This window comes from Apus apus, chromosome 1 (assembly GCF_020740795.1).
Source record: "Apus apus isolate bApuApu2 chromosome 1, bApuApu2.pri.cur, whole genome shotgun sequence".
Classification (NCBI taxonomy): Eukaryota; Metazoa; Chordata; class Aves; order Apodiformes; family Apodidae; genus Apus; species Apus apus.
In genome coordinates, this window is record NC_067282.1 from 65,627,527 (window position 1) to 66,133,424 (window position 505,898).

General features: G+C 41.5%; 3 protein-coding genes across 6 annotated transcripts; all 3 read left to right on the forward strand.

Annotated features, from left to right (window-relative positions):
- The first annotated feature begins 11,326 nt into the window (after window positions 1–11,326).
- CHST10 (carbohydrate sulfotransferase 10) lies at window positions 11,327–28,229 on the forward strand. The gene is made up of 6 exons (XM_051635491.1): window positions 11,327–11,467; window positions 16,595–16,729; window positions 19,469–19,566; window positions 20,687–20,921; window positions 23,344–23,449; window positions 25,701–28,229. The coding sequence occupies exons 2-6, from the start codon at window positions 16,618–16,620 to the stop codon at window positions 26,236–26,238; spliced, it is 1,089 nt and encodes a 362-aa protein (XP_051491451.1). The 5' UTR covers window positions 11,327–11,467; window positions 16,595–16,617; the 3' UTR covers window positions 26,239–28,229.
- Window positions 28,230–51,466: 23,237 nt separating this feature from the next.
- LONRF2 (LON peptidase N-terminal domain and ring finger 2) lies at window positions 51,467–87,067 on the forward strand. Of its 4 annotated transcripts, XM_051626529.1 has the most exons (13): window positions 51,519–52,324; window positions 68,176–68,294; window positions 71,397–71,519; window positions 72,554–72,715; window positions 73,191–73,416; window positions 75,454–75,550; window positions 75,869–75,983; window positions 76,671–76,792; window positions 77,597–77,755; window positions 80,552–80,714; window positions 82,636–82,785; window positions 82,915–82,956; window positions 83,152–87,067. In XM_051626529.1, the coding sequence occupies exons 1-13, from the start codon at window positions 51,562–51,564 to the stop codon at window positions 83,308–83,310; spliced, it is 2,400 nt and encodes a 799-aa protein (XP_051482489.1). In that variant the 5' UTR covers window positions 51,519–51,561; the 3' UTR covers window positions 83,311–87,067. The 4 variants fall into 4 exon arrangements, 2 of the variants coding, with proteins under 2 accessions (XP_051482496.1, XP_051482489.1); XM_051626536.1 differs by lacking the exon at window positions 82,915–82,956 and having other exon boundaries at window positions 51,467–52,324; XR_007890203.1 differs by lacking the exons at window positions 80,552–80,714; window positions 82,915–82,956 and having other exon boundaries at window positions 51,517–52,324; window positions 83,152–83,240.
- A 62,868-nt stretch (window positions 87,068–149,935) lies between these two features.
- AFF3 (ALF transcription elongation factor 3) lies at window positions 149,936–482,022 on the forward strand. Its single transcript, XM_051611002.1, has 22 exons — window positions 149,936–149,988; window positions 200,205–200,325; window positions 205,809–206,134; window positions 206,264–206,615; window positions 303,140–303,184; window positions 346,724–346,810; window positions 352,370–352,406; window positions 357,589–357,640; window positions 389,976–390,027; window positions 404,605–404,645; window positions 435,617–435,782; window positions 443,879–444,946; window positions 447,401–447,525; window positions 450,901–451,102; window positions 453,971–454,098; window positions 466,792–466,855; window positions 469,533–469,669; window positions 471,683–471,754; window positions 474,142–474,235; window positions 478,279–478,328; window positions 478,463–478,677; window positions 481,901–482,022. The coding sequence occupies exons 1-22, from the start codon at window positions 149,936–149,938 to the stop codon at window positions 482,020–482,022; spliced, it is 3,609 nt and encodes a 1,202-aa protein (XP_051466962.1).
- The last annotated feature ends 23,876 nt before the right edge of the window (window positions 482,023–505,898 follow it).

Here is a 505,898-nt window from a genome sequence, read left to right on the forward strand (position 1 = left end):
GAAGAAAATTTGGCTTCAACAGGCGTAAGGGTGAAGGGCTGGCTTCCTTTTTATAAATGATCTCCGCAATGAAGTTGGTGGGTAACTACAGACAGCGAGGACAGGGTAAGCAAAACGTCACCATTGTGCAGTTCCCAGTGCGTCCCAGCCAGCTGCTTTTGCTCCCCCACACCTCTCACCCTCAGCAGCCCAGCAGTGCTTGGTACAAAGGCTTATCCTGCTCTGAGGCCTTTCTATACCTAGCCCATGACCTGTTTGGAAAGACGAGAAAAGCTGCAGAAGTCAGAGGGTATTTATTAGAAAAACCTGCCATAACACCTGCTTATCTTGTACTGAATATGACAGTGCCCGTTTATGCTAGTCTGGTTTACTGTGGTTTTAGCTAACGTGCATTTACCTTTCCAGCACAGATAAGCAGTTCAAATAGTGAGACCTTGCCTCATTTTCAGTTTATACATGGGCAAGGCTCCACTCAGCACTCAGAGATGTGGGCCCACACTTTGCTTTCACCAGCATGCACTGGCCATTGAATTTCTGGCATTAAAAATGACAGTAGAAAAAAAAAAAAATCACACTTTTGTAAAATAGACATCTAGTCTATTTTTTAATATAGGTATTTATTTAGTTGTCAGAATGTCAAGTAAGTACAGAATACTTAATTTTATTATTTTGTTTGTGGTTGGATTGCTGTACTTTACAGATATAAGGCCATACTCTTAAAGTTCAGTAGGGCAGCTCTTTCAAGGGGGTCAGTAAAAACATGCCCCATAGGGTAGGAGTTTAAAAACCAGATGCTAACCAAGAGCAGTAAAAAAGGAGATTGGGTGCTAATGGGGAAGTTATGGAAGTAGACCAGGAATGTGAACATTTCCATTCTTTTGAATAATTTTTTGCCTAATTTAGTGGATAAACATGATTTTATGTCTGCTGCATTCAGACAGAGCAGTGGAATTTCCTCTGAATTCAGTCAGTTTGCACCTACCAGGTTGTACTGTATGGAAACAGTACTGTGGCAATGGGCTATATTAGGCTATATTGAGCTGACAATTCGTTACAATTAGTACACTAGAAATTTGAAAATATCTTCCATCTGGAACTCTCACTTGGCTTTATTTTACTTGGTGCTTCCCCAGTCAGACAGGGAAGCAGTATGCTGTTCTTCATAGGCAACCAATGGAGTAACTCAGTGAATTTCTGTGTTTGAGCCTTCATCAAGGATTTATCCAGAACAATTTGTTCCTGACTTCTTAGCTTGTGTTTTACCAGAAATTTCCAGGCAGTCTCCCAGTCAAATACTGGAGTGGCTAAAATACACTTAGCATTGACAGCTGAAAATATCTGATTTTATTAGCTGAATTATCAGCGTGGTGATATATCGGAACAGGTTGCACAAAGAGGTGGTACGTGTCCCATCCCTGGAAGTATTCAAGGCCAGGTTGGATGGGGCTCTGAGCAACCTGACCTAGTTGAACATGTCCCTGTTCTTTGCAGGAGTGTTGGACACAATGACCTTTAAAGGTCCCTTCCAACCCAAACTATTCTATGATTTTATGATTTATATGATGCAGCAGCCAAACAGTACAATTGAGGGACAATGACAGTATGGTGGTGGGAATACAGATATTTTGTATCTCCTACCCACATCTCATTTACTTTCTCTTATCTGCATTTACTTGTCACTCCCTGTGTTGGATTTGAACTTTTGGTGATTCGTTATAGAAGGCTGTTCAAAAATTTGCAGGAGTTCAGTAACGGTTTGTGAGTGTCTAGTGTTGTGGTTTATCTGTTGGTATTGATTTGAAATATATTATTCACCAATTGCTGATGATTATTATGTGATTATTTATTATAATTAATAAATCAATAGACTTCTTCGATCTTGATTTGGTTTAAATGAGCAGTTTTTCAGCTGTGATAGTTATGTGCCTGAAAGTCCCTCAATGCTAGCAACACCACATGAAACACAGTAAGGTGAGCTTTCTTTTCCTTTATATAGCAACACATCTTGAGAATGCTTCTTGTCTGTCTGAAATCGCAACTGTTGCTCTTTCTGGGTGATAATGACAAAGAACAGAGAAAACCAAGCTCTGACTCTACAGAGGAGCACTCTGTCCCTTACATTCTGTCAAACATAGTGTCTGTCTGTCTCAGCCCTACCACCAAAAACAAACAGGGGCTGGAGCCCCTCCAGCATTGCTGTCTGCATCTAACTGGAGAAGACAGGCTTTTCTCCCAGTGTAATTCTCTGTAAGACACCACATTTAAATCCAAGCAGACTACTTAGGGTTTTTACCTGGAAAGACTTAATTGCTAAAGAAGGAGGAAAAGGCAAAACTCAAAAAGAAGACAAGCAGCCACACCAGTGGTAATGTCAGCCATCTTCTCCTAAGTACATCTCACTGGGGAGAGGTTTTAGCAGAGGTGACACATTGGGATTGCATCTCATCACTTGTTAATATAAAAAGACAGTAAATGGTGCAGTAACTGGTGAATCCTGTTTGGTTTATCACTGCTAACCTCAGAGACTTGAGATGACAGAGGTAAGTGACAGTGTCATATGAAACTGGAGATCATGTTGTGCCAATTTAGTTTAATGAATAGTCCTAAGACAGAAGAATTTTTATATGCAATTTACATTTTATTTTTCATGCTGTTGATAAAATTATCATATTACTGGCCAGCGATACAGTGTCTAAAGGAGATAGTGTTTAATGGAAGAGTGAGGAGAGCTATAAAATTAAAAACCAAATAATCTATGATGAAATGCAGTAAGATATATGCATACAAGAGTGAAAGAGCCAATAAAGTATATATTAAAGCTTCATGGTGCATAATAAAATTACAAAAAACAAATTCTAGGGAGTATATTGTATGTATTTCCAAAATCCAAGCTATTAATTGAAAAATATTTTTAAATGTCCTCTGTTCTACCTGACAAATATATTTGTGAATACAATTCTTGCTGGTTTTACATTTTAAAAATTACTACACATTCACTTTTCTGTGTAACCTGAGAGGTTCTAGTCATTTGCTGAGTTTTTGGCAAAGAGCAATGATGCTGCTACACCCTATGATCTTCTTTGTGACTCTGAAAGGCAGTGCAGACATCACTTCAGTATCAAACTGCCATTAACAATCATTTTTTTACAGCAGCTTTATTTTCACCATGGAATCAATAATGTGCTTCACTTATCCAGTTGTGAAATCCTAATGAAAAAGGAGATTTTTCCTGGAGGAAAAGAGAATTGGGTAAGATGAAACCTATGCATGGTGGCTTAATGTTAACCTCATACTGACTACAGTGTGACAATAAAACAAAGAAAGAAGCAATAAAACAGAGGTCCTTACCTTCTGTTCACAGAAAACATAGCCAAAATTAATTTTCTCTATTTCAACTCCAGCAACATCACTGAGAGAACAGCAGAACCCAATAAGTTCTGTAACAGGAACAACAACAGTGCCAGGCACAATCTACCACCATGAACTACCCAAGATAATGAAGCCCATTGTGTTTCTGTTGTTATCATTTGTGGAGAAGAAAATAATCTGCCCTCTTTGCCTTGCCTGGATCAACATGTCACTGCTCAGTGACATGGTTTCCTTAATGAAGTGGGTGCTCAAGGAAGCTGCATGTAAATTAGGAAATAAGGATGTTGCAACAAAGCACAATATAACTGCTCTGATGCTATTTTCAAACCAGGAAAGGTCTACTAGTTCAATGATGTCAAAAAAAAAAGGACAGAATGTCTAGAGGGAACCGTAAGTGGGTGGATGGATGGCAGCCTCCTTCTTTTTTGGGGATACAACTTAAAGTAAAGGCAGTGTTGCTGGGGAAACATGCCTAAATGGTGTGATGCTTCCAAATCCAGGGCCGGGGTGTCCTTTATGCTAAAAAAAAAAAGTAGTTGTGATTCTGTGAGAGGTTTGTGAGCAGAGACTGAAGATTAATAGAGGAACTAGTGCCCTGCAGCAAGAGCTGACAGCCTAAGAAGGGAAAGGTTTGGCTCTGAATGGTCAAAAAAGATTGAATTAAATAAGAATTTATTATGTTTATTATGTTAGATTGCAAGAAGAGGAATCCTTAATACATCTGATCTGGGCTATCCACAATATTTATAAAGGAACTGAGAAAAGAGTTGAGTCAGTAGGATCTGCAATCTGAGATGGCACCCTGGACCACTAAAAAAAAATACACTTTTTCTGATACTACTTAGTTCACATTTGAAAACCACATCTTTGCTTGTCATTGCCAATTTAAATTAATTTCATCATTTTGAGCTCAGTTGTAGCTTTTGCAATTTAGAGCAGCAGCAGCTGAAAAAACACATCCTGATACTTTTTTATCACTACAGTGTTGGATATAAAGCACAGTCTAATACATTAAACAGCAATGACTTCTTTGTTTGAAGTATAAAACTGACACCTTCAATACAGTTATTTATCAAATACCAATTGCAATAGCAACAATGACTTCTTCATTTAACTGTGGGCTTTGTAACTGAGCATCTCATAATACTTGTGGGAGATTGCTTGTGAACACATATTTCATCTCATTAATCCTCTTTCATTCAAGTTGAATACACAGCAAGAAGATGTAAAATAATTCCCCCTCTTTAGATGAAGAAATTCCTGGAGATAAGCCATGACACTTCTCATGGTTGACCCATCACAGCTAGTCCTGACATAAAGTTTGATGAATGGTTGGTGGTCACACAGTTCCTAAACATCAACTGCTCCTAGGGTGAGCTGAATAAATTGAGAAGTTGGTTGATGACCATCAGTTATACTTGAGGAGATGTCAAAGCCTTATATTAAACATTGAAATAATCTTATACTCTCAATCCTTTTCCTTGTAGTAAGGCTGAAAGCTGTGTTATAAAACTTTCTGTATTTACCCAACCCCTTACATTCTCAGGGCTCTCCTTGGTGATGGTTGCCATAACTAGTTAAAATAAGCTTGTTTTAAAAATTGGACCTTTCCAACAGACTGTCTCCCATGTGTTGTCACCTTCGTGAGAATAAGATTTTATTGTTGCAGCCCAAGACTAGCTGTGCAGTAATATTTTGAGAAACACTAAGCTGAAAGAAATAAAAATTTGCCAAAGGTAATCTGTCAAGGTAACGCTAGAGGATCTTATCGTCCTTATGTCTCTGTTTTTCAAGGGTAAGAAACTTCAACATAGAACCATAGAATCACATAATGGTTTGGGTTGGAAGGGACCTCAAAGATCACCTACTCCAAATCCACCTGCATGGGCAGGGACACCTCCCACTAGACCAGGTTTCTCCAAGCCCCATCCAACCTGGTCTTGAACACTTTCAGGGAGGGGGCAGTCACGCTTTCTCTGGGCAATCTGTTCCAGTGTCTCAGCACCCTCTTAGTGAAGAATTTCCTCCTCATATCTAGTCTAAATCTCACCTCTTCCAGTTTGAAACCATTACCCCATCATTACATGCTCTTGTAAAAAGTCCCTCCCCAGCTTTTCTGTAGTCCCTTCAGGTACTGGGAGGGCCATTTATAAGGTCTCTCTGGAGCCTTCTCTTCTTCAGGCTGAATAACTCAAACTCTCTCAGCCTATTTTCATAGGAGAGGTGCTCCAGCCTTCTGTTCATCTTCGTGGCCCTCCTCTGGACTCCCTCCAAGAGCTCCAAGTCCTTCTTATGCTGGGGTCTCCCAAGTCATTCTCCTCACACCTGCTTTTGATCCAGTCTCCACCCAACCTATATTTGTGCTCAGGGTTGCTCGACCAAGGTGCAGGACCTTGCACTTGGCCTGGTTAAGCTTCATGCAGTTTGCACAGGCCCACCTCTCAAGCCTGTCAAGGTCCCTCTGAATAACCTCCCTTCCCTCCAGCTTGTTGACCTCACCCCACTGTTTGCTGTCATCAGCAAACTTGCTGAGGGTGCACTCAATTCCACTGTCCATGATGCTGAAAAAGATGTTAAACAGCAAGGGTCTCAGTACCAACCCTTGAGGAACGCCACTCGTCACTGTCACCATTTGGACATAGAGCTATTGACCACAACTCTATGAGTAAGAACATCCAGCCAGTTCCTTACCCAAAAGGATAAGGAATATAAGTTCCAGTGGTTGAAGAAGATCTCTGTGTTGCAACTCCAAAGGCCACAAACCTTGAAACAATTCAGCTTCTCTGTCTTAGTTTTTCTTTCTGTCCCTATTTCTGTCTACATTTTGACTGGGGAAGTTCCTTGTATCTTTTTTTTTTTTTTTTTCCTTTTAATATTTCAGCATGTGAACACATACAGTCAGTTCAAGCATGCATGCTAATATCATTAACAGCTAACATTTGGGAAGGCAGCAGAATAATCCCCTGAAAACACAAGAAATTCCCACCTTGTGTTTCTCTTTTTCTTCCTAACAGATTCTGTACAAGAAAAAAAATAAAATAAAATAAAATAGGCTTTTAATTTCCATTTAAAACAGTCAGACATAGATAGCTCCAACATTACTCTTGGTTTAGAATCATGCACTGAGATAAAGCACAGGGGCTGCACCATGCAAGAGGTCACGGGCCCTGAGGAGTGACTGCCCGTGGCCAGAGCACAGACTGTCTTTGCACTGTCTTGGCCAGGAGGAGCTGTGGAGTCCCTGCTCTCAAAGACTTGTCTTCGTGAGTTTGGATTGTAAAGCAATTCCTGTCCTTTTAGAATAACCCTTCTAGACTTACATCCCCTGGAATTTCTGGCATGAACATTTTTTTCTTGCCTTCACAAGAATGGTGCTGCTCTTAGTTAATTATTGGGCTGAGATATAGGAAAAAAATGTTCAAATTCCTCCTGACAGATACCACATCTGCCACCTCCCAAGAGGAGCCCCAACCAGCAAGTTATAAATTATTTAAAGCACTCATTGTCCCTGTGAAAACTGTTCCACTTAATGTAAAACACTATGATCCTACATCATATTCACCAGCAAATGGGACCCAAGTTCTGTGTCTGTGCCTCCCTCCAACTCTTTTTCTCTTCTCACACTCCTGTGACCTAAGTCAGCCCCAAAATCCTCCTTCAAGTGTTTCTACTTGCCCCAAAACTGGTCAGTTTTCAAGCAGAAGACAAAAGCTCTCCCTACCCTTGATACCAGCACTGCTGGTATCAGATCGATCAGGAATTGTGTCTTCTGCTTAGCACTCCGTCCTTATGTGTTTCTTTACATTCGAGAGCGTGATCTTCACTGGCAAGGTGAAGTACAGGAACAGAGTAGCACAGCTGCCTCCAACCAATATTCCCTTTTGAGAAACATAGGCAAAAAGCCCTGAAAAACCTGCCTTGATTCTTTATCTGTGCTCAGAGCAGGTCTGGTGCCCTGTGTCTGTGCACTGCCACTCTTGCAATCCCTGCCAAGGCACGGCGGGGCAGGGGCACCTGCAACTGGCTCTTGTTGGAGCCTAAGTCACAGATGAGAAGGTGAGCACTGTGCCTGCAGTGTCACTGCAACTTTGCCACCTGGAAATAGCCTAGAACTAACTCGTCCCTTGGTTAATGCAGCAGCTGAATTTGAGACTCAGCTACTTGCTAGTTTGACTCTGCCAGCCACAGAGAGAAATTAGTTGCTAAATCCAGATGGCTGATTCAGGCCATTAGGAAAGAGGAGGATTAAAAGAAGGTAGCAGGTTATTTTGAACTAAAGTAACTTGTTTTGAATACTAATTGATTCAGTCAATTGTCTTAATTTCTCTACTTTGGAAAATACCCATACCTGGGACTTAAAACTCAATTGTTATTTCTGATTTTTATTTAAAGTATTGACTTATCTTGCTGCATTAACATGATAATTTGCTTGTTGGCTGCACACATTTTATGACCTATACAATTAATTTTGCATTATTTGGTTTAATTTTAATTGACATTGATTTCATAATTAAATGTAGTTCTTAGCTACTCTAGCCTAGTCCTGGCAACAAGTCTGGCTCATTGCTGTTAATAAGCCCCACAAAGCCATTTTCCCTTTCAAACTACCAGCTCAGACTAAGTGTCTTAAGAATAGAAGGTAAAGTAGGTATATCGGCTAATGACCTACTTACCTCAGTCTAAACATTTGTCTCCTGCTCAGAAGTCAATCAAACGGTGTAATGATACACAAAGATTTAATTATTTTCATGAGATAAGTGGACTGAATCTTCAAATGAATGGATGTCTCATTTGCTGCTCATGGATCTGATCTTGCCCCTACTACAGCCAGTCTGATTTTGCTGCAAATATCAGCAAACCCCACCTAGTCCCTCCGTACACCTAAGTCTTACCTATAAACCAGCTGTTTTAGACATTCCTTACTCAAGTTATTTTATATAAAAAATAATCCAGGTATTAATATTAATACTTAACTGTATTACATTACATGTAACATTTAATAGAAAATAATATTTACGCCATAGTAATAAATCCTGCATCTGTATGTGGGTGTACACCCTTGTTGGTATTGCTGTATTCCCCAGCCTGATTTTTGTGCTTGCTGCAGTGTCTCGCAATGACTGTAGAGGCCACAAGGTATTCTGTATGTTCTATCTTTTATCAACCAGATCCACATTCAAACTAGCTTGATCAAGTTCCAGAAAGAAACAGAATCTGGTGGTGATAATAAATTTGTTACATGCCAGAGGAGTCATGTCCAACCAGCTGCAGAGCAAGGTACAGAAATGCAGATATGATGCAAATCAGTGGTTTTGCTGCTAATGGAGTGCACTAGGAAAAGCGCTTGTTCCTGCTGATTTAAATAAGGTTTAGTCTTCCTGAGTCCTTGATCCTAAGCAGGTGATTTGTCTTAAGGTCAGCTCTTATGGAGGTAAAGCATGACTACAAGAGCTACCACCACTAATCCTAGTAATTAGCATTGGATCAAAACCTGAAGTAACAGCAAAGAGCAGAAAATAAATATAGCATTAGTTTAACAGTGTGGGCAAACCTATGCTTCTGATGAACAAGGTGAGCTTGGAAGGTCAAGGAAAATGAGAATGCCTTCAGTGTGATTAGGCTGGATGTGTTCAAATGCAAACTGCAGTATGGATGATTACTTATCTTGTCCAATACAGGGGCTCATTTCAATACTCTGGTATGCTTAAATGCTAAACTTACAACAAGGACAGTCAAGAGAGCCTGTCACTGACAGATAATACTTTCTTAAAATGCTTGAATGTGCTGTTGCCTCTCAGGTGTCCAGTGCCATATCTGGTTCTTCTGACTGGCCAAGCTGCAAATTTTGATCTTTTCCAAGTAAGACTCTTTTGATAGAAACAAAAAATCTGGAATAAATATAAACAAGGGTTATTAAATGGCATAAACATTGAACGTGTTATTAAGATGAAATTTTTCAGTTTAGGCCCCTTCCTTATAGCAAAATGGGTACATAACTTCCTTTGGTTTCAGATGGGTACCTCTGAGGATGCTGCAGTCACTCTAGAATGTTCCAGAGGCAGCAGAGTGACTTTTCACCAAAACAATTGTCCTCTATCTTGTTCTGGAAAATTTTCAAGTATTAAAAAGAACCCAGGCTCAAATGTTGATTTTGCTGCCTATTTAAAGCACTAAGGTCCACTAGAGTTTAGCATTATTAGTAGCAAGAATCCTGTTGGCCTCCACTAGCAACTGCACAGTTGCCTATCCAACACATTCTTCAACTTCATCAGACACTTTCAGGCCCAGTTACTGACAACAAAGCTTATTGACTCCGCTTAGCTTGGAAAATTGGTTCCTTTTATACTGGATTAATTATTATACATGACAGTAACAACATAATCAAAAGATTAAAATACTTGGGCTGGGCCTGATAATATGGCAGGAATTGGTTCCACAGCTGGGGTCCACTTATTAACTTGTGCGTGGCTGCAACTGTAGATATCACTTCGAAGCCTAAAGAAAGAAGTCACTTCCTAGCCTGCACAAGGCTCAAAATGGTGACAGCCACGGGTTTCCAAAGTGCTTTGCCAACATGGTAACTATCACCATCACCATTTTTTAATTCACAAAGGGCCAGACAGAAAACTTGGTGTTCTGGTTGCCGTTTTTTGGCCTCTGGTTCACAGTGAGATTTACGTTTCTGCTGCTTCACTGGTGGCTAGCAGCTGTCCACACAGCACTGAAGGTACCACTGCTCTTGCGTTTGCTTTAGCCTGTTAAGCTCCAGAGGCTGGCCACAGCATCTGTACCAGCCACAGCGTCCTTGGGCTTCTTTTGGCCAGGCTCCAGCGCAGTGCACCATGAAGGCTGGATGCAAGGAATTCTCATGCAACGTGCCTGTACGACTAGTTCAGCCTGATCAACAAGACCGCCTGTAGGACGCCGTTTATTCTGATTCCTCGCCCCCGAAAGACGTGATTTCCTTGTGCTCTGCCCTCAAACTGCCCGTTCCCAGTGGGCCAATCGATTCCGGTGACCGGACACAAGAGGAGATAGCGCGGGAGGGTTTTTGTGCCGGGAGGGGTGACAGACGCACACCTTTCAGGGCCAGGCGACAAAACCGGTCCTTCGTGTTACACCATCTGATCCTCACCACACTGGAAGATGTGTCCCGGGCACCTGAGTGTTCAAAGAGCTGTAAAATGGGGTGGCTCTGCTTCGGTGTTGACCTTTCTTCCAGGTACCGCCCAGAGCGCTCTCCTTCATTTTTTTGCAGGGTTCGGGAAGCGCTACCTCTGGGCTGTAACACTGCGATGCAGCCCCGAAAAGGAGTCACTGAAGTTAAAACAGACCCATCGACAGTCCGTGTTGGTTTTTTTTTTGTGAGATTTCGGGGTATTTGGGAGGTCCTGCGGGTGCAGAAAAGCCGCGTTTTCAGCCTTCCTTCTTCAGACACACGAGTGTTAGGAGCCCATCAGAGACATTTTCAACAGGAAAAGAAACACGGCGCGCACACGTGTGAAGAACAGGCGAGGCCGGCTGCCAGCCCCGCCGGCAGGAACCGGCCCCCGCCAGCCAGCGGGGCGCGGGTGCCCGCGGCGGGAAGGCGGGGGACGGGGCGGGCCAGCGAGGCCGGGGGCCGAGGCCGAGCGGAGGCAGCACCTCCCGCCGGCGGAGGCGAGGCGGGGAGGGAGAGGCGGGGAGCGCAGCCCGCCCTCCATCCCTCCCTCCCTCCCGCCCGCCTCCGGGCGGCCGGGTGCGGCGCTGCGTCTCCTCGGAGCCGAGCCGGGCCGAGCCGAGCCGTCCCCGCGGCGGCCTGCACCTTCCTCTTCTTCCCGGCGGCGGGACTGCGGGCCCGGCCGAGGCCGAGGCCTGCCCGCGGCGGGGCGAAATGGAGGTGGCAGCGGCGGCGGGGCCGGGCGGCGGCAGCGGGCGCTGAGCGGGGGCGGGAAGGAGCCGCCGCTGCCGCTGCCGCCGCCCGCAGCCGGGCCGGGGGAGGGGGGGATGCAGCAGCAGCAGCAGCCGGGGCCGCCGGAGCGGGCCGGCCGCGCCGCCGAGTGACGCGGGCCGCCGTTCCGCGGGGGCCGAGGCTGCGGGGAGCGGCACCGCGGGGCCGGTAAGCCGGGGAGGGGACGCTGCGGAGGAGGCCAGGGTGGCCCGGGGCGGGGCCGGGGCTGCGGGAGGAGGCCTGGCGGCGGGTGGCCTCGGGGAGAGGCTCCTCCGGTCGGGCGGGGACGCCGGGCGGCGCCGCCGGCGTCTCGTCGTCTCGCTGCCTGCCGGGGTGAGGGGGAGCTCGCCCCGCTTCCTCCTCCGGAACGGGAAGGGTTTGCGGTCGTTCACCCGGCGTTTGGGCTGGGGAGTGGGCTTTGCCTCGGCTGCTCCCGAGCCGCTCGGACCGCAGCCGTCTCCCGTCTTCCTGACGGGGGACTCCGCTGTTTTGTATCCTTCCCTCGGGGCAGCGAACGGGGCCGGGGAAAGAGCTGCCGCGCCCGGCTGTGAAGAGCAAGCGGTGCCCGGGGGAGCTGGACCCGGTGTCTGCCGGACGGGGCCGGGATGCGCTGGGCGGGGAGGCAGGTCCCCCTGCCCGGCCTGGGGGGCTGTGGAGCTGGTGCACCCCGAGCCTGCCCCGGGCTGGGCTGCTTTGCCCGGCTGCTCCAAGGGGCTGCTGCTCCGGGGGTTGGTTTCCTTCCCGACAGGTGGGTTGTGTGTGTGCCTAGGGAAGGGCTCCGCTCTCCAGCGGCAGCGGGAAGAGCAGAGCGGAGACGATAGGCCCGGTCCTGCCGTCGGGGCGCGGGAAAAGCCGTAGCAAAGAGCCAGCTTTCCTATGCTTGTTGTAACGCATGACATGGAGCAGCACCACGCAGCTTGCCAAAGAAGTGTGTGATAGATGTTCGTGCAGATTTTGTATAGCGAGTGTGGTAGATGATCCAGATCACTTTAAGGTAACAATAAAGGAGGCCTTGATTAAAATGGATTAGTTATCCTAACTAGGTGTTGTTGGGCCTTTGTTACCGGTATAATTGCAAATTAGTCATATGCTGATGGGCAGAGCAGGATCTGTGCTCTGAGTCTTAACGTTATTTAAATCTCCTGCGTATTGTCCCATCATTTCCAAGAAGACATCAGTCTCCTGCAAAGCAGGAGTGGTTTTTTCAGGTAACACCTTACTCACAGGCGATGGGTTAAGTGTGCTGCCCTTTGTGTCCTGATATTTGGGTTGTGTTTGTGTGTGCAATCCCATTTTTTCTCATGCAAGACTGGCAGCTGGCTGATCTGAGGGTTGCATGACCATTTATTTATCTTTGGGATAAGTATCCCAGGGAGGGAAGGATAGAGGAATGGCTGGAGAGGGGTTTTGGTGATCATCTGCTCCTAAAAAGTGTAGAATTGCGATAAGAGGGAGAAAGAACAACCTGAAAAATCACTGCCTGTTTCCTTATGAGAACACGGACAAAACCTTCAACAGCTTTCTTGTTTTTTCTGTCTGTAAAGAAAAAAAAGTTTTAGGCGAGAGGAAGTAAAAGACACGTTTGGAAGCTGAAGGAAACTATTAAAGAGAAAAAAACAGAAGCCAGTACATGTATTCACTAGAAAATAAGTAACAGGAGAGGTGATAGAAGAGCAGCAAGATCAGAGGATAGAGCAGGAAGTGTAATTACCCTATGTGAAAACAAAAAAAATATTAAAGAAGAAGGTAGAGAAAGGGAAACAACATAAACACGTTCTTTTAAAAAATTTACTGGTCATTGCATTTAAGTGAGCATACTGATTCAGTTAGTCCTGTATATAATTTTGAACAGTCCTGCTTTTTGAGATGGGTTTCGAGCTGCTGATCTAGATACAGTTTTGTTTAGGATGCTAGAAGTAAGTAAGAGTGCCAGCCATTGTGATTATGTTGTGATGAATCTGCTGACAAGACTCTTACATTGGTGAGTATAGTTGCAGATTGCTGCGTGCATGAAAAAGGAGTAGGCAAAACTGCTTAATATTTTCCTCTCAGCTTCGATGTATTGAAGGGTAATACGGGTTGTTGTTGGGGGTTCGACTGCAATTCCAACACCTTTCTGGTCTCTTGAGTCCAGTTCTTGAGGTGAGTAGCACAGTACTTATAGGTGTCCTTGGCTGAAATGTTTTTCTCCAATCCCTGGAGCACAGGATCGGGCAGTGGGGTCCTCTGAGCTAACCACTTTTCATGTCAGAGCAGGTGGAAACTGCTTTCCCCATGTAATTTACGACAACAACTTAGAGGTCCAATACATAAATTACGTAAGGGGGTATATAGGTCAATAATCCTTACTGAATGGGGTGCATCCATTGCCATTATAAAAGTGGGCAGACTAGCAGGGATACTATGATTGTTGGAGGCCATTTCTACCATTCTTTATTGTAGAACCAAAGATACTAGGTTAGACAGAAATGTCTGGCCCAGACCATTTGTCATGTCGGTGAAAAGCCTGCAGCTGGTGGTTAGAAAGAGGTTGTCCATCTTCAGAATGTCCTCTGCAAGCTTCTGCTAGCCTTCTGCCTTGAAGACAGGTTCTGTTGTATTTTGAATGTTGAGTGGTTCTCAGTTTTAGCAGAGCTACCCAGAAAGTAAAAATGTTGTTGCTGTATTTTGTGTCCTGACATCTATTTTGCATTTGTCTCATTTGTGACAGTTGGAAAATTTTCCAAATTATTGTGATGTCTGAAAGCAAAGTTGATAAATTTCAACGCTCTAAGTGGGAGATGATGGATGTTGTGGCAGACTGAAAAATGAGGAACTTTGAGACCTGGTGGTTTGCAGCATGAAGCTTAGGGCAAGTTTTGCACGAGTGCAATGGCAGGATTTTTACCAGTATTTTTAGGAGAAGTACTTAAAAATTAAATCCCAAAAGAAGGAAAAAAAGGACTTTAAGAAGCCAAACTGAAAAATACTGCACTGAGAAAATAAAAGTAGGCCTGAACACTGCCATCCTAGCTAAAAATTATTAATTCCTTCATTTATTTATTTATTTTTAATTTGAGATATTCTATTCTTTGCCTCCTCTTAACCATTTAACATACATCCTTAGGGTCCCAAATCTGTTTTGAAGTGCACAGGCTTTCAACATACCCTCAAGACAGTTTCAACTCTGTCAGCTACAGTGAGAACCCTGCCTGGAAACATTTGCATTGCTAGAACGCAAAAGCTAGGTGGAAAAGTCATCAGCACTTGTAGTAGTAGTCATGATGGACCTGCTGACCCAATGTAAAAACCAGGCTCACTTCTGTTACTGAAGCTTTGGGGAAACAAAAAAAAGGTGGAATACTGGTATAGACTTATGTGGGGAAGATGTTTCCCACAACTGGTATCATAGAATCATAGGGGTTGGAAATGACCTCTGAAGATCATCGAGTCCAGCCCTCCTGCCAGAGCAGGAACACCCAGGTCAGATCATGCAGGAACGCATCCAGATGGGTCTTCAAAGTCTCCAGAGAAGTAGACTCCACAACCTCTCTGGGCAGCCTGTTCTAGAGCTCCATCAGCCTCACAGCAAAGAAGTTTGCTTCTGTACAAAGTCTGCTTTGAAGTATTGACTAGCATGCTTTTAGCATCTCTCTTATTCCTTGGCTATTCACTCAGGTGACTGTATAGAAAGCGCGATCACAAACCGTGCAGGTGTGACTCTCATTGAAGTTGCATGTGGCCACTCTAGGACTGAGCTTGATACTGTCAATAGTTACATGGATGTTTTTTGTTTTTTGTTCTTCCCAAGGCTACAACTACAAACATTACAGGATTGCTGAGAGGATCTCATTGTATGAGATTTTTGTTAGATCCTCTTTTGTCAGGTGTTTTGGAGGAACACTGAACCAAAAGGAAGTGAAAAGGAAGCATTCATTTAGGTGTGAGCTTTTTAGCACCTGACTTAGGGCCCTCAGGTGTCTTATCTCTCCAGCAACAACTGAGACAATGGCACTCTATTTTTCCAGGAGAAATACTCCAGCCTGAGGAGTCTCACGCTTTGGTAGGCAGGCAGTGATGTTTCTGTTAGTTTTTTGTTGTTTGGTTGTGTTGGGTTCTTTTTTTTCAAGTTATGGAAGCTTAAGTTTTTCAGTGGAGCTTTCACAAATACTTGATATCAGCCCCAATGCTTCACTGGATGTATTGTCCACCAGAAGCTGGAGATTCACTGAAAGGTGTAGCTTAAAATTTTACACTTACCCTAACGGCAGGGGGCTTAATTGTCTTTTTAAAATTGGTTTCCTTATATTGCATCTTAGCTTTTAACCATAAAAATAATTTATTAGGCTTACAATTCCTAAAATCAAGCTCAGAAGTGCTCAGAGCACTCCAGCAAGCTTATAAACTGCTTGGCAGGGCAGACACAGCGTGTTTGTAGTACTGCCCAGTATCCTCATCTTCACTCTGCTTGGATTCAGTCAGTGCCTGTGGCTTCTTTGCACATTAAATCTGTGGTGTCGATTGTTTGGGTAACTCTTCCTGCATCCCTGGGGAAGTCTCCCATCTTTAAGGCTTACCTTCAGGGATGCAGCTACAGGTAGTAGGCACTGCTGCCAAGAACCTTTTTTACTATTTATGTGGATAGTTTCTGAGCGTGATGGAAATAATAAAAAAAAAGTCTTATGGAAGCTATGGTTGATACTTTGCTGGCAATAAAAATGACAAAAAATGCCAAGATAAAGAGACATTGATATCTTTATTTAGTCAGGCGTGGTAGCTTCTAACCTGTAATTCATGTGGACTGGGCAGGGGAGGAGTTGGTGTTGAATGTCATGAGCTGACTTGGGATAACTAAGAATACTGTTAATGTTACAGTTTGGTCAATCTGCTGAGGAGCTACCACTGAGAGAGGAGCTTTCTTCTTCATTTTCCCTTCTTTTCCTACAATGAGCCATCTCACAAAGTTAAATTGAGATATAAACTACACTTCTGAAAAATAGGTTTTCTGGTCTGGATCCCCAGGCAGTTGGAGAGACAGTGCTCTCACCAGTGCTAGAAGGGAAGTGGAAGTGTGTAGGGGGGGGGTGGAGAAGGAGGAATCAAGTCTCCCTTTGATAGCAGCTGGCAGTTGCATTGCCTCAGCCTTAGCATTGGTTAAAAAATCAGCCAAAAGGACAAAATGTAAGAAGTGAAATCTACTGCTATATTTTATGACACACATATGTATTAGAGTTTTGTCATTTTGGTTATGGAAAGTATTTTTCTAAACTGAAACAAAAATAATTAATGTGTCAACCTTTTTCCTCTTTCAAACAGGAAGCAACAACTTTATATGGCTCATGTCTGACAACATGCACCACCAGTGGCTGCTGCTAGCTGCATGCTTTTGGGTGATATTCATGTTCATGGTTGCTAGCAAGTTTATCACATTAACTTTCAAAGACCCAGATGGTAAGTTCAACTTTGATGTGAAACAGAAAATTGAATAGTGCTTCACTCAAACATTCTTTCTGTGCAAAGTAGTTCTAGGCATGTTACCTCTCCTTCAGCAGGACTGAGAACAGAACAACTAAATTTCTAGAAGTGACAGTGCTGATACTCAGTTTCTGCTTTTCTTTTTAGAAGTCTGCAAAACTATCATTTTGTCCTTTTTTTTTTTGGTGGTGATTGGAGGGCATCAGGCTTGGCAGTACCATCTTGTGAGATCTGCTTTTTCAAATACATTCAGCTTCAGTAGCTTGATCTACTGGGAGCGGAAGTTAAAGTTCAAACCAGTGGAGCACAATTATCTCTTTAAAGACAGAATTAGAGAGTTCATTTCACACAAAAACAGTTTCTGTCCTATTGTGACTGTTTGTCCCATGGTTGCAGTATTATGTAAAAGTTGCAGGAAGTCTTATTTCACTTAGCCTAGCCACCTCTGCCCTGCTTCTTGCATTTAGTTTTATGCTCTGCTGTTTGACTGACAAACAGCTTACAGGCTTTTGCTTAGCTTAAATAGCCCAGATGGTATTAAGCTGATGAGGAATTTAAGCCATTTGATGACACTACCACACAGCATGTTACAGTTTTTTGTCTGCTGAAAAGCTACTGTTACAAAGGCATCCTACTGAGAGTTTAGGGTGAAGGTGATGACATGGCATACAGTCCTAAGAGATCTGTATTTCTGCATCTTCCCAAGATATGCAAAAAATGTGTAGCTTTTGAAGCACTGACATCACTAGTGCCATTTGTTTCCATGACTTGATAGCAGATAAATATATGATTAGGTGTACCTTTTTAAATAGTGCCTTTCCCTGTGGAGATTTATTCAGCAAGTCTTAGAGATGAAAACTGTAGGTTAACTTAGCTTTCCTTGTTCCCAGCTGTTTTGAGCCCCAGTATATCTGCAAATAAGCAGGTCTTAGGTAGTTAAATCTTCCTGTATTTCTAGTTTCCCAGCTCAGATATTCTTTGAGTGGTTCTTTTAATCAGAATTTTTGAGGAGGATTAAAATGTAGTTTTTTAAAGAATACTAGAGTACACTCTTTGATTTTACCTGCATTTTATCATCTTGGCTTGCCATTTTTCTCTTTCTCTTTTTTTTTTGTCTATTCTGAATTGTCCTTCCCCTTTGAACAGTTCTCCAAGCAAAAGATTGTGTTATTTCTTAAGTTCCGGTCCTGCAAATGCTTGACTGTGGTTAAGTGTATGTATGTGTTGGAGATACCAGTGTTTGTACTGGGAGTAATGAAGGGAAGTAATTTGAATATACCAACAGAATTTTGGAGAAAGTCTGAACAAGATGATAAATCCTGGAGGAGCTTTTCTAGAATGAATAAAATATTACTTGTCAGAAGTCTTCCTTCTTGGATATGTATGATTAGCAGCTAGAACAAAACCAGCATATTCTCAAGGAATTAATGTGCTTTTGTTGAAGTCTTTGACTTTGGGTGCATGAGGAATAGGAACTTCTTAATGAGAAGGAGCAAGTTTCTGTCCATCATCTCTAGTGGCATCTGCAGGCACACTTTCACCCAGTGATAATGGATGAGATTTTAACTGCTCTTTCACCAAGTCATTTTACCTGGATTTTACAACAGTGTACTGTGAAGTAAACCTGTGGACAACAATATTTACTGTAGCTGATTGCTTGGATGCTCACAGTGTTTCCGGCCCGAACTTGCTTTTCCATGCATACCCTTTGTTAAGTCCAGTGTAGGCTGAGTAGAGTGCTCCCTTAAGAAAAGGATATAGTACAGATTTTCTCAACCATAGAACAGTAAGGCACTGTGGATGCAGATGAAGAAATATTATTTGTAGAAGAAACTATATGAAGGGGAAAGTAGTCCAATGTGAATGGGAAAAAAATTCCAGGGAGAAATCTAGTCCTTTTTGCTTTGTGATTAGGGAAGACTGCTTCAAATTATTTTTTATCTTTCTGCACCATGTGAAGATACAGCCTTGTTTTATTTTTCAGTTTTCCTGCAGCATACCAATTGTAAAAGATGCAGAGGGTTCTTCCTTTACATAGTTTAATTTGGTCTCAAACTATTAGCAGCCCTAAAATAATCTAAAAAGAACAAGACTAACAGCTGAGTTTGTTCATTTGTTATGGCAGTCTAAGGAAGGCCATCAGTCCAGTAAAAAAGGAAGAAGGGATCTTGTATTTATTCCTTGTTAGAGGTGTTTAAGAGCACCAAAGAAATACAAGGTCATCCTTACTGACACTTTTCTTCTGGTAATGTCTAAGAGTTTACAACAGAAGGAACCTATCTGCTAATATTGAGGGGAGGGAAAAGCCTGATAGATTAAGTTTTTCATTTGGACATGCTTTGGGAAGTTTATTGGGGAAAAAAATTTTCATACTGTCAAGTCCATATAGGTATATTCAATTGTCCACCAGTTCTGAAGTTGGATTTAAAATTTCTATGTCTTTGCACAGTTTGTTTTTAAAAGACCAGAATAAAAGATAGTGGACATTTCTTTGATAAAACCCAACTGAAGTTGCATCCAGAATTCTCATAGAATACATCCTTTAAAGTGTTCATAGTCTGTCTCATGTCTTGTGTAGTACCTTCTCATTTGGAAACAAATCCTAATGTTTTGTAAGTGTAATACAGAAAACGATGTTCAGCTGTGTTAGTTGTAAAGCAGAAATAGTTGCCTTCCCCTCACCCTCTGTGATGCTCTTCTTTCTTCCTTCTTTAGGCTACAGTGCCAAGCAAGAGTCACTGATACTGACAGCTGTGACAAAAGTGGAGGAGGTACATGTGCCAGAGGAAAAACATTGGCCTGAAGAACTCCAGGTGCATACTGTTGAGATTAGGGTTACATGTAATAAAGGGTGGGAGAAAATAAAAGATGAAGTAAGGGCTCCCTGTTGTTAAAAGGACTTGCTAGACAGGAATTATTTACTCAGACTGTTCTATTTAGAGCCAACAGAATTCATTTTAGCTTCACAAAGCTAGTTTTTATAGTAACCTGCTGTCTTGTTCAATCTGAATGATTCAACTTAATGTGTTTCAATTTCTAGGAGAAAATTGTTACAGTACTCCTTTATCAAGTCAGGACAGTCATTTTTGCTAGCCTTTTTAATATAATGGCCCAATTTTGGATTATTTTTATTCTGCCTTGCCATAGCCATCAGGTTTGTGGTTCTTGAGGTCAAACCGGTGTCTAGTCTATTCTCTTAGTTCTCTGCCCAATCTCTCTGATTCTTTTTGTCAGTTTCCATTTCATTTTTATGTTTTGTGGTCTTTGTGCTCCACATCTCAGCTTTTCCCAAAGTAGAACATGAACACAAGAGTACTTATTACCAGTCAGACATATCAAACAGTTCATCCATTTCTGGGGGCTGCTGCTCATTGTGAATATTTTTGTCCACCTAATTTTGTTGCAGCTTGCATAAATGAAACAATGGATGCCTACAGGTGTTAGAAAACAACACAGAACTTTTACCCTAAATTCTTCTTTCCCAGCCAGATGGATCAGCATCCCTAAGCTCAGTCTTCTCAGAAATTAAACTTTAATTTCTGTTGAAATTCCTGTCCCAACCCCTCAGAAGGTCTTTTACTTGCTGCTAAAGCTTTGTGGGAGATCCAGTATTTGGTCAAGGCATGTTGTATCCACACAGTTAAGACCCTGCTGCTCTGAAGCAGACTTAAATTGTTTTATGGAAGAGCTCTTACTACTGTCTCCTACTACATAATGACTTAAGCGTCGAACCAACGTGTACAACAGCAGCATAGGAAGGAAACTGTGTGCTACTCCTTTAGTTAACACATAGCAATGTTTTAATTGTGAATGTGGGAGTCATTAGGAGGCATAGTTTGGGGACTTTTACACTTTAGAATTTGATCTGAAAACTAAATTCTTGCACTCTTTTTTTTTTTTTTTTTTTTTTTCCCCCCTCTCATTTTCTTAAAGCCAACTGGAAAAGCTTTTTCTGGAAATCTGATCCGCCAGCCCCTGGTTCATATGGAAAGACTTGAGCTTCTCAGGAACGTCTGCAGGGACACTGCATTGAGAAATCTCTCTCACACTGCAGTTTCCAAATTCGTCTTGGACCGAATATTTGTATGTGACAAGCACAAGATCCTGTTTTGTCAGACGCCAAAAGTGGGCAACACTCAGTGGAAAAAAGTCTTGATCGTTTTAAATGGTATCTACTCCGCTGTGGCTGTGTGGGTTTCTCTTAGGAGGAGGGAAAAGCAGAATTGGGACAGCACAAAAATGGATTCTTTCTTCTTTTCTGTTCACTGATACTTAATTTTAGCCTTTCAGTCTTCACAGTTGCTTCTAGTCCTTTCAAAACATCTCTTTTAAAGAAAATAAACGTGTTTTTTCTGTGAAAAGATGTATTTTTATCTCTTGGCTCAAAAGTTACTCAAGTCATGAAAAAGTACCCATATACATGTGTTAGGTTGATTAGTTATCTTTGAAGAGGTAGCACCAATTTACAGAATTTGATAGAAGTAAATTGGAAAGTATCACAATTCCCTAAGAAACAGCGATATAAAATTTCTGACTTGAAGCCACTGACTTTTAACTATGGTTTTTTAGCCATAAAGAAAGCTAGTTCAAACTTTGCAGCTGCTGTTGGTCTGTAATGCTGAAATCCTGTGTGTGTGCTATCAGTGAGCCATCACAGGGGTGTTTAAAATACTGAGGTGCTTAAGGTGATAGTTTGGTCAACACAGGTATGTTATAAAAGGCTGTAAGAGAAGGAGTAAACGGACTAGTGTGCTTGAGTAACTATCTGTGAGGTGAACGCTGCCTGCCTATAAGTAGCCTACCATCCTCTTATAGTAGCCTGGTCTGCCAATAAAAATAACTCGTTTCCTCAGGGTTTTCTGCTTTACCACTGTCTGCACACATTAACTTCATCGTATTTAACATAACACACCATGTTTGACATGACACCTTCTTGCCTTTTTGTGCACCAGGGCTGCGAACTTGCTACAAATAGTCAGGTCAGTTGAGGTCCTTCTGTGATTTTGCAGGTGGCATAGCTCACCAAGATGTGGGCAAAACCTGAACACTGTGAACCCAGCTTTCTTGTTACAAGCACCCTGCCAACAGCCAGCTCTGCACTGATGTTTTTAGGTTTTCTGTACCTTGTGTGAGCTGGTTTGCACATCCAGAAGGAAACAGTCACAATTTGGCAAAGGAACTGTGTCTGTCAGCAAAACCTTTGTAGCAAGGAGTGTGTCTTTAAAGCCTTTATTATTAGTTTTGACTTTGATGTATGGATGGAAACTGAAAATCCAGCAAAGATATGCATGCATGTAGGTGTGGGCCTGTGTCTTAAATGTCTATGAAAGCTACACTCCAAGAAGTCCTAAATATGAAATTGTATCAGCACAATAGAAACACTTACAGAATTTAACAGAGATAACATGAAAAGAATAGCTCAGGACAGGCAGGGATGTATTGGCTTTGTTGAGGGGAGGATATCTCATGTCTTACCAGCAGGAAGCCTTTCACCTTGAGCTTCCTAGTTCTGGCATGTTGGATAATGATAGAAAATTGCTTCCTTATAAACACTTGTCTCTTGCCTTGAGCTGCTAGTATCTGCTGCTGAAGACTGCTGCAGACAACCTCTTTCCTTTTTTGGGTAGCTTTGGTAGGCACAGTACCAAAATACATCATTGGAAAACTGAAATTAATAAAATATATCACCACAAAATAAAGGAAAAAAAAAGAAAACAGAGAAGCTAAGTGGTATGGATTATTCACTGCAGTTCTGAACAGAGAAGGCTGTGGAAGCTTTCACCTAAAGAGCTTGTTTTGTATCCCCCTGTTCTTATTGCAGGTTGGTATTCTGAAATGATGCTGTGGTGGGAAGGTTTACTCCTAAAGCCCAAGGGGCCCACATAAGCTATTTCTCAAGGTCACAAAAACTTCCAGGATCAGGATCTTAAAAGAAATGCATCAGAATTTAGTGACATTCTTTTTCTTGTTGGCTTATGTGCTTGCAGAAGTGAATATCTGGAGGCTTTCTTCTGTTAATTTTAGTGCTTTTTAATCTGTGTAGTATTGTATGATTGGAATTTTTGTTTCAGCACAGTCGTTAAAAGAATTTCATGGATCCTGACAGCAAAGTGCTTTTGTGTTGAAGCAGTTCCAAAAGCAGCCCACATCATTTATTTTTTGTTGGTGGTAGAAACTCGGCCAGAAAGCTGGTTCCTTTTTTGGAGTTAATCTTTAAAGTCTTCCCCCACTTGTATGTGTGGGCAGAGGGAAAAGAGAATGGGGACACTGAGATGGGGAGTTAAAGGCTTAGACATAATTGCTGATCAAATTTGTGTAATGTGCTTTTCTGAGAGTTTTGAGGCTATGTGGTCTTGGACCTTGCTGTCACATACCCTAAAGAATTTTAACAGTTTTCAGCTTTGCAGGCAGAGGCTTTCATCATTTAATGGTTTTAAACATAGTAACTGTAAATGCTAAAAATACAGAAAAGAGAAAAATAAAACAAAAAGCTGCCAGCCAGAAGCACATATACTTGCTTGTGCTTGCTGCTTTTTTTTTTTTTTTTTCCCCCTTGAAAGATTCACTTGGTCTCTTTTTGATTTGTCTAGGAGCATTTTCTTCCATAGAAGAGATCCCAGAAAATGTTGTACATGATCATGAGAAGAACGGCCTTCCACGCTTGTCCTCCTTCAGTGACTCTGAAATTAAAAAACGGTAAGTGGTGGTTTCCCACAGTGTGGGAGGGGTTTGGAGTCAGTGCTGTTGTGGACAGTCAAGAGTACAGTTGAAGTCTACATAAGGAATTGAGGGCAACGGGATTTCTGCTCCACCACTTGTATTATGGCACTATTCTGTTATCCTCACAGATGTTCCTGTGACTGCCTCCCTGCTGGCATTGAAGGAGAGCACCAGTGTAATTGGTGATACAGTTAGGTGAACTAACCAACTCACTTAGGCTTTCTGTAGTTCAGTGTGTACCTAGTTGTTACAGTTTACCTTCAGACAGAAAGGTTTCCTTGGAAGGTCCACCCTGGTGCCTTGTACAGTAAATCTTATTGCCTACACATAAGGTTGTCATTGCAAGCAGAATTACTTACTGGGATTGAACTGGATAGGTTTAAAATGTTAGTGCTGCTTAGCATGAGAATATTGTCCATTCAGCTGTACCACTTTATCATCCTGTTCAAGTGCTTCAGGTTCTTTTCAGAGCAGAAAGTGTACTTCTCTGCAGTAGAGCCTTCTAAATTACTCTGGCTAGAATTTTGACTGTGTCTGCTCTCCTCTATACTAGAGCGTATGACATACATAATCCCTGTAAGAGGTGGCAGCATGGGGAGAATAGGACATAAGATAACAGTGGACACGTGAGCTTGTGCTTGCATGGTTGTGTGTATTAAGCTGTCCTAAGGAGTCAGCCCCTTACACATACGGTGTCAGCTATGAGTGGAGCTCAGTCCCAAGTTTTGTTGCATTCAGTGGCACACATACATTTATCACAGCTGTGCCTGTGGAAGTGGGTTTTGTTGCATTCAGTGGCACACATTTATCACAGCTGTGCCTATGGAAGTGGGGTCACTCGATTGTGTAGATCCTGTGCAAGAGAAAATGCTGTCATTTTCTTGAGAACGTGCATCTTTATCCCTTCCAGTGACCAGCCCTGCATAGAAAGTGACTGTTCACCTGGGAGATGAGCCATAGCTAGGGTGTTTGAAGCTGAATGCAGTTATGATTTGGGTTAAGTCAGCCCGCCCAGCACACACATTGTGCTTGAGTTGCATAACATGGGTTTGGTTGGGAATTCTGAAATAAAATATCAGAGAGTTTAGGTGTAGAGAGAGGGATGGTGTGGATGTGTTGATGTAGTTTGCTGTTCTCTAGCTCTGTCTAGCTAGGAGTAAGTCAGGAGAACCTGAAGATTGATACAAAAGCCTGTTGAGGTTGGAAAGAGTCCATCCCCTTACTTCAGTAAGGATTCGGCTCTGAATGTCCTTTCTCATCTATTTACTGAAATAAACTATGTTTTCAGTTTACTCCTCCTACAGATAATCTCTTGACCATAGAATATTACAGCTCAGGAGTATTGCAGTGAAATATGTAATTTTGCTGAAAACTGTGGTTTCCTGAAAATAGTGGTTTTAACCATTATTGAAGCGTGACAAAACATCAAATAAAATACCAGGTTTTTAATTTTTTTTACTTAAGTAGAGATTTGTCTTAACTGCCAGTGAAAAATGGAGCCCTCTATATATTTAGCTGCACCAAACTACTTTTCTGTCTTTGTGTATTTTGCTTTTTGAGTATGGCATTAAAAATACCACATGGCATTAAAAAATCTTTGAGTTTTCAGCATCTTTACAGCATCTTTGGTCTCCTGTTCCTACGGATTGAGATAAACTAAATTCCTCCAGTTGAATAAGATATGAAAACTAGGATGAACTATTGCCATTTTGTCCTGTGTACCGAAACCATTAGTAAAAAGTCTAGTTTCAGTGATGTCCAGTGATAGGACAAGGGACAGTGGGTGCAAACTGGAGCATAGGAGGTTGCACATAAACATCAGAAAAAACCTTCTTTACTGTGAGAGTGACAGAGCACTGGGATAGACTGCCCAGAGAGTTTGTGGAGTCTCCTTCTCTGGAGACATTCAAAACCTGCCTGGACATGTTCCTGTGTGATGTGCTCTAGGTGATCCTGCCCTGGCAGGGGGGTTGGACTGGATGATCTTTCGAGGTCCCTTCCAACCCCTAGGATTCTGTGATTGTGTGTGAAAAGACAGAGATCGTATTTCTAGTCTGATTGATTATAATATTGTTAGGCAAGGCAAGTGGTGTAAGATGCATATTGCTGTGCCTGGGGTCAGTTGATGTGCATTTTATAAGTCTTTGTTAAACACACTTCAGACACTTTGCTTAAACACTTTTCCTGAATCATTACATTTCTTAATTTTTTTCCTTCCTCTGTTTAGACTGAATTTGTACTTCAAGTTTTTTATTGTTCGAGATCCATTTGAAAGACTTATTTCTGCATTTAAAGACAAGTTTGTGCACAACCCTCGGTTTGAACCTTGGTACCGGCATGAAATTGCTCCTGGCATCATTCGCAAATACAGAAAGAACCGCACAGAGACCAAAGGGCTGCAGTTTGAGGATTTTGTGCGCTATCTGGGGGACCCTAATCACCGCTGGCTGGATGTTCAGTTTGGGGACCACATCATCCATTGGGTAACGTACGTGGAGCTCTGCGCCCCCTGTGAAATCACCTATAGTGTGATTGGACACCACGAAACCCTGGAGGACGATGCTCCGTACATCTTGAAGGCAGCCGGCATAGACCACCTGGTGTCGTACCCCACGATTCCACCAGGCATAACAGTGTACAACAGAACAAAAGTAGAGCGGTACTTTTCGGGAATTAGCAAGAGGGACATAAGACGCCTCTACGCCCGGTTTGAAGGCGATTTTAAACTCTTTGGATATAGGGAGCCAGATTTCCTGCTGAACTGACACCTAGGATAAGCTCGGAAGTGTCTCGTCGATTAATTTAAACCTGCGTGAATACCAGCTGCAACACTTGACAGAGCTGAGAATGACCATTTGTCTTCTAGCTTTTTGATGTTGCTCCATTTTTCAGTGAAATATTTGTCATAATGAACAAGTCGGGGCTTATAGTTGTTGTTTGCTGACCATGTTTTCTGTATGTGACATTGCAATCTGTTAGGAATTAAGTCTCTGTTACCTGAAATGCAGAATTCCACTCCTACCCTGTTCCCCTCAGGAAAAAAAGAGGGAGAAGGAATAGGCTATGATCTTTCTCTCCCAGGCAGAATGCCATTTTTAAAATGTTGTGAAGTATTTAGAAAGATGGCAATTTCACTATAGGTTAACTGTGATACGGGTGAACTTCGTGATTCATGCTCATGAGAAGGGCATGCAGTCTTCCATGAGCTTTGAAAAGGAAAGGCCAGTGCAGGACTAAAAATCGATTCAATGCTTGACAAATAAAATAATCTAGGCTGCTGTAATAACAGTAATGCTGATCTAATCCCATTTTTGTTTGTCACGAAATGAACCTTATCAGACAGAAGCTTTAGAGTTGTTAAAAAAGAGACTGGTTCCAGAGTCCAATTGTCTTTGTATTTTTGTCAAGTGTTCACTGTACTTACTACTGCTCTATTGAGCCTCATAATTCTCCTTTGAATTTCAAAATATGATTTAACTCCTGGCTTTGTAAGTTATCTGAGAACACCAGATGCAAATGGAGCATAGAAGAAATATGAAACTCCTAGGGAAAGTTTAAGGAAAAATAATTTAAAATAAATTATTAATTGTATTTGTGGGAGCACATATACAAGTCACAAGATGTTCTCACACAATTTAACTTGTTTTGTCTTCTAACAGTTAAGATAATAGAAGAAGCCACAAAAGCAGGATGTCATATAAAAAAGCTGCTACAGTTACTTCAATTAATGTTCTGCCTTTTTCTTATATCCAGCCTTGCTTGGTGTTCAGTACCTCAGAGAACAGAAAATTTCCCCACACCCCCTCTGAAAATTCATATCCCTACTGCTGAAGGAGACAAGATGAATCCCTTATCCACATTGATTCACTGCCATGGTGTCCTGACTCAAAAATACCCAACCAGTGGGGTGAGTTGGAGACTTGCTGTACTCATTTTATGCATTAAAAAAAAAACCACAAAAAACCCCAAAAACCAGAACCGAATGGATGCAGCCATCATATTTGCCTGTGCTTGCATTACGTGTGAGAAAGAGCAGTTTCTTTTTTGAGTTCACCAGCAATAAAATCAGTGGGCTGCCATCTTAGGCCACGGGGGCAAGAGAGAGAGACCACATATCTGAAATACAGGAATTGCTCTGTCACAGTGAACGTATGAACTGTATTTTTAAAATTTTACTTCCAAAAGATTAATTTTCAGATCAGCGTAATGTTGCTGGCTAGAGATGCTAATGATGGCCAGTGCTATGGAATCTGCTCTTAAATCCAGCCCCAGTATGTTTTTGATAGCTTCCTGTATCAACACAGGGAAGCATCTTGCCCTTCAGAGAAAGGGAAGCTGTGCCAAGCTGACATGGGCTGTAACCGACAAAAAGAAAGCTGGGAGTGATTTCAGAGATATCTCAACAAACTAATTGAAATAAGGAAGAATCATTAACTTTAGCAAGAGAATAGTCCACGGTGGCAAAGCTGGAAGGTGGGATTTTTTTAATTATTTGTTTTTTAAAGCAGCAATTAAAGTGCCCTAACTTGTTAGTTCTTAACCAATGATAAAAAGATGTTAACAGCTCGAGGTTTTTCTGCGGTTTTCTGAATATGGGAACTTCACAAAATGTACTGTTAAATGCATTTTGGAGCTAATGAGCCGATTGATTACCTCTCTGCCGATTTAAAATGTAACTGTGTGAATAATGTATAGTGAATTCAGGCCTTAAAGTTTAATTCTAATAAAGTAGAGTAGTTTTCCTCTGAAAGCATAAGCTACTGATCACACAGAACGCCAATGTATGTTTTTATTTTTCTTGGTAAATTCCTTAATGTATTGGTTGCTTAAAAATTGCCAGGTGGCAAGTGCTACATAAATATTAAGTAATAATATTTTTTTCTAATAGCTTTCTCTGCATTGAGTTCTCTCGGGCATCCAACAGCAAACATGGACAGAGCTATGGACTCATATAGGCATAGGTGTAGACTGCTCTCCCAGCTCTGTGCTTTTCAGACTGGGACTGGAACATTTGTTACCATTTCTTCAGTTCAAATGCAAAGTTTCTTCTTTCAATGATAACCTCCTGAGCTATATTTTCTTACTAGAAATAGGGTTTTTTTCCTCACACGGCTGAAGTAATGGTGGTGTGGCTTTTCCATGACTTGCAGAAACTTGGATAACAGAAAGCCTTTGGTGAGGGTTCTTACGTCAGTCTTGTGCAGGTAGGGTGGCCAGAACATACTGGGCCCTGCTTGTTGTGATTAAATGCTTGTGTTTTGTTTTAGCTTAATTGTACTCTATACTAGGCTTTTACAGATGCAGTCCCAGTGGCATACATGAGTGCATTTGGCTGTTCAGATGTCATTTGCACACTGCTTCCAAACTGCAAGTGATATTTACGTCATATTTTGAGAACCGCTGGCCCAGATTGTTACTCCTCTTTCCTTATTGTTGGTACTGCTTCAGAAAACAAACTTCCATCCTTACTTTGTGTGGATCTTTTTCTTTTTATTGTCTCTCCTCAGCACCTTTTGAATCCTCTGGCTCATTTTAACCACATTTTCTAGGGGAAAATTGAGCTCTAAGGGATAGTGAGTTGCAGTAATCTTTTTGAAAATGAGAGCCCGTGCTCTGTGTTAGCTTTAGGGAAAATACCGAGAGGAAGCTGAGTTTTACTACTTCTTCTCATCATGGAGAGTTTCTCATAGACTCCCTTCCCTAATGCTCAGAGTCTGATCTCAGCTAACAAAGACAAAAATAATGAATTAAAATGTATTCCATGGGTCTCTTCACATTCCTTGTAAAATTAAGGACACTTCTGAAGATCAGCTGACTGGGGTTTATTGAGGTCTTGGTGGTTGTTTTTTTTCTTGTGGTGAAAATAGATCTTTAATTCACTTGCTTGTGAAAGAACTTAAAGGACCATGCTTGTCGTTTTTTTCTTTTAACTTCAGCACATAGTGCATTCTTACTGGTGTGCTTTCTGATCAAGTGCCATGAAGGTGTTTTTCTGTAGTTGAAGTAGATATGCAATTTTTTTAATTTGGGAACTGTTCCTTAAAAGAAGTAGCAATTCTGAAGTGGCCTGAAAAAATACATATTTTTCACAGATAATTATGTTGTTTTCCTAATATTGCTTAGATGCTGCCTTATTTGTACTGAGTGCAACAGCACCCTGCTGCTACCACTTGTCTCTGTCCTCAGATCAAGGAAGCCTTCAGACAGCTCTGGCTTTTGTGTAACATTAATTTTACCTTGAGGTGTTAATAACTTTGTTGGCTGGGAAAGCCACCTTTGATCTTATCTGTGCTCCAGCAAGTTTGCTGAGAAGAGGGTGATTATGTAGGGATTGCTTAGGCTGATCTTCTCAGATGAAAAAGGATGTCTTGTCAGTGTGTCTGCCTGTATCTGAGATCCCTTAATTGACAGAGAGAAGGTGAATGATCTTTTGCTTAATGGCTTTATCGTGATTCACACTAAGCCCCCATCCTGTTATTATGGTGATGTGAAGGGACCTGGAAGGAGGTGTAAATTCAGCATGCACTTATTTTAAATGTGAGGGTGTAAAAGAAACTTGACACAGAAGCTGGGCCCTGAAGATTTACCGCTGCTGATGGCTTGTTACATGTCATCTGCAGAGGCTGGTGCTGTTTCTTTGTGGCCTGCACTTAAGAAGATTTATGCAAGGCAGAAAGAGGCTTGTGGGTCGTGGAAAATTCCCTTTCAGCCTAAGTTAGCTGTGTGTGTTCCTGGGCTGCTGCCGTGAGGAAGGTTTTTGAAGAAAATGATCCTATTAGCAGGAAAGCCTGCAGTGCTTTCGGGCTGGTGAGTGCTGGGTGCCTCCCTCCTGGAGGGAGGAGTGAGTTCACCTCGCACTGATGTACACAGCTGACTTTGGTGCTGCCTTGTATACATCTCTATTTTTATTATTTTAATGCAATTGTTTGCAGCTGAGCTGTCATCTTGCTTTCCTGTCTGTGGCAGTAGCCTGAGGTGCCTCATCACCACCAGCACGGCTTTGAAAGGCTTGCAGCCTATTTTGCTATGCAATAGGAGACATTTCCCTTGTGAAGCGAGCAGCACTAGGCCTGCAGCCATGCAGCTGGTGACAACAGGCTGGTGTAAGCACAGAAATGGAACTGTTTGGCACCAGCTATTGTAAAATGGTCATTACTTCCTTTTAATCCAGGCAGGAGTGAAAGGGAAAAAAACATGTATGTTTGCTTTGGGTTGTAAAAAAGAACTGTGCTGTTAGAAATTCCAGACTGATAAACCCAGGCAAGGCAATGTCTGGGAGAGCAACACTGAAAAAAAGCTATGGGCAGTTGCTTAAAGGCCCACAGAGGTGCTGGACTCCATGTTGAAGGAAAGCTGCTGAAGCTTTAAGGGAGGTGTTAGAGGAGCAAACATGCTCCCCTGTATGGTTTATGTGCATGCCAGAGAAGCAGCTGCTGATGGGACAGGATGCACATGGCAGGCTGAAAGCATGAAGCATCTGCTGTGGTCATCTGTTGGAACTCACAGAAAGGGTGGTGGGGGGTGGAGAAGTGGAAGGGAGGTAATGAAAAAATAACCCTGAAGGTGGCACACCTGGAAATGCAGTACCCACCCTACTGCCCTGGATATATTGACCACCCTGGATATATTGACCATCCTGGATGTGTGCAAGTAATTTCCGAGCAGTTTGTGGGACAAAAGCAAATATGCAAATAGAAGGGTAAATGTAGACCATAGGGCATCTGTACATGCTCTGGAAAGCGATTTAATACTGAGAAGCTAGCCAAGGCTCTCAATCATGTCTAAGTAAATGGATCTCATCTAGGAAAAATGGATAGTTATGCTGGAAGCATACAAGGAGAAGAAAAAGCTCTTGTGGAATGACTAGCTCTTTAAACAACTACTTGTTATACACCTACAGTGATTGAAGAAGTAAGAACATTTAGTCTTGTAGATCTTTATTTCTTCCTGTCTACAGCCCTTCTGTCTTAGTTTTCTTTCCCATGTTCTGAGAGGTCTTTGGATGATACACCGCAGTATGACCTGTTACTCTTCTTTGTCAGAAGGGAGGAAGAGGCTGTAGGGAATACAAAATGTTCCACATACTTTTGAGGAGTTCCCAATCATGAATGACTTGTGGTGCCTGCAAAATACCAAGTTTATGTGAGCTGCTTCTTAGATCTTACAAATGTTGGTCAGGAATTCACTTATGGAAAAATTATCACTGTTCTGTGTTTGGCATTTTTGTTCATAAGTTTCTGAATGGCTTCCAGTAAGGTTTTACAGCAAGTAAAATTTGAAATCTGCCATACCACAAAGCTTCATTTTAGATCCACCTATTTTAGTCTCACTCTGTGTTAAGTGTTTTGGAGAGTGAGAGTTGACTCTGCACTTCCCCAGTCTCCTCGATTTCTGAGTGTTCTTTGCAATGCTGTACAGTTGGTATTTGTGAAAAGGCAGACAGCAAGAAGACTCGGCAAACACTCTGGAGATAACAGGACACTAAAGCGGACTTTTTATTTGTATGCCTCTGTCCACTTCACAAGCTTCTCCAATCTGCCAGCGGCTATTTTCCTTTGATTATCAGTCTAGCTTTTTGCAGTAAAACCGATTGGGTTACGTATTTATGATTAAAATTACAGATTTAGAAACCTGTGAGAGAGAAAAAAAAAAACAGCTTTCCTGTGAGAGTGACAGAGCACTGGGACAGGCTGCCCAGAGAGGCTGTGGAGTCTCCTTCACTGGAGACATTCAAAACCCGCCTGGACACGTTCCTGTGTGATGTGCTCTGGGTGATCCTGCTCTGGCAGGGGGGTTGGGCTAGATGATCTTTCAAGGTGCCTTCCAACCCCTGAGATTCTGTGATTGTGTGAAAGAATTAGAGACACAGTTGCATGAAGAGAAGAAGCAGCACAAGGAAGGGGCCTCCACATCCTCTTCCACAGTTCCTCACCCTTCCCACCATTTGTTTTGGCTGCTTTTAGGACCTCAGTTCTCAGCCTTCTGGCTAACGTGTAGTGTGTGGCGTAGGTGGGTTTCCCATTGCACACACTTGCTGTTCTCTGCAGTCATCAGGATAGGTTCTCGGAGGCTAGACCTTTGTCTTGTCAAGCATTACAGGGCTGTATATGAAAGATGGAGAAAAAGTGTCATTTCTTTGCTTTCCAAGCAGTGTGTTGCTTTACTCCTCTTGACTACTAGACAGTATAAACATAATTTACACTTTCCTGGAAGCTGACTAGCAATAACAACAGTGTTTTTGTCAGGTTTTAATCTCTGCCCACTGTTTAAATACATCTCTGTGTGAGAGCAAGGTCTGCAGTAAATGGTAATTGTTTTTTGTGAACTTAGGGTTGAATTCATAGGTTATTGGAATGCCACACTGATGGAAAAGAATTTACTGCTATGTCCAGGTAAGGGTCTATCATCTGGTTGCTTGCCAGTCAGAGAAAAATCACCTAATTAGACATACTTAGTATTGTAATCCCCTTACTGATGGATTTGGGACTGAAAATACAGGATGGTAGATTTGCTTAGTGCACTTCTCTCCTGTTCTGAAGTAGTATTGGCAGAGTTTTCCTACTTTCATTATTTTGGGGCCTCTTTTTTGCAGCTTCTAATTGGAACTGTTTCAGGTTTAAACACTTTGCAATGGAAAGTATGAAATGTGACTGTAGGTAGACTAGAAGGACAGTGTGAAGGCTTTAATGAAGAACTATAAGCCAGAAACATAACATGGCTGTGAGAAAGCTACCACCTGATTCTGCACACAACCAGCTAAATAGCTCCAATAATGGCCAGTAGATATGAATGTGGTGACTGAGGCTGTCGGGAGGCCTTGTCTTGACCCTGTTTGCAGTTTTCATCAGCTGTAACTGAGGGGATCTGCCATGGATGTAGAGAGAGGCTGCCAGCATTTGAGTGAAATGAAGGGCCCACTTCCCAGGCAGCGAGTAGAAATTGTTTAGCCTAAGAAAGGAGAAAGCTGTGTAAACCTGTATGGAGGGAAATGAAGGAGTGGGAGAAGTTCATGTCCAGAGAAGGAGGGGGAGCCAGAAGATGATGCAGTCACAAACACAAACCAGTCAGCATTGGGCAGGAGCCAGCTGAGGCTAGAAAATGGGAGAAGGTTTCCTACCTTGAGGCTCTGTCATAACTTTGTTGTTTATAAAGGAAGAAAAACAATACTAGGCTTCTATGCCACTGTCTGTTAAAGCAGCAGAAAACTTGACCATGTCCCAACTGATCGTTCAAGTCCCATCTCTTCTCTTAAACCAGTGAGCTGTGGCTGTGAGGACAGTGGAGCAGAGCTGGTGTGCAAGCACTGGGTGATCTGACTGGGAGAAGAAGGATCAGCAGAGGAAGGTGGAGCCATTCTCACACAGCCACGTACATTCAGCCGTTTCTGTAAGCCAAGAGATGGGCTGTAGCTGGGGAACGGTTGCCACCTCCTGCCTCCTTATCTACTTTAGCACACATTAATAATATTTGGAGATGATGAAAGAAATGTCAAATTCTGTAAGGAGCCTGCAGTGCAGAGTTAATTCCCTGACTTTGTTTCACTAGCAAAAGTTTACAGTGCTTTCCCCTTGGATGCCTGACACAAACAGAAGTGACTTGGTAGGAAACAAGGGGGAAGGTAAAGAGTATCATGGAGTAACTTCTTCACTTTCAGTTTTTAGGATCCTAGGCCCCTCTCCCTTGGGCAGCACAATGAAGCTAGACTTCTGCTCCAAGTCCAGCTGTCCCATCCCTATCTGGCCAGACTGACTTGACTGTCAGCATGCCACAATGCACACAGACGGCTGTGCGGTGTTGTTGCTTGGGAGAATCTCTACAAGGCATCAGCTCTGCAGGCTCTGCTGATCCTGCTCAAACAGGTATTGCCTCCTGAAAATTAATCACAAAGCTTCAATCTACCTCTTTGTCCCTGTCCCTGAAAGGAAGGATAATGAGCACCTTATGCAGAGAGGAACTGCCATCATAAGAAGTGAAGAAGCCGTCGCCTGGGGAGAGCGACATATCAAATAAGCTCTATCGATGACTGCACCCTGTAAACAAAACTTTTCCTATGACACTGGGAATAGTGAAGATATTTGTAATATGTTTAGAGAAGGTGAAATGTTCCTGTAGGAGATGGAAAAGGAATAAAATACAAATGGCTCTATTACCAGCAGATACCTCTAAAAGACAATTTTAACCTCTGGGTTCAATCATGCAGAATGAACATAGCATATAGAGTGCCAGTGCTTACAGCTGATGTGGCTTATGCTGAATACTGTCAGAAGCTTAATTTAATTTGATGCATTATTTTAATTTTGCTCTGACACACTAACACTCAGAAGTGTATGTGTTCACAATCAGTGCAGCAACCTAATGCTCCAGAATGTGAGCGGTTCTTTCATTAGCCACTTGAAACTTCAGCATGTAGTTTAGGGCTTTCTTTGTAATGTATTATTCTGAAAAATACTGAGCCTGCTACGCACTTGAGCTGAAGGCACAGAAAGATTTAGTGTATTCTCTGCTCTAGCTGAGAAGGCACGGATGAGAGTCAGGGAACCTGAGGGTTTAGGTGGTTAATTGAGTTTTGTTTTGTTTAATGCCTGTGTTATTTGAGGTGAGTTCTGCAAGTGTGACTGGATCCTAGAGCACTCTTCAACTTGGAGGAGTTTACAAGCAGTTTAGGGCATTTGGCTGCAGCAGTTTCTTTGACAGGATGTAGAGACGATAGTGCCAGCTGCAATTAGGTTTCCTAAATGCTCTTTATAAACCTCTGGCTTTGATTACTTCTAATTTTGCTGACTGTTTCTAAGAGCTAAAGTGATTATGCTGTTTCTGAGAATACCCTTTAGGGTATTAGGGTACCCTTTACTTAGACTGTGTTCTACCCTTGATTGGAAAAAAAAATCTTGATGTGCTACACTGCACTCTTGCAAGGAGTGAAGGACTTAAAACTCAGTGAGAAGGTGGAGTCACTGTTGTTTGAAATCTGCCTTTTTCTCTTTGTGTGACAAAACCACTGGGAAACCCACAAACTGGGAAAAGCTCTACAGCTTGGTGACTAAATTCTTCTTAGAGGGTATGACCTGGCCTGGCCTGCATGTGGCCTTCTATCCATCACTGCTCCTCACTGCAACAGCCTACTGCTGCTTCAGGTGCTGGACCCAAGTGGTGAGCCAGAAGGGACTTGAAGGCAAGGATAATCTGGGAGGAGTCTGCGATATAGGTGAAGATAAATAGACTGAACACTTCAGGGATTCTTGGGAGGGAAGAGTAATAGGACTGAAATCCAACATGGTGGGAGATGGAGAAGAAGGCAAGAGATTGACTGAGCATGGAGACTTGCATGAAAAACCTGTGAAGGATGCTGGAGTTTACTTTTTTTGCCCTTCTGTTTTTTTGGCCTGTATCTAGAAATTTGTATTAAAGAAGTGCCAAGTTTGCAACAGCTCATATGAAAGCCTGGGAAATGCCAAAATTAGGGACTTCCCTTCTGTCTCCCACACTTCTTAGCAAAGGAGTTATTCACATTACGTTATCACATGCTGGTTTTTTCACAGAATTCATGTCTCATTCCTTGCATTGGAGAGATGGGTGTTTCTGTCTTGAGCAGGATCTTGAAGAAGAGTTAGATGCCTGTGGTTCTGCTTAATTATCCCTTGCAAAATGTAGAAGGTGTGGGTACTGACAGAGAGAACTGAATGAAGAAAAAAGATCATCTTACATCTGCCAACAGCAGCCACAAAAGTTTTGCATGATGCTAATTATGTCATCTAACCCTAACTTCTTACAAGTAGTCATTAGTGACAGGTTCCTCATTTTCTGACTGCATGATTTGGGGTATGACTTGCACAAGCCCTGTTTGTTGACAGCTGTAACTGAAGTTAGTCAAGGCTATTGTTGGAATATAATACTAAATCAGATTTTAGTTGCCTCAGCTGACACTACAAAATGGCAGAATATTTTTTCTTGAGGCTTTCTGTACATCAAAACTCCACTTAAAAAGGTGGGTTAATACGTGTTCTTTCACCTCACAAGCATTTTGGGAAAATAATTACTAGCTGGAAAACTCTACAGGTATAGAAAAGATGAGGATTTTCTCAGTCATACTGTGGGCAGTGTGATATGAACATGACCTGAAGGACAAATGAAGCATGGAAAAGCTGCCCAACCCTGGAGGAGGAGAGTAAGGCATAACACAAAGATGTGAGGGGACAAGTTAGGGAGCCGGGACTAGGAGATGCACTTCCCTAGGGGCCAGAGTGGCAGGTATTACAGAAATACAGAATTATTCTGGTTGGAAAAGACCTTTAAGATCATTGAATCCTAACTGAATAACCTAACTCTACCAACCATTAACCAAACTCCACCAGGTTAAATGTTTAAACCATGCTCTTAAGCACCACATTTATATGTCTCTTAAACACCTCCAGGAATGGGGATTCAGCCACCTCCCTGGGCAGCCTATTCCAGTGTTTAATTACCCCTTCAGTGAAGAAATGTCTTCTAATATCTAAACCTCCTCTGGCACAACTTGAGCCCATTTCCTCTTGTCCTGTCTCTTGTTACCTGGGAGAAGAGACCAACCCCCACCTCACTACAACCTTCTCTCACATAGTTGTAGAGAGTGAGTAAGGACTCCACTCAGCCTCCTCTTCTCCAGACTAAACAACCCCAATTCCCTCAGATGCTCCTCATAAGACTTGTTCTCCAGACCCTTCACCAGCTTTGTTGCCCTTCTCTGGATTTACTTCAGCACCTCAATGTCTTGTAGTGAGGGGCCCAGAACTGACCACAGTACTCGAGGTGCGGCCTCACCAGTGCTGAATACAGAGGCATGATGACCTTTCTTCTCTTGCTGGCCACGCTATTCCTGACACAAGCCAGGATGTTGTTGGCCTTCTTAATCACCTGGGCACACTGCTGGCTTATATTCAGGCAGCTGTCAACCAGCACCCCCCTGTCCTTTTCTTCTAGGCAACTTTCCTTCAGACTCTCTTCATAATGCTTGCGCTCTAGACCCTTCACCAGCTTCGTTGCCCTTCTCTGGACATGCTCCAGCACCTCGATATCTTTCTTCCTGTGAGAGGCCCAAAACTGAACACTGCTAGAGGTGCAGCCTCACCAATGCCAAGTACAGGGGCATGGTCACTTCTCTAGTCCTGCTGGCCACACTATTTCTGATACAAGCCAGGGTGCTGTTGGCCTTCTGGACCACCTGGGCACACTGCTGTCAACCAACACCCCGAGGTCCTTTTCCTCTGGCTAATGTTCATGAATGAGGATCTAGGGAGCAGTAGGGTAGGCAGCCTCCTCTCCGTCCCTTGGGCAGCAAGGATTGCACAGCATGTGCCCTGGGAATCCATTTTCAGGGTCGTGAAGTACCCAGTGGCTGTCAGGATTAGTGAGCACACCACAGGCACACCATGCCTGGACACCCTGGCTGCCTCTCTGTGGGAACAGAATCTGGAGACAAGAAGACAGCAGTGGATATTGTTAAGCTTGTCTCTAAAATGTTTTTTTTACGTGGTCTCCCCCAGGACTCTCTTTTGAAAGCTGAGGAAACATAGGTTGGGTGAAGGAATGGGACAATAGATGAAAAGTTGTTCAAACTGCTGGACTAGAAAGTAATTATCATGGAAGAGCAGCACTGAAAAACCTGAGGGTTGGGCCAGTGGAAACCTCAATGAAGCTCAAGAAGAAGTGCAGGGTTCAGCACCTGGGGCAGAAAAATCCCAGGCATCAACCCAGGCTAGGGACCAACTTGCTGGGGAGTACCCAGTATATAAACTTGCCTTCTCTTATCACTTTTATATACTGTATGTTCCTCAGCTGTATAGATTATGTTCAACTATCTAATGGGTGGCTGGCTATAGAAAAGATGGAGTATGCTTGGTGCTTTAAGGATGACAGACAGTGGTCACGAGTTTTGGCAAAATCTGTCTAGACAAAAGAAAAGGGGCTCTTTACACCAAGGGTGGGTCAGTGCTGGAACAGGTGTCCTCAGCAGCTAAGGAATCGCTGTCCTTGGAGCTGTGTAAAACTCAGCTGTACACAGTACCCTTCTTGGGTGAGTGCCTTCATCTAACTTTGAGTTTGGCCCTGTGTTGAGCTGGGTTTGGAATAGATGACCTCCAGAAATCCTTTCCAACCCACATTTTTCTGTTATTATGGTCTGGGTAGGCAGTAAACATAGTTATCCTCAACTTCCTATTTTATCTTTCTTTTTTTCTCTTGAAAACAGAAGTTACATGGAGCAGGAGGAGCCCAAGGAACACGTCTGAAGTGACCTATGCCAAAGGTGAAATGCTGGCCAGGTGCTGTTCACTGCAAGTGGGCTAGAAAGGGACATTTATGGGGTTGTATCTACTGCTAGCCTTTTTTCTTTACCTGGTTAACATTTCTCTCTCTGACACCCTTGGCAAGCAAGCAAGGTCCCTTGTAGAATTCCTCACACTCAAAATCCCCTCTTTGAGACACAAATGAAGCAATGCTTGCTTGGCTGTATTCTTGACCTCCTTACCTTGTTTTCCTCCAACACCTTTTTACCCTGGCAATGTGATCTCCTGCTCACACGCTGTTTTCCAGGTAACATGTACTGGGTGTGACGTGCTGAGCAAAACACAAACAGCAATTTCACTTGTCAGGAAGTTCCTCTGGTTTGACAGCTCATGCTGTTGACTCACTGGCAGGTTTTTAACCTGGAGCACTACTGCTATGGACCCATTTTTACTGGAGGACGGTACCTGTGGCACACCTGAATGGCACTGTGCATGTGCTGTGCCTTTCAGAGACACAGTAAGTGTTGAATGGCTGCTACACATTGCCTTGATTAGAGCTTGACGTCCCAAATAGCAACTGGGTTGTTCAGTGTGTGGTGGGAATGCAAACCACTCTGTTAATAATCCTTTTACAGCTGAAGAAGCCATAAGGTATTTGCATGAAGGCAATGAAAAGTGCATGGAGAAAATCCCTGTAAATGGGTAATGGTTAGCTTCCATCATTATTGCTTATTTGGTCTATCATGGGGATTTTTAAAAGTAATTTTATGGGTTGGGAGGGTCAGGGGGCAGGGTCAGACTCTGGAAACAAAGAGAGTATTTTTTGTTAATTAAGAAAAATTATGTTTGAGTTCTAAATTAAATCAGAATACCCTTAAGCTGCCCTGCTGTGCGTGCTTTTACGCAGATCTTCTGGCAGAGAGTCAAGCGTTGTCACCACTCCTGTGCCCAGTATTTGTTATTTAGGCATGTTCTCAGGGATTTCTCGTGAAGACAGGACAATATTAATGCTGCTGTGCAAGACCTGAGTGAGCTTCACCCAAACATGGGCACACAGCTCAAGAGAGACTTTGCAACCAGAACGAGTACAGAAAGCCTAGAAAAATCTTGCGCTGGGGCTCTGCATCCTAGTCTGGTTCATAGGCTGTACACAGACACCGTAATCATACCTTGTGACTGTCTGTACCACACAGCCATTAAGCAATACTTCTGTACTGACTCTATTTTGACCACACATGCATGGTTAGGAAAGGGGAGGGGGGAAAAATCTGACCTGAATTTACAAAGGTCCATTAATGGAGAAGTCATTACAGCCCTTAGTAAAGTGTCTTAGTTTTAATTATCTTCAAGTTATCACCTGTGAGGATAATACCTTCCATTATCATCACAGTTAAGTATTTATTATTTCTTTCTAGTCAAAACTTTCTTCAAGCTTTGTCTGTTGAAACTTGGGATGCTTCACTTTGCTATAGCCAGGAGATTAGAGGTGATGTCTGTTCTGGCATAGATGCTGGTGGAGGATCCTGCACCTTACCATAACAATCAGTAAAGGTGGGAAGAACTGGGACTGACTTGTAGCAGTAGTGTTTCTGCCTTTCCTCATATTCTCACATACATCACCACTCCTGTAACCCTCCATGGAATAAGGCCCTGATCCTGGCATGTGCTGCAAAAGCACTGTCAGCTTTTCAACTTCTTTGACCTTTTATGTCAGTCCCATGATATGTGGGCCCAAGAGAAATGGAAAGGAATAAATGTGAAAAAAGAAAATAAAATGCACTGCTTTGCCTCTCAATCCCTGTTTCCAGAAATCTGCTCTAAGAATCAAATCAGGATGACCAAGCCTGAACTAAAGGAGAGTTGCACCGGCATCTATTCACACTTAGTGGCACTATTGTTTGTTCTCTTTGACCTTACAAACCAGAGATGTGAGGATTAGGTTTCCACTGTGAGTCTTTTTCTTAGAGACCAGCTTGAATTTCAGTCTGAAGTGCAGCCAGTTGACTGCTGAGATACAGCACACCTTGGAACTAATTAGTCATGAATGTAGTTGTAAGTCATCAGTGACACTTGCCTGAGCTATGCCACCTGGTTAGCTGGCATTGCCTCCACGGTATGTGAAATCTGCTGACTTTATTGAAGGACTGGGCTTGCTGCCCCACTTAGAAAAATAAGGAAGTTGAAAGAAACCATCTAAATAATGTTTATAGAGGCTCCGAGCCAGGCAGTGTGGAGGGAAGAGACTGCTGGAAGAGACAAGAGTGGTGTGGAGTGTGCTGATTACTAGTTAAATAAAACCAGAAAACAGATGCATGTAGGTATGCAGGGAGAATAAAGGCAAACTATATATTGTGCACAGGTTGCTTGAGAATGGGCTGGAAACAGACTTATTCGTATGATAACATATAAATTAATGGTCAGCTGTAGTGGTCAGCTCTGGCTATTCCATAGCAGGACTTCATAGGGATGACCATTTAAAATACTTCTCCCTGTAGCTCTTAAAATAAATACTGTGTGTTTCTGTGACTGAGGAACTAAAAAAAATTTAATCATGTGGTTCTGTGAGTACAAAAATGAGCTTTATGTGTGAGCCTCACACACATTTGAAAGCTGTATCTGGTTCTGCATGACCCTGCTAGCTGTTCAGAGTAAATTTTGCTGGAAACCTTAATGGCTTTAAGAGATCTTCTTTTAAATACCTCACAGAAGACATTCTTAATGTGTTTTGACTCATTCTAATCGCTGCTGCATTCATTAAAAAATATTTTGAATAAAAATGGCTACAAACTCCCTACACCTATTTTTGTACACTTTCCATTTCCAAAAGGTTTGCTTGTATTCTAACTAACACACTGCAATTGCAGTTAATCACAAAAGTGTTTCTCCCTTCTCATCTTCCTTCTCTTCAAATAATTAGTTTTAATTGGGGAGATGGTAATTATTACACAGGCATTCACTTTCCAGTGCTCTTCTTTTGCTCCCGGACAGTGACTCACAAAATATCCATCCATTTGTTTATCACAGAGTCAATACCTACATTTTGCTTGCACAGTCCTTTTGATAGACAGACTTGCTGTCAGTTATTTCATTTAAAGGGGCTGGTCTAATTCCTTGAAGTTTTACTATTGGCTTTCTTAAAATCTGGGTCAGTCTAAAAATTGATAATTTCTTGGCTGGATGATGCCTAATGAATCTGGATGAAGATGCTGAATAAAATAGCATAAAGGATTATCTTTGATGCATCTGAACCAACCCACAAACAGGTAACTGTATCTTTGGCTGCCAACTCCCTAAAGTAATTTTGTTTTACTTCAGTAATTAATGCATTGATATAGTAGGCATAGGTTAAATACATTAAAAAAAAAAAAAAGCAAGCATTTTATCTTTTTCTTCTCCTGTTTTTCCATCCTTCTGCTCTTATGGCTGAATTCAGTATTTTTTTTCTCAAAATCATCTCTGCTCAGAATCTCGATAATTTCTTCAAAACCAAGACATTCAAGATGACATCCTAACCATTTGAAAGAGGCTGTTGTGTTTCATTCTCCTATGGCACTACTGCCATGGAAGCTCAAAACTACCTGCCATCTTCAGCCCCTCCTTCCCCAGAGAATGCAGCCTCTCACTTCCTGTCCTCTCTTTACCTCATTCTTCCCCTCAGCTTCTCACCAGCCTACATGGAAAACGTCTCATAACTATCACACAACAGAGTCCTGCTCTTCCTGCCTGCCTGCCTCTTCACCTCTGAACACTGTCAAAGTGTTACCCAGAGCCACTGACTTTTGTTTTCTTTTAATTCTACTTTAGGTCCTCTCCAGACTCTTTTTGTCCTTCACAGAGTGTGTTTTGCAGTTACATCCTGTCACTCATGGAAGCTTTGTGACTGTTGCCTCCTGATTCTCCTTTCAAGTCCTGATCCCTTCCATCCTGGGGCAGAAGCTTCCCTCTCTAGTGCCCCCATTCCTGCCTGCACTGTGTTTTCCAGACAAGATCTCATGTCTCTTCACACTCCTGTATTATTTTCCCAGTCTCAGCCATACTGTTCCCAGATGACTGAAATGGCTGCTCCATCTCTGGTCTCTTTTCTGACAGTTCCCATTCACTAGCCAGTTGTTTAAGCCTGTTTACCTTCCTGTTCATTACTCTTTTAATCTTCCGTCAGGTCTTCTTACTGCCTCACCTCTTCTGTGTAAGCACAAACCTCCCTCAGACTCCTCCATAGCTTTGTTCAGCCTCCCTAATCCCTGGCAATGGAGGCGGGTGGTCTTGCTTGTGTCCTGGCAGCTAAGCATGGGAAGATGTGTGCAACCACACTGGCTGCCTGGGCCACACCATCTCCACGCTGTCATCGCTGCTGACCCCTGCCATGTAACCTCACTCTTTATCCTGGCTTGGCACCCTCCTTGCGCTACAGGAGAGGCCCAGCACATGCGTTTTCATTCCTGGGGAAGCGAAGATCCCGTTTGCCTTCTTGGCTGAGAAGGTTGGAGCCAGCTCCCTCTCCAAACCCCCCAGCGACAACTCAGTGATCTTCTCTGAGCACATGTTTCCACAGCATGGCCCGCTGAATGGAAAAGCTGAAGGCTGTGACTCAGAAATAGTGATGCCCTGATTTGGACAAGCTGATGAAATTCATCCTCTTGGCCGCACCCCACAGAACAGGATGGCTGACCTTTACACTGCCGCAGCCTGCTCTGCTATGGTGACCCAAAATCAGTGATTAATCAAAATATGAAAAACCCTTCTTCCAATATTTGCCTCTGCCAAACAAAAAAAAAAACAACACCAAAAACAAAAACAAAAAAAGGTCAAATACTCATTATTTAAGAGGTGGAAACTTGCCTTGTTCTGTCTCCTCATGACTAGCAAAAAACAACAGACATATTATTATTTTACTATGTTCTCTCCAAATCTTCCAGCCTGCCTATGCATTTTGTAGGCTGCTAGATTTTCAGGGCCAAGGATGTCATCAAGACGTTTCTAATGCTTGAGCTGATGATAGCAATGAAGTTCAAGGTGATGGGTTCTCCATGAGCACCTTACCAGGAATCTCTTTACAACTGAAATTGAATTGCTGCAGCAGGGATTCCCAGAGTATTCCTTGAGTGGGGTAATGAAGACAGTGATAAGTAGTTTCCAGGGGGAAGAAGACTTCTCTCCACCTGTAGGGACTTGATCTCTTTTCTGCCTTAACAGCTCTTCACAATGTTTTCTCCCATCTGACCCACATTTAATTTTGTAAGCATAATGTTTGGGAGTTTAATGAAAAATGTGTCATAGGCTGACTCACAGTAAATAGGCAATCAAAATAGGACAAGAAAGTTTCTTGCAGGCAAAACAGTATCTTATGTGTCTATCTGACTGATGTGATTCACCTTTTACATGCTGGATTGCAAACGACCAAAAATTTAAAAGCAGGAAAATAAATTAACCCTTGACATCCAGCTTTTCCTTTGGTGAATCCCAAGCATCACTCCTGAAATTAAAGCCTCCGCACTGCTATTTTATGAGGGTTGCACCTGGGCCTTCAGCATATGAACCATGGGAAGTCATGACTACAGACAGAACGCTTGAGAGCAACACCAGTATGCTGTTCTCCAGGCTGCTAGAAAATCTGCTCCAGCGCATAGTTTTAGAGAAGACTTGCTGGTCTGCAGTGTCACACCGATATTGTAAAGCTCTAAGGGAATTCTTTCTGAAACAAGGCAAGATGCTACATTTCTATGGGTGCTTTTTCCACTAGTAGTCAAAACAAGATGTCTCTCAGTGAAAAAATGCCTTGTGAAAAGAGAGTTGTAAGATTATATGCACACAAAAGTCAAGCATGACAAGAGTAAGACATCTGAGAAGATAATGAAGTCCTAGAAGAACTGGCAGAGAAATGCTGGTCCCCAGCTGTATTTCCAAGACAGCCCTTGTATTTACAAGGCAGATCTCTGAAAAATGTTTCTGCTATGCTCCAGAAATGGGAGAGTTCCCCAGATGCCAAAAGATGATTTCTGTACCCACAGAGATGCCACCTGCTGTGCCCTCCATCTGGCTGGATAACCACCCACATGGGTGGTTGGCATCAGAAGGCATTTGGGATGCCACCAACTGCAGTGTACTACCCTACTTTTTAAAATTACCTCGATGCCAGATGCCAGAAGGGTTCCTTGCTATCTATGCTGTGTGTCATCTCACTGAAATTCAGGACACCCTGGCATGACATGAACCTGGGTGACAGCACTTTCCATCCATGTGGGGTAAATGCCTGGGCATCTTTCAGCCTGGTCCAGGTGCTGTTGCACTTTGGCATGTGCCATAGTCCAGAGGCATGCAAGTGGGGCTTTGCTAAGCCACAGCCCAAATGGGGATTGCAACGCAGGTGTAACTTGACCCATTTCCACCAGGGATTTGCTTGCAGAACCCCCTCCTGCATGGTGGGCAGACTGACTCCTGATACCCAGAGGTGGACAGAGATCAGTGCTCAAAAAGACAACATCCTGCTCCAACCCTATGCCTACCAAAAGCTTTGACAGCACCAACAACAGAAGTCTTGCGATTTCTTCAGGCATGCAAACCAGCACAATGGAAAGTATTTGTGATATTCTGAAAATCCGAGCTCGTACTTACGAAAAAAGACCGAAAAATTACCCCCTCTATGCTAGGGAATAGCAAAGCAACTGATGAGGAAGGAAACCTTCTGATGAGCTAACCATGTCTGCAGCTGCATGCGCTGAGACAGCAGCCGCTTCTGAGCCCGCTGGGACTACTGCTGGTGTTGCACTCCCTGTAGCCCTCGGATTAGGGAACAGGTGCTGTCAGGAATATTCACAACTGACCCATGCCGGCTGAGGAGAGAGGCTCAGACACAACACAGAGAATTACAACAGTAAATATTTATTCATGTGCATGAGGTGTCCCAGCCAAATGGGGGCACCCTGAATGTGGTTTCATGCAGGGTTCCTATAGTGTTTGAATGTTTAGGGACAACATGATTCGACTAATGACTAACACCCACCCTACCAATTACTAATCCTAGTAAAACCTTGCAAAGCAACAATATTTTTGCAGCATACCTATTGCTTGTCTGTTGATCCAGATGGAGTCAGTCTTGCTAGAGTTACTTATCTAGGAGGTTACATAATGCTGGGTGGGCTTCAAAGACATGTTAGAGGGGGTAGGATGCTGCTGGTATCTTGGTTGTCCTGAGTTATCCTTTATCCTTCACAGAATCATAGAAACATAAAATGGCTTGGGTTGGAAGGGACCTTAAAGATCACCTAGTTCCAACCCCCCTGCACGGGCAGGAAGATAAATAAATAAAATAATGAACAGGAAATCCCGTCCTTATTGCAGCTCTGATTCACAGGTAGAAATTCACCTGTCAGTGAAGCAGAAGCTGCATAGTCTATAGGCAGCCCGTGCCTATGTATGCACGTGTACTGTACAACACCTGTCTGAGCTATCAAGAGCTTTATACCAAAACTTATACAAAAGGGGACAGAGGTCTCCAGATGTGGAGGGGAAGAGTCGAGAAATGGGAACATGGTATTTCACAATCAAATTAATTTTCTCAGTGAGACAATAAAGTACAAAAAAGAATAAAAATACATCAAAGGGGGACTTCTTCATGGACAGCTCTAAGCTTCCAAGAAGTAAAGTCCTTATTTCCAGGGCTGGGCTTCCTTTAGTTTGTTTCACTTAAGCATGAACAATACCAGTCTCCAGTAAAATTTCACAACTTAATTACATTACAGTGAATAATGTGAACTAATACATATATTAACAAAGTTAATATGCTTCCCTACTATAAAGACTGCTTGATACAATGGTTAGGGAAGGGGATTTTCTTCACAGTGCTTATCTCAGAGTGAGGAGCCGCTTGATCTGCATGGCAGCTATTGGAAGGGAATCCAGTAGTACACTTTAATTGGCTCCTTTCGCATCATAGGATGTGTTAATGATTTGTTGGATGATTATTAAGCTGTTAAATCTTCCAGTCAGCTCATGCAGGATGTAGTTAAGAATAATATTTTTTTGTAAATGATAGACACGTGTCATGCTGAAAAGACAAGATCTGTCTCCCTCTCTGGGACATTGCAAGGAAGTGTGAGAACCTCCAGAAACATTCCTTGTTCCTGCAATCCACAGCAGCTGAATTAATGCATTACACAAATTCTGGGAAAAAAACAAAAATATTTATTATGTTTAACATCAATAGATTATAGCTAGCACCTTTTTCATCACTGGCAGTACCCTGCAACTTTCTTGTAAAAATGATACTTCTGAAAAGAAAGCTTTCTTTAAAAATAAAATATTATAAATTGTATTTCTTCTGTTTCATCTGGGGCAAATTCATTAAGCTGACAAAGACTTTAGTAGTAATAATCACACAGTGACCTTTTATTTTGAAAGCTGGAAAGCTTGTAATAAATGAGGCAGTGATTAGGGAAGGAGAAAAGCAGAATGCTGGATTGGAAGGACTGCATTCTGTGCTCTGCTATGGGTTTTCTTTGTGCCAAAGTGTAGAGCATTTAAAGCATGCCTTGGGAGGAGGATCGCTCATTGTATAGCTCTCCTTTGCAGAGTGCTCAAGCTGAGGCCCAAACCCAGACCAAAGTCTCAGCACCTCCTCTGTCCAGTTGCAGCTCCACTGAAGGAAGCTGTACTGCTGAAATAATCTGCATATCTGAAAAATCATACCCTGAAATTTCATCCACTAAATCCAGTGCTCCAAGTTGGTGGCCACTCTGGACCTGTAGAGAAACTAGTATGTGATTAATTAAAATCATATCAGGTTAATGCATGAAGGAGACATTAAATAAGCATGCATGGCCTTAATTTTGCTGTATCCTAATTTTTGTGACTTTTACAACTATTTTACAACTTCAGTAATTTCAGTGTGGTATGTGTGTGTGTGCCTGTGCACTGATTATATCCTAATTAACTTGTTCTGAAACAATAAAAGGCTGCTTTCCTCCACAACATCATCAAAACAAACTGGAGTTGAACACTTCAAACTATGTTGGAATAGAAAAGTCTTAAGAGGAATTAAAAATGCCCTTTGAATATATAAAAGTTGCCATTTCAAAGACACTTCATCTCCTCCTTTCCTCTTCAAACTTCAAGCAAAATACTACCCTGGAGAAAACTCTGGGAAAGTTGGGCCTCAGGAAGAAGTTTAAAATTAGGCACCAACCTTAAAGGAAACTTCAAGTCAACTCTGAAGTGTTTAACAGTGACTCAGTGGAGTAAGCACCTGTAATTCTCCCCTTGGAAAGCGGATGGGCTTCTGCAAATTGCTTGAGCACGATGAGGCCACTCCTAAGTGGAAGTTTACGATTAAGAGAAAAAGAATAATGCTGACAGGGAGCACCTCTAACAACCTGACGCATAGTGGCTAATTTTGGGTGATGTGGGGTTTTGTTGTTTGGTTTGTTTTTTCAGATGATGAAGCCAGCAGAAGTTTTGCCATGGTTCTGGTGAGTACAAGACATCCTTCATCTCCTGCAGTAGGAAACATTTCAATCCTATGTAGTTGCTTCAGCTTTTCTTCTAATATAAATTGACTTCTGTGTTTCAGTTGGCTTTCAGATCCTTTATGAAAAATCCATTCTGCTTTGTGGCTGTTGCAAGCAGTCGCTTGTAGCTTGTCCTACAAGAAGCCATAAGCCATGTCATGGGACACCTGTTCCACCAGAATTTCTTGGCAAGAGTCTCCTTTGTCATGTTAGCTGAGGTAGGCATACTACCAATAATTTCAGTGAGAAGCATGAGCTTCTTAAGTATAGATCATTAATAATCTTATTTTAGTTTATTTCCTTCTGTTTCTTGCTGTTTCTTAGGCTGTCTTTCCTGTGAAGTATTAATACTTTGTGGTGGCTCAAGTGGTGAGTCCACATTTTCATTGTCCATCTAAGATCAGTGAATTCTTATCTATGTTGTAGAAGGGAGTGTAACAAAGTGACTCTGTTGCTCAGGCAGGGAAACAGCAGATGCAAGTGCAGAGTGGTGCCACAGCCAGATGTACGTATGAATTGTGTTCTGGAGCAAAGAGATTTGGGAAAGAACACAGCCCCCAAAATAGGCATTGAGGAGAAAAGCGATGCAGGCCTGCTCAGATGCTGGTGGCAAGCAATTCTCTACATGGGAAGAAGGGAAAAGATGCCAGGCTGAGTCAATTTGAACAGCATTGAAGTAATTTTGTTTTCTTGCAAACAGATGCATGGAAAAAATAGAGGCTGCATGCCAAGAGGCTATTGATCACATTGCTAAATACAGTAGTAGCCTCACTTTGTGGCAGGTTCTTCTTGAAGCACCTACTAAGCACTGATGAGGAAAGCACCGCAGCCACCCCAGGATGCTGGCATGCTGGGGAGTTCCCACCCAAAGAGCCTAATGACCAGGGGAGCCCAGTGGATGCAATCAGAAAAATGCTGCTGCTCCTTGTTATGGACTGAGGAAGCAGAGAGTAAAGCTAGGGGGAGGCTCAAGCTGTGAGTCTACATTTTCATCATCTATCCCAGATCCTGTGGCTTGTCCTTGATATGGCAGAGCAGAAATAGCCACACCACTTCTGTCCTATATGCTAGGAATCATGTCCCCAGCTGACTTTGATATCATGGGATTTAATGCCATTGTAATTCCAAGGGAAAATGTCTAAAATGATGAAATAGTGATGGGATGCTGAGGTCAGCTTCCAGTTAGAAACCTGAGCTAAGGAGGGTGGTGCAAGTGTTGGATAAGTGAGTATCACTCAAAGAACCATGATTAGAAACATTAATAGTGCAAAATGGGTAAGTCATGGAACTGTTTAATGCACAGACACTGATTTGCAAAGCTGCTATACTGCTACCTGCTTCTTTCTTGATCTAGATGTCTCTGGAGTTGGTCTTGCTGCAGTTTCTTATCTAATGCCAGATAAGGGGAGGGTTTCACAGAGGTGTTGGAGGGGTTAAAAACTGGCATTGCTTCAGTAGTCCAGGGGTATCCTGTATCCTTTGTGGACAGCTTTAAGATTCTGAGAAATAAAGGTCCTTAACTTCTAGGCGGGGGCTGTCCTGCGCCTCCTTGCCATGAGCTGTGGCCCTTTGGTCATGCTTACTTAAGCATTACTATGCAGTATATGATGTAAACTACACATATCTTAAGAGAATTTGTAACATTTCTTCAGCCTGGAAGAGGCTCCAGGGAGAACTTAGAGCAGCCTTCCAGTACCTGAAAGCTACAGGAAAGGTGGAGAGGAACGTTTTATAAGGGCATGTAGCTATAGGATGAGGGGTAACAGCTTTAAACTGGAAGAGGGTAGATTTAGATTAGACAGTAGGAAGAAACTATTTCCTGTGAGGGTGGTGAGACACTGGAACAGGTTGGCCTGGGAAGCTGCGGATGTGTTCAAGGAAGCGTTCAAGGCCAGGCTGGATGGGGCTCTGAGCAACCTGGTCTAGTGGGAGGTGTCCCTGCCCATGCAGGGGGGTTGGAACTAGCTGATCTTCAAATATTCCTTCCAACCCAAACCTTTCTCTGATTTTATCCTTTCATGAGTGTCATACTATAATTGGTACAATAATTAAGGAAAGAGATTTTCCTAACAGGGGCTAAGAGGCCATCATTTGGTAGCTGAAGGCCTAGCAGGAGAGAGGCGAGCACCAGCGTACCCTCCACTGCCCAGCTGCGGATCCAAGCAGCAGCTGGACCTGGGCACCCCCTTGCTCAGCTGACAGGCTCTCCGCTCCTCCAAACGGTTTGTTTACAGCTGTGGCTAAAATAAACCTTCCCTTTTTTAAATTTTTTTTTATTTTTTTTATTTCCTTTTCGCTCCTGTTATTCCTGCGGAGCAAGCTGGATTCCTTTCTGACTCACACATGATTAACTAACTTCCAGCTGCATTATCTTTATTGTTGCTGCCGACGCGCAAGCCAGCGCTCAGCACGACCCGCGGATCCCAAGCCGAGCTGGCGAGGCTCCCGCCTGCAGAACAGGAGGTGTTGTTTTTTTTTTCCTGAGAGTTGCGGGGTTTGGGAATTTCATTTTTTTAAAAATTATTATTATTATTGTTGTTGTTATTAAAGAAGGAACACGTGCTCGCCTTCTCGGACGCGAGGGGAATTACAGCCAAACAATAACCGATAACACAGCCCGACCCATCCCCAGCGGCGCTGCTGCCCCCCCCGCCCCGCCGAGGCTCCGCGCCCGGCAGACAAGCGGCACCCGGAGGGTCCCGGCGGCGACGGCGGCCGCGCCCTGCGGGAGGGGAAGCCGGGGCGGGGGGGCCGGGCAGCCCCGGCGAGGAAGCGGTTAAGGCCGGGCACCAGGAAACGGGAAGGAAGAGGCTGAGCGCGGCAGGAGCCGCACCGCGGAACCGCCCCCCCCCCCCCTCCTGCCCCGCAAGTCGCCGCTCCCGCCGGGCCGGGCGCACGTGAGGGCGGGGCGGGGCGGCAGCGGGCGGGCACGTGCGGCACCGGCACCTGGCGGCGGCGGCGGCCGGGCTGGCCCGGGGGGAGGGAGGGGGAGGGAAGGAGGGAGGGAGGGAGACCTCGGCCCCGCCGCCTCGGGGGAGGGCGGTTGGAGGTGGTTTACACAACCGGCCGCCCCTTACATAAGCCCGCAGACGGGCCCGCGGGGGCGGTGCGGGCCGCCCCCCGTCTCCCCCGCCCCTCCGCGGTTCTCACACAACACCCCCCCCCCCACCACCTCCGCCCGGGAGCCGCCCCCCCTGCTGCAGCGATGTGACCCGCCCCCTCCCTCCCTTCCGTCGCCGTCCCCTCCCAGGAAGGAGCCGGAGTCGGCAGCGCCGCGGGCCCGGCATGTAGTAGGGCGGCCCGGGGCCGGCGGCGCCGTGCGGGCATGGAGCTGGGCCCGGGGCCCTGCGCGCTGCCCCCCGCCGCCGGGGCCGGGGCCGCTGCTACGGCGGCGGGGGGACGCCGCGCCGAGATGCTGCAGGTGGCGGAGGAGGCCTTCCGCGGCGGCAACTTCGAGCTGGCGGCCGAGATCTACGGCTCGGAGCTGGCGGGGCTGCCGCAGCCCGAGCGGGGCCTGTGCCTCCGCCGCGCCGACGCGCTGGCGCGGGCCGGCCGCATGGCCGAGGCGCTGGACGCCTACGGCGCGGCGGCCCGGCTGGCGCGGCTGCGGCCCGAGGAGCTGCGGGAGCTGGCCGAGAGCTTCGCCCTCAGCATCCGCGACAAGGAGCTGCGCCTGCCGCCCTGGGGGAGCGGCGGAGCCGGCGGTGGGGCGGAGGGCGAGGGGCTGGGGGACCCGGCGTGCTGCCGCCCGCCCGAGCTCTTCGCCTGCCCGCTGTGCCGGCGGCTGCTGTGCGAGCCGGTGACCCTGCACTGCGGGCACACCCACTGCCGCCGCTGCGCCGAGCCCGGCGACTGCGGCCGCTGCCACCGCCCGCGCCGCCCCGCCGAGACCACCTCCTCGGCCGCCCCTTCGGCCTCGTCGCCCCCCGCCGCCCGCCTGCGGGTCAACGTGGTGCTGGGCAACCTGCTGCACAAGTGGTTCGGTGCCGAGAGCCGGGCGCGGCGGCTCCGCGCCGAGGGCGACGCGCTTCGGGAGCGTCAGGAGCTGCCGGCTGCCCTGGAGAAGTACAACCAGGCCCTGGAGATAGGTGAGCGGCGGCAGCGGGGAGCGGGAGGAGGAGGCGGGGGGCGAGGCGGGGTCCCCGGCTGCTTCCCCCCCTCCCCGCAGCAGTTGGGTGGAGAGGGGATTGGTAGTGAATGGTGGGAGAGGGCACCTGGGGGAAGCTTTGAGAATGAATCTTCCCAGCGGGTCTCCTCCCCCCCGCCCCGTGCGAATGGCTATTTTTGTTCCACTGTTATTTTTGTCCTTGCTCAGAAGGTGCCTGGCGTTTAACTGCCTGCAGTCGATGACTCATTATGCAGCATTTCTAGAAAACCCGCTTTGCTGTTTGTGGGGAAACCATATTTTAGTAAAGGATAAGCAGTAGTGGTCGTTTTAAGCCCCACCGCAGCTTCGTGGGAGAGATCCGTGTGGAGATGGGGTGTGTTGAACTACGCGAGTTGCATCTTCAGCAAAACTTAGCCTTTTAAAACGGCGAAATATCACTAGGCTCAGAGAGTTTCCTTTATCTTGCACTGTGCAGAGTAATCAAGATAAATCTACGTTTTGACTTGTGGAGGTCGTCTGCCCATGTTTTGAGCGTATCCTCCATAGGCATGTTGTATTTCTGCGTGCAAAGTATTCTCCAAAGAGCTAGGGTTTAGATAAAAATGGCACGGTCTGGCTTCCTCCTCTGCCAGACCGATGGTAGCCTTAGTTTAGTAAAACTGGGTTGTTTTCAGTCTCTGCGCCGAGTAGTAGGTGGATCCTGCTCGCTCGGTTGTAGCCTTCTAGTAGTGCTTGTGTGTTGTGCGTGCGTGCTGCCGCCTGGTTTGCTCTGCGAGCGCGGGGGGTGCTGCAGCAGCACCCCGAGTGTCTGCGGGGCCCGGGGAGAGGCACGGAGCTGGCGACGGCCAGAGGCTCGGCAGATCCCCCGGGGTTTGCCACTCCAGCCTCAGCATGAGAGGTGTCCGCTTTAATTGGGGATGGGGTGGGGGGGGAAGCCTCAGTCGTGTTGAGGGAGACGAAGTCCTTCAGGTAAATCTCTTCAGAAGACAAATGAAATGCTGGGATAACGCTGCCTCTCCTCGGTGGAAGAAGCTCCTTCCCTACTTTGAGTAAAATTGCGTTCCTCGTTCCAGATGTTTACCTCTAAAGACAACTGACTTGTGATTTTTATTTGCCTTTTTAATTGCTTTGCTGTCTGCCGTGGAAAGAAACAGACCGTTATTCTAGTTCATGATTTGTTTTGATTTTTTTGCCGCTGTTGCATGGTATGCATTTGAGATGCATGGGTTTGGGATTCTATGATAGTACAGCCTAGTATCGCCTCGGAGCTGATGCTGCCCATAGAAAATGTTTGCTCTGCTACTTAGTCCACTTTTCCAGCTAGATGTGACAAGTTTTCAGACCTAGCCAAGTCCTCTCTGTAAAACTATTAGATGGTTTAGCTGAAGTAATCTCTGTTAAAGTAGGGCAGGCTGGAGAGTCCAGGAAGGAAGGTGAAGCAGAGGAAGGGGTGAAGCTTGATGTAGGTCACTAGTGGATGGAGCGAGCTTTTAGTAGCGGAGCCTCTTAACGTTTTGGGTTCAGGGTCTCATTGCTGGGGAAAGTAGCATCTCATCAACAAAATAAGTGCTCGACATGATGTTTCTTGCCGTTGCGTGTGCTCGTTGTGTCTGCAGGGGAATGTAAAGAGAGGGAAGAGTGTACTGCTAGTGCTCTCGCACAGCCTGCCCTTTCCATTCTGGTCCCTGCAGCACGGATCTCCGGTCGTGGCTTCTGTTCGTCGTTGTCTTGAGATAACTCCCTTGCAGTGTCCTTATCTCTGTCTTCTGTGATTTCCCAGGCACAGTGGAATCTGTTCAGGAACTCCTTGCTCTGACAGTGATGCTAAAATTGCTTAATAGGATTAAAAAAAAATTCTAATTAAAAACTAAAGCAGGTGTCTTGCTACCCTTATAAATCCTAAAATCTCTGGCTGACATGTTGTAACTTCTCATAGTGGGCAGCCCTTCACCTTCTTAACTGTTTCATGTGTGCCCATGCCATTTCTCACAGGTTGTACTGCTGTCTGAGCCTTATGTTCTGGAATTCTTACCACATGCTCATTAGATACTGACTTCTGGCTTGCTGGAGTTGCCTTACTGCTTTTCAGCTGAGGATCAGGATAAACAGAAGGAAAAAAAAAAAAAGAACAGAAAAACAGTTTTCTGTTTTCTGACTGTTAAGTACTTTTAAGTGTTAGTGTATGAGCAGCTTGAAAAGCTTATGAGCTAGTATCAGGTATTTAAGACTTTTAATGTGTGAGAAAATAAGTGGGTTTTTTAACCTCTCCACATGCTTACGTATTACTGTTGAGTTACAGGTGTAGGCATCCTTTTTATTACTTTTTAGAGGCTGAAGACAAATGAGTACCTTGATTATACAGTCAATATATGATGTCAGAAAGAACTCCAGGTTTCTTGTCAGGGTGCACTGTTCAGTGGGATTTTTTTTAATTGGTGTTTCTTGGGGAGTACTTTGCTGCTTCATCTGCAGCAACCTTCTTTGTGTGATGTAATTAAAGCAAGTTTTCTGGTTACCTATCACTTATGTCATTCTGGTTTAGACCTTTTGTCTTCTGATTTGCATTTTAGTTCTTGAGGTGCTTCAGGTCTGAACTGTAGAAGGCTCCTGTCAGGTAACCAGTACACTTACTTCTGGTACAGTCTGGGATATCTGTGCCTATTTTCAGGTCTGCATGCATTAAGTTGTCAACTTTTTCGGTTAAACTAGTTTGCCATGCAAAAGCTTACACTTAGCAAGCATATTTAGCTTTTTCCTTAACTATGAGATTGACAATGCTACTGCTGCTCCAGTGTTTATGCTGATAGTCTGCTATGGATTAAAGTGTGGTTGTGGGGTGTTTTTGTTGTTGTTTTTCAGAAAATCAGCTTTACTGTTCAATCCTTCTCGTCCTCTTGAGATGCCCACAGTTTGGTAATCTCTGCTGTTTTAAACAAAGTCACTGGTTTTTTTGCTACCATAGACCTTGTAACAGATACCTCATTATTGTAAGGTATCTAATTACTGCAGCTTCAAAGCAAGCACATGTCAGGCTGCTTGAAAGGAAGCATTTGTTTCTAGCTGGATCACTCTTTGTGCCAAGCTTTATGCTGTTCAGCCACCATAATATCAAGTATTGTCCAAATCTTGCTCTCGGGCTGTTCCCTACAATGATAAAATTCAATGAGCTGGGGTATCAGAGGTGGGCTTCCTTGTTGTCATCCTTTGTCTTCTGATAATGTGAACTCTTAGGTGAACTAAACTGAAATGTTATCATTATGCACGCAGGGTTGGTTTGGTGGTTGCGTGGGGTTTTTTTGCTTTTTTATTTTTTTGAGGGTGGGGTTGCAGTAGTTGCTTTATGCACCCTTTCTCCTCTCACCTGCTGCTCTCTGCAGGGACTATGCCTGGGAGGAGTAGTTTTTTCAGTGTATGCAGGCTTTACAATCCCTTTGAGCTGTGTGCCTGAAAAGAAAGTAAGTTGCATTTCAGTGAGAAATTAATGTGGGTATTTTGGGTATGTTTTGATTTTTTTTTTTTTTTTTCTTTCTAAAAAGGAGTTCCCAGTTACAGAGGTAGGAAGGAGCTACCTGTTGGTTCGTAGGGAAGATAACAAATAGGGCTGTTTCCATGTATCGTGCATTATACAGCCAGGCTCTGTCGTGGCGGGGGGTGAGAGTGCAACAACAAAATTCACTCTTTATAACAGTGTGTAGCATACAAACGTATGTGCATACTGTTATTCAACATAACAGTATGTATCAAAAAATACTGTCTTATCTAGGAACATATTGTACATTTTGTGCTAGTCTGCTCATTTTAAAATTAGAAACTATACAGGTTGGAAGGAGACAGCTCCTCAGGGGTGAGGATGCGCTTGTAAGCAAACACATGTGGAGTGTTACAGGGTTTGGGTGGCAGTGGTTCCTACTTTCAGCTGACATTTCTCTGTGGCCTTCTTTGTACTCAGTCAGCCTGTCAAAACACTGTGCCTTTCCTGTAAATGGCCTGAAGATACCTGCTGGGAGATGAAAAGCCCAACCATGCGATCCTCTGGCTCCTGTTGCTGCTACAGTTTTTTTAATGGTGCTGGTTCCTGGGCTGTGTCAAACAGTTAATAGGTCTTGGGTGGTTTCTCCAGCCTGCATGTGGGGCTGTGGCTCTGCTAGAAAGGGCTCTGCCCGTCCTGTGCCTGTCTGACCCTAATCCCCAGCAAGCTTCTTGGGGTGTAGAGGGGTGACCATACCCCAACTCCTGCAGTCTGATGAAACAGGTGCTCAGTTGGCTGCTGCATGCTGTGCAATTGTGTCTGGCTCACGAGAGAGTGGCACACATCAAGTCAGGACACCCTGTTTCTGCATGAGGGATGTTGACTCTGGCATGTTATTACCTACTGCTGCAAAGTCTGCCAATGCTCCAGTGAGGAGCATTGCTGTCTCCAGGGAGCAGTAAAAGCTCAGCAGTCCCTCTGAGTGGTTGTGTTTACTTCTGGTGTGATGGGCTCTTTCTTAGCAGAAACAGGTTTCTCCTGGGAGTTGGGGATAGCTGATGCACATAGCTGCTCAAATTGCCCAGCATTTTAATTCCTGCCCCCTGCCCCCCAAGGGGTTCAGAACAAGCAAGTAGGAGATAAATCTCAGCTGCTTCAAATTTTACAAACACAGTGTAATTAAGGGATAGATACATGTTCAAATGGGGCCTTTTCTTCCGAAGTACTCTTTGTGGATCTTTATTCTCAGTGGATAAAGGATAGTGCAGGAAAGGCTAAGGAGAAGAGGAAGGTTTGTATCAAGCCTGATGTAGTGTCAGAGGCAGCATGCTGCAGGGCACACAAAGGAGATGCTCTGTGTCTCATCTCCTGGGGTAGAGAGCTGTGTGTTGACCCCCAGCCTGCAGGGTGGTGTTTGGGTTGTTGCTAGAAACAAAATGTAGGAGCTTTCCTGAGCTTTGGTGGAAAGAGGAGGATCTGGCCTCTTGTGGCCAGGCCTCAGGGGAGAGGGGTTTCTCCTCTCATCCCAGTGGAGATTCACCATAAATTGGTCTGATCAAAAAGAAAGCTTAATGTGGCCACTCAGCACTAATTTATTTTGTGGTCACACAATTCATGGAAATACATCTGGTGCCTTTCAAATTTTCCCTTCATAAGATTTGAATTAATGAGCAGGGCAGACTAGGAGGCAGTAGAAAAGAGCCATGATCAAGGGCACCAGGCATGTGAGGACGAGTTCTCGGGTGAAAAAAATCCTGTTCTCAAGCAGACAGACCCTTTTGGGATGGTGTTAGTGCTGGTTCTTGCTCCCCAGCCTTGCTCACTGAGCTGTTTTAGGTAGTGTGTTGGGAGTTCACCTGCTTGAGGTCACTGTATCCCCACTGACCTCCTGTGCCAAGCATTGAATTTGTGTTGAGGGGCTTGGTTCTACCTCCATGCTCCTGAGCTTGTGGCTGCTGCTTTGTTCAGGTAGCAAGTGAGATGGTTTGTTCTCAGTATAGAGTATCTGCAAACTGTCGTGGCTGCCTTGTCCTATCCTATCTGCTTTGGTCTATATGGACAGTTGTTCAGGTTGATGTCTTTGGAAACAATTTCAGTTATACAATTCTTGGTGTACTGGCTAGGTGAGTGGGTAGTTGACATGTATCTTCGGCTTTTCCTTGCCTTCTGCCTCCCCTTTACATTGGTAACTGTCAGGTAAAAAAAACCTTTGCACACAGAAAATAAGTGTGTCTTGCTGCATCTCTTGGCCATCCATACTGGCACTCAAGCTGTTAAAGCTACAGACTTTCAGTGCAAGTTAATTTAAGAGAACTGCTATGGATTTTCCTGCTAGATAAATGCCAGGTTGTGTGGTTGCACTGCTTCCTAGAGAGCCCAGCATAGGTAAATTGTTCTAGGCAATCCTGCTTTGGCAGGTGAGTTGGACTAGATGATCTCTAAAGGTTCCTTCCAACTCTGACAATTTCATGATTCTAACCAAGCATTCTTGGATTTTGGCTGAGTGCTTACAGCCATGAGTAAAATAACTGTCAGCAAGCATTTTGCCATGCCCTGAAAATTATTGCTGGGGCATTTTCTTTGCAAGCCATCTTCTGAGTTGTTTCAGATAAGGGGAAAAACAATGTTGAGAATTTTGTGGTGGGTCATCCTCTTGGGTTCTATCCTACTTCAGACCTGACTGTTGAAGGGTTTCTGTGTTGGTCATGGGTCCATGTCAGAAGCAGCAAAGAACAGTCTGTCTGCAAAGGGGAGGTGCTGTGAACTCTCTCTAGAAAGCTGTGCTAAAATTTTATTGAAGGTGCCTGATGCCATTGTATGTGCTTTACTTCTCTACCACTGCTTTCTAAGGACTTGTGCTCCATTTGCACTGAAGTTGTATTGTTCAAAGAAAACTGCCAGAGAGTGTCCACATTTGTCTAGATATATGTGATTTACATATATTAAACACACTTTCATGGTCTCTGATTTCATATACTATTTCTAGGAGATGCTATTAAAAGATAAGGTCAATTATCTTGTTCTGATATGGGATAAAAAAAGAGGTTGACTGAATCTTCCTTCCTCACAGGGTCTTGGGAACACTCCAGTTTCCAGTAGTAAAGAAGTCTTTGATGTTGTACCAGCTATTAAAAAAAAAACAACACAAAACCAAACACCAACAACCAACCAAAACAAAACCCACAAAAAAACATGCCATGGTAGACAGCTGTCATGATTCCTGGGACAGCAAATGGTTCAGTCATTCTAATAATTTATCAGAAGAATAGCTCCTAAAGGAAAACGACTTCTAAGTGAAGAATGAGAGGTAGTCTTATTGAAAGTACATGCTACAAAAAATAGTAAATGCTTTCTGCTTAGAGGATTTGTGCTGAGAAATAGAACTTTCCCATCCCTCTGTAAAAGCGCCTCTTGGAATCAGTGTGTGTTTCCAAAACCTCTTTGTTCTGTTTTACAGAGACAGAAAAATGTGTAGAAGTATGAGTCAGGGTTACCTAGAGACTGTTGCAGTAGTTTGAGTGTTACTTTTAAACTTAAAATATTTTTCAGGCTTCTGTCCCTCAGCTCCCCCTTTTTTACTGAGGTTGTAGTGATTGAAAAATAGTAGTAAATACTTCACATATGACACCACTGGAAACATGTTAAGTACTTCAGAGCACAAGCTCATATTACTCCTAATTTGTAAAGAGCTTGTGGTTGAAAGCTGGGATCCTGTAGTTGGATCTCTAGAAGTTTTGTGCACTTGCAGAGAGTCTGCTGAAGGCACAGGCTTTGCAGAGCTGCAAGACTAGGGCCATGGTGGATGGAAGGCTTATCTGTCATGGACAGAGGAGGAGGCATCATGCTGTGCAGTAGACAGCCTTTGGGTGTGTCTTTTAAGTAGTTAACATGGCTCATTTAACTTACATTTATGTACCACTTCAGATAGGGTGAGTATTCCCTACCCTTTGTATATAACCCAGATGTAGTTTCCTATAAATAACTGAACTACTTCAGCAGTCCTAGAGAACAAACTATATCTGCATATCAGAAAGTCTGAAGATTTGTAAAGTCTCTTCAAACAGCATATTCTCTTTTGCTTTTGCTGTGATTAAGTATATTGGGATGTCTTTTGCTCTTGGAAGGAAACATTTCTAGAACTGACTTGTGCTTCCTAATCTTAAAGTTAGTTGGATACTATATCACTCCTTTTCTGTTTTACAAATGTATTAAGTGATCTACTCTATTAGAGGACAGAAGCAATGAGGTGTTAACTGAGAAAAAAGAAGGTCCTTTTTGCAGCTTGCAGAGTCAGAAATTCTGGCTGAAATAAACTTTAACTGGAAAAAGAGATGGTTGACCTGAAGAGTAACTGGTACAAATGCATGTTGCGTATTGATCATGGCAAACAGGTTATCACTGGTAAAGTAATGTAGAATCATAGAATCATCAAGGTTGGAAAAGACCTTCAAGATCATCAAGCCCAGCTCTGTAACCATTAACCTCTAAACCACCTTACGAAACACTACATCTACCAATTTTTTTAACACCTCCAGAGATGGTTCCTCCACCACCTCCCTTGGCAGCCTGTTCCAATGCCTCATCACTTTTTCTGTGAGGAATTTTTTCCTTGTAGCCAATCTGAACCTCCCCTGGTGTAACATGACCCCATTTCCTCTTGTCTTATCATTGCTGGTCACCAGGGAGAAGAGGCCAACACCCACCTCACTACAGCCTCCTTTTTGGTAGTTGTAGAGAGCAATGAGATCTCCCCTCAGCCTCCTCTTCTCTAGATACTGAAGTCACACTAACAGGCCTGTAATTTCTCAGATTGTCCTTCCATCCCTTCTTATATATGGGGGTAACATTGGCCGATTTCCAGTCTGCTGGTACCTCACCAATCAGCCAGGACTGCTGCAAAATGATAGAAAGTGGCTTGGTAAGCACCCCTGCCAGCTCTTTCAGCACACTTGTGTGCATCCCGTCTGGCCCCATAGATTTGTGCACATCTATGTGGTGTAGCAAGTCACTGACCGTCTCCTCCTGGATTGTGGAAGGATTGTTCTTCTCCTGGTCCCTGTCCCCTAGCTTAGGAGTGGAATTCCCTCAACATAACTGGTCCTGTTACTAAAGACTGCGGTGAAGAAGTGATTAAGCACCTCAGCCTTTTCCTCATCATCTGTCACGGTGTTTCCTCCTGCATCTAATAGGGGGAGTCTCCTTGTTCTTTCTTTTGTTGTTAATGTATAGAAGCTTTTCTTGTTGTGTGTAACCATGGAGGCCAGATTAATTTCTAGCAGGGCCTTGAACCTTCTAATTCCCTCCCTTCATGGCCTCACAGCATTTTTGTAGTCATTGTGAGTGGCCAGTCCCTTCCTTCAAAGGCTGTAGATTCTCTTTCTCCCTGAGCACCAGCCAAAGCTCCCTGTTCAGACAGGCTGGTCTTCTATGCTGACATCTCAGGCCCACTTAGCTGATCCGGCCTGGCTGGGAAGCACAACATGTCTGTGGAGTCTCCTTGTAAACACAGGTTATGTGCAACTGGCAAAGCTCTCTGTTTCTATGGGTGGTTGAGACTTTTCCTTCAGTGATTTGAAGTTAGGCAGGGAGTTGACCTTGGTGTTTTGTTTTTGTTTTGAAGCTTGCTTGTCATGTTTCTTTACTTCAGTCCTTAGGCACCTTGCTTTGGGATAGTCTCTGTACCTACTGCTTGGGAGTATTACTTCAGTTCTGAGGCTTTGGTAGGAAACCTTACCTGAACCCGGAACTAAATGCTGGGATTGAAAAGAAGTCACATTTGTGTACTTAATGGCTTTATTATACTGGTGCCAAGCAGCCATGGATGGACTTGGGGTATGTCACCTGAAGCAGTGCCCAAATGTCCAAAGGGTAAAGCAGGAACTAAAAAAAAAAAAGAGGGAGGAGGTGTTGATTCATGCTGTTTTATCTGGGAAGAGCAGCATGCGTCTAGCAAAGTGTTGAAAGATGGGTTTTGATAGAAAGGAACAATGATCTAACATACTACACTTTGGTCTATGCTGGGACATTCTTGAATTGAGGACTTTTATTGCACTGTGCAGTTCATCACTTAATGGTTTTGAAAGGGAAGGTTGTAATTGGTTTTGCAGTTGTGGAAATGCAGACTAAACCATAGGTTAATGTAATTGATTTGGCATGACTCTGCCTCAGGAGGCTAGAGGTATGACACAGAAACAGGGACACAAAGTTGGCTGTGCCTTCTTTGTAGCAGCTCTTCCAGAGAGCATGTAACTTCCCTTGCTGTGTTTCTTCTGAATAATGGTGGGAGTAGTGATTAGTAGTGCTTAGTGGTGATGACAGTCCGGCTTTTATAGTGTGGAGCTTCCTAGCTGAGAGCTTACTAAGCCTGAAATAAAACTGCTGTCCAGCACACAGAAAAAAAACTGTGTGAAGTCTGGACTTTTGAACAGCAAAATACAGAGGCCCAGCAAGAAGATAGTTTAGTCTTAAAATAGTATGCTCTTAAGCATAATCCCCCTCATCTGTAGCCAGTGTGTTTTCTTTCAGTTAGAGTGATAACATGAGGGAGTTGCTTGATGTCTCCCTGTCCCCCCGGACTAGAGAGCACCTTAGGTAAGCATGCTGCAAGGCAAAGAAGCCAGTTGTTGGATATCCTGTAACTTTGGGTGGGAAGGCAAGGAGAGAGAGCATTGCCACTTCAATTCTGCTAGTGAAGTGGTGGGTGCAATTTGCGTTCCTCAGTTTAAATAGGTCTTTGCTTTTTCATTTTGGTTTGCTGTGTGCCTAGGTTGCATGTAGAGTTGAAATCGCAGTCAGGCACGGACCAGCGCTGTAGCTGCGTAGTGTAAATGAGCCATATGTAACTTTGAGAGGCTGAGGCAACTGGGATTGTTCAGTTTGAAGAGGAGGAGGCTGAGGGGAGACCTCATTGATCTCTACAGCTACCTGAAAGGAGCTTGTAGGGATGTGGGAGTGGCATCTTTTCTCAAGTGAATAATGACAGGATGAGAGGAAATAGCCTGAAGCTGTGCCAGGGGAGGTTTAGACTGGATATTAGAATTTATTTACGAAAAGAGTGGTTGGACACTGGAACAGGCTGCCCAGGGAGGTGGAGGAGTCACTGTCCCTGGAAGTATTTGAAAGAAATAGAGATGTGGTGATTAGGGATATGATTTAAGCACTGAGCAGGTAGATGAGGTTATGGCTGGTGGATTTAGGTTGTGGTTGGATGTGATGATCTTCAAGGTCTTTTCCAACCAGGATGGTTCTGTGATTCATATTGGGGCTCTCTGGTGGTGTCTGAATTGGTTTCACCTTTGAGGTGATGTGAGAAAAAGTTTTGGCTTGGGGTGGCTTTTTGAAATTTGTAATGAGCAGTGGGAGTGTGGATGAGGAAGGATGCCTCGTGGTACAGGCTTCAGAGAAGGATGTTGCCCCACTCTCACTGCAGCCCATTTCAAGAGCTCCTAAACTCGCATGCTGCTGCATCTGTTGGCTTTGGTCATCCAGTGGAAACGGATTATATTTGTCTGCAGAGAACTGTTTGCAGCTGCCTGCTTGTAACCACAGTGGGAGGTTGCTTTCTTGCAAGAGTGGTCTTACAGGGGAGGAGGCTGCTTTCCTTGTACCCTCTCTGGGCTAAAAGCTCTTGCATGCTTCCTCTGGAGTCTTTGATTACTTCGCCTCCTGAAGTCTGCCAGTAATGTAAATGCAGGGAGGAGAAGCCATGGCATTCAGAAAATAATATAAAAAAATAAATCCACTTATTTACCCAATTAAGGCAGACATGTGAGAAAACATGACTTCACTGATGGTAATGTGTGCCGTTATCTTCATTGTCCCTCTTAATCAGTTTGGGAAGCTGACCTTAGTTTTCATCTTTGCTGTGGAATGAAGTTTTATTTTAATGCCCTGAATGACTTTACAGCTTCTGTTAATTATTTTATCAAATGTGCTCCTTCCTCTGAACCTCCCTCCCTTCCCTCTCACCCCCACACCCTGACCCCAACCAACCAACCACTGTGCATCCATTTTTTGTGTGCAGATTTGTCATGCTTGCATGAAGTCTTGAGGAGAAAAGCAAGCTTGCTATTCAGCCAAGTACTAAATCTTCCTAATTTATCACTGAAATGAAAATAAATGTTTTGTATACTTTTTTTAAACTTATGAAAAAACCTTCAATACTGAATTGTTCAACACTGAATGCACAACATAGCAGAGCAAGCCAGTTTTCTTCTTCCTTCCAGGGACAGAAGTTTCTTTAAAATGTGGGAAAAATTTCACCTGAAGTCCTGCACAGTCTGACTCTTACTAGCAAAACTGAGAAGTGCTTTTGGGATGACACTGTTTCAGTTCATGCATACAGGAAATATGCTTAGGATTGAAGCAGATTTGGATAAAGCATGCTTTTCTAGGAAGAAACATCAGATAAGGAGGATTAGGGATTTCTAGCAGCTTTAAACTCATTCTTTCTGAGCTGAGTTCCTGGAAGAAATCTCAGCAGTGGTTTATTGCAGTAAAACTTCTGTCGTCATCTGTGGTCAGAATTCTCTAAATTGCTCTAATTGCCTTCCTTGTACAAGGAGGTTTTGGGGAGTCCTGTTCTCTTGTCAGACTCCCAGTCTCAAACAGCATAGTTCTTGTTTTGTGTTTTGTTTTGTTTGTTTTAAAAAAAAACAATCAACTTGAATGCTTGAGCATATCTAGAAGAGTAATTTTGGGTTTTAGCTTCTGCGTAAGTAAAAGCGCAATCTAATAGGCAACTGCAGATGAGTACAAAGGTGGTGTGAACGGAAAGCTAAGGATTTTGGACAATCCAAGCTGACAAGCACAGTCAGGGCAGGCAATACTTGGTGGTCCCAAGGAGGGTCCAGGAGGTGGTGAGCTGCCAAGCCCTTTGGCTCTGGGCACTGCTTGGGCTGGGTTTTGTGTGGTGCCATGGGATTCTGGCTGGGAGGGAGGGAAACTTGTGCGTGGGAAGGCTCCCAGGACCTGCGGCTCCAAGAAAGTTTGTGTCCCGGCTGCCCGGAGCCGCGCATCCTGGGAGCCTCAGCAATGGATCCCTGATGCTGACAAGGACATAAATTTTGCTGTGCAGCTGCATGCTCCCAGAAGAGTTTGATTCAGGAAATGCCATCTGCTGGTATTGTGGAAACAGTAAAATTTTCTACACTTTTCTTTTTCTATTTGGCTTGAAATAATAAGTCATTTCATAAAATTAAATCTTTTTTCTTTAATCTCCAGAAGAATTAATGAGTGCATTATTTTAAATCAAACTATCAGCTATTGTGTGACTTTTTGTTTTTTTTTTCCAAATAAACTCTACAGTTATTGTAGTACACCAGCATCTGGCACCACTCACAAACTCTGTATGTCCTTGAGCCCTCTCCGTCCACCTTCTGTGACTAATTTTTTTCCTCATGGCACATGCAGTGGCATGGAACAACTTGGTACCACAGTGCTTACAGAAAGCCTGTAGTTATTCAGGCTGTAGCTGGATATTGGCTTTTTTTTCCCACTTCCACACATTCCCTAAGTTGGAGTCAGCCAGCTGATGCCACAGTTCAGCTGGCAGAGAATATGAGGGTTCAGCACATCTGTCCTTTCCCTGGGACCATCTGTGGACCCTCCTGGGATGGTTCTGCTGGCAGCAGGAGGCTGGGGACTAGGGAACATGTGGGTTGGGTGTGGAGCAAGCAAGCTTTTGGGCTGTTCTTCTGTGTGTCCAAGTGGGGTGAGCTTAAGTGAGGCAGCTGGGCCTCCCTCCAGCGGCAGCATCTTGTCTAGCTGCTTCATCTCCCCATAGAAAACTTGTTATACTGTAGTCTTTTAAACATTGCTCTCCTTAGCAAAGCTGGGTTTCTTTACTCCATCTTTTCTCACAGTTAACTTAAACATTCATTGCCAGTTACTCATTAAGATGAACCACACCTTATGCTTTCTGGTGGACAGAAGCTACAAGCCCTGAATACATGTAGGTGGTTTGCCTTTGGGTTGTGGTGTGTTTTTGTTGTTTTTTTGTTTTTTTTTTTTCAGTAGCTTGTTATTTTCCCTTAATGTGTGAGCACCTTTGGACTGTGCTACAGGAGGACTTTGCCATACTGTTGTGCTCTGTGGTGTGGCTTTTTTTGCTTAAAACTTCTGCAGTGGAGACATGATCCCGAAAAAGAGCTGATGAAGCTGCCCTCTCTCTGAGTCTGCTGAATGCACAAACCATGGTGACTTGCATACTGAGAAGTGTGAGGAAGCATCAGTGTGTCTGAAATGGGCACTAGTGAACAGTAGCAGGAAGCTGTCTCCCCTGCCCCCTGATCTCACCCTGCGTCCTTTCCCCCATCGTGCCAAAAAAGTACCCCACCCAGCGCTCTGCCTTCCTGCTGAGGCACCAGCCTTTGGTGACTGCATCTGCTGCCCCTGGTATACCTGCACAAATGCGCTACATCAAACATGATGATGGCAGTAGTAAGTGTGCATTCATTTTTAATACAAACAGAAGACAGACTGCTTAAATTATAGCAAAATTAAATTATTTTATATTTGAGCATCTACCAAAAGGAAGAAAAATGCTTCCTTCCAAAGAGCTCAGATTGTTTTAAGTTTCATTTAATTTGCAGTCCTTTTTAAGAGTTATCAGCTAAAGGTGTGGTTCACTACATCAGTCTGCATGTGTACTACTTAAAAACCCCCCAAACTAAGCGATAAATACCAACATAATTTAAAAAATCCACAGTGTGAACTAGCTTTTGCAGAGCTCCTTAATTTTAGGTGTAGTCTTTTAGCCTTCGGTGTCTGGGACTGGTGGGGCAGCATCATCCCTGGTATGTCATACAGCAATTAGCACAGCTGGCATCAGTCCAGACTATAGCCAAAAAAGGCAGCAGTCATTGCTGTTTCTCTCTTTCTCATTCCTTGCCCTGACGCTTGCATTTGCGTGACTGTACAGTGAACCAGCTGAGGGAAAACTGATCCTCTTAAACCTTTTTGTTTATTTGTTTCTATTGAATTAGTTTTCAGTCAATTGATTCCTTGCTCTGGTTCTCTGTGCAACCACGCAAACCTGGTTTGCTGCACGAGCACTAGCATCAACTCGAGGGAGGGGAGGAGGTGGAAGGGAGACTTGATCAGGATCATCCCTCATGGTAGGTGTATGCCTTAATGAGTGGTAACACCTGCAGCAGTTGTGTGCTTCTTCACACACTTGTGTGTGTGCCCAGGCTGCATGTGGGCAACATGCTCTTACTGAGGATTTGTTTAGGATGCTCATATTGAAGTGAGATGCAGGCTGGAGAGAGCCTACCACAGCATCCTTCTGGCCAAGCTGGGGAGGTAGAGGTGGGATGGGTGGAGAACTGGCAGGACCATCAGGAGCATGGGGTGGTGATTAATGGCTAGAGCGCTTCTGGGTGCATGGGTACTGGTGGTGTTACTCAGATCTTGGTAATGGGCCTGACACAGTGCAACACCTTACTGAAAAACGTCTGTGAGCAGGCACAGCACACTGCACAACACAGCATGACTGCAAGTTGTTTGTGACACCACACTGGGGGAGGAAGAAACAGTTGTAGGGCAGGGCTGCCATTCAGGCCAATAACCTGAGGCATGGGATGACCAACCTTGCCTACTTCAGCAAATGTCAGTGTGCTGGGAACAGAATAACCTTGTGCAACAGGATGAGCTGGGCTAGCAGCAGCACTGCAGAAAAAACCTGGAGGTCCTGATGGACTGGCTGAACGTCGATCACCCAAAGTTTTTCTGTGTTCTGTGAAATGTTTTGCTGGAGGAATATCTCCAACTTAAAATGCATTATGGAAACCTTAGGAGAGGACAGAATAATAATGATTGAGTTGCTCATAATTGTCACAAACTGAACAGTTCGTGGATGTGTGGGTAGTAAGGCAATGTGTGTGATTGTGAGGTGTTTGCCTGCCCTAAGGAGGCCAAGGTACACTGGTGACAAGTAGATATGAAATGTGAAGACTTCATTCAGTTTTCTTCATGAGTCATTTGTGGAAAGTGTTTTAGCTGAAGTCCTCCATGGGTATTTTCTGCATATGCTATTTTCTTTCAAGCAAAGGCACGCTGCGGTGAGGGGTTTTTGTTTTCTTGAGTGTCCTGTGAACAAGGTGAGGGTAAGAGCTGGGGACATCCTGTATGTCAATATAAAGCCTGTCCTGCTAGATAAAATGCAGAGCTTACTTCCAGACTGAGAGGAATATATTTTAAGAAGGAAGAAAATTGCCTTTGTACCATTACAGAGGAATCTAAATGTAACTGTTGCGCAGTAGTGCTTTTTAGGTTACTGTGCTGGAAATTACGTTACTGTGTCTAACATGTACTAGTACTTATTTTAACGTAGCTCTTTGTAACCTTTTTTTGTTTTCCAGCCTCTTGCAAGTGTTCACTCATAGCGCAGCGAGCAGAGCTCTGTACGTCAATGAAAAACTACCAGCAAGCTCTCCACGATGCAGATGTCCTCTGCCGAAACAAGCCCCACTGGCCTGCGGTACGATGTTTGCATGTTGTGAAGACCAAAATGAAAGCTGCTTGTTCGGGAGACTTCTCCCTAGCGGGGACGGTGCTGCTGAAGGCATTGTTGGAGTAACGCAGTGGCATTAACAGGGCTGGGAGTGTCTACTGAAGGCTAGTTTCTTCCTAGGACAAGTCTTGGAAGGTCCTTAGCATAACTCCAGCCAGTGGGAGTTCAGTGGTGGGCAGGGGGTGATGTGGCTTTGTTTGTGTTGGTGCCTGTCAGTATGTTAGGGTGAGTGCTATAGCATGGCTTCAGAATCTGCATGGTTGTGTGTCCAGAAGGTGTGTCTCAGGCAGGTGGCTTTGCTGACCTGCTGGCCAGAATGTCTTTCTGAGGAGTATCCCAGACTGTATTTCAGTATTTCCTTCCCCTTTAGAACTAAGAGTTCATATCTCTGATTCCTGCCTGTGTCATGGTGATTCATAGAGGGGTTGGGATTTATTTTTTTGTAATGACAGGAGGTGTTTCAAGGAACACTGTCTGTGAGTAGTCTGAACCAAGCATCAGAAATGACGTTATGAGAAATAAATGGAAGCAGCACATGGTGCCCACAGTTACCGCTAGCTGCCTGAAGGCAGACTGGGTGTTTGATGGCTTGCCCCACCTGGGATTGCCCCTCCAGTAAGTCTTTTGCCCATCAGTAGCAAAACTGCAGCGCAAGTTTGAGCAGATGAAGCCCTGGAGAGAGAGTAGAATGAGAAATTGTGGAAGGATTTTAGGCAGACCTTAGATTCCCTTCAAAGAGTAAGGAGATGTATGAACCCCTTGGCTGCCTGCTTCAGCATGGGGGGCTGCAGCTAACTCTGTTTCCAGCAAGGGCAGGCATGGACTGAGCACAGAGATGCTGTCTCCGATATCTGTTTTCTGACAAGTTAGATACTTGTCTCTGAAGGCTATCTGTCTTATCACCAATTAAAACATCTCTTATTTGAAGGCAATTCCCCCTGCCTCCAGTTTGCCTTTCTATCTAGAATAGTTTCTTACCAAGTCAGGAATCCATCTCAGGGGGCATTGGCTGGGTTTCTTAGCAGAGGGAGAAAGATGAATTACATTCAAATGTTTTCTTGAAATGTTTTCTCTGTTTGCCTTGAATCCATGGAAAGGTGGTGTGTATCAGTTGTAGGTGGGTAAAGATTTCATTAATCACCTCTCAGAAGAATGCTAATGGAAAATGAAATTGTTACTATGGCATAATAAGCAGTGTCACAGAGGCATTTTGCATGTGCTTTGCCATGTGTGTGAGAACTTCCACATAAGCTGTGCTGATCCAGAATCCATGTTCTCCAGGAATTCTGGGCATCTGCTTTGTTTTGTATCTTGTGGCATCTCATCCAGTGGCAGTGATTAGTTCAAACATAAGCTGTGTTAAAAAGAAATTAAAAAATAGACCATAAAATTAAACACATTCGGGGATTAGCTTGTAGGTGGCAAGCACTTACCTACCAGCTGTTTGACTAGTAGACAAGTTGTCGTTTCAGTTGCTGTGAAAAGCAGGTCCTTGGACTTTCTGAGGCAGGGAAGAGTTTTCAGTTTTACTTTTACAGGGTTAATAGAAACAGATGTCCTTCTGCCTGGATCCTGCCTGTTGCACAAGGTCCTACATGGACCTTACCCTTCATCCAGTGCTTGTCAAGGTCATTTGAAAATATGAAAGGGAATGTGGTAGCATTAGTCTTTAAAGTGGAGGTGCCTCTAGTCCCTGGGCCTATTTTCTGGTGTTAGGTGTTTAGGTATTTTGCCTGTAGACAGCCCAGTTCAGTCCTCCCTTGCAGCTTGGATAAAGAGGTTGTTCTGGTGACCTCAAAGGACAAGGCCAAACAGCCTTGTATCCTCCCCAGTGTAATGGAGTCATCTTGACAGTGATGTCAGGACCTCTCTAAAAATGTTTTACAGAGGCTGTACAAGTGTCAAGATAAGAAGGTCAAGGTCAGGCCTCACAGTACCTCTCTTCCTACTGCATTCGGGGAAAGACAAATGTATGTCACCTTTAGAGACTGGTGTCTACTGAGACTTCTTGTTCAGGTCACCAAATGACATACATGAATTAACATGCCCTTTACTGGCATTTGGTATAAGCCTCCTTCTTCCTGGCAGTAGAAAGGTCATAACATGCTTCAGCTTGAAGGGCTGTGTTCAGAGAGTGAGGGAGATACCTGCTCAGGAAGATTATGTGATAATGGATCTTCTGGCATTTCTATGAAAAATAGAAAAGTTTATCTCCTCTAACTAGTCTCATGGACTAGTGAAAATGTACTTTCAGTGCAGCCTAGAGATACATGGATCAGAGGTGGACATGCAGAGCACAGTTCTATTAGATGAGCGAGACAGATGTTTAAATGCACACTTTCTTTTCATCATTAAGGAAGTTATTTCCATAGCCAGCTTTGAACTGCAAATTCAGATAAATTCAGAGGTGAGGCATTCATCACTTGCTACTAATAACAAGTAAAGCAGGATTTGTCTGCAAGCTGACTTCTGTACCTATTGGCTGTGGATGTGGGAGAGGTAGGATGGGCTAAATGGTTTCAGGTTAAGCATTGGTAAGTTGTCCTAAATTCATAATTTTGCTGGTCTTCTCTAGCCTAGTAAAATAGGTGAGAAATAACCTCTATCCTGGCAAGACACTCAGCAGAAGTGAGTGTCCTGAAGCTAACATCTTTTGCTCCCTCATCTGCCACCTCAAGCCTGCCCCATGCCACTTCCTTTTCCATATAACTTCATGATGGTTAAGGTTGTCCTGGTATGTGAAACTGTTTTCTAAGCTGTCAAGTCCCATGAGATATGTAGTAGTCTCAGACCCTGGGGAGGCAAATAGTCCTAATTCTGCATCAGGCTTCCCTGAGGAAAGGAGCATTGGCTTTGGCCAAGTGTAATGCAACAGTGGGTTTCTGGGGGATATTCCTTCAGCAAAAGGGACTGAGTTTCCTTCAGTCATATGGATTAAATAGGTTGTTATCCAAAAAGCATCTTACTTTTTGCCTGCAAAATGGCATGAACTTCCAAGTTTGTTTGCTGGTGTCTTGCTGCCACTTCAGAAGTTATCTCTAGATTTGTACATTTTCTTTATGTGAACAGGGCCATTATGTGAAAGCAAAAGCTCTTTCTGGATTGGAAAGGACTGAGGAAGCATTGAAGGAGTTTCTCTATTGTGTTGCCTTAAATCCTGAATGGAGCTCAATGAAGAAAGAAGCCCAAAAGGTAGAAAATTTGCTAGCCCCTTCTTGGCCATCATGCTGCTCTTACTCCTGCAACCAAGTAAAATTACTGTTATTTTAGGTGACGGTAAACAACCAAAAGCTAATTTGATTTGGTAGATTCTCCAGTAAACCTTATTAATTATATGCTGTGCAAGATGCCTCTTGAGTTTGGTTGATGCCTCAACCAAAGGGATTGTAAATGCACAATGTACAATTGTATATTTACAAGTGCAGCGGATCCCACTGCAAATCTGTAGGTCTGGCTGCTGCTGTTTGTAGATTACAGTATGTCAGCTGGGTTTGAGTACACTTGGTTTTCATAGGCTCAAGGCCCCTAATTTTAGTGCCCATTGGAAAACCACTTTTAAGTAGCAGAGGGTTGAGAAGGGGAGCTGCATGCTGCCCTGTCCTGCAAAAATCCTGCAGTCTCCTTAGCGGTTTATGTAACTTCCCATAATGGAGACACTTACTGCTAACCAACCACTGCCACATTCTTCCTGATGGTCCACAAAGGCAGATTTTTCCACAAAGGCAGAAGTGGAGATTCAGCAAGGTGCTTGGTTGAGAGTGGTGGGAGGGGAAAAGGATATACACTGCTTTTAGCTAGGGGTGAAATCTGCTTGAGGGTAGAGAAGGTGGATGCAGAGCATGAAGGGAGATGAAACACATCTCTGTTAACTGGATTGGATAGGAGACCGTCTTCTGAAGACTTCTGGAGATAGTGGTCTGAGGGTCAGAGTGGAGAGAGGTGGGGCAGGCGAAGGATGCAACAGCTCTGGGCGTTCCCAGGGAGCAGAGGCCTTTGGGGAGGGAGGTGGACACCAGAAGAGCACCTTAGGATGTGGTTGTGCTTGTGATGGTGATTGCTGTTCAGGTTTCCTATGGGCATTGGGGAATGCAGGATGTCCTGGTTGTTAGCAAGTTTCTTGGCACCCAGAAGCTGTGAAGTTTGTGTATCTGCATTTGTATAAACATAAGTATCTGTTTCATAATTACTATTCTTTTTCCTTTTTTCCCCCCCCTCTAATTGCCTAGATAATGTGCGAGATGTTTTTCCCAGCCTTTGAAAATGTGCATGATAGTCTAACAGCACCTTTCTCTAGTCGAACATCCCATACAAGATTGAAACCTGCATTTCTGAATAGCATAAACACACAGTCAACTGCAGAAGATAGCTCTGTTGCTGGGTCCTCAAAGGTAAAGTAAAAAGCATTCAACATAAAAATAACACCAGGATCTGTCTGATCTGTGTGACATTGTCTTTGTCTTTGTCTGCACTCATGTAGGCATATGCTTTCATGGTAAGCCTGTTTTCTCCATTGCTTTTGGATCTCTTGTTGGGATGTACTTCCTCAGAAAAATAAGAGAATTAAGTTTTTTCTTCAGAAAATAATGTGGTGCCTTCATGTGGGGGTCAATTGTATTTGTGGGCGGTTTTTTCCATTCAGGATTATAGTATGACAGGAGCATAACTTCTAGACATGGGAGCTGCAGGGAGAGAAGTGGCCTTATTTCATGTAACTGGAGAGTGGCCTTCTTTGATATGGACCTTTCTCTTGTGCTAAGCTCATTGGTCTATTACTGTTGTATACACCTAACAGGAAAAAAAAAGCAAACAACAAACAAAGCAAAGTTGTCTCATGCTGTATATAACTGTTCTTAACTTTTTTAGGATACTGTGTTCAGGTTAACAAAAACCCCGTCCCAAGAATCTGATGTATTTAGAAGCACTGATTCTTCCGTTTCCCATCATGTTCTGGATCTCTATTTTGAAGATAACAAGAAGTCTTTGGGAGCTATTCTCTCCAGTTTACCTGGGGCTGGCTTAAAAAGAAAGCTGTCCAGTGATATGAGGGATTTACAAAGCTTGGATGTCCCCAATAAGATTCCTAAAAAAGGTTTGTGTTGTGGCTTAGAAAGGAGATTTCTTTTGCAAATACTTAAAAATATTAAAATACTTTTTTCCTCCTCCCTTTTTATTGGTGTCCATGAAACCTTCCCTACAGGGATTCAAATAATATTATGTTGTCTGATGTGTCTGTTTCTGCTCTAACAGATTGTTTACCTTATTTCAGAGTGGTTTCAGTTCATTCAATGAATGCTATTTTTTTTCTTTCTCAAATGGGCCATTTCCAATGTGTAATCCACAAACAGTGTAGTCTTGTGTTGCTGGTGCCATTTCCATTTTCTGGATTTCAGAGCTCTAGCTGGACTTCATTGTCTTTCTATATGAAGGAATGATGCAGTAAGCCTGGAAACTAAGTAATCTTTAACTGGCATCAGAAACAGTCACATGCAACTTTACATGAAATTTTCCAAGCAAACAAAGAAGCCTTTTGAAGGGTAATAAGCCACCCTGGTTTTCTGTCTCTTGATAGCTGTGCTAATAATTGGTATGCTTCTCAAGCTTCTAACAAAGACTCCAAAGTGGTTTTAGTACCCTGGGATAAAAGCACTGAAAGCAATATATTGCACTGAATAGAAAAATAATTAGTTAAAAGGGCCTTTTATGATGGTGCTTTATTAGTGTGCATTTTTTCCCTTAAAGGAAAAAAAACCAACAAACAAAACAACAAACCTGAGACCTCCTTGACGAATCTGACTTTGGCCTTGAAGTAATAAGTCTTCAAGTGCTGTTGTCTTTCTGCCACCTCTGCAGATGATCAGTGCATGGCCAGTTTCTGATCATGTTGCTGTGCAGGGAAAAACCCTGTGCTTGTCTGTGACTGCAGACTCAGTAAATAGATTGTGAAATCTGACCTGCCTGTATCTTCACAGCGAAGGCCAGAGAGCGTGTTTTACCTGTAACCCTTAATTTCTGGTCTGTGCTAGATCCCAATGCTATGTTGCTATTTGCCAAATGAATGCAGTTAAGCTTTTGCTATTACTAAATGCTAACATGTGAGAGATGCAGATTAAAGATAACACTTTTTCTTAGTAGGCCACACACCACCAGTGCCCTCTCCTGTGTCCCGTCTGTGTTCGAGATAAACCAGATGCTGAGCATAAGTTGTCCTTTAACAAAACGTTTTAGTGTTTTAATAGAAAAGGCTGAGACTTTGTTTTTAACAGTCAAGAATTAATTAGGTAAATAGAAAGGATGTGGAGGCAGCATTCATGGCTGTCTTGCAACTCTCACGAGCAAGAGATGCAGATTGTAAAAGAAGTCACAGAATCTGCTTGTGTTAATGTCATAACAAGCTCGAACTGATAGCTCTTGGGTTTAAATGCTGCTGCTGTGAAGTTTGAAGCCTATACCCTTTAAGCATGATAACTGCGGGGCTATGTACCAGTTCCCAAAAACTAGGCAGAATTTTAAATTAGCTGTTTTGTCTCCCTGTTTGCAGAGTGCTGAGCTAGTGAAATCAGCATTAGCTAATGCAACCCCAGTAGTTCTTAAACTTTAAGCTGTCTGAAACATGGAATTTCCACAGCAAACTCGTCCAGAAGAGAATAAGATTTTTTTAATACTTGTAAGAAAAAATTACCCCTGCTGAGACATCTATAATAAACACTGATGAAATAGTTTGACTGTGTGTAAACAAATTAAATTCTGGACTTAATGTACTTTAAAACATCTGGCCTGGCTGATGTGGGAGTGGAGTGGTGATGGTGGTGGGAAAAGCAATAGCAGAGTATTTAAAAAAACTAGACTTTTAAAAAAAACAACACAAAACTAACCATTTTTGGAAAAGCAAAGCATGAGTATTCAACTCCAAAGTGTGTTCTCTGGCCATAGATATAATCCTCTGCCCTCTAAAAGACTTTTCTGCCAGAAAGTCTAAAACTTGAAAGGAAAACATGTTTATTTGGAACGAAACTTCAAAAGAGTAAAGAGAGAAATTAGGATCTTTATGGAAAAACAACCTAAACAGCATCTGAAACTGCAGTATTACTTAAATATTTACTGTAATCACCATCTTGACTATTCTTAGATGCAGATGTTATACCTGAAAACACAGTCCTCACTTCAGGAGAGGTACCAACAACTCTGGTGGATGCATCGGACTTCGAGTGTTCCCTCTGCATGAGGTATGACAGCACTGGCCTGGTTTTAAGATCATAAAGCCTTTCTAGCTTCTGAAAAACAGTTTTCATGGTGTCATAAGGGAAAACTTCCAGAAAATGTCTGAACAACTACTCTGTTCCTTTCTGCATGGTTTTGTTCATTGTTTGCCACTACTAAAAATGAAAACCTTTTTAATATCCTTAGATAAAGCTGTCATCTGTGATTTATGCAAAACTAGGAAAGAAAGAACTGGCTGGATCTAGTTGCTCCTTTCCGCAGTTTAGAATCTGCATTATTTATGTTGGAAGCTTAGCTTTTCTGTTCCATGTTTTCATGTTCAGGTTGTTCTATGAACCTGTTACCACTCCCTGTGGACACACCTTTTGCCTCAAATGCCTTGAGCGTTGCCTTGACCATAATCCGCATTGCCCACTCTGCAAAGAGAAGCTGTCAGAAGTAAGTGTGTCCTTGCCCTAATTAACAAAAAAATACAAAGCTGTGTTCTTCTGAAAGCACATATATGGGGTTTTCTGTGCTCTACTGGCAGACCAGAAAAACAATAATAGTACCCATAGCATCAGGCTGTGCACAGACCTCATTTGCTCCAGAATATATTTTGTCATTCCTTGGAAAACAAGTGAGTCTTTTGCTTAAAGGAATAAAGGCTTTCATTGTCACATCAGGCTTGTGCCTGGGGAGTCCCAACTATAACCCTGTTCTTCACACCTCTTTTGCCTGTATCTCTACCTGTAGTGAACGAGGAATGGTCACTCCTCTGTCAGTACTTCTGCTCGAGCAGACATAACATGTCTCATACATGGACTATTTTCTGGGGAGCAGTAACCTGGCAGCTCTAGAGGAAAATAGTGCATGTATCTTCTGCAAAAGCTAGGAGGAGCTGCCTTTTGTTGGTGGTAGTAAAACTTCTGCCAAAAAAAGGGAATGGGTTATGGTTAAATGGGTACTGGAGTGAACCTCATATCATAGAGTGGAAGTTTTTATTTCTGAAGGCTGGAAAGGAGGAGGGATCAGTGCAGTCTTAAATTAATGTGCTCTTTGGTCTTAGGGAAGGGGATGGGCTGGGAGGAAGAGATACTACTTGACTTCTCATTATCAGACTTAGGATTTAACTCTTCCTTGCAGTTCCTGGCAAGCAGAACTTACAAGAAGACTGTCCTTACAGAAGAACTGATAGTCCGTTACTTGCCAGAGGAATTATCTGAAAGGAAGAAAGTTTATGAGGAAGAAATGAAGGAATTGTCAAAGTAGGTTCTCATCTTACTACTGACAGCTGCTATAAAAATATATTTTAAATCTAAAGTACTGAAGAAGCTTAATTTGCTTATGAAAATGTTTAGAATGAATGAATTTCTAATTTAACCTGCAAGATGCTTTGTATTTTCAATATTTGTTCAGATAAATGAGAAACGATATGCTTGTGTGGTAGTGAGGCACAACAGTATTCTTAAAATAAAGATAATTGCTTTCTTCTCTGAAACAATGTAATTGCTTTAAAAGTTATAATTGGGGTTTTCTCAGAGTAGAATTTCAATTACAAGTGGGTCAGGAAAAGTTCAAGGATTCAGTGTAGTCAGTGACTTGTGGATCTTGCTCTACAACTCAACAAAAAAGAAAAAACAAAATTAAGCCTAAAAAATAGTATGAGGTTTGTTTGGTTTCTTCAAAATTAAAAGGCTTTATTGTGTTCCCTACTGCTTTGCTTTGATGTGGTTAGTTCTTGGATACTATTTTACTGTCAAGTTGTCACAAAAATCTTGCTAATTGTATTTAAGTATTGATACACATAACATTAGGGAGATTGGCTATTATTGACTGACTTTTCCTCTATGAAAGTAGATTAGAGGGTTTGTTTTTTAATGTACTAAGAGTGAGAATCCTGAGATATGTTTGTCTTGTAAAAATGACAAACTTTGACCAGATACATGTTTACAAAGAATGAGTATAAAGAAACCACTGGGCTCACTGTCATATTAAGGTTTTATGCTGAGTATAGCAGTATCCAGAAATAAAGCTGAACTTTTTTTTTTCTTTAAAAAATTATCTTGCAGTTTGAATAAAGATGTTCCCATCTTCGTATGTACCATGGCCTTCCCTACCATCCCTTGCCCACTCCATGTCTTTGAACCTCGTTATCGTCTGATGATAAGAAGGTGCATGGAAACTGGTACCAAGCAGTTTGGCATGTGCTTAGCTGATGAATTAAAAGGGTAAGGAGAATGTCCTGTTGTTGCAGAGGCTGTTGTGATGCTACTGGAGTACAGTATACTTGTTTTTCCAAACCACTGTGGTTCTTTCCAGTCCTGTATGAACCAATACTGAAGTGTCTGGCTTTTTAGTTTTGTAAGTTAAACATTCCTTTTGACACAGAGATGTAATTCTTGTTGCTCCCTGGTTGGATGGATAGCAAGAATACAACTCATCCTGCTACTACAGGCTCTAAAAATAGCACCTAATCATCTGTGGTTGGAAAGCTTTCTAGCCTGTTTGTTCTAGCAAAAGCTGACTATCTGGATGAAGTTGTTCCTCTGCTCAGTTTTAAAAAAAATTAAACGAGAAAAAGAGAAATACATTCCAGACTGCATAGGTGGTATCATTTGAATGAGGCAAATTATACCTTTGGCCGAAAAGCCTGTTCTGCTGCTGAACATTAAATTTTGATGGTTGGCTTTACTGCTGTGTTGCAAAGTCTGAACTATCTGCAGTAAGTGGGTTACATTACCTTTCTATATGATCTTACCTTTAATTGATTTTTGTGGCATGTTTTGAGCTCCCTATGCAGTGACTAAGTACTAATAATTAGATGAAAACCTTCAGGTTTTTAAATCCTTTATAGGTAATAGATTTTTGGGTGAAGGGGATAAGAAGATGCTCATGGAAAAAAAATGAGGTGGCCTTAAGAGAGGTCTACCTTGAGAGATGTAATAGATAGTTGCTGAGTTCAGAAGATAAATTGGTGTGATGCAGACTGTCAAATGGATGACTAACATGGGAATTCTTAATATCACATTAGATAACCATCCTCAGTAGCAGCATTTCTGTAGGTCATCATTACTGGAGCTGAGAGGACGGCAGTTATCCTAGTGCTTGGCAGCCTTTCCCTGTCCAGTTCAGGGTCTTTTTTTCTCCCAGACTGGATAGTAAGGTGGCAGTAAGAATAAAGGAGATGCTACAGCTTCCAGTAGGCTCTGGCCTACTGTAAGAGTGAGGAAAAAATGACCCCAGGACATCAATGATAACTCCCCTTATGTCTGTAATGGCTTGTGGAAGAGCCAAATGTATTTGGAGTGAGGTCTAATAAAGAGGGCTAAGGGGTTACAATCCCAAAATCACAGTAATTGATTTATTAGGTAGTGTCATAAAGGGTATTTTAAAATGCAGCCAATACGGATAGATTTTTATGTCCTGTTTTTTAGAGTTACTGAAATAATTAAACATTTAAAGTGTGGTAACTTTTGCTTAAGTCAAGCAGTGTAGCTCAGGAGGCCTTCATCTGTAGACACCTGTCAGGCTGTTGTAGCTTCTTACCCAAATAAAGACATTCTTTTGTTTCTTCGAAATTGCAAAATCAACTGGGAATAGAAAAAGTAGGGAAACTTGTTTTGCCTCATCTACATGGATATGGAAGACTGGGTTGCATACCTCCTTTGAAAAACACAGTGACAAGACATGTTCAGTTCATTACCTTCCTCTGTTTTACTTATCCATTTTCAATTAAAGCTGGGAGAAAGTTTGTAAACTTTCAAAGTATAAGGATACTTTATACTAATTTCCAGGTGCTTTCTTGTCTCTCTTTTGATTAAAGACTTGATTAAAGTAAATTTCTATGCAAAAGTAACTTCTCAAAAAATTGCAAAATTCTTTAATTTCTAAACTTGGCATGAATGTCCCTAAAATCCTTAATTTTAAAAAAAATGTTAAATAGCTATTTAAGGAGTGTTTAGTCCAATATTGTTAAAATAAACTTGCAATACAAATTATAGAGCATCAGGGCTTAGTTGTATGCAGCTGTACTCCTCTTGCTGTTCCTCAGTTTGTTTTGTACAATAGCTGGGAGATGACTTGTTCACAGCAGTCAGCTTATTTTCCCCTCCCAAGCCCATAATCTATGGTAGAGTAGAAACAGGAGTCATTTCCCCTCAGTGTTGTTGTTTCTTCATCACTCCAATGTTAAGAAGTGACCAAGCCCTGGTAAAACAAGCATTTACCTGATGAAACATTTATCAGACCCCACAGGGATTTGATACCTTGAGATGAGACTAGACACAGTGCCTTCTGCTTAGCTGGAGGCTGAGGTACAGATCTGGAAGTGCTAGAAGATCAATGTACTGTGGTGGAGAGTCATTGTGCAGTCAGCCTCTTTAGTGAACTCAGTACTGCACAAATGTAGTTTAAGTAAGCCTAATTTAAAGTAAGAATTCATTGCGTGCCTGTTTTGAGGACATGATTAAACCCTGTGCCTACTTTCAATATAGCAGATACAAATGTTATTTTGCAAAGAGTGTATTTTGGAGTGTGTTTTTGTTTTTTAATTTAAAAGATGAAAGTGCAAGAAAAATCTTGCTTATATATAAGCTTTTTATTTCTAAACATGTAATCCTCTGCTTGCACCTCAGAGCAGGGGGATAGCTTTCCCAGCCCTGCTTTTGTTTCTGAGTTTCTGGACTTCCTTATGTTATCTTTACCCATCTTGTTTTCTTTGCAAATGAGGTGAATTTGCCACCAGCATGAAACATACTCCGTTTAGTTTCCCATCCCTTCCCTACTCTTCCCCTTTACCCCCTCCAGCCCCTCAGTATTTACACTCTGAAAATGCTGCTGCCCTGGACCTCTGAGGGAAAGCAGAAGGGGTGGTGGTTGGGTGACTTATGTGAATAAGCAGAAATGTATTATCGCCAAAGCAAGATCCTCTTTCAAATAAAGTGGTGAATTAGGCCCAGTATTTGTCCTGATGTGTATAAACACTTATTGATGACTTCCACTTTTATACCCTTCTGTCATTTCAGATTTGCAGATCATGGCTGTATATTAGAGATCAGGGACGTAAAGTTTTTTCCTGATGGGCGCTCAGTTGTTGATACAGTTGGTGTCCGTCGTTTTAGGGTCTTAAGCCATGGCCAGCGAGATGGATATAACACAGCAAACATCGAGTATCTTGAAGATAAAAAGGTGATCTATGGTGCAAAGTTATTAATACCCATTTATTGCTGGATTCACTTAAATAGCCTTTCCTTGTTGCATTTCAAGCTAGCTGTGCATTACTTTTAAACCAGTATCATTATAAATACTAAGCTCTATTTTGAAAATCCTGCAACAAACTTTTCTTCCTTCCCTTGCTTCCTTTCTGCCCTTTAATTATCTCTGCTTGAAGTGTTGCACTCCCTTCATGGATCTCAAAGTAGCTTCTGAGACTCAGGTGCTGCGGTCTGTCATAATGTGTAGATGAGGTCAGGGTAATGTTTTAAAACTGGTATGGACTTTAAACCCTTCTAAGAACTCATGTCCCTGTTACTAGAAAGCTGACCAATCTTTTCTTTCACTGAATGCAAAATAGCTATTCTAGTCTTGGCAGACTTCGTATGACCTCCCAGCCCTGGTTTACAGAACAGATCCTCAAACCAATGTGGGAGTCCACTCTTGCAATGAGATCTTAGTGACGTGTAGTTACTGTGCTTGTACAAGCAGAGAAATGAAAGGAGGGGAGTAGTTTTTAGAAATGAATCCTCTTGTATAACCTGCATCGAGTGAGGTATTAGCCATAGGGTGGATTTTTGGCCATCCTTAATTACGACTTCCTGGATCATCTTCACAGCATGTCTATAAACCCCTGGTCCCTCTTAAAACTTGAGTTTAGTAGTAATCTCATGCCAGTTGATGAAGTCCAGTTTGGTCATACAGCTCTTCACACACTCATAGTTGAAGTGCAAGTCTGTGAAGTCTTAATAGGGCTTTTCTAACCTGTGCAGGATGATGCAGTTGTTCTCCAGGGCAGGAAAGGCCAATTGCATGGAGATGCCTCCCCCTGCATAAGTTTGGAGTGGGTAGTTTGCTCTGAGTGAGGGTTCTGCTGTGTCTAAATCCACAGTGAAGGGTGGTGGAACACAGGTGTCCAGCCATTGTTTGTAGATGATGCCACAGAACCCACCTCTTCTTAATTAGAGTGAGATTTACCCTTTCTCACTTGAGGCTGATGTCTGTGTTCAGCACCCTATGTTCATGTTATATCTGATGGTGAGAAATCTTAGTCCAAAGCTGCCTATCTTATCTGCTCTAAGATAGCTGCTTTAAGATCAGTTGCCCTCTAGAGCTGTTTCTCCTTGACTGTGAAGGGCATGCAGGGCAGCTAGCTTGGATGTGCGCCTGACTAGCACAGGTGAATCACACCATTGATGTGCATAGATTACAGTAAAGATAAAAAAACAAACAACCCCAGACCAAAAACTCAAACAAACCAGATCCCAATTTGTACTGGTTTTTGCTTGCGCTTTTTTTTCTTTTCCTTAATGGTTAATAGGCCTGTGCAACTAATGCACTCAGCCTCAGCGAGGGTCTTTTTTTACGCCTGGTATTGGGAAAGCATCCACTTACCCTGCTTCCTGCCTCCTCAGGTGTCTGCCCTCCTCCTCCTCCTTGGCTGTCCTACCATGGCCTTGAATAACACTTCTACAAAATCCTGCAGATCCCTAAGTGCTGTAGGAGCCCTGTCTCTGTGCTTGGTGGCAGTAGTGTTTCTTTTGTTTTGCCAGGTGATAGATGAATATTCAGAGGCCCTTTTGTGACAGGGAGTCAAAGTGGGTTTGAGATTATTAATATGATGTCCTGGCATTAGAAAGCAGATTCTTCTGTTGTGCCAGGATATTAAAAAGGCAGTAATTGCTCCAAGAAATGTCACTTCAGAACGCCTAGGGTAGGGTAAAAAGACTCCAGCATCACAGGTTTGAAATCTGAGACTTGGGTACAGGTTGCTTAGATAAAGACAGTTGAAGAACTGTAGTCACTGCATTATTTTGCTTCGCTTGCTTCTGGGGAAGCATATGGACTCCATGATATCAAACCTCTTCTGTTCTATCTCCCTTCTTTTAATGATCAGGTTGAAGGACCGGAATATGAAGAACTTGTCCGCCTTCATGACTCAGTTTATGATCAAGCCGTTGCCTGGTTTACATCTCTTAAAGACAATATGAAAATGCAAATTCTTAATCATTTTGGGTCCATGCCAGGAAAAGAGCCAGAACCACAGGTAATAAAACCTTCCTCCTTATGCATCCTTATTCTATACTTAATTTTTACATAAGACTTTTCTGACAGGTTTTTGCTGTGGTTTTGTACATTCTAAACTCTTCTTATTTATCCAATTTTGGTCTATTAGTGTGAAGCATGGAAAACAATCAGTGGAAAACAGTATATCAATGTAAGTTGATAACTGAAAAGATGAGTCTTAATGGTGCATATAGACAAGGAGGGCACCTGAAATTAAGTGTTTAGTTGCTGCTTAAGCTGTTTTGTGGTGACTTTCTTAGCAACTAGAAGGTGGGAAGGAGGATGGTGTTCTTCATGGGGCAGTGCTGGTGAATAAATGATTGCGTGTCTTTCCATCCTTTTGCAGAGCAATCCCAGTGGTCCTGCCTGGTACTGGTGGCTCTTGGCAGTGTTGCCTCTGGAAAACAGAGCTCAGCTGGCTATATTGGCTATGACCTCCCTTAAAGATCGTCTTATCGCCATCAGACGTGTATTGATATTTGTGACTCGCAAAAGACCCAGATAACATGGACTTCAGTTGTGAGTGGGCACCAAAAACATCTCACCATGGGTTGTTTTGGGGGAGGGCAAAGGGGGATGGGTTGATTTTTTTATTATTTTTTAAAAAAAGATTCCTTCAAAAAGGAACAGCCCTTTCTGACTGTGTCCAGCATCCATTGATTGCATCGGTTTGTTATCCTGGGTATTCACCAAACATTGCACTCTCTCCTGTTGTCCTGGTGAAATCTGAGCCTCTACAAAGCTGTGCTACAGTTCAGAGCATAGCTGATAGACGTGGATAATTGCTTCAAAGTACTACAATAGAATTGATGTTTCTAGCCTGCAAGAGAGTTAAGTACTAGAGTAGCACCATTGGCCTGCATGTGATCTGGATTTCCACTTCGTAGGAAGAGGAAACTGGACGGTGGATTGAAGAGGTGTTTCCTAGACTTTCTTGAAGGTAGGGAACAGAAGAGGAGTCATGCTGCCTGGCAGAAGTATGCATGAAGGCTATAACCAGCAGTACGCTCTGTTAGTGAATCAGTAGGCAGTCTGCCATATGCCTACATCTTTCTCTTTTCAGCAAATAGTAGTCTGTGAGGAAAAATAACATGAACCCGTTTGTGGTCAAGATATCTGAGGATGTTTATCTGAAAGAATAATAGCTACTGAAGAAGTAAACTATTGAGTAGCTTTAGGTAATCCCTTGTGTTGTGATCTATGTGGCATAGTGGATCGAGTATGTACAAAATGTTTAGAAAGGTGTACTTTGGTTTGTTTGAAAAGAAAAATCAAAGTAATCCTAGCTGGTCTTATCACTAAATCCAAATCAAACCGTCTCCTTTAAGTATGATGAACTCTGCTGTGAAATAATGATTTCACTCCAAGTACGAGGGAGGCACGCTGCAGTTTGCTCTGAATGCCTGTTCTGCATGTGGCACTGGCAAGGATGAAATGCAGAGTGGTTTCCACCTCCCTCTTGCCTGCAATGTCATGCCAACCTGCTGTTATGTTGGAGTGATCTCTACTGAACATGTTTCAAACCGAAAGTATTGTAGTTTAGTACCAGTTGCTGTATGTGATGGAAATCAGTTCACAATAACACCGTGAAAGGAGGCATGAACCGAACCTATAAAAGCAAGTCTCAATGCAATCTTAAGTCAGGTGTTAACCTTCATTTGTCACTTTGATTATTTTTGTATGTATTGTTTTGTTAATATCTAACTTTGATAGCTGTCTAACTTTGATTGCTTGTCAGTCAAATGATCAACATTTGCTCAACTGCCAATGAAAAAACCAACAGTGTTACCAATACAATTGGCATAGTTTCCTGTAAGTGTAACTGATACTACCAACAGGAAAAAAAAAGTTGACTTGAATCTCCATGTGCTGCAAGCATAGCAAGACCAATGGGAAGACTTGTTCATGTGCAGAAGTCTGGTAAGAAGAAATGGCTGTTTACCTAAATGGTCAAAGTGCCTGGTTTCTTTTTTAGTTCTTTTGTCCTTATTTGTCAATGAAGATGTATTTAAGCTTCTTTTTTTTCCAATTTGCACATGAATTCTGGAAGAAGACTGCGTCAAAATGCAGTGATTGAGATATATTACTTTCTCTCTTTGGGTATTGTAGATATAACCTGTGTGGTCTGGGAAACAAAAATACAGAGGTTTTTTTTCCTTTCAGCAAATGGCTACCACAAATGGTTCTGTAACATACCCTGAATGTACTGTAACTGCCTCTACCTTGAACACGCCTTTTCTATTTAAATACTTTGTAAGTATATTCTCTGAATTGTGAAGTGCATAACTTACAACCAATGATGTCATAACCTCTACAGTAGCCTTCTGCAAGTTCTGCTACCATCACCAAAATACTCAAAATTCAAGTTAAATGCATTTCCTCCAGGATTTGAAGATGATGAAGAGTAAGTCACTGAAGGATAATGGAATTGCTCTGTATGTGGGGGAGGAAATGTCAGAAGTCAGTAGGTCTTCAGCCCACTGTCAGCTGAGCTACTGAAGGGTGGTTTCGCCAACTTATTCTCAGACCAGAAGATGGACTGTGTGTGATCTTGCAATCCTTTCTGTTCAGCTTCCTGTTCTTCCCATCCCTTTCTCATGCTCTGTGTGTCTTACAGACTCACTCATCTTGCTCCTTTGTGCGTCTGGCCTAGTTTTGAGTGTTAGTAGTTTAGCTGCAAGGGGATGCTGATGGCATTTGTATATTACTGGTCCCTGATCTTACATGTGCTTAGTTTTATATTTAGGAGTGCGTTTAAGGAAAAAAAAAAATAAAAAGGTGCTAGTTAGTGTCTTCTTGGCTTTGCCTCAGTAACTAATGTGAATATTCTTCTTTGCAAGAGTGATTTTTCAAGGTATCTACTTTTGAGGTACTTCTGAGAGGAAACCCTATGTAACAAGAGAGGTTGTTTACTGCTGTTCTGTAATGTGTAAAGACACATTTTACATGGAAAATGACATTACTGTGTTCATGAAGACCTTCATAATTAATGGGATTATAGTTATCAAAGAGAAAGCTGAACTGTAGAGGGATTTTTTTTTAGTCGAGATTTAAAGCAGTTTGTGAATATTTCAGTGACTGATGTTTTGGATAAATGATAACAACAAAGGAATTGTCTGTGTATGGATGCAAATAATCATATTAGCAGCCCAAAGTTGACATTTCTTCCAAAACATTGAATGCTGATCAAATAGCAAAGCTTTAATAAATAAATAGATAGATCACCACTGCCCTGTGGTACTTGCACTCCAAGGGAAAGTACCAATTTCATTGTTACCAAATTATCTCTGCCATATAATCTCTACAGCATCCAGTAGTACCTCATGGGAAAATCTAGCTATCTCATTTCTCTCTAGAGGAAATGTCCATGTTACGGCTGATCTGTGTTTAGGTGTAACTTGTCACCAGGGTACATGTGGAAGCATTGGAGCTGAGCTCCTGGAAGAGATAGACAGGATTTGTTGCCTTTCTAGCTCATTACACTTTTCTTTCTTGCTGCCCAAGCAAGGATGCTGGGATATATGATGAGTCTTTTCACTGTGGTGAATGTGGCCCTTCTTTATACATCGTAAAGAGGCCAAAAAAAAAAAAAAATCCCTCTACCTCTACACCTGTTGTTCACCTGTAAAGCTTCAAGCTGCAAAATTATATATATATATATTTTAACCTTTTTTTGTCTTTCAGAAGCATACTAATTGTTTGCCACTGAGGCCTTTTATCTACTGTATTTTAATATGTTCATTTGATAGTCATCAAGATCTCTTTGTACTTCTAACCTGTAGATCTTGTCATGTTTCTTACTGCTCCTTTTTCCTTGTTCTCCAGTCCACTTTTAAATTGTTAAATAGAAAGCTGTACACTCTCTATTCCTAATACATTTTACACTAGTGGAACTGGTATTTTGGTAGCGCCTTAATTTTGCAGTTGTGAAATGATTGTATCAACTCTTATCTGGGGCTTCTGACCAGATTTAAACGAGTATGTTTAATGTAGATAAACTTGAAACCATTTTTTACTGTTTTAAAGCTAGTTATAAAATGGAGTGTGTACATATGTATAAATATAAATTATTAATCTGCACCTTTTTGTATCTAGTAAATACAGGAGTTCATGTTCTAACCACATTTGGCACCTCTTGTTGCATAAGCAAAGCCAAAACTTTTTTTAAAAATTGCAATGTTCATTTCATGTATATTTGCAATATTCATGGGAAATGTATTTAATTTATGTGATATTTGGAATAAAACAGATTGAATTTATAAGAGTGTGACTTTATGAGAAAGCTTTATTGCTCCATGATGATTTAAGAGCTAGAGTAGAGCTGCAGTACATAAAGACTGAAGAGAAGGAAGCCGCTGATGTGCTGCTCTTAGGAGAGGGATGAGGGTTTGATTTTCCCAACGGGAGCCTGGGGGATGAGAATTGGCCTAATGAGGTTTTAAGAAGCAAATGGCATCCCAGAAGCAGTGGCTAGATGTTGGGCTTCTAAGTTTCATGGCCAGGGCTTTACTCCCAGTGCAGGAGAAGTGAGGGAGGCTGTAGAGAATGTGGCACGGTGAGTCTTGCTGAGTACTTGGGGCTGCCTGCAATGCTGGGTGTGAATGCAATGGGTTGATTTGAAGGGGAGCTGGATGTCTCCAAAGTTGGGGGGGTGAGGTAAGGAGCCCTCAGCAGAGGTGGGACAGGGGAGACAAACCCTTAACTCCCCTGAAGTGGGATGCAACAAAAATGGGAGGGGATCACGCAGTGGGCTTTTCCTCTTATAGCTGCTTGAGTTGAGTGGGTTTTAGCCCCAAGTGTGACCCCACTGGCCCCACAGAATAAACGGAAAAAATGCAGTTGCAGTTAAGAACATAAAATGCTTTATTGACTAAGCACAGTGAAATAAAATACCTTCAGGGTTCTGTGAGGAGGAGGCAGTGTTCCACACCGAGGCACTGGGCACAGCTGGCACCAGGGTGGGAGGTGGTGGGACAGTAGCCAGGCTGCCGCAGCAGCAGGAAAATGCAGTTGTGAGAGGGCAAAGCCAAGCCAAATTGTGGAGAGCATATCCCATCCCTTGGCTATATCTCTCTGCCAGCTAAGCAAAACCACTCTGAAGGCATTTTTGTAAATATTACCCTTTTTTTTTTTTCTATTGGTGTTGGATTGACTTTGGCCTTTGTGCTTGTATTCAGTGAATGAACAAACAAACATCAGTTATACGGCTGCTCTTTTAAAAGAAGTTGCAAGTGTGTGTTGAAGTATGTGTGTAAATCCTGCTTGACCTGTTTTGATACACTAGACAACAGTGTTCTTGAAACATCACTCCTTTCACCAAAGGAAAGAGGTGGGGAAAGATCTAGGTTTCCTTTTTAAAATCGAGATCCTTGTGCAGCTCAAGAGTTTGTTTTCTGACCCTTCATATCCTCCACTAGGAGATGCTGAGTCCCAGAAGGGCAGCATATCAAATTGTGCACTTTTCCCTGAGCCTTAAGAGTGATGCCGTTCCTAGGGCGTGGAAATGGTGGTGGTCTGATCTCTCTGCGTTGCTTTATGCTTCCTCAGACCAGGAGCCTGAAATAACACTGCTTAATTCTGTCCAGCAGCACTTACATTTGGAAGGCTGAGCACTTCCTGGAAGATGTTTTCTATTGAGCCATAGAATAAGAAAAACTAGTAATGTGGAGCAAAAAATCCAAAGCTATGTATCTATAGTGGGGGAAGTGAATCTATGCCAGCACATTCCTTAGTTCCTCTAATGAGTGTGTATACTATACTAGCAGCTGAAAGACTGGCATGTTTTTAATCTCGTTTATGTTACATGGTAGGAACAAGTTGTTTCTAAATTGAGATGAGTACCACTTGCTGACAACTTTTATAGCTCGTTTTTCTTATTCTACCATATGTAGGCTTTGGCCTCATCTGCTAAATTTTGGGGCTTCATGCATCCATGGAAGAAATGTCTTCACTTGTAAATGTCACTTACATTTTATGCTCATAAACATCTGCTGCTCTTTTTGTGCAACAGCCACATTGGAGCCCTGCTCTTGGGAGAATCTGGATTTTAAACACAGAAGCTAGACCAGAATCTGGTCCAGGGGGCCAGGCCAGTTAACCCTACCATAGACCAAGTTAAAGAAACTGCTCTGGTCCCCTTTCCTCTATCCAATGTATTCCAGAGGCAGAGCTGAAACTTCTCAAGTTATACTCGTGGTGTCTATGCACCAGGAGCTGAACTGAGGGTGGGAGGATTTCATAGTATAGTGAACATGCATGGGTTGGTGGGCAGAAGGGGCTGTGTGGAGGTATTTCCCTTTGGCTGTTGCTGTGGTTAAAGAAAAATATGCTCTTGCGCACTTTCAGTATACCATTCTCAAGCCTGTGGGAGACCCACCACTGATCCTGGCTATGGTCTTTCCTGTCATTTCCAGCCCCTTCTTGTTCTGAGCCCTTGTTCTTCCCTTGCCAATCTGCTGGTTTCCTTCTCAAGGGAGAAAAGGTAAGAAATAAACCAAACACCCAGGGCAATATCAGTGGCCGATGGCTGCTGTTGCTGAAGCTGCAGAGAGTGGGTTCAGGCAGCAGAACCCCTCATGTCCTGTCAAAGCAGATCTGACAAGGAAAGGGAGATGCTTCTAAAGTAGAAGGGAGGAATATGCAATGTCATGTCCTTCATCATAAGAGGAAAACTGTCCAACACTGACCCTAGGCTCAGTCCTTCCCTGGAGAAAATACCTCATGATTTCTGCTGGTGGCTGAGGCACCTCACAGTGCTGGCTGACTGCCTTTGCTGGCTAACAGAAGATGGTTTCCAGCAGATGGGCCTGCTGTGGCTAAGCAGTCACAGTATCAGAAAATGCCTAAGTGCTCCCTGCTGGCTTGATTTTCTTTTATCTGACATTATTTACCATGGAGACCTGATGTTCAAACAGTTATTTAAATAAAGTAGAAGTTACCTAGTCAAAGCCAGAATTAATTCTGTGCCTTGTGCATTTCCATTCCAGCTTTCTTCCCACTCTGCTGTAAGTGAGGTGCAGGACACATGAGGGAGCACTCAAACCCCAAGCACTGTGCTCTGTGGTGAGACCAGGGTAATTCTACAGGAATTACTAAAGTATTCAGCCTGGTTTGCTTAAGGTACACCAGCCCCAAAGATTAAGTGTATGTGTAGAAAAACTGTTTGGAAGATATGAAGTTACTTTTAAGTTTTTATCCTCTCTTACTCACTGTTGTTTATGAATCCACTCTATGCCCCCTCTGTTCCCACACCAGGTGTAACTACAAAGCTCAGGATTAAGCACATTCAGGCCCAGCAGCAAAGTAAATTCTCCATTGGAAATCGATGATGTTCCAAGTGGCCTAGTGTCCTTTCTCAACACTGACTAGTACCAGACACTTGAAAAATATAAGTAATGCTTGAATGGGAAACATGAAAAAAATCTGGCAAGGTGTTTCTTCCAGCTCTCTCAAATTGAGGCTTCTGTATGTCCTGGAAAGCTTTTCCTTTTCCTCTTCCATATTGTGGTATATAGAATTTGAGGGAGGCTGTAACCTTTAGCAAGTAATGCAGTATGGTCATGACACTGATAAAAATCCTAATCCATTCCTTCTTTAAAATGGCAATATTGTGACCTCAGTGTCACAGTGTATCAACAAGTTCCTCGAATGACTTATGCACAGAGAACTTTCTATTTCTTGTGATTTTTGCTTTTGTTTTGTCAAGTCTGTTATTTCTGGTATGTTTTCTTTTGCTAGAGAACCAAAATCGATCACACTTATCCTAAGTGAAGGAATTGTAAAAAAATGTGCCTCCCACTTTTCACACGTTTGTGTTTTGTTGGCTGTGTAGATATTTACAGGACTGCGTTCAGAAGCTGCATCTCTGAATCACAGGCTGGTCAAGCAGAGGTGCCTCCTTACTAGATGGTACTTTCAAGCAAGTAATTTTCTTGTTTACTTAGCAGCAATTTTCAAATATTGTCAGTACTTACTCATTCTACAGTGCAGAGGCTTCTTGATTTTATCTTTATGGGTAATAACAGGTAATTCCTCTTGAAGGATGAGTATGAAGACATCAGTAAGAGCTGATGTTCTTCCAGCCTGGGTGTACCTTTTATTTTTTAATTTTTTTAGCAGAGATATCTAATCTGCTTTAGAGACCCAGCTGCTGAATGGAGTTTGCCTTTTGCTCAGCACTCTGTTCTTTCTGCACTTAGTGCTGGAAAATCTTTTGCCACACAGGAGTTAAATATTTCTGAGCTCTTGCTTGAGTCGTCTGTCTCTGCATTGGAGTGGGTTTGCTTGCAAGCACGTACGGGATTGGAGCCGGTCCTGGAACAGGATCTCATGGCTCACGTCTGACATGCACCCACTTGGGCAGAAACCACTGCAAATAAAAACACTCTGAGAAGGGAAGGGACATGCAGGACTTGGGGAGGATTAGCTAAGGATGTTTCGCCACTTTGCCTCCATTCATTTGAGGTGGAAGAAGGAATACAGGGAAAGCAGGGACATTTTTTTGGCTGTACATCTATTAATAAACTGCGTGTGAGGTTGTTCTCTGGCACAAGCACTGCTTGGCACACAGCAGCTGTGTGCGTTCAACTGTTAAACCCTCTTTCCCACCCAAAATATTCAGTTTCACTCAAACTGCCTATTGGGAATATTCTGGGCTTTGTGCTGGCTCTGGAGCTGTGGCTGCAAGTTTGAGGGAGTGATGGGGGGCGGGGGGATGTGACAATGGTGGTAGCATTATCTGACAGGAGCCAGAAGCTTTCCTCAGCTCTTCTTAATTTGCTTTTATAGACATAGCCTTGGTGGTGTTTTTTAGCTGATGAGAAGTTTTACAGTGAGGGACTCCGGGTGCAAGAGAGGGTGAGCATGGCCAGGAGTGGGACTGTGAGGGAAGAGTGGCTCTGGCTGTCTCCCAATATGATGCTGGAGACTGGCACAGGGAATCCTAGGAAGCATCTCCTAGACAAGCACATACAACAAGGCTTTTCAGTGCTCTGACTTGATCTCCCTATGTGAAGCATAAGGTCTTGGTCCATTAAGTGTGTGGTACAGGGGAATGAGTGGAGGTTTGGAGAAGTGGTGATAAATTTTGGATGAAATCACAGGATACGAGACCAGACTCATGCATACAGGGCTGATGATGACCAAAAAGCCCTGATCACACTGCACGAAAGAGGAGCATAAAGCTCCCAGTCTGGACTGGAATAAAAGCCTGTCTGGCCCAGTGCCTTTTCTGGCAGTAGTAAAAAACCCAAGGGAGAACAGGGCTATACTGATACTTCATCTCTCAGTTTCCAGATCTGAAGAGACTTCTTGAGCCAGAGGCGATGTCTGTGTGTTTTGTAGCCCTCAGTAGATCTCACTTCCATATTTTTACGGCACCTTTGTGAACACATGGGAAATTTAAGCATCCACAGCCTTGTTTGGCAATGATGTCCATGGGCTGGCTGGAGTTGTGTAAAAGACTACTCTTCATTTTGGACTAGGATCTTACTAGCTTCCCTTTGTACTCCCTTGCCCTTGTATTGAAAGGTTAAAGTAAACAGCAGGGGCTTGGTGCGTTCAGGGCTCAGGTGGGTGAGGATGGGTTAGTGAAGGTAGGATTTTGGAAGAAGGCAGGTGGCCTAAACAGTTTCTGATTTCTCCTTTCTGATATAGGAACTAAGAACCAGCAACAGGAGTCACCAGGAGCTGAACAAGGGAAGGGATTCTTCCTCCAAGCCCACAATCTATTTTTTCCCCACTTTTGTTGAGCTGTTAATGCTGTCCATGGAGCTTTATCAGACCAGAGTCCAGGCTCAGTCATTCTCTTAGATCTCTCCTGTAACTCCTCATAGTCAGTCCTCACCTGTATAACCCTGAATAACTCAGCATTATCAGGATAAAAGAGGCATCTCCATGCACAAGGTCTATGGTGGGTTCATGGAGCCCCACTTAAGTCAAGCAGCCAGGCAACCCCAAAGGTGGCTGGATCAATACCATTGTTTGTCTTGCATCCAGGTCTTTGCCAGAATAAGTCAGAGATGTTTCTGATGACAGCAGTTTGCATTATGTGATAGAAGCATATTTTTAGCCATTTTTTTTTCTATTGAACATGTAACTTTGCCATTTCCTCTACCCACAGCTTAGAAAGCCAAACAGCTAGCAACACAGAACAGATGGTAGAGAGAAACCTGCCTGCAGCTCCTGAATGAAGTAGATGTTCTGCTATCTGTGAAGGAAGTGGCCACAAAATCCAGATGTTAATCAGACTAAAAACATGCATCTGAATCTCTTTCAATTCACCATTGGAAGGTGGCAGCTGAGAGGTCATCTCTGAACTTTAGGAGCATCAGCTGACAGCAGACCATGCTGTTCTTACCAGTTAGACACTGTAGGAATGAATACTTGACTGTTACCTAGTATTTGGGAGAGTCAGAGATGCTCCCAGATCTCACTCTGTTCAGCCTGTTCGGCTTTGTTGTGGCCCAGAGCTGGGCCCGTCTTGCCTGTTGGCTTCTTCTTCTGCCCTTCCTCTGGATCCCATGTTTCTGTTACCAGTTAAAGGCTGATACCCTCCTCTCTTTTCTCCCAGCCTACCCAAAGAATGCCAGTGAGAGAGAGCTACTCAGGAGACAGGAGGAGAAAACTCATACTAGAGGCTTCCTGCCATGGTTTGATTGCTGTAAGTAGCCCTGATTCTGCTGCTGGCTGGACGCAGTCCCAGCTGGGTGAGAGCACTGGCAAGAGAGACGTAGGGTGACCAGACCATGCCAGAGGGAGCGTGTGTCTGTGGATGTTGTTTGCCTGGATTTTTGCACCATTTCCCACAGCATTTTCTCCAAGGCACTGGCTGTTCATGTCTTAGATAGGAATACTCTTTGCTGGGTAAAAGACTGGCTGGGTGGCTGGGCCCAAAGAGTTGTGGTGAGTGGAGGGAAATCCAGCTGGCAGCCGGTGGCAAGCATTGGTCCCCAGGACTCAGTGTTGGGGCCAGTTCTCTGTTTAATATCTTTACCAATGGTCTGGGTAAGGGGATCGAGTCCACCCTCAGTAAGTTTACAGATGATCCTAAGTTGGGAGGAAGTGCTGAACTGCCTGTGGGTAGAAATACCCTACAGAGGGACCTGGAGGCTGGATCAATGGGCCTGGGCCAATTGTAGGGGGTTCAACAAGGCCAAGTGCCAGGTCCTGCACTTGGGTCATTACAACCCCATGCAACACTACAAGCTTAGGGAAGAGTGGCTGGAAAGCTGTCTGGCAGAAAAGGACCTGGAGCTCTTGATTGACGGCTGTCTGAATGAGCCAGCCGTGTGCTCAGGTGGCCAAGAAGGCCAACAGCATCCTGGCTTGTATCAGAGACAGTGTGGCCATCAGGAGTAGAGAAGTGGTCATGCTCCTGTACTTGGCACTGGTGAGGACATACCTCAAGTACTGTGTTCAGTTCTGGGACCCTCACTACAAGAAAGACATTGAGGTGCTGGAGCGAATCCAGAGAAGGGCAACAAAGCTGGTGAAGGGTCTGGAGAGCAAATCTTATGAGGAGCATCTGAGGAAACTGGGGTTGTTTAGCCTGGAGAAAAGGAGGCTGAGGAGAGACCGAATTGTTCTCTTACTACTACTTTAAATGAGGTTCTAGTGAGCTGGGGGTTGGTCTGTTCTCCCAAGTGACAAGTGATAGGATGATAGGAAAGGGCCTCAAGTTGTGCCAGGGGAGGTTTAGATTGGATATTAGGAAAATACTTTACTGTAAGGTTTGCCAGGCACTGGAACAGGCTGTACAGGGAGTCACCATCCTTGAAGGTATTTAAGACATGTAGATGTGGTGCTTTGGGACATGATTTAGTGGTGGACTTGGCAGTGTGCTAAGTTAACTGTTAGACTTGAGGATCTTTTCCAACGTAAATGTTTCTGTGGTTCTGTAATTCATCAAAGTGCTTTACTTCTGAAATCTTCTAAATCTAGCAGTCCCTTGTTGTGTTCCCTGGCTCTTTATTCCCTACCGCTTTTCTGTCTCTCTTTCCTGACCTGGAAGGCAAAGGAGTTGGAGAGAAAGGAGGGGAGCAGATGGAGTCTGAAAAGAAGCCAGAACCTGGGTGGTTGTGCTGAGCCACATCACTGCCATCCCTACCTGGCTTACCACACTCCTCCCTCACTGCAGCCCCTCCAGAACAGCACAGAAGGTCATGGAGCCGTGTGTAGCTGGCCTGTGTGCAGCTGTCATTAAGGCCACAGTAAGCCTTTATTTTGGTTACCAGTGGTTACCCAGCTCCCCTCGTTGTGTATCGTCTAACAGGAACACCAGTCTGACTTGTCACCCCATCTTCTCTCACCTTGGCTTATCTCTCTGCTCCGGCTAGGGCAAAAAGCCTGCTTTCTGCTCTGCACTGAGCCAACCCAAAGGCTTAACTCTGACCCTGCCCTTTAACTGCTCCCAGGCACCAGGTGAAAGAGCCCTACAGCAGCTCCTCTCATTGTGCTGCATCCCACTGACTCTGGTCCTGCTAAAAACTTTATGCCTTCAAGGGTCATGTGCAGATGCAAGTATTTTTCCTAGGCACATTTGTGCAGACAGTTGTTGCCCATATGCGCAGGGTCCATCTGGCAGTTTTGGTATAATGTGTGTATTTTGGGAAAACTTGGCTCTTTTCTCCTTGGAGCCAGGATTCCTCCACGAGTTCCCAGAAGCAGCTTGGGAACAGCCCTGCAAACCTGGCTGCATCCATGTGTCCTGCTCAGCAGCCAACAGAGGAACTCAGTCCCCAGTTGCTTCCAGAAAGAGACACTGAGGCTCCTTTTAGTGCTTAATTTCTCTTGCTATATTTTTAGATAGGAAACCACGCTTGGGTGCTAGGCTGTGCCTCTTCTTTCATCCACCACCAGTAAGCACCCAGTGCCAGATGGCTGAAACCAGCTCCTTCTCCCTACAGCTACTGGGAGGTACAGACATTACCCTGCCCAGTGTTGCAGACTTCTGGGCCTGAACAGCAACCAGCTGCTGACAGAGACCATGTTATGTCACAATTGTTATTTATTATTGTGGTTAAAATATACCCAGAGCATGTAAAACATGACATAATGCTTCACATCTTTCTAGGGGGCTCTCAGTGTCGCTGCCAGCAATGACAGCAACAGTGGAACTCCCTAAGGTCTCACAGCTGGAGGAACAGTCCTTTCCACCACAAAATTTCAAGCTGCTTGGTCATTTCAGCAAGATTTCCCAGCACTACAGAAGTCTCAGTTTCTGTAACTTTGATGAAAACTGGTGGCCAAGGCGAGGAGAAAGATACCCTTAATTCCAATTCCAGTTCCCACTAAGGAAAACCTGCATTTTTAGATACATTGGTCAAGCAGAAGAAACAAATCTTGAAAGAAAAATAGGCTGCAATTGTTTTGTCAGCCCTGGGAACTACTTGGTTTAGTAGTAAATCTGCCATGTCATGTTGTTCCCTCAGAGCACGACTAATCCCTACAGTACACAGAGAGGTCCTGGCTGTGCTCCGACCCAGTGCCAATCACAGCAGGAGGTCCAGAAGTGAGTCAGGGCTTGTGGTACTTTCGTCTTGTGCTCAGGCCACTAGATGAGGCACCCAGAGCTCCTCTCCAACCCTGCATCACCCACGCCTGCTCTCCTTCTTGTTAGCAAAAAATGCACTGCTGCTTTCAAGTTAAATAGGAGAGCGAAGAAGCGCAGCATGGACCTTGTAACTGCTGGTAGTACCACTTTTTTTTTGGCCTCAGTGCCTAAGAACAAACCTTCCCTTCTTTCTCTACACTTGGACAGACACTTTTCTTATGCCCTGATTCTGCTGGATTTTTTCCCCTCTTTTGCTCTTCTTATATGCCTGGAATGATTCCCTGAGCATCAGTAGGCATTGCAGACATGAGAGTAGCAATTACATGTTGTACCACTCTTTTGTCTCTGCAAACACTTTGTCTTTGGGGAACGAGAAGTCAGTGTGACAAGAGCAGTATTTGGCCTCCGGATTTGTGAGTGACTTAGCACTGTTTTTGTCTTTGTAGGCTCCCAGGCAGGGAGCAATTTAGCTCAGGAATCACCGGGACACTGTCTCAGCCTCTTTTCTCAAGGAGAACTTCATACAATGGTTTGGGTTGGAAAGGACCTCAAAGATCATCTAGCTCCAACCCCCCTGCATGGGCAGGGACACCTCCCAGGTTGCTCAAAGCCCCATCCAACCTGGCCTTGAACACCTTCAGGCAGGGGACAGCCATAGCCTTAACTTCCCTGGATAACTTGTTCCAGTGTCTCACCACCCTCAAAGGAAAGAATTTCTTCCTAGTATCTAGTCTAAATCTCCCCTCTTCCAGTTTTCATCCATTACCCCTTGTCCTATCACTACAAGCCCTTGTAAAAAGTCCCTCCCCAGCTTTCCTGTAGCCCCTCCAGGTTCTGGAAGGCCACTATAAGGTCTCCCTGGAGCCTTCTCTTCCCAGGCTGAACAGTCCCAACTCTCTGCCAGTCTTCATAGGAGAGGTGCTCCAGTCCTCGGATCATTTTCGTGGTCCTCTTCTGGACTCACTCCAACAGTCCCATGTCCTTCATGTGTTGAGGGGCTCCAGAGCTGGACACAGATATGCCAATGTCTCAGACATTGTCGAGGAGAATAACTGTATTACTGTGAGGGTGCTGACTAAATAAAGGTGATTGAATATCTGAAGGCCAGAGACTTGGGTTAATGACAAGAGAGCCCAATCAAAAGCTGGGGGGACAATGACACTGCCTAGATGAAATGCTGATCCCTTGGTTGTGCTGCTGCCATGCTGTTGTTTCTGAAACTTGAGAGAGAGGTTTTGTGCGACCTGTGGAAATGTTGAAATTATATTAAGTGATGAATGTTAAGAAGTAATTACAGAAAAAATAAAACAAGCAAAATTAACAGTGTTTTTTTTCCCTTCCTCCCCTATGTGAAATGGTAATAGAATATGGTCTCATGGTACAGTATAATGCTTTAAGTACAGTCTGTCCTAGTTTCACAATGCTGAGTACTGTGTGTAAAAAAACAAATAAGAGTATGTTGTGGTTAGGCTGTTTATCAGCTATCTGCTATACTGCATATATATTTCTATATATGCGCTATTTTTTTACTGTGGGACTTTGATCCTTCACCTGCTGAAGACGTAGACTGATCAAAGCAAAGACCAGGAAAAGCTTCTAGGCTCAGTGGTTGGTATATGTTTTGCAGATTTTCTCTTCCATACCCTCTGGCACAACTGTAGTTGTGCAGAATAGCCATAACTTTCTTCAGCCCTCCTTTTGCTGGCAGCAGCAGGACAGCTTCTTCCTCTTTCCAGAAGGTCAGAGTAGCCTGTCTCTGCATTTGATCCTCTTTTGAGTTCCTGTGTCTTCAATATGTGTGCCTAGAAATGCACAGTGTATTATATTGCAGTATTTCCCTATCTGTATGGGATATATATCTCCTTCAAGACTGAATCTTCCACTTGATGGATCCCGGTGCCATTGGTGGGTCATGATAAGCTCACTCTTTCTTTCTCTTCTTTCATAATTTCCAGGCATCAGTTCCTATCTTCCAGATAACTTTTCATTGTTAGTTCTGAAATATATATTATATGGTTGAGTTTCATTTCCATTCAGTTCAGTTCTGTGGGTTTTCATGCAAGATAACCTGTCCTCCTCTATACCAGTGCCTTTCAGCTTTGTAAAGAACTCCCATGCTTATATAAACCTCAGCAGTTATTGAGCAGGAAGGACTTCTCCCAAGACTTATCCTAGAGAAAAAAACACTAGGTATTTTTTCCTATGTTCAGCCCCATAATTCCTTTTCAACTTGCCATTAGTGCATCCCATAAGCCTTATGATTTGTCCACTCATCACAGACTCGTTGAACTTTATCGCTGGCATCCCATGTTGAACTGTGTCAAAACCAAATGAGGTTAATTAATTTCTTAGACCAAGGAGATGCAGCACTCCAGTTAGTCTCTCTTGATTTATCAGATTTTTCATTTAACTCCAGATCTTTTGTCATCCTTTCCTTACAGGACTTCTCTAAAGACTTACACTCTGTTAATGTCAGCTCAATAGGCTTGTAGGTACTTAAATAATTATCTATTTTCTTAAATATTTGCATTAGGATATTTTCAGAAGGTATCATTCCTAGCTGGATAGATACATTAAAGAAAAACTGCAACATCCACCATTAAAAAAAAAAGAAAATAATAGAAAAAATCGTGTACATTCACTCCTTCAGGAGTAAGGTAATTTGATATCTCTGTAGTTAAGGGAATAAGATCCATGACCCCTTTTTCTGTGTTTTAAGTCTCCCTACCTATGTCACATTTAACCTCTGGTGAATATCAATGTCCTTGTTGAAAATTAGAACCTTACCTAGACTTTTTCTTCACAATCCTTAGCTACTAGTTCTTTTTTATCTATTAACTTAATTATGAGGTTAAATCTTTTCCTACCTGTTGGCATACCTTTTGCAAGGTACTCAGTTTTGACAACAGAAGTCTGGCAAATCTTCCAGTGACAATGAGAAGTTGGTGCCCTGTTTTTATTGACCCTGTCTTTCTGCAAAAGCTCCCAGCCCCTTTAGCAGAGTGTAGATGAAACTCAGCTGCTCTGGTACAAACCTCAGGCTTGTAGCTTAAAACACTGATGAATGCTGACTGCAGACTAGGTGTCTGTTGATGACTTTGAGAAGGCACTGCATAAGGGCTAACCTCAAGGCTAAAATGGCATCCAGCTGAAAACCAAAAGAGAGATAGGTATGGTGAAAAACATCCTGTGACACTGGTCTGAAGATAACTTTCATGTCTGAAGTAATGACTGGTCTGGAAAGGCTTCAAAGTCAAAAACCAAATTTGTTAGTCCAGGTGCAGTTATTACTGACTCATTAGAAACAAACTTCGTGGTTAGTGGCCATTTTGATTAAGGAAGCACAAACAAGCTGCCTTTGTTCAAACAGATGTAACAGCTTCAATTGGAAACATCAAAAAATGTTTGTGACCTCTGGATATGGTAGGATGCTTAATTAGTAAACCTAAGGCTTATCCATTTCTTTTTTAAAACAAAAAATCTCCTCTTCTAAAATATCAACATATGTATAGTATTTTCCTTTCTAACTTACAGATCTGGTACACTGAAACTGGGTGCCTAGTCATAAACTTGGCTAAGAGAGAAGGGACTACCTTAAATTGCTTATTCTTTTATGAACAGCAACGAATGTATTAAAACTGGCAAAAGCAGATCCCGAACTACGAGGTTAAAGTAACTTGCTTTAGAATAGATTTTAGAAATTTCCACAAGAGGTCACTGTTATCATTAGCAATAGATAACTAGAACTCATTTTAGGACCAGAGTGTTGGGCATCATTTCTCCCTTAGAGAAAATCTAATGTCATTTGGAATAAATATTCCGCACATAAGTTCTCCCTCATCTGTCTTACAAAGCAAATCTAGTGAAATAACACATTTTGCTTCCTAAATTTGTCACAGAGATCCTAGCTAGTAAAGTTGCTGAGACTACCCTACATTTTCTTTGTCAAAGAATGACCTTCGCAAATCAAGACTTTTTAATTAAGGATTTACAAGGAATGGATCACAGTTCTGTTCATGTTTTCTTAGGGCACCACAGGAAAAATTATAAATAAACAAGCATCACAATTTTGCCTTTCTTGGGTTGCCAGAGGATGGCAACTTCACCATGTTACTGATTCCTTGTCCTAGCTGGTGCCTTTTCTTAGCTTAGAAGATGCATGGACTGGGAAATTGCTACTAGAAGTACAAGCATCCATTAGGATAGCAGATCCATAAATTCCCTTAGAGACAGATTATATGAAATACTAACCTGATACCCTGACAGTAAAATTGGGTGGTAAAAAAGGGCCACTTTTGAACTGGGACCTCAAGAATGTCAAATTTTCAATCACCCAGAAATATAGGGGCTGGCTGTAAATTCCACCATGCCAGACACAAGGGGAGAGGGGCACCTGTGTTATTTGAGCATTCTCCACTTTCAATAAAATTGCTTTCCGTTACCTTGAAATAATCACCAAAAGGCAGCATATTTGAATGATTACTGTGCACACAAGGGTGCCTTTCCTTTTCAGGTCCTCATATGAAATGGAAAAGAAAGGTAGGAAGGTCACCATAATGTGCTGTAGACAGTAATTCGTAGCCTGCTTAGTGTTAGCCTTCAAAGTGTTCTGCTTTCAAATGGAGGCAGTCACTCCTCACAAAAACAGCAGTCTGCTTCCTCAGAGGGAAACAGGATGGAAAGAGCAGAGGGATATTACTTTAGGGCAGATGCAGATCAAATGAAGCAGTGCTTTGACTCGGGCTTTCTGCCCAAATGACAGTGTAACTGCTGTGTTAATGGAAACCCCGGAGGTGGAATGAATATGGGCCCTTCTCTGGGCAGGCAATCACTGGACCAGAGTAATTCTATACCGTGATTGAGGTGCAGATGACAAAAGACAAAAATAGACTTAGCTCTTCTTTTTTTTTTTTTTTTTCTTTTTTTTTTTTCCCCAGCATCAATTGTGCACCTACGGAAAGTGCTTAGGTAAAATCTTCCACTCCATACCAAAGAAAATTGCTCCTTAACCTCCAGGTAAGTTGGTCCAAGAGTATTTCTAGTCAACACCTCTACTGACCTTCCGTACCTGAGCAAATTGGCTATAATAACTGCTGCAGAATACATCATCTCACAATAGCTGCTTGGGAGTAGTTCCCACTAAAGCATGCTATTTGAAGAAAAGCCACTGTATTTTCAGAGGGCCATGATTATGCAGGAGAAGCAATCTTCTTTGGGAAAGCAAAGGCACCTAGCAAGTTACTCCACAGCAGCTATTGCAAAGTGTTTGTTCTGGAATAGTTATTCTGGTCTAAAAAGACCAGATAACCTAGTGTTCACAGCCCCTGACCAGGCTGGCACCTATTTAGGCAGTTATGTAGATAAATTACATGGACAGGCACTGGGAAATTTTAATGGTGTGTGACTCCTCATGCTCACAGTGTAAAGTATTGGCCAAATTTTGTAGTGCTTCATATGGTTTGGACCATCTCATGGCAAGAACTGGATTCTCTCAACCTAGAATACAACACAGTAATGAAAGAAGAGAACAAGATAATAGGTTCTTAACAGGCAGTGCATTAAGACCAACATTTCTCTCAGACAAGCCCTTTTCATGTGATTATCTCAAATAGTTCAGACAAAATAATTTGCATTATTGGCATGTCTCAATCCATCATGATTTGTCCCTTGGCTATAAAATATAAGGCTTCTTTTGTCATCGAAGAGGACAATTTCCATTTCTCCTTATGTATCTTAAAATCTTTAAACCTCCTCCCTGGAAGTGTTCAAGGCCAAGTTGGACAGGACATTGAGCAATCTGGTCTAGTGAGAGGTGTCCCTGGCCATGCAAGGAGGTGGGAAATGGGTGATTTTTAAAGTCCCATCCAGCCCAACCCATTCTATGATTTTTTGGATGAAGATCATCAATATCCATGACTTCTTTCTGTGAAAAAAAAAAAAGGCCATTGCAAACTGTGTCCACCACTATAATTATTTGACAGTGACATGAAGTACTGCTTGTTTGCGAGCTTTCTCATGAAAAATGTTTACAGTTGCTGGAAAGCACAGCAGCATCTGAACCCAGGCATGGGTAAACCTTGGGAGTGAGAGAGGAACAGGGATGGCAACAAAGCACAGAGCTGGAAATCCTTTTGTGGTGGTTTTCCAATGGAAAGTGAAGAAATGTTCTGCTAAAACAAAATTAAGTGAAAGACAAATGCTGGAACTGGTTCTTTGAATAACAAATGTAAACCTTTCTCAGCCATCTGTTTCCTAAATCTGGGAGGCAATCCAGTCTGGAAACATGTTCCCAAACACCTTTCATGGTCACCAAGGGGTTTCTTCCACCCCAAGTTGAAGTTTTTCCCAGGACTAGGTGCCCAGTAGTGCTCCTGAGCTAGTCAATCACATTACCTTAGATAATACCTGAAGGACAGGAACTTGAGTGTTCTTGAGTGTTTGTTTGTTTTTTTTCTCTGATGTAGCTATAGTTACTGTGAGGCAGGGGAATCTGTGGGGTGCACTCAGATATATCTTGTCATTGAAATCCACATCTGTGACACAGTTTGATTCACAGTCGCTGATATTAGAAAGGCAACGTTCATGATAGTGATCAATATTTGTGCTGCATTTAATGATGGCAGTTCAGGTAATTAGGAAGGATGCCTAGAATGAAGCTGGCATCTGAAATCTGCAGGTTTCCCTTCAGAGAAAGGCATCAAGGAGTAAAGCAGGGGGAATCAGCATATTTGTCTTTCAAGTTCCATGGAAAGAACCCCTTTGCCAGTGGCAGAGGACCTATCAATCGGAGAAGGAAAAAGGATGTTGCTTTTGAACCTCTTTGCTTTCTTACCCCATAGAGCTTTGGATCATATCAAACAAGGGACACTGGCAAGAATGCATGCACACACACAACAGCAGCATGTAAGGGCATTGTGACCACCAGAAAGGAAGGTTTCTTCCACTCAGTCCTTGTAATCCTGGGCAGGGCTTTATTTAGATTTTTCTAATTACCACAGTATGTTTAAATAGATACCCAGAGAAATCAGCAGGGAGCAACAGCTCTCCTCACTGCCTGGCAGAGCTGATGATGACAAGGGTCATGTAATGGCTTAATGTGATGCCACTTAATATCCTACTTAAGCAATGTAATTATGGGGTTTATTTGGTAGAGCAAGAAGGTTTATCTCCTGCAGAAGGCATGAATGAGATTGCCAGATGCAGGTGCTGCTGGGTTACAAGATTCATTTTCTGTATTATATAGTTTTTACAGCCTTGTCCACTCGGGTGATTTTCATTTTCTAAATCCAACACAGTCTGTCTCTTCAGTCTGTCTCAGTGGTGCCCCTGTATAAATAAGCCACTTTCCTCTAGTAGTTGGCAGCTCTCATTACAAATATTTTCTGCCAGCTGCTCTTGGAAGATTTCTTTATTTTAGCTCTTCACAACAAAATGGGGATCTCAGACACTCATCCTATGTTTTAACATAGTATGCCTCAAAGGAAGTGAGTCAATCTTTGTATACAGTCTTAGTTGATAGCAAAGTTTTCATGCAGGAACATAAAAAAGAGATTTATGTAACTAACATAACACTGAAAACAAACAAGCCCTCCAACCAAGTTCAAAGCACCAGGTTAACACGTACTTTCTAAATAAGGATGGTGCTATCAAATTTGTCTAGACCTCATGATCTAAATCTTAACACGCTCAAAGAACTGGGGTGTGTGGGGGGAAGAAGGCTGAAATTTCAGAACCATTGTGGGTTTTCTGTAAGAATTCACAAATGCTGAGCTCTTGCCATATCTTCTGGACAGTAAAAGGAGAGGTAGGGTGCCTATCACTGAGGTCAGGGAGGGTAGGAACCTCTGGGGAGGCATACGCTCACCAGTGCAACATCAGATCCTGCAGAAAATACTAAGGCAAATAATCAAACACCTGGAAGGGAGCAGGGAAGGAGTGGAAGGAGGGAAGGAACCAACATGGATTTGTCAAACTAGTCTTATTTCTTCGTGTGACAGAGTGACAGATCTCGCTGACAGAAGCAAATGCATGTCTGGTCACGGCATCTCCCACAAAGCACTCAAAAGCAAGCTCGGCAAGTGTGCGGTCTAGACAGATCCGCTGTGTAATGGGTCCAAAACCGGCTGGAAAATGTTACTCAGAGAGCCCTGGTGATTAGCTCATTATCAAAATGGAAGTTTTGATCACCAAGGGCTCAGCAGGAGGCTGCTGTGACCCTGTGATTGCTCAGTGTCTTTGGCAGCAAAGCCGATGAGGAACTCAAGAATGAGCCTGTCGCATTTACAGACTGAAGCAAGTGGTGAGCATCCTCTGTGGTGCTGGGGGCAGGCTTCCAATAACTTGATATATTTAAGATAGAGCCCTCAAAAAAAGAAAAAGATAAAATATGCAATTTAAGAAGGAAATGGCAAATGCCAGAGAGGGACCAGCTCTGCAAATCATTTTTTTCCTACATAAATAGTATGTAATATAATAATAAATATCTATTAAAAAATTAGAAGCTGTAGTGGCTCAGAGGCTGAATGTGAGTTTACTGTGTTGTGCTGTAATGAAAAAGAGAAACCTCACATTCCTATGTGTATGTAATAACATATGAAGTAACATTTTAACTCTATTCAGCACTAGCATGCTGTCAGCTGGAAGGCTGTGTTAGGTTTAGGATACTGCACTTGGAGAAGGGTGAGACCCAGCCCCAGGCAACTCAGACCACACCACAGGAAAAGGAAGAGCCAAGAAAACACAACCCGTTAACCAAGTCTGAAAAGAAATGGGTGAGGTTTAGCTGTGGGAGAGACAGCTAATCTGTTCTTCATGCCTCTCACGGAGGAGAGGACTAGGACTGGAACAATGTTTCAGCAAATATGGTGTAGGCTGGACAAAACACAACCCCTACATTGCCATGGCAGGAACTGCTGGGAGAAGTTGTCAGGCTGAGACAGGCATCTCTGGGGAGCAGCCCACATGCAGCAGACCCAGCATGTCAGGGAGGGAGTAGATGACCCTGCAAGGAGGGCAGACAGCTCTGCTGGAGTGACCCAGCGCCCACCAGCACCCATGCATGAGACATCCACAGTTTTGCCAAAAGTGATGGTCAGGGCAACCACCCTTCTCCCAGGCTGAGCTCTAATACACTGATTCCCTGTTCAGTGAGGAGAAAAAGAAGGGGACAAGTTACCGAAAGACATAAAGTTGTACTTGGCACCTGGGAGGTGGCAGGTGCCAAGGGACTGTGTAGGCATAGGGACCGTGCTGTGCTGCCTACCTTGCATGCATGTCTGTGCATAAGCTCTTCTACCCCAAGGTCTGCATGACAACAATATTTGTTGGGGTCAGCCCCTCTCTCCAAATTTCTGCAAGGCTTATCTGTATGTTACTCAAACAACACGATAACAGTTACAGTGTTGAGTGTTCAAAGAATTAACGCTGGGGGGGAGAAAATGAGTCATAGGCCATGTGGAGTCCAACAGTTCGAAACTCTCAAAGATGTGTTAGGTGTCTTGCAGTGAGCTGAAGTGCAGGGCTTTAACATCTAATCTATGTTAAAACAGACAGTCTCTTTCTTTGCTCCCTGTTCCTCCATCTAGCCAGAAGGCACATTCACCAAACATCTTAGGGTTTAAATGACAGCAGTGAAAAGAGCCTGCTGCCATCCTCACCTCAAGAAGAAACCGCTTTCTGTCCCTGGGGAGAACTCAGGTTTGTGATGAATTAAAGGGATGGACATCCCACTCTGCCTGCCAGACTCTGAAAGCTGTGTCATGCCCTCCTGGCTGGCACAACCAAGGAACTGGTCTTCTTCATGTCCACGGAGAATTAAGTCTGGCTGAGGGAACAGAGAAAACCTGAAGCAATTCAGACAAGCATGACTCAGCCACCCTGTCACAGTAATTTTATAATGCTGAGGAAGAAATTTACTCTTGAGCATATTTTAATTGACACACCAGATTATATACACTGAAAGAATATATTTCAAAATAAAAGATGACAGACTTTCAACATCTGGTCTAACTATAGTAGCAGATGTAAACTGTTATGTATTCTATTAGCAAATATCCTTACTTTATTTCCTTTTTCAAAGCATATGAATGAACTTGTATATATTTTTATTACAGCTATAATAATCTATCTTAATTTAATATATTCACACTTGAATTCTGGGTTTAAACAAAAACTGCTCATGATGTGCAAAACCCTGCTAGTAGAAATGGGTAGGATTTTTGCTAATTACTTATGTAGGTCTAGGATTTTACTCAATAAGATTATGCATGTCTCAGGAGTTTCCAGAAGCAATATGAACTGTGAGACTGAAGCTGAAGTTGTGTTTACAGGCACCATAATAGCATCAGAAAAATTCTGGGGGTTTTGTTGTTGTTGTTGAGCCTGTTTGCATTTTTTCTTGAGCTGATTGAATGAGGACTGCTTGTGAGGCCTTATTTTGGCTGTCTCTCAGTCATCAGAGGGTGACAGAGTGGAAGACCGGTGCCAGCTTCACTCATTGCACCCTGTCCCGTGAGCCCTCAGGCAGAGCCTGCACAGATCTGAGGAGGGGTTCCCAGGACTAGGAAGTAAAACCTGCCAAGCTGCTGGTTCAGCTGACATTTTGTGTTTTTTAAAAAAAATATTTTTATTTTTTCATGCCTGCAGCAGTTCTGCTTAAAGAAGGTGCCCAGCTTCTGCTGCCCTTGAACCTGCCAGGTCTCTGCTTCTGTGTGCACTTCCCAATCCCTGTCAGCCTCAAAAGCTGACTTAGCAGAGACCTTAAATTTCTGGTTCATTTTCACACGGGGAGCTCAGCTGGTAAACTCGAGAGCCAATAACTTCCAGCAAATCAGTGACGACAAGTACCTGGGGCTGGTGACCCTGGTACTGGAGGCACTGGAGCAGAAGGAACCAGGACAAGATGTTCTTTGCCCTGTCACCCACTACAGCCAGTGCTGAAATCCTTGCTTTTATTCACCATGCAGAATTGGTTTGGTAGGACATTGCTCAAAACATCTAGCACGTTTTGCAGACAAAGTGCACTAATGGAGTGAGAGAGGGAAGCCAGCGTCCAAAACAGCAGTAAGCCATCAACTCATGCATGGTAGTGCTCGTTCATCCAACATCAGCCTCTCCAAATATCTAAGTTAAAAAGTAAGCTTTGAAGCCAGCCTAGGAGGTAAAAATTGAAGGAGATGTGAAATTTGCATCTTTTTGTGCATTCAGTCAAAACTGCTCCTGCAAAAACACATAAAAGCCCCTAACTATTATGGATTTGTATATGCAGATTTAGTTCTTCAGCTGCTTTTATGGTAAGACACAGAAACCTGTCAACAGAAGCACTGTCGCTATGTTCCATTAGCATGTATTTATTTACATGACTATCAGAAACCAACCACTTAAATAAAACATTGTTAGGGAAGTGGACTACTGAAAGAATGTGTGGCTCATTCATCCAGAAAACACTAATTATCACAGCAGCACCCCTCCAATAAATGACCAATAATGAGGCACCATTACGGAAAGTATTAATTTTCAGTGCAACTCAGCCACATTGTACGTGGTCAAGTAATTGTACCAAAAAGCCTAACAAATAAAACTTTTCCATAAAAACACATTGTTCCCTGAGCACAATAATTTTCCAAAAGGCCCTACTGACTTTTTTTTTCCCCCAATTTATAGTATGAACAAACAACCCGCCCATCTCTGTGTTACTTATTGCTGTTTGGAAACATGGGTAGCTCTTTACTTACAACGAGTAATTCTGGCAATTGCAGTTCTGGCAAAATGTGTCATCCTCAGGTATGACTTCACTTTTGGGCATCTGTGCTGCTAACCAGGAGGAAAGAACATCCACAAGACCTTTAAAAGCAATTGTTATGTGATTTCCTGATGTGGGTATACAAATGAAAATATTCTCAGTCCAATACTTCTAGCTACTTTTTGGTAGCATCCGGAGGCAATGTATCTTTGCCATGAGGCAGACAAAACAGGTTTTTCAAATTTCCTGGAAGTCTTCCTAGGATTCCCATGGGGACCATATTTCCCTACTTTGAGGGGGAGATGAGGCAGTTTAATACTGTTGCAGAATAGGGCAGGACTTTGATTAATGGAAAAAAGTCTTCCTTCCCTGACAAGTAGATATCTACCTTGGATCTTCTACAAAAGTCAAGAGTCCCTCCTCTGAAGCAGCTGCATCCTACATCTCTGCACTGACAGCCCATGATGTTTGGAGAATCAGATCATTGCCACAGCTCATTGCAAACTTCAGCTTCATTTTAATGGAGGGAAATGGTGCCTCTCCCTGCATAACATCTGGAATGGCTAGAAGGAAATCTGCGCAGCAGTGTGCCTCCCTGTCCTCCTTCGGGAGGAAAGCAAGTCCATGGCTACATTGTGCTCGGAGGCCACAGGCAGGATTTGGCAGCCCCAGGTGGTGACAAGTTCATAAAGCAGGTGCCTTGACAGCATATCAGGTAAACTCCACCAGCACCAGGTTTGGCAGTGCTTCCCAGGCTGTGGAAGTAGGCAGTGAGGGGAAAGGTTGTGTTAAGCTGGGGAGCTCTTTACACTATGCAAAGCCCTGGTGTCAGGATGCAAAGGTACTACTAAGGCAACAAATTCTAGAGGCTGGCTTCCTCCTGTGTTCATTGACAAGACAAAGCAGGCCCAGGCTGAGATTCATGGTTAGTACTTATTGTGGGAGCTTCATAAGAGAGAAGATATGGCATTTTTTCTTATTCCTGATCTATGCACAGACTGAGAGCCTGTTAAAAGAAATATTCAATGATTAATGTATGGCATCACTCAATAGAGAGGATGGTATATTTCCTCTTGTCTATTCCAGTTTCAGTAACTGGTTTAATTTTGAAATGCATTACTGCAGAGGTATGGATATGGGCTTCTCCCGCATCCTGTTAGGACCACAGCTGTGCACTCAAAGACACCACAGTTTTACATGTCTTGTACATAGACAGATTTACCCAAGAATCCAGTGTTCTGGGTTGCTCTTTACGGGCTCTGTCACTAGCTGATGGTATTGCTCACCTCCTGAGTGCCCATGACATGTGACATGTACAGAAGGTACGTGTACATGACGTGTACATGACATGTACACATAAGTGTGTCATAGGAGGATAGGTGTTCCAGGCTGAATGGACACTTAATGGGCATGCTGCTTGCTTCACACAAAAAAGGATTGGCTTGGGAGAAGGATATTATGGGGTCTGATTTATCACAGATTCATTTGTCATGAATTCAAGCAGATGGCATGAGCCTGGATTGGTGGGTTCTCATCCTCTGGTGCACAGGGCTCTGTGGCCACAGGCCCTTGGCTCTCCCCCAGGTCCTGTACACAGCTCCTGCCTTTTGTGGCTGCTTAATTGGTACTGACACAATCCAGGGTGTAATTCAAGACCACAGGTGGGCAGATCCACTTTTGACAGGACAGGATCTTCCTCTGATCCATGAAATACTTCTGGCTGTTGACTCGAGACATCTGGTTTCTCCCTGCAGAAACCCCAAGGCAGCAGTGGCCATTGACTTTGCAGGTTGTTTTTTTTTTAACCTTCATTTCTCACATAGCTACCCCTTGTCAAGCTTGGGCCTGGTCCAGGGAAAGAGACTTACCCCTTACATTCTTAGAAAACATAATATATCTTCTTTTTGAATTATACCCCCAAGTGAGCTATAAATGGAGAATAACTGCCATACGCAAGAACAAAGGGGTTTGCTGAGCAGCGATAAATAATAAATTACCCTGGAAAAAAGCATCCCCCACCTTGGGTTTTGTTTTGCCTTGGCTTAGCACAATTTCCACAAAATTTTGGCAATCATGCTGCCATTATCTTTTCATGACGGAGGCCCTAGGAACTTGTTCAGCCCACAGTGAGAGCCCTTTATGTACCTACTAATGTGTTGGTTCACAGACAGAAGGAGAGAGGCTGCTGATCTGAATAGAAATCAGATGCCAGCATACGCTGCCTCTCCACGAGAGCTGTGGACATTAATAATGTCTCTGGGGAGTGGCTGCAGCTGTAATAAAGAAAAGATATCTGCAGTGTTTGCATAGCTCTCTTCATTCATCCTGATATGTAGTGAAGTGTGATAATAAGGACTTTACAAAATCTAACTGACAGTCTTGAGGTGGGGGCATTTGTCATAGGTGAAAAAGAAAGAAGAAACATTTGTTTCTGCTAGATATAGTGAAAGCATGATGGTATTTTTACAAGTGACCCTCTGGATTTTGGTATGGGTTTGGGTTTTTTTGGTACATGAAATGATAGTCACAGAACAGTCCTTTCTGAATATGACCAAGGGGGTTCTGATTTGGAGCTCAGACTCTGGAAAAATGTCACTTCAGAAGCCTGCATGCAGGTTTTAATCCTCCATCCACTACAACAGTCATGATTAAAGCAAGCTTGGAAAATACGACTGCTTCTCCTCTGAGCTCCCAGATATAAGAAGGGGCCAGTTATATGGTGAAAAAATAAAGCTGGCTAGCTGATAGTTTTGACAATATTATAGGCCAGCTCCTGCAAATGCACAGAGTCCCAGATCCCACCCTTTGTGCCTTGTCCAAGACATCAGGAGCTGAGGGTCAGCCTGCATACACAGATGGAGCAGCAGGGAGTCGCACTGATGCATAATGTTCTGGGTGGAGCTTCAAGAGCTGCTTCCCTTTGCAGAGCAAAACAAAGCCTCAGGTGCTGTGGAACCCACAGGAGCTGTTCCACAGTGTTTACCTCCCTGGCAAGCACAAGCAGCTGCCAGCAAGTCACGTCACAGACAGGTTCTGGATCTCAGCATTAAACCACACCTTGCAAGGGCTAAGCAAACACAATAGGAGACTCAAGGCATGACAAGGCATTATCTCTGCAATCTAGTATTTTTCTTTTGGTGGCTTTTAGGGTCTTAACTTTTCATTTTTAATGTTACAGCAGCATGCACTCATCTCCTTCCTCCAAAAACAAGGGAGAATTCACAGACACCTAGCCAAATGCCATTTGCCAGCTCCATGACTCAGATCTCTGACTTGCACAGCAGGTGGTTTTGACCTCAGCAAAGAGCAGATACATCTCTGCAGCTGCAGCCCAAAGAGGTGGAGATGAGATAGCACCCCGAAACACCTGGATCAACAGGAAATCTCCTTATAGCACAGTGTAAAGTGCCTAAACATTATTTTTGGTGCAAAAACACCAGTTTCCATGATTGGGCACCACTAACAACCTGGGGCAGCTCTGTTACTTCTGTCACTCTTGGTGAAATAAATGCAAGATGAGAAACCGCCTGTGGATGTGTCCTGGTTTGAGCCAGGATGAAGCCAATTTTCCTTGTACTGATTTTTTTTTTTTTCCTTCAGTAAGCTTTCTTCTAACTAGCAGCAAGTGTTCCAGCTACTGGACTGATAACACTGGAATGCTTATGTTACTGGTGAGATGACAAGGCCGCATCTGCTCTGCCAGCTCAGACATTGCAGGGAGATCTATGACCCCCCTGCAGGAGGCTGAATTAGACAGACAGCAAAACTGGCTGGAGATATTCCATTCCATATATCTACGTAAGCTCAGAGGAAGGTCAGAGATCACAGAAGAGAGCTTCCTTCCTGCTTCTGCTCCCCTTCTCTTCCGTCCATGGCCGGTGTCCAGGGAGGACTCCATCTCTCCATCACCATTGGTCCCCAGGCTCTTCCATTCCTGACCGTCACAACTCTCCCCTCAGCTCCTGTCTGCTCTGCTGCTCTCTCCAGCAGCTCCGAGACTTTTCAGGGCTGTGCACAGCTCAGGAGATGCCAGGGGAGTTGCTGGGGGTGAAGGGAGGCAATAGGGCTTTTGCACATTCCTGAACACATTTGTATGTAATTGTACATATTTTCTTTTATCATTAGTGTTTAATTAAAGCTGTGTAGTTTAGATTTCAATCAAGAGAGTCTGTCCCTCATTCTCTCTCTCCTTCCCTACCTGGTGGGAGGGGGAGGGGATCAAGAGCATCGTTGTCACTGCTTCAATTGCTGATCCTGAGTCAAACCATGACAGGATGACAGGGGTGCCTCTATAATTAAATGCAAGAAAGTTTATGTGAATACAAGTGTAAACATGCAGTGTCAAAAATTGGAAAATCTAGTGTCCCATAGAGACATTGAGACATTCTCTCATTGAGAATTGCCAGCTCCTTTTATGAGTTCCCAGCTAATTGAGACTTTTTAAAAAAATATCAGTTGCTGGAGTCTTTAGATTATGAAAGAATCTCATCTTTCACTTCAAATAACAATTGGACTGCTAGTCCTTTTGGCTGAGTATAAATATACTGAAACTATGACTTACAAACTCAGAAACTAAAAGACAAATGAAAGGCACCCTGCATTTATTAATTTTAAAACTCTTTTGACTCTTAATTCAACTGACACTTTGAAGGCCCATGTTGCAGTTTCATGAACGCTTCAGTTTTAGCTCACCTGAGCATCTTACACATGCTCAGTGCAAGATTTTTCTCCACATAGCAAGTAGATGACAGGCATAAGGGTAGGAGTAATCCTACATGTGCATATTAATGGCTTCCTACATTTTCTGAAGATATCAGAAAGGTGGATGTCAAAAAAGAAAGTCCCTAAGTATAAAGATGTCAGGTTTCTTGTATGGGTTGATTGTTTTGGAGGTGTTTTATTTTTTAGTTCATGACAAGCTAAAATGTAGCGCTGGGCATGTCCTCAGCACAAGCCACCAGGCTGCCTTTGTGCTGCCTCAGCCACAGTCTGGGGCAAGAAGAGTTGCAAGAAACCTGTTTGAGACAGGTTTGTCTCTCGTGGAACTGCGAGCTGCTCCGCTGGCCAATGCTCCCGTCTGGAGGGCGGCAGCACTCCACCACAATTGCTTTTCTTCACTGTCAACGAGCAATTCAGTGAACAACATCATCCCTCATCTGCTGGCTCATGTTTGAGCTGGTTCCAACTCCCAATTATCCAGGCTTGGCTTAATGCAGAAAGTATGTCTGAAGCGCTCCAGCAGCTGCAGCAACAGCAGCCAGGCAGCCGGCTTGCACGGCACTGGCAGTCGATATCCTGGCTGGGCAGTGGGATGTATCTTCCCACATTGCCATCAGAAATATCGCCTTCCTCTCCACCACATGGAGAGATTTCAGAACAAGCCCAGCACGGGTTGGGAGGGTGTGGGCAGGAGGACCTTTAAGATATGGCAAAGGGAGCTCTCAATGGGGTGCCATATGCAGTGAGCATTAATGAAAAGCGGAATGCAAACCTATCAGTCTTTGTTTCACATTTCCCAGCCTTGGAGGCAGTAACTGCTATAATCACACGAGAGGGTTCGCAGGATGAGTGGCAGAATGGTTGGTATTTGCTTACATTATTTTTTTTTTTTCAGCCAGTGAACAGGAGGTGAGCAAAGCCTCAGAGCCCCCATGGTTCCACCTAAGCCCAAGCAGATAGCAGGACTCATGCCAGCGTCAGTCCAGCTGAATGTACCGGTGCCTGGGAGGGTCAGGCAGTCCCTTTGTGCTTTCACAGCAGTGCAGGCATCTGTCAGTCCTCCCATATGTGCTTCAGGCCTGGCTTATATACATCTAACTGATTAATTAATCTCTGCGCAGCAACTGGAAAATGTAAAGTGCTACATAAAAGATAAGTATTACTATTACTAAATCTGTACTCGACAAGCGTGACTTGACATAAAGTGGCAGGTTTTATCTTACTCATTGCTACTATCTGAAAGAGGCCATTGAGAGCAGATTTCTGGAGCGTAATTTATTCTATAGACATAGTGGGACAAGTGATGCACACGAGCAACTTACGCTGCTTTGCTGATAGAATATGTGATGATTTTTTTTCACACGTTGCTCTGCTACCTGTGACTCAGAGGATCCAATGCAGGCGCATCAGATGGGTATGTCGTGCTCCCTTGGGAAATTTGGACTAATAAATCAATTGTGGCATATGGCTGCAGAGCCCCCAGCAAGACGCAGAGGGTGGGGTGTTGCAGGAGAGTGGCAGACTGTAATGGCAGAGGCGTGACTGGAAAGCAGTGGATTTCGGGTTGCTGCTGAGGGGGTGACAGAGGAAGCAAGAGGAGATGGTTGGCAGGACAGTGGCTGATGGCAGGGCTGGAGGGTTGTAGTGCTTAATGCTCTCTAGTTGGTCATTCCTTAGAGAATTCATCAGCTGGGCAGAAGAAGCAAGGGCAGTCAGGAAAGGCAAGCTGGGAAGTAACACAACTTGTAAACACGTATATGAACTAATAGTTACATCTCTTGCACTTGTGGAGAGCCCTGTGCTACAGGGAGTTGATCCTGGCTATTCCCTCTGGGCCGTATGGTAATTTAATTTTTTTATTAAAATGATAATAATAGTAAAGGGGTTTGAAAATTGATAATTCTGTAGGCACTGATTATTATTAATATGAGTGTGAAATATTTGTGACTTAATGGCTGCCAAATACATTGATTTGAGTCTACAAAGCAAACCTGAGCACATGCACAGCAGTTCCTGTCTGTGCTGGTCCAGCAGGAAAGCAGGTCAGGATCTCACTCTTGGATGAATGTCCATCACTCCAAATGAAGCAGGTCACCCTTGTCCAAATACTCATTGTGTCTTGGATTGGAAGTAGTGCAGAAGTGTTTTCAACTGTGCTCACTCTGTCAGTATCCAAGCAAGTGAAATACAAAAGAATGGGAACACAACCTCATTAGCTTTAATGGGGAAAAGCAGGAAGAGTGAGAGTTCCTTCTGCTGACATTAAACTCCCACAGATACCCAGGTGTGCCCAGAACTGTCTCTGAAAGAGCAGTGAGAGCTCTTCCGCTACCTGCCTTTACACTGAAGTCTATCAGCCTAGTGTCTCACTTAATTTCTTTGAATTCAGTCTTGTTTAAAGAAAAATGTGTTAGTGCTGATGGCTCTTTTTTCCTTTTTTTCAACCTTTCACAGTTCCTGACATCTTTTTGCAAAATAACGAAGGACCCAGTCCTGGCACTCATGCACAGAGAATCAGCTGCCATGAGCACAGCCTCTGACTTCTGCCCTTGCCCTGGTTTCTCAGCCCCTGTAGCCACCACCTGACAGCACACGTGTCTGACTGCTGTAATGCATGCTGAAGGGTGTAAATCCATCTGGTTAGTGGTTTAAACCTCACTTTCTTAGTAAATCAAGTAATACAAGGTTCTGCTTAGGATCAAGATCCCTTCCCTAACAAATGCAGTTTTTTGTTTCAGCCTTCAAAGCCTTCATTAGCATTCCCTCTGGTTGTCCCTGTTCCTGATCTTCCAGGATTTCCCCAAGCTGTATAGAAAGTACCTCACTTTTACAGGGTTTTAAGTTAATAAATGATAAATCCAGCCACTGTCAGGTTATGTGTCATAGCCTAAGGAAAAGAAAAAGGTCATAAGCAAACCTCAGACACAAAATATGTGGTTTCCTTAACAAGCCTCAAATGTGCTGGGAGAAATTTTTCTTCTTGTGCCAAACAAGGTTTCTGGACAAGCTCCCAAGCATCATTTTTGTGTGGATATCTTGCAAAGTCCCCAGATCTGTACTTTAAAATTGTAACTGGCCTCTGAATTCACAGGAGAAATAAAAGTAAAGTAACTGTAAGGAGAAGGAGAATGAAAAAAAGCCTCTGAGAAAATGTCTTTTTTTTTTTTTTTAATTCTTATTCAAAGCTACCAAGGATGTGAGTGCTGTGTAAAAGCAACATTAGGGGGCAGAGACAGCACCAAATGGAGGCAAACTCAGGGGAAGATTGAGGAAGAAGGGAGTCTGTGCTTCCAGCATCAAACTGGCATGCTCCTTCTCGCCACATTCCGCTTTTTTTTTCTCTCATGTTAGCTTATCATGGCTACCATACTAGCTAGCTGTCAGCAGCAACGCCACACAGGATTTGCTTGGCAGCCAAGCTGGTTATACCAGGGAAAACTGTAAAGAAATGTTGTGTGATCCAAAGTTAGCTGATGTGCCAGAATCCCTGGCGTGCTGTGAAGAAGGTGAGCTAAAGTCACCTTAGGGCCTTAGGTGATGGGCGCAGATAAGTTCCTAGTCTACCCTGGTGAAAGTCAAAGGCAAAAACAGGAACTCAGGAATATCCTAATAAATTATGCAAGATGTTGAATGTGATCCTGACATTCATGCCAGAGTTTAATACAAAGCTCACTGACTGCTTTTAGTTTAGGTGAAATTTGTGGTATAAATCTCCCATTCATTTCTTAGAGAGAAACAATAGATGTGGCTCCAAGCTTCTCAGCTGGTGGACTGAGTGTTATCCCCAGGCAATGACACATTTGCCATGCCACTCCTGTTGGAAGAGAAGACGGAGGAACACAAGAGGAGAGCAAGGACAAAAGCCTCAATGAGGAGGGCTCCCTAGTCCTGCTTTTGCCATTAAGAGGGAATGGAGAAATTGGGCAACTCCTTTTGTTGGACACCTGTTTTTAACTCTGGTTGCTAAATTACAGTTTCAACCTCTTCTCCCTCTGAGCCATGACATGTCCACTCACCCAGTGATTGGAGCAGGAGAAGTGGTGGGCTGTGGGGTATCACAGCAGGTTTGCTGTTCCTAACAGCATCCTGCTCTGTGCCTGTGCCTGCAGCTCATCACTGCCGTCACTGTCTCCTGTGATGGAGTGGGATGGGAATGCTAAATTCTGCCCTAAAACAGCTTACTTGCTCCACAGCCCTGTATCTCTTCCAGTGCTGTCCAGGTGTGCACACAGGGGAGAGATTTTTTTTAGCTGTCTCAGCATCCCAGAAGATGTTTGGTTTGTGCCATTGTTTTTCATTATTAATTTGAAAAGTTGGTCCACTTCTTTTTTCGTATAATCAGTCTCTGTGAGTACATTACTAGCTCTCAGTTTGCAATGGACTGTAGGTGCTGTAGAGGGGAGTTATTTGATTCAGTATCAAACTGTGCAATATAAAATTATTGAGTAGTCTTATTACTGAAATAACTCTTTGGTGTCTCTTACATTCTGATGTTGGACTTTTTCCATTTATTTCTCTATAGCCCTGCATTTGGAAGTAATTTGTGTCTTGGAACAGCAAGTTGAAATTATTGGCCAGCATTGTGTATAACGTAATGAGTGCTAGACATTTATAAGCTTAGTGGGTTTGTCAGGAGAATATCAGCTTCCGCTCCTCACCCTATTACCAAAGGTGTTCTGGCTGACCCTAGTGTTGCCCCAGAGTTTCAGTCATCTAGAAGTTTGGGCTTCAAAATCAATACAAGTTTCAATTATGTTTATATATCTTCAGCCATAATAGAAAGCAGTGGTCTCTGCATCCATCTGATGTTGAAAGCAATGTTATCTAACAGCTGACAAAGCAGACAGGAGCTCGGCTGGCTTGGGCATGCTCTGCTGGAGCAGATTTTCAGACCCTGAACAGAGCATTTAGGTTTTGTACCTCTTTTGCGGTCCATAAAATGGGTGAGGTGGATGTGAAAAGAAACAGGGAAAAAAAATTCCTTCTTCTTGAGAAGTTTCATTTATTATTCTTTGAAAAAAACTCTGTCCAAAGTGTAGTAGCATACATGGCAAAGAGATGCTGCTATAACAGACACAAGAGAGTCTGTTTAGAGGTGAAGTTTTGTACTATACATGGAGAGCTTCCTGATGGCAGGTGAGAGAGACAGGATTTGTTGTAAGCCAAGCAGCAGAGACTTGCACATGAATTCCTATTAGAAAGTCAAAGAAGCCATGCTACGGTCTCAAATGCCCATCATGGGGAATGCAGCTGAAGGATTCAAGCATGACTTTAGTTGCTTTAGTTGAGCTGCTTCCAGTGATATAGTGCATATATGTTACTTGGACACCACAAACAAAAAAATAAACCTAAACAAATGCATGAAAAATGTGACAACTGGTTCACTTCTCCAGCATGGTTTATTAAAACTAAGCAGATGTGTTTCACCTTCCAGAGATATCTGCATTCCTTGTATTCTGTTCACAGTTTGAATGGTACTTTGAACATACAACCCAGCCACATGATGTGGAAGAGGAAATGTTGTTAGAGAAACAGACTGGACATTGTTTCATTATAATTCTCTACGCATGTAATAGTAATTGATGTATATATACAACAGCTATTGCCTTACTAACATTTTTTGGTAGCACAGATAAACACTGCTAGCAGAGAGCTGGTTTCCATGTTGGGTACTGTTTCGTTTCCTGGACAGATGATGGCATCGTAGCCCTGCTGTATTCTGCAAACCCAGCCAAGGTACTCCCAGAGCGAGATCTTGATTTGATTGCGCTATGCACGCTTTAGCAGCTTAAGATTTTGCCTTTTGCTTTTCATGTCTTCAGTGAAACAGATGAATGCTATAATAGCAGTACTTTTTAAAAGGAAGACATGAAATTCCTACATTTATAATAAAAAAGTGTTACCAACCTCATTGTAATTCAGACTTGAACTGTTCACCCTGTGCACGTCCAGAAACTCATTCTCTAATACTAGATGCAATGATCTCTGGAGGGAAGTTTTCCATCTGTTTCCTTATGATGTTAAGCTGTTAGTGCTGTTCATTATTTATTACATCTACTGGTGTATGTTAAGCTATGATTTTCTTCTTGTCTGGTATTAAGAATTCGACTTGGTTAGTGTAAAAAAACCCCTAGGATTTGCATATTACACATTGATATTTAGCATATTTGGGGTGGGGGGAGATAGGGGATTGTAATGGCTCCCAAGCTGCTTTTGTGCTAGCAGATAATTTATATTTAATTCAGTGATACAGAGCTAAATTAACCACTTAAAATGGAGATAAATATAGACATGCTATATATAGGTGGAATCTGCCACCCATACTCAGATTGAAGAGCATTATCTCTGCTTGATTTCAGTAGGACTACTGCAGGCTAAGATGCCTCTCAATAACAGCAAGGTAGGCAGAATTGGGCCCATCATAAATATGTATGAGTATATATTTCACCTATATGAATGAACATGCATTATGAGAGAGGGCTTTTTAAGATATGAATGTTTAGTTACCAATGTGCATATTAAGTGAAAGCTTACATGCATGTGGTTTATTCTCTGTATTTTCACATCCTCTATTACTGGAAGGTGCGGAGGACTTAGGTTATGTTGTTCTATATAGAATACATGACTAATTCTCTCTTCAGGGTGAGGAATGGTTCAGTCCTATTCTCAGTTCCTTCAAAGAAATTATTACCTTTTCTGGAAATAGAATTCTTGTTGAGTTTATCCTATTTCATCACTGGTTGCATTAAATACTAACAGTTTAGGTGTCACAACATAGCTGGAAGGGATAGAGTTCATGTTATTATTTGCAATTACTGTATCAGGAGCAGTGCTTTACATTCAGTATCTTGCTCACAGAAATGTCTTAGAAGATGTACAGAAATGAGATCAGTATCTTATTACACTGTAATTAAAGTATCAGTTTGGGCTGTGAAACGTTATCTGCACCAGCCATTGAGGTTACTCTTAACAGTACCGATTCCTTTGGAACAAATATATGTTTCCAAACTGCATAATGGGAAGTTTTAGCATATCATTCTCACATGTAGTGTCTTTTGATGTGATGGAGAATTGTAGATTAACTGAAATGTTTGCTTTCCTGTCATGTAGCTGGTCCTTTATCATAATATAGATGCTATTAAGATACAATCTGTCTCTTCATATTGTAGTATTATAAAATTCAGAATTAGAAATGCTTTATCATTTCTGAAGAACAAAGACTATGACTGCTTTAAGTAATATCAAAGTCAGACTACCTTTATCAGGGGGGAACATGAAGGAAAGCACCAGTGTTTGCCAAAGCATAAGTTAATTCTTGTCAGACTTAACACAGGATCTTTGCAATTACCAGGCAAAGTAATCACTGAAAGATAAAACAAGTAAATTTCCTAGTGGTTTTTTAGCACTTTTTAAAAGTGGTAGCAGAAATCTCCTATCTGGGAACAAGATTGCTTGATGGTAAATATGCTCTTTTCACTCCCAAGTTGCATGGAGTAAATCATCACCGCTTTGAAAAGCCAGTAGAACTATATTGATCTATACCTTCTAAGATATATGTATAGGATACTAGACTGGTAAATATAAAGGTACTGTTAAGGTGCCCTGGACACTAGAAAAATTCCAGTTTTTGCACATGTTGAGTATCACCTCTGTAAGACTGCACCCACTGGAGCCATTTTGGAGAGGAAGTTTAGATACAGTTATCAATAGATTATAATCTATCTTCTCACAGAGGCATCATCCACTAGTTTTTGGAAAGGGACCTGGAAAAGTGTAGTTAGTTCCAGTACAGCCACAAGACTTTCTTTTACTCCTCAAAGGCTATTGTCTGTAATGAGGATCTGGAGATCATCTCTGTAAGATGTCCCTTACTGAGACCAGCTTCCCTCCCTGTTCTGGCATAATTTTCTTTTCAGATGGTTTTAAAGGGAAGTTGTGGTACTAAATGAACAGGAGGGTGGTGAAATCAAGCAGTGGAAAGCCAAGAAATGTCAGTGCTGGGATTATGTATGCAGTCACTGAGTGAGTACCAGTGGGAGTAACCTCTTATGGCCTGTAAGCAAAGCACTGCAACCCCGAGTTCCTTGATTACTATCTGCAGCTTTACTAGTTATTTTTCAGGCTATGAGTTTTGTGTTAGAAGAGTCAGAGACAATGTACATGTTTTGAGTCAGAGTGTTGCTCTGATGCTGCCCCAGTGTGCGACACTGCCTGTTTGCAGGGCAAGCAGGCTCAGGCCTTCTTCACAAAAAATGTTTCTTTGGGGTCTATCCCAGGCTCCCTTCACTCTGAGAAGGAAGAGCTGGTGAAGATGAAGCTGATTCCCCTGACTTCAATGTCTGTGTTGGATAAGATAAATCACTGCCCTTTTTTGTGTCTGTTCTTTTTTATTCCACTAAATATAAGGGAAGGTCAGAGTGATGACTTAGGAGGAGACATGTGAAGGTGATATCTCCTGCAGGATTTCAGTCCCAGTGATGCAAGAAAATCCTGAACCACATCTATCCACACTCTGGCCAGGTCAGTGCTGCTGAAACAAGATGGAGTTTGCAGCCTCTCTGCTCTCCATACCAAGCTGCTGGCTGGACACAGGATTTCATACTGACCTCTCAGCTGAGAGGAAAAAACATTGTTGGTGCTCCTCCTAGTCTGTGTTATGGTCTTACTGCACTGTCATTTTGCAAGCACCATGCCTTTAGTGGTGCAGTCATCTTCTTCAGGTGTCCTTCCACAGCACATACATTCTTCCTAAGTTGGACACATTTTTCAGTCTTGTCAGGTATTAAAAACCCTTCCAAAAGTTGGCAACTCACCGGTATGTGCTCTGTGGCTGTGTCTCTCCATGCTTTCATGTGACTATATCAATGGATAGTCATATGTCACTATGTGGTTAGTGTGCAGGGGTGGTTCAGACATCTCCAGCTCAGACATTCCCCCATGTCTACGCACCTTGGCAACAGCAGTATTCATGTCACTTCAGTCACAGCCAGTTTCTGGAGCCCTTGAAATTAACCTTAGGTATCAAAGTGAATCAGGTTTTTGTTTATATGTCTCTGGGGTTTGATTTCTTTTTTACTACATTTTGATAACCGGCTAAAAAGACAAATGTAAGCATCCACAATTACTAGCATAAAAAGATTATGCAGTATGGTTTGTAAGCCATAATAGACGTACATCTGTTGAATCTCGCTGAGTTTGACTGAAAACCTTTTAGAACATTTGATGTCAGGAAACGATGTATAAAAGTGTGGAGGTTGCTTCCCAGCTGCTAATGGATTTACAACATAACCTATGGGCAATTCTTGCATGTTGTCTTGCATTACTACAAATTAAATGATTTTGATATTGATTTGGAAGTATTCTTAACTATTGATATAGATTTAAACTTTTTTTTTTTTCTACAGTCAGTTCTTTGGTGTTTTGGGTTAATCCAAAACATTAGCTCCCAGAATAATGTCATCTTGTCAAATCCCATGTGCCAGTCAAAGAAAGAGAGAGAGAGAAAGAACAGGAGAGAGAAGTTGTTTGTTCCCAAACAAGTAGCTAGAGTCCTTAATGGATTCTAATAAAAATATAAGATTTTTAGCCCTTACAGTTTGCAATGCTGCATGATATACCATTACTTCAGAGAACCAAGCAGTCCCTGGCAGCAGCTTTGATGATCTAAAAGCACTTTGTTCATCCCCCTGCAAAGGTGGAACTACCTCTCGCTGCTCATTAAAGATCCAGTCATGTTACCATGTCTGTAGAAAACAAGAGTGCCCTGGCTTTCTCAGCCTGAGGATGCTCAGTATGTCTTAAGTTCCTGATCACGTTAAAATGGGATGGGGGAGGAGGATGGGTCAGCAGAGAGGGGACACCAGGCGTGTGAAGTAAGAGCAGCTACAAGAGATTGAGTGCTGCACCCATATACAGGGAGGCTGAAGGAATTAGACAGAAGTTGCCTAAGACAATGTAGTATGGCATGCTCACTTCCCATTTTCTCAAAAATACAACTGGGAAGACCACAAAATGAAAAACCTGGAAATGGAAACTCCAACCCACCCTTTCCTCCTGCTGTTTTCTATGCAGTGAGCATGGCAGAGCATGATCACTGGCTGTGCACATGCAAAAAGCTTTGAGCAACCTGGTCTAATGGGAGGTGTCCCTGCCCATGGCAGGGGGGTTGGAACTACATGATCTTTACAGTCCCTTCCAACCCAAACCATTCTATGATTCTTTGATAGCTCTGTACATCTTTTACGTGGTGGTCTTTAGGAGACACATAATTACATAAGAAGCCTGAATGAGGGACTCTTTCAGAGCTTCCCTGGAAAGTACACGGTAAGGGCATTGATTTATCGTGCTCCATCTGGGACAAAGTGTGATCATTTTGCAGATGAAAGGGAAGTTTTATTAACTTCCCTCCAGTCACCTAGCCAATTCAGAGTTGTCTGACTGAGAAAAAGCCTTTTTCACTTTTAAATCCAGCATGTAAATTCTGGAGGCTGAAATAACTCCAGATTTGTTTGGTTTGAAAAAAATATACCTGGGTTGAGTGAAGTTTTCAGCTTTAGCCATTCTGAAGAGGAAAGAACAAATTAAAAATAACAAAATAGCATCTTGTGTGTCCATGATCACAAATCTCTGTATGTATGGAGCATTTCAAAAACAAATTTGCACAGGCAACATCTTGAACATGGGTCCCAGGTACCAAAATGATCACGAACACATGCCAGTCTTTAATCTTCTCCTCTAAACTGCCCATACACAAAAAGTGCTTAAGACTGTGCTAAACTGGAGTCTTGATAACTTAAAGGAAGGGAGATATTAATTAGGAGGGTTGACAAATCTCCTTAGCTTTTTGACTGTTACCTGCATAGTGGTTGATAAAATGTTCAAGCTAATGGTATAAAGAAGTCAAATAATGATATTGCAGGCTTACAGGTTTATCCTGGGATTAATAAATTACAGGAGTCCACAGTGTGTTGTGTTTGAAGGGATAGCAGCTGGATCCTTGAAAACAGATGGCCTTCCTTTTCTAAGTAGGCTTGATCTTGTCTAATCTTAAAAGCTAAGCAGGTTTAGGTCTGAAAGATTCACCAGAGAGTATCTGATGTTCTAAGTTGCTGCTTTTCTATAACTGTTTGTAATGTGATAAGAAATTTAATGAGGATTTTATGAAAATAAATAGATACATGCAAAAATAATATACTCAATTTTGTATTTTTCGTATTATTCCTGGTAGCATACTGCTCAGAATTTGTGGTGTTCTTAGGATTATAGGAATTTGCCTTAGTACATGATGCTTTGTTCAAGTGTCAAAAAAATTGCCAGCATGTTGCTATGACCTGCAGCATAAGTTTTGAGAAAGATTACTCATGAACTGGAGAAATTTAAAAATTCCTAAACGTCCCAGATCTTCTGTATTTACATTATTTGTTGTTCCATGAGCAGCATTTTTGGCTGCAGCTCTTTTTTTCTTCTTAAATTTTTTTTTACTTTACTTTTCCGGTAGATTTTCTTAAAAATCTGAGCCGTGAACAGACCGCAGCATGACCATTTAATTGCCATCACTTAACATCTATGCATAACAGTTCAAGTTTGCGACTACCAATTTGCACTGGTAACAGAGCTGGGCATGGCCACGGGAGGCTGCAAGGCTCCGCACAGCTCCTTTTGTGCCTGCCAAGGAAGTCAAGAGGAGGTCAGGTTCCTCCTCCAGCTCCCGAGCTACTCTTGGGTGGGCAGGCTCCTGCCAGACACAATCCCACTCAGTCGTCCTTAGCAAGTCGGTGACTGAGCTTTTGAGGAGCTAATTTCCAGCTTGGCATTTTGTGTTTGTTTTTGTGGGAAAGCAGCATTTACCCAGCCAATGCTACTCGATTTTCTAAGAGCTGGGGTCTGTAAAGGTTTTGCCGCTGGCTTTGGTGAGAGCAGCATGAAGCCCTCAGGCAACTGGGGAGCGTTTATAGGTGACCGCTGTAGCTGGCTGCTGCTGAATGCTGGCTGCTCGCACGACAAACACTGGTGTTCAAGACTGATCAGATTAATTAGTCTGTCAGCATGGAAGGATCTGGTTTATAGCCACTTGACTATTTGTTATGGGTTTTTTTTTTTCTCTGAGCACTGTTAACCAAATACAAATGCTTGAAAATTGTACTGCTCATGAATCAAGTGAATATGGAGAGAATAATTGTCACTTCCCTAAAATGCAACAATCCCAAACGCTTTATACAAGCATACAGGATTAGAAAAATGCTGTTTTTTTCTGGTAATTTCTTTTACATTGTACTGTATGATAGTCAGTGTGGTAAAGACCTATATCAATTATAGCGTTTCATTACAGAGTAGCACAAAACATAACATTGTGTAATAGTTTGCTTGCTTGAGAATAGGCAACTCTATCTCAGACAGTAAAAGCCCCTTCAGAAATTCAGTTAAATTACATCAAATGTTACATACTGTTGCAATCAAAAAAAGCATTTTTATAAAATCCAATTGAGGAAAATTATTTACTTCTACATAAGCCAGGCTTCAACAACAGCAAATTTTACAACCAACATAAAATCTCACAAATGTTAATTTTATGCATGTCATAGAATTTCTGGTGACAAAATGAAACTTTATCTTGTAATAGTTTCATAATAAATTCTTAAAAAAATATGGGCTTACAAACAAGAATAATATACATGTATTTATATAGAAGTATCTCCCTATGCTCAAAGTACGTGAGTGCATATAGATGCATATACACAACATAAAAATACGTGTGTGTGTGTGCGCATGATCGTGAGTCTCTTTGAGGACAGTGATAGTGTTATATTAGCTAGTAGTTGCTTGCAAGATGTCATACTTGTCTTGCATATGTCTTTATTTCTGTAAATATTTTTGTTGATATAACAGAAGCACTTTTTACTAAAAATCCATGTAGTTAAAAATCATCAGATCCTGTGCAATGAGGTAGTGTTGATCAGTTTTGTAATTTTGACATGGTGAAATAAAGAGGCAAACAACAAAGAAGTGAAAACCCTGAAATTCTCGCCACTAAAGAATCTCTTTAAACTGTAGCTCATGTAGGTTTCTGTTACAGAAATACTTTCACAAGTATCACACAAACTACCAGATGACTTGTGACTGACGAAAGCTGTCCTGGTTTGAGCCAGGACAGCATCAATTTTCTTTTTAGTAATTTTACTTTTCCATTAAGTCTCTTCTAAGTAACTGCACTTTCTGAAATTAATGGCATGTTTTTCAGTCAGTATCTGATAATGTTCAATGTTTATAGTTATTGCTGGAGGATGGTGTGCAAAGCTAAACTTCTTGTGCACTGGAGACAAAAGGGTGGAAAAACTGGTCAAACCTGTGACCCTCCTGTGGGGCAGAGCGGACTGGACAGGTGACCAAAACTGACTAAAAAAAGAATTCCATCCCGTACTCAGTATAAATCTGAGGCATCATGAGGGTCAAGCTCTCTTTGTCCATGGCCTGTGTCCTGGGAAGACTCCATCCATTCTTCTGCCTTTGATCCTGACCCGTGTATTCCTGAATCCAGTTCCCATCTGCCCTTGACTCCAGGAGCCCAATCTGGGTCTTTCCCAGGGCTGCCCTGCAGCCTCAGTGGTGATGTGAGCATTATTGGGGGTTGAGGAAGCATGATACTGGTTTTGTATGTGTTTTTATAGATTACTTTCCCCTTCACCCCCCATCATTATAATTTCATTGAAGCTGTGTAGTTTCATTTCCAACCTGTAAGTCTCTCATCTCTTACTCTCCTTCCTTTCCCTTTCTGGGAAGGAAGAGGGGTTAATAGAGAGCATCTGTCAGTCATGCAGTTGCCAGCCCAGCATTAAACCTGGACAAAGCTTACGCATTAATAGAGCAGAATCAAAGCAGTATCAAAGATACTCCTTAGAAGTAAAACGTTTGCTAATTTCCTTTAATTTTAATATTTATAGTAATAATAAGTAATATGGACCAGGTAAAGTTATGACTAGGTACTAAACTGTCATCTGATTACATGACCAGTTTAAAAACACTGTTTTAAAAAACAAACTCTTCATGACTGCTCTATTATATAAGATATGTAAGAGCCACAGAGGAAAAAAACAATCGTAGCTATGTGTTTTGCCTCAAAGGAAAAAGGCAGGTGACCCTAGCACCTCTGAGAACAACTGACAGTAGTACTTTGCATTTCTACAGTGCAAAGCAGGGGGGGGGCGGGGAAGGCAAAAAGGCACTGGTTAATGTATCCTTCCCCTAGGTGTTAAGTCTTGCTGTCCCTATCTTTTTTGAGGAAATTTTTGAATGCTAATTGGAAAGTTAAAATTCCTTTGATTTTTGGGAACCTGGTTTAAGTTGGGCTAGCCTATATGTTCCAAGGTTCGAAGGTCCCTTGACTCCCCTCATTCCATATGTGGGAAAGGGTGTTGTTCTGCACTTCTGAAAATCAGTCTTTATGAACTAAGAGAAATTGGAGATCAGCAACACAATTTCGATTGTAGTCAAGTCAGTAAAAATAACAAGTAGAGAGAACAAAAGCACTGCATATTTTTTATTTTTTTTTTTAAATAAATTAATTTTTGAGGCCTACTTTCCAATGCAATCTCATTCACTTTGGAGACTGGTGGAAAAGGATTTAAGAAAGTGTCCCAAACATTGCAAATGTTTACTGGTCCCTTAACTTCTCTATGAGACCACAACAAGCCCCAGCTCATTGAGGCAGCAGCACCAAGTTTTGCCAGAGAGATGAAGAAAATGAGGGGGGTGAAGGAGAAAGAGAAACCTGCAGTCGGAGGAACCAGAAAGGTTTATCAGCCCTGAGTTCAGCTACCCAGATGCTGTTACAAACACTGTGTGCTCTAGCATCAACAACTGCATTTGCTGCTTCCCCAAGGGCAGACCTTGATACACTCGTTTGTGCATTGGTGGAGTAAGCAAATATTAAAATTGACACATTGTAAGAGGGTTTTCTCAACTGCACTAAATAAAAGGAAAAAAACCCCAAAGCTTTGTCAGGTTGAATAAACCACTAGCATAAAGGGAGCAAAGTGATAAAGACCTAGATCCAAGCTACAGAAACAAACATGAAAACACTTTTTTTAAAAAAAAAAAGTGAATAGGGTGTTGGGTCAGACAGCAACTGTGTCTGAACTGTGTGTTTGGATGAGTGTGTGATCTTACAAAAACAGCTTCCCTACTGGGAAAATGGGAGGGAAAGCTGTTGCTTTTTATAATGAATAAGAACTTTAAATGGCAACACTGATTATTGGACCATACAGGCATGTTCATTGATCACTGTCCAACGATTATTTATTTTTTAAAAATTAATGCAAAATAATATAAATAAATGTTTTGAACATCAGATTTGGACCTAAAAAAGACTATTCCAAAACACAGGAGGCACTGGAAAAAATGTGCCTAATTTTGAATAATTGGCCTACAAAACAGAATTGTGCTGTTTTTCACTTACTTTAGGAGGGAAAATCATAAATACATATATATTTCAATCTGTCCTATATGCTACCATTCAACTAATTTGTAAATATATATATATATAGATGCACAAGTTTCATGTAAAAATATGTGTTAATTTCCTTAGATAATAGTTTTTCACTTCCTCAGTAAATAGTTTTTCACTTTCAACTGGAAACCCTTAAAAATTTCCTGTGTCTTTGGAAATTATTTACCAAACACCAGGGAAGTCTAGTGCTGATCAGCTACTTTTTCATAGTCTCTCTCTGTGCAATGCTACCCCACAGAACAAATATTTGCCAACACTTTGCTTTCATAAGAATTTATAATTGCAAAGGTTATACTTCCAGGAAAGCAATTGAAAACAATTGTTTAAATGGAAGAGACTTAGCTCAGTGTTTCGATTCTTTTTAAAGAAAACCAACCCAAAATGCGAAATCCCGGTTATTTCAGAACTTAGCAAAACTTAAAACTTTCTTTTTTTTTTTTTTCATAGAATTCTACTGTAGCTCTTTGAGATGTAAATTTGACCTGATGTCTCCCTCCTCTGGCTAATTAACACTGGCTTCACCATTCTGCTTTAGGATTATTATTGGCTCAACTTGCACAGTGAGCTTAAGAATAGACTTTTAATTGTTTGCCTACATTAAACCCACAGTATTTAGCATTGTTTGACTTTTCTAAATAGATAAGTAAATTTTGGGGAGGTGTTTCAGCTAACCACTTAAGTAGATCCACAATTTATAAAGTATGAAAATCCCCATGGCTGGGACTTTGAACAACCTGGTCAAGTGGGAGGTGTCCCTGCCCATGGCAGAAGGTGTGGAACTAAGTGATCTTAAAGGTCCCTTCCAGTCCAAACTATTCTATGATTCCAGGATTCTACGATTCTCCCTTGTGGGTTATACGAATCACTGTGATATTTAAATGCTAAATAAACTCATTTCATAACTTTGTTTTCCCTTTCAATCTTTCCTACTCACCTTCTTCTCCTTCCCCTCACACATAGTACTTCCTATGCTTACTGGGAGCAAGATCAGTCCAGTAAAGTATTTTGTTTGGAAACCAGCTGAATCTGTATGGTATTCTTACCAACGATGCTGTAGGTGTAATGCTCAGAGGTATCATGCAAGGAGAGGTCCTAAGGAGAGCTGCTGTATTTGACTGCACCAATCGGCATAGCTGGGAAAAGAGAGCAAGTTTTCAGGCTCTCTTAAGTTCCTGAGACCTTTGCCCAGTGTCTCCAGTGACAGCTGATGTTCAATACAGGAAATCCCTTTTCCCCACAAGCTTTGTGTTTGCTAGGTTTGGGGTTGTTCTGGTACCTCTGAGTCTACTCTGCCAGTTTGGGCCTAATCCCTGAGTTCTGGACCAGCAAGTGCCTCAAATACTGGGCTAGTGCAACAAAGCAAGACTTGGAGCTGAGGTTAAGATGGGCCTGTGCTGTGACAGGGCCCAGTTCTGCTCATATTGCTTGAACAAGCAATGATAACAAGGGAGATATGACCCATAACACATCTTCAAAGGTGCTGAGAGACCTTTACATGATGCTGCTTTCTCAGTGTTCCTTGGAGTTATTATTGGTTCCTCCTACACTACTTCACTCTCACAAAGCCTGACCCAGAAAAGAACTAGTCCAGGTTTCATCTGACACTATCCTCAAAATTAATAAAAATGAGTGAAAAATAGCTGAAGAGGTTATTTTCTAATGTCTACCTCCAAATGGAAAAGGAAATTTAATTTTTTCTTCTTTTAACTCCATCTGGTATTTTGCCAGGTGTAAGTCTTAATTCTGTTCACTAAAAAAAGGATAATAGTATCTGGACACAAAAACTGCGAAGTGGAAAAACTACATCCAGCAGTTTTTACTTGGTCTTTATACAAAGGTCCTTATTTAAATGTCAGTCAGGCAATTTTAAAAGAACCTATTGAGGGGTGGGGTCATGTTAAGGTATTTTGGCATCCACGAAATAGAGCAGTGCTATGAAACCTCAGAAAAGACTGTTGAGGCTTGACAACAAGCAAGATGTTGTGTAGGTGTGTTTGTGAAAGAGAGAAGCATGCAAGAAAGTACCCCAGGAAGTCTCGCTCTCCTGGAACTGGAAGCAGATTTAAAACTGTGTGGGGTTGAGAGACTGAGCAGGATCCCAGTAGTCTTAATAAGCCTGGAAGAATATTTGCCATGCTTGCCAAGCAAAATTGACTTCTGTTATTTTCTGGTTCCTTCTTGTGTCCACTTATAAGGTTGAAGTTTTATACCCTCACTTTATTATACTGAAAATTCTGATCAGTGACTATTGCACCCTTCTTTTCTCTGGCTGCTTAGAATGGTCACAACCTTGTTTCTTGTCCACAGTGGCTAAAGACAGCTTGCACTTGCTGCAGCAAAAAAGAAATCATGATCAAAGCAGTTTATTGATTTATTAACAGCACCTAATTGACCAGCAATCAGTGAGCAATACTTTTGGGATTGATACTAGCAATACAACAGGTAAACCACAGCACTAGACTCTCCCACATATGATACAGCATATACATGACTTCAAGAACTCTGGCAGCTCCTTTGAAACCAAATCTATTCCTACATCAAGGCCACACAACATCGCTTTTCCAAATTATTTGCTTTTAGCTTACATGGAATAATTAATTTATTGAAGTGCTATGACTTTATAGCAACTCTATCCAGTATTATGAAGGTATAAGGAGATGTCAAGAATCAAAATCCTCAGGCTGAATCCAGATAAGGAAGCAAAAGTGTTAGTGCTGTGATCAGCTCTCCATACATTTGGTCCTAACTCATAATTCTCTGCCCAGTTTCAGCACAGTCAAAACAGAAAATAAGAAGCCAGCACAAGCAAGGATCTCACTGTCAGAGAGGCTGATACACACATTTTTTTCCCTACTTTTACTTTTCCTTCCAAGAGTAAACTTTCAAAGATTCTGACCTGTATAACTCTAAGTCCAAGGCTCTTAATTGCAGGTGCTGGATTTTTTATGTATTTATTTTTATTTTGCGGGGGGAGTGTGTGGGAAGGGACAGGCAGTTTTTTAGAGCTATGGAAGTGAATGACTTCTGCAGAGCTCAAACCAGGACAAGAGCAAATGGCCAAGGAATGCAAGTGACACAGAAAAATTTCAAATGCATTTTCTTCCATCTTTTCCCTACATCACATGGAATTGAATGACACATCTTCATTTATTTCTGTATTGGCATAGAACCTCTTTACTCTTGCTTTTCACAGTCACTTTCTTCCAGTGATGATGAATGTCTTACAAACAGAGTAGGCATAATAGATAGGTTCTTAATTTCCTTCTAGCTGATCTTGGATTTGGCTGGAGGCTACAACTGAAGTAAATGTACTAGAACAATAAATGGTAGGTTTAGAATATAAAGATCTGATTGTCATAGCCAAATAGTCATTAAGAGTGTTAATCAGCAAAACTGAATTCCAGCATGTACTTAACTGCACACCTGTCTGACATCTGGAAAACTGTACTAATCCATTTTCTGAAAGGAACTCCAACTTGGAAATCACATTTGTGCTTGGCAATGTTATGCCTACTATTGTTACAAATAGCCTTGAAGATGATTAGAATGGAAAGGAAATAAAGACAATCTCCTTTGTTTGGAGGGCTGTGTATTTTGTGAGTTTGACAGCATTGGGAAAGAGTTTTTTGACTCCTTTTTTTTCAGTATATAGCTTACACATGGCATCAAGAGGTCTTCTGCATATCTTGCCCCTGGTTCTGCAAGTGGACAGCTGTGACTACAGCATAGCATAGGTGGGGAGGGACAATCTACAAGGGCATGTAGTGATAGGACAAGGGACAATGGCTTTGAACTGGAAGAGGGTAAATTTAAAGTCAGACATTAGGAAAAAATTCTTCACTGTGAGGGTGGTGAGACACTGGCACAGGCTGCCCAGGGATGTTGTGGCTGCCCCATCCCTGGACGTGTTCAAGGCCAGGTTGGATGGGGTTCTGAGCAACCTCGTCTAGTGGGAGGTGTCCCTGCCCATGCAGGGAGGCTGGAACTAGATGATCTTTGAGGTCCTTCCAACCCAAAACATTCTGTGATTCTACGGTTCTATGATTTTGTGAAGCCAAAACAGCAGGGAAGGGGTAGCTACTGGGGACAGAGGAGTGAACCCTACTGTTGTTGTGTTGCTCCATCCTTTCCAACTGTCCCCACAACAACAGAGCAAGCGGGGGAAGGCTTCATGCTGTGCCCTTCCAAAGAATTGCAAACTCCTCTGGAAGATTTTGTCAGATTAAAATGGCCAATTTGTTAGTGGTACAGTCTCAAAGTCTTCAAAATCTTCAGGTCAGTTTGTCCATCTTGAACAAAAAGGATGGGAAATACATTTCATCACCTAGAGCTCCTCAGGACCCCTCTTGAGCCCACCAGCATGCAAATATAGGTTTTACAGGCAACCATAAAAGTAGTGCCTAAGACTCAACATGCCAGAAATTAAATGAATACATTTATCTTAATGTGAATCCATCTTACTTTTTACTTTTTATAACTGCTAATTCTTCCCTCTGTAAATAAAGCAGAATACCTTTTATCACTGGAAGTGACAGTTATTAGAACATAATGTTGTATTTTCTTCCTTAAAAAAATCTGGAAAATCTTCTGGGGCAATGTATTTCTTCCATATGTCTTAGTTGTTTTGTCATAAAAGCAGCAACTTAAAAAAATTACACACCAGAAAAACTGAATCAGACAACTGATTTTAATTTTTGATTTTTTAGTCCTCTCATAATGTGTGATTGAAAGTTTGTGAGGTGCTCAGTGTGGTTTATAAAACCCTGTCAAGTGCTTGTAACTTTGGCAAAGAAAGACTTCTTAATACACAGTTTTTAATGTGAAATTACCATATTTTCAGTTAGCAAGAGAGGTCTTTTTCAGCAGCTAAAATTAACTGTTGAAAAACGTTGGAAATGTGCATGGTAATGAGTTCATTCCTGTCAAAATGAAATCATTAATATTAATTTTTACCCTCCTCTGAGCGACTCCTGCACCATTTTTCAAGTTAGAAAAGAACTTAAATTTGCAAGACCGTTTCCTGCCATACAGAGTTAGCAGGTCTCCCACCACCACCACCAGACTATTTTAAACCTTGACTTGTCCTTTGAAAACTCACTTCAGTGTTACCTTTTCCTCTGAGTACTTACAGGCAAACTCATCAAAATTACTGTAAGCATGTTTACTTCTGAAACACATAGGATGTACAGACCTTGAGGTTGCTGTGAGATGGTCTTCCAAAAGGTTTGATTTCGTTTTTTTTTACCAGCTAAGTAGAGCAGCACATCTCAGTTCAGACTGTTCCCAAAGGAACAGTTTTCACTGAAGTCAACGTAAAAATTCCCATTGATTTCAGAATGGCTGGACTAAGTCTAAAGTTCAGACATTTCTGAAAGTTCTCCAAGTACAGCAAAAAAAAAAAAGAACAGGAGGATTTGAAGGCTCTTGATTCACTGGAAGATTTCAGTAGGTATTTAATCTAAGCTGATGTAATTATACTTAAGCATAAAACTAAATAAAAGAGTGAATTTTAATGTATTCATTTAAAGTTCTATTTATTTTTTAAAAATTATTCACCATACTACAGCTGTGCTTACCAAGCAGGCAAGTGACATGGTGTCTCAGTGAAAATAGCTCTTAATAATAAAGAGGTTTCATTTCTGTGTTAAAAAGTACAATTTTAATTCCATGGCACATCATAACACTTTAAAAAGATGGCATTAACATTGGTATCTTTTCAATTTAAAAATGTCCTAGTATTTTTAACTGAATGTACCTTGTTGCCTTTTGTTTTAACTTGGGGGGAAGGGGAAATGTTCAACTTTTATCCTCGTTCAATGCTAACTAAATATTCCTTAGCTAGTGAAGTGACTTTAATGACATGAGTATGTGGTCTTATCAAAGTCCCATTATTGTTCTGACAGTATCTCATTTGTATGCAAATCCACTTGCATGCAACTTATTCTTTGGCACACGGTGCTAGCAAGCCAGCGAGCGTCGTTTTAATTATGTGCATGTCTCCGCACAGTGTATTTGTTACTGCACAGGAACATTGTGCTGCTGTAACAACTGCTGTACCTTATATCATGCTTCTGAACACTGGTGCAGATCATCCTGCAATTTTTATCGTGAGTGATAGACATGCTCTGTCAGTCGCTGTCACCCAAGGGTAATTGCAATACAGAAGGCATCCTTTTAAATAAACTATTAAGGGGGCATTTTTTTTGTGATTTCTCATCTTTTTTCATAACGTAGCCCACTGGATATCTGTTAAATTGGTGCTTTACCTTCTCTTGCTTTGCATATTCCTGACCATTTAAAAAAATTAATCCTATTAGACACAAACTGAAGGGGAGACTCTCGTGCACCAGTAGGGTAGAGGACAGCTTCTGCTTGGTGGATGCAGGTGAACGTCAGAGGACAAGCAGAGCCAGAAGGTGTGCAGTGGGGGAGGGCAATGGGGGGTATATGTACACCAGACAGCAGGTTTCTGCCCAAAAAAATGAGAGAACTCTGCTAGGTGATTTACAGGGTCCCTCTTTCACCCTCCTAAGAAAGGCTTTCATGGAGATATGGCCCCTTACAATGTTTTCACAGTGCCCAAAATGGGGACAACAGTCCCTCTCCTTGAGGCCCTTCAGATGAACCCATCCTTCTCGGTGCTTCACCCAGCGTGCAATATAAAGCTAACTCTGCTTCATATCATGAAGCTGACTTGATCACCTGTAATGCAATGCATGCCGGGGGGGGGGTGCTCTAAAGGGATGAATATTGTCAGAGCTGAAAAAATGGCTGCAGAACAGCACAATTTCAGAAAAAAAAAAAAAAAAAGAAAAAAAAACTGTATCAATGTCCCAGCTTAGATCCCAAAAAGTTTTATTATGAATCTTCAGAGAAAAAAAAAAAAAAAAGCAAAAGTATCAGGAGAAGCACAACAATGCAAAATCATTCAGCAGAAATACTAAGGCAACATCCTCTGAATGTAGCCTCAGCTTATATGGCTAAATGTATGTGGATGTGACTCTATAGCACATCTATGTGTGATGCTGCAGTTTGATCTATTCAGGAATATAGGGCTGGAGGAGCTGCCTAGGTCATGATCTTAAGTGCTCTGCAATTACTTACATCCCTGTTTATGTTCAAGCTCATTCTTGTGCATGGGAAGCCTGAAATCTGCATATCTATGAAGTTACCTGCATCTAAACTAACAATTTCTGGCAGCTGGGAAGGAGAGGTTCTAGTCAAACAAGACAACAAAACTTCTGCAATTACTAATAAACCTGACCAACTGATTTATGGCTGTTTTTCTTGCTATGATTTGTTGACAGATTGCTCTTTATGCAAAAATTACCAAGGTTTAAATGTGTATCATATGGTCTCTAATTCAACTGACAATATGTTACCAATTAAATTCCGCTTAAGCTATCATCAACTAGCACCACAGACTGTGTTAAAGAGAATGACAGTCAGATAGCCAGTAAAATCATTTATGCCAGGATTCTGAAAGCTGGCCTATGAAGGAGGGACATGAAGTAACTATACAAAAGATAAAAAGGGCCTTTTTTTTTTTTTTTTAAGTGAAAACGAAACTGCTGATAGTTTTGCATTTAATGTACCTCATGTTTGAGAAACAGGTATGGGATTCCTGTCCTTTGTATCCCATACTGTTCTCATGTGCAGGAGGAGCAGCACAGCCGGGTCAGGTATTAATGAAACTTAATCACTTGCCCTTTCATTTGATCTTAAATTACTCTTTGGCTTCATTTTGGCCTTTGCTCTTCAGTATTGTTGTTTTGTATTGTTTTCATTTGTAAGGAGAGGACATATTTATTACAGGACAAAAGAGTTGATCCAATGCAAAAAAGGTGTTCCTAAATGGGTTTCACTTCCCCAAGTCATTTTCTTCTTTACTAAGGTGACAGAAGGGGCCAGTGCAGAAAGTGACATTGAACATCATAAAGAAAAATACAGGTCTGTCGCAAATGAATGGAATGTACCTCACTCAAAAGACAGAAGCAGCAATATGTTTTATAATTTGACAGACTTCAATAAATTCAGTGGAATTTAACAACATTTAACAGTGGTTTCCCAAGGTTCAATAAGTTTGGTAGCAAGGTTCACTTTCTTAAATACTGCATGGAAGAAACAAATGAGGAAAATCAAGATAGAATTGAGTTAGAATGATTCATACAGATGCCAGATACACAAAAGGGTAAGAAAGACCCTCCTGTTGAGTCATGAGGTTCAGAGCAAATTCCATTGCTTTCTAAACTTCTGGTGGAGCTTATGTGTGCATAGGTCCAATCTTAGTCTCAGACTTGGATAATGGTTTATGTCCAATGGAATTATCTATAAAAAGTTTATAATAATGTTTTTAATAGCTCCATGGGTTAGCAGAGTTTCATTAATATTAATTCAGCATGCTATCAGTCACTTACCAAAGATCTGCCTTTGTTGAAAGGTGTCCCTGCCTTGAGAAGCAACCTTGAGAGGAGTCCCAGCTCAAGGGGAGATCATTGCCTAGCAGGGAGAGCTCAAAGGAGGCTCATTCAGGCTGTCATATTTATGTAATAAAGTGTTTGGCTCATAATCAAATTATGTGTGATGGGAAAGGTATGCATGAGACTCCTTGCACCCACAATTTTCTTTGTTCCCTGATAAATGAGTCTTGGAAAAGCCACCTGCTATTCATGTGTCAATCACATGATTGGTATTCCAAGCTTGTATGCATCGATGACTCTCCTCCTCTGTGGGTTTTCAGAGGAGTTTTTGGGCCAGCTACAGCTCAGGTCTTTACTTCCTTTGGAACCTGCACCAAACTACTGTTAGTTTGGTTAAGGGGTCAAATGCATCCGTCACAGGGTCCTCAGTCCAAATACTGACATTGGCAGTGCACAGCATGGGCTAGGGCATGATGAGATAGGACAAGGGGTAACAGCTTTGAACTGGAAGAGAGTATATTTAAGGTGAAACATTAGGAAAAAAATTCTCACTATAAGAGTGGTGAGACATTGACACAGGTTGCCCAGGGAGGTTGTGTCTGCCCCCTTCCTGAAAGTGCTCAAGGCCAGGTTGGATGGGGTTTGGAGCAACCTGATCTAGTGGGAGGTGTCCCTGCCCATGCAGGGGGATTGCAACTAGATGATCTTTAAGGTCACTTCCAACCCAAACCATTCTATGATTCTATGACTCTATGATGCCTTCCTTTCCAAATTCACATAGGCAACCTCACTCTCAAAAGACACATTTTAAATGTTGCCATGAGATAACAACTGCTACATCTCTCGAGGACTGGTGGAGCTAAAAAAAAATATCTGTGCTTTTCTGAGCTGCCATTAGCTGGGTTCATTCCAGGCTGGTTTCTGTGGTGGAGGTGGGCTGATTGTCTTTCTTGGCTTGAACACAGCAGTGCCAAAGCAGAGGGTTTACAGTACAGTGGGAGCTCGCCTGTAAATGCTGCATCGTATGGAGCTTCCTGCTGTGACGTTTATCTGTCTCCTTATCTCAGCTTTAATGTTGCAGTTGTGTACTAAGTGTATGTGTGCTCCAGAGATTGGGTAGCAATCTTTGTTTAGAAAATAGAGCCTATCACTATTAACCCAAGTGACTTGAAAATTTACTCCTTTTCCCACCATATCATCATCACAGTCATTATTTACTTAAGAGCTTTCTAATGTTTTGCTGTCTGTACTGATGCCTGCAATGTCCTAGGCAGGGACTAGGATTTGGGATCTCGTTGTGAGGTGTCTCTAATGAATACTTGAACTTCCCTTCCTTTCAGTACATTGCAATACAACATCATAAGCCAAAAAACCCCCACTGAGAAGCAACTAAAATCATAACACTTTCAAAAATACAAATATCCCTCTTACTGCAGATTACAATGTAAATCAGGCATCTATTATTTCTGTGTCAGCATAATAATTTAAAAAGAATTTGCACATAAAAGGCATCCTCTAAGGATGACAAATTAGGCATAATAAAACAGTTAGGAGACAACATAAATAAGAAGGCGTTTGGGGCAAATCTTCTTCCTCTGCAGCCACACAAATAAACAGTTTGGGGGATGAGTCCCTGCTTGCAACATGATAGCCAGTCCCAGAGAGGCTGTTAGAGATCCCATCAAGTCCCTTGTCCCAGTTCTTCTCCACAGAAAGGGAGGCTGGGAGCAGTAAAGTCTCTTGGTGGCCACTCCACATCATGACTTTGTGGTCACAAATGTGAGGAATCGTGCTGCCATCTTCCCCCTCTCCTTTGTAGGATGGCACTTTTTTCTTGCTCTACAGGTGGCTGAGACAGAAAGAGCCAGGGTAGAATAGGCTGCCCTGCCAGTCAGAAGATTAATATAATGGTTATGTATAAAACTAGATCTACGTGTCTTTAATGTCTGTAAGCATTTCTGTGAGGTCTGCATCAGCTCTTGTCTGTGCAGGAACATTTGGATTTAACTGAACTAAGTGGAGCTACTTCATCTGTGCTCTTGTATGAAGTAAGAGTCAGTCCCTGCACTACTTGATAAACTCCTTCATGCATCAGCATTGTCAGGACGCAGTGGCTTTGCCTGTTTTTAAATCTTTTCTGGGCATCTGCATGTGATGCTGCAGAAAAAGACAATCTTGCAACATCAGGAGAAGCCCTCGATGACTGCTCCACTACAGTACATCTGTCAGTGTTTTCTGCTGCTCTGCCTTCTTGTGAGGATTTTTTACAGTTTATTTTATAGGTTGCCTTGCAGGCCACGTGAGGGTGCATCTTAGTCAGAGAGGATGTCGCACCAGGAACGAGGATAGCCTTCTCTTCTCCATTTGCTCTTTCAGAAGCTGACACTGCACTGTGAACTTCAGGTGTCTGCAGCCTGACTCTACAGGGCCTGGCAGACTTCAAGTTGCCTCTGGATTTCTATATCTGAACTGCTGGGTGTGCAGAAGCAAGATCCAGGAGCCAGGAGCTACTCTTCATATTCCCCCCTGCCCCAAAATTCCTCTTCCATGGACAAGCTCAGAATCAGAGTGCAATGTTCATTTATGGAGGAGAGGGGAGAGGAACAGCCACCTCATCTCAGTGCAGATAGTACCAGCAAACAACAGACACTGCTTCCTAAATTTCCATATTCTCTTTCTTTCTGAGCTTTGTTCAACTTGCACTTGAGTTGGTTGGGAAATTTCCATTGGTTTTCATAGACTTTGGACTAGCATCTTGTAGGAGAAAAAATTAATTTGCACCAGAGAGGGACAATGACCTAGTGACATCTAAGCTGCATGTGCACATAGGAAGGATATAGGGAAAATCTGCACCATCTAAAATGGGGTCCCCAGCCACTATGTCTGCTACATTTCCTAATTTATGCAGTGATTTGACATCACAGTGGGTCCAGCTCATTGAAGCAAATTTATATGCAGGAGCACTATTTTAATCTTAGACTTAAAATAATTTTAATTAATAATAGCTTCCTTTTCCAGTCTGTCAACATATCTCCACCTATTGGCTTTTTAAGAATTGAAGTAAATATAGAGATAAAAATATTAAATTATTACCAGGCAACCAGAACAAAGAAAACATCAGAATCCTCAAGTCTAGAGATGCAAAAAGTGGCTTCAAGTTTTCAACTCTGTCCTGTCAACTCAACACAACTATCGCTGATTCCATCTTATTTGAGGCCTGCTAATTTAACCAAATATTGAAACGAAATAATGAAAATACTGTAATAGACCACCTCATCCTTTATTCTTTCAGCCTCCCAGGTACAAGGTTTCTTTCTCAACCCACAACAAGTGTTACCTTCATGACTTTGCCTGTGGCATTTATCTTGCTACTACTATAATTTAGCTTGCTCTTCACTGAAGACAACTGCTGCACACGAGTAGCTCTTCTGCAGCACAGTAGGAGAGTATAAAAAAGCTTGCTGCTGATGCTAATGGAGCTGGTCTAGCTGCTGAGACAGAACATACGGCTTTATGGGATTTCAGATCCAAAACACTGACCCCCTCTTTTGGGAGCAAGGAGTGTGGTGCTCTGAAGCTACCGCCTTGCTGTAGGAGAGTTAGAGAGGTACAGGCTATTTCAAACCCCTTGGCTCAGTAAGGAAATTTTGCAAGACTACATTTCCCTTATCCAACTCAAATAACAAAACAAAACAAAAAACAAAACCATGACAAAAAAGTTCTGTTCAGAAAAAAACATGCAGGTTCCAATAGGGTTAAAATTTCCCCAGCAGCATGCCTTTTGGAGGTTTGGGTTTTTTTAATATTACTTGGATAAAAAATAAATGAGGATAAGACACACATTTTTCTTTTTCTAAAGATGTACCAATGTAATTGTTAAACCTGAAAAGGGGCTACTAGAAGCATCCTGAATTACAGTTTAAATGAGTTTAAAATTCCAGTTGCTTATAGCTTAAAAAAAAAGTGTCTTCAACCAAATGGTCTCAGTGGGGTGATGCATGAGCAAAATGTAAAATGACACATAATGAAATAAAGTAATTTTATTTGCAAAGCTGTTTGAAAGTCTGGTACAGAATGTAACAATCAAGCAGAAGCAGTCTGGCATTTCTCTCTGTGTTCTTTTGCAGAATTATGTGACCCAAGAAAGAAAACATTAAGATGTTCTGATTTCACCCTATAGGACAGAGAAATATACTTTGGTTAATGCTTACCATAATTCTATCTACTTGGCTCAGACAGTTATATTTTTATGAACCTTACGTTACTTTCTGACACCCTCTAGGCAACAATATAGAGTTATTACAGTATAAAGGAAAATGCTTCTTGTTGAGCTTATACTTGAACAAGTCTTAACCAAGTGGAAGCTCTTAATAAAAGGGTAAATATACTAAAGAATAAACAGGTAAAGTGAATAAAAAGGAATACTGGCTTTATGGATCCTCAGGTTGATGGCATAAACCAGCAAAACATGGAAAACTCAAAGGTAAAGCCGACATGTTAAGCTATATCAGAAATCTGAGGGAGTTAGAATTGTGTTAAGTGAATTTAGTGCTCATTAAGGGATTTGCAATGTCAGCAGTATAAAGCAAAGTCCTCTCTCACCCTCAGAATAGGAACAGCACAGTGCAGCAGTATTAATTCCATGGCTGTTCCCTTCTTGGTGTCTCCAATAAAATTATTACCCAGGGACCCAATTGTTGGGCACTGCACAGTGAGAACCTCCTCAGGAGGAACTCAGCTGCCATCACCAGTGCTTTTAACATGGCACATGGATTGTAACACTCGGTATCATGCCAGGCTTGAAACACAGACAACTTCCACCTTTAGTTTAAAGGACACTACTGTGAATTACTTTTGCTGCTTTCTTGAAGTTGGCGGGTGCTTTATGTGTCCCTGAAATACTCACACAAATGGTTTCCTTCTGCTTTACATCTCTCTCCCATCATTTCCCCCCCTTGTTCTTGGTTCTAGTTATTTTGACTAGAAGGTTATTTTGCACAGCATAGGAAATAGAGAGCTAATCAGACTTTGAAAAAATACTGGTGTGTAGGTTTTCAAATTAGTTATGTGGAGTACAGATCTAATTGTACAGAAAACAAGGATGAGTTTGAAAAAACTGTACTTGCACTCTCTGTGTATCTTTCTCTCTTAGCTGCAAACCAGCCAGATATAGTTTCCATTCTACTGGAAACTCTTAATAACGAGTATACAAGTATATTGCAAACCTTTTTTTCCTATGGCCCCATGTGGCTTTTTAAGCCCAGATATTAAGCCTTCCTCAGCATTACCTTATCCTTTCGTCCAGACATCATTCAAAGGTAGAGTTCACTTTCTAAATTACATCATATGTAAGTAGATTTATTCTTCTTTTCCTGCCTATATAGTTTAATTTCCTTTTCCAATTTGCATGGGTGCACACTCATAAATTTTAAATGTATTTAACCTCTTTTCAAAAGATCCTTTGAATTTCTCTAAGGCCTGTGCCCTTTAAGTTGGATACACAACCTTTTGTACATAAAAAATGCACTAAGACATCCAGAAATATTTCTTGAAACATCTTACTGCCTTTCCAAAAGACTCTCTTTTTCCCTCAGGGAACAAAACATTACCTTGGATAATGCTCCCAGTAGCCCAGAAGTAAGAGCTTCACCTGAGAGATGTTTACTGGGGCTTTACTGAGCATGCAGTTTATCAAGTATCAAAATACTGAGGTAAGGTCCGATGGGCTGCTCTGGACTCTCAATAGCAACATTGCAAGCCCAGGGACCAACCAGCACCTGCAGCTGCTAGAGAAAACCTTTCAATGTGGTAGCAATGGGCTGGCCAACTTGTATCCATAGCAAGGCCTTTGTCACCTACTGAGGTGTTATCAGTTGATCCCACCCTAAACTGGTATTTTTTGTTTGTTTTTTGAAGTGCTTGATATTTCTGAATAGACACCTTGTCTCACCCAGGCACATTGTTACCACTGTTGTCTCTTGCTCCTCACCATTAGGTGCTCCTTTCTAGGAGTAAGATGTCTGGGAAGTCCAGATCCACACCAGTGTTCATACCAAATGATGCTGCTGGACTACTTCCTTGACTTTAACAACCTCTCCAAAGAGCAGGGTGTGGTGTGGGAGGCAAAGGGCCTGCCTTCAAAGCTGAGCACCTTCACTTGGTTTTGCAGAAGAGTAGCTGCCGGGGACTTGTGTTCAGGCCAGGTGGTGACTGCAACCTCCACGCCCAGTTTAGGTGACCTGTCTGGGACAACAAATGGAAGAGAGTCCCTTTCAGATACCAGGTAGATGACCTGGGGACTACAATGGGCAACAACAGGCCAGCACAGAAATGGGATGTTGGCCATATCCCTGTCTCCACTCCGTGTCCCACAGCAGGTCCTAGCTGCTGGTACTTAATCCCAGCTCACAGCAGCACCAGAGACCCCTGAAAAGCATGTACAAGCCCCTGTGGTTGTTCAGGAAGGACCACCTGCCTCTCCTCCTTGTTTTGGTTTGCAAATGTAATTATCCCAAAACATCCACATCAAATCATAATCTTTCCCAGATGTTTTGGCACTGCCTTTGCTCAGGGCTTGCCTGAGCGATGCAGGCAGTGGCTCAAGATGGGGAACATCCACAGCTCAATCCCTGCCTGCCTCCAGCACGGCAGGGAGGCAGGCAGGGATTGAGCTGCTGCCTTTGTCTCTGGCTTACCTCTGCCTGCTCGACAAAGGCAGCCAGGCAGCAACCTCGGTCACACGGAGGTTTTCTTCAGGGAGCCGCTGTTGCTCCAGGAGATGCTCCATAACAATGCAACCCTAAAACGGGTGCAGTCGCTGAGGATTACAATTACAGCATTTATTAAAGCCGTTTACAAAGTGGGAAAGTAAGTAAAAGGAAATGCGTAGTAATCGCTTAAGCAAATCTGACACAGCTCACAAATTTCGAAATGTCTGGAGGAAAGATGAAGGAGAGGTTAAAAATCTTTCTCTTTTGGGCCCAAGTTGCATAGTGTGCGGCTGGCAGCAACGGGCAGCTCAGGTCTCCTTCTACTGCTCCCTTGGCCACTTTGCAAGATGGCTCTTGACATCTGGAGGGGGGTGACTGGCAGGCACGGACTAAAGAGAGGTGTCACTAAGGACACCCTCTTGGCTGCCCCCCACACCTCCTGTACCTGACCCCGACCTGCAGACCCCTTGCCAGGCTCCCACTCTGGAGGACAGTGTGTACCTGCCACGTTCATCACCAGCACCACAGGTCATGCCCTCCCCATCTCCAAGAAAGCCATGGTCCGGCAAAAGGGCTTTGTTCAACCCAGACCCCAGGGAAAGCCCACTTGCAGCACTGGGTTCAATCCTTTTGTTTCCAGGTTAAAAACTTGACCTTCCCCTCTCCTGAGCCTGAAGTGGCCCTTGTAGCACCTCAGCAATTACATTTTCTTTTAAAATATTCCTTTAGGTCTCAGGCAACAGAAGGACTTTCATAATATAAATAGGTCTCAAAGCCTTTCAAAGCCTTTTGTGTGGGGAAGAAATTATAAGAAAGAAAGAAAAAAAGAGAGAGAGAGAAAAAAAAAATCTGTGTCTCTCTAATTGGCATAATTCCTTCAGCCCTGGCTCATAATTTAAGATGGATCAATTCTGCAGCTGACATGATAAATGTTGTCATCAATACTCGGAAGCAGCAATTTATATTTCTTCGTTTGGGGACATGGCCATTCCCCTACCTCTGTGGGGTTCTGTGCATGAATCAAGAGCAATATGTGGCCAGCAGACTAATACTTGACTTAGACTTCCAGCCATGCAACTTATTAAAATAATAAATATTTTCATTATCCAGAGAATCCATTATAGTTCTCTGTTTTAGCTATTGTTAACTAATAATTTGGATTAATTACCAAGCTAAATCATTAAAAATTAAATCCATATATTTTGCTTCTTTAAAAGAGCGATAGTTTGCAACCATTTGTGTATTATGCATGTTAAGTGGGAGGGCAATGAAATATGTGGTGCTAACTTAACTTTGACAGCATCTGTATCCATGCCATATTACGCTCTGGTCTTATCAAATCTCAGAAGCTACAGTGTATAAACAGACTGTGATGATATTTGCAGAAGAGAAATCATTCATAATATTTTTGGTGTCTTCAGTAGTGACTAGAGAAAAACCACCTAACAAATATAGTATATAATAATGCACTAGAGGGGTATATGAGAGCATGGAATCGAGGAGTACTTACATGTGCTGAGCCAGAGTTACGGTTAGACATACCTTAGTGATCAGACACAAACACAGCTTTCATCCTAAGGAATTTCAAAGCAGATTGTAAGTTTAAATAAATAGGAAAACCCAATTCAGAGCTCATTTTGCTCTCTGGTGAAGCAACAACAGCCACTGTGCTGGAACTTAGCAGTGACTTAATGAGATTCTTGGGTTGAAGATGTAAAGATACAGGGGGAAAGTAAAGCTATTGAGAGAGTAAAATTATTTATGAATGCCCATTTTATTGTGGTAAGAGTACTAAACTATGGGCTGTGCAACTGAACAAACTGCAAGTTACTGAGCTCAATACAGAAAAAACAGTGAAACTGGATGGGCTGTGTTATACAGCTGGCTAGACAATATAATCCAGTGGGTTTGCCTTGCTGTAAACTATGAGGTTGTGAAAAAAACCCCTGCACTTAAAACTCTTTACACTTAAGCCTTTAAGTATCTAATTATAGTGGAACACTATTTAAATTTAAATAGCAAATCTATTATAAAATATATTCAATAGACTACTTTAAAGATCCTTGGGCGAACAAAACATACTAAAACACCAAGGGACTGATTCTGTAACACCTACTCTAAATTAGGATCCCTTGCCCCAGTGGAGCCAGTGCCCTGTTGAAGTAGGTACTACTCAGTGTGGTGTTGAGTTGCTGAAGCAAGACTAAATAATGCTTCTTAGCTTTTTCATCTTTTGGAAGTTATTTGTGTCTGAGCTTTACGTAAACACTCAGGAACCATACATGTCCTGTCCCAGCCTATACAAGAGCTCAGAGCAGCCACTGGAGCTGCCCTGGGAGGACTGCCTTGCAACGAGTGCTAGAAGCACATCACACACTGAAACAAGCGTGACTGTGCTTGCTAGTCCTCCCCTTGAGCAATGTAACAATCTGTGCCCCAGAGGAATTGCTGAAGGATTAGGCTCTTTGGGACTAGAGCAGATGTACTGGTGAGAAGTGATGAGATGTAGCAGCCCCCATTTTGTCCTCAAAACCGCAAGGTGTGACAAGCATGGTTGCATGGACCACGCTGTGTATACACGGCTGTGTGGCTGCCCCCATAACTTGTGACAACCACAGACAAAAGTAAGGTCTAGCTGTGTCCCACCACCTCTGCACTGGTGTGTCAAAAGTGGGGTAAGACACAGAAAATCAAATTCTTGAGACACACTGTACTGATACTACGTAATTTCCTACCCTGATCACGTCCAGAACTCCTCTCCTGTTTTTGAAAGCATTCAGCTAAGGTCTTAGGAATTTGCTGGTAATTCATTTCTTGCTGGCTACATGTTTTAAAGGTAGGTTATACCAACCAGATACTATGGCAATATTTTTCACAGAGGATGTTGACTAAGGATGTAGTATTTCTCACCTCCCCCTTATTTTATGTTGCATTAAAATTATCTTTACTCTTTCTCAGGCAGTTGCCATGCCACACTCGAGACAGAGAGTTTGAGAAGTGGGAAATGTCCAATTTTAAGATGATGTTCAGCTGCCTTGTTACATGCATTCTTTATGTAATGGATTTGAATTACCTATTGTTCCTAGGCTTTCAGCTCTTCTTTGAAAGTCTGCTTGACTGGTCACAGTTGCTTGCTTATTCTTAATGAAGAGTTGCTACTAGAGGAAAGAGCACAATGAGGGGGCAAGTAATGTCTACATGAATCATTAAAAATATATGTATAATGAGCAGGATTAGATATCACACAGTATATTTATATTTATATAACACCATGCTTTCCTAAAGAGGTAGGCTTCGCTCCCCACAGGAGCTAAAAATATGTTGACAAGTCACACAGCAAGGGCTGACAGGGGGAACCACTGGCTGCGGGGAAGGGTTGCAACAGACAGCATGGAAGGTGATCCTGAACTCCTTTTAAACAGTCTGTGTTAATTTAATGGATTTTATAGTTACAATCACACCATGTTCAGTGATAGATAGATGGGACATTTGTAAGTAAGAAAGCAGCAGGTGAGGTTGCTGTTCAATGACTGGTAAGCAGAAAGGGTTTGAGTGTGTGAGCCTGGGGCACAGAGGTTGCTCTGGCCACCAGGACTGACCATGGTGTTATGCCAAGGAGTCAGTGGAGGGGTGCAGCAAAGTCACAAGACTTCGCAGCCAGACACATCAATGGAGAAAGCAAGATCAGGGGTGAAAAGGGTGACTTGAAGGTGAGGTCTCACATACAAGGAGTTTCAAAAATGCCATTGAGGCCAGAGGAGAAAAGGGAAAACTTCCAGCACTTGGCAGTTAACCACAACAGTTGAGATTTTCAATTGACATGAATTTCAATGCAGTTAAGTCTTGATGTTCTTTGTTCTGCATGAGAAGAGAATCATGGCCATGATGGGAAAGAAAAGAACGTAATAATAATATACATGCAAGAAATGTACAAAAAATTAAAAATCTTGTGTGTTAAAACATATTAAAAACATAAAACATACTGCCTATGTTGCTATCATTATGTATGACTGTCTGAAATTTAATTCATTCAATGCTGCTCATGCTGTTTGTTTATGTCTTCTATTGATCTTGGTTTGGATGATGAATTCAGCCCACAGAATTTCACTTCCAAGTTTCCATGTGTTTGTGAGCTGCCACTTGTGAGCATCGCAGTGTACCTTAGGCTTTAGAGAATGACCTACCATCAGCACTAGCCCTGATGTAAAGCAGGACTGCTGCTAGTGATTTAGCCCATAAAGACAGGCTAAGCCTCCCTTGCTGTACATACCATATTGAGGGTGATTTAATCACTTCTGCAAATCACTGTGTGAGCTGGGACTCAGGGGAGAATCAGGGCCACACTGCAACGTGGGTTGCAAAATCTTCCCTTAAAGTAAGACGAGTGAGGCAGCACAGGCCGTGGCTTTAAAAGGTCAATGTAAATATGCTGCCTTTCAGTCCTTAACACAGAAGTAATGTATTTGCTGAGAATGGTACCTGCTTGCAGGCTGCAAGTTCAGCCATGCTGAGCTTTACCCCAGCTGACAGAAAAGGCTGTTTTCACATGGTGTTATATACACATCAATACCGGAGCAAGCCCAGCACCTGAACTGGCCAGATTTCTTTAATTTTCATCTTCATTCGCTCTGGGTAGAACGGGGGTCTTGCAAGTCTTCCCAGCCTGGAACACCTCCTTCTCCATCCTGCTGAGGAAGGTGGGGAGACAGACCTGGCAGGAGCTGACTCCCAAGGGTCGCTCCTGGCTGAAGGTGTGCCATGTCCACATGGTCGGGGGACTTCTGGCAGTAGGAGGCAGCACCACCTTGGCTGTGCAAGGGAACAGAATCAGCTCTGAAGTGGCTCGGGATTTTCAGATGACTTGCCGAGAGCTGCGTACAAACGTGCGGGTTTTCAAACCTTTCCCTTGGAGGGTGTCTGCAGGTTCCCAACACTGAATCGTGCAGGGCTACCAACCCTAAGTTAAATTGAGCTAAAGCAGGAACGAATAACATACAGCCACAAAACCAGTCCAGAAGCCTGCATAAATACTCGAGTCTGTGTGAGGCTCTGGGCTGCCAGGGCTCCACGCAGGTCGGGGTACCACTCGTCAGCTGCAGGCTGGGTTGGGGTGGTCTCTAAGAGCAGGGATCTCCCAGTGTGGGATCACCCAGTGGATATTTGCATTGGCTCTGTCACATGAATAACCCCCTCTTTTCATCATGGATTTCGCACGTTTCTTCTCCCCGTCTGCGATGACATGGCACTTCTCTGGCAGCTACTCACTGCTTAGCTGAAAAGACCAATATTCTGGAAAGTATTTAATGTGAGTTAACCTCTCTTAATGTGATTCAGCAACTACAAATCAGGAGAGCCTGCTGCCCCCGCTGGCCAGCCAGATTTCACAGCCAGTGCTTCACGCAGGTTGGACAGTACGAGGCGTCTTACTCTCTTTGGGTGGCAAACACTGACGATTGCTACTTTTATTTTTAACCAGAGATCACTCATTTTTAAAGGCTTCATGCAATCCAGGGGACCTTTAATCTGCTGCGCAGATCTAGTTATACCTATAAGTAGCTTGAGCGTGTAGAAGCTGTGATTCTCACAGGTGCAGCTTAGGAGGAATGTTGTTACATCTAAGGAGGAATCGGTACAAAACCACGTTACTCCAACCCTAGACCCCACTCCTGAGCTGCCAAAAGGCTGTCGGCCCAGGCAGGGCCCACGCCGGCACCCCAGAGCCACGGCCTGTCCCGTAATAAACCTGTCCCAAATTCTCCCCGGTGTTATCTCCAACCTGGTGTTCACTACACGTGAGCTGCTGGCCACCCGGTGTGCCAAGGCCCACCCGAGGACACCCGGCCAGCCGGTGCCCCACGGGGCCGCAAGCACGCGTGGAGGAGGAGGAAGAGTGGAAACCCCCCAAAAAAACAAACCCAAGCCCAACTTCGCTCGCGCAAACCTCTTCAGGGTGCAAGTTCCCACCAACTCGCCCCGTGCGGTGGGCAGGGCCCGCCTTCCGCCCCCCCTCCGCGTCCCTCCCCACGCCGGTCGAGCACTGCGCGGGCGCTGCGCGGTGGCGGGCGCAGCCTGCGCGGGGCGGGCGCCGCCGGGGCCGCGCTGCCGCCGCGCAAGGGGGAGGGAGGAGGCGCGGGGGGAGCGGGGCGGGAGCGGAGCGCGGCGGCCGAGCCCAGCTGAGGCGAGCCCAGGCAGCCGCGCCGCTTGCAAGCGAGCGGTGGCACGGGAGTCTTCTTCTTCTTTTTTTTTCTTTTTTCCTTTTTTTTCTTCTTTTTTTTCTTTTTTTGGAGGGGTGTGCGGAGGTGGGGGGGGAGGGGGTGTTTGCAGAGGGAAAGTGGTGGCGAGGGTTCTGTGCCCTCCCGTCCTCGCGTGTGTGCGGAGAGGGTCTCGGCGGCGGGGCTGTTCCGCGCCCTCGCCCTGCCCGCGGTGCAGTTAAGATGCGCGCCGGCCGCCGTGTGGTTGCAGCGCGGCGGCGCTGACATCGCTCACCATGGACAGCTTCGACTTAGCTCTCCTCCAGGAGTGGGACCTGGACTCTCTGTGGTGAGTGCTGCCACTGCTTCCCCCCCGCCCGGGGCGCGGGGAGCAGCAGCCGAGAGGGGGGCAAGGTCTGCGGGAGGGGTGCTATAGCGGGGGATGTGCAAGAATGGAAGGGGATGCGATAAACTGAAAGGGGTGCAGTAACTGAAGGGGGTGCGATAACTGAAGGGGGTGCAGTAACTGGGGGGATGTGCAGTAATTGGAGGGGGGTGTGCAGTAATTTTGGGTGGGTGTGCAGTTACCTGGAGGGGTACGTGGAGGGGTACGTGGAGGAGTGCAGTAATAGTGGGTGTGCAAAAGGGGGAGGGGGGTGCAGTGGCTCGGGGGTGCACTTACTGGGGCGGCGGGTGCGTTAGCAAGACGGGGTGCAGGGCCCGGGAGGTGTCTCCCGTGCCACTTGCTCTCTCACCATTGCTGGTCCGGGAGGGGCAGAGGTAAAGGTGCCCCATTCCCCTGGCTGCCAGGGTGGGTCCGGGAGGCGAATGTGGGGTTTGGCTGGGGGGGTCTCCTGCACTCGCCTCCTCCCTGCTTTCCCCCGATGATCCCCTATGCTCACACGCCACTGGCACCCCGGGCTACACTTCGTAGCTCATCTCCCATCTCTCCTGCACGCCCCTGTCACACCCCTCCCTCGCCCCATATCTACCCCAGGGCCACCTTTATTGCTCCCCCACCCCTCGACTCGCCTCTCCGCTGCTCCCTCCTGCCCTTTTCCCCCTCTCCCCCATCATTGCATGCCCTTGACCTCCCCCTGCGCACCCCCGTCCCTGCCCGCCCCGGCGGCGGGTGCGGAGCGGCCAGGGAGGAGGGGAAACAATTTCTAGAAATGTCATTAGCGGCTGGAGGTGGGAAGCGCTGCCCTCCCCACCCCCTCCCCCCCCGCGCACCGATCTCCCTCCTTCCCAAAGCCGCTGCCTCTGCCAAGTCCCGGAGTTTGCTGCGGGAGGCACGCTGCCCCCGGGCGGCCGGAACAGCCCGGCACGGCACGGCCTGACCCAGCACGGCACGGCCCGACCCAGCACAGCCCGGCCCGGCTCTGCCCCCGGGCAGCGGGCCCCCCCATGGCGGGGCCACCTTGGGGGGCCGCAGGAGGGGGACGCGCTCCGTGGCGGTCACCGGCGGGGCCAGCCGGTGGGAGGGGAGGCGACCCCCGCGGGCGACGGGGTGGTGGGACGCGATCCCGGCGGACGCCGCCGGTGGGAGGCGGGTGGGATGCCTGGGGTGCCCGCCCCTGGCCCTGGGGGTTGCGCTCCCCCCGGGGCTGGGTGCGCTCGGCGATCAGCCGGGGCAGGTTGTGTCCGGCCGGCTGGGCCGGTGGGTTTGGGGAGCTGGGATTACTTTTGCATTAAATCAGCCAAGGGTATGCGTTTTGGGTTGTTTTGGGGTGGTTTTTTTTGTGTGTGTGTGTTTTTTTGTTCTGGGTTGTTGTTGTTTTTTTTTTTCCAATGTGTTAGCTGATCTGTATCTTCTGCCGGTAGAGTGAGGGTTCGACAGCATCGGCTTGTCTCTCCGGTGGCAGGTGCAACAAAATAAGCTGGACCAGCCAGTCCCCTTAATTGCACTGCTTCCTGCAAAAGACATCGGGATGATGAGAACAGCTTGCACACTGTAATACGTGTGCTTATAAATGCATACATTGATAACAGCCAGCCTAATAAAACTTTTATATTGCTGTGGAAGTTTAAAGAGCGCATATAATACAAAATCACTTACTACCCCATAAAAGTTTTTAATTACAGTGCTTCTGCCTGCGACACAAGTTAAGGTTATGTCCTCGTTTCAATTATAAATACCAATATTCGGTTTATATCCAAACCGTAACGTTTATCTCTGGCCTGATTTTAAGTTTTTAGTCCATAAGCATGGTTTTGCAATCAAATTACATGCTTTTTCTGTTAAACAGTAATGGGAGGAATAATGCTTTCACACATTTGAGTGCTTTTCCTTTTCTTCTTGAATGAAGACAAACTTTGAGGGAATTTTCTTTTTCCAGAAAAGTGTGCTGTTCATTAGTCTGTTCTGCGAGCTGGCTATGGGAGTTACTATTGAATTTGAAAAGCCAACAATGTAACTCTGGAAAGCAGAGGCTTCGGGCTGTGTCTGGCCCGTTGCTCCTTTTCATAATCTTTTTAGCATGCTTTTTGACTGTTGTGGAGCTGCTTTCAAATGACCGTGGTCAGCATAAAGTTCCCATGTGGGTCCAAAGAGACACCAGCCGTTTTTCCAGCTAAATTACCTGCTTAAAAATGTCTGTATTTGAGCTACAAACAATCTTGTGGTTTCATAGATCTTGTTGTTTGTTTTCCTCTGTAGTCGTTGCAGTTTTTAGAGGATGGGTTCAACAGAAGGGCTTCAAATAACACATTAGAAGCTGTTGCACAGTGGCAGGCCTGCTTTCATTGCTAAACTCACCCATGTAGGGGTTGAACCCAGAAATGTCCAGTGGATTTGGAGGGGATCACACCTACGTTAAGTGGAGCACGTGGGGGAGCAGGAGGTTTGCAGGTGTTTGCTGTCGCAAACTATTTACTTCCTTTGGGAGCACTGGGTTTCACTGAACAGCTTTGGCTTGGAGTATCTGAGATCACGGGCTGGAAGTTTTATCATGAAGCAGGTGTTTTGGCAAATGGTTCAGAATAGTAATTTCGAAAAGTCGGTGTGAGCACTGGTAAAGAAAAGCTTACTTTCACTTGGTGAAAGCTTCCAAAGACTGTCATGAAGGCCAGTGGTGCCTCGGTGCTGCAGCAGCAGCAGCAGCTGTGCAAAGGGCCCCGGGCTGGTCTCCCACCACAGGCAGGGTGTATGTCACACCCTGCCCTCCCCCTGGTTTTGGATGTTCTCAAGAGACCTGATTTGCATACTGTATTAAAATGACCAAAACAAAGCTAGTACATTAATTTTAAGCTCCAAAGGCTTGTCAGGATTCCTTCGAAGGAGTGCAGTGGTTGCCAAAAAGGGAAATAAAATATACCACATGGAGAGGAAGTGCTTCATGGCAAAGAGCAACACTTAAAGAGACGTAATTTTCTTTGCAGCGAGGATGAATGTTGTCCTTTATTCTTTTGAATGTAGTCATAATGGCAAGTTGTGCACTTAATTTAAGACTGAAAATCCATATTTTGCAGTATTTGGTGAACGTTTTGCTTAAAAGTGCAGTAATTAAATATTAAAGTAGTGTTCTAAAGTGCTTTTTAAAATTTATTTGGTATGTTCTTGGAAATCTAAAGGGGTTGTCAGATGAACAGCAGCATTCTAATCGATTCTCATTGTTACTTTCATACCATTAATGAATTTGCTCTCCAATTAATACATGCTATGTCTTTTACTTTGCCGTAGCATAGAAAATGTAATAAGAGATTGTTTTGTGGCTATAAGGCAGTATCTAACTAGTAAACTGCACTGGGGCAATATTGTAAGCTGTTTTCTACTAACCAGTAGTTTTTCCAGGTTGTATTGATGCCAATAACACTTCTATTTCCCAGGAAACTGCTGTAATTCAAACAGTGAAAGCTGAGTACAAACTCAAATAGAAAATTTAAGAAAATATACCAGTCTGTGGGATAAACAAAACTTGCACCCATTGGTAAGCTTTTTCTGGAACATTTTGGGAAAATCAGCCCAGCTTAACTCAGGGTGCCATTACTGCTGACTAACACAGTTATCCTGAACACACAGCACTCATGACTTTGAACCACAGCCCCATCCCCTGTTTTTTCCTTCTCCGTGCATTTATTCATATGCTATAGGTGACATTTTACTTGCCCAGACTCAGGGATGTGGATTCTCTAGTGCCTTATAGCTTTGTATGCAGTTACACCGGACAAAAGTAGATGGAAAATTGCAGTTAGTGGTGTTATATATGCCTCTTGGGCAGCAGAAAACATACTACACATGACAGAACGCAGCATGTGAGCAAACAAAAAGACTTAATTATTGGAGTGCCAGTGCTAGTTCTGCATTACAGGCATTCCTACTGTTATTTGCCTTATTTAACAAATCTAGATAAAAATTCAGCCAGATCCTTAAGTCCGTGCTTAGATTTAAGCACATAAATAACTCTGGTGAAAACCACTTTGTAAAGACTGTCCTCACATGCTTATGTAAGATACGTGTGTAGGCTGAGTAGGTCATAGGCTGGACTTGATGATCTTAAACGTCATTTCCAGCCTTGGTGATTCTGTGATTAAAAACAACCAGCAGATCTATTTAAGCACTTGCTGTGTTGTACCCCACAAGAAAATAATTTTGAGTGTAATATGTTTGTTAGCCACAAATAAACCAGTGTTTGTTTAGGTAAAGGAAGCCAAGTATGTAATTGGTTTATTTGGTACTTATCTGATACTTCTGGATGTTTTGAGTTAGCATCAGTTTTGTAGGGGTTGGATAATCATGTAAAAAATGTATAGCTGTATAGCTTCCAACTTGAGATCAAAATCAAATGGCATAGTGTAAGGTGGCCCAGTGTGTTTTATACAGCATGTATTGAATTACAAGTTCATTTGCTATCTTTGGGTCTGTTCCTGCTCCATTTGAAGTCAATGAGAGTTTTGTTTGGAAGTTGCTATTAACAAAAAGTGGCCAGACATCCAGCAGTCTTATAAATTAATCTTTTGTAACTTCTTGATCCCAGGTTGTCTAGCTTTTAGTAACTACATTTTATATTTGTGTAAGTCAGGATTTTTTTCTCATGTTGCCTGGTGTTTACTGGAAAGCTAATTCTATAAATACTTCTTCAGTCAAAGTAGAATATCAAGATGTTTATTTTCAGATAACGGTAAGCAGTTACTGCTAGGGGAAAGTGGTCACTCCAACCATTCTCTCAGTGGGGTAAGAGGCTGGACCAACTTAGCCTTTCTACAGACACTATGTGGCAATAATACCTCCCTCTCACACACACACAAAAAAAAAAAAAAAAAAAAAAAGTGTATTTTTTAAAAATCTCCTGTCTCCTTTAGAACTTAGAACTTTACTACAGCCTGTGTCTTTGATTTTGTCCCTTATTTATTTCCTTTTAGTTCTTGGCCTCCTTCTACCACTATTGCTTGAAATCCTATTTGTCTCCTTCTTTTTTGTTGTTTCCTATTCTACCTTCCCCCCAGTGTCAACTCGCAGTTACCACCTTCCCCTCATTCAGATCTCATCTAGAAATTTGCTCCTTCTGTGATGATTATAAGTTATGAGCAAACAATAACATGAGTAATAACTATAGTCTGTTCCCTTCTCCCACTTTCACAGCATGTTCTCTCTTCCTGATGCCTGTTCTTTAGGCTAGAAGCCTTGTGGGTCAGGAATTACTTCTATTGTTGGAGGGATTTTTTTCTTACAGCACTGAACAAATTGTGTGTACTGAACATTATAAATAATAAGAAGAGCAAGCTTTTCCTGGTCATAATACTTTAGAAACATCAACTGAATAATAATATTTAAAAAATACATCTGTTGTGCCATCTGAGTGGTCATTTGCTGGATTTAATGTACCACATCCTCCTCATTTTGTTTAAGTCTCCACTGAGTCCAGAGGTTTTCCCCATTTATATCAGATGAGGACCTGGCCCAGCATCACTGCTTTGCAGTACTCAGTCACTTTTAAAAATAATAATTATTTTTTTAAAACTTCTGCCTTGTTTTTGTCTGATAAATTAAATTTTTATACACCAGTAGGACAGTGAATGTGCTTTCATCTCTGTTTGAACACCCATGCCCAATTATATGAAGCAGAAGGAGCCCTTTGGGCTTTCCTAACAATCAGACTTGGAGATTTGTTCTTCTTTAGGGATGTTTTCCATCAGAAGTTGAGGCAGAAATCTTACTAGGATGTTGGAGAAGGATTCAGAAGAGAGCACGAGGTTCATGCAGCATTTACCATTCCATGTGAATATTTTGAGGAAAGTACCAGATTTCTTAAAACTAGTGGAAGAGAAATATGGGCCATTGAGGGGAAAGAAAGAAAAAAAAAATAAACACTGAAAACATACTGGGTGTGAAAACATCTCGTAATCCATATATTAGGAATAACACCATACTCAACTTCACACCACTCTCATTAGAGAAAGCAACTGTTTAATTGCAAGGGTTTTAACCTCATATAACAAATTAATACATTTGCATCATATTTATGACTAGGACACAACAAAGTATGGATAAAAAGAGTTCCAGCAATTATTCACAGTGTGTGTTCAGAGATACCTTAAAGTCTTGTTATAACTTTATTAACAGTAGGAGCAATAAAGTAAAATTAATAGAAATGAAGAAAACCTGATATTACATAGTTAGAAAACAGGGAGGTTAAATTCTGTGTGAGATGGTGTCTCATCTAACAGACTCGTCAAGTTGTAACTTTGAAGTGACATCCTCACAAAATGAGATTTCCAAAAGATGGCATTTTCCAGGAAACCCATGTAAAGTGTCCTTGTATACAGGCTGGTTGGTTGTAAGGCTAATTCCAGTGGAAAACCACATGTTCTCTGTGAAAAACTGGAAGTAGCCCCAAACTTCCTTGTTTTCAAGCAAAACTACCTTTGTAAACCCCGCCCAGGTGGTGTATAGGAATTACCATCTCAGAGGTGCTGGCTGGCTGCTCCCTTGGAGCTCACCAACCTCCTCTCTGGCCAAACCCACTGTGTTTGCATCATTACCTGCAGGGCTACTCACTGGTCTTCTGTTGCTTAAAATTCACGTTAAGGCACTAATTACACATGCTGGTGCTGCCTGAGGTCCCAGCAGAGTGAAAATGGACACTTGTAGCTTAATAAGGTGATAATCTCTATAATTTCTGAATAATTTGTGGGCAACTATGAATTTATGTTTAGAAGAAAGAGTGGATGAACTGTAGCAAAAGCTAGGTGAACATGATGGCAATTATTAAAATTCGGTGCTAAGCATTTTCTATGTATTTTCACAGGTAAAAATGTGTAACTTGTGTTCCTTTCTTACAGCTTGGGATCTCAGCTTTCCTAATAGTTTAAGCAAACAAAAAGTAGTGTTAGTGACTTCAGTTGACTGTGTTTTATCCTCTTAGGAAGATTTTAACCTTCATGCATGTACCAAGGGCCAGGATACAGATGTGTCTTGGGAAATACGACAGTGGGAGTGCAATTTAAACTTATCCTCAGAGATCCTTTATGTACTTTTTTATAAATAAATTAGTTCCAATGCAGCCGTGGTGGTCTCAGTAGTCAGAAAACACTTAAAATTATGCAGGAGGGACCAGAAATCTCTGCTAAGAAGCTTTTTGTTGTTGTTTTGTTTCTCAATAAAAATGATCCACAACTGTAAGTACTTAAAACTAAAAGCAAGAGGGTTGTATCTGACAAAGCTTATCTTAAGTACATCTAAATGTAACCCAGTCTTTCCCTGTGGTTGTTTTCCCCTGTTTTGGACCAAAGAAAGAGTCCTTTGTGGCTCAGTCTTAGTTCACTCAATGGCAGGAGTGGACAAATAGAGGATGACAGTGGTGGTGTCTTCTTACACTGAGTATGTTTAGATTGCCTTGAGCTATGATCACTTCTTACTGCACTTATCACTTTGGAAATCCATCAGGGAGAAGATGGTGGCCTTCCTAGTTCATGCGTTGCTGTGATGTTGCAGTCTAGGTGCCAGGGCCTTACAGTGACATATGGTGATATGAAAAATGCAAATACAACAGGCAGATGAAGAGGAGAAAGCATTGGTGAAGTATGCATTTGCAGGGCTCAGATTCAGAAGCCATCCTAGCAGTGGTCTCTTCTACAATCCATCTCCTTTTTTCTGTCTTTGCCTTCTTTGTATTGGTCACGGTGAAGGTTTTGAGGAGCCTGTTCTAATGTATGGGCACTGGCAGATATCCTAAACCTTTCTCTGTCGTTGGCTGCTTCTGATTGACCAGGAGGTTTCAGCTCTCAGGTCTGTGATGGTCCAGAAAACAGAAAGAGAATTTGTTCACAGAGGTACTCTGGAGAAGATAATTATGTTGATGTGCAACTGATAGAAGATGCTTTCATAGATATTTTTTTTTCTGAAGTAGCCAGGGAGGGAACCTGTCATGTCATCAACTGTTTTCAAAGGACAGAATAACAATAAAAGCTAAGTGTGCATTTCTTCATTTTTGTTTGGCAAGGAGAGTGTAACATTTTCTGCAGGATGATGACCTCAAGTTAACTAAATGTCGCCAGTTTAAAGAGTAAATTAATGTTTCAGTGTCCTTTGTGGTAAGGCCTGAAGGCTGTCAGGAATTTCTTAGTACAAAAGGTGATTGTATGCTAGTCCATTTACTTAAGGCTCCCTGCAAGAAAACCCCCATGTTCCCAACCGATTTGAGTTAGTGTCACCATGTTGCCTTGTGTGTTTGGCTGTAGCAGTGTGCTTGCAGCTAGCTTGTGGATCTCTGCCCCTTCCACTGTGTAGGTGGTCCAAAAGGGCCACAGGACCATACATTTCTCCTAGGTCTTTGAGGCCAACTGCTGCTCTCTCAGGTAAGTGAACATTTTCTGAGAAGGAGTGAATACCCTCAAAACCTTGTCATGCTCTGTTGTAAGTGTGGCAAGGGTTTGGAGTTTTTTTGTCGCTGCCACTGACAATGCAAATCAGTTCCAAAACCATAGCATCAGTAGGAAAAAAAAAAAGGACGTATTTCCAATATCTGTGGCTTAATACATCCCTGGCCATTTAGTACAGTCGATTCTGCACGATCTGAGATTAAATGACATGAGATAACACCAACAGAGGAGAACATAGATAAATCCTGTTGCTTCAGGACCAGCACTGGCTTTTGTAGATCCAAGCAAAATCTCTTTATGATACTCTTCAAGGCTTTGCATTGCACAAGAATTTACTAATGTGGGTGCATGGCTGTGTGAACATGATTACATACAGAGTGGTAGAAATGCAACCTTTTGTTGTTGTTGTTCTTAGAAGTATATAAGTAGCAATACCTTGAACTAATTACAGCTGATGTAAAGCCCATTTAAGGAAACCCATTAGTGGAGAATTAGAACTAGAGCAGATTAGGTATTCTTTAATGGCCTTGACTGTAGATCTTTTGATGCCTTGGTAGCTTTTCTAACACTCATCACTCATCTGCCTTGACTAAATGACTGAGAAGATCCTTTCAAGTCACAGTCTGGTTGTAATGTGAAAAAATTGCTGTTTTCAGCTGAAAAAAATTATTATCTGGAAAGGTAAACTGTACTGAGTTCTCTACTGTATTTGTTGTTGAGATTTAAAACATTATTTTACTGCTCAATGTGACTGTATAATAGAAAGAGCAATCTCTAGTACGCTTCCTTGGAGCTATTAATTGCTTACTTTCTTGAAATACAAATCATAGACAATTCTACATGACTTCCCTTCTTACAGACTTTCTTGTCTCTTTATTTTTGTATGCTTTGCAAATGCCTGTAAATTTGTTTTCAACAAATGGGGAAATAAGTAATTTAGACTATCGCTGCTGTTTCATAATTAATTAATTTCAATTTGAAAAAATCAGGTAGTGCCCTTCCATTGTTCTTTGTGCTTTTCTGAGGCATTAAGATTCACAATATCCAAATAAGTTCCAGATGGAAATGCATACTTTATAATCAGAGGGAAAAAATCTGGTTTTGTCAAAAACCTGAAGGTTCCTCCCTTGATCAAAATGGAAAGTATTATGCTTATGCACATTTTTCAAGTTTTTAACAAGTACTTTAAAAATTACTTAAAAGTACCAATTTGAAATGTTATGTAGGACATTAACTTACAAATAGAAGTGCAGAGTGAGAGAAACAGTGATGCAGGAGTATTTACTCGTTTTCTCAAACACTCCTGGCGTCTGTTAAAATGTAACAAGGCTTAGCACATTTTCCCATTTTTTGCACTCTGATTTCTATTCTAAAATAAATATTTGCAATGTTAAATAATCTCTTTGATAATAATCAATAAACAACACATTCAACTGAGGAAAAAAATACGGTAAAATGAAAAATATTAAGCAGAAAAAAAGGTGATCAAAATGGTACACTGAGGAATTCTGGATGTTCCTATACTATAACCATTATTAGGGTTTGCAAAAGAACTTTAAAAGTGGCAGTTCAAAATAAGAATAAAAAGTCTTTTTTTGGACACAAAAGACACATATGTAAGAGGTTTATATTATGTAAATGTTACTACTATTGGTAATAGCCCATTATAGAGGAACACTTTATATTCAGAAAATCATTTGCAAATAATGGGATAGATGCAGCAGCCGCTAGTCCTGACTTGGACAACTTTCTCTTTGAAGTCAATGAAAGTTTTGCCTGAATAAAGGTGGAAGGAATTAGCCCATTCATTATTATCTGAATTACATCGAGAGCTGACTGCTAAACAATAAAACCATGATTCATAACATAACGGCTTCACTTAATTCTTTTGTAGTCTTAATATATCTCATTATATGGTACTTCTGTTCTTTCCTCTCTGAGCAGTATTCAAATTAATAACAACCACCTTTACATAACTGATGGTTAGACATGTTTTGCTGCCTTAGCAAGATCAAAGGATTTTATATACCCTTTTTGGATACATACCAAGAATGGGGCAATCAATCTCTTCCGTAACCATTAAGAACAGTGTAAATATCTCAGGGTACCCAATTAGACGCAAGTGATTTGCCAGATGCTGAGAGCATCACCAGTTGTCAAGAGCTTCCCAGATCTGTGGGACAGTCCAGAATTTATTAGGGATTAGTGGTGGTCCAAGTTGTCACCTCACTGATTTCTGCTCATTCAGCTGCACCCTGCTGTAAGCAGCCTGTGTGGTGGCTGGAGATAAGGTTGAAGTGAGAAATACTTCACTACTTCCCAAGCACCTTTGGGTTGGAAGGAAGCAGGGATGGACACTGGTGCTCCAGTTCCTCCCCTGCTGATGGTCACAGAGGAATTGGACTTAGAGTGAGGGAGTTACAGGAAAATTAGAAGGGGAAGCTGGAGAGGACATAAGAGAAGAAGACTGAAGAGAACAGGGACCCTCTTTAATACGAAGCTGGAGTTAACCCCTCGCCAGGAAGCCATCTGCAGCCTTTGGGCTCCAAGAATTCTTTTTATCTAGAGATGTAATTGAAACAACATGTGTAACAGCTGCAAGATGTCAGGTTTGTCAAAGTAACTAGAAAAATGAGTGCTGTGACACACTCTCACACAGCAGAGTAACCTATAGCTTAAAAACAAAAATCAGCAAAAAAAAGAATGAACTATCATATGGGTTAAAAAGAGGAGGGAAAATTGTCAAATAATCAAAATTGCAGTTAATTCTGGAGCATGGATGATTTGAAATTAAACTCAGTGAAGGTTTCCCAGAAGAGGAAAGAGCCTAACTCTTTTCCCCAAGAGAAACAATAGTGAAACTCCTTATCTTCCCATCATAACCAGTACTTCATTTGAGAACTGGAATGGCTACTGCTCTGCACTGGTTCCAGGAGAGGGTGGCAGTTATTATTTTGTCCTTCTGCCTTCTTGCTGTTGTTATTCATGTGCCATTACCATTGGGCTCTGCATCTGTAGGTAGGGACCCAGATTTGCTGCACTAGGTGCTATTCAGACACAGGACAAAGAGCCAGTCATGGGACCAAAAGCTTTGCAGACAAAGTGAAGAATCAAAGAAAATGAAGGATATAGGCAAAACTGGTCAGAAAGAAAAGAGTGTTTTAATCATCCAAATAAACAGTGGTGGCAGCAAACTGCGAGCTTGACGGTGCTGCCAACTATGAGTGCGAGCATAATGGGGAAAACCAGAATTTTCTTTGCAAGAACTTCAAAAGGGACAATAGAGTGATTTTGTGCATGTTTACGAGGACTCCTCCCAAGCATGAATGACAGCACAGGGATACCCTGAAGGTGTTGGAAACTTGGAGACTGAATTGCCCAAATGGGCCAAGAGAAGACTAGAGTTAGCCTTTTTGTAATGACTTTTGGTAATGACTTTTCATAATGATGGGGATAGGCCACAAAGGGCCTTCGTGGTGAGGAAAGTGGGAACCAATGAAGAGCTGTAAAGAAAAGGGACTCGTGGTCAAAGGATCTGGCTGAAGAAATGCAGTTTGCTGCAACATCCCAGCTGGAGCAGGCTCTCATCTAAGAAGTCCAAATGTGCAAACCAACATATGTGTAGCAGCAGAAAATTTCCCCTGCCCAAAGTTCTCAGTAGATCATAGAATCATAGAATGGTTTGGATTTGAAAGGACCTTAAATATCATCTAGTTCCATCCCTCATGCCATGGGCAGGGACACCTCCCACTAGACCACATTGTTCAAAGCCCCACCCAACCTGGCCTTAAACACATCCAGCGATGGGGTAGCCACAACTCATGGCTCAGTGTACTGAAGCACAGATAACTATCAGATATTCTTCAGGGGAGTTCAGCACCTTGTCAGAATCCATGTGGCATCAATGGGAACTAATTAAATACATCTATTACAGTACTAGTATGGAATACTACTCCAGTACTGCTGCTTTGAATCAGAGCGAGTCTTGAAGTTCACACTGGATGCCAGTCAAATATACCCCAATTCCTGCTTTCAGAAATTATTTTGAAATGTACCTCTCATTGAAAGCCTTAAAGAAAACGGAATTCTGATTTTTCAAACAAATACGTAACTCTCACATTTTCCTTTCTTCAACTCATATTCACATGCAAAACCAGATAATAAAATTTCAGTGGTGCTTGTACTGTAACTTGGCTGGTGGAAGAAAAGTCATCTGTTAAAGCTGAAGTCATCCTAACTCATTAGGTGTTAATGTATCTGCTGTATGGTAGAGAGAAACAGGCTAGTTCTATTGAAATGCTGCTAGTTCACCCTTGTCTGCTCACAGTTTTCCCTCTCGAGGATTGAAAAGTCCAAACAAGTTTTCTCACAGTACATTCTAAGAGTATGCTAAAGGAGCCGTGCTTATGTTATCCCAGAAGTCTGTCTCTGCCTGCAGACAAGTACAGAACCAAAGTGAATCCAGAAGTTTGAGTACGGTTCTTGTATTTCCTCCTAGAAAGTCTCAGGAGAAAACGTGATTGTGTGCACTCACAGATGTCCCATGTATGTGTAGTAAATCCAACATGTTCTGAACATGCTGCTGGCCTTCCTGCACCTGGTAATAAACCATGGCAATAAATCCAGTGATCTGCACATGCATAATAAATCTGATGCACCGGAATGCAGGCACGCAGGATGGACATGCTGTGCACAAATTGGCCATTGTCCAGGTCTTTTGGATATCAGGTTTCCACCGTAACTGACTTGCCTGGAAGTCCTGGAAAAACTCCTGGCTTCCCTTTTTTATGTCAGAATTTCCAGGGCATGTTCAGGAGGAGTAGGAAGTATGGGAGACTAAAGCTTGAGCATAATTTTCAATGTGCCTGTACACGATGCCAAGCCACAATATCACACTGAAAATATAAACAATCCCACACCCATAACATTGCTTTCTGTCATTTTAGGCATTTTTTGCAAATTACACGTCAAAATCTTACAAGGTCAAATACATTCTCCAATTTCTCTGCATGAAGGTTTTGTGTGTGTCAGGTGAATGCTCTTATCACTTCAGGGCATCAGCATCCTGAGTACTCTCTTGGTTTGCAGCAAAGGATTTACTTCTGGAAGAGAGCTTTAGCTTGAGAGCTATGGAAGTATGAGGATACTCCTGGGAGTCTGTGTTCAGTTTTGGGTCCCTCCCTACAAGAACGACATTGAGTTGCTGGAGTGAGTCCAGACAAAAGCAAGCAAGCTAGTGAAGGGTCTAGAGAAGCAGTTCTATAAGGAGAAGCTGAGGGAGCTGGAATTGTTTAGTTTGGAGAAGAGGAGGCTGAGGGGAGACCTCTTTGCTCTCTACAGCTGCCTGAACGGAGGTCATAGTGAGGTGGGTGTTGGCCTCTTCTCCCAAGTGAAAAATGATAGGACTAGAGGAAATGGCCTGAAGTATGCCAGGGGAGGTTTAGACTAGATGTTAGGAATAATTTCTCTACTGGAAGAGTAGTCAGCCACTAGAACAGGCTGCCCAGGGAGGTGGTGGAGTCACCATACGTGGAGGTATTAAAAAAACCTGTAGATGTGGCACTTCAGGGCATGCTCTAGTGGGCATGGTGAGTGGTGGTGTTTATTTTATTGGTTGTGGTTTGTTTTTTTTTCTTCCTGAGTGGATGGTAGGACTTGATGATCTTAGAGGTCTTTTCCAACTATGAAAATTCTGTGATTCTGTGAGAGTGATGGAGGTCAGGGTGTCTTGGTGGGGAGAGATTTGAGTCTGATAGTCTCACAGTGGGATTGTATATTCTCCTCCCAACTCTGAGAATGTTCAAAAACGGTGAACTTCAGGCCACAGTGGAGATATTAAAACAGGCCAAGGATTGTGCTCTCCCCTTTAGGCCGACTGGCTCGGCACAGAATATCTCCATGTGGGGGAAGACAGGGTGGCCACATGCATGTTACCTATTGGAAATGCTTCCTCGCCATTTGCGTAATGGAACTGCTAAGTGTAGGCACAAGGTTTTGTTGGGTTTTTTTTTGTCTGAGTGGGAGCAGGAACAAGCCCCACTGAGAAATGACAGCAGAGGATCACAACTCTGACCAGATCAGTACTTCCTTTACTCCCACCTCTGCATTTGATTAAGAGTAAAAGGACCTCAGCCCTGTATGACTAGGTGACTGATTTTATAAAAATGAACACATTTCACTCTTTCCTCGCTCTGTCAAACAGCCTTTACCATCATGATATGGACTGCATAGAAATGAAGCTGGGGACTTTACTGGATTGTAAATCACTGAACTTGTGTTTAAATAAGAAGTATATTCAGAGCAAAGATGCTAGCCTGATTTCAGTAAACCAGGAAATGTACAAGATATTACTAGACCCTGTTGAATTATAAGTTGCACATCTCCCTAGTACTTTCTCACAGTGGTTTTCTGTGGCAATTCAGGACACTGCCTTTAAGCTAATCAGCAATTCTGAGCAAAGTTGGAGGGAATTCATGTTTTTTTGGCTGGGCAACACGCTTATCAAGTCAGCTACCTCCAGTCTGATACAGCAGGCTGCCAACAGACTTGTCACAATTTTTGAAGAGGGTTTGTAGTGGAGATGCAAAGTATAATGAAAACCACATCCACCAATTAAACACCTACATTTCCTTTTAGACACCAAACAATGGACAGCTTTCCTTTAGGAAAAAAAGAGATTTCTCAAATCAAAACAACTCATAGAAATTATATAAATTAAGAAGGAAGCTTTGGGTAGATCTTGAATTAGTCTCTGGCACAATGACATAGTGAGGTGTGACACATTCATGGATATGATCTACTTGCAAAAATTTAGCTCTCAGCAATCAAGCAGAAGTAATGGAACCAAATATGAGGCATGTTCAGGTCAAGTCTTTAGTACATGTGGTATGTCTTTTCCTGATCAGTAAAGAGTACACCTGACGCTTTTCTTAGTGTGCAATACATGGTTTTAACACCAGAAAATTAACATCAGCCTTCTCTTAATAATGGCAAGACATTGAAGAGGATCTTCAGAAATAACTGGCCTTGTTAAGCAGAAATCAGAGGTTGAGGTAAAGCCTGGATAAGACACATTCCACAGTAATGCAACTAGGGGGGTAGCAACAGGAGCTTAGGGAGCTATTTTCTCTGAAGAAAATCGCTCATATCAAAATATTTAATTCCAAGGACACAGAAGAACAGAACAGACACTTCGGAGAAAGGGTGTCAAAATTAATTTTACATGATTTTACTGACAATACTCACATCACCATGCAGTTGATATGGTCCAGATGCATTGAAAGACATTATGAAAATACACTTGACGATACTAAAAACAAATGATATTATTGTTATTAACACTGGGTTTGTGTTTACCTCAAGTGGTGTTCTGTGATACTTGGCACCAGTTGCACCAAATGTCGCGTCAGGAGGTCTGTGAGCAGTTCAGCTGTGTTCACAGGGAACAACATCTGTGTTCATCAACTTTGTCCCATGCTTTTTTCAGGAGGCAAGACTGACTTTTTTGGGCTCTGCATCATATGAGTACAGCTATGTTTCTCCTAGAGCAAAGCCTACAGGGCTGTAGTGTGGCATATGAGAAGCTCCACTTCAGTGTCTGTTAGCCTGGGGACCTCTGCCCTGCTGTGCTGTGTACAGGTGCCCAAAGCTTGCCAGAGGATGTGGGCCACATGAACCTTTTTTTTTTGCAGGTATGTGCTAGCTAGCGTGGCAAATGAGTACTGCTTTGGGAAACTTGTATGCATTTCCACCCCTTTTCTTGCTGGCTGGGACACCTGACAGGCTTAAAAGGAGAGGGGTGGAACCAGACTTACCTGTGCGGCAGAGTTTTCTAAGCATGATAGAAGGTCAGTAGATTGCTCATTGTAAAGCACTTCACACAATGATGTATCTAATCCTGAAGTCTGCAATCTAAAGTGTGTGATTTCTGAGAAAGTCAGTTAAGGCAAGAGACATAGTTTTATTGCTTATTGGGAGTACAGACTAAAGGAGCACAGAAGAATTTTAGGTCTCCAGTGTAAAGAAAAAACAAGCAGCTCTGGAAGGTCAAAGAACAGCAAGCAATCCACAAAAGATGCTTGTTAGCAGGCTGGAGACATATCTAGGTTGGAAGCTTGAATTGATACTAACGTACTAACTGCCTATCTATCTGAACTACTAAAAATCACTTTCATTTTATCTGTCATTTAATATGCCTAATGGTTGCCACATCAGCCAGAAGTTTCTCAGAGTTATTTGAACACTGAATTTTGATTTGGTCGTTGAACCAAGCAGTGCAAGTTTATGCCAGGAGATTAATTTAGCTGGTTGTGTGCCACTTAAGCAGAGCCTTACTTCAGTCTTTGCTCTTAAGCAAGGTGCAACATAGTGTTTTATCTGTGCTTTTTAGGCAGAATTAACATAGCAAAACCCACAGTGGAGAAACCCCATGCAACCCAACTAGGCACCCAAGATACTGTTGTTTTCTGGCAGCAGCACCTCTAGACTTACCTCCAGCTTTTCTAGTGCACATGCCTAGAGCAAATTTGAGGTTTAGCAGGCTTGTTAACCCAGTACATAAGGTCTTGGAAAAGTCTGACATATGCTATGGCCACATACTGTCTGTACTGCTTGTACATCACACACTATACAGCTCTGGGATGATACCACCCAAGAAAGTCAGGACTCCCTTTTTCCAGCTGAATGTTTCAGCTGCTTTTGTCTCGGCCCATGATCCCTCCATTCCTTGTTCTATACTGGGGTCAAGCTCAAGGAAGGATGGTGAAGGGCTTGTCAGCCAAAAAAGCCATTGACCTAATAGGTAGTGTATGTTCCTTGAGACTGAATCTATGGGTGTGAACCCCATGCTGGGGAGATGCTTGGATTTGGGCTTCCCAGTTTCTTATGCTGGTGTTTTATCCACTAGGTTGTTAGCAAAACAGTACTTGGCTGTGTCCTTTGGTTTTCTTTTTTAAGAGACGTGCACCCTCTTATCTGACCTAAATGCCCAAGAGGGCACATGGGTGAGACTCAAGCTGTGAGTCCTGCTTTCACAGTTGGGTCTATTCATGGCAAGGCCCTTAGGTTCTCTTTGACATTTTCCCTTGGCAGGCGTAGGGTTTGGCTCCCAGCATAGCCTGTGGGTATAGAGAAGCTGCCTGTTGGACACTGGCTTCCCCCCATCCTCAGTGTAGGAAGCTTTGGCACCTAACGCAGCTCTGTAAGATCTGTTCTGGGAGCTGGGTGCCTAATTCTACATCCAGCTGTGCAGCTCATCCCTGTACCCAAGTCTTGTAGAAGAACGTTTGGAACTTAATGTCATTACACTGATTAAATTCAATGTTATCTACCATATTAACTGAAGCCAGCTGCTTCTCTCTAGTGAGGACTGGTAAACATTATTTCAGAGGAGACAGGAACATTTTTCCTATGTTTTAGTTTTTCAGAGGAAACATGTTTGCCTGGAAAATATACCCAGTTTTATTGTCAATGCTGAGATGGTCTGAAAAGACAGAAGATAATGCTCATCTAATCTAATCGAGTCTATTTAGAATAATTCTGGAGAGCCCATTACTGGTTTCTGAGTGACAAATGAAGGTCTGGATTGCACCTGCCAGGTATGTGCCTGGGGAAAAGGCATGTGCAGCACATAAGGGTAAAGGAATGTATGTCCTCATGCTCTCATGCAGGAACTGTTCTCTCTTCAGCATTTTCTGGTGAGACAAACAATAATACCCAGCAGGTCAGATTTGTAAAAGAATATCAGTAACTATGGGCTTGTCTATATGTGAGCAAGCAAAATACATGAGGATGTAAACTGAGTAGCCTGCTGTACAGTCTGCAGGATGCTGGAATTGGTATGTGGAAAATTACATACATGTGCAGTTATTTAACTGAATTTGCTCGTATAGATTGAAAATATAGCTAATGTAATGCCCATACCAAATTCTGGGCATTTCTTGTAAGAATGAGAATTACCACTGTCTGGTAGAGCAGTCAAAATTAGTGACTTCTGTTGAAATTTTGAAAATAGCCTTTATCTGTAACTGGCAACTTCTGTCATACTCCTCAGCCTGGTGCAGACATGAGCATGATGCACAGATTTCTGCGTTAGCAGATTATTTCCTTCCAGAAAGAAGATGGGGACAAATAAGCGTCCTGTTCTGTTCCTGTCGGCAAGAACATCTCTATCTGTTCTCATTGCAGTCGCTCATTGCTCAGGGCCACTCACACCGAACAACACTGAGCAAACAGAATGAGGTTTCACACCTACAACTTCATCTGTTTCTCTGCAACCACCTCTGGGCTGTTGCAGAGAAGTCTCTAGTTGGTCCAGCTTTCTGCTGCTTCTCTCAGACTTTTATGTAAGCTCCCTTGACCACAAAGGGTGAGGACCAAGTCTAGGACTACATTGTGTTGATCAGGTGTGGCCATAGAGAAAAAGGAGGATGCAATGTATAGGATTCCCTGCGTGTAACAGAGAGTGGCAATGTGATAGTGGGACGTGAGGGTTGCTTAAGGCCAGGCCACCGCATAAGTGCCTGGGAGAGGCTGGCAGCTTGCCCTTCTGAAGTGAGATGCTGACAGCTCCTCACAGCAAATGGGCTCAGCTCTTCTCCTGCTGCCTGTGACCATGCAGGAATGGCATGGTTAGAGAAAGGGGTTTATTCAGAGGAAGCAGAAGCAAACATGTTTCCTCTGAAAAACTAAAACATAGGAAAAATGTTCCTGTCTCCTCTGAAATAATGTTTACCAGTCCTCACTAGAGAGAAGCAGCTGACTTCAGTTAATATGGTAGATAACATTGAATTTAATCAGTGTAATGACATTAAGTTCCAAACGTTCTTCTACAAGACTTGGGTACAGGGATGAGCTGCACGGCTGGATGTAGAATTAGGCACCCAGCAAAGAAAACAAGGGAGTGAAGGGGCCTTCAGATTTTACACTTCATCTCTGGGTGAGGCCAGGATGGCTGCCTGCAGAAGGTTAGTCATCCTTCATGTCCCTCAGCTATCTGACCGTGGCAAAAACTAGAGTTTCACAAGGGTGGCTGGAGCTCAGTGGAGACTCTTGCCCATTGCTGCTGTGCTGCAGCAGGCTTCTCACCTCCCACCTCCAATATTCTGTATTTTCTTATCAACGAGAAGCAGGTAGGAAGCTGGGCAGTGGCAAAGCTCCTTCTGGAACTTCAGGCTGTCAGAGGGCTTCTTAGTGCAGCAACATTTTCGTGCTGTTTGTGTTTGGTCACTCTGAGTACAAAGCAAAGGAGCAAATCTGGCTGTTAGCATTGTGTCCTCCCTAGATCCCAGCCTGCATTCACGTATGCCAGTTATTTCTGGAACCGGGTGCAGTGCAACATGTATACATTAGCAAAATCAAGTCCTTATGCTGTTCAGGAAAATTTGGCTCTCAACTGTATAGCTAAAAAAGCTATCTGTCTGAGCTACTTAGAATACTGCACAGTTTTTGCCAGCTGAATAAAACCAATAGCATTTCTATGAATGGAAAGTTTTTGACAACAGTCCTTGAATTATGAGTGGCAAGAACCATTCTCTTTTGTTTTTAACTTATAACCCATGATGTATAACGTAGCCCTCATTTGAGGTTAAGAGGTTAGTATCTTATTGACTTGACTTTAAATTGCATTTCATCATATTAAAGAGTATCTTTTTTTTCTTTTTTTTTTTTTTTTTCCTGTGGAGTGATGGGTACTGTAATGTATGAAATATTTGACTTTAATGTAGCTGTAAGGCTAGACTTTGGAAAACATTCAGCTACAAAGATGGTATTTAGTGAAAACATTCCCCAAAATTATGATTTTACAATTACCTTATTGGTAGTTTGATTTTAATGTAGTTTTGCTGGTAGCTACCTTTGTACTTAAGGATTGTAAATTAATTAGACATACTGCTTCATCTACGCAGGAGGCAGGAGAAGAGCTGAGCTAATAGCTATGGGAGTGCTGTACCAATTTGAGACTGAGGCTAAAATGACATGATAGAGGGAGAGGTTAGTCCTCTCCCAAGGTTGTCACTCCTGGTCACATTTTAATCTGAATTTATTGGACTGAAAGAGGTTAAAGAGGTAATTCTGCCCAAGAAGAGAGAAATTTCTAACATTAAATGGAACTCATCAATAGTCCTGGTGTCTAGGGGGAGTTGTCAGATTCCATAATATTAACCATGTAATTAACAGGATATATAAAGTGATGTGCTTTCAAATAATTTATATTTCAGATGCCTTTCAGTGTGCTAATAATACCTCACTTTTTTTCCTCCAATCTCTTGAAATTGCTGCATTCTTTTTTTTTTTTTTTTTCCCTGTCTGTATAAAAACCCTTCACATTTATCAGAGAGTTCTAACTAGTGCTCATTCCCAAGGGTGGCTTAATGGACAAAGTATGGATAAATCCACATGACAAATCCACTTTACAATATGGCACAGCTGGCATTCTCTGCTCAAGTTCAGCTCACATATAAACTTGTACAGAAACCACATCGATGCAGAGTGCAGGTCAGTGCATATTGCTTTATTGTGTCCTGGAAATAACCCCTCATACGGGTGGTGCTGATGCACTGACTTTTGCATCTCCTTTCAGATGAGTCGAGGGGTCAGTTGCAGAGTACTTTGCAAGAGAGTGTGAGTGTGTACTTGGCATTTTTGTTGCTCTTTGAAATATTTTTCTGTCTGAAGTGACTGGGCTTTGAATACTTACAGGGTCTAACTTACGATTGTTAGAACTCAGGTTTTTTTAATGTTTTTGTTGCTATTATTGTTATTATTGTTATTTGATATCAGTCATCTAGGTAGGGGGGAAAAAAAACAAACCTTCCCTGAGCAGTGGAATTACTAAAACTAGACCATAGTTTTGTGTCTTGTAACCCAGCAGCCTCACTGCATAATCTCTTTGCCAGTGATTGCATCTCTGTTGTGCTCCTCTTTGTTGACCTGAAGAGAAAATACCAGCAGCTGGGGTGGCTTCTGAGCTGTGCCTGGACTGAGTGGTGCTGGTGTGGTGATGGACGGCTGGCTGCCATCGGCTGGCCTAGATAAAGGACTGAGTTACTAGCACTGTGTAAACACCTGCTGATTTTCAATAGGACTTTCTTGAAACCTCTGTCAGATTGGGTTGATATTGACTAGCACATTCTAAGTAGCAGCCGGGAAAGGGGGAGTAGATAATGGAGAGACACCACAGTCTGACACTCTGCTTCCCGAGGAAGCCCTGCTGACCATGCAGTGCATATCAATCTGTGCAACAGACCTGGGTTAATAAGAATTTTTTTTTAAAAAAGGAAATTTTTCTTATTTCAAGATCATATTTACTGGGCAGATGGAAAAAAAAAGTGCAGGTTGAGTATCTGGCATAGAGCCTAAAACATACTTTCAGGAAATTTCCTCCTGGAGTAAATGAGGTTCTTTCAGGCAAGGCAGTGGAAGAGGTAGCACAGTCTGTGGAGGGAAGTCACTGTGCCTGCACTGGATCTGGGACAGCATCTCACACCAGAAGAACCCTAATTTCTGGTATTTACAGCTACAATTATATAAAACTACAAGAAGTTGAAGGGTAAAGGAGGCTAAAGCCTGGACCTTGGTGCGAGGTAGGTCCATTTTCCCAGTGCATATTCAGCAGAATGTTGAGGGCCAATCCAAAATCTATACCCACAAACTCTGCATGTCTGAATATAACATACTGAATTTATAAGCTGTCTTGGCTGCTGGATACTCTAATGGAAATGTTTTACTATGATTGAAGAGGAAGAAGCCTGGTCTAGTTGCAGGATGCTGGCCTAAATGTAGACCCATGTAAGAACGTGTATCTGCTTAGTGGTATCTGAGGGTTTTCAAGCTAGTTTGCCCTGCTGTGTATAAGTAGCATATGGGAAAAAATAGCATTTCTGTGTTCACTTACCATATTAGAAACATTTTTCTCTTTTATCTTTAATACTTATAACTGATAAACGTAATGGCATTTTAGGCATATTCTAATAACTGTGCCCCTATAAAATGTTGTCCAAGAGCAATATTTTATAGTAACATTTACAGCTTATCAGAAATTGAAGCATTTTTTCTTCCTATGCCCTGGCCATACTGTTGTGAAAATTCACCTCTACAACCACTTACAGCAACTGAACAATAAAACATTCCCAGTTACCCTACAAGATAATTTTAAAATAATTTAAAACTGCCCATAACAACCAATGACTTTGATGCTGGAAACCAGTACAGCAGTTATAAAGTCCTGGCAAATATATTCTTATGGAAAGCGGTGGTTTTATCACACAGTCATGAACATTCAAGTGACCTGGGGCATAAAATCACTGCTCAAGAAAAAAAAAAAAAAAAAAAAAGATCTATCTCCAGAAAATGCTCAGATATCTACTTGTAACAGTTACAACAATGATGATTTCCCATCTGTTAGGCAGACAGTTTTAATCTGTAAAAGGTTAAGTATTTGACAGTTACTTGTTCTTACATACAGATTAGCTGCTTGAAGGTTTAACCTTTAGATGTACTTAAGCAACTACTCTTAAAAATTTATTGTTTAAAACCACCCAAATAAAAATGGTCTCATCACTTGCAACTGAAGGACACAGAAGATCTGGGATATTTTTCCCTCCCTTCTTAGCAAATTGCTCAGCTGGCTTTGTTTCTTTCTTTGTGCCTGAAAATATTTACAAGCATGCCACTTTAATTTCAACAGGCACCACTTCATAATTAGAGGATAAAAGGAGGACTCTGCGATTGAGTGTGTGGAATCAGTTATTTTCACTCAGTAAAGCATTCTGCTAAGAACATGATTATTCCTACACATTACAGTGCTCCGAAAAGCTGGGCATGGGGAGAGGGAAAGAGGGGATGAATCTTCACGTGGCTTTTGTGCTTCCCTCGGAGGAGAGGCAGGGGAATTACGTATGTAGCAGCAGAGATTTCCAGATTTCTGTAGGATTTTATTAATATTTCCTAAATATCATAAAACATGGGATGTTTTAAACATCTCACGTAGAAATGAATTAAATTGAAACCTCAGATTTTTTATTTTTTTTTTTTTCGGGCTTGCATTTACTCAGCTACAGTGTATCTGTGGGAAGAGCTTTCTCATTCACAGAAACATGACTGTCCAACCCTCACTTTTTTCTTGAATAGGCATATCAGACCATCACAGTCTTCCTCTCATACTTCTCACAGTCTTGAACTTCTTGTTCTCCTGAAGTGGCCAGAATCCCTAAAGGGGATCCAAATAGCCTTGGTAGCATTACAAGGGCAGTTTTTATGGAAAATAACCACCTTTCTGAACAAGATTTGCAACATACCAGGCACGAATATATAATTTTTTCTCAATCACATAAATCATAGAATCATAGACTGCTTTGGGTTGGAAGGGACTTAAGAGATCATCTAGATGTAGCTGCTCTGCCATGGACAGGGACACCTCCCACTAGACCAGGTTGCTCAAAGCCCCATCCAGCCTGGCCTTGAACACTTCAGGGCTGGAGCAGCCACTCTGTCTCTGGGCAGCCTGTTCCAGTGTCCCAGTACCCTCACAGTCAAGAATTTATTCCAGTTTGAAACAGTTGCTTCTTGTCCTATCACTACAAGTCTGTGTAAAAAGCCCCTCCTGTAGATTTCCTGTAGCCCCTTCAGGTACTGGAAGGCCACTGTGAGATCTCCCTGGAGCCTTCTCTTCTCCAGGCTGAACAGCCCCAACTCTCTCAGCCTGTCTTCATAGCAGAGGTGCTCCAGCCTCTGGTCATCTTTGTGGCCCTCCTCTGGACTTGCTCCAACACCTCCTTGTCCTTATTCTTGTGCTGGGGGCCCCAGAACTGGACACAGTACTCCAGGTCGGGTCTCACAATGCTCTGTCTGTGATTTTAGGGGGGATGTGAATGGAAGAGACAAGCCCTTTGTGTGGAGAGTGTTTCTTTTCCCTTTTTTTCTTGCCTGGTGTGCCCTGACTCAGGGCACAGGGACAGCAGGCTACCTCAGTGGTGGGTGCACAAAGAGGCTCAGACTTACTGCAGATTCAGACTTACTCACAGTATGTATTGGGTCAGTGCTCCATATAGGGAGCAGTCATGATGAGCATACAGCTCATGGAGCAGAAGCAAGCCCCAGCACAAGCACTGGGCAGCAGCAGTGTTGCTCCACAGACCTGCTCCTCTCCTATCATGCTGCCTATATACTCTTGTAGACCTCATTTGGGTCATCTATGCTTGTGGAGATGGGCCCTTGCCTGTGCAAAACCATCCATAAGGATATATGCTGGAGGAACTGGAGGAAGCATGTTTTTAAAAAACGTGTTGCAGTAGCATTAACTGTTGTGTTTTTATGCCCCACTTACCTTGTGTCATTATAAATGGGACTGTAGTAGGTCTGCCAGGCCCATCACACTGTAGACCATTTCAAACCCATTAAAGTCTAATGGATATCTAGTGACTGCAAGTGTGCTGTGTGCCAATTAGGATATTTAAACTGAGCAATAAAAAGAAGTTAATAAAATCACCTTAGAACTTGAAAACATGATTGAAGGTAATGCACTGTTTTTTCTTCAAGTGTCTGAACAATAAGAAAATTGATCTGTAATTTTTTAAAGGCCAAAGAACATGCAGAAATGCATCTTGTTTCCCTATTTTCTCAATATATTTTGCTGTATATTTAGCAACCTAAAGAGTCTGTCCCCCCTCACATTATAATGAACTCTTTCAAAACTGATAGCTAGTGGAATCATGTGCTTAACTATAGGTTTCATTCCATATATAGAGCAAGAACTTCACTGAAGATACAGCATGCCAGTGGCATGAATATTTAATAGTTGCACTTTTACATTTTCTCATCCTTCTTTCTCTCTCTGGGATTGCCAGACCCATCTGTCTGGCCTCTAAATCTGTATACAGGTATCTAAATTTAAAAATAAAAAAACCCCTTAGTTGCAATTTCAGAATTTTAAGATGAAAGTGGGGAATGCTTACCTTATTTGTTACCTGAAAAGTAAATAGAACAATTTATTTTTTGTTCTTCTGGGTTTCTGGTGGCGTGCAGTATATTATATTTAATTTCAATATAAGAGATGCATTAGTGGGGATCTACAGGCCAGACACACTCTGGTATAAATTGGTAGAGCTCCATTGACTTCCATGGAATTAGACCAAGTAGTTGATAGGAGCTATGGCTGTGGCCTGCATCTTCATCAGAAACCACAACATTCATACATTAGCTATAGTTGTCTTGTGTGGGAGTTATTATTTACATTAATTGAATTAATTAAAATAAATATTTATGTTTTAAGCAAAACAGTTTATGTTCTAATAAGATAACAGACACATTTTACACATCCTTTTCTTTGCTGGATTTTCTTCCCTGCAGAGAATGATCTTTCAATCTCTGTTCCATAAATATGCATGTCATGTTCAGGTTTCTATTTAATGCATGCATGAGTAAGTAGCACTGAATTTTATTAACTTCATTAATGATAAATAGTGAAGAATACTGTTTTAACTATTTTAGGACAAACACTTACTCACTTGCCTAATGTTACTCGTTTGAGTAACTGTCTTCATCCTAATGGGATTGCACACAGGGGTAAAGTTACTCAGATATCTATGCATAGGCTCAGTCTTTTATTATGTAGCAACCTTTAGAGCTTTTACTATCTGGCAAGCAATCATTTATATCCTTTTTAAAAAATATTTATGGCTTCTTTGACTAATTGCTTCTTCCATGACTTAGAGCCTTTTGCATTGGTAACATTTGTTAAAACACATCCAGAAGCAGGCAAAGCAGAACCATTTTTCAACTTTTTAGTGTCATTTTTATAGACAAATAACACTTGTAAATGATGGATAATAGCCAGCAGAATGCTGTGTTGTATAAAATGAGCATGAATTATATTTTCTGGGAGATAGGTTAACTTGACTATGAACTAATTGAGGAACCTCATGGTAAATGCAAAGTGGTGCATGCACATTATAAACAAGACTTGGAACTACCTAAAAGGGGGATTTAGGTTAATTCAGTATTTCATTTATTTTTGCATGCTACCTGGTGTTTCCTTAAAGAATAAACCTCCAAAGCCCTAATGAATCCTGATGAGCCCATGGGAAGTCCAGAAGGAGAGACAGAGCAGGTGTGTTTAATAAGAAGAGACGTTAACCTGTCACAGTGTGGGAGGGAGGTCTTGTGCTTCTTCAAGTCCAGTGCAGGCTTGGTCATTTCCATTTCCAGTTTTGACCTGAACATTTGTTTCTTGTCTTATGAAATACTGCTTACTTGGACAGTATTTGAAAAAGTAATTACATTTTTTTGTGTTCTGCAGTTCATAGTTTACACTTACGCTGTATTTTATGGCAGAAATAAAAATAACTGCCTTTCCTTTACCCAAGTAATATATGCAGTCACATATTACAAACGTGAGCAACTGAATAACTTTTTTATTGGAGAGAGTTTGACAGATGCCAGTAAACATCAAGGGATACAAATGCTTAGTGGCAAGCGATGGCAGGATATACAAAACAATCTTGTTACAGATTTTTTTCTGCATAAACAGTGCAAGACTGTGACCTAAGAGGACCTTGTGCAAGTGTTTTAACTTGATGCACAGGAGGACTTCCAGTGATTTAAATGGAATTATTCAGGTATTTTAAAAGTGTGTGCTTATGTGTTCATAGAATGGGGGCTACATGAAGTAAAACCAGAATTTGGGCTTGAAGGTTCAGTATAGACCTCTGTAGATGTTCTGTCACTCATTCTAATAATCCAAATATTAAGGTCACTTTCTTTCTTATTAGTGGGGCTGGATGCAATTTATCAGTGCTTCCTTATGTTTTGTGGGATGTTACTTTAGAGTGAAGGTAGTCAACCTTTGGCCTGTCCCCTAATTGGAGACTCTTTAGGTTCTTTTTTTTTTTTGCAGCTTGTTACTTGCAGGCTGTTAACCTACCTCATTGCATTGACTTCTTCAGGTATGAGAATGGAGAACACTGTAGGCTATCTAAATTGTTCTGATGCTCTACAGCTGGGTTCCTTCTTAAGGGTGGTCAGCATCTCCTCTGTGATATGATCGAACATCCTCCTGGCACAGCCAAAACAAAGGCATCATCCTTGTGTGACAGCCACGTGCCAGGTCCTATAACAGGCTGAGCTTTCTTGCCCTAGAGCACATGTAGGGCCTCCAGTGGAGCAGGTGTAACCCATCGTGTGGTGGGGATGAGCTATGTGCCTGCTGTCCTTGGTGGGAGAGGAGCAGTGTAGAGACCTCCTGTGCCCACCCATGCTGCAGAGGCAGGCACCACTTCTGAAAACTAAAGTCCTTCCTTGGGGATTCTATGTGCTCTCTGAAGCCCAGCTCAAACTGGGAGTTTGGCATGACCTCAGGTCTTTAATTCATCTTCCCAGAGAGTTTTCCAGTGCTTTGGTAGGGCTAGCTCGCCCTTGTGGATCATTGTAAATACTTAACATTGTATTTGCGCATCCTGTCTTTAATTTTTGCAGTGGTTTCAGTTTAACTTTTAACTAAATATTTAGGGTGGGGATACAAATTAAACAGTTGAGCTCTTGCCAGCATCCCTTTTTTTGTCCTTTTTCAAAAGCACTCATGAGACTCAGATGTAAAACTCTGGATACTATCCTTCCAGTTATGGCATCTGGCTCCTTGGCAGCCTCTTTGAGAAGTTGGCAGGCTTGGTGTTGCCTTTAGATCCAAAACTAGCTCTCTGGTACTTTTTTTAAGAGGCTTTCTCCTTATGCTTGTCATTTTTGCCTGCTTTACCTTTGATTCAGAGGAATTCATGCATTATTAATCATTTGGGTCCATGTTGCTATCCAGGATCCTATGGTAGAAAGAGGTTTGTTGATGGTTTTAAGATGGGCACACCTATCTTTTTTTACATGACCTCCAACTGTTTTTTGTTTCTTTGTTTTCTCAGTGAATCAGGATCAAAGGTAATCTTAAATCCACTGGACTAGGGTAGCCTGAATGGTTTGTTTCGGTAGCTTCTTTGTTACTACAGTAGCATTCAGGTCTATGTTTTTGAAGTATAATAAGTGTAAGATAATATTTTTTGTAAAATATAATTTATGTAGGGAGTATTTGAATACAGCCACTTTTCAGCTATTCCAACCTCCCCATTGTTGTTTTTTTTTCTTGCCATGTCTTCCAGCTTTCAGGATCACTGTGGACCCTGAGTGCATCTTGCAGTCTCTTGTCACTCCCAGTTTCCTGTATTTCCCCCACCCTGTTGTGCATAACCCACAGCTGTGTGAGTTTGTGGCTGTCTCTGGAGCAGCATTGCCTCAAGGTAGCTAGCAAGCCTGTGGAGGGGAACTTGTATGCGCGCACACACGCACGGTGGACTGCTACTGGATAGCACCAAGTCGGTGTAGCCCCCGTTTTGCAAATATTCAAGAAATCCATTTCTTTGTTTCAGTTTGTACTTCAGTATGTTTGTGCTGCTTGATGTGCAGTCTTTACCCAAGTGGGTCTTTGGGAGGTGAGTGTGACATGGCACAGTTACACCCCAGTCTCAGAGAGAGAAGGGCTTTAAGTCTGTGATGTTTCCTTTCCCTCCCAGGGAGAAATCTTCCTGTGCTGAGGTCAGTACTAATTGAAGCCTTTTGCAGCAGAGCAGCAGGAGCAAGCGCCAGGCGGGATCCCTGGGCAGCAGCTTGGCCTTTCAGAGAGTGTGAGATCACAGGCACGGCTTGATGGAGTCGTTGCTTATCCGACAGCCCCGCATTGAGGATGAGTGCATTTCTCCTTCATGCTCTGTGTCTGGGATGCTGGGTTAAAATATTACTACTTCCTACTAGGAGTAATAAAGAGCGTATTACTGTGTCATGTGTTGTCTGGCTGTCTGTGGTGGTGGGTTTCCACTGGATACCTTTGGCTCATCCCCATATTTTGGAATTAGAGAAGCATGGAATGGTTTGGATTGGAAGGGATCTTAAAGATCATCTAAATCCAACCCCCCTACCATGAGTGGGGAAACCTCCCACTAGATCAGGTTGCTCAGAGCCCTGTCCAACCCTGCTGTGAACACTTCCATGGCTGGGGCAGCCACACTTTCTCTGGGCAACCTCTTCCAGTGTCTCACCACCCTCACACTAAAGAATTTCTTCCTAATGTCAAACCCAAATCTGTCCTCCTTCAGTTTAAAAACATTATCCCTTGTCCTATCACTACAGTCCCATGTACAAAGTCCCTCCCCAGCTTTCCTGTTGCCCCTTCAGGTAGTGGGAGGCCATTGTAACATCTCCCTGAAGCCTTCTCTTCTCCAGGCTGAACAACCCCAAGTCTCTCACCCTGTCTTCATAGGAGAGGTGCTCCAGCCCTGTGATCATCTTCATGGCCCTCCACTGGACTTGTTCCAACAGCTCCATGTCCTTCTTATGCTGAGAACCCAGAAAATGCAGCCACCTTTCAGTCTTTTTTTTAGGGGCAAAAGCAGGAGAAGAGTGTAGATGCAGTGCTCCATACACAGCAGAGTGCCTGGCTGGCTGGGCAGAGGTGGGACTGAAGCTCTACTTCACACTAAGTGAGCTTGAGTAAAATTAACTGGTGGATTCTGGTGAAAAGTAATCAGAAAGCTCTGATCTGGGCCAGCATTGCAAACACTGAAGAAAATACCAGGCTTTTCTGTGATTTTTGGGTCAAATATGTTGTGGCAGAGCAAAAAGAATTAGACCAGGATGACCATTTGGTCAGAAAATCAATATTGTTGCTTAATCAATTGTTGCACCTAAGAAACCCCCTTTTGGGGTATCCATATTGGACAAGCCTAGAAAGAACCAGCCCATAGATACATGAAGGTAGATGTCAGAGGAAAAATATTAGAGTGAATCAATATATTTCTCTTATAAACTAAGGTTCTTCTGAAGTCTGCTTAATTTAGCACCTACAGGCCCCTTTTTAAAAGGCACACACCTGCTTTGCATCTATGCATCCTAGCACTTAACTCAGATTCATTACAACTGTGTTGTACCACACAAGTACACGTATTTCTGACTGCAGCAAAATAATGCAACCAGCATTGTTTCAGTTTCAATTCATCATGCCTCTTCTCTGCTGTTGCAAAGACAGTAGCATAATTACATAGGCAGCATACTGTGGTCAACATCTGACAAAGTACATCTCATCAGTTTCTTCTATGGAAAAAAAAGCCCAACATTTATATTAATCCAAGTTTTCCGAAAGCAGAGATATTCAAAACTGAGACACTTGAAGAGAGGCCAGAAGTTGCTTGTGTATGGGCTTGATTATGTTACAAAACACTGATTTCTGCATTTTAATTATTGACTTTATAGTAGAGGCACTGTTCAGAAATTTTGAGTAATTACATTCATTTTCAATTTCCATTTCTTTTAATTAGTTATGACTCAGACTTGATTTGTTATCTTACACTTCATTATTAAAGATAGCTATTAGAAATTGCCAGTGCACTTCATATAACCTCCCCCTTCCCTGTGCCCCACATGTAAATAAAAGAGAAGGTGCTATTAGTGAAAGGTCAGAGAAGGTGTCCATTAAGTAAGCTTTCGTTATCGGTGACCACATGCCATGGATAAGAGCAGGGGAGGCACTAAATGGGTAAGGTCAGTCTGCAAGCCTTAAAGCATGTTACACCTCTTCATGAACATGCTTGGTCTAGTCTCAGGTGATCTTACATCAGTACAGTTGATCCCTTTTACTCTTGGTGGAAGGATAAGCTGCCATAATACATGTTCATCTGACTGGGAAGTGACTTCATTCCCACAGTTGATTTGCCTTGACTTTCCTGAGAACCCCTGTGAAGACAAATCTTGAGTTGCAGCAGTATTTCTCTCCTCTTAACCTACAAAATAATTGCCTCAGCTGAGCTATGTCTCTGTTAGCTTTTTTAAAATGCTGACTTTTTAATAGCAGCATTTTCTGAATTACATCAGGCTTTCCTTTTATACACTGTTTCCTTTTCTGCGTTGAAGTGGCTTAGGAGAAGGTAGGTCTGTGATCTTTGGCCACACAAGATACTGGCTTGATTCTTATTAGAAGTTTAGATTTTCGTAATTCTTGTTACGGTCTATATGTTAAAGAGAAATGTAACTAGGAATGAATTCTCTTTGTGGTGGAAAGTATAAAATATAGCCCAAGCAGTCCAAAATGTGATCTAAATGAATGTATTTTAATGTTATAGGTGACATGGCTGATAGGCAGAGCTGTTGCACATCTTTCTACATGCAATAGTTGCCCCTGTTTGGGAAACGATAGCCCTGACCGCATCAGCTACAGTCTTTGAATGTCATAAAACTGCTGTGCCCATGCAGTGATAGTGGGGTGGTATAAATGCATTAACTGATGGCTGAACGAGGCAGAGCACCTTGCGATGTATAACACATTGGGGTTTCCTCCTGGCTTATACAGTTTATCCTCAGGTTTTTTTTCAGAGTACTGAATTTTTTTATAAGTACTGAAATAGTGTTATTCAAAAGCAACAGTATGTTGTACTACCTGCCAATATCATTTACATAGATTAGGAGCAACTATCAATTGGAAGCATAACTCTCTTGTGGTTTTGTTGTTTATTGTTTTTTTTTAATCCTCACTTAAGGTTTAAAACATAATACTAGGTATAAGCTTCAGGGAAGTAATTTGTAAAGAATTTTTATGGCTCTCCTTTTTAATTTGTGAGAGCGAATAGACAATGCAACTTTCAGTGGAAAAACTTCTCCAGGACCCCTATTTGTAAAGGGTAAAGTCACTAACTTTTTGTTCCCAAGAAGTTTAAATTGCACTCGGTTTTAAATTTGCAAAGCACTGTGTAATACACAAGACTAGCTCTAGATTTCATGGGATGAGTGTTGGTAGTAATTTCACATTGTGCAGATAAGTGAATGAGCAGAATGCTTATCTTGTATTGATTCTGAGTTTATGAATGCTTAAGATGGTTCTCCATGTCACTGGTTTAAAATATTTGATTAAAACAGTTGGGCTCGATGTTTAAATCAAATGTCATCCTGGTAATTTGCAATTAGTGAGTAAGCATTAGCAAAAATGGGAGAAAGCAATGAGGTCACATAGAAAGTGATACCCAGACACCATATGTATTTATTAGTGTCACCTATGAAATTTATGAGGCAAAGTAGTGCTGAAAGAATTTGCTGTCTTTCCAAGCAATGCTCATTTGAGGAATTGCCTAAGATAAATGGGTTTGGCTAATTGAATCATACACTTTCAGAGTGTGCTACATATAAAACTAGACTAGGAAATAAATATAATTAAAGTATACATGCCCTTCTAATTAGTAATTGTTTCTGCTGTTTTAAGCAAATTTCAGTGGCACAAAGTAGCTGTTCCAGTGTAAACCTAATAATGGAGGCTGTAATAACAGGTGTAAATTAACACAATGGAAAACATTTATGAAGTAACATTCTAAATTAAAAATGACATTAACAAGTCTGATTTTTAAAAGCTGTGTAATTAACATTTATTCAACCCCTGACAAATTAGTGCAATACAAATACTAGATTATTTTAGTTATAGCTGATAACATTTTTTGTGCTTTATTTTTGTTAAACAGTAAATGGAGCAAATGTGGTTCATTTTTCCAAGAACATGTCATATAAGGGCACTGACAAAGGAAAGGCAAAGAAAAAGAGAAACCCAAAGGCATTATTTTTGTAAGTGATCTGCAGGAATTGTTTGAATACTTAACAGTATCACACCAGTCAGTGTTCTTGGTTATGTATGCTCAGAAATAAAACATTGTGAATGGTTTAAGTTTGGAGGAATGCAAGTACAACAGAATAGTATCTGTTGTGCAATAAAATACTTTGATTCCCCCAAGTGCATCCTCAAAAAAACGTAATGTACTGCTAAGTGCTTAGCATTGATGTTTGTCTCTACAAATAAATATTGCCAACAGTATTTTCTTTTTATGATGGCACCTAATAGATACAATGGCTTGAACAGGTAAGCAAAAACATCCAAACCGGTACAAAAAGAAATACGTATTTACCTTAATTTGTGACAAGAGATGCCATAATTTTCACATTGTAGAATATGTCTCATCAGAACACAAAATATAGTTTATCTGCACTATACAGACAACCTGTTTTCCTCTTTCTTGTTTTTTTTTCTAAACCTGTAAGTGTAAAAAAGTTTATTTTGGAGGAGAACAGGGAGAGTTGTAAATTTTTTCAGCTTGCCCATGGAAAGGAAGTCACCATTGCTTCATTTATTTTTTGTACAATGTCTTCTGCTGTGTCATAAACTGCAACACGTGGTAGAATTCGAACATCATGACTTCCTATTCCAAAAGTTTATTTATTAGACTGTATCCACTGCATAGTTGCAAATCCTGAAAGAAAGTGAAAAAGTAGTCCTTTTAGTGTGCAGCCTGCAGTGAACTTAATCTCCAGGACTCAGCTTTTGAGGTGGTTAGGTTCTTGCCAGCTGTGGTTTTCAACCATGTATCTCCGAGGTGTCCCCAAAGTCCACACAGATGAGAATCTTAGTGAGTTGGCTCTGAATGGCTGGTGCTTAGTGTTTGGCGTATACAGTTTGGCATAATTAAGATCTTATTCCATTCTTATGCAGAATAAAGTAAAATAGCACCTTTGACATGAGTAGAATTATGCCATTCACATCACCTGAAGATGTTACAAGTTGGTGACTGAGGGAGCAGTTGTGACATTTGGTTACAAAATCGTTTTGTTCACCCCTTGCCTTTCCTGTTGTTGTAAAAGAAGATTCAGATCTTTTCTGCACCAGAGAGTTTGGGGGATCAGAAGTAAATTTCTAATAGCAAATATAAGCTGCCATGGGTAGTGCCCCTTCTGGAATTTTCGTGTCAGAGATTGTTTTAAGATCTCGATCACCAGTGCAAGATGTTTTTTAAAAGCTTTATTTGTTTTTTGCATGTCTCCCTTTGTGTGCCCTGTGTGTCTGTAGCAGCTAAGCATGGTTCATTTAGAGATGGCGGAAAAGATGTTCCTGCTCTCACATCTTACAGATCAGTTTCTGAATTCAGTGACTGCAGAAAGAAAACTTTCTCTGTCCTTTAGCCCATATATTAAAAAAAGCACAAACAAAAAATTATTCCGAATGCTGGGCTGCATAGAGCTATTATTCTGTCCCTCAGCTCTAAAGCAGGAGCAGCACACCTAGGCCAGCCTGACAGTAAGTGTCTGGCCTTTATAGCACATGTGAGTCCCTCAGGATTGTGGAGGAGCTGCACAAGGACATCCATAGGTCCCTAGCCCAGAAGTTAGCTGTATTTCATATATGTTCCTCCCAGAAAAGCATCTTCCTTGTTAGGGAGAGTAGTAAGTCTTACTTTGGCAAGTGCTAAGAGGCAGGTACTTATGGAGGAGAGACATCCCATACAATAATGTAAGGAGGCACTGTTGCTCATCTGGAGGGAGGAAATGGAGTTGTGTTGGTCAGTGGATGAAGATTACCTATTCTTGTTTATTTTCTGTATTGAACCTGCCTGAGAAGGAACAAACAATAATAACTGTCTGCTGGTGGGGGCAGGACTGTGGAGAGGACTGGCCAACCTGTTCTGAATTAAAGAAGCCTTGAAGTAGGTTGTGGAGTAGATAGCCACTCTCTTCTAGCCCTTTCTTATCAAGTTAGATAGCGTTTCTAAAATTGTATCTGAATCTTCTCTGCTGCCAATTAAGTTGTGTGACCTAGCAGACAGAGAGCACAATTCATCATTGTCTGCTCTACAACATTTTTTTGTAAGTGGGAAGATCTTTATCATGTGTCTCGCAGTCTTCTCTTTTCTAAACCAGACAAACACAGTTTGTCCTTTTTCATACCTCACTCCTTTCTCCATCTGTCTCTCCTCGGCTACACCACCTCCTTCCTACAGCAGAGGTCCCCAGGCCAGGGCATGCATTTTCTCAGTGCCCTGCACCGGAATAGACTGAAAGGAAGACCTGGAGGACCCAAGATGTTTTGTGTGCTTGAGTTGCTAAAATGGGACCCAAATGGGACCACGAATCATTCAGCTGTTTTTTCTGCTGCAGGATAATATTTGGGTTGTATCAGCTTCAGGGAACCTAGTCTTTACATGGCTGCTGTATTTTAGCTCTGTGTATCTTTGAAGCTGTGTCACAGAGAGATTGTTCCTCCTTGCAAGCTTTTGTGACAACAGACATCAAATAGACTGCAATATGATAGTTCCTGCACTGGAAGCAGGAGGCTGTTAACTCTGTAAAGTGCTTTCTAAGAATCAGCTAATGTTTGAGGGTTATACACTTTTGCAAGCATTTGGACAAAGTAGATTCATTATGTGAGATGAAGTTCAGGAATTTCTGTTCTGTTTGATTTGGCCCTGGGCAGATACACAGAGCAGTATGGTCTTTATGTTTCATGTATATAGAAGAAGTTTTGTTGTAGGATGGTAAACCTAGTGTGCTGATTTGGTTGGGCAGGATTTTTGGTACTGGGGGAAGGGCCCCAGGGGTGCTTCCTGTAAGAAGCTGAGAAGTTCCTCCTGCTCCAAACCCAGCCAAGGATCCATTAGAGGGACAACAGATGTGCCTCAGCAATTAGCATACGAAAGAACTGAGATAGAACCTGAGCAGAGGAACACTTACATAAGAAGAGCTGTGCTGGAGAGGCAGAGCAGTGCTGGTGGTTGGTGAGCAAGAAGGGGAAGAAGGTGCCTGAGCAGAAGTTTTTCTGCAACCCATGGTGAGATGGCAGCTGTCCCCCTGCATTCATGGAAGAACATGGTGGAACATTCTCTGAAGGGGTGAGGAGGGGTGAACTTGGTCAGTGGACTTGGATTTTGTGGCCAGTGGACTTGGATTATGCAGCTTTGGAAGACCCTGGCGCCAGGGGAGTTTGTTCCCACAGCAGCCCCTGACTCTGTGGGAAGCCCAGGCTGGAGCAGCTCCGGACCTCGTGGGAAGGACTCACGAAGGAGAGGTTCGTGAAGGACTCTCTCCCATGGGAGGGACCCCGTGGGGAAGCAGGGAAGGACTGTAAGGAATCCTTCTTCCTGAGGAGGAAGGAGCAGCAGGAAGCACCAGCCTGTGAAGTGACTCTAAACCCCATCCCCTGTCCCCCTGTGCCGCTGGGGGGAAGGAGGGAGAGAAACTGGGAACAAAGGGATTTGGGCCCGGGAAAAAGGGAGGGGTGGGGTAACATATGCAAGCCCTGCTCTGTGTGTTGTCTGTGTCCTGCGTGTGTTTGATTAGTGTGAAATTAAATTATTGTTTTTCCCCAAGTTGAGTCTGTTTTGCCCGGGACCTTGATCTGTGAAGAACCCTCCTTGTCCTTTGTCTCGGCCCAGGAGCTTTGTCCTCCTCATCCCAGAGTGTGTGTGTGTGTGGGGGGGGAGCTGAGTGAGCAGCCATGGGGCTGTTCCTTTTGTTGTGTTGGGCCCAAACCACAACACCTAGGCTTTCAAATTGTTAGAGAACGTATTAATTGGAAATGGATTAAGTTTAAATAATATTATCTTCAGCTTGATTCTTATGTCTACTCAACTTTTTATTTAGTGTGTTATCCCTTTCATGGTTTCTTCCCTGAGATTCTAATTAAGTTCTCTTTTTCATGGTATGTCATTAGTATCAAATTAGGTAGGCTAGGCATTCCCACACCAGAAACTGCAAAATGTTATTTAGAATTATGTAAAAACTCAGAGATCTTAGATAAAACTTTGTCATTGAGTTACTAAAATACTACAAACCCAGCAAAACAGGTTCACAACAAAATAGAACATGGGTGTTACAATTACTTAACAGTTTTCTAAGGAGCTGTTCCAAATTTGAAGAAATTCAGTGAGCTTATTTTGTTTTACTTGTGTTTAAAAAATCAAACGGAATATATTTACATAAGTCTTTTACTTTCCATTACCTAGAAGAAAGTAATTCTCTGCCTATGTTACTGAGAAGCTATATCAGGATTTCTACTTAGGAAAGTGTTAAGGAAGGCTAAATGTAGTAGCAGTTTTCTGCTTAACACGGCATGCTAGCAACAAAATATCCTCTTGCTAATAACAGCTTCTGTTTAGTTTTTGCACTGGGATATTCCAGTTACCAAGTGTGAATTATTCTGTGCTTTGTTTGGATTCAAATAACGATCAAGTTCACCTGCAGTGGTCTAGTTTTGGGCTCTCTCCCTGTCATTTTTTCTCCACAGTGGGCCTGTCCAGCAGGGTTGGGAGGCATCAGCAAGCAGCTTTTTCACCTTTCTGTTCAGTGCTATTTCAGGTTTATGCCAGCAACTAACACCAATGGAGTAACTCCCCTGTTCACTTGAGTTACAGCCCACTCCAGGAACACCACCTCTCCAACGTGCAGAGATGTGCTGGCTTCTGGTGGAAAAAGGAGAGTGCTATTAGATCTACAAGAGTTATCCCATGTCTTTAAAATGTTTAACACCTTCCACAAGGTTCAAATGTTACTTCTTAAGAAGAATTTGGGTATCTATTGCGGGGCTTTTGATTGTCATCACTTTTAAGACTAGAGAGCCTGAGAGTGTGTGAGCAGCGAAGGATGGATAAGGGTCAGGGCAGAGCTTGCCTTGTCTTCGAAATCCTATCCATCCCAGTCCTGTCCCATCCCCAGAGGACTGTGGCATCATAGGTTGATAATGTACCAATATAAAGCTGCAGGATGGTTTCCTCCTGTGTGGATTCTTTTTTCTATTGCAAAAGATCTCCTACTTTTAGCATCACCATATTGTTGGCTCTTCTGAACTGGAAAATCAAAGGAATTTCCTTCATACTTGTTCCACTCTCTTTTTGTTGTTTTTTTTTTGTGTGTTTGTTTGTATTTAATGAGTGTTTTAACTCCTTTTGTTTATATTCTGTTAACCTAGTGAAGCGGGAGAAAATTAAATTCTGACTTTTTTTTTTAATGCAAAACCTGTCAGAGAAGGATTTTAGTCCTTCTGAATTTTTCCCATGAAACCAGCTTCAGTGGGCTTTCTGGGAGGGCACACAGATTTCCTGTTCTTGGACGCTGGAATGAGAGAAGGTCAAACTGAAGTTCAATGTTATGAAACATTTAAAAAAAATGCAGGAAAAATGACTCAGGGATTTCTAAGCTTCCTAGCCTAGTAAAATGAGAACTTTGCTGTGAAAAATTCAGATAACAATGTTGTAGACATCTCCCAGATCCCTGCTTTTAGAATAATACATACAAATTAGACCCTTCCTCATGCTTTTACAACAATACATAGAATTTAGATACCTCTTACCACTTTCAGAATTAAACTCTTAAGAATTTTACACCTTACAATACAAGTAAATAATACCCTTATGATTTACTGTGGCACGAATATGCATTTATGAACTCAGACTTCAAATAAAGTATACGGGACAAATAAAACTTTTCTCTCTTACAAGCTTTTGTTGTGGCTAAAGCTAAAATTTGCTGAGAAAAAGTAGTGAGGGCAAGGCAGCTGTTAGAGAGGGAGAAGACAATGTATCTGGCTTCATCAAGTCACTAACTTCCCCACTTTGGGCTGGAACCAGGCTGATCCCTTCCAACAGGCACCATCTGCCTCTGGCACCGTCCCTGCACGGACATCTCTGGAATGGCTTCTGCATCTACCACATCCATTAAAGCTTCTGCATCATCTTCTGTCGTTTTTATGTAATTTTCTTCAGATTTGGAAATATTTAAAGAAATTTCAACCTACTTGGGAGCAAGGCACTTGGACATTTATGCTGTTTCTGCAAGTTACAATACAGGAGCTTATTTTGCTCTTTCTTATGTTTAGGGTTTTGTATTCCAGACATGTTACATTTTGTTTTGTATGATATTTGTATTATGGTTGTGTCACCACCACTCTTCTTAGGCAGAGGAAGAGTGTCAAGAGAGACACAGACAAGCAAACAAAAAAATATGGGTTTGTTTCAAATGTTTGTTGTTTTGTTCTTGTTTGGGTTTTTTTTCTATAATGGAGGATAAAATGCCTCAACTTCCCATTGCATGTCACTTAAGGAAGGGAGCACATGGGGGCTCCTCTGTCCAGCTCTGAAGGTGAGCAGCATGAGTTATGATGTAGTTGTCTTCATGGGCAGAATGAATTTGGGCTAGCATGTGTAAGCAGCTTACATGAATTGCAGCAGTAATGGGCCGTGAAAGTTTTAACTTTTTCATCATTTTAACATGTATGCATTTGTATTCATGTCTGAACACAAATTATCCTTTTATGCATGGTTGTGCTGGTTTTGGCTAACTTCTCTGCCTGATTTTGATTCCTTGATATCCCTTAGGGCTGTGTGTCAAAAGATGACAAAGCCACACAGGGTAGTCAGGCTGTAGTGAGTAAGAAACTAAAAGTTACATGGTTTGTGTGTTGGGCAATTTTCTCATGCAAGTTCCAAGGATATGTGGTGATGCTGTTACTTCTACAGGCCCAGTTTATGTTCTCCATTTTCAGAAGGAAGAACTGGGAAGAAAGTAACATTTGTTATAGTTTAAATATATACCATGTCTTTTAGAGAAGCTAGATAGCTGTATGGTGCAAGGTAGTATGTTTGGCTAATACAAGTTTCTTGTGAAAGGAGAGTAAAACATCCTCTATATAAGCATTTTTTCACTCTCTGTAGCTTAAAGTTGTATATAAACCACAACTTTATTTCGGTTTTGAACCCAGACTTCTTACAGTGGTCCTTTTTTGTTCATATAAAGCAAGCTGTCTATGTCTAGATAGATTTAGATTTATATATATATATATTTTTTAATTATTTTTTTTTCATTTTCAGTTGTTCTGCCTCAATTGAGCAAAAGGAAGATGAAGTCTCATAATTCCCCATTATAAGATTTTGTACTTACAGACTCAGATAAAATTTCTAAAACCAATCACAATTTCTTTGTATAGTTAGCTACATTCCAGGTGTTCATATAAGCAAAAGTACTGGTTTTAGTGGATTTATTATTTGGACATTGGCAGTGGCCAATTCTTTTTGTATCTGTACAGGTGGCATAGGGTTTAACTGCTTTGGTTGTTGCTTTACCTGTATGTGCCATGGTTAACATAATCCAAATTTATTTTTATCATGTAGACATGCTAACATACATCGGTTTAAAACTCAGTCCAGCCTTGTCTGTATGTAGTGATGGTTCCTCTGTAATATATAGAATAATATAATAAGTTATCTGTCTACCTATAAAATATGAAATAAAGGTAAATTAAATCAAGGCATTCCAAAACATAATGATTCTATTTCAACAGAAACCAAACTTAATGACTGTCCACAGAAGATCTCACAAAGAGATTTTTTGCCAATACATAAAATCTGATGACTTATGCACTGACTTGTGCATAATTATTTTTTCCAGACTGAGGCTGTTGTGTGGTTTCCATAATGCTGTAAATCATGATTAAACACATTAAAAAGATTGTCGCCCAAGATCCATTTTAAGCCAACTGAAACATAGCACAATATAAAATTTACATCATTTTCTTGATTAACCCTGATGAACCTCCAGTCATTATCCATTATAGTAAGAGTAAATTGGAAATGTTGCTTTGTTAATAAAACATGTATAGACGTTTTCATGAGTCATAGATTTGATGGTTACTAACAGCTGACACATTCATAATGAAATACCGCACTTCAGCTTTCCATACAAGTACAATACTACATAAAGCTGCAATCCTCTGCCTTGTACTTCAGTGCTGTATTTCTTTGCCTTTTGGACATCAGATCATTTTGAATGTTTAGCTAAAATCAAGCGCACAGAATATAAATACAGGCAAGAGTTTTCACAGCCTTTACATTTAAGTACTGAATCTCTGTGTCTTTCACTTACATATCATAGGGGTTCTTAGCAGTACCAGGAGCATTTAACAACTTCAGCTAAAACTGCTGGTCTTTATTATCCATGGAAGTCTGTAATGTTTTGGTCCTTTTGCTACTATGCCAGAAATGTTTTCTAATAGACATTGCTGTTATCTCTGTAGTGGCAGAGTGCTCTTTGATCTGGCCTTAATGATTCATTAAGGTCTTTGCATTTGCTGCTTTAAGTAAAATTGCACCAGGGTGAATTGCTTTGTGACATTTCTTACCAGTTACAGAGCTTTCCATTTGTGTGTGCAATGTGAAGGTGAAGTATACCTTGGTGTTATTCTCAGTCCTGCAATTAGTTGTGGGTAGATGGATCACTGTTCAGAGCCCCGTGGAAAGAATAGGCTATTTAAGTTGCTAGAGAAAAATGGGAGCGAGGAGGTTTGTTGTTTTTCTGAAAAAGACCTTTTGTCAAGAAAAAGATCGTAGAGGCAAACCATGATTTTCCACATTTTTTGGGGTACTTGTTCAAATTTTTTCACTACTGAAAAACTTTATTGACTGAAATCTAGTTTTCAGCAAACACGTCAATACGAAGCTCAACAATCATTTTGAATAAAGAATTAAACATTTGCTGCAAAATGTCAAATAGTTTCTTAAAAGGCCGTACACTTTTCATTACATTTTAAATGTTCAGAACATCCCTAGAAATCAGGCAATAGTAGGAGTAAATTCAGTTTATTGCAATATTCAGTCTGTGAACTCTTCAGGATACACACCAACACTCTATGAATAATTTGCCTATGAGTGCACATCCTCTACAAAGATGAGCCGGATGCCTGTTCAAAAGAAAACCCCTGTAATTTTGTACTAATTATGACTGTAAAGAGCTTATAGAAGAAGTTTCAAGGGAAAATAACAACAGGCAAGCTTGGCAAATGGTAACTGGAACAATTTCCCATGCATAAGGATGTAGAAATCATTGTGGAGAAAAACAGACAAGTGGAGCGTTGTGTCTGACATCTCTGGCAGGGCAGCAATGTAAGAAGAAACTGGATCAGAGATATACATCCCCAAGTTAGGTAAGGCTGTTGGGTAGCAGCCCAGGGAACTCAGCAGTGTTAGGTCAGGGAGAAAAAAAGATTCCTTATTGATCCCCTCAGCTGTTGTATTTTTGAATTGCAACAAAAAGTAACGTTAACAAGGGCTTGTCGGTCCTTTGTCTGGTTGGTGCTCTTCAGTCTTGTGGTTTTTTTTCTCTCCACTGGAAAAATGTGGATGAGGATACAGAAGGAATACTTTCCCCTATCTCATCTACAGTATCTGTTTCTTGGCAGCCTAGATCTCCATTTAATTTCTGGAGGTTTTATGTATCATTTTGGATTGTGGAGAAAAAGGAGCACCCATTCCAGGTGTAAGATTATTAATAATGGTGAAGTTGTAATTTGGGAATACACTTTTAAACAATAAATTGTTAGAGCAGGGCAATTAAAAGTTATAGTAATGCTCTGTTTCTAACTTGACTCCATGTCATTATTAGATCTTTATCCATGTCAGGTGTTTTGGCAGCAGTTTTAGGGTTATAAAAAGAGAGCACCAGCACTTAATAGCAAAAATAACATAGTAAGCCACTGACTATAGAATTACCTGTTAATACTGAACAATGAATTTTTTGCTATTTATGTATACCGTAGGTATGGATTGGTAGATTTTTACAATGTGATGAAGTAATCCTGAAACTAAAAAAAAAAAAGAAAAAGGAAAAAGAAAAAAAAAAAAGAAGAAAAAAGACATAGCTGGATTTCTCTCATTGAGCAAAACTTCACTGAGGAAAGAAAATGCACATTTTGTCAGAAGCTGGAATAGGTGCTCTTGTACAAGCAGATGTTGAACTAAATTGGATTTATTTTTTTTTTACTGTTCCTCTGTTGTGATGTTTACTGCTCTGACTCAACAACCTAGATCCCACTCTCAATTGCAAGCCTAGGTTTTCCCAATATTTCAGTGCATATTTAAAATTCAGTCAGGTTGCATGCAAAGCACTCACATTTTGTGAATGTTGGATGTGAGCCCCTATAAGATAATAACTGTGCCCACAATTAGTCTTTCCTTGGGTCCTTCCAGTCGCCCGGCGTGAGTCCTCAGAAGATCTGTCTGGAACGCTCGGATGCTGATTTTGCAGATATGATACATATATATGCATTCGTTTGGTAGATGTGATATATCTGTCCCTGAAAATATAGCTCCTGGTTTCAGACTCAGAATTTCCAGGCAGATAATTAAAGCAATCTCACACCTTCCAGCCCGCACCTGCCACCGCACAGGCCCAGCTTGGCTCTCCCTGATCGTATTCATGTTTAGATGGTAGTGTTTCATGGTTAATACAAATCATAAACAGGCTGTAAAAGCTGAGGCCTCAATGAATCCTAGCTCTAAAATTGCTGGAAGCTAAATTTTTAAAACTGATACTGCAAAGTGAAAAATGAAATTTAACCAGGCATTTTGGTGCAGGAAAAATAATTTATTGGATGTAAGATGAAAAGCTGTGAGAGTAAACATCAATCTCATCTTAGACACATGTCATTGATTGATGTTTGCTCTGTGCTGCTGCCTGGAGGTAAACTCTTTGAAATAGCAAAGTAGGTACTTTATCTGTCTGTGGATAGGCGCACAGTTTGTTAACTTACTGCTTTTTTGAGACCCTGCTACATCTTTATGTTCAATCAAAGTGAACACAGTAAATCAGAGTAATTGCTTTACCCCACGGCATTTCTGTTTGTAAATGGGAAAAAATACTGTAAAAATCCTCAAATTAACTTCTGCTGTTTAAGCTAGATAAAAAGTCTAAAAAAGTCAGTTGCAAGCTAGGAAGCTATTTTATTGATTATACCACTTGTTCATCAAAGGCAGTCCCTTTGTTATCATCAAACTGAGAGTTCAGTGTCAATAGGGAAATCATATAATGCTCAAAATTGTAAGGTTGCCATCTGTAAGAGCTCCCCATAACCCACTAGCAATGAGTTCCCAAACTATTGTTTATACTTAGCTGAAAATGAAGCTAGTACCAAGAAACTGGTCAATGAAAACCATGGACATGAACAGCAAAATAAAAAGCAGGCATTAAATGATAGCACTTCCATATCAAGCACCACAGTTCAGCAATCAAAATATCCTGAATTGTTGCAATTAAATTGTCAGAATTAGAACTGTTTTCTAAAAGTGTTTGGGGTTATTACCTTTATCAGGTCTCTGGCTGGTTAGTCCTTTTGTATTTTAAAATACTGCAGAGATATGGGAATGACGACAAATTTAATTTCAGAATCCAATTTCTATTCTGAATTCAGTTGCATAATCACTGTCCTGCATTAGGGTTGGACTGTTGGGGTTTTTTCTGTTGTGTTGTGTAAGGTTTTCCCTGGAGTTATGCATTTAGCTACTTTGGCATAAATATGGTAATTCAGGGGAGAATTAGGCTGTTAAATATTTAAGACATTGTTCTCACTTCAGACAGAAATTTAGTATATTGACTTGTGTGCCAGATTATAATTTGTGGGCAGATGTTGAGAATAATCAGTAAATAGTTTTAAAATTTATTTTCTTGAAATATTGCCTGTTTTTCATGGCTTTGGAGCAGTTCCAACTTTGTTCATAATTCAGAAATGACCGTGTGCTAAAATTTAATTTCAAAGATATATGTGTCCTCACAGAAAACTTCACAGGTCTAGTTTTATTCTTGAAATGCATGTATCTTTTAGTCACTTATGGTGTGGGTTGTGTTTTCAGTGGTTGGTTTGTTCGTTTGTTCGTTTGTTTGTAAGATGGTCAACTCTGTAGACTTGGGGGGATATTCAGGGGCTCCACCTGGCAGCTTGGGGATAGTGTCATTTCCATGATGCTAGGAGGGTGGGTGTTGCTGTCTGATGTCATTTTATATGAATATTCTTAATCTGATTCTGGAAGAAGAAGGGCCAGTTTGGTCAAAATTAGGGAATTATACAGCCCCTGGGAAAAAAGCTCAGCCCTTGCAAATGGAATCTAGGTCTTCTGTAGCAAAGGCCTGCCAGGTGCCCACAGAAACTTCTGTTTTGCCTATTTAAGGAGATGTCACATGTTAATGTAAAGTGTCAGCTCTGCTTTTGTCATGTCTGGACTTCATCTTCTGAAAGTTTTATGCAAAGTGCCACATGTAGCTCCTGGGGTGAAGGAGATCTGCTTCCTGGGTCAAAAACATTAACTACAAATAAACAAACTGTTCCTGCTAAGTCCATATCATAATATTTGTATGGGTGGGGAGGCAGAAGCAAGTTTATGTGTGTGTTTCTGTGTGTTTGTGTTGCAAAGCCCTCATGATTCAGAGAATAATGAACTGAATCTTTGGAACGGAAAATTATATTGGAAGGTCTGGAAAGGCAAAGGCGGGACTGCAGATTACTGCAAGCTATAACAAATTCAGTAATTGTCACCGTGTGTGTGTTTGTATACGTGTGGTAACACCTTCCTCTGTGGTGCTGGTATGGCAGCTTGGCTCACTTTCACCTTCCTTTGCCAGAAAACAAGCTGATGCTAGGCTAGGGAGCACAAGTGATCTCGTCCTCAATTTACATGCCCATGTCTTTTACAGCCTCAAATGTGCCAGCTGTTAAAACTCACCTGCTGTGGCAGGGACACCTCCCACTAGACTAGGTTGCTCTAAACTTCATCCAACCTGGCCTCCCTCAGAGGGGACAGCCACAACTTCTCAGTGTCTTACCACCCTGACAGTAAATAATTTCTTGTAAAAGAAATAATTCCTTGTAAAAGCCCCTCCCCAGATTTCCTGTAGCCCCTTCAGGTACTGGAAGGCCGCTTTAAGGTCTCCCTGAAGCCTTCTCTTCTCCAGGCTGAACAGCCCCAGCTCTCTAGCCTGTCTTCACAGGAGAGGTGCTCCAGCCCTCTGACGATCTTCATGGCCTTCCTCTGGACTCACTCCAAGAGCTCCTTGTCCTTCTTGTGTTGGAGGCCCCAGAACTGGACAGAGTACTCCATCTGCTAAGGCATGTAATTCGTCAGTGAAGATGCACTGCTTTAGTTTGTGGAAAAAGTCATCTTTCTCTGAACGCAAAACTTGGGCATTCCATAAAACTGAAGGACAGGAGACTATGTTGGTGCATTGTCTCCACCTAGATCATCATGGAGATCAGACCTAGGTTGTTCCTAGTAGCGGTGTCTGAGGGAGGTAAATTGAGTCAGAAGCAGTGTGCTTTTAAAATGAATAAATAAATAAAATAGAAGAAGGAAAGGGAGACTCTTCAACACTTAAAACTTTAGGCTTTTTATATGATTGCTATCAGCCTAGCCTGAGACTACATAATTCTTTGGGTTTTGAAGGAGATTAAATACAGTCCCAGGTTTTTCAGGTAAGGTTATTGCTCTGCTCCCAGGCTCTCCCCTGAGCCATCTCTGTCTATTTCTAATTAAGGACTAAAGGAAGCAGTTCCTTCTGATGTCAGGATTAGCGTGAAGAAAGCTGTGAGTGTTTCTGTCAGTACTGTGGGAAGGCTGGTGCTGCAGCCACCCTCCTGTCAGGCACCAGCTCTCTGGGACTCTTCTCTTCAGGCTGGTCTTGTGGGGAGTTGTGCTCACCTACTGCATGGCAAGAGAGCAGTTACCCAGCAACATGATCTTCCAAAAGTCATTACAACAGATTGAAATTTGTGAAGTGTACCTACTCTGAGAAGTCTGGCAATCCACTGGTATTCTGATCCATAGAGTAACTTGAGAGTGAAATAATTCAAAGCAGCATAGAAGAAGCAGAGGAGAGCTGCTGTGACTGTGTGATGGTGATGGTGTGCTGAAGGTGCTTTGAACCTGAGACACTGTTATTTGGACATAATTAGTATGTCCAGTATGTGTCTTGGCAGATCTTAAGGCTGAGATAAGTCAATGTGTTTTTAAAGCTGTGTGCTAAATTCCAGATAGTGTAATTTTTACAATGCAACCTTTATTCATATATAACTATTGCATATATAATTATATAACTACTGTGTTTAACTTGTTACTCATGCTACAGTTCATGTCCTTTGAACATTAATTTGAAACAGATGAAACATTTAAAAAATGACAGTGCACCATTTAAAAACTATTTTTAAACTGTTTGAATTAATCCTTTTGTATTTGACTTGTATGAAACAAATAAAAATAACACTGAATTTTGAGAGACTAATGCTTGCATGTTCTTTGGTTTGCAAGTCTTGTGAACCTGCTTCTACATTTTGGCCCATACTACCAAAACTCTTGGTCAATAAACTGGTGTGTGAGCATGCATGTAATGCATGTAGATACAGATACACCACCCACATACACAGGCACACCCAGATGAGGAAAAAATACTGAGATTTTTCATGAACTTGTTCTTCATGGCTTAGCTACGGAAAAGAAACAGTGTAAACAATTGAAAAAGTACATGGAAATTTGGAATTGTTTTAAATTACAAATTTTAAAAAAGAAGGAAGAAAACTATTAAGAAGAATAATTTGCAATTAACTGAAGTATTTGCAATAAAGACAATTACAGCAGTTGGCAGTATTCTTCTTGAACAAACATAAACAAATACATTTGGTGACATGCGTTCGAGGAAATGTGATTGTTGCAATGTTCATGCAAATAAGGAGCAGCCTCACAAATGCTAGAGATTTTGCCATCTGGTATTAGCAAAGGAGTACAACTCTCAACTTGTGGCTCTTCCTGACTTACTGCTTGTAGATGGCATATTAGGCATTGTCTCATGGTTTTTGCCATTTGCATAATCATTCTGAATTATTGCAGGTTGTGCATTGTATTGCCAACACCGAACTTTTCATTTGAGAAGGGGGTTCAGAGATCTGACAACTTGTATGTCTTCATCAAATATCTCTCCATCAAATAAAGGGATAAAAATGTCCTTCCACTTTACGAGTATTACCCCAGTGCATTTTCAAATTTGTATGAGTCATAGTGAAGAATGTTGCACTTGTTTACTTGCTAGAAAGCAGGTAGAGATCAGTATTATAATTAATCTCAGAGGAGCTGCCCACCTCTATTTGACTGCAGGCTCGAATCCAAGTGCAAAGCATCTCAAAGAGTCTGGAGGTTCCGGATGACGAAATGTGGCTGAGAATGAACTTGTAGATCCCTGCAGCTCCAGGAAAACCCAGTCCAATGGCAGCTATTCAGGGTGGCAGAAAGTCTACTTTTCACACATACGGTGTTGTAAGAAAGTCTTTTACCCTGACTTAATTGATGGCAGAATGCTCAGATAACACGATGTAGCAACTGAGGACCATTACTCACATATTTCTGCATCTGGCCTCTGCAGCATGTGCAGCGGATGGTCTCCGTTCACAGGGACCCCTTGGGGAGGCCTACACTACCCCCATTCTTCATAGAGGATGGCAATTTCTCATGCCCAAAACTCTATCCCTATGATTGTCTCCTTATGACATTGCTTTTCAAAGAGAGGGTGTTGTTGTGAATAACATGCATTGCTCATGAAAAATACGGGATAGAACAAAAAAACCTTAGTGGAATAAACAAGCTGGTGGTTGGAAGCTGTCTCCAATCTGCTGTATTGCAACCCTCTGTTCACAATTAGCCCCCGTGTTTGAGAGCCCTCCTCAGCATTTGGCATCTGCCCTCAGGTGCCCTCAGATCCATCAGATAGGTATTCCACCTTCCAGTTAGCAGCATTAACCACTAAACATGAGAGTTTGTGTCTGTTTGGTGACTGATAAGACCTTGTTTTTAAATACTAATAGTATCTAACATATCCTGTGTATTTTCAGCTCTCTCAAGTCTTGAATTAGAATCACATAGCTGTTGGCCTTTTTACTGCCTTGCCTGAGGCATACTAGGTAGCATCACGTGGGTAGCCAATACAACATATGTTTTCCTAACTGGGAAGCTGGTTAGCAAGACAACCTTCTTCTTATTAACACATGGTGCACTTACATGACATTAATGTATATTTCTACTTTACAGATTTACAGTGCCAGAAGAAAGGCATTAGCTGAGCTAAGCAAAATAAGCAATCAGTGCACTCATCACATTGTCCTGAAATAACACATAAACCTTCTTAAGCACATTGGTTTCCTTCGTGAGGAGAATAAAACACAGCAGACTGAAATGTGTGAAGCTGTGTTGTTCTGTGGAAATTCAGGGAAAGGATTCTCTGGTTTATGTTGTCGTGCATTTACCTAGAATTGGGGGGGGGAAGTAAAAAAAAAAAAAGTTAGTTTTTATCCTGGATGTCTGTATTTGGGCCAGGCCAGTTAATTTCTAAAAATTAATACTGTTGTGTAATGCAGTGATTGTACTCTTTCTCCAGCTACACTCTAATAGTCACACAGAGACTGTCGTGCCAGTAGTCATTTATTCATGCTCTGAAGTTGTGATAGTGTCAAATCGATCAGAAAGAAGAATTGTTTCAGTAGTAGTTTCATGACTTGGCTGATTAACAGAGATCAGAAGAAGCAGCCTAACTGTGGAAACCACTACAGCATGTAGTTTTAACAGCTCTTTAGGGAGCTAGTTAATGAAAGAATCACTACAGAAACACATCTATGTGAAAAAAAGGAGCATTCTCCTACAACACTCAGAGGATATGTCATAAGTGGAAATATGTTCATAATTTCTATTTACTCATAGCTGTAATTACCATCTGCCTTAAGAGTACTTTCAGTCTTTGTCAAAGTTGCTTAGATGTTTCCTTTGTCACATTTCAAGCAGAGAAGCTCTGCACAGACTAGATCTTGCCCTGTGATTTCTTTTTTATTCTTCTGTAAGAATTTAATTATCTAGTCTCTGTGTGAAGAAAGCACCAGCATTCCCAGAGACCTGAGCCTCCCTAGCCTGCTTGGACTGGCATTCATCTGATTCATGTTCTTGCTTATTTTTGCCATCTGTCTGCAAATCAGAGTTCTTCACTGTTAAAGTCATGCTGGTTTATATGTTGCCCACTAATTTTTAACTCTTAAAAAGCTATTCCTTTTTATTTATTTATTTTATTTTGCTGCAGTGTGTATGAGCCAGATAGAAACGTGCTGCGAAGGAAAGAATGGGAAAGGAGAAATCAGGAGGCCCAGCAGGAGGATGGCGCATTTAACACGAGTTACTCCCTCTTCAGTGAACCGTACAAGGTAGATGCTTCCCAGCTGGGTGGCTCTTTATTTCTTTATTTATTCTGCAGTACAAAAATGTAGCCTCCAGAAGGCATTGTCCAAGTTTCAGCATACTTCCACAAGTGCTAGCCTCACATAGTTCTCAGAGAACATCTACGGTTCGTTGAGAATCATTTATATATATATATAAATAATAAATAAATAAATAAATTCCTAAGAAGCTTTTATATATATATAATATATATATTTTATATATAAAATATATACATTTTTATATATGATATTATATATATTATACCTATATTTTATATACATCTATATTATTATATATTATATATATTTAATATATATTATATATTATATATTTTATTATTAATATATATAATTATATTTATATAATTATATATATTTATATATAAATAATATTCTATAAAAATATATTTTTATATATAAAATATAAATATATAATATATAAATGAAGATATATAAAATATATATTATATATATTTTTATATATATAAATATATGTGATATATATTAAATATATATCTAAAAATATATATATATATAAAAGCTTCTTAGGATGTTCAGCAGCAGTAAGAATGAAATAAACCAGAAATATCCTAAGAATATTTGAGATGGAATTAAAACTAGGAGGTGTAGGCGACAGTGCCCTGTTTTTGCAACACTTTAGAAGAAAACAATTGCATTAGAATTGTGTGGTGTGAAAGTCAAACAATACAGTAAACCTTGTGCTCTGGCCAAGGTTAATGCAATGAAATGTTTTCTTGTTCGCTTCCCACCCCCACCCCCCTCATAAGCATTAGCAGCAAAATTTGTCTTCAAGACATGTTTTACCCTTACCAAAGGCAGAAGTAACTTATGAGTCCCAACTCCCTGTTTTATCCCTCGTAGTAACAGTAGTGAGATGAGACACTACCATCTCTCCCCACCCCTGTTAGAAAGGTCAAGCAGGATCTTCTGCACTTACCAGCTGCATCCAGAAGCCTGCAGACGAAGCGCTTGTGAACAGGACCAGAGATCCCATGGGGACTGCTCCTCTCCCCCAGTCAATTCAGTGACTTTCCATGATTCAAAGCATCATCTACTTTGCCCTTCGAGTAATGCCCAAGTTACTGCTATAACCACCACATTGTGAAGCCGTTCCCTCCACACAGCATCACTTGTCCTTGATGCTCTGGGTGCTTTAGTGCCTCTTTTCAGTCCTGTTTGGGACCTGGCACTTGGCTTCTGCACCTGACTTCTGTGCTTCTGTGTTGCTTTCTGTGCCCCAGGGTCAGCTTTTATCTTGCTGTTCTTCCAAATTGTTGTTTGTTTTGAGTCCCTAATAAAAAAAGAAAGATCTACCATTTTCAAACCATGATAGAAGACAACTCTGTCTGCCTTGAAGCTGACCTCCAGCTGCCTGAATTTCAGATTCATTACAAAGGTATTTAGAGACCCTGGGAAATGTCTTTAACTCCTCCTTAAGGCTCTACTTGGAAAAGTCAGCTGTGCTACCAATCAAGGGCTAATCCATGAAAAAAAAGCCTGAAAAGTTTTAAGTCAGCTGTGTCTCAGTGGCTCTGCTGCAAAGGGGACTAATAATTTTCTGTTTGGTAGGTCCAATCAAATAGACCTCTCATAAAAAAGGCCTGTCCTTTTGCTGGGTCCCTGGTAGCGTTTTGTCTGTAGTACCTGAAGTTGGTAGTACTGAGACTCAAATCACTTATAAAAGTGGTATAGTTGGAATATTCTGGGCAGTTTAATTATTATCTATGTGCCAATGTACTGAATGTCATGGCACAGACTTCATGTGTCATGAACACCTGGGGAGTTTCTGACTCACACAGCCTAAAAGCACTTCTATGCAACCACAGTATAATGCCATCAACTTCAAGAAGAGTGCATGAAAAAACGTTTCTGTCTCTCTAGAAGCAGAGAGAGGGTGGTGAGGAGATCAGAATAATGGCTCCATTCATGCTTCTTATCTTTAAACACTATGTCCCTGTTTTGGACAAGCATGTAAAGAAGGTGGTGCAGAAATGCATCCTACATCTGGCTTTGCCAAGGAGACATGGAGAAAGACAAAGCCCAGGCCAGCTGTACAACCCACCCACAGCTCTGTTAGTATGACAGTCAGAGCTGCTTGGGAAGACCAGTCATTCTGACAGTATTGAACACCAAAACTTCAGCAGTGGCGTACTCTGAATGTCATTTCTACACTGGCAATGGACCATTGTGCTGTCTGAACTAATTCAAGCATTTGTGAACCTGCAGTGTGGGGGTGCAGAGCTGTGGCTTGGCCATCGTGATCTTAACATGGAGAGAGGCTGACAGCAAAAGGGGAAACCTTTTTGTGAAAGCAAAACTGAAATCCACTCTTATTGTCTTTAAAGATCATGTTCAATTTTTAGGTGTTTCCAGAGGGGAAAAGTTACAGCAGACATTCACTAAAAGCTCTGATTAAATTCAGTATTCTTCTGCACAGCTTGAAAAGCATGAGCTAATGCCAAAGGATTTGCCATTCAGAAGGCCATGTCTGAAAATAAAAGGCAAACTGGAAATCTCTTAAATCTCATGTCCTCTCTCACCTTGACATGTGTCACTACTCCTGTAACATCAGATTTTCTGAAAAATCCTGACTCTTTGGGTTGCCCCTTATCCTGTTCAAAGTATCCATAGCAACCCTTTGTGAAGGATTACAGGAGATCCAGTATCTTTTACTTAAAATGTCTTTTACAGTATGTAAAAAGTAGGAGTTTCATTTTGGATATTTCCTGGACATAATACCTTGCCTCATTAACCATAACCAGTCCATCTTTAATGAAAAAAAAATTCTGATGGCTTTCCATGCAACTCTCAGGCTTATTTTTAGAAATGTTGGATCTTGCAGTCTTCAAGTGCATGGATACATCTTGCATTCCAGAAGAGTATCAGGGTGCTGTAAGTTAAATATATTTGCACTAAATGCTTCTTCTTCTTACTCATTTCGTGTTTTCCCTATGTGACTGATTAATTAAGGCCAGTGATATTTCAGAGCAAATAATAGGACAAACTGTTACATTTAAAGCCCGTAACAAGTTACCTCAGATTCCGTCTTGTTCCCGAGAGGATGTAGGTGAACTCTTCTAGGTGAGCTCAGCTCAACACAAAATCTTCTCACCTCGAGTTGTCCCCAGTGTATTCAGAAGGAATAAACAACACCAACCAGTTGTCACCATGTGCTGTGGTACAGGCATTAGACCAGTTTGCTGCAATTATTCTTGTGTTTATTGGTGATCTCTTAATAGGAGGTGTCTTTGTGTGACCTTCACACCACATCCTTATAGAAGACAATCTGCAATTAGGCTTTTATTTACTTCCCATCCCCATAGCAGCCATCAGAAAGGATGGACCTTCTGTTTGGGAAGTTGTACTTCCCAGGGGCAAAACTGGTATGTAAATTCTCTTACGTTCATGGACTTAGAGGCCATCAGGTAAAGAGCTGCCTCACAAGCTCTCTGCGCTGTAGGAGATTTGTGAGTGTCAGGGGCTGGTTCCATTTGGTGGTCCTGTTGCCATGCTCCCAGCAGGGAAGGAAACCTCATGCCCAGCATGGCTGAATCAGGCTGGGTGCAGGCCAAAGGGCAGATCTCCCTCCCTGCAGAGAAGCTGAAAACACATCCCTCTCTGCAAGGTATGTACAGAAGGTGGAGGATCCTCTGGAAGCACAGAAGAGATCCACTGGGTAAAAGGAAAATTTTCTGTGCCTTCCAGAGAGTAATTCTGCTGGTCAAGGGGATGCCCAAGTGTAGAAGCCATTTCATTGACCCCAGGAGACACAAGAGTATCTCCAACCGTGTTTCTTTTCAGATGTATGTGATGCTTCCCAGTTTTTGTAGCAGGTTATTGTCCTTGTGACAACAACAATTGCATCTGCAGAGACATCAGTCTGTCAGAGCTGAGCCATCTTATTCCAAGTTTACAAAGCAGTGTTGCGAATGCGATACTTCTGAGTTTTTCACTTCTCACTACCCTTCCATATATATATATTATGATATATATTCAACTCTTTTAGGACAGCATTGTAACAAATGCATATCAGAAAGCTAGCTGTAATGTATTTTGTGTAGTTACAAGGTAGTGTCCTTGAAATTTGAGGGGACGAGTTTCAAGCAAGGCAGGACTGCTTCTGCTGCCTAGCTTAGGAATGCTTCCACAGTTTTCCTCTGAAAATCAGTGTGTGGCAATCACTGCGCTCATTTGTGGGGCATACTTACTTGGACTCAGTTTTTTTTTTATAGGAAACCCTAAAAAAAATTCGGAACTAAGGGAATTTCCCTAAACATTTTTATTTGAGTGACTCGATTTCATTTGAAGTCTTAAACCAAAAATACCAATGTTGCTGTTACACCTTTCATATTTTTTATACCTTTCAGTGGGTCTCTCCACTCCCTTTACTCCCTTCCTTCTCCTTCTTTCTGTTTTTCTCTAAAACAGAGAGTCTTGAGATAAAAGCTTTGCCTTCTGAATCCAATGGGAGCTTTCCCATCCAGACCCCATGTCTGGAACAGAGAAGGGAGAACACCAGTGGCTCATTACTGTCTTCCTCTGAAAACCTGCAGCAAAGAACATCACACACCTGAATCTTGGCAGGGCTCAGAAAAATCTCAGCTACATAGATGCTAATGATACACCCTTTTGCTTACAGTGGCTTTTAAAACAAAAGTTATCAATCTTTTCCAGTATGTTGTCTTTTCTTGTTTTATTTCTTTGTGGAGCCTCTTCAGTCAGGAAATAAATGGATGATTTTAAATAAAATAATTAATCTTAAAGAGGTAGGAGCATAGCTGTGTCTCCCCTGCTGCACACGGCAAGCATTGAGCATTGTGAAGAATGTGAGAGGTTGTATTGGCTTTTTTTTATTTATTTTTCAAAGAGGAGAGTGCCCTAGAGCAACCATCCTCTCACAGAGTTTTCAAAGAAGGAACAGAATCACCTGTAGTTTTTCCATTGTCCCACGAGTGTTCTTCAAGTCACCTCAGAGTATTTGGCTAGCTTATACCCAGTGAATTCATTCAGTGCTTACAGTGGATGTTCCCAGCTGCAATATGAAATTGGAAATTGGGAATGCAGTGTTTTCATTCATGGCTGAAGGAGAGCTCACACTGGGCTGCAGGAGAAGTTGTGTCATGGTCAGATTTAATCCAAAACATTCTGTGTAGTTGCAATAATAAATTTTCTAGTTTCCAGGTAATATACTTTAACTACAGCATGATACCAGTGATAGATTTCTTTTTTTTATGTACTCTAAGGCCCTTTATAGCTTTTCCAGTTCAGGGTAGATTTAAGATGTTGACAAGTGTCTTCAGAGACAATAAGGATTTTCGATTTCATCCCTCAACGCCACTGCTGAATAAGCCAGTCCTACTTCAATAAGGGTTTCTGCAGAAGAGGTCAGGGAATTTTGGTTTTTTCTTATGTTGACTCTTGCAGAACACTTGATTTTTGTTTTGCAGACTAACAAGGGGGATGAGCTCTCAAACCGTATCCAGAATACGCTGGGCAACTATGATGAAATGAAAGACTTGTTAACTGACCGATCAAACCAGAGTCACCTTGTTGGGGTTCCAAAACCTGGGGTCCCTCAGACATCTCTCCCCAACCCCGATGAGCATCTTATTGCAGACTCAAGACCACCACCACCTCCTCCCTCCATTTCCAGCACTACTACTTCCACACCAGCAGCCCAACCTGCCCAACAGAGCAAAAGCACCACGATGGGCTGGCAGAAGGCTGGGCACAACACCGCTTCAGATGGCCAACAGAGAGCGAGCAAGCATGGGCACCGGTCACTAGAGTCACACAAGGGTGACTTCAAACTGGCAAACCAAAAATCCAGTCTGGACAAACTAAAACGCTATGCACCGAGTCCCACCTCTTCCTCCTCCTCCTCTAACGCTGCCCAGCAAAGCTCGCTGAGGACCACACTAGGAGACAATGTCAACAGAGTGCAGCAGCCAGCAAAGCTCAATGGTAGCTCGGAAGGAGGAGCTCAAGCTCAAGAGAGGCCAGCAAAACACAGTGGTGGGCACTGTGTCCAAAACTTCCCGCCCTCTCTTGCTTCGAAGCCCAGTCTGGTTCAGCAGAAGCCAACAGCTTATGTCAGGCCAATGGATGGTCAAGACCAGGCTCCTGATGAGTCTCCGAAGCTGAAGTTACCAGCAGAGACAACCAAGTCGTATAGGGGAGTGCCTTCTAACAAGCCTGATTCAACCAGGACCAAATCAAAGATAGCCAAATTCAGCATTCCTAAGCAAGAAGAGGTAAGTGCTTTTATGCCTTTTACGTCGTCTACCCTTGGATGGATGGATGATGCAAATGGCATCTGTCGCTTTACATTTTTTTAACATATTAGTTTGCTCATTTGTTTTTTTTTTTATTAACATATATGTAGTATATTGCAAATAGCCTCACAACAATGTAAAGATATCTCAACAGTGAAATGCTGTCTGCAGGGCTGTGACACTTCCAACACTTCTTACAATGGCATATTTTCTAGTAGGGTATACTACTTCACTGACTTTTCTAGTCAGGTGTATTACTTACAACTGTTCATGTTTTGTGGACTTCTTTGTCTTTGGCAATGATTAAATGAAGTGCTTGTGCTCAGAAGTAGTTCTGCTGATCTCAATGATGTCAAAGTAGTTTTGCAGTCTAAATAAATTCCTTAAATAATATGAAATTTGTGGAATAGATGAGGATACAACAATGACACTCTCCTTTTAGTTCATCCTATCTGTTTCTGTTTCAAACCAATTTCTAAGAAGACTGAGGTTTGCTTCCTGAAAAGTCACCATCTGTAGAAACCCAGCCACGCTGCAAGTATGAGAACATACCTGAAAAACCTTCTAGACAACATTTCTGTCATCAGCAATAGATAAAAAAATATTTCTTCTTAGACTTATTTGACGTTCATTTACTTCACATTCCGTTTATGCCAGTAGGACACCTTGCTTTATCACTTATACAGCCTGTGATTTACCATTTGATATTTTTGGATGAGGAGGAAATGGTTGATTTTGGCAGAATAAAGGGTGATTTCTTTTTTTTCTCGGGTTTATTCAGAGGCCTGTGTGCCAATGCAAAGATGGTCACATCACACTCATGCAAATTGATAGATCTCCCATGACTTAAAAAATTTATAGTATTTATAGCACTAAATTACTCTATTCAGCAGAATCACTGTGACTTTCACAGAGCAGAGACAATTATTATTTACTCTTATTTGACAGCTGTGGTGTGTCTTGAGATGTTTTTAGTCTTAACATTTTTATTTCTGGTATTGTTAAAGGAGAGGAAAAATCTAATTCTTAGTGGAGTTCTCTGGCCTCTTTAATACCTGTTTTTCAAAAATGGAGTTGACTATTGTATTCCCCCTTCAGTTTGGTTTGGGAAAGAAGTCTCTCTGGAAGCAATTACTTCTCCCAGCTCTTTTAGACATTATACCCATGTGTTTTTTTTCTAAGTGAAAGTTCCATCAGTTCTAAACAACATCTAGGTGGTATGTTGTTCCTGAAAAGGGATTGTTTTAGGCTTTTAAGACAGATTTTATTTAGCAAATTTAGCATTCACAAACTGCTGTAATTGTGCAGATAGATCAGGTAATGGCAGATACTAATATCCATTTAGCTATTATTACCTCTTTCTGACTTGTGCTTCTATCTGCAAGTGGGAAGTATTGTAAGAATTAAAGATGCCTGTGGCAACTGTCTGGATCTTTCAATTCTCCCCCCTTTACATGTATGCAATACTCTAAGGACTAGTTTGGAAAGGAATTTTGATAGGCAATCATTTGTTTGTCTGAAATTCAGGTTTTACCATTTGCATTCCAGATTTGCCTACCCCAGGAAGGAAAGCTTTCATTTCTTGTATATAACCGATCGTGATGCACAGGGGTAAATTTACACTGCAGTTTCTAGAAATGTAGACATATTTGCTTAAAACTCACTTGCTTAGATACTGATGGCAATGTAGGCTGTGGTAGGAGAGAGCTGCTAAAGTGTTCACCAACTTCTCACAGATTTTATGGGGTGCAGTATTAATTAAATAGTATTTGATAACATAATGAGAACTTTCCAACTGAAGTTGAAGGAGGTAGACAAAAATATTGTCTGGTAAGTTAAAAAAAGAGCTAAGTGATTATAAAAATTTATGGACAAATTAGTAGGAAAAAAATAGTAGGTACTGTAGATGTTGGGTTTTGAAACTGGAGGTAATGAATGACAATGTTTAGATCTCATGTTGGAGGGCTAAGAGTCATAGTGATACAAGTGCCCAGCTTTTTTTCCTTCACCCTGACGTTTTCCTTCTTCCAATGTTTTCCATCCCAAGTGGCACAAGATTAAATTGGTAACCAGCTGGTATTGCTACAGGGAGAAATATTGGCCAAGACCAAAAGATTTTTTCAGTCAGTGTTGCCTAATCAACCCTCCATTTAATTTTCAATCATATTTCTTATATTTCAAAGTGTTTTTCCATTCTTGTTATTTCTATCATACGTCTCCTAGTACAGTTTTGTAAGAATTTCCATGCATTTTTTAAATCTCTGCTTTCCAACTCATAAAACTTATTGGCATCAAATGTTCGCTGTCCCCTACTAGGGACAGAAGTTTTAAGCTGTTCTCAGCACAAAAGCTGTCATTGTCCTGTGAACATTTGCAGGCAAAACGAGGCCTCTCTTGTTCAGGGTGATGCTAAAGGTGATGGCCGAGAAAGACCTTGTACCCCTTGTGGCCATGGAAAGACTAGAGATGCCATATAGGATAATTATGAGGGAAAGCAGGCTGATAAGTAGGCTACAGCAGCGTCTGGGAACCTATATGGAGACAGAAATGAGAGTGGCAGAAGGCTGCCTAAGAGCAGCCAGTAGAATGTGGGAAGGAGGAGAGGGGCAGACAGCTTGGGTTATCTGGAGTGCAGGTGGTGGAACAGAGCTTTATGTCTGCTAAAATAGGTGTGTGACTGAGATGGGCTTGGTAGGGCAGTTGTTAGTGTGCTCTGGGGGTTAGTGTAGGCAGCACTGTGAGGTGTTGCTGGCTTAGGTCAGCTTATTGTCCACCAGGACCCCCAGGTTCTTCCCTGAAGAACTCATGTCCAGCCAGTCAGCCCCCAGCCTGTACTGTTGCTGAGGTTATTCCTCCCCCTGTTGAGGAGTTCATGTTTACACTTGTTGAGCTTTTTGAGGTCCATGTCATCCCATTTCTCCAGCCTGCCAAGGTCCCCCTGGATGGCACCACAACCCTCTGGTGTATCAGCTATTCCTCCCAGTTTTCTATCATCTCCAGACTTGCTGAGGGTGCACTGTGACCTATCCAGATCATTGGTGAAAGTGTTAAACAGTATTCCTGTGGGGGCACACCACTAATGCCTGGCCTCCAGCAGGACTTTCTGCTACTGACCACCACCCTCTAGACCACTTTTACAGCATTTGCTTTTTGTCTGCATGTCTGATTTTGTCATTACACATATTATCTTTTTCTACTTTCAGCTCTTAAAATGTGCTCATAGTGATACGATGGTCCAAAGTCTGTACCTTTCAACTTGGACTAGAGAGGTTCTACAGCTGCTTAACTGAACTGAAAATTAAACTGCAGAAGGCTGCAAGAGAAAAAGATGCAAATAGAGGAAGCAAGATGTGAATGCAAGGTGTAGGTGTGAGATAAAACATGACTCAAACTGAGAGGCAGGGGGCAAGGGAGAAGCTGCCTGGCCTGGCCAAGTAGAGAAGTGAATGGTGAGAAATTACCATTTCCTCAGCTTCTGCAGAGATGGGGCACATGAAGTGATGAGCACTTCTGTGTGACATTTCAGTTTTATTTTGAACATCATGTGACTATAGGCAACTTCAAGTTCCACAGAAAAAAGCAAGAAACGGGAGTATATTCTTATAGATTGGATTTGCAAGTCCACTTACAAATGCATTGAAATTGAGTCCTCTGTTTCCATGCACTTCCATTTAGCTTATAGTACTTTCCAGAGCCTTTCAGTATATCTAATACCTATGCATTTTCACTTGTGTTTACCAGTTTGAAGGAACCATCAGTGGAAAAATAAACACATAATGAAACAAAATTAAGAACTGAAGAATAAGAAGCAATGTCACGCAAAGCGTGTGTGTCTTCAGCATGACACAAAATCCTCTTCTGTGCATCCCTTGAGATTTTCAGTGAAACAGGGCACAAAGTTGGCTGCAGTACAGTCATTATTCACTGGAAATAAAATCACTTGAATACAAATTATAGACCATTACTTTTCAGTACAGGAAAAGGTTGATTTTTAATGTAGTTCAATACTGCATTTAATATTTTTAATCAGTTTTGGAAAGCCTTCAATATCTTGACACAGACTGAAGCTTATAATTTTTTTTTAATTGTTTTAATGAGAATAACTTGGATAGACCTGTGTGTAGAAAGGTAACAGTTACTCATTTGGGAATTTAATCTTTAGGAGCCAGGTTCATTGGTGTTAATTAGAATCCATACCCAACCTTCCCTCCAAAATTACCATACTGCTCTGTAGAAATGATAGCTTGTCATCTCAAGTACTGCTATTTCACATTTTGAACTACTTAGAAATTATATTGCTGTAGGTAAAAACCCACTATATTGGATAGAAGGGAAGAGAAATGTGATAACAGGGTACAGAGAAAATAAAGTGCCTCTGTCTCTAAAATCTGGTGAATGAGACAATAAGAAAAACCTAAGATGGCAAATCATGTTCTTTATATCAGCGTTCTGGTTTTGAATTTCATCTTATAGGCAGCAGGTTGCTTTTTATTACATTAAATAAGCCTTATGTATTGCCTTTTGCTTACTTCTCTAAGGGTTACAAAGCAAAGAGATCAAGATTGTATTCAAGAATGACTAGCAGTCTAACGGTAAAAAGGATAAATTTGGTTTTGTTAAATTTGGGATCACGCTTATGTGAAATGTAGATAAGGTCATCCTGAGGACATGTTCTTAATACACTTCACAGAGTACTTACACAACTTCTGCAGCAGATGTAATGCACAGTAGATTAAATGTAGAAAATTTTAAAAATTTTTTATTTTTTTTATTTTTGCCCAGATCTTACTCAAGCAAATTCCTGTTTGCCTGGAGAAGATAGTCTCAGCAGTCATTCTCGTTCAAGTGGCTATATATAGCTATCAGCATCTGGCACACACGCCAGCAAGTGTTCTTTAAATCTGCAATCTTTTTTTTGCCTATCAGTTCTATCCCCATATATTAATGGAAAGCAAAAATGCCCACAACTCTTTCCTATCCTTCTTCCCTCTCTCTGAAAAAACCCTTCCCAAGTGTGGACTTAATGTCAGTAATTTGTTCAAAACCAGACTCTTTTGAGGAGAGCTTTGGTGCATAGCACGTATAATAAGTAGTTCCATTCCAGTCTAAAATTGAAGGTAGAAGTTCATGTCTGGAAAAGCAAGTGCAACTACATCTCATTTGACAACAGAAGCTCCAGGGTAGACTAAATTGGGAAGATGGTAATGATCAGTGCATGCTTCCCCTGGAAATACCACATATCTGGAGCTACAGGAAAGTAAAGGGCAGACTGTGTCTTTTGCAGGAGGAAAAGGGTTTAGAGGAGACCTGAATAAGTGCTTTTCCTCAGAGGCATGATGCCTCCTTCCCCATGCTGCAACAGAGCCTGTTGAACTGTTACAGGACTAGGAGTTGAATCCAGGTTTTTCTTCTCTGCTTCCCAGGGTGTTCAGTTCTGTCCCAGAAAAGCAGAACTGAGAACAGAAGTGCAGTTGAAGAGGCTTTTAGATAAAAACAGAGGGAGAGGTTGAATGCATTAGCAAAAAAGGTCCAGACTCCTTCCAGCCCCATTCTAGGATGTGCCCAAAGAGGCTGGAGATGTAAGTGCAAAATTAAGTGTGTTGATACTCCTCTACCATTTATCAGCTTTATTGAAGAATTGCAGTGCTTGAGAAGCCAGTTAGCACTCACAGCACTCAAGTACTGTAAGTATGAGCCAGTTGTAGATGTTTTCTTTCCCAGATGTTCATGGGAACGATTTAGCAAGCTGCATTTACAAGAAGACACAGCTCAATTCATCCCTGTAATGGTACTGCTGACCTTCCTCACAAATAAAGGATGTTTTCCCACGTTTAACAGGAAGAGCTGGACAAGAAGAGCAGTGTGGTGCAAAGATCCCTGCTAGTTGTCGGGTATTCAGGACCTTCGAGTGTGTCTGTGGGAGGGCTGTGCATTACTGCCTGTTTTTATGTAGGAGACTTCAACAGACTAGGACTGCAAAGAAAGAGTGTATTAAGCAGACAGAGTGGCATTTGAAATGCTCTTAACAAACACAGCAGAGACCACAATGTGCAAAGATGGATTTTCAGTGTAGTTTTCAAATTGTGACACAAGCCCTTGCCTTTCTTGCAGTCACTAAGGCACACAGGCAGATTCCTTAAACACAGTGGACCTCATCTCTTGGGTTATTCTTGCATGTTCAGCTGTTGTAGAAGGAAAACACTTTTTAGACACCTCTACTTGACTTCAGAGCTCCCTAGTTTTAACGTTCCTGCACTTGTTTCTACCCTCAACAAGTTTCTTCTCCCTTTTGAATTAAATATCAAAATATTTTCCTGGGAAAGCAGTAACTAAACTTATCTGTAAGTTTTTGAAAACAAAGAATTTATTTACATAGAGTCTAAAGTTTTCTGTATGGACTGATTACCATATAGTATGTTTGATGCGTTTGTTGCTGTGGTGAATCACTTGTTGTTCCTCATTGTTTTTCACTGGTAGGATGACTGTCATCAGAGAAAAATCTCTTGAAACTGGATGTAGACTTATTATTGTCAAGGGAATTCCTTAATGTATGCACCTGCCTTTTTTGCAAATGATCTCTGAGGCTTTTTTTTCTAATTATTGAAAAAATATTTTGAGCAATTCACTGGGGTCTCTCCTAAGTCAGATCCTCCCTTTGGTAAAACTGGTCTATCCACCTTTTCAAAAGTTGGAAAAGTAACCACTTTTGGGATAAGGAAAGGTCAATTGATGTAAGAATGCAGTTCACCATGACAGAAGTGTGTTCCTCTTTCTAATTTTTTTTTTTCCCCACAGAGTGGATGGTTTGGTTTTTTTTAATCAGTTCTGGAGCTGATACAAATGTCCACAACCCTGTATAATTGCTTCTTTAGTTCCTTTTGGTAAACACTACAGTTATTGATGAAGGCAGTAAGATTTCTAGAACTACAAAAAACAGTTTTAAAATTGCACATTTTGTCTGATTTTTTTTGTTTGTTTGTTTTAATCCATTGCAGTGTTTATGGTGATGATAATTGGATGTAATAAAAGTCCTCCCCACCAGAAACAAAGTAGCCTAATAGACCTCCTTTGTGAAATGTGTCTGGGAAGATACCTGCCATTGTTATCACCTTCCTATGGCATTGCTGTCTCAATCCTCATTTACAGGGATTGCTTCCGGGCCTGCAAGGGTATTCAGCAGTTGGAGCAAGCAGGCCTTTTCTGGAGGCAGTGGCAGGATCTGTGTGCTGTAGCATGGCCCTCCCGCAAGCACCAGAAGCTGTCCTCAGCACTAGGTTTTGGCTGAGCATCTCCTCTGCTGAGCATCTCCTCTGCATCTGCTTCACTGCTCCTTAAAGCAAAGGAGTGCTTAGAAAGGGCAATGGTATGGACAGAGAGCTGGGTGGGCTTGCTGTGGATTTCAGATTACCAGTGAAATACTTAGACGTGCACTGCTTCTCAGGCCTTATATTGCACAACACTGGAGTGTTGTCTCAGTGTGCAGTCAGGTGTGGAGTCCAAGCCCTCGTTGCTCCTGCAGAGCAGTTACTAATGCCAACTCATTCTCCTTTGCAGTAACTATAGCAGGGTAGAACATTTCTGTCTACTCTTTGTCTTCACAGCAATCTACAAGGGATTGTGTGGGATGTAAAGGTGGTTTATGATGTCTTTTTTTTTTTTAACTAACCATGAAAAATATTTTGCTGCTTTGTTCTGTAGTTTCCCCAGTACTTCCATGAATCAGAGTGACATGAAACTGTCACCACTGAACATACTCACAGGGGTCAGTTATGACTGATGAGCAAGAGAACCAAAGGAAAATACAGCCAGCTTCACTGATCACTGTTAATTCCAGCTAAATAAATAATGTATATGTGCCACTTGATGTCTAAGGTTAAAGAGGTCAAACTTCTGGTAATTGTTGCAAATGCATCCAGCCAGGCCAGAAGCAGTTAAATTCTATATTGTTGGTCACATATTCACTTACAGTAAATGAAGACAAATATACCCTTAAATATCTGCATGTAACAGACTTTATACACCCTGCACATCGTAAAGTTGTCATTTCCGTAGCACTTCAGAATATGGAAGATCTATCCCTGTGGTACCACAAAATAGCTTCCTAGAAAAGTAATTAACAGAAGACTTTTTTTTTTCTTCTTCTTCTTTTTTTTTAAGTTCAGAAAAGATAAATAATGTAGGCGTCTGATTTCCTGTCACTCTTGGTTAACTTTGTATGAAAATGGATAGCTTCCAAATTAAAGTAGGCACCGGCCTGTCTGGAGAAAAATGCATCTGTAAAGAAATGTGTACATTACATATTCATGTAATTCCACATCTCTTAATTGTATTTTATTTATAACAATCGCATGTTCTGAAATACAATACGTTTATTACTTCATGAGCTAAAACCAGCATGCTGGAAAGACTGAGGTTTCTTCTTACATGATTTAGGATAAGCATTTCCTTTCTCAAATTCCCTCATACATGCCCCACTCTGTTCTCTCCCCACCAGCATATTTCTCTGATAGATGGAGGCTCAGTGTGAGGTAGCTTTACACCACATTGCATTCAGAAGATAAATACACAAAAAGCATTCAGGCCAGTGAGCCGTAGAGTCAGGAATACTGAGATCCAGCATTTTCTCTCAGGACCAAATATTGCTATTCATATTCCTCAGCGTTTACTGCAAATGGCAGTAAGGGAAGCATGTGTAGCAGGAAAGAGAGGAAAACTAAGAGTATTTCTTGTTAACTCATCACTAACACATGTTTAGGGAGAGACTGGATTCAAAATGCTCTTTCTGCTTTGTAACTATTTTGAAATGAGATGTTGAAGATCAGAAGTTTTTTTTCTTGCACATGCTAGACATTATTAGTATTCAAGTACCAGGAGTGTAATCTATTGTTAATCAAATTTTGCATTTATTTGAAGCTAGTTGTACAACTGTGTTCAGATGCAGAGGCAGGTACCGCTTCTACACCTGAGGTAGAAAAGGGGAAGACAGCTGCGAGATCATTGGTTGCAAACACAGTCCAAACCCAATATTAATTAAAAATATATAGAATTACTGTGATTTGGTGGTTATGCATGCATACAAATTAGAATCTCCAGGACATCTGATACAAGAAAGCATGTTAGCTGGTTAATTTCTGTTTTCATGGCAGTAGCAGTCCACAGTGGAAATACGCTGTCTAGAAATAAAGGCATGGGATTGAGGACCAAGTGCAATGTGAGAGAGACAGTTTGAAGAATATTGTAGGCAGATAATGAATGTCTTTCTTGCACCAAATCATAAATGTTTAGCATGCAGCAAAAGTTAAAAATACATGGATAGAGAGAAGATAAGAATGAGCTGGGCCCCATAAGAGTGGAGGAGTCTGAGAAAATAATTGTGTGGGAGCATAAAGAGACAAGAATTAAATTATGCTTTCAGAAACCCACCATAAAGGAGGGGTTAATCTTGGTCTAAATTTTTGTCCTCAGGGGATGACCAAGTGCAATGTGAGATGGACAGTATGAAAAATACCATAAGCAGCAGTCGTAGTTTCTGATATAGTCTACATGCATAATATTTCAGTAACATCAAGATGGCTGAGCAGGCCCCAGAACTTTACTTTTTTTTCTGCAGTGTGTTTGCTCCTATGAGGAAGCCTTTGCGAGCACCTTTTCTGTGCAGTTCCTGCTCCCAGGTGGGAATAGGCCTATGGCCAGAGGACACCTCTGACAAAGAATCAAACTGCACTATTGCTGTTATTCCTAAAGAAACTTATCCTCTACTTTGAGGACAAAAAGTTAGACAGTGGCCATCACTTTCTTCACAGATGTGATAACACTCTCTTAGAAGGAAAACACAGTACTCATATTCACAGAATGTTATGGCAATGTGCACAATGCTGGGCTGGGACATAGATGTACTTTCTGTGGGAGGTGGGAGAGGTGAGACCTCATGCACAGGACATGCTGAATGTCTGTGAACAGCCTCTACACGGAGCTGGAGTCTACTGAAACACAGTAGGTCTTTTTATTTTTTTTCTTCCTTTTGCCCCACTCAGAGGGTCTATAGCCTCTGATAATACCCAATAAACCAAAAACACTGCATCTCTGTAATCTCTTCCATTCAGGAGTTTCAATGCTCTTTATAAGCATTAATGACAACTCTGAAAAGCAGAGGAGTTAGCCGAGGTGCAGGCAGATGGGGACTCCCATCTCCATGGCACCACCAGCAGCTACAGCACAGACCAGGCATGCTCCCCTTGGCCAGGGTTGTCAGTGGTCTGGGCTGAGGGACCATCTGGAAAATGATGCGGGGCCCTGGGTAGAGGACAGGATGGTGCACCTTATCCCATTCCCAGACCAAGGCTGGCCACACTCACAGCTGGCCACAGGCCCAGAGCAAGCACAGCGAGGGTGCATTGGTGTGAAACCAGAGAGCAAAACAGGAGAGACTGGACCCCCAATTATGTGTTCTGAGGTTTGCGCTACAGCTCACCATATAGCAGAGCAGTGCATGAAACTCCTCCATAACTTTGCATTGGAAATGGAATTTAACACAGAAGCAAAAGTAAAGGCTTTCTAAACTCTGAATTAATGTTTCTCACTGTATTTCTTCCCATCACTTAGGTCACTTGAGGCAGAGACCGTTCTTGAGTGATTATATCACTTAGGGTTTACCACTTCCCTCTGAGTTATTCACTGCACACACCCCACTAGAAATATATATATATATATATATATATATATATATATATAATAGGAGTTTTGCCATTGCATTCAGTGGTAGCAAGATCAGGGTTTGACAGGGATGGATTCTTTCTTTTCTACATTGTATAAGCTTTCTTTGGTCAAGAAGATACTGCTTGAGGGAAGACAATCTTTTTTTCTTCAGTCTTTCTTTGTCTTGTTGTAGAAATGGAGATGTGATACTTGTGGTTGTTATTTGACATCATTATTACTTTGAAGAAAGCCAGTCATAGTAATAGAAAGTAACAACTAGTGGTAGAAGGTGGCATTTGAAGTCATAAGTGCTATGCTGTGTTAATCTATTAACTTCAGGACGTATCTTTAGAGCATCAGAGAAGCTTCTTGACCAGTCTGAGGTGCTTGAGTCATTTTTTCTCTCTTGTAATTAAAGTTTCCAGTTCCCTGTTCAGAATCTGTTTCCTCACCAGCTCTTCAGTGAATAAATCTATGTGAGTGATTTCCTGACAGTTGAACATTAGGAATTATGGCATATCCCTGCACATAACTTACAGAACTATCTCAATACATAGCGAAGAGACCATAAAACATGCCGAATGGGGATTTCTCAGATATGCTAATTGCTGCTATATAAAGAGCATGGGATGAAGAGCTGACACAGAGGAAGTTCAACTAGAAAGTACCTGCCACAAATCTTTGAAGGTTCACAGAGAAGAGAATCCCGCTGCTGCCACTTCATGGCCGAGCTCTGTGGAGCAAAGCCTTTGTGGCTGAGCAAGCTCTGGCACAGAGGGTGGGCTGCTCCCTGCATGCAGGCCAATGCCACGGCCAGGTGCTGGGACAGGGTCTGTCACCTCTGGGATCTGCTGCTGGCATCAGGGGGCAAGTGGGACTGGCAGTGGCACGGGTGACCATTCCCACCTTCTCTGGGTGCAGTGCCCAGGCTGGGTTCTCGTCTAGCCTGACATAGACCCAAATGCAGGCTAATGTATTTCTCTTGAAATTGGCTGGACCTCATTTTCCGCTCCCATCTTCCCATCTATGAGCTTGACTCTCGAAATAAAGCTGCTGTTTTCCTTAGACGGAATTTTTATGCATTCAGAGCATGAGCTGGTGTAGCTACTGGACATCCAACTACCTCTTCCGTGAAGCTTAGGCTTGCCGTTCAGTGACAGGAAGGTGCTGTCCACATTAATGATCCTCCAAATTTTGGACAAAATTTGCACTGAACAGACATCCATGCCAAACTTTGCAAACAAGCTCCATGTCTGTAGAGCACCTGGAAAGAATTTACAGCATAGAGGGGGAGACAGAGTTCAGCAAATGTGCTGTGACCAGCCGTGAGTTACACTCTTGTAGATTTTTTAAACGATACCTTTTATATACTGACTACAGATAGCTATTTTTGCACTCAGTGGAATGGGGCTGTATCACTGAAATAATTTTAAGTAGGCCATTAAACATCACTGCTTTGTACTGATTTTTAGCCATCTCATTTGAACCCTTTGCCTTGAGTTGACCCGGCAGACAGAAATCAAGAGTTCTATGGCCCGGCAGCCAACAGCTGCTCTGCTGCTTGTCCACCTACACACTTCTTTTTTAAACAACTTTTCTGTACTATCTCTGAAATGCACATCCTACTAAATATAATAATTAATGTGAAAAAAGGAAACCAAGTAGTTATTATTCAATAATTTGAATACAGTTTTTTTAAAAAAAACAAATGAACTTGACAAATCAAACAGTGTGGAAAAGAACTGTGCCTTTGCAGGCCCTGTGGGAAATTCAGCTAATGAATTGAAGAGTATCAGTTTCTAGATAGACAAGAAAGTCTGCTTAATTTAAATAAATAAATTCAACTCTTTGCCTCCTTACTTTAAAATCATGGTTTTGGGCATGATCACATAATGTGAACAGAGTAACTTCCATGCTGCCTGTGTGGTTTGAAACACCAAGCAAAATACAATTAACTTTAAAATGGCAAATTGTAATGGTATTAAAAAAAAATATTCTGCCTTCCGGGTGTGACTATCTTTTAAATGTGATGATGTCACCCTGTGAGCCATTAAGCTGTTATCAATGAGCAGGCTGTGCATTTTCTAATGATAACTGTGGAGTTGAAAAAGACTATGATGTTTCTTCAGTTTGTTCATCATTTTTGTTTGGTAATTGTCCTAAAAATCAATGACAGCTACTGAGTACAGAAATTTGATTGAACCAAGTATAAATATAGGCAGCAATTTAGGCTGTTCCTACTCAATAGGAAAATGTCTTTGGATAATAAGTGGATTCCTATCTAAATTCATGAGTTCTTTTATGACATTTTGGGTTAAGCCTGAAGTAGATTAATCTTTTTCTGATAAAGTTGCATAAGCTGTGATTTCTCCAGTGACCACATTTAATTGGATATTAAATAAAGTGCTTATCTTTACACCAACAGGTTTTATAGGCTGTATTTTCTTTTTCCCCCAAACTGTATTTCACAGATTAAGTAACAAGTAGCAGGCGCAGACACACAAAATTATTGATTAAACCATGATACAGTCAGATTGAAAATCAGACTGTGTTGATTCAGGTCGGCTTTCGAGGTGCATGACTGCAACTGAAGGATAAATGCACAGGACAGAGGGAAAAAGCAGGATGGTACCAAGAGCCATGAGGACAGGTCAGCTCTGCGTGATCATCCTTTCCTATATATTCTTCAGCAAATATGCAGCAAGATGGTTTTATCTTGGGTTTGACAAGAATCTTGAATTCCTGATAATGTTTTTGAAAAGCTTGAGGTGAGGATTCATTATGCAAGGTGCAGTACAAGCACACAGCAAGAGGTAGCCTGTGATAGAGCCTATCAGCCCTGGAAAGGCACAGGAAAGGTTATCAGCAACTTGGAAACTAAATTAACCTGTCGCACCTGGAAAAGAAGATAGGGACAATGCTGAGAGGAGTACCCAAATGGAAAAACATTGATGGTGTTCAAGTGGAGGAAGTCTTGATAGGGTGAATAAAGACCACACTTGGGTGGAAGAGTGAGACAAGGAGGAGAGGATGGAGAATGTGAAGCTGAAAGCATAACCTGGCTAGTACAGGAGACATCCATCTGGTACTCCACTTGCTGGAGAAGGTAGACCAATGAAAGGGCTCCAGAGGGGCAGAACATAGTTAGAACTCGCTGCATTTATTTTAATGATAATAAAGGACATTCTGTGGAGCTGAAAGGACACTTCTGTCCCAAAGAAGGGCAGCATGTTGAAGGAATCTGGCTGGATGGCTTGGGCATGTGTGAAATGGGTGGAAAGAAATAACAGCAGCTGTGCAGAGTAAGACAGGAGGGGAACAACCAGTGTGAGCCGGAGGCCTTGCAAGGGGAAGAAATAAATGAAGACATTTGTGTTGAGTAAGCTGCACTAAACCAAATGATGTGGAGCTCATCCTAATTGCCATTTTTTCCCCACTGGTATGACATACTGTGAATGTGAGAACAAACTGATGCCTCCCTGTGTAATGATGAAAACTACTTTTTACTTTCTGGGCATGGAGTTGGCAGCCTTGTGATAGTGTTTCATTGGTTTTATCCTCATATATGGGACAAGAAAATTACAGTAGCACTCTGCTCAGGAGCTTGGACAGCTCTTTCCTGGTGGATTTATTTTGACTTTGGCACGTTCAACCAGGAAGAGGTGCGGTTTGGTTTGTTGTTTTTTTTTTTCCTCTTAAATAAAATCTACCTATTGCACAAAGCATGCAGTTGTTCCAGAGCTAATGTCAGACTTGGAAATTGTAATGACTGAAGGGAGGTCACTTCCTACAGTGGGTCAGCAGAGCCTGGCAGTGCTACAGGTTCCATTGCCACGCAGGCTGTAGTGACTCCTGGCTGCTGGCATCGTTTGGCTGAGATTCAAGGCACAAGGTGCTAAAATCCCAAGTGTGTTACTGAAAAATAAAAATGGAAAGTAGTTCCACCAAGTAATGGGGACGTGCATAATGGCCTTGTGCTAATTTCAGTCTGGGGTCACTGGGCCCTCTCTTTTTCGCATAGTTGAAATAGCTTTGTCCAGGTGATAAAGATGTTGACAATTATCTTCTCCATCCTCCAGAGACCACACAAAACTAAGCCTTTTCCTTTTACTTTCTCCTCATTTTCTTTTATTCCTGGCTTGTTATGACTTCTGACATTGGCATGAGGCTATTTTCTAGAGGAATTTCCTCTGCCTTCTTCGCTTTTGGTAATGTAAGCATTTTGTTAAGTATTTTTTCTTTGAAGCTGTATTTTTTTAAAGACTTTTTAGAACAGTGTTCTCTTTGCTTCCTCTCACAGAAGTCAGCTAGTAAATTAGCAGCCATTATTTCCCCCTAGGCTTCAGAAGAATGGTAAATTGCTTAAAAGTTTTTCTCTGACTTGTTTTATTTCCAGTAAAACAAGCAATTCCAATAAAACACCAGGAAAGGGATGAGAAGTTTCAGAGCTTGTGTTGGTTTTGGAGGCCAAGAGCTGGATTAGGGGCTACATCAGCCCACATCTATGTGCACTGGTTTCTGCAGTGAGGAAGGCTGTGCAGGGAAGTCTGGCAACAGCCACCACCTCCCCTTAGAGATGAGCCAGGATGCATCCCAGTGCCCAGCTGGGAATTCCCAGGGACGTCTGCAACATCTTCTGTTAGCAAGCTGGCTGCAATGCTCCCTGTGCGGTTGAGGGAGTGGTGAACTATTATGTGACCAGCTTGGAGACTCTGGGACTTTTCTTAGCAGTGCTGTTTCTGTTTTTAAACTTTGTACAAAAACAGAGTACATGGGTAAGCACGTTGCAAGGGTGCTTTTTGCGTGTAAACCTCATTTCTACCCTAATAAGTAGACACGTGGGATTGTTCAAGGGGACACAGATTTGTATAAATGTCTGTGCTCTCTCAATGTGTCAGTGCTGAGTTGAAAAGGCCGTATCTAGACTAGCCCAAAATGTATGTATGTTGCATTTATGTCCACCATTGACCGAGGACTCTCCAGGTATAAGCTGGCCTCATGCCACCAACACTGGAGATTTACCTCTTTACTTGCTGGTTTCATATTAGATGCAAAGAAGTCATCCAAGTTCCCAGTGTCCATGCACCCTAGCAGTAGTTTAATCTCTGGTTTAACAGAGGGTCTTTGTAAAATTCATGTACGCAGATACAGCGTTTCTAAATTACCAACACAACAGCAGAAGCTTAAGTGCAGTTTTTATTCCAATAAAGATGTGATGAAATTATGCCTAATGGTCTGCAGACTGCACTTTTATATGCACTTGCAATGCTCCCGTTGACTTCAACTGCTGTTGTCAAGGTATTTCAGTGCTACTGAGCTAAGGATCATTACCCTGTGCTATTACAATACATTAAACTAATGCTACCATTTTTCTATTATAACAACAATACCTGGTGACTGAAGGCTACCTCCAACCCAATAACTTGCAATCAAATATTTGTTTCAGATTTCAAAATGCATATAAACTATGAGGCTTGCTAGCCCATACCTCCACCCTGGTCTTTAATTATTTGCATACAGACAAAACAAACTTGGCACTGATGAACAGTTTAGAGATGTTCGCATTTTTTAAGAAATGAGAATTTTATTTTATAAGTAAGTTGAGTAAAGCTACATTTGAACATTTGAAGCTTGCATTAATTTCCATGCAAATAACATTGGAATGATATATCTGGACTGTACATATCCCAGCTCCCAAAGCTTGAGTCTTTCAAAAGCAAAATTATTCCCTGACTGCTGTTGATGCAGCATGCACCAGGGAATGCTCATACAAGTGTCCTGGAGCTGAGCTCATTTATTTCATTTCTGATATTAAATCCAACACACCAATTTTTCCAAAGTTCTGTTTGCTCAAATATAATGGAAAATACTGTACTTAAGTGCTGTGGGGGAATAGCTTTCCAGAGATTACTTTGCTGGTTGCTGAGAAATTAATAATTTTAAATGCATAAAGGAAAGCAAATTCACTGATTATATAGCTTTTGCTATTCTTTCTGGTTGTTTGCTACATCTTTATCTTTTTTTTTTACTGCCTTAAAAAAAAAACACTATGAAAAAGGAGCAACTGCAAAAGGCTTGAACAGTTGACTGATATTACCTTTATGATAAAGTGGACCACAGACTAGATGAGAATAAAAAAGGAAAACATGACTGTGAGTTCCCTTGGAAACCTCTGAAAACTCTTCTTAAGAATGTACACACAACATCTGCCAGAGAAAAAGGAATGAGGACTTGATAACCAAAACAGAATCCAGATGTGCACAAAACTGGGCTTCTTGCTGTTTCTCCTCTGTTGCTTGCACTGTGCATCTACAGCTGAGATATGCAAAAGCATAGTTGATTCATATGGCAGGTCCTTTGCTTACTCCCCAGATGCTGAAGTTGCTTGTTTGTTGTTTTGTGTTGGTTGCTACTAAGATGGTAAAAGCCCTTCACCATATCTGAAGTTTTCTCTACCTATTTCCTTTTAAAAAACAGCTTTTAGGAGCTATTCTTCAAGATTAAAATACTGCTATGAAAGAGCAAATAATAAATGAAAGAACAAATAAAGTTATACAAAGATTGAAAACTGCATTTTTCAAGACAGCAGACGAACAAGTTTCATTGCAAAGGTATTTCATGGTTCAAAGACAGGGCTCACTCGAAAAGGATGAAGAATTTTGCTTGTGGAACAGATTCAGCCTTGACTGCAGAAGTTCTAATTTGGCCTCCTTTTCCTGTGCATGCAAAGTTACAGATACAGAATCGCCTGCTTGTGGCCTGTGCATCAAGTCTGTCGCTCACTTATTTTAAGCAGCAGATTATCAACGTGTAAGGTCTAGTACCCTGCACACTGAGATGGGCTTCATAGATGTCTTCAAACATAACATTACCCAGACAGTGTGAGACCTCTCATGTCTCTTGCTGAACAGACAAGTTAAACACGAAAGAAGTGGATTGGTTGGTGCAGGATCAGTGTAGCCTGTGCAAGAGGACACTGAGTTGCAGCATTGGTTATATTCAGGAGACCTGGGCTCCAGTTCTGGTACTGTTACCTTCTGGTGGGTAACTCCCACTCCCTGTGGAGGGCATGGCCAGCTCTCTGTATTTCCAGAGAACAGTAATAGAAGGTGGTCAGCTGCTATCCTTGAGGAAGCACACATCATCTTGACAGTTACCACACTGGGTGAGAGTGGTAGAGGCAGGTGGAAGGTTAAAAGGCAGAATCTTGTATTATCTGGAGGCCATTACTGCAAAACATGAACAAACTGTACATGGAAAAAGAGCAGCCATATCATCAGCACCACTCTGGTTTCCTGGCTGTGTAGCCCCCTCATTATTAATGGAGATGTCATTTGAATACTTTGCACACTGGTTTGCCATTATAATCTTGACATTTACCATTTGCAGATAGTTATATACTTCTATGAAATAGCACCAATGATGCAGTGGCATTAATTATTTGCCTTATAAAGGTGTCCACTGTCTAAAAACTGGTTCTCACACAATAACCTTCTTTTGTAAGCATGCAAATATGTACCTGCAGGAACACTTCACAAGTCCCAACCCCTTCATGTAAAGGTGCATATCACTGAAATGTGCAGATTTTAAATCCTGACATCAGTAATACACAGTGTCTCAGCTTCTGAAATGAGTACTAGAAGAAAACTGAGGACTTGGAGGTTTTTACCAACAGGAAGAGCTGTATTCAAGCTCCTTTGATCAGATGTGCATATCTCTGAAAAACAACTGTACATCAACATACTCATCTAGTTCTGCCCAATACTGAAAATAAAATAATAAAAAACCCAATACATTCTACAGAGGGATTTAAATTAAACAAATGCATTTACTAGGAAAAGTGTAGTGGCATGACTGAATGGCTTAAAATACATCTGAGGTAAAACTCTTGTTCAAATTATCAGCAGATCGGCAGATTTCCTCATAAAACAGTCTATGGACCTCAATAATCACATTCTCCTTCTTTAATTATCACAGATTTACAGACAGAGCAGTTCCAGAATACCATTATGGGAGTTTGCATAAAACCAGCTAGGTTATTTAGCTATAATAGCCATAGCTCAGAAAGATGGATCTTTGGAGTGAGAAGAAGAGAAGCTAGAGGGTCTTTTTGTGTTATGAGAGGTTCTCAAGATACTGCTAGGAACTTCTGATGGACGTGTTGCAGTTGTGAAGGTTCAGTCACTGTTGCATTAATAATCCCACCCGTCTTCCACAGGGAGTGATGCTATACCCCTTTTACTTTAAAAGGGTTGCATTTCCTCTCTATTAAATGATGTCAGGTGACCTTTTAAAATGTGTGGATCAACGAAGGAGCGATAAATTTAGTGCATGTCACGATTAAAAGAAGCCAGTCTCACATGTCCTCCTTTTTTATCTTCTTTTTTTAAACGTCATTTACAAATAGAAGTGCTAGTGGACAGTTCAGAAAGTGTTTCAAATTTGTGTTTTGTTGGACATGATATCAAATTTTGGTATTGGATTGCACAACTGAAATGTGGACTTATTAGGTATTGGCTTTGCATTATATTTCATATACTGAGTGAATGAGTTTGATGAGCAAAGACAGAGGATTAGCATGCAAACTACCCTCATTGTTTTATATTAAAAAGTGAATATTCAAGAGCTGAAAATGCAAATTTGTTTCAGTTACATGGCACACATTTTTCAGTATGCAAATTTGCCACATCTGTGTATTTGTTTTGCTGTAGACACAACCAGCAAGAGTTTAGTGATGAAATCTGTTCTTAATTATGATAGCAGCTGTTGGAGCAGTAGCCATTTTTTTCCTCCTGATGTGAAGTTGCCTGATTTACTCATTTTTGTCTGCATTTGTCAGGCCTGCCAGTGCAGAGAGAGAACTCTTTGTGAGGGGTTGCAATTTGTTTTCTGTGCGAGAGCCAGTGAAAATTGACTAAATCTGCACAGCAGGGTAGTTTTATCTTTTCTTTTCCTGCATTGCAAGCTGTTGTACCTCTGCTCCCGCACAAGAGGCCTATAAAACTACCAAACAAATGAGGGAGCTGTTAAGTGTTCCAGCAAGTATCTTAAGCAGCAGTTCGTGTAAACGAACTATGCCTTGATGAAGAAGAAAAAAGATGTCTGATATCATAGCTGTGGGACAGATGGCATTAATGTAATATATTGATAAACACTTTGGAAGCTTATTTTTCCTTCCTCAATTATTTCATTTCCATGTATGAGCCCAGTAGATCAGAGAAATGTTTTAATGCCAGAGAGTTTAATACTCTGTTTCCTTAAGATTTTGATAATAGGAAGAAAGAGAAAGAGTGGGAGTATTACAAGAGGATGACAAAAAACCTCCCTTCTGAACACATGATCTCCTACAGTAATTTGTTAATGAGGCAATGCTGTTGCAAATCAACACAGAAAACGACCAAGAATGCTTCAGAGCATAATGACAAATTGGCCAAAAACTGCAATGCAAATGAAAACAGAATAAAAAGAAGACATAAGTTATTGATACTAAAACTTCTGTGCTAAGAGCCTACTGAATGAAGCATTTATGGTCTCGCTATAATGACAGACTAATAGTCTGTTTCATACTGGATTGTTTCCACACCAATTTTTTTTTTATTTTATTATTTTATTTTTTTAATTTTTTTTTTAATCTAGGCAACGCTACCTATAAACAGATTTCAGCCCTGCTCCTTTCTAGGTTAACTTTTTGATGTTTTATCCTGCATCACTGAAACCAATGCAAACTTGACCCCAGAAGATAGTGAAGGCAGGCTTAGGCCTTGAAAGAATATGCAAAATTTGTCAGTCTTAATTGAGGGAAGGAATTTACTTTTGCTTCCACGAACAGAAAGAGTTCAGTAGATTTTATAACCCTTCACTTAAGAGGATTCTCTCTTTATTTTCTGAAATTCCTCTTTCTCTTTTGACCTTTAAATCTTGCATTTAACCAAAAGCAATGCAAGACCATGAGAAAATGAGAGGGTGCAGGTAAAGTTTATCTTATAGGTGGAGGATATCTCAAAGTTAAGCTATCTGAAGTAATGAGTTGACTGATGGATGGTTTCTCATTAGAAGAATGTGTTTGAATATCATGAGGATTGGCACACTGAGAACTTATATATGGGCATTGGTAGAATGGGGTAGTTGTCAGGAAATTCTGTCCACAAGTAGTTGTTTACTTAGAAAAAAAAGGAGAAAGAGGATTATACAGTGGATTCTGGTGAGGAACTGGAATAGTATAAATATAGTAGATCAGAAAGAAAGCACAGTATTTTATACAGTGATGAGCGAAGTGTCCTGTGAGGAGAGTCTGAGGGAGCTGGTGCAGTTCATCCTGGAGAAGAGGAGGCTGAGGGGAGACCTCATGTTCTCTATGACTACCAAAAAGGAAGTTACAGTGAAGTGGGTGTTGGCCTCTTCTCCCTAGTGACTAGCAATAGGACAAGAGGAAATGGGGTCAAGTTGCACTAGGGGAGGTTCAGATTGGATATTAGGAAAAATTTCTTCACAGAAAGAATGGTGAGGCATGGGAAGAGGCTGCCAAGGGAGGCAGTGGAGGCACCATCCCTGGCGGTTTTAAAAAAATGGGTAGATGTGGTGTTTTGGGTTAGTGGCTAGGGGTTGTACAGTGGATGGTTGGACTTGATGAATTTGAAGGTCATTTCCAACCTTCATGATTCTATGATTCTATGATTCTAAGTGTACTATGGCAGGGCTCAGCTTTTGGTACCTCTGCCTGCCTGCTGCCAGTGCAGCCACCTTTGTGGTGGGTGACTGTGGGGCATTGTTAAAGGAATAAACAGCATGTCTTACAATTTGTAACTTCCTTGTTTGCTTTATTTTTCTGAGCTTTGCACAATGCCTGTTTTACCCTTTTGAGCTGTGTATGTTGTTTCAAATAGCCCTTTGATTCTCTCTGGTTCTCCATATTTTCCTTTAAATGTGACTTCTTTCAGAAAGGTCCTTCATCTCCTGTCAGTAAGCCCAGGAGCTATTGCTACTGGAATATAAAAAGGACTTTTTGGACTTCTGGTCTATGTCACCTGCATGTTTCCATGTCGCATGCTTTTTTTCATGAGAAGGAAAGTTGGGAAGACAGAAGGAGTCATATGTTAGTGGAGAAGTGAGGAAGGTTTGGATTTCCCACTGAAGTTATATTTAAAAGATGTCTTATCTGACTTTTTATTTTGACCATTTCTTGTCTTCTGAGTGGACCTAGCCTAAGATATTTCTAATACAGATGTGGTAATGTGAACTAGTAACTCAAGGCTCCCATTGCACTCAGTTGAAATAAATAGGCTATTTTTAGATGCAATAAATCTGACCTTCCCAAGCGTTCATTTAGAATAAGATAAATCCTTAAAAGCATGTAACCCTCTCCATCGACCAGCAAGGGAACGTAGAACAGTTTGTTTACATGTAGATGTCTCCAGTTAGTCAAATAAATCCCTTGCTTTCTGTGTCTGTTTTCTATTGCTGCTGTGCCAAGCGTGTTACAGACCTAAATAATTACTATAGGTTTGAATGGTAGTCACTGAGTCTGTAGCTGTGAATTGCATATTATTCACTTTGTGGGTTTTTTTTTCCCCCTCAAAAAAGCACCATTTACAAGAGTTTATAGGTTTTAGCAAGTTGTCTTCACACTTTACTATCATGATTACAGTAATAAATATACAGAAATGTTGCTCTGTAGCATTATGTAACTGAAATTTGCTGACACAGTAAATTGAAAATGGGATACAGTGAATTATGACTTATGACTTCAGCATATGTTACAGAGGGCACTTTAATAGAAGAGGTGCATATGATACTAATTACACTGTGAAATCATGCTATAACAATACTTCAAGTAATCACACTTCAAAGTGACAAAATTTTCTTAAAAGGCATCTTCACGGGGATGCCGTCTGTTCCAACTTTTTATGCCTTTTTCTCATTACGTAAAATGGCATTTACTTTTATGTTGGTAAATGGTTTCAAATATATTTCACATAAAAACAAAGGTTTGATGCTGCATTTGGATCAATGCATGGGGCTGTAAAGCACTTGAGGCTGTGAAATCTTTGATCCCTCTAGGTGATTTGGTGTGGAAATAGGGGAGATATGGTCTTCCCATTTAGACAGAGAAAAGATTTAAAGACGTATTATACGTGTCACCTCCTGCTGTCCAGCAACTTACTGGCTGCCAGCCAGGATAAGGAAAAAAGATGCCCTGTATTCAACACCCCAAAACCCAAATGGGTAAGAAATGTGTTCTGTCAGGAATTTGGAGAGGAAACAGTGCCTGGTCCCTGCTGATCCAAGTAGCAGCTTGGTAACAGTCCCCTGGGGCGAGAGATGAAAAAGTGGGACATTTGCTTCACTCTTGCTTCTCCACCCCAACACCCCATGTTCCCACAAATACAACACATTTAAGGAGAAAGGAGACAGCCCTGTATCCCTGATGGGAGTGCAAACAGAAGCATCCTGGGACCCAGCACCAGCATCCCACCCCATGTGCGATGTGCTCGTTCTTAAGATATTGGTTATCCTGTAGGCTTTGTTGCCACTGCAAGATGTTTGTAGGGATTTTTATTTCCTTGGATAAGATGATTTTTTTCCTCCCAGATGATTCACACAACTACACGACTCCTGGAGCTACAGTTAAAAAAATAACAGATCACAGAAAAGAGCATAATGCATAAGCTACTTCAATGTAGCTTAAAAATTCAGAGTACCAGGTTCGTTCTCAGTTCTTTCTAGAAAAAGTGCATTATTTTCATTATGTAGATAAAGACAAGAGGAGAAGTTCTGGCTCCACCAAAGTCGAAGGAAAATTCTCATGAACTTCAAGATTTTCTTAAAATAAGCTTGTCATATTTTTGATAGAGCTAGGTTAATTTTCTTGGGGTTTTTTTGAATAGTAGATTCTCCAAAGCAGTTGATGTAAAGCCAAAGAGAGCTAACTGCTTTAACTGGAGCAAACAAAAAAGAGAAATGTTGAAATTCTTGGTTCCAAAATTTCAGTCAAACTTTTCAAATTTTTAATGTAAAAGAATTCCCTTATTTCAAAATTTTCCTTAGTTTCTTACTTTTCAAGGGATAAATTTATCATAAAATCAGAACATTTGTGTTCAAATAAAATAAATAGTTTTGATTTATGTAGTATAATTCATTCATTATTCCTTCTTTCCTTTTGAAGAAACAACAACAAAAAATATTCCACTCAAATGAGAACAGTTTTCCTTACAATTTTCACTTCAACTACCAACCCAGAAAATCCATTATTTTCACATTTTTAATTCATGGTAAAGTCTTAGGAGCTATTTGTGCCTGTCACTTGATGGGCATATTGCATAAAATATCTTAAATATTTATGAATGTATCAAACTCCATGACACAGGTAGCTTCACTATCAGATTTGTTTTCTGAAGTAAACTTTACAGCTGTAAGTCTGTATAATGAAGAACATCTTGCTTAAACGGATATCAGAAATATTTCATTCTAAAACATATAGTTTAAAATAGAAGGGGTGGGGATGACCCAAAAGGTATTTTTTTGTCCTTGGGTCATTGTAGACTGAACTATACTAAATGTTTAATTCATGGCCAAGAAATATGTGATTTTAGTAGGTTTTCCTGCTGGATCACAGCTCTCTGTGACTTAATTGGAAATTTAATTTAATTTAAATTGAAAAGTGTTTTTCATTTGTGAAGTATTCCCATCAGAAATCTAGGATATCTTGCAGAATTAAATTCTGTATCATTGTTAAACTCTTACTTTACTATTTCTCATCTTTGTTCTCCCATAGTTATAAGTCTCTGCATTTGAATTTTGCATTGTGTGTATTTGATGAGCCATTTACTTCTTTAATGCCTCCATTTTTTCCTAAAGAAAAAGTGACAATGAAAATAAATAATTAACGGAGAAGCTGGAAAGTGATTAATTTCCTGAGCATTTGCTGAGAAAGCATTGCAGTAAACCCAGAATATAACTGTTTTGTGTACTGAACAAGCTAATACAAAAGGCCCCAACTTTGCCCTGAGAACTCACAGGCAGCTTTCTGGGCACATCAGGACAGTATTTGTATAAAACCGAGGGGACAGTAATTGCTATTTTCTTTAATACGGAGATAAGGGCTGCAGAAGAGGTTGTGTTTGGAGTCCTCCATCTGAACTGGAGTGGCTGCTTTCTCCTACCAAAGTGGAATGTAAGGTAATTGGGGCCAGCATCCTACACACTGCATCAGGCAGAGGAGACCTAAAGCTGTATCTGTTGAAGACAAGAGTGATGCAAGCTGCACCATGGAGGTGTATGACTTTGGTCACACTTCAGTAGGTCATAGGTTAAGCTTCAGGGGAAAAAACAATGTTTAATACTCACTTAAAAAAAACCAACTTATATTCTATTCATCAGTGTCCTCTGGAATAAACTTAGTAAATCAAGTCCTGGCATTTTGGCTGCACAAATTGCATCCATCAGTGCACTTTATGTATTGTTAAGGGGGTGACGGAGGGGAAGAAGGAGAACAGGATATTGTAGTAAGGGCAAATTAAACTAACAAACAAAGCCAACTACTGCCTTGTTGTTGGGCCACGTTCCCACTCAGATGGTTATTTCCACCCTTGCTGGTGGGCGGGCTGCAGGCACAGGGAAAGCAATGCTGGCTGTGTCAGTGCTCTGGTGCTAGTTCAGTATGAGCTCCTGTAGCAGCACTGGAAAAGATGGAGAAAGGTGGCTTCACTCATGGGGTTTCTACTTCATTTTCCATGAGGCTAGAGCAAAGGGTGCAGAGTGGTGGACCAACATGGATACTGGCAGCACTTGCTGCTGCTCAGTATGAACATTTGAAGGCCAGGCCCAGTTTTTGTATAATTGGGAAATTAAATGCTCATCTGTAGGCACTGACCTGATATTCTTTCTTCAGCTCCTCATCGCACCCAGTAACCACTGCATACATGAAATGCACGTTTTTGCAAAGAGCAGGAAATGCTGAGAGGGCTCATGTCTGGGAGATTCCTGCTTTTTGTGTTTATTTGGTAGGTCTTGCTGCTGCTTTAGTAACTTGTGAGCTGAAGAGAGTTTCTGTGGATCTAGCACAGCCTGTCTTTCTTTTCTGCGCTGAAGAAGCGTGTCCCAAGGAGAGCCACAGCTGGAGTAGAGGGGAGCTCAGGGGGCCAATGGGTGCCCAGGCTCAAAACCAAAAAACACTAGACTCTGCATACTGTGAGGGTCCAATTTTGAAAGTCACATCTGAGACTTAAAAAAAAAAATAATCTCTGAAATAATTTTCCTAAGCATGATGCCCTGAAAAAACAAAAGGTGGGAAGTGGGTGGATCAATATGAACTATATATGGCCTTATCCTTATTTATGGTAAGGCCCCTTTGTCTTGCTTTGGCATTATAAAGGAGCCCTAAAATTAGTGTAGAAATTGCAATTTAAATTCCATTACATTCACTATAAAGAGATTCACTGTCAGGATGAAGGAGGAGAGGCATGGTTTAGTGATAATGAGAATCAGGCCCATTATTCCCCAGAAACTAATTTTGTTTGAGTGAGAGAAGGGGAACTTCTAGGTCATTTCAGTAGTTATTTTCTTCTGTAAAGAATAAATAAAGGAGACTCTGTACCAGTGGCAAATTTGATCTATAATGCCTCATGCACAAATCAAATTGTTCAAATGAACCTTGATGGCTGCAGAGAAGCATGAGAGAGACTGACAGGGAGTACTTGGTTTGTAGAAAATGTGTCTTTGCTCTGCAGCTGATTGACTTGCTCACCTCTTCTGTAGATATGAGAAATGTATTTTACCAGGCTTGCACAGACCTACCCTATACTAAAGTAAGCTGCTTTTTTTGTTTGTTTGTTTTACTGGGTGCATTTGACGAACATTCGTGTGTGGATGTCCATGTACTTTGCTCCTCAGTGTGCTCTTCTGAATGACTTTGACTGTAGTTTCCTCCAGTCTGGAGCACTTACTGTCACTGATAAAAATGTTCACCATGTTTGCCAGTGTTTCAAGGGCTTTCCCCCTGTTCAGAAAACAGTAGTAAACCATATTTACTCACTTTTGTTTGTGGTTTAAAGATGGCTTAAGGGATTTCACTGAAGCAAGTTATCAGATAAGGACAAATGTGAACTATATTAGGCCAAATGGTAAATATTTTTAAGAGCTGTGAGCTCACAAAAGCAAGAAATTATCATAGTGACTGTTTTGGATTAGATGCAAGTAGATGACCCTTTTGAAATCTGGTGATAAAAATTTAATTTTCTTCTCCGATTCATGACATATTGGGGAAAATTAATGGAATTTCTACTTTTCCTATTGTATGTGCTCTAGCGCTTATTTTAAAAAAAATCTAACATCTATATACAGTAACTTAATACAATGCTGATTATAACACTAGTATAACGTATTTCTGTTACCATGCTCTTCTTGCTTTGCAAATAATGTAATGTAGATTAAAAAAAAATAGGTACACCTTTCTGAGTTGTCTATTCATTGCTTGCTTTTAGTTCCATAAGGGGTGTTAATACATTTGGTTGGTGAACATAGAAAGGAGAACTTGTGTTAATAGAACGTGCGATCTCCCAGGAGGATTTTATCTTCTAGCTACAGTAGTATGATGAGGTATATGACTGGGTTTTATTTTAATTAACGTTTTAGGCTGCTCATCCCAGAGAGCTTGGATGGAGACAGTGTGATCATATTGCACCCCTGTCAGAAGTGTTGAGTAACACACTTATTTCTCTGCTTGGGAAAGACTTAATAATGAGTTCACAGGTGTTAAATTAGAATTATTTCAATCTTTTGTATAAAGTCAGACACCAATTAATTTCTCAGTATTGGTTAGGGCAAACTGAAGAATAATCAAGTAACAATTTTAAAGTCCTGTACTAAATTGCTTCTTTACTCCAAGGCATTGCAGTCTGCTATCTAACACGTTTTTGTTTTTCGTTGCTAAAAAGAAAATACTAGCCTTATAGATAGGAAACCTAATAGGTATATGAAACAATAAATTTGCCTAACTGTATCTCTTCCTGTAATACATAAACATCCTTTCGCCCCAAATCACCGCTAAGGTTAAATTCCTTTTGGAATAATATTTAAATGCAATGTAGAAATGGCAGCTTCTAAAATTAATGAATGTTTCTGCTGGTTTGGGTGTCTCTCATGTTCTGATTACAGACTTGACGCAAGGCTCTTATTAAGAAAATGTCTCATTAATACACTACTTCTAGAAGGGGAGAATCCTCAGCAGACATTCCCTCCCATTCAGCAGATCACAACACAAGGTTCCTGGCACAGACATTTAAAACTAAAATGGAACCAAGCAACCTAATTAAAGTCGTATCTCCAGAAGCTCTATGTGCCACCAAAGACCCATACATGAAGTAATAATTTTCTATAAAAGGTTTCATAGATGGAAAACAAAAGAAGCATCTAGTTTCAAAGAAAAGAAAAAAAATAATTGAAAGGAGGGAACAAAATATTTATTTGCAATAAATAACACCTAACACTAGCCTCTATCAAAACTGTGTTTAAATTAAGACAGAGATAAGATTGAGAGAGCACCTATTTTTGCAATATATATAACCCTAAGTAATGTTTTCCAAAAACATTGACTGCTATAAAATTGTCAAAGGCTATCTAGCAATCTTGACAAGATTCAAACCTGTGAATATACACATAAACAAGAACGAAAAAAAAGAAAAAGTAGTGGATAAAATCCACCGTTCCCTAGGCAGAGTTGTGAGAAGGCCTTTTAAGCATCTTTTTAAACCTGTTTAATCCCCTTGCAAAAGTACATGAGACTTGTGCTGGGTTCAAGCAAGGGTACAACCATCTAGTCTGAATTAGCAGTATAAGTGGCACTTCAGCAGAGAGAGATGGGAGAAATGATCCTTTCAGAGCTTGTTTTAAGAAAGCTTGTACTCAAGTGAATAAGTAGCTTCTGTTAATAGGGCGTCTATAAAAATCCCTCCTTTATCTATGTTTGCATTCAGTTAATACTAATGTGGAGATAAGCTGCTGAACAGAGGAGAGGGCTTACTTTCGAGAGTTGCTGGTGTAGCTGATGACAAGAGATGATAGAAGTTCTGCCAGGGATGAGCACGGGCGGAGGATGCTGAGAAGAGCAGGTTTAACTTCACTGAGCAATCAATATAAGGAATCTGAAGGTCAAAGGAACTTGGAAGTGTTTGAAAAATATATAAAGTATGTCACAAAACTTGAGGGGGCTGCAAACTGTACATCTTTCTTTGGGTCGTTTTCTGGGCAGATGTAGAGTTGTAATTTTTTTTCACAACGTGTGCAAGAGTCTGTTTTGGAAATTATATTAAGGCCAAGTATGACAGTCACTTTATATATATATATGTCATATATATTTATATATCACTTCTGAATAATGGTGCTGGTGTACTGGTATGTTGTGACAAAGCAATTGCAGGTGGCTTATTGACTTCATATCTGGCAGCACTTGTTCTGTTCATGGCAATTGATGTGGTTAGCTTGGCCTTTTAGGGGCTGGTATCTTAATTCCACTGGCAGAAGGTGGTCTGGAAATCACAAATCGTTCCTCAAGAGCACAACAGAAACCCCTATCTGAAGTCAGACTCTGTGTACCTGGTTGAAGTACCAAACTTGTGGATCTGTTTGAAGTGAGGACAGGGTGAAACCATGAGTTTCCAGTTTGTACTAACTTTTGATGTTTCAAATATTTGTTGCTCTCCTTTTCAGAACAGGTTTTTTTTCTAAAACCCTGATAAAATAGAAATTCTTTTGGCACATCCTGGCTTCTCCAGCCAAGATACAGGCAGCTCCCCAAGTCCCTGGCTCAGCTAAAGACCTGTTAACAACTGCTCTCAGCTCATCTACCCAGCAGCATCATTCCCCGTCCGGGTGAGTTTTTGGGGAACCACATATTCTAGTGAGAAACCAGTCCAGCTTCAAGCAAGCCTGTGGATCCCCACTTGGGAGACATGTGTCTAAGGTTCACAATGTTTTTCAAAAGTAATATACTGTTGTGAGATAGACTGTTGCACTCCAAAAATGTGGTCCCTCTTCAGACAGCCCCTGAGCTGTTTCTGAGGGAGCTGGGTCTCTTTAGCTTGGAGAAGAGGAGACTGAGGGGCAACCTCATCAGTGTTTACAAATATGTAAAGGGCTAGTGTCAGGATGATCGAACCAAGCTTTTTTCAGTGGTGACCAGTGATAGGACAAGGGGCAATGGGTGCAAACTGGAGCATAGGAGGTTCCATGTGAATATCAGGAAGAACTTCTTTACTGTGAGAGTGACAGAGCACTGGGACAGGCTGCCCAGAGAGGCTGTGGAGTCTCCTTCGCTGGAGACATTCAAAACCCGCCTGGACACGTTTCTGTGTAGTGTGCTCTGGGTGACCCTGCTCTGGCAGGGGTGTTGGACTGGATGATCTTTCAAGGTCCCTTCCAACCCCTAAGATTCTGTGTGATTCTGTGATTCTGTGAAGCTGGAAATGTACCTTATTAATTCAAGTTGCTTTGTTGCAGCTGCTGTGTATCAAACTGGCTCCATAGTTACTATTAAATATGGATGTACTTCTAACAGCTTCCTCTTAAGTGAACTAATGTCATTCTGAATCATATTTATGTCTGTGTCAGATACCCATGGTTAAAAGAGACAATTTCACTGGAAGTCCTAATGTGTATTATTTTGAGTAGCATTTTCCAAAACTGCTGCATTTTATAGATGAGCCAAAGATTCATCAATACCCTTCAGACTGTCTGTTTCCTTTCCTGATCACCTTTTGCCCAGTACAGCATGGCTTCTGTCCAATTCCTTTCCTTCACTTCCTTTCTTCATGAAATGGAGATAAACTAAATGTATCATACCTTTGCTTGTCTTACAAAGGTAAGTGTTTTGGAGGATCATCATCTGTAAAGTTCAGAGCCAGGAAAGGTGAAAGTGTGCTTTGCATATATACAGTGTATGTGATACGTGGTTATTATGTAAAGTAAACCTGTAAAAGAATAATGTAAATACATGGGAAGAATTTTAAAAGGTTCAGCACTGGCCTAAATTCCCATTGAATGAAATGTGAGTGGAAGGATGTTGAATTCAGCAAGTGCTCTTGAAAATCTCACCCTTTTTTTTTTTTTTTTTTTTTTTTTTAGAAAAAGGCTAGATTGGAGATGGGAAAACAGCGACCGTGTTCTGGTCTCTGTCAAGAGATGTTTACTGTAACTGAGAGCAGAGAAAGTAGAAGAAACAGAGGATATTTAGGGGATGCAACAAAAATACCTTCCTATCCATCAGGACTTTGATAAATAGCATGTGTTCTGCTGCGTTTCTTTCTCAGGGCATTCAGGTAAAATGACACACACAAGCACTCATTTTGTTTATATGACAAATCTTCTGTTTGGAAAAACTGATTAAGTAAATGCCACATGTGCTCAAGTGCTGGAGATTTCTCTTCAGGCTGGAGAACACTCATTGCACTGAAATCACATAACTGTGCATGTGTGTGGTGTATCTGTGTGTGTGGGGGGGTGTGCAAGCAGCAGGCTGCTGCTTGGGCTGGCTGTGCACACCCGGGAGCAGTGCTGGGAACCTGGGTCTCAAGCCTTCACCAGAGTTGGCAAGGAGTTGGGGGGGACAGCACATCCCTGGCCTTGCCGCCCCTCTTCTGCTAATGGCCATCTCACTTCTCTTCACCACTGCCCACCACCAGTGGCACTGTGTCCTGCCACTGCACACCCAGGGCTATCCGCTGTGTGTGTGCGCACATAAATATATCTCTGACTTGAAATAAGTGAACGGATATACCTGCTTTTGGGTTTCGGACTGTTGTTCCTTCTTTGTGGGTTGAATCACGGTGGGGTGGTTGTGGCCCCTGAGCTGCTTGTAGCTCCAGGGCAGTGTGTAAGTGGCTCCAAGCTGGGGTATGTCCCGTGGCCCCTCCAGGTCAGTGTAGGTAAGAAGGGGTGGAGGGGAAACCCAAAAGGAGTTACTCTGCAGCAGTCAGGCAGAGGGCTCAGTGACACTACTTCTGTCTGCCTTGGGGCCAGGCTGTCCCCACAGCTTCCTGAAGTGGCTGGTATGTGCCTGGTATGGCGGTAAAATGTTTTGTAGGTGGCCCAGAGAGGCAGGGAGGTTGACAGCACTGTCACAGCTTAATGAGCATTGCACAGAGCTCCTGCATTTCATTTAGCAAAGCTCTAGCTCCAGCTTTGGCACATGGAATCTTAAAATGTTCTGCCATGTCATCTCACCACTTAACAGAGCAAACCTTTCTGGCCAAAGGACATGGTCTTATTTGCAAGTGCTTATCCTTTGTCTGGTAAGCATGCACAGCAGCTCATGTTTCCTCCTGATTACTGTGCAAGGGACTCTCCTTCACACAGATCCTCTCCATCGTCTTGTTTCTCAACTCATTCCTCAACTGCCCATAAACAATTCATTTCAGAGGCTTGGGAGTCCTAGCCTGGCAACTTTCTCAAAGGCCCACATCTCTTTTCTGGAGGACAGAACGCATGCTTGCAGAATCTTCTTTTTTTGCGTCTCAGAATAGTCCCTCGGCTCTTCATGTAGGCTTTGCATTTCTCTGAGGTAGTGGTGCCAGTGCTGTTCTCCTCACAGTCCCCTTGGAGCAGTCATTGTCCTCCATGATGATGCTTCTGAATTAGACAAAGCTATTTGTGTTTTCCATTTTGCAGTCTTCTCTTTAGTGTCTTCACTCTCTGGTGTTTTTCTCTTGTAGCGGTCTATGCTGTATTGTATGCATCTGACTGTGGTAAAATCCTCCAGGCTTAGCCCTGTTTTCTTTTGACACCTGTCCAGTTTTTAGCAGGCACATGTGCAGATGCACATTTTTTTCTTTGCTTATGCATACTTCTTGCATCAGGTCCAGCAGGAGATGGGTGAGCTTTTGTCCTGGTAATGGTCACTAAATGTTACCTATAGAAGTTTTGGAAGCTGACACTGTAAACCGTCTCAGGAATATCTGAGAGAACATGTTTGATTGTATTCACTATGCTTGAGCTAACCCCCTCACAGAAGTTTAAATTCCTGCAAGCAGGTTATTTACTTGGGGCAAAGGCATGTTGGGTCAGTGAAGAGGGAAAGAGGAAATGCTGGGCAATTTCCTTCTATAATGTACAGGACCTACAGAAGATCAGAAAGGCAGTGATTTTTTTTATTTCAGGAGCTTCAGTTGTCCATCAACATTGGCTTCATGTTGTCCAGGATCAGTGGCACCAGCTGTTCTGTTGACCAATCCATACTCAACACGAGAAGGCCCCTTCTGGGCAGGGAGCTTGATGCCCTTCTTGGTTGGATGCACAGTAGCACCGCATATCCCACCGGTGCATTCTCTCCAGACTGGTGGGAAGAGTTTAGGCCCATGGCAAAGTGCTGAGTGGTTTAGAAATCTTATCCTTGGAAATGCTTCAGGCTGGGCCCTAGCTTGAAGCTCTGTGTGTGCTTGGGCTCACGACAGGCAGGTAAATCCAAGCTGGAGAGCTGAGGCCTTTGCTACAAGAGGTTGTCACCATTCCCCACCCCAGGCATTTCTCTATCCAGCCTCCACATCCCATCCCACCCCACAAGGCCCTGCACCTCTGTGGAGGCCAAGCACAACCCTCTGAAGTGTAAAAATCACCCCTGAAGTGACTGTGCCCTTCTGACCCCAACAAGAAATGCTCAGGATGGGAAATGGATAGATACCATCTCTTGCAGCAAAGGAGGAGGCCTGAGCTATCAAGATTGAAACTGACCAACAGTCATAAGAGAAGTAGAATCAGAACTGTTTATTGTAACATCATCTGACATGATGAATCATAGAATCATAGAATATTTTGGGTTGGGAGGGATCTTTAAAGGTCATCTAGTCTAACCCCCCTGCAGTAAGCAGGGGCATCTTCAGTGCTTGCTAAAGAGCTTCATCCAACCTGGCCTTGAAGCTTTCTGGAAGCTTTGAGAAAGGGAGATGACTGATAATGGCCTTAGCAGGAGTGAAATGATTTGCTTATTTTTTTTCCAAGTGTGTGCTTAAATTGTGTTACCTGCTACCTCACCTCTTATTTGTCTTCCTGCCTTCAGTCTTTAAGAGTCTCAAATCCAGGTAGCATCTGCTTTTTGTTTGGGAAGCACCTGGTGCATTGAAAATGCTCTTGAAGTAAACAAATTAAGACAATGATAATGGCAGTGTAATGTAGACAATTGTGAAGCAAAATTACTGATTCCCCGAAGAACATCGAGATCTGGGTCAAATTTGGCTCTTCTTACAGCCACATAAAACAAGGGAGTAGAAGCTGCTTCGATTTGTGGGGAAGCAGAAATTTGAATTTTCTGGGCTCATCCTTAGATTGGAAGGAAAAGGAAGAGAACTGTGCTCCTAATTATGCTGTAAATCAAATTAACTTTACACATCTGCTACGTCTTTCAAGTTTAGTGCTCTCTGAATTAATGCCTTCATGTTTACACTGTTAAAAGTCTAATGCATTAGGAAGCAGCAAGCACCAGCGCTTTGCTCTGCATTAGTGAAGAGCAAGGGGAAAAAAAATACCAACTCTTTACCAAGCAGGACTGTCAGGGATTACTGTGTATGCACGTTGTGACAAACCAAACAGCCTCCAGGGTGCTTATCTCTGCTGCTGCTCACTTCACGTTTTATCCATTAAATGAACATGAGGACGGTAATTTTACTTATTTCTTGACATGACTTTTACCACACCAGTGAAGTTTAGCATGCAGTCATCTTGTCTCAGTATAAGCAACAATGTCATATACATTAGTTTTGAAGAAATAATTTTCTTGTTAATAATGGAATTAAAAGAACTCCCTTGTTCATTGTGTGTGTTTTGAAGAGAAGGACTTGAGTTCAGCAGGATTGAATTTGGTGAGATTAAGACAGATATGCAAGGCTTTTCTCACATTACCAGATTTTTCTTGTTGCCCTGTTTTTGTGGGAAGTATAAACATTTTTAAATTGTTTCAATAATATAATTAGGTTAATCACAAGGGGAAATCAACTGTTAATATAGTATTGCTGTGATCTATAGCTATTTTTAAAGGGTCATTCAAAAAGAAGAGGAAATGGGTTTATTATAAATGTATTGGGATTACATTCAATAATGGAGTTGATATTCCCTGGGAAAAAGCTTTACTCTTCTTCTGTATTGTGTGTCACTCCTTATTTGCATTTTTAAAACATTTTCATTGCACTCTGTGGATTTTCCTCACTTCTTCTTTTAAGAATTTAACAGAGCTGAAAGTGGTATTTGTCTTCAGTTTCTCTGGGAAAAGAACAACTGCTACTGAAAAGACAGAGAATTTCTGATTGTTGGATTTTTCCATAAAACTAATTACAAAACTGCATATTGCCTGGCATGATAGTCTTTGAGCTGCAGCCTCGGTGTTTGTGGCAGGATGAGAGGACTTACATGCCCAGCTTGCCAGATGGGATTTGTATTAGCAGGAAAATTCTGGTTTTCACTGGGCTGTGGTAGTGTCCTGCTGCTTGCCTTCCTCAGTATTGTTCAGACTTCTCTTTTCTTCAAAGATTGGCTCATCTCTTGTGCTTCTAATGTAGAAAACACGTCAGACACAGCAAGAACTTCCCAGATCCTGAGGTGGATTTCCCCTGAAAATGATTTAGCTTGCTGCCTTTATCTTCAATAAATCTTGGCTGCCAGATAGCACAATCCATTGCCACTCACATCTTGCTTTGTATGAAAGTTACCCTTAACCCAATGGGAGCTATTTGATCCTTTTAGAACTGCAAGCTGTCTTTGGTGAGGTCCTGCTTTTCAAATACTGTGCTGCGGCTGCAAACAATTGTTTTGCCCTTGTCATCACCATCATCATCCATTGTTCTTTTTTTCCTCAGTGCACTTAATCTCCTATATTGAAAACCAGTCTTACATGTAAACAAATACAGAAAAATTATCTTAATTTGGTTGTGTATGCTAATGTTTAATAAAGAATGGAAGTTATGTGGTAAATAAATATTTGGGAATTATACAGGTGCATATTTAATTTCTGACTTGTGTTGAATGATGAAAGGCTGCTATACCTTCCTGACCACAGCGTTCTGTAGGAACAGACCTTTGTTAGAAAATTATCTGTATCCTAGAGCAGAAACCAAACTGATTTTGAAAAATAATTGTTCCATTTTGTGGTGTTTTATTACATGTGGATATTATTAGTGAGGAGATGTTGCCCATAGGCAGGGCTGGTTTTTCTGGGTCTGTCGTCTGTCTGTGGTTGTGGTTACCCCATGTAAAGGTAGAGGGAGCACTCTCATCCTTGTTAGTGTCCATCCCTCAGAGGCAAGAGGCACCCTTACATTCTTGGTGTGAACCCAAAAGATCCTAGACTCAGAGCCCCATACTCTGGGGACCAGAGTAGGCCTGTTTTGTCATCCAGAGCTTAGCTCTTCTGTCCATTCATAGCTACATGCTATGAACATCCACCAGTTCACACCCATTGGGAATGAAATGTGCTCCCACGTAGGTATCCTTGAAATAATTTGAAATGTGAGGTGTCAGCAAGGGTTGGGCAGATGTGACACAGGACCTATGGTACTGAGGCTCATTTGAAACAAAAGTCAGAAGCTGAAGGGACCTCAGGGTCCCCAGATGGCACCATGAGTTAGTGGTCAACCAGATACAACACTAACTTGCCCAGGGACTGCAGCTGCTACCAGATCTTTTTTTAATGTAGCAGTGAGGACTGTTCTCCTTTGAAACTAGGCAAACTACATGAACTTAAGCTATCTAACATTACATTTTTCATTCTGGGGTTCAGATTTTTCAGACTAATTTTGCTTTACCACTCCATCTTCCCTTCATCAACAAAGAAAGCTCTTTAATTTTATAATTCACAACCTTGATTTGATTTTGGATTTGAGGATAGAGTTTGTATCTGTAATGTAAAAAAATATTTTCAAAATGAAGAATTAAAATCTGAATTTTAATTAAAATTATGTCATTCTAGATTCAAGTAATTGAGGATCGGCTCCATAGGCCAATTTGTAATTGTTGTCTCAGCTTAGTTGGCAGAAGACATTTAAAAAGCCAAGTTCATACCCAGTAGTCATGCAAGGTAGTGAAATTTTTTTTTACAACATTTTTCTATGAAAAATCAAGTCTTTTGCCTGACAATGCCATCTTTCTTCAAAATTCTTTAATTAATTCTTTTTTTTTGGACTGATAGAGCCAAAGCCTGAAAAATACTTTAGGTATTATGCATGAATGGCTTAAATCTTTTTGCAGCAACTTTGCAAGCAGTTTGAGTAGCAACACTGAGACAGTAAAGCTTGCCTGGAATTTTGGATCATTAATCAGTGTTCTTTATACAGAAATGTTGCTTGAATTGGCACAGTCCCACGCTTTGATGGGAAAGAACTGCAGAATGAAAAAGTCCTTTTATTTAAGAGCAAAAAATAACACTCCAGAAGCAATATCATACTAAAAATAGTTGCTTCCTTTGACTTTTTAGCTGATTAATTGGTTATGCAAGAGAAATATTTATAGCCTAGGAATAGCCCAACCAAGCTCAGAAAGGCATAGCATGACATGGAAAATTTGGGGAGAATAGCTAAAATGAAAAAAAAAAAAACTTTCTTGTCATTCTAATGATATGATATCATGCTATTTCTCTCTGAGACCAAAAGATGCAATCAAAACCAGGATCCTTTTAGCCCCTTCAGCTGTTTCTGGGGATGGCAGATTTTTCTTTGAATGAACGAATGAATGAATGTCCTAAAAGCAGAGCTGTTTGGTAGCTGTACATTTGATTGGTGAATTATAGTAAGTTGAACACAGCAAAGATAATGTCTCATGGTAATGACAGTTGTTCAGGTGGCATCATCATTCCTTCACAATTTCAACTGACTTTACCTTGCTACATTTCATATTTTTTTGTAGAATAAGTGAAGATGCCATATGCCAAATATGTTCCAAGTCACGGCATCTCCACCAACTCACAACAATATAATACATCTGCCTTTAAAACTTGACTCATTTTTAGTGCTTTTTTATGTGAGAATGCCAGCATTTTCTGAAAATGAGTGAAGTCACTAACTTTTCAAGCTCTTGCCAACACACTACTGGTAGAGAAGGAGCAGAGCCTAAGAAATATGTGAAATGTATTTCTTTTTCTCTTCCTAAAATTGTCAGTGCTTCTCATTTCCTTGATTAAAGATAGGCTTGGGAAAATGAACTTTTGTGTTCTGCATTTTGTCTGTTACTGTTCCAACTCTTATTCTTTGTGGACTAGAACAAAACTTATCCAAATAAATAGAATATGTGAATTTAAGTGAGAAAGATGAGAGATGGACAGACAACTAATTAGTAAATTTTGGCTCTAGGCAATGCAAAGGAGGAGAGAAGGCCATGTAGAGGGAGTGAATAAGAAATCCCAGAGTGAGAACATGCAGAAGTGCTGTCTGCAGTGTGTTGTTGTTACTTGTCTTTGCAAAACAGGCTCAAGAAATTGTCATTGTTATCACTGCCTTTTCTGATTGTGCCCGGCCATTATCACTGCCCCTAACTCAGGTGCCATGTAAGTGCTCAGCTCTTATTTTTCTTGAAGGCAAGCTAAGAGAATGAGCTCTTCACAAAGGAATACCTATCCTGCACCTTAAAAGTAAAAGTTAAAATAAAAAAGCATAAAGGTGTTTTTCAGGTGCACTCATGTTAGTGTCCTCTTGTGGATGAGGAGTTGCACCAGATGTCATTCTCCTGGTCATCTCTTCTTACTTGGCTTTGGTTCTCCTTGCAGAGCAGTGTTAGAGTATGACAACTAGATTCCTTTCAGATGAAAGCAAACCAAAAAATTCATTCCAGAAATGCACCTAATGCACTCCAGACACTAATGGGCAATTTAAGGAGCAGACTAAGCACTGGTCTGAAGTCAAACACCCTGAAATGCAAGTAGGGGGGTCCTTGGCACAAACTATTTCAATATACAGGTCCACTTCAGCCCCACTTGCTGATGAAATACTTATCTTTATTGGGGCTGTCTTTCACTTACTGTGACCTTGGTTCAACCAGTCAATCTCTCCCCCAGTTCTGCCTGCGCTGAGGCTAGTTCATTCCTTCATTGTTAAAAACCAACAAAGCATGAGGAAGCGATTGAAGTGATGTAGCTTCACACCAGCTGAAGATCTTGACTCTACTGCTTTCATCTGCCAGCTCTAGCTCTGTTGTGCTCGAAAGATTTTTAGAAAGAAAAGCTGATGGAAGAAGGGTGAATTGTCGGGACACACGCAGCAGTATTTTTATGACATCTCCATCCAGTTTTGGTTCAAATTTACTTGAAGCAGCAGTGCACCTTTGGTTGATTTTTAAATGGTAATGTTTACTCCTTATTAATACCAAGATTGCCTTATAATAGACAATTTTTAACCAAATCTGTCCAATGCTCACACTTTTAAATAGTCACAAAAGAATTTTAACAGTTGCCTATAAATTTAATTGCTTCATAGCAATTATTATGTCTGCATTACAGAATAGTATATATCTTTTATTACCCTTAGGTCCCTTTTTAATAGGAGTGCTGTGCTTTGTACAAGTCAATTATTTTTGATAGTTACAGTAATTAATGTTTAATTATATTTTATTAGCCTCATTTTGTTCAACTACCTTGGAATCAGTCCAAGCATTTCTAAATGCTATACTTTGTGTGTGCATGTGTGCACACATCTGCATACTCTTCATGTGTCCATATATGCAGCCAATGAGTGTGTTATTCTCACAGAGGGAGAAATATGAGACTCGTCTCAGCAGAGTACAGAAACATATGTGCTGTCCTCATTTTCATGGCTATCAGTGATATCCCTCATGTTCATCTCACAACTGCAAGCAGATCTGATTTTCTCACATATTTGATATCTCCTACTAGATAATTCTGATGATTGCAGAACTGTACTTTCAGTAGCTTTCAGTATTCCATATGTATGTGTGACTTTTTCCTTCGCATTCCTTCATTTTTACTTTCTCTGCTTTGTTGCCTTTCTGCCTTCTTCCCCTTTCATTTCTCTTCCCTGGGAATGAATTTTGCAACTATTTCTGATGTCTCTCTCAGTTTTCTTTCTTTTTCTCTTCTCTTTCAATGGCCTCTCCCTTTTCTTTTCCCTTTCTTCCCAGCTTCAGAGGGAGTAGGAAAATTCTGCCTTCCTCTGAAGTCTCTCTCCAACTCTCACACTCCACCAGGTGTATAACCTGTCTCAGAAGCTATGCAGCTCTGGCATGTCATGCTTTCTTTTACTCTTTCTGTCTGGGGATGGTACTTTTGTCCTCTTCTCTCCCATTCTCCAAAGAATTTTGTCTCTTCGTGATCTCTCCTTCCTGAATAAGAAAACTGTATTTATTTTTTTCTTTTGAAAATGTATTCCATTTTAATTACTGAATTTGCATTAAATCTTCATGATTTTCATATATTTATAAATTTTCCTGTGAAAACAAGGGTAGCAGCACAGAACAGTAACTGTGTAATCATTTACTGCATTTTTTTGTTCTGAGAAGACACCACCATTTGTATCACAATGACCAAGCATAATTTCCCAGCAAGTTCAGAAGACCTCTGATCTTATGAAGGATTCTCAAGTCCGAGAGAAGGCTCCACAATTACAAAAAATCTGTTGCCTACGTGCACATGACTATCCACTCTCTTTCTTCTTTGATTTTCCCCAGTTTCCATGGTTGGTCTTTTTCCATCAGTGCACCAGCTGTGGCTAGTTTTGTTCTGAGTAAACATTTATGTTACGGAAGTATCCAAAAGCCTTAATCACTCTTGGAACTTCATAACCTGGGTGTTGTACATTCACTGAAAAGAAAAATGCTTTAGCTAGTTCAACTACTGCTTAAATTACTGCAGTGTGCTGCTTTCAAAGCTAACCTTTCTAGCATATTTGCCCATACCACAGTGCCACAAAAGGCAGCTGCACACAACTTATTGAGGCTGCCATTCCACTGCCAGGTGTTTTCTGTTCCTTTTGGTGATGATTCACAATGAATTCTGCACATAAATCAGGGATCAGAGTCGCCATTGAAGTGGTGAACGGGGCCTGAGTCTTCCCTCATTAATTTATTTTCATTGATATAACCATGTTAAACCAGTGTTGACATGTCAGGTTTGGAGGATGCATATTTTGCATGTTGAAGAACAGCCAGTGTTTCCTAGCCATCTCTGCCTGCTGTCCATGCCTGCTTCCTTCCACTTTGCTATGAACATTCACAACATGGTGTTTAAACTTGTACGTACAGAGACACCACACTCCAGCAGGGAAGACACTGCCAAGGAGTTAGCTATTCAACACAATCCTTCCCACACCAGTTTAATAATGCTTATTGGGCATTACTTATGAAGAACACAGTGGGAATAATAGGAATGGTTATATACTGACCACATATTAAAGAACATTTTTGAACTACTGAAAAGAAAGCTACTTTACACAGTGTATTAGATAGAGCAATGGAAAGTGAAGAAAATAATCTCTTCTGAGAGAATAGGAAAAGATAAATAAAAATTATTTCCAGCAGTATAAAAGCTTTGAAAAATGTCCCCAAAGGTACAGCTCTGAAAAACAGATCACATCTCAGAAAGACATCTGGGATAAATTACGGGTGGAATACAGGACTCACTGAAGTGGTCCTAGAGGTAGACAAAGAGTGATCCTGCTGTCCTACAGAAACATCATCCTTCAGATGATGGGCACAGGTTCACTCAGACTTTTTGAAATCTTCTGTAGTGGAGAAATCCTTACCTCTTTCCAGGCAGGATGCTTTCACTGGTGTACATTGTGAGATGAAAGCAGATATTTGCCCAATATATAAAAGTTAGGATTCTACCCCAATAAAGCAGAGTAGGGCCTTGGGCATGGAAAGACTTAAAATGTTTTACCACAAGTCCATTGTGCCCTAAGGAACCCTTCCAAAAACACTTAATCAAACCCAATATGCTCCCATTAAAAGCTTAAGCAAGTCAGGGCTTTCCATTGCTTATCATCAGAAGTTTACCAACCAGCTCTAATTGCCAAATCCAGTTGCCAAGTGCCAATAAGCATTTGTAGGGAGATTAAAAGCAAGAATCACACTTCCACCCTTAACAGTTTTTCTTGAACAAAGGCTGCAGGAGGCATAAATGGCTTTGGCAAAGGCACTGCTGGTCTGTTCTACCAAAAGCAAACGTGATGGCTGCCTGCTCAGAGATGTTCACCACCACATAAGGATGTGCAGTGAAGTACTCAAGGGGGTTCTTCAGGCATATAATACTGTTCAGGAATTATTCAGCCGACTGAAATGGCCCCTTCCCTCACTTCACTGCAGTAATGCTCACGGGCGTGACATTAAACAAACTCTTACCATGCATCTAATTAAATGGGGGCTGAGCACTGTATCCCTCAGTGTTTTAATGCAGAGTGTGGATTCTTCCATGGCTAACTCTCATCAAGCCAGTGATGGCTGTTTTGTAATGAGATTACAAGACCTGATAATAGCTCCCCAGTTATTATCTCTCTGCCAAGACATTTGTAACTGTAAAAGGTATTGCAAATAGGAGAATGGAGAGTGCGCTCCAAAACCTTCTAACTAGTATATGGGAAGCAGCTTTACAGCAGATTTACTACTTTCCCCTACCCTTCCCTGCTGCTCCCCCTCCCTGCCCCCACCCTTCCTCCCAATCTCTGCCTTACTGAACTGGGAAAGAGAAATCACTGGAGAATGCCCAGATGTGATTGTGTGCAGCCACTTTTGCTCCCATCAGCTCCAGTCCCATGCATCTGCTTCCAGGCTTGAACCCAAGCAGCATCAATCAGATGAGCTGATATGGCACATGAAGAAGCACCCATTTAAAAAAATACATGGGAATTTTACAACTTCTGTTTCCCATCAGAAGACTTTTTAAAAAGACTGAAAAAACATTGATGTTTCCAGAGTGCTTGGTAATAATCTGAGAAAGCAAAGGCAAATTCAAAGAGATCACTAATTAGAAGAGATAGCACTTAAAAATAGTGAAAATAGCAAGCATTGTACAAACTATTTCTTAATCTTAGTAATAAATGTAGACTGTAAAATATAACAAAGATAATGACTATCAGATTAAAATTTATTATGCAAGGCTTGATTCACCATAACCAAGAGGGATTCATTAGAATAGATTACAATGTACAGTAATAATAACAGACAATTATTGAACATAATAAATCTATCTAAAGAGAGGGATGAGTTAATGTCTGTCTTTTACATTAGAGGATGAAAAAAAATAATCTGATCATGTAAACTTGAGTCACTCTGCTCTTAGTGTCCTCAGATTTTTCAGAGAGAACAAACAGGTCTGTGTGACAAAAGAGAGCCATGAATAAGCAGGAATGGACTCTTGTCTCAAGGAGATGTTGTAGAAAGGCAGAGGCTCAAAATACCCCTCTCCTTGTTACTTTTTAATTATTTTTTCCATTTTAAAGTCTAGCCTTACTAACATAACAACCACAAATAAATTGATTAGGCAAGGATAAAATAGTACATTAATATTTCTGTCACAACCAAGATAAGCTATTGGTTAGTACTCTATTTGTTTTAATATTTTTCTTTTTTACTAAGTTCAATCAGATGGTAAGAAAGGAGTTTGTGTGGGGTTTTTAACACTTTTAACACAGCTCTAATTAATATTTGGAATATATTGTGGCATTATATTTCTAATATGCAAATTTTTATGTTCTTTTAAGTGTCTTATTAATAAATCTACTCCAGTGGGAACTTCTTTGATAGTTCTTCAGTATGTCAGTAATAACAGGTTTTGTCACCTCTCGCAAGCTTTCTTTGATTCCATCTCCAGGAAACATCTGCTTTGTAAATTGTTCACATAGTAAATAGTTCTTTCTAGGTTTGGTCATCCTTATTCTGGTTTTCCTCCTGCTTTTCGGTCCTGTAGCATTCAGCACAAGCGCTAATCTCGGAATGATCCAGTGACCACACTGGGCCATTAGTCATAACCTTAGTAGACATCCTTTTATTGGGCATTTGCCAGCTGACTCTGTTGGGACCCAGCATGCTGGACCTACCAGTGAAGCTTCAAGCTCTTAGAATAGGCCATACTTTACATCCAACTTATGTGTTACAGTTAGGTGGACACTATCTTTTTCTTCTGCTGGAAAGGGCAGTCCCTATTCCTCTGGCTAGTGACAAATAGTATTGTTCATGTTATTTCTGTTATTGCTGACAATAGCAGCAGTAATAAACATCAAGCTAAGAGTTACTTATTGAGGTGTCTTCTGCTTTTTCACCAAATATGCGTGCTCTCTAAAATGCTTTTTCCTCTTTTCCCCTTTTCGTTTTAAAAGTTAGATACTTTCATTTTAATGAGACAGTCCAGAGTGGTTGGTGTATACTTACTGTTCCTCTGAATGATTGACCTTAAGCAGGATGGAACATTCATAAATATAAGATTAAAAAAATCTTGACTTTGAAAACAAGGCTCTTGATGCTATCTTGTGAATTTAGATCTAAATCTAAATTTCTGATGTCTGTAGCAAAATACAAGTAAAAGCTGAGGAAAACTAATAAATCACTCTCTGATCTGAACCAAGCTCCATTAGAAGTAGAAATTTGTTGCTTATAATGTACCCCTCTTGGCTCTCATTAAAACCTTGTAGAAATGATACACTGTACTTGAAAACTATAGCTTGGAAAATAAATACATCCAAGCTGCATTGCCAGGCCAGTGCTCTGTATCCCAGTGGTAAACTTAGCCTATTAATGGCTAATGCTTTAGAAACACAAAAGCCCTAAGGCTAGACTTGGATTGCATTGTAGCTACATAGTAGCTGCAAGTATTAATCAAAGCTTTCAAACTTGTAAAGTAGCTTGTTGTCCTTGATCATCTGTAACTGAGTCTAGACTGACTTTTGACATGGTTTTCATAATTGCTCCTGCCTAAAAATGTCTGGTATCTTTTCTAAAACAGCTTGATTCTCCACTTAACTGCCCAAACGGAAGAGACATGCTCAACATGACAGCAGCAGTGTTAGGCATAGGATGCTGGGACACTGATTTTGCAAACAGAGATGTTCATGCTCATCTGCTCCATTGAGGTGACTTCAGGAAGCCCCACAGAAGTCTCCTTTCTACTCCTGCTCTTGCATCTCCTTCCCCACCTTACCAGTGAGCAAAGAGCCTCAGCACTGGACCTGTATTTCTGTCTTTCTTCCCTCTCTCCTTCCCTTGTTTTACTCTCAGCCTTCCTAAGCAGTATTTATCCAAGGCTCCTTGTGACAGGGAGCAAGATCTCTTGCTGCCCACTGTGTATTTGCAGAACTGGGAGCACAAGGATGTCTTTCTACTCAATCTCTTCCTTGTCTCTCCCATGACAACAGAGCACAGGGCTCTGGGGGCTCTGTTAGGCTATTGACTCTCCCCAGCAGCCCCAGGAAGGGAGAGAGGACAAAATCCTCTCCTACCTTCTCTATTTTTGCTGGGACCAATGAACCACGCGGACACTGGAGGAACTTTTCCTTCCACCCTGGCAGTCAGTATGAACTACACGGTGCCAGTGGGCACCATACTGCCTCCTGACTTGCTCAGTAGAGCCAAGAGCATCCATTATCGCTCCTGACTCAGATCTGGACTTGAGAGATCAAATACTTTTGTCTTCAGACTAGCTGCCAAAGGTATTAAATAGCATTCAGAGGACCAGCACACAGAACACAGGATAAGACATGTTCCCGTGTTTTATCCACTTTTCTATACCTTTTTTTGCATGGCATAACTGCACAGAAATCCTACCAAGCAGGAGAATTTATGGATGAGGCAGTCCCTCACTTACAGAGCTTCCTCACAGGGATAACACTCTCCACCTTGTGTGTCATGAGCAGCTGCAAGGCTCTTGTGCAGTAAACTGCAGTAACATGGAGAACTTGAGTTGCGTCACTGTGAAAAGAGATGGCTCTAGTGATGTGAAATGAGTCACCTCGGCGTGGCTGGCAGCTGATTGAAGGCCTCAGTATGCTCCTTGGGAAAGTAATTGCTCAAGCTCTTGCTTTTCACAAACTCTTCTTAAAAGAAGCAGAAAAAAAAATAGTATCTGTTCAGTTCTTGAACTCTAGGAAGAATGTCGATCAGTCAGACCTGTATCAATTTTGAAAGACAAGCAAGAGCCTAAGAGTTGCTCTCCCACCCTGATCTATTTGGGCAGACAGCAGGTGTAGGGTTCTTGCAACCCCCAGATTTCTTTTTCTGATTGTGGGAGCTGTTGGGCTTGAGTCCTTCACTGCCTGGTTTTGGTTTTGTCATTGATTGCTCTGTTTAAATCTGGTTTATGGGACTAAATTGGCGGTGTAGTACTGTGCATTCAAACCACTGTAAAGCATTTCTTTTTAATTTTGGTACTGCTTGCTGTTTTCTGTATACAGCCATTTATCTCAGGATTTACCAATCTGTTGTGCAGTTTGTTCACAGCTGAGGTTACACTTGTTCAGAGCAAGAGCAGAGAAACAGGAGTTGCTGATTGCTTCAGAAGACCCAGACCAGTATTCTCTATATTCTTTGTACAAAGCCATTTTGCTTTATTTGACCAGTGTTAGTGACCAGAAGGAAGCTAGGAGGGAATACGGTGGAAATTCAACTTGAAAGGTTGCCTTTCACTAACTAAGGAGAGGCAAAGTTATATAATTTTACCACCTTTTTCCAGGTTCTTTTCCAGGATTTAGTTGCTTAGATTATGTAATTTTATTTAGACATGTACATGTCTAATATATGCAGTAGCAGCATGTTGAAGATTCCTGTGGCTGTGACCTCTGTAGTCTCAAGATGAAAAACTGCACAGTAAAAATGATCCACAAATTTAAGTTAATTTACATCTTTTCATTAGTAAAAAAGAGCAAGTAATAAATATTCATAATGATAAGGAAAATATAAGTGGAATAAGTAGAGGAATTAGCATCTATTCTATATGTGTGACTTGCAAATTTGCCTTTAAAGCAGTGAAAATAAAGCTATTTTTTTTAGTTATACATTAATAAGAAGAAGCAAGATAAACGAGCAAATATATATTGCAACACATGGTTCTGCTCTTTTCCAGATTTGTTTGAACTGATTAGGGAGCAGAGTAAAACCTATTTCACAACTCAGAGAATGTAAATAAATGTTTTTTCACAGCTGTAAAATCATATTTCAGTCATTCTTTCTCACATTGAAGCACTCGCATCAGGCTTGAGAGGAAACATAATTATGAGAATTAATAACATTAGTTGGGGGACACACCATCTTACTGAAGGTTTTCACTGAGCAGAAGTATCCTCAGCTGGTAGGAATCGGTTTGGTTCCATTGACGTCAAAGGCTCTGCAGCAATCTGCACGGGCTGGGGAAGCAGTCCTCTGTGGCTAAGTGTGTTTTTCCCCAACGCAGACCTGCTGCTTTAAGAATCTTAGAAAGAACAGAAAAAATGCCTCACGGTCTTGTGACAATTGCTTGTTACTGTCGGAGAAAATATTACACTCTTTGTGGTTCAGCACAGGCTGCCGGAACAGAAAGACACCTTCATTTGTGAGAATTATATCTGAGCACTTTGGACATTATTCAGTTTTACTGGGCTGTATTTACTTTAACTGGTTTTATTTATTTTCTTTCCGTACAAGAATTTACTGCATACTCATAATACTTTCTCTCGTCTTTGTGATTGGATTTGCTTTATCAACTCATCTCACTCAAACTTGTTTTGGTTATAACTGAGCTGTTAGTTTTTACATATAAACACTGAAATGTAGGAATTGCCATTCCAGGCAAGACCAGCTGTCCCTCTGCTCCAGCATCCTGCCTCTGGCCTCAATGTAAGGCATTGAGGTACAAAATAACCTGCCCTGGGGTGGAGCACTGCCTCCCTAGTCTCAAGGTTTCTAGTTGTTATATAAACTGAAATGTGAGGCTTTATGCTTCTCATTAAGAAAACTGTGTTTGCCAACTAAGATAACGGAACGTGTTCTCGTTACTGATATAAAGGTTTGGTCCCTCTTTAATCCTGCTAAGCTCCAGGCTTTTCTCATTACTTTGTGACAGTGAATGCCACAGTTTAATTATGTTTCACCTAAAAAAAGTTAAATCTGTCTTCAGTGTCATCAACTGCTCCCTTATGTTGGTATTGCAAGAAAAGGCAAATGGCAGCATCTAATTGACTTTTGCTTCAATAATCTGTGACCCATTCTTCCCTCAGCTAAGCCATTCAAATCTTTTCCATCTGTCTTCATCTGGAAGTTCACCCATGCCTCTTATCATTTTTACCAGCTATTTGGACTCTTGTTTTCGCTCCATCCTCTTTTGGTCTCAGTCCTAACTGTAGGGCAGTTGTGTCCTCAGGGCATTCCACAGTCCTGATCTCCCAGTTATCAATCAGATGGACTTCTAGAGAATAATGGGGCTTCCTTTTTGCCTAAATAATTGCTTTTCCAGTAGAAATCTATGCACTGGATCTCAAAATGCTTTAAAAATCTAAGCAAAGGATGTTGCACAATGGGGCATTAACAGGTCTCCTCCAGTCAAGACACAACCTTTGGGACCTCAGAGCTGACAAGTTCTCACACAACTCAGTTAGAGAGCACGAACTAAACACAGTATTTCGGGGAAGGGCACGTCACTAACACATGTCAAAGTTGTACTGCTTGCATTTCACAGGACACATTTTGCTTGCCTGTCAGTATGACATTACAAAGCCAAAGTCCATAATTACACTTTTCCTAGACACACTGACATTTAGATTTTTAGGGTCTCTGGTTTTTTATTATGATTTTTTTTAAGTAGCAGTTTATTCTGACTTATGAGCAAGGCTGTAAGGAAGCACGCTTTCAGTTTCAATTCAATTGTTGTTGGTTTATTCTTCATATCAGCATGTTCAGGGAGAGGAGCAGAACTAGCACAGACTTCCTCTCATTAGTTTCATGTGAACCAGTCTGATCTCTGGTTGGGAGGATGGATACAAGCTGAAGGATCTCACTGGACCTGACCTTTCTTTTCCTTGTACCTCATACCTGAAATTGAGCAAAGCTGGATGTGGATTTGTGCTGTCACAGTATGGTAACTTTCTCTTAGATATAGTTAGGAAGCACAAAGCAGTTGGAGGGAATAAGCTAATAGTATGACACATTTCATGTAACGCCTATGACCCAGATGTAAAACCAAAAAAATTGCCATTACAATGAGATCAGTATTAAAGCAGAACAGAAAATGCAATGTTTAAAACATTTCAACATTACCTAGGCAACATAAAATCCATTAAATGACTTGCAGCATTTGGGAAGAAAACCCAGCAAAATCACCATTCAAAATGAAAGTTAAATGCAAGGCAGAATTATAGCCCTTTAGCCCATGCAGTATTTATCTAGATTGTTTTTACTTGTAACCATGTGAAAGAGAATAAATGTAAATATCCTTTTCCTTTTGATAAAAAAATAAAATGTGTCTTAGTGTTGCCTTAAATTTATAAACAAGTTTCATCTTGAAGGATCCCCGACTGACAGGGGAATTGAAATGCAGTATCATACTTCAGAATGCCATACTTCATATTTGTCAGAGCATTTTTCATTTATTTGAAACAAAAGCTTCGTAAAGCTCCGTCTTTTCTATGTTCAATTTAAGTTTAACGTTTTTGGAGCTCAACTGATAAAAATACTCAGTTGAAGCTGATCCTTCTTCTAGTCTTGGTAAGTCAGCTGAGGGCCAGAGAAAATGTCTTTGCTCAAACTAATGGCATCTATTGCTGCGTCTTGGTGGAAAAGCGTGGCAATGTTCCCTCCCTCTTTTGCATATGATGGAGTGGTTGCACAGCAGAGGTTCTGCTATATTCCCAGCAAAGCTGTTTAAAATGACAGTTCACTTATGCACCATGTCTAAGAATGTCCCCTGCTGTCTCTAAAATGTAGCCCCTTCCCCTGAGGAGAACACTGGCCATAATATCAAAAAGGAGAGTATTCTTGACTGTCAGTTAGGGCTAGCACCTCAATTTAATTCAGCCTGTGGCTGGAAGGAAGGAAGATGTCCTCCTCTGCTGCAGAAGGGCTTTGGCGAGGCAGGGAGAGCTCCTGGCCCTGTGGCCAGGGAGGGGCACAGGCAAGCAGGCAGCCCACGGCCTCCAGCCTGGAGAAGAAGGGATGCACACCCACACTCACAGCAAAACCACCTCTGGTGAAGACACTGATGAGGATTATGTCTAATGTCAGTTGACAGATACAAAGGACTCTTTCTTTAGCAGTGGCAACAGATGAATCATTAGGTCTCTGTTAGGGACGTAGGTCTTCTCACACAAGAAATGGTCCTAAACTGTTTTTTGAGCAAGTGTAATTTTTTCAGAAGTTTATTTTCTCACTCTGTTGTGGGCCTTGAAATCTATCTATATTTAGCAGTGTTTCAGCAAAAAAACAATTTTTTTGAGACTGCTTCTCTTCTTTCCTCTGTTTTCTCTTTGTTTTCCAGTACTGTCAACTCACTCCTCTAAATTGCCAACCTGTGCTCTATGAGTGTCTCAAGTTTTGTTTTAACCAGTATTAATACAGACAGGCTGTCAGCTACCTCATTGTATAAATACCCCATTAGTTCCCTAGGGGAGACATCTTGCTTTGAGCTACTTAGCACTTGGTCTACTGGATGGTGGCTGTAAGGAGGCTGGTGTCCCTGAGGAACAAGGTTAAACAAAGCCCTACAGCTCATCTTGTCTTCATTTTTCCCCACCTGCTTTAATGAATGCAGAGTGCTTTTGTTGACGGCTGGGAAATGGATCCCTACATAAAAAAGCAGCAGTTTCTATCACTGATGGCCATAAGGCTGAGTTTGCCTGGGAGAGGGCTGCAGAAATAGTTATTATGGATAATGGACCTTAGTTTGCATGTCAGAAGTGTACAGTGTCAGCAGGCTTCGACCATATCATGCCTTCTCAGCATCTCCCCCAGTCTAACGGTGAAGCAGAAGCAGCTGTCAAGATTGCCAAGAAAATATAGTGAAAAGGCAAACTGAAGAGATAAACACACAGAGACCGTGCCGCTGGACTGGAGCAGTGCACCAACAGTAGGTACTAGCAGGCTAGCTCTACATTTCAAGTTACAGTGGTGTGCAAGTTCTCCATTGCCTGCAGCAAATAAACTCTCAAAGTCACAAGAGTAGAGAAAGGGACAGGATGAATTAAAGAGCTGCAACAGCAAGCCAGTGATGGAAGCACAAAACTGCTCATTGTTCACCAGAGAGGACATACAGCCAGAATCTGGTAACAAAAAAGATGACCTCTCTGAAGGGTGTAGCATTATGGTCATAAAATAGCATCCATGAGGTGTGGACAGGAAGCCCTAATGAGCAATCATCCTCTTGGGATGGTCCAGGTGAATTTTTGCATAGGAGTGCTGTTAAAATGACATCAGACACTGACTTTGGGATTGTCACATGCCTATATGTGATCCTTGGAAACTAGATCAATGACCACTAGTAGGACAGAAATCTGTGGGAGAAGTGCTGGAACATTCCTTAGATGCTTCAGAAAGAGCAGAGTTGATTAAAGCCATCTGATTTCTACTGCAACACAGCAAATGTTGTCAGAGGGTTCTATATCCAGGTCTAATTAAAAGTAGATGCATTGTATGTCACTGCAAAAAATCATGTATGTGGGTGTATATGTATATATACATGAAGGTAAATATTTGCCTGTATATGTGTATATATGTGTACAAATGGGTATATAGAATCACAGAGTGATTTGGATTGGAAAAGACCTTTAAAGGTCACCTAGTCAAACCTCCCTGCCATGGGACATCTTATCTTAGATCAAGTTGCTCAAAGTTCCATCCAACCTGTTGTTGAACTCTTCCAGGGATGGGGCATGTACCACCATGTATGTGCTCCAGTGTCCCACCACCCTCATTGTAAAGAATTTCTTCATTATAACCAACCTAAACCTACCCTCTTTCAGTTTTAAGCCATTACTCCTCTCCTCTTGCTACAGTCCCTGGTAAAAAAATCTCTTTCTGTCTTTCTTATAGCCACCCTTTAAGTTTTGAAAGGCCACAGTAAGTTCTCCCTGGAGCCTTCTCTTCTCCAGGCTGAACAACCACAACTCCCTCAGCCTGTCTTTATGGGGTAGGTGCTCCTGCCCTCCGATCGTCTTCGTAACCCTCCTCTGGACTCCCTCCAACAGGTCCATGTCCTTCTTGTGTTGGAGTCCCCAGAACTGTACAAAGTTCTCCAGGTGGGGTCTCACCTCCCTTGACCTGCTGGCCATGCTGCTTTTTGTACAGCCCAGGATACAGTTCCCTTTCTAGGCTGTGAGTGCACATCATCAGCTCATGTCCAACTTTTCATCAGCCAACAGTCCCAAGTCCTTCTCCACAAGGCTATTCTCAATCCATTCTCAATTCGTGTGTGTGTGTATCCATGAAGATAGGATACCTTGGGGAAAGCAAGAAAAGGGGTTGCAGTCTCTTGTTTTGATCCTTTCCACACTTCCTTTATTAGCTGTTACTTGGAGGGGAAATCAGAACCCACAAGTCTTCACACCTGGATGAATGCCATGATCACCAAGCCACACAGTTATTTTCTTGTCATTAAATGCTGGTCTTGTCTTACTGTATGCCTTGTCATAAGAAGTCTGCTGAGTAAGTACCTACCTTTGCATTTGGGCATCATGTGATAGCAACAAGATATTTCCATCACCTAAGAAAAGACATTTAATATTTATGAGGACACACTTAATACTAGCATCTCTGTGTCAGTCTATTCAGTGTATTTTTTTAAGTTCCGTTCAGTCTCAAACACAAATAATACCCTCCTACCATACCCATACCATCAAATCACAGAGCTGAATTAGGGATTTGACAACAGCCACGTAGATGATTTTTTGAAGTTCCTTAAACACACCAAAAAAGCCAGAAGCAAACCAAGTCAAGACCCCAGAGGGCTGCACTTGAAGTGTCTCACTTCCTGCTACTTTCTCTGGGGTAGGTGAAGCATCACTGACAGTGCAGGGATCTACCCAGAGCTAGGCACATAAATATCAAATCCCGGGAGGGTTATACTGGGGTGGTATCAGCCTCCAGGGAGGCATTCTTTTCCCTGAGGCAAGATGATCCTGCACACATGGGTGAGTACAAGCATGAACTCAGGCATTTTTTAATATGCATAACAACTTATAATTATTTTTTATTGTCAGAGGAGCCAGTGTTAACTTGATGAACAAACCTCACTGGAGTGTGTTAGTCCCTTCCCTGCTCCCAACCCAAACAAGTTGTGATGCTCCAGGACTACTTTTAACCAATTGTTGTAGTGAATTAAAGGAAATCGATTCAGGAAATAACCATTAACTGATCTCTTTTGCTTTAAACTCAGAAGGTTCAGTTCCATTATCATCCCAGTTAGCAGCAGCATAAAAATTTCGTGACAGGACAGGGTCTTGAGGAAGTTGTACCTGCTTTGTTTTAGTTCTCTATCCAAATAAAAATATATTTTAAAATGTGTAAGAATTAGCTGAAATTGAAAATATTGTTGTTTTTTTCATCAGATTGAAAAACTAGGGGAATAGTTTCTAATGGAACAAAGCATCCTGATCCAACCCAAAGGTAAAATACTGCTGGACAACACACTTGTGCTGAAAGCAAAGACAGTGCCAAATCAGACTGATAAAACAGAATGAGGAAGAGATGACACAGGTACTTCTACCTAAAAGCCTTTGAAAATACTGTCCTGACTGCAAACCTGTAGGATACTCTAAAGAGGACAGGGAATGGGGCTTCCACTCTTTCTTTTAATATTGCACTGATTTTCAATTACAAACTGGTCCCTGGCACAACGAACAAAGCCCAGATCCCCTGTTATGTACTTGCTCCCTCTCTTGTGGAGTATTAAAGCATTCAGTGAAAAAAGTGCAACAGCTTTAACAGGAGAAACTGCATTTGTCCTGTCTCCACATTGCTGAGCGGGAGTTCAGCCCTGCTTGGGCCAGGATGGATCTGAACATAGCTCTCCTGTCTTCCCAGTGAGCCTCTGCTCACCATGTGGCATGCATAGCATGGCCAGGCTCACCCCATTAGTTCTGTGAGAGAGAATCAGCTCTTGTACTCTACTTAAACATGCAGCCAACGACGAAGAAGTGTGATGAGTGGGGCTCAAATCCCTGCTTGCAATCAATCGAGTTAGTGAGTGGATTTGAACTTGGTTCTCATGCAAGCTGTGTGCTAAAGGTGGGGCTAATGGTAAACAGATTGCTACCAACAGTCTTGTAAGTGTAGACCTAATTATTTTTTTTTCACCTGAAGCCATTTACTGAGTTTATAAATAATTCTGTGAAATCCAACATTGAATTTTTCAGTGCAGTCAAGTATTTCTACCTTAAAGTTTTCAATCTCTTGTCTCAAGAATGTGACCCAGGCTGTCTAGGACTTCACAGTTGCTGAATTTCCATGCAGAAGCAGCGTGAATTGTCATAAGCCCTTGCATGGTATGGTCCAAGCATGATGTTCCTGTTGTTAAGATGCAGAAACCAGCCCCAGATTTTTTTTCTTAGGGAGGAAAATTGTGCTTCCTAAGGCAATGAAGTATATCAGACCTCCCTTTCTATTGCTCTTCACTAACCTCTAAATCCAAACCAAGCAATAGTGAAAAAATTCAGTCATCAGTGTGACCAGGACCTGTTGTCCCATTGGCAGACCATAACACTGATAAAGAATTTCAGCCACTGAAGTAAGGATTTTGCAATGTAACGGGGGAAGTTATTAACTAAATCTAGTATTATATTCCAGTACTAGCAGTAGTTTTGGTACATTTAATCTGGGGTTGGAGTGATGAGACTGTATTTTAGGATGGCCACACATGTTGCTTTGTAATACCTACTAGTCATTGCATTGTATTTTAGAGAGAGAATATCTTTCATTTCCATCTTTAAATATTTTACTGTAGTTATTTCAAAGTTTTAAGGGTCAACAAATGGGTGTCAGCCCTCAAAATCATTCACAGGTCACTGTGTATTCATCACACTTTTAGCTGAAAAATGCATCAGTGGAAATACTGCAAAACTACCTAGAGACCACTTACCATGACCGTGAGAGTCACCAGTGATCACTGGAGCAGAAATAAGGAAGAAATCACACCAATGGCAAGGCCAACATAGATAACGTATTTAGAAGAGAGTTAGATGCATTTTTGCCAGTTTCAAAGTGATGCACTAGCATAGATCCCTTTTCTGATCAAGTAGCCATGCTATTTTAAACCACTGTGATATCTGAGATTTGAACACAGTGCAAAATCTCTGTGTGATACCAAAGACAGTAAGTGAGTCATTGACATTGTCATTAAAAACATTTTAAGGAAAGGCTAAATGGGCCATGCAATTTGTCACAGGAGTTTTTAGATTATTTATCTGTTTGGGGAGGAGGTGAAACTGAAAAGTTAAATTGGAACTCTGATTCTCCAAAAACTGTTCATTTTGCTAGTAAATACTGATATCTCCCCCACCAGTAAACTAATTTCAAAAAGACAATTTAAAAGTAGAATTAAATTGTGGGTTTCTCAGCTGAAGATAGCACTAATACAGGCATGTGTTATGCATTTATTTTAATTCTCATCTATTTTAAGATTATTCCTTAATAATTTAACAATGCAAACATTTGGGAAGACGGTGCAGAAAACATGTAGAAGTCAAGGTTTTTTCTTAATGAAAAATTGAGGCACTTCTCCAACTGAACACTGTATTTTTTCTTTGGAGAAATACTGAGAGTATTTCATCTGAAGAGGCAAAAAAAATCTGCTGCATGGAAGCATTAATTAAATGCCTCGAATATAATCTAATCCTCCAAAAATGGAGGTACGTGAGGATTTAAGGTTGTTCCTCTTCGAGAAGTCTTAGTTTGTGGAAGGTGCTGGGGATGCTTTGCCTGGGGGATGAGGAGCTCCTCCTTGCAGCCGTGAGCAGGCAGAATGTGGGCAATATGGATGCAGCACAGCACAGGGGTCTCTGCTGGCCAACACCCTTTAAGACAAGGTCACCTCTGTTGTGAGCAAGCTACTTCAGGCTTTCTCTGCAGAGTTCCCTTACAACTGTGTCAACTGCAGGGTGGTGTCTAGCCAGCTGCCTACCAGTTTGACATCACTGACTTGTGTTTAGGTATATTAAGGATACATGGCTGTGCCTATAAGCTATGTAAGGTTTTCATTTGAAAATGTGGAAATCATGAAAATTTACATTGAAATAAATCCAAGTGGCTTCAGAAATAAGGAGAATAAAATGTACACCTGAACTCTTCTGAAGCTGTCAGCATCATGTTGGTCAGCTTGCTTGACGAGAGGAATCCTCTATGTGCTTAAAGAGAGAACAGATTTAAAATGATCAAAATGTAAACAAAGAATGCTTTATGTGGTAAATGCAAAGTAGAATTTATTTTTTTTTTAAATAATAGGAGAGAAGTAGTGGCTTGAACAAGCAGTAAATTATTTATTCCCTTTGGACAACTAAACTACTCAGAAAGAGAAAAGCTTTTATAAGAATTGATTGTGTACTAGCACATTATGACTGGAGCAATACCACACCATACTAGTTCTTCAGAGTTTTTATTTCTGTAATATTTTCATGTAATAGCCAAAACAATAAATAAAGCCCAGAAATTTCTTTGTGCTCTTTGTGTGGTGGGATAATGCAGCACCCTTGTCAGGCAAGAAACTCTGCAGTCTGTCATTTATTCTTATTATTGGCTAATATAGCATCTGATGTGGGTATGTTAGTTCATGGGAGATGTAGGCAGGAAGGAACATGAAAGGCTGTTAATCCCCATTAAGGAGAATAACAGTGTCATGAGAAATAGGAGGACGCTGTTCCATTATGGGTGTTAAATGATGGGGAATGCACCATCCCAAGAAGCTCTGGCTAACGTCCCTTCTAGCTGCAGGTTTCCGTGAAAGTGCATTTATGACCCTTCGCACAACATTTGTCATTGTGAACATAACCTTTTGAAGGTTTCCCTAGTTAGCTCCTCTCTCTCCCCCTTTCTAACACCTGCCTTGGGGTGTGATGCATCTGGTCCTTACAACCGCAGGCGGATGGAGGACAGGAGAGGTCTGTGTTTACACACATCCAGTGCAAACACCAGGAGGATTACAGCCTCCAGCTGTCAGGAGAGGACAACGTCTGCATGGAGGAGCAGGCTGTGACCTTCTGCTTGGTTTTGTCACGGTCTCTGATCACTCAGGAAGAATACCTGCATTAGAGACCAGTAGTTTAAATATCACAGCTTGATCATTAATTGCTGTGCAAGCACTAACCCTAAATCAAAATCTATAAAATGACAGCCATAAACTTTGAGATAGATTTCACTGCTGGCATCTCAGTGATATTGTGGTCAATTAAAATTGTTAAGGTGTGCTCACTATGCTACGTGGAGTTTGAAGTTCAGATCTATCCCCAATACATACTTTGCAAGTACTACTGCCCTGAATACTGTATCTACATAAGAGACTGAAAATGTCTGTAACCTTGGTATAACTTAAGGAAAGTAGTTAGACCAGGCCACTTGAATGCATAGTAAAATATCACTAGGAATATTTTTTTTTTTAAAATGCCATTTCAAGCAATACATTTTAAGAAGCATTTATAAAAAACAACCTTTCATTTTTAGAGAAAAATCAAAATTTTCATGTTTCATATTTTAGATTAATTCTGGGATCTTATAGCTCTAGAAAGTCAGTCTCTTGATGGATTTTGATTGTTGCTTAGTTTCTAACAGTTTAAAACTTCAGCTTATTAAATTTTTTGCCTCATTGGACAGTACCTGAAAAAAATAAAGACTCTAAATTGTTAGAACAACAAAGTTATTTATTGTATTCTTAGCAGGATCGTTAAACATAACTATAAATCAGAAGACCTGCTGAAACAAGTAATAATGTATGTTGATGTGGCAAGCCAGGGATGTGACTCTTTGCTAATAATTTATATTAATGCAAATTGTGAAGTGACATTTATGAACTGTATTTGGCGTAATATGTAAAACTTTAGCTAAATGTGGAACTTTTGATCTGCACTTTTGCAGGCAAATAGTTTTTCACAGGTCACAGTGGTTCCCACCCTCAGTATTTAATAATGCCAGATTGTTAGGATGTGAAGTTAATAATTGGCAAGTTATATCTTATAGACTAATCACTTCCACTAATCAAAGTTTACTCCTCTAGAATGTGGAGAACACAGCCTTCTTTGTATATTGCTCTTTATATTTCTCAGAACTGTGTTGTTATAGCATGGCTTTCCAAGTTAGTAGCAATAGCACATCTATACAGCACAATGCATGTCCATGTGTCTGGGAGTCCAGAAGTCCTACCAAAGCTAGCCAGCTGGAAATAGTGCAAACACGGCTGTGTTTTGGGGCTATTCTCCTCCCCAAGGCTTGTGCCTCTGACTCTAGGCTACAAATAGGTGTACCTAGCTATGCTGAATTCACTTGCTTGAGCCACTACAGACCCTGGCGAGCTCCTTCTCCAAGGCAAACCTGCCTGACGTGCTCCCCTCATTCCCTCTTCAGTGGCAGCTCCGAAGCAAGAACACTTATCTGGAAAAGGGAAGGCGCATTTTACAGCCTCTCCTTGGTCTTGCAGGTTTTCAACTCTGTGTTACCTGTCTGCTAGATGCTTGCAGTGTCTGTCAGCTACCACTCCTTTCCCTGGGGGCAGATGGCTCTGAGTCTGTCCCCACTGTGTTTTTTTTTCCCTTTAAGAGTGGTACTTCAGGCTGCTGGCACTATGTTCTGGCTCTGTGCTTGGCACTGGTGAGGTCGCACCTCAAATACTGTGTTCAGGTTTGGGGCCCTCACTCCAAGAAGGACATTGAGGTGCTGGGGTGTGTCCAAAGAAGTGCAGTGAAGCTGGTGAAGGGTCTGGTGCACAAGACTTGTGAGGAGTGGCTGGGGCAACTGGTGTTGTTTAGCCTGAGGAAAAGGAGGCTGAGAGGAGACCTTATTGCTCTCTACAACTACTTGAAAAGAGATTGTAGCAAGGTGGGGATTGGTCTCTTTTCCCTAGTAACAACTTATAGAACATGAGGAAATTGCCTCAAGTTGTGCCAGGGTAGGTCTAGATTGGATATTAGGAAAAATTTCTTCACTGAAAGGGTTGTCAGGCACTGAAACAGGCTGTCCAGGGAAGGGGTTGAGCCATCATCCTGGAGGCATTTAAAAGACTTGTGGATGTGGTTTTGAGGGAAATGGTTTAGCAGTGGATTTGACAGTTTCAGGTTAGTGGTTGGACTTGATGATCTTAAAGGTCTTTTTGAACTGAAATGATGTTATGATTCTATGATTTCCTAACCGTAGCAGAGCATCCTTGCCATGGAGGCACTGCCTAAAAGGAAGCACCCATACTCCTGAAGGACCCATGTTTTGTGGTACCATCGCTGCAAGTTTATTATAAGAAAGGTTCCTATGGTGAGTCCAGGAGTTGGGGTATAGAAGGTTGGGAAGCCCATTGGAGGGCTTTGGCTTGGGCTACAAAGTATGCCACATCTCCAGGTCCTGAATCTGAAGGTGCCCGAGCCACTTCAGTGCAACTGTGGTGTCCATACTGGGTGATACCTAAATCCCATTGTAGACGAAGCCAGCATTTTCCCAATTGGAGGGCATCCCTTTTCCCCTGGGGAAGGGGCATGGAAATGCTTGTGATGGTGGTGGGAGGAAAGGGGGAGCACAGCAGCCCAATTTGGATCATCTTGGCACATTCAGGGGTGAAAAGAATACAATGTGGGCAGGGTCTGGGAACTTCTAGGTGTGAAAAGATCCCTCTCAAGATCTCAGACTTCCATGTGGTGAACAGACCAAGGTGCCTGACACTGACACTGTGTCTAAGTGACAGACTGCTCTTAGTGGCTTGTTGACAGTTTAGGTTCTGTTTTTAATGTGGGTACCTTCTTGGATCATTTAGTTGTATCAGCTGTATTTGTATATTCTGATTTGTCCAGTTATTCCGCTTTGTTTTGGTCTATTACACTGTGTTAACTTATGCATTTGCATGTTTTTTCATCCTACTGCTAATAGACTTAATGATATGCTCAAAAATCATAATATAATTGGATTTAAACATAGAAATGTTTTTTTCTGGTTTGTGCACTTCACAGTAATGAGTCTGTTTGTATCTAATATAGTCCAGTAAAGGTAAGAGAGAAAATAAAATCCAGGAACTCGGTACTTGTTACTATACAGGGAAAAAAACCCACAAAATAATCCAAACTGTTGCAAATTCATTTACCTGAGTAAAATAAAAGCACAATTAGTGCCCAGAACATCTGACATAAGGGCTGTAAAATCATCTTTATCAAGGGCACATGAAGGAGACTGAAATTTTGCATTTAATCTGAACCTCAACTCTTTCAGAAGTGGCTGGTTTGTAATACAAAATTAATTAGCCTTGATACAGAGGAGAAACAAGAAGGACTGGAATCAGCTACAAAGAGTTAGGATTATGCCATGCAATCCATGATGACATTATTCAGGCATTTCAGTCTGGTAGAAAAAGCATATTCAGGGAGATCTAGGCAGGGCAGACGCTACAGAGTGCAGGGTATGCAGGAGAGAGAGAGGGTGCTTGCACCAGAGGTGTCATGACCCTGCCAGGGGCTAGTGGCAGGGTGGGTCATGCAGCTGGCAGGTGAGGACCTGCTCCTCTTGGTGAAGAGCCCACTGTCCTTCTCATCAGCTGCTGATTCACTTCTGGGTCTTGTTGTACAGTCTATGATGGACTCCTGGAAGACCCAGATGTCCAAATAGAAAATGGCATTGACAGGAAAGGGGAAATGCCTGTAACATAGCACTCCTACACCAAGCCCCTGAATTCCAGTTGCCAAATCACAAATCCCTTTCAAATCCACATCTGTCCAATTTTCGTGGATCACTATTGACGGAGCCCAAATTTCTCCTGTACAGAAGTCCTGATTGAGGCCCCTTGGAAATAAAATGTGCCTCTGAGCATCAGACCATATTTACTCAGGCATAGGTGGTATATGAAGGGAAGATGGCAGATGGAATCTGTGTCAAATCTGGCCCATGTTGAAGTCTCAGAGCTTTACCCCCAGGCTTTCAGATCCCTTGGTGTAGCAGGGATCTGCTTCTGCAAGCACCAATGGGCAAAATACCACTGGCCCCACCAGGCCCATGTGGTTCAGAAGGAAAGTCATATTTTTAGAAGTATTTGAAGAGAGGGCACAGGAGATTTACGGCCATGCACATGTTTGTGCTGTTTAATTTGTTTGGCAATAGTTGGTGGGAACAATCTATCTGGACTGTACATCTCATGATGGAATAGAGCTTTTTATGTCCATAATGCATGGCTATTATATTATAGTAACAGGCAGGACAAGGAAATAACAAATGGGAAGATAAGAGATTAGTATAGTCTTTAAAAAATGTCTGTTATTATTCAAAACTGTATAACTGTCATTGCTGAAGACAAACTATATTATAAAAATACAGTATAATATTATCTGAATTAGGGAATCATGGCTTCTAGAGGCATAAATACCATCGTTTTGGCATTTCAGCTACAGTGTCAATATGTAGTTCTGCTTGTTATATAGAATGTGGAAAAGCTAAATCAGAATTTCCTGACAACATCTGATTCAGCAGTTTTTACAGTAAGTAAAGGTTAGACCTATTTGAAAGCTTCTTTTGGGGGAATTTGTAAGATGAAATAAGAAAGCCAAAAGAGAGCAGAGAAAATAGAAGGAGAAGCCAGTGAAAGAGACTAAAAACCTTAGAGAGGTGAAGGAGAAAGAACATGTCAAACAGAATAAGACAGAAACCTGATTTCCAAATGTACAAATCAATCCAGGTTAATTAGGTCAATCCGTCAAATTGTTAAAAAGGTAGGGAAAAGACCAGCTTAAGACAGCAAAAAATTAATTTCACATAAGATTTAAGATAGTTAGATGAAATAATTTTTTGCCTCTTCTGATTCACTGTCTTTGTGTATGACTTCTACTAAGAACGTCACTCTTCTAGTGATACTGCTCAACTGCCATGCATTTTAAAAGTTCCTAAATATTATTTACAATATACATTAAGCCAAAACATGTCAGCCTTACAGTGCTAGATGAGGATACTGGGCGTTATTTAAGATTTTAGTATTTCCAAGCTCTGTCTGTTATTTCTGAAGTTTTTAAGTGAATACTAGACCAAATAAAATCTGAGCAAACATGGTTAAGGTATGATTGTTAATTCAGTTAACTGAGATTGACTTGCACAAGGTTGGAAAGGGTGTTCAGCTGACCTGGTTAACAAGTACTTTGTGAACTGTCACTCTGCCTGTTCTTGGCGAGGAGAACTGAGTGTCCTTTCAATATCTTAAATGTCTGAGCAAAACTATATAATTTCAGTGGCATCAACTCAACTGATGGAAATTCTTTGGGATACTTAGATTCATCAGTAAAGTTCATTTCCTACCTCCTCTGCCCATCTTCTGAACAGGCCAGAGCACACAGAGGAGCCTCAGCTGGAGGAGAGGCAGAGTATCTCAGCTCCACAGCAATGCAGGTTGTTAGGTTGTGCATTGGCATCTGCAGACAGATGCAGCCAGAAGGCTGCAGATTCACAGGTGGGACCTAAAAACCCAACGCCAGGTCAGGTACCTCCATGGCTGATGAGGGGGACAGCTTGCAGGTTGCAAACAGTTTGGGCACACGTGCTCCTGAAAAGAGAGATAAATACGCCATGATAAATGTTGTGAATAACTGTTGTTAAAAAAAATATTATAATATTGCTGTAAGTACACAAAACAGTTTAAAAATACCTACTTTAAGTGGTTTTGTTAACACTTTTATGGAAAAGGGCAGTTTATTGGGGTCGTTAATGACATATCTTTGCACACATAGGGAAGAGGCTATGAAAACCTAAGCAGAAGTTTGCTTTGGCCCACAAATTAAAACCATCTCTATGTAAAAAAAGGCCCAAAAGGTCTTCTGACTATCATAGAATAATATAATAGAACAATATCATAGAATCTGTGATATTCATTACCTATCCCAATAAACTGCCCATTTCAGTCAAAAGAGATGGTCTAGGCTCTTGGTAAGCCAGCTTGTCCTACATGGTGCTGGAGCTCCATTTTCTTAACTTTTTGAAGTTATTGCCCAAAACCTTCTGCACAGAGAAAAAAATCCATTTCCTTTTTTCCACAATGGGTTGTAAAAATGGGATAATTTGCTCAGATGTGTATTTTCAATGTCAACACTTGAGTTAATCGTCTAGACTCTCCCAGCTGACACAGGAGAGAAACAAGGGCTCATCAGTCTCAGTTCATTTAAGGCACACAGCTAAAATAGGCTGGAGAAGTGACACGTGAGCATTTCTCATTTCTCTCTGGTGGCTCTCACGTGAATCAAGATGATGTGAGTCTGGATGCTTCAAAGTAAGTGAGTCTTTACCACCTGCAAGTGACATCCTGCAAGAGGAGGATAATTCTGCTTTAGCAAGGAGGGAGAAATGAATCACAGGTGTAGGGGGCTGCAGCCCTTACTGAACAAAACAGGCATTTGATTATTAATTTCCTGCTATATTTCTTATATACATCTTGGCTCCAGTAGAATCGGGCACTTCAGAATCACTTTCATATGCTGGGCTTCTGTTGGACTGTTTCGGGTTTGAGAAGGAAGCTGTTATGCTTTTATTTTCTTCTTACTCTTGCCTTAAAATATTTAACTGTGATTTGGTTAGCCAGTTTGTTGTGCATCTGTTTTCCACGTGTTGATGTGCAAAGCACAGTAATCCTTGAAGTCATGGGGCTGAAATTCGTAATTTAAAGACCCATTAGCAGATTCCTAGAATCAGCTTGGGATGAAGAGGAAGTAGTGCTCCAAATATTCACATTTTAACACAAGTTGTCGTTCAGCAGAGTAACATCTGCTTCCTTAATGTGCTGTTTTTTCCAGGAAACTGAATCAGTAACAGTTAAGTTTTAGCTCAAATTTGTGCTGATATTATGATTCTTTGGGGGGAAGGGGACGGTTTATCTGAAAGGCCAGGAGCAAGAGTTACTCTTCCTTTTCTGGAGGTCTTATGGAAAAGTTAAGCAATCTTTATGATGCTACTAACTAAAAGAAAAACAGCACTAGCTATATCAAAGAAACAAAGAGCCAAAATAAACCCTGCCTATGGGTGGTTAGTTGAGTGGATCTAAGGACAGACTTCATCCTTTCTAAATAGTTCAGATGCCTACCATGGGTTTTGCAGTCTGTGTATGCAAGAGTAAAATTCTGCCTTGTGCTCTTCTGCTTGGTAACCAGGGCCAGATCCTTGATGACCTACTTTTTATTATTTGGTCAAGATATATGTATTATTCAGCAGGCTTCTCAATTAATTTCTTTTTACTACTTGAGATACAAGAAAGCAAGCTGATAACATAGATGGTTTTCATGATGGTAACATGGCCAGACAATGCCAAAAGGGAAGATTTGGGGATTTTGGTTTTAACTGATGCGGTTACCTAGGGTCATTTGGTCATTTGAAGTGCATTTAAATTGGTTTAACCATATGTTCATTTTGCTTGTAGTAATACTTTAATACAGACAGAAGTGAAACCTCCCAAAGAACAATTCCCTTACACTTCCAAACATGATGTTGCGCAGGTTTGCTTTAATATTCTTCCACTGCATAAAGCAAACTCATTCATCAGATTAGAAGAATACAAACACTGAAACATGACTACTTTTCTGATGGCAGTTGAATGGGTATTTTAGCATATGATAGAATACCAAACAGATTTGTCAGGATTATTGCTCACCATTACAATAAAGATACAGTTTTTGGGGATCTGATCCTTCAAGCATTTTTACACCTGCCTAACTTTGCAGATGACTTCAAAGTAACTGATCCCATTGTCATGTTTTTAGGACTGAGACTTTAATGCCTGGACTCTTAAATAATCCATCGCTTAAAGTGTAAGAAAGTGGATGAGTTAATTATTTAGTTTGTGTATTACAATCTTTAACACAGTTGCCAGCAAATAGAACAGCTAAGTAAGAAGAGTCACAACCTGTAAAGATTTTAAAATAGAGAGCAACACAGAAAGTGTCATTTTACCATTTGCATAGATTCCTAGAAATAACAGAGAAACTCAGTTTGCATATCAGAAAACGTGAATGAATTCAGCAGATTTGTCAAAGGACATGATTTAAAAATAGCTGATTGGTAAAGCATATGTCAAAACAATGCAGGCGAGGCAGCTTTGCTGCCCCTGCTCCTTCTTCTGTAGGAGTCAGCAGAGACTATCTGCCTTGCTGGGGAGGGAGGTTTACCTCTCATCAGTGGGAGTGGGTGATCACCTTTACCCGACACCATCATCCCTCCACTGCTGTCCTGGGGCACACGTGCAGAGCTCTCTGCCCACCAGTGGCTCTTTCTCCCCTGGTAACAGGGTTTCTCTCCTCTTTTGAGTCAGTTGCCTTCCTTGTCCTTTATTTTTTTACTCAGGAACATGCTGCTGCTTCAAAGCTTTTCAACAGCAAGCATTTGACAATCTGTTGGTGTTAAGCCAGGTTCATATCAAAGCACAGCAGTGAAGTTGTACCTCATATAGTGGCTGTGGGACTGATTTTCTCTCGCAGAGGTGTGGCTGATTGCTGTATTTTCCCAAACATATGTATGATCCTCACAGAACAGCATTACAGAAAGGGAAGAATTATGTTGTTGTCCACTTTGTGAGCCCAAACAGCATCCCAGGCAACAGGAAGCATGCATGCACTGTCATATATGAACCAGAGGACAGAAAAATTAAGGGAAATAAACCCTTTTATACCAGATACATATTACACCAAATATATACCCTGATAGCTGGAAAATGTTTGTATATCAAAAATGAATATTGTTGCTGGAACATGAGGGATGTTAGAGCTCTACTGTTTGTTTCCAGTTACTGTTGGAAAATTAATGGTTTGCTGAAGCAAATAGATCACCACTTGGCAGCTGTTACTGGCAGGACAGACAGTAAAACACATATGCTGTGCACAATTTTTCTGTCTCCTTTTCTTTCTTCTAACTGTAAATGAAATGAAGTACTGGAGGGTGTTTCCAACTGATTTGAAGTTGCTCTTTGTTAGTCTTTAAACAAGATGAGTATGTAAGCATTTGCTGTAGCTGGCTTTCTTTAATACCCAGCCAGGGTTGGTTTAGCAGGCTGAAGTTATACACGTGGCCAGATTGAGACACCTGAACAGTTTTTGTGAAGCATGTTTCACTAAGAAGGGTCACAATGAGCACCTGAGATGGAACCTAAAGATTGTCAGTCCTCATTATTGGAAGGTAGAGTATAATCTTGTCCTCCTGAGTTCTGCGGCCGAGTTTGTATGCCAGAGCCTGTGTGTAGCTGTGTCACTGCAGGAAAACTGCACGCGACAGTCATCTGGTTGTCATCTCCACCCCACAAGGGGAGGTCACCTGCACGTGGGTGAAGTTTGTCACTCGGTAGCCAAAAGAAGTAGCTGCTTTCATTTGCTTTCATTAAGGCTCTGTCACTGTTAAAGCCTATGCAGTGAGTTAGGGTTTCTAGCCTCACTTTTCAAATCCAGAACTAAATACAGAGTTCCCTGCGGAACAGCTCCCAGGATCTTCTCCTCTTAGGTCTCTGAAGTGAATGATATATGTCCTGTGGCTCTAGGTGGTCATCTGAAGATCTGGGTGGGTGTGTGGAGCCCTGATGTCATCAGAAGAAATTTGGATGTCAGGTCTCATTGCTCTGACCTAACTGTGGCATGACTACATAAGATTGCAGGACAAAAATGGCTATCCTAGTTTGACATTGGACAACACAGCTGGAAGGACCCAAGAGGCCATAGAGCAAGACCAGGGTACAGCAATACTTCTCAGATACCAATTGAGAAGTCAAATCAGTTTGTTTCATAGATATTAAAAAGCACAGTCCTGACCTTTGTCAGTGTATTTCTTTCAACAGAAGTTTACATGCTAAACCAAGAGGAAACCTGCTTGTTTATGAAACTCTGTCAGCTTTTATTAGCTCTCCTTTGCTTCATGCTTTCAGCTTCTTTCCATGAAACACCTAACACATCCTTTTTTCCCATCAGCAGCTTTTATCTAGCTAGCAGTGCATTTGTAGACCTGCAGACTTCTGAAAGCCTCTGCCTCTCACCTTTTTCACAACAAAGCACCTCTGCTGCTCACTGTAGACTTCTGTGGCTGTTCATGGTGAAGTTTTCATGAAGTTGCCTCTCGTCCTTTCTCCCTCTACCCGTCTCCCAGCTTCTCCCTTGTAGCTGCAGATAAGGAGCGCTTCTCTGAACACTTGCACTTCAGGGAGAGCAGGGCACTGCCTTGCAAGTTTTAGTATACTCCTTGAGGTAAAATCAAGATCTTGGTTGTTCTGAGCAACCCTGTGCTGTTTCACTGGCATAAGGGTGGCAGTCTCTTTAGCAGCTGTCCCCTGTGTTTCTTAGGAGTCTGCGGAGGAGTCATTAACCCAGATTTGAAGAAAAAAAAAGACAAGAAGAGGTTCATTCCAGGCTTGTTGATTATGTCTCATTCAACCTCATGCAACCATTTCAGACTGCTTGAAGTTTAAAACCATCTGTATGTCCCTGTTCTGTTTTCTTTTTATTTTCTGTTTGATGACTACAGGAAAGGCAACTTTGCCTCCTTTTTAAACAACTACCTACTGTTCTCACACTTTGGTGGATTTAAGATGTCTTTCTTATTACTGACATGTTGTGTAGGATTCATTTTCTTTCACTTGCAATGTTTACAATCTGCATGTCCAAGTCTAGCCTAGACTCCTTTTATAGTCAAAAGACCAAAAGAGGTACCTCCAGTCGGCAATTCATCCCATCTTTCTTAGACACAGACCTCAGATAAAGAACTGCTCTCAGAGAGAGGCTGTTTCTTTCCACTGTTTCTTTTCACATTCTATGAGCAGAGCAGAGATTGACTAACCACAAAGTGAGGTGTCTAGTTTCTAAATACTTTTAATTCAGATGGATAACATCCACCTATTACGTAGGTATCATATAAAAAAGGGTTATACACCTTCTCTGTCATTTTATCTTGTTGTCAGTGCATTTTTTGTGTTGATTTACATGTATAGCTTTACAAAGTAGACTCATAGTTTCTCACAGTGACAGCACTTCCTTATGTCTTACACAAACCTCGTGTTTGTCTTAATATTCTCTTACCACCTTAAATTCACATCATAATCACATTGTGGCAGGCTCTGCATGGCTTTTACACTGTAATCTTTATAATATCATTGTGACTTCTTGAAGTAGCTATTATCATGCTCACAATTAAAGCTACATAAAGTCACTTCAGAGCATTCTCATTACTTAACTCATCAACTTGAATACATCATCTGTTACCAAATGTTTTCTTTTTTAAATAGCAGAATGCATCAGTACAACTGTGATTCACATTCATTACAAATACAAAAATAAAGGCTCTCCTCCCTTTTCCTACCGTATGAATATTTCCTATCTTGTGGAATGTTCTACTTTATATATGGTAACACTCATCCTAATTCACTGAGGCCCATTCAGAATTGTAAATTCTGCATTGAGCACCACTGGTGAAAAGACATTTTTTTGTCCTCATTGTTAGTACTCAAAGCAGCATAAATATAATCCTCATTTTGCAGCTCAGTGCTAGCAGACTAGATATTTTCACATTGTTCTCAAAATCTTCATATCAATAGTATTTCTTTCATGATAACATTTATTCATCAAAGTTTATGCTGCTTTGACTTTTTATAAAAGAACAGCAAAGATAAATGGATCGATTGACCCCAAGAGCAGTTTATTTATCCCTTTAGTCACACTTCAGTGGCAAAATCAATACTCTTCTGAAATATCTGATATTACAGTGGTTCCAGTAAATACTGACATTCCTGAGCTATGTGAAGGGGGACCAAAAATTTATTATCAACTTAGATTTTTAGTACCTTTATTGATTTTTCTGGGGATGCTTGAATTTTTATTTATCTGTAGCTAAGTAAGTGACCTTTGTTTCAAAAAAAATCACCCCAAAAGCAAAACTAAAAAGCCTTAAGTTTAAACCATGTAAAAAGTAAAAGGGGAAAAAACATACATCTAACACTGTCAGTGACAAGGATCTTGGCAGAAGAGTATGTCTGGTTTTAAATGATACATAGCACACCACTGTGTGTTCTTTTTCATACTATCTCTGTGCTTGAAGCAGCATAAGATGTAATTTTTTTTTATATTGATATCGTTGACATCCACTTTGTGCGACAGCTAAGATGTTTCTATGTCCTGCATTGCTACCAATTATTTTGCTATAAGGATGGAAGAGATTGGTGATCTGAAGGAGAACAAAGAAGTATACAACAGGTTACATACTTAATCCAATAAAGAGATATAACTCCTGCAAGCATTAAAAGTAATTATGCATATGTATGAAGGAAAATTTTCTTTCTCTTATCGCTGGAAGCTTTGAACATATAAAAACTGGATGAGAAAGGTAAGATTCGAGGGAGTTCTTGAGGGCAACATGGAGTTTCCTGTTTGAGGGATCACACCAAAACAGTGTTTGGACAGACTATAGCAGAGAACAACTTATTTTCTCAGTTGTACTAAGCTGAGAGGAGCCCACTGAATCAACATTTGGAAGACAGGTAGTCTTAAACCAGTCTAGTATTTGGGAGGGAGATGGTTTGGAGAGCCTAAGTCCAGCAGGCACCAAGAAGTGCAGGTTCATCCCAGGTAGACACAGTGGGACAGGAGAGGTCATCAGGGGTCTATTCCAACCTGGCTATACCATGCTTATGTGCTCTGAGTTCTAGGGTAGTTGTTCCAGGAAATGGCAGAGATGGACTAACAGACACGCTTGTGACTCTTATCCCTTCTGAGCAGATAGACAAGGAAGAGGATAGGTGGAATGAAAGAGCTAAGTGGAATACTCAAGGTGTAAATCAGCTTTCCCACAATTTGTATCCTGGGCACTTACTGAACACCACCAATATTAATCACCTGTGTATAAAAGATGGAATCTAAATTTGAAATGCATATACAGGGGGTGCTTGCTGCTGCATATTTATATAAAACAGTGAAGCACCTCTGGGAAATTGCCCTAGAAGAAGAATGACCTTTCAAGTAGCAGAAGGTCTGAGACTGGAACAAAAATTTGTAGAACAGGCAAAAAACTAGCCATAGTTTGAAATGTTCCAATTTCTTGGCAGCTCTTTTTCTATCTGTGCTTATTTCTGAACTACCTTATTTTTATTTAAGCCACAGACAGATTTAAGTCTTTAACACTCTTCACCAAATTTCACCAAAAAATAGCTGGTAGTGGGTGCTCTGACTTGGTTGTCATGCCTTCAGCTGTCACTTCGCTCAATCTTTATCTCCGGCAGGGTTGTTCTGGCTTCCGTTGGCATCGCTCATACAGAAACACAATCTGCCATCAGCAAGAATGAATGATATATGTCTGTGGTTCCTTGATGGAAGTGTACATCCTTCCAGTGCTCCTATTAAGGATTAAAAAAAAGGCTCAGTGGCCCTGTATATATTTAGGATGTAGACCAAAAGGTGTGAAAAGCCAGCACAAGCTCTAGCTGTCAGATGTTAGGTACCACAATGAGTCTTCAGTAAAGCACAGGTCTTCTGTGAATAAAATTCCCTCCGAGGGCTTATCACTCTTTCCTGTTTCCTGGTGCTGAAGTGTTCAACAAGCCCATCTAAAATAAAAATAGCTTATGTTTTGTATGGGTTTTTTTCTCTTCGCTTCTAGCTGCATCCCTTGATAATCATTAAATCACCCAGAGATAATTCTCCTGCTGTACATTTCCTCCTTCTTAAGACCTGACAAAAGATGAATTTTCTCCAGAGAAAAGGAATTCCACAGCTTCATTACATCTAAGTAAACCAGAAAATCACTTTTCTTCAAAAGACAGTATAATTAAAAATATATTTTCAGAATTAGTATGAAAACCAGAAAAGTGGTAAGTGAAAGTTCTGATCCAGATGAAAACTAAAATACATGCAGAATTTTAAAGTTAGTTATTGTGTAAACTTCATGTAGAACATAGGTTAATAATGACCTTCACTAAAAACAAAACAAAAATGCAAACCTTTTTCAAGCTGTATAGCTAGAAGAGAACTGCCTTACAGAAGCAAGATCTGGGACTGGGTTACTTTCTGGAAGTTTCAAAAACATTGAGACAGTTGTCGTAATTTCCTGGAGCTATAAACAGGACAGTGTACATGAGACTAATCTGCAAGTATTTTCATGCTGAATCTAATACTGAGAAAAATTTTGCCAGAGGACAAGAGAGAACATAGGCTGAAAAACATTCAGAACGGCTGCTAGATGATGGAGCAGTACTCTTTTTCCCAGAGGCCTTTCATGGTGTGCTGCTCTTCCAAAGCTCTGAAAGGTTCTGTCATATTTGCCTGTCCTATACCTCTAACATCATACTTACAGTTCTAAATGTGCTGAAAATCAAGTATATTTTGAAATTTTTAAATAAAGTACCACCAGAAAGTACCACATACATTGCAGATGCAGAATAAATCTTCTGACAGAAACATTCCTCACATTTTCTCTCCTACTTAAGTCCCCTTTCCTAGACTTCATACCTATAGACTGTATAGTTATAATTTACTACCTCAAGACAAAAAAAAAAAAAAAGAAATCTATTTACCAGTAGGTTCAAAACTGACTGAAGTTTTGAAACATGGGGCTATTTATAAATCATTTAATTTCTCCACTTTCAGTTAAAACCAGCATGTTTGACCATAACTAGTAACTGTAAGACTACCCAGTTCTACTTCGTAATAGCCCTGGACACAAAATTAAGTTGATGCTGGCTGCACGAGCAGTGTTCCCTCTGCAGTTTAGCATGTCAGGTGCTGAAAGCTTGTGCTGGACCAAGTTGTTGTGTGTGCATCCTCCATTAAATACACGAAATACAAGGATGTTAACAGACGTAAAGGAAGGGAGACTTGGAAGTCTCTACATGCTTTTCATTTCTACCCCATTCCTTCTGTGGCGAGTGCCAGCATGGGTTTGAAGAGCCAGCAAGGCTTCTTGCCATATGCCAGCCCATTTCAGTGATTTTGCCTGTATGTGTTTGCGTTTGTATTCATATGCATATATGCATACACGTGCGAATGACATAAGGTCAGTGTTCAGTGCCAGATGCTGAAAGCAGTCAACGTGGAGGAGGGGGAGAAGCATAACTTCAACTCCTTTGAACTCAAATTAAACGTGAAAATGAGTAGTTACTTGAAATGGGTTTGTCAAAATAGCCAAAGGGAGTTTGGTCCTCATCACTCGTTTTTGAATGGCTTATGGACAACTTAAACCCCCTGACTCCTTTGAAAATACAAAATTTAAAGGATATTTTATAGCGCTAGCAACAAGACTCTGTGCCTCTGACATACTTCTGAGAAACTGGCATTGTGAACCTTCCATCTGATTAGTTACACAGGTACTTGTGAAATTGCTTTATACCAAAGCCTTGAAAAAATTTACAGAATGTGCTCCAATTCTCAGAGAAATCATCTTGGTAAGAAATACACTGTGTCAACAGGAAAAAAAAGAAAGTCAATATGCCCCTGCCTTCATATCTAGGCAATCTGCTTATCCACATATTTTCCGTAAATTTAGAATGAATTTTAGAGGTTTAAGGGCATGCAGTTGTATCATCATTTTTATGGCAGCCAAATTAATTCTTTCATGCAATGCTTGAACCTAATGGAGATTGACTGTCCTGTTTTCCTATTGTAATGATGTGTACCGAGTTGAAAATGAAGATGTTGGAGGATAAAAAATAGTGCTGTGACTGCTATTGATTAGCTGTCTTGTTTGCTTCATTGTTCAGGCTCCGCTGGCCTCTTGGGCAGAAGGACACCCAAGTATAACATCCCTGACATTTTTCTGAAAAGATGCATGCCTTAAAAGTGACAGCTTTACTTAAAAAATACAGTTTTGATGTATAAATGCGGTAGTTTCGGCTGAAAGGATTCTGATGGATTAGAGCAGACAAAGAGAAAGATTTCTGAAACATACCTCAGGTCAGCCTTGTATCGAGAATAGATTTAATAGCAAGTGTCTTACATGATGATGACACTCCTAGTGCCTCTGTATTTAAGTGTATATGGGAATGAGCAAGAAAAGCTGAGTTTATCTTCAAAGACAGAGCAATTAGGTTATTCTGACTAATGTGCTCAGCTTTCATTAAAGGCTTTGAGTGGTCATGAATTCCAAGAAGACTTGACTGTGTGTGCTGAAGAAGAAAGTGGCTCTTGAACTAATACTGCTTGTATTTTTAAAAGCCGCGGTACAGACTGTTTTTCACAGTCTTCTGACAATAGGTTATTTGATACCATTTTGTTTGTTCTCTTGCCTGTTTTTAATGTGAAATGTTTGGTGCAAGTCATATAATTAAATTTGTAAAAACAATTACTTTTAATTGCATATGTATGAATTTAATACACATGAATGTGTATATTAAAATAACCCCGTGGCTCTTGTTTATACAGAAAACAAGCCATAATTTACCTAACTCTGTCAAGGTGTTTAAAGGAGTCAAGTACACTAAGTGATTTCATGCATCACCTTTAATGAAATGCAGGAACAGATGAGCATGACTGTAGGACTGGGTCACAGCCAACATTAGAAATGCCTCTGCTTTTATCAGTGTTATGTTAAAAAGGGCCAGATTCTGCCACGTGTACTGTTCTGTCTGGGAGAAAATGGATTTGCCCAGTGAATGACCTGTAGCTTAACAGGGGTAGAGATACTAGTGACTCTGTCTGCCAATGGCTCTGTCTCAAAGCTATGCTTTTTATTAAATCCTGTAACTAGTTTGCAAAAACCTGGGCAATCTGTCAGGCAGTAAGTGGAAACCAGCCAGAAAAAAACCCTGAAGTTTCTGGTGTGCTTCAGCTGGAGATACTGCAGTACCCACCTGACTTCCCTTTCCCTCGCCCTGTGTGCACCTCAGAGCGAGCCCAGTGTCCTGGTTTGATTGTTGTCGATCCTGAGTCAAACTGTGACACTCAGGTACTGCTTCTCCCTCATCCGTGCTTTACAATGCCCCCGCCTTCACAGAGCACACCTAGGCTTGCGTGTTTCTTGGCAGGTTCTCCAGGCTTATGACAAGGTCTTCTCATTCAGCTCTTACAAACCTCCCGCACAAAGACCACCTTCTGTCTGGCTACATGAAGACTTTTCTTGTCTACCAGGCTAATTTCCATTTCTTCTTTTCCCCTTCAGAGCCACTGATAATTTTGAACCCATCCTCTCCTCCAGCCTTGGTCCAATGAGCTGAATGCCCTGCCCCAGCAGGGACACCGTGTCTCCTGCTCTTCTCCTTGCCACTGCACACAATGGGGCACCTTTACTGAAATGACCCATATGATCCACTTTGCTTATTCATATTCTGTGAGGAATTCTTCTAGCCTACAGCATCCACTGGAGGTGTGACAGTGGTCTCCTTTATTTGTTTGTCCATATTAAAAATAAACTCTCAAAAGGCTGACAAATCTGAGCCAGTGAGCATTCTGGTATATTTCGTTCCTCTCCATGCATGGTGTCCCCTGCATCTTTTCTAATGGCAAAGTGTTTTGAGGACAGAACCTGCTTCTTGCTTTCTGCTTGCTTACTTCTCCAGTTAGAACAAAATTACTTGAAAACTAAGCTCTCTTTAATTTATTTCTCATTAGATATATGTATTGTAATTTCATATCTCATTGTATGGTCAGGAACTATTTCTAGAATAATGCAGCACATATTTTTTACTGATCTAAGAACCACTAGATAGATACCTGTACATGATATCACAAGCATCGCAATGCATATATGTGACAATTTAATTACTCAGCTGATATAAAAATCTGTGATAGATAAAGAGTAGATACAGTGAAAATGGCATGTATAGACAGAAAATGTGTTAAAATTATTTCAAGGAATTTATTATTAGACATCATTTAACACTGAATTAACTACATACACATTATTTGAAACAGAACCTCTGTTTTTAATCCAGTGAGCACTCATTTTGTTTCTAAAACTTGAAGTGCAGGATGAAAAGCAGTAAGGAAAAAGGAGTCCTGTATTGCTGATGTTCATTTGCATCCTGCAGGACTCTAAAAATCTTTTTCTTCTTCAGCATTCCCCTTTTACCCGTTTTTTATGGGTTTTGCTTCTAACTCCTTTGTGCTCTACATGGATATTCAGAGGTTTGTAACTTCTGGCATAGCAAAAACTGTTAAACTGCACTATATAAAGATTTTATTTTCTTCTCAATGCCTTTCTCTTCTTCCCAATTTTCTCTGTACTAGTCATTTTTGATCCTGTACAATCTAAAAAACTCCTTGAGTGAATGGAGGAGCTATAGCTAATGCTGCCAGAGTCAGGCTCATAAATAGCTCCCATGCAGCAAGAAGCAACAAATGAAACCAGCCAAGAAACAGGATGCATGTGCTCAGGGGAAGTGAGAACATTTTACACAGATGAGCTTAATTCTGCTACTTCCTTTGTGTTTTGATCTTTTTCACTTCCATCATTGTTGTCAACATTGTCATCACTGTCAGTGAGAGAAATCCTGCAAGGACATGGCCCCCTTGCTGACCCAATGTTATCAGCCTCACATCCTGTCATTTCTTTGAAAAGGTCTGTCTGTGACTGTCACTGCTGATCTTGGAGCACTGTTGAAGCCTGGAGTGATTTGCTGATTGTCAACCCCTCCAAAAGGTTCCTGTGTAGAAGTCGTTTGTTAGACATTGATTGTATACCCCCAAATACCAGAAGGCAACTGGAACTGAAACAGGGTAGACAGAGGTTGAAGGGGAGGGATTGTTAACAAACATTAGCTGATATCACTAAATCATTCCTGATTTTGTCCTCCTCCTTAATTTGAAGCAATTGATGAAAGCATTGAGCTACAGCATGCCATTCTCCTGCTGCCTAGAGGACAGCTCCTCTGTCCCAGCATTTCATTGCTGCTGCTGGTCTCTGGCTCATCATGGAAAATGTGATGCCTGTGGGTTTCCCCCTGCCACTAAGTTGCCCAAGAGGGTAATACAAACCATCGCCAGCCCTTCCTTACTGTAGCTAGCATGCATGGCATGCAGCCAGGAGCTGCAGGCTGTTTCATAGCTGTGGACTGTGATTTTCTTGGTGCCTGAATTAGCAACAGCAAACGTAATTTCAAATTTAGCAACCAGCTTCTTGCATTGTATCTTGCTCCTGGAAGTGCAAGTTAGGAGACAAAACAGTCCAGTGTTCGTCAGGACCATACCTGAGTCTCAGATGGCAGTGTTTATTTTGCAGTACATTTTGACTGGCTGCAGGTGCCAAGGAATAGCAGAGGCTGCAAATTCTGGACGGCACTAATGGCTTTCAGGTAGCCTCTTCATCCACTGCAGGAAGCATTGAGGCCTCAGGGATGCTGAGAAAAGCCAGGAAGACTCAGGGATGGATCAGTCCCATTAAATTTTCCTTTGTTGCTATTTCTGTTTGATTTTTTAAATCAAACACAAACTAATTAAAAAAAAAAAAGCTGCAAAGCCTTGCCCTGTTCATTTCTAAGGGTGCAATTAAAATTGTGGTATTGTGGATGAACTTTTAAATAGGGAATCTGCAATACTCTTTTAACACCACAATGGAATGCATAATCTCACTGTTTTCTGGTTGTGAGAGAAAAAAAGGGAGTCAGAATAAAGAGTTGCTTACTTTCTCTTTTCTGACTTCTTGGGTGGCCTGAGATCTTGCAGGAAGATTTTCTGGAGCCTCGTACTTGGATTTTGGACAACTGGCTTGAGAAACTCTTTGTTACAGCAGTACATATGATCTGTTTCCACTGTAGTGTAAAAAGATAAGATAATAATAGGGACTTAAACACACCAGTGTTCATGAGAAGAATATTTAATAAAAATATAGGTAATGTACCTAGGGATGTTGTATAGGGACAAACACATGGAATGCAGGCCTTGCATCTAGTAGCTCCTCTGTGTTTGAAGCCTAGTTGAGCAAAGCATAAACTCAATGTTTATATGTGATGCAAAAGCATCACAGCTTTCCTACAAGTTGAGTATATTTGACTTACCTTCAAATATATTTTCAGCCTCAGCAACTTATTCTGCAGGCATAAATTCTGCCCTTAATTTGTAAATTACCATCTTCATTTATAAACTACTATACTGTACACATTTATTTTAATCAATCACTGCAGTTGTGAATGCCGGTCTGATTTCTGAATCAGCACTCAAAGATAAATTATAGATGGTTTATTAAGTTCTCTCAGTTAGGGTTCATGATGCTTAATTTTCTTAAGTGATAATATTTCACACCATAATCCTGTTTTTTTCTTCTTCTTTCTGCTTAGTTGAGTTTAACCTAATTACATGTGTGGTCTCTTCAACCGTTGCAGTGTGGAGCCATCACTCAACTTTCATGAATCACCATTTTAACTTTTTTAGGAGAAACCCTTTAAAAGGTCACCTGTTGTCGAAGATCTTCTAGCTAAAAGTTAAACACTTAACCCTGTCTTTAGGTTCTCCTAACTCAATTACACCAATGCATCACTCAACTCTCTCTGGGTTTCCAATAAAAGAAGTATCGGGCTAGGGCCATTTTTGGATCCCTAGCAGCAAGACACTGTACATGTACTTACCTCTTTCACAGCTGGATGGTTGCATTGTAACCCCTGGTGTCTCTCTCCAACATTTTGACCTCCTAAAAGCATAAAGTCACGGAATGCTGAGATTTTATGGTAATTTATTCCTAAGATTGTGGCTTTTTAATCTTCCATATGCAGTTTAATAACAGCATTCTTGTCATCAGGCAACTTTGCTCTCTCTGCTAATATTTTCATCTTCATTTTGCACACACACAAACATATATATGGACAAAATAAGCTGAAGATGATTTATGGAATCATTAGAGAAAGGGAAAGAGAAGGGAAGAGGCAGGGAACAAGATAACTGAAGACTAATCATACCAAAACCAGACATGCTTTTTTGCTGTGGTGTTTTTTTTTTCCATTCCTGTTGTATTTTTGTTTGGATTGGTTCCAGAAAAGCCCTGTTCCTTGTCGCTCTTGTTGGGGGGTGTGTGTGTGCTCATGCATAAATTCAGGTCAAGTATGAAAGCTCTTTTGTGCATTCCTAGTAAGAATGTGTAATGGCCTTATCAACAGATAACAAGAAATCTAAACTAATTTAGCTCATGACCCTGGCTTCTTCTTTTTTTTTTTTTTTCCTTCCCATTACCAAAATATATGTTGTTGGTTTAGTTGCTAATGTATTCAGTTCAGTAAATTAGAGCTGCTTGAAATTTCTACTAATCCTTTTCCATTGAGGGTTTCCCTGAACTAAGTGACACTGAATAAAACAAAAACCACATGCACGCACAGGTTTCTGAGATTTATCAGATCAAATATAATTTAAGGGGCAAAACATTTTTAAATTAGGTTTTTTTTTTCAATTAAAAACGAACAACCTACTGTACGAAAAGCACCAATGAATAAAGTGTTTACTGAAAATATGCTTTACTTGAACTTGGCCATTAAAGTACACCAGGGCTGAGAGGTTATTTTGCAATGAAAGAATGAACCAATATATAAGGTAAAAGTAGAAAAATGGTTTAACACACAGCACAAAGATGTTTTTGAATGAATCAGTCTTTGCTATTTAATTTACATTTTGAGGGCTCATTAGGATGATGAATGACACTGCTGGAGAATAAAACATACTTCCTGAACAAAAGAAAATCTCTGTAGCCTAATAACATTTTATGCCAGCACTTACATTTGTCAGAAGTGGATGCTATTTATCCCTATGATTATTTAAAAATCATTTTTATTGTCCTTTGTGCTGTGTCCTCTTCTGGGAATTTTAATTCAGAGTTTGACACCTACTTATTAACTTCCATGAAGTATGGAGTATAAAGGCTTATACTATATGAAGAATTCTAACCAGCCATGTTTATATTGCCTGCAGCTGTATACAAAGTATCTGAGTTTGGATTAATTTCTCTTAGAAACGGAAAAAAATTTGAGTTGTGTAACCTTTACCACCTCAGCAAAGTAAATGTATGTTGAGCTTGGCTGACCTGAGCACACCAGGACAAAGCAGTAGGTCAAAGGATCAAAGAGGAGGCACTTCATGGCTTTAATGCTGTACATTAGGAATCTCTCCAAGTTGAAAACTTTCTGTTTCGTGTCTCCTCCTTCCTCCTCTGGAAGGATGTGGATGAAATAGGAATGCTAATGTTTCAAATTTCAAGCCCGTCCACTCCTTCATCAGTAAATAATTACTTGCTCTCTTGCCTTCTTCAATCCTTGTGCGTGCCTATACTCTAGAGTCAAAGGTATGCAAATACCAGAAAAAAGACTCTCTGGAAAAATGTCAAAATATTTTGGTAAATTATACATTATTACAATAATTGTATTTTTTTATGGTTTGTCTCAGAAGACACACTGGGTTGGTACCAAATATTAGAGATTAGACCCCTTTTGAGCAGAAATGGTAATTTCACCTATGTTGCCTCTTCCAGATTGCCTGCAGTAGGACTGCTCAGCAGCAGTGGTGATATCCGACCTTAAGGATGAAATATGTCAAAGATCCCATTTGCCTTACTGGGGGAGTGTGCCAGTTGCTCCGTTAGCTTTTTGTCAGAGCATGTAAAACAAGATGATGTATGGCTTTGCTTTATTTGCTTATTGTTATATGAAGTGGGAATGTTGCTTCTTTGGTTTCCAAAGCCATCCTCCATTCCTTGCAAGAAGTTACGCTGACAGTAAAGCAGGTAGCAGTATGAAGGAAAGAAATACTTCCTTACACCTAATTCTACAGATTCTCATATTGAATTTCCTCATGCACAAGATGGTACTGATCATCTGGAACGTGAAATTCCAAATTTAGTTATTGTTTTAATTTCTGAAGAGCTTCCTAGTCAGCCACCCATATTTTCAGAAGATTTTAGCTGTTTCATATATTTTGGGCAAACACATATAGGAGAAAATTATTGTGGGAAGATTTCTTAACACTGTGACCTCTGTCCAGGTAATTGGTGTGCAGTCAGAAAAATTTGGCTACATTTCCTCCCACAAGTGTGCTGGAGGTATTTTTGGGCACCAGTGGCAAACTGGTGTTTGGAGAGCTGCTAGTGAGCCCTTGTAGACCTCCTCTCAGTGGCATCCCATGGCCAGACCTGTGAGTAAAAGCTCCGGGGATAGTGCTCCTGCATGCACCATGCCCTGGCTCACATCTAGTGAAAGCCTGAGCCTGGGAAATCAGCTTGAAGTCTACTGGCTTAATCTGGAAAAGCAGGGGTCTTGAGGACAGGCCTCTCTTTTCAGAAAACCCATTTTACATTTTTTAGGGTTTTTTTTAGGGTTTGTGAGGACTTTTCTTTTTTCAGTTGATACGCTCATTTTCAGAATTACATTCTGCCTACCTAAAATACTTCTAAGCCTTTAGACTACAAAATGTACTCTTTATTATCCTTCCTAAAATATTATAGTGTTGCCCATATAGCATTGTAACCATATTTCATCTCTAAAGTTATAAATACTACTACATATCTAGATGTACTTTATTACATATGCATCTGTTTACATATGTGTTTCTGATTGTGTACTTGTAAAGTGCTATGCAAGCCTTCTGTGGTATTGTTGATGCATGCAAAATGCAGATTACTGCAGACAATTTTCAATCCAGACATCCCCATTTAATCCTTTCCATCTGATCCAATGGCAGGATATGCCACTTCCGAAAGTCACATCTTTTGTGTTGGTAGCGTTGATGGAGCCCTGGACTGCAAGTAGACACAAGTAACAGGTGTCTGTGGGTATGTCCACACAGCAGTCTCTGCTGTGGTTGGTGCTTGTGCAGACTGAGAGGTCTGACACACAAGTGGGCACAGATGAAGACCTCCTGTCTTGGCTGTAGGGATCCATCAGCTGTTTATGCAGCAGCAGCAACTGCATGACTGCAAATTGCCAAAGCCAGTGCTAGTTTATTTTAATATGCCAGACTGTAAACTGGAGCAATTCAGCAGCTGCTATGCAAGCGAGGACCTCCAAGAGAGTGTCGGTACAGAGGGATAAGGATGGAAATGTAAGTGTGGCTTCAGTCTCAGTCTTGCTGCTTTTTCTGTTTTAGCTTAAAGGTACAGATATTTGGTGTGGCAAATGAACCAGTATCATCCTTTTGCAAAGGCAAGTGTTTGATTTTGTAATTATTTCTAGAAGTGAGTAATCCCGTTTCTTTCTATCTTGAGTTTATATAGCTTATATATGCATAGTGCCATCAACAAAGGAGCTTGGGCAGTGAAAGAACAGGAATGTTACTCCCCTGTGCCCAAGGCCCTAAGCACAGACCTGCACAGGTAATCTGTGCAGATGAGCTCCTTTGCCTGTACAGTCCCCAGGGCTTAAGAGTTGCAGGCATTGAGCCCACAGCTGTTGACCAGTTTCCCATTTGCAGGTATTTTAAATCCTGCTGTGTTTATAGTATAAACATATATAAACTTTAAATTAGGTGTGGACTGCTCTTTAGAGTGGATTTTTCCACCAGCTCTACAGCAGAGTTGACAGCGACTGGCCAGTTCCTGACTGCCAAGGCTGTGCCTTCCCATGCACAGAATCAGCTGAAACTCTTTGTCTGCAACCCTTGCTAGACTATCTTGCTTCATAGCTGTATTTCCCTGGCAGAAAAAGGATCACAAAAAAAGAGAGGTGTTTCCCAAGAACATTTAATTCTGTTCCTGATAAAGCACCTGTTGCTGCCAGTGGTACAGGAGCATCCATGTTTTGGTGAGGCTTTCCTGTACTCTACCTGCTCTAACATTTATAGTTGGGTTGCAGGTGACTTACAGCAACATCTGCAGATAAAACATGCAGGAAATGCTGTTGGAATTATGGCTGGCAAAAGGGAGGCAGAAAGCTGAAGGAAGCCCTTTGAATATGCAGAGCCTTTTGCATTTTCTTGGTTTTGACATTATTACCTCATGTCCCTACATGGCAACATGGGCACACAATTAAAAGTAAGAGCTTAAAAGCTGCTTTGCCCTTTTCCCCTCTCCAAGATTAACCAGGACCTGAAACTCTGACCTCTTTGCCAAATAGTTAATTCTCAAGGGAATGTGCCACTCATCATTCCTTTAATAAGCAAACAAATAAATAAAAGATACAAGGATTTGATCTGTTTAATACACATTCTCTGAAAACCAAAGTGCAGACTAAACATAGTAATCTGATGATTGCAAATTATTCAGTCCTATAAACAAAGCATGACAAGTGAGGACAATGTGGTATCATATATCATAAATGCAGAGCATCCTCTGTCTTCCAAAACAAATACTTCAGAGTATTTCAAGCCCATAACAAATATATTTAATGCAGATCACTGTGTAACAATGTGTGTTTCTCCGTTTCTAACGTTGTATACAAAAGCCAGCCAAGAGCTTTTTGCGTTTTATGCGTTACATTCATTTATGCTGCCAATTCTACTTACTATTCTAGCATTCCGATTTGAAAAATCAAGATTTAATGTATTTCAAGCAACAGTCGATGCATGTGCTGCATTACAGGAGATGGTTTATAAAGTAAATTATGAGAGCTTGATGTAATTCCTGAGTTTCAGAGAGGTTTTATCTCGCTAGTTGAAGTATTGATCACAACCCTTATTTTCTATCGGTAGCTTGTTACGTGAGGCAAATCAGCTGCCATTGTTGCCAATGCTGAAAATCTCCCTGGGTAACCTGTGATAGGTTTATTACATAGGAAGCTTTGATCCTCAGGTCTCAACTAAGATATTCAAAGTTCTTATAAAGGTGTCTTAGAGTCTGCGATACAAATTCAGATGTCTGCTGGCAAATGGCTCCTATTCAGCAAACCCGCATGAGCCACCTTTGAAAGTGAAACAGCAAGATGACACCATTCATAGCTTGACTTTTGGAGAAGGTCTTTGTGCTCCCCTGCCTTTCGGTACCTGACAACGCATTCCAGGCCGTATCAAAGTTGCATAACAGAATTTGTAAAAAACTTACACAGAAGGGTTTAATGTGTTGAGAACAAATAACTTCATTGTTGATACCCACTGCCACATCAAAGAGACAGAGGGTAATAGGCCCGGGACTGCGTTACCTTCGCTTACACTGGGGAACAAAAGAATAAAATAAACCAGTGGAAGACAGCAGAGAACAATAAAAAAGGAAAATACTAACAAGTTTAAAGGATTCAAAGTCCAGAAATGTGAATAAAAGCCACAGAAATAAATTCATCAAGATCACATGATAAAAGGAAAGCATGTGGCTTCTCAGCTCAAAGACTTTCCGACTGTACTCCTGTTTTCTGTACATGTTGTTATAACTCGGGGTGCCTCAGTTTTTAACCTTCCAGTTTTTACAGGGACAGCAAGCTGGCTCTGCCACTTAAAGCATGCAGATTTGTTGCACTTGACCTAGAAGGAAATGTCTGCGAGCTGTAGCAATATTAGAGATTTTCTCTCCATTCACCTTCCATTTAAAATGAAGTGGGGCTACATTGAACATTTCTTCCTCTAGAAAAAAAAAAACAACTGGGTTTAGTGGAGAATTGCCTCATCTGTTCGAAAAAAAATAAAAATAGAAATCCAAGAGGCAGCTCACCTTTTGACTAAAAACAGTGGAAGTTTTGGAAAAGAAACTCAAATCAAACCTAAGGGCAAGCTTAACTATTCTGAGAAAATTTACAAATGCCTCTCATGCAGAATGATACTGGTTTTGGTATGCAACCCTGTGAAAATTACACTTTACTTTCACTGTCCATTTCTTCCTTTTATTTCCCCCCACTGTATTGTTTGTTGCATGGGTGCAAATGCTGGTGCATACAAGACTTTAAATCATTTTTTGGCAGTAAGGCCTTTGGGAGAGCAGTTCTCTGTAGGCACCAGCCAGAGCTTTGCAATCCAGGCACCAGTCATGCCCCCATGACACTGCACTGTTATAAAGTGATTTGTCACTTGTTCTTGCTATTAAAAAGAAAACCATTAATGTGACAGTGAAAAGTCATTACTGCCCCTGAGTAACACAGCAAATAGTCATGGTTTGTACAGTTTTGTATTTCTGGGGTTTATAAATGGTGCTCCATTAGCCTTCAGCTGTGTGGGAGAGCTCAGTGCAAACAGTGAGAACTGCAAAATGTCTACTCTATTGGAAGGGCAAGCAAACTCTTTCAAAGACACAAAATCTCAGGCCAATTTTTCTACTTTCTGCATTTCACTGTTACTTCTAACAGTGACAAGCAAAAACAAAATCAGAAAGCATTGTGACTTTCAGATGCAATATACCCTTTAAAAGGGGATAACCTGAGAATATATGGAAAGAGGAGAAAAGTAGAAGCCAAAAGAGAAAGAAAGGGCTAAGGTAATTTTAAGCCAGCCTTTTGTCCTCCAAACCTGAGGGATCATTGTGGCTTCTGTAAAAAAATGTTAAGTAGTAGTGTATGACTACTTGGGAGCCACCTGCAACCTTCCCCAAACCTGGGACGTTATTTATTCTCCTGCTTCTGGTCTTGTGATTGCCCAAATGGTAGGGTGCTGGCATGAAGCCCATAGGAAAGCAGAGACAAGTGCTCAGCAGCTGCCACTCCTTGGAGAAGGTGCTTTTACAGGTGAGGTGTCTTGACCTCGGCAGGTGAGTCCTCTGCAGGGCAGCACAGCAGTGCCTGGTTCCTGTGTAGCTGGCCACAGGGCTTTCTGTCCCCCACCAAAGAGAACAGCTATGGGCCTGCAATGAATTGATGAGAAAATAAATATGTTGGTGGTATTTGGGAAAGAGAGAACAGGAAAAATAAGGAAGGCCTGTCTATTCTACAACTTTATAGATTTGCTGAATTTATTGATTCCCATATTAATGCTTCAGTTGATAAGAACTGGCACTTGCTTGGTTCATTTGGGCATTTGCAGGAAATTTTTGCAGAGGATTTTTGTTTGGTGTATACATACTTATACACATGTATACTTTGATATATACATGACATCATGAACATCCTTAACTGGAAGGAACTTACATGTCTGAGCCCTAAGACATTGCAGCACTGACATTTTATTTGAAAATTGTGTGTCCTATTAACTCTGCAAAACTTTTAGAGAACACTATTTTCAGTAGCTTTGCAGTAAGTGTGTTTCCATTAGACTGTCAGTGACCACAGGATGGCCAGATTTTTCTTGTGACTTTCAGGAATGCTGAGAGCACAATAAAGCTCTGCTGAGATTCCCACAGTAACTTGGAGAATTGTGCTATTTATGAGCTTCTGTGTGGATTTTAAGAGAATCCACCTGAGCAGCCCAGAAGCAACAAGGGATTGATTTAAAGATGCAGATGCATACAGTTGTTAATCTTAATTGATAAAGTTTTAGGTATCCAGTAGCAAATTATATCCATCTTGGGCAAATAGGTGTCCAGGTCATAATTGTCATGACCAGTATATGTTTTTGCAGTCTTAAGAAAGAGACTGAGCAATCATTCTCAAGCCAATGCATATGACACTCTGTTTCTTACACATACTAGACGTTTTTTTTTTAAACTTCCAATCCTGATCTGTATTTTCCATGGAACAGTTCTATTTTGTGCAAATAAAGGGAAGCAGTGCAGTGTAAGTGTCTCGGGCCAAAATTAATTCACTTTTAAGTGACGATCCAGAAAATAAAGGAAATACATATCTGCTCTCTGCAGACAAGGTAGAAAAAGTGGTTTCTTTCTGGATTTGTGAATAGGCTGTTGAACTCTGCTGTTTTTATGCTTGCTCATTTGCCCATGTTTCAGACCTGCAAAGGTCTTGAAGATTGTTGCCTTCACGAAAGCAGTTATAGTGAAAGAATGAGATTTATTTTGCTGGGGAGGAGACAATGTCAAAGCCAAAACTGTCAGATGTTGGTGGCATCCTTGGACTAGCAAAAGGCTTTATTTTCACAAATGTTACTCTGGATTCCAGATCATGGGTTTTTTTACTGTTAAGTCTAGATCAGGTCTTAGTCTCTAAAACTGGGAAGGTGGGTTTCAGCAATAGGGATTAATGAGAGATTGTTTCTTCCTAGGACCCACATTTTTCAGCTCTGTGTAGCTGTCTATAATGAGAAATAGCTTGGTTCTACCTTCTGGAGATACAGGCTGTTGCTCAGTGTTTTGGGCTCCGGGCTGCTACATGAAAATCCAGTAACCCTCTTTTAGCCCTTTGTGAAAATCAGACTCTCTTTGGCCCTGATCTTTGAGTGAGGTGTTGGGTAGGGCAATGTCCTTGTTACCCATCATGGCAAAACCCACCCTTGTTTCCTTTGACTTGTCCTGAGCTTTGTTAACAAGTGGTCACCCAGGTTGTTAACAGCATTTCAGTGTTAAGGTCTTTCCTTTTGACCTAGCAGAGGTAGTGTTCAGATGGTGATGTTTTATCAATATTGAATTCCTCATTCCAAGCTCCATTTCTTATTCCCTCCACCACTGCCCAAAGGGTAGATTTTTCCCCATGAGCTGTTTCTAAATGGATGTAAATAGGCTTTAAGGAACGACTGATAGATGTTACCCTTTCCATCAAACACTCACGTACAGGGGCTTTCTTCGATCAGGGCATTTTGTGGGAGAGATTTCTGCAGAGTTGTGTACTGTAAAACCTTGTATCTGTAAAAGGTTTAACCCTTTCTGCATGATAGTTTGTAATCACATAACCTTCAGCTCTGTGGGAATGAATAGCAATTATAATTTATAAATAGTTTCTCTCATTATGCGCCTATTTATGGCATCTTTTATAGCTTGCTAATTACAAGCACACAAACCAGAAATGTTTGGAGTGAAAGAATGTAAACAGGGATGTAATTGATTTTCATGTTGAATAGTTTTTATTGATTTATCGTTAATTAACATTTTTAAAGGATCTCTTGGCAAAATAATCCATTTAATTTATTGAGTATTATACTAGCTGACAGTAAGTTCATATTAAAATGTCACAGTTCCATAATACTTGATTTTCCAACTGTTGCTGCTTTACAGACTTTATTTATTCTCCCCAAACAAACACAGACAATATATTAAATGCAATTGATTGGTCTCAGTCCAAGTCCTAGCAGACAAGTGTCCACATCACTAAAAATACCACATTCCAGTTGACACTAATTGGCCATCTGTGTGGCAGGGAGGACAGGCATCTAATGGGGAGAAAAGCTGATTTCTGTCGCTCTCAGGATAGGTCCTTGGGGTGCCTGTTGGAGGACTGTGTGGGCTGAGGGGAGAAGCCCATATCTTCACTAAAAAGCCTTTCCTGCTGCAAAACCAAAAGGCTGTGGTCTCCGTAATAGAAACTTTCCAACAAATAGACCACTGTGTCAAGCAACCCGCCCCTTAATACATCTAGAGCAGGCATACAGTGCTGCAGAAAATATAGCATGCTGAAGGCATGTGGTGGGTTGACCCTGGCTGGATGCCAGGTTCCCACCAAAGCGGCTCCATCCTCAGCTGGGCAGGGGAGAGAAAAGGCAATGACAGGCTCATGGGTCAAGATAAGGACAGGGAGAGATCACTCACCAATTACTGTCACAAGCAAAACCAGACTTGACTTGGGGAAATTAGTTTAATCATATTACCAATCAAATCAGAGTAGGATAATGAGAAATAAAACCAAATCTTAAAACACCTTCTCTCACTCCTTCCTTCTTCCCAGGCTCAACTTCATTACTGATTTCTCTCTTTCCTCCCTCCAGCAGCACAGGGAAACAGGGAATGGGGGTTGCTGTCAGTTTATCACACATTGTTGTCTGTTGCTCCTTCCTCCTCAGAGAGAGGACTCCTCACACTGTTCCCCTTCTCCAGGGTGGGATCTCTCCCAACAGAGACAGTCCTCCATGAACTTTTCCAATGTGAGTCCTTTCCATGGGCAGCAGTTCTTTACAAACTGCTCTAACACAAGTCCCCTCCATGACATGCAGGCCGTAAGGACCAGACTGTATCCCCGCACACGGGGTCACAAGTCCTGCCAGAAAACCTGCTTAGCATAGACTTCTCTCTCCGTGGGTCCACAGATCCTGTCAGGAGCCTGCTGTATTGACAAGCTGCTGAGTATGAGCCAGCAATTTGCCCAGGTGGCCAAGAAAGCCAATGGCATCCTGGCTTGTATTAGAAATAGTGTGACCAGCAGAAGTAGAGAGGTGATTGTCCCCCTGTATTCAGCACTGGTGAGGCCACACCTGGAGTGTTGTGTCCAGTTTTGGGCACCTCAATTCAAGAGAGAATATGGAGGTGCTGTAGTGAGTACAGAGGAGGGCAACGAAGCTGGTGAAGGGCCTAGAAAATCATGAAGAACACTATGAAGAACGCTTGAAGGAGGTGGGAATGTTTAGTTTGAGAAAGAGGAGGCTGAGGGGAGACCTCATCAGTCTCTACAAGTACCTGAAAGGACATTGTAGAGAGGTTGGTGCTGGTCTCTTTTCACAGGTAATTAGCGACAGAACAAGAGGGAATGGCTTCAAGCTGCAACAGGGGAGGTTTAGACTGGACATTAGGAAAAAATTTTCACAGAAAGAGTGGTTAGACACTGAAATAGGCTGCCCAGGGAGGTGGTTGAGTCACCATCCCTGGATGTGTGTAAGGGTCGTTTGGACGTGGTGTTGGTGGATATGGTTTTGGGGAGAAATTTGTAGAGCAGGGATGATGGTTGGACTCGGTGATTCCAAAAGTCTTTTCCAACTTGAATGGTTCTATGATTCTGTGATTCTGATTCTATTGTGGGCTTCCCGTGGCATCATAGCCTCTTTCAGTCATCCTTCTACTCTGGCATGGGGTCCCCCGTGGGCTGCAGGTGGATATCTGCTCCACTGTTAACTTTCATGGGCTGCAGGGTGACAGCCTGACTCAAGATGATCTTCCCCACAGGTTGCAGGGGAATCTCTGCTCTGGTGACTGGAGCACCTCCTCCCCTGCTTCTTTACTAGCCTCAGTGTCTGCAGGGTTGTTTCTCTCACATCCCACTCCTCTATCTGCTGTAGGCCACACAGTAGTGTTCTTTCCACTTCTTAAATATGCTATCCCAGCAGTGCTACCACTGTCACTGATGGTCTCAGCCTTGGCCACTGGCAGATCCATCTTGGAGCCAGCTGGCATTGGCTCTATGACACAGAGGAAGCTTCTAGCATCTTCTCACAGAAGCCACCCCTGTAGCCCCCTCACCCACTACCAAAACCTGGCCATGCAAACCTAATGCAAGGCGTTTCCAGAGGGCCTCACTGGCTTTCTCTAATTCTGGGGGCTGTGGAGTCTGTTCAGGGGGTTGTTGACAGTATTTTGGTGAATGCCAGTTATAATCACCTCCTGTGGAAAGCTGAGGTCAATTCGTTGGCACCTCACAAGGTTGAGCATATAGCAAGGAACAAAATCGCAAGTTGCAATCGTAATTCTTACCATCCCATTATATTTTTCAAATGGGTAGGAAGAGAGTATAATCACATCAGACCCTATTTTTTCATTAGGGAAGAAAAGCATTAATATACTGTGACATGATATTGATTTGATAAAATCAATCTTTCCCAATACCGATAAAACCCTTCTATTGTATTAACAGAACAATGCAGTTCTTCTCCATTACCGCTCCCTTATATTGTTCTGGGTCACAGTGTAATTCTGGCTTGTTTGGGTTTTTACTTTTATGAATATAATGTAAAAGCCTGTAAAATTGCTCAGCCAATCTGCCAGTAGGTTTCATTTGAGGCTCCCAAGCATCTTTTATTAGATGAAATGTTACCAGTGCAGCTCCATTCATTGATTGCTCCATAGCCCTTAGGGGCAGAGAGGGTGGGAAGGTTTCAGAAGGGTTCTTGACCTTTAATTCTCTTGATTTTTTTGTGATGTGGACACTGAGACTTGGACTCAGACCATCTCATCAGTTTGAATTTGACTTCTCAGCACATGGCTGGAGCCAGCACTTTTAAATCCCCTCCAAACTGGCCTGCAGGTGTCTGAGTTCGAGTGAAGATCCCAGCAGCCATGCAGACTATGACCCTTCAGCATCACTTCACTTTCTGACCCTGGGTGTTCCAGATTTAGTTCATGTCAGGCATGACATGAAAACATGACCACATAGGCAGAATGGTCTCCAAGCTGTGTTGCAGGCCATGGGCATGCACTCATCTCCCTGCTGTTTAAAAAACAACAGCAAACAACTAAACCAACCAAAACAAACCCAAACAATACAGTGAATGCCTTTACTTACACATCTGCAGTAAACCCATCTTCAACCTGGCACCAGCCTGAACCTCACAGGCAGGATTCCTTCTCACACTCTGGCCCCTCAGGTCTGTATACAGGGCCAGCACAGCCTAAGGCTGGTAGTACACTGGATATAAACTCCTTTGCAGTCTTCCTTCTTGGAGGCTCTGCTCTCCAAAAGCTACTGTCCTACCTTGGTTGTGGGTGGGCTGCTGAGCAGGTTGTTTTGAGCGAGTATCACTCATCAAGAGCAAAATGTGCTCTTGTCTGGTTAGCATCTCTTTTTTAGTGTGCGTGGCAAGTCTTTCAAATCATTTGGTGTTACTAACTACACATGTTTTTGATTAATCTTCTTTGATTAACCAGAATATCTTCCTATTCCTGGTACAAGAGTGGGGCATCATGATATTCCAGTTGCAATGAGGCCTCCAATTAGTATAGGCAGATACTTTCATCACTTGCTCTTTATTCATTTTTTTCTTTGTTAACCTTTCTCTCCTTCCCTTTTGAACCAAGAACAATGTTGCAAGATCCCATGGTAGGAAAAATAATCCCCATAATAAATATGAAGACTCCATTTCAAAAGACAATGAGCTTATTAAGGGTAACAGTTTATTAACAGTCACTGTAAATTAGATTGATTTAATAACTTTAATTAGTGCAACACTTTCTGACACAGAGCTTGAGGAGAATTCAGCTGTTTTTCTCATTTTCCTCACGTATGTCTCTGTACCTAAGAAAGCAGCAGCATTTCCTCATAGTAAAAGAGAAATGGCTCCTACTCACAGCAGTGCAGAATGCAGGAGAAAACTACTATATCAACAGCCTGTGGCCACTGGCACTCCAAATTAGTAGTAAGAAACAGCACCAGTGCGAAGTAAAGCTTTCAAATATCAGTAACAACAAAAAATCAAGCTTCCTCAGCAGCCTCTGCATTTCTCTTTCCTTGGTGGAACCCTACCCAGCTCAGTCCTGCTTACCTGTCTCCTCAGCGAGAGATGAGGAGTCTTCTCAGTTTAAGGGCTGAGAAGTGCCCAGCATTGCTAACAAACACCCACTGGTGAAGTGAGGGCAACTACGATGTGCCATGGTTCACTGAAGTCCAGCTCTGTTAAAGTAGATGGAAACACTGCTGGTAGGTCTCACTCACCCGTCAAGATGGAAATACCATTCAAGTTAGAGAGAAGGGAAAAGAAAAAGAAAAAGGAAAAGAAAAAGAAGATAGAAGTAATTTTTCATTCTGTTCTGGTGAGAGGTTTTTCCTACTCAGTCCTTTTCCTGTGGGATATTCTAGTTTATCTGAACTGAAAATGTCTGCATCTATGTTGGTTTTGACCAAATCTATTTTCATTCATGTTTGAAGAAAATGTTTTCTTAAAGTAAAAAATTACCAAATGTGGAGCCAGTGTGAAGCATTTCAATATTTTGTTTCAATGACATCTTGATTTAGGGCATATTTTATTCTGTAACTACAAATTTTATTTATATATCTTAAAATTGGACATTAAAGTGTTTTGATCTGCTCAAACTTTCCTTTCTCAACTGAATAACACTTCTTAAAATTTCATTTTGAAGGTAATGATGTCACACAGTTATATTTTGAATGGGATCATAGCCAATGGGATAAAAATCTACATCTAGGTGCCTGCCTCTGCCCTACCTCCCATCCCCAATTCAGAATGAAAATACATTCCAAAAAGTGAGCATTTCCCAAAGGACAAAACTGAGTGAGTTTTTACTGAGGTTGAGGTCTAATCCTTTGACCAGCCCACCTTTCCTCAGGTGTCACATTTCTAAAGTCCTGCCTTTTCACTTCAGAGCAGTGTGGGTTCAGCACAGCCATCCCAGAAAGAGCCTTTTGGACGATGTAGCACATGTAAAGAAATCAACAGCAAGTTAAGCCCTGAATTTCTAAAAATCTTTCCTGGGCATCTGCAAATGACCTCTCCCAAAAAATACTTTTACACAGCCCGGCTATATTTCCACAAAAACCCCATAAGTCACCTCTCTGGTCTCATGCATGTGTCCCTGTTAAATTTCAACATTTTATTCCATGGCTAGAAGTTGTTAAGATCTCCTCAGAGATCTTATCAAAGGGAAGCTTTTTTGAGGGGAATGGTTCTCCACAACCCAAAAGGCAGAGGCAGCACATATGAATTAAGTATAAAGATGAGGGTTTGACTTCTTCATATAGGAAGTTCCTTTCTAGCAAATGAACTGTACAGAACATGTTACAGAAACCTATGTGCATGCATGTGTGTGTATTGCCATACTTTCATGGTCTTGCCTGGCAAAGTAGCCTTTCTAATATGCTTTCAAATCAAGCTCCATCAGTGTGGGATTTTACCCTTTTTTTTCCCCCTTTTTTTTTTTTTTTTTTTTTAATAATGGATTTAGGTTGTTGTCTGCCAACATTTACTGCCTGAAGCTTCACTTCAGGCCGCAGGGGAAGCTCTGCAACCCCATTTCACTGCTGGGGCAGTGTGAAAGTGAGAGCTGCCTGGGAGGTAGAGGTGACACCCAAAGGGCTGGACACGTGGTGGTTGCTGGTTGCAGATGACTGGAGTTTCAGTGCCAAACACATGCAGCCTGACTGTCTTTGAGTGGAATAGTCTGAGTGCATACCTCGGCCTTCTGGAGATCTTAATCATGGCTGATTTATTCTGGAGACAAATTCAACAACTTCTGGGGACTCTGTAAGAACACTTAGCACAGTCCAAATAATATCATCACCATAAAAATTGCTTAGGCTAAAATGGAAATAGATACTTGCAGAAGATTCTTCTTTCTTTCCTTAACACAAAGATTTGAAAGGAGGGAAATGTACCACAGATAAGCAATTCCTTTCAAAGGGGTTTATTTATATACCTCCATGTGAAAGCGGTTGGTAAGGGAAGAAAAAATGAAGTAATGCTCTGCAATAAAATGTGTACAGATGTAGCTTTTTCTGAACTGACATCCCGTTTCTCAAGAATTCGATGTAGCCTTTAGTCAGCCTTGTTTCTTACAGTTCTCTGTGCTTTGCATGGTAATTAGCTGCTCGTGTTATCAGCAGCACGATGCTCCAGGCTATTTCTTCAGCAGCCACTGCCGTTATCCTGGGCGGCAGCTCCTCGCATCCTCCTGCCAGACGCCTGTGTGCAAATGTTTGGTGCTCTCCAAGCTGCCCTGGCTGAGGAGCCAAGGGAATGGGAAGCCCACTTCCCCCGACAGCTCCATGAGCCTCGCCAGTCTTTTGCTGATGGTTCATTGGAGGTTCAGTGAGGCGAGTTTGCTATGAGAGATCACAAAATGCAAAGGAAGGCAAACGAGCTGAGTTCGTCAATGTCAGGAGAAATGCAGGGCAGCAGCTCCTTGGCTTAGCTGGGAACAGCAGCTGCAAAGCCTTAAGTTTGGTTTTTTGTTGTTTTTTTTTTAATATATTTTTTAAACAACATTAAAGTGTTTATTGCACAAGTGTACTGTAGCAGGCAGACTATCAAGAGGGTGGAGGGAGTGTTTTGCACTAATTGCCGGCACTTCTAACATCAGCTTTAGGCAGGTGCTGCGTCACGCAGCCAGCGCCGACGCAAGAGTGTTTGCATCAGGCAAGTCCACTGATGCAAGTAGTGCATGGAGTGCTCTGTGCTGTTTTTTGCCTGCAGATAGTGCAATTTCTTATTTGAATTCAGAATTCAAGAAACATTTACCAGCTTTCATTTTTTTTAATAATTCAAATATGGCTGATAAGTTAAATTCAAGTTGCCAGGTTCCTGGGCAGTGCAGGTTCCTCTGTAGTGTGAGTAGAAATGTAGCAGAGAAGAGAAGCATTTATAATAAGAATGGGAAGTCTTTTCCATGTCAACAAACACAAACACCTTTCAGACATAGCTTAGATCCCACAATAACACCCTGTATTCTATTATATGATATCTTGAAGAAAAAAATTATATAGCTTCAGGCCATAAAAAATTGAAGTTTCTTGCTGTGTGTAGAGCATGGTCTCTCAGCTTCTCTCTTCTTATTCTAGAAAGTTTGATATCACCAGTAATGTAAGATCCATAAAAGTATTCAAAGCAAAAATGAAGGCTTTTAGATTTTACTTTCAAAAGATGAAGAACAAAGAAGGGGGTTTTCCAAATACTGTTTTCATTTGTACATATATTGTCTTTAAGTTTGTATTTCCTTTTTTGGGGTTTTTTTGGGGTTTTTTTGGGTTTTTTGTTTTTTACTTTGGAAAGGCAGTGTGATGATCTTGAGAGAAATGTGCAAAGTATTTTTAGTTCCTGCCAAGAGATACGATGTGCTAGGGAGAACAGCTAACGTATTAGTTCTGTGATAATGGGAAGTGTAATTTCTTGCTGATGAATATTTGCATACTTACCGCAATACACTTCTAGGAGGGATATTTAATTTTGTAATAAAAGGTTTTTCCTGAACCTATTCTGAAATAGCCTATTGCCAAATTTACCTTCAGTAGTTCTGCCTTCACACAAAAATAAAGAGCATAATTTTACCATATGTTCAATGTATTGTATACAGCATAAGAGGGCAGGTCATCTCATCCCTCCTTCTGTAAGATGGCAATGGACTAGAATAGCAAACTTGAAGCCAGGCACTACATTAATTTCTCTGTAAATGAGGTTTTTGAGATGAGGGCTTTATACTCTCCATTGTTATTATTGGGATAACAGGACATAGAGTGGAGTTTGGGAAAGGAAAACAAGAAAGTGGAGGGGAACACAGAAAAGAGATAAATGAAAAATAGCTAATGTGAATTTTAAAATTCTTAAATATCCAGAGATTGTTACAGTGTTTCTGGCTGTCTTGTTCTCTTCATTGGCAACATGAACTATTGCACTCCTGCTCCAGCAGCAAGAAGGTTGCCCACAATGTTGTGCAGCTCCTTGGGGACAGGGCTGAGATCAGAACAGGGCTATCTGCTCGGGACTGTAGCTTCTCTTCAGCATCTCTACAACAGATACAAGCAATTCTCAAAAGATTGACTTTATAGCATGCTTAGTTATTTTCCCTTTGAAATCAGTGGTGTAACTCCTGGTGACCATAAAGCTGATGGACTGTGTTGCACCAAAAGGAGTCACTGCAATTAATTTGTTTAACAATCAAGAGCCATATTCAGCAAAAATTTAGCAGAAGTGCTGACAATAAAGCACTTATGGCTTTCTGTGAATTGGCATGAGATAACAGCCACAAAAAATTATGAAACATAAATTGTTCTCCTGAATATGCATGGCTGTTGTACTTCTGAATTCCTCTGTCATTCAGCTCAGGGTGGAGAGTGCCAGTAACAGTGTCCATGAGCAAGACTTGCACAAAGGGACTAGCAGTATCATTTGGGTCCAGTAGGCACAAAGATACCCATTTCTGAAAGTGCCTTGTGATTTTTTTGGGTGGGCAAATGCAAATGTGGTAGAGAAGTCTGATTTCCAGGTGACAAGAGCTCAGCACTTTGGAAAAAGAAATTGCTTTGATATTTCTCTAGGTTGGTGCATGAAAACTCAGAACCTCCAGATGATTTTTGAAAACAAGAAGAAAAGACCAAGCTCTCTTCCCCGCTGTCTCTTTTGGGACAGTCATTAATCATATTGGGTTTGTTTCCATCCCTGCTTCCCACATGGGAAGACCTCAAGCCGCAGTCTCTTGCCTCCTGAGTTAGTTCTTTTCTACAAAAGGAAGAAAACCTTCCTTTGGGGAAGTGTCAGGGAATTTAGTGTGGTGAAGTAAACCCCCCAGAAAATTCGCTTGCTGCAGCGGCCTCGTGGATCTTGTGAAGAGCTTCAGGAGACAGACACACCCTTAGCATGGGTACCTCTATCGGTGCTGTGCCCTCTTTTCCCAGTTGTGCCAGACAGCACAAGGGAACTGTGGGCGGGAAGGGGTGCATATGGGTATGGCAGTCTGCTGTCTCCCACTGCCTTATCTTTGCTGGTGGAATTTTGGGTCCTAATGGACAACCAAGCTGAGCATGTAGGTGAGGCACCAGCTGGATGGTTGCTCTAGGGGAATAGCTACTCTGCCAGATCCATGATTTCCCCTCTCCAGAAGGGCTCTGGAGGAAGCCGTACCATTTAGAAGAGAGTCATTCCTCTGTGCCTTCAGTCCCACAACCTTTGGGTGGGTTTAGGAGTCAGCATTTTAGGAAATCATAGCCTTCTCACAGGACTGCTGTACTGCCCAGCGTTGCTGCCTGTGTTGCAGTCCCTGCAGCTGTCCCCTCAGCATTGCAGCTGCCTCTGCCCCCTGCGTTGTCAGCCCTTTACACAGGCAGTGTCACTGCAGTCTTCCCTGCACAAAGGATGCGAGAGACATTCTTTATTTAGCACAAATAAATGTACATATTGGATCTGTGTACATTCAATTACTGTTTTGTTTATGCTTACTCACATGCAGTACATCCAAAACAGCAGGAGCCGCACCCAAAAGTTGTGTAAACAAAATCCTATGAATTTACACAAATATGTTGCAATCATATGTAAATACTACGAATATTACATCTTCCTGTAGTGCTGATGGGGAATAATTTAAGAATTTTAAGCAGTGCAACTTTTCAGACACTGGAAAGACTTGGCCTCATTTTGAAACTGTAATAGAGGTTGGAATATAATTCATGTGACAAGCAGGTCCTCGAACCTGCTGTTTGTTGTTTCTTTTTAAAACACAAACAAACAATTTTCTTGTTTTGTTTACAGGACAGTGGAACAGGAGATAACAGCTGCATTGAAGAAATATTGCGGGTAGGAATGCTTAAAAAAAAATTATCTTCCTGTGCCATTTTGTTTACTCTTAAAAGGCAAGAGAACAACAAGAATATTGCAATTACTGTTGTTAAAAATACTACCCTTTTAGATTGTCATCTTTCTAAGGAAAATGTAGGCAAAATTATTTCTTCATGAAAATAATTGAAAAATCTGTGGCAACAACCTTCCAGAGTCTCTGGATGTCCCTGTTACTGTGTGCCAGTACAGCTGACCTTCATGCATGCAGAAGCAGATAATGGGATAAATTATAAACTGAAATGTACAATGATGTTTCAGGTTTACAAACCATGCAAAGTGCATGTTTCCATTAATCATGACTGTCAAAAATCTTAATTTTGAAGGGAGTTCTAGGAAGGTCATTTTCCACCTGGATTTAATTAGAATCCATTATGTAATGTCATTATGTCCATTATGTCCATTATATAACGACGATGTGCAAAATCCATAGTTATTTCCATATTTCATTATTTTTTCTTTTATCTTAGTAGTTTCTAGTTTATTTTCATGGGGCATATTCTTGGCTTGAATCAACTTTGATATTGATTATTTTTTGAGTCAGACAAATTTATAAACAGTGAAACATTTTCATATATTTTAACTCCTTGGTTTTCTCAGTTCTTTTTCTAAACTGATATTTCACTAATTTGCAATGCTTATAAATCTAATATAGTAGTGAGTGAAACACCAAACAAGGTAGATGGAATGGTAAAACCTCCCTATTGCTGTGGGTGCTTCCATTTCTTGGATCCCCACTAACCAAATATTTTAGATTGTTTATAAACCATGGGGCTATAAATATTTGGTTTAGAGATTAGTAGTGCATTAAGCCTGTTGTTTCTAAAGGCATTTCTCCGTTCTCCCAGAATATGTTAAATGCAGCTTTTAATTCTTAAACTGGACAAAGAGTTTATCGAAGGGTGATGATGATGGATTGCTTATGACTTCACTGGCAGAGCTTTTACTTAGCTAACGTTTACAAAGTAGGCTTTTATAGGACTGAACTGCATATTGAACAAGCCTTAGTCTCAGTTCCTGCTGTTTTCTTACAAATTAGTAGCAGATAGTATAATTCATGAAAGCTTTTTACATTTTTCACAATGCACTAAGTATATGATGTGAGGCTCACTTGCCCCTTTTTTATGCAAGGCTTTTGAAATGAGAAGACGAAGAAGCTAGACTTCCTTCTTAGGCTGTGCAATTTGGCTTGTGCAATTAGCGAAAAAATGTAGAAGAGATGTGATTCCTTCCACTCAGAGGAACGTGGATATGTGAGAGACCCCAGCTGAGAAGAAGAATGCATTGTATAACTGGGGATGGTAAGGTGCATCTCCAAACCAGTGAACACAGCTGCTGCTGCTTGCTCTTTTTTTTTTTTTTTTTCCCCTTTGGGAACCTTCATCAAGAAATATTTTTGTGAAGCTTCATGATGAAGTGTTCAGGACATCCTTGGATGGGCAGGACCCTTTTGTTTGTGAGGATTTTTTCCCAAATTCATTCACTTTGCTTAAAAACTGAATAAAACAACCCGGAGCTCAAAAGCCCCACTTCACATCAGTGTCTCACTATATGCTCACTTAGCATGGCTAAAATAGAGAACGGGTGGTTTTCATCCCCTGATTCTTGTCCTTACATAAATATTCAACCATCATGGGTAACATCTCCAATCTGTCCATCCTCCAGGTCTGCAGCCTGGACATCACTTTCCATTCTTCACTTCCTTTATGTCTCTGTGTCTAAGAATACATGTAAATCTTGCAGACAGTTACTCCAGAGCATTCCTAGATGAAACTATTAATGAAGGTGCAAGTCTTAGGTCCAGATTCTCATTACATACCTTGATTGCTGCAACAACCTTTCCTTGGTTTTGACAAATGCAGTGTTACCCACCTTCATTCATGCTGCTGTGCAGATCATTTTCCTTTCTTGACATCTTCCCCAAAGACATTTGTCTTTGCATATAACCACTGTTGTCTCCTTCTCTGTTATATCAAATAGAGATACTTGTCTCTAATTTTAAGGCCTCAAGCCTACTAGTCTGTGCTGACATATTAGCTCCCACTTTAGCTTATGTGGTGATGCCAGCTTCTGTCACGCTCATGCTAAGTTTTACACCAATTAATTTCTCCCATGCTTCCCATAAGATCTGAAAACAGCCTTGACCACTTTCCCAATTAATTCCATACCTACCTTCAGATCCTCTCTTAAGAGCCTCTTCTTTCACAAGGACTGTGGAAAAACAGTGATGAGGTCAAGGCTACACCATTGTTTCTCGTGCTTGACCACTGTTGTCCCACTTGTCCCTTCTAGTGCCCAGTCAGGCCAGGTGTATCCATCTGCTATCTTTTGTCCTGAACAGTGAACTTCTTTTGTCAGGGAACTGCTGGGTAGTATAAAAGCAGTGCTTTGGAACCATCCCAATACAAATCCATGTCAGCAGTGGTTAATAATACTGATAATTAGTGAAAGCAGTGACGATAATAACGCACCATTTCTCCTCAGTTTGTAAATTACCAACATTTTTACTTTTCCTGCTTCCTCCATGCCTTCTTTCTGTGCTTAACATATCCATTCAGTTTTAACACAGATTTTCTAGTTTTATGAAACAGATTATTTATAGGGAATGCCATTTCTGTGTTTTTGTTGGAGCTGCTATTCATATAGTAAAGCCAAAGTTTAGCTCCTTTATGGACAGAATATGTGTGGCTTCTCTATGCGTTCCTAGAGGCAGAAGAATGAAAAGCCACAGGAGCTGCAATCCTTGTGTTCTCCTCAGAAAAGATGTCTCTTTGCTGGTGCACTGAAATGTATTTATTATAGGAAGAGCCACTCTACTGTATGGAGCAACAGAAAAAGGAAGAAGATGCTTGAAAATTATCTTTTTGTGAACATTGCACCCTGTTGTAGCTGTCCCTTGCACAACACAAAGCAGAAAACATTCTTTCTGGATACTGTGTTCCCTGCATAGGTCAGGCTGTGGCTGGGTAATTCCCACAGCATGTCCACGTTTCTGCAGTCAAGACCAAGGGCAGTTAAAAGTGTGCCCCAGCTCTGTTCCATCGGCTTTCCTCTGTTCCCATCCCTCGGCACATGAGAGGAGGCAAGTGCCGGATTGTGCACAGATCTTGTTAACCTCTGCTTTCAGGACAGTGCCAACAACTGGACCTGGGCTGCAAAATCAGTTGAGGCATAGCTTTAACATCACCAAAACTTATTTTCAACTCACTGTGATGAGAATTTGTAGTCTTTGTGCTGTCTGGTGCAGCAGGGTGCCACTGTTAAGTCTACCCTTTTTTGATGTTGTTTTACTAAATGTATCAGAGCTCTATAGACACTGTAAATTGACAGATGATTCTGCCTGAAACTGCAGCTTCCAAAGAAAGCCCTCAAGAGCTGAGATGTAGAACTGCTTCCAGTCCTGAAGGAGGTTGATTAACAAGACAGTAACCCTGTCGAGATCGGAGCTGTTGTAAGGACTCCTGCTGAGTTTATAATCACTGCAGGAATCCTGAACCTCATCTAACCCCATGCACTAATTTATAGCAACTTCTTCAAAGTGTAGTGTCTTCTCTGTTCAAATGCAGGCACACATGTCTAGTATAGGGAAGCTTCTGAGAGAGCCTTCAATGTAAATAACTCCAGTAAGACCAAGTTACAGATGTAATGTCAAATTAAGAGAGAAAAGCCTCATTACTTGACAGTAGCTGAAAAAGGCAATTCCTTGTAAGCTTTTTCACTGTAACCTTCTTCATTGTTGATGGAGAACATGGTACAAACTTTGAAGCAGAAAATAAAAGTTAAAGCTAAACAAATATCCTTTATTCCACTATGCTCAGAGCAGCTACTACCTGAGTTCCTGAGACACCACTAAAGCCAAGCTATTCTTCACTTCCTTGCTGAAAAACAGGCTAACTAAGCAAGATTGGTAATTTCAGCTGATTTTATTTTATTACTGTGGAACTGTGTTTGGAGTAAACCTTTGTTTTGCTGTAGTACACAGGAAAAATGGGACCAGCAAGAGTCCTGCTGCTCCACTAAGTTCAGATGCACTCTGAGTGTATTTTCTACAGATTTGAGGAGAAAGGGAGGGTGTCAGGTGTAGGCAGTTCTTGATTTGTAAGATAAGTGGTTGGAGATTGATCTGGCTGTTCTTACAGTCCTAGCTGCAATTTCCTAGAGTCATGTGGTGGCTTTGTTGAAAGGAAACCCACAGGCAAGCTGATCTTTTAATTATTGAAGGTGTTCCTTGTGAATTCCCTGTTTTTTTAATGTGTTGACATGAGTGGTGTCGTTGAACTGGGGAGAGACAAACGTAATTTGAATGTTTGGCCTGCAGTGTCTGACTGCAGGATGCAGAAACAGTGGGAACCTGATGGAGCAACAGGAACACAGAGAAAAGGCTGGAGGAACAACAAGCCTGGCTAGTAAAGTGGAAGAAGCCACCTCCTTCGGGATGCTGTGGAGCACTGGGGAGGCAAGGTGGGGTGTGGGGTGGAGGACAGGTAAGTTTATTTCAGGGAAGACAGAAAAGTAGTAGGGGAGTGTCATGGTTTAGGCCCAGCTGGTAACAACCTGGCGTCTGCTCACTTATCCCTCCCCATCTCTTCCCCTCAACTGTGGGATGGAGAGGAGAAAATCCAACTAAAAGACTGTGAATCAACAGGGAGGTTTTCACTCACCAATTATAGTCCCAGGCAAAACAGACTCAAGGGGAAAAAAACTTGATTTATCAGAACAGGAGAAAAAAAAAAAAACAACAAGACCAGATCTTAAATGCCTCTCCCCACCCCTCCCTTCTTCCCAGGCACAAATTACTTCATTCCTGCCTCCCCCTCAGCAGCACAGGGGGATGGGGAGTGGGGGTTTCCAATTGATCCATCACATGTTTTCAGCTGCTCCTTCCTCCTCAGGGGGAGGACTCCTCATAGTCTTCCCCCGCTCCAACATGGGGTCCCACCCACAAACCCTCCGACATGAGTCCCTCCCACAAGGTACAGTTGATCAGGAACAGACTGCTCCAGTGCAGGCTTCCCACAGAGTGACAGCCTGCTTTGGGAACAGTCACCATCCCTGGCATGGGGTCCTCCACAGTTGCAGATCCACATCTGCCCCACAATGATCCGTCACAGGCTGCAGGTCCATATCTGCCACACTATGGTCCTCCATGGCTGCAGAAGACAGCCTGCCATCTCACAGAATCACAGAATCACGTAATTATCTTGGTTGGAAAAGACCTTCAGGATCATTGAGTCCAACCACTAACCTAACACTGACAAGTCCTTAACTAAACCATATCCCAAGGTACTATGTCTATATGACTCTTTAAATACCCCAAGAGATGGTGACTCCACCACTGCCCTGGGCAGCCTATTCCAGTGCCTGATAACCCTTTTGGTGAAGAAATTCTTGCTAACATCCAATCTAAACCTCCCCTGTTACAACTCCAGGACATTTCCTCTTGTCCTATCACTTGTGACTTCATTGACCCACCCAATCCCCACCTCTTTGCAACCTCCTTTCAGGTAGTTGGAGAGAGCAGTAAGGTCAGCTTCCTTTTCTCTAGGCTGAACAAGTTCAGTTTCCTCAGCTGCTCCTCATAAGACATGTTCTTCAAACTCTTTATCAGCTTTGTTGCCCTTCTTTGGATGTGCTCTAGTAGCTCAATGTCCTTCTCTTAGGGAGGAGCCCAAAACTGAACACAGTGCTTGAAGTGCGACCTCACCAGTTCTGAGTGCAGGGGTAAGATCACTTTCCTGGTCCTGCTGGCCACACTATTCCTCATACAGACCAGGATGCTGTTGGCCTTCTTGGCCATCCTATCATGGACTAAGGGGCAATCTCAGCTTGAGCACCTCCCTCTTCACTGATCTTGGTGTCTCTGCTCCAGTATTGCTCTCATCTCCCCCTCTCCTCTACCCTTTGTACAGTTTTGTTTTTCTCTTCTTGAATATGTTACTTGCAGAGGCACATCCAACTTCCCTAATTGGCTGGGCCTTGGACAGAGGCAAGGCCAGAATTGGAGCCAGGGGAGCTTCCAGCAGCTTCTCACAGGAGCCACCCCTGTGGCAGCCCCCTGCCAGCTACCAAAACCCTGCCTCGCTAACCCAGAACAGGGAGGCTGTGAAAGGACTGAGACTCTGGCTGTGAACATCTTCCCCAGTGAAGGACAACTCTGCTTGGTGCCAGGAGCCTCCTGGTTGAGGGTGAGCACCCGAAAGTGATTCCCATGGCCACAGGACATCCCTTTTCGAAAACATGACATTTTAAGTGTGATAGCTTAGATGAGTAATTTACTTGAATCTCTCTACCCTGTGAAACTAATCAAGAGTATGTAAAGCACGGTACTTCTTATTTGAGCAACTTATAATCTGAATGAAACAGCATCTAATTCTGTATTTTTCCCCTTACCCACTTGGGATCCCTTGGCTCATTAGCAGGCTTGCTAATTCTTTAGCAGAAAGCATTAAGGATCAACCCATCAAATATTCAGGGTTTGTTTTTTTTTTTTTCAAACCTGAACAGCCATATGTGCCGTGAGATCAGCTGCACTCCATCAGCTGACTGAATTAAAACAAGAGCAGAGGTAAATTAGAAGCTGTCTGCACAAGACAAATCCTGTGAAAACATGAAATCGTACCAAACGCTGTCACTGTGAGTAAGCACTAGTCAGTGAAGCACATGTCAATACTTCGAGGGGAGAAAAATAAGTTTCTTAGAGGTAGGTTGTTAGTTCAACAACTGTGAACTGCTGCCTTGTAAATGTTAATGACTGTAAGATCCCACTGGCTGCAGTTAAGCTCCTGGTGGAGTTGGACATGTGAAGAATTACAGAACAGAAATATGGTAATCAGCAGTATATTTCTAAACACTCCTCTTGCTTTCCAAAGCAGAGGGAAAAGCCTACAGGTGGAACGAGACCCACTTGGCTGCACAGCACTAGTGCAATATTTACTTCTGCACTAGCAGAGCATTTTATTGTAGTCTCTCTGCTGGAAAGAAATAGCTGGGCAACTTCTGGAGGGAGGTGAGAAGACCACTCTGAGCACAGCACCTTCATGGGAAAATTCCACTTGACTTTTGTCACTGACCCTCATGGGAAACTCCAGGAAAAGTTTCAGGAGGAACACAGCAACTTCAGGTGAAAGAAGGGCAGTGGGAAAGGGAAAAGGTCTGGATACTTAGAAGCAGCCCCAGTTTGCTGACAGTACTTTTCTTGCTCAGTCTCATCGAATACACAAGTACTCCAAAATGTCAGAATCATATTAAAAATGTATCAGAGGCATATAATATCATATGTTTTTACTGCAGTCTTTCAGAAGAACTTTTACAGCAGTGCTTTGCTTTCAGTATCTTATATTTCAGAGCAATGAAAGAATTCTTTTGGCTGATGTGTACCATTCATTGAATATCTTCACTATTACTTTTTTGCTCTTTCTTACCCAAGTAAATTAAAAAGCAAACTCAAGAGTGTTTGGAAAACATGTCATTTCACCTGAGGCACTAAAAGCCAGAAACATTAAGCCATAGTTCAAGTCATCCTCCAACCAATCAAGCCATCATCCAACCTGCAATACTCATGGATTTGCACTTCTTACCACACTGTGACATCTAGCTTGTTCGTACCATGTCTGTTCTACAGCAGTCACTGTCTGCTGCAATTTTCCTACTACAGCTTTCCTCCAGCCAGCCTGGGTACCGCTAGTGGTGTGGATGGCAGAACCACGGAGCTTCAGCCTGGAGCTTCTCCAGTTTCTCAGTGAGAATTAGCAGATCATATGGTACTTTGTGCTGCCAGAGCAAAATTAGCAGTACCAGAGCTAGCTAAAGGTATTTTGGCTTTGTCCACATAAACTGCAATGACTACAGAAGAAGCACACCTGTGTACATCATTATTCCCTTGACTCCTCACACCTTGGCAACTTTCAGGAGGCACTTTCTGTAAGAGGTGGCTTGGACTTTCCACTGCAGCCAGGCTGTCTTTATATTGTCTTTCTCCAACGAAAAGCCTTGGGAGAGGATCCTCACTTTTCAGAGCTTTTGTCCCTTTCTGCACCCTCTCAGATCATTAGGGTCTTTCTCCAGGTGGTCTGCTACTTGTCAGCTCAGCTGAACAGAAACTGCTTCTGGTTTGGGCACCACACATGGCACATCATTTTTATTACCCACATTGTTGCTTTTAACCATCAATAAACCTTCACAGCCAACATGTTAGACATGTCAACATCGTTTCCCTGGCCCTTAACATACAGGCACCGAAGGAAAGAGCACCGTGTAAAATGGCTTTAAAACACTATACTAGCAGTGATAATGTTCACCAGTCATTAATTTGTTGTACATAACAGCCCTCCTCAGTTGTCACATTTGGCTTTTGCTGCTTCCACTGTTGAAAATAGTGTCTCAAAGCAGTTTGAGGTTTGAACTATGCTGTATATTTAAACCTTGAACTTAATAAATCTCGGTGACAATGAAAAAATATCACCTCAAAAAAGGCAAAAACTATAAATAGTTTAGTGGAAATAGGAGATCAACCTAGAAGCTCTTATGGTGGAAATAAAACTTAGTTGACAGTTGGTGGAAATAAGACAGTTGACACTGCCTTTCAGTCTTCCAGGTCCTGATGCAGAACATGAAGGCACTTTCTATGGCACTAAACACTCGTGCTGGGGCACAGACATTTTCAAATACAGCAAAATCTGATATATTTTTAATTGAGTAGGATGGTACAGAGGAAAAAGACCCATATTCCTATAACACAAGTAGCCAACATGTGAGTGCTTTGTCTTCAGGAAAGGCAGGCCAGTAGAAAAAAGCTGGTGAAACACTATTGTGCTAATGTGCTGGAATTAATTCTCAAAATTGCTGTTTTGTAGTGAGTGTGTACACCCTGTTATTTGACAAGGCAAGAGAGAATCCAGAATAAATTACCCAGCCTCTCTACTATACAGAAATAATACAGTAGAATAGTTACTAATTTTTCTCTCTGTCTAGTGTCTCACAAAGCTGGAAAAGAGGCACAATCACCATCTTGTTCCAATACAGAGAAGTTATTCCTTGTTATAAATGACAAAGGGCCAGATAGGTCCTCATTTTGTATATCCCTGCCACAGCTCCTCTGAGGCCAACAGAATTATGCATATTAATACCAGAAAGGATCTGTGCTATCAGTCCTAATGAATTTGGGTAATAGGAGGTATCCGCACTGCTGGGACCCTGGGGTTTGATGCCTTTAGCTGCCACCTTTAGGGAACAGCCTACTTTCTACCCCCTTAGTAAGATTCACTGTGAGACCACAAAGGAGGTGTGACTTGAGCTGACAGCATCCTCCAGTGGTGACAGTAACTTTCTCTTGCCATGTGTATTCTCCCCAGAATTATTTGGAAAATAGTTTTATTTCTGCCTTGATTAAAGTAGCATTAAGGAAGCAGACTCATCAGAGCAATGCAACTAGGTGCTGTTAGATGCTGTTTCAGGGCCTGCTCTGGTGGCCGAGGTTATGAGGGTTTTTGTGGGGGTTTTTTTGGAGGAGTGCTTGTGGTTCTTTATGTTTGGTGATGGGGTTTTTTTGTGATGGTGGTTGGACTCGGTGTTCTCAGAGGTCCCTTCCAACCATGATTTTTCTGTGATTCTGCGATGCTGTATTTCCACTCAGGTTAACATTCTCATTTTCTTTGCCATGTTTCCAGGAAAGGTTGTAGAGTAGGGGAGGAAGAGATTAAGGCCTTCCTGTAGTGTGCATGTGTTGTGGGCTGTGGACTGCAGCTGTGGCTGCAGAGCTGGGCAGTCATTGCTCCACAGTCCCCAACACATGTACTTCAGCCTTACACCTTTTCCTGTCTCCAGCACTAATATTTTTAGCAGATGTGCTCTTATATCTAGGAAATTCCTTTGTGGTGCCTGATTTTCCACAACTGGAGATATTCAGCAGTAACTCTCCCACCACTCTCACTGTTTGGTCTGACCCAGGAAGTGTGAGCTCTCTGTTTATGCATGAGTGAGACAGCTTTCCTAATCTGGGAGCTGAGACAAATATTCCTTTGTCAATCTTATTGAATCATATTTAGGAGCAACACATGAGTTAGCAGTTAGCTTCACGTGGCAGAAAGACTTAAAGGAAATTGTGGGAGAATAAGTGAGCCTGATAAGAAGAAATTAAATAGCTTTCAAGAAGATTCCATCGCAATGTCTCTACTAATAAATAAAATGGACTAATAACAGTTCTCTTACATGAAGCAAATCAGCATAGCATTGCTCATGTCCAGAGAGCTAAATTCTTTCACAGCCACAAAGTGGAGTGGCTGTACCCATGCTGCCTGTAGAGAGAGGCCCCTGGGCACACAGGGATTTTCTCTGCAAGAGTTGACCCTGATCAAAACCTCACTGGTGTCAGCAGTTTAATGATATACACGGTTGTGGGCCAGTGTGCAGGAACGTGGTCCTGTTGGTATGCTAGGAGAGATGTGGTCTAGGCTTTTCCATACAACATGCTTGGCTTCCTCCTGCCTGGTGCACAGACTCAAAGGCCTTGGAGAACACAGTATTAGCCACAGTCCAAAAGTTGTGATTAAAATTCTCCTGAACATTTTTTTTATTCTACCTATTTTAGCATCTCTTTGCCATTGTGGTTCATTGCCCTTGGGACAAACCGGGTTGTTTTTTGCTTTGAAAATGTGAAAGGTAAAAACTGTTTCTGAAGGAAAGACAAGAACATACACAGTTGTTTGTCTGCAGGACGCAAAGTGCAGTTAATGGAATATTTTAAGAGAGATTGACTGAATACTGATCAAGTTTTCACCAACCAAAATGTCATAGTATCTGTCCTTTATGATAAGCGCTAAATGCCATTTGCTGCATATGGTGCATTGTGTCATTCTGAGTTAATTTGAATGTAGTAGCTTAGGAAGTAAAATGGTATCAGGTGTGTTTCAAAAGTGGAAAAGACCCAATTATTTCATGTACAGATTATTAATGTTGCCTTAAATGATGGGATTCAGACTCAATCTTCCAAGCTGTACCACTGTACAGGGTATAATGAAGATGATGATAAACCATCACATTTCTGACAGTTTCTGAAAACTTCATTTTTGCCAACAGAATTAATTTAATTAAAAATATATATTCTTTGCAATAATATTGACTACACTTAAAGTCACGCAGACATAAAAGGGCTTACATACAAACTTCTGTTAGAAAACATGCAATTTTATATAGAAATTGCAAGCCTGTCACTCTACCCTTGGGGGAAAAAAGTTATTCAGAATAATGACAATAGCTTGGTGGGAAGGAAAGTGGGCTTCACACAGTAAAAAAAGTTTCTTTCCAGCTGTGTGGGTTTTTCACAGGCTTTTTTTCATTAATATGATCAAGTTATTTGTTATTTACTCGTGAATGCTGAATAAATACTGAGCAAATTCAAGACATTATTAATTTTCCTAGCATTACATGTACGCATATGCAGTGGTTCATTATAGCTGTGAGTTTTCAACATACTGCAGTGTAAATGAGAAGAGCCCAATTAAAAGAATTGTAGACCCTGATCCAGCCTTTTTTGACTTCAGATCCCGATGTTGAATTGAGCACCAAAAGAGAAAATTATGCCTATTAAATTGAGTAAACATTTTCTTCATTTGTCTGAGTAGCTTTTTTCTGTCAGTGAAAACTATTTTTTCTAAAAATGCCAACTCTTAGAAACATAATGAGTATTAATGAAAAGCTGGAATAATTTAACATGGACAAAAAGAGGGTAATTTTCCTTAGACATTTTGTTAGTACAAACTGAATCCTAAAAGGCCTATTCTCCTTGTGGTTACTCAGAATAATTCTCATTATAGTCAATAGGAACCAGGTATATATGCATCAATAGCAGAATAGGCTGCTAAATATAGTTGCTGCTGTGGCAGCTGGTTCCCGCTCTTGTTCATCAGTTGGGGAAGCTGGAAGCTGCAGCAACCTCACAATGTAAGGGAGATGATGCTTTGAGAATTATTCTTTCCTGGGAACAGGGATGTGAGCTCTGTATCACCCTTCCGAGCACTTCAGACTTCTCAAGTAGATGGACTGTCTTCAGCCTGCTGTGTTTGGGCTCACCACACAGGGCTGATGGGAGTGCCAAGTTTCCCTTAGCCTGATCAGGCTGCCCATATTTGCAGTATGTGTCATGTTTTCCAGGCTATGTGACCATTGCAGGTTCTGCAGTCATTAAAAAATAAAAATTAAAAAAAAAAAATAGGTGGTCAGGGGTTTTACCCATTATCTGGAGAAGCAGTGCACCTCTGTAGACAAAGCAATAGAAGATCTGCCCACTTTGCCTCAAATAGATGTTTCTTTCATTTTTGTCTGTCACTTCCTTGGCTCCCTTGCTGCCGAAGATGACATTTCCACCCTGTTTTCCAGGCTCATCCTGGCTTTCTCTCTCTTTCCCCTCCTGGGCAGCAGCATCTTTCATCCTCCCTGGTGTCTCCCTGCTTAGAGAACTGCCCCCAGGCTCTCTTCTCCTAAACAAGCTGCCTTTGTGTCTGGGCCCTTGGAGTCCCAAGGGAGTAATTTAGGTTCTGTGACTTCTTTTAAGACCCAGGATTAGTATCTTTTTTCTCCTGTCTGGGATTTTCCACTATCCAAATCAGGACTCCTGTGGAGAAGCAGGAATAAAAAAATGACCCTTCACGTTTTGTTTTCCTTGAGTAAGATCTGTTCAGGTACTGATAATGTTCAGCTATCAACCTTTTTGTGGACAGACATTAACTTCTTTTCCTTGTCTTCTTAGCACAAGTAGTATATAGCATTACACAGTAAAAGACAGCCATCAGGAATTCATAAAATACACATAAGCAGATTCCTCAAATCATCAAACATTTCCTTCTGTAAAGGATGCTCCTTATTAGTTATTGATTCTCTGGTGTATGTACCTTTCCATATCCTGTTATCTAAACTTTCATGGATTATTTTTCTCTTCTTTCTTCTTCATCTGCTTTCTCACCCCTCTCTCTGCCCCTCGTTGCCAACAGAAACCACAGAAGTTGGACAGACAGGTGGAGGCAGTTCTCAGCTGAGACGGACACAGACCGGGAGTGTTTGGTTTCAGTGTCCCATCTCTTGATGCCAGGGAAGGAGCCAGCCTGCCCAGGGATTCCTGTGCATTGGGTGCTCTCATGTAGCCCCTGGCAGTGCTTCTGGCTGGATCAGCTTTACGGATCTGCAAGGCTGCAAATCCAGCTTGAGAACGTCCCTTCACACACACTTCACTTGGCAGAAGCTAATTCAAAATTCATATGGCACTGAAAAAGCCATGCCAGCTCAATGGTGTATGCAAGTACTTGCAAGCTCAACACATGCAGAAATGGGCTGATCCATGATGCATCTTGTTCAGCCTGTTCAAGAGCCTGTGTTTTGGCCAAGAGCCATCAGGTTGGTAATCATTGCAGTATACATCCTAGGAACCATGTAGGATTTGGGGCCTGTGAAAGGTACCTGATTATGGTGGAACCATAGTGATATGTCCCATTGCAATGTGTCCTCAACGTTTCCATAAAATATACTATTACTAAATGTTTAAGGCCATGTCCCAACCGAACCATGAGGTTTCCTGTAGCAGTGACAGAAACAAGGCTTACAGGTGAAAACTTAGGTGTCTATATAAAACCAAGCAAGGATTTTAAAGCATTTTTTTTGGCTTGGCAGATGCATTTTGTGAAGCTCATATGCCAAAATAAAAGCACTTTAAGACTCCTACCATTTAAAGTGTGTTAAAGTGTATTAAAATGGAGTGCTCTGTGAAGCAAAGATAAGGGGAATTAAATGTTGAAGCCGGCAGAAGTGAAAGGGAGAATGCAGCTGATCATACACCCATCCGTCCTAGCCATTGCTCTCCAGCTCACATCCACTCATCTCTCCACTCCTCTGTTGCTGTTTCTGAATCCAGGTGGCTGCAGAGTCAGTCCATGAAGCTCCACACTGTTTTTCTGATGTGCAACAAGTCCTGCTCTTGCTGTGAATCACCTTCCTGCTGCTGCCTGCTTGTGTTTCCTGACTGCTGTGAGATACTAGAAGGAGCAGGCGTCCAGCCCCGAGCTCAGTGTCAGAGGCTGGCAGTTTGAGCATCCCTTGCAAAACAGTTACAGCACTGACAGCTAAACTCTAGGCATTAGTTCTGAGCAGGAAGGATGCATGAACCTCCTGGCAGATGTACAATGTGAAACATTTTATAAGGATCTGCAAAACGAAATACTTTCTTTAAGTGAAGACTGTTGGTACATCTGGTTCCATCTAAACTGATGGTGGCCAAGAAGCACTTCTGATCTCACATCTGGCTGTGTCCTAATGGTACAGAAAGGCAACAAACATGCATACATCGGTCCATGCAACTTTCCTGCACCCTAAATTTCAGCCCAAACCCCCCTGGATGCTTGGATTTAAGGGAGTCCCAATATATCTCAGCTAGGTCTTGGATCAGGATAATGGGAAGACAAGGAACATGAAGGGTGATGCACAGCACTATAGGTGACTTTAGACTCAGCCAGAAAGAAATAACCATGTTCTAGAATCATCCAATATTTAAGAAATTTATCTCAGAATTAAGGTGTGAGAAAGTCTATAAAATGCACAGCTACATTTCTCTGCAAAATTACAGGGTTTCTTCTGTTCGGAATAATGACTGTAAATTCCTTGGTATCACGGAGACTATTTAAGATCACATCTACTACAGCATATTTAAAGAAAGTTCAGACCTTTTGTGTCTGATGCTTACATTCTGATTATCTGTCTGGAGGCAAAGCTCCTCATTTTGATATGTAATGAATAAAATGCACAAGTGGAAGGAATCAAGATAATGAATTTGCAGGATAATTTTACTAATTATCTTGTTGCTGATCATAGAGCCAAAGCACTGCAAGTCAATCCTACTACAGCTACTAATATATGCAATGCCTAAAGCTGTTCTTGTAACATTTATTACTCGTCTCACTGGCTCTATACAAGTTGATAGTTTTCTATTAAATTTGTAAAAGTGAATTCGCTAACATATTCCTTCTTCTAAACATAACATGTTAAATTATACAGGTTTACAAAATTCTAAAGTAAATGAGAACATGTAAGTTAAGATGTTTTCTACTGCATGAATGTTAGGTGATGAGTCAAGATGGAATGGATCTCACTTGGCTGTATTTATTTGAAGATGGGTATCTAATACAAGTTATTAATATAATCTTCCTAGGTAGTCTGGGGACAGAGGATGAGAAAGACTGTCCTCTGAAGATGCCTCTTTCCTCAGTACATAAAGAGGCATCCCAGTCAATTTGCTGAAATGGACAGTGAATTATTTTTTTTATTATTACTAAAGCTAAGAGGGATTAAAATTTGTTGTCAAGAAATGGTAAATAGCAAACTTTTCAACAATGGGAAAAAAAAAAAGTTGTCTCCCTTTTTCATCAACTACAGATCTTCTAAACTGTATGTGACCTTTGCTGCTGTGCACTCCCTTGTGCCAAAGTTTAGATGTTGCCTATTATTTATCCCATTAAGATAGCCTGGAATTTGGTTCATTATGATGCAAAAGAAAAACAAAGAGAAAATCTGGGTACATTAAAAATGCAGAATTCCTTGGAGTGTGGCCCTAAATGGGGTTTCCTGAAAAAGTGACATGGCATAACCTGACCCTGTAACCTCATTTCTGTGTCATTCTGGCTGGGCTCTGCAGACACTTTGTCTCTGCTTTGCTCAGTCTCTGCTTAAGCAGAATTAGATCTCCAGTCAGTAGTCCTTGGTACTACCCATGTGATGGAGAGCATTGTAATGGGTATAAAATTTTTGCTTAGAAAAGAATAAACATCCTCCCAAAGAATCTATTCAGATTACTCCTGTAGCAAGCTAAGATACCATAAAGTTTCTGATAACTAAATCCATTCGGTGCTTTATCTCTCCCCTCAAATAATTTCCCTTAATATTAGACAAAACTCCAGTACAATAAAAAACAATAATGGTCAGGCACTTGGCTTGATAAAATAATCTTTTGAACTGTGGTTATAACATAGAAAAGAGGTCAGCCGTTTCAGCATGGATCTTAAAGTTAGCTGGAAATACTTGTAATATTAACAGAAGAATCAAAGCTGCTTCTTTGCCAACCATGCTGCAAGTGAGGATGCTGCACCATAAGGCCTGTAGAAGCCCCGGAGGACTCTGCTTTAATAAGCGAGTCATCTAAAAGCACTGTTGCAGACCACCAGAGGCTACAAAATAACCCAGACTAGAAATGATCTGACTGCAGAGAGACACTGGAAGGCAACAGGTTCTCTCTAGACAACCGGATAGAAACTGAGACAGTTTTTGGGAAAAAAAGCATTTATCGTGCTGCCTTTTTAGTGTCTGTTTCATGGTTTGGTTGTGTTAGTCTCCCCCACAAAAGTTCATCAGAATCATTAAAAGCAGAAATTGAGTGCTATTTGCCAGTTTGGTTTTGTTGTTGTATGAAATTGGGAGCATACTGTGCTATAAATAAAAGCTTGTATGTAAATTCCCAGCACATTAAAACCTGCCTAACAGGAGATTAAGATGGTCTGAAGTCACTGACTCAGATCATAAACAGTGCTGCCGTTAGCTGAAGTGATTAATCACTGTGGTACGAAAGAAAAGAAGAAAATTGTTGGAAAATAAGCAGGGGGCAGGATGCTAACTCCAGGGGCGCGCTGATTGGCTCTTTAATAATGTATAACAAAGCGTGTGCCAGATCAAAAGCAAATCACATGCAGCTGGCAGAAAATGAAATGGCATTAAGCAAAGTATTTGTCTAGCTATGAGGCTATTTAGGAAACTGCTGCCTGTTAATGTATGTCTATTCAAACTTTTCAAATTAATTTTTGCTGATGGAAACCCCATAAATAAAACATGGTAGAGGCATTTTATATATATGCAAGCACACACACAGGGTTATCCAGTATGTATGCATTATGTAATATAAATATTGCAAACATTTAGTCACAACTTTGCAAAATTGCCATGCTTTATTACTAGCTATTCAAGCTAATTAAATCATCTTCACATTGTTACTTTAATTGTTCCTCTGTGTGTGTGTGCGTGCTGAATAATTGTTACTTGGTTGTGTTATTATTCTATTTTTGCTGTGACAGAATCTGACAAAAATCTATGGTGGGGGAAGAGAAGAGAGGTGCACTGATGCAGCATCCCTGTTCCTTGCAGGTCAACCTGTTACAATCTAGAAGGGATACACGAGTCCGCTGAGCTCCTTCAGCTTTGGACAGGTCGCCTTCGGCAGGAGCCATGAGTAGCCAGGGAGTGACGCTTAGATGGGGAGGTGTCTCTCCATCAGCATTCATTTTTTAAGACACTGATGTGTCTGGTGGCAGAGGCTAGGCTTGTGCAGAAGTCTGGAGGCACATGTTTCGCTCTCTGGGTGCAGCGAAATCCGGAAGCACAACACTTGGCCTGAAACTCCAGGGCTGTCCCTTGCCAGCCCCATGCTCTAACCCTTAGGCTGGAAATGTAACCCTTTGCTATGTCTTCTGGGCTGGTGGCTTGGCCTTTTCTGCCTTGCCAGAGGTCTGGTTTCAACAGGAGGGAGCAGGCAGTGTCCCATCCAAAAATGTCATGTGATATGAGGGTGTCCTGTGGAGGAGAAGCCACCTGAGGCTGATGAGATCCTGCAAAGTCCCTGCTCCTGAGGTCAACCCGAGGGCACTCCACCCCTAAATAATTGAAAGGTGGCCATACTCTGTGCTGCTGCACAGTGAGCAATGCCGCTTTGCCGTCACGCTGTCCCGTCCTAGTCATGGCACAGCTGAAACCAACAGCTGATGGGAGATGCAGGCGTGGGGAAAACCGGAGCTCATGCAGACTGGCAGCCCTGCACCTTGCTGCAATTACCAACAACAGTACATTTCTGTCACCACTTTCTAAAAACATGGCATAGCTACTGAAATAAGTGAGCACTTAAGGGAAACCCAGACCTTTTATATCTGCCACTTATTTCCTGATTATCTTCCTGGAGGTCAGGCCCTTCATTTTGACACTTAATGAATAAAATGCCCACATTGCAGGAAATGGGATAATGAATTGTGAAAAGACATAATCAGCAATGACTAAATAATTAAGGGAATTGAAATGTAGAGTCATGTGGGAACGTATTAATAATAACATGATTTTTCCATATGCTTAAAAATTCTGCCTGTTTTTAGAAAATCAGTCATCACACATGCTCTGTGGAAAAAAAAAAAAAAAATTAATGTAGACTAATAGGAACTGTAATTAGATGTTCTGCTTTTAAACAGCTGAATAAAAGATGAAATCATATAGAAAGTATATTTAGATACAAGCCAGAAAGTAAACTGATTATTATTCATAGTGCTGTTAATAGGAGCTGTAATTTATGCATCTAGTGGGAATCATGTTAGGCAATTAGGAAAGGGAGTCACACTTGACTTCCCTTTCTGCATTTACATATTTATATATTTTTCTATATCTTGCCGATGTTTCCATCTTTCCAGTTACCTTTAATCCAAGTAACTGCCTAAGATAATGCCTTTTGCAGTGAAATTCTCTTTTGGAGTTTGAAAGGTGGCCTTTGCCAGCTTAGATTAAAGAAAACCACACAAGTGTCTCTTCGATCATATTTTGTCTCCTGACATTGAACTTTTTCAGGTCCCCGATACTACATGAAGAATGGGACTTTCTAATTCCTCTCAACACTCACCTTCAAAGCAGAAATTACGGCAGTTTGACAGGATTGTGCTTGCTTCTGCTCCCCTCTGCCTATGTTACCCGCTCCCTGCTTACTCAGGACCCAAGTTCAATTGCTTAGTTTCTGTAGTCTGCTCCTAACAACCTTACAAACCCTGGGATACTATAATACACCACATTTCCAGCACTGAAATCCCAATGATCTGGATTTTGGTTCCGGTTGACACTGCTGTGTTTGAGGAATGTATGATCCTTTATACATATTTAATACTTTCAGGAGATCAATGCAAAAAATGCTTTATCCTTCTTTTGAGCAACAGCATGGTTATTGTTTTCATCCAAAAGTGTCCTAGTATCTAATCACGTGTCAATGCAGTCTCTCAGCCACCCCTTAAAATGTGGGTCAGCCAGAGAGGGTCAGATTGCCAGATATATTTGAACAGATGGGTGGGCTGAGGTACAGAGAGCAGTTGCTGTTTGCTCAAGGTAAAAAAGCAAGTCAGTGGCAAAGATTAAAATTCAAGGCATGAGATCAGAGAAGGATTAAGTGCTGTGTTCATCTGCTTCATTTCCGGACATACACAAAATGTACCTCAGATAATCTGCAGGTTTGGAAATATTCAGCACGTAACTCTCAAAAAGGAGAGGCAGGGGAGTCTCCAGGGACAGGGAAGGGACCTCCAGGGGCCTCAGGGAGGGGTGAACCAGTAGGTGGGAAGAGGACTTCTCCCACAGGAGTCATGGTGCTACTGAGTTAAGGGCTGTCTCACAGCGAACCTGCCACCATGAGTACTCAGGACCCACGCAGGTGGTAACCTGAGCCAAGTGCCTGCTCCCAGCAGATAAGCAAAGTCTCTTTTTTCCTCTCTGACCTGGTAATGCTGACCTGGGCAAAGCTTCCCCATAAGCCAGACCCTGGTTACTCCCATCCATGTCTGAGATTACTTCCCAACTGCCTGGACTTTGGGTTAGTCTGGCCTGGTTTTCCTTGCTGTGTTCTTCTGCTAAGGCCACTCTTCCCACCGCTTTGCTGGGTGCTATGCCCCAGAGGGAAAGTGTCAGAGCCACCCCGGGGCATGGGGCACTCTTGCCTGCTTGCTCTCCCCCCCACAAGCCCTCCTAGAGATGAGGACCTGGTGTCTTGGCATGGCCCTGTGGCTGCAGGGCTTGTGTTTTGGCTGTGGACCATCTTTCGTAATTGGGCTGGCGAGCACTGCCTCTGCTCCCAGTTGGTGCTGGGGCAGCCAGTGCCAGCTGCTCTCCCCATTGCCTGGGATGCAGATGGCCCCAGCAGCACCCGACAGCTCCCCTTTCTCTCCTTCCCCCTGTCCTGACAAACCATCTTTACACTATTACTCTTAGCAGACGTACCTCAGTAACAACCCCCTCTTTGGCACACCCTGCCACCCTGCTCGCCTTTCCCATTCTGGAACTGGGAAGCGGAAACAGGAGGTACTCCATCAACAATATTGTTTAAGCTACAAGCCACAGAAAAAAGTGGTTAAAAGCAGCAAATGCATTCCCATGCATTCCAATAATGCTATTTTTAATCAGACAGAGGGTGATTTTAATTCGGCCCTCATAAGCATCCATGGTGCCTCTCCCTCCCCAGCCATCCCGGGCATTGCACAGGACTGGCTCATCGCATTTGTTCTCTGCCAGAGTGCAATATCTTGGGATGGATTCTGCAGGCTTAAAATAGAAACATTCCTGCTTGCTGCTGATGATGTATCATTGGGCAATCATTAAATAAATTCAGTGTTTTACTGCATTAACAAAAACACATGATTGTTTAACAGAGTATATTACAGAAGATGGAGGCTTTAATGGTCTCTATGGATTTTTAGTTTGTAAGAGTACATTATGAAGCTGTCTTGGTAGGGTGCTGTTTTCATATGTGAAAGAAGTTACTGGCGTTATACATCATTTTTATATCTTGTTGCTAAGCAACATATCATAGTGCAGTTATTGCAAAGGTGTCTGCTTCCTTGTTAAAAATCTTCATGTTGCTCCTTAATTCTGCAAAATTAGCTCTGTTATTGATCTTACCCTTCTTCCTCAGATATCTATTGATTGAGGTTTCATCTGTTAGGTTTTGGAGAAATGTCACAGTTTTTTTATTAACTGAATTTGGGATGGAAACCTAAAGGATGTGCATTAGTGCTAATCTTTAGTTTCCCCCTTCATCACAATTTGTTTTCATGCAGGGAGTCGTGCATTTCCGTTCACTTGGGACTTAAAATCAGAGAAGTAATTTGAGTGGAGGTGTATTTAAGATATGGCCTATGACAGCAACAACAAAAAGCAGGGGCTACCTAGGGTATTCTGGGAAAAATCTAAAAATTCCCTTTAAAACTAATTTCTTCCTCTCTTCAAAATAATCCACTGTTCCTGCTTCAGCATAGTGCTGTTGCAGTCTCCTGCTATATTAGCATTTCCAAATCTGGGGGCAGTTTTGCCTCAGCTTGGGTCAGGCTGTGCAAAATTTGGGGCTTTACAGGACTGAGCTGACTTCATCGCCTCACTTCTTTCTTGCCAGGAGAAGGCAAATCTATTTCAGAAAAACACAGTTGGTAATAACAGGCAGCATTGCTCACGAGTGTCTTCCACACAACAAAATAACATTTTTACTTTTTTTTTCTTTTCTTCTGAGTGCCAGCATTTATTGCCTTCATTACCACTCCTCCCAAGCTTCCTTGAGTTGGAGAGCTGTCAGCCAGGGCCATATGTACTCCCCAGAGGCAGGGGTGGCTCTGGCACGTGTGTCCCCCCCCAGGATGCTTCCACAGGCTCACGTGGAGCCAGGGCACGTGGAGGGGCTGCCAGCACCAAGCAAGGGGGCAACCGGGGGCTTCCACAGACCTCCATGTGCAGCAAATGGCTTTTTATTATCCTCATCCCTCATGCCTTTGTTACTAACATTGTAATTACTTTCATTAACCAGACTTAATGCAGTGGCAGTCGGTACAGCTACTGTTCACTTTGGGGCAAATGTTACTATTACAATATCGGGTTTTAATTAAGCCATTTTTTGATAAAATCTGACATGCTAAACATGTTTAAAAATGCTGTTTCATGGTACACACCCACACAACAACAACTGGTAAATCAACGGGATTTTGTCTAACCTCTCCCTTGGAAGATATCATTTGGCATGTGGTATCAGGGCAGTTATTTCTAAAGGAACATGCTCCAAAGGAGGGGAGAAGTGAAAGAAAGATGAAAGTAGTTAATTCTCTTACTTTTTAAGCTGTAGAAGTGTTAAAAATAGATATAAGACTTTGTTATGCTGTGAAGCCTATTTTTTAAAGGATGAATGTGCAAGTAATTAATTTATAATGGGACTAATTAGTTTTGTGAAGTTTTAATAGATGAAGTTGTAAATGAAAGAAAAGAAATTGTGAAGGCCAAAATGTTTAACTTTACAATCAATCAATGTACTTTCCTTAAAAATGACTGGAAGTAATTTTGACAACATTTTAGAACTGATAGTTACCTGTTCTCTCTTGAACAACTACTGACACAGATTTCATCCCTGGAACATATTGAGCTATTCCTGACAAACCATGTGTCTCCATTTGCACCCTGCATGTTTCCCTGTAACCTGCAAGGGGAGGGGCTGCGTGTCCTCACACTACTCTTCCATTGCTTCTAGCCACACAATTTCCTTTTAGCATTTGGGCCCCTCAATAGTAAAACAGCTTTAGTTCTGTTCCTCCAACATTAGTGAGGCAATAATTACCGAAAACATTAGCGTTGTTTTCCCACTAACAATTCTGCTCTGCACCACTGAGCTATGACATGGAAACAGTTATGGTACATCTGAGAAGTCTGAGCAGACTGTCTCTAAATCCTTTTTCTTTGGTTGTTTCTGCTGGAAACTATTCCTTCCTCAGGATGCTCAAGGGAAGATAATCTTTGGATGACCCTGATAATAGCGAGGGATGAATATCCAACCTGACCAGCTTGGTCTCATTCCTTTCCTGCCTCATCTCCAACGATACACTATTAAAATGGATGCAGCTCAATGAGATGCAAGAAGTGTTGCCAGTGTATAGAGGAACCTTCCTTCCATTTCAGAGCAGAAAGGAGTTTGGGGAATCAGCCTCTCTTTTAGTATCTGTTTATCTATAAAGTTGCATTTTGTTTAATTAGTTTTGCCAGTTGATCTCTTGTTACCTCCTTTGATCTATATAGGAACTCCTGCAAGTATGATTGCATCCCCTCATGGCCAAAGCACTCAGTTACCAGCTGAGCTTAACTGGATGATCATTTCATTCATTGGAAATTTCTGCCATAGGTAGCTGATTTGGTGCAGCCAATCAGATGTTGTTTATCCAAGCAAAAGACAAAGAAATCCCTCTTAATCCACCTCCAGATTAAAGAATTAACCAAGACAGTGCCACAGGACAGCAAGAGCATGCTGGTGAGCCCTGAAAAAGATGTTACTTCTCACCAGACAAGATAGAAGATATCCCAGAGCAAAACAGAAGATGAGCCTTAAATTCTGTTGCCCCATCATGTCCCATGCCTACATGGTTCATTATTTCACTGATTTATAAAAATGTCATCACTGATTTCAAAATAGACTGCAGATCCGTTGGCTCTCATTGCTTTGGAAAGTTGTCCTCACCGGTCAGCACACCAGATGTGCAGCAAGATTCCCCATCAGCCTCCTCTCCCACCGACCACATTATCTCTCCTCATGCTCATCTCTGGGTGGGTAGCTCAGGAGGTGAAGTGACAGCCTCCTGCTGAAACTCACCATCAGGCGCAAAACTTCAAAGCCACACAGTCCCCACCCCAGGACTAATCAGGTGCTGATAGGCAACCTTAGCCCTCTGCCATTACAGCCGTGAAACACTTTTCCTAGGTCCAGGGGGGCGAGAGGTTTTTTTCCATATCGTCAAGGAAACACGTCTTTCAAGACAATGCGTATTTCTGGCTGCCACCCACTGACACAGTCTATAAAATGCCCTACCCTATCAACTGAGTTTTTCAGGGCTCTGCAGGGATTTGAGGATGAAAAAACCTCCATCACCAGGAAGAACCATGTTACCAACTTCTATTCGCTATGCACTTCATTAAAAAACCCCTGAATGTTCCACTCCAATAAATTCACTGCTTCCCTACTGACTCTCTGGATGCCCATAATTCTTAGAAAACTCAAGTAGGCAAGTTCAGGATAATTTTTTTTCTGCAACGTGATGAATTTGCCAGCCTTGTCTGTTGCCTTTCTATGAATCTTAGTCTCCCAGAATCAGAGCCAAATTTGACACCTGGTGCCAGCCAACACCGATAGTCCGAGGTTTTTTTGGCCAGCATTCTTCTAAACATCTTAGTGCCAAGTGCAGAACCCTCTACAAAGCTGAATGTCAGAAGTGTAGGGACTGGACTGCTTCCCAGCAGCTCGCCTCTGATCAGTTCAGTCAGAATACATCTACCAGCTTTGTTGCTGGAGCCCAACCACAGCGTCTCACCAGCTCATGTAATGATGTTTTTGGTTTTACCACTTTCATTTTAGTCCAAGCTGATATGGGGGGAAAGAAGAAATGCTGAGCCAATCTGCACCTTCAAGCAGCTTTTGCTGACATCTGTTTTCCTGCATTGTCAAACATGGCATTTCTTGGCCCTTGCTGGTCTTGCCCTCAATTTACTTATCGTCTCTTGGTTAGGTTACAGAGGTGGATGTTGCCATGATCAGCCCACTTCTTAAATGTGCTGTGATGCTTCTAGGAAAAAAATGAAAACAGCAAATATGCCTGGCAGCAACTTGCTGCCACAATACTGTTACATAACCTTAGTGAGATTAAGACTATTTTGCTACTTAAAATGAAGTTTTTGTTTCCTTGTAATTCTTCCTCTGCACCCATCTTGAGTTTCACCTCTTGTACTTGGCTGCGAGCTCTTTGGGGCAGGAACTGCTCTTTCAGTGTTTGCATGGGGTGGTTTTCTGAGAAGGTCCAGACCAGTCTAGACTGTAAAAGAGACATTTATGCCTCCTGTTTGTGATTATCCTGTAGTTTCACATTCCAAAGTGAGACTTTTTGCAGAAGCCTTGTGTTCCTAGCTGGGAGGGACCCTTCCCATCTTGGCATTTCAACATGGCTTGCAACAGCCTGAAAGGAGCTTTTCCCAGAGAATGGTGGAGAGGTCCAGGACCTTTTAGCTTGCCTGACCCCCACCTCATCCTTAGAAAGAGGAAGTTCAGGCTGATCTGAAATAATTTCCTAAGTTCAAAAGATTCTGAGAGGTCCCAAATCTTAGAACCATTTGCCAAAAATTGTATAGCTGTAGCTTCGCTTCTCATGAGGCATTTGTCCCCACGACAGTCTCCCCATTTTACCAGACCATTCCAACTCCAGGGTGGAGTTTCTCACAAGCTCTTGCTATGTATCCTGAAGGCACAGAAGTCATATTTAAAACCTGTATAGCTGGGAAAAAAAAATAAGTATAATTGCTTCACCACGCTATAGCTTTCATTCTTCCGAGAGCTTTGAATAAAGACCAGACACCATGTAAGTTAAACACTGGAAATGTTGTGTTTAGATTATGCCACAATCTGCAGACAGTTTTAGAGACTTCTACAGATCTGACATCAATCTCCAACAAGTAGAAGTTTAGCCTTCTACTCATTTTCTTCCCCAAAATCTCAGTTCACTTGCAACAAAGTAAGAGGATGAGATGTCATTTAATGTGTATAAAATTGGCACCTTTGGGTGATACCCCAAAATTGCTCATGACTTCAGTCTGAAATGGCTAGAAGTCAATTCCTATGCAGACTTCTCCAGGTAAATTTTGTACTTTATTCCTATTTCCCATGGGTTACAAAGGAGTGTCCTCCAGACAGAGCCCATTCTTCTATTTGCCAAGGTACTCAGACCTGCTTCCTAACACTTTGTTTACTCATTTACTTCTCCAAGTCCTCAATTCCATTTGGTAAATCAGAGGTCAGTGCTGATAAAATTGTCCTCCGTTGTTCTTTGGGTACACATCAGGATTTGAAGTGCAGCTTGTTCATTGCCAAGAATGGGGTCTCTGTGGAGCAGCACTTCGAGGAGAGGAGCAGCTTCCTTGGCATTAACTGTGGTTTTTCACAAAGAGTTTTCCACACAGACTGCACCGCTCACCTCCCTCTCTGTTGACTTGGAGCCCAGTTCTCCAGCACGTGGTGAAGGCACCAAGTGGTAAATGGCCTCCCCATGACAACTTTACTGCTGGTGCTCCTGAAAGGGGGATGATGCACCTGGAACCACCTCAGGTGTTGCTGCCATGGAGGAATTCAGTGTCTCCTGCACCAGAAACTTGCCCTTGAAACAAAATCTGTGTGGACAGCCCCTCTTCAAGAACCACAGTTAATGTCAGGTAAGTTACCTTTTTTCCCCCTCGCTCTGTAATTAGACATCCCAATTATGTAGTTTAATCTAATTAAAGTAATGTTGCAATTATACAATAATTGATACATAATTGGCATGCAAAAGCCTATGTAAGTATTATTTAACCAACAGAACAAATTCTAGATGAACCTTTCAATCTCTTAAAATACAACATTTGAGCAACCAGCTTGAGGAAGGCATTTTGCTTTTTTGAGCGTTTTTAAATCCTTACTGCAGATAGTAAAATTACTTTTTTTCCAATTTATGGACATTCAGCTTCCATTGACTTCAGCAGGAACTGTCTCTGAGCACTCATAGACAGAAGTAAAGCTTAGAGCTTCTGAAAGACTCACCACGAGTATCGCAATGCCAGTATTGCCAATACTGGATTGTCTTCTGTTAGAGATGGTAAAAAGATTTAAAATCTCATTGTTGACTGCAAGAGAAGACAATTCAGTGGTACCTGTACTGGTATTATCTCAGCAAACCTTACCACTTTAATTAAAAAAAATAATTTAAAATTATGTTCTCGTTATCCAAAGTAACTGTACCAAATATGCATATCACATATGCACCATACTTACACTGGTGTATAATCTAAGCCTTATCTCTGGATCTACCCAAGGTCACATGCACCAAAATAATGAGAATGTGCAGGTGGATGCACAAGTCTTGGCTCTAATGCCACAAACAGGAATCTAGTTTTCTGTATTGGGTCATTTTTCTGAAATAGATAAACCGAGAAGCTCATGTTTCATTGTATGAGGATGTTTGCTGCATCTGTAACAGCAAAGACCAGTGTTCTGAAGTGACATCAGAGACCTGGGCACATGTATGATAAGAAATGGGATTTCTTCTCATCCTGTGGTAATATTTCCTTTAACCTACTCCCTGTCTCCTTACTGTTGTGCGGTAAACTGTGTGCTCTATATGGCTTTTTCCTATTAGTGATGTGGCTGAATGTCAGTGATATTTTATTTCTGTTTTGGAAAGCACTGTGGAATCAAACACATCCACATTTATGTAATACTCTATAATTAATCCAGTGTGTCTGGATCTATGAGGAAACAAGAATGGCCTGTCCCTTTCTTTGTCCCTGTTGCATAACTTATGCTTTAAACTAGGTACATTATCTTGCAAAATGCCCCAGTAGCTGTGTCAGTAGAGCTATTCAAAAGCAGGGAAATTTCAGATGAAAATGTGAATGTTTCCTGATAAGCAGTCACTTGGGATTTTTTTGTTGGATTTTTTTTGTTTTGTTTTGGGTATTTTTGCATGATTTGCTGCTAATGATCTAGTTTTAAGTGTTATTGCCCATGTGTGTGGAAGTATAATTTTTATTTGATCCATATTCTCCTTAATGCCAAAATTGCTGAAAAAAACTTAAAATTAGGTTGCAAATTCAAATATTATGATTTTACTGTTATCTTTTAATTGTCAATATTCATATTGCTGGTGTAAGTGTTTGTATAATCTTTTTTGTGATAGACACTGAAAATATGTAAATTTTTAAAAAGCCTATGACTGAACAGTTGCTCATTTGTGATAACAGAAATTCAGTTCTCCATGTAGAAGTCACTAAGAACCTGCACATAATGGTCCACATTTCATAAGCTAAGGAAGAACTCACCAGTGCTTAGGTGACCCTCTCAACACTGGTGAGGGTCACAAAGAGAGCATCTTTGTCTTCCAACATCTTTCTTCCACCCACTTGGTGGTTTCAAACCGAATCTAAGGAGACAGATTGGGTTGGACAATGTATGAAGGAACTGTCCAGTGTCAGACTGAGCCCTAATTCCCTGGACCTAAAGGGTGTGATTGCTTAAGAGCCAGAAAAAGGCTGTTAACCTGCCTATTTTGGGGTGAAATTCTCTCATTGGTAGGCTAGAGAACATCAGTAGGTCCATTCAGTTACACATATCTGGAGACTGAAAGAAAGCAAGGTAAATGCTGCCAAAAGCTATGGAAAAATTCAGCAGGCACACTAATGCACAAAAAACCACAACAAAACAAAAACAAACAAAAACATACACAAAAAACCCCACATCAACAAACCCCAATCTATTTATATTCCATGAAAAAGATCAGCATATAACCTAATGTCCAGTTATTTCACAGCCCTGTTTACATTTGTTACTAACAGGAGTCTGTCATGTAGCTCAGAGCCAGTATCATAGTGCTAATTTTCCACCAATCTTTGTTTTCATTGTTTTGGTCAGTAAACTTACTCATATTTTATATAAGAACTTGAGCTGAATTTGCCAACAGTTTTGTAATTCTGATAGACCAGGGGCTGCTGCCTTTCATCAAGGTACAATAACAGCCAAAGTACAGCTGATCTCATATTGCTGAGTATGATTTAAAGGAAAATCTTTGAAAGAAGTATAACTGCCTAAATTACTACTCTTTTATATGTTTTTAAATGAGAATGTAAAGGCCAAGGGCATTTTTTCCTATTTAATACTATTAAATCCATCATTAAATCTCTCACTGAACACTGGGTGCATTTAATGGTGCCCTCAAGTGCCGATGCTGATGCTTGACTGTGTTAATATTGTTGTATATACAGATACAATAAATAACACTTAGCTAAGGTAGTATTAGCAACCTTATTGGGTATATCAATACAAATAGCTGTACTAATGAGATTTAGCATCAGAAACCAATGGCAATGTGAATCTAGGCACCAAGGCTAAAATATGGATAGGGATTCAACGCATTGAACCTATCAGTAAAACCAAACAGACTCTACTAAAAACTTTACTGCTAGTTGGCATTAAAGGATTCATTTGAAAGTACAGTTTTTATCTTTTCTCATCTCACTTTATAACATGCTCTGTCTTAAAACTTCAGTCTGTCTTGCACACAAGATATCCTGAGTGTTTTGATTTGCTAAATAATCAGCAAACCCCCTGGCAGGCCATTCTGCTTTGCCTTTTTGTAGCCAGAGTTCCCTTGGTTGAAATAACTCAGATCTAGGGATGGACCAAGTTTCTGCCACTGATGTTTGTTCTGCCTAGTATTCTGAACACAGAGTTGCATTAGTTGAGCCACCTCTAGATCATTGTTTCTTCTCTCCGCATAAGAGCAGTTGGATGCCATTGCCTTGCCCATGCAGATTATTTTAAGCCTCCTCCATAATTCCAGAATTCCATTTTTCTCACACAAAAAGCATGAAATGTTAATGATTCCAGTACTCTTTTACCACTGTAGTACTCTCCAAGTATGGCCACTTTATTTTGAGGGTATTCCTTATTTACGCCTTTATTGCTGATAGAGAAAAAAGCCCTGTTGGAGCAGGTCCAGAGGAGGACCACAAAGATGATTAGAGGGCTGGAGCATCTCTCCTGTGAGGACAAGCAGAGAGTTGAGGCTGTTCAGCCTGGAGAAGAGAAGGCTCCAGGGAGACTTTATTGCAGCCTTTCAACACTTGAAGAGGCTTTATAAGAAAGATGGGGGCAAACCTTTTAGCAGGGCCTGTTGTGATAGGACAAGGGGTAATGTTTTTAAACTAAAAGAGGGGAAGTTTACACTATGTAAGGAAGGATTTTGTTACAATGAGGGTGGTTAGACACTGGAACAGGTTGCCCAGAGAGGTGGTAGATGCCCCATCCCTGGAAACATTCAAGGTCAGGTTGGATGGGGCTTTGAGCAAACAGATCTAGTTGAAGATGTCCCTGCTCACTGCAGTGGGGTTGGACTAGATGAGCTTTATAGGTCCCTTCTGTCCCAAACCATGCTGTGATTCTGTGTTCTGACCTTTCTTCTGATGGGATTCTATGTACACTAAAGCTTTGAAAGGTGTATCCAATGCTTGTTTTACTAAGAAACTTCTTCAAAGTAAAAAGAGGAAATTACCTAGAGGACTACCTTTAATCAATAGGGGTGAAATCCTTCCCTGTGTAGCTTAAAGGAGAATTAATTGATATGTAAACATTGTGTAGACCTTCTTGTTGTAGTGAATTGCAGTCTGATGGTTCTTAGGAAGAGAAATCAACAGAAATTAATATTTGCTACCATAAAACAACCTTTTGTGACTTTTAATATTTTAAATTTCCAATGCTAAGGCAGCTGTTCCTGATTCCCTGCCCTCTAAAGAGTAGGGAAGATAATTAAAAAGTGGCAGTGATGTGTCCTGTTTCCTTTTCCTTTATGTATTACTTTAATTTTTCCAAATGATTTCTATGAGGTAAAAAAAAAAAAAGAGGAAAATATATACATCCTCATTTTTTTTAAATGACAGCAAAGGAATGTTAACTTTGCTGTAAAGTGGGTAAGTAAATCATGTGTAGTTAAGAGCTCAAAAATAAACAAGCATTTGTAACCATCTTACTTCCTTGCATGCCTCTGTCACGATGCAGCCTATCATTTCATAATCACCTGCTGTTTGCTGGCAAACATCTTGAGCAATGTTTTAGAGAGTTGTAAAAACTTTTGTTAGCATCATTTTTCATAACATTCTAGCTGTAAAACCAAGCTGTCTTTGTACTGAGAGTCTGGTACTACATCGTCAGGGAATACCTAGAAATGATGAGGCAGCATGATACACGAGTCAGTGTAGGCTTTCTGGGCTTATGGGTGTTTCATCAGTTCAAACTTAATTGTTTCATAACTAGTCTACTTACGAACTTTTTCAAAGATCTGTTTAGTAGTCCTTCCATTCATTTAATTTGGCTTTAACCGATTTAGATAAACCTAAATGTATTTTGTGTTAGTTAAAGTGGTTTAAAATATTTTTTATTAATAGATGCAAGTTTCTTATGCAAACAATGCCTACAATAAGGAATAAGATATGAGTGGTACTCTGCTTCTTAATGAAATAAACAGTGTAATGGATGAAGCCAGAACACATGCTTTAGGAGGAGAGTTAAGTCTTCAGTTTGTATTTTCCATACCTTCTACTATTTTTATCCAGTGGAGTCACGGAATGGCATTCTTACCCTCAGTACCATTTGTGCCAGGACAGAGATTTTCTTAAGATATTTTCTGACTCAAGATTGTGTGGTTTGCCTCATAATATTAGTACAGTATTCCCAGAGATCACAAGGGTGCTGGGATGCCTACTTCAAGTTTGCAGAATACCTTGCAAATGAAAGTCAATGTGTACAATAAGCACTAAATGTTATTGTTTCAGGGCTTAAAGCAGACAGAGCTTGAGACAATGATGGCTTTGAAGAACCCACTTAATATAAATACTAGATAAGAGTGAATTGCTCAGCTAAACAAGAGTCTTCTTCACTGCTCTATGGGTGTATTTGCAACTAGAGAGAAGTGCAATTTAAAATCCATTTCAACAAGAAATGCCAGATTGCCTAAGGACAACTGGGACAAACAAAGGGACACTCCCTGCCTCCAACAGCTTTTCAAAGGCCACCCCATGTAGTGGGGAGAAATGGCAAGTTTTGGTTCATGCACCTGGCACTGACTCCCAAGAAGATGGTGAGCAGCAGCAGCCTGAGTGCTTGCGCATAACACCCTTGCAAGGGTTCTCAGAAGAGCTGTGCTGCTGGAAAGCCTGACATTTTCTACACCTGAAGCCTCCAAAGTGCAGAGACTGTGATTCTGCCAGCTCTGCAAGCAGGGGCAGTGCCCTGTATGCTCACCCTCCGATTAGCTCCATCATAGAGCTTCTCTCCTAAACATCCCAAACAGCCTGCAGATTAATGTAAAAAACAGTCTGTTTGTACCTGCTGATTTGTTGCTTTGACTCTGTGAAACAGATAAAAATGATTATTTACAGGAGCCTAGTGTGCCCTGCTTACCAAAACCTCTACTGTGATGCAAAAGGCCCTGATTATCTGCTGTTGCTTCAATAAGCCACGCAAAGACTGGAACATAGCAGCAGGACTTAGGTCTTATCAACTTTCCAGATTTTATTTTTGCCTCTGCTCTCAATAATGAAACTTCCAGCCTCATTGTGCACGGTTTGCACTGGCTAGGGTTCATGGCATCCGTGGACAGGGGTCTCAGAAGGGCTTCAGGGACTTTGGAAAGAGAGTACAGACAGTGGGACTTCTCTACTAAGTTCTTCAGCTATTTTGAGGAGTCTTCCAGTTCATTCATTCTTCCTCTTTTCCTATCCCATATGCTTTTGACACATATTTTGGACAATATCATTCAAACAACATCAGAAGATGTCAAAAAGAGAAGGAAATCACTTCCCCTATGTAAAATACTGTCAGATAGGCTTGTCTACAAAAGTTTCTGTCAATTCACGGATCACTAAATCCATTCAAGGTGCAAGCAGTAGCTTTGATGAGGTTCAGCTACATGTTTTATCCTTGGTAGAGGATAAAATATCCCGGGTTGCGAACCTCTACCATTATACTGTGCAAACTTTATTTGTGAATTATTTTTTTACTGCAGATTTAAGTCCCAAAGTTATCCAGTTATTTATCTAGGAGTGACTGTCCTGCTTCTCCAGATCTCTGGCCACTTGTGCTGGCATTTCTAACCACTGTAAAAGGCAACTAAACCTGCTGCTCTGGGTGACTTCTGAACAAAAGTAGAGCCCAAATATGCACAGTGCCATGTACATGCTACAGGATAGTGCTCATCCCACAGAGATTATAAATGACATATACATACAGGAATTGCACTACATGTGGGGAAAAGGAACTGCTATTAGCTCTCTTTTCGAAGTGCAGCAGGATCTGGCCAGTCTTTTACATCACAGAGAGACTTGGAGCAGGCCCACCAGCCTCTGGCTCTAGCATCAGGCCCCACTCTGCCACCTCACTGGACTTTGTTCCTGCATCAGTGGCTGATTCTTCCAGGGAATCTGGGTTGTTTGCCTATGAAGCCTTGGAGGAAGAATAAGGATGTTTGCACCTGACTTTTGCTTCTGGTCAGGGCTTACTTCCCAGGCCCTGTGGTGGGAGGTTGGTAGTATGGAGACTGTCTTTCCTCTACATCTACCAAGGGAAGGAGGCAATGCATGTTACTGAAGACAACAGAAGGCAAAGAGCCACACTAGTTAGTGACTGTGCCTACATGGACCTGCTTGGAATAGTGTTCTGCACACTCAGATCCCAACTCCAGGGATTGAGACAGGGCACTTGATGGGGAGCATCACTGCTTTCCTTTGCCATCCATCTGCAATTCCTGGCAGAATCCACATGTGACATTTGAGAAGAAAAAGATGATAGCCAGCCAGCTAACCTTCTCACTAGCCACAATATTAAAACTGGAAAACCTAATACTGAGTTGTTAATGTATTTAAGGAAAACATTTTAGGTGATCACAGATGACCTTTCCGGAGCAGTAATGTGAAGGTATTAAAAGGTCATGTGGAGTTCTTATGCTTACAACAAACACAGCATAGGGAAGAGGAGCCTTACACGATTGGTTGACTCTTATCCTGGTATGGAGACGGTCAAGGTACAGAAATGGGCAATGCTCTCAGATTTGGGGACAGAGACATATCCCAAGAGATAGTCTAAGAAAAAGTGTCAGAGCTGCCTAGCTGAAATGGTAGCACCTCCAGGAAGTATTCTCTGAATTCTCCCTCAACTTTTATCTATTATTGTAGTAAGTAAAGAGGTGCAGCACTTGATCAAAATCAAACATTTAAGAAGTAAATCTTGGCTCCAAGGAGCACAAGGACAGACTTAGAGACACACACATGTCACTCCGGTCTGAGGCACTTCAAGACCAAGTACAGCAACCTGGACTCCATCTCTAGGCACTGTAGTAAATCACATCTGGAGGATGCTCTAGATCTTAAGTCTGCTGATATGCTCCATTCTGCTGTCTTTATCTTTTCCATTAACTATAGCAAAAGCATCGGGCAGATGCCCTTATTGTGTTGACCCCTTTGTTAAATCCCCAAGGTTAATTGTGATGCACTGGGACCTTAGACAACCAAAAGCAGCAGGGGACAACTACAGATAATAGATTACTGATACATAAGGAAGGAACAAACTTTTGTTTCTATCTTTTGTAAAACACAATGGAACATGCCTGTCTCTTAATGACTGCTTTTGTGGTCAGTGCCAAGCATTCACACATGAATAAAAAAGGTTCACATGTTTTCTTGGTTTATAAAGCCTGTATTGAGAGCCATAAATGGTGAGGATTTTGATGGATTGAAAAAAAGGATCTCCAAACTAAAAAACAAGAATACCACTTTGGTACATTTTGTATGTGAGTCTGAATGGTGCATTCTTTCACCCAGTCTGAGTAGGGTTCTTACTTGTGTAACAGGCAGATAACTTCAGCCAGTCTTCCTTGTTTTGAGCCCATTATCTTATATATAACTGAAGAATATAATTCCAAAAGCATACTTTTTTTTATCTTAACACTTCCAGAGATAAAGAAGGGCATTTCCATAGCACTGCATCCCAGCAGTGAGTCCCCAGCTCATGAGAAGTTGTTCTTTTTTTCCTAATTTCAGTTTGCCTTTTTGTCCTTCTGTCTTTTGGCTCATGATACAAGTGGTTTTCATTCTATTCTATTGTGAACTGACAACATTCTCTACTGAGACCTATCTGGAAATTTTGTATACGTGGACTCCTGTTAAGCATGAACAACCATGATGTTTTTTCAGTCATCTCTTGTGAATCCTGTTGAAGGTTTTCAGCAGAGGTTCTACCTTTTACCTTGAGACACTTGACAGTTGGCTACAAATAAGTTTTCTAAAAGTCATGTTACAGGGGTTTTTCTCCTATGAAGGTGCTTAGGGAGAGCAAACATAGTACCTCCTAGTCAGGGCTGATCTCTCTAAGTATCTGTTATTCTTTTTTTGTTCCTTTTTTCACCTTCTCAAAATTTCAAGCAGTTTTAAGGAAATGTGGACAAAGAAACAGGCTACTCCAGCACTGGCCTCACCAATTTCATTGGGCTATTTACTTCTCCAATTTCAAATGCACAATGATGGAAATTTTGGGAGATTATTTTCAGTTGTTTGTCCTCTGGTGATTTCTAACGCATTTCTGGGTCTCTACCAAGAATACATGGTGTTCTTCATTTGTGGACATGAGTTTGTCTGTGTTCAGCTCTGTACATCTCTATACTCAGGGCTGGACTGGTCTTTGCTGGCTTCAGCCATCACATTGTGCCACCGTGCTCCTTATAGTGTATGAACCATCAAGATTTAACATCTTCCTGTCAGTTCAGATCTGGGAGGTACACGATTCAGCCGTGAGAACAGATGGTTGAATTCACATACACTGAAGCATGCAGTGCTACACTGATTTCTTAATCTCATTCAGAATAAATTACTTGTATATGAATAGATTCCCCAAGTTGTCAGAGCATCATAAACAACATCATTTGCTAATTGCAGTCAGCCACATCCATGCAAGGCTGTTCAGGAAGGATTTACAGGCCGCTTTCCCTTGCAGAACTTCTCTGTGCTACAGCAGGGAAAAGGGAAGGAGATCCCCTGCCTTGATTCTCAGCTCCACAGTCTGAGGTCCCAGCCTGGTTTAATTTTCACCTTAAATTGAGCACATTTCATCTAATGTCATTAAGAAACCACAAGTGTAAAATCTCTTGGAGCTATGCTTTATAGAGCTACTTTTGTCAGCAATTTAATTTCTAAATCTTTAATTCTGACTTTTTTCTTTCTGTGGTCTTTTCTTACTCTCTCTACTCTTTTTGCACTGACCAAGAAGTTGGCTGCAGTAGCACAGAATTGAAGATTTATTTCTTCTAGTTATGGTTGGCAGCCTCCTCAGGTACATTAGCCAAAAGGCGTTCTGGTGGCACCTTAAACCTTAACCCAGAGCACAAGGTATTCCCTTCATGTGATGTCTGCCTGACATTTGTGCACAGAGCACACAGGCCCTGTGGTGTTACCCATAAGGTCTTGAAGCTTGAGATACTCAATCAGTTGGCTGAACAAGCTGAGCTAAAATTATCAATTCTTACTCACTGGTGAATCTCCACTTTAGATGCATGAAAGCTCTCTTTGTACAACCATTGGATTCCCAGGAAATGTAAAAGCCTTCCTGGTACCCCAAGTCCTCTTAAACTGGCTTCAGGTGTATGAAACACTGGAGCTAAGAACAAATTAGGCCAAATCATTGACCCGCTTTTTCACCTTCTGTCCAGGGGGTGAACCAGGACCACTGATGTGCCTTTTAGAAAGCTTCCTGCCTCACACAAAATAAGAACCTTGAAAAATCTGTCTAGTTTCAAAAAAACTTGATTTTTTCCTCCACAAATCTTGCTTTGGTGACCTCCTTACATATAGCAGTGTATTTTTGTCTGAAATAAAGGGATATTTATATTAGAACATTACATGCATTTGTGACAAAGGTATTTCAGTATTGCTAAATGTTTATCACAATGGTATTTTTGTCTTCTCCAAACTTCAGATGTCTTCCTTAGTAAATGTGTCTGTTTTTTGGTTTGGGGCATTTTTTGTCTGCTTCTTTGTGCATATAAATACAAACATCCACCAAAACCAGGGAAACACTGACCAGTGTCCTGGTCTTCATTTTCAATAGCTTTTGTTTTAACTTCTTGAAATGTTTCCTGAGCAATCCTGAGGCCACTACCATTGCTTTGTTAGCAGACTGCAGAATTAACATGCTCATTACAAACTCTGAAAATGTCGATTATGGATCCTCTTTCATTAGTATCTGAAATCATGCAGAAATCTGGACCTTGAAGTATCCTAGGTCTTTTCCTTTCCTCTTTCTCCTCCCCCCACTCCCAAGAGGCAGCTATTCATCTTCATTAGCCACTTATGTTAGCTTGCTGCCAACTGAGACCAGAAAACTAGCTGCATCAGTCTTGCATGGCAATTCAGGAATTAGAATCCACAGTCCTTGGGTGCAGGAGGTTAATGCACTAATAAAGATTGTGCCTTGATTAACCACATCATCTCAGCTTGCCCAGGCAAGGCTGGTTTTCAGACAGTTTGTCATATCATAATATGGCCCAATGCATTCATCTAAAAACATAGCTTCTTAGCTAAGAACAGGTTTTCCTCACTGTGACTAAAGGAGAAATTTTGTCCATTTTTTTTCATTTCAGTGAAGGAAATTGAAAAGTTTTTCAAGAAACTCTCTTTAATTTTGTGATTTACCTGTAAAGGCAAACATTCTTCCTTTCTTCATAATTAGAGATAAATCTTCCTGTCTTAAACTCTGATATGAGTAGAGCATGGGATAGGTTATACCCTAGTTAACGCTTTCTCTTAGAATCAAACCACATTTCTCTTGGGTAACTATAGCTTATTCTGGGCTTATAGGCTCATTTGGTCCTCCAAAAGTGAATAAAAAATTGCAAGACTCCTTGTTAAAGAATTGTAATCATACAGTGAAGGACCTAAAAAAGTCAGTTTGATAAATAAGCAGCAGTAACCTTATTTTACATTTGTCTGTCTGAGATTGCTGAACCTTGACTTAATGTTGGATGCTATTTGCAGGATGGTTCCACTAAAGCAGAGATAACATATTCCAAAGAGAAACTTACCACACTGGCATTTGTGGTTTGCTGTAGAGTGAATTGATCCACAGATCACGTTGCAAATGTTCATGATTTGGAATGGTTTAGTTCTGTAGGTACCAAACATCTGGTCATTTAATGCTGAACACATTCTTTAATGCTGCAGTCTGCAAAATCTCTGACCTTCTCCCTTTCCAAGGGCCTAATTTCTCCTCAGCCCACAGACACGTGTATGCACACACACACACAGACACACAGACACACACACACAGAGTCCTGTTTCTATCACACAGTTTCAACTGATGCCCATCCCCGTGGGTCTGAAGAACCAAGCACAGCACAAATGAAACAATCACAAGCTACACAATTACCTCTGTTTCTTTCTTTAGAACAAAAAATTTCCATGACAGTCACTCTTCCCCAGACTGTCATATGTCTTTGAATGTTCTACCAGTGAAGCCTATTGAAAGGAATTCATTTTTCAGACAGCATCAAGGTATTTGAAGGGTCTTGGGACTAGAGCCAAAGAGGAAATGTGGCAGAATGTGTTTTGCAGCAGATTGCTGTGAAAAAACTCACTCCTTGAAATCCTTTTAGCAGGAGTAGGGGAGACAGAAGAACTGCTGACTGAGGTTCAGTGCTGAACTGACACACAGCTTGGTGTGAGTGAGGTCCTTTCAGCTATTTCAGCTCCATGACAGAGAGCTCACAGTAGTTCCCTTATTTCTTCCTTCAGTTAGTGGATAAGTGAAATGCTTGTCACTTATCTTCAGTTTAGAAAGCATTTTGCATCATACTTGACATAAATATTAACTACAGATTCAAACCTGCCCACGTAAATGTATGGAAAGGAAGTAAAACAGGAAACAACAGAAAATAGAAAATGGCAAGGTATTTTGTTGAGTGGTAGTGGTTCTGAATAACATTACCAAAAGGATAATGATAAAATAAAAGATGCTCAAGTGGAAAGAGGAAAATTATCAAGTGCTCAAAGGAAACTACAGGGCGTATGAGGAAAAAGAGTTAAGCAGATGTAGATTCAATAAGCAACATCATAAAGAAACAAGAGGAAACAGCTCTATCATTTTATTTTATAGATGTATATTTGAGATTCGGTTAGAAAAGTTGCAGCAATAACAGATACTAGGGGAACCATTTAAAAAAAAAAATAAAATCATGGGAACCTTATCTGAGTGAAATGTTGTCAGCTTCAGCATAGTCTCCAAAAGTTTCAGTGTCAAACTCTTTATTTTAGATATTTGACACTAGAATCGTAGCCATGTTGTCAGCTAGTGGCAGTGTAGATTCCCTGAACTGAAAGGGATCTTTGCCAACTGACAGCAGTTAAAGAGAGAGTCTCCTGTGTTTTGAAAAAAAATAGTCTATTTTATGAAGACAGGAGAGTGACTGGATTAGAGGCTCTCAAACTGTGTCCTGTGATCACTTTCTAAAGGGTCTTGGAAAGCTCTGTGTTAGCTTTATGTTGCCTTGACTTCCAGCTGAATAAATATATCTGATGCTTCCCTAGAATCTGCATTTTAGTGTAGGCAGCTTTAAAGAGAGAGCCTTTGTGGTCCCCCGTGAGCTAACCACCAGAGCATTTGCAAAGGAAAATTGTGTCTCACCAATCTCCTGTAATTCCTGCGATATGTTAGTAGAGCAGTGGATGAAGTTGAGCCAGCTAAAATAATTTTCAAAAGGTGTTTGACAGGGTCCTTTATGAGATGCTACAAACATTTCTTAAATCATCATCAGTGGAGAGACAAAATATTATGAATCAAAAAATTGGCTGGGGGAGCACAAGCAAAGAGGACGATTAAACAGTCAATTTTTTTAATGGCCTGATGATAAGTTCTGGTTTTGGCAGCAACTGAACAGCAAGGTAATACATGTGGCTAGACTTTAAATTATACTGCTCTCCCTAGTTTTTATTAATTACAATTTTTCTGAATCAGTTCAACCATTCCTGTTATCATGTGTCACACAGCAAGATTGATGGCATTAGATAAATAGCATTGCCTTAAGTCTAGAACGAATACTATTATTTACCACTGCATGGTACTTTTCCTGAAAAATTGCCTACAAGCTAGGGTTAAAAATCCTAAATAAAATACTCCCGAGTAGTCATTAATCCACAGGAAATGTCTCATTATTTAATTGCTGCTGCAGAAACTGAATTTGGAGCAAGGATATACAAAACTGTAGATTTCTTTATTTGAAGGCTTTCCCTTCAGTCAGAAGAAAAGCCAAGTTGGCATGTTGACCACGATTAACTAGGCTTGGACTTTTATAGCTTGTAAAACTGGACATTTATTTATAACTGCTGAAAACTGATTTACTATAGGTGGAGACGAGCGACCTTATTGCAGCTCTGCACATGTGACCGAGATATGCCACTGCCAACACCACATAGATGTCACTTCGAAACACCATGGAGGCAACCCTCACAAGGAGAAGCATGTGTTAAAAAAAACAACGAGGGTCTCCAATGCTACCCTTTGGTCTTGTGCATCTGGCCAAATGAGGAGGAGGGCAGTCGTTGCCATCCCAAACAAGCTGTCCTGCAGCTGGGTACATGTGCTTATCCACATTAATTTTTAAGCAGTCCTGTTCAGTCTTTTCTTTGATCCAGAAATTTTTGGTTTCCCCACTTCTGGACCACACATGGCTTCTTAGTACCTCCTTTAATTAACATTGTTCAGGACTCTAAGGTTAACTTAATAAATCTGGATAAATCAGTTTTAAATTAGACTTTTATCTTGTAGTGGCTGGAACATTTTCTGGTGCAAGGCATTTCAGGCACTTATTTTTTGCTCAATTTATGCTAAAAATCCCCGCATTTTTCTCTTTCTGATTTCAAAAATCACTGATATCAATCAATTTTCTAACAACAACATGAAGGTGCAGAGGATCTTAAGTATATTTAAGTTTTCATCGATCCATTTGAAACATTGTTTTCAGTCCAGTGGGTGATTTATGCCAATGCTGCCAATCCCAAACTCCAAAGACAGGCAAGTTAGCTGAGCGGAAAAGAGAAACTGTGCACAAAAGTTTATTTTAACAATAAAAGTTGAGTCATTTCTATTTAGTTAGATAGTTGCCTCTTGGGCTTACATTCCAAACAATTCACACCATGTACTAAAAAAAGATCTTGATATAATCATATGTCACTGCTAGTGCTTTTCATCTGTCTCAAATATCTTCAGACAGCGTTTAAAATCACGAGATTTGGTGCACAGGGACATACTCAGGATTTGTTTCTGCTTGACCTTGCAAAGTGTTGGTGCTTGTTGGGCACCTACATCCTTTCTCCTGATTTTTGAGATTCTGTTCTTGGCAGCCAGGAGATTGTGCACATAGTTAAATGTTTCTTTTCGTGAAAGGTATTTACTGCATTTAAATCTTACCACTCCTCAGTGAAGACAACCTATAGTTTGGAATATTTTTCACGTTCTCTGATTTATTTATTTTTTCTAACTTGATTTCATTTTATAATTGTCTGATTTCGAAAGCATAGTGACAAATACACCATAAGATTACAACTCAAAATATTATCCTACTAAATTCACATTCAGATACTAATGGTAATGGCAATTATTGACCGTGGCAAATATCTAGTGGTCTTCCTAAACCTTTGTGTCAGAAAAGGTTATGTAAAATTTAAATTATGTAGAAAGCTTTATTATATACCACCCCTCAAAGTAAAAAGGGAGAAGAGAAGCTAGCCAGGAAAAAAAAAAGACTATTAATGCCATTTTCCATTGAAGTGTGGATGAGAAATAATCTTGGGGAAAAGAAGAAATGAAAGATTGTGACATGTCAAAAAAAAAGGTCACCCTTATTTTTAATCAGCCCTCTGTTCCTTTCCCTGGATGAAGGTGTCATTGTCAGACTTGGGCAGGCAAGGTGGGAGGGAAGAGTTCTGCTGCTGTAACAGATTGGTTTCTGCATGGCATATAGCAGACTTCTCAGAAGATGTTCCCCTGAAGGTGACAGTGGGGGTCAGCCACTGTGTAACCTGAAGGAACTGCTTCTTGGGCAAATGGAAATCATAAGTACTGAATTGAGTATTTCACAAGTAGGGTAACTTTAGGTCAAAGCCACCAAACAATCCCAGTCCGGTTGCCCCAATTCTTCAATTGACAGAGGTGATGTAAAGCATTGTCCTTCAGAAGAAAGGGACACATAGTTCATTCCTAGGAGCACTTTTGAGCTCAGCACCTCAGCTTGTAGTGAAAAACACTTTAACAATGGAGTTTTACCAGTAGAAACACCTTTAGTCTGTATGCACAACATCCCATTTTCTAGAAAGTAAGTAAATGGCCCTATAAGGGAAAAGCAGAGAAAAGCAGATGAGAAAGCAGTACTTTTTTTAGATCAGAGCCTTCAGATTAAATGTCCACATTGCAGATCTTCTCTTCATCAATTTATTGTCATAAACTCCAACTGTTGGAGTATTTCTAAAGATGTAATTCCTTTATTTTTTAAAAACAAGCACATGTGCCAGGTACTTATAGCAAATGGCAATCTGTTTGCCTGTGGTTTTTGTTGCCTGAGTTTAAAGAACTTACTGTATATCAAAATTCCTATATACAGCTATTGCTGGCATTTATCAGATAAGGAAGTCATAAGATGAACAATCTGTCCCAAGGAACTGAGAAGCAAAGCAATTCTGATACTGAAACTGCAAACCAGATGATGCTCTGATTAGAGGCACACACATAGATTTCAGAAGTGTAATAAATCATTAAACTTTTTAGCCTCAAATAAAATAAAATAAAGTAGTTTTTATTAGAAATAAACTGTTTATCAAGAATGCTTTAAAAGTGACATTTATTACTAATAAACTATATTGAAAGGTATGATCACTGGCAGAACAGCCAGAGACTTTCCTCTGTGTAAAAAATGTCCCAGCTCAGTCCGTGCTGGGTCACGAAGTACTTCCATCAGCATTAATGAAGGATGGGCAAGAGACTCACCCCCACCTTTTTTCAAACAAGAACATTTTCTTTTCTCTTTAAAAGTGAATGAGTCATGGAAATATAATGCCAGTGTTATTTTGGGACTGATCGTGGATCTCAGCACGACTCCTTGGAATACCACTGAGAACAATTCCACAGTCAGCTAATGGTATCAAAACCCAGCAAAGCATCTTACCAGGCAAACTCTTGATAGTGTCAGAGAGCCCCCTGCTTAGGCAGGATGTTATTTGCACTTCAGCTCTTGAAACTTATGGGCTGTCTCTTCAGGGTTTTCATGCTCCATGTTACTTCTCATATTAATTCTGTTAAGTTACTGTGTACCAAATATTATGGCTGTCAGTGCTGAGCATGTTAACAAACATGTCCATCCTTTAACAGCCTGCACTAGAGAGGAATATGAAGCCTCTCTCTTAATCTTGTCTGAAGTGCTTAATTTACACCTCCCCAAAAGTAGCCTTACTTTGGAGACCAACTCATTCAGGCTTGAATGTTTACAGAACTGAAGGTCTATCTCCTACACAAAGCCACGTCAAGTACAACTGAATAGAAATCAGGTTGAGCTTCCTATGTGGCAATTAGGAACTCATTCAACTCCTTTACAACGACAAAGGCAATTTAGGAATTAAGGATTGAGCTAGAGTTAAGCATTTAACATTCTGACCTTGTCTTTGAAATCTGTTTCTGATTAGTCCATAGTGTGTACCCCATTACTTGATTATGCACTGAAGTTTTTTGTTTCATATTACAAAAAAAAAAGTTATCCTGTTATTCTGATCAGCCATAATACATTACATTATTAAAATGCAGTTGCAGATTGTCAGAAAAATCAAACTTCTTGCATTTAAGATGCACTAAGTATTCAGGAAAATAAAAAGGTACTTAAGAATTGCTGTTACGAGTCTGTGATAAAAATCAATGTAGCTCATGTATTGTCTAGATTATATGTAAACTGGACGTTTCCTAGAACCTGTAGTAAAAAATACACCACTACCCAAGCATTCTTCCTACTGATACACTATTACTGTCTCCTATTCCATTGACTTTCTAAATGCAGTTTGCTGTACAATATTGTTTTTCAGGAGATGACCCATTCATGGCCTCCACCACTGTCAGCTATTCATACACCAGGAAAGGCAGAACAAAGCAAGTTTCCCTTCCCAAACAAGGTAAGACAGGCCACATCATGTAGAACCATGCCTCCTGCACCTCAAAATTTGTCCTGCATGAGCCCTGACTTCATACGTGAGGGCTCTGGGCTGACGCTGTGCTCATTACCTTCTCCGTGTGTGTGCCTGTATCCCCTGCCTTTTCCCTGCTTACAGCCTCTGCAGGGCTGCACGGTCATGTTTGCTTGTTTTGCACTTATCCTGGTGTGTGTGGATCGGGGGCTCCTCACTGCAAAGTTAAACCTCAGGCAGGGTATTCAGATGTGGTGCCTTCTGCAGGCACCTGCTGAAGCTTCTGACTGTTATCACAGGGCCCATACAGCTGCTGCAACTCAAGAAGCTCCTGCTTCCATCCATTGCTCCTGCTTCATGTGGATTTGCTAGCTAAGATTTTTGTTGAAACCATTGAGGTCTGAGGTGGGCTTTACTGGCCCACCTGGCCTTTGCTGGCCTTACCAGTCAGGGACTGAGGAGCGGGCATACATCCCCTGCCACCAACCTGGCTTTGGGGGCAGCTTTGCTGGATAGACAGGCAGCTCAGAGCTGAGATGGCAGCGGCTCCACAGACGTATTTTTCAGGGGATTAGTTGGTCCCCCAAGACACCAAGGTCCTGCTGGTGGTCCTTTGAAACCAGGTCCACTATTGTGCATGTATCCCAGGGAGGATCAGCTGTAAAGCTCATTGGCACGAGCTGGTGGAAACCACATTATTTATACTTGGCAAGTCAGGACAGAATGAAGTCAGCTATCCTATGCTCAATTTCATAATGTATCACCATATACTGTTTATATGCCACAAGCGTATTTCATGAAGTCTTCAAGCTTGAAAGATAGTATTGATGCTGTTTATAGCCTTTTTTGTGTTAAAGCAAGTTCCTTTACTAACTTTTAAGTCCATTCTGCAAAATTTAGTGCACAGAATAATTATAACCACAAAGCCAAGAAACCTTCAAGATTTGCCTACAGTAAAACAGCTTTTCTGTGAATGAGACTGTCATGATTCTGAAGTACCAGGGGTGTAAACCAAAACATCTCTGGCATGTTATGAAAGAAAAAGAAGGAAATAACTCACTGTCTGTTTGCTTGTTGAAGGCAGACAGCTGACTGAAGATGGTAGGCAGGCTGGAGGCTTGTAAGTAAGAATAAGACCCGTAGGAGACAGATGGATCAGCAGCTTACAAGCAGGTGGTACCTGCGCAGAAGTGCACGGGCAAGGTATGCACCTACTAGAGTATCTGTGTAGCCCTCAGGAATGTGCTTCCTCACAGATAACTGTATTGTGGTAGATACAGGGAAAGGAGAACCACAGACCACAGGGCAAAGATACGTGAATAATGGTTGATACTGACTTGCTCATCTTCTCTCTGCCTGTTCATCCATCTCTCTGGGAAATATTCTAATAGGTTGAACTGCAGAGCTGTTTCAGAGATCTACCATTAATTTTTAAAGAGCCTTTCCTATGTGGTTTCCTTTTCTATTACCAAAGTAGAATCTCCATTTTATTTAATCTTAGGATGGGTGAGATTTCATCTAATAATATGTAAGCATCCTTTTGTACATATAATAACATCACAACTCTCTTGTGGCCTGGGTGGGGTGGGTAGTCAGAAATTGAAGTCCTTTGTGTGAGGTGGGAAAGAGGTGCCCAACAAAATTCACCAGAGTCCTGGAAAAATCCTGCATTACTGGTCATAGCTCATGATAATTTTAGATGCCATCTCTATCTAAAACTATTTAAAAATAATTTAAAGCTACTTCTGTGACTTCCTTTAATCTGTACAGTCACAGACTTTAGAAGGCATCTGCTTTTCAGGCTTCAAAGTGCAAATAATGGTTTCCTAATTTTTCAAACATGTTTTTGAAACATCAATAAGCTAGCAGTTGCTTTTCATGAAGAATGGTGTAAAATCTTTATTGGATCTCATATGGGATGCCTCCATAACTCCTAGGAAGCTTTCCCACACATAAGCTATGAAGCTGTCCCAACTTGTTAGACCCTAAGGACTACAACAAACTCTTGTAGATCACACGTTATTCAAACAAATGGGCCTGTCAGTCAAGTAATGGCCAGGGCCAGCAAAGAGGCTAAAAGGTTATTATTCAAGGCATCAGCTTCATCTCTTAGTTCCAAGCAGTGCATGGTACCATGAATACGTTTTCAGTCTTTATGGCAGCGTTGAGAGATCAGTTCAGCTCGTTTGCAATGCCTCTTCCAGCCAGCTCAACTCCAGAGAAGCAAGTGGGCTGCAATCCTTTTTAACAGAAGACAGTTCCCGAGTGTAAAGACGCTCATCACTTTGGGAATGAGGAAAAGAGAAACTTGTAGGACTCCTGCCCTGTTGCAAGGATGCAAATCATCCTTCCTTTTCTGTCTATAAAAATGGAGTGTCAGCATCATTAGTTCCCATGCGTGCCAAGCTGCTTTTAACCTGCAACTCAAGTAATTAGTGATCTGATGGCTTGAAACTTGAAAGTTATTAATTACGCTATTAAAGTTGCAAAGGCCACAGCAGCTGTAGCTAGACTGGTTTTGCAATCATTCTAGCAGTAATACTAAATAACTGAGGTTTATATGTCACAGATATAACAGAACTCCATATCTGAAACTGCATGTGTGGATGTGTCCATCTATAGAACTATACGCTCAGTGGATGGGGAGATGTATGTGCATATGCTGTACCTGCATATAAAATCAGACCTCATTAATATGGGAGGTCTGCATCACTGCACAAGAATGGAAGGAAAGTCCAGGTCGAGTTTGACACATGTGGCACTGCCCAGTGGGTTTCCCAGCCCAGTGCTGCTGTGAGAGCACATTTAGGGGACTGTCCTTTATGCAATAAAGGGCATAAAGTTATATTTCATCCTTAACTTTGAACTTTCTTTCTCTGTAGAATTAATTTGTACACTTTGAATTTACTAGGAAGGAGCAATGACAGTCTTGTTTTTTCAAAGCTTAAGGATAATTGAATCAGTGTGTGATGTGACAAGCTGTGTGTGCTTTACTTTCTCCTATCTCTGTCACACTTTGTTATGTATAAATGATCAGACATTATTTGGTTGTAATTTTATTTAAAACAACTTAATAAATAAACTTTAAATGAATAATTTAATTTGGTAAATAAGAGCTCAATTGATGCTTGTGCGAATGATCTTTCACGTTCAGACATTATTTCTCTACTCTTGTGGTGGGGAAATGCTGTTAATTCTGCTGCCTACTTTGCTCTCTTCATTTTTACTGCAATTTCATGTCTTGAAAGTTCGATCAGGTGTTTGCTTTCTAGTTTTCTGTATGTGATATTATGGGATCAGCTATCATTTTGCTATTTGAGAATTAATTTATCTACTCCAGGAAAGCTGGTGTTTTGTCACAAAGCTATTGGGTGATTACTGTCATCAAAAGCTAAGTTATCAAAGAGATATTATTCCTTACATGCTCAATTCATTTATTGTGAGGGTGGTGAGACACTGGCACATTCCGCTTAGGGAAGTTGCCAATGTCCCCTCCCTGGAAGTCTTAAAGGACAGGTCGGATGGGGCTTGGAGCAACCTGGTTTAGTGAGACTAAATGATCTTTAACGTCCTTTTCAACCTAAGCCATTCTATGATTCTATTATTTACTTTTTCCTTTCTTATTGTTTTCACTAAGCTGGAGGAAGTGGAGGAAAAAGTCTCCAAAAGTGAAGGCTTCATCTTTAGTTTTTAAATTACATAAAGGTGTATTTTTTTCCTACCTCAGTGGGACCATTCTCTATTTTGTTGTGAGTTTTTTCTGTTAGTCTTTACTGTTAAGAACAATTTGTTGAGAATCCAGACACTTCTTTTAAAAAATCAGTTAAAAGGAGAAGTGAGAATGTTAGAGCTCATATGTTTTCCTGATGTCAAATTTGAGACTATGTAGAGTAAGATGCTGTGCTAGGCAGTTAAAGTGGAGGATGCATCCTTCCTGACATTGATGAAAACGTAAAAGACTGAGCAAAGTCCTTGTTTAGCAGTTTTACAAACCCTAGGATATTTCTGTCAAAATTATTGTATTCCACAAAACTTTTATAGGTACATAAATTCACTATTCTGGAAACTGAACATGCTCTAACAGCCTACTTTCATGGGCAGCCTGGTTGGTTACTAGAATAGTATTTAAATTCAAGCGTACATGTCACTACATCACCCCTGCAAGCTGATCCTGACCTCTTAAGATAATATTCAGTCTCCAGAAGGAAAACAGACTTTAATATCCTTCATCAGAAGCATTTACAAGGCTGAGACAGTTTGTCAAAAGTAGACAATTTCAAATTATTGAGAAATTGTTGTTGGCATGTGAACCATGGTACAGATCTTTTCAAACTGCAGTTTAAGGTAGAAACTACTAGGGCTTGCCCAAAAGTGTGATGTCTTGCATTTTAGGTGCATGGGATGGAAGTGAAGATGTGTATTATAATAATGACAGATCAAAGCCATGCAGTCTGGAGAGCCTGGACTCCAGAGCCAATGTTGCAGACCAAGGGGCTTTGACTAGCAGAGTCCTCATGACCCCAGGGCCTGCAGTCCAGCCAACCTCCATTTAGAGATTCCCAGAAACTCTTGGGGCCCCCAACCCCTTAGGCGTGATACTGAGTGACTCAGCTTGGCCAAGTCAGAGCATCCTTGAGCTCTCCGGGGACTTGCTGTTCCTTTCTTGATGACCTTTGCATTTGGCTCAGCCCTCAGCCTCTGTGGACCAGGGATCTGGTCCAGAGCCCAGTTCCTCATCAAAAATAACCATGTATGTTGCTGTGGGTAGCTGGCCTCTCCAGGCAGCCTTTACTGCAATTGTAACTGCAGCATATATATGAGGTGGTATTTCTTTACGTGTCTGGATTTTTTGAAAGCAGAGTTACATACAGGATACCTTCCCTGCTGTCATCTGTAGCAAAGTGTTTCGGTTTTTTTTTCCTTAAATATCGTTTTGTTATACTTTCTATTTCAATTTCCTTCTATTTATAGGCTTCTTTTGTTTTTTGTGAATGCAAACAAATTCTGTGAGCAAAATATGTGAACACTTGCACATGGGGGAAAAATTGTCTGATTTGTTGCACCATATTCATAGATATTGTGGATGGGATACAAGGCTAACCTTGTAATCTTGAGGACCCAGGACTAATGTCAGTATTTCCACTCTTTGGTACTGTCAGTATCAATATGAGAAAAGGAAAGACCATCTGTGCTACTACCTCAGGAATCCAATGGTCCATGAAAAAATACTGGTCTTCTCTCTGTCTTCTCATCTAAACTTGTAGAAGTTAATAGACGAGTTTTGGCTGATCAATAACTGATTAGTGAGCAGGAGAATCACAATCTTTATACAAGGAATTGCACCATTAGAGAGTTGTTGTGAAATAAGTTTACAAGCCTTAAAATTAATGGATTTTTTAAAAAAATTGATTTATTCTTCTAATTGAAAATTACTTTGAAACTGAATGAACAATTAACAGTGCTGTTTGTTTTGTTAAGGTAATAATGTTCAAGCAAGTATTGTAGCTAAAAATAACACATGGTACCTTTTTTCTATCATTACTCTAGGAGTCACAACAGGGATCTACAGGACACAGCAATACAAGTAAGTACCAACTCATTTTCTGGCTGCATTAGGTGGAGGGGATGATAGCAACTATGAAAAAACAAGTGACTGACAGAGCACAGAACCATTAGCAGACCAGGACAGCAGAGCCTCAGCAGGCAGTACTCAGATGTGGTCAAATGTGGAGAGCTGAACTGAGGAGTGACCATCAAAATGTCAGCTGTTTGGGGGGGGGGGGGAGGGAAAAAGAAAATAATTTCCTTGTGGCCGTTTCATTATGTAGATAAGAGATGCTGAAAGGGTAGAAGAGTGGCTTTTTTAGAAAGCCAAAAAAGAGCTGACCTTGTTGTATGGCCAGATCCGGACTGCTAGAAAATTCTGCAGGAAGACTTGTTACCATTTTCATTTCACGGGCAATGATGTATTTTGTGGCTACTGCACAGTAATAAGCTACACAAATCCTGCCAAACTAAGACCAGATAATGGCTCAAAGACCATATGGCCATGGGTTTTTTGGCTAGCAGTGCAGGCAGGGGAAGGATGTGTGCTTGTATGGCTCCTGGTTGGGGCTTTTCAGTGGACTCCAGTTTACAGATCATGGTGCAGATCAGCAGCACTTTAATTACATTTAGTTGTGGCAAAAAACTTAGCAGCTGTATTGAAAGGAAAGATTGAATTGTTCTGCGAAACAAAATATTAATCCTCTCCCCTGACACCTCTGACTATTGTTAATGTTGTCTTGCATATTAAAAATACATGATCCTATCCTGCTCTCCACATAAAATCATCTCAACCAAAAGAACTATTTTGCTAGCTTCCTGACCTGTCAGCCAGTACAGAGCCCTGTTTGCAAATTATAGAGCTGTGACTGAAGATGAAAAATGCCCTGAGCTGGAAGGCAGGGCTTTGAAAGGGGCTGGTCACCCGCTGCGTGGGGGAGAAGACATCCAGAGAGACAAGGCTGGGAGATGTAGGCTATTAAAACAGTGTGGCTCTTTGCCGGGGAAAGGTCGGCATGTGGAAGACAATGTTGTGAAGAAACACGCAGTGGTGTCACTTAATTGCTGGCATCGGTTTGATATTGCTGCGAGTACCAGCACTAAGGAAATAATAAGAGGCAAAGGGGATGAGGCTCTGTCAGAAAATAATGAATGCAGTAACGAGAGAAGGAAGCACAAAAGGGCCATAATAGAGAGGGCTACGCAAACACACACAGAGTCACAAGCATGAGAAACACACCAGCTGAGCTGAGGGCTTCGCGATGACATCAGAGGCCACAGTGTTTGGCCAGCTTTCCTCATAGTTTCATTTGAGTATTCCCTTCTTTCAACACTTAAATAAAATAGGTTGTTCTACAGATCTGATGAAATCTGCTTTCCTGTGGATTAGGAGTCTGTCCTACCTCAGAGCTTTCCTCCGCTCCTTACTCCAATCATCTCCAACCTCACTTTCCTTCCAAGTCCCCCATCTGCCCTCCCATACCACAATACCGCCAGCTTCTTCTCACCTCCTCATTCATCCCACACAGCAAAACCAGAGTATATTTGCAGCTGGGCCGGAGCTGCACTTGGTGCTGCCTGGCTGATGGCAACCAAACCAAAGGACAGCTGAACCCATGCAGAAACAGTTTCTTCATTGGTGGCAAAAGCTAGGGTTGCTGCCAGATACCCAGACACTTTTCCTAAGGTCGCAGAGATAATGTGACTACCTCAAAGACCTGTATCTGTGAGGATTCCTGTCAAGGTGCTGGAATAAGACATCATGTAAGATATTCTCAGAATGAGACACAGATCTTTAGCAGACCTGTACATCAAACTCAAAGGAAATCTGTAGAAAAACTATTCAGATGTGAGGAAATGCTAACAAACAACTCTATGTGGAGAGAAACCTAATGGCCTGTGAACTGTCTTACCCAAAATGTACATCTTCAGCGTCCAAATTAACCGTTACTTTCTACTGCACCATGTCTTCTTTGGAGTGACTCTCAAGCTTGTCATTTGCAATGACTTTTCTCCAGCTGCAAACATTGTCTTTCTCATAGCTAACATTTGCATTTCTCTCATTCTTCCCTCACAAGGAAATCAGAGCATTTAAAACCCTCTAATGGTTGCAGTTGTACTGCACTGTCATAATAAATACTATTTATCCCTGTTACCCATAAAGGGAAACTTGGCCTGGTTAGGTTGAATGATTCACCTGAATTCCTACTCAGAGGAGAGAATTCCTTATCTGGCCACCCACAATTTAACAGGGAAATCCTACAAAGGGTCATTTTAAATGTATTTTGAAGTGGGAGAAATTTGGACATCTCATCTGCTTGTATCTAAGAAGGTTAGGAACTGAACTGGATGAGATGAGGTAGAAGCTACCAAAGAGTTCTCAGCTCTGTGGATAAGGATCTGAGGACTTGTGGTTTTCACCATGTGTGTCTGGAGGCAAGTGTATGCACACACACACACACCCCAACACACAGACACACACGCATGTCCACGCTTGTTTCAGAACACACACACAGTGCTTAGCACCTGAAATTAAGTATGCTAACAGCAGTCCCATGAAAGAGGCAAGGTGGGTAGTGTATTCTTTGTCAATTCCTGAAAGATTAAAAAAAATGAACTACAACATGAATTGGTTCACACGGAGAAGCCAGAGCTAGAGAGGATTTAGCAATTCAGCAAATGCCAGCGTCCCACGATGGTACCTGCATGCATTTGGCAGGTTACATGAAAAATGGAAAACAAATCTTAGTCTGGCCAAGAGTCAGTGTAAGAAAAAAAAGGTGTTCTGACAGCTAATTCCCTTTTACATATGCTTACCCAAAAATTTTATCTGTACATTCAACTATGCTTAGTCTATACGCATTTTTTAAATTTCCACGATACAGTCAAGTAAGAATAAAGTTGGTAAGAACTGATAAAGCATTAATGGCAAGATTTTCTACTCTGATAGGCCAGACTGAAGTATTTCTACCATCTCTACAAGCCTTAGCCTCCTCATCCACACAGAAGTATGTTAAGTGATAATTAGCATAAAAGCAGCTGCAAATGCTTACTGTAGGGTAATTCATTAATATCCAGTTTGGCTAAATCACAGAGATTCCCTTTTCTCTCTCCTCACAGTACTTATGCTCTTTCCCTTGTTGCTGCATTAACATACATTGCTGAAAGTAGAACTGATGTGAATTCCACTGGCAAAGCACTCAGGAATGTGTATTCCCCCTCACACTCAAACAAGCCAATGTTCATGGTAATAATTCATCACTTATAAAGAAGCTTAAGTTACAAATCGAAAATCTTTGAATATATGCCAACTGTTACTGTTGGTTTCTTGTTTCAAATTACCATAATGCAGATGAGCTCCAGGGCTCCAAGCACCCTAAGGCGTATACTGTAGCCACAGCTTTCTAGCCAGCACATCCCTCATCTGGATATGCTTCCTAGGGTTGCTGCTGAAAGTGAGAAGTGACCTATAGATTTTGGAGTGGATGTATTCCACCCTGTGTGGATGCCCAGCTTGTGCCTTATTTTAGGTGCCTTTAGCTATCCTCCTGCAGTAAGTGCTTAGCTTCCCTAGAGGTCCACAGAGAGGCAGGTTTTTTTTTTAAGTCATCCAGAGCTACTTCCATCCTTTTCATCAAAGTTTAGGCACCTAAGTTGGGTAGACACAAACCCTTCTATGAGATCTGAAAGCACCATGGCAGAGTGTTTGCAATACCTAGAACTTCTACTGCAAGACATCCACTTCCAGCAGGTTGCTGTCTAGAGGAAGTCCTTCAGCTTGCTTCTGTTCAGCAGTGGAAGGACATTGGTAGCAAAACCCAGCCTCTTCTGAAGGCAACAGCAAATCTTCTAGAGCTGCCTCTTACAGCCATTGCTAGCACCGCAATGCTGTGTGGAAACTGAGGGTGAGGAATTTGGCAGCAGCAAATGGATGATATGTATTTATCCGTGTACATGGAACAAGTTGGAGGCTGATCCAAAACATACATAACTCAAATCAATGAGCAGAAAATCAGACAACACTGGAACAGCCTGACCAAATTAAGCACTTCTCACATTTTTTTTCAGAAGGCACAGGTGGACGTTGGTTTAACAAAGCTCATCAAAAGGTAATGGAGAAAAACACATCCATCAGTAAACAAGTCACACTCAACCTGTATGCCTCCTTGTCTCCTAGGCAAGATAAACTCATATGTGGATGGCTATTAGCATCCAGCAACACACAAGAGGAACAACACCTGCACAGTTGCTAGAATTCAGCTTCCAGTTGATTTAAGTGGAGCAACATACCCTGTACATCCATCACAGAACTAACAAAAATCTTATGCTGAAGTGTGGCTCTCTCCGGTTAGTCAGAGAGCAAGAATTACAGAAAACAACATAATTTTGCAAGGAGGGAGAAAGGAGGGAGAAGGATTTGGCCTGACTTAGCAGAAAACATACCAGCCCATCAAGATGCAGCCTCCTTCCCTGGGGTCTGTGCTGTGTAAATTGTGTAGGGCAGCCAAACGAGTTTGGACCCAAGAAGGGGGTCATCAAAAGACGACATGTTATGCCAGGACCCGTATGAATCATAAAGAAATGTGAAGGAGAAGCATCCCATGGAGCTCTGATACTTCTTAAGCCTTTGGGAACTTGGCGTATCCTGGGGCTGGGAGCCTAAGCAGAATATACCAAATAGCAAAGAGAGCTTCCCCAGCCCCCACTGACAGTAGCTGGAGATCAGATCCTGAAACTGTCAAAATGAATGTGAACCCAAATGCCCATTGGCAGAATTGTGTCCTAATCACTGCCTTAGTATCTTCTGCTGATGCTGTTCTGCCATGTGTGAAATAATTACTGTTCCTGGAGCAATGTTTGAGAGTGCGTGTGTGTTGGATGGGGTGAACTACCAATAGCAGAGCTGTAGGGCCCTAGAGAAGTCCTTTCTGTGGCTCCAAGGTCTGCTACCCTTGGTAAAGATGTGTCCTCTAAGTGGCCTCTCTTGTGAAGTTTCCTTGCCTGACATTTCCAAGTACGTGTGCTAGTGACAAGAAAAGTCAAGTCAGGGTTGACTCCCCGCTTGCAACTGCTCCGGCAGTGCCCCCATAGCCCTGCAATTTCCTTGGTTTCAGTCTGCACACATGGCAAGGGTGGCCGTGAATGAAGCCTTCATGTGTCACATCTGAGCAGTTTCCATATTCACCCGTTTTCTGACGTAATTTTCTTCTTTTCTTTTAAAGGGAAAAGTGATGTAGAGCCAAAGAGTCAAGAGAAAAGTGCAACCCGTACATCGTAAGTCATTTTTGTGTTTAAGATCGGAGAAGGCAGCTGTGTTTTTATCAGATCTGTTGGGCAAAATAGAATTTGTTTGTTTTCATTAAGATAAAGCTCTTTCACTGATGCTTTTCTTAAAAAGGCTTTTTAGATAATGACTAAACATTAATTATTCCTAGAGCTTCTGCATGCTAGTAAGTCAGAGATCTTTGCAAGTGAAATGGCTCCATATCACACTGAATGGATGTGCGATGATGTTTGTGGGTGTGCGAGGCTGCCCTTTACAACCTGACTTCAACATTACCTTAATGTTGCTGGAGTTTGTCACACTTGCTAAAAAACATCATGTCACATATGCCTTTGATGTACTGATGCAATTTTAAAAGACTGCAGTCTGCAGCTTCACCTCTGAATTACTTGAAATCCAATTACAGCTATCTCTGGTCTCTCACGATTTTGTTGATGTTTTTGAATTAACAAAAGAAGTTGAGAAATAGATAGGAACAGGCACTTGTAATATATCAGTGTTCACCTTCACTCTAGTGCAACAATAGAAGCTTTTACCTTTTTTAACTCTAGTATACAAAGAACTGAATTGTTTTGCCAACGGAAACCAGTGTATGAAACAGATGGGTTGCAAGTGAAAAAAAAAAAAAAAATAGCATCAGTCATCCAAACTGAGCTAGATAAGTGAATTCCTTTAAAAGGTACCAGGCAGCAGCATTATGAATTTCTGAAAAACCATTCACCTTTTTAATCCCATTTGAGGGAGGGAAGTACTTGTAACAGTCAGTCATGTGAATTTTAGAGTGCATCTTGCCCATAATTTATGTTTTCTGATTCCTGCTATTTAAATTCCGAGCATTCTATCATGTAAATCTTGCAAGGTGTCACCATTTGTTACATGGCCAAAAGTAGTCACAGAAGGAGGTACAATAATGGTGATTTATTGTGGGATGTTTTGATTTCTGCTGCAAATGCGCATTAAAAATCTTCTGGAAATGAATCTAGAAAAAGATTTGACATGGTGTAAGAAATGGCTCGTCCTGCAGATTGTGTTGTGAAATGTAATTACAGTATGTGAGCATATTTAGCCAAACTTATTAAATGAATTAAGCATTAGCAGCCTTATGCCTTCTGATAGCATGATTGCTGGGAATGGTTAATAGAATTATTCCAATAATTACCATTTTTAAAAATAATATCACAATAAAGACCTAAAGAAGAAGGGTTTTAATGCCATCTGGAGGTATTTTGGAGAAATGAACACATTTATGTTTGCTGATATTTAGCAGTATGTAAAACATAGGCCATCCTTCAAAGTGTTTTTGCTAGTTAGATGCTATTTTATTTATAAGGAATGTTCTTTACTATCCTTTCTTCTCCTTCATTGGATTAATGTCCTGTAAGATCTCTGAAGCCACAATAGGGGTGTCTCTGAACCCAGAATTTGAGTTTACAGATCAGCCCAAATATGTTTATGGTTTTGGTTTGAGACTGCATACTGTATCATACAGTGTGCTGTATTAGGTGCAGCAGACTTCAGAATCTGGCTAGGTGTGAAGAGTTCTTTGCTTAATGAGAGATCTTAGTACAATGTTCTGAAAATGTGCTGTCTACTAGATATAATCTATTTATGATGCTTATTCTTAAGTTGTTATATATATGTTATATGTTATATATATATATATATATATATATATATATATATATATATATGTTATATATATATATATATATATGTTGCTATATACTACAGCTACCCCACAGCAGATACTGGTTCCTGGAGCAATTTTTAGAAGTAGAAATGACTGGTTACCATTAATAAATGTCTGCATTCAAGAAGCAGAGGCCTCTCTAGTTAATGAAATTGCTTGTGTGGAAAAGGAGGTAGGAGAGAAAGGAGGAGATGAGAAGAAGGGAACCAGGAAGTGCTGTGAAAAAAGAAGAGGAAGAAACTGAGAGGGATAAAGCTAAGGAGGAAAAGGAACAGAAAATGCAAATTTTCAGAAAGAGATACAAAACTGAGAGCAGCAGAAGGAAAAAACAAAGGTCAAACAGTGGAACAGAGAAAGAGCAAAAGCTGATAGCAGGCTAAAAGCTATGTGTTACTGAGTAGAGGGCTGGGTACCTGAGTGTTACAGTGAAGTAAATGAAGTCACGTAGCTGTGCGCGTGCACCTTGATGTCCCACTTCTCTTTCTGTGACCTTCTGTTGGCCTTGCCCAGGTTTCTTGTCATCTCCACCTTCTTCTAGGACAGACTTTTGTCACTGATTCTCGAGCAGTGATGAATACAGACTTTCTCTGTTCTTTTTGGGAGGTAGCAGCTGGCACCTGTGCACAGGTTGCACAACCAGAAGGACCCCCAGTGCACACGTACAGATGGATGCATGAGTGCACGTGCCTGGATCTGTCTACAGTCATGGATATTCTCTTTCCCTGCATTATTAGGGAAGACCATGCATTTCCACAGCTGCCCTGAGAGTGTTTGAGCTGTCCAGTTGTTGGCATGTCCTGGTGGGGGTGCTAAAAAGAAGCAACACTGATGCAGGAGAGGTAGTCTATTTGGGCCTGACTGGGAGAACCTGCAGAGAGCAGTATCATGAATTCACTGTGAATTTCTTTCATTGTGAATCAGTGTTTTCTTGTGAAAATGGAACAACAGCAGTAAAAACCCCACAGAGCAAGTAATGTTGGAGTAGATAAAAATAACAGAAAAGGTGAGGAGGAGCAAATTAATGTTTCTTTCTTGCAAATGTCTCTTTTATTTTATTCAGGCATGTTACAAGCCACACACTCAAGCTGAGCTTATATGACTCAATGGCAGTTAATTCATCCTTGGTGCAGATTTACTACCTCCATCCAAACATTATTTATGCTGCTTCAAAGGACAGGTTGATTACCCTCCTGAATCAGGCAGTGAGGCACTTGTGAATCAAGCATTTACATGAAGTCTCCCCTCAAGATATTCCCCCTGCCTTGTCCACTGGGTTCCTGATCCACAAAAACAGGCATTTCCCTGTGATCTTGGAGTCAAAGGTGCTACCTGTAACCTCTGAGAGTATTGAAACCTGAAATGCAGGATGCGTGGTGGTCTGTTCAGAGGGGTCTGAGTACAGTAAAGGCATAATTCTGGATAGCATTATGCATAGGGTTGGGTTTTTCCCTATATGCATTAACTCTCTAGATAGACTCAGTATGACATAACTCTCCACTGATAATAATATTAAGCATTAAGAAACTGGTATGCGTTAGATGATGCACACTAATTGATGCAACATCCTAATGAGGCAGATAAATAAAAGCAGTTATTATAATGCTAGAAATAACTGAGATAGATGCAGGAGAATGAGAATGATGTGAAAGCAGGGAGGAAGTCAGAGCAGAGCTGTACGCTTTTGCATGATATTCCTGTGGCTTTCACTTCCTTGGCATGCACAATAATCACCTGAACTGGCCCTGAAGAATTGCAATAAAAGCTGCAAACAGTACCAAGGTTTTAAGCTGTCTGGAGTCTTCCCCTGTTGATTCATGTTCCTTGTAATTCAATGCTTTTAAAGCCACAAGAATTCTTGATTTGAAGGGGTTTTTTTGTTGTTGTACTCTTAATATATATAGCTGTCTGTGGGTCATCTGGTTCCAGCTTCACTGTGCATTTCTAAACTATTAGGATTCTTCAGAAATATCCGGAAATGTTTTGTTCTTTTGGTTTATTGGAGGTTCAAAGTTCCATGGTCAGAAAACTTTCACAGATTTTGTTAAAAATGTCTAGTTTTTATTAAAATCCTTACACCCACACCCCCAGTTTTACCAGTTAAGGTCTGAAGGCCTGTGTTAAGGAGATCAAGAGGAATGGGAAAAGAGTGCTATTTTGTTATTTTATATTTTAATGTATGGGATTTTAATCTTTCTTCAGGGGAAAAAAAAAAAAGATTTGATCCTTTCAGTAAACCTTGGAAAGCTACCACTAAAACTTTGAATTTTAGAAAACTTCTGTGCAAGGAAAAGTGATTCCATCCAGTGTGTGTGTTTCAGAGGACCTTGAGGTGCCATAGAAACTCCTCTCTGAGCCAGGGGTCTGAGATCTTCCATTCTCCAATGTACAAAATATGAGAGTAATTCAAAAAATGGCACAACTGCACAAAGCGCTCAGCAAGACTCCCGTTCTTGGGATGACTTTCGATGTACTGTCTGCTGTGATGTTCTTCAGTACCTTTGTGTTTGTAAATGATTTCCAGTTCAGACTACCCAAGGTTAATCATGCCTGACTGTGATTCACTGCTATGCATTTACCTCGACATTTCTAGTGCACTTACTTAATGATATCAGGGCTAGAACTAGATACCTCGGTGCTGTCTCTTCATTATCCCTCCCACAATTGTTTTCATGCTGAGCTGCTCCAGATTTTTCCCTCCCTTTTTACAAGAGAATTAACCAAGATTGAGGGAGGCTTTTATAATATATGGCAGTTATGCAAGTTTTGTCCTTTGCTAATACTCTCTGAGAATCACAGTGATCTCGGTGTGTGTGTTTGCTTGTTTGCCTTCGCAGGCAGAAATAGATGTTGGCTCTGTTCCCTCCCTGCACCAGTCCTCAGCATCACTTGGAGAACAGTTTGTATAGGGGGATCTTTAGTAACAGTGCTAAATTCAGCAGCTTCCAAGCTGCCCATTTGCAGAGGTTAGTGCTACAGTCTCTTGCCCATCCAGCAGCTGCTAATAATTCTCATCACCCCAATTCTCCTTGAGAAAGGAAACAGGAAACAGGTTCTCGCAGCAGCATCACTGTTGTTCTTGCTTGTTGCAACCTATGTCTGTCTTGGCATATGCATTACCCGTTGGTTTCTTGCCTTTTCTTCCTCTCCTCTGTCTTGCCCCTTGTATCTTCAGAGTGACTCACAGATTCATCAGCCAAAAATTTCTGCTGGTTTCCCCCTCTGCAGATGGGAAGACTGAGGCAGAGGATTACAAGGTGCCTACAGAGAACAGAGGGAACCAGTCTCAATTGCAGGAGAACAGCTTGAGCAAGTTCTGCCAACGCACTGTCCTGCTCTCAGCCCCCAGGGAGACTGGCCTCTCACATCTAGCTGATGTGTGGTCTTGAGCCAGGACCTAATGTCTCTCAGGCAACAACTGCAACCTGATTGAGCTCCACAGGCAGAAGAGGAGCATTAATCCCACCTCAGTTCACTAAAAGGCCTGGGCAAGTTATTTAAAGTTAGCCTTGGCTTTCCCCCATCTAAAATAATAATTAGACCGCCATGAAGACTATAATCGCATTAATATTTGTACAATGTGTTGAAAAATGAAATGTTCTGTAAAAATGGCTGAGGATTCCTCATCCAGAACAGTAAAGGAAATGAGGGGTAGTTTAAGTGTTTAAAGACAGACTTGGGTAGTAAGTGGTAAATGTCCTGAGGAGTGCCAGCTGTAGGGACAAGGGGAGAATAGGAGCTGCTGCCTCTCCAAGGTGCCCACAGACCAGGTAAGCACAGGCAGACTCTGCTCCATCACCACATCCCCATTGTTCCCTTCCCAGAGTTTCAATCTCAGCTTCCTGGGACAGCGTCCACTCATTTTAAATGAGAAGGATTTGGCTTTTGTCTTTCTGAATGGGAGGGAAAGATGGCAAACAGGGAAGGGGCAAAACATGCTAGCTGCAAAGAAAAAAACCCTCCAGCGGTACATCTTAGGCATCCTTCTGTTTGTTTGCCAAAAGGACCATGATGGGTCAAGTCAATTGAACCAGAAAATAGCTAACAGATGTGTCTGGAGGACAATGGAACAAATGAAATCTATGCAACTGAGGAAGTTAGTTCCAAGAAAACAGCCCAAACTTGTATAGGGTATAATCCACTTTCAGCTTTCGGATTAAGATATCAGGGCAACTTCCCAGTCTTACACAGCTTAAGTTGTGGGCATGTTAGAGGGCAAGGACACCTGCAGCAGACATGTTGGCCAGTGATTTGGTGATGCCTCTTCTAGTGCCCCAATGGGCATTTTAACATATATTGTTTCTGAAAACACTGGTGCATTGTATCATTGATAGCTTTTAATGTACGTGTGTGATGTTTCTGACAATTCTTACAGACCATGCTAAAAAAAAATAATAAGAAAAAAAAACTTTACTATGATGAATGAAGGCAGTGTTTTTCAGAGTGATGGAGGTCTTGAAAACTGTAGAAGTGAAAGTCTGGTGTTTATCCATGAACCAAGTCACTGGCAGAAGAAGAAGGCTGGCTTCATTGCATTATTCCACCTGTTTACTTGAGCCTTAGCTTGCAGACCAAGCCCCTGAACACTGCCAGACTGTCACTCTGCTCAGCCAGTCCAGTGAGAACAGCTAACGTTTTAAAACACACTCCTCAGCTCTCAAATTCCCGTGAAAAAGTTCTTTTTTCTGCCCTCTCCCTTGAAGAATTACCCTCAGTCCATGTACAGAGCATTTCTCTATGTATTAAATATATAAACTGTTAAAAAACACACAATTCCACCATAACTTCTCGCTCCGAGAAACAAACTGATTTCACCTATGGGTTGCATCAGAGCCACTGCTGTATTGTCATGATGCTGATGTGAACCTTGCCTGCCAATTCCTAACATATTCTGAGCAGAGATCTTTTGGATTTGCGCTGTACGATGCTGCTGATACTTCACAAAAAACTACTGTAAGTTGATACCAATAAATATATTTACTTCAAATGCTGCAAAGACATTTTCTTGGAAGATGTTTGTTCACATGCATCTTGACTGAATCTGTCTTTGAGGTTTTGCAAAGTTAAGGAGGAAGGAGATTCATATTATCTGGATTTTTTTTTTCCATGTAAAAATTGTAGATGTATAGCAGTCAAAGATGATACAAGTAAAAAATTTTATAATATAGTCATATAAAGTCATGTAAAAAGATCTTAAATACATCATGTCTGTGAAAGCAGATGAGATGGGGTTTATTTGTTTGGTTTAGAAAGAAAACACCTGGAAGCCCAAATCTGACCTTAATTGCAGCTGTGATTCTCCTGGGACAAAATTTAGCTTCTGTTGAGTTAAAGTCAGACAAAAGGAAGCTTTATCTGAGATGTTTACAGGCATGGGGATGCCAAATAAAAGTATCACTGAGGTCTGGGGAAGTTTTGTGATTGACTTACGTGGGGTGAGATAGGGCCTTCACTGTCCTATTTTTAAATGCTGGCCCTCTTTTATACGAGATACAGCAAATAGCTCAAGATAACGGCGCTTATCACTGCAGGGCTCAGCACGGAGATTTATTTATATAGTCCTCTTGATCCAGACCCTCTTGTTTAGCACCTTCACCTTTACTATCTACCTGTACTCTGCATGCTGGAAGAAAAAAGAATTAGCCACAGGAAGCTGCCCTCATTTTGATGCCACCCTTGACTCAAAGCTGTAGGGGAAAGTGGTTTAATGCAAGAGATGCCCTCACTTTGGAACAGCAGCTTTTGTCCTATTGGAAAACTTACTATAGTGCAGGGCATTATTTCAAATTTTATACCAAGTAAAAAACATATCTGTATCTTTTAGTATTGCTTAGAATAAAACTTGACCAATTTAGCTGGCTAAAATATTGTCATGCTTGAGGAAATGTTTTCCTGCATTGCAGTGAAAGCATATTATTTTTCTCTTAGGCACTGTTTTCCTTGGACTTAGTCATTTGTGAGGGACTAATTGGGAATTTTGAGTGTATTATATGTCAGCTCTGAATACAGTGGTTAAAGTGGGGTTGCCAGGAAAATCAGGAGATGTGAATACCTGGGAGGAAGTCTGTTCCATCAGAAATGCCGCCAGGAAGGCAGGCACCATTGACCCCACTCCGTATATTTTCTCTGAAGAAAATGATAAATGGAAGCTCAGAGTCTCGCACATTGGAGTCACAACATGCATGGTAGTGTTTTTGCTGGGCTAAAATTCCTGGTTGCCAGGGCAACACGTTTTGGAAATCCTCTACCCTGGACGAAAGCCGCTGCAACTTGAAACCCTCCGGGGCAACCACCACAGCTGGGTGCGGGGGGCTGCTGACTTCGCCCAGGGATTTCAGGCAGGGAAACAAAACAAAATGGGTCCAAAAGACGAGGAAGGCAATCGGGAATGGTTGATGTTTCCAGGCTCTCATAACCTGATGTTTTTTCCCACATCATCTCTATGTCCCATCATGGTGGAGGGGGGGTCAGTTACCTCGTCCAGTGGCTGAGTCCTTGGGTGATGGAAAAGAGGAGAGGTGTGTACGTCTGGAGGGTGGGGAGATGAGGAGGGGGAGAGGGAGAGAAAGAGAGATACAGCATCCTGGCCACCTGCCAAGAAAAATAACTAACATTTTGCAAAAGAGAAATCCTAAGACTGAGGTCATAGTATGGAAAAAATCTGTTTCACAGACTCTTGAGCCTGAATACAGGCCAAGTTTTTTATGGGATTTTTTGGGGTTGGTTTTTTTTTTGGGTTGTTTTTTTTTTTTAGATGCAGGCATCCTATTAACATTTGAACACTAAAGCTCGTTCAGGAATGGAAAGATTTTGGAATTTGAAGTGCCTTAGTTTTCTACTTTGTTGGTACATGGATTCTTTTTTTAATTACATGAAAATGAGGTTTTGAGTGAGACGCTCCCTCATTTTGCCTTTAACTTATTTTACAACTATGAAGACCAAATTAAGGGAATCTAAAGAAGTGCCTGTTTCTCTCACAGAGTGACCAACTCAAAAAAAAAAGAAACTTTTCAAGCTTGGTGGACAACTTTTTATTTGCCATGCAAAATACAAAAAGATACTGAAACCCAAAATGATGATGAATTTTCCTGTGTGGAAAAGTCCTGCTGTTCAGCCATGAATAGCTATGATTTTTTTCAGACCTTTGTGGTAGCAAGCTGACAGTTTCATGACAAATAACTTTTCATACCTAACTAAACAAATTATCGAAGTTCTTCTGCTTTAATCTCTGGATTTGGATTAAATGTCAGAGAGTGGATGTTTTTTAACTGGGGAAAAAATAACTCTTTGGATTTGTTATGATGTTATTGCAAGCAAGTTTTCTGGTCTTTGATTTGCTAAGCTACAACTGGAGCCTGCCTTCCTCAGGGTAAGAATACTTCCACATTATCATTTCACCTGCAGTATTTTAAGAGGGAGAATATTATATCTCGGTGTGTATCTCGCCTTTGTGCATTCTGTTCTTTGTTTAGCATGCAGACAAGCTTCATTTCCCAAAAGAGATGTAGAATATATTTATTGGCAATTTAGAATTTATGATAGATTTGACAAGCAAGCACGGTGACACACTGAAGCTATCAAAGCTGGAGATGAATCAGGACAAAGGTTTGGATGAGGTATATTGTTCCTGAGATTCAAAACGGTTTTACTTACTGATCATTCCAAAATCAAGGCAACTGTACCACTGACTTACAAAGATAAAAGCTAAGTTTTTTCCAAGGAAAAAAAAAAAACCAAGATGGTTTGATTCACCCACAGACCTTTTATGGCAAAATAGTGCAATTACAGCTGGCATTTCTGCAGGCTGATTTTTATTAGTTTTGTAAGATATTTTGTCAGGATTCATTTCTGCTGATTCCCCCTTTCATGGCATAAACTGTAAGCAATTGTAGGTAGAGAAAAGGAATTTCATGACATATTTCTCCAGAGATACACTCCAATAGATGTGATAAATCAGGTATACTAAATTAGAACAGAACTGATCTGTTACCTGATAAGTATGTGGACATACAATTTGTCTAATTGCATTAGAATTTAGTGCAAATATGGGTGAAAATTCTGTACATTCACCACCAGCTTTCCAACCATCAAAGCAGACAAATCAGCACAAAGAATGTCTTTAAAATATTTAATAGCATTATACAGACAAAAGAATAGCAGATTACGCTCTTGTACCTTGTTTGATGACCATTTTTGTGCCATTTATAATGGCTTAAGTTTTTGAGGTTGAGGGGACCTTCTGTCTTGAAGTCCCCTGGGGAGATGAGGCAGGCAACCCAGACATGCCATCTGCCTTGAGGTAGTTCAGACAGAGGCCCAGTACAGCCAAGAGTGAGGAAAGAGCCTGACTGGGAACTTCAGGACATCACAGAATGTAACCTCAAAAATATTTGTCACCATTCTGGTCTATGCTGGTTTTAACAGTTGGACTTAGGAAAAAAATAATTTGACTGTTCAGGTAAAATCCAAGTTTTCCCATAACTTATGCAATAAATGTAATATGAGACAAACTTTAATACTTGCAATCACTGTAAGCAACAGTCTACAGTTTCTGTAGATTTCTGTGGAAGAAAGGATGAAGCTTTTTACCACAAACTGTTAAAAAATCTGGGCTCTTCCTCTGTCACAGAGTAAAGTTTTGATCTCACAATTAATTATAGAGAAGCATGATGTTTTCCAGCAGCATTTCTCTCAGCATTATTGTTTGAAAGACCCGGAGTTCCTGTGGGTACCTAGACTCACATTTATGCTGTGCTGCCCATCTCCAGTTAAAAAACATTTCCCCAAGAGCTGCAACTGTGAGCAGTCTCAGTGAAACAGGATGACTTACATGTGTTGATAAAGTGGCCTGCTACAAAGTGACTGCACGTGGAAAGACCAAGGGAAAAAAAAAGAAGAAAAAAAATAAATATAGGAACCTGTGTTTCTCAGGGTGGAGGTTTGCTTCCTCTCTCCCTCCCTCACAGCTGCCACTGGCATGCTGACCATTGCCTCCAGCAGCGCAGTGATCCCAGCACAGCTCCGGTGAGCGAGCGGTCTGGTGCCAAGGCCAGGAGACAGGCCATCACTTGGGAGGGATGTCCTTTCCCCCTCTGAAGAGCTTTTTCAGGTTTTGTATTCAAGAGAAAGAAACCTCTCCCTCAGCCTGTTTGGTAGGTTTCATTGCTGACAAAGAGTGGTGAGTTAATACTACTCCTCAGCAAGCAATGCCAACATAAAGAGCTCTGCAAGAACCCACAGCAGCCTTCTGTGATTGATGCTGAGTAGCCAGGAGTCAGGAAGCAAATTTCCAGCTCTGAAGCCTGGGAGATGGTGGAATAAAGAGAGAAAGGGGAAAAATGGAGGTACAGTAGCAAAAGACTTGTCAGCCAGATAGGATTTTAGGAGTTTCATTGTTACATGTAACACATAAGACTAAACAAATACAAATACAAATATATAAATATATATATATAATATATAAATATAAATACATAAACCCCGGGAGTTAGTAACAAAGCTAAATGGTAAAGGTTAGATTGGTAGAAGGATTTAAAACATTGATATTATTCCCAACTTGTATATATTTCCTTAAGACACAGTAGGTGAATGACTTAATAACCATCAACTCCAGGCATTATGGAAAAAGCAACAGCCCCCTTTTAAAATTATTTTGGTTTATTTTTATCTAAAAGAAGTGGCCAGATACTTCTTTAGCATGATGCCCTTTGGCTCAATGACAATGCAGAGCTATGAATTCACTATGAAAAGTACAACTCTTTCTGTGCCTTGAAGAACATAAAAGCCTTGGTCTCTAGCTGGAAAGCACATACCTCCTCCTCAAGCTGCTTATGTTTTTCTACTGAAGAAAATTTAAAATCTCATCTGCATGCACTTGTCATCCACTCAGAGTTTTATCCAAATAAATCTCTGTTGCTTTTCAAAGAACATCTTCCGTATGAGTTGCATTAACTTTAAAGACTCACCAAGAACAGAGCAGTCCAGGCTGACACTCTGGGTTTCCAACAGAGAAGCAACTGCATGAATCTTATCCTGCAATTCTGCAGCTCAGATAATTAAGTGTTTGATGTCCTAAGAGGCTGCTGCCTCGCAAAGCCAAGGAGAGGGAGCTGCCAGGCCTCGTTCCCGTCTTTGGCCACCAGACACAGTGACGTTCAGAGACTTTCCACCCATCACACCATGTTACACAACTCTTCCCCTCTCCCCAATCTACAGAGTTGGTGAAATTATACAGCATGAAAAATTAACCCCATGGCTGTTGGAATGCAGCAGGCTAGTGTGTGGCCTCATTTGCTGCTACGGGGGAATACGCATTTGCTGCTGCAGTAGTAGGGATCTCTGGATGGGGCGCAGGGGAGATCGGTGCCACAAACCCTGGGGAGCACCTCTGCAGTCCCACATCCCTGCCTGCTCTCCCAGTATCCTCAGGCACCTCATGTCCTATGCAGAGGATGATTTCTGGTTTCTTTCCCTGTCTTGTTGCCTGCTGTCCATCCCATGCTATCCACCACCCCTTCTGCTTTTCTTTCCTTGTTTTCCTTCCCTGTTGCAAACTCTCTGCTGCTCTCCTACCGTCCCATCCCTGGTTTTGTCAGGTTCATCACCTGCAGACTCATTCCTCCTTGCTTTTCACCACTGCTGGCCCTCCCATTCTCCACTTTTGTCCCACAAAATATATTCCCGTGTCTCCTGAAAAACAGAAAAGACGAAGAGATACGTGTAACAAGGGACACAAAAATATACGCACAGGAGCTTGGGTTCCTGGATTAGTGCATATGCCTCATCGCCTGCTGCTTTCGCCTTTGTTCCTTGATTCCTCCATCACATCATCTTTGCTTCATGATAAATCACTGGGCTGAAGACTAACTTTTAACTCCTTTATCAAGTGCCCAGGTATTGCCCCGATCTTCCTTTAGTGCACAGTTTTCCATTACTTGTCTTTTAAAAACGACCGAGAGAGAGAGAGAAATTAATAGGAAGAAAAGTTTTACTTAGCTACAAAATGCTTTCCTTTCATAACTTTTATCATGATTGGCAGGTAGGTTTATTTAATCAAATTGCCTTTTCTGTCAGTGTATTATTTAATGAGACAGTTTTTTCTTTTTGATTGCATAGGAAATGTAGACGCATTTGAGAATTTCAGATATGCTATTTACTCATCCATTATGTCAGGAATCTGTTTAATTTCCATGTCAGCAGTGGAATTAATAATCATAACAGTTATCTGTCACTGAATGATCTATTTGGGGATTTTCTCAGCAAACCAGGATACATCCCCCACCCTTTCATTAGAGAAGGAAGTTTTTAAAAATAAGTCAAATTTGAGTGTGTTTTTGTTTTGGTTATCCCTTCCAGGCTGTTGGTGGAGACACATTGTCAGGGTTTAATTCAGCATTAAGTCATTGATCTTAAATCCTTTACTAGTGTGAATTATCCCTACTTTTCATGCTGTACTTAACTCACTCTGAGTTTCTCAAAAAAAAAAACAAAAAAAAAAACCAAGAGTCCTAGCTTTCCAGAGGTAATGCAAAATTCCCTTTTGGCAGTTCTAGTAATTTGGACTGACTTTATTCTACTTTTACTGTTTTACTTCACTGGTTTCCTTTGTGAGAGCACGGGAGCACCTGAGTGGATGGAAAGATATGGCCCAAATCTGGTCCTGCTCTCTTTAGAAAGTAAATAACTGATAAATGAACAAAAACTTTCAGCTGATACATTTGATAAGTACCAAGACTTCATATATGACTCCAAAGTAAGGACAGTAACTGTTAAATGAATCGCTTTTTAAATAGAACACATAAGAGAAATTTTTAAATCTTTCATTGTTGCTGCAAATGTTTTAGTGCCTCATTAATTCTTGATTAGCCTGGTTGTTAAGAGGCCATTATTATGTGGTAATAAGGTGTAGGAAATTACCTCTAGGACTATAGTCATGTCACACAAACTTGCTATAGTTAGCACCTCATGAGATGCTGAGACCAAGTGCCAATGGTATAAATGAGGGATTCTCTGCCTGCTGGAGGGGCTCATGGTGGTGGTCCTTTGTGATGGGGTGCTTGCTGACTTGATGTGAGTCCTCCAGTGCAGAGAAATGGAAATGACCTGACAAGACATAGCCCTCTCAGCAGCCTGCTGTCCTTCAAGGGTTTCTCAGTTTTGCCTTTGGCACAGCAGGGAAACTGCTCTAAAACAGTGGAATAAAATTACTTTGCAATCGCATTCATTCAACTAGTTTAAAATATGCCTGAAGCTCACAGAGATGAATGTCCACTCTTTACTGTGTGATATGTTGGGCAGAAAGTGTCACAGGAGATTTGGTGCTGGTCCAGCAGAACGTCCCCAAACTAACAACCTCCTCAGGTCATTAGTATTTCTTTTGGACACACAACCCTCCTCAAAGCCTGCTACAGACATTGGTAAAGCTAATCATTATTACCCCTTTACAAATAGGAAAATGAGCCTGAGGGGCTATTTTTATTGTGATTTGATGCAACATTAATCAGCATTCTGACGAAGAGACATACTTGAATGTCCCAGGCTGCATATATTTATTTTTCTGTGTGTGTGTATATATATATATATTTATATTTTATTTTTTTTCCCCCTAAATCTCTTTGAGGCTGATGCTCTAATGCTCACAGTATGCAGCTCCCATTCATTACAGGAAGCTAATGCGATAAAGCAGCATCCTTGTCTTTGAAGAGGAATGAAGATGCTGAGAATTAAAAACACAAAGTGTGCTCTCACTAGTACTTTCTTCCTTATTCCTTCCTTGGTTTTGATCTTTGCACAGCAGATGAGGCACAGTCTCATGGATGAGGAGCAGCCTGGTGCCAGCACGGCTGCTGCCACTCTCCCAGCGTGCAGGGGTGATGCCAACAGGGTGTGCCAACCCCTGCTCACCAACCTCTTCTTGCTGTTGTGTTTTTGGGGATGTTAGCCACCTTAGGAGTAGTGTTGGAGCAAAGCTTAAGGAGAGCTTCACTCCTGAATGCCTCGTGCTGTGTGTGAACGTCCAAAATGGGGTTATGGCCTGGGTTTCAGTCCTAAATGTCCATGCTTGTTATTAAATAGCTAGGCACTTGTTTCAGTGTGCTTTCACCCACCTCGTCAACCCTTTCAAGGCCTCAGTGTGGTTGCCACTTGCTCTTTGGGCCAGGTGTGATTGTGTCCCTTGCCTCAAGCACCACCCTCGCGTTGCTCGGGACTGGACCTGGATATGCAGGCAGCTGGAGAAGGGCACCTCTGCTCTGACCCATTTACCTCTTGGCCTGCCCAAGAGCTGGGGCTTTAGGGAGAAGTCTCCGTGCTTGGTATTTCATCTGTATCAGGAACCAAAGTAGCCCCAAGACGCAGGCAGGGTGGCTGCTGCAATCTGTGTGCACTGCTCCCCCTCACCCCAAGCCACCAGCTCCCTGAGCAACACAGATGGCATGGGCACAGTTTTCACCCACCAAGCCAATCTTCACTCACCCCTTCTCGGTGTGTTGAAGGGAGCTCAACTTCAGCTGGTTTGGGGTGTGCTCACCCACCTGCCTCCTCCTGGCAGGGAGCACCATGCTGGCAGAGGACCCCTGCCCTGGCTGATGGGCTGATGCCCCATTGAGCACAATCACCCCAGCCATGGTCTGCATCCCATGCACAGCCCCCCATGGCCCTGAGCAGGGCCATCTCTCTGCTGCTGCTTCAGACATCTGCTGAAGTGCATGTTTTAAATAAACCATGAGAGTAATTAGAAGTGAATTGTCCTGATTTTCACAAGGACAGAGGCAAAACTACCCCAAACCCAAGTATTTAAAAGGGCTCTTCTGAGTGCGGGTTCAGATTTTGCAAGAACAAATGGAAGGAGCAATTGCAGCCCAATCAAAAGACGATGAGGAGTTAATAACTACATGAGTGTAGCAGTAAAGAACGTCAAGAATTAGCAGTCCCAGCATGACAAAAGTTTATTTAATCCTGCTCTAAACAAGCAATATAACAAATCCTTGTTAGAAATGAATGATCTCTCACATGTAGCTTAAAATAATCAAATTTTTATTTAAACACCAAAACAGGTCAAATGCTATGTGTTCTTCTGGAAGAAATTCAAATTGTCTGATCCAATTTTATTTTTTATTCATAACATTTTACAGATGAATAAATGCATTCTTTACATAAAACCCCCTTGCCCTGTTTCAGGCAGGAATGAGTATTTGCCAGAGAAATACAGACTCTTAAACATTAACATACTCTGCTCCAGTAGCTCTGCTGTGCTCAGATAGGAGTTGTTGGTACGCATAGAATGATACTGTTTTGGCAGCTCTTCACCTTCCTGCCTGGTCTTCAGTCTTCCTTCATTTAAAATGTCCTCCTAGCACAAGCTCCAAAGGTGAAGTAGAGGCTGAACAGCCTAAGATGTCAGTTCATGGGTACGCCTGAGGTGATGCTGATGGGTAGAATACTGTGTCCAGCTCTGGTGCCCCAGCACAAGAAAGATGTGGACCTGTTGGAACGTGTCCAGAGAAGGGCCACAAAAATGAGCCAAGGGCTGGAGCACCTCTCTTATGAGGACAGGCTGAGGGAGTTGGGGCTGTTCAGCCTGAAGAAGAGAAGGCTCCAGGGCAACCTCATAGTGGCCTTCCAGTACCTGAAGGGGCTACAGGAAAGCTCAGGAAGGACTTTTTGCAGGGGCTTGCAGTGAGAGGATGAGGGGTAATGGTTTTAAGCTGAAAGAAGAGAGATTTAGGTTAGAGATCAGGCATAAATTCTTCAGTGTAAGGGTGGTGAGACACTGGAACAGGCTGCCCAGAGATGTTGTGGGGGCTCCATTCCTGGAGGCGTTCAAGGGCAGGTTGGTGGGGCTCTGAGCAGCCTGCTCTGGTGGAAGGTGTCCCTGCCCATGTAGGGGAGTTGGAACTCAATGATCTTTAAGGTCCCTTCCAACTCAAAAAATTCTGTGATTCTGTGATTCTGGTACTCAGTCAGGACCTGGAGTTCCCTTCCTCATTCTGGATCTGACTAAACAGCAGGAAAATTTGGAAAAAAATAAAGAAACAAACAAACAGGAAACCCCAAACAAACAGTGAATCTTTTTGTCTCAGTTTCTTCTTTCCCATTGAATAAGAATAATCAGAAGTTTGTTCACATTTGAACTTGCAGGGTGTTGGGAAATGTAGTTGTGCAGAGATCTCTTCCTGCAAAACAGTGTGACAGAATTCAGCCTGATAATAATTCTTACCTGTCTGGATAGGATGGGTCCCATTTCATGCTAATTAATGATCCTTCTAATGATAATAAGTCCTTTTTCTTTGGTGTTATGTGGTAAGGAACAGTTGGAGAAAGTATCAAAAAGAAAATTCTGGCAGACCTTTTATTCACTCCTGGTTCTTCATTGGCACTGCTTTACATTACATGTAGACTTCAAGCAAGAGGCATTTATAAAAATAGGTAGCAGGGGCTGTTTGCTTCATCTTTTGAACAGTAGAAACTTTTCTGCTGTTAGTGTGAGGATAACAGCAGATAACAGTACACAGAAAAATACAGGATTTTTTCTTTAGAATAATAAAGACTCTGATGGAAATAGTCTAAAGGTTAATATAACTTCTGGAAAGTTATTTACACATTTTAAATGTCTTTAATGTCAGTCTTCTACATGTTTGCCTATTTTATTCAGTATTTTCATCAGCCATCTGATGAAATATTTAAGTGCCTGGTAAACTGTGTGCAACTGAAGTATTTTCTATTCTCAGTAAAAAAATCATTTGACTTGAAGGTAATATAGTGGCTAAATTATTTGCTGGATAAAACGGATTTACTAAAATGACACTGATGATAAACCTAACCCAATATATTGAGTTTTGGAGATCAAGTTTTGACCATTAACACTGTTAGAGGTAAATTGAATTCTTTAGAAGTCAAATGTCAACCCTCACAAATATGACTTTTTAAATACATATCGCATAATATGGACATAATATGTGCTTAAAAATTATTTGCAGCTGTACTAAATTAGCATGTCATTATCTGTAAGGTTCATTCTAACTTAAATATCAAACAGATAATTACCCACAGCTCTGTCAGTATTGGGTACTACTTGCTTGCCATGGACAGACATAATACGTTTTATGTCCACACCCAAAAGCATTTCTGAAATAATAATTATTGTTTTGTTTGGTTGTAAAATAAAAACCAGTTAAATAATACTTAAAGCCATTTTTTTTCAAAGGTGCAGATCTTGTAGGATCTATCTGTTATGTAGAATTCAGTTCCTGGAAATCTGAACATCAGATAATAATAAATTTCAAGCATACAAACCAACCAACTAGTTGTATAATGGAACAGATTTGAGCAAATGGTCTTAATTCCAATCTGATTTTGTAAAACAAAAAAACAAAACAAAACAAAAAACCAACCAACCAACAAACAAACAAAAAATAACAAACACTGAATTCCAGTCATGTAACAACCTGAGAATCCATTTCCTGCATGCTTGGTTCATACCTCTTGCAACACAGCTATGGCACAGAAGTTTGTTCCTATGGGTGGCAGCCTAACAATGGATGACAGAAAAAAAATATTTCACAGAAAACATCAATTAACAGCCAGTAAGTGTGAAAAAAAATAAATAAAATAAAACAGTAAGTTTTGTGGATGCAGATGCAACTCAAACCAAGGCTGGTTTCAGTACTGTGCAAACCGAGTTAAATTAACTTCTGAATCAGTGTGAGTAATTGGTATTTTGTTTGATACAACCAAAAAAATCATGAGTCAACTGAAAAAAATACATAGTTGCATCCATTTTCTCAGCAAAAATGGAGCAAATGCATTCAGAGCTAATTGTTCCATTTAGCTTACCTCACTCCAGAAAATGCTTGAGCAGCCTTATTACAACACTAGATACAAGGATATTTCAAAGTAATGTTTTTGAAAGAAGAAAATGAAAGCATAGCATTTCAGAAGTGTTTACATTAATAATTTTACATAGAAATTAAACTTCTTTAGTTGCTTAGGGAAAAGCACTCCTCAAATCTGACAATTGTCAAGTATTTTGACCAGTCCTTACACTATTCTTGATGACTGAACTATTTGTCAGAAAATTCCCCTCAGCTCTAAATCCCTCACACAAAACTCTAGTTAGAGCCTCATCCATGCTTGAGCCTTTGTGAAAAAAAAAAATGTCGATGTTTTCTCAAGATAACTCAACATTTCCAAAGATCTAAGTTGGCAGAAATCATTATCTGACATAATTTAGACTAATTATTTTTACAGATTATTATTTTTTACAAGACGGTTGCAATAGATAGCAGCTGCATGGTGGAATTTGGTAATCAGAATACAATTGTCTCATTCATTTCTATACACTACTCCTTTTAGTTCAAAAGAGATATTTCTTTGGATATTATGGCCCTGAGATATTATTTTTTTAATAGGACTTTTTCTTAGAAATTGCAAGCATGGTATTGCCAGCATGCCAAGCTGGTGTCCAGAAGAAAATTTAAGAGCAGTGATAAAATGAAAGGGGAAAGTAGAAGCCCTTCTTGCAAACAAGGTTTTGAAATAGATATTCTGACACAATATGAATGACGAGGGATGGAAAATTCATAATGGTGTGTAGAAGTGCAACACACACTCTGTGCGTAAAAGGCTGACCTATAACTCATAAGATAGTGTGTGTCGAGTGAGTTATGAGAGTTGTTCCCTGGTGTATATTTAAAAAGAGACGTTAGGAAGGAGATATAACATGGTTTACTATTTGAGAGCTAACTTCATAATTTTGTCCAAAAAGTGTTTTTAAAGAAAAAATACACACTTTTTTTTACTTTTTTGCTTTGTTGGGTTTGTTGTTTTTTTTTTTAATATCTATGTATGGCAGTCGAGGTGCTGTATTTCTGCACAGCACGTGCAGGATCTGAGTGCTGCAAGTAAAGCCCTTCCCCTCTCTCAAGGAGCAGCCCTCAGTTAATTATCTCTGCAGTTGCCATATCCAAAGGAGATTATGTCTAAGGAAATGGAATTTCCCATTTTGACTCCTAGAAGTGGTTATCTTGAAGTGAAACAAACAGTCCAGAAGTGCTTGGTCCCATCAGACCCGAGGGCAGCTAAGGGTCTGTGCCAGGAACCCCAAAGACAAGCCAAGTGCACACCTAGACCAGAGCTGCAAAATGCCATTTGAATTAACATGTTCTCCTGTAAGTAGCCATCCCTTCAGCACAGCTCCATGTGAATAAAAAAAAATAAGTAGTAATTCTCTGACTGCTGCTCCCATAGCTTGCACACATTTTTCTCCCCCCCAGCAGTGAAGTCCAAGGTACCAGTGACTGCCTCCAGCTACCCTGTTCCTGCAGTGCCTGTGTCCCCAGCCCTGGCACTGCCTGAGCAGCCCTTTCTTTCCCTCAGCCTGTCTACAGGAGAACCTGACAACTTCTCCTGTATTTTGGTGGGACTGCTGTCAGTTTGGAGATGTCTGCCCCAAGGGGATTAAATTATCTTTTTTCAGCATCTTGTGATCAAAAGAAAAGCAGATGAGAGAAATGAGAAAAATATCACTAATACAGCATCTCCTAATATAAGTTTGTTAGCATGACAAATTTAGTAAAAATCTTGGAAACACCCTGACCATGGAGGCAGCCCCTTTGGGAGCAGCAATACCCCATTCTCTCAGCCAGGCACAGAGGGTGCAGGTCTCTGTAATGAGCAGCAATTCATTCACCTTGTGGGACAGAATATTACGTGGAGCTTTCTGGCCAAGAGTTTTGTTCACCGTTTTTAGTCTGTCTTGTAAGAGAAGAAAAGTGTTCTTTCTCCAGGCCCAGCTTGGCTACAGATGACAAGCACTGAGAAACCTGCTCATGGGAGAGGTTAAAGCCCATTCCTGCAGAAATTTTAGGGCTGGAAATTTTGACAAAATCACAGCAGCCCCTACAACTTTAATGCACAGAACTCTACAGCTCACCAGTCCTCAGCATTAAGTGATGGCACATTGATCTGCCATATGGGAACTTTCAGGTGGTTTTTCCTTTGTTTTCCTTTTCCTTTCCTTTCCTTTCCTTTCCTTTCCTTTCCTTTCCTTTCCTTTCCTTTCCTTTCCTTTCCTTTCCTTTCCTTTCCTTTCCTTTCCTTTCCTTTCCTTTCCTTTCCTTTCCTTTCCTTTCCTTTCCTTTCCTTTCCTTTCCTTTCCTTTCCTTTCCTTTCCTTTCCTTTCCTTTCCTTTCCTTTCCTTTCCTTTCCTTTCCTTTCCTTTCCTTTCCTTTCCTTTCCTTTCCTTTCCTTTCCTTTCCTTTCCTTTCCTTTCCTTTCCTTTCCTTTCCTTTCCTTTCCTTTCCTTTCCTTTCCTTTCCTTTCCTTTCCTTTCCTTTCCTTTCCTTTCCTTTCCTTTCCTTTCCTTTCCTTTCCTTTCCTTTCCTTTCCTTTCCTTTCCTTTCCTTTCCTTTCCTTTCCTTTCCTTTCCTTTCCTTTCCTTTCCTTTCCTTTCCTTTCCTTTCCTTTCCTTTCCTTTCCTTTCCTTTCCTTTCCTTTCCTTTCCTTTCCTTTCCTTCCTTTCCTTTCCTTTCCTTTCCTTTCCTTTCCTTTCCTTTCCTTTCCTTTCCTTTCCTTTCCTTTCCTTCCCTTCCCTTCCCTTCCCTTCCCTTCCCTTCCCTTCCCTTCCCTTCCCTTCCCTTCCCTTCCCTTCCCTTCCCTTCCCTTCCCTTCCCTTCCCTTCCCTTCCCTTCCCTTCCCTTCCCTTCCCCTCTCCTCTCCTCTCCTCTCCCCTCCTCTCTCCTCCCCTCCCCTCCCATCCCTTCCCCTCTCCTCTCCTCTCCTCTCCTCTCCTCTCCTCTCCTCTCCTCTCCTCTCCTCTCCACTTCTCTCCTCTCTTGTCTTTTCTCTTGTCTTTTCTCTTGTCTTTTCTTTTCTTTTTTTTCTTTTCTTTTCTTTCTTTTCTCCTGATACACACTGAATTAATTATTTCACAATATATTCTGACATTTTATTATTTTAACAATAGCAGATCGTAATGGTATGTAATAAGAAATCAGAATATAATATAATATAATATAATATAATATAATATAATATAATATAATATAGTATGTGATATGAAGGTGATCTTGGCAATGAGATTTTTTTTTTTTCCTAAAATTTTATTACTGCATACGTGTTGTGCTATTTCCCTCTCCAGTTTGTGAGCAACAGTGTCCATGAGCGAAAAGGATGACTCTCAAGGATGGATAGGGTGGCTTGCCACCCCTTGTGCCCTGGTTGGGGATTCTCTGAAGGCACTGCTCTTCCATACCATGAGAACCTATGAGGGCACAATATATTTTAAAGTCTTCATAAAGCGTTGATTTTACAGTGAAACTCCTCCCACTTCTGCAGAGGGAGAAATTGGTTTTGTTTGGGAGTTGTCTGTGAAGCATATGAGGTGGTGAGGAGTCTGTTGCATGACAGACCTGCCAATTTCCTATATTTTGTACTCGCAGCCCATATCTTTAAATAGAATGACATGCTGACTTTCACAGTAGCCAACCAGGTTCTTGTCTGTTTATTTGCTTGTTTTAATCATTTTGTCTCCATCAAGTCAAATAAACCTGTAAATTCAGTGTGTATGCTATGGAACCTCATCCAAAACTATACTGTTTCTTTCCTGACAGGCCTGACAGAGAGTATAATCACTTGTATTGTCCAGAGCACTGTTTACATAAAGGAGCAATAAATACCTGTTGAAATTTTTACTGGAGGCCTCCCAGATGGATGGTTCATTTATTATTACAGACAGAGTTTCATTTACTTAGTTATTAAAAGAAGCAGGCCGCTACAGCCCATTTATAACTATATTAAAACTAAATGAAGCTATAAGTATTGCAGACAGGACTGAGTAAAATACATATAGTGGCTTTCCAGGAAATGGCTAGGAAAAGTATTTAAAAGGAAATGCTGAAAACTTTGGGGGTCCTGGTATGTTTTTCACAGCCGTGCTTCTGCTGGTTGGGGCTCATGAGGTTATGAAGGAGGTATAGTTCCCATATGTTCCTGTCCCACTGCTCAGGGCCATATTTATTTATTTATTTATTTATTTTTATATTCTGCAGTAACCTCTCTGTATCTGCCTGTCAGGCATGTGCCATTGGGAGGGATTGAATTAGCCTCCCCTCCTCTAGTCTATATTGACATTAAAAACTCCAGCTAGGGATATAGAATAACAATTTTATTTATCCCAGAGCCAGAATGTCATTGGCACTGATCTGTAAAGCAAAGGCAGATTGATCAGGTGGCTACCAGAGGTTTTAGTTTTGAATGTACCATGAGAGGTCCAACATGGCTGGCCATTGAATTAGAATAGAGGTTGTGGATGGTCTCTGTGGCACTTTTCTAGCACTGAGGGCATTTCATCAGGCATACTCACCCCTGCTTTGAATAAAAACACATCAGTCACTACATGGGAAGCATATGGTTGCCTGGGAACTAGGTCATTATTTCATTATATACAAGCTGGACAAATTAATGACAGTCCCAACCAGGAAAGGATGGTGTCCCAAGGGTGGAAGAGCATGTTAGCCAGAAATTGGTAGGGTAGAAAAACCTAGAAACAAGGAAGTTTGGATTTTTTTAAGTGGAGATTTTTAGGTTAGCAAAAGACTGCATTTCCACAATCAAGGAAAAACCCAACTTTGCTGAAAGCTTGCTGAGCTTCAGTAGTGAGGTAAAAGTGGCAATTAGAAATGAAAAAGCAATCTGTGAAATAGAGATGAAGTATTAAATATATGTAACGTGAAAGGGGAAGATAACAGTCAATCTAAAAGAGAAATTATAAAATACTGAAGATGGATAAAAGAAGTGGAGGACACCAGAGAAAAGTTGAAGGACATCGAGAATAAGGGTTTTCTTATGGTGTATATAAAGAAAAAGAACAACAGTAAACAAATTATAGCAATAGCCCCTTATTAGCTGGAATAATTAAAGTTATTAAAAATACTAGAGACAGTAAATATTTTTTATATGAGACAAACCAGGGTGCCTAATAGGCAGGAAGAGGAACAGTGTCTAGAGATAATTAATTTTTTAAAATCAGTTACCCTAGATATAAGTATCTATAAGCCTCTGATCTTCCAAGCTTCCTTAGAGCCATGAAGGACACTGACTAGTACAATTTGAGGCTCATTTGCGATGTACCTTGAAATGTAGGGTAAAACCCAGTATCTAATGCTGTGGTATATGCTAAAAGGCCAAGGAAGAAAGTTTAAGGGCAGGTCACCTGGCACCTTGTACTGCACACAAAGTCTGAGGGGAGCCTAAACAGGGTTCCTTTAATACCACAAATTAACTGAAAGATAAGAGAGTTCTCGGCATTCAGTGTTTTACTTTCAAGGAAAGAAATGTAAGCTTTTATCAATCAAAGCTGATTTCATTCTGTGAGAAGCTGGAAAGTTTGGTTGATAAAGTTCCTAATGAAGCTCTAATAGATCTTTGTAAGGCTTTAAAAAGGTATTGCATCCAGTATCTATTAAGTGCAAATTAAAAATATCTCAGTTTTAAGCAGTGCTGAAGGTCATGCCAGTGAGGGGTCCGTGGCTGAACGAGCAAGTTTATGAGCAGCTGTACTAGGATGAGTAGAAGACCCAGTGTTGTTAGCTAAGATGTGGTAGGAAATTATATTCACTAATGATAAAATTTTGTGGAGGATGGCCGATAAAGAAACAGTGAGGATGGAGCAGATTATCAAATAGTCTGAATAATTTAACAATTCAGCCTCACTCAAACAAAGGAGGCTTGAAATAAACCAACACAAAGTTCTATATCCCAGAGCAAGGAGTGTCCTCCTGACTCTGTTTTTAAATTACTCTACCCTGGGAAGCTGTAATTCTAAAAACGCTGGAGAGATGGAAGTGAGCAGGCAGCTGGGAGCCAGAGCCAGCAGGATGCCTTGGTACAGGGAGACAGGACGAGTCTCTGGGATGCAGGACAGAGCTCAGGGAATCACACAGGAACACAGAGATGCTGCTTTCCTTTTCACTTTGACAAGGCAAGACACCACTCACTTTGGCACAGCAAAGTACAGGAACCTCTGGCCTAAATGATCTCATTTCCCACACCTGACCAGCAAGATAGGGACAAACACTGCTGCAGCCTCTGGTATGAATGTTACTAAAGGATGGTCAGTATTACACAGATCACTGCAGTCCTCTGCAAGGAAGCACAAGAATAAAAATGTGTGGGATGATGACTCCAGCTTGGGGGCAGATACTTGTAATGCTGGGGATTAGGCAGAAAGAGGTTATTTGTAAGGAAATAATCACCGAGTACAAAATCAGATGCTGCATGTTCAGTGGGGAGTGGCAGTTCTGTCTCAGACACATTAAATTCCCCAAGATTTCTGCCACGATGGCTGACACACAAAGCAGTAGCACAGAGTTCATGTGCTCTTATTTCATTTCATATTTTAAATTAATATTTTGCAGATGGCAGCATCAGCAATTGCAAGGAAATCAGAGGGAGAGAGTTAGTAAATAACTGCTAATCACACCCAGAGAGCCTGGGGAGGAAGAAGGGCAGGGAGGCAATAAATTGACTGGAAAATCGTGAGGGCGCATTCAAAACTTTTATTCCCAGAATGTGTTTCCTCCTGTCACACTGAGTGATATTAGCCATGAAAATTTGGGAAGTCCTCAGAGTGATTGGACTATTCAGGCTGGTGCTTAGGTGTGAGCCGCCAGTGCATCTCTCATCACTCCTCCCTCTCTGCAAGCATTTGTGCATTTTTAGGTGGCTTCCTTACTCCAGGACTGGGCTCACAGGGATTCATTTCCCTTCTTTTCTGAAGAATTTTCCCCATTTTCAAGGAGGTAGTCTTAGGTCCTTCTGCCCAAATACCGTTCTCAGGGAAGCACTGTGGACTGGGTGGCACTTCCCTTGCCACCCTGCCAAGAAATTAGAAAATTCAGGGTATGATTCAATTCCATTTGTTCTCCCTTTCTTTAAAGGGGGGAAACATCACCAGGGCAAACACAGTTGCTCACAGGGGCAGCTGCTGTGGAGGAAACCTTATTTCAACTTCTGCTCGTAGGAGAGAGTAATGGCTGGATCACTGAGAGAGAACTGCCTTGCATTTCTAATGAGACCCTCAGCCTAATGAGAATTTAGCAGAGCATTTAGCCAGTTTAAATGGTTTTGAAGAGCCATGTAGACCAGCCTAGATGGATTCAAGCCAAGGACAGAAAACTTTTCCTTCAGAGCATCTATTTTTTATCGGAATTGCTAATTCTATTTCTATAAACTAAGTCCGTTTTTCAGGCATTTAAATTCTACACTCTGGAATTAAATCTCACGTTGATATATATGCCTCATTCCAGCAATAAGTACATTAATATTTCACCAGCCTGATTTTACTGGCCTTCTTCCTCTGTTTTTAATTAGATTTGGCAGTATTCTGTATAATTGTGTTCTCCTACATGTTTCTGTGTAGCAGAACTTGCACAAACTGTTTATTGAGGGTTTTTACAACTCAAATGTCATATATTAAGCATGATTTTTAGATGTTGCAAGCAGTGCTTGCAGAGGTATTGCAAGCCTGCTGAAAGCTCTATGGCAGTACTTATAAAATGCCATCTTGATCTAGTTGTTTACCTCAACCCATAAGCTTTTGACTTTATTTTGTATAAAACACAAATAAATACTACACTTTTCAGAGAACATAAATGCAAGAGGGGGTTTTTTTAAGTGAAAAATTTGCATCAGTTATAGCACTGAAGTGAAAAATTATTTCAGCAATCAGAATCTAATTAATTAAAATTTACTACTGTATAAAAACAACTACTCTTATATGTAGGATTAGTAAACAAAGCACCTGTTTTGGCTGTAGGTAAATAGCAAATATAACTGTCCATCTGTTATGTGCCAGTAACCAAGGTAATAGCAAAATAGTTTCCCTTTTTTTTTTTCTTTCTTTATTTTTTTCTTTCTTTTTTTTAAGGAAGAAAACACATTAATCTGTTTCTTATGAATTCTCTGTACTTCTAACCAGGCATAGTTTTCCTTGCATTTCTGTTTCCAAAAGCAACCAAAAACTGAAGGTACTAGATTTGTCTTATTGGAGCTTAAGTCATGTTACATACATGAGCAGTCATAGCCGAATTACTTCCAGTAACATAAGGGCACAGTTAGGATAGGAATGGCAGATTCCCACCTGGCATTCTCTCTCATTTTGCTGGAAATCGGAGTTAAAGGTCTTGCACAGTGTTGTGCCTCCAAGAAGGTTTTGTGTTGATTTCCTATAATGCGAAGCAATACTTTTACTTTCTTTGTATCAGTGCATCAGTTGTGACTTTAAACATTTGGAGCCCAGCCTGAGACTCTTCAAGCATACTGCTACTTAGAATAGTACCTATTTTCTTTCTAGGTTTCTGATAATATTGAAACTAATGGCCAGTTCTTGAAAGGTCACTATGCATTTAGGGTAAAGAAAAGTCAATACTATGCTTTAAAAAATAAGATAGTTTTCCAGAAACAGTCTCATTCAGATGAAGCATTGTGATGGCATAAACTCAAATGAGCACTTAGTTACATGATTTTCATATTTCATCACAGCTCTTTGCTTTGTGGGGTTCCTCTTCAGCTAAAATAAAAGTATTTTTCCACTACTGAAGTTCCTTTCCTACACAGTGAGCAGAAATCACAGAAGTCCTTAATAAACACAGTATTCTGACTGAGATGCTGCCTAGCATTAAAATGGAACAATATACTTGGTCAGACTAACACATTCATGAGATCTTTCACAGATTGCAAAGATGGTGACTTCTGAATTTATTTAAATGACAATTGCAACATACATGCATTGGTGTCCCAGGCAGCAAACCATTGGCATGTTATCTTCTAAAGCATTAGTGTTAATGATTTAATTACTATCAATATTTTTCCTTTCCCATCTCAATCTTTTTGTTGTTGTTTTTTTTTATGTACCAAAAGGGTATCTCTCTAATCACAAAGCAAAACCACAAAGGCATTTTTTTTAGCATTTTATGCCTCAGTAAGCAATTTGCAGGAGGGAAGGAAAAAATTAATTAGGCCAAGAAATATGGAAGGTATCAAAGGTTAAAGTAAGACTCAAGGTGGTGTGATGCCTGCTACTTCTTTTGTGTGCACCAGCAGATACGAAAAGTATCAAAGGTTAAAGACTCAAGGTGGTCTGATGCCTGCTACTTCTTTTGTGTGCACCAGCAGATATGAAGTTTAACTCCTGTGTGGGGTCATGTCTTCACCATGGAAGAAAATAGATATTCTCCTAAGTAGGGCTATGCTGGAAGGATCTCAGATTGGTTCCAGACATTAAAAATTGCAACTAGTTCCTAACTGGCTGTTGAAGACCACCTACCTGAGATACCACACCATCAACATTTCCTACCCCAGCAGCTCCTTCACCTCCAGCTCTTTCAAAACCAAACATCTTTGGCCTAGGCCCTGGCTCTCACAACTGAAGCTTAATTTTACTTTGATGTTACTTCCCACAGGGGAAACTAAATGTCTTTCTGCTATACCCTGGACTCTGGCTGGGTCTGAAGATAATCCTTGCTTGGGGCTTGACTTTCCAGCAAGAACAAATCAGGAGAAAAGACAGACAGACAAAGCAGTGGAGCTGCAAGTCTTGACTTGAGCATTCCCAGTGGAGCTGCAAATCTTGACTTCAGCATTCCCTTCAAGCAAGGTGATTCCCCTGGCAGCCTGCTGTGGCCTCCCAGCCCAAACCCCAGCTACTTTTACCAGGAGTTCTGCTGGCCCTTTGACATGCTCAGATGAGCAGGAGTCCCACAGGATCCCTCTGCAGCGCCCCACAGTGTCATCACCCTGCCCTGGGAGACCACTAAACCAATGCAGTGAGCAGCCCCTGGATAAAAGTGGTCAGGATTTCCAATAGACTGTGTAAGAGGTTTGGACACACAGTCACATTGGCATTGGCAGATAGCAATGCGCTCTAGAAGACTTTTTGTTTTCCATTACCTGTAAGTAGGCCCTCTGCCCCCTCCTTTCCCACCGTAACTAAGTGTCCGAGCACCCCTGACTGAAACCCCTTAATTGGTTCCTGGAGAAAGAAACCAGCTGGCCTGCTGAGGCATTTCTCAGTATCCCAAACTCATCCTCATTTCCTTTCATTACATCTCTACCTGTCATGTTCTTTGCAGAGAAAGGAACAAATGCATTCATTAGAGTGCAGTGAGTGCTCCCACCCGAGCCTCCCACCTCTTGCTGCTTCCATGAACTCATGGAGATTTCACTAAAAATGTGTAATTAGGTTCTGCAAAGTCACTTCCTGACCGTACACAGTCTTTTCAGTGCAGGAGACCTTAAGTGGTGGTGCGTGGTTTTTTGGAGTCACTCTTGAGTGCTGCTTCATTTTTCTAGCTTTTCGTTACAAAGTTATATTTACTTATCTTTTTACATCAAAGCCAAATCCATTTTGAGAAATCTTTGAGTCCATGGACAATGTCACTTACTGACCTGGATTTTGTGTATTCTGAAAAGGTATTATAGAAAATAGCTATAGATAGGCTGTGTTGAAAAGGCTGTGTTTGTGCATGAGCTTGTATGTGTTGGTCTGTCCATCCGTACTAGTCTGCCAGAATACATAAAGAAATTTCATCCTGAGCAGGGGTTGATTTAAACATGACCCTAACACAGGGTGCACCAAAACTCATTCTGTGCTGAATCTGTGCCAAAGTGCTCTTCAGTAAAATTACAAATTAACTTAATGCCTCTTGTGAGCTTGAAGCATTTTTCTTCTCCTCTCTACTCCCTCTCTTCAAGTGGGGTCTGCTGGTTATGGACTATTTATGGTCTTTTAACCATTACCATTGTCATGCTGGAGTTGATGAGTCAAGGAGGAGTGTTCTTCAAAAACATACAGACTCAAAATTGATCCAGCTTCCTTAAGACGAGTAATGCAGATTGGAGTCCTTCTAACACAAACGAGTCCTCCTCCCTTAGGGTGTCCTTCATCCTGGGCTCTGAGAGCTGCCTGATGTCTGACGAGCCTGGTTCTCCAGGACTGTTGGCTGGTGAAGCTGAAGTCCAGTGTGACAGTGTGTCCTGCTCTGGCCGTAGCTTTGCAGATCAGGGCTGAGGGCCTCACCTGACAGTGAAAGCAGTGAAGACAGAGGTTATACCTGCACGGTAGGAAAACATCTCCTGCCTTTTCACGGTAGACCTTTTACATCAGCAAGCTGTCTAAGCCTGATATGTCCTTGTGACAAATTCATGGATCAGGCAGGTCAGATCCCACTCTGGGGGGGGGTGGGGAAAGCAGGCAAGTAATCATTTTGTGATGATCTCTTTTTTCCTATCCCCAGTGTTAGGAGATTGTACGCTGATGGTAGTTCCAGGATTGGCCACAAGCCCCGGGCAGGCAGTGCTTTTCTTGGAGAGCAGAGCTTCTGAAATGAGAAACAGACAGGGAAAATAAAGACAGTCTAAAACATACAAACAAGGAGAAGCTGATGGGCCAGCGTGGTGGTTTCTTGCTCCTTTTGTGTGGATGCTTCCTGCTTGCACTCCTGGTGAAAGTTCCACCTTAGCTCCACTCACACCTCCACACAATCTGAAGCCTTCGAAGCATCATAGCTGCATCTGATCACAGGCTTGCAATACAATTTTTTAAATATTTTTTTTATGTTGAAGAGAAAACTCAGGACACTAATAAATACATGGAGCTACCTAGAACATTTCATTATATGCCTTTATTTTTCAACTTTCATGCAGGAGAAGAGCTAAACAGCTAAAACTTAAAAAAAATACTTAACTATATACACCACACTAGCAGAAATTCATGCACTCAAACTGACAGAAGAGCAAGCAGTGATATCATGGGTGCTCTGTTTTTCACAATAAGCACTTTTCTCTCTGGTTAAATAACTATCAGTGCCGATTTTGTCACACTTCATTGCATAATGCCCGGTCCCAGATCTTTCTGTTTTCAAGCACTGTTTTCTAGGGAAGCTCTACACAAATCTAAAAAAAAAAAATTAAAAATCAGCAATTCTGAGGTTATTTGGATCCCAGTAAGTGGTGGGATCCAAAGCCAATGTGGATCTTGCAGTGTTTATAGGAGGCTTTGCCTCTCTGACATATTTTAGCTCCTACAGGCTAAATCCTATATCATTCATACCTGTCCTACTTACCTAGTTCACAGCAGGGCTTGTTAGCTTGGCAGGTGGCTCAATCAATCCACCACCAGAGATTCTGCAGACTCAGGAGACAGCAGGGTGAGCTTTTTCCTACCTGTGGACGTATTCCTGGACAAAACCCGGGCGAGTCTTGCCATGAGGTTGTCAAGCCTCTATTTCTATGGGTGTCATATATTTTAGGTGTCTGCATTGCAATGAGATTTTGTGGAATTTGGTATGTTGGTTTTACAGAGGAAATATCTTGGCACGAGTAGAAGGTAATGTGGGAGAAAAAGCAAGACAAGAGTCTCTAAGAGATGAACTAGCGCAAGTTTTTTATTTGACCACAAATCCTTTTCTTACACACCTACATGCCCAAAAGATGCTGTGGGGAAGTAGGGAGGCAGCTCTGATGGCAGGGACTGTACGAGTAGTGAGGAGCCGAGGAGAGGGTGTTTAGGCTCAGTGCTCTTTTAAGACATGGCACACCATGTTGCCCATGTAAGTGTCATGCTTTTCAGGCACACTCTTTCAAGATCTAGGCACAAGTACAAGGAGGTGGTTTGAAATTACTACATATGTCTTCTTGATATATTTACACTCCTGGGACCACCCACATCACAGGATGTGTCTAAATTGCTCACCACGCTTTCTTCTGGAGTCAAGACAAAATTACAGATTCTCTTTTTTCCCAGAACGCAAGAAAAATTAACAACTTTCTGAATTATTATTGTTATTGCACAGGCGTTTTTTAAAAATAGGTCCTATTCTTGAAGACCTTTCAAGCACTGGAGGAAATCTTTGCATCTTTTCTACTCCTTTAACTGCTGGTTACTTAATCCTAGATTGTAAAAAAAATGAAGTAGATGTAAAACCAAACTCCTCTTTTTTGTGAGCCAGTGTAAGGAAGCTGAGGAAAGGATATGGGAGGGGAGGATGAAACACTCGTTAGAAAGATGCATTATTTTCTATGTTTATATGACAGTGAAATCCTTGTGGATACTTATGTGCACTGAGACAATATATCTTAGTTTTAATTGTCTCAGTCAATGTCAATTTTACATCAAACATGCAATAACATAAAAATGGCCTTTGGGAAACATCACTGAATCTTACTTTGTGCTGCAGTACTGCCAGTGTAAATACCTACTTCTGTTTTGTAAGCTCAAAACCAAATGGAGCAAAATTTTCCTTTCAGAGAGATTACTGACCTGTCAGCATCAAAAATATTATTTTTAGCATGCAAAAATTGTTTGTCAGTGATTGTAATAACAAGAGTCTTTGCAAAATTCGTTTTATTCTAGTAAACGTTTTTCCCTTAGGCAGCAGTAGTAGGAAAAGAATTAAGAAGTTACTTAATAGCAACTGGGTAAGGAAAAAAAAATTAAAGAAAGTATCACATCTACAGAGTTACTGGCATAAAATATATTTTCATTCTACTTAAATTATTAAGTGCTAACTGTTGCTCAGGAAAAAGCATCAGGTCTAAAGCATATTGGTAAATTATAATTTATTCTACTGCTTGCTTTCCAGAATGCTAGAAGATGACCTCAAGTTAAGCAGTGACGAAGAAGAGAATGACCAGGTAAGAACCAGACAGCTAACATGTCACTTGTAGCATGTTTCAAGTTGAGACTGAGCTACTGCAAATATTTTGCTAAAGCTTTTTCAAAACATACATAAAGGTTATCAAAATACATGGCAGTACTGTAACTGGAGTAACAGATGTTGCTGCTCGGAGCCAGCCAGCGTGTGCTAACTGCTCTATTGGTGGGGAACCGTCTGCAGTGCTCTTGATTTATTACCCTGATGTGACCCAGAAGGTTTTTGTACCAGTCTCCTTCTGATTTGAATTTGTTTTGTTTTAAAGAGCAGCCAAGGAGGGGAGGAACAGGAGTTATGGATTAAGGCTTCAGGCCAGACCTTGCAGGCACAAGATGGCCCCAAGGGTTAGCTGCTGGGCTGCTCCCCACTTACCTGCCTAAAGCCTCACTGGCATCCCCCCCACCCATGGCCTCTCCTGTGAGTGTTTGTGATCCACCTCTGTGTGGCCCACACATGCTGAGAAAGCTAAGGACAGCTGAAAGAAAGCCTTGGCTGTGCATTTGGTTCCCTCCATAACACAGCAATTAGTGCACTTGCCTGGGTTTTAACGACCTCAGACTACCTGACTGGGAGCAGATACATCACCCAAAGTTTTCCATGTGTCTGGAGAGCTGGGTTTTGTTGGCAAGGGTGAGGTATCTCCTAATTTGTCCTTAAGGCACTGCTGTGTTTTGTCTAAATAATTAAGTATTCGCTAGAACAGGGCCGGATCTTTAATTTCCCATGATGGGCCAGGCACCTCATTGCCAAGCAGAGCTATACCATGCTTTTTTCTTCTCAGTATACTGGCATGAGTGATTTGGTTGGGGATGAGAGGGCAAGAGCCACTTCCATTGTTTCTTGCACTGAAATGCATATCCCATGCCTTCACTGAAGTATATGAGGGCAGTACTGCCTCTGGTTGCATCTCACAGGTGGATCTGGACCTGGATATAACATGGGGTTTAAATATGATTGTTTCAGTCAAGGGTAACTGGAGCTATCTAAACTTCCAAAATTCAGATAAATAATAAACAGATAAATAATTCTAGATATTTAGGCATTAAGCTTTCCATGGGTTTTCTTTAACTCTTGTTATTAGAAGTCTCTATTTGGCGATATATTCCAAACAGCAAGTAAATCAAAACCTTTTAATATGTATACTGAACCATTATTTCATTTATTTTGAGCAAAGCTTCTTGGTGTTAAGAAGATGCAGCACATAGATTCAATTATTTACATATTTATACAATTTCTTTTTCTTTAATGTGCTTCATCGTGAAACACTTCACATTTAATTACTCTTCCTGCTTGTCTAGATAGTTTAAAATACAGTGCTTAGACAGTATAGGGCAAAGTAAAGTGAGGGACAGAAGGGATGTCTGAAGAATAACAATAGCACACAAAGATTGCAGTGAGGGGCTGGGTAGGAGGGGAGGGAAGAGGCAGCAGTCAGGAGAGATGGCTCATTCTTCAGATGGGAAGAGAGATGGGGTCCTGCATGAGGGATGTTCATGGGGAGCAGTCTGGTAAAGTCTGAACACTGAAATTCTGTTTTGCTTCATAGCAAGTAGATTTAGGCAGAGAAGGGACAGTGGAAAAGTACTGCTGTTTGGGCAGGGTACCTTTGGTTTAGCGCTACCACGGGCAGCTATTAATATCTTCCGTGCACTTGGAATGCTCGGTATCATGCGTGATACATAAGGTCTTCGCTCAGGAACCAGAGCTCTGAGGTACAGCTGATACACCTGGATTTTTTGCCTTGGGGCGTGAACAAGCTCAGCAGAGCCAGGACTGAGTTTGCCACCCACGTGACAAAGAGCGGAGCTCAGATCCCATTACTCACTTCTAATCGTCACCAGCCATAGTGCGAGAAACCTTCTGCAATTACTTTGTGATTTGGTCCCCTTTCCTAGTCACTTCTTTTTTTTCTTTTTTTTTTTTTTTTTTGTTAACTTGACCGTACAGACAAAAAACTGGACGCATAGGCTGGCTCCTGCTATATGAAATGCTTTGCAGAACCTCAGCTGAGACCTGCTGGTTTGCTTAATGAACAATCCAAAATAAATATGCCTGCTGGATAAACAAAACAATACATTTCCATCTACCTAGCAGGAAATAGGCCCAAAAAAAGAATAACACAGACCCCCTCTGCCAATAAATGCACAGATTACAACACGGATCTGTGTCTAAATATCAGTGGGAGAGCCTGTTTCCTTTTACTTCCTAATTCTGAGGCTCTTTAATCTCAGATCTCCTCCTGAGCTTGGGAACAGGAAAGAAGAAAATCAAAGATGAAGGGATAGGAAGAGTACATGAGTGATTCCCAGATATTCCTTATGTAATAAGGAATCAGAGCAATCAGATTAATTTTAATAGTCAGATTTCTCAAAGAGCTGAAGGTGAGCTGTACAAGAACTGGGAAGCTTTTCATTTTGCTAGTTTCTAAATGGCAAAGTTTAGGGGAAAGATCGTGAAAACTTCAGAGGAGATTTTCTCTTTGCATCTGAAATCAGCAAGCAGCAAATGGAAAGTTTCTGAAGGGTTGGAAAGGGGGACAGGTGCTCCCACACTCCCAGGGCTGGCATTTGGAGGTCTGTGACTGACCCAGGGAATGTGAGCCATGGATGAGGGAGGCCAAATACAAGACAGAGGCATGATTAAGAGCTTCAGGACTAGCAGTGGACCAGGCATTCCCAATCCTTCCCTCTGTGCCAGCAATTAAGGTAGTGAGATTCACAGGCCCAGGAGAGGCAAGAGAGGCTGGGTTTGTGCTGAGTGTGTGTGCACCCACAGTAATTACATTATCCACACATATTAGTCTCTTAATTTTAATTACATAAATGTATTTTTCCTCTTTAATGAGCATAGTTTATCCATTTAAACTGATCATTTTAATTTTACAGGCAGTGATCATAGGATCTAATATGCAGAGGGAAAATTTCCTGTTGGCATATTTTACATCACACAGATTGAAGAAAATATACTTTTTAATCCCCAATCAATATCTGAAGAGCATGCAATTAACAGATACCAAGGTAGTTAACATAAATCTGCAAGTTAAAGAGCCAATTCGTTTTGATTTATAACACATAGAGTAATAATTTCATCATCATCTCTCCCAGAAAGCATCTGAAGCTTCGTAGCATGAAGATGTCAAAATTGTACTTAAGATTGTTCAGAGTACTGAATTGTAGTGGTTATTGCCTTTTGGTTCTTTGAAGTGTGGCATAGCACATGAAACAGTCCCCATTATAATACCCTGCTCTTCTCCATAGAGGTCACTGGATAACTTAAATCAGTCTTGGGTGAAATATTTAAAGGAGATTGTCAATTGTAACATGAACAAATCTCTTTTTATCCCCCTACTTGTCCTTTTACAATATGAAAATTTTGTAATAGAAAGTAGTTCCTTTAAGGGGAAAAAGATCCCTGGCATCATTTGTGTAATTCATGTCAATCAGTAGCCAAATAAATTAACTGACTGGTACACATACATGGAATAATAATCTAACATTTTTTTGCAACCCAAGTCTGCTTCCTTGCATGCATTTTTTCTGCGCGGGATCAGGTTGGTTGCCACTGAAGTTTTGTGGCTGTGAAAATTTATTACCCACAGAGTCAATCTGCATTCTGGCTGCCAAGCCTGAATAAATAGAGTCATTGTGCTTGTCTGGAATATGTATCCAAAGTTCATACAGTCAGCTTGACTTTCACATCCCGGGGGATTCATAAAAGCCAACACCCTGGTATGTGCTCTTGATTCCTGCCAAAATTTTGTAAAATTGTATAAACAGAAGTTGAAGAAGCAATCAGAACACGCTCCCTGGGACATGGCTCCACAATCCAGCCCCTGGTGTATCTCAAAAGGAAAGACCCAACTTAAGTACTTTTTTTTTTTTCTTTTTTTTTTTTTCTTTTTTTAAATAATCATATGACTATTCCTCTGCAGCAGCAGGTAAATGTAGGGGCTGAAGACACCCCCTGTGCACAGGGAGGCAGCAAGCAATCCTCTCAGGTTCATTAATTTAGCTGCTATGCCCTGCACCAAAGGAAGCGGGAAGGTGGCATTTGCCAGCAAGCAGCTGCCCTCCTTAAGAGACATGGACAGGCTGGTCCTGCAGGGTCTGAGCAAAACCAGCCCCTTTGCGGGCAAGCCAAGACAAACAGAAAGCCATGTCCCTTCACAGGAGACCTCAGGGGAAGAGCAGCCTCAGGAAAGTTTACCAGGAACAGCTTCAGCACAGTAAAATAAAAGTTTCAGCAGCTTGGTCTGGCTCACCACCCAGAGCCCCACCGAGGGACAGCAGCCCACCCAGCCCAGTGCCTTCCTGGGGGGTCCTGGGGCTGCCCCCTGCCCATGGCAGCCTGGGGACAGCCAGGGTGGGTTCCTGGCCATGGTGACCCATCCATACAGTGGTATCACCCTGGCTGTGGCTGAGATGGGAAGCTTGAGGCTATTTCAGCCTGCACCCACAGCTATGGTAGGGACATACGTGCCTGTGTTTCCTGTTAATCACGTATGTGCTTGAGGGATGGCAGGGCTCCGTGCTAGAAATCCATCTTCCCAGCAGGATTGTCTGCAGCACAGGAATTTAGGATCAGCCAAGTCCATCCTTTCATTGCAACAGGACAAATGTCCATCTACTTGGCCAATGGCAATCTGTGTGGCCCTGTCCCTCCATCAATTGCATTAGGAAATTATTCTTTTTTTTTAATGTCATAAAATCGTGCTTCATTTCTTTAACCATACCCAGAAACAAGAGAGAAACAATGTATTTAAAGGCAACCTTTTTAATAACATGTAGGACTTTTCTCTCTTACTTCTGTTTGTGGACTGACAGTCAACAAAAAGATAAAAATTATCCTGAAATGAACGTTCAGGCATATGCCTTCTTCCAGAAGGGATATTTTTAGTGCAGTCTATATAAGCACTACTTCTGCATTTCAGATGTAGTATTCCAGCTAGTTGGAAGCAATCTGTAATGAATTTTGAAAGAAATTGAGCAAGGGGCAAAGTGGCTACAAGCTTTCATTCCGTAAGACCTTCTCTGTTAGGATAACGCTTTCTGAGGTCGAAGATCAGCCGAGAAGAGCACAGAGTCAGGTACATATAGAGAGAAGAATTATATTGGGCAAATTATAAGACACCACTGCATAGCCCTGTTCATAATTAGAACTATTTTTAGTCCGTGCTAATTGCATTCACATAGGCCGAGTCCAAATATTTCAACCACATTAAGTCACATTACTGTTGTGCTCCCTTTTATTCACCTCTTCATCACTGCAATGCTTGATCAGAAGGGAAAATAAGTGAAAAAAGGACAAGAACACGCAGCCCTGGAGGGGAAAAAAAAAAAAAAAAAAAAGCTCACTGCCTGCATCATTGCTGCAAATTAATTTTACTCTCAAAAAATGTCCAGTTAAACTTGGAAAAAAAAATATCTTTCTGATGGGAAGTTTCTCACTCCACTAAGCACAGACTTCATGAAGTATGGCCACATGTGAGCCTGACTGCACGACTGCAACCAAAACTGCACAAAGCAGAGATAAGCAAAAGTGAAAAAATTAAGTTTTGCATTAAGGAATGGCTGGAACCTCACGTGGCTTTGTGCTTAATCCAAACACTCTGGTCAGCCCTCTGTCACTAACACGAGTGCGTTTTTAGACTGGAGGCATAGCCATTGTAACAGTCTTCCGTAACTCACATAAGTCCATTATTTCCTATGTATTAGAGAAGCAATCCTTTTTTATCCAACTCAACTAAAATCCAGAGTAAGATTTACGCCAGCTGAGTCAAGCATTTTTTGTGGTTTGCCAGCTCTGATTTTAAAATCTCTGTGACATCTAAATTTGCACTTCCACAAGGCATGAAAAGAAGACCAAGACTGCCTCACTGAAACTGTCAGATGAAACAAAATAAGAACTCGGTCTTGTCCTGCCAAACTTGGCTCACATCACTGCCTATCTTACAAAATCAGGTTCAATGTCTGTCATGCATTGGCAGGCAGGATCAAGTTCTAAATTTGAATGCCATCACAGTGAATGACAGTGAAAAAGGTTAGAGATCAGCTTGGCTGTTGGACGTGCACAAAATTTGGGGAAATTCAAGCACAGCACTCTTATGTCCAGGCTTCTCAGTAGCAAGCCTCTAAAACTAGACTGGAAAATAAACTTAAAATACAAGGGCATCTTCCTTGTTTCTTCATGTGGATGTCATGACAAGCTAAGTGTTAGCTCTGGTGAATCTCCAAAGCCTTCCCTTTTCCACTGGCACCACCTTTTTCCAAGCCTAACAGTTTGTATCTACTGTAACTTCCTTAACTTCATCTTCTTGAAGTCTGCGGTTAGTTTTTTTTTTTTCCCCCTTGTGAACTGGAATTACTGTATGAACATTTGTTTTGACCGGTGTGGGAACACATCCCAGCGCAATCAATTCAGCAGTGCCGGCTGACTGGGGCTGTGAGGATGGATTAGATCCCAGATCTCCAGGCTGGCTTTCCCTTGCCGCTGTCTCTCGTGAGCCTGTCAGCCCACACCCTGCTGCCCCAGCCGCAGGGAGCCCTCACTGAACCCCGCTCAAGCGTGGCCTCAAAGCCTCCAGGCAAATTCCTTCCAGCCTGCCTGGAAGAGGACAGTTAAATAACCAACAGTCACAAATAGTTTAGAGCACAAATTAGTGTCATTTGTAATATTGCAGCTATTACAAGCTGTAAGAGGAGAACATACCCCCAGCATATTCAGGAGCTCGCAGAGCACATGTGAGCTTACCCGGATGTTATTTTTCTGTCCTTGTACCTGTCTGTCTCTCCTGACTTGTGTGGTTTTAGTATCAGCCCAGATTTTTCCTGTGCAGGGGAAGCAGAAGGCAATGAGGAACGCAGTAGGGACTCCACTTGATCCTCTTGTATACATGCAAGCACTGACTCCCCCAACCTCTCTAGGAGCTCTTTGCAAGGCAGGAGGTCAAGCTCCTATTGCTCTCCTTGGCCGTGCAGCTCAGGCTGGAGTGGCAACAGCATGAGGAGCTGTAGGAAGGAGATGTGGCATACAGAGATGCATGACAACAGAAACAGGCAGCTGAGACCATGTCAGAAAACAAAAGGAATATGTAAAAGAATTAAGGGAATTAAAAAAAAATAATAATGAAAAAAAAACTTGTTAAAAAGAGGACATTAGAAAGACAGTCGCAGCTATATTAGAACATGACAAGAAATAAGCAAAAAGAGCCAGCAGCCAATCCATCAAAAACTAGGATTTAAGGAAAAAGGGACTGGGGAACCATTGCTGCCATTTCTTCTGCACCTAGGATGAAATCTCTCTCCTCCAAGGTCAACAGGAGTTTAGCCGCTGATTTTGCTCAATTTTGGATGTCATTCCCCATCTTTTTCATTTCCTAGCACAATTCGAGCAGATACTGGGTAGTAGCAGATGCATCTTAATTGATTGACATAGCAACTTCCTGGGCAGAGTTGCCACCATTTGGGGAATTCAGGCTGGTACTTCCACTATTTTCACATGTATGGGCTTTTAGAAAAATCCTACTTTAATTTCTGAGCTTTCAGACTTCCCAGTAAATCTTGTAAAGCCTGTGGCACAACACTGACATTTTTTGCCTGTGATATACTAAGTGAAAGCAGGCTACTTCTGTGGAGATAGAGGAGGTTTTCCAAGGTGACCGCTGCTTTGCTTGCAATGACTCAGATCTTCCTCCAGTGTCACTGAAAGTTAACCAAATTATCAACGTAAATTACCAATTACTTTCGTTCTGCTCATCTATACTGAAAAAAAGATTCAAGTTAAACTCATCTACACTGAAATCCTGCATGGCTGTTGGGGCCAGACTGTGGGAGAAATCTAAACAGATGCAGGACAGAGGACTCAATATTTACAGATGTATAAAATTCTCTGTATGGTTAATACTCATGCTGATTACACAGTGATTTGGAGATCCAAATCACTTAACATGTATTAACTACTTAATACGACGCCCCTGAGATGTACTTAGGTAGAGTTAAGCAAGAATTATTATCCCTGTAGAACTGACAGGGAGACTGAGATGTGGCTTGTTTGAGGCCACATGGCAAGTCAGCTGCAAAGCCAGGATTAGCACTTGTGCCTTTCAATCCCAGGTGCCATGTACAAGTCACTAGATTGTGCTGCCCCTGAAGATTAATAAGGATTAATGGACAAAGCAGAGGAGAAAGAACAATGTATGCCAGAAATATAATAACAGAACTCCAGGGTGAAAAATGGATACTGAGGTGTTGAAAGGCCTGGAGAAGTAATGAAATCCAGAAGGGGTTTTATAGGTTCTTAAAATATGTGGTTCTGATGATAACCAACTCCAAAAGGGGAAGGAAGATAGACCCTTTTTAAGTCTTACAGCCTGTCAATCTTAAATAAATATCAACTGGACAGTGAAAATCATATTCACACATTTATATTGCAAATTTACAGAGAAACACTTGAGCTGTAGTTTATAAGTGATTTTAAATCCCTCAGAAATCCACACTGGAAAGCAATCCTCGAACAAAGCCCCTAGGAACAGTGAGCAGTACAGAATAATGGAGTGAGAGAAGGTACATTAGGAATCACTTACCATAAGCTGCCTGACCTGACTTCCTCAGGCAACTCTTCTGGCCAAAAGGCACTCACAGTTACTCACTCTAGGTGCAAGAGGGCTTCATTACCCTGTTTTGACCCCTGATGAGAGTATTAGGATGGCAAAAATAGCATTTAACTAAAGAAAAAAAAAAAAAGGGCAGCACAAAATGCAAGGTTTCAAGGCAGGGAAGAAGGATGCCTTGCATCTTCAGAAAACATGCCTTGGACTGAAAGATGTCTGTGCAATGAACTAAGCTTGTCTAAAGCAGGACTGCTGGCTGCCTTGGTCCCAGTCTATAAATACCTGTGCAGAGAGCAGAGCTGTGAGGCTGGAAAGCAGCTCCATCTCACAGGCAAAGGTGTAACTTCCAGCACAGGAAGGTGCCCATAAACAGAGTTGGGCCAAACTCACACCTTAACATCGAAGGTGAAAAACTGATTTACCATATCCAGAAGTTTTGCTCCTGGACCACAACAGCTCCCAGATGTGAAACCAGAAAAAAGTTTTGTAGAGTCCTGTGACCCAAGTTATGACATGTAGTCAGGTTGTGCCATTCACACCATTTCTTCCTGGCTTCAGTAGCTTAGGAATAAGCTGCATTTAAGCTAAATACAAACAAAACCTTAGGAAATTAAAACAGAATCAACACGAAAGACATATGAAGAGTGAAACGTGAAAGAAGACAGATATAAAAGTATTTGTTCTGGTCTAGTTCCCAAATGACAGTATATAGTAATGACAACCTTCCTTAGCCCTGGCTTGGAAAAAGTGCATCTACAGTTCACTAACTGTAGTCCAATGTGACATCCAGCAGTCTGGGTGGTCGCTAATAGGGGAGATCCTGACAGAGCATAAACAGTTCACTGCAAATTTCCAGGGCAGCACCAACCGCCCAAGGAAGGCAAACAAGATGTTCTGGAAGCAATGCAATTTACTCATGCACAGGTAGCACATATTGTTACATTGTCACCAAATAAATGGTTCAAATTCTCACCTCGTGTACACCTGTGCCATCTCAGGAAAGCCTCTGGTATAGGTGGTGTAACTCCATACAACTGCTGGAACTGAGCTGTCTTGCAGTAACAGCAATTAATCCATAGGACAGGAAACATGGAGAGCAAAATGTCTGAATCTGCCAGCAGTCAATTTATTGGCCTTTATTGGCAGCACATGCTGTGGGTGAGGTATAGGAAAATGCATCCACAGTCAACCTGCAGTGCCTGCCTCCAAGATACTTTTCAAAGCCCAGCAGAACATTCTGCAGTAGTTCTCGTTTGCTTCTTATCCAAAAAATGCCTGCATTCCCAGCCCGGAAGTTTATGAAGTAATTCTGTTCCAACCAGATTTAAAAAAAAATATTTAAAAAGACAAAAAAAAAAAAGAAAAAAAAATATTTCTGGGGACCACTCTTAATACTCTTAGATCTCCAGCCCCATAGCTGTATTCAACCCGTTCTGCTCAGTGCTCAGTCCCAATTACAATGAACTAGCTCACTGCTCAGTCCCAATTACAATGAAAGTATTTAATTTCCTCTTTGATTTCCCTTCAACAACAGATTGCAGCTTGTGACACTTCAAGTAATTTTGTTAACTCATTTAACACACACTGAAACCTGAATATCTGCTGATTATGTTCCCAAGCTCCGGCTCATTGCAATAAAGGATGGAGAAAGGAGATGCAATCTCTGGAGACTGAGAACCTGAACATAACTACTGGCTGAAAACTTTTGTTGTCCAAATAGTCTTGGGGTACAGCGAGAATCTTTCATGAATGATTAATAAAATATAGGCAGATCAATGAAACTCTGCCCTCAATGTATCTGTGACCAACTCAGGTGGGGGTCGAAGAAGTCTAACCAGCCAGTATCCTGTAATTTACAACTCTTGATGTAGTGAAATGGAGTTATTAATCTCATTTACTGAGGATGGTTTCTCTACCCCAGGTACCTGACTCACCTAAGTGATTATTTTTTCCCCTTCCTTGCTTTCTACTCAGCATTAAAATTATTATGCGCTGAGTTGGTCTCCAATATCCGTGTTCATATTGAGAAGAACCTTCCTCCATCAGTAACACCACTGAGTCCAAGAACTGAAAATTCATTACTATATTCGTTACTGGTGAACACACTCAATCACTCATCAAGACAATATTAAGCTTCCCATAAAGCACCTTTGTGGTAAATTTTGGAGATCTTTAAAGTCTGTCAGCAATATCAAACTTCAAAATTATTTCTTATCCCCAATTTCTATAACTAGCAGAGTCACTTACTTCCAGGAATAAAAAAGACTGTAGAACATGTTCTCATCTTTCTTGATGGATGATGAGCTGGCCTCAGTAAAGTTGTTAATGATGTAAAATAAAATGCAAATTAAATAGCACAATCAAAATCAAGCGATTAAAAAAACAGTCATGCAGACACTATATGATATTAAGTACCAACCTTTTGCTTACATTGTCACATAGACAATACCAGCATATTAAAAACATAATAAATCACAGAAAGCCATTTCTGTAGCTGGGAGTTTCTCAAAGTATGGTTCATGACCCTCCATGGAGATTCATGAATGAGTTTGAATGGGGTCACAAAAAACCTGTTAGCAAGAAGCAGGAGTTGAGTAGCTCAGTCCTCTAGAAGGGGAACAAGAGAGCAGACTGTAATTAGTGGCTGCAACTATTTATACTTGCTTGGGAACTGGTAACTACCTTTAATTACAACAGCTCACTTTCTCCAGGAGAGGGGAGCAATATAGGCTAGAATTAAAATTGCTGGATAGTTGCTAACTGCCTTTTGTTGCAGGCAATAGATCTGTTTCTCCAGGGAGGAAGCATAAACTTGAGACTGGATCTCATTCCCCCCCCATTTAGAAATGGGGCCATTACTAACTCAGGGAGTCACATAAATATGCAATCAAACATGGTTGTATTTTCAAATGGTGTAAAAAAGAAATAAGTAGTCTCATTTACAGAATGTGTGACCACCAAGCAAAGAGTGAGGTTCCCCATGCAATCTTCAGGACATTTATTAAAGGACTCAAAATGAGAGACTAATTGAAAAAGTAGAATGCTGCCCTGCCTGTCATCTGAACCCACTTTCTTGCCCAGAAGGGATCACCTTTTCAAAGCTGTCGACAACTGGACATACCAAGATGGAAATAGAAGATTGGAACTTGTGGCTGCAGTCCAACACCACATGGCCTGGCTCAGTTAGCATGCCAAACCGTCAGGAGTCTCCTCTTCCCTCCTGAGAGTAGCTTTCATCAAGACTGGAAGAGAAAGTATCCAGCTCTTCTCTCTCTCTCAAAATTTGGGATTTTAGGGAAATACAAGAATGATAGACACCCCACCTCCCCGTGCTAGGGGCTTTTAGTGTCATCCAAGTCCATGCTTTCTTGAGGTCTCTATAACGTCTACAAGACCTGTGGTTACAGAAGGCCTGTCTCCTTCAGTGCCCTCTGGCTATTGCAGCCACCATATTAATGTGTTGGTGGTGGTTCTGTGAGGTGTGTGATTATGGTTTTTTGTGTGTTGTTTTTGGCTTGGTTTGTTGTCTTTTTTTTGGTTTTGTGTGGGGGGTTTTTTTGTTCCTAGGGGGACAGTTGGACTCTGTGATCTTAGAGGTCTTGTCCAACTGTGACAATTTTGTGATTCTATACCTTGCTCCAGGAGAGCTCTGCAGCTCCCCAGAGAGCTGTGTCAGGTGAAAGCAACCTTGTTGGTGGACATGCCTTTGTTTCAGTAGCAAAGGTCTCCTGGCATGCTGCCTCCGCCCTGCCTTTCCCATTCTGACACTGCATCTTGTGCTGTGAAACCCTCTCCCTGGGGAAGCAGCTCAGAGAAGAGATCCAGGTTGCAATTAACCTGGGGAAAAAGAAAAAAAGTTATTTTTCAGCTGGATCAGTTTTTCAACCTGTTGCATTGCACACCCACATAAGCACCTGTGATGGCCTGACCCAAGAGTGGGAAATATTAGAGGTGGCTTAAACAGCACTGCCACGCAGTGGCTGCTAGTGAGGGAAAGTCTAGCCCTGGCTGCTGGTGGGAGAGAAGAAGGGGTGACCTGAATGGTGCCTACACAAGTTGGCTGAGGAAAAAGGCTTTGACAGTGAAAGGAGGCTCCTGAGTTTTGCAGACAAAGGCATAACACAGCATGGGCCTCAGCCTTGAAGCTGGGCAGCTAGAAACTCAGAATGGACTTAGCGTTGTGCCAATGAAGGTGATTAAATGTGGGAGGAGATGAAACTGCATTGGCCCAAGGCATTAAGGAAGAGATTAAGCCATAAGACATTCTTGAACCTAAGATTTGGGTCTCTCCTGCATTTGTGCACAAGAAGTGGGTTGAAACTGTCAGAACAAGCCCCTTGCAGAAGAGACAGTAAAAATAGTGCCAGCTGGATGGACTGGAATGTGGCTGCTCCCATTGAAGCCTGCCCTGTACCCAGTGGCCTGGATGGCATGGATGGAGTTGTATCCAAAGCACCTGCAAATAGAATAACCTGCAGACAGTAAAAAATGTCAGACTTGGCATATTATTTTTCTAACACTAAAAGCAGCATGTTTGTGTCATGGGCACACTCCCATTGAGCTGCTGGGACATTTCCAGTCCTTCCCATGGCTTCTCTGCCTGCTGCAAGAAGTCAATGCTAAGGAAAAGCCCTCTGGCGAGCCATGCCACCTGTCTTCTGACAATTTGGTGTGTGATTCTGCTTTCTGCTTCCAAAATCAAGTAGAAACTCTTCCCAAAGCATTTCTGCACTCCTGTCAGACCTGCAGGGATCCACTCAAGGGATCTTTTTACACCTTTCTCTGAAATGCTCCATAACTGCAACCGCCAGTCAGGTTTCATCAAGTTTTCTTTGCAGCCTGTCAGCAGCATTTTGACTAGCCAGAGGAGCTACCTCCATGCTCTCTGGTGCTGAGCAGGATGCCTGCAAGCTGTGCAGCTTGTTTAGCAATAGGGATGCAGCCACCAGCAGCCTGAGAAGTCCGGGAGAATGGTTTCAAGAATGTGTTTACAGATAAATGCAGAGAGAAAATCAATGTTTAATTCCTTGCCCCTCGACTCTCCATGCTGCTGCTTAGCTTTGTGTCCCTTCTGTGCCAGGTGAGGCACAGCCTGGACAGGTACAGCTGGGGAGGGAATGCTCTGGGCAGAATGGAGGCTTTAAAGTAGATTTTCTAAACATTATGGATTTCATCTTTGCTTAGCAGCTGGTTACTGTGCCGAAGCCATGAATCACACCACTTGAAATGATTGAAGGAGGGGAAAGAATAATAATAATAAAGTGGCAAACTAGCTCAGGGATAGGCTTGGGAGTCCTATTAAACTTGAGAGGGTATGATTTCTATTCCCAGAACTGCCGGTTAACACAGAACAAGCACCATGCTTCCCCACCCCATACAAAGAGTTGTACTAGACAAAAACTGAGGAGCAAAGCAGCAACAGGTCAATCCTCTACTGTGTAGTCAAAAGATGCCAGCAGATTAACGTGGCAGCTCTCACGAAAAGTCTACAGCAACTCTGGCAGGCTTTGCAAAATTTATAATTATAGCTACGGGCTTCATCGCAAAAGGAACCAAATATGTGATGTTTGTTTCTGTGGAAGAATGGGAGGAGACTAATGGTAAAGGAGAGGGAGTGGGAGTGGGGAAGCGGGGAGAGGGGAAGGCAGAGAAATGAGCCCTGCTGAGTTTTCAGGGACCTGCAGAAAAAATCGCCTAAATAGAGTAGTTCAGACCTCAAATACTGTGCAGTGCTTTGACAATCTTCTGGTTTATGGCTTACTTAACAAAGTGTTCTTACATTTGCTAGGCTGGAATGTCCATTTGACTATAGACTCTCTGCTACTTTGCTCATACTTTAACATTTTGGACACGTGACAAAAATGTGTGTAACGCATTTTTTAAAGTGTTGATTGTGCTCGTAATTTTCAAGTCAGAATATAAAATAAACATCTCTGCCCTTTCTTCCAGCAGGCAGCACAGAGATCTGCTCTCCGCGTTCTATCTGACAGGTACATTTTGTCATTTTTATGAACTATAAATTGCTTTATGAAACGTTGAGCCCTATTTATTGTGGCATATAACTCATAATCGGATTTTGTCCCCAAAGTATCTGTGAACTGGGATGTTAAACATTTTGCATGCTTGGATTTGTCATGCATGTGTGGAGTTTATTACTGCAAAAATCACAGTCTTGTTGTATTTCATCCAGAATATGCAGAATCCCTTGTTGTGATACCAAACGAGAGATAAGAAACTTACTGGAGAAGGCATGAATGATGCAGCAAATTCTGAGCTTTAGAGTTTGCTGAGATATATCTGAGCTCATTTTTCAGCAATAAGTGCTTCATTTATTCCAAGATGTTCACTTTTGACTTTTTTGCAAATCCTTTCCCTGGGAATTACTTTTCTTAGAGATTCTCTGTATGTTTTATGCATAAAAACAATCCCTTTTTTTTACCCCTTAAGTTTTAAAGGATTGGTGTTTTGGAGGAATTTAAGTAATTTATTCACTTCGGGAACTGCAGCAGTGCTCCAGGCAGATAAGCAGGGAACCAAAACCTTAGACAGTGTTCAGGTTTTACTCAGCTCTTTTCCTAGCAAAAAATCCATCAACTTCAACGGGAAACTTGCCCGAGTGAGGAATTCAGGATTTGGGCCACAGTAAATGTTATAGTTGGGCTGCAGGTCTGCACAGATATTTACCTTAAATGACTTTTATGAAAGGGGATTGATTGAAATATAAGGTAGCTTTCTAAAACGTTCCTGATTTCTTTTCCAGTTTTGGGAGCAGGGGAAGGGAAGGGGGAGGAGAAACTGTACATTTTAGTGCCTGTGAAAAAGAACTAGCAGATTTACATTTATCCACAAATGAGGTACTGTGTCATGCAGGCTGACACAGAGTAAATTTCCCCATGCCTTGTTGGCAGCCCCCTCTGCTCCGTCTGGCCCCCCACCCCCCGCCTCCCTGGGAATAAGCGGTAATTGACTCTGGAAGCCAGCTCAGGCCAGGATTTCTCCAGAGCAGAGCCTGTCACTTAGCCTGAATTATATGTTGTGCATGGATGAATAACATTTCTCTCTGCTCGGAGGCTAAGACCGCCAAAATTATCGACCTTCCCCCCCCAAGTTTACAAACACCATTTTGTTTAGAATTCCCCCCCTCCCCCCTTTGAGGAAGAAAGTTCCCAAGTGAAATGTATGGGATGTGGGTGAAATCATGGGCATGGTTGTAGGGTATTTTCTGTAACTGGGACAAACGCAAAAAAGATAGAGGATTCAGAGTCAGCATTATGCCCCTCTCCCTGGAGGTGTGCAGGCTCCCCCCGAGGCAAAGCAGCTTTTGCACTCGGTGGGGGCAACACCGTGACCGAAGAAAACATGCAGGTTTTTTCTCAGCATCCTTCCCTGGGGCTGAATGAGGAACATTTCAGCAGAAGTGCCCTTGGAGGTAGTTAACAAGCCCCAAACCCTGCAGTGAGCTTTCCGCCTTCCCTAGAAAGAGAAGTGGAGTTGATGAGTAGACAGTCTGTACCTCATCCAGGGTGGTGAGGGAGCTGGGCGCAGCCTGCTCCTGCCCTCAAGGCAAAAGGGCTGAAATGCTGCCCATCATACCTCAGATTTAGTATTTGTGCTCAGATCTGCCCCCAAAGCATGCCTGGAGACTATAGCTTTCCAGGTACCCTGCAAATGTTTGACTGCCAGGGCACCCTGCCACCCATAGCCTCACTACAGTGAGCAAACGTGAGGGCAGGGGGCCAAAAACCCATGCTGTGATGGCAGTTTCTGTCTGGTCTTGGCTAAAGTGAGGATGCCTGTGATATTGCTGCTTGTTACTTGTGTCCCAGTAGCAACTAAGAGCTCCTGGTCACGCACCAGCACTTGCCAACATCAAGGGAGACAGCAGCTTAAATAAAGCTGTCAGTAATTTTGCCTTTTTTATTTATTTTTTTAATATTCTTCAGTAGTTCTTGTTGCAGTTTTTGCTTTTAGGTTCTGTTAAAAAGGTAACAGCTAAACTGAAAGGGGGAGAGTGGAGGGATGGAAAAAAAAAAAAAAAAAAAGAGTTTTTAAACCTGTAGCCATTGATTTCTGTAGTGTGTTGCATTCAGTCTTGTTTTCAGAATGACACAGTAACCCCCAGCAGATTTATGTGCAAACACAAAGATTGGTGACCCAGAAGCCTGACTGAAACAGCTTTTCTGCTTCCAGAAAACAGGTTGCTCTGCACAGGCACTGACTATTTTGTCAGGAAAGATGCACTGGCCCCATTAGCTTTTCATTCTCTCATGAAAAACCCTCAGTGTTTATACAGCACAGCTTGGTTTTAATTTTATTGTGCTCTTCAGTAAAGTGGTCCAACTATGCAGATTGCTCAGTTTCTGGGACAGAGAAGAGCAAGAACTTAACTCATACACCTTAATGGTATAGTGCTAGTGTATCTTCAGTTGTCTGACTCACACATCCACTGCCTGAATAGCTTTCAAATTAATAAAAAATTCTGTAACTAAACTACTCAGTGTGCTCTGTTGTTACATAACAGTAAGCAGGGTGGTTAAGCCAGGTCTTAAACCTGCTTAATCCCGCTGAGCTAAATGGATTTTATTATTGACTCCCATGGTCCCAGAACTCTGACCTTAAGGCTGATGTTAAAAGCTAATTTTTTGCAGTCTGTTCCACTAATCCAGAAGCACTTGCTTGCTGGATCCATTTGCAGTGGAGAATGTCCAGCTGTAAATTACAGCTGTTTGTAATCATATCCAAACACAACATTCATTATTATTCTTTTGTTCTTTTTAGGCTGAAAAGCCCACCATGAGGGAGACCTCACAATCCTTAATCCACACATTAAGTTTACTCACAGCTCATATTCCTGTGCAAGATAACATTTTCCATGAAGTAAAGATTTACAGTGGTCTTAGGGCACTTTTATTCCCCTAGCTCCTTTTATTTCTCTGTGCTGTAAGTGTGGGCCAAGTGGGTCTGCCGCAGAGTTTTGAACACTCAGAGGAAAGTGCTGTACCACCTCTGAATTTCACCTCTCATTGTAATAGGGGAAAGATAGCTCACTCATCACAGTGCTTGGGTGGTACTTGTGAGACCTGCTTAACACACAGCCTGTTCATTATGGTTGGTGAGTTGCTCAGCCTGTCTGAGCTTCGGTCCCCCTTCTTGTTGAGCAGAAGGGATAAAACTTTGCATTTCTGTGTAACTGTGCCTTGTTTGTCCAAGTCTGATCACAGTTAGGACACTGAAATGCAGGCTTTGCCAGGCACAAGCTGGTTTACCCTAATGGGTCTGACCAGTTGCACTTAAGACCCTGAAGGGCAAACAAATACTCCCTGTTGTCCTCTGGAGCAGTGAAGGGTTGGGGAGCTGAGCACTGGGTTGTGCAAGCAGCTGAGCTCCACATCTGTGGGGAGAGAGACGTTTGCAAGAAGAGGTGCTGCTGCACTGCCTCTTGTGTGTGTGCGCACACATTCAGCACTCGGTTGCAGGGAAAACCAAAAAGAAGAGATTTACTTGGGACAATCTGGTCCATTCCCCTGATCCTGTAAGCAGCCAGAGGATCAATGGTTAATCCAGTGGGTTCTGTAGCGTGGTTCTTCTTTTTACACAGCCACGTTGAGATACCCCATTTAGGTTAGGAGGCCTGGGGAGGGTCAGCCTGTAAAGTATTAAGACACCAGTAAGAGGCAATTCAGACTTTTAATAGATCACTTAAAGCAGGGAAGTCAGCTGTCCAAGCAGCCTTAAAACATTCAGTGCACCAAGCCAAAGATTTCTTGTTCTCAAGTATCTGCTTGAGCTGTGATTAAGCAAAACAGTTAAACTTGTGATACCCTGAAGTAAGTAATTAGGCCAGTGGCAGCTAGCAAAAATACTCATGTGCTTTGTGTCACTCACATACTTATGTTTGTGTTGGACTGAGTTTTTCACTAACATTGCCTTTCACGCCATGAGAGCCCTCCACATGAGAAGCTATGTGGTCAGCTTATCAGCTGAGTGACTCAGTTGGCTGGAAAGGCTTCATGTGACAGGTCTGGGTAATCTGTGACAGCCGAGGGGAAGCTTTGGCTCAGGACAGCTGATCTGGAAACCAGCAGGGAGTGACGGAACTGACATCATGGGCTCCCTGGGAGGCAAAGGTTGGCTGGAGAAGGGTGTGCACACACGGGGTTCACTGCCACAGAAACAAACACAGCACTCTCACAGCGCTAGCACATTCCTTGAACTTTCTGGATTATCTGTGCGAGGGAAAAGAGAATGGGGAAATGGATTTATCTTTTATGCCTTATATGAAAGCCTGGCTGTTTGGAAATGCTGGTGTCCCACAGCAGCAGCCCTCTCACATAGTGTGGGGTAGCAAAGGGCGACTGCTGCTAGAAATGGTCTAGATTTCCTCAGCCCTCCTAGTTGGAGAACACAAAGGAGGAAATCTAGTGATACAGGTTTTATATAGGACACTATTTCCAGTATTGGAGACTGTTGTGAGTTAGTGAAAAGGGATTTTAAAAGAAGTCTGTGTGGAAGGCTTTGAGTGAAAAGGAACAGATTCTCTGTAAAGCTGGGACTCCGTTTCCCTTTATTTAACTTGTGAGCAAGACCTGTAGCACTCAGGTTCACTACTGGATGTTTTCCCCCACTTTGACTTTTGCTGGTGTTTGTTTAGAGTTGTTCTGCCCTAGCACTGGAGGCATGATTTGAATGTATTGCAGCGCTGCGTGAGAAGGTGGAACAGAGCTGTCCCAGGGAATTGTAATGATTTTGAGCCCTAGCTAGTGATACTAAATACTGAAATCCATTTGGTGCTTAGAATTAAAAACAAACAAACCAAAAAAAAAGGAAAACAAAACAAAACAAAAGAAAAAAAACCAAACCTTAACTATTTTTACTTCAAGGAAGTGGTAGCATTTTGCTGTTACGACAGCCAGACATCTTGCACCTCCCTATGGGCAACCCCATGCATTCTCAATGTCTCCCCAAAGATACCTTGAGGGGAAACAATTGGTTCTACTTCCCGGAAACATTTGCATTTTGAAAAATATCCAGCTGCTAAAAGAAAGGTCTGACTAATAATTTCTCATGAATTTTATTTGGCTTGCTAGGTCTTTTAAGAATCAGTTTGTGGATAATCACAGAATTAGAGTGGAGGGGAAGAGAGACAAGGTGCAGGTTTGTGGTCTTTCACATATTAGCAAAGCAAAAACAGGTCCCATTGCTGGCTGGCAGCATGAAGAATATGCAAAGTGCTGTTGGGAAGAAGAGTGTATATGTGTGCAGCATATGAAGTGCCTCAGCATATGATTAACCTCACTGGGTATGTAGTAAATAGTAGATAACTGTGATCAAAAAAGTATTCATGTGATTTATCAAACTGAGCAACTCTGCATTTTGCAGTGAAGCAGGAGGTCAATCCTGAAATCTAGGGCAAGTAGAGCAATAGGAAATTGCAGAGACTAAGAAGTTAATCATACCGTTGGACTGCTTCCATCTGCTTTTGAAAGACAGAGTCGGTGCACTGCTAGTGAGGACGCTTCACAGCAACAGATCAGGAATTAATTTTTTCTGCAAATCTTCAGCTATCATTTGTGGTAACACAGGCTTATAAAAATGTAATTTAATTTCTTGGGAATAAATCACACAGGACAAGAAGTGTGAGAATGTTTTTTTAATGTGTGTATCTGAGGGAAAAAAAAAAAAGAAAAGAAAGAAAAAAAAACAGAGTGTAGGAGAAACAGCAAAAATCCAAGAGGAAACAAACATTAACAATATGAAGCCTGGAAGGTATAAATGGCTGTCTGGTTAAATTGTGCAGGTAATTGCCTTTGAAAAATCAGTTTGCAGTTGGGAAACTTCTACATTTTTATGACCCTTGGAGGCATAATCTTGTCTAACCTGTCTGTCCATCTTCATCAGTGTGGGTCAAAGGAGCACTGACTTAAAGTATTGTTGAGCTTATGCTCTGAACACCACTTCCATATATCATGAGTGCATAGCTGTGGGCAGTGAAATTGTTAATGAATTCTGTGTTTTCCTTATTATTGATATTACTTACGATATTTCAGTGGGACTTGGACATTATGCTCCTTTTGGGCAAAGACAGTCCCCCTAGGCAATGAAAATGCTGTAAAACAAAGAGGATTTTAACCTTCATAGTAACTCTGGTAGCTGAAACTTGCTTTATTGAAAGAGGTAGGAGGACAATTAGTTGATAACATTATGACTCTTTCTTCAGCAGCAGGATGAGACTAGAGAGACGTACTGTTATTGATTTAATGTGCTATTTTTAGTGTTCTGCTGCAAAAGTGGCATCTTATAAATACATTTTTACCTATTTCCTGGCATTCTGAAGAAAGAGAGCTCAGGTTTACACAGCACCAGTAGCAGGAAAAAGGGGACCACACTGTTCCCACAAATCATCGAACTTTCATTAGCACTTTTATTTTAAGAAAAGAGGAAAATTTGTTGCAAGCAGCAGCACCTCAGCCTGGTCCAGTTACAGGATGCTCCCTTGGGACTTTCGACCCTTGTGTGTTTGTGAATCATGTTCTAGCTGTAGCTCAAGGAATCTCCAGAGTGGCTGCAGCAACACAAAGGAGAATTTTCAGTTCCCTTTCAGTGAGCCAGTAGTCCATGCAGCATATGGAGGGAGATCCCCCCTTCAAGCTTCAATCGCTCAGTAATCAGCCAGGCACAGCAGGGTGTTCTGGCATCAGCTCCATGGATGATGTGCTCGCTCCAGTCGTTTTTTCCTGCCTCTTGCAAAGGTGGGTTAGAAATCCCAGCTGAACTTCTGGTTTTGCCCTTGTCACTGGTCAAGCTATCTGCCTACTACCCTCTTTATTTTTTAATTTTAGTTTCAAGAGTGTTTTTTCCACGTTCTTGGTATTGTTGTGACCTTGGTAACAACGGAGGCAAAAATGGCAGGGGAGCCCTGGTTTGCCTGCAGGACGGCAGCCATGTTCTGCAGGAGGCCAGTCCCATGAAAGAGCTGTACTTGTGCCCAGGGTGAGCAAGGGACTCCTCAGTACAGCATCTTCATGTGGCCTCAGTGGGGGCAACACATGGTCTATACCTTGGCTGGCCCTTTGCTCTTTGAGGTGTAAAGAGGATGCTAGACAGATGCAGAACCATGGCCAGTTTCTTTGCAGGTAAAAACAAAAGGTGAGTAGGTGCAAAGAAAGAGATGCCCTGGGATTTCCCCTTGAGGATTAGAATGTGGCTGAATCAGGCCTGAGATGTTCCTGCAAGGAGATCACATTGTCATGGGCTGACGTACTTTGCTCACCCATGCAGTCCCATCCAAGTGTCTTTTTTCATGACTGCCTCAATTTTTATGTAGGTTGCAGGAAAACTTTTACCCTTTGCTCTCCTCTTGGGGAAGGGTTGGATTTATTCTGCCACCAAGGAAGGGTTCACACTGTTCTAGGTTTCTTGCATTTCAGTGAAAGAAAATGTGTGATCTTTGAACAGTCTGGGTTTCCTCCCAGAGAAAAACTGGATCTTGGTTACGATCACAGCTGAAAGGCTTCAGACATGTTTGGTAGTACCTCTAGAGAAGTTTTGGGCTAAGAAAGCCTTGGAAAAGGCCGACATCCAGAGCTTTCTGTGAAAAGGATCAGATTCACAAAACTGCTTCTCCTTGTTTCCTCCCAGACTCCTGTGCCTTTGAGAATGGTTTCATCTTCCTACCTTATTAGAAAGAATCAGTGCATGCACATCATCTCATGGCTACCCAAGATTTTTAGCCAAAAAAGAATAATCTAATTCTCTTGAGGACCACCATCTGCACTTGTAACCAAATTCCTATTGAAGACTTTGAAGTGGATACTGTTCTACAGGCTCATTACAGACTGCCATTGGTCTTACTGCCAGAATCCTGGAGATCCTAGAGGTTGCAACAGTCTCTTCCTACCCAAGGAACTGTTTCTTTTCTTCCTCCTAAAAATAACCAAAAGAAACAAAAAAAACCCAACTCCTTTATTTCTATGCAGTGCATTGAAATCTAGATGCTGAAGAGTATTTGGAGAACTTCAGTGCTTCCAAAGTGGGGACTTGACCCTGCATTCCTGGTATACCCAGAAGCCAAATTTCAATTGTTTGGAGTTTTGGCAAGCAAGGCATGTTATACTTATGTGTAGGGCTCAAGCTGGTTAAAGAGGAATACTTTTTCCATACATATGAAAAGTCTTTCATTCAGACATCAGGAGAAGGAGGTGTGTTTGTTTATACACTTTTCAGCCACCACTGACAAACTGGTTTTGCATGCAAAACTTCTGGTTTACCCAAGTATTTTGTGGCAGCAGGGAGCATTTATTCATGGTAATTGTGAAAAGTAAATAGAAAAATGACAAGTTTCTGGTTTAGTTTGATTGAGATATATTTTTTTTCTGCATAAATGAAAGCTTAAACCATATAATTGCATTTAACCTTTTAAGTCCTGCAGTAATTCTCTTCGTGGTTCATCAATGGCTCTGATCAGTGTACAGTAGCAATGATTCTTACTCTAAACTGACCCTAGGCTTTGAACTGTGTTTTATATTTCAGTGATCACATTTTCACCAGTACAAAATGAAATAGCTTCACTGATTTCAGTACATTATCCCGGTTTTCACCCACTGAGGATTTGACCTTAGCACTTTGGAAGTATTTCCAGCTTCTGAAAATCACAGCACTGCCTATTTGCACTTCCAGATGTTGCACAAGTAAATTATTTTAAAGGAACACACCCAGCATGTGTTTCAGACATCTAGATACAATCGCTATTCCACTTCAACTTAGCCTGACTATCTACCAGCTCACCTGACACTCTCACTGGCAACCTGGTAACAAGGGCTGCACTTAGGTATTCAGCCTAATGAACCATTGATGATCCAAATCCTGAACCCAAATCTCAAATGGCTCAATTTCCAAAGTTGCAAAGGTTGTTTGTTGATTATTTTTTTGTTGAGTCAACATTTCCAGGAGGTCTATCTGGTGACATTTTCTTTACAAATTATCAGAACAAACACTTTCTGCTTTATTTTTCATTCTTACTTCTTTCTTTTGGGGTTCTTTTTAATGGGAAAATACAGAATTGGAGACCTTTGTTCCGATTGGGATGGCATAAAATTTCAAAATTCTCCTTCAAAAATGAATGACCTTCCTTCTCTCAAGGACTCTATTTATAGTAGACTGCCCTTTTAGCAGTCAGAGTCATATTATGACTATGTGCTCTCATGTGTTTTTAACTTAGATGTAAAATTAAGTCTGGCTTGAAACTAGGTGTAAAGAGTCTAAGTTCAGACATTACCTTTTTATAACTTGAAAATGCTATCATTTAGAAAGGCAGAAATAAATAGAAATTACTTAAATTAAATTAGGTATTTTTCCATGGGGTATTATTTAAATGAGACATATGCTATCCTTAATATAGTCTGCAATCTTCTGGCATTTTAGCAAAAAAAAAAAAATTACTTCTTTTAAAGGTAGATATTTTATGCCTAATGAAATTTATTTTGCATACCAGTGTATCTTCTGCATTAGGTATTGCTATAAAGATTTGAAAGGTCTTTTTCATTCTTGACTCAGGCACATAACTTTTCTTCATGCTGAGGGACTGCCTCTCACACACACATTCACACAGAAGAGAATAGACCCTTCTCTGTGGAAATCTTGCAGCCAAATTATTCACAAATAGCTCTCACTTATTATTTACTGGCATAATCAAGCATAACTTTTCTAAATTAACAGTTTGTCAAATAAAAAAATGGGGGAGCAGGGTTAAAGATTCCCATGAGTCTGATTCACACAACAGCTAAACATCACCCCAGAAAAGTCATAGAGACCTGCCAAGTAAATTTCTTGCTTTGCAATGATCCTTTAAGATACTTTAGAATGTTTCGGTGAAGATCTGCTCTGGCCCTGGTGTGATACATACCCGGGGAGGTCTGTGTTGTTTCATACCCAGGCAGGTGATTGCTGCTGGTGGAGCAGGCGCTGGTGAGGGGTTGGCTAGTGCCTGGCTCTCAGCAGCCCTGGAGGACTTTGCTTGCCAATCCCGTTTTCCTTTTCTTCCTTCCTACAGACCGTTCAGAGAGAAAAGAGGAAAACCAGACACAAAGCCTCTGTCTTAGGCATCTTCCCCCACTTGGCGCCAAATTTCCAGGATTTTGGCTTTCCGTGTTTCCCAGGGGGAACTTGTTCCAGAGCCTGTGTTGCCACTTGCCATCTTGCTTGCCCAATATGCCCTTTTCCCATTCTTCCACACCCCCCCCTCCGCCCCGACCACACCGGGGTGCCTGGAGTCCTCCCTGGGATCCTCATCTCCCACCATTCTCCTCCAGCTGCCCCCAGTTCCAAGGCCACACAAAGATAGGCAAGTCCTGACAGCTTGCATTATCATGAGTGAAGCCTGGCAGAGGCCACTCAAGCACCACCAAAGGTTAGTGTGTCCCCCATAATTGGAAGGGGACAACCTCTCTTCCTGCTGCGCAGGAGACACTGCCTTGGTGGGGGGCCAGCCCATTGCATCGTTTTGCAGCCCCAGAGACACCAGTATGCTTTGCTGGCACGTGATGGGACATAGCCCAGTTGGGCAGTAATGGGGGACTGGCACTGCCACCCACCTGGCCAGGGCTGTCCCTCAGCTGCCAGCCACACAGTGGTGTGACCACACCATCAGCTGGACACGGGGCATTTCTGTTTGAGCCTTGAGTCTTCTCCATTCAGTTCCCTTCAATAACCATCACTCTTCCCTGCTAATAATCCCCTCAAATACTGATTTACTGAAGCCACTTATTTTAAGGTCATGATGTCCCTTTTTCTAAAGCTTAATAAGCTTGATACTGACCATGTGGAGTTAGAGTGGGTTTGTAAATATTTGTATCTTCAGTATTATTCCTTTGATAGTGGACACTAGGACAATATTTCCCACATTAAAAGGACCCTTGGGAAGGGTTTAGGAACTCTGGCCAGGCAAAAAGAGTTGCCTGAAGGAAGAAGGAAAAACCTGGGAGAAATACCAGACTCTTTTTTTTTTTAATTTTGAGACAAATGGACTTTTCAAACTTTGCCCTGAAAAGAGATGTGGTCATGACCTACTATAAATCTCATATGGCCATTTAAAACCTCACAGTGCCCTGGTTAAACAGCATTGCACCAGACAAAACCTCCAGGGCATGGGGACATTGCTGCGGTTTTTCCCTTTCAAGCTTGTATATTGTCCCCATAACATATTGCCAATGTTCACAGGACCAAATGAGACTGTGGCCTTTCTTTAATGTGCTTGGAGCTCTTGTGTTGAGAGCCTGTGAGGTCAACGGGAAAACATGGAATGAAATCTCAGCTGAGTGTCGGTCTTTCCCAGGCTTCCTGGCAATTTCCAACTTCTCACTCTATTGTTTTCACTTAACAAGATAGTGCCTGTCATCCACTCAATTTAAAAAAAAAAAAAAAAAAAAAAAAAAAAAGCTAAGACTTAGAAAATGAGCAGTTTTGTAAAAGCCTGGCAGATTCCCAGTCTGCTGAGCATAATAACAAGCACACTCATTTTTCCAGTTTGAAACTTTTTGGTGCAAATCCCCCTCATGCAAAAACCTGCCAGAAGTTGTAGGAAGAGCTACAGTGTACAGTAAAGAATAGTGCCAGGCTTCTGACATGAACACTGTAGCCTACAGTTTTGAAATAGGGATGTTGAAAGGTGGAGCTCTCAGAAGAACCTAATTTTGAGCTCCTCCAGCTGTCAGATCACCCTCATTTTTCCTCCTCATCCTCCTGCTGGAGGGATTCACAGCACCTCTCTGTTAAAGCTGAAGAGGAAAGCAACCGCTACAAAGTTGGTTGTGCAAACCCAGAGAACAGTTTGAGAAGACAGCAAAACCTAAACACTCCTCTGAGGTGATCACTCTCTAATTGATACAGAGCTGTACCCTGACCTCTAGCTCAGCTTCTCTTTTTATATCATTTTCTGCATTAGCATGTCAGCTGCTTGTCAGCTGCCACCAAATTTTAACCCCAGACTGCTTATATTTTCTGAATATTGTGCAAAAATGCATGTATTTTCCTAAATTATTATAAGGGATTTAATGCTGGTGAAAAATGCCAGGCTGACACCTGATTATCCAGGAATTTCTCCTTTATGTTACAAGGATATTTATCCCCCTCCCGGAGCCTTGCATTGTCCCCATGCATACTCTTTATGTGTGTAGACAAAGGACACTGTTAAAGCAGACAAGTGCCTTAGCAATTGATGTAGTTATCTAATCAGAGCCAACACCACATTATTTTCTAAGAAATGTATTTTATTCTCTTTTGCCATTTGGTCAAAACCTAGCATGAAACATTTTTTAGTATTACGAGAGTCACGACAGATTTCTGCCATGGGCCACTATTCATTGCTGTCCTCCTCTGCCATTGTAAGGTCTCCCAGCTTGGTTAGACCAGGGGATTACTGCAGAGTTGCCCTGCGCAAATTATTAGGATTGCATTTACGACCAAAAGTCCCGTATCACTATGGAGCAGCAGTAAATTGGCGTTCTGGTTTGAATTGTTCATATGTCAGTAATTTACCACACCAGCCTTTTAAATACATTACAGCAAACTCTATTAATAACTGTGTGGTTAATGAGGGAACATATGGCAAATGAATTCCCACTGCCCCACATGGAGAAGACATACTCGAGTGCCACAACACACCCCTTGGCTGCTTTGGAGTTGAGTTCAACAGGGACATCATGCACCAGTGTTCAGCTGTTGAACTGAGAGGTTGGCTTGAAAGGACTGGGAACTGCAAACTCCATAACTGCATGGACCTGCCAGTCACTTCTCCAGTCAATCCAAGAGCTGCAAGGAAGAAGAAACAGTGAAACATGCAGGCAGTCTGCCCAATGTGAAAAGGGAGATCATGGATGGAAGGTAAAATCTGGAAGGAGAAAAGATGAGCCTCTGTTAAGTTAAGAAATTTTGTGCTGCTTTTTATTACGGCCATACCATGCCCAAAAGAATAAATGTTATGATCCAGTTTTCAGGCTGTGATAGGCTGTGGTTTGATTGAGTCAAAGCTTAGCTTGTGTGAATGGTCAGGGCAGTCAAATGCACTTTCTGCACCTGTTCTGAAAAAGTAATTACTCACAAAAGTAGCACTTTTTTTTGAGAAGTGATTCCCAACTCACGTGGCAACTGTGGCTCTAAAATTAACAACATACGTTTCCAATGCTGAGATGTAAACAGGATTTGATTAGTTAGGAAGTGATTGCCTTAGGTTTGTCTTGCACCTGGTAAAGATCTTGTTAAAGGTAGTATGGCAACCTTGAAGTTTTTTTGTTTTTTTACTTATTTTAATTGCTAACTAAGACAATATTTTAATAGCTTTGTTTTAATCCTGATACCATCTTTTTGGGGGTAGAGTTATTTACTTTGTTGCAGGGACACATTCCTAGGAAGTATCTTATTTAAATTACATACATTTTTAGTTGACATGACTCATGTTACAACTGGACTGAATAAGCTAGCCCTGTATTGCTAAAAACAAGCAAACAAATGTAAATCACATCACCATATTAGCAGAACCACAGTAAGCTATTTAACAGTGGACAACACAGTCATCAAATCAAGGTCACAATCAAGACTTGAACCAATTAATCAGAACTTTGAGTAACCAAACACAGACATGCAATGAAGAAGGTAATCAGCTTTAAATTACTAGCTTGATGTGAGATGGAGCTACATCAAGTTAGTTTTGCATCAAGAAAAACTGAAGAGAAGCCACCTTGTGTTTTGACCAAATTCCTCATAAACTTTCAAGTCAATGAAAGGCATTCAGTAAGGCCATCAAAGACTATATTCTTCAGTCTTTGCCAGTGGTGCATGGAAGACTGGTGCTGTTACGGTTCAGGCCAGGAAATACACTCCTCAGAGTGAAGTCATTAGTGATACACAGTTTAGCATTTCCTTCTCATGTCACATGATTATCGCATATGATTAGTCTTCTGCTCTTATCCTGCCCTGGCCATCAAACTTAAATCAGAGGTCACTCTGAAAATCATATGCTGTTGCAGCCTTTAAATTATTGATGCAACATTTATGAAAATACTTTTTGAAGAATTACTAGGTAAGAACAATTAATACATTTTGGAATAGTTCACCAGCAGCAAATGACAAATTTAAGAATGTGGCATTTGCTGCTGGGCTTGGAAACAATTCATACAGATCTTTTTCGCATTTTCTTTTCTCGGCCAAACACCTGGGTGCTCATGCACAGGTGAAGTAAAGAGGGATCCTTCCCTTAAAGGAAAATAAAGTGTTCAGACTTGTGCTTTCTTCCTAAGGATCTCTGTTTCACATGGTTGCTGGCTGCCAACACAGCACAGCAGCAGCTTAGGTCAACACAATGACAGAGCTTAAAACTGGGGTTTCCTGCTTGGTGATCCAGAGAAGTGTCCCATCCTTTTTCCTGCTTACTTCACTCAGTGAATAGAGCCTGGTTTCCCAGATGTGGACAATACAGCCTGTTGTCTTGTTGATCGTTGATATATATGATCGTTGCTGAATATACCAGTGGCCTTGCAGGCTGGAATTACAAGCTGAGAGGTGTGACACACTGGTCTCCTGCATGGCTCATGTCCCAGCAACTAATGGCAACCTTCCCCTGCAGGGAAGGCACTTAAAACACACACTCAGCAGGAGCCACCTCCTCAGGACTAGCTAATAACCTTGTCAGCTCATAGTCTCTTCACGCCTTTTCTAGTAATAGTCACTTCTTTACCCTAAGTGAGGAAGCTAATACTAATCCGTTCACGGCTTGCCCTGACGACTTTTAACCTAAGACCATAGCTGGCCTTGGCACTTTTTAACTGATTAATTCCAATAATCATCAAATAAAGTTTTCTCAGGTCTGCTTCAAACTTGGGCCAATGTATCTCACAGCCCTTATTCTTGTGCTGCACACTTGCTATGGTGTTTCATCCTGTAAGATCAGTTATGGCAACCTGAATAATTAGTTGCTGTATTTGTAGGGCATCTGACCTCTACTTATTTCCAATTAGCTATACTGTTTTTCTTTGTATCTCATGCTGTTGAACCCTGGAGAGCACAGAGCAAGTCTGCAAAGTTTTAGTCCATGAGATCATCCCAGTAATTTGTTACTTCAGGCGCTGTCTGTCTAACTTTATTTCCCCATGTTAAATAATTGTGATATTGTTTCTTTAAAACCCTTGACAACAAAAATCAAAACAAGTGTAAATAATCCACAGACATATGGAATTGTTTTGTGAAAGAAAGTAAATTGCTGAGGCTCCTTGAAAATGAAAATCTACCAAGGAAACCCCAGTAGTGTCTTTGACAGTCTGCTGTAAAACTTTTCACTTGCTTTGATGTTGTCTGTAATTTATGCTCCTCAGAGGCTCTTAGATGAAGGAAATCATCCATTTTAATAATGTGAAACCTTCTTTTGGCCACTCAAGATGGGAATTCCTGCCCTGTTTCCTGTGTCTCTCTGACAGGGCCAAAGGGGGAAGGAAGGCTTAAAAAATTGCATGGCTGTTAGTGATCAGAGTTGTGACGTCACCTGCAATTCTGAAACGTCTGCCCAGTTGTTACTTATCTCTCGCTGATGAGGTTTCATGTTTAGGAAAGCTGTCTTTCTAAGCTCACTCTCCACAGTAGAGTTATTTCACTGTATTAGAAATTCATAAGGATAGGTTATGTGGTGACGATTATAGTACAAAAGCAATTATTGAAATAGTCTCTTTAACTCAAAATTGTTTTAATTAGTAGCGATACCTGTCCTTTTTTTCCCCCCTCCCCTCATTTCTGTGATAAGTCTCTTCATGATTCAAAAATTGCCACTAGGCTATCACCTTTGGTAATTGCCATTTCTGAGCTGAGTGAACAAAGAAAAAATTAAACTGGAGCGTGTCAGGCAGGCAGAATAGGAAATATATGTTCCTGCAGGAAAGCTACTCTCCTCCTAATTACCCTGCAATTGCCAGGTTCAAAATCTAATTTATGAGCATCATAGATAGAATGGCCACATTAGTCCATTATTTCATGATGATCTTTTCTACTCTTGCTGTCAAAAAGGAAGGATTTTGCAGCTCTCTGTGCATTGGCATTGTCAGCAGCTGCTCTGGTCAGTGATGCTAGACAACTGCATAGACAACTGCACTTGAGAGATACTCCAAAATAGAATATAAAATAGTCTCCTAACAGCAAGGTTTTATAGAAGGAGAGAGGTGCTGCAAATTACAGTTAAATAAATAAAGCATGACCTGATGGGATGTCTCAGATGCTGCTGACCACATTCAGAAACAGATCCAAAAATGCTTTAAGGAGAAAGAAGTTATTCAGCCTGTGGTTGCTGCTGCTGCACCTTCCACCTGCTGTAAAATACACCAAATTAACCTAATAACACCCCCGGAGTCCATTTTACTCTGAAAACCATGGAGTAGCCTGCAAAAGGATAGAGCAGCGGGTAAAGCTGCCACCATGTGATATGCAGCTGGCACGTGGTCTCAGCTGCAGTGTTGGTGCCCCAGGGCCAAGACTACACTTCAGTCAAACTGGGGCAGTGACCTATGTAGCCATCTGAGTTGAGCACACAATGGGGGAACACTTACAGCTGAATACAGCTCAGGAACAATTCAGTGCCCATGCAGGTGTCCAGCTTCTTGAGCGGGCTTCATGCCCCACTGAGCTTTGTGTTCCCAGAGAGCACCATAGTTTGTGATACCTGAGCTAGTTCCACAGGATGTATGAGGCTGGAAGACATCTCTGAGGATCATCCAGTCCAACCCCCACTCAGAGCAGGGTCAGTTAAAGCAGTTGCTGAAAGCTGTGTCCTGTTGGGTCTTGAGTATTTCCCAGGATGGGGACTTCATCCTGTTCCAGAGGTGAAGTCTGGGCAACCTGGTCCAGAGTTTTATCAACTTCACAGCAAAAAAAGTTTTTTGTTATGTTTAAAGGGAACTTCCTGTATTTCAATTTGTGTCTATTGCATCTTGTCCTGTCACTGGGCACCACTGAGAAGAACCTGTTTCAGTCTTCTTTTCTCCCTCCAATCTGGCATATATTCCTCCGAGTTCTCATAGCCTCTCCTCATGTGAAAGATGCTCATGTTCATGGTGCTTTGCTGGAGTTGCTCCATGTCTCTGGGGAGCCCAGACCTGGATCTGGTACTTAGATGTGTCTCTCCAGGACTGAGCAGAGAACAAAGATCACCTCCCTCCACCTGCTGGCAATACTCTTCCCATCACAGCCCAGGGTGCTGTTGGTTGCCTTTGCTGTGAGGGAACTTTGCTAGTTCATGGAAAACTTGTCCATCAGGACACTCAGGGCCTTGTCTGCAAAGCTGCTTTCCAGACAGTTGATCCTCTTCACTTATATTGGTGCATGGAGACTCGCCCAAGTCTTCCCAAGCCCAGGCCACAGAAGTCCAAAGATTGTGTCTAGTGTTGCAGGGAGGCAACAGGTATTCTGAGCAGAAGATGTGCATCATTCAACTACTGTACATATTTCAGCCACCAGCCCTGCAAACCACAGAAAAACTGGCTCTGCAAAGCTCCCTCTCCTTCCTACCTCCTACGATTCTGCTCCATCCTCTTTTCTGCCTGTCCCATGTCCTAGTTCTTTATCCACAGGTTTTTTTTCACCATTGAAACCTTTCTAGTTAAAAGAAATGAAAGCTTATATTTCAATTACCATTGTGTTTTGCAGTTAAGAATCCATATAAAGCTAATTTTGGTTGGAAAGTGTTTCATTCTGGTTGTCTGTAGACCCAGGGAGATAGCAATGCTTTGATTTACCTCTGAGCTGCTTTGAAAGGATTTCTTTACAACTGTAAGGTGACAAAGTTAAGATGGGATTCGTGTACTTCAACACAAGCATCTAGAGTCGCTTGAGAAGCCTTAAGATATGTACAGCATCTTTAGGGGCCAGACAGGTTCATATGGCAAATGCAGCTGAGATAGAGCACAGGCACTGGATGATGGCATAAAGGTGAATAAATATTACTTCTATACATTTTTTAAATAAAAAAACAAGTTAATGCAAGGGGAAAAGGGAAAGATAAAGGGAAAAGGGAAAGACAAGGGGAAAGTAAAAAAGTGAAAGAGGAAATGCCAAGCACAAAGGCAAAGGAGGAAACTGTCTTGCTGACTCCAGATGTGACATGCAAGCTTCGGAGTCAACTATCTGAAAGTTCAGTGCCTCTGAGCTGTACACAAACCCCATCAATATCTTTCCTTATTGTAAACTAAGTCCATATGAAAGCGTTTGCCCCTGCCTTGAGTAAGCATTTGGTTATAATACTTGGGAGTTTCACTCCTGAGTATTCCCTGTCAGTTCTCTGTGCAAAAAGCGAATGCAGTGCTCTTAACTGGGAGATGCCTGCCCTGAATCCTGCCCTGAATCATTCTTCTGAGGTTTTGTTTTTTCTTTGCCCCCGAGGAACTGGCTATTTTTAATTACTTTTATGATTAATAAAACTGTCTGAAGGCCTGCTGGGGTCTTCAACCTAGTTATCAACAAAGTCATCTAGCCCTTTCCCCTAGTGTCTAAGCTAATGGCAAAGACCCAACACTTGATCTTGCTCCCCAAGCTGAGACTTGTCTAACAGGGTTTAGAGTGATGATGGGGTGGTAAAAATATAACCAAAGAGTTATTTTCTTGCTGCACTATGGAAAACCATACTCTCCTGGAAACTTGTCTGTCCATCTGATCTTCTCTGCAAAGCTCTTGTGCAGCATCTTCTGCTTTCCTCCAGCTGTTTCCCAGCTGCATGCAGGGCACCTGATACACTTTTAAAGAAATAAGGAATGTATATCCTCACAGCAGGACACTGAACTCCTAGCAGCAACACATGTTGACTCCTACATCTCTAACAGTCTCCCTGCTGGATCACACTGCTAGATGGAAATCCATGCTCAGAAAAGGCCCACCACTTCCCTCAGCACAACCCAGACCATGCAGGACACAAGGCAGGCAGAGGGGTGTCTGAAATGCTACATAAAGTAAGACCAGAATGCCAGAAGGGGACTATTAGCCTCAGGGCAGAAAGAGGAAGAAAGCAGCAACAGTGTGTTGGTGGCACTGGGAGAGAGAAGCAGCACTGATGAGCAATATTTCTCCCTGTTCCTGTGCCCTCTCCCCAATATCATGTGTGCATTTCCTTTCTGCCTCCCTGGGACAGGCAGGGAGAACAAAAGATGCATTGAAGAACAGGCAAAGGCACCTAGGCATGCCTTTGTGATAATGTAATATCATAAGAAACCAAAACAGATGCATGGGAGTTAATGAACAGTAAAACATACGAGATGTGGATTGAAAGGTATATTGGAAGATATAAGTTCAACTACATCAGGACACAGCATGGTGTAAGACCGATTTTTTTTAATAAAAAAAAATAATATTCTCATCCTTTTCCTACTAGTTGGTAGAACATTTCACAGATATAAAGGATTGATAACATCCTGCAGGAGGATGCAGCTGGGGAGCCACTGAGTCCAGACACATTGGTACCACATTCTAGAGTAATAAAGCAAATAAAATTACATTTACTTTGTAATTTATTTGTGCCTCTTCTCATCATCTACATGTGCATGAACAAACCTCAGGTTTGCCATGGATATCTCACAGAAGGATGCAATTCACGTTTGATTTTTCTTTTTAACTGTAAAGGGCAATTTATATAAATCTTTCTTAACATAGATTTTTATATTTGTGCTTATAATACATTTTCATTGTTTTTCACAGGCCACATTATGCCTGAGGAAGGCACAGCAGAAGTTACTAGTAGGGGCTGCTCTCTATTTTAAAATTCTTCATCAAGTATCTGCATACTGTGTTGCTGGGTTACAGTGGGTCAAATGCTGACAACCTCGCTAAACAGACCATTTCTGCTCTTCAGGAGCACTTCTGGGTGCTCCAGTCTGTAAAGGGCAATGTTACTAAGTCAGAATAAGGAGTCAAGAATCTGATTCTGGACAGAATGGGAGCAGTTTTTTTCGCAGTAGCTTGGACCCCTGAAAACGTAGGACTGCACCACAGGCAAATACTCAAGAGCTGAACATTTGTTTTAAACATCTTTTATTTTGAGCTAGTATGTCAATAATAGGTAAACAGCATATTCTGGGCAACTCTTTCTAAAAACATATTAAAATAGTTTTGCATCTTGCTGGAAAAAAGATGGTGCTTATATCAGAAAGGAGAACAGAAGAACCTCTTAGAAATCTTCAAATAATCTCAAACTAATTATCTTTTAACATCCTCTCTGCTACAATTCTGGGCTTTATTAGCTCTCCTGCTTGCCATTCCTGAGTCTGCCTAATATCTTCTGTAAAACAACTATACATTTTTTCCAGGCATTTGTCATTTCTTGAAACATATAAAAGAGAGTGCTTGGATTCAACTAACAGACCATCTAAATGCTGCTCTGCATGGGGAGTGATATATGCTGACAAAGAGGCAAGTCAAATTTTCTTTATATGGTTCTTTTTGGTGAGCAAACCTACTTAAAACAAGCTCCTTCTCAAGGCAGCATATTGATTAGAGCTGACGGGCCGAAAAGACCTTTGGGAGACAACAGAATGTGGCTTGAGTCAAAGAGTAACACTAAAGCTGGCAGCAGCAACATTAAGAGTCAGTAAAACCTGAGAGAGTTTGTCTCACACTGAAATTTATTGCACCCATTTGGACAGCCATTATGGTAGTTAGTAATTTTATCTGCACAAGTTCATCTGTATTTGGACTCTCGGAGCTTAGCGAGAGGTCTGGCAAGGCAGAACCATACCCAGGGTCCTGCTGACTGAGGCAAAAAACAGCTGTGCTGAAGTGAGGTACAACTTGTGTCTGAAAAGGCTGTCCATTTAGATGGCCAGCCCCAACGTGAGCTATGGTAGCAGTAACTCTGAAATAAGGTGATGGCAGGCCAAAGCAGACAAGGGTTTTCCTCATGTGCACTGCAGTGGTTGTCTTCCGTGGCTTGATGAAGCTGTAACTCACAAGCAAAAATTGCTGCTTTCTTCAACAGAAATAAAACTATACTTCGTGCATTAGAAAATAAATGAGATGAGAAAAGCAACACCAAGGTTAATTTCCAGGGAATTAATATCAAATTCTCCTGATGAGACATTTTGAAGATGGTAGATTAATACTACTCCACTTTCCAGAGAATGTTTTGCATTACTCCTTGCTATGACTATTCTGATACCTATGTACTTGATACCCTTTTCTAACTTCTTTCCTTCTTTTTTGACCTGTAAGCACAGAATGTATGCTCCTTAGGAACCTCATCTGTACGTTCACTTACAGAAATCCAAACTCATCTAATCCCTTTTCTTATACCTAGTCACGATCAATCCTGCCTAAACCCTTCCAGACAGGTCTTTGCCTAACCTAGTTTCTGAAACTACAGTGACTGATGTTCTACATCTTCACTGATCTGTTCGGGTGCTTAATTACCTTCTTCTTAGCAACTTCTCTCCCAGTGGGATGAAGCCTATCCCAAAGAAGACCAAGCTGCTGGAAATACTTTCAGAATGTTAGTGGAGGATCTATTCCTGAGATGGGTAGTACTGCTATTATTGAATCTGGCAGGGGATCACTTTTTAATAGTGCTCTAATGAAACAGTGGAATACTGAGTTGGGAGTGGATATATGTTTTAAATTACATACCACCCCCAATCTTTAGGACAAGTGGAGAGTTGGCTGAACCCTCAAAGAGAAATCATGAAGAGAAGTCTGAATTAAACCTCCCTTGCTTCCCTTTGAGATCATGGTGTACGTGGTGTTGGGCATATCAGGCATAGTGTTTAAGCAACCCTTAGGATCCCAGATTCTCTCTAGTCAATCAAGAAAGGTAGGAATCTCCATAGGGCATTTTTGGGGGCTGAAGCTAGGCAGTAGCTAGGTCCCTTGTAAGTTAAGGGCAGAAAAACTGTATGCCTGCAAACCTACTATCCTCTACCTCACTAGCCATCTCTCTCAAGATCTGACCAAGAGGGTCTGAATCCACCTTGATTTAACTCAGCTACATTCTTTTTTAGTCATTTTTTAAGCCTTGCACAATAGATGAAATCCTGACTGTACAGGTCACATGACTTACTTGTTCACAAAGTCAGAAGGCTGGCTTGTTTGAGGTCTGCAGGCAACCTTCGGCCAGCTAACTTACAAACAGTCCTTACTCCTTGTCACTCTTAAACTCTGTATTTCCATTCACCCCTCTCTAAATTAGTGCCTTTCTTCCTGTTTTCATTGACTTCAGGTGTAACTTCTCAATTTCTTATTTTGCTGAAACACAAAGATCTCCCCTTCTGCTGTCCTATGTGACATCAAGATGTTGTGAAAAAGACCTCTGTGGACCTTTCCTTTTCTCTTAAAGGGCCATTGTCCCAAAAGTCATTCTTCAGATGGTAGGATTCACCATCTCAAGCGCTTCCCTTTTACTGAAAACACCAGTCTGGAGCTTCATGACATCTTTGCTTTCACATTACCTCACTCTAAAGAGAACTTCTGATAGCTGAGTCCTGAGCTGCCGTTCTGTATCAGACTTACCAGGCAAACCAACAAAGTGCAGGCAAGTTTTCCACTCATGTCATGGGAAATGGAACAGAGCTTATCTCTAGTGATATTTATCTTCTTCAGTGAACCTAAGTAGTCTGGTACCCCTTGGGCAAATGAACTCTGGAGACTGCTGGCAATTGAATGCAGCAACTCCTGATGCTGCCAGGAAAGGAACTTCCTTGAAGTGAGGAGGGGAGGAGAGACAGGTGGAAAACAGGGAATGCTGTAAAGTAGCAGTGTCCGTAAGAATGCACTTGGTTATTTCAAGGAATCAATGAGTGCCAGAAAGACATCCAAAGTTTCAGTGTTATTGGAAATGGAAAACCTATGTCTGACCAGTGTCTCATCCACTAGTGCCATAAATATAAAAGTGTTACAAGGAGTCCTTTTGGACTGGGCATTAAATGTCAGAAAAAGTATGTGTTCTACATTCTCTTTCAGATGTATAATTCAAAGACACTGCATCATATTTTCGCCCAGCAGCAGAAGATGGCCTCAACCAGACAACAGAGGGATCTCAAATAGAAGAGACATGATCAAATTGATGAAGAAAAGGGAGAAAACCAAAACTTCTGGGTTATATACCAAGGAAAGCACACAAAAGCCATTGGCCTTGGTCTCAAGAGGGAAATCAAAAGCAGTGTTGTCTGACTGAATGTTCTCAACAGCTTTGTCCACTTAAAATTTATTTCTTCTTTCCCTCAAAAAAAAAAAAGTCATTGTAGAAATGGTTTCCTGATTTCATGCTGGAGGCAGGAAGGTGGCTGTTCATGGACAATTGTCAGAACTGTTCATGGACTGTTGTCAGAACTTTTCATCATTCTTCAGGCCATTGGTTCAAGGACATGTTCCGAGGTCGGCACAGGACACACAGGCTGTGCCTGTCACTTTTTAAGTCTCCATACTTGGAACCATTAAGAGATTAATTATACTACTAAGGTAAAAAGACTCTATGGCTCCCCTTCTACCGAAGAGTTAACTTTCCCGGACCGGGAAATCTCTCCACTCATATTCAGTTGATGCAAGGTCAATGACAAACACACAGAGGAAGTCAAAGTTGCTTTATTTTTCTTGTGAGCAGGTCAAATAAAATACTGCTGATGCTCCATTTATCTGGAGCGACAAGCAACCACTTGGCAGCAGTGGAAAGCACACACTGAATCTGGCACCACGCTCCTAGCCCAGCTGTCAGCTTGCTGAATAATCACTTCATCCCCATGCTAATGCTGCTCCAGGTCTATTGGACCCTTTCATCTCAGATACCGTGGCACACCCTCCTTCTGATAAAGCTATTTATACAGCAATATCTCTATTAATTGTTATGTAGCATTTTATTTTCACAGAGTTTTTTTAGCCAAGGTTTTTTTCAGTGGTTTTTCTCTCTCTTACCATATTCCTTCAGGGTGGGAGCTGTGATTTTGCTTAGGCAGGCCTTAAACAGACACTCCCTTGCCAGACTGAATTTTCTTGAGGGTTTTTTGTATGTGTGTGTCCATGAGCTTCATACCTTGTTTTTCTAAATAGCCTTTCCTATTTGTTTTTATTTGGTCACTATTCTGGCAATTAAGCTGCAATCACAGAAGGCACACGTGAGTCTGAAGAGACCTGATTTACCTTAGGTTTGCATTATCGGGTGATACTTGTAGTCTTGTCAGCACAAACTATTTAAGCAACTCCCAAGGACAGTGTTAAAATATAGGTGGAGCCTATGAACTCTGTTCTTGGCAGCTGTGCTTTATTAGCTGTGCTGTGCAAAGGTGGTGCAGCTAAGGTAATGCAGTGCTTTCACAAAAGCATTATGTATTGTGACAAGCCAAACAACCTCCAGGACTCTCACTCATCATGACTCCTATTTCATACCTCATCCATTATAGGAATGAGGTATGAAAACATTTGTCTGTTTCCTAAAGACATTAACAGACTCCTGGGAAATCGTTTACCTGGAGAAAGGGAAGTGCCCAGCCTCATTTTTTTGTGTGTGTTCAGGCCTAAACAGCCAACCATGGCAGGACTAGCTGCCCTTTTTGTTAGTGAACGATAGATTTTCACAATGGGTAACTGTAAAGAACTCAGACAGTTAATTGGTTTCATCCTCTCAGTTAGCAAATGTGCAAAAACATAAATTTGAGTAATTTCTATACTGTATTTGGAATAAGGATATCCAAGTGTGTTTTAAAGAATAATGAAGGACATCTCCCATCACACTGAAGGCAAGCAAGTTTGGTCACCCCTGTGTATGACTAGGATGGTGACCAGAGCCCTAGAAGGATCAACTGATTTGATCATTCAGGCTTGACATGGCAGAGCTAGAACTACAGCAGAGGCTCCTTGTATTCTGGTTTGTATGTTAAGTACAGAACCAGCTTTCCTGTTTTAAACTGTGAAGGTATCTGGCTGTCCTCAAGCGAGTGCATATTTTAGCTTATTATGTCATCTCCCTTTTCTCAGCATGATTTTGGCCTGAAACGAATGGCCGACGTCCACATTCATTCTGTAGGCTACCCTTATGATGCTATTTCTTGACATTCTGCAGTTGCCTCAGAAATATATCCCCATATGTTCTGTTACAACATTGGTATAGCTTGATCTGTGAGTCCATATAGACCTGCGTGGTAAGCATGCTTCAGATGTCTTTACTGAAACAGAATTCAAAAAATACACAGGGGTGGCAGCAAGAAGTGGGCATTTCCATTGCCTCTGTGATTCATTCACAATTGTCGACACAGGAATTCCCTACTGTGTGCATGGGAGATGTGCAATATCTTCAGTGCCAGGCAGCAGAGGTAATTACACAGATCTTGGCACAATGTTCTCAGTTTGTGCTTTGAGGAAGCACCATGTGGAATTTGTTTCTTGCAACAGAGGGATAAAGAGTTTTCCGTAAAAGACCTTTGCTGGGTTTTAGGCTGGCTTCAAGGGATGAAGGAAGTGGTGTTTCAGATATTTTAATCTGGAATAAAAATAGAGACTCTACCAACAGAATTCCTTTAAACCGTGGAATATGTTTTCATCACAGAGTCTGAAATATCATTTCAGTCTTGGTCAGATTTACTGTTTGATTTAAATAGGTGTAGCCTAATTGAAGTCAATGGAGCTATGACAGTTTATACCAGCCAAGGGACTGGTGTCTGTTTCAGAGTACTGTTTTCCCACAATTGACCTTGATCTTCCAGACAGTGATAGATTTGTTGAGTGTTTCAAATAAGTCAAGCATTCATACAGCCTTCCTTAGGATTTTCTGTAACATTTGTGACATCTACAAATTCAGATCACCTTCTCCTTGTTTCTCAGTGTTGACAATATGATCCCAAAGAGTGTAATTTGCTTATTCAAGTCAGCTTTTCACACTAATTGTTGCATTCCTCTTTCCTCTGGGAAGTCAGGTCCACTGGTAGTGGCACAGCACTTCATGGATAGTGCCATAGGGTGAGATGTAGAAGAAAAATAGTTTAGATTATCACAGCTATGCAGATGACACTGGCTGAATATTGTCCTATCTCCAGACACAAAAACAAATACAGCAGATAGTGTCTGATAGTGTTGCTGAACTTTCTGGTAAGAAGGCTCTGGATACAATTCTTGCAAAGTGAAAATACACCAACCAACTGGACTCAAAAATATAAAGCAAGAGCATTTGCATCGCCTTTGTTGTGGCAGGAAGAGTATTTCAGAGGGTCACTCTGATATGTTTTCTTGGCACACTCTTTTCTTCAATGCCTTATTCTCCCTTCAAGGCATCGCATTCTTGATAATAATTCATATGTGTGTAAATCAGGTATAAAGTGTCTTCATACTGAAATGCAGTGAAAAATTTGCATCAAAAATTCTTCAGCATAGGAGGAATTTTTCTTCTTTTAATCCATTTCATATTGTTACCAAATACTTGCAGTTTGGTAAAGAAAAGAATTGCATCTGTTTTACTTGTACCTTGATCAGGCATCCATGCTGTCTGTCTTTGAAGCACTGAGACTGAATTCCTGCAATGCAGCATATGCTTAGCTGCCCAGGAACTTCTTGTGGCCAGTGTTGAATGCCATGATTTATTATCGTGGAAAGTAGTGCAGCTGTAAGCAGCAGCTTAATATGAAGCATAGAGCAGGTCCCAAATCCAGCATGATTAACCTCAAGAGGTCTCCTGAGGGTTACTGAGGCAGTCTAATTTGGGAATCTTTCTCCACTGACGGCACAGCAAACGCCTTCACCTTCCTGCACAAGTGTTTAAACCACCTTGGTACTGTTCAAAGGCTGGTCATGGCCATGGCCATGTAGTCTGGTGGAGCTAATAACTGGTCCTACCACAACTAACCTCTCAGGCTTCTCCAGGGATTGAAATGGCTCTGCCTCTCAAATTGCATCACAAATACATTTGAGTAGGAAAGAAGTACTAATCTCCCCAAATCACTGTGTTTCTGAATCTGCACATCTGAAAATAAATTGAGGTTACCAGGGATCTACCAGTTTGTCAGAGAATGGTGACTTGTCCACTAGGCAGAGCAGGAAAATAGGCTATTGGGGGTGCTTAGGTGCCCAAGTCCCATGTAGCCAGGATGATGGGAGATACCTGATCAGAAACTTCAGGCAGTGTGCTGGTTGTTAAGTGAGCTTATTACTGAACTTCTGGCAACTTTACAAGGTATCTCCTCTCTTATGTCAGAGAGTGCACATTCCGATCAAGGGCTTTAAGGAAAAGTGGTTCTTACCCAAATTGTTATTTAATTGCTTAAAATAAAAATATCATTTATATGATGTAGTAATTAATTCTGGGGCATAAGCCAGTAGCAAAATATGCATGAATGTTATGTGCCACCATCATTAAAATGTAAATTGGTCTTTTATTTTGACTGCATGATCTTTTTTACATACTTTGCAAAGAACATTCTAAGATGGAAGTTGCCAATTTAAAATAATTGTTGTTTTTTATAAGGTTGCATGAAGAAACATGTAGCTGTTTCCACCCTGGTCACTATAATAAAGTGAGGATCCTTGTAAGAATATGCTATATTTAGAAATGGAAAAGGTAGAAGGGAGACAGAAGACTTCAACAGTATCAGCGTAAATGGGAAAATAATTTAATGTTAAGTTTTTGTAGTATATTAGCTACCATTAGAGTAGCAGACATAGATTTCCAGATGTTTGTGAAGAGTCCAACAGTTATATTTTATATCTATGGCTGTAGTAACAATTTCTATTCAGCAGCCTAGAAAAACATTTCATGTCACAACAGGAAAGAAATATTACTGTGGGGTTTTTTCTCCCTCACCCCCTGTATAGCAATTCTGAATACTTCAGGCAATGCCAAACAAAAATTATGGTATAAAAATTAAAACCACAGTCACTAGGGGCAGGACATAAATGTGCAGATGTTTTGTGATGTTGAAGAACTTTGCAGGCAACAGTCATAATGCTGTTGTGGAGAGGACTGGAAATCCATCAGAGTCAGACACTGTCAAAAGCATTCCCTAAGCTACACTGTCAGAAAAGGCAGTTACATTTTCATATTCCCTCAAGAAAGAAAAAAAAATAAAAAATATTTTAGAAGAAAAAAAATCAAAACCAGAAAACCTGTTCACAATGGCCTTAAATAGGTCTCACTATTTTATTAGCAAGGAATTGACTGTAGTCTGTTAATGTATGTAAGCAACTCACATCTAGAGTTTACTGAGCAACCTGTACAAGTGGAAAACTGCACTGTCCAAAGCAGTGCACAAAACATCCATTTTCCTTCTCGGGGAAGGAAAATTTTTGCAAGCTTATAAGCTCTTTCTGTTTCAGGCACCCCTGTGCCTTAATGCTGTTATACAAATGGCTGCCTGAAAATCTTGTATTTACCACACCTACCTGGCAAAACAAAGGGACATAATGAACAACAACAAAACTAGCAGAGGGTGAGTTTTTAAAGGCACTCATTGCAATTGGTACATTCAATGCCCGTGTATGATGACAGACTTTTTGTCCCCCAAGAGCTGACAGGCACTTCTGTGAAGATGCATGTAGCACCAAGCCATCCTGCCAGAGCATGAGCTTTTACTGTTGCCTCTCTCTGCTGCACGATCGTTACAAGAATGAAAATAAACATCAAAAATAGAAATGGATGTCAGCTCCTCCCTCTCCTGTTTATTTTACCTGCTTTAATTAGTAAGGTGAGAACACAGGTGAGGTTTTCTGCACTGCCTGTGCCTCAAAGGGTGCAGAAAGTTCTCCCAACTGCAGCACAATTCCCCAAGCAACCAGAAACTCTCTGAAGCAAGAAAGCCATGGGCAGCTGTGCTGCTTCCTAGCAAAAGGCAAGGAGGATACTGTAAATAAAGGCGGTGTGGTGGGAGTACTGGCTTGTGCAAGACAGGTGGTCCAGTGGGTAAAAGTTGGCATATGTTAGGGGAAATGGGGATCAGGCCAGGAAGCATGTGGCCGTGGAGAATCGTGGAGTTGAAACAGCATCTCTGATGGCCTGGCCTCCTTTCAAAGCCCCAGAAATTGCCAGTCATGTATGACTTGTGTCAAGTGTCAGGGACCAGTTTTCCAGAATGAAATGCATCATTAGCAGATAAAGACAATTCATTAGGTGCAACATAGCAGAAGTGTAATTAATTATTAGATATTATTTCTCACAAAATGCATCTCCAGTATCACATTGCATTAGCCACGATATTGGACTGATGGAGCATAAACAAGGGTAATGATAAACACCAGTGAAGGGAGTTGGGAAGAGATAGTTATTCGGGTACCAGTGTGTTTCATGTGGGGTTTATTTAACAGTCTCATTAATGATCTGGAAAAGGAAGTGAATAACCATTTAATTAAGTTTGTATTTGATACTAAATTAGAAGTTGCTGCAGACATCTCCGAGGGCAGAGAAATAAATCAAACGGAGCTGGAAGCATGGTGCAGTAAAGAAGAAAATGAGATCTGGTATGCAGAAAGAAAAAAAAACAAAAAACAAGCTAATCTCTCTGGAAGAAAATAATCTAAAATGTAGCTATCAGTGGAGAAATTCTGGAGAAAGCAGTCTTGAAAGAGATGTAGGAGTGTTAATGGACTATATATTCCATCACAGCTCAGGTATATGTTTACAAAAGCAACGCCTCAAGGAGCAGGAAGGTAATAGCCCTTCATTGTAGGGCTCTAGTGAGAACCCATCTATAATGCTGCACTGTTTTGGGCATCCTGTTATCAGAGAGATATAGACAAATTGGAGTGAGTTCAGAAAAGAGCCATAAAAATGATCCCATATCCCTGGAGATAATGACTTACGAAGAAAGATCAGAAGATGTAAATGTGTAAGACCTTGTCTGAAAGATGACTGAAGTAGGGCAGAAAAAGAGTCTGCAAACATGTGAAAGCAAAAAGGGAGGAGGATAATTTATCATAGTAACTATTAGTAACAGGATGAAATAATAAGTAACAAGAATAAATTTTAAAAGGGCAACTTCAAGTTGAATGTAGGGAGAAAATTCTGACAGTGGAATTTGGGTTAGTTTGCAGAGAAGTTTCCCAGGGTTAAAAGTAAAAGCTGCATTCAAGTCATTTAAAATCAAATTGAAGAACTCAGTACAAAATGCACCCTGCTATGGGGAACAATCTTCCATTGCCTGGGGAATAAGCTGGATGACTTAATAGGACATTTCACACTCAAGTCTTTATGACTGTGATATTTTTAATATGCATGGTCAACTATTTCAGAGAAGTATACATTTCTTCTGCTGTCAGGCCTGATAATACAAATACTTGCATGCAAACATAACTTCTAAGAAGGCAAGTATCTCTGCTGACAGCACTGCACTGCTGACATGCAAAAACACAAGCTCTTCAAGTTTTTGCAAGATCAGTGTCTTATATCTTGCAATTGTCAATATCAAGACAGTATATACAGGTAACCACATCATTTACGGGTAGGTGAGAAAGTGTGCAGAATAAAAGATGGGGGAGTCAGAAGCTCCAGTGAGGACGTATTATTATTGTTATTATTATCGTTACTGCTATTACTACTTACAAATGACTGGTGCAGTGGAGTTCAACTCCGTTTTTTAACTATTCACCTTTTTAATCTCCTGCTTTCACCCTTGTGCGGAGTGTTCATTAGACACCATACGACTGCTTTCCATGCTGTTTTTTAACGTTTGATATTTTTAATATATCCTAAAATGTCTACTGAATGAGAAAAGAGACAAGCTGAAGTGAAAACTTGACACTCCTTCAGATGAAGAAGAGATTGCAAAGGCTAAGGATGTAAATGGTTATGAGTGTAACCCCATATTTCCCCCCCCCAATTATAATAATGTAATGTTGAACTCACTTCATTCCTTAGCAGCAGAGACAAGCTTACAGGCATTTGAATAAGCGTGCTCCCTACAACACTATGGTTTTTACATGTGGGGTTTTTTTATGTTCTTGTTTTCTTCTCTTCCCTCCTCTCTCCCCAATGGGCTGTGTGTGGGGCTGGCAGCCTGGTGGTGCCACAGTCAAACGCCCGAGCCTCAGGACTCTCCAGCAAGGGGTCGAGCAGCAGCAGCTCCAGTGAATCAGAGACCAGCTCAGAGTCTGACTCAGAGAGCGAAAGCAGTTCCAGCGAGAGTGACGGCAGCAAAGCCTCACATTACTCCAGCCCAGAGGTAAGAGCTTCTGCTCTTTATCATTTAGGGTGGCAAGCCGTTATTACACCCACTCAGACCTTTTTTCCAGCCAAGCCAACACAAGGAGACTGTGCGGACATGGAAAAAAAACAAAACAAAACAAAAAAAAACCCTGCAAGTGGCAGGGGATCCTGGGGCAGATTAAAGCATTTGAAACCAAAATGAAGAAAGAGGTAACCCTGTGTGATGTTTTCCTCAAATTGGAGATGAGTGGATTGCCTTGCAAGACTCACAGCTTGCTTGAAGTTTTATGCAACTCTGCCTCCATATCAATGGCTTGCTTAGTGCCTAAATCCTAATGTGAGCTTCCAGCACCACAAGGGAACTAACTAGAGGTTTCTCTACACAGGGAAGCTATTATGACATCAGTTTGAGGGTGGATTTTTAAAGCAAAAAGTTGTTTTTCACTCGTGCACTTGCCTCACCTCACTCTCCAAGTGAATTATTCTCTGCTACTGATGCCTTTGTGTGATTTATTTCAATCCACCTCCAAAATGGACTAAACTAAATTACTCATGGTGCAAAATATTAAGCCCAAACTTGTCATCTGGAAAGCTAGTACTGAACATTTCCACATGTAGACAAGACCTAGCCAAATTACAATTAAGCTGCCAGTGCAATTCTACCTTCTGCTTTCCACTCACCGGAGTGGTCAACAGACACAACAAGGCTGCTTTCTCTGCTCTACTCTTCTACCAGAGTTAACTTTTTTACATGTTTTGCTCAATACGCACCTTTTCTATAAAGCCATGAGCTCCACAGCCACATCACACACAGTAATGTATGTAAAAATATTCAGAAATCTAGTGGCAAGATTGTAAATACACATGAAATACAGTCAGTGTATTTTCCTACTCCACATAAAAGATCCAATCATCAGACTCCTCCCCCCAAAACTATGCCTCACCTATTCTCTCACCCTGAAAAATTACACAGAATAAGCAGCAAGCCTTCCCTCAGCTCTCACAGCACTCACTGAGACATCCTTAATGTATTTTTCTCAGGTTCTGTCACTTTTGTTCCTTATTTAATGCTTTTCTTCCTTTCTGTCTTTCCTTCACAGTGCTTTCAGATCCATATCCAGTTAATTTTCCTCTGACATTGTCCCTTTCCTGAGTATCTTTTCCTGGTTCTCTTTCCTTTTGTCTCTATTCTCTTCCTTCCTGTCTCCCTTCCCCTGTTGTCCTGCTGGTGCTACCCCATGTCTTATTTCCGATTATGAGCTCTCTCATCCAACCTGTTAAGACTTCATTCTCTCTCTGCCTACTTCTCTGCTGGAATTAGTGCAGAGATCTCATACTTGGTCTCTCCACTCCCTGCGGGATCTCCGAAGGTGGAAGAAAAGGCACAAAGAGAAGGAAAGGAAACTACTGTTGGAGAGAAGGAAATACGAGATAAACAGAGGGTAGTACTCAGGAAGGGAGGAGTGTTTACCATCTGGGCAGATACCCATGCTGATTGGACCTGAGAGCACCAAATCCTCAGGGAATGCAGGAATTTAATTAACTGTGGCAGGTTGTGGATTTCATAAAGTCAAACAGGTGACTGAGAGTCACTGAAACATGGAGGAAGAGCGTTTTACACATAACCTCTCGAGATGTGTGGAACTACTTTTGTACAGAGCCTGAGTTATCAGTCATCATCATCACGAAACAGCTGCACTGCTCCAACAGATTGCTTGTCTCTTTGCATTATATTTGTGTGGTTTGCCTTCTAGGACATGAAATGTGCTTATATGGAAATGCAAATGACTCAAAAAATGTGATGGCTGCAGTGGTTTTCATAGGTCATCCCTTGATGGGATATTGGAGAGGCTCCACCTGACTAGGATTGGGGTGTCCCAGGGAAGTACGATATTTGTGCTTTCCCCAAGGGCCGCTGCTTTCCAAGGTCCATCCTATGACTGATGGCACCAGTTCAAAACAGGTGTATGTGATGTCTCTGACTGAAAGTCCTGTTTGCTTTGCATTAATACTTTAACTTACATGTATGCACTCAGTGAAGCCACCTTTCTAAAGTATATGCCATGTTCTTACTTGGTAAATGGAGGCAGATCCTTGGAAGCTTTTTAAGGGAGAATCTGAACACCTAAATTTAAGTAGTGGACTCAATTCCAGGCCTAGTTTTCAATTTAATTTAATCTATTGGATACAACAGAAAAAGCAAATACATCTTTGCTTTTGCTTTAGTGTAAACTGATGAATTCAGGCACAATGAACTTGAGTACACTAGCACAATGCTGGGCAGGATATCCATATTTCTAGATTGGGAGGAACTTAATGTGGAAATCTGCAGACCATTATGAGGCCTTCATTCTCCTTTATTTTTCCATAATCTAAAATACTATATGCATATGTGCAAAAAATGTTATTTCTAGGACAGTGTGTGTTCTGCACTTGAGGTTATACAGAAACTCAATTGCTGTTTAATTGCTTCTGTATTATTTTTCTCATCTCATTTTGAGATCTTTGAGTTGTTCTCAGATGTCTAAATGCAGTTGCCTAGAGAGTAAAAGCAGCTCATTGCAAAGCATACATATAAAATAGATTAGATGAATTGCACCCTAAAAGTGTCTGTTCCTTTCCATTGACTATTTAGAGCCTGTAGTGACTAGCTCAGCTGTCTACACTTTATGTCTGCAGTAAACTAAGAATAATGACTGAGGTAGAACAGGAGACAACATTCAGACTCAGTTTCAGTGAGGTGGACAAATTAAGGTGCCTCAGACATTAAAGTGAGTAGTTACAGTTCTGTGGTCTGCCAAACCTGAAATTATGAGCAAGGGACTGAGGCTTCTATCTCCTGTGTTGGTTTTTTTTTGCTGAAGTCATGAATTCTTTGTATTACCTTAATTAATGTCATAAATGAGGACTCTGGAAAACAATGACAGCTTGTCCTTGCAATTATTTCAGATGGTAGAAAAAAACCTTGGGTGTCAAGTCTATAGAAGAGCTATGTTTCAAAAGCTAAGAATTTGGTTTGTTGGTTCTTTGTTCTATGGAATTATCCTGCAGAGCTTTAATGAAGCTGAACCTGGTTAGACAGCTGGAAATTTCCTATACGGAGGGAGGACTAGAGGGAGGAGTGGGTAGGAAGGAAGTGGAAAAGCCATCGCATGAAACAAAGCGTCAGTGGGTAGTCAACAGTAACCTGGACAGAAGAGAGAGGTGTCCTGTTCTGGGCCCCACCAACCTGATGCACCAGATGCAATGTCCTTTGTACCCTCTGCTGTTGTGACTAGTTTACAACCATTAAAGTTTTTTCCTCTTTTTCAAGAATTCACATATCCTTTTGTCCTTGCTTATTCCATCATCACAGGATATACTCTTTCATCTCAAGTTCCCATGTTGTGACTGACCAGATCAAAACTGAAGTGATTTGTAGGGTTATGCTCTTTCCCACCCTCCTGTCTCATCAGCAGAAAGCCACCTTCCAGTCACTGTGCTTCAAGTCCTTCAAGTGCCTGGACATTGGTACCCGTGGCTGAAGAACCACTGCCTGTGAATCCATGCTGTTCCCTCAAGTGCAGTGTGGCATTGGCTCTCTTCTCTTTAGCTCAGAAAACAGGAAGAATGTGTGAATCTAACCAACTCACTAACTGGTGAGTGTGCTCCTGTCACCTCACCATCCTTTCTTAGCTGATGGATTTTATTAGGGAGACAGGGGAAGAAGAGCTGTAGTCTTAGGGCTGGGGACAGGGGTATATGTTTTCTGTATCTATCTTGTCTTCCAAAACATTTTTGCTTCCCATCTCAAGTAGAGCCATGATTCAAATTCCTGACTGGTACACTCAGAAGAAAAGGGGATTTTGCCACTAGACCAGCTTTAGACACTATCTTTAGCTTTGCAGATAGTATCCATGGACTTCAGTGGTGCTGTGGACAAAGACTACAAACGGAACTCTCCCTTCCCTTGAGAGAACTCTCTGTGGCAAGAGCCATGTCTTACAGTATATGTGCACTATGCCTAATATATGGGAATCCCCAGCTCTAATTTCATAAAGCACTAGCTTTTCATAAAGCAATAGCTAATATTTACAATAAAATTGTAGTAGGAATAGTAATAATAATAATCACCTTCTTCACCATCATCATCATCATCACCTATGCCTTAAATACAATGAAAAGGCACCACATTCGTGTGGGGATTGCCCCGGGTGAAATCTTTGGTAGCAGGACAGCACAAACCAGTTTTCATAAGGGTAAATTAGTGTGTGAATTTACAACAGGCTGAGTATACTGCAGGGATGACTGACAGTTATTACCCTCACAGTGGGCTAAGTACAGGCTCTCTAATCTCTCAATGAAAGTGGTGTCATGCTTCAAGTTTACCATAGTATTAGCTACATCTTAGATCCCTCTTTGTAATACTGAGTGTAGAGTGATCCTATTACACTTACATTGTTTAACAGCCCTTTACTCCAGAAAGTGTTTCTAGGAAAATGTTTTGCCAAAGGCTTCTTTTGGGTGCATGCCACTCATGTCTCTGGTTGCACTTGTTGCCTTGAAGAGATATGAGATACATAGACACGCTGTGTATGAGTCATCCCGCCTAAATTTGGGCATTTGCACTGTAGATACATCTACATCTGCTCATCACCTCAGCCTCCCCTTTATAGTCAGTGGAGAGGAAGGGATGTTTTTAGGGCCCAGCTCATCTGGCCTACTTAAGATGCCTATTTCAAGAGGCAATTTTTCACACCCTAGGAGAGCAGTCCGCTGACTGGAGAAGGAACTCAGATATAGGTGTCTATGTTGTAGAGATTAATCCACCCACAACTTTTAAGGAAGTGCAGCACATCCTTCTGTTTCTTGACAAAGCCTGACACGTGTACGTCTGTGGTGCATTGGTCCCTGGAGCTATCTTTGTCTTTTAAAGTTTCCTGGTTTGGGTTTTCATGCCAAACCCACTGCCGTGCATCCGGGCACCACCAGTTTTAGCCTAATTAAAATCTGCCCAGTTGTCTCCAAGGCTTTGAGGGCAGTGTATTTCCATGACACAGAAACTAAGGGACAGAGACCATTATGCCACCTGATCACTCTGGACATATATTCATAAATATTTCCAGCCTTATGTGCTGCTGAAAATTTCCTGCTTTGAGCAAACCAGCTTTTCTTCCGTAGCATGATATATGACAGGTTCAAGCAGGTGGTGTGGACTGCAGAATTAGGAATTTCTTTTTTCTCCCACAAATAACAGGAGTTAGTAATGTAAAGCTGACTAGTGAAAACTTTCAGGCAAATTTTTCCAATCCCTTTTTTTGCCAGGCCTGCTCTTCTTTCTCTGCTGTCATGATTTTGTCCTCTCACAAGGTACCTTGCTTTTTAAAAGTTATTTCAAAGTACAACACTTTTCAGCTAGAGCAATTAATTTAATAAATTACTTCCAAAAGTGAATTGGCATCACTCATGTATACTGACAATCTCAAGTACTGCAAAAGTGTATCAGGGCCCAAAAACAGCGAGAAAAGTTTTTAAATTCTGATTTTTTAAATTTTATTCCTTTAATTTACCTTATGGGTTGCAGGCTTTTTATTTTTAGCAGAAGGTTAAAGGACTTTTTTAGCAGACACATCTTAAGTTTTTGTCAGCAGCTGCAAAGATTTTAATTTTTAAGTAAAATCTGGATGTACATGTAGGCCCATGATTACCCACCTCTGCTATGAAGACAGGCTGAGGGGGTTGGGGCTGTTCAGCCAGGAGAAGAGAAGGCTCTGGGGAGACTTCATAGCAGCCTTCCCGTACCTGAAGGGGCTACAGGAAAGCTGGGGAGGGACTTTCCACCAGAGAGGGCAGTGATAGGACAAGGGTAATGGTTTTAAACTGAAAGAGGGGAGATTTAGGTTACACATCAGGAAGAAATTCTTCACCCTGATGGTAGTAAGGCACTGGAACAGGTTGCCTAGGGAAGCTGTGGATGCCTCCTCCCTGGAGGTGTTTGAGGCCAGGTTGGATGAGGCTTTGTGCAGTCTGGTCTGGTGGGAGGTGTCCCTGCTCATAGCAGGGAGGTTGGAACCTGCTGATCTTTAAGGTCCCTTCCAACCTTAACCGTCCCAAGATTCTATGATTATATGATTATGAGAGCTGAAGCTCTAAGTAAAAATAACAATTGTCCTGAAACTCCTGACAAAATTAGTAAAGCTGGCAGCATGGCTGATCCTTTTTATTAGACTTCATAGTTGGCTTATAGGTTGGTGGGACTGTAGTTATTCAGCCTAAATTGCAGACATACCACTCCAGGAAAGTACCACATTGCCAAGTCATGACACTGTAGCAGTTAATCACTGTTTTATGCTGGTTTACCTTTGAAATCCCTATTTTGTGAAGCACTTTTCAAGAATTACAAGGTACATAAAGAGACAGAATGGGGTGTAACAGAAAAGCTAGAAGCTTTTTTCAACTTTCAAGCTGCCCTCAATACTCTGGCTTATACTTATTACATACTTTTTCCCCATGAGCTTCTGATATGTTCTTTTCTTAAATGCACCTGGACAGTGAAAAGACTTTGATGTATAGTGAACATTCTATTATATGTCTTGTAAATTCAGTATGTGCATAATGGATTTCACCAAACAAATCTATCTGTATTTTCAGCAGCAATTAAAAAACAAAAACAAACAAACAACCTCAAAAACAACAATGAAACAAAACAAACAAAGCAACACCACAAAAACAAAACAAAAAAAAACCCAACACCTCACACCTGTTTGTTGTACATAACGTGTTTATAGTTGTAAAAATGCATCTGCATCCAGGAGAAATACTGCCCATATATTTTCAAGATTTACAGCTCAAGAAAGAAATTTCTTATGTAAAATATTAGGGAGTATGCCTAAGAAAAAATAAACAAGGCAATTAGAAAGCTTGATAATGAGTAAAAGAGAGACACTTTTGAGAGAAGGAATATTTGTCTCATATGAATTTCAATGTCTAACTTTCTTGCTTCTTTTAGGAGCCTTTGCTCCCTGTAGAGTGAATACAACCCTCAGTGGGTGATTCTGGAGACATCTTTGGCTATGCAGGAAACTTGTGTTGCCCTCAGGCACCTCGTTTAAGTAAGGATTTAAGTAAGATACCATTCTAAGGTAGAGCCTGAATATTCTCTCTCAGTCAAACTTTCTTCCAGAGCACTGATGGTTCTCATCTTAGGCTCATTACATGCTTTTTGAGTATTCATATTCAATAACCCACTGGATCAGATTTTGCTTCCAGTTAAGGAAATTAGGAGACTTTTCACACTGGCTTCTGTGGGGTTAGGTTATGGCTGTCCATCTACTCCATCACTTATTTCTTTTGGGTTCTTTGGCCTTTCCTGTTAATTTTATTGCATTCAAAGTGCTGATTGCAAGAAGTACTAGAAAACTCTTGCACATTGTTCTGAAATAACATTGTCTGAGCTGTGGTTACATTTGAAATCATAATTATCCCACTTCTTCACTCTCCAAATTATATTTTAGATGCTCTCTTTCAACTGGATTGTGTTGTGACAAGAACGAAGAGAAAAACTAACAGCCCCACAACACTCACAAAATGAGCACTTGACAATACCACGACACCACAAATGTTTGTGGGATCTCACAGGATTATAATGTGAATACCAGACAGATTATACAAACTGCCTGGTTAACCCTCCAGCTCCCCACTTTGGGCCTCCTTTTACACTTTTAAAGTACTTTTTGTATGTAATGTGATGGCACAGGATGGCCTTGTTTTCCTCCTTTTATATGGTCGTTAGATTTTCTTCTGTTTGGAAACTAGGGATCATTTCCTAGTAAAGCCAGTGCTGGTAGCGCTGCATGAATCATCGTCCTTAGAAATGATGAATCACAGAAGCTGTCCTGCTTACCAACCGCATTAAGAAACAAAAAATATTCCCACTTGCACAGCATGTCCCACGCCTGTCATCCTGCCACACAGGGCCGGGAGGTTGCTGTGGCTCAGGGGCAGCTCCTTGACAGAAGGAAAAGCTCTGTGATACCAGCAGGGATCTGGCGTTTTTGGTGTCCCTGAGGGGTCCCCGGGGTAAGGGCAGCGGGGTCTCAGCGCTAAGCTCGTTGCTCTCTGTTTCCCTTTCAGCCTGAGCCACCCTCATCCAACAAGTGGCAGCTGGACAAGTGGCTGAATAAAGTCACCCCACACAAAGCACCCATCCTGACCCACCATGACAGCCCGGCACTGGAGGCCCATCCCTACTACAGCCGCGTGAAGGTGGAGCGGCAGGAAAGCGAGAAGACCACAGCCACTGGCCCGGCTGAGCACCGCAGCGGGGACAGCCGTGCCACCGCCACCACCACCACCACCACCGCCGCCACCGTCGGGGACGGACCACGGCCCAGGACCGCCAACAAAGCCCCGGGCAGCAAAGGCGGCCGGCAAAAGTCACCCCCCACTGCTGACGGCGGGCCTGCCAGGCGGGTGGCAGGGAAGAAGGCACTGCGGCGGGCTGAGAGGACCTCTGCCAGGGACGGCCCCCACTGCCCGGGGGCAGAGGAGCACCCCGGGAGCCACAGCTTCCCTGACAGCGCTGCTGGCGAGGCACCGAGGGCCCGGCCCGCTCCTGGCAGCAGCAGCAGCGGTGGCTGCAGAGCAGGGCACCGCCGGGAGCCCCGCTCAGCCGCCGCTGGCGAGAAGCGTAGGGCCCGGGGGCCAAGCAAAACGGCGCCCAAGTCCAAGGAGTTCATCGAGACCGAGTCTTCGTCCTCGTCATCCTCCTCCGACTCGGGCTCTGAGTCGGAGCGGGAGGAGCGCCCGCCGCCCAAGGCGCAGGTGGCCGCCGGGGCTGAGCCGCGTGGCAAGGACGCGGGGACCGGTGCCACCAGCAAACCCCACGGCGGCGGCTGCGGTGCCTTTGGCTCCATTAATGCCAGGACTAGTAGTGAAATAGCAAAGGAGCTGGAGGAACAGTTTTACACCCTGGTTCCTTTCGGTAGGAATGAGCTCCTGTCTCCTCTGAAAGACAGTGATGAGGTAAAGTCACTGTGGGTCAACATTGACTTGGCTCTTTTGTCCAGGATTCCAGAGCGTTTGCCCGAAGAGCCACTGGCCATGAGCGCCGGAGCAAACCAGGCGGCCAGCCTCCCGCAGGGTAGTAGTGCTGACCCCCCCACAGAGAAGGGTTTACCGAAATCTAGAAGGAAACGCAAGGTGAGCTTCGGGGGGACTCATCAGGGTGGGCTAGGGGGGCCTCCTAGGGTGCATCACTCGCACCCACATCCAGGGCTCAATGGCAATGTCTTCTCCAGGCTGGCACTTCAGTGCTGGGATTGGTCCCTGCTCATCATGCAGGAGCCAGCCAAGCCCCAGGGGCGATGCCATCCTAGGATGTGATGAAACTCTTGCCTACAAGGGATTACAGCCCCATGGAGATGGTGTTCGCTGCTGGCACACAACTATCTTGTCATGGTCTTCATGGTGCTGTGTGTGCAGAAAATGAGAGGCAGCATCATTTTTTTCCCCTCAGATTGTCAACAAGAGGCAAGCCCTTCAGTCCCAGTGGGGAAACCCTGGCTTCTTGAGGGATGTGCTCACGGTGACCTGGGACCAGGCTCTGCAACCTGCATCCCTTGCAGAGCTGTGGCCCCCTTTTGCCTCAGGGCTCTCACACAGCTGTCAGAAGTGGGACTGTAGTCCATTAACTGCCCGCTCCACAGCAGCGCTATGACAGCAGCTGGCTGGGCACAGCCCTCTGGTCACATCCACCTCTCCATTCTGCCTCTCCTGCATGCTTTCTGAGACACTGGTAGTACCAGGGAGAAAGCCCCCTCCACCTCTGTCCTCCCCTCCACAGCTGTCCACCGAGGAGGCTTCTCATCTGTTTGTACCCCAGAAGTCACTCGGAACTGCAATCACCATCTGCCCAATTTCTGGACAGTTTTGGTGTGCAGTCATCTGTTGCCCTCTGAGCTACTGTACATGTGCAGATTAATCTGCAGATTTTTCGGGACCATTTTGTCTAAAGCACTCTTTCCTTTTTTAATATTTTCTCACTTTTGGGTTCTTTTTTTAGTATCTGAAATGTGGCTACCCTGTTCTTGCCACTGGTAGAGACATAACTGGTAGAGAGCCTTGATAAGCTTTGAGATTTGTTTATCTGCATTTTCTTTAGGAAGTAACAGGGAAGTAATTGCACAGTACAAAATTATGGTAAAGAGGTCAAGAAAGAGTGGCAGAAGCAAAATATTTATGTTTTAGGCCCTAGGAGATGCCAGTGTGATAGTGCCAAACTATATATATCCAGAATGAAACAGGAGGGCATGATAGAAGAGCAAAATAAATGTGATTGTTCTAGAAATGTTTAATCTGACTTTCTTTGGCATGTTTTATGTTTTACTCTTCTATCTTAAAGTCCTGCACTTGGTGGTGGTTTTAGTGATACAGTAAGTACAAGGCATTCCTAGAGTACCAAATTGCCCCTCAGCCTAGATTGACCCTCAATGCGACGACTGCTATGCAAAGGCACAGTATGTCATCCCCCTTCCCAAACAACTTTATGAATAAGACTAATAAGAATGGATTATCAGCCATAGGTGCAAAATTAGAAAGAGATACTTATCACAGAATCAGAGATCTTATCACTTGTTGTCACAGATCCTTATCACTTCTACCTCTGTCATAGTTACAAGAATATGGTCAAAGTAGAATCAGAGAAGCATGGTTAAGCACTCAAGTATGAGAAGATGTTCACTCCTGTGGAGTGTAAGCTACAACCTTAACCCCATAGCAGCAGCCACAGTGGCAGTGGATGACACAGAAAATGTTGCTGCCATGCAGCAAGGCAATAAATACAGCAGAATCAACAGATCGCAAGTAAAACTCAGCCAGAGCCAGCAATGGAAACTGAAGTGTTAGAAGTGGAAAATAATGTGGACTTTGCAGGAGGCTGGGAAAGCAGAGCCTTTGGGACCCAATTATAGAACCTAAAGAACGTAACATAAAATTAAATACTGGCAGGAAACATTTGCTATGTTCATACTAGTAGTCCAGACAGGACCAAGGTGCAGTCCAAGCAGTGGCACACAGTGACATGCTTTGTTTAACTGTTAGCACACTTGCTAACATGGGTTTGTCCTGGGTTGATTTTTGTTCTTCCAGACAGCATCTGGCCCTTACTCAGGACCAAACTAAGGTTCCTTCCTGAAAGTTAATCTGAATAGGCAGATGTGTGGTCTGAATAGGCAGTGCCTGGTTTGAAGGCGTGAGGTGAATGTATAGGTGTGAGCTGTGTTATGCAGGTAAGTCACAGGACCAGTTGCTGTTCTGTTGTGTCTGCTAGTATAGGCATAGTCACTGATGCCAAGAAAAGAGAGGGAGAGACAAAAGAGATATGAGATGGAGGCCTAGGTAAGAGTAGATCACACAGGAGACAGGTAAAAAGGACAATATAAAGAAAAAAGCTCCCAAGGCCCAAATGGTGAAGTGGTTTAAACAATTCAAGTTTTAGATTCTACTCTTATGTTTACCCGCTGCCTCTTTAGGTGGTTTTTTTTTGAGACATTAATACTGAAATGCCAGAAAATATCAGCCTCTGACTTGCTGAGATTATTTTGGATTTCTAGTAAATCCAAAACCTACAAGATTATTATTTTTCTCTTCATTCAGTGTGAGAATGAGGAAGAGTGCAGAGACATCAAGAAGACTCACTTAGAGCAAGAGAGTTCTTCACGATTAGCTGCCTCTGCCCGCAGCCTCACTACAGCAATTCACTGCAATATGAATGAAAATAGGTAAGCATTTTCCTTTTTATTTACCGCTGAGTCATACAACTAGTTGCAGTTTAATGCTGTGTGTTATTTTTCCCTTTAATAGGATTTATTTTTTAATTATCGCATTTTATGTTGAAAAATTACCTACTGCATTCTCCTCTCTCCTGGTTTAATGAACAAGTTACCAGCTCCTGACACATTTATGTGCTTGCATTTTTTGTCCTATTGCACAAAGAAGTTGTGAGTTCAAGTGTGGGGCTCATGGAATGAGTAATTATAGTTAGAGCAGTGTGATCATCCGAGACATACTCCCAAACACTGTGTTCACGTAGGCAAGCATCTTACAGCCTTCTTTTTCCTTACAGCATTACTGTTTTCAAATTTGACTGTATTAATACAATTATCTATAAACATTATGGAAAAGATTGAGAAAAATGCTCATAATGATGCCTGCAATACTCAGTTCCAAAATATATTTGAGATCCAGTATTTTTGAGATTACAAGCAATCTATTCTGTGTAATTAGTAGGTATTTTAGGACAAGGAACTCAGGCTTAAAAAACAATGAGAATTTCAAAGGATGTGGATCATGAAATGAATGATGAATATTTAGCATTTGCTGGCATGATTTATGCACACAGACCCCTATCAGTGTCAGATCAATCATACTGAGTTTCTCTAGAGATTTCCAGCAGTCAAACTTAGACAAGCATCTTTTCAGAGGTCAGCTGCATGCTGTTTAATACGTGCTCTCATCAGTATTTGAAAAAAAAAATATAAAATTTCTGGCAGTATCAGAGTATCTCTTGGGGTTGAACTGGTAAAATTAGAAAATAGTTGTATTTATTGTGGTAGGCTTTTCTGTTGTACACATCACTGATGAGTTTGAGCAATTCTTATCATTAATACTGGAAAAATCATGGAGAAAACTAATGTATATAGTGCTTCTTCAAAAATACGCATTCAGTTTGTTTGTCCTGACATGTCACATATGTTTCATAAAGTGAAAACAATACACAGAACAGTTTGTTTTATTGTGGGTGATTGCATGCAGGCATGCCATTCCTGTTACTGCAGTGTCATGTTTTGCATCACATTTATTTTCAGAATAGCATGGCTGTTATAGCCTGATGTCACAGGGTTAATTCTGTGCTTCCTGGAAGGAGGAGAACAATTTGTGTTTTGCTTGACATTATAGTCAGTACTCCTGGTAGCAACTGTACAATAAAGAAACAAAGGAAGTGGCCTTAAATGTATATTTGCCTCCTAATTCTTACCTGGTCTGCCCTGTTTCCAGGATGTTTCTGTGGTATATGCTACTGAAGGACATGACAGTATTCCCACAGCTGAGGATGGTCTACTGAGGCTGTAGCTAAACCAGCAGTGCACACGTCAGGACCTCCTGTTTCTCTTGCAACCAGCAGCTGCTCATGCTCGCACATCCCCTTCAATTATGCTGTCTGTGAGGCTCTCCTGTAAATACACTCAAAAACTCTGAAATCAGAACTCTCTTTTGTTTGGTTTTTGTTTGGGTTTTTTGTTTGTTTTGGTTGGTTGTTTTTTTTGAGGAGGTCAGGCTGTTATTACTTAGTTCCCAGCAGAGCCACACAGACAGTTCTGTCAGTACAGCTGAGGGCTGGTAGCAAAGAGAGGAGCAAAAACACCTTCAAACATGATCATTTTCTACTGTGTAACTACAGTCTGATGTGCAGACTAATCAAGGCCCTATTTGACAAGAAAGGCTGCAGGGTCAAAAAAGTCAAAGACTCAGCTATCTTGCACCTTCATTGGGTGCCACAGCCTGCCCACTCCCAACAGACCAGAGCTCACTGCAGGTTGTTCTGCACTGCTTCTCAGTATAAGATAATTGTGGTGCTGCAGCTTGATTGCTCACAATACTCTTTGGTGGGCCCTGCACCATGTGCCAAAGGCCATGAGGAAGGTCTGCAGCAGAACTAGAAATTGCAGCTACTCCTCACAAGCACTGGGCCAAGCTTTTGAGACTTGGGAACACTTTCAAAGAGCTATGGCTTCTCTTGGACGTGTTATGCCTGCACTTTGACAGTGATATATAAACATGGCTAGTCAAGACATGGGTATATGTTTGAAAAGAGGAAAATAAATTACACCATTGGTCTGCACATTCAAAATAGTGCTGAAGATCTTATTTTTCTTAGGGGGAGAAGAAGAGCATGGTTGTTCATCTTACACACCCTAATTATTGCTTTTGTAAACAGAATTGGTCATTAAAGCAAAATAGTTCACATTGTGTTTTAAAGGTAGTACACTGTGGGGAAACAGGAAAGGTTCTGAATTATGATTCACGGCTTCTTTCACATCTAATTTTTAAAGACTTGCCAGATAAATGGACAAATACATGATAAGAGCACACTTAATTAGCTCCATTCCCTGAAATAATGTGCAGAAATAAAGTATGGTTTGTACTATATTCTTTTTTGCGATTCCATTAAGCATATACTGTCTGATACAGTAACTATAAAGAAGTGAGAATTGTCCATAAAAAGTAATAGGCTGAACAAAGGTGAATGTGACAGGGAAAGGTATTATGTTAAAATAGTCTGTCTGACCTTAATCACAGTTTTAGTCTTAATGCAAACTGTGCCCTTAAGAAAACTTTAATTTTCTGTGTGTTGCTTTAAGATTTCCAGCTAAATGTTTTCTTCAAATTACTGCATCTGAAGTTTATTTCTAAGCATACTTTTACAGTCTGTCTGACTTCTCCTAATCCAAAGTTTCTCCCAAATAAATGAAAGCTGAAAATACTGTCTGTGTTGCAGTTTTCTTCTAAAGAAGACAGAGCAGCTCACATTTCTCTGAGTCCACTGTTTGCATCTGTTTCCTTTTGTCTGCAGTACCAGCCTATCTTTCTTTGTCTCCAAATTCTGTATTATATTAGTATAAACAGTGCTACCAAAGGTTGAGCACTGAACACAAAGCAAGCCAGTCATCTTTAAACACATTTCCTGGTTTAGTTCGCATATGGTTTTATTGCCATGGCTTATAAATTGTCACCTGTAATGATGAAATAAGGCTCCATAACCTGAACTCACACTTCAGAGCCTAATCTTCGTCTCCAGCTATCCCTTAAGAAATGGTGAGCAAGTGGCCATTTATCTCTGTAGTTTTTTTCCAAGTACTCTGATATAGACTTTATATTAACTTCAGAATTACAATTTGCCTTCATGGAGAAGAGAAGAAACATGATACAAATTTGTAAATGAAGTCTTGGTCCCAATACTGTAAGCTTGTTTGCAGATACCAATGGACTTTATCCTGCCAGAAGGTTTTAAATTCAAAGTTTTGGTAATATATAAAACATTTACCTTTCTCAAAGCCAGCTTTGTGACACTCCATTACTGTAATTTCCATTTCCAGCTTGGCACTGCCAATAAATAAAAATGAGAAAATGCTTCGGTCACCCGTCTCTCCCCTCTCTGATGCATCAAAACACAAATACTCCAACGATGATTTAACTTCCTCCAGCAGACCTAATGGCAGCAGTCTATTACCTTCCATCTCCTCCAGCAAAAAACATAAGGGTGAAATCCAGTCGCAGCCACATTCCGGAGACTTCAAAGTAAGTTTACGCTGTTGTTCACAATATAAAGCCTAGCTGTATATTTTTCACTTTGTATTGCAGTCCCTGATAGTTTAGCAGAATGTTATGCAAAAAAAATTGGAATATAAATCATGTTACTGTAAGTTCAGCTTTTCTGGTTTGGAGTTTAGCAAGGCACAGAAGGGAGGAAAGAGGTCAGGCTGTAAAGCTGGCAAATACCAAAGGCTACATAAACAAAAGGTAAAAGCTAATGGCCCAAAACGAATGGCTTTAGGCCTCTAGGCTACTGCTTGGGCACATTGCAAGTGCCCTACATCCAAGAGTGTGGTGCGTAAGGCCTCTGCTCAGCCACTGCCTAACCATGAGTGTGCCTGAAGAGTAATTCTCCTGTGTGTCTTACAACCAACTTTCTCAGACACTTTTACTTACTCTTGACATCAGGGAACAGATTAGCATCAGCCCCACAACTCATTTCCATCAGAGAACGGGTATTCAAATACCTATCAGAGAGCTGATCACACTAAACATATCCAGAGTGCCTTTCCAGATAAGGGCCACTGCCTTCGGAGCACAGAGATAAAGAAGTAGATGCTGCCTGCCATTTATGCATGAGCTCTGTGGTTAGGATCCTGGAGTTAGCTCTTCTGGTTGAGGGAATTCGTATATCTCTCTCTCACCTCTCAAAATCATACCCTACCATCCAGGCTATAGGAGACTGCAGGTAGAAGATCAAGGGGATAATATTGTCACGTTCACCATTTGAAGCTGTTCTGGTTTGTGTGAAATACCTAGAAGAAGCCATTTGGGCACCACCATATTGATGTCCACTGCTGGAGCACGTAGTCAGTCTGTTAAGGCACTCTGCTGCTGCTAGAAAAGCCCATGCTCCTCCTCTTGCTAAGAAAATCATTTATCTATATTTATCCTATATCTAGTTATTGTATTTGTTATTTGATACATAAGAGGCTTCAAAAGCCTAAGTTATTGGTATCTAAGCAACTATCAAGAAAACAAACTACCGGAGCTGTAGCAGTGGTTTCTTCCAGCCACTTTTACTGTGGGGATAACTAGTCCCATGGTGTATGTTAGGTATGTATCATAGAATCATAGAATGGTTTGGTTTGGAAGTGACCTTAAAGATCATCTAGTTCCAACCCCCCTGCATGGGCAGGGACACTTCCCACTAGACCAGGTTGCTCAGGGCCCCATCCATCCTGGCCTTGAATACTTCCAGGGATAGGGCAGCCACAGCTTCCCTGAGCAACCTGTTCAGTCTCACCACCCTCGCAGTCAAGAATTTATTCTTAATATCTAGCCTAAATCTATGCTTTTCCAGCTTAAAATTGTTACTACTCTCCCTATCACTATATGCCCTTGCAGAAAGTTCTTCAGCTTTCCTGTAGGGCAACTTTAGGTACTGAAAGGCTGCTATAAAGCCCTCCTGGAGCCCTGTATTCTCCAGGCTGAATATATGTATAGACTTAAATATATTTATTTTTTAAGAGTGAAGGGGGAACTAGTTAATTATAATCTTACATTTTGTACACTTTTTAAAAAGCAAGTTATAAAAAATTGTGTGTTTCAAGAATACCGCCCAGATGGTAAATTGAGATAAAATTAATTATATTAAAATATTCCAATAAAAAGGCTTTTTAACATATCATAGTCATTTTTTCATGGATAAAATGTACATTTTTAAACATTTTAACTTCTAAAACATAAGTTTAGACTTTTATAACCCATTTAGATTTATAATAATATGATTCTTCACTGGATATCTTGAAAACAATTTAAATTCCTTCACAGGCAAATGTGCTGGAAATCAAAAGTAAAAGGTGATTGCTTTATGATCCACACCCTTAGCAAATGCGTTTCACCGAGATTTTCTGCATAGCCTAGCAATGCTCCATTTGGTCAACATTTTAACAACCTTTGCAATAAAATTCTTATGTATCTAGTTATTCATCTGAAAACTTTAGCGTGCTGAACTGATCTGGGTGTGCTATATAGAAGATGAGAGCTCATGAACTGTAAATGTTAAAGTTAGCTTTGTTTTATCCCATCTTTGCATCTGGCACCAAACTGGCATGACCAAGTGGTCCTTTGAATTTCTGTCAGAGGCTGCAAGCCAGGGAGTGGCTTTTATCCCTTTGAACTTTTTGTCTGTTTCTTAGTTGTATTTCTGTCACCTCACAGAGAAGAAATAGTGTTTTCTGGCAGTGGTTATCAACCAAATCCAACTCCAGGGCTCTCTGCTTGGCACTGTACCAGTTCATGGTAGCCTAACAGGAGATCACTCGGTGGGACCGAGAGTTCGTGAGGTAACATGAGGGAAGAACAAGGCTGCAGCTGAGGGAATGTGTGAGACCTTGCCAAAAGATGTGCTTCTGCTGTAGCACAGATCTTTCAAGCTGATCAGGGACCTACAGCAAAAAGAAACCTGGACCTTGGGCTACAAATTCATACCACACAGGCATATCCCCAGTGCAGAGTGAAAGAGGTAAACAAGTGAGCCTTACTCTCCCAAGGCAAGATACAATGCTAGATTGGAAGCTGAAGACTTCAGGATATCTCTTGGTCTTCTAAATGACCACGATACATCTATTCTTTAATACTTCCACTTGCTGTGTTTCAGAGTGTTTTGATAGTTACTAACAGTTCAGCTCAATTTTTCTGTACATCACATTGAACCTTGAGCCCTTTAGAAAGTACTCTGAACAGCATCTGTGAATTTGTGGCTATCAGTGACAAGACTCCCTGCTGAAATAGTAAGAAAACTAGCTGCCAAATTACAACACAATGCAAAGATGATCTGTTGTTTTTTAGTTGCTTTTTTTGAAGTTAGTAGCCAATTCCTCAATGTCTTCTCTGCTCTTTGTTGTCTAGAAAGCAATTCACGCCAATTCAGAAAATGTTCTTCTCTGCAATAAGCCCCAGTCCCAAACAGAGTCTTGGTCACCTCTGTCCAGCACACCCAGGGACTGCAGAAGGACAAAGCTTATCTTTGATGATATGTAAGTACAGATTACTTTAAAGAAAACAATGTAATTTCCTGCATTTTAAGACAGAAAAATAGAAGTTTGTCCAAAGGAACCTGAGTAATGTCCAGAAGTATTATAGTAATACTATACACTGACATACTATATTCAGTCCTTAATTTTTTTATCATAAATTAAGCTTCTAATTAATCAGCGAGCAGTGAGGACTGGCTGTTCCCTAAATGATGGAGAGTCAGAAGCCAAGGAGCAGAACGCAGGTGACAGGGCAGGGGCCATGACAGCCGAGGGCCAGTCCCACTGTACCCAAGCAAGGTGAGCAGGGCAGGCTCAGGGGTGGCAGACATTTCAACCAGAGCCCAGATCCACAGACAAGTCCACGATGATGAGGCAGGTCCAAGATCAGGCCTGGAAGTGAGATCAGGATCAGGTCCCATGAGGGTCAGACACCACACAGTGATTGCCCAACATGCATAGTGACAAAGGAGGTCTGAGGTCCAGCCAGGAAGACAGTTCCCAGGTCAGGGTCCAGATCAGTGGAGGCCATGGCCAGGTGCAAGCATGGCTGTGAAAAGGCTGAAGACAGGCACACTTAAGATCAGTTCAACAGGGAGTGAAGGCCCAGACCTGAGCTTAAATGGATTTTTTTAGCCCCTGGGCAGAGGAGGGAGGCCCCACATGCAACACGTCAGGGCCATTAAGGCTTTATTGGTACCCTTGGGGCTCTGGCATTGATTATCCACATATCAGACTATTAATATATACAGAACCATAGAGAGGTGGGGTCAGAGAGGCACTCTTCTTGTGCACTTTTTAAAGCAAGAGGAGAGGACATATGGGAGTCTTTCATCCCGGAACGTTGACAGCTGCTGCTGTCATTGCTGCTGCTGCTCAGAAAAAGGTGTCATAAAGGCAGGGCAAGTAGGAAGCAGCAGTGGTTAGCCTGAATATCTGTGGGGATACGTAGCTCTCCCCACCTCCATTGCATCCTTCAAACATCCCCTGCTCTCCTTCTCTGAAAATAATTTAACCTTGTAATTGTCTTTCTTTTCTTTTTGGTAAATTTAAACTGCTGCTGGTTCATTTCCCATGGTTATTTATGATGTGATGTTATTTAGATAAGGTACCAAGATGAAACTGAGTTGAAATCCTACTATCTAGAAATTCTAGATTCTTTTTGACTGGTCATGTTCTGGCCTGAAAATACCAATTTCTTTTTTTTTTCTGGCTAGTGTAGAAGAGGTTCTGTTCAAGCTATGCCTCAGACTGCCTGGAGCTCCATAAGCTATGTGACCTTGATATGCCTTTCATACTCCCAGACTACATTTGAACAGAACCACACACATCTCTAAATCTTTTATACCAAGGGAAACCCTGAAGTAATAGCCCTTTTTCCTTAGAAATTGCTTTCTACTAGAACTGGGATATACTAGTAATAGTAATAATAACAATAATAATAACAACAGCAATAACAATTATAATAGTAGTAGTAGTAGAAGTAGTAAGGTTTGTTCACAAAAACTCATCTCAGGGACAACTAGAGGGATGGCAGCCACTCATAAAGAGAATCCAGGTTTCCTACTATAAGATAGAAATAATTCCCATAGACTTCAAAGGGATGTAACTGTTTCATATGTCAAGAAAAGAAGACTGTTGAGATTGATTTCTGTGTGTGTTCATGACAGTCATGAGGAGATGTAAGTTGAATTAAATGTAATAAATTTTTCTGCCCCTTTTGGAGAAAACTCTCCCCTGTGTATGTCCATATTTTCCCTCCTTCCCCACTTCCCTCCATGTTATTTTTTAACTCATCCAGTGAATTTATTCAACAATCTCCATTGAGAAAATTTGAAGCTGTTTAGAAGTACTGCCGAGCTCAATAATTTATAATCTGCAACTGTTCCATTTTTGTGCAGTTTAAGCGGGCACATACAAGGTATCGGTGTGACTGGTAAAAGTAAAAATTGTAGGATGTGCTCATCTGTCTGGATTAGGAAAAAAAACCCCATAATCATAAACAGCTACAACAGAACTATCTTCTTCTGATTTTTCCCTAAGGATACTGCAAAAAATCAGGGGAATGGTTTGTTTTGGTTTTCGCCTAAAATGCTGTCATAGGAAAACTGCTTTTTCCACTGCCTCTGTCATCTAAGGGGTGTTTATCACTTGCTTTCTCCATTAGTGATACATGTGATTACTTTGACAGGTATCTTCAATAAAACTGTTTCACCTCTTCAGAGAGACATACAATTAAACTGTTGGCAGATAGGCCTTCCATGTAGAGTGTCCCCAAGCCACTTGTGGCCCATTAAAAAAAGCAATGTAAAAAGCTAAATAAGATAAAACACAGGATCAAATATGTCATAATTTGCCCTTAAAAACCAGAAACAGTTAAATGCCTGTTGTGCTAACTAGAAGAGGGAGTTTTCCATGTGCTACAACTGTCATCCATAACCTGTATCTAAGGAACACCACCAGAACACCAGCTATACTAGACCTCAATTCTGAAATTCCTGTGTAGAGAAGTCACTGAAATGTAGCAGATTAGACTGGCTGCAAATGTTAAACGTCAGCAAATTTGACTCACATGTTAGAAGGATCACATTAAACATGGCAGCCAGTGTCTTTCACATTCTTGTAGTACCACAGCAGAGGATTTGAAGAAATGCAATAGAGTAGGTCTAAAATTATGTAGTAATCCTAATGACAGCATTTTGTCCAAAATTATAGCTATGAAGTATTTCATCTCATAATCCATGAAGTTCTGCTTTATTGTAATCCAGCCATGGCTTTAAAGTCTTTGTTGTAATCAGAATCTGTAGTTTTTAAGGGACTAAATCCCTTATATTTTATTTTAAACAACAACTAATATTTTTGACCAATCAGCATCTCTTTGCTTTATTCTCAATTTATTTTCTCCAGATCATTGGCAACAGCTGTCACTAGCAGTAAATTGGAACACAAGTAGGTCAATAAAAAGTGTCTCTTGCTTGGCAGAGTGCTGTGTACACATACATTGCAATATAACAGTAAACATAGCTAACAGTCTTCAAAAGGCAGGCAAAATCCTACTTCCCCTGGTTTGCTGTTGTTTACTGCCTGCTCTAAATAATGCTTCGAGGTACCCAGCATGCCACATGTATAAGTGACATCAGTGCTGTCTCCCATATTAATTCTTAACGAGATTTCCTGCATTTTTGGCCATTTCTGTCTCTGTGAAGAGAACATTTTCAAGGCTACATGATAATGCTTCAAGCCAAATTCAGTCCTGCTGTAATTTCACTGAATGCTAGAATTCCCAACAACTGCATTTAGGAACAAAGTCTGTTGTCCTTGAAGTGATAAGCACAGACATGCTGAGGCTGCCTGTGGGCACAGTCCCACACCCTCCCCCAGATACTGCATGTGTGGTATAAAGAGAGCAGAATGTACCCAGCTTCCCAGTTTTCCTTATGGCTAAATCTGAAGTTGCTCCTGAAGATTTTCTCACTTGCATTGTGGGTTACCCTTTCAAACTTGGTGTGCGGCTTGTTTACCTTATTTTTTTACTATTTATTTATTTATTTCTGGCCTTATAGGAGCAAGACAACACATCTTCAGCTTTGGTGGGTTTCTTGGTTCATATTTTATTGAATGTTTGTTCCACCTCTATGGAACTTCAGGTGCTACACACACCCACCAGCTTTACACCGTCCAAGGGACACATCCTGCTGTAAAACAACGTTCCTGCAACCAGTAAATATCTATACACAGAAAATATGCCACCTGTAAAGGTGTTATACATATAGCCTATGGAGAGCTCTAAATAAAACTTTTTGGTGAATCTTTTTGTTTCAGCTTGAACCCCAAGGCATTGCCTGGGACTGAGCTCAGAACTATGCCAGGGAGAGTATTAGCAATGGATGATCAAACAATAGAGCTGGTATCCTTGCCCTTCTTGCTTCACTCGCATAGACATAGCCAAAGAATGGTTTTACTGACAGACTCATATCTGAGACGGCTTCTGATAATTTTTCTGCTCGGGAAAGAGGATTGGTTTCCATCAGCTCATTTTAACATTTATTTCTCTTACTTTACCACTTGACTAGAAAATATCTTTAGTCCACAGTAAATCATAACAGTGAGCAGGACAAGGGCCCTCTAATCAGGCTCAGCAAACTCTCCTCCAGGTACCAACAGCAGAGCTGAATCTTTTCACAGTATCACTCTGACTGGAAAAGACCTTCAAGATCATCGAGTCCAACCACCAACCAAACTTAGGAGGATAGTCTCTCCTCTCTCACCAGTCTTTCCTCACCCCTGGAACTGGTGAGCAATGAGGAGATACCTACAGAAGATGATGAGCACTCTCCAAACCCCTTTGCAACTCTTTGTCTACTCTAGGTCTCTTACTGACAATGAGGAAATCTAATCTAACATCCCATGATGTCTACCATTCTACCATACCCCTGGTTGTAGACAGAGTTTGTTTTCCTTATGTTTGGTAGCAAACATTGTTTTCTTCTTGAAGAGCTAGAAGTCCTGAGTGCAACTCAGGGTTTGTCTTGTTTTGGATCATAGAGCAATGTGGGTTTTCATCACTCTCAATGCCAGGATTCACAGGTGTGGTGTGTGAGAGATATTCTAATGCCTCTATTTGCAGCTTAATTCCTAATTCAGCTGTGCTGTCCCTGTGGCAATGGTAAATACATTTGTTTGAAGAATGTAGTTCGAGACCATTTTCCACAATATAATTACACAGAAGTTTCCCTTTTGAACTAGAAAGCTCAGTGTAATGGCCCTAGGGTGCAAAGGCTGTGATCCCCTAAGGAAACCTGGGACCTTTCCTGATAGTTCCTTCAACATATAAAGAATATTTTTTATCTTATAGGGATAATTAACCATACTAGCAAATTATCATAACCATTTTAGCCTAGAGAATCATGCATTGACTGTTGAAATTCATTTTTAGCCTGGGAGTAACCTGTTCATCTTGAGAGCCAGCAATGAACCATGGAGCTGGAGGACGGCTCTGAGGACACAATGCACATGAGGAATATAAATCCCCAAAATCCCTATCAGATTCTTTCCAGGTCTTCTAGTGCCTGATTATGATTTATTTCAAATCCTATGATGACTGAAGTTTCTTAGAAACGCATTGCATGCCAGAGCCCTGGATAGAGTCTTTTTTTCAGGATCACCTGCTTCTTTCAGTGTCTATACCTCATTCATTGACTCAGATTTCACATGTACTGCCCTTGAGCAGTTTCACCCACACCTTGACTTCTCACTCATCAGAGCTGGGAACATCTTGGCTGGCTGCCAGGTAGTCTCTGTCCCAGAAAGATCTTTCTGCCTTTGGTTTTCAACTGCCTCTGAGGAATTCAGGGTGCAATTCTATGGCATTTTAAAACAACATAAATCCATAAATCTGGACTGCTGTTGTCCTGCCCTCTCTCCCTACTTTTGACTGTAAAGGCTTTAACTCCACCTTTGATTAAAATTAGTTGACTTCACAGTGTCTATTTAACATATCCTAGTTTATCTGCAAGGATGTAATGTTTTCCACCTCTGCTTTTAATACAGGAGCTCAAGTGCCTATTTTTAGTACATCTTTCATTTCTCTCTCTTCACATGTACACTTTGCCCTTGTATGCTTTAGTTTAGATACTGATTTCACATGGATATCCTTAAATCATTAATCTAGGTCAGGCCCAGTAATTTGTAGTGGATTTTGAGCCTTTCCCTTAGTCTCTCATATTTCACTAAAAAGGTACAACTAGTCTGGGGGATTTTGTATTTTTGACAAAATAGAAATCCCCACTTATTTTATCTTTCTTCATTTAATTTAAATTAGGTGCCAGACTTTAATTTTGTGTGCTATTTTTTGCAACAGTAACTCCCTTTTTAGGTATCTGTACTATTCATCTGTTCATCTAATCTGAGCTATTGACCTTGTCATACTAGGCCCAACAAGATACTAGCTGTGTAGTTGTGCTCTCAAGTTTTTCTTACATTTGGCCTGACTCCAATCCCATTCTTTGTTCCTGTCTTTCTGAAATGCTTATAGCATTATCATTTAAATGGATCACAAATACTCTCCCTGCGCTCTCCACTTGTATGCTCCTCTGACCTTTCCAGACCAGCTGGGTTAGTGAGCAAGAGACTCCCATAACTGAGTACCCACCTTGTACTGTGCCATGGGGTCTCCCCATCCTGTGTGCCATGCTTGAGACACAGCAGTGCCATGTTCCATAAATCAGCATTTAGTTTAAGTTGTGGAATGGACAGGAGGCCATGACACATCAGGGAGGAATACTATTTTGCACAATAATACCTGCTCCCCAGCTTCAGCTCTGTCCTTTACCCCCAAGATGACCATCCTTATCTGTGATCCAACATGTCTGCCATGCTCCTGACACGTCCCAGTATGAAACAGCAAACAAGCAGGGCTGTATAAACCTACTTTGTACTTTACATTATTTTCTTGCTCTTACAGGCCTGGGACTGAAAGTTCAAGGCCTACTGGCACAGCTTCAAAACTGGACATGGGCTAACTCTGGCTACGCCAGTTTCTTCTGATTTGCGTCTAGCTCTGATCAAATTTTAAAGTTGCTTATTTTTCTGTTCTGCTCCCTTCCAGCACACTGACATTTTTAGGGTCTAGTTTGCTAAAGTTGTGAGACTGGTCTTATGTTTAGAATTATGATTTAAGCTGCTTTTATTATGTGCAATTGTTGTACACTGAGGAAGCACTAGTTTGTTTTTTTATAACACTTCAGCAGCATTATCTCTGATGGGTATTAAAATATGCACTTGGCTACGTTTATGCTGGTTAATTGAACTTTTATTAGTTTTTTTAATGTATCCTCATAAAGCACCGTACCACAGTAAGAAATAATGTACAAGTGGTAGATTATGTAAATGAAGCAGAAAATGCTATAGTTTAGTATTTAGTTCATATAAAATATAAAAATTAGATGAAAAATGCATTTTTGAATGCAGTTATAATTAAAATTGTATGTTGGAGTCTAAGCTATACCATACTCTGTAAATATGAGTGGTTGCACTGAGTTCCAAGGAGATTATGTTGCAGTAGATGCTGATAAATTACTGTACAGAGTAAGGCTTTTATTGATTCACTTTGATTCTCTTCCCCTTTTTTTACTGCATGAGTTTTCGTTTTTGCAATTATCTGCTAAACTGGAGTAAATTAAATTCAGAGAAGGCAAAAAAAGACAAAGGTGGCGAGATGCGCTGTAATGCCATTGAGCTAAATAGGATGAGAGAGAGAGAGAGAGAGAGAAAGACACACACAGAGACATTTCACCTGGGTAATGGTAACACCACTCTTAGGAGCTCAACAGCCTGGAAATTCTGAAAGGCTGCTTCTGGAAGGGGAGTAATTACCATGCCTGCAGCCATCTCACCTCACGCTGGGATCCCGCGCAACATAACAAGCAGTAGAAATGCTGTCTTTCCTGCTGGTTTTCAGCAGCCTCCCAGAGAAAGTGGTGGCAAGGCGAGTGAGAGAAATTCTGGACAGTAGTGGATTGTTTGATAAATTTCATCCTGGATTCAGCCACAGCCATGCTACTGAGGCGGCACTTGTCAAAGTCATAAATGGTTTGAATGGCATGGCTGAAAGGGAAGCCTGGCCTTGTTTGTACTATCAGATCTAGCCATGGGGGGGTTATTCTGTAAAAGGCTGGATTCTGTTGCAGTGCCTAGGTGACTGCCTAGTGTTGACGGAGAATGCGTTGAAATGGTTCCAACGGTACTTGATTGCTTTTCCCAATCAACGTAGTAGGGTAAATTCTCCTTGAGAGCAGCCAGTTTCACATAATGACACTTGATCCCAGGGAGAATTCACCAGTGGCCTGGCTTAGTTGGCACTGATGCTTTAAGCTCTTTCTCTTGCCTTTCAGAGAGATATATGAGATGCATTAGAGCAGTGTATTAGAACTCCTTTTTGGCTTTGTTGAAGAGGACTGTATTTCTTAAAGTACCAACAATCAGATATTCAGAAACAAATTACTTTCTTGTGCAGTCAAGATTATTAATAGAGATAAAACACTTGTTTGTACCTGTTAATTTGAAGTCAGACTTTTTAAAATTTTATTTCTTTTAAAGAGGCCTGAATTCTGTTTGTAAATCTGATGTGACAGTGCTGATACCAATAGACACATACAGTTGTAAATAACTTAAAAGGAGAATCTGATTCAATTGTCTGAAAACCAGAAGTCACTGAATAACTTTCTGTGAGACTTCAGTTTACATTCATGACCACCAACCTTTTTCGCCTGGTAAAGAGACTCCATTGCTGCTTCTACTACTTACATCCACTCCAGTTCAACCAGTAGCCTTGTACCATTTTAACCCTGCAGAAATTTTCTTCATTCCCTGGTTTCTCGGGCTGTAGCAAGGCTGTGATCTGCAGAGGGACTTCCAGTTTTAGACCCAAGACCTGCAAATGTGCCTAGCCTCAGATCTTTCTGCATCTCGCCACTGGGAAAACAGATTTGCTTCTTCTCAAGATAGCTCTCAACAAAATAGTATAGTATCTGAAAATGTCATGCAATGAGAATACCTGCAAATTCACCAGTCTGAGATTATCACCAATTTCACTAAACAGGCCAAGCTACAGAAGAAATTTGGATGAACCCTCTAGTCTGTAAGAGGTATGGGTTCTCAGTCATTGTAACCTAAGTGTCTGTGAAATCAGACCATGGTTAATAGAATATTTGGTGAGCTTCCTAGATACAAAATGTGCAGTATGCAAAAGAACATTAATTAATGTATGCATCAGCTTTTCATGTGTCTTTATATACCCATGAGCTGAGGTAACCTGTTCTCTTCAAGGAGCCTACAGAAGAGTGTTTTTTTCCTGGGTTTGTTTGTGTGTTTTTTTAATTCATAACATAATATTTTGTATTAGTGTACTGGATTTAAAAAGACAAATTATGTTCATCTGCAATGGGAACCTAAACAAATCTGAATTTGAAACCTTTCTTTGCCACTAGAAAATAATTAAATCCAAGTACATCCTTATTTTGTTACTAAAATTATGTAAGAAATGTGTGCAATGTACATAAGCATACATTAAATCTGTAGGACATTTCCGTTTTCCATTTTCACCCAACAAGCCCATTTGTAATTTGAATAGAAAGTTTATTAACATGTAGTGATAAGTTGAAGAGTAGTGTTCCATAGATTACATAAAGAAATGAGAATTTGACTTGGCATGTTTATTAACTCTCTGTTTAAGAAACTAGAAGAAAACATACCCTATCCACTTTTTCCCAATTTATCTTAATTTTTTTTTTAAATCCCCTGATTTGTAAATCAATCTTGTAGTTTTCCGATGGAAATATCTGAATGTTTACATTGAGGATATGTATGCTTTGCTTTAAAATGACTTTTTTGTAGTTTCTTTTTTATAATAGGCTTCCCAAAGAACTATTTGACTTAGTACAAACCAATGCGTTCAGCTTTTGCGTGTTGCATTACGGCTAACCACCCCATCCCACGGCAGGGCCCTCAAAGCAGGCTTCTTGGTTCAGTGATGTGCATGCCTCTTGCTTATAACTGCATTGCTAATCATAACTTGGGAGAATAAATCCTACTACAAGTTGAAAACCATTTTGCAATTAACCTATGAATAAGTAGACCATAATTACAGCTGTGTTGTTACACTTGTGTCTTACAGCCTCTTACCATGCTTCAGACGAGCAAGTTAGACATACAGTGCTGGGTGATATCTGAGAGGGAATGTTGCAAAGGACATATTTTGATGACCTGAGTTTGAAAGTAACATGTAAAGGTTCATCACTGTGATCACTTCAGAGAGATGAAACTACTGCTTGGTTGATCTGCCCTGCCTTGCTTTGCTTTTTGACACTTCATTGTAAACCATTTTACCTAGGTCATTACACAAGACAAAGAGAGGCTGTGCTTAATATTTTTTAAGACTTTTTTCAATTGTTCTGAAAATGTAGTTATTTTTCTATATCAAGCAAATACTGTTTCAATGTCTGATATTTCATAATTGACCAAGACCAAATCCAGATAGTCTGTATTATTAAGATAATGTTAGCATCTTGCTGGGCACAGGAGGTATTTGCAGCTGCAGTAGGTTATGAGATACTGGGTCACAAACCTGTCTTTAGTCCCCTTTCTGACCTACTGGCTAGAGTAAGCTGAGGAGAAACTCCACTCTGAGGGAGAGTAGTATATTAAAGTTGAAGCAAATGAACTGTTTTTCTTCATATCAACAAGCTTTCTAGGGCAGACGTCCTTCCAAATAAGCCAGACTTTGAATCTTATTTCTATCTAGTGTTACTCAGCCTTCCTTTTCTTCAAAAGAAGGTTGACTAACCTTCCATGGTGCAATTAAAGGTCCTTGAAACTGTGGGCATATAAGTAGAAGGAAATGAACTAAGTAAAGACACTGCCAAATGCTTTATGGTCTCCAGGAACTGTATATATATATGGCTGTCCTCTTCTGTCAAGTGGCTCCCACTGATCTCAGTTATGGATCTCAGCATGCTCTTACTACTAGTGAGGACTGTGTACTGGTTTTGGCTCAGTTAGAGTAACCTTTCTTCACAGTGGCTCGTATGGTGCTGTTTTGGATTTGAGACCAAAATAGCATTGATAACACAAGGATGTTTTAGCTATTGCTGAGCAGGGCTTACACACAGTCAGAGCCTTTACTGTTTCCCACCACACCCCACCAGTGAGTGGGCTGGGGATGCTCAGTGAGTTGGGAGGGGACACAACTGGGACAGCTGACCCCAGCTGACCAGAGAGATACCCTACACCATATGACATTATGCTCAGCAATAAAAGCTGGGGGAAGAAGGAGAAAGAAGGGATGTTTAGAGTCATGGTATTTGTCTTCCCAAGTTACTTCTAAGTGTGATGAAGCCTGGCTTTTCTGGACATGACTGAACACCCACCTATTGTATGGAAGCAGTGAATGAATTCTGCTTTGCTTTACCCATTAAACTGTTTTTATCTCAACCCACGAGTTTTCTCACTTTTATCCTTCCACTTCTCTCCCCAATCCTGCAGAGGGGAGTGAGCAAGCCACACTGTGGGGGATGAGCTGCCTACCAGGGTTAACCTACAACAGATTGCTGAGTGGCAATAATAACATACAATTTACAACACCAAACACTTAAAAGCATGAATGGTAAAAACATAAGAATTCACACTCTGACTGCTCAGGAATATCTCATTTTCATTAGGTAAGGGCAAAGTGATGACACTCTAAGCAATACTAAGAAAACTATTTTGCAAAGGAAAACTTTCTTCTCTGAGAGAGATGAGGACGTGGCAGTAAGCACAGTATAAACTGAGAAGAACCAAGACATGTTTTATCTGAGTAGAGAAAGAAGGCAGTCATCTCCCATGTATATGCGACTGGAAGAATCTGCAGGGTCAGGAAATGTGAAGACTTTTATGAGGCAATGGAAGATGCATGGTTATGGCCTGAAATGATACAGCAAATGGCTGTTCTACACAGTGACTGAGAAAGGTGCAATAGGGAGAGCTTGTGGGAGGAGATGAAGAAATTTTCTTCAGCCATGAGGAGCTCACTGAGGTGGTGAACAGGCATTGGCAAAGAGATATCAGTTTGTGTTTTCATTTGTAAAGGAAGTGGATGAGTCTGGATCAGAAACGTAGTTGTGAATCTCAGCACAGAGACAGCAGTTGAATTTGTTCCCTGCAGTCAGTAGGTCAGATAGGTTAAGGAAAGGGTGGCATCTCCAAGATCTGTTTGAGGAGAAGTCAATGAAGAAACTGGCATGAGCAATGCCAGTGGAATTGCAGCAGATGGCCCAGTCAAAGATGAACTCCAGGCAGCAGAAGTAAACAGCACTCTCAGCATGCTTACAGATCATAGAATCATAGAATGCTTTGGGTTGGAAGGGACCTTAAATATTGTCTAGATTCAACTCCTTGCATGGGCTGGGACACCTCCCACTAGACCAGGTTGTTCAGAGCCCCATCTAACCTGCCCTTGAACACTTCCAAGGACAGGGCTTCCACAACTTCCCTAGGCAACCTGCTCCAGTGTCTCACCACCCTCACACTATAGAGCTTCTTCCTAATGTCTAACCTAAATATCCCCTCTTCTAGTTTTAATCCATTACCCCTTGTCCTATCATTACATGCCCTTGTAAAAAGTGCCTCCCCAGCTTTCCTGTAGGCCCCTTCAGGTACTGGGTAAGAGGGAGAAGGGGAGCAAGATGGTAGTTGTGGAGGCATACAGGTTCGATGTGTGTTTTTAAAGTGGAGAGATTGTTTTGAGAAGAGGAAGAAGCCAAATCAAATTACAACGTACAGAGAGGAGTAGAAAAAGTGGTAAGCAAGCATCAGGGACAGGCAAGATGGAATAATGCTTAATGCTTGCATCCGTTTTGTAGATCAAAACTGCACTAATTTGGGAAGCAGTTTATATCATCCATAAAACCACATTTTATTAGCTTTTTTTTTTTTTTTTTTTTTTGCTTTGAATCACTGACTTCTAAAGAATGAGAACAGCCATAAATGCTATTGTCTCCACAGGCAGCAATTTGGAAACAGAAGATGCATGGTTACGTGATAAGTATATTTTCTTCATAAAAAATGTTCACAAATCAGATTTGAAATAAGGAAAAGATAACTTAAAAATATTCTGCACTTCAGACAATAATAAAATGTCTTCTTATTTTCCCCTGGTAGGCCACGCAATGCAGATTACTTTATGCAGGAAGCTAAACGGAAGAAGCATAAAGCAGATGCAATGGTGAGAACATTCTCTTTCCAGTTATGTTGCTCCAAATTATTTTTGTAATGCAGTTTCCTCATCAGTGCATTATTGCTGGGGTAATTATAAAATCTATTATAAGGATGGCTAGGCTTGTTAAATTAAGAAATGTTTATATAATCAAATGTTCATAGCCCAATAAACTATGACTTAACAAATAATGACTTACTGAGATAAAGGCCTGGAAAAATAAAACTTTCCATTTATTCCTTTGCTTTAATTAGTAACTATAGCAATGGAGGCTGTGTAAGGGATCCACATACCTATCTTCTCAGTTTAACTAGCTGGCTAGGTCCTATAATTGTATCCCCAAATTTGTTCTGGTGGCTGAGGTGAGTTTTCGTTTTTGATTGTTTATTTGTTTTTTGTTGTTTTTTTTAAAGATCATTTGCTCTACAGTGCTAAAAGAATTCTGGTTTCATGGCAGACCTCTGCTAACATAACCCTAGAGGAGCACCTTGCACACAAAAAGCTGTTACAAAAAACAGATTCTTGTCCCTGGCTTTGAATTGTCTAAAAGTGTAGCCTTTAAGACCCTCTTGGAAAAGGGAGATCTACGGTTATGTGAAGCACTGAAGAGTTGCTTGTCTTTCCAAACAAATGGATGCAACAAAGTGTGTTAGGCTCCAGGAGAGCTCCACTTAGCCACCTCTCAGCTTTCTCCAAGGCCACATTTGTCCAGCACTATGAGTAAGCTGGAACAGCCTTAAAAACACTGGGCCTCTGGGATGGCAGGCACAATAGATTGGGTGGAACCCTGCATTAATAGGGCTGTCTTGTAGGGGAGAGCAGCTGCACTCCTGCCTTGTTCTGTCAGACAGACACTTTGTTGTCAGAGCAGCAGAGAAGAAGAAAGGTAGCTCAAAGTGTCTGTTTCTTCATCTCTTTTTCTTAGCAGTGCAGAGTGTAAAAAGGCCAAGGAAGCAGAAACAGACCCTTGATTTAGGACACTAACACCGAGTTTTACACTCTATCTGAGTTTATTAGCACATGGTTTATTCAGTTCCATATTACTCTAAAGTAAGCCTTAAATCAGAAAATATTGTGTAAAAGCACAAATGGTGCATTTGTGTTGCTTTAAACAGAATGGAAAAAAACAAACACTTAATATGCAAAGGAAATTCTTAGCCTGAAGAGAAATATTTTTATGGGGGACTCCTAGAAACAAGAGGTACAAGCATTGTTGTGTGCTCTACCACAGGTTGCCTGCATGAAAGACACTTAAGCACAGCTAAAATAGCCTCCCGTTAGTGTTAAGTGATTGAAACATCCTCCACATTCAGCTTCCATACACAGGGGACCAGCACCTTACTTACACCTTGAGAATCACCCTTTTCAGGTACTTCTTCTCCCACACTGACTGTGTTGGGATTCTGGAGGAACTGCCACGTTGCCAGACTGACTCCACGCACTTTGAATCATCTGGCTGAGCTCAATACCTCCTACTTGGGCACTGCAATACCTAACATAGGCACTTAGAGTGAGCAGCCTGAAAATTACTCTAAGTCTCTCTGCTCCTTAGTCCCCCATCTGTGAAATTGGGATAATAGCACTTCCACCTGCACAAGAGCGTTGGGGAGAGAAATATAATAAAAAGTTTGTGGAGTTCTCTCATATGATCGCAATGGGAGTCATAATGTAAGAACCTAAAATAGATTGAAACCAGTGTGCCATTCCAAAGTTACTATTTAAAATCTTTATCCCTAGGAAAAGAATAAGGTCCATTAACCTTTCACTGTGTGTATCAGATTTCAGCCAAATGCATCCAGTCCATTAATGGGCTTTTTGTACAGCAGGAGTTCTGACTGAAGGGAAGTCAAGACAGAGCGGTTTTAGTATGATTCATCTCTATCCACATCAAAAATGAAATTCTGAGGGCACATAAGTGTTATGTAAATGTACACTTATGAACATTATGTGTGCGTTTGCATATACACCATCATTGAGGACATGTATGTACATATACCTATGTAAGTGCACAAATACACATACACAGAGTCAAAAAAGTACTGAAAATAGGAGAAGAAATGAGGAAAGGAGGAAGGATAGGAGGAGAAGCTGTGGGAGCATAGCATTGCCTGAAAGAGGAGGAGGAAGATATAAAAAACAAACTCCTGACAAGAGTAGAGTGTGGTCAAGCAGTGCTGAAAATGGTAGGGATAAATAAGACATGAGAACACAGATGAGCCTTTGAATATGAGAGTTAGAAGTCAAAGTATTATTTCTGATTTTCTTAGTTCATTATGATCGTTACCTGTCTGTGTTGAGTGATGAAAAATTACATTTGCAGACACGTGAAGCCCTTTGTAATGAAAGCTGGAGCAAACGGTGTTGAGTTTGTGGAATTTCCAGCACTGGAAGCCCCTTGACAAAGATCTATCAGGAATGTCCTAGGCAGAGTTGATCCCTCTTTGGACACACGAGTGTGGACCGAAGAACATCTTGTAGCCTTTTTCAGCTCTACTTTCTGTATCTTATGATTTTCACTGATGCACAGGGTGTTTGATGTGTTTTAGCTTTCTTGTACAAAAATTTGTCAATCTGAAGCTACACCAATTTGTGTCAAGTTTACAATTTATGTTGATACAGCCCCATCAAATGTAACCATATCTTGATGATTCCACTATTTCTCAGTGTCCTTATTTTTTCCTTCTAGGTGGAAAAGTTTGGAAAGGCACTGAATTATGCAGAAGCAGCACTATCGTTTATTGAGTGTGGAAATGCAATGGAACAAGGCCCAATGGAATCTAAATCTCCTTATACAATGTATTCAGAAACAGTTGAACTCATCAGGTAGGAAGGAAGGAGATAACCTCAGGGGTTGCTCTGTTTGTGCAAACATATTTGTCTACATTATTAGATAATTCCCTAGGTACAGTAGAAGAGGAGAAGTGAGGTCCCTCCAAGTACCTGGTCAGTCATATGTAATATGTATGTATAATCTGTGATTTCTATGGAAATTAAATGAGGAAACTGTAGAATGCAAAAAAGCCCCAAAGCTTTTCATATTACTTCAGTTGCAAATTACTTCAAGAGTTTCACTGTATAAGTCCCATACTATTCAAAAGGGAAAAATAATATATGATACCAAAACATTCTCATGGGGTGGTAGTTCGCAAAATGTTACAATGTGTTTAAGACTGCAGTGTAATGGTTACCTGAAAGAAGATGTGAACAGTGATAGAAAAATGGACACTCACGGTTGATTTGGTGAGCATGCTCCTACTGTAGCCAGTGGAGACCCAAGAGCATTGCAGCTCACACTAAAGCTACTCCTACATTTAGTCAGCTTCGTGGCTCTCCAAACCACACAGCCTAGAATTCAGTCCCACCCTCAGTCCCTATGAAGAAAGTTTGTCTCTTAAGTCCTTTCTTCCTTTTTAGTTGGTACTAATAGTTAACATTAATGACAGTGTCAGTAGAGAACAAAAAGATCAAAATAATCCCAACTGCTGAGTCACTCTTTCCGCAAGAGGATGAGCTCAGCCACACCAGTGGAGAAAACCGCTCTGTCAGTGACCATGGCATCACTCCTTAGGACTGTCAACCACACAGCTCTCATCAGGACTAAGTTCAATGGAAGTAAAATATTTTAATTTGTAATCATACTCATAATGGAGGAAAGCTTCTAAAACAATTGCGTTCTTTTGGACTTAGTGTTGATGTGGTGATTTTGTCGCATGTTAACAATTCCATTGGTGTTTTATTCTGCTTAGGGCTGTCTTCTCACGCATTTCAGTGGATTGAGGCCAGCTTTCTAACTGGAAGGTTATTAAACAAAATAATTATTTAATTATTTTTTTGGGGGTAAGAGAACAGTACATCCCATCTCTGCAATTCTTTCCCTCTTTCCCTCAAACGGCAGAAAACTCTTTCTTTGCCTGCCCTGTCTTTTCTCATGATAATAAATCTATGGTCCTAACTCTGGAAATTAATTTTGCTTGCAGTTCCATAGTTTTCAATAATGTGTGTAGCTGTGGTCATGTTGCAGCGTGAATTGCTGTTCATCTTGCTGTTGCTCAGAAAAATAAGTGGTTTAATAGATACGCCTGTTGAAACAAAATGTTCGTATTGAATCTTTGCATAGCTATCAGGATTAAAGTTTGAAAGCAAAGATAAGAAAAAAAACACTCATATATTGGTGGGGAACAGGTATTTTTCTGGAAGCAAGCCCGAAAGTGCTATGTGTTGTCCTAACCTTGTCCATTGTTCAGGTGTTCAGCTGGAAGCTGAGATTTCTAGAAACTTAATTTGTGATTGCATAGCACATACACTCTTGAAACAGCAGTGGTACCTCTGTGGATGTTTAATATTTATAGAATTTGAATGTAATGTCATATGAGCAAAAATAGCTCTGAGCCACATGTTCCCTCTCTGCTGTGCTCTGCTTGGAGGAGCAAATCTGGGTAGACGTGCTCAGAGCTGGCAGGGTGAGGGCAGCACCAGCTTCAAGGCAGGCTGTCTGCCTTCAAACGCTGTGAAAACCTTTCTGCATGAACTCTCTGTAACTGGGTCTCAACAGCAGCAGAGGTTATTTTGGTAAGACAGCATCACCTCGCCAGCTAGGCTCCCCTGTGGACTGATGGATGTTCAAGGGAGTTACTGCTGTTTGAAGAGTGCAGGGAAGCACTGTTATTGGCAAACTAGCTCTGAAACACTACCAGAAAAGCATATGTATGTTTGGTAACTTGAGCAAATATGTACAAGGGGGCAGATGAAATTATATTGGCCAGCTTAGCTCTCTGATCACTAATACAAAGCCGTCTCAGTTAACTCACACTGGCTTTTTTTTTCCTGTTGCTTAAGGTATGCAGTGAGACTAAAAACCCACTCAGGCCCCAACGCCACACCAGAAGACAAACAGCTGGCAGCATTATGGTTAGTAGATTTCCTCAAAAGGCTTCTTTTTTGCAGTGAGCCCATTCTTGAAAATCAGATGCTGGATGCAGCCAAATAGGATTATGTTGTGCCTTGAAATTAAGAGAATACTTTCTGCTCTGGGAAGGTCCAGTCCTTGTCTTACTCTACCAGGTCTGCATTCTGTCTCTGTAAATAAGCAATTCATACTTATTGACTGTGACAGGGCAGCTATGGTACATCAGTGTAATCAATTTTTAAATGCCTGATGGTTTGTTGTTTTTATGAGTGATGTACTTTTGTACCAATAGCTTGGTAATTTCTTCTGTGGCTGACATTTTAGGCTCAATAACCATAAAGTATATTTACATTATATGAAGGGAGATATGGCGACAGTGATAATTAAACCTCTTGGATTACCTTCAAAATTGAGGTTTCTAGATACATATGCACGCACCTTAGATTCTACAGGGTGGTTGCTGGTTGCTAGTAAAATACTAAAATGTTATTAAAACCAAATTTTAATGTAATATCTATGTAGTTGATACATTAAATACCTATTACATGGTTACTGATTCTCAGTAAGTGGACATTTGCAATCAGCAAGTGTGTTTTTAACATCTATTATCCATCTGTTAAAAATCCAAATTAAATGTATCTTTAGCCTAGATAAAAAAGGAGGCCTAATTAATCATTTGTATTAAAAAAAAAAAAAAAAAAAAGAGTTCAGACTTGCAATTTTATTTATTTTTAAATCCCTTTTCTTTGTCACCGGTTTGCTGTGCCATCAGGAGGGGCATGGAATGCATTCATGGCAATTGCTTTAAAATCGCTTAGGTGGGAAAAGGGCTAAAGAACAGTTTAAAAAAACCCTAATAATAAAACGAAGGCGCTACGAAGGGCTGCTCGGCAGTGCCGGAGCGCTCCGGAGTGCGCAGAACCGCATCCAAATTGACGGAGCCGCTGCATCTGTTCCGGCAGAAAGGTCAGGGCGAGGGAAAGCAGACGGTGCCTTCCCTGGGCGATGAATAGCAATCCTAACTCACCGTCTGCCAGCCCGCAGATGAGCTGACACCATTTGCATATGCGCTGTACCTGTGAAGGTGACAGAGTGAGAGTTACGGTGACGGCGAGGCCACCGCATCTCCCGGCTGCTCCCAGCGCCTGCCGGGCAGGCTGCCAGCCAGCCCCGCTTCTCCTGAGGAGAGACTGTCCTCCGGCGGCCAAAAGCAGAAATTCACCGTCTGCTGTCAGGGCAAACCTGCCGAGGAACCCTGGCTGGGGTTTTTTGAAAAGCAGTTGGCTAATTCGAGGGGTTTTGCGGGGGTTTGGGCAGCTCCTAGGTGCGGGGAGATGGGGAGCCCTCGGGGCTTCCGAACTCAAGCCACCTCCTGGTGCTTCAGGTTGCTTCAAGACTAAATACTGCTCTTAAAAATAAGGCCTCTGCTGTCAAAGCAAAAGCAAAACACACCAGCTTTTTGTTTCACCAGCTGTGTTAATGTGGAGTAATTCCACCCTTTCCAATGAAAACGCTTGCTAGAAGAGGTGGTGGTGAGTCTTCATTTGGAAAACAGGCCAGTGCAGCTAGAGCCAATAGCGAAGAAAAGAGTTCATGTGTCCTGAATGCTGATCATCAGTTATTGTGATGTATAATTATGGTTAATAGCTATTACTGTAATTTAATTACATAGCATTAAAGGTGTGTGGCACTCTGCAGACTAACTAGGAGCATGAGGGCAGACAGTTCCAGTACAGCACATGGAGTTTTTCAGCCCACTGCTGGTTTCCTCTGGGGAACAATCAGGCAGGTGGCCTAGGAACAGCCTCCAGGCTCCAACAAAATCTCTGTTCTGGTTTCCCATAAAGGAGTTTGGCCAGTGAAATTTTGGCTGGCCTGAGGTTCCCCTGTTTCCCAGCTATCTCCAGCTGCTGGAGGAGACCCAAAATACACCCAGAATTACTGTAGTTCATTATGCAGGCTCTGGGCTGTTGTAATAAAGCCCCAGAATAAGATAACTCCAAAAGGCTGCCTTTGAATTTACAGCAAAGAACACACAGAAAAAAGCACGTGTTGGGTTCCAGGTCTGTAATGACTTTTTCATGGGAGAGGCCTTTGTACAGGTGTACAGACTTCTAAGTCAAAGTCAAGGGCTTGCAAACTCTGCTGAGAACAGTTGGTTCAGAACCTCACTGGTAGCATTTGTCAGTGTGACCTGACCTGGCTGTAATACCTAGTCTTGCTCATAAGCCCATGGCAAAGTGTGAAGTACTGTAAACAAATGGTGATAATAACAGCAAGCGAGGTGCTGTCAGCCTTCCGCTTCATGTTAGTTTGAAAAATTAAGATAGCTAGTTGGGATTCCTGTTCAGGGGGTGTGCTTTACCTTCTGCTCTCCCTTTTGTTCTAGTTACCGCTGCCTGGCCCTTCTGTACTGGAGGATGTTTCGACTCAAGAGAGACCACGCAGTCAAGTATTCGAAAGCGCTTATTGAGTATTTCAAGGTGCATTCTTTATGACACATTTTAAAATCAGGGTGTCATTACAGGAAATACAGCTTCTTACTAGAACAGTAGTTGTCCTGGGCTTGGATATTCCCCTATGAAGTCCATGGGACTTCTATCATAGACTCCCATGGCAACACCTGATCTCTAGTCAGTTCTGTTGTCTTCACAAGGGCCCTTCCTTGCAATATACACATCATGTCCCTTATGAAGGATGAAAAATTAATTTTACTAACAGATATTTTCAGACTATTCTAAGTTGTTTGTCTAGTGCTATCCAGCTCTGTTGTGAATAGGTTCTGCAGATTTTGCTGTAAGAGCCCCCTCCAGGATTACACTTCACACTAGACTACCTGTGAGTGGAAGACTTTGATCTAGATCAGCTGCAGGCCTTCCACTTAGCAGCATCACTAGGTAGGACGGTGCAGTGGGACATGTTCTTACCCAAGGAACTGGCAAACAGCCCGTGCTGACTTCAGTGGGAGTTCTACAAAACCATTGGAGGGCAACCAAGCCACCTGCCACTTGACACGGCACTGCTGGCTTCCCCTTCCTGCCTTGCTTTGCCTGCTACTGCTTCCATTTTCAACTCTCTGCCAGGTCCAAACCCTAGTTATTTTGAATAAGACAGGAAGTCATTCAAAGTATTTTAGTGTATTTTATTTGACAGGAAACCTTTCTCTGGAACAAAGGTGAAGCCCACCTAGCAGTCCTCCAGCATTTCATCTACAAACACAAAATTAGCCTTTCTCTTTCTAATTAAAAATAATAATTATTATTTTTAAAAAATAATAATAAAAACACAAACCATAAAAGTTCTTCAAGACAAACTGCTTTGGGAGACCTGAACAGCCATTTGTCTTTGAATACAGGAGTCATCTGTTGGGGTTTTCTTGCAGAAGGAGGTACCTTGAAATGAAAAACAACCATTCTTTGACATATTGTTAATAAACTCAAATACAAGCATAAATGCTCATTCTGAACACATGAGGACTGTGAAGGGAATTTACAGATCTGTTATTGTTAAATTAACTGTAATTGCTTTTTAAAATTTAGCAATATATTATTGAACATGTTATGTTTCTCTAACAATTACTTGATTTCAGAGGAAAGAAATATGTGCCTATCAGAGCACTTTATTTTTCTTTACCAGCCCAGAGAATACCTGCATTAAGAACAGGATGGTCAGGCTCTCAGCCATGTAAAATGTCTCTTACTAGTAGATAGAAACTGTTTCACAGCAAACATAAAATGGACTTAGACTCTACTATAGCCAAGATGAGCTTGTTTTTTTTGCAGAACTCCTGCAGATATAATGGTAGCATAGTTTCGCATTAGAAAGTATTCTTACTTTGAAAGTAAAAATGGAAAAAAAAAAATCCATTTGCTATAATTTTCAGTGGAAAACAAGCCAATTCTCCACTCATTTCATATTTGGTATCTAAAAGCTTTCAAGACCAAGTGATGTGAAATGGTGACTGCATTAAGAACTTCCACACATATTATCAATCAAAGAAAGATAGGAAACCTTGTCACACACATTTGCAGGGAGAATTAGACACACTTGTCTTTTAGAAAAAAAAAAAAATTTAAATTAAATCTCCTTTAAAATATATTTCCATTATTAAAAACATTAATGCAGCATATAATTAAAAACAAGCCACAGATATTCATGGGCCAGACACATTTGAAAGCATAAAGAAACCAGGAGAATGGACAGCAGCAAGCAAAGTGGGATAAGAGATCGTCCCTTATAACATTACACTCCTAAGAATCCTTATTCCCAGCTTTCTGGTGCAGAACTAAGAGGAGGCTGAAATAATATACCTTAAAGGTGAGAAAAAGAGCGTGGAAAGTTTTTACAGTAAGGCAGAGGCTGGTTAAATTTACAATGGAAGTATCTTCAACTCCAATTTTCACATATTCATGCCTCCAACTCTGTAACTAAATAATGTGTACTCACTTTTCATTACACTAGAAAGATAAAGGCCAGTAGTTCTGAGACAGATCAGAAAAAAAAAAAAAAGACACTGTTCTATAAGAGGAGCAAATGCTGAGGATTACGAGGTTTATTCTATTCAGGATGGTAAATGAGAACTTTATTTTTTTTTCCTTTCACACCTTAGCCCTTCCTGCCAAAAAAAAAATAAAGGAAACCCATTGAAGGAAGAAGCCCCAATGGGACACTCCAAAACTTACTTTTCATACCACACACCTGGGATGTAGAAGGCTCAGTGTCAAAATGCAGGAAGAATGCCAGGGAAAACACAGCACTGATGTGATTGCTGCTGAAATACAGCCAGTGTTGGTGTGTGCATGAAACGTGGGAACACAAGAATCAATTCTAAGGACACATTAAAACTGAGAAATCAAACTTTTTTAATAGAGGCTTACAAGATGTGTCCAGCTTACTGCAGAGCAGGTTTGGAGATAATATAATCATTGTGTGTATGGAAACAGAGCTGGTAATACTAGGCAACATGCAGTTCTGTTGGTGTTGGACCAACAAAATCCAAAAGCCAGCACCAAAGTTAAGAAAATTCAATCCTGAAACCCTGAAACAGAATCTGTTTTTCTAACTGTGAGGCCTGCTAAATATTAGAGCAAGATGCAGGAGCACAAGGAGGACAAATTGTGTCTCAGGATTTCTTTATGATTAACTATCCTTTTTAAAAAGAATAAAATAAATAAAAATAGTAATTTACCTTCTGGTAAAAGTTCCATGATTGGTGGAAAAGGAAAATTGCAAATTGAGTGTCCAAGAGGGTTGTTCCTGGCCTTGAAATCTGTGAAGCTCCTTCCTAAGCCATGGGAGACCAAGAGTTTTTGTACTGCTGTTAATACTTGTAACTCCTGCAGCTTGCTACACCTTCAGGCTTGCATTTAAACAATATCCATAAACAGATCTCAAACTGCAGGACTTCACTTGGTCTCTCATGGCTGTCAGAAGAGAGGGCTGTTCTCCAGCCCACAGTTATCTGCATGTATGGTTTCAGGAGAAGGTGCAAGGCGAACACTTTCCTCTGAAGTATCAGAGACTGGCCATTGCTGAATAGGAGGCTGCAAATGGAACAACCTAGAAAAGTTTTGTTTCTTAGACTTCTGGTTCTTACATCTGTCTCTCACAGGCTGAGGATTAAATCAGTTACTGCATTTGGGAGAGGGGAGGAGTTTTTCCACAGATCAAATGGGCAGGAACCTGTCAGTAAATTCCCACCAGCTCTTGCAGATTAACTCCTAGAATAATTTTAGTTATTCATTTTCCATTATTGCAGACAACTGAATGTCTCTTGCTTTGTAAAGGCAGTGCTTGTGCAAGGTAGTCTCTCCTCAACCAATTAAATTCTTTAGCCTAAGCACAGTCATAGTCTTAATGACTGTAGGTATACAAGAGATCACATAAAATGGTCTAATGTCCCCTTCTGGGAGGTTCTGGGAAACCCTTCAGCTAGAAAAAAAACACCATTCTACAAGGGCAGTCTCTCTGGCCTTGTGAATGCTGCCATATTCAGACCAAGGGGAAAAGCCCCAGGGGGAGCAATCAGGAGCAAATTCTTGACCCTGATGGTTAAAACAGCTACTTGAGCTGATTAAGCCCCAGATCCACATCCCTGTGGTCAGCTATGCAGAGCAGACTTGCAGTCTCTCAGGTCCTAGGAGAATGTCATTTGTCTTTGGAGGCAGAAGGGTGGGAGGAAATCCTTCTGGTTTTCTCTATCTCAAGAAATTCCAGCCTCAACCTCACAGAGTCTTGGCAGCACTTACTTCTAAACTCCCAGGACTTCTGTGAAAAGTTTCAATTTACATACTTTCCTAATCAGATTTTCCCCATCCCAGGGCATTTAATAGACAGTGATTGGAATCTGTGCTGCAGAACTGCTTCATCACAACTCCAAACTAGGGTCTATTGCACCATGTGACTTGAATACTTCTATCTGCACCATTTTTTCTTTAAATTTCTTTACTTTTATACTGTTTAATATTCTTCACTTTGTAGTCTTATATAAATTATGTGCATTGTGAATTATTTTTTTCCTTTACAGAATTCATCAAAAGCTGCCCAGAACCCATCTCCTTGGGGTGCCAATGGAAAGTAAGTTCACAGGTTCCACAGAAACATCAGATTGGCAGTCAGAAATTGGCTTTTCTTACCTGTAGTATGTTCTAATACTCTCATGTTTTTAATCCGAACACCTTTTAAGTAACTGCATTAACATCTGTTTGCAGGAGCACAGGCACTCCGTCCCCCATGTCCCCTAGCCCTTCTCCAGTCAGCTCTGTAGGATCCCAGGGGAGCACAGGGGCCCCTTCCCCATCTCCTATCATCAGCATCCCGCAGCGCATTCATCAGATGGCAGCCAACCACGTCAGCATCACCAACAGCATCCTGCACAGCTATGACTACTGGGAGATGGCTGACAACCTGGCCAAGGAAAACAGAGGTGAGTGAGTCAAGGCACTGGACTATACTAGAAGACTGTCACATGATTTTGATCAGGAAAGTAACTCTTTTGATAGGAATTCTGTCTTCCAAGTGGGACAGCAGAGGTGATTTTTTTCTTTAGTCTTTTCTTAGTCTGTTCCAAAATGGCCCAAAGAGGCAATTTTGATAGCTGTCTCACTAAGAAGCATCTAATTGTTTTCTTCATGTGGCTGGTCAGGACTGGTGATAGACAGATCACAGACACAGGTGTGGGTAGCATTCACTGCCATCTGTGTAATTCTGGAGACAAAGGTTTGTGGAAAGCAAGGCAGCTTCCTGCCTCCCAAAGTTGTGGAGCTGGATGAGATGCATTTAGCCAGACCACGTCAAAAAGCAGGAGGACACTTCCTTTCTGCATAAGGAATGAACAGTCCCCCAGCCCTCCCCTCATCTGAACAGATACAGATGGGGATGAGGTGCCTTGCTCCCTTTTCAAAGCTCCCTTTTCTCTCAGCTGAACTGGTTTCCACGAGGAAATGCCTCAGCATCTGACTTGATGACAATGCATTCCTTGGTTTTCAGGCTAAATAATGTATATAAGGCAGGGACCTGGGCAGGTTTCAAATTAAAATGAAGACACCTGGGTGTAGGTGTGTATATATGAGTTGAGAGACTAATCTCCCTTTACAGTTCATGGAGTTTTGTTCAGTACCGACAGCAGAGTTCAGAGAGCTGTTCTGTTCACCCTGAAGAGGAGGAGGGCATACAATGCATGGAATCATAGAAGCACAGAAAGTTAGGGTTTAGAAGGGACCTCTGGAGATCATTGAGTCCAACCCCACTGCCAGAGCAGGACTATCACAGAATCTAGGGCAGGTAACACAGGAGTGCATCCAGGTGGGTCTTGAAAGTCTCCAGAGAAGGAGACTCCACAACCTCTCTGGGCATCCTATTCCAGTGCTCCATCACTCTCACAGTAAAGAAGTTCTTCCTCATGTTGAGGTAAAACTTCTGTGTTCTAGTTTGTATCCATTGCCCCTTGTCCTATCATAGGGCACAACTGAAAATAGATTGGCTCCTCCTTCTTGACACCCATGCTTCAGATATTTGTACACATTAATAAGATCCCCTCTCAATCTTCTCTAGACTAGACTGCTCCAGGTGTCTCAGCCTTCCTCATAAGACAGGTATTCCACTCTTAATCATCCTTGTATCCCTCCATTGTACACTCTCAATTAAATCCCTGTCCCTCTTGAACTGAGGAGCCCAGCACCGGATGCAGTACTCTAGGTGGGGTCTCACTAGGGCAGAGCAGAGGGGGAGGAGAACCTCCCTCAATCTGCTGGACACACTCTTCTTAATACACTCCAGGATGGCATTGGCCTTCTCGGTCACAAGGGCACATTGCTGTCCCATGGTTAATTTATTGTCCACCAAGGTCCTTCTCCACAGAGCTGCTTTCTAGCAGGTCAGCTCCTAACCTGTACTAGTGCCTGTTGTTATTCCTTCCCAGGTGCAGAACTCTACACTTACTCTTGTTGAACCTCATTAGGTTCCTCTTTGCCCAGCTCTCCAGTCTGCTAAATCTCGCTGAATGGCTGCACAGCCTTCAGGTGAATCAGCCAATCCTCCCATCAGCAAACTTGCTGAGAAGACACTGTCCCCTCATCCAAGTCGTTGATGAAGATGTTGAGCAGGACTGGACCCAGCACTGATCCCTGGGGGACTGCACTACTTACAGGTCTCCAACTGCACTCTGCACCATTGGTCACCACCCTCTTGGCTCTGTTATTTAGCCAGTTCTTAATCCATCTCACTGTCCACTTCTATCCCACACTTCCTGAGCTTTCTCACAAGGATGTTATGGGAGACAGTGTCAAAAGCCTTGCTAAGGTCAAGGTAGACTGCATCGACTGGTCTCCCTGCATCTACCCATTCAGTTACAACATCATAGAAGGCTATCAGATTAGCCAAGCATGATTTCCCCTTGGTGAATCCATGCTGGCTACTCCTAATAACCTGCTTCTTTTCCATGTGCTTAGAGATGACCTCCAGAATGAGCTGCTCCATCATTTATCCTGGGATTGAGGTGAGGCTAACTGGTCTGTAGTCTCCTGGATCTTCCTTCTTGCCCTTTTTGAAGACTGGAGTGACATTGGCCTTCCTCCAGTCCTCAGGCACCTCTCCTGTTTGCCATGATCTTTCAAAAATGATGGAGAGTGGTAGAGCAAAAACATCAGCCAGCCCTCTCAACACTCATGGGTGCATCCCATTGGGGCCCACGGATTTGTGTATATTCAGTTTAGCCAACTGATCTCTAACCCAATCCTCATTGACCAATGGAGGGTCATCCTTCCTTCAGGCCTTCTCTCTTACATCCAGGGTCTGGGATTCAAGAGTGATGCTCTTAGGAGTAAAGACTAAGCAAAGAAGGTATTCAGTAACCTGCCAGGTCAAAGTATACTGATCAATTGCCTGAGAAATTTTCAAATGGGCACTACATGCCTCTAAGTAGGCCACTGAATTAAATCCCTAGGAGCTAGTTAGCCAAATTACTCTTTAGGCTGCATTGCCCACATTGTCCAGGCCTCTACTTGTCTCACACAGTAGCTTAGATATCTAACATTTGTATAGATAGACATTTCTATGTAGGGTTTTTTATTTACTTGTCCTTAATCTCTAAATAAATCATAGAATCATAGAATGGTTTGGGTTGAAAAGGACCTTAAAGATAATCTAGTTCCATCCCCCCTGCATGGGCAGGGCCACCTTCCACAAGATCAGGTTGCTCAAAAGCCCATCCAGCCTGGCCTTGAACACTTCCAAGGATGGGGCTTCGACAGCTTCCCTGGGCAACCTGTTTCAGCATCTCATCACCCTCACACTAAAGAATTTCTTCCTTATGTTTAACCTAAATCTCCCTTCTTCCAGTTTTAATCCATTATCCCTTGTCCAGGGGTAATCTTGCCCAGCATCTGTTTGCTTTATCAAGACTCAATGGAAATTAATGAAAGGCAAAGCCAAAGAACTCACTGTTTTGTTCTTTAAAAAGAAAATTGTTGTGCATTAGCCTGTAACATCATGAACCACAGGGCTTTAAAATTAATCTCACCAGCACTAAACTTTCATTCCCAAGAAATGTTCAGCTTGACTCAATTTGCAAGAGAGTAAAATCTACTGAAGGGTGACAAGTAGCAAATACAGCTTTGCTCTTCTGATGCTGAATCTTTTTTTCCCTGTAGATTTTTTTAACGACTTGGATGCATTGATGGGACCTATCACCTTGCACAGCAGTATGGAGCATTTAGTTCAGTACACCCAACAAGGACTTCACTGGCTGCGGAATAGCGCTCACTTGTCATAATGACTGTGTGCCATTCACATGGACAGAATACCTTCATGGATAATTCAGTTATTCTGGACACTGTGCTACAGAAATAGTCAACCACAGCATTGATCCAAACAAAGGTGAATATTTCTTCAATACTGAGCAAAATTTTTCTGAGTGAAGACACGCTTGTGCATATGTATGATATACAATGATGTCTCTTCAGAATGAATTGTTCTGTGCCACTCTCTAAACATTTTCATACACTAGAAAGAACTGATCTTAAGTGCACAAAAAATACCCTTTCTATTCTTGTGCTGAAAAACGAACCAAAATCTCATGGGTTAATTGAACCACGTGCAATAAGCACAGATCCCTATTCAGGAAAGCTCTCAATAGAATCTTAACTTTAAGCTTGTACTGAAATCCCATTGACTTCAGCAGAGCTTAAGCACATACACAAGGGCTTTCCTGAACTGGAATGAATGAGGGCAAATAGCAGACATGGAGAACTGAGCATGGACACATCACAGAAGTTTCAATATCAATGTGCCATCTCTCTGTTACTTCCCCACTGGGGCACTCGGAGGAATTGTGTAGTCCGCATTAAGTTGGAGAAAGACAGCATTCCTTCATGTGCAATAAGTTGCAACAAATTGCATGCATTTCTTTATCTCCTGTCTTTTTAAATAACTTTACCTTTTGTTCAGCTCCTCACCAGCAGTATAACCTACAGTATCAAGCAGAAGCCTGCAAACAGATATGCTGATAACAAGAACTTAAAAGAGATGGTGGAAAATTGCATCCTGTTACTGACAGTAAATAGATAAATGAAAATATACGGCAAACTGCAATCCACTTAGTAAAGAAAATGTGTTAATTTCAGCCGTGTATACACAGAGAGACAGAGAGATATCTATAACAATTGTTGGCCTTGCATGGGAAGGCTTAATCCCACAGATTTTGACTTTCATATCTTTTTCATCTAACAGAAGCTTGCAGCATTTTCGTCTAGGCTGTATGGGAGCATTACATGCAATTTCCTTTATCTGGGAAGCTGAGTTTGCTTCTCATCAAGCTAAGAACTGTTTCCTATCATAATCCTCTCACTCTTCATGCATAATCCTCAACTAGGCTTTAACGTTCCTTGATTTATGGGATGTTTCCCCTTCCTGTTGACAGGCTGTGTTTTTCATGCCAGAAGAATTAATCCCACAATAATTGGAGTTTAATTTGGGTCAGCTGAGGTCAAGGCCAGTTCATATCAACTGTGCCTGCATTCAGTCCATCTTTGTTCATTTTCAGGGGTTTTCACACATCTGTTTTGGGGTTTTTTTCTGTATCGGAAATGTAAATTTTTTGCAATCAGATTTGCAGCCTTTACTCAAGTCAGCAGCTCTGGTGACTTTCAAGGGGCTGTTCTTACCCAAGTCACTGGCTGGACCCTTTGATTATTGTTTTCTAATCTAATTTGTGTATATATTAGGGAAATGTGAGTACAAAAGACTCCTTCAGTAGAAGATACAAGCAGAAGTAGCCATGATATCGATGGCTGATTGATTGGTCCTCACTGCTTTTTTTTCCTCCCCCGTTTTTGAGGAGATACATTTTGAAAAAGAGATACCAAACAATGCAGGACATTTTCTCAGTAAAATATCTTTGGTAACACAGACTGTATTTACCCTGTGGTAAATAGCAGGCTGACCCCCATGTACCTGCATTTTTTTTGTTGAGGCTGCTTACCCTAACTCCAACTGTTGCCCAGACTCAGAGCATTCACCCCATTCATTGAAGCAGCTCAGCAGGGTGCCAACCAAGGGGCTGTGCAGCTACAAGCCATCCTGGGCCAGGATTTATGTACCCATTGGTGCTCAGATGCTTCATGCCTGAAAGAAGTCCTGAGCTGAGGCTGCAGTCACCTCTTGGCACAAACATGAGTGTTAGAGTGTGACTGGCTTTATATGTGAACAAAGACCCGCCTTTAAATGACAAAATACACATCCTCTGAGTCCTCCCGTCACTCTTAATTCTGGCTGTTACCCACTCCAGAAGGAACACAGTTTGTTTGGTCACAAGGATGGTGGAGAACTTGATGGGTGCCTTTCTGTTTATTACTTGCCTGATCTTTGGCTGTAGAAGCCTGCTATAATTTACTAGACTAGTAGGAATGGATTCTGTCAGCTGCTTCAATACCATATGAAGGTACGATGGGATTTCTCCTCAGATCAGGAAATGCCAATTTGATTAGCTTCTGTTTTCTTTGATGGTGCCTATGATGTTTATCTTCAGATAAGTTTGGGGGTTTGGAAGCCCTTTACTGCTATTTAATGTTGAAACATTTTGGAAGTGACATATATTACTTGCCTTAAATGGAGTTTAGTTTTATTGTACATGTGGCATTTGGGTTTCAAGTATGGAACTTCAAAGCATGTTTATTTTACAGAGATCGGGATATTTTTCTTAATCATTATGAACTCTTTGTATGGATGTAATATGTCAAGAAACTTCAAAGAAATTAATGCTGTCCTGTTGTAACATTTCCAAGCACTAAGGATCTCTTGTAGATTATTGTCCTTTCTTGTACATTATTCTTATATTGAATTATTCCAGCTAAAATACCCATTGCTTCCATGGCAAAACACACTGGGTTTTAGTTTTTGTGCTGCCATCATCTGTGTTGTCTGATGAGCACACTGAGCCTTAACTTCTGGTAGTGTAATAGGATGAAATAGCAGCCATTTAAACTAACAAGACATAGAAATGGATGAGAGGTTTTGGCCTTCTCTCCATAGGGTTTCTCACTGTTCTACCATTTTGGTGAGGTTATTTAGAATACTCCTCTGTGCAAACTGTTTGCTCTATATGGTTGCTGCTGTTAAGATGGCTGAATGTGGTATGGTGACAATACTTCATTTCATCTTCATAGGGCCTGGTCTGGAAAAGTGCATGTGGCTTTTAGGGCTGGTCCAATTAAGCATATGTTCCACATTAAGAACCTAAATAGTCTCAGGCACTTCACCATGAGTTGAAGGTGCTCTGTGTGTTCTGGATGGGATCAGCAAAACCATCCTGCTTTGGAGTTCCATGGAAAAGGCTTACTTGTTTTAGTCTCTTGTAAAAGTCCAGGAAGAAGGCAGGCTTCTTTATACCATCACAATGTGCAGGTTCATTTTGTGAAATTAAGACATTGTTCTATACAAATCTAGAGGATTATGCCTGCAGGGAGAAGTTTGCCTACCAAGAGTGGCTTCTGAATCAGTCAGGGTGGTGAAAGCAATGGGAACAAATTCAAAGGAACCATGTATTGCAGGTGTATGCAACAAATGCAGAGCAGCCTGTAGGATTCTCACAGGCAGTAAGATCATACAGACCCCTTGGCCTTAATGCTTTATAGCATTCCCAGGTGGCATGAATGACAGGAAAGAACAAAGCACATGCAGAGGTTCAAGTGTGGCCAAAAAACAAGCATAGTCCTCCCTGTCGCACAGCAGGATACCCGAACCCCTTGTTTGCCTCTTTCTTTTATCCAAATATCACAGGGCTCCAAAGGAAGAGACTATAATGAACAGAGGACCTTAGGTAAAGGAGGTTAAGATCAAGCCCTACATGTAGATACAAACACGTATGTATATACTGTAAATCTAAATAGTAATAAAAGTCACACAGCATGAAGGATATTATTAGTGCCTACCATTGATCATCAAGTACTCATCACTAAGCAGCCATATCACCTCAGAAGTGCAGTAACTGTTATCAAAATAATTTGTGCAGCTAATTAATTTATAAGAAATGCACCTTTGGGACTGTGCCATAGTATCTCTTTTGTAATACAAATGTTCAACCATTTCTCATGGCTACTGATTCAAATCTACATCACTGAAATGTCAGGGTATCTTTTTTTTTCCCCAAGATGAGGACATACACTTAGACTTGGCTAATCTGTGCTTAGTTTATCTACCCAAGAGACTTAAGTAGTCACCAGCCTTAACGCATGTACGGTATATACTATTCACCGACTTAGTTGTAGGTTTTAATCCAAGTGAAATTGGAATTTGTGAAATGACTTGGATTAATGGCATCTGCCTCAGATATCCTGCAGATTTAACATCAAATGATTCATGATTTTAAGCAGGAAAGGTTGACTTTTATGTAAAAAATGGTGGATTAATTCCTTGATCTTTTTACAAGATGATTTTTTTTTTTATTAAAAGATTGTCAAAGCAATAGGTTTTTAACTCTCCTAAATTTTCTGGAGGGTCATGGGTTCATGGTCAAAGCTATATTAAGAACATCTCCTTCTGTAGTATGCCTTGCCTTTACATAATCCTCTTAATGCTTAAAATGTCAGAAAGAAATGTTTCTTTTCTACAGCGATAGCAACGTTTCCCTCCCCCATTCATTCTCAAACTAAGGAAAAAAATATCCTGGCACAATGGAAATACAAACAATGCCTGAAGAATATGGAGTTGTTAAGATAACAATAGGAGTTTGACTGGTGCAGACCTAACATGCCTCTAATTTGGGTATCTTTTTGTTAGCATTTACATCACATATTTGAACTCATTGTGTTTGAAACTAGAGAATTAGCCTGATTTTCATGTCTGAAAAAGGCCTGGAAGGTCTGATCACTATCATAATTAAGTTGTTACATTAACGTATGTGGTGTGTAACGAGGGAAGGGAAGGCATGCAACTGCAGATAAATTTGTCAGAATACATTCAGAACAGCATTTGGATGATCTTATGTCTAGCCTGTGTCAAAAACAAGAAAGCAATGTCTCTACCCAATATTGTTAGCATGAAAATTTGGCTACTTTAATGTCTCCCATAAAGCTGCTGATTGCCCTCAGTAAGGCCAAGACTCCATTTCCAGCATTACCGGCTGCCATCCTGTAAGTTATTCCTAAGGTTAATTAGCAAATTCAGTTCTTACCTCACTAAAGCTAGATAGTGGGAAAACGCTAAGATTTGGAGCATCCAAGGCTCCACCATTCTTTCAAAAGACTTCGGTTTTCCTCAGCAAGGCCGGTGGAATTCAGCTGGGGCTGTTTCTTCAAGTAATTCCTCTGCTTCCACTTGCTGTCTGGGTCTGTTGCTCTTGCTAGTCTGCAGGTGTGCCTGCAGTTTCAGGAGTGTTTTCTGCCTTGGCAGCCCAAGCTTACCTTTCAGACCAAGTTCTGGAGCATGGAGCAAAGTAACCCACGGGTTGCATAAAGGGCCTTGCTTTCCCCTGCAAAGCAGCAGCAAATACAGCATGGCTCCTTCTCTTTGCTGATCAGTGTAGCTTCAATTTCACGCGCTGTAGCTTGAATCTCAGCCTCATCCCTGCTGACCTTGAAGGGCTCCAGAGGGTCCAAGGAAAACAAGAGAATGACGAAAAAATGGGAATTTCCTCTGTCCCAAGGCACATATTCCTTTTTGGGAGTGAATAAGGAGAACAGCATGGATCATAAGGCACTCAGGTCTCATGATTCTCGTATGTACTAATACAGGGGTAGTTAACACTTATCTGCCTCATAGGGCTTTATGAGAATTAATTAATGTTTGCAAATCACTTTGTATCCTCAGAAGGAAAGTGCTGTTGAAGAGCTATGGAAAAAAACTGCTAAATACACTGGATGAATTTCACCCCTGAGTCCAGAGATACAAGACCCTCAAAATCCTTAAATACCATGTAAACCCTCAATGTAAGTGCCAGGGTACATAAAACTTGTGCTTAGTGCTGAGGGGAGTCACAGCCTGGGCGAAATTGCTGTTCCCAGAGTATCTATAAGTTTGATCTTGTTAGAGAGCAAGAATCACAACAGTACATAATGGGACAAACAGCATAGGTTAACCGAGTGCTGTGGAGCTATCCTAAGGATTTCAAATCGTTTTATGTCTTTGAGCCACTTTGTATTTCTGTAAAAGAAATTTGCCTCCTCGGTTGTACCAGGTGTATTTCTCATAACAGCCTCAGAAGTGTTGAAATCATTTGTTATTCCAAATCCAGCTTGAAATGACTTCAAATCAATTGATGCTTTCTTTTAGAATGCTGCATTGCAGAGAGGACTAGTCACTTAATGGAACATTTTAAAAAATGTCTCTCTCATAACAAAATACATGTCTGTGATGCACACTACCAATAACTGTGCTGAGATACGTTGGGAGCACAATGTTCAGGGAGTTATCTTCCCCAATTACACCAACATTAGCCAGCATGCAAGCATCAAACTCCAAGCTCTGTTCTGACACATTATCTGTAGAAGTCATCAGTAAAGCACTTTACAAAGGACACCACCAATCAAATCAACAAAATGTTTCTACTGCTGTTCTTATTATTTAGGCAATAGTAACAAATCCTTCCTTCCATAGCACTAGCTATCATTTTCTCCTCCACTTGGCATTCTTAGGTATGGAATTCTTACTCTGTCAACACACATGAAAGGAAACACTTCCTGTGAGAACAAGTTAGACATAGATAACATTTACCAAAGGACAGGCCCCTCTTATTCTTTTTCTCACTTTAATTTCTGAATATATTTTTATTGAAAAAAAGGATATTTTCATTTGCAGTTGAGATTTATCATAGAATCACAGAATGGTTTGGGTTGGAAGCAACCTTTAAAATTATCTAGTCCAACCTCCCCACCATGAGCAGGGACCCTTCCACTAGATCAGGTTGTCCAAAGCACCATCCAGCCTGGCATTGAACACTTTCAGGTCTGGGGCATCCACAACTTCTGGGGAAGGCAACCTGTTCCAGTGTCTTATCCCCTTTACTGCAAAAAATTTCTTCCTGATGTCCAATCTAAATCTATCTTCTTTCAGCTCAAAACTGTTTCCTCTTGTCCTGTCACTACAGGCCCTCGTAAAAAGTCTTTCTCCATCTTTCTTAGAAGCCACCTTCAAGCCGAAAAGTCAAAACAAGGTCTCCTTGGAGCCTTCTCCAGGCTGAACAGCCCCAACCTTCTCATCCTTTCTTCATAGCAGAGGTACTCCAGCCCTCTGATCATTTTCTTGGCCCTTCTCTGAACCCGCTCCAACAGGTCCATGTCTTTCTTGTGCTGGGGACCCCACAACAGGACACAGTACTTCAGGTGGTGTCTCACCAGAGTGGAGCAGAGGGGCAGAATCACCTCCCTAGACCTGCTGGCCAGGTTATGCAGTCGAGGATACAGTTGGCTTTCTGTGCTGCAAGCTCACATTGCTGGCTCATATCCAGCTTTACATCCATCAGTACACCAAATTTCTTCTCCACAGGGCTGCTCTCAGTCCCCTCATCCCCCAACCTGTGTTGATATTGGGGATTGCCCCAGCTCAGGTGCAGGACCCTGAACTTGGCCTTGTTGAACCTCATGAGACACACATGCCCACCCCTCAGACCTGTCAAGGTGCCTCTGGATGTCAGGATTCCTTTGGTAGTCTGCCTTATCCCATGACAAACAAGTCCAACTTCCATTTGCATAAGGTTCTGAGTGCTTTGGATGGGTACTTTTGGCTTTCCCCAGCATATCAGATATGGCTAATTAATGCCATGATCAATACATAATTTTGGTGGGTTTTTATTTTTTGTCTCCTTAGCCTTTCATCTTGTCTTCCTGCAGCACTAGACATTTTCTTCCCCAACCCAATCTCCTAGCAGGGCTTGTGATGTACAGGACAAAGGAGAGCTGACATTACTGACAGGAGAAATAACAGGCAGTGCAGAGCTGCTAGGAGCAGCTCAGGACCTTTCTGCTTTCTCCTCATTCCCACCCCACCTGTGAGACAGATGCCTACCTCCTCCTATTATTCCTAGCTGCAAACTTCTGTTTCCTACTGAGAAAGAGTGCTGATGCCTCCATGCACAATTTCTGATCAGTTCTTCTCTGTGTCAGAAGGCACACGGGAGAGACCACTAATCTGGGGACAACAAGCCCTACTGCTGGTGACTCAAATGTCTGTGTGAGACAGCAGTGTAGCTGGAGGAGTTACAGCACTGTCTCCTGGCCCAGCACCATTGCCTGACATTGTGTTACTGGTCTGCTTGGATGAGCATTGCCACTTCATGGCCTTGCAGTAGAACCTGCAGGAACTGGTGGCCCCACACCTGTGCAAGGACCTTCTTCAGGCCATCGAGGACACACAATCAGCCTTGTAACACATCACTGGGGTTAAATAGCAAGAGAAGGCGGAATGGAAGAGAAAAAAGGTCCTGATTTAAACACAGAAGTTGGGATTCACCTCATCTTGTACTCAAGGTCTAAAATAAGCACAATTAATCACACTCTAAAAGTGCTTGTTTCTGTCCACTGGCTAGAAAGGAGATTGAGGTAAGGAGCTTAGATATAGAGGTGACACAAATCCCACCTCAAGATTACAACTGCACCTGTTGCTAACATGAGTGCCTGCTGAAATTGGTATGTGCTGATGCAGGATGGGGCTGAGATCACATTGGCAGGGAGCAGATATGCAGGCAGAAGGGTGTGCAGTAAATATATTTGCTTCTGAGATGTGTAAAGTATATGTTTTAGCCTTGGATCCTCCCTTGCTCACTCTCTCATTCACTGGGCCCAACTCCAAAGAAGTAATTCCTCAAGGACGGAATGTGCACCTTTCTTCTATTAAGATTACTGAAATATCAAGAAAATAGATTTTGTAGTTTAGTAAATACTCAAAGGCAGTTTTCCGGTATGTTGTCTGGCAGTAGAGCTGGCTTCCTTTAAACAGAAGAAACAGATTTTCTGTACATAGTGCAAGAGATGAGACTGACCATGAGCCCACATGAGGTTGATATTACCCTTTTTTTATGGAAATTCAACAGCATTTTTCAACTCATTAGGTGAAAAGTGCAATTTTATCTGTGATGAACAGCCTGTAGGCCACCTGCAGACCAGTAGTGCCACAGCAGCTCCTCAGGCTGGCCAGGCAGCCTCCCTTGCTGTCGGCAGAGGCAGAAAGAGCAGCAGCAGCATGTTGAGAGCTTCAGGGCAGCCTGGTGAAGGTCTGCTGGTGGTGCTGATGGTGGGCTGGCTCTTTCTGCAGACATCAAGAGGAGGAGTGGGAGCTGAGGCAGTGTGGGAGCTGCTCTGCTGGCAGCCCAAGGCTAACCTTGGGTCCTCCCACACAGGGACATTGCTCTGTCCTGACAGTGGCAGAGATAATAAACCAGTATAACAAAACTGCTGCACACACACACACAAACACACACACAGTCTTTGCTTACAGCAACTCACTGCCTGCCCGCCTAGGCATGTTGTTAGTGGAAACCTGGACCCTGGTGGTGTCCAGTGGCCAGGGCCATGCTGTGGTAGGCATCCTGCAGACACTTCCACAAAGCTGACATCATGCAGAAGCCAAAACCAAATTACACTGTGGGTGGGTGAGGGAAACAAACAGGTGGGGAAGACGCTACAAGGCAGGCAAAACAACAGGAGGCTTAGATTTGTCATTACTGCTCCAGTCAGCAACAGTAATTGCAGTAGTCCTAATTCCCTCCCCATTTCCTGTGCTGCACATAGCACCAGTGGCTGAAAAGGCAGCATGGCAGTCCCAGTGTGGGGTCCCACCACCCACCATCCTCCTGAGGGGCTTGCTGCTGGTAGTACAGACAGCCCCCAGGGGGGATGCTGCCCCAGTGCAACTCTTCCCCACCTCCCCTTTTCACACAGTGATCTTGTAAGCAAGGGTCCCTGGCCAGCTGAGGTAGGCAAAGATCAGCTTATGATGAGAATTATTTTCTTGTAACAAACTGCAGAGATTCATTTCCATATCTCATGTATAGCAACAAACGTCAGCAGATTTTTTGTGAAATCATTTAAGTCGGGATGGCTTAACTTGCAGCTCATAAAATACCGCTCATGATTCTCTCTGAGGGTGTGCTACCCATGGCCTCCCCCACCCCACCAAAGCTATAGCAGTTTATCTTTCCAATGAGCATAATCCTACAATATGTCCCCATACAGCAGGCAATATTGTTTACACAGGTTAATAAACAGAGTATTCTGTACAGTAATTTATGCTGTAAAGTATGTATATAAATCACGATAGCAGTCACAAATGCTTTAAACTGCCTTATTTATTAGATCAGTTAGCATTTCCCCCTTGCTCCAGAATACTTTAAATTATTTTTATCTCTTGCATTAGGTATTTTTTACTTACTGCATTGTGACCCAATTATTGCAAAAAAAATTTTTTTTAATTGGTCTTTATTGTAAAATTTAAGTAGAAATAGCAAATTCACTGCCAATCCAATTAATATAGCTCTGATTATGATTAAAAATAAATATGGTATATCTTTATCTGTGTATCATCGTATATGCCAGAAATCATATTCAGCTTGTGGTCAATACAAACAAGAGCTTTAGTAACTTTCACCTATTCTTCCATTGTGAGACAAAAAATAATAAACCACTTAATCTAAAATGTTCCTTGTGAGAGCCCTGGTCTTATCCCTCCCTCAGGCCAAACTCACATTAGCTTCAGTGGGATCTTTACCTAAGTAAAAGTACAACACAGGGACATTAGAAAAATAAATATATCACGTATGAACAGTACTTGTGCTTGGTAACCATTCTTTTCTCTTTAGTAAGAAGCATTGGGTACACGTTACATTTGTAATGCTCCTCTGTCTCACTCCTTCGTTTTTGCTGTACAAGTAAAAACCTGAGGGAAAAAAAACTCTGTCAAGCAAAATAGAAATCTTTTGGGGATCGGTTCTGAGTCAAACGAGAAAATAAAAGAAAATTTGGGGGGTTTTGTTTTGTTTTCATGTTGAATTATGTTACACAATTAAACAGGTTCATGCGTACAAAGGCAATGAAATTATGAATGACTTGTTTTACTGTTTGGAGATTTTGCTATGTCCACAGTTCATATAAAACTCATGTAGCACAGTTTCTGGGATGGTGAAAAATCCTACTGTAATGTAACAGAATGAGCCTTAAGGATTTGTAAGAATAAGCACTTTTATATTAAAAAGCAAATATTAATTCATCAGTAAGATTACTTTTTTAATGTGACAATAAACCATGAAATCAACATCCTTCTGTCTCAATTATGGCTCATCTGTCTCTTTCTTAAACCTTTTCCTGAGGGAAAAAATTGCCTTGTTTTGGGTTACAGCTTTCAGGTCCCAGTGCAGTTTCCTGTACTCCTGCTTAAGCCACCTACGCTTCATTCATGGGTCAGCTTATTGGAGACCTTCCTACAAGGCAGGAGGAAAGGGTCGTTCATCAAAGCAGGGCTCATTATCAAGGCACTGGACTGAACTGGGGTGTCTAACAGAATCAAAGGCTTGAAAAGAGGCAGTTCTCTGCAGAAAGGAGAACACAGTCACTGCTGCTTTTTAGCGAGGCACAGGATGAGCACATACCCAATCCAAACTTTATTTAGAGTTAGAAGACAAGCCCCTGAACCTTAAGACCACTAACCTGTAATAATGCCACGAGAGCCATGACCTCAGCAGCAGTTCACAATTCCTAGGCCAGTATAATGATAAAACCACAAGAAATACAAGTAACAAGTCACTCTCCATCCTGCCTTCCCCTGACCACACACACACAAACACACACACACAGACTCTCGAGGCCGCACCTCAAGTACTGTGCTCAGTTCTGGGCCCCTCACTACAAGGAGAACATTGAGGTGCTGGAGCGAGTTCAGAGAAGGGCAACAAAGCTGGTGAAGCAGATATAGGACAAGTCCTATGAGGAGAGGCTGAGGGAACTGGGGTTGTTTAGCCTGAAGAAGAGGAGACTGAGGGAAGACCTCATTGCTCTTTGCAACTACCTGAAAGGAGGTTGTAGGGAGGTGGATGTCGGCCTCTTCTCTCAAGTAAATAATGATAGAACTAGTGGAAATGGCCTGAAGTTGTGCCAGTGGAGGTTTAGACTGGATATTAGGAAGGATTTCTTTACTGAAAGATTAGTCAGGCACTGGAATGGACTGCCCAAGGAGATGATGGAGTCACCATCCCTGGAGGTATTTAAAAAAACAATTTTGTAGATGACGCACTTCAGGACATGCTCTAATGGGCTTTTTTTTTTTTGGGGGGGGGAAGTGTGGGTTGATGGTTGGACACAGTGATCTTAGAGGTCTTTTCCAACAGTGACAATTCTGTGATTCTGTGATTTTTCACCAATAACTTCCCAATTCCTGCGGCTTCTTTCCACACAGGGTTGCCATCTCTTAGAAGTATATACTTCAGCATGCTTTTTTTGAGCCAAAATCTAAATGCTGCTGTTTTAACATGACCACGTGGGAAGTGGTAGCTTCTTGTGGTTCTTTTCTGCTTGATCAATACCTGGGAAGTCGGGGGTTGGATGCCTTCCTACTTCTTGCTGGAGAAATCACATTTTCCCAAGCAGCATCTAACAGCTGGGGCAGGTACTGGCTGAACATCTCAGGGGCAGATCAGAAGGAACAAGCTTCCCAAAAAATGTCCTGCACTTCTGTGACTCGGCACCATACACGAACTTGTGTCTTTAATGTACTGTCACCATCGCAAATGAGCTTTTTGCTACTGAGAGCAGGGAACGTATTTCAGGAAAAAGCTGTGGCTGATGACATGCCATAGTTCATGATGGGCTGACACAAGATGTCACTGCACCCTGTCACTGCCAGGAGACTCGTGTTGGCACAGAACAGGCAGCGAATGGTCTCCCCAGGCACAGGAGACAGGTATGTGTAGCTTGTGTAGCTGTGTTTCCGAGACCACCAAGGCTTGGACTGAGCCCACTTCTGCCACCTCCCACTCCAGTGCTGGTTCAGTCCTATGCACCACACACAGCTCCATTAACTTCTGCTTGGTTGGACCCATTGGATTCAACACTGCCTCTCTCCCTGAAAGCCTCAGCGGTTTGCTGGTAATCCTGCAAAATATTCTTGCTGATTTTTACTTCCTGTCTTGTTCCTCGAAAACATCCTCTTCTCAGCATAATTCAAGGTCAGGAAAGAAATCAGGCAGTACCGAGCTGAAGACCTGGAGGGCCCATTATGATGATCTAGTCTTACTTCCCAGGAAAACACAGGCCATAACATTTTATCAGGGGATTCCTTTATCAAAGGCTAATAACTCGATGAAGAGAAGCCTAACCTTTTATTAAGGCATACAATCTTGATTTAAAGACACAGAGCAATGAAGAATTTACCACAGCTCTTGGACTGCTATTTGCTAAAAATTCTGCCTCAGGGCTTCAGTCTGAATGGTATCAAAGCTAACAGCAAGCCAAACAGAAAAAGCAAATTCAAAACCTGAAGACAGAATATGTGTACTGAAAGAAAGGGGGGGGAAATTATGGGGAAACTTTGCATTTTAGGGCAGCCTCTGCTCTTAATTTGAGGAAAGTATGTATAGACAGTAGTATTTGATATTCTGAAAGAGAATAGGCTGTGATCTTATTCACTAGACATGCCCACAGGCAAAACACAATAGGAAAGATCGCAACAAGTCCTGCTGAAATGCAGACCCTGTCGTGGTCCTTTCAGATTTGTGTCAAGCTCACAGCCATAATAATAAAGTGGCTTTTAATTTTTCTCTAATTTCAGAATAGGAACCAGCAGCATGCATGGATATTTCTTAAAATGAAACCCAGGCTGCCCAGCTGTCTCGATAGGGGTTATTAGTCTGGAATCTCTTGTAATACAAGGAATCACAGATCAGTAGAGATGTACTATTATTGTGTTTCCTAGCACCTTTTATGCAGCTCCTGAGAGCGTGAGTTTCTACTGATTTGATTTTCTGTAGTCATTTTTCAAACACCAGTATTACAAATCAGGTATAAGAAGCAAAAGTTACATATGTCAAGAACTCTGACTTGATAGTACATATGCCTACATGTACTGTAAAATAATGGAGAATCCAATCCTACAGAAACAGATTTTTTTATTTTTATTTTTTTTCCCCTAGAAAGAAGTTTCTCAGTCCCACAGTGCTATGGACAAGTTATAATTTACACATCCCTCCAGGTAAAGCAGAGAGAGTGGCCTGGCTCCAGAGGACAAAACCCTGTGTCAGGCCCCAGGCCACCCTGTGCACTATATGGAGGGATCTGGATGACTTAGATAAACAATTAAAAACCTTCACCTGAGGGAAGAGCTCCTGGATTCAGGCAAGAAACTCCAGCCTCTTCTAAAGCATGAGCACCTGATGCAGGGCCACCCACAAGCCCTTCCACCCAGATGGACCTAGGTGAAGTATATTCCTAGAGGCATTCTTCAGAGTACTGAGAACACCTTTTAGGAAATGAGTGAGCCAGGAGGCAATAGCTTCAGTATTATTTTTACTTTTTTTTTTTTTTTTGCAGGTCATTATAGCAGGTTATTTGTTGTAACCTGGAAGCAAGCCTTTCTTCACGTAAATAGGCCCTCTCAGGAAGAGACCCTACTCCAGGCCGCACAATGTGACTGTTCTAATTGAAGCTGTGCAGCCCATAATGCAGCACTCAGAAGGACAGATGGAGAGAAAAACTGTGAGAGTTTGACTTCAAGCCTTAAGAGCCAGGGAAAGCTCCAGGGAGAAGTCTGGTTTCTGATCTGCTCCCCAGATGGGATCCAAAGTCCCAGCACCAGCCACAACACACTCTCTCCTGAAGGCCTGGGACAGGTACCAGGTCCACAGCATGTGTCCTCCATCCTTATGCCCCTTCTTGTACAACCTACACTAGGAGCAGTCAGAAGAAAAATAATAAGGCTAAATGGTCCTTTGATGTGATCAACAGAGCAGTTCTTACTGGCATCCTAAACTCACTGACAGACTGAAACAAGAGGAGGTTAATAGTGCTAAAAGTTCTTTAAACTTAAATGACACAAAACAATAAACAAATAACAAAGTATCATCTGTTCTGGCAAGTGGCTGCAAACTGGAGGACCTGGACTTAGTGGATTGTTTTTATAGCTCTCTTCATGATGCTGCATGGAGTAAAAGCTTCAAAAAGGTTTAGATGGAGCAGACAAGATTTGTTCTTGCTTCATCAGAACACAAATTTTGACTAGGGAGGGATTTAAGGATCTAGGTCTTGTTAACCAGCTTGAGCGAATAGTTTCTAATCAAAACAAAATAAGGTATTCTCTTCTGTGTACTAAGTTCCTTGAGTTAAAATTCTGCAAGGCTGGAGGACTTAATCTTAGATTCAGTGAATGAAGTATAAACAAAAGTTTTATTTTGCCTTGTCTTTCTGCTTTAGCACAGTCTCACGAAACTCTTCATCGCCATCCAGATAAAGCCACAAGAAGAGCATAAAGCTATATTGTTTGCATAAGATAGGGGTAAATTGGTACCCACTTCACATGCTTTCATAAACGTCCTGTGAAAGCATGAATAGGTGCTTTGAGAAGATGGAAGGCAGTTGGAACCCTGACAGCAATCCAAAATTCACTTTTGATTATACCTGTATTATGTGTGTTCTGAAAATTTTACACTAAAGAAACAGAAGTGACCCAACTAGGTTTGCTTCCTCAGCTCAGCTATTCTATTCACCTTTCCATTTGGCTTACAAGTGCCAATTTAAAACATGTGGGTCAGGCATAACTGGGTCATAATGAAGAGAACAAATGACATTTGGCTTACATTGCATTTATTAAAGTAATAAAAAGACTCCACTAACCAGTGTCTTCCTAATTTTAAGTAGTGCTGTAAATTGTTCACCATCCTAGTTGCCCTCTCTAAAATTAACTGGACAGATAAAATCCCTACTGCTCGTTTTCAAGCAAGAATGCAAAAACAAATGCTTTGTGGATGTCAGTACAATGTATCATGACCTCAGCACTAAATTCCCTTCAGTGGAACTTTCCCAGGTAATATTCTTCAGGTACCTCTTAAAACTTCACTCAGTCAACTTCTAATTTACTCCTATCTTTCCACCTTTGAGAATTGACTGATTTCCAATATTACATACTAATATGAAAGACACCTTGGTTTATCTATCCAACACAATAAACCAGAACTCTAGTATGAAGTAGACTCAAAACCCAAGAAACATTTGAAAGTCAATTTGTTTTTCTGCTTCAAGAATGTTGGGGGTTTAGCTCTACAAGACAGGACTTGCACACAGGGCTTCTATACAAAAAACACAGCCCACAAAAGCTGCATGTGATAGTGACATCAGCTCCAAGAAAAGTTTCTGCACAGAATCTTAATAGCATGGGGAGTGGCACAAACTACGTAACAGAGATGCATTTGAGTGCCTGACTCCCCTGACAGCCCTTGAGGTCACTGTCTAATCCTACATTAATTATTTGTGACTTTACCAAGAGCAACAGACACAAGCAAGGAAGCATAGCCATAAAATGGACTGTATCACGATCAGAGCATTTAGTACATACAGGCAAACACATACATGGTGAAGTAATTGTGGCTCCTTTGACACAGAAGGCACAGGTTCCCTGTGCTTGTGTTACAACACCATATATCAACCTGGGTTGAGTGGGTTGGAAGGGACACACCTCCTGCTCAATATAAAGCGGAGGTCCACCTTCATTGTGCTGCACGTGCTTTCCCACCTAGGCATGTCTTTTAGGCCTACTGTGGAATTCCACATGACCCTGCATTACCACCATGCACTGCATCTTGCAGGTGTTACCAGAAAATTAGACCTTAAGGATGATCTGAATTACTACAAAGTGGTTCTAAAAAGAAATCCTGTAGATCAGCACAGAAAAGCTCTTACCATGGAGACTGAATGGGCAGTGTGGGCAAAGCATGTCAAACTACTAAGAAATTTAAAGGAAGCCATGAAGAACTTAAGGATGGCATAAAGACAGATAGCAAAAAAGAAATGTTAAAAAGGCCTTTTTTAAATGAAGGTAAGACCTTTCTTCTTGACATAATTGAAGAAAGGATTCAGGAAGGTGAGATAAGGTCAGGTTACTGCATGATGCAGACTTCCTGGGTAGCAAGGTATCTACCAAATTAAGTAAGACAGCATGAATGTTAGAGATACCAGAGAGGAGCTGGTTACAGTAATTAAGATCTGAGGTGATGAGCTCAGCACCAACTGCCTAAAAACATTACAGACAGATCAACAAAGACATCTGCTCAGGGTACAGCTGCAATCCAAGCTAACAAGATGTTCAGCTACTCAGTGAAGGAGATGGTGAATAATACAGAAAATATTTTCCCTTTATACCAATCAGTGCTGAATTCTCCTCTGGTATACTGTCCATGCCCCTTCCCCAAGCTCTAAAAGATCCTGCAGAAACAAGTGGAGGTCAGTGAGTAAGAATGAGAATAAGCAAGTGGGGGGTAAGGCAGAGGCAGGGACTATCATAGGAAGAGACTGGAAAGAATGAGATGTGTTTATTTCAGAAAGAAAAGAAATAAGAAGGCACACAGCAAGATAAAATACCAAATATTCTAGAGAAGTATCTGACACTTCCCTTTACCTTGCTACATAACACAAGAATAAAGAACATTCAATGAAATGAAGAGCTCATGCATTCAACGCTGATCAAAGGAAATTCTCTTTCACATAATGTGTAATTGGACAGTGGAAGATAACACCACAGGAAGCACTGAGGTCAAGAACTGTGCAGGATTCAAAGAAGGATTGGATAGCTATAAGGATCACAGGAATACCCAGTCAGAACAATTATGCTAAATTTTTGTAGAAGTATAAAGACAAGCTTTCTGAGTTTAACCCAGTACCTGACTATGGGAGAATTAAAATTAGATTTCTGTAGGGGTAGATTATCCCACATCTTTCTCTGAGATCCTTCAATCTTCTTTGCAAGCAGATGATGCTGGTCCCTTTAAGGCCAGATCATCAGCCTCCATGAACTACACAATGTCTCTTTTCCCACTACCACATCAGCTTCAGAGGCACTGAAAAGCTTTGTCTAGCAGCAACCATGTCAGCAAATTCAAACCTGCTTTTTTCCACTAGTGGCACAGCTATGGCACCACCTGTAGTAAATCAGCACAAGGCATTTTTATCAAAATACAATTTCCCCTAACAAAGGGGGGCTATGACTGGTGAGGTTGCCACCATGTAGACATGGAGTGACAGAGTTTGTTACTTTCCTCACCTCACCCCATAGTCAAGCTCAGTCTTGCCTGCTCCTTTTCACTGCCTTGTATTCCCTTTTACAGAAAGGGCAAAGCTTGATCATGACCTAAACTTAATCCACAGCAAGTAGCTCCCTGTTAGGAGGCTTGTGCATATGAACCTCCTATTTCCTGACAACAGGCGCCTTATCATAGAATGCTTTGGGTTGGAAGCAATCTTAAAGATAATCTAGTTCCAACCCCCCTGCATGGGCAGGGACACCTCCCACTAGATCAGGTTGCTCAAAGCCCCACCCAACCTGGCCTTGAACACTTCTAGGGATGGGGCATCCAGAACTTCCCTGGGCAACCAGTTCCAGTGTCTCATCACCCTCACAGTGAAGAATTTCTTCCTAATGTCTAACCTAAATCTAACCCCTTTCAGTTTAAAGCTATTACCCCATGTCCTATTACTACATGCCCTTGTAAAAAATCCCTTTTTAACTAACCTTTTCTAATACAAGCAGTATACAGTCTTCTCTGGCCATGATGCTAAATGAAAGCAGCCCAGATTTTCTGTCAAGGTCCATATAGTTAACCCATATGCTCAAAATCATCTCTACCAGCTTCCGGACCTCAGAGCTAAGCAGGAGATTTGGGCTCCATCCAGCTCAGCCCATCTGCAGTGGCAGCAGTTCTATACCTGCACCACAGCACATGTCAGTAAATTTATTTCACATGCCTCTCTGATGCCTACACAACCAAGCACAGATTTCCTGCATAGTTCTGGTAGGCTTAGGTGCCTGAAACCTATTTAATTGAACATTAAATGCTTACACCCCATTTTGCTGGTACACATGCTTCCAGTTTTCCCCTTCTTCCCTAGCCTTTTAAACTACCTGTTGACATGAACTTCAGGCTGTTGTTGTCCCATCTTCTCATAAGCAGCAGCCCAACTACTTTTCTGTCTTTACCACACCTGAAGCAGCAGGACTAGGGAAGTGAGAGTGCCCCTGTACTCAGCACTGGTGAGGCTGCTTTGCAAGTCCTGTGTTCAGTTCTGGGTCCCTCAATACAAGAAGGACATTGAGGTGCTGGAGTGTGTCCAGAGAAGGGCAACAAAGCTGGTGAAGGGGCTGGAGAACAAGCAGTATGAGGAGTGCAAGCACTATGAGGAACTGGGGTTCTTTAGCCTGGAGAGAAGGAGGCGGAGACCTTATTGCTCTCTATGACTACCTGAAAGGAGGTTGGAGCGAGATGGGGATTGGTCTCCTCCTGAGCAACAGTTGATAGAACACAAGGAAATTGCCTCAAGTTGTGCCAGGGAGGTTTAGATTGGGTATTGGGAAAGATGTCTTCACTGAAAGGAATGCCAGGCACTGGGACAGGTTGCTCAAGCAAGTGGTGGAGTCACCATCCCTGGAGGTATTTAAAAGACACGTAGATTTAGTACTTAGGAAGATGGTTTAGTGGTGGGGTTTGGCAGTGCTGGGTTAATGGTTGGACTTGATTATCTTAGAGGTCTTTTCCAACCAAAATTATTCTATGATTCTATGATTCTAATTTCACATGGCATGATCCTGAGCAGGATCAAGCGGGCAGGGCAACAATTACCTTTTCCCTCCCCTTTTCTCCTCTTCAAATGTGAGAGAAGGAATATGAGAGGAATGTTGGGAGAACCCACATTCATTATGGCTTGTGTGCAAAGACGTTTCTGTTAGCAGACAGCTACACTTTAGGAACCTGCAGAAACTAAATCCAAATAAAAACAAACCCTAAAAAACTGAGGAGGGGTTCTTCCCCTAAGCCATTTTGCTATTTTTATCTAGGTCTTCACTGTCCTCCTGTTTGTTCCTCAGGACAGCTCCTTCTGTAATCATAATTGTGCATTACTCACTTGACTGAGTTATGGGTTCCTGAAACTGTATTCACCCTTGGCTAATTCAATGAAGTCAGAAGGTAATGATCTTTATTTAGTGCAGTAGTTTGTGAAGCTTCTGCTCTCTGCTCACTACCACTTCCTTAATTTCTATAATCACATAGCATTATGAGTATTGTCTGGTAACTGTACTGATCATTACTATAATTTTAAAATCTCTTTAAGGTCTCTTTGACCCCTCAGAATGAGTCTCTTAACTTTGCCTCAGAACTGAAAATCATGAAAACCATTAGAGTTTAGCTGCTTTATAATGCACCTTTCTCCAAACATAACCTTCCTGAGACAGTGACCCATGCTCCGTGCAGTATTCTGGAGGGGCCTAATAACCATCTTCCAGAGGACTGTATCGCCTCTTTCGTAGTGCATTATAGCTCACTGTTCCATCAGCCTAGTGTCTTGTTTGCCTTTTTTGTTGCAGCTGTGCACTGAGGTGATGGTTTCTATGTGGGTTTTTTTTCCACACTAACCCCTTTCTCTCTCTGATCAGTGTGCTGGATGTAACACCCATTTCCTACATTTGCTCTTTGTTCCCAGACTAATTACTTTCCATTTTCTATACCAAACAGCATTTGCCATCTGCTGGCTCATCAACTAAATGATCCAAATCCCTTTTGAATCTGCTTGCATTCTTTCTTATCACTTCTCTGTGCTTCCAGTTTTACCATCCAACCAGCAGAGATTCCATGCACACAGAGCTCACCTGAGGCACAGCAGCAGAGACATGGGAATCCACAGGATCTTCTCACATCACGGGCAGAGCATCCCACCTGGATTTGCCACTGGCTGCATTCATGGAGAAGGGTTAGCTTTGGCAAAAATTAGGCTCACATACGCTTTGGGCTACTTGAGATAAAGGATGGCTTTAAGCCCAGCCCCTTCACTGGAGGACAGTGGATCCCAGGGATCCCAAAGATTGCAGATGGGCTGCTGCAGTTTTCAGAGATCCCATCTGGTGTGTTCACACCAAGATACAGCACGGACTCCACTCTGCACCTCACAGTTCTCAGTACTTGTACTGGAAGAAGAGGCATATGCCACATCTCCTCCTGCACAGTGTCCTGTTTGTGTGTGTGTGTCTGCACATGTGTGCACATGGGGAAAGGAGAAAAAGATGAATAAGGAAATAAAACAAGACTTAACCCCTACAGAAACCTGTACTGCTATGGCCCCCACAGGCAAAAACATAAACTCCCTCTCACCCCAGCAGTGCAATTTCTGAAAACCCACCACAAAGAACTTGTTCCGGATCCCCTCAGGAAATGTCCCATGCATGGAAAGCCAGATGTGTGCAGAAGAAGCAGGGGTCAGCTGGGGACACACAAAGTCTTTTCCCAGCTCTGAACACCAGAGCAGTGTGGGCTGAATGCTGGTACTTTCAAAGCAGGGTTTATTGGCAAGCCTTATGATGTGCCGATGCCTGTGCCACATGGCATTCTCTTGGAAACTCTTTTTGTGTCTTAGCAAGCCTGACTTGCTGGTCTGTTGCCTTCACCTTATTTTTTTGTTGTCTGAGAAAGAAAAAAATAATTGCTTTGGACTACCCAGATTAAGCAATCTTTTGGATGATCTTTTCCGATCCTCCCTTGAAAGCACTGCACCTACTTGAGACGTTATCAGTTGCCTATCCAAGATACATTCAGGCAAGAGAAGAACCAGACAACTTATGTATTTTCTTGCAAATTTTCTAATCTTTTATTTATGTGGAAAATGACTGCAGTGTGGTCAGTTCAGAAAGTTAAGATTTTGCAGCAGGTTTACGGGCCACATATAAAATGAGCTGTTTTTTTCTTTAAAGTGCATTGACTTTTCTGAATGCCAAGTTCAGATAGCCTGGGCCAGATTTCAAACAACATTTTCTTTTCCCATTTGCAGTGTTTTTACATGGTGATTTGAGTTAGGAACTCAAAACATGGATAAATCTTTAATGAGCTACAAACATCAGAGGAAATAACTTGTGTTATGCCTTTCTCGGGCAGGAAACCAGCATAACTGGCCTAATTAACTTGCCCTTGGCTGTAACTGTGATTGGAGATACTACATTTTACCCCAAATTTTCCACATACTTAAAAACAGCTAGTTTTAGGAGCTCAGCATTTCTGAAAAATGTTTTTTACCTCTATTTTAGCACAGAAAAATCAGCATTTGCTCCATACTACACTCATATCTCTGTTCTGCTAGGACAGAGTAGCAGTAAAAAAAGATTTTTGCTAATTCATGATAGCATTCTGTTACTCTTAATTAATATGTATGTCAGAGGAATTAATCACAGGCATCATAGTCCTCCTCTTAGTCTCAGGTCTTTTAGAAGAGAATGAATATCCAAGACAAATTTCACTTAGTTTCACATCTGAAGAGTTTGCATTCCAGGAGAACAGCCACAGTCAAAATTCAGTCTTTTTTATCAATAATACTCCTGCAATCTGGTTTAGACCTGTTCCTGTACATCATGGCTGTATGATTTGTGCAGCAGGCAGCCTCACAGAACTGCCTGGAATACAGGAGTGTGATTTGAGCATGCAATTGTAATATTAAATTCACTGGAACCTTTGAAAAATTCCTCTACCATAACATATATACACAGCCTGCCATCTCAATCTCGCTTTTCCTTCTGGCAAATTTGCATCCAGTGAAAATATAACAGGAATCTTGCAAAATGGAAAGGAAGGATTCTAATATTCCCTCAATGAAACTATGATTTTCCCTATCTCATCTTCCAAAGTAATTTAAATTCTCTTCAAGAGCATTGCAGAGGCCTCTGCCTACATGCAAAAAAACACCCCCACTGTATTTATCAGTTTCTTCCTCTCTCTCTTCCTATCCCTAGCCTCAGTGTAAGCTTTTTTCTTTTCTACTGCTTTCTACTACTAGCTCAGTTGTAATGTTCACGTCACTTTACCTGGTTGAATGCTGTCCTCTTTTCCCCATGTTACCATCTGCATTCTACTTGTTTATCCCTCCCTGAAGTGTTGTGACAATTCTGTCTCTCTCTGGGACTCCACACTGAGCTGAGAACTAGAGCAGGCCAGACCAATTCAAGAGACTGGTTTCTCAGGAGCTGTCAGTGGGTTTCCCAGTAGCTCAGAACAGCCAAGGGGTAAAGTTGTCCCTATTGCCCTTAATGAGTCTTTGATGCACCAAGAATTGCAGGATTCACCAGAGCGTCCAGAGTTGAGTTTGAAGACGTTGTCTTACTTACCAAGTTTTTCTCATTTCAGGCTCTTTAATTTCTCCCACAGCACATTTCCCAGGTAGCCATAATATGTGATACTTAGATTTGCAGCAAAGACATTTGTTTTGCATTATCCAATTGCTTGTTTTCTCCCTGCCCCTTTCTCTTCCTGTATCTTTTGCAAATGAAACAGAGGCAGGTTCTGATCCTGTAGCCCATAATCTGACCTCATGTAAGAAGACTCTGATGCAAGGCAGAGAAGTGAGAATAAGACTGACTTTTATGAGTAAGATCATCTTAGTTATATCAAACATTCCAGAGCATAGACCTTTACATACGAGCTAGTCACCCTAGGGTCTCTTTATAGTCAGTAGAGACAGGTACATTCAAGGCTAGCTCAGCAGTAGGTATCTAAATTAGGATAAATCAATTCAATCTTTCATTTCTGGCTCCAATTGCATTTTCTGTGTCAGCATTCACTAAATCCAATGCATCCACTTCACTGATGTCAACAGCATTCTTCAGCTCTAGCATTCTTGGAGATACCACAAGATAGATCATGCCAAAATATGCCAGAGTACAGCTTTGTCTTCCAAATCACCTCAGGATCCTTCCTAACTGTTAACTGGAAGTTACAATGGAATCCCTGAAACTTGTTTTTCCAGATATGGTACTCACCAGTATTTGGGTGCTTTGAACCCTGCAACACAAAACAAATGTATCAACTCATTTGCACCACTGAAAAGCTGAGCTCTTCTGTGCCTTTATAGAGGAAGAACCTCAGCAATAGTGCCTTGCCATTTGTGCAGAGAGAAGAGAATGTGTAAAACTGTAAAAAACATCAAACCCCAGTGCAAAACC

Excerpts from the sequence above, each read along its gene's own strand:
- CHST10 (XM_051635491.1), top strand. The coding sequence starts at position 16,618 with ATGTCTGACAACATGCACCACCAGTGGCTGCTGCTAGCTGCATGCTTT. Across the intron at positions 20,922-23,343 it reads AGTCTTGATCGTTTTAAATG|GAGCATTTTCTTCCATAGAA; the intron begins GTATCTACTCCG and ends TGATTTGTCTAG. Across the intron at positions 23,450-25,700 it reads GACTCTGAAATTAAAAAACG|ACTGAATTTGTACTTCAAGT; the intron begins GTAAGTGGTGGT and ends TCCTCTGTTTAG.
- LONRF2 (XM_051626529.1), top strand. The coding sequence starts at position 51,562 with ATGGAGCTGGGCCCGGGGCCCTGCGCGCTGCCCCCCGCCGCCGGGGCC. Across the intron at positions 52,325-68,175 it reads CAACCAGGCCCTGGAGATAG|CCTCTTGCAAGTGTTCACTC; the intron begins GTGAGCGGCGGC and ends TTTGTTTTCCAG. Across the intron at positions 73,417-75,453 it reads CAATAAGATTCCTAAAAAAG|ATGCAGATGTTATACCTGAA; the intron begins GTTTGTGTTGTG and ends GACTATTCTTAG.
- AFF3 (XM_051611002.1), top strand. The coding sequence starts at position 149,936 with ATGGACAGCTTCGACTTAGCTCTCCTCCAGGAGTGGGACCTGGACTCT. Across the intron at positions 346,811-352,369 it reads AGTTTCCCTTCCCAAACAAG|GAGTCACAACAGGGATCTAC; the intron begins GTAAGACAGGCC and ends TCATTACTCTAG. Across the intron at positions 404,646-435,616 it reads CTCCGCGTTCTATCTGACAG|CCTGGTGGTGCCACAGTCAA; the intron begins GTACATTTTGTC and ends TGGGGCTGGCAG.